General features: G+C 41.1%; 3 protein-coding genes across 10 annotated transcripts in view; 2 read left to right on the top strand and 1 right to left on the bottom strand.

Moving 5' to 3' along the window:
- Positions 1-146,756, top strand: part of LOC139754681 (uncharacterized) — a 422,992-nt gene extending 276,236 nt beyond the window's left edge. For both annotated transcript variants that reach the window (XM_071672238.1, XM_071672237.1), the window contains exons 4-8: positions 6,133-6,252; positions 39,188-39,372; positions 85,551-85,666; positions 89,841-89,959; positions 124,016-146,756. In XM_071672238.1, the coding sequence (XP_071528339.1) occupies positions 6,133-6,252; positions 39,188-39,372; positions 85,551-85,666; positions 89,841-89,959; positions 124,016-124,171 (696 nt within the window). In that variant the 3' untranslated portion in view covers positions 124,172-146,756. The remainder of the gene's footprint in view (positions 1-6,132; positions 6,253-39,187; positions 39,373-85,550; positions 85,667-89,840; positions 89,960-124,015) is intronic.
- A 14,377-nt stretch (positions 146,757-161,133) lies between these two features.
- Positions 161,134-215,516, bottom strand: LOC139754680 (uncharacterized). Of its 6 annotated transcripts, none has more exons than XM_071672232.1 (6): positions 215,375-215,516; positions 209,752-209,919; positions 207,395-207,492; positions 175,790-176,107; positions 168,690-168,839; positions 161,134-161,501 (listed from the first exon to the last, which is right to left on the bottom strand). In XM_071672232.1, the coding sequence occupies exons 2-6, from the start codon at positions 209,906-209,908 to the stop codon at positions 161,313-161,315; spliced, it is 912 nt and encodes a 303-aa protein (XP_071528333.1). In that variant the 5' UTR covers positions 209,909-209,919; positions 215,375-215,516; the 3' UTR covers positions 161,134-161,312. The 6 variants fall into 6 exon arrangements, with proteins under 6 accessions (XP_071528333.1, XP_071528332.1, XP_071528334.1 ...); XM_071672231.1 differs by lacking the exon at positions 215,375-215,516 and adding an exon at positions 214,785-214,920; XM_071672233.1 differs by lacking the exon at positions 215,375-215,516 and adding an exon at positions 214,761-214,779.
- A 26,445-nt stretch (positions 215,517-241,961) lies between these two features.
- LOC139754679 (uncharacterized) lies at positions 241,962-569,425 on the top strand. 2 transcript variants are annotated; one of them, XM_071672229.1, is made up of 14 exons: positions 241,971-242,077; positions 260,195-260,348; positions 280,392-280,601; positions 300,772-301,171; positions 311,532-311,651; positions 329,397-329,543; positions 352,252-352,499; positions 392,623-392,776; positions 408,750-408,894; positions 426,909-427,049; positions 453,094-453,302; positions 473,353-473,439; positions 521,104-527,157; positions 565,975-569,425. In XM_071672229.1, exons 4-13 carry the CDS (start codon positions 300,773-300,775, stop codon positions 527,065-527,067), a joined length of 7,614 nt encoding a protein of 2,537 aa, XP_071528330.1. In that variant the 5' UTR covers positions 241,971-242,077; positions 260,195-260,348; positions 280,392-280,601; position 300,772; the 3' UTR covers positions 527,068-527,157; positions 565,975-569,425. The 2 variants fall into 2 exon arrangements, with proteins under 2 accessions (XP_071528329.1, XP_071528330.1); XM_071672228.1 differs by lacking the exon at positions 280,392-280,601 and having other exon boundaries at positions 241,962-242,077.
- Positions 569,426-576,716: the final 7,291 nt, after the last annotated feature.

Genomic DNA, 576,716 nt, shown 5'->3' with positions numbered 1-576,716 from the left:
CCATGTCCTTTGGTTAGGATAACAGGTCATAAAATTTAATGGTGTTCCTGTGCAGTTAAGTGCAGAGAATGCAGGGCATTTGAGTAGTAAGCAGTCAGTGTCTTTCTTTGTATTAGTTGCATTGTGGGCAAAAAGTGTCTTGGGATATTTTGAAATGGTGATTGTAATGTTGTAATTATGTCCAGCATGTAAGTGGATAAGTGACTCGTGTTTGTCCAGGGATTTGTCTGATGGATGTGTGTCTGGTGGGTTGGAGTTTAGAATGGAGCTAGAATGTTGTTTGTTTAGTGCTTATCAGGTTATTTAAGTGTGAACATGGTTTGGTGGTGAGGAGGTCTTTGAGTATAAGTTGCTGAAGTGTGAGGCAGGGGGTAAACATTTTATCTCTAAGGTCCTTAGGATTTGATGGTTGATTATAGAGTCGTTTGGGTAGGGGGGATCTAGTGAGTGGATAAGACATTGATGTGGTAATAAGAAGAGTGTGGTTAAGAGAGCTGAAGTGGGTTTGCTGAAATGGTTCAGACATACTGAGAGAATGAGTGAGGAAAAGTTGATTAAAATTTGCGATTATGATTTGTTTTTAACTTGGAGAGGGTTTTACATTCATGTTGCCCAGTCTTCTTAACCTGGTCTGTATTCCTATATATGTATACAAACACACCCTAGCTTATGCTAGATACCCATTCTATTGACAAGCCCTTAGAGGAGGATGTACAGGCAGTTGGACAGTGGACTGGCTGCTGCAATCAAGATTCAACCTATGTGGGTTTGATCCCTGGTGGCTCATGTATGCATGATGGTCAGTAACACTAACCGCTAGACCACAAATGACAAGGAGGATATATGTGCCAGAAGTGAAGGGGAGGAGTTCCACCCTGAGTTGATTTTTTTTTTTTTTTTTGTCCCTCTCCAACTCTGGTTTTTATGTGATTTGGGCCATCTGGGAGTCATCTGCTCCTGGACATAGGTATTTTTCTTTTGGCACTTACATGGGCAGTTTTTACTGCAATTTTTTTTTTCTTTTTTTTTTACATTGTGGTCCGTTTCTTAACCCAGTGAATTTTCAGATAAATGTTAGAAGTTACCTACTCAATGACTTATTTGGGCTTAGGTTACCACTGGAAGCCTCTCATCTTGGTTTAAGGAAAAATTGAGTAGCTTGCTTTTTGTTGTATGATCTGTTGTGATTCTTACCATAGCCTTCAGACATCATCCCCCTTACCAGAGGATTGAGGCATCCTTCTGAGTTATGCATCTTTTGTAACCAAGACCAAAGTGTATGGTATATCAGACCATGAAGGTTGCATTGAAGCTGATGACCCCTCTGTAAGATGTGCTTACTGTATTAGCTGTTCTTCAAAATACTTCTTCACCTGTGAGTGGTGCTTGTCGTGTCAGATACCGTTTTTTTAATTTGGCTTTGCTGACATGCCTTTTAAAGAATGAATACTTCCTCATCTTGCATTAAGGAAAAATGAAGAATTTATGAAAGCCCCCCATTCAAATTATGATCATAAGTTAGGTAGTTTTCCTGTTTCTTCTTATATAAATGGCTTTGGGAAGGAGAGAAAGTAGGTTGTAATGAGTTTTATGAATGTGAATCTGGAATGTGATGAAATTGGCAAGATAATACATGGGAAGTGCTTGGAGCAAATGGGAATGGAAGTTATCTAGTAGATGTCTGTGCTGAGGTGTATTCCTTGCAAACACGTTTCAGCGCAAGATGGTACACATATACATGAATGAGAAAAGAAAGGGGAAGTATTAGAGAGTTCAATCTTTTATGTAGCAGTGGATGAAAGGTTGAGAGAGGGTTCTTTGGAGAGTCTGATTATTTTGAAGTTGTTGTGGTGAAGATCAGGAAGAAGCAGAGATATGTCATAAAGAAGAATGGAGAGGTTAAAGTGTTGGCATGCAAGAAGATGAATCAGAAGAAATGCTGGGAGGAGCATGATAGAAGTATGACAGAAAGTTTAGATGAAAATGCAGTAAATGAAGGGATGTTGTCACATGTGAGTGTATTTAGAATCTTTAGAGAAAGACTGTTAAAGGTTGTAGATTTAGTTAGTTTGATACAAGATTGCAAGATAGTTTAATGCAAGATTCCAAGATTCTTTTGCCCTGGCCACACCTTTGAAGGAGTTTCCAAAAGGAACAGGCATCAGACATTTAAGTAGATAGACATATAAGAATAAAAGTGGAAATGCTTGGAGGATGGATGAGAATATTACTGTGGAAGAGAAGAAAATGGCATATAGTAGATTCCTTACAAGGAATGGACTAGTAGAAGTTCATTAAAGGAGTAGGAAAGAATATGAGATGTGTAAATTGAATGGTAAGAAGCTGATAAAGAAAGCAAAGAAATAGTATATGAAGATTTTGGAGGAAAGTTTAAAGACAATTAGGGAAAATAAGATGTACTGGAAAAAGGAGAAAAAGCCAAGAAGTGGATATAAGAGTGGAAATATAAATGTGAGAAGTAAGGAAGGGGAGTTGCTAAATCAAAACAAGGAAGTAAAAGGAAGCTGGAAAGAGTATTTTGGAGAATCGATGAATGTTGGAGGAGGTGTGGCAGGTGTTGTTACATGCACAAGTATGGAGGATGGAAGGAAAAGGATACAAGTGCAGGGGCTAATAGCAAGAAGTGAGGTGAAAATAGCGATAATGAGGTTAAAGGCAGGAAAGGCACCTGGATTGGATGTGATTACAGTTGAAATGTTGAAGTATGGAGGAAAAATTGTGGTAGGGTGGATGCATTTCAAATGTTGCTTATTGTGGAAGCAGAAGGTTGTCCCTGAGGATAGGATGAAAACTATAATTTTTTCTTTATTCAAAGGAAAAGGTGCTGAGGATGCATGTAGCAATTATAGGGGAATAAGTCTGTTAGGATACCAGGAAAATACATGCAGGAATGTTAATGGATAGAGTTATAGAAGTGACAACTCCGAATAAGTAAGCAAGGGAGTTTTAGAAAAGGTAGGGTTTGTGTGGTGGATCACATTTTTGCTGTGAGAATGCCTGTGGAAAAATACCATGTGAAAGGTAAGAAGCTGTATGCACTGCTTATGGATTTAGAGAAGACATATGACAGAGTTAATAGAAAACTTTTTTGGGTATGTTAAAGACACATGGATTAGGGGAACAACTGATGGTTGATGAGAAAGCCTTCTATAGAGATGTAATTAGATAGATAGATTGAGGATAGTCTTTGATATTCCCTTACTCCACTAATGACTAGGTGACCATGGCCTGCCCCAGACACTTTAAAGGTTGACCCTGCCCAGTTACAGGCTGATAATGGTCCTCCTCCTGTTGATGCTCCTTTGCCTAAGGAAGATGGAAAGAGTATTTTGCAGAACTGATGAATGTAGGAGAAGGTGAGGAAGCATGTGTTACATGCATGGGCATAGAGGATGGAAGGAAAAGAATACAAGTACAGTGGCCTATAGTAAGAAGGGAGGTAAACAGGGCAATAATTAGGTTGAAGGCAGGAAAAGCACTTTGAGTGGATGGGATTATGGCTGAAATGTTGAAGTATGTAGGAATAAATGTGATAAAGTGGATGCAGTTGATATGTATTTAGCATGGAGGCAGAAGGTTGTTCCTGGGGATTAGGTGAAAGCTATAATTGTTTTTCTGTTTGGAGGAAAAGGTGCTACAGATGTATGTAGCAATTATATGGGAATGTCTGTTAAGTTATGCAGTTCTAGATAGAAACATTGGTCAGGAGCATTAGGTAGAAGTAGTAGGCTTTAACATTAGGCAGAAATATTAGGTAGTTGGTGATAGGAATTTTTGGTAGGAGCCTCTGAAAACACTGCACTAGAGTTGCCCTCTGCCAGTGGCCTGTTGAGGGTGAGGCACTAAAGGCCAAGAAGCAGCACTGGAGGTCAACAGTTATGGAGATTCTTTTGCTGTAGCCACCTCCTTGAGGAAGATTCCAAAGGAACAGGCATCAGAGATATAGATAGGTATGGATAGTATACCAAGAAAAGTGCATGCAAGAGTGTTGATTTTGAGTTATGGAAATGACAAATGCAAAATAAGTGTGGAGCAAAGGGGTTTTAGGAAAGGCAGCAGTTGTATGGATCAGTGTTTTGCTGTGAGATTGACTGTGGAAAGGATCTCTAGAAGGTGTATGACGAAAGTGAAGTGGAATACTTTTTGGGATGTGTTAAGGATATGTATATGGGGTAGGGGGACAACTGATGGTTGGTGTGAAAGCCTTTATAGAGGAGCAAATGCATGTGTAAGAGTGAATGGAGAGTTGAGTGAAAGTTTTGGTATACATGTCAGTGCAAGTCAGGGCTGTATGATGTCACCATGGCTTTTTAACGTGTATATGGATGGAGTAATAAAAGAGATGAAAGTAATAATAGGGAGATTTGGAGGCTGATGACAATCCTGTTTGTGGATGATACTGTGTTATGTCGCTGAGAGTGAAGAGGAGTTGCAGAAGGTTGTAAGGGTATCTTATGATGTATAGAAGCATTGATTGAAAGTAAGTGCAAATAAAAGTAAAGTAATGGTGTTTGAAAAGAAACAAATTGAAAGTATAGATTCTGCAGATCCTTATAGTTTGTAGACATGGGGGGTAAGGACTGAAAGAGGCAACAATATAGATATTTGAGAGATATCTTGGGTAAGTTTGATGATATGGAAGGAGAGATAAAGGAGGGGTAAGTTCAGGGTAGATGAGTCATTGGGTCCCTTTATAGAATAATGAAGGGTAAAGGTGTAAATATGGAAATGAAAAAAGAGTAAGGGACAGCATAGTCTTCCCAACCCTGACCTATACAGCCAAGATATAGGCATGGAATGAGTAACAGAGGCCAGGAATCTGGGCTGTGCAAATGATCTACTTGGCATAACTAGATGGGATGAAGAAAGAAATGAGGAAGTGTATGAGAGATTTGGTATCTCAGGGAATGCAAAGGAATTGAACTGTAGAATGGGTGAAATTTAGTAATTTGAGGTGGTTTGGGATTTGGAAAGAATGGAAGACAGGGAGTTTACAAGGAGAGTGTATGAGAGTATCATTAAAGGGGTTGGTGAGGGAGGAAGACCACTTGTGAAATGAGGAAAGAGAGTGGAGGATTACTGGAGTGAGAGAAAGATGGAAGAATGGCCTATGTGAGGGAAGCACTTAAGGACAGAGATAAGCGTAGACTCTTTTGCTGTGGCCATCCCCTTGATGGGAGTTCCCAAAGAGAATGGATGTCAGAGATATAGATAGATAGATATAATGAGGATAGTCATAGATCTTCCTTTGCTCTGCTTATGACTTCATGACCATGGCCTCCCTCAGACAGTTAAAGGCTGACCTTGCACCATTACTGGCTAATAATGGCCATTTTTATGTTGATACTCTTTTGTCTAAGGAAAAAAAGAGGCCCTTTCATATGTTTCACCAACATTAAAAACCTTTGATTGGATTCAGTACAACTTGTCTAACAGCTGCAGGGCTCTTCTGACATTCCCTTTCCTCTTCCCTATTGGTATACTCTCATGCTTGTGAAACACACTGCAGAGGAGAGAAATGTAGGTTTTTGAATTTGAGAAACCTTCTTTCTCCGAGGTGGTGACCCTCAAGCATTTTTTCTGGTTTCTTTGCCCTGCCCTGCCCTGCCCTGCCCTGCCCTGCCCTGCCCTGCCTTTGTATCTCCTTTATTATGAAAAGCCTACACTTTGACGATTTTTGGACTGATGCCCACAACTTAAAAATAAGTGAGCTTTCTATGGGCAAGAGCCAATAGCTCAATGGTGTCATCTCTGTAGCAGTCTCTGATTCACCAAGGGCTGGCCCAAAATGAGTGAGCAGCCCCAGTTTAGTTGGAAGGGTAATGATGGGTAGGGGTAACCATTGTTCCCCACTGACAGACAGAGGGTTAGAAGATCCTAAACTTGATATTCCTTGAGAGAATATCTCATTCTCTTAGGACACTGGGACACCATCTTGGAAAGAAATGGTTTTTCAAATCTCAAAACCTGCATTTTTTTTTTTATGAATTCCAAAGTTTTTGGAACCAAAATGATCTTGCCATAATTATTCAAACAGTACCTCACCTCTCAGAATGTAGTTGCTTGATAAATGTTTAGTTATGTGTTACAGTTTTTCTCATTTATCTTCAGGAGGTATCAACCTTGAGGAAGACAGTGAACAGGTTGCAGAGTCATTTAGTAGATAATGAGACACTGGAGGCTTGGGTGGAGAGATACAATGCAACAGCTCAGGGATTGCAGATATCAAAGGTAAGGCTGAGTCAGCCTGTTTTGTCTTATTCACCTATTATCAGTGAATCCAGTCTCAGCTCCATGGAGTGACTTAGGTGCATACATGTAATAAAAGATAATCATGTACTTTATAAAATTGTGATTAGCATTAGCCAATTTTGTGACAAAATACACATTTCAGTATTTTTAGATTTTCAGGAATTTGTGTGGGTTTGATAATGACATAATAGATTCCATCCATGGAACCATGGAAGCGGAAGTGGATCATAGGGTGGGGGAGGGGGCGAAAATTCTGGGAGCCTTGAAGAATGTGTGGAAGTCGAGAACATTATCTCGGAAAGCAAAAATGGGTATGTTTGAAGGAATAGTGGTTCCAACAATGTTGTATGGTTGCGAGGCGTGGGCTATGGATAGAGTTGTGCGCAAGAGGATGGATGTGCTGGAAATGAGATGTTTGAGGACAATGTGTGGTGTGAGGTGGTTTGATCGAGTAAGTAACGTAAGGGTAAGAGAGATTTTTTTTTTTTTTTTTTTTTTTTTCAAACTATTCGCCGTTTCCCGCGTTAGCGAGGTAGCGTTAAGAACAGAGATGTGTGGAAATAAAAAGAGCGTGGTTAAGAGAGCAGAAGAGGGTGTTTTGAAATGGTTTGGGCACATGGAGAGAATGAGTGAGGAAAGATTGACCAAGAGGATATATGTGTCGGAGGTGGAGGGAACGAGGAGAAGTGTGAGACCAAATTGGAGGTGGAAAGATGGAGTGAAAAATATTTTGTGTGATCGGGGCCTGAACATGCAGGAGGGTGAAAGGAGGGCAAGGAATAGAGTGAATTGGAGCAATGTGGTATACTGGGGTTGACGTGCTGTCAGTGGATTGAATCAAGGCATGTGAAGCGTCTGGGGTAAACCATGGAAAGCTGTGTAGGTATGTATATTTGTGTGTGTGGACGTATGTATATACATGTGTATGGGGGTGGGTTGGGCCATTTCTTTCGTCTGTTTCCTTGCGCTACCTCGCAAACGCGGGAGACAGCGGCAAAAAAGAAAAAAAAAAAAAAAAGGTTCCATCCAATTTCTGAAAGAGGGCCAAGAGAAAGGTCGTTGTAATGGGTGATACGAATGCAAAGGTGGTATGTGATGAAATCGGTGAGATAGTTGGTAAATAGGGAGTGCCTGGAGTAAATGAAAATGGAACTCATCTGTCTGTGGTGGGAGGGGTTTATCCCTTGCAAACACCTTTTTTCAGCACAAGACGATTCTCAAGTATATATGGACAAGAAATGATGGAAGAGGAGAACAAAGTGTTTGATTGACTATGTGGCAGTGGATGAAGGATGAGAAAAGCCATGCTAGATGCTAGAGTTGTGAGAGGATCCTTTTGAGACTGACCATTTTGCAATTTTTCTCATGGTGAGGCTCAGGGAGAACTGGAGGTATGGTTTGAAGAAGAATAGAGAGGTAAAAGTGTTTATAAGCAAGAAGATAAATCAGAAAGAATACAAGGAGGAGCATGAAAAGAAGGTAACCAAAAGTTTAGATAGAAGTGTGGTAAATGTAGGGATGCAGTCATGTGTGAATGAGTGTTTAAAATGTTTAGAGAAAGATTATTAAAGGTTGTAGAATTAGTAGTTGGATACAAGATTGAGAGATGTGGGAATAAAAAGGGAAATTCACGGTGGACAGGAGAGATTAGAAATGTAGAAGAGAAGAGAAGGGCAAAGATTGAGAGATGTGGGAATAAAAAGGGAAATTCACGGTGGACAGGAGAGATTAGAAATGTAGAAGAGAAGAGAAGGGCATATGTTTGATTGCTCAATAGAAATGAACCAGTAGAAGTTCAGCAAAGAAGTAAAGAATATAAGATTGGTTAACAGAATGTTAAGAAGCTGACAGAAGAAAGCAGAGAAAGAGTAGGTGAAGTTGTTGGAAGAAAGACGAGTGAAAAGTTTAGGGAGAATAAGAAATAGTCCTGGGTGAAGATGAAGTAGGAAAGAGATGGATGTAAGAATGAAAATGTTAATGAAAGAAATAAGGAAGGGGAGTTGTTGAATCAAAAAGAAGAAGTGAAAGGAAGATGGAAAAGAGTGTTATGAAGAACTGATGAATGTGGGAGAAGGCATGGCAGCAGATGTTATATGCATGGGTATCGAGAACGGAAGGAGGAAGATACCGTGCAAGAACCTATAGCAAGAAGGTAGTTAGAATGGCCAATAATGAGGCTGAAGATAAGAAAGGCTTCTGGAATTGGTCATTATGGCAGAAATGATGAAGTATAGAGGAGACAGTGCGATAGAGTGGATATATCTGATGTGTATTTTAGCTTGGAAACAGGTATGTCTAAGGACTGGGGTGAAGGCTGTTATATTTATTTTATCAAAGGAAAAGGTGTAAAGGATTTTTTTTTCTTTATGTTGAAGGCTCCAGTTATGGACAAAAGTCCACATCAAGGCCTGGCCTTAATTGAAATACATAAAGAGAGACTTATGAAACAAAGAAAAGACAGGGGAAAGTATTTATGAATTATTGAGAAAGTGAAAAACCTATCTTTTGAAATGTTTTAGGTCTTAGTTATTGGGAAAGACATGAAAGGATAGAAAGTTCCAAAGCTACAACACATAGGGAAAGAAGCAGGTATAAAAACAGCCCACCGTGTTGCCGATTGCCACACAATAATCTTGTGATGCAGCAACTTGCATCTTGCTGGTCTAGCTAGTGGTGGGAGATGATTTGCTCAAAATCATTGAGAATGAAAAACATGAGGGCTTCAGTCCCTCCACCATCTGTATGGGAGGAATTCAACCAATCCCTTTGGTGAATGTTGAAATCCCCTAGGTAGAGGATCTCGACTTGTGGGTGACAGGATGTCACAGTCTCATAGCAGGAGTTTAGATAGTCAAAGAAGGATATAAAATTTGTAGAATTACGAGAGCAGTAAGCAAAACAGAGGAAAAGTGTGGAAGTAGAGAGACAAACCTTGATCCACATAACGTCAAAGTGTGGTGACTCAAGGTCCTTGAGACATGCAACGAGTGTGTTGATGTTGGAATAAGCACAAACACCACCTTTGAACCAGAATCATGAGTGGAGGTTATAGTTAGATATGAAAAAGGGACTAGTGAAAACATCACTAGACAACTGTGTCACAGACAGAAGTAAGATATTAATTAGGAAAGGTATTAGGCAGATGGTATTCAACTGAGGATAGTTTACAAGAGAATCCACAAATGTTGGTACAGTGAATAGAAGAAGAGGAAAGTCAAACAGAGAGGAAATTGTCATTGGAGGGGCCAGTACTACTACTACTGCCAGAGCCCTCCCTCCCATTGGCAGTAGAATCAAGCAGAAACCTGGAGATCCTTAGCAACTGGGGATTAGGGACAATAGATATGATGGACTCTGTCATGATATTTATAATTGTTTGAATGTACAGGAATTGGCAAAAGTACTTATGTGAAAAAACTTAATAATGATAAGCAAAGTTTGAGTAGGTGTATGGTGCTTGTAAGATGTTGGAACTAACCCGGATGTCCCATTTTGATGAGATATAAAGTCAATTGGGAGGTGAGTTTGAATGGAGAAAAACTGGAGGAAGTAAAGTGTTTTAGATATCTGGGAGTGGATCTGGCAGCGGATGGAACCATGGAAGCGGAAGTGGATCATAGGGTGGGGGAGGGGGCGAAAATTCTGGGAGCCTTGAAGAATGTGTGGAAGTCGAGAACATTATCTCGGAAAGCAAAAATGGTTATGTTTGAAGGAATAGTGGTTCCAACAATGTTGTATGGTTGCGAGGCGTGGGCTATGGATAGAGTGGTGCGCAGGAGGATGGATGTGCTGGAAATGAGATGTTTGAGGACAATGTGTGGTGTGAGGTGGTTTGATCGAGTAAGTAACGTAAGGGTAAGAGAGATGTGTGGAAATAAAAAGAGCGTGGTTGAGAGAGCAGAAGAGGGTGTTTTGAAATGGTTTGGGCACATGGAGAGAATGAGTGAGGAAAGATTGACCAAGAGGATATATGTGTCGGAGGTGGAGGGAACGAGGAGAAGAGGGAGACCAAATTGGAGGTGGAAAGATGGAGTGAAAAATATTTTGTGTGATCGGGGCCTGAACATGCAGGAGGGTGAAAGGAGGGCAAGGAATAGAGTGAATTGGAGCGATGTGGTATACCGGGGTTGACGTGCTGTCAGTGGATTGAATCAGGGCATGTGAAGCGTCTGGGGTAAACCATGGAAAGCTGTGTAGGTATGTATATTTGCGTGTGTGGACGTATGTATATACATGTGTATGGGGGTGGGTTGGGCCATTTCTTTCATCTGTTTCCTTGCGCTACCTTGCAAACGCGAGAGACAGCGACAAAGCAAAAAAAAAAAAAATAAATAAAAAATAAAGTAAGATCAGCAACTCTGACATGGAGAGTGTATGATGGTTCCAGGCACCATTTTAACACTCCTTAGTCAGGATGGTAGTACCACCCTGGGCTGTTATCAACATCTTACTACCTGATGGGTCGCTCCAAGGGTAGGGGATGGGATCATCCTTGAGTTAGCTGGGATACTGTGAGGGGCCAAAACACTACCACATGAACCCTCCCTTTCACTGGTGTTTGAGTCACACATTAAAGTGTAGTCAGAGTCTGCCTTAAATTCACAGGGGTCATGGGAGGGGCGATTATTCTACTACCTGAGCCCTTCCTCACACTGGCAGCAGGGATAATTTTGTTATAAAGTTATGTCAGATGAGTGAAAAAAGTATTTTAGGAAAGTCATGAAATTGACTCAGGGTTTTTATTTGTCACTAGGAATGTGATGAAAAAGTGTTTCATTGGTCACTAGGAAGATGCTGAAACTAATGCAAGGGTTTCATTAGTTTCTAAGAAGAAAATAGTGAAACTGACACAGGATTTTCATGGGTCACTAGGAAGCTGGTGAAAATGTCACATGTTTTCCATTGGTCATTAGGAAGGCAGTTGAACTTACTCGGATGTTTCATTGGTCACTAGAAGGTGGTGAAAGTGACACAGGTGTTTCAGTAGTCATCAGGAAGGTGGTGAAACTAACAAAAGTGTTTCATTTGTCACTAGGAAGGTGATGAAAATTGCACAGGTGTTTCATTGGTCACTTGAAAGATAGTGAAATAGACACAGGTGTTTAATTAGTCACTAGGAAGGTGGTGAGACTGACTCAGGTATTTCATTGCCACTAGTATAAATCACTCAAATATGAATACATCAATTGTTACAATAAAGGTTAGAATGATTGTAGAAATATATATTTAGTTAATTGAACTGTATACTGTATAGCCTGGATGGGGTGGGGGTGTTTGCCTTTAAACTGTATACTGTATATCCTCGATGGGGTGGGGGCGTTTGCCCCTGCCCACCCGCCTACCCCAGTAGTGTAAACCTTGACCAGAAATTAATGAAAAGCTTCTCTTCTTCGTAAAGATTCATGATCTGCACTGGTACAGAACTGTAGATGGCTCTTTGACTGTAAACATTTGGATGACCTCTTCCCTCTGTAAATAATCATCTGCTGCACTTAAGTCCCTGGTATCAAGGGGAGGTTTAGGTTTAACTCTATGAAATGATTTCTTTGCCAACTTGATGATTTATCAGTGAAAGATCTAGGATGTTCAACTTGGATTCAGTAGCAAAAGGTGAGAGCAAATGATGTAAAGGGAGTGGGGGAGGAATGAGATGTATTTAGGGAAGTAGTGATGTCTTGTGCAAAAGATGCTTGTAGCATGAGAAAGGTGGGAGGTAGGCAGATTACAAAGGGTAGTGAGTGGTGGGATGAAGAAGTAAGATTGTTAGTGAAAGAGAAGTGAGATGTGTTTGGACGATTTTTGCAGGGAAGTAGTGCAAGTGACTGGGAGATGTATAAAAGAAAGTGGCAGGAGGTCAAGAGAAAGGTGCAACAGGTGAAAAAGAGGACAAATGAGAATTGGGGTCAGAGAATAGATGGGAACATTGGTGAAGGGGGCTAATGGGGAGGCAATAACAAGTAGTTGTGAAGTAAAGAGGTGGAGTGAGTATTTTGAAGGTTTGTTGAATGTGTTTGATGATAGAGTGGCAGATATAGGTTGTTTTGGTCGAGGTAGTGTGCGAAGTGAGAGAGTCAAGGAGACTGGTTTGATAAACGGAGAAGAGGTAATGAAAGCTTTGCGGATGATGAAAGCTGGCAAGGCAGTGGGTTTGGATGGTATTGCAGTGGAATTTATTAAAAAAGGGGGTGAATGTTGTTGATTAGTTGGTAAGGATATTCAGTGCGTGAGGATTAGCGGAATGCATGCATAGTGCCATTATACAAAGGCAAAGGGGATAAAGTTGAATGTTCAGATTACAGAGGTATAAGTTTGTTGAGTATTTCTGGGAAATTTTATGGGAGGGTATTGATTGAGAGGGTGAAGGCATGTACAGAGCATCGGACTGGGGAAGAGCAGTGTGGTTTCAGAAGTGATAGAGGATGTGTGGCTCAGGTGTTTGCTTTGAAAAATGTATGAGAAATTCTTAGAGAAACAGATGGATTTGTATGTTGCATTTATGGACCTGTAGAAGGCATATGATAGGGTTGATAGAGATGCTTTGTGGAAGGTAGTAAGAGTATTTGGGAGGTAAGTTGGTTGAAGCAGTGAAAAGTTTTTATCAAGGATGTAAGGCATGTATACAAGTAGGAAGAAAGGAAAGTGATTGGTTCCCATTGAATATCTGTTTGCGTCAGGGGTGTGTGATGTCTCCATGGTTTAATTTGTTAAAGGATGGGGTGTTTAGGGAGGTGAATGCAAGAGTATTGGAGAGAGGGGCAAGTATATGCAGTCTGTTGTGAATGAGAGGGGTTGGGAAGTGAGTCAGTTGTTGTTTGCTGATGATACAGCGCTGGTTGCTAATTCAGGTGAGAAACTACAGAAGCTGGTGACTGAGTTTGGTAAAGTGTGTGAAAGAAGAAAGCTGAGAGTAAATGTGAATAAGAGCAAGGTTATTAGGTTCAGTAAGGTTGTGGGACAAGTTAATTAGGAGGTAGATTTGAATGGAGAAAAACTGAAGGAAGTAAAGTGTTTTAGATATCTGGGAGTGGATTTAGCAGTGGGTGGAACCATGGAAGTGGAAGTGGATCATAGGGTGGGGGAGGGGGTGAAGGTTCTGGGAGCGTTGAAGAATGTGTGGAAGGCGAGAACATTATCTCAGAGAGCAAAAATGGGTAAGTTTGAAGGAATAGTGGTTCCAACAATGTTATATGGTTGTGAGGCATGGGCTATAGATAGAGTTGTGCGGAGGAGGGTGTATGTGTTGGAAATGAGATGTTTGAGGACAATATGTGGTGTGAGGGGGTTTGATTGAGTAAGTAATGAAAGGGTAAGAAAGCTGTGTGGTAATAGAAAGAGTGTGGTTAAGAATGCAGAAGAGGGTGTGTTGAAATGGTTTAGTCACATGGAGAGAATGAGTGAGGAAAGATTGACAAAGAGGATATATGTGTCAGAGGTAGAGGGAACAAGGAGAAGTGGGAGACCAAATTGGAGATGGAAGGATGGAGTGGAAAAGATTTTGAGTGATCGAGGCCTGAACATACAAGAGGGTGAAAGGCGTGCAAGGAATAGAGTGAATTGGAACAATGTGGTATACTGGGGTCAATGTGCTATCAATGGATTGAACCAAGGCATGTGAAGCATCGAGGGTAAACCACGGAAGTTTTGTGGGGCCTGGATGTGGAAAGGGAGCTGTGGTTTCGGTGCATTACACATGACAGCTAGAGACTGAGTGTGAATGGATGTGGCCTTTGTTGTCTTTTCCTAGTGCTACCTCGCGCACATGTGGGGGAAGGGGGTGCTATTTCATGTATGGAGGGGTGACGATGGAAATGGATGAAGGCAGCAAGTACGAATATGTACATGTAAATATATGTATATGTTGGTGCATGTACATGTATATATATATTGAAATGTATGGGTATGTATATGTGTGTGTGTGTGTGGGCATTTATGTTATACATGTGTATGTAGGTGGGTTGGGCCATTCTTTCGTCTGTTTCCTTGCGCTACCTTGCTAACGCAGGAGAAAACGACTAAGCATAATAAAATAAATAAGTCTATCATACTTAATCGCCGTTTCCTGCATTAGCGAGGTAGTGCAAGGAAACAGACAAAAGAATGGCCCAACCCACCCACATACACAAGTATATACATAAACGCCCATACACGTACATATACATACCTATACATTTCAACGTACAAATACATATAAATACACAGACATATATATATATACACATGTACATACCCATACTTGCTGCCTTCATCCATTCCCATCGTCACCCCGCCATACATGTAATAGCATCCTCCCCTCCCCCTGTGTGTGCGTGAGGTAGTGCTAGGAAAAGGCAACAAAGGCCACATTCGTTCACACTCAGTCTCTAGCTGTCATGTGTAATGCACCGAAACCACAGCTCCCTTTCCACATCCAGGTCCCACAAAACTTTCCATGGTTTACCCCAGACACTTCACATGCCCTGGTTCAATCCATTGACACCACGTCCACCCCTGAATACCACATTGTTCTAATTCACTCAATTCCTTGCACGCCTTTCACCCTCCTGTATGTTCAAGCCATGATCACTCAAAATCTTTTTCACTCCATCCTTTCACCTCCAATTTGGTCTCCCACTTCTCTTCGTTTCCTCTACCTCTGACACATTCATCCTCTTTGTCAATCTTTCCTCGCTCATTCTCTTCATGTGACCAACCCATTTCAACACACCCTCTTCTGCTCTCTCAACCACACTCTTTCTATTACTACACATCTCTCTTACCTTTTCAATACTTACTCAATCAAACCACCTCACACCACATATTGTCCTCAAACATCTCATTTCCAACACATCTACCCTCCTCCGCACAACCCTATCTATAGCCCATGCCCCACAACCATATAACATTGTTGAAACCACTATTCCTTCAAACACACCCATTTTTGCTCTCCAAGATAACATTCTCACCTTCCACACATTCTTCAACGCTCCCAGAACTTTAGCCCCCTCCCCCACCCTGTGACTCGCTTCCGCTTCCATGGTTCCATCCGCTGACAAATCCACTCCCAGATATCTAAAACACTTCACTTCCTCCAGTTTTTCTCCATTTAAACTTACATCCTAATTAACTTGTCCCTCAACCCTACTGAGCCTAATAATCTTGCTCTTGTTCACATTTACTCTCAGCTTTCTTCTTTCACAGACTTTACCAAACTCAGTCACCAGCTTCTGTAGTTTCTCACCCGAATTAGCAACCAGCGCTGTATCATCAGCAAACAACAACTGACTCACTTCCCAACCCCTCTCATTCACAACAGACTGCATACTTGCCCCTCTCTCCAATACTCTTGCATTCACCTCCCTAAACACCCCATCCTTAAACAAATTAAACCATGGAGACATCACGCACCCCTGACGCAAACAGATATTCACTGGGAACCAATCACTTTCCTTTCTTCCTACTTGTATACATGCCTTACATCCTTGATAAAAACTTTTCACTGCTTCAACCAACTTACCTCCCAAATACTCTTGCTACCTTCCACAAAGCATCTCTATCAACCCTATCATATGCCTTCTCCAGGTCCATAAATGCAACATACAAATCCATCTGTTTCTCTAAGAATTTCTCATACATTTTTCAAAGCAAACACCTGATCCACACATCCTCTATCACTTCTGAAACCACACTGCTCTTCCCCAGTCCCAGAATTTTCGCCCCCTCCCCCACCCTATGATCCACTTCCACTTCCATGGTTCCACCCACTGCTAAATCCACTCCCAGATATCTAAAACACTTTACTTCCTTCAGTTTTTCTCCATTCAAATCTACCTCCTAATTAACTTGTCCCACAACCTTACTGAACCTAATAACCTTGCTCTTATTCACATTTACTCTCAGCTTTCTTCTTTCACACACTTTACCAAACTCAGTCACCAACTAATGTAGTTTCTCACCCGAATCAGCAACCAGCCCTGTATCATCAGCGGACAACAGCTGACTCACTTCCCAAGGCCTCTCATCCACAACAGACTGCATACTTGCCCCTCTCTCCAATACTCTTGCATTCACCTCCCTAAACACCCCATCCTTAAACAAATTAAACCATGGAGACATCACGCACCCCTGACACAAACAGATATTCACTGGGAACCAATCACTTTCCTTTCTTCCTACTTGTATACATGCCTTACATCCTTGATAAAAACTTTTCACTGCTTCATCCAACTTACCTCCCAAATACTCTTACTACCTTCCACAAAGCATCTCTATCAACCCTATCATATGCCTTCTCCAGGTCCATAAATGCAACATACAAATCCATCTGTTTCTCTAAGAATTTCTCATACATTTTTCAAAGCAAACACCTGATCCACACATCCTCTATCACTTCTGAAACCACACTGCTCTTCCCCAGTCCCAGAATTTTCCCCCCCTCCCCCACCCTATGATCCACTTCCACTTCCATGGTTCCACCCACTGCTAAATCCACTCCCAGATATCTAAAACACTTTACTTCCTTCAGTTTTTCTCCATTCAAATCTACCTCCTAATTAACTTGTCCCACAACCTTACTGAACCTAATAACCTTGCTCTTATTCACATTTACTCTCAGCTTTCTTCTTTCACACACTTTACCAAACTCAGTCACCAACTAATGTAGTTTCTCACCCGAATCAGCAACCAGCCCTGTATCATCAGCGGACAACAGCTGACTCACTTCCCAAGGCCTCTCATCCACAACAGACTGCATACTTGCCCCTCTCTCCAAAAACTCTTGCACTCACCTCCCTATCCACCCCATCTATAAACAAATTAAACAACCATGAAGACACCACACATCCCTGCTGCAAACCAACATTCACTGGGAACCAATCACTTTCCTCTCTGCCAACGCGTAAACATGCTTTACATCCTTGGTGAAAACTTTTCACTGCTTCTATTAACTTACCTCCCAAACCATATACTTTTAATACCTTCCACAAAGCATCTCTATCAACACTGTCATATGCCTTCTCCAGATCCATGAATGCTACATACAAATCCATTTGTTTTTCTAAGTATTTCTCACATACATTTTTCAAAGCAAACACCTGATTTACACATCCTCTACCTCTTCTGAAACCACACTGCTCTTCCCCAATCTGATGCTCTGTACATGCCTGTACCCTCTCTATCAATACCCTCCCACACAATTTCCCAGGAATACTCAACAAACTTATGCCTCTGTAATTTGAGCACTCACCTTTATCCCCTTTGCCTTTGTACAATGGCACTATGCATGCATTCTGCCAATCCTCGGGCACATCACCATGAATCATGCATACACTGAATGTCCTTACCAACCAGTCAACAACATTGTCACCCACCTTTTTAATAAATTCCACTGCAATACCATCTAAACCTGCCGCCTTGCTGGCTTTTATTTCTGCAATGCTTTCACTACCTCTTCTCTGTTTACCAAACCATTCTCCCTGACCCTCTCACTTTGTACACCACCTCGACCAAAACACCCTATATCTGCCACTCTATCATCAAACACATTCGAACTTCACCACTACTTGCTATTACCTCCCCATTAGCTCTCTTCACAAATGGAGGAAAAAGAAGAGTTAAACAAATGCTAAATCAAAACAGGCCTACCTATGGCTGGAACATAAAAATTTCAAACCAGCACCAAGTAGGAGGCCAGTCTGGATTGATGATGAGAACCATTGTTTGTTAGATCATATTGACCACAATGATGCAGAAAAAACTTTAGAGCCCTTTTTATGTAGAAAACTTAGTCTAACATCTCACCACAAGAATGGGGACAACAGAACAAATCATGACAAGAATGGAAATAGAACAGAGAATGAATGATAACGAGATAGTGAAGAAGAAAAAAATTTGAATAATGAAAATGAACTCTTCATGCAAGAAACATGAAAATATAGTAGATGTAATGAATAAGGTCAAGACTAATAAAAGTTATGGATAGAAAGTAGTAATAAGAAACTCTTCTATAATTTTGCTTAGAAATGTACAAGGCTAAATAAATGTTAATTCTGTCATGGAATTATTATAAGATGCTTCAATGTATACACTAGGTAAAACAATATGATCCTGATTGATATGACAGAAGTGTGGGTCAATGAAAAATTGAGATTTCAAGCAGACCTAGAGCATGATACTTTCCCAGTAGATAAAGTGTAAGTTAACAAGGTGAAGTATCATGATGAAGGAAATCAGTTAGTGAGAATAAGTCAAAATAGATATGAAGCAGCCAGAAATGTAATAAACAGTGAGTATCCCAGCCAGAAATGTTATAAACGTAGTGTCATGCAGGCCACCAAAAACTAAGCTGAATTCAATGAAATTTTAGTAGAAGTAGGAAAGATTCTGAAAACTTGAACTTTCATTTTCTGAACAGGAAAAAAAGGGAGCAGACAAAAGAATGAGTAAGGAATATTTTAGTTATGCAAGTAATTGATCCCCATTCAAAGAAACCATACACTGACAAGAGATAATACAGTTGACCTTTTTATATTTTGTGGCCTTGATCTTAGAAATGAATTTCAGAAGACAAGCACATAACTACAACTGACAATAAGGGAATGGATGATAATAGCAATTCAAACATCAACAGAGTGAGTGACATGAACATTCATTTAAACAAAATAGAATGAAATAAGATTATGGCAGTGATCTGAATAACAACACAAATATATTTTGCTATATGTCTGACATCTGTTCCAACTGGAACTCCCTCAAGGGGATATCCACGGCTATAAAGTCTCCATAACGAGACTTCATGGGGAACCAGTCACTCTCCTCTCTTCCTACTCGTACACATGCTTTTCGTCCTTGGTAAAAACTTATCCCTGGGAATAAGGTACAAAGAATACTTCCCACATATTCCCTGCATGTTGTAGAAGGTGACTGAAAGGGACAGGAGCAGGGGGCTGGACATATGGAGAGAATAAGTGAGGAAAGATTGACAAAAAGGATATATGTGTTAGAGGTGGAGGAAACAAGGAGAAGCAGGAGACCAAATTGGAGGTGGAAGGATGGAGTGAAAAAGATTTTGAGTGATCAGGACCTGCACATACAGGAGGGTGAGAGGCATTCAAGGAATGGTGTGATTTGCAATGTGGTATACTGGGGTCAATGTGCTGTCAATAGACTGAACCATAGCATGTGAAGCGTCTGGAGTAAACCATGGAAAGGTCTGTGGGGCCTGGATATAGATGGGGAGGTGTGGTTTTGGTGCAATACACATGACACCTAGAGACTGAGTGTGAAAGAATGTGGCCTTTTTTGTCTGTTTTCTTGGCGCTACCTCACTGAAACGGGGGTAGCAATGCTGTTACCTGTGGATGGGTAGCACTGGCAATGGATGAAGTCAAGCAAGAATATGTATATGTGTATATATGTATTTTGGTCGCCTTTTGCGACACGCAGGGAGTGCGTGGGAAGTGTTCTTTCTCCCCTATCCCCAGGGATAATATATATATGTGTGTGTATATATATATTTTTATTTTTTTTTATTTTCCAAAGGAAGGGACAGAGAAGGGGGCTGGATGAGGATGTTTCCTCAGAGGCTCAGTCCTCTGTTCTTAACGCTACCTCGCTGACGCGGGATATGGCGAATAGTATGAAAGAAAAAAGAAAGAAGAATATATATATATATATATATATATATATTTTTGCAGGGAAAAAATGCAATTGAGTGGGAGATATATAAAAGAAAGAGACAGGAGGTCAAGAGAAAGGTGCAAGAGGTGAAAAAAAGGGCAAATGAGAGTTGGGGTGAGAGAGTATCATTAAATTATAGGGAGAATAAAAAGATGTTCTGGAAGGAGGTAAATAAGGTGCGTAAGACAAGGGAGCAAATGGGAACTTCAGTGAAGGGCGCAAATGGGGAGGTGATAACAAGTAGTGGTGATGTGAGAAGGAGATGGAGTGAGTATTTTGAAGGTTTGTTGAATGTGTTTGATGATAGAGTGGCAGATATAGGGTGTTTTGGTCGAGGTGGTGTGCAAAGTGAGAGGGTTAGGGAAAATGATTTGGTAAACAGAGAAGACGTAGTGAAAGCTTTGCGGAAGATGAAAGCCGGCAAGGCAGCAGGTTTGGATGGTATTGCAGTGGAATTTATTAGAAAAGGGGGTGACTGTATTGTTGACTGGTTGGTAAGGTTATTTAATGTAAGTATGACTCATGGTGAGGTGCCTGAGGATTGGCGGAATGCGTGCATAGTGCCATTGTACAAAGGCAAAGGAGATAAGAGTGAGTACTAAAATTACAGAGGTATAAGTTTGTTGAGTATTCCTGGTAAATTATATGGGAGGGTATTGATTGAGAGGGTGAAGGCATGTACAGAGCATCAGATTGGGGAAGAGCAGTGTGGTTTCAGAAGTGGTAGAGGATGTGTGGATCAGGTGTTTGCTTTGAAGAATGTATGTGAGAAATACTTAGAAAAGCAAATGGATTTGTATGAAGCATTTATGGATCTGGAGAAGGCATATGATAGAGTTGATAGAGATGCTCTGTGGAAGGTATTAAGAATATATGGTGTGGGAGGAAAGTTGTTAGAAGCAGTGAAAAGTTTTTATCGAGGATGTAAGGCATGTGTACGTGTAGGAAGAGAGGAAAGTGATTGGTTCTCAGTGAATGTAGGTTTGCGGCAAGGGTGTGTGATGTCTCCAAGGTTGTTTAATTTGTTTATGGATGGGGTTGTTAGGGAGGTAAATGCAAGAGTTTTGGAAAGAGGGGCAAGCATGAAGTCTGTTAGGGATGAGAGAGCTTGGGAAGTGAGTCAGTTGTTGTTCGCTGATGATACAGCGCTGGTGGCTGATTCATGTGAGAAACTGCAGAAGCTGGTGACTGAGTTTGGTAAAGTGTGTGGAAGAAGAAAGTTAAGAGTAAATGTGAATAAGAGCAAGGTTATTAGGTACAGTAGGGTTGAGGGTCAAGTCAATTGGGAGGTGAGTTTGAATGGAGAAAAACTGGAGGAAGTGAAGTGTTTTAGATATCTGGGAGTGGATCTGGCAGCGGATGGAACCATGGAAGCGGAAGTGGATCATAGGGTGGGGGAGGGGGTGAAAATTCTGGGGGCCTTGAAGAATGTGTGGAAGTCGAGAACATTATCTCGGAAAGCAAAAATGGGTATGTTTGAAGGAATAGTGGTTCCAACAATGTTGTATGGTTGCGAGGCGTGGGCTATGGATAGAGTTGTGCGCAGGAGGATGGATGTGCTGGAAATGAGATGTTTGAGGACAATGTGTGGTGTGAGGTGGTTTGATCGAGTGAGTAACGTAAGGGTAAGAGAGATGTGTGGAAATAAAAAGAGCGTGGTTGAGAGAGCAGAAGAGGGTGTTTTGAAGTGGTTTGGGCACATGGAGAGAATGAGTGAGGAAAGATTGACCAAGAGGATATATGTGTCGGAGGTGGAGGGAACGAGGAGAAGAGGGAGACCAAATTGGAGGTGGAAAGATGGAGTGAAAAAGATTTTGTGTGATCGGGGCCTGAACATGCAGGAAGGTGAAAGGAGGGCAAGGAATAGAGTGAATTGGAGCGATGTGGTATACCGGGGTTGACGTGCTGTCAGTGGATTGAATCAAGGCATGTAAAGCGTCTGGGGTAAACCATGGAAAGCTGTGTAGGTATGTATATTTGCGTGTGTGGACGTATGTATATACATGTGTATGGGGGGGTTGGGCCATTTCTTTCGTCTGTTTCCTTGCGCTACCTCGCAAACGCGGGAGACAGCGACAAAGTATAAAAAAAAAAAAAAATATATATATATATATATATATGTGTGAGAAATGTGATAAACTGCAGAAGCTGGTGACTGAGTTTGGTAAAGTGTGTGGAAGAAGAAAGTTAAGAGTAAATGTGAATAAGAGCAAGGTTATTAGGTACAGTAGGGTTGAGGGAGGTGAGTTTGAATGGAGAAAAACTGGAGGAAGTGAAGTGTTTTAGATATCTGGGAGTGGATCTGGCAGCGGATGGAACCATGGAAGCGGAAGTGGATCATAGGGTGGGGGAGGGGGTGAAAATTCTGGGGGCCTTGAAGAATGTGTGGAAGTCGAGAACATTATCTCGGAAAGCAAAAATGGGTATGTTTGAAGGAATAGTGGTTCCAACAATGTTGTATGGTTGCGAGGCGTGGGCTATGGATAGAGTTGTGCGCAGGAGGATGGATGTGCTGGAAATGAGATGTTTGAGGACAATGTGTGGTGTGAGGTGGTTTGATCGAGTGAGTAACGTAAGGGTAAGAGAGATGTGTGGAAATGAAAAGAGCGTGGTTGAGAGAGCAGAAGAGGGTGTTTTGAAGTGGTTTGGGCACATGGAGAGAATGAGTGAGGAAAGATTGACCAAGAGGATATATGTGTCGGAGGTGGAGGGAACGAGGAGAAGAGGGAGACCAAATTGGAGGTGGAAAGATGGAGTGAAAAATATTTTGTGTGATCGGGGCCTGAACATGCAGGAGGGTGAAAGGAGGGCAAGGAATAGAGTGAATTGGAGCGATGTGGTATACCGGGGTTGACGTGCTGTCAGTGGATTGAATCAAGGCATGTGAAGCGTCTGGGGAAAACCATGGAAAGCTGTGTAGGTATGTATATTTGCGTGTGTGGACGTATGTATATACATGTGTATGGGGGGGGTTGGGCCATTTCTTTCATCTGTTTCCTTGCGCTACCTCGCAAACGCGGGAGACAGCGACAAAGTATAATAACTAAATAATAAAATATATATATATATATATATATATATATATATATATATATATATATATATATATATATATATATATATTCTTTTGCTCAATCCATCACTGATTCCCTAAATACATCCTATTCCTCCCCCACTCCCCTTACTTCCATTGTCCTTACCTTTTTCCATTCTGTACTCAGTCTCTCTTGGTACTTCCTCACACAAATCTCCTTCCCAAGCTCACTTACTCTCACCACCCTCTTCACCCCAACATTCACTCTTCTTTTCTGAAAACCCATACAAATCTTCACCTTAGCCTCCACAAGATAATGATCAGACATCCCTCCAGTAGCACCTCTCAGCACATTAACATCCAAAAGTCTCTCTTTCGCGCGCCTGTCAATTAACACGTAATCCAATAACGCTCTCTGGCCATCTCTTCTACTTACATACGTATACTTATGTATATCTCGCTTTTTAAACCAGGTATTCCCGATCACCAGTCCTTTTTCAGCACATAAATCTACAAGCTCTTCACCATTTCCATTTACAACACTGAACACCCCATGTATACCAATTATTCCCTCAACTGCCACATTACTCACCTTTACATTCAAATCACCCATCACTATAACCCGGTCTCGTGCATCAAAACCACGAACACACTCATACAGCTGCTCCCAAAACACTTGCCTCTCATGATCTTTCTTCTCATGCCTAGGTGCACATGCACCAATAATCACCCATCTCTCTCCATCAACTTTCAGTTTTACCCATATTAATCGAGAATTTACTTTCTTACATTCTATCACATACTCCCACAACTCCTGTTTCAGGAGTACTGCTACTCCTTCCCTTGCTCTTGTCCTCTCACTAACCCCTGACTTTACTCCCAAGACATTCCCAAACCACTCTTCCCCTTTACCCTTGAGCTTCGTTTCACTCAGAGCCAAAACATCCAGGTTCCTTTCCTCAAACATACTACCTATCTCTCCTTTTTTCACATCTTGGTTACATCCACACACATTTAGACACCCCAGTCTGAGCCTTCGAGGAGGATGAGCACTCCCCGCGTGACTCCTTCTTCTGTTTCCCATTTTAGAAAGTTTAAAAAAAAAAAATACAAGGAGGGGAGGATTTCTGGCCATCCGCTCCCGTCCCCTCTAGTCGCCTTCTACGACACGCGAGGAATGCGCGTGGCATGAGAAGAGTGGGAGGTGGGTTGATTAGAAAGGGTAGTGAGTGGTGGGATGAAGGAAGTAAGATTATTAGTGAAAGAGAAGAGAGAGGCATTTGGATGATTTTTGCAGGGAAGAAATGCAATTGAGTGGGAGATGTATAAAAGAAAGAGACAGGAGGTCAAGAGAAAGGTGCAAGAGGTGAAAAAGAGGGCAAATGAGAGTTGGGGTGAGAAAGTATCATTAAATTTTAGGGAGAATAAAAAGATGTTCTGGAAGGAGGTAAATAAAGTGCGTAAGACAAGGGGGCAAATGGGAACTTCAGTGAAGGGCGCAAATGGGGAGGTGATAACAAGTAGTGGTGATGTGAGAAGGAGATGGAGTGAGTATTTTGAAGGTTTGTTGAATGTGTTTGATGATAGAGTGGCAGATATAGGGTGTTTTGGTCGAGGTGGTGTGCAAAGTGAGAGGGTTAGGGAAAATGATTTGGTGAACAGAGAAGAGGTAGTAAAAGCTTTGCGGAAGATGAAAGCCGGCAAGGCTGCAGGTTTGGATGGTATTGCAGTGGAATTTATTAAAAAAGGGGGTGACTGTATTATTGACTGGTTGATAAGGTTATTTAATGTATGTATGACTCATGGTGAGGTGCCTGAGGATTGGCGGAATGCGTACATAGTGCCATTGTACAAAGGCAAAGGGGATAAGAGTGAGTACTCAAATTACAGAGGTATAAGTTTGTTGAGTATTCCTGGTAAATTATATGGGAGGGTATTGATTGAGAGGGTGAAGGCATGTACAGAGCATCAGATTGGGGAAGAGCAGTGTGGTTTCAGAAGTGGTAGAGGATGTGTGGATCAGGTGTTTGCTTTGAAGAATGTATGTGAGAAATACTTAGAAAAGCAAATGGATTTGTATGTAGCATTTATGGATCTGGAGAAGGCATATGATAGAGTTGATAGAGATGCTCTGTGGAAGGTATTAAGAATATATGGTGTGGGAGGAAAGTTGTTAAAAGCAGTGAAAAGTTTTTATCGAGGATGTAAGGCATGTGTACGTGTAGGAAGAGAGGAAAGTGATTGGTTCTCAGTGAATGTAGGTGTGCGGCAAGGGTGTGTGATGTCTCCATGGTTGTTTAATTTGCTTATGGATGGAGTTGTTAGGGAGGTGAATGCAAGAGTTTTGGAAAGAGGGGCAAGTATGAAGTCTGTTGGGGATGAGAGAGCTTGGGAAGTGAGTCAGTTGTTGTTCGCTGATGATACAGCGCTGGTGGCTGATTCATGTGAGAAACTGCAGAAGCTGGTGACTGAGTTTGGTTGGTAAAGTGTGTGAAAGAAGAAAGTTAAGAGTAAATGTGAATAAGAGCAAGGTTATTAGGTACAGTAGGGTTGAGGGTCAAGTCAATTGGGAGGTGAGTTTGAATGGAGAAAAACTGGAGGAAGTGAAGTGTTTTACATATCTGGGAGTGGATCTGGCAGCGGATGGAACCATGGAAGCGGAAGTGGATCATAGGGTGGGGGAGGGGGCGAAAATTCTGGGGGCCTTGAAAAATGTGTGGAAGTCGAGAACATTATCTCGGAAAGCAAAAATGGGTATGTTTGAAGGAATAGTGGTTCCAACAATGTTGTATGGTTGCGAGGCGTGGGCTATGGATAGAGTTGTGCGCAGGAGGATGGATGTGCTGGAAATGAGATGTTTGAGGACAATGTGTGGTGTGAGGTGGTTTGATCGAGTGAGTAACGTAAGGGTAAGAGAGATGTGTGGAAATAAAAAGAGCGTGGTTGAGAGAGCAGAAGAGGGTGTTTTGAAGTGGTTTGGGCACATGGAGAGAATGAGTGAGGAAAGATTGACCAAGAGGATATATGTGTCGGAGGTGGAGGGAACGAGGAGAAGAGGGAGACCAAATTGGAGGTGGAAAGATGGAGTGAAAAAGATTTTGTGTGATCGGGGCCTGAACATGCAGGAGGGTGAAAGGAGGGCAAGGAATAGAGTGAATTGGAGCGATGTGGTATACCGGGGTTGACGTGCTGTCAGTGGATTGAATCAAGGCATGTGAAGCGTCTGGGGTAAACCATGGAAAGCTGTGTAGGTATGTATATTTGCGTGTGTGGACATATGTATATACATGTGTATGGGGGGGTTGGGCCATTTCTTTCGTCTGTTTCCTTGCGCTACCTCGCAAACACGGGAGACAGCGACAAAGTATAAAAAAAAAAAAAAAAAAAAAAAAATTTAACACCTTCAGTTGATAAGGAAAGTTCTTCATATGTATATGGCCTATGGTGCCCTAAGTGATCCATGAGTGTATGTATTATGCCTGAGAGCTAGCCTTCACAGTATCCTACAACCTCTTCATGTTTTCACAGGCAAGACGACTGACATAAGAGCTGATACTGCTTGGCACTTTTACCTGATGCATGTATGATCTGTAATTGTTTATCATGCCATCCCTCAGTCTGTGGTTGTCTTGCAACTTTTTTGTTCCTTTTATATTAAAATAAAGATAGGAGACTTATCTTAGGCTGTCCTGTGCTGAAATGGGTAGTAGATATGAGAACAGAGCTTGTACTTCCCTTAGTCCCAGTTTTACACAATACCATCTACATGTTATTAACAACTCCAGCTTCCTTAGTTGAATAACCCACAGTCATCCACCAGGCTATCACAGGTGACTCAGCCTTATCTGTCACAAACTACTATCTGTAGGAACTACTACCAACAGATCCCATATCAGTATCTTTGAAGCACTAGCACATCAGACCTTTCAAAGAACTGATTATGTAAAATATCTTCCTTATCAACTCATTCCTCATATCTTACTGGGACTAATATGTAAACATGGACTCCTGTGGTGTAGCCTTTAGTGTTCCTGGCCATGATGCATTCACAGGAAGCCCAAGGTTGAGTGCATGGGTTTGAATCTTGGTTGCAGCAGTCAGTCCACAGTCAACCCAGCTGTTTATCCACCCCTAGGGATTGGTCAGTAAAATGGGTTGAAATTGTTTGGACATATGGAGAGAATGAATGAGGAAAGATTGACAAAGAGGATATATGTGTCAGAGGTGGAGGGAACAAGAAAAAGTGGGAGAACAAAATGAAGGTGGAAGGATAGAGTGAAATAGATTTAGAGCGATTGGGGCCTGAACATACAGGAGGGTGAGAGGCATGCAAGAAATAGAGTGAATTGGAATGATGTGGTATACCAGGGTCAACATGCTGTCAATGGACTGAACCAGGGCATGTGAAATGTCTGGGGTAAACCATAGAAAGGTCTATGGGGCCTGGATGTGGGTAGAGAGCTGTGGTTTTGGTGAATTACACATGACAGCTAGAGACTGAGTGTGAACGAATGTGGCCTTTTTTGTCCGTTTTCCTGGCACTATCCTGCTGAAGCAGGGGTTAGTGATGCTGCTTCCTGTGGGACGGGGTTGCGACAGGAATGGATGAAGGCAAGCAAGTATGAATATGTACTCGTGTGCATATGTATGTGTCTTTCTATGTGTATGTGTGTATATTTTGATATGTATATGCATGTGTATGTTTGTGTATGAGTGTTATGTATATATATGTGTGTGGATGGGCTATTCTTCTGTTTCCTAGTGCTACCTTGCTGATGGGGGAAACAGTGATCAGGTACGATGAAAATATGTATGAATGTATATATAAGAAGGAGTCATGCGGGGAGTGCTCATCTTCCTCGAAGGCTCAGTTTGGGGTGTCTAAATGTGTGTGGATGAGAAAAAAAGGAGAGATAGGTAGTATGTTTGAGGAAAGGAACCTGGATGTTTTGGCTCTGAGTGAAACAAAGCTCAAAGGTAAAGGGGAAGAGTGGTTTGGGAATGTCTTGGGAGTAAAGTCAGGGTTAGTGAGAGGACAACAGCAAAGGAAGCACTCCTCTTTAAGCAGTTGTGGGAATATGTGATAGAGTGTAAGAAAGTAATTCTACATTGATATGGGTAAAACTGAAAGTGGATGGAGGGATGTTGGTGATTATTGGAGCCTATGCACCTGGTCATGAGAAGAAAGATCATGAGAGGCAAGTGTTTTGGGAGCAGCTTTGATGCATGAGACTGGGTTATAGTGATGGATGATTTAAATGCAAAGGTGAGTAATATGGCAGTTAAGGGTATAATTAGTGTACATGGGGTGTTCAGTGTTGTAAATGAAAATGGTGAAGAGCTTATGGATTTGTGTGCTGAAAAAGGACTAGTGATTGGGAATACCTGGTTTGAAATGAGAGATATACATAAGTATACGTATGTGAGTCAGAGAGATGCCCAGAGGGCGTTATTGGATTATGTGTTAATTGATAGCTGTGTAAAAGAGATACATCTGGATGTTTAATGTGCTGAAAGATGCAGCTGGAGGGACGTCTGATCACTGTCTTGTGGAGGCGAAGGTTAAGATTTGTAGAGGTTTTCAGAAAAGAAGAGAGAATGTTAGGGAGAAGAGAATGCTGAGAGTAAGTGAGCTTGGAAAGGAGACTTGTGTGAGGAAGTACCAGGAGAGATTGAGAGCAGAATGGCAAAAGGTGAAAGCAAATGTCGTAAGGGGAGTTGGGAAGGAATGGGATGTAGTTAGGGAAGCAGTGATGGCTTGCGCGAAAGATGCATGTGGCATGAGAAAGGTGGAGGCGGGTAGATTAGAAAGGGTAGTGAGTGGTGGGATGAAGAAGTAAGATTGTTAGTGAAAGAGAAGAGAGAGGCATTTGGACAATTTGTGCAGGGAAGTAGTGCAAATGACTGGGAGATGTATAAAAGAAATGGCAGGAGCTCAAGCGAAAGGTGCAAGAGGTGAAAAGAGGGCAAGTAAGAGTTGGGGTGAGAGAGTATCATGAGATTTTAGGGAGAATAAAAAGATGCTTTGGAATGAGGGAACATCGGTGAAGAGGGCAAATGGGAAGGTAATAACAAGTGGTGATGAAGTGAGAAGGAGATGGAGTGCATTTTTGGAGGCTTGTTGAATGTGTTTGATGATAGAGTGGCAGATATAGGGTGTTTTGGTCGGGTTGGTGTGCGAAGTGAGTGGGTTAGGGAGAATAGTTTGGTGAATAGAGAAGAGGTAGTGAAAGCTTTGTGGAAGATGAATGCCGGCTTAGGAAGTGAGTCAGTTGCTGTTCGCTGATGATACAGTGCTGGTGGCTGATTCGGGTGAGAAACTGCAGAAGTTGGTGGCTGAGTTTGGAAAAGTGTGTGAAAGAAGAAAGCTGAGAGTAAATGTGAATAAGAGCGAGGTTATTAGATTCAGTAGGGTGAGGGACAAGTTAATTGGGGGTTAAGTTTGAATGGAGAAAAACTGGAGGAAGTGAAGTGTTTTACATATTTGGGAGTGGATTTAGCAGCAGATGGAACCATGGAAGCAGAAGTCAGTCACAGGGTGGGGGAGGGGGCATTGAAGAATGTGTGGAAGGTGAGAACATTATCTTAGAGAGCAAAAATGGGTATGTTTAAAGGAATAGTGGCTCCAAGAATGTTATATGGTTGCGAGGCATGGGCTATAGATAGGGTTATGTGGAAGAGGGTGGATGTGTTGGAAATGAGATGTTTGAGGACAATATGTGGTGTGAGGTAGTTTGATCGAATAAGTAATGAAATGGTAAGAGATGTGTGGTAATAAAAAGAATGTGGTTGAGAGAGCAGAAGAGGGTGTTTTGAAATGGTTTGGTCACATGGAGAGAATGAGTGAAGAAAGATTGACAAAGAAGATATATGTGTCAGAGATGGAGGGAACAAGGAGAAGCAGGAGACCAAATTGGAGGTGGAAGGATGGAGTGAAAAAGATTTCGAGGGATTGGGGCCTGAACATACAGGAGGGTAATAGACGTACAAGGAATAGAATGAATTGGAACAATGTGGTATACCAGGGCATGTGAAGTGTCTGGGGTAAACCATGGAAAGTTTTGTGGGGCCTGAATGTGGAAAGGGAGCTGTGGTTTCAGTGCATTACACATGACAGCTAGAGACTGAGTGTGAATGAACATGGCCTATTTTTTGTCTTTTCCTATCGCTACCCTGCACGCGCAGGGGGAGGGGGGGTGCTCTTTCATGTGGGTGATGTGGCGACGGCAGTGGATGGAAGCAGCAAGTATGAATATGTATATGTGTATATATGTATATGTTTGTGCATATATGTATGTGTACGTTGAATTTTTTTTTTTCATATATTTTACTTTGTCACTGTCTCCCGCGTTAGCGAGGTAGCGCAAGGAAACAGACGAAAGAATGGCCCAACCCACCTACACACACATGTATATACATACACATCCACACATGCAAATATACATACCTATACATCTCAACATATACATATATATATACTCACATACATATACATATATACACATGTACATAATTCATACTTGCTGTCGTAATTCATTCCCATCGCCACCCTGCCACACATGAAATAACAACTCCCTCCCCCCCGCATGTGCACGAGGTAGCGCTAGGAAAAGACAACAAAGACCACATTTGTTCACATTCAGTCTCTAGCCTGCCATGTATAATGCACTGAAACCACAGCTCCCTTTCCACATCCAGGCCCCATAGAACTTTCCATTGTTTACCCCAGACGTTTCACACGGCCTGGTTCAATCCATTGACAGCACGTCGACCCCGGTATACCACATCATTCCAATTCACTCTATTCCTTGCATGACTTTCACCCTCCTGCATGTTCAGGCCCTGATCACTCAAAATCTTTTTCACTCCATCTTTCCACCTCCAATTTGATCTCCCACTTCTCGTTCCCTCCACCTCTGACACATATATCCTCTTGGTCAATCTTTCCTCACTCATTCTCTCTATGTGACCAAACTATTTCAAAACACCCTCTTCTGCTCTCTCAACCACACTCTTTTTATTACCACACACCTCTCTTACCCTATTAATAGTTACTCAATCAAACCACCTCACACCACACATTGTCCTCAAACATCTCATTTCCAGCACATCCACCCTCCTGCGCACAACTCTATCTATATCCCACGCCTCGCAACCATATAACATTGTTGGAACCACTATTCCTTCAAACATACCCATTTTTGCTTTCCAAGATAATGTTCTCGACTTTCACACATTCTTCAAGGCTCCCAGAACTTTCGCCCCCTCCCCCACCCTATGATTCATTTCTGCTTCCATGGTTCCATCCACTGCCAAATCCACTCCCAGATATCTAAAACACTTCACTTCCTCCAGTTTTTCTCCATTCAAACTTGCCTCCCAATTGACTTGTCCCTCAACCCTACTGTACCTAATAACCTTGCTCTTATTCACATTTACTCTCAGCTTTCTTCTTTCACACACTTTACCAAACTCAGTCACCAGCTTCTGCAGTTTCTCACCTGAATCAGCCACCAGCGCTGTATCATCAGCGAACAATAACTGACTCACTTCCCAAGCTCTCTCATCCACAACAGACTGCATACTTGCCCCTCTTTCCAAAACGCTTGCATTCACCTCCCTAACAACCCCATCCATAAACAAATTAAACAACCATGGAGACATCACACACCCCTGCCACAAACCAACATTCACTGAGAACCAATCACTTTCCTCTCTTCCTACACGTACATGTGCCTTACATCCTCGATAAAAACTTTTCACTGCTTCTAACAACTTGCTTCCCACACCATATATTCTTAATACCTTCCACAGAGCATCTCTATCAACTCTATCATATGCCTTCTCCAGATCCATAAATGCTACATAAAAATCCATTTGTTTTTCTAAGTATTTCTCACATATATTCTTCAAAGCAAAAACCTGATCCACACATCCTCTACCACTTCTGAAACCACACTGCTCTTCCCCAATCTGATGCTCTGTACATGTCTTGACCCTCTCAATCAATATCCTCCCATATAATTTCCCAGGAAGGGAATGATGATAATAATAATGTTGATAATGATAATTTATAGCATTAATGGAATTGCCTTGATTAAGGCCTCAGCTGCCTGTGCCTTCTCAGCTAACATAAAGAAGAAAATAAACTACTTAGGGTGCTTATTTACTAACTTGCCAGGCAATATGCTGCTTACATATGTTGTTGGATCTTTGTGGGCCAGAGGTAAGGCTGGTATGGCATATACGATTTGCAACATATACAATTTCATCAACTCCCAGCAAGAAAAACTTAGTCCTTGGTCCACTCCAACCAGTGTTAGCTGTGTAGTATTGATATGGCAGTAAGATTTTTTTTTCATACTATTTGCCCTCTCCCGCGTTAGCGAGGTTGCGTTAAGAACAGAGGAATGAGCCTTTGAGAGAAATCCTCACTTGGCCCCCTTCTCTGTTCCTTCTTTTGGGAAGTCAAAAATGGGAGGGGAGGATTTCTAGCCCCCCCGCTCCCTTGGCAGTAAGATATACTACCCATTTCTAAGCTTATGCTTTATAACTCTAAAACCAGTTCTTTGAACACACGCTGGAGAAAATGCCCTGTAGGAACTGTTCCTACCGTCATTCATTCCTTGCTTATAGAGACCTATGTTAATGGCCTATGTATCCTATTTGTATGGATACCTTCATATGTTTGGCTAAAGCTCCATGTTTATGATGATCTTACTAAATATGCTTGTCTGCCTCCAGGCCCATACCTGATTCATTATGCTCAAATACGTGCTGGTCTTACCACATTTGCCCATGAGGAAGAAGAACTAGGATTGCTGAAAGACCTGGTAGCTATAGTATTATGTACTCTGATCCTTTCAGATTAGGGAGACATCCATAAGGAAAGCACAGGACCTGTAAAAGACAGATTTAGTGGATACCAGAATACACAAGGGTTTAAGTACATATGGTAAATTACTAGAAAACATGATCCTGAACGTTCCAATTGTCAGCTCTGCTTTGCATTTGATAGACACACTTGAATATTATATGAATATCTTAAATTCATTGTTTTCAGTCCACAGGTGCTCGTTTCAATAACTCACTGACTGCTTTGTGGATAGTAATATCCTCAAAGATATTCCCTAACAAAAGTATAGTGTTCGCAAAGCCATATAGAATGGTAGGAGAAAGTGTACTAAATTGTGGTATAGATATGGAGAGAGAAAGACTGGGAGAAGTGTCAGAATTTAAGCGTTTTGGAGCTATCTTGGGTATGTTTGGTGATATGGAGGGAGAGAGCAGTACAAATGAGAAGAGTCATTGGGTCCCTTAATAGAATAATGAATGAGAAGTGTAAAGTATGAAAGTGAGTATAGTTTTAAGGGACAGCAAAGTCCTCCCAACCATGACCAATGCAGCTGAAACATGAACATGGGGTGTCACAAAGATCAAGAATCCAGGCTGTGGAAATGTGATTTTTGAAGAGCATATGGGATGACTAGGTGGAATAAAAGAAATGAGGGGGTGGATAAGAGATTTTGTATGGCAGGGAATGCAAAAAGAATGAATTGTAGAGTGTTAAAGTTGATGAAACAATACTTGGAGATGGTGTGGGCAAGATGAGGAGTTTACATCTCCTCCTCCTCCTCCTCCTCCTCCTCCTCCTCCTCCTCCTCCTCCTCCTCCTCCTCCCCCCTCCTGCTCCTCCTTCTCCCTCCTCCTTCTCCCTCCCTCCCTGCCTCCCTCCCTTCCTCCTCCTCCTCCTCCTCCTCCTCCTCCTCCTCCATGAAGTACATGGATGGTGAATGCATTGTTGAGTCATCAGTATATGAGTGCATTTGGTTATTTGTAGAAAAGGAGAATTGTGGAGAAAAAGTGTAGGGGACAGGACAGAACCTGGAAAGATACAAATGCTGATCCATTTACAACCACAGAGATAGATGGGCCAGAGAGGAAGCTAGATATGAAGGAGCAAAGTGAGGGAGGGAAGTCTAAAGAGGGGAACTTAAGAGATGAGACCCCCAATGCCACACCCTTTCAAAAGCTGTGGATATGTCAAAGGCAAATGTACAAGACTCCCCAGTCTTTCAGGGATGATGACCTGACATTAGTAAGATAGGAAAGAATATCAGCAGTGGATCTCACCTAATGGAAACCATACTAGTGATAAGAGAGAAGACAGTGAGATTCAAGTTGTTTAAGGATATGGGAGTTGAGAAAAGATTCAGAGACTTTGGAAATGTAGATTTCAAAGCAATAGGACAACAGTTAGTGTGGTTAGAATGGTCACCCTTCTTGGGGATGGGATGTAACAATGCATGCTTCTCAGAAGGAAAAGTTTTGGTTTTAAACAAATGGAATAGACAATAAGCATAGATGCAAGTTCTGTTGTAGCACCGTGAAAGTAGAAAAGTGAAAGAAACTTAGAGGGAGAGAAGTTGTTAGAGGTGACCTTAGCTAAAGAACAGAAAGACCTATCAGTGGACGATGAGGAGAGGTTATCGTACTTCATTTGAATAAAGGAACATTTTCCCTCATGGATGACATACTTGCAATGATTACTGGTGGTGACAATACCTGAATTGGAGTCAGAGGAAGCTGAGTTTCCCTAACCTCAGTATGTCTGATCCCTTGCCTGAGTGGCCTCAGAACTTGAACAGTTGAACCATGGATTGGAAAAAGAGGTTGTCTTGGAGGAAGAGGGGATAAATGCTCCCATTCCTGCAAGAATAACCTTTCTATGCATTTGGCAGAGACAGAAGCATCTCCACCCAAGAGATGGTGATTTACCCAAGGAAAGTCAGAAAAGAAGTTATTTAAGTTATTCCAGTCAGCTTTGTTGAGGTGCATGTATTTATGCCTAGAAGGGCTGTAGGAGGGGTGGTGCCATAAAGATAGATACATTCATGAGACGTGTGATCAGATGAACCAATTATGGCAAAATTTTGTAAGTACAGCGGGATGGACTAGAAGTGAAAAGCAGATCCAGAATATTAGAAGTAGTCACAGAGGTCAGGAATATGGGTAGGGTGGTAGATTATATACTTTGAATCATTGAGAAGGGAGAACATGAGGATTTCAATCCTTCCACCTTCCATATGGGAGGAATTTAACCATTCCATACCATGAACTTTGAAATTCCCTAGATAGAGGATCTCGGCTTGCGGGTGAGAGTATGCCACAGTCTCATGGCAAGAGTTCAGACACTTGAGGAAAGATTTAAAATTTCTAGAATTAGGAGAGCAATAGCTGAAATAGAGGAAAAGTGTGGTAATTGGGAGACAGACCTTGAGTCACCTAACATCAAAGTTTGGGAACTCATTGTCCTTGAGGTGTGCAAAAGGTGTGTTGATGTTGGAATAAGCAAAAACACCACCTTTCATCTAGAATCATGAATGGAAAATATAGTTTGATATGTAATAAGGACTAATGACAATGTCATCAGATAATTGTGTATCAGAGAGAAGTAAGATATTAGGAGAGGTAGTAGACAGATGGTGTTCAGTGGAAGAGAGGTTACTAGAGAGAACATGAATGTTGGTAGAGTAAATGGAAAAAGAGTAATATCTAAAACAGAGAGGGTAAGGTCATGAGGGGGCCAGTACTTGTTCTGTCAGAGCCTTCCCTCTCATCAGAAGTAGACTCAGGAAGACTGATGTGATATCGTAGAGGGAATGGGCATCAGAGATATAGAGACAGATATCCAAAACTTGTAATGCCTTGAGCTTTCCAGGCATTATGCTTTAAATGCTTGCCTCTATCATGCAAATTTTCCATATGAAACCATTACTTATCCCTGGGGATAGGGAAGAAAGAATACTTTTCACATATTCCCTGTGTGTCATAAAAGGGGAGGGAGCGGGAGGCTGGAAATCCTCCCCACTGGTTTGTTTTTACTTTTCCAAAAGAGGGAGCAGAGAAGGAGGCCAAGGAAGGATTTTTCCCTCCTTGGCTCAGTCCTCTGTTCTAAACGTTACCTTGCTGACGCGGGAGATGGCGAATATGTATGAGAAAAAAATTGCTATCGCACTGTATCCTGCAAATTATGGGCCATGAAATCAGTGTACCCTAAACATCCAAGTGTGATGTTTCCTTTCTCCCTAGAGATGTAATTTTTGTACTTGTACCTTAAAGAACCCTGAAACTCTGTATGTGTATGTCATTTGTTGCCTTTCTTATATCTTATTAATGCCATTAATGGCAGTTCTTCCCATCTGTTAGGAAAAGGACCCTCTGAGTCTCAAGGCCTGTTCAGACCTACTTCATGCCCATTCTTTGTTCTGTATCACCTGTATATCTTATACTTGTCTTCACCTATCTGTAGCTATGTACCCTTCACCTATTCTGTCACTGAACTTCTTTTTCTGTGTATAGTTAAAGAAATATAGACCTTAAAATTGGTTGGGAGAGGGGGGATTAAGTGAATTGAGTATCTGTTGCTTGAAGAAGGTATTTTGTGGGAACATTAAAGGTTGAGAGAAGTATTGAAAAATTGATAATGATAGAAATGAAAGGAAATGATAAAAGGTGGAAATAAAAGTTATTAGATATGGTATCAAGGACTTATGCTGTTTGAGATCCAACTTACAAGTAAGTGGCATTGCTGTGTGAATGTGGCCAAAGGAAAGACCTCCAGGCATTAGCCTTGTATACAGAACAGTTCCCTATCATTTCAAACAATAGTGCTTCTGTGAGTGACCACAGTCTGGTTAAATTTCAACCCTTTCCTCAACAGGTTCCAAATGTTGTCCACTCCATGTTTCCATGCAAAACCAGTCTTAAACCTGATTCTTTTAAGGGTCAACAAATTAGGTTGCTGTAGTTACCATAAGTTGCCTTAGACCATGATGCTTTCTCCCATTTAAAAAGATTTATCTTAGCAAAATTGGTGACCGTATCTTCCATTCTGTCACTCAGGCTTAATGGTTTGTTTACGAATGCTTGCCTTGATGATGTGAAATTGTGGTAAGCGGTATATGTATCTATGATGGGGAAAGCAATCTACACTCGCTGGAAATGTTTATGTGTGACAGTGGTCTTGAAACACTGCTTATTGGTCCAGGAATTTACATTTAATATCCACCCACCTATTCTCTCTGCCTCTGCATGTGACAGGATCTTGTTTTTCAATGTTTCATGGTTTTTTAAGATATGTTTTATATTGCTGGTAGTATGCAGTGTGCTCATGTAACATAGGCCTTTAGACATGCTTGTTTGTCCATCAGCAGACAAAATGTAAATACATCCAATAGTCCACCCCTCTGCCATTCACCTGGAGTCAGGTTTGTGCTTGTCACTACATGGTATATGTAGTTTGTCTTTATTTGGTTTGTATGTACATTGTTTCATGGTTGTGCTAGTGTTTTTAAAGATTAATTAGCCAACTTCAGGCTATTAGCTTTTTCATAAACTATTGCCAAAGGTATGTGTATGTGGGGATTACATCAAACTCGTTGCCACACTGAAAGCTTTAAGTGTGTTAGCATACTTGTTCATGGATTGTGTGTGGGTGTCTCTATTTTGAAGGCCATGTGTTTTAATAAACTGAACAATCTGCATGCAGTTCTTTTTTATTTTGCCTTTTGTTTGAACCATAAGTCTTTTAACTATATCTTCATTTCCCTATCTGTCACCATTTCAGCCATAAACAGGAGGCAGATATATAGATTAATGGAGAGAGATACATATTGGGGAATTTTTGATCATAAAACTCATTGCTTCATGTAGTATGAAATTTCATAATAGCATCTTTCACAACTAAGATTCATTCAGGTGCCAATGTATCAGTAAGTAAATATTGATTGATCATCATTTAAGCAATGTAAAGCAATTACTTTTGTTTCAGAAGTAAATGTAGTCTTTGTGAATGTTGCTCTTATACTCATTACAGCATAAGATTTCTTATCCAAAGCATTCTATCCTTAGGAACACAGGAAATCCACATCCTGTGTCAGGTGATAGTTTATCTTCAGACCTGTTGGGAGACAGTGTGCTTGAGAGAAGAGAGAGGAGCACACTTTGTATAGTATTTTCATATAAAACTTAGTGTGAAAATCTGTATTATATAAAGATATTCATAGAAAAATAGTTTTGAGTTAAAGCCATGTTGGAACCAGAGCAGACATACACTGTTAGGATTGCCATGACTCTCCAGCCACCAGAACTTATTGACTCTGATTGCATTGTTATAGGTCAAGTGGAAAAGGTAAGAGAATGATATATGAATCCAGAAGATTGATCAGGATAAGTATAGGAGGTGATGATTCCTAAGTCTTTATATTTGATTGTTTGATTGCTATTGCTTTGATAACTGTTGCACCAAGGACAAATGTATGGGGCTGCTAAACTCTTCCACCTCTCCAGAAACTCATTTTGATTTCCTTTCTGCTTAGAATCATTGCACAACTGATATTGGAGGAGTCAAGTGCTCCTTCCTAAGAAAAGAGTGTACTGAAGTGACTCCTTTTGATAGATTTTTCTGTTCCTTAGTCAAAAACATCTTCATTAACTTCTGCAAAATAACTTTTACTTCTCTTTCCCAACCTCATTAGTCAGTAGGTAACTTTCCGAATGAGTAAGCACCTTTTTTCATCAAACGCTTCTTTGGATGATTATACGTCTACTCCTCCTCCCATTAAACTGATACGCTCTTTTATATCTACTGTAAGGTCTTTTTGAATATTCTCCCAGCTACAGGTGGGCAAAATGTATGGTCCAGATGGTATTCCTGCTTGTGTCATAAGGAAGCATGCATGTAAACCAGCTTCACCCTTTATTCATCTGTTTCTTTTCTATTTGAAAACCCAAACTTTCTGTCTCTTTGAAAGCACATCTTGATGCAGCCCATCCCTTTGAAAAGAAACCTTTCTAAACCTTCCATGTGTCACCTCATCACTCTCACTTCTACTATCTCCAAAGCTTTGACAGTATCAACTCTCACTTTCTTTTAAGAATGACTTATTCCCCTTTTTCATATCATCAATAAAGGTTTTGTAATACAAGTTCCATAGGTGATCTTTTCTTCTTTTTGCTCACCTTTGGTCTTCTTCTCTCATGGATTCTATTAAATATTTTGTGACCTTCAGCATCCCCAAAGTATTTGACAGAGTGTAGGAAAAAGGAAAATGTAATGGATAGTATGATAAATAGCTCTGATGCCTTGAAAATTTTGTTTTCTTAACTCTTCTTTCTCACTGACCATACCCTATGAAATTTCATATGTTTATCTTATTCTTACAGGAGAGTGATGGCAGTTTCCGGGGTTGTATTCGTGTTCATCTAAACCTCAGCCGTCCTATCAATATTGTAGCTGGTACAAGACCTCCTTCAATATATGATATCCTTCAGGAAGATAGAACAATGGAAAAAACTCTTACATCATTTTATATGCCCAGGGATGCAGTGAAGGCCATTCATGTAACCAGGTAAGTGAAGCTGGAATACAAATAGGTGATACCTCCGATAATTGTGAATTTATTCTGTGTGTTTCACAGCTTTCCATGCTGAATGCATAAACAGGTTGAACTTCAGTCGTAATTTGACTATAGTTTTTTAATACTGGAGGAAGTGAAGTGTTTTAGATATCTGGGAGTGGATCTGGCAGCGGATGGAACCATGGAAGCGGAAGTGGATCATAGGGTGGGGGAGGGGGCGAAAATCCTGGGGGCCTTGAAGAATGTGTGGAAGTCGAGAACATTATCTCGGAAAGCAAAAATGGGTATGTTTGAAGGAATAGTGGTTCCAACAATGTTGTATGGTTGCGAGGCGTGGGCTATGGATAGAGTTGTGCGCAGGAGGATGGATGTGCTGGAAATGAGATGTTTGAGGACAATGTGTGGTGTGAGGTGGTTTGATCGAGTGAGTAACGTAAGGGTAAGAGAGATGTGTGGAAATAAAAAGAGCGTGGTTGAGAGAGCAGAAGAGGGTGTTTTGAAGTGGTTTGGGCACATGGAGAGGATGAGTGAGGAAAGATTGACCAAGAGGATATATGTGTCGGAGGTGGAGGGAACAAGGAGAAGAGGGAGACCAAATTGGAGGTGGAAAGATGGAGTGAAAAAGATTTTGTGTGATCGGGGCCTGAGCATGCAGGAGGGTGAAAGGAGGGCAAGGAATAGAGTGAATTGGAGCGATGTGGTATACCGGGGTTGACGTGCTGTCAGTGGATTGAAGCAGGGCATGTGAAGCGTCTGGGGTAAACCATGGAAAGCTGTGTAGGTATGTATATTTGCGTGTGTGGACGTATGTATATACATGTGTATGGGGGGGGGGTTGGGCCATTTCTTTCGTCTGTTTCCTTGCGCTACCTCGCAAACGCGGGAGACAGCGACAAAGTATAATAAAAAAATAATATAAATAATTATTATTCACATATTAGATTATCACACAAGTAATGATATATTTAACATTCAAATATGTGGACTTACCTTGAATAGCAAAACATTTACTTCTCTTTAACATACTGATATATGAGCGACGAAGTTCGAAACTATTATTCAGTCCACCAGTCTGTGTCCCTTCCCTCTCATTTTACCTCACAATGTGTATTTTATGAATTCATTCACCTGTATCCCAAACATTTTAGTTTTATTTCAAAATGAATTTATAAACATTCTTTCCTTTTACTACACCCTCTGGCATGAAATGTTCCAAATAAGAGATATCATACACACTTTGGGATACTTGAATTTACATTCATTGAAGGATTTCCTCAGGTCTCTAAGGTATTGTTTGCATGTGCTCATACTGATGTGTTTGTATTATATTTATTTATTATACTTATCACTTTTTCCCACTTCAGAAAACAGACAAAGAATGGCCCATCCACTCATATACACACACACACGTATATTTATTTTTTTATTTATTTATTTTGCTTTGTCGCTGTCTCCCGCGTTAGTGAGGTAGCGCAAGGAAACAGACGAAAGAATGGCCCAACCCACCCAAATACACATGTATATACATACACGTCCACACACGCAAATATACATACCTATACATCTCAGTGTATACATATATATACACACACAGACATATAATATATACACATGTACATAATTCATACTGTCTGCCTTTATTCATTCCCATCGCCACCTCGCCATACATGGAATAACAACCCCCTCCCCCCTCATGTGTGCGAGGTAGTGCTAGGAAAGGACAACAAAGGCAACGTTCATCCACACTCAGTCTGTAGCTGTCATGTAATAATGCACCGAAACCACAGCTCCCTTTCCACATCCAGGCCCCACAGAACTTTCCATGGTTTACCCCAGATGCTTCACATGCCCTGGTTCAATCCACTGACAACACGTCATCCTCAGTATACCACATCGTTCCAATTCACTCTATTCCTTGCACGCCTTTCACCCTCCTGCATGTTCAGGCCTCGATCACTCAAAATCTTTTTCACTCCATCTTTTCACCTCCAACTTGGTCTCCCACTTCTCCCTGTTCCCTCCACCTCTGACACATATATCCTCTTGGTCAATCTTTCCTCACTCATTCTCTCCATTTGACCAAACCATATCAAAACACCCTCTTCTGCTCTCTCAACCACACTCTTTTTATTACCACACATCTCTCTTACCCTATTATTACTTACTCGATCGAACCACCTCACACCACATATTGTCCTCAAACATCTCATTTCCAGCACATCCACCCTCCTCCGCACAACTCTATCCATAGCCCACGCCTCGCAACCATACAACATTGTTGGAACCACTATTCCTTCAAACATACCCATTTTTGCTTTCCGAGTTAATGTTCTCGATTTCCACACATTCTTCCATGCTCCCAGAATTTTTGCCCCCCTCCCCTACCCTATGATTCACTTCCGTTTCCATGGTTCCATCCACTGCCAAATCCACTCCCAGATATCTAAAACATATGCCTTCTCCAGATCCATAAATGCTACATACAAATCCATTTGCTTTTCTAAGTATTTCTCACATACATTCTTCAAAGCAAACACCTGATCCATACATCCTGTACCACTTCTGAAACCACACTGCTCTTCCCCAATCTGAAGCTCTGTACATGCCTTCACCCTCTCAATCAATACCCTCCCATATAATTTACCAAGAATACTCAACAAACTTATACCTCTGTAATTTGAGCACTCACTCTTATCCCCTTTACCATTGTACAATGGCACTATGCAAGCATTCCGCCAATCCTCAGGCACCTCACCATGAATCATACATACATTAAATAACCTTACCAACCAGTCAACAATACAGTCACCCCCTTTTTTAATAAATTCCACTGCAATACCATCCAAACCTGCTGCCTTGCCGGCTTTCATCTTCTGCAATGCTTTTACTACCTCTTCTCTTTACCAAATCATTTTCAAATGAAGCTCAAGGGTAAAGGGGAAGAGTGGTTTAGGAATGTCTTGGGAGTAAAGTCAGGGGTTAGTGAGAGGACAAGAGCAAGGGAAGGAGTGGCACTACTCCTGAAACAGGAGTGGTGGGAGTATGTGATAGAGTGTAAGAAAGTAAACTCTATATTGATATGGGTAAAACTGAAAGTGGATGGAGAGAGATGGGTGATTATTGGTGCATATGCACCTGGGCACGAGAAGAGAGATCATGAGAGGCAAGTGTTTTGGGAACAGCTGAATGAGTGTGTTAGTGGTTTTGATGCAGGAGACCGGGTTATAGTGATGGGTGATTTGAATGCAAAGGTGAGTAATATGGCAGTTGAGGGAATAATTGGTATACATGGGGTTTTCAGTGTTGTAAATGGAAATGGTGAAGAGCTTTTAGATTTACGTGCTGAAAAAGGACTGGTGATTGGGAATACCTGGTTTAAAAAGAGAGATATACATAAGTATACATATGTAATTGGGAGAGATGGCCAGAGAGCGTTATTGGAGTACATGTTAATGGATAGGCGTGCGAAAGAGAGACTTTTGGATGTTAATGTGCTGAGAGGTGCAACTGGAGGGATGTCTGATCATTATCTTGTGGAGGCGAAGGTGAAGATTTGTAGAGGTTTTCAGAAAAGAAGAGAGAATGTTGGGGTGAAGAGAATGGTGAGAGTAAGTGAGCTTGGGAAGGAGACTTGTGTGAGGAAGTACCAGGAGAGACTGAGTTCAGAATGGAAAAAAGGTGAGAACAAAGGAGGTAAGGGGAGTGAGGAGGAATGGGATGTATTTAGGGAAGCAGTGATGGCTTGCGCAAAAGATGCTTGTGGCATGAGAAGCGTTGGAGGTGGGCAGATTAGGAAGGGTAGTGAGTGGTGGGATGGAGAATTAAGATTAGTAGTGAAAGAGAAGAGAGAGACATTTGGACGATTTTTGCTGGGAAATAATGCAAATGAGTGGGAGATGTATAAAAGAAAGAGGCAGGAGGTCAAGAGAAAGGTGCAAGATGTGAAAAAGAGGACAAATGAGAGATAGGGTGAGAGAGTATCATTAAATTTTAGGGAGAAGAAAAAGATGTTTTGGAAGGAGGTAAATAAAGTGCATAAGACAAGGGAACAAATGGGAACTTCAGTGAAGGGGGCTAATGGGGAGGTGATAACAAGTAGTGGTGATGTGAGAAGGAGAAGGAGTGAGTATTTTGAAGGTTTGTTGAATGTGTTTGATGATAGAGTGGCAGATATAGGGTGTTTTGGTCGAGGTGGTGTGCAAAGTGAGAGGGTTAGGGGAAATGATTTGTTATATATATATATATATATATATATATATATATATATATATATTTTTTTTTTTTTTTTTTTTTTTTTTTTTTTTTTTTTTGTCTGTCTCCCGCGTTTGCGAGGTAGCGCAAGGAAACAGATGAAAGAAATGGCCCAACCCACCCCCATACACATGTATATACATACACGTCCACACATGCAAATATACATACCCATACATCTCAATGTACACATACATACACACACACAGACACATACATATATACTCATGCACACAATTCACACTGTCTGCCTTCATTCATTCCCATCGCCACCTCGCCACACATGGAATAACACACCCCTCCCCCCTCATGTGTGCGAGGTAGCGCTAGGAAAAGACAACAAAGGCCCCATTCGTTCACACTCAGTCTCTAGTTGTCATGCAATAATGCCCGAAACCACAGCTCCCTTTCCACATCCAAGCCCTACAGAACTTTCCATGGTTTACCCCAGACGCTTCACGTGCCCTGGTTCAATCCATTGACAGCATGTCGACCTCGTTATACCACATCGATGTAATTCACTCTATTCCTTGCCCGCCTTTCGCCCTCCTGCATGTTCAGGCCCCGATCACTCAAAATCTTTTTCTCTCCATCTTTCCACCTCCAGTTTAGTCTCCCACTTCTCCTCGTTCACTCCACCTCCGACACATATATCCTCTTGGTCAATCTTTCCTCACTCATTCTCTCCATGTGCCCGAACCATTTCAAAACACCCTCCTCTGCTCTCTCAACCACGCTCTTTTTATTTCCACACACCTCTCTTACCCTTACATTACTTACTCGATCAAACCACCTCACACCACACATTGTCCTCAAACATCTCATTTCCAGCACATCCTTCCTCCTGCGCACAACTCTATCCATAGCCCACGCCTCACAACCATACAACATTGTTGGAACCACTATTCCTTCAAACATACCCAATTTTGCTTTCCGAGATAATGTTCTCGACTTCCACACATTTTTCAAGGCTCCCAGGATTTTCGCACCCTCCCCCACCCTATGATCCACTTCCGCTTCCATGGTTCCATCCGCTGCCAGATCCACTCCCAGATATCTAAAACACTTTACTTCCTCCAGTTTTTCTCCATTCAAACTTACCTCCCAATTGACTTGACCCTCAACCCTACTGTACCTAATAAACTAGCTCTTATTCACATTTACTCTTAACTTTCTTCTTTCACACACTTTACCAAACTCAGTCACCAGCTTCTGCAGTTTCTCACATGAATCAGCCACCAGCGCTGTATCATCAGCGAACAACAACTGACTCACTTCCCAAGCTCTCTCATCCCCAACAGACTTCATACTTGCCCCTCTTTCCATAACTCTTGCATTCACCTCCCTAACAACCCCATCCATAAACAAATTAAACAACCATGGAGACATCACACACCCCTGCCGCAAACCTACATTCTCTGAGAACCAATCACTTTCCTCTCTTCCTACACGTACACATGCCTTACATCCTTGATAAAAACTTTTCACCGCTTCTAACAACTTGCCTCCCACACCATATATTCTTAGTACTTTCCACAGAGCATCTCTATCAACTCTATCATATGCCTTCTCCAGATCCATAAATGCTACATACAAATCCATTTGCTTTTCTAAGTATTTCTCACATACATTCTTTCAAGCAAACACCTTATCCACACATCCTCTACCACTTCTGAAACCACACTGCTCTTCCCCAGTCTGATGCTCTGTACATGCCTTCACCCTCTCAATCAATACCCTCCCATATAATTTACCAGGAATACTCAACAAACTTATACCTCTGTAATTTGAGCACTCACTCTTATCCCCTTTGCCTTTGTACAATGGCACTATGCACGCATTCCGCCAATCCTCAGGCACCTCACCATGAGTCATACATACATTAAATAACCTTACCAACCAGTCAACAATACAGTCACCCCCTTTTTTCATAAATTCCGCTGCAATACCATCCAAACCTGCTGCCTTGCCGGCTTTCATCTTCCGCAAAGCTTTTACTACCTCTTCTCTGTTTACCAAATCATTTTCCCTAACCCTCTCACTTTGCACACCACCTCGACCAAAACACCCTATATCTGCCACTCTATCATCAAAACACATTCAACAAACCTTCAAAATACTCACTCCATCTCCTTCTCACATCACCACTACTTGTTATTACCTCCCCATTTGCGCCCTTCACCGAAGTTCCCATTTGCTCCCTTGTCTTACGCACTTTATTTACCTCCTTCCAGAACATCGTTTTATTCTCCCTAAAATTTAATGATACTCTCTCACCCCAACTCTCATTTGCCCTCTTTTTCACCTCTTGCAGCTTTCTCTTGACCTCCTGTCTCTTTCTTTTATACATCTCCCACTCAATTGCATTTTTTCCCTGAAAAAATCGTCCAAATGCCTCTCTCGTCTCTTTCACTAATAATCTTACTTCTTCATCCCACCACTCACTACCCTTTCTAATCAACCCACCTCCCACTCTTCTCATGCCACAAGCATCTTTTGCGCAATCCATCACTGATTCCCTAAATACATCCCATTCCTTCCCCACTCCCCTTACTTCCATTGTTCTCACCTTTTTCCATTCTGTACTCAGTCTCTCCTGGTACTTCCTCACACAAGTCTCCTTCCCAAGCTCACTTACTCTCACCACCCTCTTCACCCCAACATTCACTCTTCTTTTCTGAAAACCCATGCAAATCTTCACCTGGGGATAGGGGTGAAAGAATACTTCCCACGCATTCCTCGCGTGTCGTAGAAGGCGACTAGAGGAGACGGGAGCGGGGGGCCAGAAATCCTCCCCTCCTTGTATTTTTTAACTTTCTAAAATGGGAAACAGAGGAAGGAGTCTCGCGGGGAGTGCTCATCCTCCTCGAAGGCTCAGACTGGGGTGTCTAAATGTGTGTGGATGTAACGAAGATGTGAAAAAAGGATAGATAGGTAGTATGTTTGAGGAAAGGAACCTGGATGTTTTGGCTCTGACTGAAACGAAGCTCAAGGGTAAAGGAGAAGAGTGGTTTGGGAATGTCTTGGGAGTAAAGTCAGGGGTTAGTGAGAGGACAAGAGCAAGGGAAGGAGTAGCAGTACTCCTGAAACAGGAGTTGTGGAAGTATGTGATAGAATGTAAGAAAGTAAATTCTCGATTAATATGGGTAAAACTGAAAGTTGATGGAGAGAGATGGGTGATTATTGGTGCATATGCACCTGGGCATGAGAAGAAAGATCATGAGAGGCAAGTGTTTTGGGAGCAGCTGAATGAGTGTGTTAGTGGTTTTGATGCAGGAGACCGGGTTATAGTGATGGGTGATTTGAATGCAAAGGTGAGTAATGTGGCAGTTGAGAGAATAATTGGTATACATAGGGTGTTCAGTGTTGTAAATGGAAATGGTGAAGAGCTTGTAGATTTATGTGCTGAAAAAGGACTGGTGATTGGGAATACCTGGTTTAAAAAGCGCGATATACATAAGTATACATATGTAAGTAGGAGAGATGGCCAGAGAGCGTTATTGGATTACATGTAAATTGACAGGCACGCGGAAGAGAGACTTTTGGGTGTTAATGTGCTGAGAGGTGCAACTGGAGGAATGTCTGATCATTATCTTGTCTGATATATATATCAGACTAGATATATATATATATATATATATGTCTGATATATATATATATATATATATATATATATATATATATATATATATATATATATATATATATATATATATATATGGGTAAAACTGAAAGTTGATGGAGAAAGGTGGGTGATTATTGGTGCATATGCACCTGGGCATGAGAAGAACGATCATGAGAGGCAAGTGTTTTGGGATAAGCTGAATGAGTGTGTTAGTGGTTTTGATGCAGGAGACCGGGTTATAGTGATGGGTGATTTGAATGCAAGGGTGAGTAATGTGGCAGTTGAGGGAATAATTGGTATACATGGGGTGTTCAGTGTTGTAAATGGAAATGGTGAAGAGCTTGTAGGTTTATGTGCTGAAAAAGGACTGATGATTGGGAATACCTGGTTTAAAAAGCGAGATATACATAAGTATACTTATGTAAGTAGGAGAGATGGCCAGAGAGCGTTATTGGATTACGTGTTAATTGACAGGCGTGCGAAAGAGAGACTTTTGGATGTTAATGTGCTGAGAGGTGCAACTGGAGGGATGTCTGATCATTATCTTGTGGAGGCTAAGGTGAAGATTTGTATGGGTTTTCAGAAAAGAAGAGTGAATGTTGGGGTGAAGAGGGTGGTGAGAGTAAGTGAGCTTGGGAAGGAGACCTGTGTGAGGAAGTACCAGGAGAGACTGAGTACAGAATGGAAAAAGGTGAGAACAATGGAAGTAAGGGGAGTGGGGGAGAAATGGGATGTATTTAGGGAATCAGTGATGGATTGCGCAAAAGATGCTTGTTGCATGAGAAGAGTGGGAGGTGGGTTGATTAGAAAGGGTAGTGAGTGGTGGGATGAAGAAGTAAGAGTATTAGTGAAAGAGAAGAGAGAGGCATTTGGACGATTTTTGCAGGGAAAAAATGCAATTGAGTGGGAGATGTATAAAAGAAAGAGACAGGAGGTCAAGAGAAAGGTGCAAGAGGTGAAAAAAAGGGCAAATGAGAGTTGGGGTGAGAGAGTATCATTAAATTTTAGGGAGAATAAAAAGATGTTCTGGAAGGAGGTAAATAAAGTGCGTAAGACAAGGGAGCAAATGGGAACTTCAGTGAAGGGCGCAAATGGGGAGGTGATAACAAGTAGTGGTGATGTGAGAAGGAGATGGAGTGAGTATTTTGAAGGTTTGTTGAATGTGTTTGATGATAGAGTGGCAGATATAGGGTGTTTTGGTCGAGGTGGTGTGCAAAGTGAGAGGGTTAGGGAAAATGATTTGGTAAACAGACAAGAGGTAGTGAAAGCTTTGCGGAAGATGAAAGCCGGCAAGGCAGCAGGTTTGGATGGTATTGCAGTGGAATTTATTAAAAAAGGGGGTGACTGTATTGTTGACTGGTTGGTAAGGTTATTTAATGTATGTATGACTCATGGTGAGGTGCCTGAGGATTGGCGGAATGCGTGCATAGTGCCATTGTACAAAGGCAAAGGGGATAAGAGTGAGTGCTCAAATTACATAGGTATAAGTTTGTTGAGTATTCCTGGTAAATTATATGGGAGGATATTGATTGAGAGGGTGAAGGCATGTACAGAGCATCAGATTGGGGAAGAGCAGTGTGGTTTCAGAAGTGGTAGAGGATGTGTGGATCAGGTGTTTGCTTTGAAGAATGTATGTGAGAAATACTTAGAAAAGCAAATGGATTTGTATGTAGCATTTATGGATCTGGAGAAGGCATATGATAGAGTTAATAGAGATGCTCTGTAGAAGGTATTAAGAATATATGGTGTGGGAGGCAAGTTGTTAAAGCAGTGAAAAGTTTTTATCGAGGATGTAAGGCATGTGTACGTGTAGGAAGAGAGGAAAGTGATTGGTTCTCAGTGAATGTAGGTTTGCGGCAGGGGTGTGTGATGTCTCCATGGTTGTTTAATTTGTTTATGGATGGGGTTGTTAGGGAGGTGAATGCAAGAGTTTTGGAAAGAGGGGCAAGTATGAAGTCTGTTGGGGATGAGAGAGCTTGGGAAGTGAGTCAGTTGTTGTTCGCTGATGATACAGCGCTGGTTGCTGATTCATGTGAGAAACTGCAGAAGCTGGTGACTGAGTTTGGTAAAGTGTGTGAAAGAAGAAAGTTAAGAGTAAATGTGAATAAGAGCAAGGTTATTCAGTACAGTAGGGTTGAGGGTCAAGTCAATTGGGAGGTGAGTTTGAATGGAGAAAAACTTGAGGAAGTAAAGTGTTTTAGATATCTGGGAGTGGATCTGGCAGCGGATGGAACCATGGAAGCGGAAGTGGATCATAGGGTGGGGGAGAGGGCGAAAATTCTGGGAGCCTTGAAGAATGTCTGGAGGTCGAGAACATTATCTCGGAAAGCAAAAATGGGTATGTTTGAAGGAATAGTGGTTCCAACAATGTTGTATGGTTGCGAGGCGTGGGCTATGGATAGAGTTGTGCGCAGGAGGATGGATGTGCTGGAAATGAGATGTTTGAGGACAATGTGTGGTGTGAGGTGGTTTGATCGAGTAAGTAACGTAAGGGTAAGAGAGATGTGTGGAAATAAAAAGAGCGTGGTTGAGAGAGCAGAAGAGGGTGTTTTGAAATGGTTTGGGCACATGGAGAGAATGAGTGAGGAAAGATTGACCAAGAGGATATATGTGTCGGAGGTGGAGGGAACGAGGAGAAGAGGGAGACCAAATTGGAGGTGGAAAGATGGAGTGAAAAAGATTTTGTGTGATCGGGCCTGAACATGCAGGAGGGTGAAAGGAGGGCAAGGAATAGAGTGAATTGGAGCGATGTGGTATACCGGGGTTGACGTGCTGTCAGTGGATTGAATCAAGGCATGTGAAGCGACTGGGGTAAACCATGGAAAGCTGTGTAGGTATGTATATTTGCGTGTGTGGACGTATGTATATTCATGTGTATGGGGGTGGGTTGGGCCATTTCTTTCGTCTGTTTCCTTGCGCTACCTCGCAAACGCGGGAGACAGCGACAAAGCAAAAAGAAAAATATATATATATATATATATATATATATATATTCACCTCTTGCACCTTTCTCTTGACCTTCTGTCTCTTTCTTTTATACGTCTCCCACTCAATTTCATTTTTTCCCTGCAAAAATCGTCCAAATGCCTCTCTCTTCTCTTTCACTAATACTCTTACTTCTTCATCTCACCACTCACTACCCTTTCTAATCAACCCACCTCCCACTCTTCTCATGCCACAAGCATCTTTTGCGCAATCCATCACTGATTCCCTAAATACATCCCATTCCTCCCCCACTCCCCTTACTTCCATTGTTCTCACCTTTTTCCATTCTGTACTCAGTCTCTCCTGGTACTTCCTTACACAAGTCTCCTTCCCAAGCTCACTTACTCTCACCACCCTCTTCACCCCAACATTCACTCTTCTTTTCTGAAAACCCATACAAATCTTCACCTTAGCCTCCAGAAGATAATGATCAGACATCCCTCCAGTTGCACCTCTCAGCACATTAACATCCAAAAGTCTCTCTTTCGCGCGCCTGTCAACACGTAATCCAATAACGCTCTCTGGCCATCTCTCCTACTTACATAAGTATACTTATGTATATCTCGCTTTTTAAACCAGGTATTCCCAATCATCAGTCCCTTTTCAGCACATAAATCTACAAGCTCTTCACCATTTCCATTTACAACACTGAACACCCCATGTATACCAATTATTCCCTCAACTGCCACATTACTCACCTTTGCATTCAAATCACCCAACACTATAACCCGGTCTCGTGCATCAAAACCACTAACACACTCATTCAGCTGCTCCCAAAACACTTGCCTCTCATGATCTTTCTTCTCATGCCCAGGTGCATATGCACCAATAATCACCCATCTCTCTCTATCAACTTTCAGTTTTACCCATATTAATCGAGAATTTACTTTCTTACATTCTATCACATACTTCCACAACTCCTGTTTCAGGAGTACTGCTACTCCTTCCCTTGCTCTTGTCCTCTCACTAACCCCTGACTTTACTCCCAAGACATTCCCAAACCACTCTTCCCCTTTACCCTTGAGCTTCGTTTCAGTCAGAGCCAAAACATCCAGGTTCCTTTCCTCAAACATACTACCTATCTCTCCTTTTTTCACATCTTGGTTACATCCACACACATTTAGGCACCCCAATCTGAGCCTTCGAGGAGGATGAGCACTCCCCTCGTGACTCCTTCTTCTGTTTCCCATTTTAGAAAGTTAAAAAAATACAAGGAGGGGAGGATTTCTGGCCCCCAGCTCCCGTCCCCTCTAGTCGCTTTCTACGACACGCAAGGAATGCGTGGGAAGTATTCTTTCACCCCTATCCCCAGGGACAATATACATATATATATACACATACACTCACATACACACACACACGCACATATACACACACATACACATACATATATATACATGTGAAAAATGTAAGAAACAATTTAGAAAACTGAAACTTCTAGAGTTGGGGTGAGAGAGTATCATTAAATTTTAGGGAGAATAAAAAGATGTTCTGGAAGGAGGTAAATAAAGTGCGTAAGACAAGGGAGCAAATGGGAACTTCAGTGAAGGGCGCAAATGGGGAGGTGATAACAAGTAGTGGTGATGTGAGAAGGAGATGGAGTAAGTATTTTGAAGGTTTGTTGAATGTGTTTGATGATATAGTGGCAGATATAGGGTGCTTTGGTCGAGGTGGTGTGCAAAGTGCGAGGGTTAGGGAAAATGAGTTGGTAAACAGAGAAGAGGTAGTAAAAGCTTTGCGGAAGATGAAAGCCGGCAAGGCAGCAGGTTTGGAAGGTATTGCAGTGGAATTTATTAAAAAAGGGGGTGACTGTATTGTTGACTGGTTGGTAAGGTTATTTAATGTATGTATGACTCATGGTGAGGTGCCTGAGGATTGGCGGAATGCGTGCATAGTGCCATTGTACAAAGGCAAAGGGGATAAGAGTGAGTGCTCAAATTACAGAGGTATAAGTTTGTTGAGTATTCCTGGCAAATTATATGGGAGGGTATTGATTGAGAGGGTGAAGGCATGTACAGAGCATCAGATTGGGGAAGAGCAGTGTGGTTTCAGAAGTGGTAGAGGATGTGTGGATCAGGTGTTTGCTTTGAAGAATGTATGTGAGAAATACTTAGAAAAGCAAATGGATTTGTATGTAGCATTTATGGATCTGGAGAAGGCATATGATAGAGTTGATAGAGATGCTCTGTGGAAGGTATTAAGAACATATGGTGTGGGAGGCAAGTTGTTAAAAGCAGTGAAAAGTTTTTATCAAGGATGTAAGGCATGTGTACGTGTAGGAAGAGAGGAAAGTGATTGGTTCTCAGTGAATGTAGGTTTGCGGCAGGGGTGTGTGATGTCTCCATGGTTGTTTAATTTGTTTATGGATTGGGTTGTTAGGGAGGTGAATGCAAGAGTTTTGGAAAGAGGGGCAAGTATGAAGTCTGTTGGGGATGAGAGAGCTTGGGAAGTGAGTCAGTTGTTGTTCGCTGATGATACAGCGCTGGTGGCTGATTCATGTGAGAAACTGCAGAAGCTGGTGACTGAGTTTGGTAAAGTGTGTGAAAGAAGAAAGTTAAGAGTAAATGTGAATAAGAGCAAGGTTATTAGGTACAGTAGGGTTGAGGGTCAATTCAATTGGGAGGTAAGTTTGAATGGAGAAAAACTGGAGGAAGTGAAGTGTTTTAGATATCTGGGAGTGGATCTGGCAGCGGATGGAACCATGGAAGCGGAAGTGGATCATAGGGTGGGGGAGGGGGCGAAAATTCTGGGAGCCTTGAAGAATGTGTGGAAGTCGAGAACATTACATCGGAGCAAAAATGTGAATGTTAGAAAGGAAAAGGGTTCCAACATTTAGTATGGTATCGAGCGGGCGTGGACTAGTGGAATACGAGTTGTGCACAGAGGATGGATTTAGCTGGAAATGAGAATGTTTGAGGAGAATGTGTGGTGTGAGTGGTTTAATCGGTAAGTAACGTAAGGTAAGAGAGATGTGTGGAAATAACACAGAGCGTGGTGAGAGAGCAGAAGGAGGGTGTATTTTGAAATGTTTTGGTCCACATGGAGAGAATGAGTGAGGAAAGATTGACCAAGAGGATATATGTGTCGGAGGTGGAGGTGAACGAGGAGAAATGGAGAACCAATTGGAGGTGGAAAGATGGAGTGAAAAAGAATTGTGTGATTGGGCCTGTAATGCATGAGGTGAAAGGCGGGCAAAGTAAATAGAGTGAATTGGATCCGATGTGGTATACCGGGGTTGGACGTGCTGTCATTGAGTTGAACCAAGGCATGTGTATGGGGTGGGTTGGGCCATTTCTATTCGTCTGTTTCCTTGCCGCTACCATCGCAAAACATGGGAGACAGCGACAAAGCAAAAAGAAAACTTATATCAGTATAAATAGTATATATATATATATAAATATAATTATAGTATATATATATATATATATATATAATAATATTTTCACCTCTTGCACCTTTCACTTGTCCTTACGTCTCTTTCTTTTTATAACGTCACCCACTCAATTTCATTTCCCTTCCCTGCATAAATCGTCCAAGATGCCCTCTCTCTTCTCTTCACTACATACACTTACGTCGTCATCCCACCACTCCACTACCTTTCCTAATCAACCCACCTCCCACTCTTCTCATGCCACAAGCATCTTTTGCGCAAACCATTCACTGATTCCCATAAATACATTCCCATTCCTCCCCAACTCCCCTTACTTCCAGTGTTTCTCAACCTTTTTCCATTCTGTTAACTCCATCCTCTCCTGGTACTTTCCTTACATGAAGTCTCCTTCCAAGCTCACTTACTCTCACCACCCTCTTCACCCCAACATTCAACTCTTCTATTTTCTGAAAACCCATACAAATCTTCACCTTAAGCCTCCCAAGATAATGGATCAGACATCCCCCAGTTGCACCTCTCCCAAGCACATTATACATCCAAGAAGTCTTCTCTTTTCCGCGCTAAGGCCTGTCAATTAACACGTAATCAAATAAAACCTCTCCAGGCCCTCGCTCCTACTGTGCATAAGTATACTTATGTAATATCTCGCTTTTAAACCAGGTAATTCCCAAATCATCAGTCCCTGTTCACAAATAGTAATTCTACAAGTCTTCACCATTATCCATTTACAACACTGAACACCCCATTATTATAAGAACCAATTAGTTCCCTCAACTGCCACATTACTCACCTTGGCAATTCAAATCACCCAACACTTATAACCCGGTCTCGGTGTGCATCAAAACCACTAACACACTCATCAGCTGCTCCCAAAACACTTGCCTATCATGATCTTTCTTTCTCATGCAGGGTGCATATCACCAATAATCAACCCACTCTCTCTATCAATCAACTTTCGAGTTTTACCCATATTTAATCGAGAATTTACTTTCTTACATTCTATCACATACTTCCACAAGCTCCTGTTTCAGAGTACTCGCTAACTCTGAATCTCCTACTACTCCTTCCCTTGCCTCTTGTCCTCCTCACTAACCCCCTGACTTTACTACTCCATACTTACTTTCCCCAGACATACCCAAGAAACCTACTCATCCCCTTTAACCCTTGAGCTTACGTTTTCCCCAGTCCAGGAGCCAAAACATCCAGTGAGTCCTTTGCGCGACAAACCTACTACCTAGCGAGCAGATGCCATTTTTTCACATCGAGATGGAGTCTAGCGTGAGCGCAGCGAACAGGCTTGTAGGCACCCCAGACTATGCGGGGTACTCTCTGGGGGTAGCTCTGAGACCTATCAGAGTGATGAGCAACTCCCCTCGTGACTCCCTTCTTCTGTTTCCCATTTTAGAAAGTTAAAAAAATACAAGAGGAGGATTTCTGGCCCCCAGCTCCCAATCCCCCTCTAGTCCGCTTTCTACGACACCGCAAGAATGCGTGGGAAGTATTCTTTCACCCCTATACCCCAGGACAAATAATACATATATATATCACATACACACACATACACACACACACCACATAACACACACATACACATACATATATATACATGTGAAAAATTAAGAAACAATTTAGAAAACTGAATCTTCTAGAGTTGGGGTGAGAGAGTATCAGTAAATTATTAGGAGAATAACAAGATGTTCTGGAAGGAGTAAATAAAGTGCGTAAGACAAGGAGCAATGGGAAACATCAGTGAAGGGCACCAAATGAGTGGAAGGTGAAAACAAGTAGCGTGTGATGTGAGAAGTGAGAAGGAGAAGAATTTTGAAGGTCTTGTTGAATGTGTTTGATGATAGAGTGCAGATATAGGTGCTTTGGTCGAGTGGTGTGCAAATTGCGAGGGTTTAGGAGAAAATGAGTGTGGTAAACAGAAGAAGAGGTATAAATGCTTTGCGGAAGATGAAAGCCGGCAAGGCAGCAGGTTTGGAAGGTATATAGGCAGTGGAATTTACTAAAAAAGGTGGGTGACTGGGTATTGTTGAACCAGGCCTATGGTAAGGTTATTTAATGGATGTTATGAACGCAAGGTGAGGTGTCATGAGGAATTGGCGGAATGCGTGCCATATGCCTTTGTACAAAGGCAAAGGGGATAAGAGTTGAGTGGCTCAAATTACAGAGGTAAAGTTTGTTGAGTAATTCCTGGCAAATTATATGGAGGGTAATTGATTGATAGTGATGAGGTCATAGTACAGACAGGTCAATGGGGAAGAGCAGTGTTTTCAGAATGGTAAAGATGTTTGGGATCAGGTGTTTGCTTTGAAGGAATGGTATGAGACAGAAAATACTTGTAGACACATAAGCAAATGATTTGTATTAGCATTATATGGATCGGAGAAGGCATATGATAGAGAGTTATAGAGATGCTCCGTGAAGGTAATAAGAATATATGGTGTGGGAGGCAATTGTTAAAAGCAGTGAAAAGTTTTATCAGATGTAAGCATGTGTACGTGTTAGGCAGAGAGGAAGTATTGTTCTCATGAATGTAGGTTTGCGGCAGGGGTGTGTGATGTCTCCATGTTTGTTTAATTTGTTTTATGGATTGGTTGTTAGGGAGTGAAATCAACGAGTTTTGGAAAGAGGGGCAAGTTTGAAGTCTGTGGGATGAGAGAGCTTGGGAAGTGATACAGATTGTTGTTCGCATGATGATACAGCGCTGGTGGCTGATTCAAGTGAGAAACTGCAGCGAATCTTTGGTGACTGAGTTTTGTAAAAGTGTGTAAAGAAGAAAGTTAAGAGAAAAATGATTAAGAGCAAGGTCATAGGTACAGTACAGGTTGAGGTCAATTCCAATTTGGGAGGTGAGTTTGAATGAAAAAACTGGAGGAAGTGAAGTGGTTTTATATATCTGGGAGTGATCGCAGCGATGGAACCATGGAAGCGGAAGTGGATCATAGGGTGGGGGAGGGGGTGGGCAAAATTCTGGGAGCCTTGAAGAATGTGAGGAATTCAGAAGCATTATCTCGGAAGCAAAAATAGTGTATGTTAGAAGGAATAGTGGTTCCAACAATGTATGTAAGGTTGCGAGCAATGGACTATGGATAGAGAGTTTGCACAGGAGGAATGGCTGTCTGAAATGAGAATGTATTGAGGAAATGTGTGGTGTGAGGTGGTTTCTAATCAGGTAGTCATAGTACAGGGTAAAAAAAAAAAAGACCCGGGGGGTTAAAAATTTGGGGGGGGGGGGGGGGGGGGGGGGGGGGGGGGGGTTTAAAAAAAAATAAAAAAAAAAAAAAATTATTTTATTCATAAAACAGAAGATTGGGAAATTAAAAAAAGAGCGTGGGTGAAAACAAAGAGGTGTTTTGAAATGGTTTGGCACATGGGAATAATGAAGTGAGGAAGATTGACCAAGAGGATATAGTGACGAAGGTGGAGTGACCGAGGAGAAGTATGGGAGACCAATTGGAAGTGGAAAGATGGAGTGAAAAAGAGTTTGTGTGATCGGGGCCTGAACCATCAGGAGGGTGAAAGGGGGCAAGGAATAGAGTGAATTGGATCGATTGTGGTATACCGGTTGACGTGCTGTCAGTGGCTTGAACGGGGCATGTGAAGCGTCTGGGGTAAACCATGAAAGCTGTGATGTATGTATATTTTCCGTGTGTGGACGTATGTATATACACGTGTAAGGGGTGGGTTGGGGGCCATTTCTTTCGTCTTTTTCCTTGCGCTATCCAAAGAAACCCTCGCAATGCGATACAGCAACAAAGCAAAAAAAACTAAATATATCTATATAAAGTATAATATAATATATATATATAATATATATTATAGATATATATATATAATATAAAATTATATATATATATATTTTTTATATTATATATATCCTACAAACTTTCCGGGTTTACCCCAACGCTTCACGTGCCCTGGTTCAATCCATTGACAGAAATGTCGACCTCGTTTAACCACATCGATGAATTCACTCTATTCCTTGCCCGCCTTTCGCCCTCCTGCATGTTCAGGCCCCGATCACTCAAAATCTTTTTCTCTCCATCTTTCCACCTCCAGTTTAGTCTCCCACTTCTCCTCGTTCACTCCACCTCCGACACATATATCCTCTTGGTCAATCTTTCCTCACTCATCTCTCCATGTGCCCGAACCATTTCAAAACACCCTCCTCTGCTCTCTCAACCACGCTCTTTTTATTTCCACACACCTCTCTTACCCTTACATTACTTACTCGATCAAACTACCTCACACCACACATTGTCCTCAAACATCTCATTTCCAGCACATCCTTCCTCCTGCGCACAACTCTATCCATAGCCCACGCCTCACACCATACAACATTGTTGGAACCACTATTCCTTCAAACATACCCATTTTTGCTTTCCGAGATAATGTTCTCGACTTCCACACATTCTTCAAGGCTCCCAGGATTTTCGCCCCCTCCCCCACCCTATGATCCACTTCCGCTTCCATGGTTCCATCCTGCTGCCAGATCCACTCCCAGATATCTAAAACACTTTACTTCCTCCAGTTTTTCTCCATTCAAACTTACCTCCCAATTGACTTGACCCTCAACCCTACTGTACCTAATAAACTAGCTCTTATTCACATTTACTCTTAACTTTCTTCTTTCACACACTTTACCAAACTCAGTCACCAGCTTCTGCAGTTTCTCACATGAATCAGCCACCAGCGCTGTATCATCAGCGAACAACAACTGACTCACTTCCCAAGCTCTCTCATCCCCAACAGACTTCATACTTGCCCCTCTTTCCATAACTCTTGCATTCACCTCCCTAACAACCCCATCCATAAACAAATTAAACAACCATGGAGACATCACACACCCCTGCCGCAAACCTACATTCTCTGAGAACCAATCACTTTCCTCTCTTCCTACACGTACACATGCCTTACATCCTTGATAAAAACTTTTCACCGCTTCTAACAACTTGCCTCCCACACCATATATTCTTAGTACTTTCCACAGAGCATCTCTATCAACTCTATCATATGCCTTCTCCAGATCCATAAATGCTACATACAAATCCATTTGCTTTTCTAAGTATTTCTCACATACATTCTTTCAAGCAAACACCTGATCCACACATCCTCTACCACTTCTGAAACCACACTGCTCTTCCCCAGTCTGATGCTCTGTACATGCCTTCACCCTCTCAATCAATACCCTCCCATATAATTTACCAGGAATACTCAACAAACTTATACCTCTGTAATTTGAGCACTCACTCTTATCCCCTTTGCCTTTGTACAATGGCACTATGCACGCATTCCGCCAATCCTCAGGCACCTCACCATGAGTCATACATACATTAAATAACCTTACCAACCAGTCAACAATACAGTCACCCCCTTTTTTCATAAATTCCGCTGCAATACCATCCAAACCTGCTGCCTTGCCGGCTTTCATCTTCCGCAAAGCTTTTACTACCTCTTCTCTGTTTACCAAATCATTTTCCCTAACTCTCTCACTTTGCACACCACCTCGACCAAAACACCCTATATCTGCCACTCTATCATCAAAACACATTCAACAAACCTTCAAAATACTCACTCCATCTCCTTCTCACATCACCACTACTTGTTATCACCTCCCCATTTGCGCCCTTCACTGAAGTTCCCATTTGCTCCCTTGTCTTACGCACTTTATTTACCTCCTTCCAGAACATCGTTTTATTCTCCCTAAAATTTAATGATACTCTCTCACCCCAACTCTCATTTGCCCTCTTTTTCACCTCTTGCACCTTTCTCTTGACCTCCTGTCTCTTTCTTTTATACATCTCCCACTCAATTGCATTTTTTCCCTGAAAAAATCGTCCAAATGCCTCTCTCGTCTCTTTCACTAATAATCTTACTTCTTCATCCCACCACTCACTACCCTTTCTAATCAACCCACCTCCCACTCTTCTCATGCAACAAGCATCTTTTGCGCAATCCATCACTGATTCCCTAAATACATCCCATTCCTTCCCCACTCCCCTTACTTCCATTGTTCTCACCTTTTTCCATTCTGTACTCAGTCTCTCCTGGTACTTCCTCACACAAGTCTCCTTCCCAAGCTCACTTACTCTCACCACCCTCTTCACCCCAACATTCACTCTTCTTTTCTGAAAACCCATACAAATCTTCACCTGGGGATAGGGGTGAAAGAATACTTCCCACGCATTCCTCGCGTGTCGTAGAAGGCGACTAGAGGAGACGGGAGCGGGGGGCCAGAAATCCTCCCCTCCTTGTATTTTTTAACTTTCTAAAATGGGAAACAGAGGAAGGAGTCTCGCGGGGAGTGCTCATCCTCCTCGAAGGCTCAGACTGGGGTGTCTAAATGTGTGTGGATGTAACGAAGATGTGAAAAAAGGATAGATAGGTAGTATGTTTGAGGAAAGGAACCTGGATGTTTTGGCTCTGACTGAAACGAAGCTCAAGGGTAAAGGAGAAGAGTGGTTTGGGAATGTCTTGGGAGTAAAGTCAGGGGTTAGTGAGAGGACAAGAGCAAGGGAAGGAGTAGCAGTACTCCTGAAACAGGAGTTGTGGAAGTATGTGATAGAATGTAAGAAAGTAAATTCTCGATTAATATGGGTAAAACTGAAAGTTGATGGAGAGAGATGGGTGATTATTGGTGCATATGCACTTGGGCATGAGAAGAAAGATCATGGGAGGCAAGTGTTTTGGGAGCAGCTGAATGAGTGTGTTAGTGGTTTTGATGCAGGAGACCGGGTTATAGTGATGGGTGATTTGAATGCAAAGGTGAGTAATGTGGCAGTTGAGAGAATAATTGGTATACATAGGGTGTTCAGTGTTGTAAATGGAAATGGTGAAGAGCTTGTAGATTTATGTGCTGAAAAAGGACTGATGATTGGGAATACCTGGTTTAAAAAGCGAGATATACATAAGTATACTTATGTAAGTAGGAGAGATGGCCAGAGAGCGTTATTGGATTACGTGTTAATTGACAGGCGTGCGAAAGAGAGACTTTTGGATGTTAATGTGCTGAGAGGTGCAACTGGAGGGATGTCTGATCATTATCTTGTGGAGGCTAAGGTGAAGATTTGTATGGGTTTTCAGAAAAGAAGAGTGAATGTTGGGGTGAAGAGGGTGGTGAGAGTAAGTGAGCTTGGGAAGGAGACCTGTGTGAGGAAGTACCAGGAGAGACTGAGTACAGAATGGAAAAAGGTGAGAACAATGGAAGTAAGGGGAGTGGGGGAGAAATGGGATGTATTTAGGGAATCAGTGATGGATTGCGCAAAAGATGCTTGTTGCATGAGAAGAGTGGGAGGTGGGTTGATTAGAAAGGGTAGTGAGTGGTGGGATGAAGAAGTAAGAGTATTAGTGAAAGAGAAGAGAGAGGCATTTGGACGATTTTTGCAGGGAAAAAATGCAATTGAGGGGGAGATGTATAAAAGAAAGAGACAGGAGGTCAAGAGAAAGGTGCAAGAGGTGAAAAAAAGGGCAAATGAGAGTTGGGGTGAGAGAGTATCATTAAATTTTAGGGAGAATAAAAAGATGTTCTGGAAGGAGGTAAATAAAGTGCGTAAGACAAGGGAGCAAATGGGAACTTCAGTGAAGGGCACAAATGGGGAGGTGATAACAAGTAGTGGTGATGTGAGAAGGAGATGGAGTGAGTATTTTGAAGGTTTGTTGAATGTGTTTGATGATAGAGTGGCAGATATAGGGTGTTTTGGTCGAGGTGGTGTGCAAAGTGAGAGGGTTAGGGAAAATGATTTGGTAAACAGAGAAGAGGTAGTAAAAGCTTTGCGGAAGATGAAAGCCGGCAAGGCAGCAGGTTTGGATGGTATTGCAGTGGAATTTATTAAAAAAGGGGGTGACTGTATTGTTGACTGGTTGGTAAGGTTATTTAATGTATGTATGACTCATGGTGAGGTGCCTGAGGATTGGCGGAATGCGTGCATAGTGCCATTGTACAAAGGCAAAGGGGATAAGAGTGAGTGCTCAAATTACATAGGTATAAGTTTGTTGAGTATTCCTGGTAAATTATATGGGAGGGTATTGATTGAGAGGGTGAAGGCATGTACAGAGCATCAGATTGGGGAAGAGCAGTGTGGTTTCAGAAGTGGAAGAGGATGTGTGGATCAGGTGTTTGCTTTGAAGAATGTATGTGAGAAATACTTAGAAAAGCAAATGGATTTGTATGTAGCATTTATGGATCTGGAGAAGGCATATGATAGAGTTGATAGAGATGCTCTGTGGAAGGTATTAAGAATATATGGTGTGGGAGGAAAGTTGTTAGAAGCAGTGAAAAGTTTTTATCGAGGATGTAAGGCATGTGTACGTGTAGGAAGAGAGGAAAGTGATTGGTTCTCAGTGAATGTAGGTTTGCGGCAGGGGTGTGTGATGTCTCCATGGTTGTTTAATTTGTTTATGGATGGGGTTGTTAGGGAGGTAAATGCAAGAGTTTTGGAAAGAGGGGCAAGTATGAAGTCTGTTGGGGATGAGAGAGCTTGGGAAGTGAGTCAGTTGTTGTTCGCTGATGATACAGCGCTGGTGGCTGATTCATGTGAGAAACTGCAGAAGCTGGTGACTGAGTTTGGTAAAGTGTGTGGAAGAAGGAAGTTAAGAGTAAATGTGAATAAGAGCAAGGTTATTAGGTACAGTAGGGTTGAGGGTCAAGTCAATTGGGAGGTGAGTTTGAATGGAGAAAAACTGGAGGAAGTGAAGTGTTTTAGATATCTGGGAGTGGATCTGGCAGCGGATGGAACCATGGAAGCGGAAGTGGATCATAGGGTGGGGGAGGGGGCGAAAATTCTGGGGGCCTTGAAGAATGTGTAGAAGTCGAGAACATTATCTCGGAAAGCAAAAATGGGTATGTTTGAAGGAATAGTGGTTCCAACAATGTTGTATGGTTGCGAGGCGTGGGCTATGGATAGAGTTGTGCGCAGGAGGATGGATGTGCTGGAAATGAGATGTTTGAGGACAATGTGTGGTGTGAGGTGGTTTGATCGAGTGAGTAACGTAAGGGTAAGAGAGATGTGTGGAAATAAAAAGAGCGTGGTTGAGAGAGCAGAAGAGGGTGTTTTAAAGTGGTTTGGGCACATGGAGAGAATGAGTGAGGAAAGATTGACCAAGAGGATATATGTGTCTGAGGTGGAGGGAATGAGGAGAAGAGGGAGACCAAATTGGAGGTGGAAAGATGGAGTGAAAAAGATTTTGTGTGATCGGGGCCTGAACATGCAGGAGGGTGAAAGGAGGGCAAGGAATAGAGTGAATTGGAGTGATGTGGTATACCGGGGTTGACGTGCTGTCAGTGGATTGAATCAAGGCATGTGAAGCGTCTGGGGTAAACAATGGAAAGTTGTGTAGGTATGTATATTTGCGTGTGTGGACGTATGTATATACATGTGTATGGGGGGGGGCCATTTCTTTCGTCTGTTTCCTTGCGCTACCTCGCAAACGCGGGAGACAGCGACAAAGTATAATAAGAAATAAAAATAAAATAATATAATATATATATATATATATATATATATATATATATATATATATATATATATATATATATATATATATATATATATATGTCTCCCATATTAGCAAGGTAGCACAAGGAAACAGACGAAAGAATGGCCCAACCCGCCCACATACACATGTATATACATACATGTCCACCCATGCACAATATACATACCCATACATCTCAGTGTACACATATATATACACACACAGACATATACATATATACACATGTACATAATTCATACTGTCTGCCTTTATTTGTTCCCATCGCCACCTCGCCACACATGGAATAACAACCCCCTCCCCCCTCGTGTGTGCGAGGTAGCGCTAGGAAAACACCAAAGGCCCCATTTGTTCACACTCAGTCTCTAGCTGTCATGTAATAATGCACCGAAACCACAGCTCCCTTTCCACATCCAGGCCCCACACACTTTGCATGGTTTACCCCAGACGCTTCATATGCCCTGGTTCAATCCATTGACAGCACGTCGACCCCAGTATACCACATCGTTCCAATTCGCTCTATTCCTTGCACGCCTTTCACCCTCCTGCATGTTCAGGCCCCGATCACTCAAAAATCTTTTTCACTCCATCTTTCCACCTCCAATTTGGTCTCCCACTTCTCCTCGTTCCCTCCACCTCTGACACATATATCCTCTTGGTCAATCTTTCCCCACTCATTCTCTCCATATGCCCAAACCATTTCAAAACACCCTCTTCTGCTCTCTCAACCACACTCTTTTTATTTCCACACATCTCTCTCACCCTTACATTACTTGCTCGATCAAACCACCTCACACCACATATTGTCCTCAAACATCTCATTTCCAGCACATCCACCCTCCTGTGCACAACTCTATCCATAGCCCATAAATAAATGTAATATTGAGTGGGAGATGTATAAAAGAAAGAGACAGGAGGTCAAGAGAAAGGTGCAAGAGGTGAAAAAAAGGGCAAATGAGAGTTGGTGTGAGAGAGTATCATTAAATTTTAGGGAGAATAAAAAGATGTTCTGGAAGGAGGTAAATAAAGTGCGTAAGACAAGGGAGCAAATGGGAAATTCAGTGAAGGGCGCAAATGGGGAGGTGATAACAAGTAGTGGTGATGTGAGAAGGAGATGGAGTGAGTACTTTGAAGGTTTGTTGAATGTGTTTGATGATAGAGTGGCAGATATAGGGTGTTTTGGTCGAGGTGGTGTGCAAAGTGAGAGGGTTAGGGAAAATGATTTGGTAAACAGAGAAGAGGTAGTAAAAGCTTTGCGGAAGATGAAAGCCGGCAAGGCAGCAGGTTTGGATGGTATTGCAGTGGAATTTATTAAAAAAGGGGGTGACTGCATTGTTGACTGGTTGGTAAGGTTATTTAATGTATGTATGACTCATTGTGAGGTGCCTGAGGCTTGGCAGAATGCGTGCATAGTGCCATTGTACAAAGGCAAAGGGGATAAGAGTGAGTGCTCAAATTACAGAGGTATAAGTTTGTTGAGTATTTCTGGTAAATTATATGGGAGGATATTGATTGAGAGGGTGAAGGCATGTACAGAGCATCAGATTGGGGAAGAGCAGTGTGGTTTCAGAAGTGGTAGAGGATGTGTGGATCAGGTGTTTGCTTTGAAGAATGTATGTGAGAAATACTTAGAAAAGCAAATGGATTTGTATGTAGCATTTATGGATCTGGAGAAGGCATATGATAGAGTTGATAGAGATGCTCTGTAGAAGGTATTAAGAATATATGGTGTGGGAGGCAAGTTGTTAAAAGCAGTGAAAAGTTTTTATCGAGGATGTAAGGCATGTGTACGTGTAGGAAGAGAGGAAAGTGATTGGTTCTCAGTGAATGTAGGTTTGCGGCAGGGGTGTGTGATGTCTCCATGGTTGTTTAATTTGTTTATGGATGGGGTTGTTAGGGAGGTGAATGCAAGAGTTTTGGAAAGAGGGGCAAGTATGAAGTCTGTTGGGGATGAGAGAGCTTGGGAAGTGAGTCAGTTGTTGTTCGCTGATGATACAGCGCTGGTTGCTGATTCATGTGAGAAACTGCAGAAGCTGGTGACTGAGTTTGGTAAAGTGTGTGAAAGAAGAAAGTTAAGAGTAAATGTGAATAAGAGCAAGGTTATTCAGTACAGTAGGGTTGAGGGTCAAGTCAATTGGGAGGTGAGTTTGAATGGAGAAAAACTGGAGGAAGTGAAGTGTTTTAGATATCTGGGAGTGGATCTGGCAGCGGATGGAACCATGGAAGCGGAAGTGGATCATAGGGTGGGGGAGGAGGCGAAAATTCTGGGAGCCTTGAAGAATGTCTGGAGGTCGAGAACATTATCTCGGAAAGCAAAAATGGGTATGTTTGAAGGAATAGTGGTTCCAACAATGTTGTATGGTTGCGAGGCGTGGGCTATGGATAGAGTTGTGCGCAGGAGGATGGATGTGCTGGAAATGAGATGTTTGAGGACAATGTGTGGTGTGAGGTGGTTTGATCGAGTAAGTAACGTAAGGGTAAGAGAGATGTGTGGAAATAAAAAGAGCGTGGTTGAGAGAGCAGAAGAGGGTGTTTTGAAATGGTTCGGGCACATGGAGAGAATGAGTGAGGAAAGATTGACCAAGAGAATATATGTGTCGGAGGTGGAGGGAACGAGGAGAAGAGGGAGACCAAATTGGAGGTGGAAAGATGGAGTGAAAAAGAGTTTGTGTGATCAGGGCCTGAACATGCAGGAGGGTGAAAGGAGGGCAAGGAATAGAGTGAATTGGAGCGATGTGGTATACCGGGGTTGACGTGCTGTCAGTGGATTGAATCAAGGCATGTGAAGCGACTGGGGTAAACCATGGAAAGCTGTGTAGGTATGTATATTTGCGTGTGTGGACGTATGTATATTCATGTGTATGGGGGTGGGTTGGGCCATTTCTTTCGTCTGTTTCCTTGCGCTACCTCGCAAACGCGGGAGACAGCGACAAAGCAAAAAGAAAAATATATATATATATATATATATATATATATATATATATATATATATATATATATATATATATTTTCACCTCTTGCACCTTTCTCTTGACCTTCTGTCTCTTTCTTTTATACGTCTCCCACTCAATTTCATTTTTTCCCTGCAAAAATCGTCCAAATGCCTCTCTCTTCTCTTTCACTAATACTCTTACTTCTTCATCTCACCACTCACTACCCTTTCTAATCAACCCACCTCCCACTCTTCTCATGCCACAAGCATCTTTTGCGCAATCCATCACTGATTCCCTAAATACATCCCATTCCTCCCCCACTCCCCTTACTTCCATTGTTCTCACCTTTTTCCATTCTGTACTCAGTCTCTCCTGGTACTTCCTTACAGAAGTCTCCTTCCCAAGCTCACTTACTCTCACCACCCTCTTCACCCCAACATTCACTCTTCTTTTCTGAAAACCCATACAAATCTTCACCTTAGCCTCCACAAGATAATGATCAGACATCCCTCCAGTTGCACCTCTCAGCACATTAACATCCAAAAGTCTCTCTTTCGCGCGCCTGTCAATTAACACGTAATCCAATAACGCTCTCTGGCCATCTCTCCTACTTGCATAAGTATACTTATGTATATCTCGCTTTTTAAACCAGGTATTCCCAATCATCAGTCCCTTTTCAGCACATAAATCTACAAGCTCTTCACCATTTCCATTTACAACACTGAACACCCCATGTATACCAATTATTCCCTCAACTGCCACATTACTCACCTTTGCATTCAAATCACCCAACACTATAACCCGGTCTCGTGCATCAAAACCACTAACACACTCATTCAGCTGCTCCCAAAACACTTGCCTCTCATGATCTTTCTTCTCATGCCCAGGTGCATATGCACCAATAATCACCCATCTCTCTCTATCAACTTTCAGTTTTACCCATATTAATCGAGAATTTACTTTCTTACATTCTATCACATACTTCCACAACTCCTGTTTCAGGAGTACTGCTACTCCTTCCCTTGCTCTTGTCCTCTCACTAACCCCTGACTTTACTCCCAAGACATTCCCAAACCACTCTTCCCCTTTACCCTTGAGCTTCGTTTCAGTCAGAGCCAAAACATCCAGGTTCCTTTCCTCAAACATACTACCTATCTATCCTTTTTTCACATCTTGGTTACATCCACACACATTTAGGCACCCCAATCTGAGCCTTCGAGGAGGATGAGCACTCCCCTCGTGACTCCTTCTTCTGTTTCCCATTTTAGAAAGTTAAAAAAATACAAGGAGGGGAGGATTTCTGGCCCCCAGCTCCCATCCCCTCTAGTCGCTTTCTACGACACGCAAGGAATGCGTGGGAAGTATTCTTTCACCCCTATCCCCAGGGACAATATACATATATATATACACATACACACACATACACACACACACGCACATATACACACACATACACATACATATATATACATGTGAAAAATGTAAGAAACAATTTAGAAAACTGAATCTTCTAGAGTTGGGGTGAGAGAGTATCATTAAATTTTAGGGAGAATAAAAAGATGTTCTGGAAGGAGGTAAATAAAGTGCGTAAGACAAGGGAGCAAATGGGAACTTCAGTGAAGGGCACAAATGGGGAGGTGATAACAAGTAGTGGTGATGTGAGAAGGAGATGGAGTAAGTATTTTGAAGGTTTGTTGAATGTGTTTGATGATAGAGTGGCAGATATAGGGTGCTTTGGTCGAGGTGGTGTGCAAAGTGCGAGGGTTAGGGAAAATGAGTTGGTAAACAGAGAAGAGGTAGTAAAAGCTTTGCGGAAGATGAAAGCCGGCAAGGCAGCAGGTTTGGAAGGTATTGCAGTGGAATTTATTAAAAAAGGGGGTGACTGTATTGTTGACTGGTTGGTAAGGTTATTTAATGTATGTATGACTCATGGTGAGGTGCCTGAGGATTGGCGGAATGCGTGCATAGTGCCATTGTACAAAGGCAAAGGGGATAAGAGTGAGTGCTCAAATTACAGAGGTATAAGTTTGTTGAGTATTCCTGGCAAATTATATGGGAGGGTATTGATTGAGAGGGTGAAGGCATGTACAGAGCATCAGATTGGGGAAGAGCAGTGTGGTTTCAGAAGTGGTAGAGGATGTGTGGATCAGGTGTTTGCTTTGAAGAATGTATGTGAGAAATACTTAGAAAAGCAAATGGATTTGTATGTAGCATTTATGGATCTGGAGAAGGCATATGATAGAGTTGATAGAGATGCTCTGTGGAAGGTATTAAGAATATATGGTGTGGGAGGCAAGTTGTTAAAAGCAGTGAAAAGTTTTTATCAAGGATGTAAGGCATGTGTACGTGTAGGAAGAGAGGAAAGTGATTGGTTCTCAGTGAATGTAGGTTTGCGGCAGGGGTGTGTGATGTCTCCATGGTTGTTTAATTTGTTTATGGATTGGGTTGTTAGGGAGGTGAATGCAAGAGTTTTGGAAAGAGGGGCAAGTATGAAGTCTGTTGGGGATGAGAGAGCTTGGGAAGTGAGTCAGTTGTTGTTCGCTGATGATACAGCGCTGGTGGCTGATTCATGTGAGAAACTGCAGAAGCTGGTGACTGAGTTTGGTAAAGTGTGTGAAAGAAGAAAGTTAAGAGTAAATATGAATAAGAGCAAGGTTATTAGGTACAGTAGGGTTGAGGGTCAATTCAATTGGGAGGTGAGTTTGAATGGAGAAAAACTGGAGGAAGTGAAGTGTTTTAGATATCTGGGAGTGGATCTGGCAGCGGATGGAACCATGGAAGCGGAAGTGGATCATAGGGTGGGGGAGGGGGCGAAAATTCTGGGAGCCTTGAAGAATGTGTGGAAGTCGAGAACATTATCTCGGAAAGCAAAAATGTGTATGTTTGAAGGAATAGTGGTTCCAACAATGTTGTATGGTTGCGAGGCATGGACTATGGATAGAGTTGTGCACAGGAGGATGGATGTGCTGGAAATGAGATGTTTGAGGACAATGTGTGGTGTGAGGTGGTTTAATCGAGTAAGTAATGTAAGGGTAAGAGAGATGTGTGGAAATAAAAAGAGCGTGGTGAGAGAGCAGAAGAGGGTGTTTTGAAATGGTTTGGTCACATGGAGAGAATGAGTGAGGAAAGATTGACCAAGAGGATATATGTGTCGGAGGTGGAGGGAACGAGGAGAAAAGGGAGACCAAATTGGAGGTGGAAAGATGGAGTGAAAAAGATTTTGTGTGATTGGGGCCTGAACATGCAGGAGGGTGAAAGGAGGGCAAAGAATAGAGTGAATTGGATCGATGTGGTATACCGGGGTTGACGTGCTGTCATTGGATTGAATCAAGGCATGTGTATGGGGGTGGGTTGGGCCATTTCTTTCGTCTGTTTCCTTGCGCTACCTCGCAAACGCGGGAGACAGCGACAAAGCAAAAAAAAAGAAAATATTTATATATATATATATATATATATATATATATATATGCCTTCACCCTCTCAATCAATACCAGGAATACTCAACAAACTTATACATCAGATTGGGGAAGAGCAGTGTGGTTTCAGAAGTGGTAGAGGATGTGTGGATCAGGTGTTTGCTTTGAAGAATGTATGTGAGAAATACTTAGAAAAGCAAATGGATTTGTATGTAGCATTTATGGATCTGGAGAAGGCATATGATAGAGTTGATAGAGATGCTCTGTGGAAGGTATTAAGAATATATGGTGTGGGAGGCAAGTTGTTAGAAGCAGTGAAAAGTTTTTATCGAGGATGTAAGGCATGTGTACGTGTAGGAAGAGAGGAAAGTGATTGATTCTCAGTGAATGTAGGTTTGCGGCAGGGGTGTGTGATGTCTCCATGGTTGTTTAATTTGTTTATGGATGGGGTTGTTAGGGAGGTAAATGCAAGAGTTTTGGAAAGAGGGGCAAGTATGAAGTCTGTTGTGGATGAGAGAGCTTGGGAAGTGAGTCAGCTGTTGTTCGCTGATGATACAGCGCTGGTGGCTGATTCATGTGAGAAACTGCAGAAGCTGGTGACTGAGTTTGGTAAAGTGTGTGAAAGAAGAAAGTTAAGAGTAAATGTGAATAAGAGCAAGGTTATTAGGTACAGTAGGGTTGAGGGTCAAGTCAATTGGGAGGTAAGTTTGAATGGAGCAAAACTGGAGTAAGTAAAGTGTTTTAGATATCTGGGAGTGGATCTGGCAGCGGATGGAACCATGGAAGCGGAAGTGGATCATAGGGTGGGGGAGGGGGCGAAAATCCTGGGAGCCTTGAAGAATGTGTGGAAGTCAAGTACATTATCTCGGAAAGCTAAAATGGGTATGTTTGAGGGAATAGTGGTTCCAACAATGTTGTGTGGTTGCGAGGCGTGGGCTATGGATAGAGTTGTGCGCAGGAGGATGGATGTGCTGGAAGTGAGATGTTTGAGGACAATGTGTGGTGTGAGGTGGTTTGATCGAGTAAGTAACGTAAGGGTAAGAGAGATGTGTGGAAATAAAAAGAGCGTGGTTGAGAGAGCAGAAGAGGGTGTTTTGAAATGGTTTGGGCACATGGAGAGAATGAGTGAGGAAAGATTGACCAAGAGGATATATGTGTCGAAGGTGGAGGGAACGAGGAGAAGTGGGAGACCAAATTGGAAGTGGAAAGATGGAGTGAAAAAGAGTTTGTGTGATCGGGGCCTGAACATTCAGGAGGGTGAAAGGAGGGCAAGGAATAGAGTGAATTGGATCGATGTGGTATACCGGGGTTGACGTGCTGTCAGTGGATTGAATCAGGGCATGTGAAGCGTCTGGGGTAAACCATGGAAAGCTGTGTAGGTATGTATATTTGCGTGTGTGGACGTATGTATATACATGTGTATGGGGGTGGGTTGGGCCATTTCTTTCGTCTGTTTCCTTGCGCTACCTCGCAAATGCGGGAGACAGCAACAAAGCAAAAAAAAATAAATATATATATATATATATATATATATATATATATATATATATATATATATATATATATATATATATATATATATATATTTTTATATATATATATATATATATATATATATATATATATATATATATATATATATATATATATATATATTGTCCCTGGGGATAGGGGATTAAGAATACTTCCCACGTATTCCCTGCGTGTCGTAGAAGGCGACTTAAAGGGGAGGGAGCGGGGGGCTGGAAATCCTCACCTCTCGTTTGTTTTTTTTAAATTTTCCAAAGGAAGGAACAGTGGGGGCCAGTTGAGGATATTCCAAAAAAGGCCCAGTCCTCTGTTCTTGGCGCTACCTCACTAACGCGGGAAATGGCGAATAGTTTAAAAAAAAAAAAAGAATATATATATATATATATTTATTTTTATATTTATTATACTTTGTCGCTGTCTCCCGCGTTTGCGAGGTAGCGCAAGGAAACAGACGAAAGAAATGGCCCACCCCCCCCCATACACATGTATATACATACGTCCACACACGCAAATATACATACCTACACAGCTTTCCATGGTTTACCCCAGACGCTTCACATGCCCTGCTTCAATCCACTGACAGCACGTCAACCCCGGTATACCACATCGCTCCAATTCACTCTATTCCTTGCCCTCCTTTCACCCTCCTGCATGTTCAGGCCCCGATCACACAAAATCTTTTTCACTCCATCTTTCCACCTCCAATTTGGTCTCCCTCTTCTCCTTGTTCCCTCCACCTCCGACACATATATCCTCTTGGTCAATCTTTCCTCACTCATCCTCTCCATGTGCCCAAACCACTTCAAAACACCCTCTTCTGCTCTCTCAACCACGCTCTTTTTATTTCCACACATCTCTCTTACCCTTACGTTACTCACTCGATCAAACCACCTCACACCACACATTGTCCTCAAACATCTCATTTCCAGCACATCCATCCTCCTGCGCACAACTCTATCCATAGCCCACGCCTCGCAACCATACAACATTGTTGGAACCACTATTCCTTCAAACATACCCATTTTTGCTTTCCGAGATAATGTTCTCGACTTCCACACATTCTTCAAGGCCCCCAGGATTTTCGCCCCCTCCCCCACCCTATGATCCACTTCCGCTTCCATGGTTCCATCCGCTGCCAGATCCACTCCTAGATATCTAAAACACTTCACTTCCTCCAGTTTTTCTCCATTCAAACTCACCTCCCAATTGACTTGATCCTCAACCCTACTGTACCTAATAACCTTGCTCTTATTCACATTTACTCTTAACTTTCTTCTTCCACACACTTTTCCAAACTCAGTCACCAGCTTCTGCAGTTTCTCACATGAATCAGCCACCAGCGCTGTATCATCAGCGAACAACAACTGACTCACTTCCCAAGCTCTCTCATCCCCAACAGACTTCATACTTGCCCCTCTTTCCAAAACTCTTGCATTTACCTCCCTAACAACCCCATCCATAAACAAATTAAACAACCATGGAGACATCACACACCCCTGCCGCAAACCTACATTCACTGAGAAACAATCACTTTCCTCTCTTCCTACACGTACACATGCCTTACATCCTCGATAAAAACTTTTCACTGCTTCTAACAACTTTCCTCCCACACCATATATTCTTAATACCTTCCACAGAGCATCTCTATCAACTCTATCATATGCCTTCTCCAGATCCATAAATGCTACATACAAATCCATTTGCTTTTCTAAGTATTTCTCACATACATTCTTCAAAGCAAACACCTGATCCACACATCCTCTACCACTTCTGAAACCACACTGCTCTTCCCCAATCTGATGCTCTGTACATGCCTTCACCCTCTCAATCAGTACCCTCCCATATAATTTACCAGGAATACTCAACAAACTTATACCTCTGTAATTTGAGCACTCACTCTTATCCCCTTTGCCTTTGTACAATGGCACTATGCACGCATTCCGCCAATCCTCAGGCACCTCACCATGAGTCATACATACATTAAATAACCTTACCAACCAGTCAACAATACAGTCACCCCCTTTTTTAATAAATTCCACTGCAATACCATCCAAACCCGCTGCCTTGCCGGCTTTCATCTTCCGCAAAGCTTTCACTACCTCTTCTCTGTTTACCAAATCATTTTCCCTAACCCTCTCACTTTGCACACCACCTCGACCAAAACACCCTATATCTGCCACTCTATCATCAAACACATTCAACAAACCTTCAAAATACTCACTCCATCTCCTTCTCACATCACCACTACTTGTTATCACCTCCCCACTTGCGCCCTTCACCGAAGTTCCCATTTGCTCCCTTGTCTTATGCACTTTATTTACCTCCTTCCAGAACATCTTTTTATTCTCCCTAAAATTTAATGATACTCTCTCACCCCAACTCTCATTTGCCCTTTTTTTCACCCATTTATTTAAAGTATAATAAATAAATAAATAAGATAGTTATTATACTCAACTGCTGTTTCCTGTTTCAGCAAGGTAGCGCAAGGAAACAAACGAGGAATGGCCCAACCCACCCACGTACACATGTATGCACATAAACGCCCACACACATGCACATATACTTGTACAATTCATCATATCCATACACAGACATGTACATATTCATACTTGCTGCCTTCATCCATTCCTGTTGCCACCCTGCCACACATGAAATAGCATCCCCCCACCCCCCTCCAGTGAGGTAGCACCAGGAAAGGGCAAAAAGGCCACATTCATTCACAGTCAGTCTCTAGCTGTCATGTATAATTCACCGAACCACAGTTCCCTTTCCACATCCAGGCCCCACAGACCTTTCTGTAGTTTACCCCAGATGCTTCACATGCCCTGATTCAATCCATTGACAGCACGTTGACCCCAGAATACCACATCATTCCAATTCACTCGATTCCTTGCACACCTTTCACCCTCCTGTATGCTCAGGACCCGATCGCTCAAAATCTTTTCCACCTCCACTTTGGTCTTTGCTTCTCCTTGTTCTCTCCACCTCTGACACATATATCCTCTTTGTCAATCTTTCCTCACTCACTGTCTACATGTGTCCAAACCATTTCAACACACCCTTTTCTGGTCTCTCAACCACATTCTTTCTATAACCACACATCTCTCTTACCCTTTCATTACTTACTCAATCAGACCACCTCACACCACATATTGTCCTCAAGCATTTCATTTCCAACACATCCACCCTCCTCTGCACAACCCTATCTATAGCCCATGCCTCACAACCATATAACATTGTTGGAACCACTATTCCTTCAAACATACCCATTTTTGCTCTCTGAGATAATGTTCTCGCCTTCCATATACGGACATATACCTACATATACATAGCAACATATACATGCATATACATACACCATACACATACACAGACATACGTATATACACATGTACATATTCATACTTGCTCACCTTCATCCATTCCTGCCACTACCCTGCCCCAGAGGAAACACCATTACTACTCCTCGCTTCAGGTAGTTAGCACCAGGAAAACAGACAAAAAGGCCACATTCATTCGCTTTCAGTCTCTAGCCATCTTGTGTAATGCACCGAAACCACAGCTCCTTATCCATATCCAGGCCCCGCAGACTTTTCCATTGTTTACCCCATACGCTTCACATCCCTTGGTTCTGTCCATTGACAGCACACCCACCCCGGTATACCACATCGTTCCAATTTACTATTCCTTGCATGCCCATCACCCTCCTGTATGTTCAGGTCCCAATCACTCAAAATCTTTTTCACTCCATTCTTCCACCTCCACTTTGGTCTCCCGCTTCCCCTTGTTCCCTCTACCTCTGACACATATATCCTCTTTGTCAATCTTTCCTCACTCATTCTCTCCATATGTCCAATTTCAACACACCTTCTGCTGTCTCAACCACACTCTATTTCTGCTCTCTCAACCACACTCTATTTCTTTCCACACATCTCTCTTATTCTTTCATTACTCACTTGATCAAACCACCTCGCAACCATATAACATTGTTGGAACTACTATTCTTTCAAACATACCCATTTTTGCTCACTGAGACAACATTCTCTTCTTCCACACATTCTTCATCATTCCCAGAACCGTCTCCCCCTCCCCCACCCTGTGACTCACTTCCACTTCCATGGTTCCATCTGCTGCTAAATCCACTCTCAGATATCTAAAGCACTTCACTTCCTCCAGTTTTTCTCCATTCAGACTTATATTCCAGTTTAAATTGTCCCTCATCCCTACTGAATCTGATACCCTTGCTCTTATTCACATTTACTCTCAACTTTCTCCTCTCACCTACTTTACCAAACTCAGTCACCAACTTCTGCAGTTGCTCACATGAATCAGCCACTAGAGTTGTATCATTGGCAAACAGCAACTGACACTTCCCAGGCCCTTTCATCCCCAACAGACTGCATACTCGCCCCTCTCTCCAAAACTCTTGCATTTACCTCTCTAACCACCTCATCCATGAACAAATTAAACAACCATGGGGATATCACACACCCACAGACCAACATTCACTGGGAACCAATGACTCTCCTCTCTTCCTACTTAAGTAGTACACATGCCTTACATCCTTGGTAAAAACTTTTCACTGCTTCTAGCAACTTACCTCTCACACCATATAGTCTTAAAAACCTTCCACAAAGCATTTCTATTAACTCTTATCATATGCTTTCTCCAGATCCATGAATGCTTCATACAAATACATCTGTTTTTCTAATCACCAGTCTTTTTTCTGCACATAAATCCACAAGCTCTACATCATTTCCATTTACAACACTGAATACCCCATGTAAACCAATTATATCCTCAACTGCAACATTACTCACCTTTGTATGTAAAGCACCCGTCACTAAAACCCAGTCTCATGCATCAAAGCTACTGACACACTCACTCACCTGCATTCAAAACATGTGCCTCATGATCTTTTTTCTCATGACCAGTTTCATACACATCAATAATCACCCATCTCTCTATCCACTCGCAGTTTTACCCACATCAATGTAGAATTTACTTTCTTGCATGCTATCACATACTCCCACAACTCCTCCTTCAGGAGTAGTGTTGCTCCTTCCTTAGCTCTTGTCCTTTCACCAACCCCTGACCTAACTCCCAAGACTTTCCCACACCACCCTTCCTCTTTACCCTTGAGCTTCATTTCACTCAGAGTCAGAACACTTAGGTTTCTCTTCTCAAACATGCTACCTGTCTCTCCTTTTTTCTCATCTTGGTTACATCCACACACATTCTGAGCCTTTGAGGAGGATGAGCACTTCTTACTTGACTCCTTTTGTTTCCCTTTTTAGAAATTAAAATACAAGGAGGGGAAGGTTTACACTCGGTCTCTAGCTGTCATATGTAATGCACATGTAAGTGTGTGTGTGTGTGTGTGCATGCATATGTGCATGTCACCACCTCACAAATGTGGGGAAATGGCAGTCAAGTATGAAAAAAAGTAAGGGGAGAGAGAGAGAGAGAAAAAAAAAAAAAACTATGTGTACTGGTACACTGGTGTCGATGTTATGTCGGTGGACTGAACTAGGGCATGTGAAGCGTCCAAGATAAACCATGGATGAGTTTATGGGGCCTTGATGTCGATAGGGAGCTGTGGTTTCGGTGCATTACATATAACAGCCAGAGAATGGATGAGTGAATGTGGCCTTTCTTCGTCTGTTCCTGGTACTACCTTGCTAATGCGAGAATCGACAATTGGTATGAAAGAAAGAAAAGTTATATTTTCATACTTGATCACTATCCTGCATTTGCAAGGTAGCACCAGGAGCAGACATGAATGGCCGCATTCGCTCACATCCATTTTCTAGCTGTCATATATAATGCCCAGAAACTACAGCACTACCCACAAGCAGTCCCCGCAGACCTTTCCATGGTTTCTCCTGGCTGCATTACATACCATGGTTCAGTCCATTTACAGCAGGTTGACCCCTGTATACCATTCCACTCTATCCCATTTCCACCTTTCACCCTCTTGCATGTTCAGGCCCTGATCACTCAAAATCTTTTTCACTCCATCCTTCCATCACCAATTTGGTCTCCCCACTCTTGTTCCTGCCACCTCTGACATGTATATCCCCTTTGTCAACCTCTCCTTGCTCATTTTCCCCATATGTCCAAACCATTTCAGCACATCCTTTTCAGTTCTTTCAGTTATATTCTTTTTATTACCCCACCTTTCTCTTTCCCTTTTAGTACTTAGTAGATTGAACCACCTCACACCACATTTTGTCCTCAAACATTTCAGTTCCAACACATCCATGTCCTCCAAACATTCTCATCTATAACCTCACATTCATATAACATTGTTGGAGCTACTATACATACCCTCAGACATATACATCTTCACCCTTTACTTCCACACATGCCTCAGTGCTCCCAGAATGTTTGCCTCCTCACCAACTGTATGGCTAACCTGTTTCCATAGTTCAATTTGCCACCATTTCCACTCTCAGGTGTCACATTCTCCAGTTTCTCTCTGTTCAAACTTACTCAGCCTTCTAACCTGTTTCTTTACTATGCTAAACCAAATAATCTTTTATGTATTCACATTTATTCTCAACTTTTTCCTTTCACACACACTTCCAAAGTCACTCACCAGCTTCTGCAGTTTGTCACTCAAATCTGCAACCAGTGCCTCATCCCCTACAGACTGCATACTTGCCCCTCTCTCCAAGACTGCTGCATTTACCACTCTTATCACCCTATCCATAAACAAATTGAACAGCCATGGTAACATCACATAGCCATGCTATAGACAGTCCTTCACTTGGGCCCATTCACTTTCCTCTCATCCTTCTCATACACATGCCTTACAACCTTGATGAAAACTTATCACTGTTTCTAGCATCTTTCCTCTCACACCATATAATCTCAAAATCCTTCTACAAGGTTATCTATCATTTCTATCATATGCTTTCTCCAGATCCATAAATGCCACATACAATTCCTAATGTTTTCATACATATCCGCCATTTTCCGCATTAGCGAGGTAGTGTTAAGAACGGAGGACTGAGCCTTAAAGGTAATATCCTCACTTGGTTCCCTTCTCTGTTCCTTATTTTTGGAAAAGTCAAAATGGGAGGGGAGGATTTTCAGTCCCCACTCCCTCCCCTTTTAGTCACCTGTGACAAGCAGGGAATATGTAGTAAATATTCTTTCTCCCCTAATGTTTCTGTAAGTGTTTCTTACACACTTTCTTTGAAGCAAATACCTGTTTCATTTACTTCTACCACAGTAAAACCACACTCCTCCCCAATCTGATGCTCTTTACATGTCCTCACTCCCTCAATCACTACTCTCTCATACAACTTACAGTACACTCAACAGACTTATACCTCTGTAGTTTTATCACTCACCTTTATACAGTGGCATTATACATGGATTTTGCTAGTCCTCAGGCCCCTCACCATGGTCTATGCATACATAGAAAATCCTAGATAACCAGTCAGCAGCACAGTCAGTCCCTTTCTTAAATTCAGATGCAATGCCATCCATATCAGCTGCCTTGCCACATTTCATCTTAAGTAAGGCTTTCAACATGTACTTCTTTCTTCACTAGACCACTCTCCTTGACTCTCTCACTTCTCATACCACTCCAATCCAAACACCCTACATCTGCCACTCCATCATCAAACATATTCAACAATCTTTAGAAATAATCCATCTGCTCCACACTTCATCACTACCTACTCTCACTATCCCCATTGCCCTCTTCACAGATATTTCCATTTGTTCACTTGTTCACAGACTGTTAACCTCCTTCCAAACCATCTTCATCTCCCTGAAGCTGACTGATGCTTGCACACCCCAACTCTGATTTACAGTCTTTTTCAATCCATGCACCTTCCTATTTACCTCCTACCTCATTCTCTTATACATCTCTCAGTCATTTGCACTCCCTTGCTGTAAATTTTTGCATATTCCTCTTTTCTCTTTCACTAGCAACTTCTTCATTCCACCACACACTACCCTTTCTAATCTGCTCACCTCCCACCTTATATATGACACACACATCTCTTGCACATACTAGCATTGCTCACCTAAATACTTTAGAGTCCTTATTCATTTACTCCCATCTTTTGCCATTTTGCACACACTACTTCCCACATATTCCATGTGTGACGTAGAGTGTGACTAAAGGAGGCGGGAGCAGGGGCCTAAAAACACTCCCCTTCTTGTATTTAACTTTCTAAAAGGGGAAACAGAAGAAAGAGTCATGTTGGGAGTACTCATCCTCCTCGGGGGCTCAGATTGGGGTGTCTAAATGTGAGTGGATGCATCCAAGATGAGAAAAAAAGAGAGATAGGAAGTATGTATGAGGAAAGGAACCTGGATGTTTTGGCTCTGAGTGAAATGAAGCTCAAGGATAAAGGGGAAGAGTGGTTTAGAATGTCTTGGGAGTAAAGTTAGGGGTTGGTGAGACAACAAGAGTAAAGGAAGGAGTAACACTACTCCTGAAGCAGGAGTTGTGGGAGTATGTGACAGAGTGTGAGAAAGTAAACTCTAGATTGATATGGGTAAAACTGAAAGTGGATGAAGAGAGATTGGTGATTATTGGTGCCTATGCACCTGGCCATGAGAAGAAAGATCATGAGAGGCAAGTGTTTTGGGAGCAGCTGAGTGAGTGGGTTAGCAACTTTGATGCATAAGACTGGGTTACAGTGATGGGTGATTTGAATGCAAAGGTGAGTAATGTGGCAGTTAAGGGTATAATTGGTGTACATGGGGTATTCAGTGTTGTAAATGGAAATGGTGGAGAGCTTGTAGATTTGTGCTGAAAAAGGACTGATGATTGGGAATACCTGGTTTAACAAGAGAGATATATGGAAGTATACGTATGTGTACGTGTAGGAAGACGAAAGTGATTGGTTTTCAGTGAATGTAGGCTTGCGGCAGGGGTGTGCGTTGTCTCCATGGTTGTTTAATTTGTTTATGGATGGGGTTGTTAGGGAGGTGAATGCAAGAGTTTTGGAAAGAGGGGCAAGTATGCAGTCTGTTGTGGATGAGAAAGCTTGGGAAGTGAGTCAGTTGTTGTTCGCTGATGATACAGCGCTGGTGGCTGATTCAGGTGAGAAACTGCTGAAGCTGGTGAATGAGTTTGGTAAAGTGTGTGAAAGAAGAAAGTTAAGAGTAAATGTGAATAAGAGCAAGGTTATTCGGTACAGTAGGGTTGAGGGTCAAGGCAATTGGGAGGTAAGTTTGAATGGAGAAAAACTGGAGGAAGTAAAGTGTTTTAGATATCTGGGAGTGGATCTGGCAGCGGATGGAACCATGGAAGCGGAAGTGGATCATAGGGTGGGGGAGGGGGCAAAAATTCTGGGCGCCTTGAAGAATGTTTGGAAGTCGAGAACATTATCTCGGAAAGCAAAAATGGGTATGTTTGAAGGAATAGTGGTTCCAACAATGTTGTATGGCTGCAAGGCGTGGGCTATGGATAGAGTTGTGCAGAGGAGGGTGGATGTGCTGGAAATGAGATGTTTGAGGACAATATGTGGTGTGAGATGGTTTGATCGAGTAAGTAATGTAAGGGTAAGAGAGATGTGTGGAAATAAAAAGAGCGTGGTTGAGAGAGCAGAAAAGGGTGTTTTGAAATGGTTTGGCCACATGGAGATAATGAGTGAGGAAAGATTGACCAAGAGGATATATGTGTCAGAGGTGGAGGGAACGAGGAGAAGTGGGAGACCAAATTAGAGGTGGAAAGATGGAGTGAAAAAGATTTTGAGTGATCAGGGCCTGAACATGCAGGAGGGTTAAAGGAGTGCAAGGAATAGAGTGAATTGGAACGATGTGGTATACCAGGGTCGATGTGCTGTCAGTGGATTGAACCAGGGCATGTGAAGCATCTGGGGTAAACCATGGAAAGTTGTGTGGGGCCTGTATGTGGAAAGGGAGCTGTGGTTTCGTTGCATTATTACATGACAGCTAGAGACTGAGTGTGAACGAATGGGGCCTTTGATGTCTTTTCCTAGCGCTACCTCGCACACATGAGGGGGGAGGGGGTTGTTATTCCATGTATGGCGAGGTGGCGATGGGAATAAATAAAGGCAGACAGTATGAATTATGGACATGTGTATATATGTATATGTCTGTGTGTGTATATATATATATGTGTACATTGAGATGTATAGGTATCTATATTTGCATGTGTGGATGTGTCTGTATATACAAGTGTATGTGGGTGGGTTGGGCCATTCTTTTGTCTGTTTCCTTGCGCTACCTCGCTGATGCAGGAGACAGCCACAAAGCAAAATAAATAGATAAATAGATATGATATATGTAAGTAGGAGAGAATATTATTGGATTACGTGTTAATTGATAGGTGTGTGAAAGAGAGATTTTTGGATGTTAACGTGCTGAGAGGGGCAGCTGGAGGGATGTCTGATCATTATCTTGTGGAGGCGAAGGTGAAGATTTCTTGAGGTTTTCAGAAAAGAAGAGAGAATGTTGGTGTGAAGAGAGTGGTGAGAGTAATTGAGCTTGGAAAGTAGACTTATGTGAGGAAGTACCAGGAGAGACTGAGTGCAGAATGGCAAAAGGTGAGAGCAAATAATGTAAGGGGAGTGGGGGAGGAATGAGATGTATTTAGGGAAGCAGTGATGGCTTGTGCAAAAGATGCTTGTGGCATGAGAAAGGTGGGAGATGGGCAGATTACAAAGGGTAGTGAGTGGTGGGATGAAGAAGTAAGATTGTTAGTGAAAGAGAAGAGAGAGGCATTTGGACAATATTTGCAGGGAAGTAGTGCAAATGACTGGGAGATATATGAAAGAGAGCACAGGAGGTCAAAAGAAAGGTGCAAGAGGTTAAAAAGAGGGAAAATGAGAGTTGGAGTGAGAGTATCATTAAATTTTAGGGAGAATAAAAATATATTTTGGAAGGTAAATAAAGTGCATAAGACAAGAGAACAAATGGGAACATAGGTGAAGGGGCTAATGGGAAGGTAATAACAGGTAGTGGTGAAGTGGGAAGATGGAGTGAGTATTTTGAATGTGTTAAATGATAGAGTTGCAGATATAGGGTGTTTTGGTTGAGTTGGTATGCAAAGTGAGAGGGTCAGAGAGAATGGTTTAGTAAACAGAGAAGAGGTAGTGAAAGCTTTGCGGAAGATGAAATCCGGCAAGGCGGCGGGTATGGATGGTATTGCAGTGGAATTTATGAAAAAAAGGGGGTGACTATGTGTTGATTGGTTTGTAAGGATATTGAATGTATGTATGGTTCATGGTGAAGTGCCTGAGGATTGGCAGAATGCATGCATAGTGCCATTGTACAAAGGCAAAGGGGATAAAGGTGAATGTTCAAATTACAGAGGTATAAGTTTGTTGAGTTTTCTTGGGAATTATATGGGAGGGTATTGATTGAGAGGGTAAAGGCATGTGCAGAGCATCAGACTGGGGAAGAGCAGTGTGGTTTCAGAAGTGGTAAAGGATGTGTGGATCAGGTGTTTGCTTTGAAGAATGTATATGAGAAAACTTAGAGAAATAGATATATTTTTATGTAGCGTTTATGGATTTGGAGAGGGCATATGATAGGGCTGATAGAGATACTGTGCGGAAGGTATTAAGAGTATATGGTGTGGGAGGTAAGCTGCTAGAAGCAGTAAAAGTTTTTACCAAGGATATAAGGCATGTGTACAAGTAGGAAGAGAGGAAAGTGATTGGTTCCCAGTGAATGTTGGTTTGCAGCAGGGGTGCATGATGTTTCCATGGTTGTTTATTGTGTTTATGAATGGGGGTGGTTAGGGAGGTGAATGCAAGAGTTTTGGAGAAAGGGGCAAGTATGTTGTGTCTGTTGTGTATGAGAGGGCTTGGAAAGTGAGTCAGTTGTTGTTCACTGATGATACAGCACTGGTGGCTGATTTGGGTGAGAAACTGCAGAAGCTGGTGACTGAGTTTGGTAAAGTGTCTGAAAAAAGAAAGCTGAGAGTAAATGTGAATAACAGCAGGGTTATTAGGTTCAATAGGGTTGAGGGACAAGTTAATTGGGAGGTAAGTTTGAATGGAGAAAAACTGGAGAAAGTGAAGTATTTTAGATATCTGGGAGTGGATTTAGCAGTGGATGGAAGTGGAAGTGAGTCACTTGGTGGGGGAGGGTGCGAAGGTTCTGGGAGCATTGAAGAATGTGTGGAAGGTAAGAATGTTATCTCAGAGAGCAAAAATGGGTATGTTTGAAGGAATAGAGGTTCCAACAATGTTATATAGTTGCGAGGCATGGGCTATAGATAGGGTTGTGCAGAGGAGGGTGGATTTGTTGGAAATCAAATGTTTGAGGACAATATGTGGTGTGAAGTGGTTTGATCGAGTAAGTAATGAAAGGGCAAGAGAGATGTATGTTAATGAAAAGAGTGTAGTTGAGAGAGCATAAGAGGTTTTGTTGAAATGGTTTGGTCCTATGGAGACAATGAGTGAGGAAAGATTGACAAAGATGATATATATGTCAGAGGTAGAGGGAACGAGGAGAAGCAGGAGACCAAATTGGAGGTGGAAGGATGGAGTGAAAAAGATTTTGAGTGATCGGGGCCTGAACATACAGGAGGGTGAGAGGCATGCAAGGAATAGAGTGAAATGAGACAATGTGGTATACCAGGGTGGATGTGCGTCAGTGGATTAACCCAGGGCATTTGAAGCATCTGGGGTAAACCATGGAAAGTTTTGTGGGGTCTGTATGTGGGAAGGGAGCTGTGGTTTCGGTGCATTGCACATGACAGCTAGAGGCTAAGTGTGAGTAAATGTGGCCTTTTTTGTCTTTTCATAGCACTACTTTGTGCGGGGGGGGTCATGTGTGGCGGGGTGGTGACAGGAATAGATAAAGGCAGCGTGTATGAATATGTACATGTGTATATATGTATATGCCTGTGTATGTATATGTATTTATACATTGGAATGTATAGGTATGTATATGTGCATGTGTGGGCATTTATGTATGTGCATGTGTATGTGGGTGGTTTGGGCCATTCTTTCATCTGTTTCCTTGTGCTACCTTGCTAATGCAGGAGACGGCACTTAAGTATAATGAATAGATAGAATTATAACAGGTCTCTTTTCCAAGCTCACATAGTGCCATCACTCTCTTCTCACCCATAATGTTTCCCCTTTTCTGAAAACCTCTACAGATCGTCACCCTTGCCTCCATAACATAATGATCAGACATCTCTCCAGCTGCCCCTCTCAGCACATTCACATCTACAAGTCTCTTTTGCATGCCTATCAATGTATATGTAATCCAATATTGCTTGCTTACAATTTTTCAAAATCTCATGCGTATACATGTTTATGTCTCTTCTGAAACCACGTTTTCCTAATCACCAGTACTTTATCCCGCATACAACTCCACAAGTTATTCACTATCTCCATTGATAGTACTAAAAGCTCCATGCCCCTGATTATGCCTTCAACTGCCACATTACTCATTGCATTAATATCACCCATCATTGATACCCAATATCTTACATCAAATTGCAGGTATCCTCTCTCAGATTTGCTCTCTCTCTCTCCACTGTTTTCTTTTTTCCATATATTTTTTGCTGGTATGTATTGTTTCTTATGGAAAATGTAATCATATTGATTTTGTAAATTTCTTAGCACTAATCATTCTTCTCATCTTCTTCATCATTCACTTTATTACTGTATTCATAACAACCAATGAATGTAGCTAATTCTGTCTCTTTACTACATTTAGCAAGGTATTACAATATAGAATTATAAATTAATTGTCAAGGTAGTTGTATATCAGAAGTATCCGTTGCAAAAGGCCACTTTTTTCAAGGGTAAATCCTTTTTAGTTTACATAGCTGAAGGCCAAATAAGTTTTTTCCTCGGTTTTTAGCTGTATTAGCTACAGATTGAGACCATATCTGTTGCACTGAAGCACCAATATGTTCCCATCAAGAGATAAAGATGTAGATATCCCCTTGAGAGTTTGACCTTTTAGAGACGAATAAGAGTCAGGGTCAGAGATGTTAATAGTCCCTTTAAAAGTTTGACTTTTCAGAGACTAAATGTCTGGGCCACAATCAAAATACTCAGTTATGGCCCCATGTGATAGTACAGTATCACATGACGTATAAACTTTTCATTCTTCCTCTCTGTATGTGCTTTCCCTGTTTTGAGAAGTAGGGGAACAAACTCAGAAGCTTCTCAAACATAACAGTTGTCATCCATCTCCATACATACATGTGTCAGTGAATTTTGATTGCATTATATTTTTGTGTTGGGAGCTTAATCATCCCAACATTTAATGTCTTCACTCTTACTCCCTTTTATTCATTTTTGTATCAGACACTCAGCACAAAAGAAGCAGTAGCCGACTAATAACTGGATATTCTTGACAGATGCTTGTAAAAATTCATTTCCATCTTAGATGCAGTAAGTTATATACATTTCTTTGTCTTTTTTTTTAAGACCACTATCATATGTTTTGTGACAAATTTTTAGATGGATTCTCAGTCTTCGAGTGTTCATAATTCAACTTGGAACTTTTCTATTGTGCCATTACCTGTTACTTGAAAAGGCTTTCTGTGTAATTCTCCTTTTATATTTCAGCAAAACAACGACAAGGGAGGTCATTGTTGCACTGCTCAGAAAATTTAAGGTGGTAGATAATCCACAAAAGTTTGCACTTTATGAGAGAACATATGATACAGCACAGTCTGTTAAAGGTAAATGATATTCATTGCTTAATCATAACTTTTAAGTTATTTTTTTTATAGGCATGCATATAGTATGAAACATGTCAGTACTGTGAGAGTCGATATCTAAGTGATTGGTGTTTCCTTACTTCGATTGTATTCCTATATGCAAGTCACAAAAGATGTTGCAAAACAACATTTTATTTAAATGTTAAAGCTGTTTGGGCATAGGAGGAAAGAATTTTACCTCCATATTCCCTGTGTGTTGTAAGTGACTAAATGGGGCAGGCTTAAGAAAAGAGAATATTTCTGATTCTAAAAGATGGAACAGAAGAAGGAGCCAAGTAGGGAGTGCTCATCCTCCTCAAAGGCTCAGGCTGGGTTGTCAAAATGTAAGTGGCTTTAACCAAGATTAGAAGAAAGGAGAGATATGTAGTATCTTTGAGGAAAGAAACCTGGATGTTCTGGCTCTGAGTGAAACAAAACTTAAGGGTAAAGGGGAAGAAGGTTTGGAAATGTCTTTGGAGTAAAGCCAGGCATTGGTGATAGGACAAGAGCTAGGGAAGGGGTAGCACTACTGATGAAGCTGGAGTTGTGGGAGTGTGTGAAAGAGTATAAGAATGTGAGAAATAGACTGATATGGGTAAAAATGAAAATGGATTGTGAGAGATGGATGATTGTCAGTGCTTATGCACGTGGCCATAAGAATAAAGATCCTGAGAGGCAAGTGCTTTTGGAGCAGCTGAGTTAGAGTGTCAGCTGTTTTGTTGAAAGACACCAGATTTAGGATGGGTGATTTAGATAGGAAGGTAAGTAATGTGACAGTTGAGGGTGTAATTTGGGAGCATGGGTTATTCAGTAATGAGAATAGAAATGGTGAACAGCTTGTGGAGTTGTGTGCTGTAAAAGGACTAGTGATTGGAAATATCTGGTTTAAAAAAAGGGTCATACACAAGTATATGTATGTGGGTAGAAAAGACTCTTAGCAGGTATTATTAAATTGCATACTAATTGATAGGCATGTAAAAGAGAGACTTTAGATGTGAATGTGCTGAGAGGGGCATCTGGTGGGATATCTGATCATTACCTCGTAGAGTTGAGGGTGAAAATTTGTAGAGGTTTTCGGAAAAAAGGAACATATGGGTGAGAAGAGATTAGTGAGAGTGATTCAGCTTGGAAAGGGGACTTGTGTAAAGAAATACAAAGAGAGGTTGAGTGCAGAATGGTAAAAGGTAAGAGTAAATGAAGCTAGTGGAGTGAGTAAGGAATAGGAGGTATTTAGAGAAGTTGTGCTGGCATGTGTGAGAGATGAATGTGGCATGCATGAGGTACACAGATTAGAAAAGGTAGTGAGTGGTAATATGATGAAGTAAAGTTGCAGTATAAAGATAAAAGAGAGTGATGTGGGTAGTGTTTACAGGGAAGGAGTGCAGATGATATGGGGAAGTTTAAAAAAGCAGCAGGAGGTTGCAAAAGAGTTCAAATAAGAGTTAGGATGAGCATGTCTTTGTAAACTTGAGGGAGATTAAGATTTTTTGGAAGTTTAGTTGTTTGAAAAAAACAAGAGAGCAAATGGAAACATCAGTAATGGGGGCAAAAGATTAAGTGATTAAGTGAGGAGATGGAGTGAGTATTTTGAAGGACTGTTGAATGTATTCTGATTGGGTGGCAGATGTAGAGTTTTTCAGTCGGGGTGATACATGAATTGAGAGAGTCATGGAGAGTAGTTTGGTGAAGAGTAGAGGTGGTGAAAGCCGTATGTAAGATGATATGTGGTAAAGTAGCTGGAGTGGATCATATATATCAAGTGAATTACTTAAGAAAGGGGTGACTTGCATTTTTTTTTATTTTGCCCTTGAACACGCTTACAGTGACCATAGAATGACCAGTAAGTAGGCTCAGTATTCTCATAATGCAAAACATAAGCTCATTTAACTTCAACTTCCAAGGAAAGATGAATTATTACAGAAATTTAAAAAAGGCAAATCCATGAATAAGCTCAGTGATGATTGTAGTGTTGGAATTAAAGCAGTGTATGATCTCACGAAACTTAAAAAGTAGTATCAATGTGTTTTGTAGACAGTGATATTCCCTTATATATGAATAAGCATGAAATTTTGCATTAAGTGTAAGTGTAGGAGGGGGGGTAGCTATCTCTAAGCCAAGTTCCTTGATGAAATGCAAATACAACACCAGTTTTAATATTCTGAAGAGTGGTTAAGAGGTTTTAAGATATGTCATGGGACACAAATGATACAAGTGTTTGATGAGAATTTTTTTTTTACTATGAAGCTGCTGTTGTACAGTTTGCCAAGTTAGTTTATCATTAGAATTTGATGTCCACAATTTCTTGTTATTCGCTTGTAATGTCTTGGAATGTCTCTAGTACAGGATTGATTTTATTGCATATACATTTATCATATGACATTACATAATTACACCACATTGCATGTACCTTTGATATTACATTCTTCATACATACAGAGGATGTTTGTGTGCTGTCGTTCTTGTGGGAGAATGATTCTGCTGTGGGATATCTGACATTTTTGGGAGTGATCATTGTGATTAAGATGCTTGCTTGTGAGGGCTACATTTCAGTTTGTAATATAACTAAAGTTACATGTAATGTAATTACTTAATGTCACTTCATATAACAAACGTATATACAACAGAAATGTACCTTTATTATTGATACAACCTGAGATACACAGGGATGACAAAACACTGTGGAGTCCCTATGCATTGGTGATATAACAGCATTATGTTGGCATTGCATTCCTTTGAAAATTCCTAGATAAATTTCCATAATTTTTAATACAAACCTTTAATTTCCACCATTTAACAGGCACTCACCCTTACACTGTGATACTGGTATCAATTTCTATCTTCCCAGGCACATTACAGGAATATTCAGAACTGACAGATTTACATTTAGAATTGATAATAGTTGTAAGAATTGTATTAAATACCATTGTGTTGGCCTGGTCCATTGTTTAGTGAAGGGTGTATAGGTATGTGCTTGACATGTCTGATAGATCCCAGTATGAATTGAGGATAGGGTGAATTTGTTTGTTTTTTCTTTTCCAGTTAGTTCTTTGTCTACTCTTATTTCACATGCAGCTGCAGCATATGATGGTTAATGATATTTACACGCTTAGAAATATAACACCATGCTAAATATGAGTGATAAGGAAGATTAGCTAGTATGTGTGGTTAGGATATTGAAGTTTCTTTGAACATAGTTTCACACTTTACACTTATTACATACTGTACACAGGCACATTATCACTGGAAAATAACGTCAATATATTTAGAAATATTATACTCTCGTGTGACTGGTCTGCAAACAGAATCTTTGGGAAGCAGCAGTTGGTAGCATGCCATGAATCCAGGCCTTAGTGGGTGTACCATAAAGAAAGTTCATGGAAGCAGTGGTCAAATGATACACATAGAACAGAGAAAGTAGTAACATCTCAGTCAGGGATGATTGAAGACAGATGACTGTTTTAACTAAGAGAGAGTTGGAAGAAGGAGAATCTCAGATATGTGAACAGTGCTTCATCCTGAGATGACTGAAACCTCTGTTGACACAGTATATAATTGCTACATAACTTTTTCCTTTACACACTTAGTTGTTAAGTGAAACCAATTTCTATATTCATACCTCTCCAAACACGAAATGCTTACATTGCATCCAGTTTCTGGTCAACCTCAAAGATCCTCCTCTCTGGTCATCTGCTAAGACCTTCTTCTGAAATATCCCTTGCCTCATGTCTTTCCCATATTGCAACCAGTTGTTTGAAATACATTTATAGGGTTTGTCATAAACTATCAAAATCTTAGCAAATCTGATGAAGAAATTCAAAGCTAATCATACCTTTCCTTGCAGATGTTTCAGTTTGATATGAATTTTAGAATGCACAGATATATTTATAACTCTAGGAATCCAAATCCATCCCCACTTACAGGGAGTGATGGCAAGGTGCTCTTTGATTTGGCATGAACAGCTTTGGCCACTGTCGTATTAATGTCTCAGATCAAGCAGACCTCATGACCTAGAAAGATGCTCTCTAAAATAAATGACGGGGAACAAAATAATGATATCAGCTTTGGTTATTTCCATATTTTGAAAAATATGTCACATTTTGTTCACGATATAACCCAATATATAATAATGCTTTTTTCACGCTTTCTTTACTAACAGCAAAACTTAGACGACTTGGAGACTTGGAATGCCCCCTTGTTTTGGCACTGAACTGGAGTGCAGGTGGACTCACTAATAAGCGGCTAGTCTTGCAAGAAAATGATACTGCAGATATACAGGTACAGCACCTTATTAGTAGTTATGTTGTATTGTTTTTTGTATGCTTTAGCATGATTTTCATTCACAAAAATTATTTTAAAGTTAATTATTTTTCACAAATACTATGCAGGTAATTCATTATGTTGTATTGCCACAATATGGCAATAATTAATCCTTGAATCGTGTTTACATTTAGACATTTAAGTGTAGATGACTGATTTTTCCCACCATTGATTGTGTTGGTTGCCTTTAGGAAGTGTCTAAAAGGGAGTCACATTAAGCAGATTGCCACTGCTCGAAAAGATATTGTGCAATTTTGTCACCTATATGTCATTATAGGGAGTTACACATGTCATCTTGGCATATACACACATTTATATGCCCAATATTTTGGTCATTTCTCCCCTCATGTTTTGTGACTTACACGCTTGAATTAGCTCTTGCAATTATCCTGTTAGGGTTCCTTCCTGCCCTTATCAACCTGTTGACGGACCTCTCCTCCATTCACCTTTTCATGTGGTATGAATTGCCAAAGTTCTTGTTCAAAAAACAGGGTTCACAGTCTTGGTCATTCAGTGACCATGTGGTCATTCAATGACCACCCTGTACCTGACATCACCTTATCACTGGTTCTCAGAAAGCCAAAACTGTCATAGAATTTCTTAGAATTTCATCACATACACAAATTTATCAGCTCCTGTCAGCTTGGTTATGAGATCAGAATTCCTCTCTTAGTTCCATAAGTATCTTATTATGCTGTTGCTTATATGCTTCCTTGCAAGATATATAATATATTTATTTTTATTTATTTCATTATACTTTGACGCTGTCTCCCGCATTAGCAAGGTAGCACAAGTAAACATATGAAAGAATTGCCCAACCCACCCACATACACATGTATACACATAAACTCCCACACACGCACATATACATACCTATACATTTCAATGTATACATACATACACATACAGAGACATATACCTATATACACATGTACATATTCATACATGCTATCTTCTTCCATTCCTGCCGCCATCCCGCCACACATGAAATGATATCCCCCTCCCCCACGTGCATGCGAGGTAATGACAGGAAAAGACAACAAAGGCCACATTCGTTCATACTCAGTCTCTAGCTGTCATGTGTAATGCACCGAAAAAACATCTCCCTTTTCACATACAGGCCCCACAAAGCTCTCCATAGTTTACCCCAGATGCTTCGCATGCCCTGGTTCAATCCATTGACAGCACATCGACCCCGGTATACCACATCGTTCCAATTCACTCTATTCCTTGCATGCCTTTCACCCTCCTGTATGTTCAAGCCCCAATCGCTTGAAATCTTTTTTTACTCCATCCTTCCACCTCCAATTTGGTCTCCCACTTCTCCTTGTTCCCTCCACCTCTGACACATATATTCTCTTTGTCGATCTTTCCTCACTCATTCTCTCCATGTGACCAAACCATTTCAATATACCCTCTTCTGCTCTCTCAACCACACCCTTTTTACTACTACACATCTCTCTTACCCTTTGATCACTTACTTGATCAAACCACCTCACCACATATTGAACTCATACATCTCATTTCCAACACGTCCACCCTCCTTCACACAACCCTATCTATCACCCATGCCTCACAACCATATAATATTGTTGAAACCACTTTTCCTTCAAACATACCCATTTTTGCTCTCCGACATAACGTTATCGCCTTCCACACATTCTTCAATGCTCCCAGAACCTTTGCCACCTCCCCCATCCCATGACTCACTTCTGCTTCCATGGTTCCATCCGGTGCCAAAACCACTCCCAGATATCTAAAACACTTCACTTCATCCAGTTTTTCTCTATTCAAACTTACCTCCCAATTGACTTGTCCCTCAACCCTACTGTACCTAATAACCTTGCTCTTATTCACATTTACTCTCAGCTTTCTTCTTTCACACACTTTACCAAACTCAGTCACCAGCTTCTGCAGTTTTTCACCCGAATCAGCCACCAGCACTGTATCATCAGCGAACAACAACTGACTTGCTTCTCAAACCCTCTCATCCACAACATACCGCATACTTGCCCCTCTCTCCAAAACTCTTGCATTTGCCTCCCTAACAACCCCATCCATAAACAAATTAAACAACCATGGAGACATCACACACCCCTGCCACAAGCTGACATTCACTGGGAACCACTCACTTCCCTCTCTTCCTACTCGTACACATGCCTTACATCCTCGATAAAAACCTTTCACTGCTTCTAGCAACTTACCTGCCACACCATATACTCTGAATATCTTCCACAGAGCATCTCTATCAACTCTATCATATGCCTTCTCCAGATCCATAAATGCTACATACAAATCCATATGATTTTCTAAGTACTTCTCACATACATTCTCCAAAGCAAACACCTGATCCACACATCCTCTACCACTTCTGAAACCACACTTCTACCCAATCTGATGCTCTCTTCATGCCTTGACCTTCTCAATGAATACCTCCCGTAAAATTTCACAGGAATACTCAACAAAGTTAAACCTCTGTAATTTGAACACTCACCTTCATCCCCTTTGCCTTTGTACAATGGTGCTATGCATGCATTTCACCAATCCTCAGGCACTTCACCATAAACCTTACATACATTGAATATCCTCACCAACCAGTCAACTACACAGTCTCCCCCTTTTTTTAATAAATTCCACTTCAATACCATACAAACCCATTGCCTTGCTGGCTTTCATCTTCTGCAAAACTTTCACTACCTCTTCTCTGTTTACCAACGTATTTATTATACCAAATTATAATAAGTAAATAGATATATATAATTTTTTTCATACTATTCGCCATTTCCCACGTTAGCGAGGTAGCGTTAAGAACAGAGGACTGGGCCTTTGAGGGAATATCCTTATCTGGCCCCCTTCTCTGTTCCTTCCTTTGGAAAATAAAAAAAGAGAGAATATTTATATATTATATTTATATATTTTGCTTTGTTGCTATCTCCCGCATTAGCGAGGTAGCGCAAGGAAACAGACGAAAGAATGGCCCAACCCACCCACATACACATGAATATACATACACGTCCACACACACAAATATACATACCTATACATCTCAATGTATACATATATATACACACACAGACATATACATATATACACATGTACATAATTCATACTGTCTGCCTTGATTCATTCCCATCGCCACCTCGCCACACATGAAATAACAACCCCCTCCCCCCTCATGTGTGCGAGGTAGCGTTAGGAAAAGACAACAAAGGCCACATTCATTCACACTCGGTCTCTAGCTGTCATATAATAATGCACCGAAACCACAGCTCCCTTTCCACATCCAGGCCCCACAGAACTTTCCATGGTTTACCCCAGATGCTTCACATGCCCTGGTTCAGTCCATTGACAGCACGTCGACCCCGGTGTACCACATCATTCCAATTCACTCTATTCCTTGCATGCCTTTCACCCTCCTGCATTTTCAGGCCCCAATCACTCAAAATCTTTTTCACTCCATCTTTCCAACTCCAATTTGGTCTCCCACTTCTCCTCATTCCCTCCACCTCTGACACATGTATCCTCTTGGTCAGTCTTTCCTCACTCATTCTCTCCATGTGACCAAAGCATTTCAAAACACCCTCTTCTGCTCTCTCACCCACACTCTTTTTATTTCCACACATCTCTCTTACCCTTACATTACTTACTCGATCAAACCACCTCACACCACATATTGTCCTCAAACATCTCATTTCCAGCACATCCACCCTCCTCCGCTGAACTCTATCCATAGCCCACGCCTCGCAACCATATAACATTGTTGGAACCACTATTCCTTCATACCCATTTTTGCTTTCCGAGATAATGTTCTCGACTTCCACACAGTCTTCAACGCTCCCAGAATTTTCGCCCCTTCCCCCACCCTATAATTCACTTCCGCTTCCATGGTTCCATCCGCTGCCAAATCCACTCCTAGATATTTAAAACACTTCACATCCTCCAGTTTTGCTCCATTCAAACTTACCTCCCAATTGACTTGACCCTCAACCCTACTGTACCTAATAACCTTGCTCGTATTCACATTTACTCTCAACTTTCTTCTTTCACACACTTTACCAAACTCATTCACCAGCTTCTGCAGTTTCTCACCTGAATCAGCCACTAGCGCTGTATCATCAGTGAACAACAACTGACTCACCTCCCAAGCTCTCTCATCCACAACAGACTGCATACTTGCCCCTCTTTCCAAAACTCTTGCATTCACCTCCCTAACAACCCCATCCATAAACAAATTAAACAACCATGGAGACATCACACACCCCTGCCGCAAACCTACATTCACTGAGAACCAATCACTTTCCTCTCTTCATACACGTACACACGCCTTACATCCTCAATAAAAACTTTTCACTGCTTCTAACAACTTGCCTCCCACACCATATATTCTTAATACCTTCCACAGAACATCTCTATCAACTCTATCATATGCCTTCTCTAGATCCATAAATGCTACATACAAATCCATTTGCTTTTCTAAGTATTTCTCACATACATTCTTCAAAGCAAACACCTGATCCACACATCCTCTACCACTTCTGAAACCACACTGCTCTTCCCCAGTCTGATGGTTTGTACATGCCTTCACCCTCCCAGTCAATGCCCTCCCATATAATTTCCCAGGAATACTCAACAAACTGATACCTCTGTAATTTGAGCACTCAACTTTATCCCCGTTGCATTTTCACAATGGCACAATGGAATCATTCAGCCAATCCTCAGGCACCTCACCATGGGTCATACATACATTAAATATCCTTACCAATACAGTCACCCCCTTTTTTGATAAATTCCACTGCAATACCATCCAAACCCACTGCCTTGCCAGCTTTCATCTTCAACAAAGCTTTTACTACCTCTTCTCTGTTTACTAAATCATTCTCCCTAACCCTTTTTTTTTCACACCACTTCAACCAAAACACCCTATATCTGCCACTCTATCATCAAACACATTCAACAAACCTTCAAAATACTCACTTCATCTCCTTCTCACATCACCCCTACTTCTTATCACCTCCCCATTAGCCCCCTTCACTGATGTTCCCATTAGTTCCCTTGTCTTATGCACTTTATCTACTTCATTCCAAAACATTATTATTATTATTATTATTATTATTATTATTATTATTATTATTATAATTTGTCACTGTCTCCCGCGTTAGCGAGGTAGCGCAAGGAAACAGACGAAAGAATGGCCCAACCCACCCATATGCACATGTATATACATACACGTACACACATGTACATTTACATACCTGTACATCTCAACGTATACATATATATACACACACATACATATATTGGGAGGTCAATTGGGAGGTGAGTTTGAATGGAGAAAAACTGGAGGAAGTGAAGTGTTTTAGATATCTGGGAGTGGATCTGGCAGCGGATGGAACCATGGAAGCGGAAGTGGATCATAGGGTGGGGGAGGAGGCGAAAATTCTGGGAGCCTTGAAGAATGTGTGGAAGTCGAGAACATTATCTCAGAAAGCAAAAATGGGTATGTTTGAAGGAATAGTGGTTCCAACAATGTTGTATGGTTGCGAGGCGTGGGCTGTGGATAGAGTTGTGCGCAGGAGGATGGATGTGCTGGAAATGAGATGTTTGAGGACAATGTGTGGTGTGAGGTGGTTTGATCGAGTAAGTAACGTAAGGGTAAGAGAGATGTGTGGAAATAAAAAGAGCGTGGTTGAGAGAGCAGAAGAGGGTGTTTTGAAATGGTTTGGGCACATGGAGAGAATGAGTGAGGAAAGATTGACCAAGAGGATATATGTGTTGGAGGTGGAGGGAACGAGGAGAAGAGGGAGACCAAATTGGAGGTGGAAAGATGGAGTGAAAAAGATTTTGTGTGATCGGGGCCTGAACATGCAGGAGGGTGAAAGGAGGGCAAGGAATAGAGTGAATTGGAGCGATGTGGTATACCGGGGTTGACGTGCTGTCAGTGGATTGAATCAGGGCATGTGAAGCGTCTGGGGTAAACCATGGAAAGCTGTGTAGGTATGTATATTTGCATGTGTGGATGTATGTATATACATGTGTATGGGGGTGGGTTGGGCCATTTCTTTCGTCTGTTTCCTTGCGCTACCTCGCAAACGCGGGAGACCGGAAAAAAAAAAAAACCATATATACACATCAACATAATTCATGCTGTCTTCCCTTATTCATTCCTGTCGCCCCCCTCCCCCCTCATATGTGTGAAGTAGCACTAGGAAAAGACAACAAAGGCCACATTCATTCACATTCAGTCTCTAGCTGTCGTGTATAATGCACCAAAACCACAGCTCCCTTTCCACATCCAGGCCCCACAGAACTTTCCATGGCTTACCCCAGATGCTTCAAATGCCCTGGTTGAATCCATTGACAGCACATCGAACCCGGTATACCACATTGTTCCAATTCACTCTATTCCTTGCATGCCTTTCACCCTCCTTAATGTTCAGGCCCCAATCACTCAAAATCTTTTTCACTCCATCTTTCCACCTCAAATTTGGTCTCCCTCTTCTCCTCATTCCCTCCACCTCTGTCACATATATCCTCTTTGTCAATCTTTCCTCACTCATTCTCTCCATGTGACCAAACCATTTCAATACACCCTCTTCTGCTCTCTCAACCACACTCTTTTTATTACCACACATCTCTTTTACCCTTTCATTACTTACTTGATCAAACCACCTCACACCACATATTGTCCTCAAACATCTCATTTCCAGCACATCCACCCTCCTCCGCACAGCTCTATCTGTAGCCCACGCCTTGCAACTATATAACATTGTTGGAACAACTATTCCTTCAAACATACCCATTTTTGCTTTCCGAGGTAATGTTCTCGACTTCCACACATTCTTCAACGCTCCCAGAATTTTCACCGCTTCCCCCACCCTATAATTCACTTCCGCTTCCATGGTTCCATCCGCTGCCAAATCCACTTCCAGATATCTAAAACACTTCACTTCCTCCAGTTTTACTCCATTCAAACTTACCTCCCAATTGACTTGTCCCTCAACCCTACTGTACCTAATAACCTTGCTCTTTTTCACATTTACTCTCAGCTTTCTTCTTTCTCACACTTTACCAAACTCAGTCACCAGCTTCTGCAGTTTCTCACCTGAATCAGCCACCAGTGCTGTATCATCAGTGAACAACAACTGACACTTCCCAAGCTCTCTCATCCACAACAGACTGCATACTTGCCCCTCTTTCCAAAACTCTTGCATTCACCTCCCTAACAACCCCATCAGTAAACAAATTAAACAACCATGGTGACATCACGCACCCCTGTCGCAAACCAATATTCACTGAGAACCAATCACTTTCCTCTCTTCCTACACATACACATGCCTTACATCCTCGATAAAAACTTTTCACTGCTTCTAACAACTTGCCTCCTACACCATATATTCTTAATACCTTCCACAGAGCATCTCTATCAACTCTATCATATGCCTTCTCCAGATCCATAAGTGCTACATACAAATCCATTTGCTTTTTTCTAAGTATTTCTCACATCCATTTTTCAAAGCAAACACCTGATCCACACATCCTCCCTCTACCACTTCTGGAACCGCACTGCTCTTCCCCAATCTGATGCTCTCTGTACATGCCTTCACCCTCTCAATCAATACCCTCCCATATAATTTCCCAGGAACACTCAACAAACTTATACCTCTGTAATTTGAGCATTCACTCTCATCCCCTTTGCCTTTGTACAGTGGCACTATGCAAGCATTCCGCCAGTCCTCAGGGACCTCACCATGAGATATACATACATTAATTTACCTTACCAACCAGTCATCAACACACTCACCCCCTTTTTTAACAAATTCCATTGCAGTACCATCCAAACCCACTGTCTTGCCGGCTTTCATCTTCCACAAAGCTTTTACTACCTCTTCTCTGTTTACCAAGTCATTTTCCCTAACCCTCTCACTTTGCACACCACCTCGCCCTAAACACCTTATATCTACTACTCTGTTATCAAACACATTCAACAAACCTTCAAGAGACTCACTCCATCTCCTTCTCACATCACCACTACTTGTTATCACCTTCCCATTTGCCCTCCTCACTGATGTTCCCATTTGTTCCCTTGTCTTATGCACTTTATCTACTTCATTCCAAAACATTATTATTATTATTATTATTATTATTATTATTATTATTATTATTATAATTTGTCACTGTCTCCCGCGTTAGCGAGGTAGCGCAAGGAAACAGACGAAAGAATGGCCCAACCCACCCATATGCACATGTATATACATACACGTACACACATGTACATTTACATACCTGTACATCTCAACGTATACATATATATACACACACATACATATATTGGGAGGTCAATTGGGAGGTGAGTTTGAATGGAGAAAAACTGGAGGAAGTGAAGTGTTTTAGATATCTGGGAGTGGATCTGGCAGCGGATGGAACCATGGAAGCGGAAGTGGATCATAGGGTGGGGGAGGAGGCGAAAATTCTGGGAGCCTTGAAGAATGTGTGGAAGTCGAGAACATTATCTCAGAAAGCAAAAATGGGTATGTTTGAAGGAATAGTGGTTCCAACAATGTTGTATGGTTGCGAGGCGTGGGCTGTGGATAGAGTTGTGCGCAGGAGGATGGATGTGCTGGAAATGAGATGTTTGAGGACAAGTGTGTGGTGTGAGGTGGTTTGATCGAGTAAGTAACGTAAGGGTAAGAGAGATGTGTGGAAATAAAAAGAGCGTGGTTGAGAGAGCAGAAGAGGGTGTTTTGAAATGGTTTGGGCACATGGAGAGAATGAGTGAGGAAAGATTGACCAAGAGGATATATGTGTTGGAGGTGGAGGGAACGAGGAGAAGAGGGAGACCAAATTGGAGGTGGAAAGATGGAGTGAAAAAGATTTTGTGTGATCGGGGCCTGAACATGCAGGAGGGTGAAAGGAGGGCAAGGAATAGAGTGAATTGGAGCGATGTGGTATACCGGGGTTGACGTGCTGTCAGTGGATTGAATCAAGGCATGTGAAGCGTCTGGGGTAAACCATGGAAAGCTGTGTAGGTATGTATATTTGCGTGTGTGGATGTATGTATATACATGTGTATGGGGGTGGGTTGGGCCATTTCTTTCGTCTGTTTCCTTGCGCTACCTCGCAAACGTGGGAGACCGGAAAAAAAAAAAAAAAAAAAAAAAAAAAAAAACCATATATACACATCAACATAATTCATGCTGTCTTCCCTTATTCATTCCTGTCGCCCCCCTCCCCCCTCATATGTGTGAAGTAGCACTAGGAAAAGACAACAAAGGCCACATTCATTCACATTCAGTCTCTAGCTGTCGTGTATAATGCACCAAAACCACAGCTCCCTTTCCACATCCAGGCCCCACAGAACTTTCCATGGCTTACCCCAGATGCTTCAAATGCCCTGGTTGAATCCATTGACAGCACATCGAACCCGGTATACCACATTGTTCCAATTCACTCTATTCCTTGCATGCCTTTCACCCTCCTTAATGTTCAGGCCCCAATCACTCAAAATCTTTTTCACTCCATCTTTCCACCTCAAATTTGGTCTCCCTCTTCTCCTCATTCCCTCCACCTCTGTCACATATATCCTCTTTGTCAATCTTTCCTCACTCATTCTCTCCATGTGACCAAACCATTTCAATACACCCTCTTCTGCTCTCTCAACCACACTCTTTTTATTACCACACATCTCTTTTACCCTTTCATTACTTACTTGATCAAACCACCTCACACCACATATTGTCCTCAAACATCTCATTTCCAGCACATCCACCCTCCTCCGCACAGCTCTATCTGTAGCCCACGCCTTGCAACTATATAACATTGTTGGAACAACTATTCCTTCAAACATACCCATTTTTGCTTTCCGAGGTAATGTTCTCGACTTCCACACATTCTTCAACGCTCCCAGAATTTTCACCGCTTCCCCCACCCTATAATTCACTTCCGCTTCCATGGTTCCATCCGCTGCCAAATTCACTTCCAGATATCTAAAACACTTCACTTCCTCCAGTTTTACTCCATTCAAACTTACCTCCCAATTGACTTGTCCCTCAACCCTACTGTACCTAATAACCTTGCTCTTTTTCACATTTACTCTCAGCTTTCTTCTTTCTCACACTTTACCAAACTCAGTCACCAGCTTCTGCAGTTTCTCACCTGAATCAGCCACCAGTGCTGTATCATCAGTGAACAACAACTGACTCACTTCCCAAGCTCTCTCATCCACAACAGACTGCATACTTGCCCCTCTTTCCAAAACTCTTGCATTCACCTCCCTAACAACCCCATCAGTAAACAAATTAAACAACCATGGTGACATCACGCACCCCTGTCGCAAACCAATATTCACTGAGAACCAATCACTTTCCTCTCTTCCTACACATACACATGCCTTACATCCTCGATAAAAACTTTTCACTGCTTCTAACAACTTGCCTCCTACACCATATATTCTTAATACCTTCCACAGAGCATCTCTATCAACTCTATCATATGCCTTCTCCAGATCCATAAGTGCTACATACAAATCCATTTGCTTTTTTCTAAGTATTTCTCACATCCATTTTTCAAAGCAAACACCTGATCCACACATCCTCCCTCTACCACTTCTGGAACCGCACTGCTCTTCCCCAATCTGATGCTCTGTACATGCCTTCACCCTCTCAATCAATACCCTCCCATATAATTTCCCAGGAACACTCAACAAACTTATACCTCTGTAATTTGAGCATTCACTCTCATCCCCTTTGCCTTTGTACAGTGGCACTATGCAAGCATTCCGCCAGTCCTCAGGGACCTCACCATGAGATATACATACATTAATTTACCTTACCAACCAGTCATCAACACACTCACCCCCTTTTTTAACAAATTCCATTGCAGTACCATCCAAACCCACTGTCTTGCCGGCTTTCATCTTCCACAAAGCTTTTACTACCTCTTCTCTGTTTACCAAGTCATTTTCCCTAACCCTCTCACTTTGCACACCACCTCGCCCTAAACACCTTATATCTACTACTCTGTTATCAAACACATTCAACAAACCTTCAAGAGACTCACTCCATCTCCTTCTCACATCACCACTACTTGTTATCACCTTCCCATTTGCCCTCCTCACTGATGTTCCCATTTGTTCCCTTGTCTTATGCACTTTATTTACCTCCTTCCAGAACATCTTTTTATTCTCCCTAGAATTTAATGATACTCTCTCACCCCAACTCTCATTTGCCCTCTTTTTCACCTCTTGCGCCTTTCTCTTGACCTCCTGCCTCTTTCTTATATAAATCTCCCAGTCATTTGCAGTATTTCCCTGCAAAGATCGTCCAAATACCTCTCTCTTTCCTTTCACTAATATTATTTCTTCATCCCACCACTCACTACCCTTTCTAATCTGCTCACCTCCCACGTTTCTCATGCCACAAGCATCTTTTGCGCAAGCCATCACTGCTTCCCTAAATACATCCCATTCCTCCCCCACTCCCCTCAAGACCTTTTTTCTCACCTTTTTCCATTCTGCACTCAGTCTCTCCTGGTTCTTATTCACACAAGTCTCCTCCACAAGCTCACTTACTCTCACCACTCTCTTCACCCCAACATTCTCTCTTCTTTTCTGAAAACCTCTACTAATCTTCACCTTCGCCTCCACAAGATAATGATCAAACATCCCTCCAGTTGCACCTAGCTAATTAACATCCAAAAGTCTCTCTTTCGCTTGCCTATCAATTAGCACTTAATCCAATAATGCTCTCTGGCCATCTCTCCTTATTACATATGTATACTTATGTATATCTCTCTTTTTAAACCAGGTATTCCCAATCACCAGTCCTTTTTCAGCACATAAATCTAAAAGCTCTTCACCATTTCCATTTACAACACTGAACACTCCATGTACACCAATTATTCCCTCAACTGCCACATTACTCACCTTTGCATTCAAATCACCCATCACTATAACCCAGTCTCGTGCATCAAAACTACTAAAACACTCACTCAGCTGCTCCCAAAACACTTGTCTCTCATGATCTTTCTTCTCATGCCCAGGTGCATATGCACCAGTAATCACCCATCTCTCTCCATCCACTCTCAGTTTTACCCATATCAATCTAGAGTTTACTTTCTTACACTCTATCACATACTCCCACCGCTCCTGTTTCAGGAGTAGTGCTACTCCTTCCCTTGCTCTTGTCCGCTCACTAAGCCCTGACTCTACTCCCAAGACCCCAAACTTCTCTTCCCCTTTAACCTTGAGCTTTGTTTCACTCAGAGCCAGAACATCCATGTTCCTTTCCTCAAATCTACTACCTATCTCTCCTTTTTCCTCATTTTGGTTACATCCACACACATTTAGACACCCCAATCTGAGCCTTCGAGGAGGATGCATATACATACCTAATCATATACATATATACACATGTATATATTCATGATTCGACTGAATTGGGTAAAGTGTGTGAAAGAAGAAAGCTGAGAGTAAATATAAATAAGAGCAAGATTATTAGGTTCAGTAGGGTTGAGGGACAAGTTGATTGGGAGGTGAGTTTGAATGGAGAAAAACTGGAGGAAGTGAAGTGTTGTAGATACCTGGGAGTAGATTTAGCAGCGAATGGAACCATGGAGTCAGAAGTGAGTCACAGGGTGGAGGAGGGGGCGAAGGTTCTGGGAGCGTTGAAGAATGTGTGGAAGGCGAGAACGTTATCTCTGAGAGCAAAAATGGGTATGTTTGAAGGAATAGTGGTTCTGATGATGTTATATGGTTGTGAGGCACAGGCTTTAGATAAGGTTGTGCGTAGGAGGGTGAATTTGTTGAAAATGACATGTTTGAGGACAGTATGTGGTGTGAGCTTGTTTGATCAAATAAGTAATGAAAGGGTAAGAGAGATGTGTGGTAATAGAAAGAGTGTGGTTGAGAGAGCAGAAGAGGTTGTGTTGAAATGATTTGGACACATAGAGAGAATCAGTGAGGAAAGATTAACAAAGAGGATACATGTGTCAGAGCTGGAGGGAAGAAGTAGAAGCAGGAGACCAAATTGGAGGTGGAAGGATGGAGTGAAAAAGATTTTGAGGGATTGGGGTCTGAACATACGGGAGGGTGAAAGGCGTGCAAGGAATAGAATTAATTGAAACGATGTGGTATACCTGGGTCGACCTGTTGTCAATGGATTGAACCAGGGCATGTGAAGCATCTGGGGTAAACTATGAAAAGGTCTGTGGGGCCTGGCTTTGGAAAGGAAGCTGTGGTTTTGTTGCATTACACATGACAGCTAGATACTGAGTGTGAATGAATGGCCTTTTTGTCTTTTCCTGGCGCTACCTTACTTGGGTGGGTGTGTGTCTGTGTGTCCTATATCATGTGTGGTGGTATGGAGACAGGAATGGATGAAGGCAGAGTGTATGAATATGTACATGCATATATATATGTATATATCTGTGTATACATATGTATGCATACGTTGAAATGTATATGCGTTTATATGTACATGTATGTGCATTTAATTTTTCAAGAGAAGGAACAGAGAAGGGGGCCAAATGAGGATATTCCCCATAAGGCTCAGTCCTCTGTTCTTAACACTACCTCACTTATGTGGGAAATGGCTAATATGTACAGAAAAAAAAATGCACATTTATGTATATTTTTATTTATTATTTATTTATTTTGCTTTCTTGCTGATACCTGCATTAGCGAGGTAGCACAAAGAAACACGAAACAATGGCCCAACCCACCCACATACACATATATATACATACACATCCACACACGCAATATATACATACCTATACATCTCAACATATACATATCTATACACACACACAGACATACACACATGCACGTAATTCATACTGTCTGCCTTTATTCATTCCCATCGCCACCCCACCACACATGAAAATAACCACCCCCTCCCCCCAAATCTGCGCGAGGTAGCGCAAGGAAAAGACGACAAAGGCCACTTTCGTTCACATTCAGGCTCTAGCTGTCATGTAATAATGCACCGAAACCACAGCTCCCTTTCCACATCCAGGTCCCACAGAACTTTCCATGGTTTACCCCAGATGCTTCACATGCCCTGGTTCAATCCATTGACAGCACGTCGACCCCGGTATACCACATCGTTCCAATTCACTCTATTCCTTGCACGCCTTTCACCCTCTTGCATGTTCAGGCCCCGATCACTCAAAATCTTTTTCACTCCATCTTTCCACCTCCAGTTTGGTCTCCCACTTCTCCTCGTTCCCTCCACCTCTGACACATATATCCTCTTGGTCAATCTTTCCTCACCCATTCATATATCCTCTTGGTCAATCTTTCCTCACCCATTCTCTTCATGTGACCAAACCATTTCAAAACACCCTCTTCTGCTCTCTCAACCACACTCTTTTTATTACCACACATCTCTCTTACCCTTTCATTACTTACTCGATCAAACCACCTCACACCACATATTGTCCTCAAACATATCATTTCCAGCACATCCACCCTCCTCTGCACAACTCTATCTGTAGCCCACGCGTTGCAACCATCTAACATTGTCGGAACCACTATTCCTTCAAACATACCCATTTTTGCTTCCGAGATAACGTTTTTGCCTTCCACACATTTTTCAACGCTCCCAGAACTTTCGCCCCCTCCCCCACCCTATGATTCACTTCCGCTTCCATGGTTCCATCCACTGCCAAATCCACTCCCAGATATCTAAAACACTTCACTTCCTCAAGTTTTTCTCCATTCAGACTTACCTCCCAGTTGACTTGTCCCTCAACCCTACTGTACCTAATAACCTAGCTCTTATTCACATTTACTCTCAGCTTTCTTCTTTCACACACATTACCAAACTCAGTCACCAGCTTCTGCAGTTTCTCACATGAATCAGCCACCAGCGCTGTATCATCAGCGAACAACAACGGACTCACTTCCCAAGCTCTCTCATCCACAACAGACTGCATACTTACCCCTCTTTCCAAAACACTTGGATTCACCTCCTTAACAACCCCATCCATAAACAAATTAAACAACCATGGAGACATCACGCACCCCTACCGCAAACCAATATTCATTGAGAACCAATCACTTTCCTCTCTTCCTACAGGTACACATGCCTTACATCCTCGATAAAAACTTTTCATTGCTTCCAGTAACTTACCTCCTACACCATATATTCTTAATACCTTCCACAGAGCATCTCTATCAACTCTATCATATGCCTTCTCCAGATCCATAAATGCTACATACAAATCCATTTGCTTTTTTCTAAGTATTTCTCACATCCATTTTTCAAAGCAAACACCTGATCCACACATCCTCCCTCTACTACTTCTGAAACCACACTGCTCTTCCCCGATCTGATGCTCTGTACATGCCTTCACCCTCTCAATCAATACCCTCCCATATAATTTACCAGGAATACTCAACAAACTTATACCTCTGTAATTTGAGCACTCACTCTTATCCCCTTTGTCTTTGTACAGTGGCACTATGCAAGCATTCTGCCAATCCTCAGGCACCTCACCTAGAGTCATACATACATTAGATAACCTTACCAACCAGTCAACAATGCAGGCACCCCCTTTTTTAATAAATTCCACTGCAATACCATTCAAACCCGCTGCCTTGCCGGCTTTCATCTTCCGCAAAGCTTTTACTACCTCATCTCTGTTTATCAAATCATTATCCCTAACCTTCTCATTTTGCACACCACCTCGACCAAAATACCCTGTATCTGCCACTCTATCATCAAACACATTCAACAAACCTTCAAAATACTCACTCCATCTCCTTCTCACATCACCACTACTTGTTATCACCTCCCCATTAGCCCCTTTCACTGATGTTCCCATTTGTTCCCTTATCTTACGCATTTTATTTACCTCCTTCCAGAACATCTTTTTATTCTCCCTAAAATGTAATGATACTCTCTCACCCAACTCTCATTTGCCCTCTTTTTCTCCTCTTGCACCTTTCTCTTGACCTCCTGCCTCTTTCTTTTATACATCTCCCAGTCATTTGCGTTTTTTCCCTGCAAAAATCATCCAAATTCCTCTCTTTTCTCTGTCACAGATAATCTTACTACTTCACCCCACCACTCACTACCCTTTCTAATCTGCCCACCTCCCACACTTCTCACACCTCAAGCATCTTTTGCACAAGCCATCACTGCTTCCCTAAATATATCCCATTCATCCCCTACTCCCCTTACGTCCTTTGTTCTCACCTTTTTCCATTCTGTACTCAGTCTCTCTTGGTACTTCCTCACACAAGTCTCCTTCCCAAGCTCACTTACTCTCACCACCCTCTTCACCCCAACATTCTTTCTTCTTTTCTGAAAACCTCTACAAATCTTCACCTTTGCCTCCACAAGATAATGATCAGACATCCCTCCAGTTGCACCTCTCAGCACATTAACATCCAAAAGTCCCTGTTTCGCGCACCTATCAATTAACACGTAAGCCAATAATGCCCTCTGGCCATCTCTCCTACTTACATACGTATATTATGTATGTCTCTTTTTAAACCAGGTATTCCCAATCACCAGTTCTTTTTCAGCACATAAATCTACAAGCTCTTCACCATCTCCATTTACAACACTGAACACCCCATGTGCACCAATTATTCCCTCAACTGCCACATTACTCACCTTTGCATTCAAATCACCCATCACTATAACCCGGTCTCATGCATCAAAACTACTAACACTCACTCAGCTGCTCCCAAAACACTTGCCTCTCATGATCTTTCTTCTCATGCCCATGCACCAATAATCACCCATCTCTCTCCATCCACTCTCAGTTTTACCCATATCAATCTAGAGTTTACTTTCTTATACTCTATCACATACTCCCACCATTCCTGTTTCAGGAGTAGTGCTACTCCTACCCTTGCTCGTGTCCTCTCACTAACCCCTGACTTTACTCCCAAGACATTCCCAAACCACTCTTCCCATTTACCGTTGAGTTTTGTTTCACTCAGAGCCAAAACATCAAGGTTCCTTTCCTCAAACATACTACCTAACTCTCCTTTCTTCTCATCTTGGTTACATCCACACACATTTAGACACCCCAATCTGAGCCTTCGAGGAGGATGAGCTTTTCCCGCATGACTCTTCTGTTTTCCCATTTAGAAAGTTATAATACAAGGAGGGGAGGGTTTCTAGCCCCCCGCTCCCGTCTCCTTTAGACGCCTTCTACGACATGTGAGGAATGCATGGGAAGTAATCTTTCTCCCGTCTCCCCAGGGATAATGTATATATATGTATATATACATACATATATATATATATTTTCTTTTTTCTTTCTTTTTTTTTTTTTGCTTTGTCGCTGTCTCCCGCGTTTGCGAGGTAGCGCAAGCAAACAGACGAAAGAAATGGCCCAACCCATACACATGTATGTACATACGTCCACACACGCAAATATACATACTTACACAGCTTTCCATGGTTTACCCCAGATGCTTCACATGCCCTGATTCAATCCACTGACAGCATGTCAACCCCGGTATACCACATCGATTCAGTTCACTCTATTCCTTGCCCTCCTTTCACCCTCCTGCATGTTCAGGCCCCGATCACACAAAATCTTTTTCACTCCATCTTTCCACCTCCAATTTGGTCTCCCACTTCTCCTCGTTCCCTCCACCTCCAAAACATATATCCTCTTGGTCAATCTTTCCTCACTCATTCTCTCCATGTGCCCAAACCATTTCAAAACACCCTCTTCTGCTCTCTCAACCATGCTCTTTTTATTTCCACACATCTCTCTTACCCTTACGTTACTTACTCGATCAAACCACCCCACACCACACATTGTCCTCAAACATCTCATTTCCAGCACATCTATCCTCCTGCGCACAACTCTGCCCATGCCTCGCAACCATACAACATTGTTGGAACCACTATTCCTTCAAACATACCCATTTTTGCTTTCCGAGATAATGTTCTCGACCTCCACACATTCTTCAAGGCTCCCAGGATTTTCGCCCCCTCCCCCCACCCTATGATCCACTTCCGCTTCCATGGTTCCATCCACTGCCAGATCCACTCCCAGATATCTAAAACACTTTACTTCCTCCAGTTTTTCTCCATTCAAACTTACCTCCCAATTGACTTGACCCTCAACCCTACTGTACCTAATTACCTTGCCCTTATTCACATTTACTCTTAACTTTGTTCTTTCACATACTTTACCAAACTCAGTCACCAGCTTCTGCAGTTTCTCACATGAATCAGCCACCAGCGCTGTATCATCAGCAAACAACAACTGACTCACTTCCCAAGCTCTCTCATCCCCAACAGACTTCATACTTGCCCCTCTTTCCAAAACTCTTGCATTCACCTCCCTAACAATCCCATCCATAAACAAATTAAACAACCATGGAGACATCACACACCCTTGCCGCAAACCTACATTCACTGAGAACCAATCACTTTCCTCTCTTCCTACACGTACGCATGCCTTACATCCTCGATAAAAACTTTTCACTTTCTAACAACTTGCCTCCCACACAATATATTCTTAATACCTTCCACAGAGCATCTCTATCAACTCTATCATATGCCTTCTCCAGATCCATAAATGCTACATACAAATCCATTTGCTTTTCTAAGTATTTCTCACATACATTCTTCAAAGCAAACACCTGATCCACACATCCTCTACCACTTCTGAAACCACACTGCTCTTCCCCAATCTGATGCTCTGTACATGCCTTCACCCTCTCAATCAATATCCTCCCATATAATTTACCAGGAATACTCAACAAACTTATACCTCTGTAATTTGAGCACTCACTCTTATCCCCTTTTGCCTTTGTACAATGGCACTATGCACGCATTCCGCCAATCCTCAGGCACCTCACCATGAGTCATACATACATTAAATAACCTTACCAACCAGTCAACAATACAGTCACCCCCTTTTTTAATAAATTCCACTGCAATACCATCCAAACCTGCTGCCTTGCCGGCTTTCATCTTCCGCAAAGCTCTTCTCTGTTTACCAAATCATCTTCCCTAACCCTCTCACTTTGCACACCACCTCGACCAAAACACCCTATATCTGCCACTCTATCATCAAACACATTCAACAAACCTTCAAAATACTCACTCCATCTCCTTCTCACATCACCACTACTTGTTATCACCTCCCCATTTGCGCCCTTCACTGAAGTTCCCATTTGCTCCCTTGTCTTACGCACTTTATTTACCTCCTTCCAGAACATCTTTTTATTCTCCCTAAAATTTAATGATACTCTCTCACTCCAACTCTCATTTGCCCTTTTTTTCACCTCTTGCACCTTTCTCTTGACCTCCTGTCTGTTTCTTTTATACATCTCCCACTCAATTTCATTTTTTCCCTGCAAAAATCGTCCAAATGCCTCTCTCTTCTCTTTCACTAATAATCTTACTTCTTCATCCCACCACTCACTACCCTTTCTAATCAACCCTCCTCCCACTCTTCTCATGCGGGGAGTGCTCATCCTCCTCGAAGGCTCAGATTGGGGTGCCTAATTGTGTGTGGATGTAACCAAGATGAGAAAAAAGGAGAGATAGGTAGTATGTTTGAGGAAAGGAACCTGGATGTTTTGGCTCTGAGTGAAACGAAGCTCAAGGGTAAAGGGGAAGAGTGGTTTGGGAATGTCTTGGGAGTAAAGTCAGGGGTTAGTGAGAAGACAAGAGCAAGGGAAGGAGTAGCAATACTCCTGAAACAGGAGTTGTGGGAGTATGTGATAGAATGTAAGAAAGTAAATTCTCGATTAATATGGGTAAAACTGAAAGTTGATGGAGAGAGATGGGTGATTATTGGTGCATATGCACCTGGGCATGAGAAGAAAGATCATGAGAGGCAAGTGTTTTGGGAGCAGCTGAATGAGTGTGTTAGTGGTTTTGATGCACGAGACTGGGTTATAGTGATGGGTGATTTGAATGCAAAGGTGAGTAATGTGGCAGTTGAAGGAATAATTGGTATACATGGGGTGTTCAGTGTTGTAAATGGAAATGGTGAAGAGCTTGTAGATTTATGTGCTGAAAAAGGACTGATGATTGGGAATACCTGGTTTAAAAAGCGAGATATACATAAGTATACTTATGTAAGTAGGAGAGATGGCCAGAGAGCGTTATTGGATTACGTGTTAATTGACAGGCGCGCGAAAGAGAGACTTTTGGATGTTAATGTGCTGAGAGGTGCAACTGGAGGGATGTCTGATCATTATCTTGTGGAGGCTAAGGTGAAGATTTGTATGGGTTTTCAGAAAAGAAGAGTGAATGTTGGGGTGAAGAGGGTGGTGAGAGTAAGTGAGCTTGGGAAGGAGACTTGTGTGAGGAAGTACCAGGAGAGACTGAGTACAGAATGGAAAAAGGTGAGAACAATGGAAGTAAGGGGAGTGGGGGAGGAATGGGATGTATTTATGGAATCAGTGATGGATTGCGCAAAAGATGTGAGTTTGAATGGAGAAAAACTGGAGGAAGTGAAGTGTTTTAGAAATCTGGGAGTGGATCTGGCAGCGGATGGAACCATGGAAGCGGAAGTGGATCATAGGGTGGGGGAGGGGGCGAAAATTCTGGGGGCCTTGAAGAATGTGTGGAAGTCGAGAACATTATCTCGGAAAGCAAAAATGGGTATGTTTGAAGGAATAGTGGTTCCAACAATGTTGTATGGTTGCGAGGCGTGGGCTATGGATTGAGTTGTGCGCAGGAGGATGGATGTGCTGGAAATGAGATGTTTGAGGACAATGTGTGGTGTGAGGTGGTTTGATCGAGTGAGTAACGTAAGGGTAAGAGAGATGTGTGGAAATAAAAAGAGCGTGGTTGAGAGAGCAGAAGAGGGTGTTTTGAAGTGGTTTGGGCACATGGAGAGGATGAGTGAGGAAAGATTGACCAAGAGGATATATGTGTCGAAGGTGGAGGGAGCAAGGAGAAGAGGGAGACCAAATTGGAGGTGGAAAGATGGAGTGAAAAAGATTTTGTGTGATCGGGGCCTGAACATGCAGGAGGGTGAAAGGAGGGCAAGGAATAGAGTGAATTGGAGCGATGTGGTATACTGGGGTTGACGTGCTGTCAGTGGATTGAATCAAGGTATGTGAAGCGTCTGGGGTAAACCATGGAATGCTGTGTAGGTATGTATATTTGCGTGTGTGGACGTATGTATATACATGTGTATGGGGGGGTTGGGCCATTTCTTTCGTCTGTTTCCTTGCGCTACCTCGCAAACACGGGAGACAGCGACAAAGTATAAAAAAAAAATATATATATATATATATATATATATATATATATATATATATATATATATATATTTTCTTTCTTTTCTTTCAAACTATTCGCCATTTCCTGCGTTAGCAAGGTAGCGTTAAGAACAGAGGACTGGGCCTCTGTTCTTAACGCTACCTCGCTAATGCGGGAAATGGCGAATAGTTTGAAAGAAAGAAAGAAAGAAATATATATATATATATATATATATATATATATATATATATATATATATATATATATATATATATATGTTATTATTATATTCCCTGGGGATAGGGGAGAAAGAATACCTCCCACGTATTCCCTGCGTGTCGTAGAAGGCGACTAAAAGGGAAGGGAGCGGGGGGCTGGAAATCCTCCCCTCTCGTTTTTTTTTTTTTTTTAATTTTCCAAAAGAAGGAACAGAGAAGAGGTCCAGGTGAGGATATTCCCTCAAAGGCCCAGTCCTCTGTTCTTAACGCTACCTCGCTATCGCGGGAAATAGCGAATAGTATGAAAAAAAAAAAATATATATATATATATGCTCTGTGGAAGGTATTAAGAATATATGGTGTGGGAGGAAAGTTGTTAGAAGCAGTGAAAAGTTTTTATCGAGGATGTAAGGCATGTGTACGTGTAGGAAGAGAGGTAAGTAATTGGTTCTCAGTGAATGTAGGTTTGCGGCAGGGGTGTGTGATGTCTCCATGGTTGTTTGATTTGTTTATGGATGGGGTTGTTAGGGAGGTAAATGCAAGAGTTTTGGAAAGAGGGGCAAGTATGAAGTCTGTTGGGAATGAGAGAGCTTGGGAAGTGAGTCAGTTGTTGTTCGCTGATGATACAGCGCTGGTGGCTGATTCATGTGAGAAACTGCAGAAGCTGGTGACTGAGTTTGGTAAAGTGTGTGGAAGAAGAAAGTTAAGAGTAAATGTGAATAAGAGCAAGGTTATTAGGTACAGTAGGGTTGAGGGTCAAGTCAATTGGGAGGTGAGTTTGAATGGAGAAAAACTGGAGGAAGTGAAGTGTTTTAGATATCTGGGAGTGGATCTGGCAGCGGATGGAACCATGGAAGCGGAAGTGGATCATAGGGTGGGGGAGGGGGCGAAAATTCTGGGGGCCTTGAAGAATGTGTGGAAGTCGAGAACATTATCTCGGAAAGCAAAAATGGGTATGTTTGAAGGAATAGTGGTTCCAACAATGTTGTCTGGTTGCGAGGCGTGGGCTATGGATAGAGTTGTGCGCAGGAGGATGGATGTGCTGGAAATGAGATGTTTGAGGACAATGTGTGGTGTGAGGTGGTTTGATCGAGTGAGTAACGTAAGGGTAAGAGAGATGTGTGGAAATAAAAAGAGCGTGGTTGAGAGAGCAGAAGAGGGTGTTTTGAAGTGGTTTGGGCACATTGAGAGAATGAGTGAGGAAAGATTGACCAAGAGGATATACGTGTCGGAGGTGGAGGGAACGAGGAGAAGAGGGAGACCAAATTGGAGGTGGAAAGATGGAGTGAAAAAGATTTTGTGTGATCGGGGCCTGAACATGCAGGAGGGTGAAAGGAGGGCAAGGAATAGAGTGAATTGGAGCGATGTGGTATACCGGGGTTGACGTGCTGTCAGTGGATTGAATCAAGGCATGTGAAGCGTCTGGGGTAAACCATGGAATGCTGTGTAGGTATGTATATTTGCGTGTGTGGACGTATGTATATACATGTGTATGGGGGGGGGTTGGGCCATTTCTTTCGACTGTTTCCTTGCGCTACCTCGCAAACGCGGGAGACCGACAAAGTATAAAAAAAAAAATATATATATATATATATATATATATATATATATATATATATATATATATATATATATATATATATATATATATATATATATATATATATATATATATATATATATCCCTGGGGATAGGGGAGAAAGAATACTTCCCACGCATTCCTCACGTGTCGTAGATGGTGACTAAAGGGGACGGGAGCGGGGGGCTAGAAACCCTTCAATCCTTGTATTTTAACTTTCTAAAAGGGGAAACAGAAGAAGGAGTCACGCTTGGAGTGCTCATCCTCCTCAAAGGCTCGGATTAGGGATGTCTAAATGTGTGTGGATGTAACCAAGATGAGAAAAAAGGAGAGATAGGTAGTATGTTTGAGGAAAGGAACCTGGATGTTTTGGCTCTGAGTGAAATGAAGCTCAAGGGTAAAGGGGAAGAGTGGTTTGGGAATGTCTTGTGAGTAAAGTCAGGGGTTAGTGAGAGGACAAGAGCAAGGGAAGGAGTAGCACTACTCCTGAAACAGGAGTGGTGGGAGTATGTGATAGAGTGTAAGAAAGTAAATTCTAGATTGATATGGGTAAAACTGAAAGTGGATCGAGAGAGATGGGTGATTATGGTGCATATGCACCTGGGCATGAGAAGAAAGATCATGAGAGGCAAGTGTTTTGGGAGCAGCTGAGTGAGTGTGTTAGTGGTTTTGATGCATGAGACCGGGTTATAGTGATGGGTGATTTGAATGCAAAGGTGAGTAATGTGGCAGTTGAGGGAATGATTGGTATACATGGGGTGTTCAGTGTTGTAAATGGAAATGGTGAAGAGCTTGTAGATTTATGTGTAGAAAAAGGACTGGTGATTGGGAATACCTGGTTTAAAAAGCAAGATATACATAAGTATACATATGTAAGTAGGAGAGATGGCCAGAGAGCGTTATTGGATTACGTGTTAATTGATAGGCATGTGGAAGAGAGACTTTTGGATGTTAATATGCTGAGGGATGTCTGATCATTATCTTGTGGAGGCGAAGGTGAAGATTTGTAGGGGTTTTCAGAAAAGAAGAGAGAATGTTGAGGTGAAGAGAGTGGTGAGAGTAAGTGAGCTTGGGAAGGAGACTTGTGTGAGGAAGTACCAGGAGAGACTGAGTACAGAATGGAAAAAGGTGAGAACAAAGGACATAAGGGGAGTGGGGGAGGAATGGGATGTATTTAGGGAAGCAGTGATGGAAAAATGCTTGTGGCATGAGAAGCGTGGGAGGTGGGCAGATTAGAAAGGGTAGTGAGTGGTGGGATGAAGAAGTAAGATTATTAGTGAAAGAAAAGAGAGAGGCATTTGGACGATTTTTGCAGGGAAAAAATGCAAATGCTTGGGAGATGTATAAAAGAAAGAGGCAGGAGGTCAAGAGAAAGGTGCAAGAGGTGAAAAAGAGGGCAAATGACAGTTGGGGTGAGAGAGTATCATTAAATTTTAGGGGGAATAAAAAGATGTTTTGGAAGGAGGTAAATAAAGTGCAAAAGACAAGGGAGCAAATGGGAACTTCAGTGAAGGGGGCTAATGGGGAGGTGATAACAAGTAGCAGTGATGTGAGAAGGAGATGGAGTGAGTATTTTGAAGGTTTGTTGAATGTGTTTGATGATAGAGTGGCAGATATAGGGTGTATTGGTCGAGGTGGTGTGCAAAGTGAGAGGGTTAGGGAAAATGATTTGGTAAACAGAGAAGAGGTAGTAAAAGCTTTGTGGAAGATGAAAGCTGGCAAGGTATTGCTGTGGAATTTATTAAAGAAGGGGGTGACTGTATTGTTGACTAGTTGGTAAGGTTATTTAATGTATGTATGATTCATGGTGAGGTGCCTGAGGATTGGTGGAATGCTTGCATAGTGCCATTGTACAAAGGCAAAGGGGATAAGAGTGAGTGCTCAAATTACAGAGGTATAAGTTTGTTGAGTATTCCTGGTAAATTATATGGGAGGGTATTGATTGAGAGAGTGAAGGCATGTACAGAGCATCAGACTGGGGAAGAGCAGTGTGGTTTCAGAAGTGGTAGAGGATGTGTGGATCAGGTGTTTGTTTGCTTTGAAGAATGTATGTGAGAAATACTTAGAAAAGCAAATGGATTTGTATGTAGCATTTATGGATCTGGAGAAGGCATATGATAGAGTTGATATAGATGCTCTGTGGAAGGTATTAAGAATATATGGTGTGGGAGGCAAGTTGTTAGAAGCAATGAAAAGTTTTTATCGAGGATGTAATGCATGTGTACGAGCAGGAAGAGAGGAAAGTGATTGTTTCTCAGTGAATGTAGGTTTGCGGCAGGGGTGTGTGATGTCTCCATGGTTGTTAAATTTGTTTATGGATGGGGTTGTTAGGGAGGTGAATGCAAGAGTTTTGGAAAGTGGGGCAAGTATGCAGTCTGTTGTGGATGAGAGAGCTTGGGAAGTGAGTTAGTTGTTGTTCGCTGATGATACAGCGGTGGTGGCTGATTCATGTGAGAAACTGCAGAAGCTGGTGACTGAGTTTAGGTAAAGTGCGTGAAAGAAGAAAGTTGAGAGTAAATGTAAATAAGAGCAAGGCTATTAGGTACAGTAGGGTTGAGGGTCAAGTCATTTGGGAGGTAAGTTTGAATGGAGAAAAACTGGAGGAAGTAAAGTGTTTTAGATATCTGGGAGTGGATCTGGCAGCGGATGGAACCATGGAAGCGGAAGTGAATCATAGGGTGGGGGAGGGGGCGAAAATCCTGGGAGCCTTGAAGAATGTGTGGAAGTCGAGAACATTATCTTGGAAAGCAAAAATGGGTATGTTTGAAGGAATAGTGGTTCCAACAATGTTGTCTGGTTGCGAGGCGTGGGCTATGGATAGAGTTGTGCGCAGGAAGGTGGATGTGCTGGAAATGAGATGTTTGAGGACAATGTGTGGTGTGAGGTGGTTTGATCGAGTAGGTAATGTAAGGGTAAGAGAGATGTGTGGAAATAAAGAGAGCGTGGTTGAGAGAGCAGAAGAGGGTGTTTTGAAATGGTTTGGGCACATGGAGAGAATGAGTGAGGAAAGATTGACCAAGAGGATATATGTGTTGGAGGTGGAGGGAACGAGGAGAAGTGGGAGACCAAATTGGAGGTGGAAAGATGGAGTGAAAAAGATTTTGAGTGATCAGGGCTTGAACATGCAGGAGGGTGAAAGGCGGGCAAGGAATAGAGTGAATTGGATCGATGTGGTATACAGAGGTTGACGTTCTGTCAGTGGATTGAATCAGGGCATGTGAAGTGTCTGGGGTAAACCATGGAAAGCTGTGTGGGGCCTGGATGTGGAAAGGGAGCTGTGGTTTCGGGCATTATTGCATGACAGCTAGAGACTGAGTGTGAACGAATGAGGCCTTCGTTGTCTTTTCCTAGCGCTACCCCGCACACATGAGGGGGGAGGGGGATGGTATTCCATGTGTGGCGATGGGAATGAATAAAGGCAGACAGTGTGAATTGTGTGCATGGGTATATATGTATGTGTCTGTGTGTGTATATATATGTGTACGTTGAGATGTATAGGTATGTATATTTGCGTGTGTGGACGTGTGTGTATATACCTGTGTATTGAGGTGTGTTGGGCCATTCTTTCGTCTTTTTCCTTGCGCTACCTCGCAAACGCGTGAGACCAAAAAAAAAATATATATATATATATATATATATATATATATATTATATTATATATTATATATTATATATTATATATTATATATTATATATATATATTATCCCTGGGGATAGGGGAGAAAGAATACTTCCCACGTATTCCCTGCGTGTCGTAGAAGGCGACTGAAAGGGAAGGGAGCGGGGGGCTGGAAATCCTCCCCTCTCGTTTTTTTTTTTTTTAATTTTCCAAAAGCAGGAACAGAGAAGGGGGCCAGGTGAGGATATTCCCTGAAAGGCCCAGTTAACTGTTCTTAACGCTACCTCGCTATCGCGGGAAATGGCGAATAGTATGAAAAAAAAAAAATATATATATATATATATATATATATATTTTTGAAGGTTTGTTGAATGTGTTTGATGATAGAGTGGCAGATATAGGGTGTTTTGGTCGAGGTGGTGTGCAAAGTGAGAAGGTTACGGAAAATGATTTGGTAAACAGAGAAGAGGTAGTAAAAGCTTTGTGGAAGATGAAAGCTGGCAAGGCAGTAGGTTTGGATGGTATTGCAGTGGAATTTATTAAAGAAGGGGGTGACTGTATTGTTGACTGGTTGGTAAGGTTATTTAATGTATGTATGATTCATGGTGAGGTGCCTGAGGATTGGCGGAATTCTTGCATAGTGCCATTGTACAAAGGCAAAGGGGATAAGAGTGAGTGCTGAAATTACAGAGGTATAAGTTTGTTGAGTATTCCTGGGAAATTATATGGGAGGGTATTGATTGAGAGGGTGAAGGCATATTCAGAGCATCAGATTGGGGAAGAGCAGTGTGGTTTCAGAAGTGGTAGAGGATGTGTGGATCAGGTGTTTGCTTTGAAGAATGTTTGTGAGAAATACTTAGAAAAGCAAATGGATTTGTATGTAGCATTTATGGATCTGGAGAAGGCATATGATAGAGTTGATATAGATGCTCTGTGGAAGGTATTAAGAATATATAGTGTGGGAGGCAAGTTGTTAGAAGCATTGAAAAGTTCTTATCAAGGATGTAAGGCAAGTGTACATGTAGGAAGAGAGGAAAGTGATTGGTTCTCAGTGAATGTAAGTTTGTGGCAGTGGTGTGTGATGTCTCCATGGTTGTTTAATTTGTTTATGGATGGGGTTGTTAGGGAGGTGTATGCAAGAGTTTTGGAAAGAGGGGCAAGTATGCAGTCTATTGTGGATGAAAGAGCTTGGGAAGTGGGTCAGTTGTTGTTCGCTGATGATACAGCGCTGGTGGCTGATTCATGTGAAAAACTGCAGAAGAAGCTGGTGATTGAGTTTGGTAAAGTGTGTGAAAGAAGAAAGCTGAGAGTAAATGTGAAAAAGAGCAAGGTTATTAGGTACAGAAGGGTTGAGGGACAAGTCAATTGGGAGGTAAGTTTGAATGGAGTAAAACTGGAGGAAGTGAAGTGTTTTAGATATCTTGGAGTGGATCTGGCAGTGGATGGAACCATGGAAGCAAAATTGGGTATGTTTGAAGGAATAGTGGTTCCAACAATGTTGTATGGTTGTGAGGCATGTGCTATGGATAGAGATGTGCAGAGGAGGGTGGATGTGCTGGAAATGAGATATTTGAGGACAATATGTGGTGTGAGGTGGTTTGATCGAGTAAATAATAATAGGATAAGAGAGATGTGTGGTAATAAAAAAGAGTGTGGTTGAGAGAGCAGAAGAGGGTGTTTTGAAATGGTTTGGTCACATGGAGAGAATGAGTGAGGAAAGATTGACCAAGAGGATATATGTGTCAGACGTGAAGGGAACGAGGAGAAGTGGAAGACCAAATTGGAGGTGGAAAGATGGAGTGAAAAAGATTTTGAGTGATCGGGGTCTGAACATGCAGGAGGGTGAAAGGCATGCAAGGAATAGAGTGAATTGGAACGATGTGGTATACCGGGGTTGACGTGCTGTCAGTGGATTGAACCAGTGCATGTGAAGCATCTGGGGTAAACCATGGAAAGTTGTGTGGGGCCTGGATGTGAAAAGGAAGCTGTGGTTTCAGTGCATTATTACATGACAGCTAGAGACTGAGTGTGAAGGAAAGTGGCTTTTGTTGTCTTTTCCTAGCACTACCTCGCATACATTTGGGGGGAGGGGGTTGTTATTTCATGTGTGGTGGGGTGGCGATGAGAATGAAAAAAGGCAGACAGTATGAATTATGTACATTTGTATATATGTATGTATGTGTGTGTATATATATATATGTATACGTTGACATGTATAGGTATGTATATTTGAGTGTGTGGACGGTTATGTATATACATGTGTATGTGGTTGGGTTGGGCCATTCTTTCGTCTGTTTTCTTGTGCTACCTTGCTAACACGGGAGACAGCAACAAAGCAATATAAATAAATAGATAAGATAAATATATATTGTGTGTGCGTGTGTATGTGGGTGGTTCAGCTATTCATGATCTGTTTCCTTGCAATACCTCACTGACATGAGAAATGGCAGTTAGATATAATGAAATGAATACTGAGAATCCCATTCCCTTCATTGTGATCATGATAGGGTTGTCTCAGTGCTAGGACCACTATGTCACACACATCTGCTATTCCTCTCTTAGGGATTTTGATGAAACTTTTCTTCTGGCCTTCAAACATTTTCAAAGCATTTGATGATATGGTAAATGACTTTGCTTTCTAAATGTCCTTCCTTTGGATTTTTTGCTGCTTTCTTTTTCCAGATGCACAGCTTCCTCTCCAGCCATACCATTGTAGTTCTTGTCGATGAAATGACTTTCCCTTCATCCCATTAATAGTGGTGTGCATAAAGGTTCTCTCCTATCACTTTCTCTCTTTCGTCTCCCCTTGAATGATCTTCCCTCCTTTACTTCTAACCCTATTTACTCTTTATGTTGAAGATTCCTCTTTACATACTTCAACTCACTTTCCCTCCCCTATTACTTCAAATACCCATTCTCTTTTTTACACTAATCATATTTCTTCTCTCAGTTTGGACCTGTGCAACATCTCAGAACAGGGAAGGAGTAACTGGGTTAAATTCTTTTGTGCTAAAGCACAACTTTTCCTTATACTTATTTACAATTGTCGCTTTCAGAACACCACATTTCAACCTTTATTTATGTAAACACATTGGACAGAAGCATATCCTCCACTCTACTCTGTGAACCCCACATAATCAACATAAAATCTGCCTTCCCAAAGCTGGGGTTATGGTATAGATGCTGTAATTATTTTTCTTGTGAGTAGCTATATTATGTATACATTTTGCTGTAGCATGGAGTACTGTTACATGTATGAAGTGGTTCATTATTTATGTCTTTGATATTTAAAGCTGAATCAAAAGCCTTTCATCTCATAATTCTCCTGGTGTCACCTCTCTTTAGCCATCCCTTTCCATACGCCAAAATGCTGTTGACATTTTTACCAATTTTATTTTGGTGACTGCTCTTGTGAGCCATCTGCATGTATCCTTGCCACCAAGGCTTGAACCTGAGGCACTCATCTGGCTGTTGTTTCCCCTCTGTCACCATGTGAAAACTTGTTGCACAAAGATTAATCATTATGATACTAACATCTTTTCTTGAACTGCTGAGCTGTGGAATTCTTTTCGTCCTTTCATCTTTCCCTCTTCTAATAACCTTTACACCTTTAAGAGTTGGGCCTACAAACACTTACAGAGCCATGATTAATTTCTGTTTTATTTATCGTGACTTTTCCTTTCACCCAAAATGGCCTGTTGAGTGGGGCATGTTTTGCCCATACCATTTCGATATTGGTAACAAAAAAAAGTTTTTAATTTGGTTATATCTCCTCCGCTTCTGGTCCCTAATCTTCCATTTGACATAAAAACGTGTGTGTACTTATTTACATTTTATCCAAGCTTCAGAGGATTCCAGAAGACAGAAAATACTGAAACCCAGCAACCTCATTGTCACGAATTTGCCAGATTTGGGATTGTATATAGTTTCTTGTCTTATATACCTCAAACTTTTGTTGATATTCGACTTGAAAGTGAGAAGTCATCTTCACAGGATCTAAGTACTATCTCACCTTTACTCATGGGATGATGTGAACTTCAGAATGGAAAAAAAACATGTGACTCCAGTTAATTTGGAGTGGCTTAAAGTGTAAGTGCTGCTGTTTAGTGGTAAGTTTCAGACACAAGAGAAAATATTCATTTACATTATTACAGTTGTGCTGGTACAGGTACACCACCGATTTTCTTGCACTCTTGTTCCAAAGCCTTGTCGGATTAAATATTTTGCTGGACCAACCATGGTCACATAAGAATAATTCATGAACACACCTCTAACCCACTAATTATGCATTTCCCATGTGTCTAAAGTATACCATGGACTGCTAGAAATTTGAATTAAACAAATATTAAATGTTTAAGCACCCAAAGATGGTAAATCTGTCCTTAGATTGTTTGAATCCAGTGGCGTATCTAGGGTATGGCAGGTAGGGCAGCTGCCCTGGGCACCACTTGAAGGGGGGCACCAGTGGCGTGATGGCGTCCTGGATCCAGACATTGATTTGGATCTTAAAGATTTAGATTTCTTGACCATGAAAACATATCTTTGGCATTTGGAAGCACATTGATATTATTATTAGTTCAATAGTTATTCACAAAAAATTGATATCTCCGTAATGGTGTCCTGGATCCAGACAGTGATTTGGATCACTCCCAAAATCTAATCAATTGGTCCTTGTGTCATTTCTGACTTTCCCTGAAAATGTCATCAAAATTTGCTCATAACTTTTGTTGAAAGTTGCTCACAGGCAAACAAACAAACGCTGGTAAAAACATAATCTCTTTGGCAGAGGTAATGAAAATAGAAAATGTTGGTGTCATATGTTTGGACAGTGGCGCAATTTCAGTGCTTGCCATAGGCGCTGTTTTCCCTAGATATGCCCCCGTTTGAATCCTTTAGGGTCTTCTTCATCTTCTGTTGTTAGTGTTTTCCTAGGTGTGCATCGCCAGAATAATACAGTTTTGTATGCATTATACAGCTGCTCATGACGGAGGTGCTCATCAGCTACGAGTTTTGTAAATTCGTCCTCATACTCGGCTGCTCCACCATGGTTTGCAGACCGCTTTTCTCCGAACACTTGATTCATGGAAATTCCATGACGCTTCTTGAATCTTTGAAGCCATCTTTCACTATAGTCACGCTCATGTTGTAATTTAAGTTCTTTATAGAACAACTTGACCTGGGCCATTATCATGCTACCTGACAAGTCCACTCCATCAGTCCAACACTGTCGAAACCATTCCATCATCACTCGATCATGCTCAGTACTCTTACCATCTTTCATAGTTTTTCTAATTGTCATTTGCTTCTTGGAATCACTTTCTGCATAGAATTTCAATATTTTCTCCCTTTGCTTCTTTTTATCATAAACAGTTGATGAACCAGTACTTTAGATGTCACACACCTTACACACCAAAACATCATGGTCCATTTTTTCAACAGTTCTGCGTTTATCTTAGATCAATATGGACTGGTGTTTACATTTGACTCCACAACTGACACTCTCATATGTCTTAGAAGCCATAGCTAGGGTTAAATTTAAGCAAAAAAGCTAGGAATCTCACAGAATTGTGGTATCACCACCAACGAGTACAGTGTAAAGAAAAGTAAATAAGTGCCCCCTACACACAACGCCATCTGTGGCCACCCAGTAAACTAGTCTGGTGCCCGTGGCAATTTCAAGTTCTCACATAATTTTGTCCAGACTGAAGGAGGTGCCGAACCATCAGATGCCGGAAAATCGGTGGTGTACTTGTGTTTGATAAACAGTTACTTGGGTTTATCCATTGGACATGTCACATTTGCAAGCTTGGTTTGCCATTTGACTGCTATTCACTGCATTATCAGGCCTGGACATAGAGGCTGGTGTACCTCCAGCATGCCTGTTAATTTTTATAAATCCCTCATTGTAAAAAAGGCAGCTCTCTACTTTTCTCATGAAAATACTTCTCAAAGTGGCCAAGATCAACCAATCTATGTCCTAAATACTGTATACTCATCTTTTTTTTTATTTATTTTGCTTTGTCGCTGTCTCCCGCGTTAGCGAGGTAGCGCAAGGAAACAGACGAAAGAATGGCCCAACCCACCCACATACACATGTATATACATACACGTCCACACACGCAAGTATACATACCTATACATCTCACTGTACACATATATATACACACACAGACATATACATATATACACATGTAAATAATTCATACTGCCTTTATTTATTCCCATCGCCACCTCGCCACACATGAAATAGCAACCCCCTCCCCCCTCATGTGTGCTAGGTAGCGCTAGGAAAAGACAACAAATGCCCCATTCGTTCACACTCAGTCTCTAGCTGTCATGTAATAATGCACCGAAACCACAGCGCCCTTTCCACATCCAGGCTCCACACAACTTTCCATGGTTTACCCCAGACGCTTCACATGCCCTGGTACAATCCATTGACAGCACATCGACCCCGGTATACCACATCATTCCAATTCACTCTATTCCTTGCACGCCTTTCACCCTCCTGCATGTTCAGGCCCCGATCACTCAAAATCTTTTTCACTCCATCTTTCCACCTCCAATTTGGTCTCCCATTTCTCCTCGTTCCCTCCACCTCTGACACATATATCCTCTTGGTCAATCTTTCCTCACTCATTCTCTCCATGTGCCCAAACCATTTCAAAACACCCTCTTCTGCTCTCTCAACCACACTCTTTTTATTTCCACACACCTCTCTTACCCTTACATTACTTACTCGATCAAACCACCTCACACCACATACTGTCCTCAAACATCTCATTTCCAGCACATCCACCCTCCTACGCACAACTCTATCCATAGCCCACGCCTCGCAGCCATACAACATTGTTGGAACCACTATTCCTTCAAACATACCCATTTTTACTTTCCGAGATAATGTTCTCGATTTCCAAACATTCTTCAAGGCTCCCAGAATTTTTGCCCCCTCCCCCACCCTATGATTCACTTCCACTTCCATGGTTCCATCTGCTGCCAGATCCACTCCCAGATATCTAAAACACTTTACTTCCTCCAGTTTTTCTCCATTTAAACTTACCTCCCAATTGACTTGACCCTCAACCCTACTGTACCTAATAACCTTGCTCTTATTCACATTTACTCTTAACTTTCTTCTTTCACACACTTTACCAAACTCAATCACCAGCTTCTGCAGTTTCTCACATGAATCAGCCACCAGTGCTGTATCATCAGCAAACAACAACTGACTTACTTCCCAAGCTCTCTCATCCACAACAGACTGCATACTTGCCCCTCTTTCCAAAACTCTTGCATTCACCTCCCTAACAACCCCATCCATAAACAAGTTAAACAACCATGGAGACATCACACACACCCTGTATACTCATATACATATTTATTTTATTTTCCAGTGGGAAGCCTTCAGTTTGCCAGAACTAAGTAATTTTCTGCGTATCCTAGACAGAGAAGAGGAGGAATACCGATGTCAAATTCAAGACAAGTATGCTTTGCTTCGCCGACGAATTGGTAATATATTGTTTCCAAACCAGCAAGGATCCAAAGATTGAAATCTGACCTCTATTACACAACAGTATGAAACTTGTTAGCTATCTCAAATAGTTCAAAATATATTTTTGATCTGATTTTCATCCACAGTAATTAACAGCTGTTATTGTTTACTCTTTAGAGTATACCTTTCAAAACTCGGAGAATGTTAAACATTTCCTTATGTAGTTTTATATTAATCACAGTTGAATTTCAAGAGGAAAGAAAGAATTGTTGATGCTGATATTCAAGGTATGGACATATCATTTTAGTTTAAAAAAAGCACGGAACGGGTGGTGTGATTGAGCTTATGTACCCATTTCACTATCCTTTTACATTTTAAGTCAAGTGAGCCTGAACTTTATGTATGGAAGCGAATGACATGGAGCAACATGATCATTTTATCATATTTTATGTATTTGTTTATTTATTTTTACATGCTCCTTATTCTTACCAAGTCAATGGATTTTACTGACAAGCTGCTGTGGTGAGTATGATTTTGATTCTATCTACACACATATAAGATGACAACTAGTTTGCCTTTTGTCCAATTAAAGCAAGTTATGTTAATGTCATTAACACTATCGGTTCATACCATGTATCTGCATAACTTTTGTTTTGCAAATCTTATTGAAGTAATCAAAGGTCACAGATTAACATATTAAGAGGAGTATGGGGTACATGAAATTTTAGGTGTGTAAATAAGTGAAAAAAATATTATTCAGAAACTGTTGCTGCAACAGTACTAAATAACCCAAAATATATTTGCACTTCATATATTTTTAGATATGTGTGCTTTCTTTACAGTTTATATAAAACTGAGGGTATTGAAACTTTGACTGAAATATATATAGCTCTGAAATTGTATAAACAATAAACCTTTACTACCTCTTGTTAATCAACAAGTAAGTAATATTTTTCAAACAATGTAATTTTGTTTATTGCCACTTTTCCCTCTGGGTTGGAGGTAGGCTATATTACTGTTACAAAAATAATGTTTATTAACTTATCAGACAGTTTTGATTTAAAACTGTATTAGAAAATTTTCAGCCTTCATTATTCAAAAGAAAAATTAATCCTTTCATTCCTAACTGCATTAGGAAACTTGTCTACCCTAGCCTGATGAATTTTAGAAGAAATGAAGTATATAAAGAAAATCTTTAGCCATTGAAACCCATTGCATTATAGACATTTGAACCTTGATTCATTTATAAAGCATCTAAATCGTGGCATGGCGCCAACATTTAAAGCCCACACATACCCATGGCCCATTACATTATCCTTTACTTTCATTTTACTCTACTCTGCTTCGAGATTGAGTCTTCCTGTAATATAATCAAAATCACCCATCATGGACATGGTTTTCTTTTGGTAACTGAGCCTTTCAGATATATGTGTGGGCTAGTTAGAGTTGAAGGTACATAACTGGACTTTTCAAGAAATCTTGCACAGCAAAGTTAGGACTGAAAGGGTTAATACAGTATATCTTTTAATCCATATCAAGTTTTTCATTCACTTGTGTATACTAGCATACTTAACCCTATGGACACGTATTTCATTTTCAGGGCCAGTCACCTAAATATGTTATGTACATGAAAAAAAATGTTCATATGAACTTTTTCATTACTTTTTCTATTTGAAAGCTACTAATGTTTCCATTTCTGTCACTGACATTGGTTGAAGCTTATGTTTTGTGGTTGAAAATATAGTTTTATTAAACTTTTTTGAAAATATGCATAAATACATTATGCAGTGAATTGTATAATAATTGTCCCACTGAATCCCAAAAATACCAAAGATCTTCATAAGCATAACCCATGCATTTTTAATGTCATATTTCTTTATGAATACTTGCATATATGTGCATGTATACTTTTTATCTCAGGGTAAGAATGATATAAGTGTTGTAATTCAGCTTCATGTAAGGTGAATCAGTGTGCAAAGTACAGTAATGACATTTTATTACAACAAACATATGAAATGCAGTATATGCAAAATATATCCCTTCATCAAAGTTCCAGCCCCTGGATAGGTTCCTTCTAAGGGGTGGCCATGACAGAAAAGCGAGTATTAATGTACTAATATTGTTCTTAACTGTTTTGCTTAAAAATAAATCATATGTACATGAAAAAGACATATTACTTTGAAGTTTACTTAAAAGGAAAAGTAATAAAAGCAATTTTTGTGTATGTCAGTATGGCAGCACAGGTGGCATGAATGTTTAATGTTACTTTCAAATTTCCTTCCATTCACATAGATGGCAGTATATTCATTGTGGTGTTTGTTTCAAACTCTTGAGTAGTGTCATCGAAGACCACAAGTGGAAATATTTTTTGCCATCATGGAGGAAAGTCAAGCTTTGGAAATCATTCAGCTGCAGTAAATAACGTGTCCAAAGGGTTAAGGTAACAGAATTAAGAATAAAGGAAAAGAAATGATATGTTTAATGAAAATATCAGTTTACAATTTTGTATGCAACAGCCTTGTCTGATGAAACAGTCTAGCCATCATCCCAGCTTCTTTTGAAGTAGTAAGAAAAGTTGTTTCAGAGCATTTGTTTTATAGATGGATATGACCAGTGATGGTATTGAAACCAAAGAAAATTAAATGATGTTTAGACTCGGGAGAGTATTAGCCAGCTTTGTTTCTTTTTTTGTGAAAATGTGTAGTAATTGCTTTGAGTATTACATTTCCAGATTTGAATTATTTGTACAACTAGATAAGTTTTTTATTTTCTACTTTAGCTCTTTTGAAATGCATATTACATGTTCTTTAGTCACCTTTTTATTCAGGAAGTTGGCAACTTACCTAGTAGGAAATGCTTGAAAAGATGTTGCCTTAAATTCATAAGATTACTAACCTGTAATTTAATATACTTATGTTTTATAGTTGCATATTATTTAATTTTCAAATATGATCTACAGCATCAGATGCTGGACATTTTCTAGTCTGTAATTTTTTGTATTGTAGCTAATTAATTTGCAGTTTGAACAATGAAACAGTTATTAGGAAGGTGAGTATTATATAGCGCATCATAGTTTGTATTACTGATGAATAAAGATATCTCTAGCTCTAAAACAATTCATTACATTAGGAAAAACATTTTACTCATAAATCCAGTTATCATATGTAGTGGGCACTCAGAACCGGGTGGTGCATTCAGAATCCTTAGACATTTCAGTTGCAAACTTTATCATGCCAGGAAGTGTTAAAATCTCTTTAGCCACACTCTGAAGATTTCTTGAAGACTAATGCAGAGTACAATACTTTGTGAATTTTAATGTAATCAGAAATTAGCAGAATGAATGTACAAAACGCATATTCAAAGTTTAGCGTCCATTGATTATTTTTTTGTTAAAGAATTTAGATACAGCATTTCTGGGTACTGGGCATCCCCAACATTTTTTTGCTAAGCTAAGACAGCACGAGGAACTGAGGCCCTTATCAAGGCCATCACATTGTTGAAGGTCATGCTGCGGCAGATATGTGAGATGTTCCCATGGTTGTTTAATTTGTTTGTGGATCGAGTGGTTAGGGAGGTAAATGCAAGAGTTTTGGAGAGAAGGGTGAGTATGAAGTCTGTTGGGGATGAGAGGACCTGGGAAGCAAGTCAGTTGTTGTTCGCCAGTGATACAGCACTTGTGGCTCATTCGAGTGAGAAACTGCAGAGGTTGGTGACTTAATTTGGAAAAGTCCATGAAAGAAAGTTAAGTGTAAATGTGAATAAGAGCAAGGTTATTAGGTTTGGCGGGGTTGAGGGACAAGTTAGTTGGGATGTAAGTTTGAATGGAGAAAAATTGGAGGAAGTAAAGTGTTTTGACATCTGGGAGTGGACTTGGCAGCAAATGGAACCATGGAAGTAGAAGTGAGTCACAGGGTTAGGGAGTGGGTGAAGGCAAGAACGCTATCTTAATATTGTGGTGAAAATCATCCAGGAATGTAGGGTGACTAGGTGCATTATCTAAAACAAGCAGTATCTGAAAAGGCAGTTTGTTAATGCACATCGCTTCCCAACTTTTAAGAGAAAATTATGGTAAAACCAGTCCTCAGACTGTACTAGTCACAAATGCTTTGGGGGTTGAACTTCCAGATGACAGAAGTGATGATTTTGAGAGCCCTTGGTCTTGTGAATGGTACAGAAGTAGTTTAAGCTAAAATCACAAGATGTGTTACCACCAAGCAACAAGGTTAGCCTGTTATTTGCATCTTTGAATCCTGGCACAGGCATCTCTTTAACAATGTAGGTATGGTCAAACATTCTTTTCCAATACAAGCATTGTTTCATCGACATTAAAGTATTAATGAGTATTTTAAATCCCTTCCTTGATTATTCAACCTAACCATCAGGAAACATGCTAACTGTAACCTTCAAGTCTGTACAGACTTTTAACCTTCTCTTGAACCAGCATAAAACTAATGGCTATGATGCTGGTACTGGTCCTCATGCCCAAGGTCAAAACTTTCCCCATCTAAGCAATGCCACTGCTTCTCTCACTAGAAATTATGGTGGACTGCATGGATGCAGGTTCCCTTACATGCTCAAGAATTCTAACCTTATTCTTGATGATAGTCCCAGTCATAGAATGGTTCAAGGATTAATAGATGCCCAGTCTACATTAGAGTTTCACCATTCTTATTTCTTTGTTTTCTCTCCTTCACCTCTAGGGTAAGGCTTTGATGCTTCATAAGTGCACCTGCGTCAATTGCATCTCTTGCATGTTTCAGATATAATAAGGGTTATTAAAGGGGGCAACAGTTGTAGAAAAATCATTCAGCAAAGGGAGCGGCCTGTGCAAATTGGTGACAAACAGTGGAGTGTTTGTTTCGGTTTTGACACAGAGTACTCACATATGGGATAGGGAAATTATTAACGATTATATTTTGAGCTCATTCATAAGTACAGGTTTTCTTGTATTGGACGTTCATAACTTAAGGACTCCCAGTATTATACAGATAATGTGCCTATCATATATGTTGACTAAGCACAGTACTTCCTCTAGTATGACTTAGAGCCAAGAGTGATATAATGCAGACTTTTCTTGCATCTAGAATGACATTAATCAAGGAAGAACAATTAATCAAACAGCTTTGAATAAGAACAAAATATGTAGTATAGATATAATTAATTTGATTTGTGGCATTTAGAAAAAATAAAGTAGTAATATTTCAAAATTAAAATCAACATACTTCAGGTGAAAAGTATGAATAGGTAGTTTCTTTTTATTTATTCTAAATGTTAACCAAATATAGTGTTTATTCATTTATGCATAACTTACATATAACAACTGAATCTTGGGATTCTGTATGAGCTAGCCAACTTGCTTTTGTATGAGATTTATATTCAACTTGATTATTTTCTTTATACCTGGAAAAGGAAAACCATGCCTGTTATATGTCACATTAGGAGCAACAATCACTTGTTTTACTATTGGCTGTCCTTAAAAGAAATTTCAGTAGCAGACCTATTCAAAATCCTTAAAATGCCTTACAACTTATAACCATTAAATTATAGACAGCATTAACATACATAACCTTCACATGTTATCTTTATAGTTATGGACAGTAGTAAGACCTGTGAATCAGTGTACCTCATTACTTTTTAGAATTTTACTTTTTTCAAAGTTGCAAATAGTAACCAGAGGCATTGTAAAAGTATTGTTTAGTATTTCAGTTTCCAAGAACATGATGAACAAGTATTGTAACCTTTAGTTAATGAGCTAAGGCCAGTAATAACTGTAACCTCGTATATGATCTAATGCTAATTTTGACACTAGACAAAATATTTTCTTTAAAAGGACACTGGGCACCTATCATTACTTTGCTTCAGAAATAGATGTGTGATAAATACATCAGTACTTACATATACACAGGTACAGAGAGAGAACGAGAACAAAATATAGGATAACACATATACCTTACCTTCCTGTCCCAGAAGTTTCTTCTGTGGAACAGTGTTCAGGAAGCCTTCCATGTATACTATGTGGGACCCACAGGCCAAGAAGTGCAGTAATGTGTGTATGTCTTTGTGGGGTGAGTGCAAGACAACTGTGAAATAAGGCCTTAAAGCACAGACAAATAGTCATTTAAAATGTGATACTGTGGAAAACAGCATAGAAATGTTTTAGCAGTGATTGGACAAAGGATGTGAAATCCATTTATAGTGATACTATGAAAATTCTGCCTTCATCATCATAATAAACTCTACATACTGGTGAAAGGGCCCTTAGTCACCTTACCTTGTTACAGTACCATAAAAATGCTAGTTTTAAAAACCTTTCATAAAAAATATCACTAATCTGCAATAGGTATTATCCCAGTTTGAAGCCAGTTTATGTGTGTTTATGTGTGGGGGGATTATTATATCAAAAAGTAGCATTTTATGATTGGTACTTCTTGTGTGTTATTATTATACAATCCCAGGATCCTTTCTCCAGGCATCTCTGTAGCTTCACAGCTGCACTAACTTGATGGGCAGTGAAAGAATGGATTCTTTTGGAAGTTCCTATATAGTCCTATGTATATGTCAGAGTAGTAGTCTTTTGCCCATTTATTGGTATATTGCCTCCTTTTAAACTGATCAGTTAGTTTTTGTGATTTTCTAGGTGCAAAATAGAATTCCATGTAAAGTGCTGTGAAACAGCAAGCAAATAAACAGCAAAAAAATCTAAAGGTGTTATAAAGATTGTTTGATTTATTAGTAAAACTTGAGAAAAAGAAAGATCACACAAAACTGATAGATTGCAGAGGTATATTTCAAGAAAACAAGGCTTAAAGCAGGTGTTCTGAGCATGCCACATTTTCCTTCACTGGAAGAAACTCATTCATCTACAGTGCTCCGAAACTCATGCTATGGAGCCTCTTCATGCATGGCAACAATGCCTTGAATAAAGATATCAGTGAAAATATAAGGTATAAATCCCATTAAGATCTCAGGTTTTTGGGCAGTGAGTACAGTACATACATGAACTAGTTATAAGGAAATACTTAAAACAAGAGTTTGGATCATTACATTACAAACATTGGGAAATGAGAGATATAGTATAAAGCTACTTATACAATGGAATAAAAACAGTAGTGGAGTATTGGGTCCTTTCAAGGCTGGTTGTGATAGCAGAAGAGTTCAGAAAGATGGAACTTGGTGTTAAGCAAGTCGGCAAATAGATCCCAGTGGAGAAATGCCTGGAAGCTTTATAACTGGAGATGCAAATTTGTGTCAGTCATGGATGTAAGGCAAAGTACTGATCTCTTCTGTTTTAAAGAATACTCTTGTTGTTGCCTTCACCTGCTGTTGTTGCTATATCATTCTTCAGTATATTAAAAATCCCGTTGAAAGAAATAGTACTTTGTCTCATTCTAGTTAAAATGCTTGCGTATGAATTTTTATCCAATACTACAAGTGAAATCAGATTGCTTTGGTGTGAATTACTGAAAGTGCTTAGATCAAAATTGTTAAAGCTTCTGATGATTTTGACTAAATGTGTTAAATCATCCCATTCCCTAAATAGGCTAAATGAGTTATGAGTGTTCAGACAGCTCTCATAGGATTTGTTTCTCAGCATAGGAATTATTGTAGTAGCTTGCCATTGTACTATCTCTGTTTTGTCTTATTTTCAAGAATTTTGACCAAAAACAATTCATGATATTCAAGGTGGGGATGCACCAATGAATTGTAAAAAGTGAGGATTAGTTTTTCAGATAAATTCAAATGCCGTACCTATAAAATCTAAAATTTTGTTTGCCTTTTTAACTGCTGGGAATTTCTTACTTGGCTTCATATTACCAGAGGTTATTACAATTAAGTCTTTTTCCTTATTTGAATTAAGTAGCTCATACCACAGTTTGTCATTTTGTTTTTGCTGTCAAGTAAAACTTTGCAATTATTGATATCAAAAGTCATTACTTGTTATCCCAGTCAACCAATATATCTAAGTCAGCTTGTAGCTGTAAACATTCAGTTTCTGTTGTGCCTTCTCATCTGAGCTTAGTGTCAACTGTAAGCTTTGAAATCTTACAAGACAACTCATTCCCAAAGTCCTTCATATATATGAGAGAGAATTGGTCCCAAGACTAATCCCTACAGCACTCTATTTGTTAAGTCTATCTCTTGTAAGGCCTGACCATTAGTCATTACTTTTTGCTGCCTGCAAGTCCATGAATTTTCTAGCCAGTGAAGTAAGGTGCTATATGTACCATGTGAATTAGAAAATTTTTAATATTCTGTGAGGGACTTTATCAAATTTTATCTGAAAATCCAAATTAATGACAACAAACCCTTACTTTCATCAAATATGTTTATTGTATCATAAATAAGAATTTGTCAGACATTAGCATATTAGGAAATCACGGTGAAACAGTAATTAAATGGTGATTTTCTAATTGGTTACCTATCTTGCCTGAAATGTTGGTTTCCTCAAGTTTGCCAATTGTGGATATAAAGCTAATTGGGTAAAAATATTTGGAGGAATTATTACTTTTCTTGAATATCAGTGTTATATTGGCAAACTTTATCTTGCAGAATTCTTCATGTAAAGAGGGATATACTGAAAAGAGCAGGCAGGGGCCAAAGTATTTTCATTTCAGTTTCTTCCATTGTTGTTGGATAAAATTTATAAGACCTACCATGTTATTTTTTTTACTTCATTTAATGCACTTGTATTACAGCATCATGTATATTAGTATGATGTGGTTTATTTTTTGGACTTGTAATATATAAAAAGGCTTTGGTGATTTAGTACATCTAAAACTGTGAATAATACTGTTAATGATGTCACATTGACCTTTCAGAATGTTCTCTTTCTTTAATTCTTTAACGTGTTAAAATCTAAATATGGATTTAATACACTGTGTCAGATCAGCACAGAATTCTGGGGCCTTTTACTTTCACACACACACACACACGTTAGCAAGGTAATACCAGGAACAGAAAAAGAAAGGCCACATCTGCTCACATCGATTCTCTAGCTGTTATGTGTAATGCACAGCACAGCTCCCTATCCACAGCCAGGGCCCATAGAAGTTTTCATAATTTACCTCGGCCATTTCACATGCTCTGGTATAGTCTATTGACAACATGTTGACCCCAGTATACTATATCATTCCAATTTACTCTATCCTGTGCATGCTTTTCACCCTTTTGCATGTTTAGGCCCCTAATGCTCAAATTTTTTGTCACTCCATCCTTCCTTCTCCAATATGGTCTCCCCATTCTCCTTGTTCCCTTCTTCTGACACATATGTCAACCTTTCTTCACTCATTCTCTCCATATGTTACCAGACTATTTCAGCGTACCCTCTTCTGATCTCTCAACCACACACCTTTTGTTACCACACATCTCTCTTACCCTTTCATTATTTACTCGATCAAATCACCTCACACCACATAATGTCCTCAGACATTTAACTTTCAACACTTCCACCCTCCTCCACATAGCTGTATCTGTAGCCCATGCCTTGCATCTTTATAATGTTGTTGGGACTCCTTTTTCTTTAAACATAACAATTTTTGCCTTTCAAGATAACATTCTTTCCACACATTTTTCAGTGCTCCCAGAACCTTTGTGCCCTGTCCCACCATATGACTCGCTTCTACTTCCTTGGTTCCATTTGCTGCTATGTTCACTCTTAAATATCTAAAACACTTCATTTCCTACAAATTTTCTCCATTCAGACTTACACCTCATCCAACCTGCCCCTCAACCTTGCTAGACCTAATAACCTTGGTTATTTTTATATTCATATTTACTCTCACATTCCTCCTTTCACAGTCTTCCAAACTCAGTAACCAACTTTTGCAGTTTCTCACTCAAATCTGCCACCAGTGCTGTGTCATCCCTTAGAGAATGAATACTCACCCCTCTCTTCAAGACTTGTATTTACCCTTCTCACCACTCATTCTTAAAACAAATTAAATATCCATAATGACATCACACACCCCTGCCAGAGACCAACTTTTACTTGGAACCATTCACTCCTCTCTCCTATAACTCATTCATGTGCCTCACGCCCTTGATGAAAACCTAGCAGCTTTCCCTCATACCATATATTCTTAAAACCTTCCACAAGGCATCTCTATCAACCTTATCAAATGCTTTCTCCAGATCCATAAATCCCACATACAAATCCCTTTATTCTCTAAGTATTTCTCTCACACATTCTTTCAAACAAACACCTGATCCACACATCCTCTACCACTTCTGAAACCATACTGTTTCTCCCCAGTCTGATGCTCTATACATGCCTTCACCCTCTCTGTCACTATTCTCCCATACAACTTATGAGGAACACTTCACAAACTTGTACCTGTGTAGTTAGAACATTTACTTTCATCCCCCATGCCTTTATACAATAGCACTATACATGCATTCCACCAGTCTTCTGACACCTCACCATGATCCATATCCAGACACTGAAAGTCCTAACTAACCAGTCACCAACATAGTCAACCCCTTTCTTAAGAAATTCAACTGCATTACCATCCACTCCTGCTCCCTTACCACATTTCATCTTACATAAGGCTTTTGCCACCTCTTTTTTCTTGACCAAACCTCTTACCTCAACTCTTTATTTTACATACAACCCTAACCCAAACACCATATCATCAAACAGAAAAGGAGTGCAAATAATTGGGAGATATATAAGAGAGTGGCAGGAGGAAAAGAGGAAAGTGCAAAATACTTACGTTATCTCCTCAATTCAACACTACCTGTTACCACCCTTCCCATTTGCCCCCTTCATCGATGTTCTTATTTGTTTTCTTGTTTTTCACTCATTATGAACCTCCTTCCAAAACATCATATTCTCCCTGAAGCTTACTGATACTTGCTCAGCCCAACTTTTAGTTGCCCTGTTTTTCATCCCTCGCACCCTCCTCTCTTTTCTCTTGCCACTTTCTCTTATACATCCAATTATTTGCACTCCTTGCCCATAAGTAGTAAGTATTGCCCATATACCTCTCTTTTCCCTTTAGCTACCAACTTTATTTCATCAGCACACCACTCACTATCCTTTTGATATGCTTACCTCCAGTCTTATGCATCCCACGTGCCAGCTCTGCTTCCCTAAATACCTCTCATTCCTCACACACACACACACACACACACACACACACACACCTAACTTCACTTGCTTCCACCTTTTGCCATTGTACACTCAGTCTCTCCTGACATTTTTTCACACAGGTCTCTTTTCCAAGCTCATTTATTCTCACCATTCCCTTCTCACCCATAATGTTTCCTCTTTTCCAAAAACCTCTACCAGTCTTTATCCTAGGTTCCACAAAGCAGTGATCAGACATCCCACCACCTGCCCCTTTCAGTACATTTACATCCAAAAGTCTCCCTTTTGCATGCCTATTGATTTTTATGCAAGTCAGTAAGACCTGCTGACCGTCTTTTCTACTCACATATGTGTACTTGTGTATGTCATTTTTTAAACCAGGTATGCCCAGTTAACAGTCCTTTTTCCACACTTTTCTCCACAAACTGTTGACTATTTCCATTCGTAATACTGAATATCCCATGCTTCCCAATTATTTCCTATACTGCCATAGAGTTCTTGGTGTAGGAGTTGCCAGGTTGAGCACACCTTGATTGCTCTCCTTAATTTTGCTACACCAGGAACTCAGATGTGTCAGGCAAATGTTTACAAACAATGGATATTCAAATACAGAATTTGACATTGTGAACGATATACTAGAGCAGCATTTCATTGCAGACAGACAACCTCAACATGACAGCATAAAAATTTACTACAGGAACTCATTTACAACATATCAGAAGGATGAGAAGGTTGTGCAAGATATTATGACCAGAAACTGCAAGGTGACTGATGAAGACATAAAGATATCAGTCTGATAATATACAATAGTCCAAAAACATATTCGCTTGTAATGAACAATATGGTGAGATGCTGTGGGAGTTTGAATCACATCTATGTGGTCTATGAGTACTGATGCAATATTGAGGACTGTCAGCCTTACCTCATAAACTACATTGGACACATGACCTGTATCCTGAACGCCACCTCTTGTTCCATTTACAAGAAGATGGAATCAAACATCATAGACAAAAGCATGGAGCAAGACCAATGAGGGCCATTTTAGTGAATAACACCAAAATCATCGTTAGCTGCAGTGATCGGAGGAGACTACAGATATTAGAAGCCATTCATATTAGAGAAAAAGCACTATCATCAACATCCATATAAATGTAACCACTACCCTACAGCTCTTTGATAGGACATAGATCTAATTTCATTGTAGGACAAATGGGACACATCACTGACACATCACAAATTACCGAGTGCACCATAGATATGGTGCACTCAGACAGGAGGAATGCGTCACTGACCCATGCGATCCTTGGTTACGAAGGTCAAAGAAAATCAAACGAACCTGACCTGACCTAAACTCCACACCAGGACAATAATGGTCTCGCTTGGCCCAACTTAGTATACTTAGTGGTGGACTGTCTATATTTGTAACTTGTTTGATTTTGTTCTGTGTTTCCTTAACTGTAAGTTTATCTATATTTCTTTTTCCATATTTTGTATTTAGATTGTAACTCATACTACTCATCATGATATTGTTAATTTGTATTGCTTTTAGTGTTTTCCCATACTTTTATGTGCTGTACATGTACTGTGGTTTTTCTTGAGTGTGTTTCTTCTATACATTTTGTTTGCATTTTATGATTCATATCCAAGTTTGGTGTTGCAGTTTTTTCTCGTTCTTAGAGATTCCTGATGATGCCTCTGTGAAGGTGAAAGCTTGATTGAAATAAAATGGATAATTTTGGACAACTGGTGTTTGAGCACTTGCCGAATGGTAGAATAATGTTGTGAAAATTAGAGAACATGAGAACTAAGATTGATAACTTTAATTATGCTGTCATATTCAGTTCTGTTGTCAGTGAAAGAGAAAAGAGAGGCGTTTGGAAGATACTTACAAGGAAGGAGTGAAAATGACTACGAGATGTATAAAAGAAAGTGGAAGGAGGTCAAGAGGAAGGTGCAAGGGTTGAAAAGTAGGTCAAATGAGAGTTGGGGGTGAGAGAGTATCATTAAACTGTAGGGAGAAGAAAAAGATGTTTTGGAAGGAGGTAAATAACGTGCAAAAGACTAGAGAACAAATAGGAACAAATGAAGGGGGCAAGGGGGGAAATGATAACAGGTAGTGATGAAGTAAGGAGATGGAGTGAGTATTTTGAAGGTTTGTTGAATGTGTTCAATAAAAGAGTGGCAGATGTAGGGTGTTTTGGTTGGGGCGCTGTGGAAAGTGAGAGGGTCAGGGAAAGTGGTTTGGTTAAGAGAGAAGTGGTAGTGAAGGCTTCGCAGAAGATGAAATCCAGCAAGGCAGCAGGTTTGGATGGTATTGCAGTGGAATTTATTAAGAACGAGTGTGACTGTGTTGTTGGTTGGTTGGTAAGGATATTAATTGTATGTGTGGATCATGGTGAAGTGCCTGAGGATTGGCAGAATGCATGCATAGTGCCATTGTACAAAGGCAAAGGGGATAAAGTTGAGTGTTCAAACTACACAGGCATAAGTTGGTTGAGTATTCCTGGGAAATTGTATGGGAGGGTATTGATTGAGAGGGTGAAGGCATGTACAGAGTATCAGATTGGGGAAGAGCAGTGTGGTTTCAGAAATGGTAAAGGATGTGTGGATCAGGTGTTTGCTTTGAAGAATGTATGTGAGAAATACTTATAAAAACATGGATTTGTATGTAGTATTTATGGATCTGGAGAAGGCATTTGATAGGGTGGATAGAGATGCTTTGTGGAAGGTTTTAAGAGTATATGGTGTAGGAGGTAAGTTGCTAGAAGCAGTGAAAAGTTTTTACCAAGGATGTAAGGCATGTGTACAAGTAAGAAGAAAGGAAAGTGATCGGTACCCAGTGAATGTTGGCATGTGGCAGGGGTGTGTGATGCCTCTATGGTTGTTTAATTTGTTTTTGGAGAGGGGCAAGTATGCTGTCTGTTGTGAATGAGAGGGCTTGGGAAGTGAGTTAGTTGTTGTTCGCTGATGATACAGCACTGGTGGCTGATTTGGGTGAGAAACTGCAGAAGTTGGTGACTGAGTTTGGTAAGATGTGTGAAAGAAGAAAGTTGAGAATAAATGTGAATAAGAGTAAGGTTATTAAGCTCAGTAGGGTTGAGGGACAAGTTGATTGGGAGGTAAGTTTGAATGGAAAAAAAAATGTAGGAAGTGAAGTGTTTTAGATATCTGGGAGTGGACTTAGCAGCGAATGGAACCATGGAAGCAGAAGTGAGTCACAGGGTGGGGGAGGGAGCGAAGGTTCTGGGAGAGTTCAAAAATGTGTTGAAGGTGAGAACGTTATCATGGAGAGCAAAAATGGATATGTTTGAAGGAATAGTGGTTCCAACAATGGTATATGGTTGCGAGGCATGGGTTATAGATAGTGCTGTGCTGAGGAGGGTGGATGTGTTGGAAATGAAATGTTTGAGGACAATATGTGGTGTGATGTGGTTTGACCAAGTAAGTAATGAAAGGGTAAGAGAGATATGTGGTAATAAAAAGAGTGTGGTTGTGAGAGCGGAAGAGGGTGTGTTGAAATGGTTTGGACACATGGAGAGCATGAGATAGGAAAGATTTAGAAAGAGGATATATGTGTCAGAGGTGGAGGGAAGAAGTAGAAGCAGAAGACCAAATTGGAGTGAAAAAGATTTTGAGTGATCGGGGCCTGAACATACAGGAGGGTGAAAGGCGTGCAAGGAATAGAGTGAATTGGAACTATGTAGTGTACCGGGGTCGATGTGCTGTCAGTGGATTGAACCAGGGCATGTGAAGTGTCTGGGGTAAATCATGAAAAGGTCTATGGGGCCTGGATGTGGAAAGGGAGCTGTGGTTTCAGTGCATTACACATGACAGCTAGAGACTGAGTGTGAACGAATGTGGACTTTTTTGTCTGTTCCTGGCACTGCCTTGCTGGAGGGGGGGCTGGGATGGTATTCCGTGTGTGGCAGGGTGGTGACGAGAATGGATGAAGGCAGCAAATATGGATATGTACATGTGTATATATGTATATGCCTGTGTATGTATATGTGCATGTGTGGGTGGTTTATGTGTATACATGTGTATGTGGGTGCGTTGGGCCATTCCTCATCTGTTTCTTTGCGCTACCTCGTTAACGCAGGAGACGGCAGTTAAGTATAATAGATAAATAAATATATATGTGTGTGTGTGTGTGCTTTACATGAAGGCTCCTGTCATGCATATTAGTCCACATCAAGGCCGTGCCTTAATTGAAATATAGAGAGGATTATGAACGGGGAAAAGACACAACGGAAAGTATTTATCAATTCTGGAGGAAATGAAAAACCTGTCTTTTGAAATGCATCAGGTTATAGTTATTGGGAAAGATTTATGAGGGTAGAGAGTTCCAAAGTTTCAAGTTGTAGCAAAAGAAACAGTAATCTGAACAGCCCACCCTCGAGTTGCCAACAGCCATACAGTAATCATGTGACACAGCACACAAGCAGCTAGCTCTTGGGAGCAAAAACCAAAGTAATACTTATAAAAGAGGGAAAGTGAACCAACATTGTGTTGTAGGGGAAGCGGGTCAAGTTTTGAAGTTAGCCAATGAGAGTTTATTAGTCAACTACGTTTGATCCAACTCTGTCAAGGTAGAATGCAGAGTTGAAATCGCCCCAGATGTGAGAGGAGTACTCCGTACAAGGATGAATCAATCCTTTTTATAAATGGAGCAGCCATTCAGAAGCAAAAAATTTTGACATCTAAACGGGACTCCCAGTTTCTTATAGGTAGACATAGATATTTCTGTAATATGGGGTTTCAAGAAAGAGTAGCTCTTACAGTAATACCAAGTAATTTGATTGAGTAAAGAAGTGGAATTACAGAACCAACAAAGGAGAGAGGAAATTTATGAGGAACTTTCAATAGAGAGTTGGGGAGAAGTTGGAACTTAGAGGTTTTAAACTTTTGTGATCCCACTGAAATATCCTGTCCAAGTCTTAGTTTACTGTGAAGCATTGTGTCAAGACAAGACTTAGAGTGAGAGAAAAAGGGGAATTGAAGGATATGTAGGAATGCAGTACCAAGCTGTTCGTATATGAGTGCATGTGGTTATTTGTGGAAGAGAGGAAATCATTGATAAAAAGAAGAAAAATTGTAAGGGACACCACTGTTGATGGAGAAAGAGGGTAGGCTGGTACTTCAGCAACCATAGAGATAGATTGGCCTGAGAGGAAGCTAGATATAAGGAAGCACAGTAGGGGAGCTTAGAGGTAAGACTCAGATGCCACAACCTGTAAGAACTTTGGATATGTCAAGGGCAGCCACACAGGATTCCCCAGATCTTACAGGGATGATAACCAGAGATTAGTAAGATAGGAAATAATATCACCAGTGGATCATAGAGAGTCAAGATGTTTAAGAATATAGGAGTTGAGGAGGGTTTCAAAGACTATGGAAATGGTAGATTTCAAAGCAACAGGACGTTAGTTCAAGGGGGTTAAAATATTCATCATTCTTAGGAATGGGAAGTACTGACATGCTTCCAGGAAGGAAAAGTTATGGTTTTTAAACAGAAATGGAGCAGATGAGCAAGCACATATGCAAGTTTAGAGTCAGACACTTTCAGTACATAGGGATGCATGCCATTTGGACCATAAGCTTCACTCGTGTCCAGTGAGAGAAGTTTTTTTTGGACAATCTATAAAGCGATTATGGGATCAGTAAGAGGAACATCATGGGGTGAAGAAATGTTCGAGTTACCCAAGGTAGAGGAGATACAGAAACTAAAGAGAGTTGCTTTGTCTTTGGGAGAGACAGCTATAGCACTGTCTTAACTGAAAAGTGAAGGAAAGGTAGAGCAACAGAAGTTTTTAGTGATGCCATTGGCTTAAGACCAGAAAGACTTATCAGTGGATGACAAGGAGAGGTTATCGCACTTCCTTTGAATAAAAGAATACTTTGCCATGTGGATAATGTACTTGCAGTGATAAATGCTGAATGGGAGTTGTAGGAAGGGAAGTTTTTCCAAGCCTGATATGTGTGATCCCTAGCTTGAATGGCCCTAGAACAAGAACAGTTGAACCAACTATTGAAAGAAGAGATCATCTTGAAGAAAGAGGAGATAAATGCTTCCTTGCCCACAACATTAACCTCTGCTGTGTGTTTGGTGAAGACCGAAGCATTACCACATGAGACTGATTTACCGAAGGAAAGTCAGAAAAGAATTTTTGTAAGTTATTCCAGTCAGCTTTGTTGAGGTAACAATACTTATGCTTACAAGGGCCTGATGTAGGGGGAGGTACATGGATTTGCAGCAAAGGTGCATGATGTCATTATTTTTTTTTTTTCATTTTGCTTTGTCGCTGTCTCCCGCGTTTGCGAGGTAGCGTAAGGAAACAGATGAAAGAAATGGTCCAACCCACCCCCATACACATGCATATACATACACGTCCACACACACAAATATACATACCTATACATCTCAATGCACACATATATATATACACACACAGACACATACCTATATACCCATGCACACAATTCACACTGTCTGCCTTTATTCATTCCCATCGCCACCTCGCCACACATGGAATACCATCCCCCTCCCCCCTCGTGTGCGAGGTAGCGCTAGGAAAAGACAACAAAGGCCCCATTCGTTCACACTCAGTCTCTAGCTGTCATGCAATAATGCCCGAAACCACAGCTCCCTTTCCACATCCAGGCCCCACACAACTTTCCATGGTTTACTCCAGACGCTTCACATGCCTTGATTCAATCCACTGACAGCACGTCAACCCCGGTATACCACATCGATCCAATTCACTCTATTCCTTGCCCACCTTTCACCCTCCTGCATGTTCAGGCCCCGATCACTCAAAATCTTTTTCACTCCATCTTTCCACCTCCAATTTGGTCTCCCACTTCTCTTCTCTTCCTCCGACACATATATCCTCTTGGTCAATCTTTCCTCACTCATTCTCTCCATGTGCCCAAACCATTTCAAAACACCCTTTTCTGCTCTCTCAACCACGCTCCTTTTATTTCCACACGTCTCTCTTACCTTTACATTACTTACTCGATCAAACCACCTCACACCACACATTGTCCTCAAACATCTCATTTCCAGCACATCCACCCTCCTGCGCACAACTCTGTCCATAGCCCACGCCTCGCAACCATTATGGCTGTTTGATTTGTTTATGGATGGTTGGTGGGGGAAGTAAATGCAAGGGGCTTGGAGAGAGGAGCAAGTATGCAATTTGAGGGGGTAAGGGGGACTGGGAAGCAAGTCAGTTGTTGATTTTGCTAATGACACAACACTGATGGGAGATTTGAGTGAGAAACTGCAGAAGTTGGTGTCTTAGTTTGGAGAGAATGTGAAAAGTGGTAGTTTAGAGTAAATGTGATTAAGAGCAAGTTTATTAGGTTCAGGAGAGCAGATGGGCAGGTGAGTTGGATGGCAAGGTTGATTGAAGAAAATTTGGAAGAAATGGAATGTTTTTTATACCTGGGAGTGTATGTGGTAGTGATTGGTCCCTTGGTAGGGAATTGGATCATAGGATGAGTGGGGGTATGAAGGGTCTGAGATCATTGAGTAATGTGTGAAAAGAGAGGTCATTATCAAGGAAGGTGAAAACAGGTATGTTTGGAGGTGTGAATACGAGGCATAGTCTTAAAGATGTCAAAGCATGGAGAAGAGTGAATGTGTTAGAAATGAAATGTGTGAGGAGGGTTGATCAAGTATGTAAGCGAGTGAGGTGTGGTAATAAGAAGAGTTTGGTTGAGAGAGCTGAAGAGGGTGTGCTGGAATGGTCTTACATACAGAAAGAAGAAAGAGGCAAGGTTGACAAAGAGAATACATGTGTCAGAAGTGGAAGGTACAAGGAGAGGGGGAAGACCAAAATGGAGATTAAAGGATGGAGTACACAAGATTTTGAATTCTCGGAGTCAGAAAATGCAGGAAGGTGAAAGGTGTGGATGGGATATATGTACTTTTATATTGGTATGCGAATGGAACAGAATGACAGAGGACATGGTTAATGCAAACAGTATACATATATGTAAGAGTTTGTGTGATAATAGAGAATGTTCAAGAATGGGGCCCCATAAGTTTAAATCTTCCTCCTCATACAGTACAGATAGGTGATTGTAGTACTTTAGTAATTCATCTTATTCCATGCATGTGTGTCACCCACCTGAGGGTTCAGGCTACAGTTGCTCAAAGCTTCCTTCACTCTATCTTTCCATCTCTTCCTCAGTCCCCTTTTCCCCCTTTCCTGGATGCAGACTAACCCTCACCTTGAACCACTAACCCTAATTCTTTCCTACTCATACACATGCTTTACTGTTCTGGTAGAGTTTTCATTAATTTTAAACTTTTTATTTACCCATTGTATTTTTTCCTGCCATTTCTCACATTAGCAAGGCAGCATCAAGAACAGAGGACTGAGCCTTAGAGTGAAAATCCTCTCTTGGCCCCCTTCTCTGTTCCTTTTTCTGGAAAATTAATAACTGGAGGGGAGTATTTTCAAATACTTGACACTACCCTCCATAGAAATGATAAAAATTGGTTAGCCAACTTCACTCATGTTTTTCAAAAAGGTTTAACCTCCAAAATTATCAAGTTCTACAATGACAGTTGTTTCTCCCACCCTCTTCATGACCTCCCATCACCTGCAGACCGTAGTGTGAAAGCCCTCTCTTATGTAGACTTCCTCATGATCATATCACAGCACCCTGACACTTCCTAAGGAACAATATGCAACACTACATCATGCAAAATTGTCTGCACCGCTACAGAAATCCAGAAACCCTCTTAACCCTTGACACACATAAATCCAACCTGCACCCTTGCATCACCTTGAATAGTCAGTTACTCTACTCGACAAAACCCTTACATAGTGGATATCAAATTTGACACTAGCATGACATTTACTCCCAACAACAAACATCAGTACAAAGATCAGACTTTAAAGCCAAATTAACAAGAAAAAATCCTTAAGTATCTTCCCACATATAATTGATCCATTTCACCTTAACACCACACCTTCCTTATCCCCTACCTTCAAAAGTAAATATAATAAAGCTGTAACTACACAAACAAAGCACTTGGAACAATCACTGCTGTCTAGCAACTACAGACATTCAGTACTAGCCCAATGAAACAAAATAACTTCCAGTACCGTCTCTCCTCATTATATGTATTTGGCACTTTATTGCAGCAGCACCAGATCCTTCCCTTTCAAACCATCTCAGACCAGTCATCACCCTCCATTGTAGAAATAAAAGGTTACCCCTGCTTCAGTTTCTTACATCCAATGATTACAGATCTCTTTCTCAGCAAAGACAACTTTGACAAAACATATACATGGTGTTATGACCCAACAAGAATTAAACATCCACTCTCCTAATAATTTCAAACAACACTCCACCAGACATACATCCATTTGAAACCACTCCACAGGCAGATATCATTTACTCTCTCATTTGTATTCTTAACACCACCCATTTTTCCAGCATTACAAACCACAGCTCATCATATCGCAACATTCATTTTGTCTAAGATGCAACTTCCACACAGTTGGTACTCAATTGTCTTATGCTCTTCCCACAAAGGCCTATGTACACCTTCCTGTGCACTCAAGGAGATCTTGTGGTAGGAATTTTAAGGTAAAAGTATATTATCTTTCCTGCCTTGGTAAGGTTGCATCAACAATAGATGAACAGTGGCTTCATTTGCACATATCCAGTCTGTAGCTGTCATTTATAATAAGCAAAGAAGCATGCAAGAAATTATAAAAGGGAGGGATAAGGCATTAGCTCTTGGACAGAATTTCAACAGTCTCTACAACAAAGCTACAAGAGAGGTTTTATGATGTCTTCAATGAGATAGTTGCTAGATGCATAGCAATATAGAAAAGGAAGAATTTTTTGTATAATAATGGAGGAAATGATAAAAGTGAAACGGTCATTTGGTCTTCATAAAAAATAAGACTAAGGAATATATGTACAAGAATTAGAAGAAAACAAAAGAAATTATATGGATAGCATATCGTACAAAGCTAAGGAACACCCAGAATGATAATTGAAAAATTAATGATTATAAACTTTGTAAACCCCTTCAGTGCTGACCAGAGTAAAAAAGGTGTCTCCAGAATATGTAAAGTCTGAAATATTAAAAATGTAATATGCGCCATGTAAACAGCTGTAGCTATTAAAATGTACTGCATCATAGACATTTATACCTTGCCATGGTGCTAGGCATTTGAATTTTGACAAAGAAGCATGCCACTTGAATGCAGCATGTACCCAGCAATCCTGTACACCATCGTCTTTTCTCACTTTGCTATGTTTGGAGATTGTGAAAGTCTCCCTCTAATACCATATTCAAAATCACTTTATTTCATGATTTCCTGATATCAAATTGGATCCTGGTCTCCGTCATCCTTACTGGAGGTTGCATGGGCTTCCATTCCCAGCCAGGACCCCTTTGATAAAAATTCTGTACTGAGTTTTCATACATACATCTACAGCAATTTTACAAGAAAATTCTGTTAATAGTCTGGGATGAACATTATAAATGAGTATTCTTTATTTACCAGTACTGTATATATGTTTGGTTTCTGCATGAGGAGAGGTTGACATCTGGTGAGTGCCTCCTAAAGTTAGTAGTAGTGACTTATAAATTTGGTGTTCAGTCAGATCAGGTCACACTTTTTCTACTCTTTCAAATATTAGGTTCTTCACTCTTGATTGAAAGTCCAACAAACTGTTTAACGGCTCTTTACTTTGTTGCATCATTCTTGATAGTACATATGCTTAACTCATTCATTCATTAGGCTTTCTTAGGAGCTAAAGCTGTTTCACCATTTTTAAGTTGTATTATAATCTCTGACTTTACAATAGAGTTAACACCTTGCCAGGCTTCCTTATTGGACATTCTACACTTATGAAAATACTTGAAGGTGGACACTTTGGATGAGCTTCTGTCAGTTCTAAAGAGAAGTTAACTGTTGTATTGTTTTCTCACATGCTACACAGTGTGGCAGTATAAAAGATGTTTTCCATTACTTCTGTGCATAGGAAAGAAAAAATGCATGGTGCACTTGTAAGCTAGCACATTTAACTTAAGCCTCTTACTCTAGCAGTCATAATATCCATGGTCACCGAGTGTGGGATACAGTATTCTCAGATGTTGGAAATATATATCTTCATAAGTTTTTGATACGAGGACACTGATTTTTTCTTTAACATAATGATATACAACTCAACCTGGTGTGGCATTTTTTACATGTGTTGTATAACACTGATCAACAAATTTTGTGTTCTTTTATGTTTCAGAGATGAAATGTGTTTTCCTTTATGGATTTTGGGATGCTGGGCACAAAAACCAAGAAAACATTTGAATAGTCATGGTCTTTAAGGAAAATTCATTATCACACATTTAACATGCAGGGGATAAGGTACCAAAAGTCATTGTGCGCCGATACCACAAACATTAAAACTACCTTGTTCTTAGTTTTATTGTTACAACAAGGGGTCCATATGACTTTTGACATGCATAGTGACCAAATCTCTCTCTCTCTCTCTCTCTCTCTCTCTCTCTCTCTCTCTCTCTCTCCTCTCTCTCTCTCTCTCTCTCTCTCTCTCTCTCTCTCATATGCATTGTCATTTTAGTTTCTTTGATTGCAAGTAGTTTCGGGTGCTAAAAGGTGTTAATGTGAAAATGGTTTTGTCGTTTGAGGCTCAAGTGTTTTTGGTGGAACAGTTTTTATGTTGTGCAGACCAGTAAATAGATGAAGTGCAACAGAAGTTTGTTGAAAATTATCTTGACACTCTAGTACCATACCCCAATACAGTGTGCTGGTTAATTGCCAAGTTTCGTGAAACTGGATCAGTTGCAGATGCTTCAAGATTAGGCTGGCTGGCAATAGTAACAGAGAACATATCCTATATTTCGGATCACATAATGCAAAGCCCTAAAGAATCCATTCCCAAATTGTTAATGCAAGCATCTTGTACAGTACTTATATTAATGTACTGAGACTTTTTTAATATACTCGTCGTCTGCAGTAGGTGTAGTGATTTTTGTTTTACCCAGAACTACACACTATATTGATGATACAGGGTACAGATACTGGGTTACCTTGATTAAATGCAATGCCTCTTTGCCTGTTGTTTTTGTACAAGTCCTGGAGCATCTCTCATAACTGCCCAATAGTAGTCTTCTAACATTGCTGAACTCCATTAACTGTGGTACTGTGTCTGTATTGTTAAGATGCTTGATGATATTATTCTCTGTACTCATTGTTCACTGTGCTGCAGTAAGCCAGAAAAAAAATTAAAAAGTGGAGAAAATGTATCTTTAAAGACATATTGCAGCCCATTACCTGACAGGATGATAAGAGGTTTTCCACAATTTCCATGTAGTTGTCAGTCTTGATATTCCTTTGAATTTTGGTTGCTACCAGCCAGAAAGTTCTACATAAAGAATGCAATCAAACTGCTCATCTCTGAAGAGATCATGTTTCTGTGAACTGTCGAAAACACCCTCCTTGTTTTTCGCTTCACTGATCCTTGGGAATTTTCCATCAAGATACCTAAATGCTGGTCCATTTTTATCCATAGCCGTAACAAAGTTCATAAGGATTAATTCGATGTGCATAGGTAGTAGTAAAATCTTGCTGGATTCTATCAGTGGTGGGTGCTGCACATTCTTTGCTCCAGGTTCTAGCAACTTTGAGAATCCCAGTACCTCTTGTTGTAATGGAAAGTCTTTGCTCGACAGCCCCATTCACACAGGAAGCAGCAAAACTTCATGTATCCCTGCTGTCGTCCAAACAAGATAGCAGCAACCTTTAAGTCACCACAAAGCTACAAATGGTATTCCTCATAGTTTACTCAGTTCAAAATATGCCTCATGTTATTCCTTCATATTGACTGCCTTATCCACTGGAAATGACTTCAACACATTGCCATTATGCAGCAGACCAGGTTTAGACTTTGATAAGTCTCTGAACAGTCTCCATTCCTTACGGTTATGATTAATATTGATGGCTGAATGAGACCATCTATATAGTTGCAGGTCTGTAGGTTACCTTCCATCTTAAAGAATGGAGTGAAATCTTTGAGGGGGACACAAAACACAGATACTGTCACATTTTCATCAAGGAAATTCCACTGTTGCCGTCTCAGGCCCGACAGGTCTCCTATACTTTTCAGCAGTTCCAGATCTCTGACAAGGTTGCTTAATTCATTCTGAATGATCCTGATTGGTTCAGCAGATGGTACATTAGGTGCAATATCAGGATCTCTTGGTGGTGATGGCTCATGTTTCACAAATTTCATCCTGTTCATCCTCCAATACTGGGGAAAATGAGTCTGGGGGTTCCAGAATGGGAAGGCCTTCACCATAGTGTAAAGGGCACATAGCTGTTGGTATATTCTGACAGCTTAAGGTCCACATTTTCCTGGAAATACCATGCTGGACTGGAGGCACCATGCAGAAGTAACAGTCACTAATGAGATATATAAGCTCCCTGCACACCATGAGCATGGCAAAATGCATCATTTGCCTTTTGCAATTCATCCAGCTGCAAAGGTTTGTTGCACAAGCATTACAGCATATGTGTGGGGCCCAATTCTTGTCCTGGTCCCCAACCTTACAGCCTAAGTAAAGATTGTAGGCTTCCCTGATGATCAGGGTTGTGGCATGCTTCTGTGACATAAGCTTTCATTAAAGGTCTCAGAATGAATTGAGTGCAAAAGAACTAACGTTATTCCTCTTATGAGTGAGAGAAATGTCCTTAATCCCCAAACTGTAGCATACATCTGAAATAATGATCACCCATGGTGAAAAAAAAGAAATGAAAAATTTCCTTGCCTTTAAAGAGCATCTTTTTATATATGGATGTTATGGCTCTGAGTGAAACGAAGCTCAAGGCTAAAGGGGAAGAGTGGTTTGGGAATGTCTTGGGAGTAAAGTCAGGGGTTAGTGAAAGGACAAGAGCAAGGGAAGGAGTAGCACTACTCCTGAAACGAGTGGTGGGAGTATGTGTAAGAAAGTAAACTAGATTGATATGGGTAAAACTGAAAATGGATGGAGAGAGATGGGTGATTATTGGTGCATATGCACCTGAACAAGAGAAGAAAGATCAAGAGAGGCCAGTGTTTTCGGAGCAGCTGAGTGAGTATGTTAGTAGTTTTGATGCACAAGACCAGGTTATAGTGATGGGTGATTTGAATGCAAAGGTAAGTAATGTGGCAGTTGAGGGAATACTTGGTGTACATGGGTGTTCATTGTTGTAAATGGAAATGGTGAAGAGCTTGTAGATTTATGTGCTGAAAAAGGACTGGTGATTGGGAATACCTGGTTTAAAAAGATAGATATACATAAGTATATGTATGTAAGTAGGAGAGATGGTCAGAGAGCGTTATTGGATTACGTGTTAATTGATAGGCGCATGAAAGAGACTTTTGGATGTTAATGTGCTGAGAGGTGCAACTGGAGGGATGTCTGATCATTATCTTGTGGAGGCGAAGGTGAGGATTTGTAGAGGTTTTCAGAAAAGAAGAGAGAATGCTGGGGTGAAGAAGGTGGTGAGAGTAAGTGAGCTTGGGAAGGAGACTTATGTGAGGAAGTACCTGGAGAGACTAAGTACAGAATGGAAAAAGGGGAGAACAAAGGATGTAAGGAGAGTGGGGGAGGAATGGGATGTGTTTAGGGAAACAGTGATGGCTTGCACAAAAGATGCTTGTGGCATGAGAAGTGTGGGAGGTGGGCAGATTAGAAAGGGTAGTGAGTGGTGGGATGAAGAAGTAAGATTGTTAGTGAAAGAGAAGAGAGAGGCATTTGGACAATTTTTGCAGGGAAATAATGCACATGACTGGGAGATGCATACAAGAAAGAGGCAGGAGGTCAAGAGAAAGATGCAAGAGGTGAAAAAGAGGGCAAATGAGAGTTGGGGTGAGAGAGTATCATTAAATTTTAGGGAGAATAAAAAGATGTTTTGGAAGGAGATAAATAAAGTGCATAAGACAAGGGAACAAATGGGAACTTCAGTGAAGGGGGCTAATGGGGAGCTGATAACAAGTAGTGGTGATGTGAGGAGATGGAGTGAGTATTGTGAAGGTTTGTTGAATGTGTTTGATGATAGAGTGGCAGATATAGGGTGTTTTGGTCGTGGTGGTGTGCAAAGTGAGAGGGTTAGGGAAAATGATTTGGTAAACAGAGAAGAGGTAGTAAAAGCTTTGCGGAAGATGAAAGCCAGCAAGGTAGTGGGTTTGGATGGTATTGCAGTGGAATTTATTAAAAATGGGGGTGACTGTATTGTTTAGTGGTTGGTAAGGTTATTTAATGTATATATGACTCATGGTGAGGTGCCTGAGGATTGGTGGAATGCTTGCATAGTGACATTGTACAAAGGCAAAGGGGATAAAAGTGAGTGCTCAAATTACAGAGGTATAAGTTTGTTGAGTATTCCTGGGAAATTATATGGGAGGGTATTGATTGAGAGGGTGAAGGCCTGTACAGAGCATCAGAGTGGGGAAGAGCAGCGTGGTTTCAGAAGTGGTAGAGGATGTGTGGATCAGGTGTTTGCTTTGAAGAATGTATGCGAGAAATACTTAGAAAAGCAAATAGATTTGTATGTAGTATTTATGGATCTGGAGAAGGCATATGCTAGAATTGATAGAGATGCTCTGTGGAAGGTATTAAGAATATATGGTGTGGGAGGCAAGTTGTTAGAAGCAGTGAAAAGTTTTTATCGAGGATGTAAGGCATGTATACGTGTAGGAAGAAAGGAAAGTGATTGGTTCTCAGTGAATGTAGGTGTGCGGCAGGGGTGTGTGATGTCTCCATGGTTGTTTAATTTGTTTATGGATGGGGTTGTTAGGGAGGTGAATGCAAGAGTTTTGGAAAGAGGGGCAAGTATGCAGTCCGTTGTGGATGAGAGAGCTTGGGAAGTGAGTCAGTTGTTGTTTGCTGATGATACAGCGCTGGTGAGAAACTGCAGAAGCTGGTGACTGAGTTTGGTAAAAGTTGTGAAAGAATAAAGTTGAGAGTAAATGTGAATAAGAGCAAGGTTATTAGGTACTGTAGGGTTGAGGGACAAGTCAATTGGGAGGCAAGTTTGAATGGAGAAAAATTGGAGGAAGTGAAGTGTTTTAGATATCTGGGAGTGGATTTGGCAGCAGAAGTGAATCATAGGGTGGGGGAGGGGGCGAAAGTTCTGGGAGCGTTGAAGAATGTGTGGAAGTCGAGAACATTATCTCGGAAAGCAAAAATGGGTATGTTTGAAGGAATAGGGGTCCCAATAATGTTATATGGTTGCGAGGCTTGGGCTATAGATAGAGTTGTGCGGAGGAGGGTGGATGTGCTGGAAATGAGATGTTTGAGGACAATATGTGGTGTGAGGTGGTTTGATCGAGTAAGTAATAATAGGGTAAGAGAGATGTGTGGTAATAAAAAGTGTGTGGTTGAGAGAGCAGAAGAGGGTGTTTTGAAATGGTTTGGTCACATGGAGAGAATGAGTGAGGAAGGATTGACCAATAGGATATATGTGTCAGAGGTGGAGGGAATGAGGAGAAGGGGGAGACCAAATTGGAGGTGGAAAGATGGAGTGAAAAAGATTTTGAGTGATCGGGTCCTGAACATGTAGGAGGGTGAAAGGCATGCAAGGAATAGAGTGAATTGGAACGATGTGGTATACCGGGGTCAACGTGCTATCAATGGATTGAACCAGGGCATGTGAAGCGTTTGGGGTAAACCATGGAAAGTTCTGTGGGGCCTGGATGTGGAAAGGAAGCTGTGGTTTCGGTGCAATATTACATGACAGCTAGAGACTGAGTGTGAACGAATGTGGCCTTTGTTGTTTTTTCCTAACACTACCTCGCACACATGAGGGGGTTGTTATTTCATGTGTGGCGGGGTGGTGATGGGAATGAATAAAGGCAGACAGTATGAATTATGTACATGTGTATATATGTATATGTCTGTGTGTGTATATATATGTATATTTTGAGATGTATAGGTATGTATATTTGCGTGTGTGGACGTGTATGTATATACATGTGTATGTGGGTGGGTTGGGCCATTCTTTTGTCTGTTTCCTTGTGCTACCTCGCTAATGCGGGAGACAGTGACAAAGCAAAATAAAAAAATAATATATATATATATATATATTTTTTTTTTTTTTTTTTTTTTTTTTTTTTTTATACTTTGTCGCTGTCTCCCGCGTCTGCGAGGTAGCGCAAGGAAACAGACGAAAGAAATGGCCCAACCCCCCCCCCCCATACACATGTACATACACATGTCCACACACGTGTATACATTACCTACACAGCTTTCCATGGTCCACCCCAGACGCCTCACATGCCTTGATTCACTCCACTGACAGCACGTCAACCCCTGTATACCACATCGCTCCAATTCACTCTATTCCTTGCCCTCCTTACACCCTCCTGCATGTTCAGGCCCCGATCACACAAAATCTTTTTCACTCCATCTTTCCACCTCCAATTTGGTCTCCCTCTTCTCCTCGTTCCCTCCACCTCCGACACATATATCCTCTTGGTCAATTTTTCCTCACTCATTCTCTCCATGTGCCCAAACCATTTCAAAACACCCTCTTCTGCTCTCTCAACCACGCTCTTTTTATTTCCACACATCTCTCTTACCCTTACGTTACTTACTCGATCAAACCACCTCACACCACACATTGTCCTCAAACATCTCATTTCCAGCACATCCATCCTCCTGCGCACAACTCTATCCATAGCCCACGCCTCGCAACCATACAACATTGTTGGAACCACTATTCCTTCAAACATACCCATTTTTGCTTTCCGAGATAATGTTCTCGACTTCCACACATTTTTCAAGGCTCCCAAAATTTTCGCCCCCTCCCCCACCCTATGATCCACTTCCGCTTCCATGGTTCCATCCGCTGACAGATCCACTCCCAGATATCTAAAACACTTCACTTCCTCCAGTTTTTCTCCATTCAAACTTACCTCCCAATTGACTTGACCCTCAACCCTACTGTACCTAATAACCTTGCTCTTATTCACATTTACTCTTAACTTTCTTCTTCCACACACTTTACCAAACTCAGTCACCAGCTTCTGCAGTTTCTCACATGAATCAGCCACCAGCGCTGTATCATCAGCGAACAACAACTGACTCACTTCCCAGGCTCTCTCATCCCCAACAGACTTCATACTTGCCCCTCTTTCCAGGACTCTTGCATTTACCTCCCTAACAACCCCATCCATAAACAAATTAAACAACCATGGAGACATCACACACCCCTGCCGCAAACCTACATTCACTGAGAACCAATCACTTTCCTCTCTTCCTACACGTACACATGCCTTACATCCTCGATAAAAACTTTTCACTGCTTCTAACAACTTGCCTCCCACACCATATATTCTTAATACCTTCCACAGAGCATCTCTATCAACTCTATCATATGCCTTCTCCAGATCCATAAATGCTACATACAAATTCATTTGCTTTTCTAAGTATTTCTCACATACATTCTTCAAAGCAAACACCTGATCCACACATCCTCTACCACTTCTGAAACCGCACTGCTCTTCCCCAATCTGATGCTCTGTACATGCCTTCACCCTCTCAATCAATACCCTCCCATATAATTTACCAGGAATACTCAACAAACTTATACCTCTGTAATTTGAGCACTCACTCTTATCCCCTTTGCCTTTGTACAATGGCACTATGCACGCATTCCGCCAATCCTCAGGCACCTCACCATGAGTCATACATACATTAAATAACCTTACCAACCAGTCAACAATACAGTCACCCCCTTTTTTAATAAATTCCACTGCAATACCATCCAAACCTGCTGCCTTGCCGGCTTTCATCTTCCGCAAAGCTTTTACTACCTCTTCTCTGTTTACCAAATCATTTTCCCTAACCCTCTCACTTTGCACACCACCTCGACCAAAACACCCTATATCTGCCACTCTGTCATCAGACACATTCAACAAACCTTCAAAATACTCATTCCATCTCCTTCTCACATCACCACTACTTGTTATCACCTCCCCATTTACGCCCTTCACTGAAGTTCCCATTTGCTCCCTTGTCTTACGCACCCTATTTACCTCCTTCCAGAACATCTTTTTATTCTCCCTAAAATTTACTGATAGTCTCTCACCCCAACTCTCATTTGCCCTTTTTTTCACCTCTTGCACCTTTCTCTTGACCTCCTGTCTCTTTCTTTTATACTTCTCCCACTCAATTGCATTTTTTCCCTGCAAAAATCGTCCAAATGCCTCTCTCTTCTCTTTCACTAATACTCTTACTTCTTCATCCCACCACTCACTACCCTTTCTAAACAGCCCACCTCCCACTCTTCTCATGCCACAAGCATCTTTTGCGCAATCCATCACTGATTCCCTAAATACATCCCATTCCTCCCCCACTCCCCTTACTTCCATTGTTCTCACCTTTTTCCATTCTGTACACAGTCTCTCCTGGTACTTCCCCACACAGGTCTCCTTCCCAAGCTCACTTACTCTCACCACCTTCTTCACCCCAACATTCACTCCTCTTTTCTGAAAACCCATACTAATCTTCACCTTAGCCTCCACAAGATAATGATCAGACATCCCTCCAGTTGCACCTCTCAGCACATTAACATCCAAAAGTCTCTCTTTCGCACGCCTGTCAATTAACACATAATCCAATAACGCTCTCTGGCCATCTCTCCTACTTACATAAGTATACTTATGTATATCTCGCTTTTTAAACCAGGTATTCCCAATCATCAGTCCTTTTTCAGCACATAAATCTACAAGCTCTTCACCATTTCCATTTACAACACTGAACACCCCATGCATACCAATTATTCCCTCAACTGCCACATTACTCACCTTTGCATTCAAATCACCCATCACTATAACCCGGTCTCGTGCATCAAAACCGCTAACACACTCATTCAGCTGCTCCCAAAACACTTGCCTCTCATGATATATATATATATATATATATATATATATATATATATATATATATATATATATTTTTTTTTTTTATTTTGCTTTGTCGCATAACCAAAACAATAATGTACTTTCCTATAATAATATACTTTTCCTCGGGAGGGTACCGAGTTGGTGGGGGAGTATTGCATACTTCTTATTCATGTCAGTATGCAATGATTATGGATTTTTTGTAGAGTGATGTCATTGTAGACAACTAAACACAAGACTCACAATTATGTTTTTTCATCTTTGATTTTACACATTCCAGACATCTCATTTACATATTTTTTCACCACTTACATAATTTCATAAACGCATTATTTATGCATTTGTGTATCATTTACACTTGGAACATTATTTACACGAATAGATAGGAAAAAGAAAATTTGTTTCTTTTGTTCTGAAACTGACTTCAACATTTGCCATAAATATGAAAATAAAGGATTTCACCACCTCCCTTTTCACTGAACCATTCACCATGACTCCCTTGCTCTGCATACCATCTTGTCCCAAACACACCACATACACCCTTGCTCTGCGTACCATCTTGTACCAAACACACCACACCTGCCACCCTATCATATAATGCTTTTGGCAGTCCTTTAAAATATTCTATTTCTTTTTCACTATTTTACCCAAATACACTTTCCCCATCTGCTTTCTTCACAGGAATGCAATTTGTTCACTTGCTCTTAAAGTTTACCTCATTCCAAAACATTACCTGATTCTGACAGAAGTTCAATGATACCCAATTTCTTGTTTGCCCTCTTTTTTGACTCCAATACCCACTTCTTGAAACGTATTGCTTTCTCATGTACACTTCCCAGTTACCCCACACTCCTTTTCTGTAAGTACTATCCATACTCTTCTCTTCTCTTAAGATTTTGAATTCCCTTTTCCTACGACCCACTACCCTTTCTTATATGCCTGCATCGTACCAACTGCATACCACACACTTAACTACACAGTAAGCACTGCTTTCCAAAGTACCTTCCACTCATTGCCCGTTCCCTTACCTTCATTAACTTTCACCATATGCCATTCTTCTCTCAATCTGTCCTGGTATCTCTAAACACTGGCCTCTTTTCTAAGCTCACTCACTTTCTCCACTCCTTCCCACCCATGTCATTTCCTCTTTTCATGAAAACTATTCAAACTTTCACACTCACCTCCACCAACAAATTATCAGACATCCCATCTGCTACCCTTCTCAGCATATTCACACCGAACAACCTGTCCTTTGCACAAGTCATTTAGTACAGTATCCCCAAGTAGTGATGTCACAAAACCTAGTGTATTTTGCTTGGCAACATCTGGCATCTTGCCCAACTAGATGTATTTTTCCTTGAATTATATCAAGTTAAGCACAATTAATTGAAATAATACTAAATATATATATATAAATAATTGGTTGAGTGAAGAATATAGCTTTAATCACTAGGCAAAACAGTTCCCATTTTAAAGACTGAAATATTGGGAAACAAAGCATTATGACAATTATTGCTCACAGAGGGGGAGAGAGTGCAGGGCGATGTTGTCAGGTTTGAACATTAGTAATAATTACACATTATGAATGATCCGTCTGTGAATAATATACATCCTGGAAACAGGATTCTGGGTTGTGAAAAATGGAATTTGACATATGGGAAAACTTAAGAGAGGAAAATCTTGTGGCATCATCGCCAAACCGACTCAGTAAAGTCATAGATGTTAGAGGAGGCTACACTAAGTATCAGTTGTGTGGCATTTTTTTTTTTTTCATTATTATTATCCCCTGTTTTTGGCATGTGTAATGATAATAATAATAATAATGAAAAACTAAATAATATTCATTACTCTTTATACTTGATGGCTGTTTCCCGTGTCAGCGAGATGGTGTCTGGAAACAGACATACGACAACCTATCCACTCATTATTATTATTAATAAATAATAAATAAATAATAAGAATGCAAGAGTTTTGGAAAGAGGGGCAAGTATGCAGTCTGTTGTGGATGAGAGAGCTTGGGAAGTGAGTCGGTTGTTGTTCGCTGATGATACAGCGCTGGTGTCTGATTCGTGTGAGAAACTGCAGGAGCTGGTGACTGAGTTTGGTAAAGTGTGTGAAAGAAGAAAGCTGAGAGTAAATGTGAATAAGAGCAAGGTACAGTAGGGTTGAGGAACTAGTCAATTGGGAGGTAAGTTTGAATGGAGAAAAATTGGAGGAAGCGAAGTGTTTTAGATATGTGGGAGTGGATTTGGAAGCAGATGGAACCATGGAAGCGGAAGTGAATCATAGGGTGGGGGAGGGGGCGAAAGTTCTGGGAGCGTTGAAGAATGTGTGGAAGGCAAGAACATTATCTCGGAAAGCAAAAATGGTTATGTTTGAGGGAATAATGGTTCCAACAATGTTATATGGTTGCGCTGGAAATGAGATGTTTGAGGACAATATGTGGTGTGAGGTGGTTTGATCGAGTAAGTAATGATAGGGTAAGAGAGATGTGTGGTAATAAAAAGAGTGTGGTTGAGAGAGCAGAAGAGGGTGTTTTGAAATGGTTTGGTCACATGGAGAGAATGAGTGAGGAAAGATTGACAGAGGATATATGTGTCAGAGGTGGAGGGAACGAGGAGAAGTGGGAGACCAAATTGGTGGAAAGATGGAGTGAAAAAAGATTTTGAGCGATTGGGACCTGAACATGCAGGAGGGTGAAAGGCATGCAAGGAATAGAGTGAATTGGAACGATGTGGTATACCAGGGTCGACGTGCTGTCAATGGATTGAACCAGGGCATGTGAAGCGTTTGGGGTAAACCATGGAAAGTTCTGTGGGGCCTGGATGTGAAAAGGAAGCTGTGGTTTCAGTGCATTATTTATTACATGACAGCTAGAGACTGAGTGTGAACGAATGTGGCCTTTGCTGTCTTTTCCTAGCGCTACCTTGTGCACATGCGGGGGGAGGGGGTTGTTATTTCATGTGTGGCAGGGTGGCGATGGGAATGAATAAAGGCAGACAGAATGAATTATGTACATGTGTATATATGTATATGTCTGTGTGTGTATACATATATGTATACATTGAGATGTATAGGTATGTATATTTGCTTGTGTATACGTGTATGTATATACATGTGTGTGTGGGTGGGTTGGGCCATTCTTTCGTCTGTTTCTTTGTGCTACCTCGCTAACGCGGGAGACAGCGACAAAGCAAAATTGATAAATAAATATATATATAAATAAATAAAAAGAATAACAAATAATAATTATTTTTTTTTATTATACTTTGTCGCTGTCTCCCGCGTTTGCGAGGTAGTGCAAGGAAACAGACGAAAGAAATGGCCCAACCCCCCCCATACACATGTATATACATACGTCCACACACGCAAATATACATACCTACACAGCTTTCCATGGTTTACCCCAGACGCTTCACATGCCTTGATTCAATCCACTGACAGCACGTCAACCCCGGTATACCACATCGCTCCAATTCACTCTATTCCTTGCCCTCCTTTCACCCTCCTGCATGTTCAGGCCCCGATCACACAAAATCTTTTTCACTCCATCTTTCCACCTCCAATTTGGTCTCCCTCTTCTCCTCGTTCCCTCCACCTCCAACACATATATCCTCTTGGTCAATCTTTCCTCACTCATTCTCTCCATGTGCCCAAACCACTTCAAAACACCCTCTTCTGCTCTCTCAACCACGCTCTTTTTATTTCCACACATCTCTCTTACCCTTACGTTACTTACTCGATCAAACCACCTCACACCACACATTGTCCTCAAACATCTCATTTCCAGCACATCCATCCTCCTGCGCACAACTCTATCCATAGCCCACGCCTCGCAACCATACAACATTGTTGGAACCACTATTCCTTCAAACATACCCATTTTTGCTTTCCGAGATAATGTTCTCGACTTCCACACATTCTTCAAGGCCCCCAGAATTTTCGCCCCCTCCCCCACCCTATGATCCACTTCCGCTTCCATGGTTCCATCCGCTGCCAGATCCACTCCCAGATATCTAAAACACTTCACTTCCTCCAGTTTTTCTCCATTCAAACTCACCTCCCAATTGACTTGACCCTCAACCCTACTGTACCTAATAACCTTGCTCTTATTCACATTTACTCTTAATACAATGAATTAATTTCAGGGAGAGGAAGACAGTGTAAGGGTGGGCGACATGCACTCAAGGCAAATGGAACAAAAGGTGGCAGGTATGGGAGGAAGCTGGTTGGAATACAGACAAAATTAATGTTTTACAGATAAACTTCAATACTGGTTGCAGACAGATGGGCATTTAACAATTCTCAAGGTTACATTGGGAGGGAGGTTGGATGGGGAAGAGTGTCCCCAGCAGGTGGGTGTTGCCATTTTGGAAAACTTGGTTATTTATGCACATCATGACCTTGCATAACAGAAACAATAAAACATTATATGAATAGCAAAGACATTGCTTAGTAATTTTGGGTACTATAAACCAATGATTGATTTATTTTGCAATTAAAGCTGGCCAACTGATATTAATCAGGGCACATGTGGCTTCTCTCCCCAGTCCCATCCCTTCACTCCTTCATCCCCACTCAGCAGAAGCTCGGTCACCGCAAATTTGTAAGCTGTATAATTTTTTTCCTTAACAGAATAACATAATATTTTGCTAGTGTTTTTGGAAGCATCTGAAATGATCAGGGCACTCTGCAAGTGTGTGATTATTAAAGTTTTGGTGATGTGGCATCACAGACGTCAGCAAGCACGTCCACCTTCATTCGCCAAAGGAAGTTATTTAAATGCCAAATGCATTCGTGTCTATAAATTGAATAAAACTTAAAATCTGGACTTAGAAATTGCTTTTTATTAAGAGAAGCTCTGCAATGACAAAGAAGACCTGGGGAGGCAAGAGGTGGAGGTAGTTGCCAGATGTCGCGTCTTTTGTCCTGAAACATTTTGCAGAATAAGACATCACTATCTGGGGCAACTGGTAATATCTCAACAAACATGCAGTAATGAAAATAAGGGTAAAACCTTTATATTTGACAGTACTTTACCTCTGTCAAAAAGACTGTATGAGATTTAAAACTCATTTCCAAAACAGAACAAGAGGTGTCAAAAAGGGATCAATGCTGGCTTGACTGTTAACCTTGATTTGAAAATGATTAGGATAAAGTGAAGCATTTTCAGAGTATGATTACTGATGTCAGACTTATGAATAAGAGTTTGGAGTACTGATGACAGGAATGCCTTGCAATGAGACAAAGAGAAAATTGTACAAATGGTCAGAAATGTGACTGATGAAATAGAAACCAACTAAATATTTGTAAAGACAGCTAACAGCAGTGAACAATGTGTTCTGTATTTTCATTACATCTGCTCCCTAACTTTGAAAATATATCAAAACAAGGGATCTCTGCTGTCTGGATCCTTTGACCCAAGTAACAGTTCAACAGAACTATACTCCAGCACTGTCCTGGAACACATTTAATACAAATTGGAGTAAGTTGACTACATATAAACACAGACAAACATGTTCATTTAATGTTTCTTTTTTTACTATCCATGATTAGAGGTAACTTTTGATTTAGGGTCTATAATATTGTGCTGTGTTCCTAAATATGAATATTACAATTTGGAGGCAAACATTTCCTGCTTTGCCCGCATGTTTGCATTTAGACAGATTTTACTTTGTGTGATTATCTTAGTTTCCTGAACTCAAAATGCAGTGTATTCTTAAAAACTGAAAAACTGTTTGCACAGGAAAAAGATTAATAGTCATGCATTTACTGCATGACTATTTATTTTTGCTGTCTTGATAGCATAAATTTAGTGAACTAGTCATAATCCAGAGATGCATTGCCCAATTTTACTATGCTTGAAAACAGAATTTTTACAGTATGTATATTTTGCTCAAGTGTATAGTGATATGATGCTGTATAAATAAAATGTTTTTATCTATAAATAGTTTGCATTACCTACTTTCTGCTGAAAGATACTCATTAGGATAGTTTTATATAGTTTATTTACACAGAAAATATGTGATGCACAATCTAATCATGAAAAAATTTAGTTAAGTCTTCTGATGCAACAGCAACTGATATTTATCCTTCTGTCAATAGCAAACCATATCTGTTGTATTACATTGTTAGGAACAATGCTACAACAGTTCTTTTCAAAACAGTATTACCCATTTCTCTTCCCAAACTGCTGCCGTTCTCTATACTTCTTAACAAACGTCAGTGTAGATTTGTTCCTAATCCCAAATTCAAGGAGTCTAGTATTATCATCAGTCAATTTTTCTCCATTGTAGCAAAGCCAATATGTCTTCCATATGTATCGCCAGCTTATCTTGTTTTTTGCTCCTTTCCGACTCTGACAAAAAAATAAGCATAAACATAAATATAGGAAATTAAGTGATTAAAAGATGCAAATAAACCATGTCTAAAAAATATAAACTGTCAAATGAAAAAGAATTTCTTATCTTTAAAAAATATTGCAAAGATCATATGACTATCCTTAAGAAAAAGTTCTCCCTTTAGCTGGTGTAAAGGCGCATCATGGTGCACAGAAAGTAGTAACACTTTATTTTAAACCTTTGATAACCTGTAATATTGCAGCCACAACCCAAGAGGCTGAGCCAGGCTTCTTTCCGACTCTGACAAAAAAATAAGCATAAACATAAATATAGGAAATTAAGTGATTAAAAGATGCAAATAAACCATGTCTAAAAAATATAAACTGTCAAATGAAAAAGAATTTCTTATCTTTAAAAAATATTGCAAAGATCATATGACTATCCTTACGAAAAAGTTCTCCCTTTAGCTGGTGTAAAGGCGCATCATGGTGCACAGAAAGTAGTAACACTTTATTTTAAACCTTTGATAACCTGTAATATTGCAGCCACAACCCAAGAGGCTGAGCCAGGCTTCTTGGTAAGTTACTATAGCATTGTATGATATGTGTGGATGTGGTGAAAGGCTAGGAGCAATGCTAACTCCCAAGTCCTTTTCACACACATTCCTGGACCTTATTTCCGCTAGATAATGATTGTATTGAGCACATCAATTGCTTTCTTCTATCCTCATTACCATGTTTCAGACCATCTTTGGCATCTATTCAGGTCTTGCTGATAAGCTGATGCAACCCTCTTCACTTTTCACTTCCTTCATGACCTCTGCATCATCATATGTAAACATATTCAGGTAGGATTCCATACCTAAAGGTAAATCATCAATGTAGATCAAGAAGAGTAATGGTTCCAGAACTAAACTCTGTGGCACTCCATTGGTCAACTCAACCCATCTGGGAAAGGCTCCTCTGACATTAGTCCATTGTTTCTTTCCACAGATATAATCTGTCTAACAAATGAAATTCTCCCTTATTCCAGCCTGGTAAGCTAGCTTCTTAATTAGCCTCCCATGCTGTAAAGTGTCAACTACTTTTAAGTAGTCCAAATACAGACAGCCCAACATGCTTTTCCTTTTGTCCAAACCTTAAAACTGAAATTAAACATGACCTCCTTTCCTCAAAACCATGATGCTGTCTCTCGCTTAGGAAACTTCTTTTCCATAGAAAGTCATCCACTTGCTTTCGAATAATCTTTTCCAAAATCGTACACACTATACTGATTAGTGACCCAGTCTGTAGTTCATTTCCTGTTTCTAATCTCCTTTCTTATATACAGGTACTGATTAGTGACCCAGTCTGCAGTTCATTTCCTGTTTCCAGTCACCTTTCTTATATACAGGTACAACGTTTACCCTTTACCTTCCCCTTGGCACTTTGCCTCTCTCTGGTGACATCCTGAACAGTAACTGAAGTGGTTTATCTGATTTATCAGCATGTGTCTTTAACAAATATGGTGAAATTTCATCATAAACATGAACTTTATGAGTCAAAGCCTTTTAGAATTCTATTTATCTCAATGATTTCTAAACCTCTGCCCCATTCCACCTTCTTCCAATATGAAAACACAACTGAACTTGTTATTCCTCACATATCCTTACATCATCCACTACAATTTTTCCCTATAAATCCCTTAGCTAGATTAGCTGCTCCTTAATGACTATATGTAAAAGTTTTGGATTTTCATCTGCCATATTCCCAATTTTCTTTTCAAAGTTTCTTTGTTCCTCTTTTCTTATCCTGCTATACCCGTTCCATGCTCTCATACCTTGTAAAAGCTGGCCAGCTGGAGTGCTATTTACATCTTTGCTACTGTACATCTCTCAGCTCCTTTGCTTTATGACATCATTTATTACAACATTCCTTCTTCTTTCTTTCCGTTCCCTCAGTATTTGAGGCTTGAAGTTCCCATGCCTCTACTCCTTCACGTAAATTTCAAAGAACCTTTCACCACAAAGCTTTGGTTCCTGGCTACTTAACTCCATTTCCCAAGCTACATTGCCACAGAAATGAGTGAGGTTCATGTAACTTCCATGATTATGTCTCCTCTTTGTGTCTTATCTCACCTCTGCTCTTTTCATATCCTCATTTACCACACAGTCAAACTTAAGCATTTCATAATCATTTCTTCCAGCTGATGTATCATATATATTCATGCTATTATGTGTGAGGATCAAATGATGATGTATCAGTCCTCATCCTAGTATTCTCCCCGGCATGTTGGTATAAGAAATTTTCCTGGATACACTAAAAACTTGTCTCCATGACTCCCTATCACCATGATAAGCCAAATTTCCCCAGTCTTTCTCCTATTTGAAAACCTCCACTATCATTATCAGTGCTTTATTTACTATCCTGACTGTTCATTCATTTCTATCATAACACTGCAATGCTTTGAAGGATTATGTATCAACACCATTATGCTCTTCTATACAAATACTCTTCTCAGTAGGTATTGTGTGAATGAGCCATCTGCCACTATTTCATGAAATTTCTTGAAATTTTAGGCACACTTTAATTAACATGCATAATCCACCCCTTCTTTGGCTTCAATTTTCTTTCTTACTATCTTCTATCCCTCTGACATAACAGGTGAAAACTTGTCTCTTTAGCAAGCTTAATTTCCCCAACTACAATATCAGATGCACTTTCCCTTATACAGTCCTTGAACATTTAACATTTGAATACATTACTTTCTGTCTGACATACCATCTCATAACACTCTAGCTCCCTCTAAAGTGTTAGTGGAGCTGTTTCACCCTTTCACCACATGTGGTGATTCCAGTATTTTGTCTTTTGACTAGTCTTTGCTTTTGTTCCACCCTTCCTTTAATTTGTCACATTTGATGAATATCCCACTGAATTCCACCAGGCCTCTAAATTCTTAGCTCTTCTAAGTACTTCTGGGCTTGATGATTCCAAGTCAAACATAACTGTAATTGGTCATCCTCTTATGTCTTAATTAAAAACCATCAATTCTTCTCTTTTCCTTTACCACAGAAAATTGCATCTGGTAACCCCATAACCTTCAGCATCTTTTAATATGCATTTCTTCTTCTTTTTTTGCTGGTTTATGATCTTCCAAGCCAAAAATATTTAGATTTAGATTTTTCAAGCTTCTACTTTACTAATCTTTCTGATTTTATTGCCACCCACCTTTCATCTAGATACCCAACGTAGAAGTGCCAACCTTGAGTGTCTAACTTTATAATCTATTTCGCTAACAAGCAAGGGTTTTGTTTGTTCTGTGATTTTCTAAACCTTCCATCAACTAGCCCATAAATTTCCTTTATAGCTTCATCTCTAAAAGTGCACATTTGAACTTCTACCACTTCTATTAATTTCCTGTGTACCTCTGTGTCATTCCCTCTGGACTATGTTCCTCTACATCACTTTTAAAGCTCTGCTAATCTACTGCTGAAATTGCTTCTTCTACACTTCCCTTCCCTCTACTATCATGTCTCTCTGTGTGTGTTCATCCTTTTCTCTAACTAAACAGCTGTCGATATTAAGACTGTGCTTATGTCGTTTCTTCTAACTGAATGGCTGAAGGTATCCCTCTTGCAATTCTCCATCCAATTTTGTCTTCAATAGATTTTATGTACATTTTAGCCCTTCCCTCTGGCTGAACTGCCAGAGAAGACCTATCAGACTGTTTGCTTTTTGATGGCTTCATCTTCTTTCCTCTGGTTTAGTATACCCTGATTCCCCTCCACTATACCATTATTTCCATTCCTCTCAAAGCTGAAGACTCCCTTTATGATCCTATCCTTGAAATGTTTCCTCCGGTCTTGCACCTTAAGAAGTGCTCATAACATTCCCAAATATTTGTTCTGTGGTAATTTAATTTCCTCTTTCCTTTCATCTTTAGCCTCATCTTTGTGGATCTGGTGTTGACAGATTGGTTTTGGTAAATTCCTGTAACTATGTCCACACAAGCCATACCCAGCTCAGGCAGTGCTAGAGGTCTTAAATTATCCCCCAAAAGTAATACTAGTGACAGTAATGAAGATTATTAGAGTAAATTAACCCCAAAATATAAGGAAAATTAAGATCTTTAACTGACAAAATACTGTTGCCTTTTGGTTATATTAAAAGTCAATTTTACTTCCCAAGAGTAAGCTCTCATCTTTACATTAACTTACTACACCTGTTCACTTGACAATGTTAACCATTCTCTTACAAAAATTGGTTCTCCTTAAATGGAGGGAAAAGAAAGAAAGAAAAGAATTTGATTCACTGAAGCTGGTAACACTCCATTTGACTTGCACCTGACAAGCTCCCACTCTGACACATTATTATTATTATTTCCACTCAGTACTACACCTCAAGTGTACAGTAGTGTTGTGATACAGTGCATATTAAGTTTACTACAGCAAATGTACCTGAGAGCATAAATATAAAAGGTGTAAATATCTGTACAGTTGTATATAATTGACAACAATGGAGGAAGAATGTAGAGTTTTGTAAAAGTAAGAAGGATGAAATTTGGAAATCTTGTGTGCACTGTTATTTGGTTCTGGGCGTGGTCTGGTCCTCCTCACAACTTAGTACTCACTTCAGTCTACATATGGTAAGTCATGCATTACTGTATTACATTTCTTATATGAATTATGTAACTTTGAAAAGTTTGCAATCACAATTTTTTCATGAATTAGTAAATACAAACTACAACAAATTTCTGAATTCTCTAATATGTTTACAGATTTTAGTAATTCCAAAATTTTCATATTTCAATTTGGATGGAGCTCCCAAGAATAGTGAATTAGCGAAGTTATCCGTAAGTTTCAGTGATGGAATTTTCCTTTTAAGAGCATCCAGATTCACTTCTGGTTAAACCTTTTCACATGAGGCTTAAGAATCAGTTGTTTACATGCCAGGAAACAAATGTATAGTTTCACGGTCAAAGGTTGAATCCCAAAGCCAGAAGGTACGTTACGCCACAGGTAAAAGCTTTATTGAAGTTGCATGACTCCAGCAATATCAACCAGCAATATCAACACTGTAGTTAGGGAACTTGTGCTATTCAAATGTACTTGGAAACAACTGTATAAAGTTTCGGAAGAATGTGATTTCAAGTTTTCAACAGTGGCTAAAGATGAGACAATGGATGAGTACAAACAATGGATGGCCACTGCTAACAGACAGTCATCCCTATGAGACACAAAAAGAAGTGATCCTAATCTGAATCAAAATGGAAAACGTGTGGGGTATGACTGTTTGAGTATATAGATAGGATGAGTGAAGAGCAACTGGTAATTAGGATCTATTTGTTAAAAATGAAGAGAAAAAGGGGTAGGGGATATCATGGATAAGGAGGGAGTGGAGTAAAGGGAGATTTGGGTAACACCAAGAGCATTCAGGAAACTGAAAGTCACGAGTTGCATAGAAAGAACTGGAATGATGTATACCTGGGGATAAGGGGGTACTGACATGCTGTTCATGAGTAAACCTAGGCATATGAAGCAGTAAGGATACGCCATCAAATAGTCTATGGGGCTTGCCTGTGAATGGTAGCAATTAGAGGTTAAAAGGGGATACAAAAGACAAAAAGTATTAAGCTGACCCATCAAAACTAAATCTGCACTCACCACCATACTGTGACATCTGACAATGGTGATGGTAGTCTTTAGGTACACTAGTTCCCCAAGATACGAAGTACTTACAACTCCTCATTGAAGCCACGAATAAAGAAAAAGGTCACCAGTTTAATATCTCTCCAGACTAAAAGAAGTGAGTGATGATAATGCAGTAGCTGCCTATATGTCATCACCTTACTTATAAGCTACAGTGTCAAAGACCAGGGAGGACTGCCACATGGCTGCTGATTTCTGTGAACTAGCTTTACATGTTTCATGATGGTCAAAGAGCGATGAATCCACATGAATATACCTTATTTTGGGATAATGAATAGCACGGGTTCTATCAGATGCTTACAAGATTCTGTCAGCAGGTAAGAAAAAGAACATTCATGTCAATTGCAGACAGTTGCATTGTTGAAGCAATGGTCAGGGTACTGGTTCATTTATTCCATGCTGAACACTCAACATAAGCTCTATGGCAAGAACAAGTAGGAAGTAGCCGGTAGGGGGCCACCAACTAGCGAGGTATAATACCGGTACTATCTGCAAGGGTATCAGGAGGATTAATGACAGCATCGTAGTGAGCCAGTTGTTGTCAAGTTGCACTGCACTGACTCGGGTAGCTATCTTTTCTTTCTGCCTCACCTATGCATGGACTACTGGCATTCTGTCCACAAACATACAAGCTCTCATGTCACACATAACACATAACAACACTCAACTCACACAACTCCTGTCTTTGTAACTAGGATTTCCTGTGGTGAACGCTATGCGCTAGCACTACCTTTTAGCAAAATGGTAGGCGCAATCGATAGAGGTTGTAGATAAGAACATTAGGAGGGAGCATTTGGTAAAAGTAGTGGGTTGGAACATAGGTAGTAAATGATAAGAACCTCTGGAAACACTTTGCTTGAGTTGCACTCTACCAGTGGCCTGCTTAGGGTGAAGCAATTAAGGCTAAGAAGCAGCAATGGAGTTCACTAGTTATGGAGACTTTTTGCCATGGCCATTTCCTTGACAAAGCCAGATAGAATGGGTACCAAAGATGTAGATACACAGAACAATAAATACTGCAATTAGAAGCAGGATAATCTTATTTTATTTTTTATTTTGCTTTGTCACTGTCTCCCACGTTTGCGAGGTAGCGCAAGGAAACAGACGAAAGAAATAATCTTAGTCTAAGAAATAAAATTTTCACAAAATATACACAAAACTAAAACATTTCCACTCGGAAAATGACTCTTGTAACTATCGTCTGTGAAGCATGCTGTGATCCCAACAGGCTTAGGGCCAGTCTGAATAGGCATGCTGAGGATTAATCAGTTCCCATTTTCTACTTATGGTAATTACTTCATTATGCACATATGGGTTAACCAAAAATTCTGTATTATTGCAGTCTGTATCTTCAGACTTGCCCTGGATGACATACATATTCAAGCCAACTAATTCCAAGAACTTGAAGAAATGAATTACAACAAACCCACTGATAAGGTAAAGGAAAAAATTCTTATATTCTCTAGTAATTATGATACTATGGTAATGTGAAAATTCAAAAACAAAACATTTTACTAACCAGAACAAGAGCCACATGATGTTTCAAACCTTGCTTAAGGTCATGAACGGTTGCCTCACGAGGAATGACTATACTCCAAAAGCCTCCATCATCCTTTTCAATATACACTTTCATTGCTCTTCCATGCTCTAGTTCAATTAAAGCATTTACCTATAAAAAAATTAAGCTTTCATAAACTAGCATGAGCAGGCTTGGGAAAACTGCTGAGGCTGAATAACATGGAAAACTGTAAGAAGTTTATGAAAATCAAAGACATAATAGGAGATGGTTATTATGGAGATAAGTGGAAAAAATGATGGCAAAAGATGAAATTTTCATTGCATTAATATATAAAGAGCAAAGAAGGTACAGTAGTATTCCATCAAAAGTATTACCCATCAGCCAACACCGTTAGATAATATTCAAATTAATACTGTGAATTAACAGGATTAGTTTTTAGATTGGCCACTCTGTCTATGTGATGTCAATCTCACTCCCAAGTACAAAAGTCAGCTTGCCTCAGCAATTGTTGATAATTCAGTGATACTGCTCTGAACTCACCCATAAGTAAGGCACGAAAAGAATTAGAAAGCAGACATCATAATGGAGAAGAAAATGAAAACATCAATCACTATCCAGGAGAAAGTTCAATTACCGCAAAAGTTGAACAAAAGAGTTTGGGTAAGGTTTCTGTGTCCACTATAAAATGTTAGCTCCTCAATAATGTATAATCTGAAAAGTGAAAAGATACATTAATCAAACTTTTATGCTGCAAGTGAATCATAAGTAAATGAGGGTGAACAGGAAAGATGATTCATTGAGCATTACTAAGTGACATGCATGCAAAATAGAGATTACTGGATTTGAAAGTGCTGAGAAGGGCAGCTGGTGGGATGTCTGAGGGTGAAGACTTGCAGAGGCTTTGGGAAAAGAAGGAATGATATGGGTGAGAAGAGGGTGGTGAGAGTAAGTGAGACTGGAAAAGGGAAATAGGTTGAGCATCTCTAATCTGAAATCCGAAATGCTCCAAAATCTGAAGCTTGCCCATATAGGGCTCTGATGTTCTGTTGGCGCCAGTTCGTTACTAACCATTGTCACCGCCAGACCTACATGCATTACTCACTGTGTTTTTTGCTTATTCTCTGCTCTGTGGTACAAAGATATTGTTAAAAATGTCATATAGGCCTGCAGATAAAGAGGCTCCATTTATTCATTCACTGACCAACAGTGAAATAGCTGAGATGATTCTGAATCAAGGTGATTGTGATAAGAGACACTGAGGATGACTTTGTTAACACTGCAGAAAAAGTGCCTTTGGACATGGTAAAAATGTGTGATGGACTTATTGAAGGACTAGAGCAGCATGTATTGATAACAGAACAAGAAATCATGTCAGTTAATAAAATCAAAGAGAGACTTCCAAAACAAAAACCATTGTTAATGAGGCAGATAACTCCGGGGAAACATTTAAAAAACTGAGTTTGTGGCATCTTAGCTTTCAGACAGTTCAGTGTTACACAAACTTTGTTTCATGCACAAAATTATTAGAAATACTGTATAAATTACCTTCAGGCTGTGTATAAGGTGTATGTGAAACATTTATCGATTTTATGATTAACCTTGGGTCCCATCCCCAAGATATCTCATTATCTATTATCCATCATGTGGAAAACAGGACGGTATGGAAACAAAGAGGTTAGAGCTTAACATACCTCAACATTTCGACCGTTCAGCAGTTTACCTTATGAGATACTGATTCCCACATTCAGAGGGACCATAATTCCCAGCAAGTGAAAGTCACCCAGTCAGATGCCTTGGCGTACCACCATCTGATTGGATCACTTGTCCTGCTACCTCCACTCAGTCACAGCAATCTCCACTGCCTGACGTGACCAGCAGACAGGGTTGTGCGGAGGAGGGTGGATGTGTCGGAAATGAAATGTTTGAGGACAATATGTGGTGTGAGGTGGTTTGATCGAGTAAGTAATGAAAGGGTAAAAGAGATGTGTGGTAATAAAAAGAACGTGGATGAGAGAGAGCAGAAAAGGGTGTATTGAAATGGTTTGGCCACATTGAGAGAATGAGAGAGAAAAGATTGACAAAGAGGTTATATGTGTCAGAGGTGGAGGGAACAAGGAGAAGTGGGAGACCAAATTGGAGGTGGAAGGATGGAGTGAAATAGATTTTGAGCAATTGGGGCCTGAACATACAGGAAGGTGAAAGGCGAGAAAGGAATAGAGTGAATTGGAACGATGTGGTATACCGTAGTGGACGTGCTGTCAATGGATTGAACCAGGGCATGTGAAGTGTGTGGGGTAAACCATGGAAAGTTTTGTGGGGCCTGGATGTGGAAAGGGAGCTGTGGTTTCAGTGCATTACACATGACAGCTAGAGACTGAGTGTGAATGAATGTGGCCTTTGTTGTCTTTTCCTAACTTGTGTTGGTGGTGGTGGTGGTGCTGTTATTCATGTGTGGCGGGCTGGCAACAGAAATGGATGAAGGCAGCAAGTATGAATATGTACATGCATATATATATATGTTTATATCTATGTATGTATACATTGAAATGTATAGGTATGTATATGTACCTGTGTCAGTGTATATACATATGCATGTGTTGGGCCATTCTTTCATCTGTTTCCTTGCGTTACCTTGCTAACACAAAAGACAGCAACCAAGTATTTTTCTTATTATACTTTGTCGCTGTCTCCCGTGTTAGTGAGGCAGCGCAAGGAAACAGGCGAAAGAATGGCCAAACCCACCCACATACACATTTATACAAGTATTTATATTTATATTTATTCATTTTGCTTTGTCGCTGTCTCCTGCATTAGCGAGGTAGCACAAGGAAACAGACGAAATAATGGCCCAACCCACCCACATACACATGTATATACACACACATTCACACACGCAAATATACATACCTACACATATCAACGTATACATATATATACACACACAGACATATACATATATACACATGCACATAATTCATGATGTCTGCCCTTATTCATTCCCATCGCCACCCTGCCACACATGAAATAACAACCCCCTCCCCCCAGCATGTGTGTGAGGGAGAGCTAGGAAAAGACAACAAAGGCCACATTCATTCACACTCAGTCTCTAGCTGTCATGTATAATGCACTGAAACCTCAGCTGCCTTTCCACATCCAGGCCCCACAGAACTTTCCATGCTTTACCCCAGACACTTTACACGCCCTGGTTGAATCCACTGACAGCACGTCGACCCCGGTATACCACATCGTTCCAATTCACTCTATTCCTTGCACGCCTTTCACCCTCCTGCATGTTCAGGCCCTGATCCCTCAAAATCTTTTTCACTCCATCTTTCCACCTCCAATTTGGTCTCCCACTTCTCATTCCCTCCACCTCTGACACATATATCCTCTTGGTCAATCTTTCCTCACTCATTCTCTCCATGTGACCAAACCATTTTAAAACACCCTCTTCTGCTCTTTCAACCACACTCTTTATTACCACACACATCTCTCTTACCCTATTATTACTTACTCGATCAAACCACCACACACCACATATTGTCCTCAAACATCTCATTTCCAGCACATCCACCCTCCTCCGCACAACTCTATCTATAGCCCAGGCCTCGCAACCATATAACATTGTTGGGACCACTATCCCTTCAAACATACCCATTTTTGCTTTCCGAGATCATGTTCTCAACTTCCACACATCCTTCAAGGCTCCCAGAACTTTCTCCCCCTCCCCCACCCTACGATTCACTTCCACTCCCATGGTTCCATCCGCTGCCAGATCCACTCCCAGATATCTAAAACACTTCACTTCCTCCAGTTTTTCTCCCTTCAAACTTACCTCCCAAGTGACTTGTCCCTCAACCCTACTGTACCTAATAACCTTGCTCTTATTCACATTTACTCTCAGCTTTCTTCTTTCACACACTTTACCAAACTCAGTCACCAGCTTCTGCAGTTTCTCACACAAATCAGCAACCAGCGCTGTATCATCCGCGAACAACAACTGACTCACTTCCCAAGCTCTCTCATCCACAACAGACTGCATACTTGCCCCTCTTTCCACAACTCTTGCATTCACCTCCCTAACAACCCCATCCATAAACATATTAAACAACCTTGGAGACACACACCCCTGCCGCAAACCTACATTCACTGAGAACCAATCACTTTCCTCTATTCCTACACGTACACATGCCTTACATCCTCGATAAAAACTTTTCAATGCTTCTAACAACTTGCCATCCACACCATATATTCTTAATACCTTCCACAGAGCATCTCTATCAACTCTATCATATGCCTTCTCCAGATCCATAAATGCTACATACAAATCCATTTGCTTTTCTAAGTATTTCTCACATACATTCTTCAAAGCAAACACCTGATCCACACATCCTCTACCACTTCTGAAAACCACACTGCTCTTCCCCAATCTGATGCTCTGTACTTGCCTTCACCCTCTCAATCAATACCCTCCCATATAATTTACCAGGAATACTCAACAAACTTATACCTCTGTAATTTGAGCACTCACTCTTATCCCCTTTGCCTTTGTACAATGGCACTACGCAAGCATTCCTCCAATCCTCAGGCACCTCACCATGAGTCATACACACATTAAATAACCTTACCAACCAGTCAACAATATGGTCACCCCCTTTTTTAATAAATTCCACTGCAATACCATCCAAACCTGCTGCCTTGCCGGCTTTCATCTTCCGCAAAGCTTTTACTACCTCTTCTCTGTTTACCAAATCATTCTCCCTAACCCTCTCACTTTGGACACCACCTCGACCAAAACACCCTATATCTGCCACTCTATCATCATACACATTCAACAAACCTTCAAAATACTCACTTCATCTCCTTCTCACATCACCACTACTTGTTATCACCTCCCCATTAGCCCCCTTCACTGAAGTTCCCATTTGTTCCCTTGTCTTATGCACTTTACTTACCTCCTTCCAAAACATCTTTTTATTCTCCCTAAAATTTAATGATACTCTCTCACCCCAACTCTCCTTTGCCCTCTTTTGCACCTTTCTCTTGACCTCCTGCCTCTTTCTTTTATACATCTCCCTGTCATTTGTATTTTTTCCCTGCAAAAATCGTCCAAATGCCTCGCTCTTCTCTTTCACTAATAATCTTACTTCTTCATCCCACCACTCACTACCCTTTCTAATCTTAACCATTTTTTTTCGGGGGGGAGGGGGAAGAATCAACTAAAGACGTTCATGAACAATGTGAAAAATTGAACTCCACCTATTTTCTGCTAAATCATACCAAAGTGTGTAGATAACTCTTCATTCCTGAAATAAGTAAAGGGCTACTGAAGAGAATTGCAGAAAAATATAGGAAAACTACAGCTTCCCATAATATTCACCAATTATGTGTTGAATGTTTTGAACCAAAACTTTTGAAGCATCAGTGACTACACTCAGCAAACATAATGACAGGAATTTCAAAAGCTGAGATCTTTTGTTAAACAGAATTCTGGATGTCACAGTTCTACTTGAAACAGCTCTGCAATAATTTCAAACAGAAATGAAGTGAGAATGAGAACAGGAAAAGGGAAGTCTTAAGGTTCAATACATAAGGAAATGTGAATAAAATCAAGTTAGGAGTGAAGAGTGACAAGTTATTTGGGGAGTGAGTTTGAATGGAGAAAACGTGGAATGGAGTGCTTTAGATACCTGAGATATACTTTGTCCCTCATGCAACAAACTTCAGAATGGAAATCAAACTAAGATAGAGGGGAGTATGGTTTAGTTAAAAGATGAAATACATGACTAAAGCCCAGCCAAGATAACCTTCACAATATGGTCAGCAAATCCCGATGGATTCTGGTCAGCAAAACAATATTGGTTCTCAAGTCATTTAAAAGCTGTGAAAGAAGACCATTAAATGCCAAATTAAGGAATTTGAGAAAGGAGATAGAGTGTACAAGCCCAATTTGAAAGAAAAGAAACAAAATTATCATAGGCACCCACAGGCTGATAGTCATTCAAAATAGAGAGAGTTCACAGAATAAAAATAAATTCAGAAAGAATCAAAAGAGCAGTTATGATAATCATGGACATGTTGAGTGTCTAACTGCCTGTTCCAAATAATCAAGGACATAAAAAGTATTGGCCTTGACTAAAGTGGGACCGTCCTATGTAAGGATAAGTCAATATTGCTGAACCATGAAATCCCCTGTACAGAGAACTTCAGCACATGGATGTGTAGACAGCATTACCACACAACAGGTTGTAAAACAGTGAAGAATTATACATAACTGAGGAAAATGGGGAAAAATTCACAAATCACATAAGTTTTACAGAGTAAGGAAACTTTGAGCCAGATGGCACAGATGTTGGAAAACTAAATATCCACAGGGAGAGCAATAGGTGTTCTGGTTCTGCAGTATGCAAAAGCACCACCCATGGAGAGGAAACAGCAGCAAATATTACATGTGAAGATTTGAAAATAAACAGAAGGGGAAGGCAGATGGTGTTCTGCATGTAGGTGGTCAGGTCTGAGACTGCAAATACTGGAAAGTGGATAAACATTTAACCAGGTCTAGAGGCAGTGTCAATAAAGATGAGGTGGGTTACAGGAATTTGTTGATGGTCAAGGGGGCCCAGGAACCCCTCCTCTACCAGTGTTCATTAAGAACATAAGATCATGGGGGAAGAGAGAGAACAGCTGAGCAAAATAAAACTTGACAACACAGGTGTAAACACAATGGCCAAAGATCAGAAGGTAACGAAAATGATACAAGGAAACCAAGGATATCAAACACTGGAAGGGGAAGGTACATTCAGCACATCAAATGCAGATGGACTGTTAGCAAATTTCAAAGAATAAGAGATTACATATCATGCATATGAGATAAACAAATTATTGGAGGTTTTAAGAGAAAACTAGTCTTTAATGGATACATAATACCAAGAAAGGAAAGAGGGGACAGAAACAGGGTTTGGCCCTATCAGTAAGAAACAATCTGAAGTTTCATACTGTGCTAGTTCACAAATGCCAATCAGATGAGCAAAAAAGAGATGTCTTCTGATAAGACTTATTAATGTAGTTACTGCCAAATCAAATGCAGAAAGAAAACCAACCTCCTCCAATGTGACTTGAGGATGAAGGTCAGCTAGTATTGGGTCATCTTGTAGAAGCTGACTTAGAGCCCCTTGAAAATACCTCCTCAGCTCAGCATGGGAGAGTGTATTCAATTCTGAGCTTTCAGTTTCCTCAGTCTCGAGAGCTACCTTATATTCACTGGATGTGATGTTTTGGGAATTTCCCAAAACATTCTCAGTTTCTTCATCTTGTGACTTCATTAACTGTGCCCCACAGATGGGAAGGCTATTCTCTAAAGACCCTCCTATAGCATCAGATGATGCAGAGCTTTCAGTATGAATTTTCTTCTCCATTTTCTGAAATCAAAATACCATCAATTGAGATATAATTTAGCAACAGCTTAAACTAGAACAAGGAAACAATCTATAGATAAACCTATAGACATCAGAGAACAGACGCTTATATACCCCAATCAATGCACCCAGAACCTTAGCTCCCTTACCCAGCAAATGGCTTATTTCTGCTCCTGTGGTTCCAACCACTGCCATGTCCAATCCCGAGTACTCAAAACATTCATCTTCATCCAGGCTCTCTCCATTCCCACTAAGAATCAAACCAACTTGTCTCTCTTTCCTACTAAACAGCACTCAAGTTTCTCTCTTACACTCCTAAACTCAGATTCCACCTTCAGCAGTTTCTCACTTGAGTCTACCACCAGTCATGAAATCAGCATACAACAACTGCCTCACTTTCTATACCCCCCTCACCACCAACAGACTGTGCACCTGCCGTTTTCTCCAAAATCCTCACATTTACCTACCTCATCATCCAGTCCATTAACAGATTACATGGCCAAGATGACATCACACACACTTGCTGCAAACCTACTTATACCCACCTGTCTACCCAGATTATGACCCCAAGCTGATGTTGAGTCTACTATGATGCCCTAAGTCACACTTACACTATCAACAGCAATCACTCTCTTACATCATATACACAAATGGATCCCTATATTAAGCCAGTGAAGTTAATAAACGTCCTGTTGATGAACAGCATACTAACAGTTCCTGTTTATAAATGGGAATCAGGATCAATAAATGGGCAACTATAGTCCATAGTGAACTGTTCACAGTTCTCATTGCCCTGAAATTTATTGGTGACCCAAGAAAGGTAGTGTGACAGTATGTGATTAACTATCTTCATTAAGCATTAAGCTCCCATGAATATAATTACAGGTACACCATCGAATTTCCGGCAAGTAATGGTTTGGCACCTCCTTTAGTCCAGACAAAATTATGTGAGGGAACTTGAAATTACCACAGCTACCAGATTAGCTTACTGGGCGGCCACGGATGGCGTTGTGTGTAAGGAGCACTTATTTACATTCTTTACACTGCAATTGGTGGTGGTGATACCACATTTCTGTGAGATTCTTAGCACAATCGAGTGATGATGGAATGGTTTCGACAGCGTCAAAGTGATGGAGTGGACTTGTCAGGTAGCATGATAATGGACCAGGCCAAGTTGTTCCATAAAGAACTTAAATTACATGAGCGTAACTATAGTGAAGGATGACTTCAAAGATTCAAGAAGCAGCATGGAATTTCCATGAATAAACTGTGCAGAGAAAAGCGATCAGCAAACCATGAAGGAACTGCTGAGTATATGGAAATATTTGCGAAACTCATAGCTGACGAGCACCTCAGTCTTGAGCAGGTGTATATTCATTTATTCATTATACTTTGTCGCTGTCTCCCGCGTTAGCGAGGTAGCGCAAGGAAACAGACGAAAGAATGGCTCAACCTATCCACATACACATGCATATACATAAACGCCCACACATGCACATATACGTACCTATACATTTCAACATATGCATGCATATACATACAATGACATATACATATATACATGTTGGAAAGGATCACAATTTTGCACGTGATCATGTATATTTCTAAGAGTCCATGGGGAAAATGAAACAAGATAAGGAACTTGTCATGTTTCATTTTCCCTGTGGACTCTTAGGAATACATATATACATATGTAGATATTTGTACTTGCTGCCTTCATCCATTCCCATCGCCACCCCGCCACACATGAAATGGCACCCCCCTAGCCCTGCGCACACGTGAGGTAGTGCTAGAAAAAGACTACAAAGGCAGGTGTATAATGCAGATGAATACTTTAGACACATGGTATACTTTAGACACATGGGAGATGTATAATCAGTGGGTTAGAGGTGTGTTGATGAATTATTATTATGTGACCACAGTTGGTCTGGCAAAATGGTTAATCCAGCAAGGCTTTGGAACCAAGAGTACCAGAAAATCAGTGGTGTACCTGTATCATAGGCTTCTGTCTGGAGCACATTTCAGTTATAACAGTACAAAGTTCCTTGCTTGCCAGGGTTTGGTCAACCATGGTTTTGAACGTACATGCTTAGAAGAATGTATTCACCAACTTAACAATCATGGGATCAATTTCTGATTATTTATTTTTATTTATTTTGCTTTGTCGCTGTCTCCCGCGTTTGCAAGGTAGCGCAAGGAAACAGACAAAAGAAATGGCCCAACCCACCCCCATACACATGTATTTACATACACGTCCACACACGCAAATATACATACCTATACATTTCAATGTACACATATATATACACACACAGACATATACATATATACACATGTACATAATTCATACTGTCTGCCTTTATTTATTCCCATCGCCACCTCACCACACATGGAATAACATCCCCCTCATGTGTGCGAAGGTAGCGCTAGGAAAAGACAACAAAGGCCCCATTCGTTCACACTCAGTCTCTAGCTGTCATGTAATAATGCCCGAAACCACAGCTCCCTTTCCACATCCAGGCCCCACACAACTTTCCATGGTTTACCCCAGACGCTTCACATGCCCTGATTCAATCCATTGACAGCACGTCGACCCGGTATACCACATCGTTCCAATTCACTCTATTCCTTGCACGCCTTTCACCCTCTTGCATGTTCAGGCCCCGATCACTCAAAATCTTTCTCACTCCATCTTTCCACCTCCAATTTGGTCTCCCACTTCTCGTTCCCTCCACCTCCAACACATATATCCTCTTGGTCAATCTTTCCTCACTCATTCTCTCCATGTGCCCAAACCATTTCAAAACACCCTCTTCTGCTCTCTCAACCACGCTCTTTTTATTTCCACACATCTCTCTTACCCTTACATTACTTACTCAATCAAACCACCTCACACCACATATTGTCCTCAAACATCTCATTCCCAGCACATCCACCCTCCTGTGCACAACTCTATCCATAGCCCACGCCTCGCATCCATACAACATTGTTGGAACCACTATTCCTTCAAACATACCCATTTTTGCTTTCCGAGATAATGTTCTCGACTTCCACACATTCTTCAAGGCTCCCAGGATTTTCGCCCCCTCTCCCACCCTATGATTCACTTCCGCTTCCATGGTTCCATCTGCTGCCAGATCCACTCCCAGATATCTAAAACACTTTACTTCCTCCAGTTTTTCTCCATTCAAACTTACCTCCCAATTGACTTGACCCTCAACCCTACTGATTATCTATGGTTTCCCATGGCACCACCAAAATTTTTTTCCACAAATTGGGTGAGAGTCACATGGCCATGGGCTGCTTTGCAACCAAGCTTCGAAGACTATCACTGCTGGAATGACATAAACAGGCATTGTTGCTAGAGCAAGCATCAAAATAGTCTTTAAATAGTCTTTCATGCAACCAAGCCAGCTGGTTGCTTTGTGGGAGTACATAACTAAAGATTCATGTAGGTGAAAATGAAAATAGGGTGCAAGAGATGGGTGATTATTAGTACTTATTCACCTGGCCATGAGAAGATGATAAGAAAGTGTTTTGGGAGCAGCTAAGTGACTGTCAGCAGTTTTTATGTGTGAGATCAGGTATTAGTGATGGGTGATTTAAACAACAGACTGAGGAATGTGGCAAATGAGGGTATAAGTGAAGGACATGGGGTATTCAGTGAAGTGAATGAGTGAACATGAATGGTGAACAGCTTGTGGAGGTGTGTATCAAAAAAGGACTAGTAATTGGAAATATGTGGTTTAAAAAGAGGGACATACATAAATATACATAAGTGAGCAGGAAAGATGGTAAGAGGGTATTACTGGATTACATACTAACTGACAGGCATGAAAAAGAAAGACTCCTGTATGTAAATGTGTTGAAAAGGGCAGCTGATGGGATGTCTAATCATTCCCTGGTGGAGGCAAGGATAAAAATTTGTCAGGGTTTTTGGAAGAGGAAACAAAATAAGAGAGAACAGGTAGGCGAAAATAAGTAACCATGGAAAAGAGACAAAGGTGAGATTAAATGAAGAAAGGGGAGACATTTAAGGAGGCAGCTCTGGCACATTCTCTGTTCTCAATGATTTAGAGCAAATTATCTCCCACTCCACCCATATTCCTAACCACTGTAACTGCTCTACTCATATTCTGGATTTGTTTTTCACCTCTAGTCCATCCCGTTGTAAATTTACAATCTTGCTCCCAATTACTTCATCTGATCACCTTCTCATATATGATTCTATTCTAGTGGCACCTTCCCCTCCAGCAGCCCCTTCTAAGCATAAAAAAAATACTGACACCTCAACTTTCCTTGGATAAATTACTGCCTCATATGGTGGTGCTTCTGTCTCTGCCAGATATATAGAAGAGGTTATTCTTGCAAGAATGGAAGCATTTATCCACTCTTCCTCCAAGATGACTTCATGGTTCAACTGTTCCTGTTCTCAGGCCATTCAGGCAAGGGATCAGGCATATTAGGCTTGGAAAAACTCTCCTTCCTCTAGCTCCTATTCAGCTTTTATCTCTGCCTCTGATCAATGCAAACATGTTACTGTGCGGTAAAGCATTCCTTTATTCAAAGGAAGTGCAATAACCTTTCCTCTGCATCCACTAATCTTTCTGGTCTTTAGCTAAGGGCATCTCTAAAACTTCTGCTGCTCTACCTTCCTTCAATTTTCCATTCTGATGGTACTACAGCTGTCTATCCCATACACAAAGCAACTTACTTTGGTTCCCATTTCTCCTATAACTCTACCTTGGATAACTCTAACATTCCTTCGCCCCCAAGATGTTCCTCTTACCAATCCTAAGCCCCTTCCTGTAATCGCTTTTTGGCCTGTCCAAAAAGAGCTTCTCTTTCTGGTCACAAGCAAGACTTATGGTCCTGATGGTATCCATCCCCGTTTACTAAAAGAGTGTGCCTCTTAACTTGCACTTGTGCTTGCTCATCTGTTTCCATTTCTATTTTAAAGCAAAAACTTTTCCTTTTCCTTAGAAGCAAGCATTGTTACATAACATCTCTATGAAGGGTGACTATTCTGACCCCTCTAACTATCATCCTATTGCTTTGACATCTACCATTTCAGAAGTCTTTGAATCCCTCCTCAACTCCCATATCATTAAACACCTTGAAAATCACAGTGTTCTCTCTGATCACCATTACAGCTTCTGTAAGGCAAGATCCACTGGTGATATTCTGTCATATCTTACTAATGTCTGGTCATTATCCTTGAAAGATTTTGGGAAGTCATGTGTAGTTGCCCTTGACATATCCAAAGCTTTAGACAGGGTATGGCATTGGGGTCTCATGTCTAAGCTCTCCTATTTTGGCTTCCCTCTCTCACTTTATTCCTTCATATCAAGTTTCCTCTCCGGCCGATCTATCTCTAGTTGTTGATGGATCAACCTCCCCCTTTTCTACATCAACAGTGGTGCCCCTCAAGGTTCTGTCCTGTTCCCTACACCTATTCTCTTTTTTTTTCAACAATTTTCTCTACTCCACAAATAATCCAATGCACTTATATGCTGACAACTCAACACTGCATTCATCCACATCCTTCAATTCTGCACCCTCTTCTCTCACTCGATCTGCACCTTGCCTTGACAGTTTTTTCAATAAACTCAGACTTGGACAGGATATCTCAGTTGGGTAGACAAAATCTCATTTAGTTTAAAGCCTCCAAGATCCAGTTTCTACCTTTCCCTCTACTGAAAACTTTTAACAACTCTCGTCTCTCCTTTGACGGTTCAGTAATGCCACCTCTTGGCTCAATGAACATACTTGACATTAATGTAACATTCACTCTTTCTTCGAAACTCCACATTACATATATAGCTAAGTCTGCCTCTTAAGAAACTGGGTGTCCTGTTTAGCTGTTGACACCTCTTTTCTTCTGAGCAGATGCTCCATTTATACAAAGGATTGAGTGGTCTTTGTATGGAGTACTACTCTCACATCTGGGGTGAATCTAGCTTTGCATCCTTACTCGACAAAGTCAAAAGTGGACCAACTTATAAACTGTCCCATGCTAACTTCTAAACTTGTCCCTCTAGCCATATGCTGCAATGATGGTTCACTTTCCCCTCTTCTGTAAGGATTGCTTTGGTTTTTTCTCCCAAGAGCTGGCTGCTTATGTGCCCACACAACTAGCTAGATCATGCAATACTTGGCAAGCTGCTGTATCACATGATTACTGTGTGGCCATCAGCAACTAAAGGGTGGGCTGTTTTGACAACTGCTTATTTCCCTACACATCAAAGCTTTGAAATTCTCTACCTTCTCATGTTTTTCCCCAAAACTGTGACCTGGCACGTTTTATAAGAGGTTTTACACTTCCTCCAAAATTTTTAAATACTTTCCCTCGTTTTTCTTTTTCAATTTCATAATTCTCTCTTATTTCAATTAAGGCCCAGCCTTGATATGAACTTTTGTCTGTGATTGGAGCTTTCAGGAAAAAAAAAAAAGAAGAAAAAAAAAGTAGGTGGTGGGCAGGTAACAAGGGGTTGTGAGAGGTGGGATAACGAAGTAAAGCTGCAAGGGAGTAAAAAGGGAGGTATTGGTTGTACTTCAACGCAAGGAGTGCAAGTGACTGGGAGATGTACTACAGAAAGTGGCAAGAGGTCAAGAAAAAGGTACAGGGGTTAAAAAAAGAGGAAAACAAGAATTGGGATGAATGAATATCAGTAAACTTAAGGCAATAAAAGAGTAAAATATGTTTTGGACGGAGAAAAACAAGAGAACAAATAGGAACATTGGTGAAGGGCAAACGAAGAGGTAACAGGTAGTGATGAGGTGGAAAGGAGATGGAGTTTGTATTTTGAAGGATTGTTGAACGCGTCTGATGATAAGGTGCCAGATGTAGAGGGTTTGGGTTGGTGAGGTATGCAAAGTGAGAGTCATGAAAAGTGGTTTGGTGAAGAGAGAAGTGGTGAAAGCCTTATGTAAGATGGAATGTGACTAGGCAGCTGTAGTGGGTGGTATTACAGTTGAATTTCTTGGGAAAGGGTGTAACTATGATGATGATTGGTCAGTTTGGATTTTCAATGTATGTATGGATTATGTTGAGGTGCCTGAGGATTGTTGGAATGCATGTATAGTGTCACCCTATAAAGGCAAGGGGAACAACGGTGAGTGTTTCAATTTAGTTGAGTGTACCTGTTAAATTGTATAGGACAGTAGTGATTGAAAGGGTGAAAGCATGTACAAAGCTTCAGACTGGGGAGAACATTGGGTCTCAGGAGTGGTTGAGGATGCGTGGATCAGGTGTTTGCTTTAAAGAATGTGTGTGAAAAATACCTAGAGAAACAAGTATCTGCGTATGGTATTTCTGAGTCTAGAGAAAGCATATGATAGAGTTGATAGAGATGCCTTATGGAAGCCTTTATAAATATATGACGTGGGAGGAAAACTCCAAGAAGCAGTGAGAAGTTTTTATCACCAGTGCAAGGCGTGTGTACCAGTACAGTGAGAAGTATATCCTGGTGAAGGTTGGTCTGTAGCAGGGGTGTGTGATGTTACCATGGCTGTATAATTTGCTCATGGATCAGGTTTTGAGGTAGGTAAATGCTAAGGTCTTGGAAAAGGGGCAAAGTATGCAGTCTATAGGATATGAGGGGGGCCTGGAGAGTAAGTCAGTCATTATTTGCTGATGACACAACACTGGTGGCAGTTCTGAGTGAGAAACTGAGGTCAGTGACTGAGTTTGGGAGTGTGTGTACAAGAAGGAAGTTAAGAGTAAATATGAATAAAAGCATGGTTATCAAGTTTAGTAGGGCATATGTAAAAGTTGGCTGGGGAGTTAGCTTCAATGGAGAAAATTTGGAAGAAATGAAGTGTTTTATAAACCTGAGAGTGAATATGGCAGCAAAAGTGAATAATAGGATCGATGAGGGGCGAAGGTTCTGGGGGCATTAAGGAATGTGTAGAACGAGAGTTCATTATCTGGTGGAGCAAAAATGGGAATGTTTGAAGGTACAGTAATCCTAAAGATGTTGTATGGAAGCAAGGCATGGGCTATAGATAGGGGTGCATGGAGGAGGATGGCCCCTATCAGAAATTAAAAGTCTGAGGACAATGTGTGGTGTGAGTTGGTCTGACCGAATAAGAAATAAAAGGGGTAAGAAAGAGGTGTTGTAAAAAGTGTGGTTATGTGAGCTGAAGAGGGTGTGCTGAAATGGTTTGGACATATGGAAAGAATGAGAGAGGAGAGATTGACAAAGAGGATATATGTGTTAGAAGTGGAGGGGACAAAGAGGAGATCAAATTGGAGATGGAAGGATGCAGTGAAAAAGATTATGAGTGATCAGAGCCTGAACATATAGGAGGGTGAAAGGAGTGCAAAGTACAGAGTGAATTGGGGGGATGTCATGTATAGGTGTTAATAAGCTGTCAATGGACTGAACCAGCTGGGGGAAATTATGGAAGGATCTGTCGGGCTTGATTGTGGATAAATGGCTATGGTTTGGCGCATTGTACATGACAGCTAGAGATTGGATAAATTGAATGCAGACTTTCTTCATTTGTTCCTAGCCCTACCTTCCTTATATGAAAAAATGGCAGACATATAAAAGAAAGGAAAGAAGTTTTGTACACCATTTCTTTGAACACACATGCATCTGGAGTATAACATGTTTATTTTTAACTCTGAAAAGTTTGTTATAGGACTTTAGGCATGTCTCTTAAGAGGCATTCCCCATAACCCCCAATTTCCTGTAAGTGCAGCACCTTGCCAACCACAGGGTCTTCCAAGAATCCCTTCTCATTTTGGATTAGAACATATGGAGCAATTAGTGAATTAGCAAAAGTCTGTGATGCTGAAGATCAAGTTGACTTTAATCTTGGTCAACCAATATCCAAGGAGAGTTTGAACAAAACTTTGTAAGCTTAAGGGAATGTGAATGTGACACTAGGAAATCCAAACACTAATTACATCATACAAAAACAATATATATATATATATATATATATATATATATATATATATATATATATATATATATTTTTTTTATTATTATACTTTGTCGCTGTCTCCCGCGTTTGCGAGGTAGCGCAAGGAAACAGACGAAGGAAATGGCCCAACCCACCCCCCCCATACACATGTATATACATACGTCCACACACGCAAATATACATACCTACACAGCTTTCCATGGTTTACCCCAGACGCTTCACATGCCTTGATTCAATCCACTGACAGCACGTCAACCCCGGTATACCACATCGCTCCAATTCACTCTATTCCTTGCCCTCCTTTCACCCTCCTGCATGTTCAGGCCCCGATCACACAAAATCTTTTTCACTCCATCTTTCCACCTCCAATTTGGTCTCCCTCTTCTCCTCGTTCCCTCCACCTCCAACACATATATTCTCTTGGTCAATCTTTCCTCACTCATTCTCTCCATGTGCCCAAACCACTTCAAAACACCCTCTTCTGCTCTCTCAACCACGCTCTTTTTATTTCCACACATCTCTCTTACCCTTACGTTACTAACTCGATCAAACCACCTCACACCACACATTGTCCTCAAACATCTCATTTCCAGCACATCCATCCTCCTGCGCACAACTCTATCCATAGCCCACGCCTCGCAACCATACAACATTGTTGGAACCACTATTCCTTCAAACATACCCATTTTTGCTTTCCGAGATAATGTTCTCGACTTCCACACATTCTTCAAGGCTCCCAGAATTTTCGCCCCCTCCCCCACCCTATGATCCACTTCCGCTTCCATGGTTCCATCCGCTGCCAGATCCACTCCCAGATATCTAAAACACTTCACTTCCTCCAGTTTTTCTCCATTCAAACTCACCTCCCAATTGACTTGACCCTCAACCCTACTGTACCTAATAACCTTGCTCTTATTCACATTTACTCTTAACTTTCTTCTTCCACACACTTTACCAAACTCAGTCACCAGCTTCTGCAGTTTCTCACATGAATCAGCCACCAGCGCTGTATCATCAGCGAACAACAACTGACTCACTTTCCAAGCTCTCTCATCCCTAACAGACTTCATACTTGCCCCTCTTTCCAAAACTCTTGCATTTACCTCCCTAACAACCCCATCCATAAACAAATTAAACAACCATGGAGACATCACACACCCCTGCCGCAAACCTACATTCACTGAGAACCAATCACTTTCCTCTCTTCCTACACGTACACATGCCTTACATCCTCGATAAAAACTTTTCACTGCTTCTAACAACTTTCCTCCCACACCATATATTCTTAATACCTTCCACAGAGCATCTCTATCAACCCTATCATATGCCTTCTCCAGATCCATAAATGCTACATACAAATCCATTTGCTTCTCTAAGTATTTCTCACATACATTCTTCAAAGCAAACACCTGATCCACACATCCTCTACCACTTCTGAAACCACACTGCTCTTCCCCAATCTGATGCTCTGTACATGCCTTCACCCTCTCAATCAATACCCTCCCATATAATTTACCAGGAATACTCAACAAACTTATACCTCTGTAATTTGAGCACTCACTCTTATCCCCTTTGCCTTTGTACAATGGCACTATGCACGCATTCCGCCAATCCTCAGGCACCTCACCATGAGTCATACATACATTAAATAACCTTACCAACCAGTCAACAATACAGTCACCCCCTTTTTTAATAAATTCCACTGCAATACCATCCAAACCTGCTGCCTTGCCGGCTTTCATCTTCCGCAAAGCTTTCACTACCTCTTCTCTGTTTACCAAATCATTTTCCCTAACCCTCTCACTTTGCACACCACCTCGACCAAAACACCCTATATCTGCCACTCTATCATCAAACACATTCAACAAACCTTCAAAATACTCACTCCATCTCCTTCTCACATCACCACTACTTGTTATCACCTCCCCATTTGCGCCCTTCACTGAAGTTCCCATTTGCTCCCTTGTCTTACGCACTTTATTTACCTCCTTCCAGAACATCTTTTTATTCTCCCTAAAATTTAATGATACTCTCTCACCCCAACTCTCATTTGCCCTTTTTTTCACCTCTTGCACCTTTCTCTTGACCTCCTGTCTCTTTCTTTTATACATCTCCCACTCAATTGCATTTTTTCCCTGCAAAAATCGTCCAAATGCCTCTCTCTTCTCTTTCACTAATACTCTTACTTCTTCAACCCACCACTCACTACCCTTTCTAATCAACCCACCTCCCACTCTTCTCATGCCACAAGCATCTTTTGCGCAATCCATCACTGATTCCCTAAATACATCCCATTCCTCCCCCACTCCCCTTACTTCCATTGTTCCCACCTTTTTCCATTCTGTACTCAGTCTCTCCTGGTACTTCCTCACACAGGTCTCCTTCCCAAGCTCACTTACTCTCACAACCCTCTTCACCCCAACATTCACTCTTCTTTTCTGAAAACCCACACAAATCTTCACCTTAGCCTCCACAAGATAATGATCAGGCATCCCTCCAGTTGCACCTCTCAGCACATTAACATCTAAAAGTCTCTCTTTCGCATGCCTGTCAATTAACACGTAGTCCAATAACGCTCTCTGGCCATCTCTCCTACTTACATATATTTTTTTTTTCATACTATTCGCCATTTCCCGCGATAGCGAGGTAGCGTTAAGAACAGAGGACTGGGCCTTTTTTGGAATATCCTCACCTGGCCCCCTCTGTTCCTTCTTTTGGAAAAAAAAAAAAAAATATATATATATATATATATATATATATATATATATATATATATATATATATATATATATATATATTATATTATATTTTTTTATTATAGTTTGTCGCTGTCTCCCGCGTTTGCGAGGTAGCGCAAGGAAACAGACGAAAGAAATGGCCCAACCCCCCCCATACACATGTATATACATACGTCCACACACGCAAATATACATACCTACACAGCTTTCCATGGTTTACCCCAGACGCTTCACATGCCTTGATTCAATCCACTGACAGCACGTCAACCCCGGTATACCACATCGCTCCAATTCACTCTATTCCTTGCCCTCCTTTCACCCTCCTGCATGCTCAGGCCCCGATCACACAAAATCTTTTTCACTCCATCTTTCCACCTCCAATTTGGTCTCCCTCTTCTCCTTGTTCCCTCCACCTCCGACACATATATCCTCTTGGTCAATCTTTCCTCACTCATCCTCTCCATGTGCCCAAACCACTTCAAAACACCCTCTTCTGCTCTCTCAACCACGCTCTTTTTATTTCCACACATCTCTCTTACCCTTACGTTACTCACTCGATCAAACCACCTCACACCACACATTGTCCTCAAACATCTCATTTCCAGCACATCCATCCTCCTGCGCACAACTCTATCCATAGCCCACGCCTCGCAACCATACAACATTGTTGGAACCACTATTCCTTCAAACATACCCATTTTTGCTTTCCGAGATAATGTTCTCGACTTCCACACATTCTTCAAGGCCCCCAGGATTTTCGCCCCCTCCCCCACCCTATGATCCACTTCCGCTTCCATGGTTCCATCCGCTGCCAGATCCACTCCCAGATATCTAAAACACCCTGGCCGCCCCGCTAGACTACGAGCTTCACGCTAAGAAAGTGAACTACGCGGGAAACGGCGATCAAATTTAAAGAGGGAAGTCAGCACCACAAGTAAAGCATCCTCCTCGAAGGCTCAGAGTGGGGTGCCTAAATGTGTGTGGATGTAACCAAGATGTGAAGACCCTTACTGGAAAAACAATCACTCTTGAAGTAGAACCTTCAGACACAATTGAAAATGTGAAGGAAAATAGTGAAATTGGAGAAAAATGTAGCTTAGACATTGAAGCTTATTGATACAGTGGTTAAATTGATGAGAACTGCCATTGACGTTTGTGTAAATAAATTATACATTTCCTTTTTTCCATAGCCAGAGGTTGAACCATTATGTGACATTCTTTTTTTCATTCATTTCAAGCTAGAAGTTTCAGTTTTCTAAATTGTTTCTTACATTTCTCATATGTATATATATGTATGTGTGTGTGTGTGTATATGTGCGTATGTATGTGTATGTGTGTGTATGTGTATATGTATATATATATGTATATTATCCCTGGGGATAGGGGTGAAAGAATACTTCCCACGTATTCCTCGCGTGTCGTAGAAAGCGACTAGAGGGGACGGGAGCGGGGGGCCAGAAATCCTCCCCTCCTTGTATTAACTTTCTAAAATGGGATATATATATATATATATATATATATATTTTTTTTTTTCATACTATTCACCATTTCCCGCGTTAGCAAGGTAGTGTTAAGAACACAGGACTGGACCTTTGAGGGAATATCCTCACCTGGCCCCCTTCTCTGTTCCTTCTTTTGGAAAATCAAAAAAACTGAGAGGGGAGGATTTCCAGCCCCCGCTCCCTTCCCTTTTAGTAGCCTTCTACGACACGCAGGGAATACCTGGGAAGTATTCTTTCTCCCCTATCCCCAGGGAAAATATATATATATATATATATATATATATATATATATATATATATATATATATATATATATATATATATATATATATTATATATATATAGTTGATAGAGATGCTCTGTGGAAGGTATTAAGAATATATGGTGTGGGAGGCAAGTTGTTAGAAGCAGTGAAAAGTTTTTATCGAGGATGTAAGGCATGTGTACGTGTAGGAAGACAGGAAAGTGATTGGTTCTCAGTGAATGTAGGTTTGCGGCAGGGGTGTGTGATGTCTCCATGGTTGTTTAATTTGTTTATGGATGGGGTTGTTAGGGAGGTAAATGCAAGAGTTTTGGAAAGAGGGGCAAGGATGAAGTCTGTTGGGGATGAGAGAGCTTGGGAAGTGAGTCAGTTGTTGTTCGCTGATGATACAGCGCTGGTGGCTGATTCATGTGAGAAACTGCAGAAGCTGGTGACTGAGTTTGGTAAAGTGTGTGAAAGAAGAAAGTTAAGAGTAAATGTGAATAAGAGCAAGGTTATTAGGTACAGTAGGGTTGAGGGTCAAGTCAATTGGGAGGTGAGTTTGAATGGAGAAAAACTGGAGGAAGTGAAGTGTTTTAGATATCTGGGAGTGGATCTGGCAGCGGATGGAAACATGGAAGCGGAAGTGGATCATAGGGTGGGGGAGGGGGCGAAAATTCTGGGAGCCTTGAAGAATGTGTGGAAGTCGAGAACATTATCTCGGAAAGCAAAAATGGGTATGTTTGAAGGAATAGTGGTTCCAACAATGTTGTATGGTTGCGAGGCGTGGACTATGGATAGAGTTGTGTGCAGGAGGATGGATGTGCTGGAAATGAGATGTTTGAGGACAATGTGTGGTGTGAGGTGGTTTGATCGAGTAAGTAACGTAAGGGTAAGAGAGATGTGTGGAAATAAAAAGAGCGTGGTTGAGAGAGCAGAAGAGGGTGTTTTGAAATGGTTTGGTCACATGGAGAGAATGAGTGAGGAAAGATTGACCAAGAGGATATATGTGTCGGAGGTGGAGGGAACGAGGAGAAGAGGGAGACCAAATTGGAGGTGGAAAGATGGAGTGAAAAAGATTTTGTGTGATCGGGGCCTGAACATGCAGGAGGGTGAAAGGAGGGCAAGGAATAGAGTGAATTGGAGCGATGTGGTATACCGGGGTTGACGTGCTGTCAGTGGATTGAATCAAGGCATGTGAAGCGTCTGGGGTAAACCATGGAAAGCCGTGTAGGTATGTATATTTGCGTGTATGGACGTATGTATATACATGTGTATGGGGGTGGGTTGGGCCATTTCTTTCGTCTGTTTCCTTGCGCTACCTCGCAAACGCGGGAGACACCGACAAAGCAAAAAAAAAATATATATATATATATATATATATATATATATATATATATATATATATATATATATATATATATATATATATATTATTATTATTATTTTGCTTTGTTGCTGTCTCCCGCGTTTGCGAGGTAGCGCAAGGAAACAGACGAAAGAAATGGCCCAACCCACCCCCATACACATGTATATACACACACATCCACACACGCAAATATACATACCTATACATCTCAATGTACACATATATATACACACACAGACACATATTCGTTCACACTCAAGTCTCTAGCTGTCATGCAAATAATGCCAGAAACCACAGCTCCCTTTCCACATCCAGGCCCCACACAGCTTTCCATGGTTTACCCCAGACGCTTCACATGCCCTGATTCAATCCACTGACAGCACGTCAACCCCGGTAAACCACATCGATCCAATTCACTCTATTCCTTGCCCGCCTTTCACCCTCCGCCTTTCACCCTCCTGCATGTTCAGGCCCCAATCACTCAAAATCTTTTTCACTCCATCTTTCCACCTCCAATTTGGTCTCCCACTTCTCCTCGTTCCCTCCACCTCCAAAACATATATCCTCTTGGTCAATCTTTCCTCACTCATTCTCTCCATGTGCCCAAACCATTTCAAAACACCCTCTTCTGCTCTCTCAACCACACTCTTTTTATTTCCACACATCTCTCTTACCCTTATATTACCTACTCGATCAAATCACCTAACACCACACATTGTCCTCAAACATCTCATTTCCAGCACATCCACCCTCCTGCGCACAACTCTATCCATAGTCCACGCCTCGCAACCATACAACATTGTTGGAACCACTATTCCTTCATACATACTCATTTTTGCTTTCCGAGATAATGTTCTCGACTTCCACACATTCTTCAAGGCTCCCAGGATTTTCGCCCCCTCCCCCACCCTATGATTCACTTCCGCTTCCATGGTTCCATCCACTGCCAGATCCACTCCCAGATATCTAAAACACTTTACTTCCTCCAGTTTTTCTCCATTCAAACTTACCTCCCAATTGACTTGACCCTCAACCCTACTGTACGTAATAACATTGCTCTTATTCACATTTACTCTAACTTTCTTCTTTCACACACTTTACCAAACTCAGTCACCAGCTTCTGCAGTTTCTCACATGAATCAGCCACCAGCGCTGTATCATCAGCGAACAACAACTGACTCACTTCCCAAGCTCTCTCATCCACAACAGACTTCATTTTTGCCCCTCTTTCCAAAACTCTTGCATTCACCTCCCTAACAACCCCATCCATAAACAAATTAAACAACCATGGAGACATCACACACCCCTCCGCAAACCTACATTCACTGAGAACCAATCACTTTCCTCCCTTCCTACACGTACACATGCCTTACATCCTCGATAAAAACTTTTCACTGCTTCTAACAACTTGCCACCCACACCATATATTCTTAATACCTTCCACAGAGCATCTCTATCAACTCTATCATACGCCTTCTCCAGATCCATAAATGCTACATACAAATCCATTTGCTTTTCTAAGTATTTCTCACATACATTCTTCAAAGCAAACACCTGATCCACACATCCTCTACCACTTCTGAAACCACACTGCTCTTCCCCAATCTGATGCTCTGTACATGCCTTCACCCTCTCAATCAATACCCTCCCATATAATTTCCCAGGAATACTCAACAAACTTATACCTCTGTAATTTGAGCACTCACTCTTATCCCCTTTGCCTTTGTACAATGGCACTATGCACGCATTCCGCCAATCCTCAGGCACCTCACCATGAGTCATACATACATTAAATAACCTTACCAACCAGTCAACAATACAGTCACCCCCTTTTTTAATAAATTCCACTGCAATACCATCCAAACCTGCTGCCTTGCCGGCTTTCATCTTCCACAAAGCTTTTACTACCTCTTCTCTGTTTACCAAATCATTTTCCCCAACCCTCTCACTTTGCACACCACCTCGACCAAGACACCCTATATCTGCCACTCTATCATCAAACACATTCAACAAACCTTCAAAATACTCACTCCATCTCCTTCTCACATCACCACTACTTGTTATCACCTCCCCATTAGCGCCCTTCACTGAAGTTCCCATTTGCTCCCTTGTCTTACGCACTTTATTTACCTCCTTCCAGAACATCTTTTTATTCTCCCTAAAATTTAATGATACTCTCTCACCCCAACTCTCATTTGCCCTCTTTTTCACCTCTTGCACCTTTCTCTTGACCTCCTGTCTCTTTCTTTTATACATCTCCCACTCAATTGCATTTTTCCCTGCAAAAATCGTCCAAATGCCTCTCTTCTCTTTCACTAATAATCTTACTTCTTCATCCCACCACTCACTACCCTTTCTAATCAACCCACCTCCCATGCTTCTCATGCCACAAGCATCTTTTGCGCAATCCATCACTGATTCCCTAAATACATCCCATTACTCCCCCACTCCCCTTACTTCCATTGTTCTCACCTTTTTCCATTCTGTACTCAGTCTCTCCTGGTACTTCCTCACACAAGTCTCCTTCCCAAGCTCACTTACTCTCACCACCCTCTTCACCCCAACATTCGCTCTTCTTTTCTGAAAACCATATATATATTTTTTTTTTCTTTTTATTTCATTTAGTATACTTTGTTGCCATCTCCTACCTCAAAATAAAATGAATTATTCAAAACACAAATTGAATTCCACATAATGTGAAGTCCCATCACTTTCCAAAGGAATCGTTCGAAACAACCTAACATAGCCTACTAAAAATAGAATTATCTATGTGCACAGCTTTGCAAAGAAACTCTATTAACATTGTTTTGATATTTAATGATACAGTTTTTTCAGTGGGTGGTCATTGAAGAGCATTATCCCTGTCTAATAAATATACCTGCCCTTCTTTCTTTCTTTCATACTATTCACCATTTCCCACCTCAGCGAGGTAGCATTAAGAACAGAGGACTGGGCCTCTGAGGGAATATCCTCACCCGGCCTCCTTCTCTGTTCCTTCTTTGGGGGGAAAAGGGGAAAAAAAAAAAAATGAGAGGGGAAGATTTCCAGCCCCTCCCCTCCCTTCCCTTTTAGTCGCCTTCTACAACACGCAGGGAATACGTGGGAAGTATTTTTTCTCCCCTCTATATATATATATATATATATATATATATATATATATATTTTTTTTCTCGCTGTCTCCGCGTTTGCGAGGAAGCGCAAGCAAACAGACGAAAGAAATGGCCCAACCCACCCCCATACACATGTATATACATACACATCCACACACGCAAATATACATACCTACAAAGCTTTCCATGGTTTACCCCAGACGCTTCACATGCCCTGATTCAATCCACTGACAGCACGTCAACCCCGGTATACCACATCGATCCAATTCACTCTATTCCTTGCCCTCCTTTCACCCTCCTGCATGTTCAGGCCCCGATCACACAAAATCTTTTTCACTCCATCTTTCCACCTCCAATTTGGTCTCCCACTTCCCCTCGTTCCCTCCACCTCCGACACATATATCCTCTTGGTCAATCTTTCCTCACTCATTCTCTCCATGTGCCCAAACCATTTCAAAACACCCTCTTCTGCTCTCTCAACCACGCTCTTTTTATTTCCACACATCTCTCTTACCCTTACATTACTTACTCGATCAAACCACCTCACACCACACATTGTCCTCAAACATCTCATTTCCAGCACACCCATCCTCCTGCGCACAACTCTATCCATAGCCCATGCCTTGCAACCATACAACATTGTTGGAACCACTATTCCTTCAAACATACCCATTTTTGCTTTCCGAGATAATGTTCTCGACTTCCACACATTCTTCAAGGCTCCCAGAATTTTCGCCCCCTCCCCACCCTATGATTCACTTCCGCTTCCATGGTTCCACCCGCTGGCAGATCCACTCCCAGATATCTAAAACACTTTACTTCCTCCAGTTTTTCTCCATTCAAACTTACCTCCCAATTGACTTGACCCTCAACCCTACTGTACCTAATAACCTTGCTCTTATTCACATTTACTCTTAACTTTCTTCTTTCACACACTTTACCAAACTCAGTCACCAGCTTCTGCAGTTTCTCATATGAATGAGCCACCAGCGCTGCATCATCAGCGAACAACAACTGACTCACTTCCCAAGCTCTCTCATCCACAACAGACTTCATACTTGCCCCTCTTTCCAAAACTCTTGCATTCACCTCCCTAACAACCCCATCCATAAACAAATTAAACAACCATGGAGACATCACACACCCCTGCCGCAAACCTACATTCACTGAGAACCAATCACTTTCCTCTTTTCCTACATGTACACATGCCTTACATCCTCGATAAAAACTTTTCACTGCTTCTAACAACTTGCCTCCCACACCATATATTCTTAATACCTTCCACAGAGCATCTCTATCAACTCTATCATATGCCTTCTCCAGATCCATAAATGCTACATACAAATCCATTTGCTTTTCTGAGTATTTCTCACATACATTCTTCAAAGCAAACACCTGATCCACACATCCTCTACCACTTCTGAAACCACATTGCTCTTCCCCAATCTGATGCTCTGTACATGCCTTCACCCTCTCAATCAATACCCTCCCATATAATTTACCAGGAATACTCAACAAACTTATACCTCTGTAATTTGAGCACTCTATATATATATATTATATGTCGCTGTCTCCCGCGTTTGCGAGGTAGCGCAAGAAAACAGACGAAAGAAATGGCCCAACCCCCCCCATACACATGTACATACACACGTCCACACACACAAATATACATACCTACACAGCTTTCCATGGTTTACACCGGACGCTTCACATGCCTTGATTCAATCCACTGACAGCACGTCAACCCCTGTATACCACATCGCTCCAATTCACTCTATTCCTTGCCCTCCTTTCACCCTCCTGCATGTTCAGGCCCCGATCACACAAAATCTTTTTCACTCCATCTTTCCACCTCCAATTTGGTCTCCCTCTTCTCCTCGTTCCCTCCACCTCCGACACATATATCCTCTTGGTCAATCTTTCCTCACTCATTCTCTCCATGTGCCCAAACCATTTTAAAACACCCTCTTCTGCTCTCTCAACCACGCTCTTTTTATTTCCACACATCTCTCTTACCCTTACGTTACCTACTCGATCAAACCACCTCACACCACACATTGTCCTCAATATATATATATATATATATATATATATATATATATATATATATATATATGCACGGAATGCGTGCATAGTGCCATTGTACAAAGGCAAAGGGGATAAGAGTGAGTGCTCAAATTACAGAGGTATAAGTTTGTTGAGTATTCCTGGGAAATTATATGGGAGGGTATTGATTGAGAGGGTGAAGGCATGTACAGAGCATCAGATTGGGGAAAAGCAGTGTGGTTTCAGAAGTGGTAGAGGATGTGTTGATCAGGTGTTTGCTTTGAAGAATGTATGTGAGAAATACTTAGAAAAGCAAATGGATTTGTATGTAGCACTTTTGGATCTGGAGAAGGCATATGATAGAGTTGATAGAGATGCTCTGTGGAAGGTATTAAGAATATATGGTATGGGAGGCAAGTTGTTAGAAGCAGTGAAAAGTTTCTATCGAGGATGTAAGGCATGTGTACGTGTAGGAAGAGAGGAAAGTGATTGGTTTCAGTGAATGTAGGTTTGTGGCAGGGGTGTGTGATGTCTCCATGGTCGTTTAATTTGTTTATGGATGGGGTTGTTAGGGAGGTGAATGCAAGAGTTTTGGAAAGAGGGGCAAGTATGCAGTCTGTTGTGGATGAGAGAGCTTGGGAAGTGAGTCACTTGTTGTTCGCTGATGATACAGCGCTGGTGGCTGATTCATGTGAGAAACTGCAGAAGCTGGTGACTGAGTTTGGTAAAGTGTGTGAAAGAAGAAAGTTAAGAGTAAATGTGAATAAGAGCAAGGTTATTAGGTACAGTAGGGTTGAGGGACAAGTCAATTGGGAGGTAAGTTTGAATGGAGAAAAACTGGAGGAAGTAAAGTGTTTTAGACATCTGGGAGTGGATCTGGCAGCGGATGGAACCATGGAAACAGAAGTGAATCATAGGGTGGGGGAGGGGGTGAAAATTCAGGGAGTGTTGAAAAATGTTTGGAAGTCGAGAACATTATTTTGGAAAGCAAAAATGGGTATGTTTGAAGGAATAGTGGTTCCAACAATGTTGTATGGTTGCGAGGCGTGGGCTATGGATAGAGTTGTGCGCAGGAGGGTTGTGCTGGAAATGAGATGTTTAAGGACAATATGTGGTGTGAGGTGGTTTGATCGAGTAAGTAATAATAGGGTAAGAGAGATGTGTGGAAATAAAAAGAGTGTGGTTGAGAGAGCAGAAGAGGGTGTTTTGGAATGGTTTGGTCATATGGAGAGAATGAGTGTGGAAAGATTGACCAAGAGGATATATGTGTCAGAGGTGGAGGGAACAAGCAGAAGTGGGAGACCAAATTGGAAGTGGAAAGATGGAGTGAAAAAGATTTTGAGTGATCGGCGCCTGAACATGCAAGAGGGTGAAAGGCGTGCAAGGAATAGAGTAGATTGGAACGATGTGGTATACCGGGGTCGACGTGTTGTCAATGGAGTGAACCAGGGCATGTGAAGCGTCTGGGGTAAACCATGGAAAGTTGTGTGGGGCCTGGATGTGGAAAGGGAGCTGTGGTTTCGGTGCATTATTACATGACAGCTAGAGACTGGGTGTGAACGAATGGGGCCTTTGTTGTCTTTTCCTAGCGCTACCTCGCACACATGAGGGGGGAGAGGGTTGTTATTCCATGTGTGGCGGGGCGGCGATGGGAATAAATAAAGGCAGACAGTATGAATTATGTACATGTGTATATATGTATATGTCTGTATGTGTGTATATATATATGTGTACATTGAGATGTATAGGTACGTATATTTGCGTGTGTGGACGTGTATGTATATACATGTGTATGTCGGTGGGTTGGGCCATTCTTTCGTCTGTTTCCTTGCGCTACCTCGCTAACGCGGGAGACAGTGACAAAGGAAAATAAATAAATAAATAAATATATATATACATATAAGTTTGAATGGAGAAAAACTGGAGGAAGTAAAGTGTTTTAGATATCTGGGAGTGGATCTGGCAGCAGATGGACCCATGGAAGCAGAAGTGAATCATAGGGTAGGGGAGGGGGCGAAAATCCTGGGAGCCTTGAAGAATGTGTGGAAGTCGAGAACATTATCTCGGAAAGCAAAAATGGGTATGTTTGAAGGAATAGTGGTTCCAACAATGTTGTATGGTTGCGAGGCGTGGGCTATGGATAGAGTTGTGCGCAGGAGGGTGGATTTGCTGGAAATGAGATGTTTGAGGACAATATGTGGTGTGAGGTGGTTTGATCGAGTAAGTAATGTAAGGGTAAGAGAGATGTGTGGAAATAAAAAGAGCGTGGTTGAGAGAGCAGAAGAGGGTGTTTTGAAATGGTTTGGGCACATGGAGAGAATGAGTGAGGAAAGATTGACCAAGAGGATATATGTGTCGGAGGTTGAGGGAACGAGGAGAAGTTGGAGACCAAATTGGAGATGGAAAGATGGAGTGAAAAAGATTTTGTGTGATCGGGGCCTGAACATGCAGGAGGGTGAAAGGCGGGCAAGGAATAGAGAGAATTGGATCGATGTGGTATACCGGGGTTGACGTGCTGTCATTGGACTGAATCAGGGCATGTGAAGCGTCTGGGGTAAACCATGGAAAGTTCTGTGAGGCCTGGATGTGGAAAGGGTGCTGTGGTTTTGGGCATTATTACATGACAGCTAGAGACCGAGTGTGAACAAATGGGGCCTTTGTTGTCTTTTCCTAGCGCTACCTCGCACACATGAGGGGGGAGGGGGATGTTATTCCATGTGTGGCGAGGTGGTGATGGGAATGAATAAAGGCAGTGTGAATTGTGTGCATGGGTATATATGTATGTGTCTGTGTGTGTATATATATGTGTACATTGAGATGTATGAGTATGTATATTTGTGTGTGTGGATGTGTATGTATATACATGTGTATGGGGGTGGGTTGGGCCATTTCTTTTGTCTGTTTCCTTGCGCTACCTCGCAAACCCAGGAGACAGCGACAAAGCAAAATAAAATATAATAAAATAATATATACATATATATATATATATATATGGAGATGGAGTGAGTATTTTGAAGGTTTGTTGAATGTGTTTGATGATAGAGTGGCAGATATAGGGTGTTTTGGTCGAGGTGGTGTGCAAAGTGAGAGGGTTAGGGAAAATGATTTGGTAAACAGAGAAGAGGTAGTGAAAGCTTTGCGGAAGATGAAAGCCGGCAAGGCAACAGGTTTGGATGGTATTGCAGTGGAATTTATTAAAAAAGGGGGTGACTGTATTGTTGACTGTTTGGTAAGGTTATTTAATGTATGTATGACTCATGGTGAGGTGCCTGAGGATTGGCGGAATGCGTGCATAGTGCCATTGTACAAAGGCAAAGGGGATAAGAGTGAGTGCTCAAATTACAGAGGTATAAGTTTGTTGAGTATTCCTGGTAAATTATATGGGAGGGTATTGATTGAGAGGGTGAAGGCATGTACAGAGCATCAGAATGGGGAAAAGCAGTGTGGTTTCAGAAGTGGTAGATGATGTGTGGATCAGGTGTTTGCTTTGAAGAATGTATGTGAGAAATACTTAGAAAAGCAAATGGATTTGTATGTAGCATTTATGGATCTGGAGAAGGCATATGATAGAGTTGATAGAGATGCTCTGTGGAAGGTATTAAGAATATATGGTGTGGGAGGAAAGTTGTTAGAAGCAGTGAAAAGTTTTTATCGAGGATGTAAGGCATGTGTACGTGTAGGAAGAGAGGAAAGTGATTGGTTCTCAGTGAATGTAGGTTTGCGGCAGGGGTGTGTGATGTCTCCATAGTTGTTTAATTTGTTTATGGATGGGGTTGTTAGGGAGGTAAATGCAAGAGTTTTGGAAAGAGGGGCAAGTATGAAGTCTGTTGGGGATGAGAGAGCTTGGGAAGTGAGTCAGTTGTTGTTCGCTGATGATACAGCGCTGGTGGCTGATTCATGTGAGAAACTGCAGAAGCTGGTGACTGAGTTTGGTAAAGTGTGTGGAAGAAGAAAGTTAAGAGTAAATGTGAATAAGAGCAAGGTTATTAGGTACAGTAGGGTTGAGGGTCAAGTCAATTGGGAGGTGAGTTTGAATGGAGAAAAACTGGAGGAAGTGAAGTGTTTTAGATATCTGGGAGTGGATCTGGCAGCGGATGGAACCATGGAAGCGGAAGTGGATCATAGGGTGGGGGAGGGGGCGAAAATTCTGGGGGCCTTGAAGAATGTGTGGAAGTCGAGAACATTATCTCGGAAAGCAAAAATGGGTATGTTTGAAGGAATAGTGGTTCCAACAATGTTGTATGGTTGCGAGGCGTGGGCTATGGATAGAGTTGTGCGCAGGAGGATGGATGTGCTGGAAATGAGATGTTTGAGGACAATGTGTGGTGTGAGGTGGTTTGATCGAGTGAGTAACGTAAGGGTAAGAGAGATGTGTGGAAATAAAAAGAGCGTGGTTGAGAGAGCAGAAGAGGGTGTTTTGAAGTGGTTTGGGCACATTGAGAGAATGAGTGAGGAAAGATTGACCAAGAGGATATATGTGTCGGAGGTGGAGGGAACGAGGAGAAGAGGGAGACCAAATTGGAGGTGGAAAGATGGAGTGAAAAAGATTTTGAGTGATTGGGGCCTGAACATGCAGGAGGGTGAAAGGAGGGCAAGGAATAGAGTGAATTGGAGCGATGTGGTATACCGGGGTTGACGTGCTGTCAGTGGATTGAATCAAGGCATGTGAAGCGTCTGGGGTAAACCATGGAAAGCTGTGTAGGTATGTATATTTGCGTGTGTGGACGTATGTATATACATGTGTATGGGGGTGGGTTGGGCCATTTCTTTCGTCTGTTTCCTTGCGCTACCTCGCAAACGCGGGAGACAGCGACAAAGTATAATAAAATAATAATAATAATATATATATATATATATATATATATATATATTTTTTTTTTTTTTGCTTTGTCGCTGTCTCCCGCGTTTGCGAGGTAGCGCAAGGAAACAGACGAAAGAAATGGCCCAACCCACCCCCATACACATGCCTTGATTCAATCCACTGACAGCACGTCAACCCCGGTACACCACATCGCTCCAATTCACTCTATTCTTTGCCCTCCTTTCACCTTCCTGCATGTTCAGGCCCTGATCACACAAACTCTTTTTCACTCCATCTTTCCACCTCCAATTTGGTCTCCCTCTTCTCCTCGTTCTCTCCACCTCTGACACATATATCCTCTTGGTCAATCTTTCCTCACTCATTCTCTCCATGTGACCAAACCATTTCAAAACACCCTCTTCTGCTCTCTCAACCACGCTCTTTTTATTTCCACACATCTCTCTTACCCTTACGTTACTTACTCGATCAAACCACCTCACACCACACATTGTCCTCAAACATCTCATTTCCAGCATATCCATCCTCCTGCGCACAACTCTATCCATAGTCCACGCCTGGCAACCATACAACATTGTTGGAACCACTATTCCTTCAAACATACCCATTTTTGCTTTCCGAGATAATGTTCTCGACTTCCACACATTCTTCAAGGCTCCCAGAATTTTCGCCCCCTCCCCCACCCTATGATCCACTTCCGCTTCCATGGTTCCATCCGCTGCCAGATCCACTCCCAGATATCTAAAACACTTCACTTCCTCCAGTTTTTCTCCATTCAAACTCACCTCCCAATTGAATTGACCCTCAACCCTACTGTACCTAATAACCTTGCTCTTATTCACATTTACTCTTAACTTTCTTCTTTCACACACTTTACCAAACTCAGTCACCAGCTTCTGCAGTTTCTCACATGAATCAGCCACCAGCGCTGTATCATCAGCGAACAACAACTGACTCACTTCCCAAGCTCTCTCATCCCCAACAGACTTCATACTTGCCCCTCTTTCCAAAACTCTTGCATTCACCTCCCTAACAACCCCATCCATAAACAAATTAAACAACCATGGAGACATCACACACCCCTGCCGCAAACCTACATTCACTGAGAACCAATCACTTTCCTCTCTTCCTACACGTACACATGCCTTACATCCTCGATAAAAACTTTTCACTGCTTCTAACAACTTGCCTCCCACACCATATATTCTTAATACCTTCCACAGAGCATCTCTATCAACTCTATCATATGCCTTCTCCAGATCCATAAATGCTACATACAAATCCATTTGCTTTTCTAAGTATTTCTCACATACATTCTTCAAAGCAAACACCTGATCCACACATCCTCTACCACTTCTGAAACCACACTGCTTTTCCCCAATCTGATGCTCTGTACATGCCTTCACCCTCTCAATCAATACCCTCCCATATAATTTGCCAGGAATACTCAACAAACTTATACCTCTGTAATTTGAGCACTCACTCTTATCCCCTTTGCCTTTGTACAATGGCACTATGCACGCATTCCGCCAATCCTCAGGCACCTCACCATGAGTCATACATACATTAAATAACCTTACCAACCAGTCAACAATACAGTCACCCCCTTTTTTAATAGATTCCACTGCAATACCATCCAAACCTGCTGCCTTGCCGGCTTTCATCTTCCACAAAGCCTTTACTACCTCTTCTCTGTTTACCAACTCATTTTCCCTAACCCTCGCACTTTGCACACCACCTCGACCAAAACACCCTATATCTGCCACTCTATCATCAAACACATTCAACAAACCTTCAAAATACTCACTCCATCTCCTTCTCACATCACCATTACTTGTTATCACCTCCCTATTTGCGCCCTTCACTGAAGTTCCCATTTGCTCCCTTGTCTTACGCACTTTATTTACCTCCTTCCAGAACATCTTTTTATTCTCCCTAAAATTTAATGATATATATATATATATCTTTTTCTTTCTTTCATACTATTCGCCATTTCCCGCGTCAGCAAGGTAGCGTTAAGAACAGTGGACTGGGCCTTTGAGGGAATATCCTCACTTGGCCCCCTTCTCTGTTCCTTCTTTTGGAAAAGTAAAAAAAAAGAGAGGGGAGGATTTCCAGCCACCCGCTCTCTCCCCTTTTAGTCGCGTTCTATGACACGCAGGGAATACATGGGAAGTATTCTTTCTCCCCTATCCCCAGGGATAATATATCTATATATATATATATATATATATATATATATATAGTGTGCGAAAGAAGAAAGTTAACAGTAAATGTGAATAAGAGTAAGGTAATTAGGTACAGTAGGGTTGAGGGTCAAGTCAACTGGGAGGTAAGTTTGAATGGAGAAAAACTGGAGGAAGTAAAGTGTTTTAGATATCTGGGAGTGGATCTGCCAGCGGATGGAACCATGGAAGCGGAAGTGAATCATAGGGTGGGGGAGGGGGCGAAAATCCTGGGAGCCTTGAAGAATGTGTGGAAGTCGAGATCATTATCTCGGAAAGCAAAAATGGGTATGTTTGAAGGAATAGTGGTTCCAACAATGTTGTATGGTTGCGAGGCGTGGGCTATGGATAGAGTTGTGCGCAGGAGGATGGATGTGCTGGAAATGAGATGTTTGAGGATAATGTGTGGTGTGAGGTGGTTTGATCGAGTAAGTAACGTAAGGGTAAGAGAGATGTGTGGTAATAAAAAGAGCGTGGTTGAGAGAGCAGAAGAGGGTGTTTTGAAATGGTTTGGGCACATGGAGAGAATGAGTGAGGAAAGATTGACCAAGAGGATATATGTGTCAGAGGTGGAGGGAACGAGGAGAAGTGGGAGACCAAATTGGAGGTGGAAAGATGGAGTGAAAAAGATTTTGTGTGATCGGGGCCTGAGCATGCAGGAGGGTGAAAGGAGGGCAAGGAATAGAGTGAATTGGATCGATGTGGTATACCGGGGTTGACGTGCTGTCAGTGGATTGAATCAGGGCATGTGAAGCGTCTGCGGTAAACCATGGAAAGCTGTGTAGGTATGTATATTTGCGTGTGTGGACGTATGTATATACATGTGTATGCCATTTCTTTCGTCTTTTTCCTTGCACTACCTCGCAAACGCGGGAGACAGCGACAAAGCAAAAAAAAAAAATATATATATATATATATATATATCCCTGGGGAAGGAGGTAAATACAGTGCGTAAGACAAGAGAACAAATGGGAACATCGGTGAAGGGGCAAATGAGGAGGCAATAACAAGTAGTAGTGATGTGAGAAGGAGATGGAGTGAATAATTTGAAGGTCTGTTGAATGTATTTGATGACAGAGTGGCAGATAGAGGGTGTTTTGGTCAAGATGGTGTACAAAGTGAGAGGGTCAGGGAGAATGGTTTAGTGAACAGAGAAGAGGTAGTGAAAGCTTTGCAGATGATGAAAGTTGGCAAGGCAGCAGGTTTGGATGGTATTGCAGTGGAATTTATTAAAAAAGGGGGTGACTGTGTTGTTGACTGGTTGGTGAGGATATTCAATGTATGTATGGTTCATGGTGAAGTGCCTGAGGATTGGCGGAATGCCATTGTACAAAGGCAAAGGGGATAAAGGTGAGTGTTCAAATTACAGAGGTATAAGTTTGTTGAGTATTCCTGGGAAATTATATGGGAGGGTATTGATTGAGAGGGTGAAGGCATGTACAGAGTATCAGACTGGGGAAGAGCAGTGTGGTTTCAGAAGTGGTAGAGGATGTGTGGATCAGGTGTTTGCTTTGAAATGAAATACTTAGAAAAACAAAAGGATTTGTTTGTGGCATTTATGCATCTGGAGAAGGCATTTCAGAAGTGGTAGAGGATGTGTGGATCAGGTGTTTGCTTTGAAGAATGTGTGAGAAATACTTAGAAAAACAAATGGATTTGTATGTGGCATTTATGGATCTGGAAAAGGCATATGATAAAGTTGATAGAGATGCTCTGTGGAAGGTATTAAGAGTATGTGGTGTGAGAGGTAAGTTGCTAGAAGCAGTGAAAAGTTTTTATCAAGGATGTATGGCATGTGTACAAGCAGGAAGAGAGGAAAGTGATAGGTTCCCAGTGAATGTCGGGTTGCAGCAGGGGTGCGTGGTGTCCCCATGGTTGTTTAATTTGTTTATGGATGGGTTGTTAGGGAGTTTAATGCAAGAGTTTTGGAGAAGGGCAAGTATGCAGTCTGCTCTCGATGAGAGGGCTTGGGAAGTGAGTCAGTTGTTTGCTGGTGATATAGTGTTGGAGGCTGATTCAGGTGAGAAACTGCAGAAGCTGGTATCTGAGCTTGGTACAGTGTGTGAAAGAAGAAAGCTGAGAGTAAATGTGAATAAGAGCAAGGTTATTAGGTTCAGTAGGGTTGAGAGACAAGTCAACTGGGAGGTAAGTTTGAATGGAGAAAAACTGGAGGAAGTGAAGGATTATAGATATCTGGGAGTGGATGGAACCATGGAAGCAGAAGTGAGTCACAGGGTTTGGGAGGGGGTGAAGGTTCTGGGAGCATTGAAGAATGTGTGGAAGGCAAGAACGTTACCTCTGAGAGCAAAAATGAGTATGTTTGAAGGAACAGTGGTTCCAATAATGTTATATGTTGGAAATGAAATGTCTGAGGACAATATGTGGTGTGAGGTGGTTTGATCGAGTGAGTAATGAAAGGGTAAGAGAGATGTGTGATAATAAAAAGAGTGTGGCTAGGAGAGCAGAAGAGGGTGTATCAAAATGGTTTGGTCACATGAAGAGAATGAGTGAGGAAAGATTGACAAAGAGGAAAGGTGGAGGGAACAAGGAGAAGTGGGAGACTAAATTATAGGTGGAAGGATGGAGTGAAAAAGATTTTGAGCAATTGGGGCCTGAACATACAGGAGGGTGAAAGGCGTGCAAGGAATAGAGTGAACTGGAACGATGTGGCATACCAGGGTCGACATGCTGTCAATGAATTGAACCAGGGGATGTGAAGTGTTTGGGGTAAACCATGGAAAGTTTTGTGGGGCCTAAATGTGGAAAGGGAGCTGCAGTTTCGGTGCATTACACCTGACAGCTACAGACTGAGTGTGAACGAATGTGGCCTTTTGTCCTTTCCCAGTACTACCTCACGGGGGGGTGCTATTTCATGTGTGGTGGGGTGGCAACAGGAATGAATAAAGGCACCAAGTATGAACATGTACATGTGTATATATGTATATACACAAGGAAAATATCTAGTAAAATTAATCAATTCTGTGACACAAGAAGAAGAAGCATTTCTTTCATATCTATATTTTGTCCAAGATACTTCAAAAGTTTTGTTAATTTGCCGACTGGAAGCATTTTGTATATGAAAGCGTTATGAATGGAAACCTTCATTTCAAATGAAGAATTAACTTAGTGTCTCAAGTGAATAAATTTAGTGAGAAGTGCTTCATAAGTATGGAAGTTCATATTTCATTTTAAGACACCACACATGGGTTGATGATGCAAAGAAAAAATGCAGTGATGATGCAGAGACTGTGTATACTTGATTAATCCCACTGGAATGGGAATAGAGTGATGATGATAGGTAAAGACATAGAGAAATAGTTCACTTTTGATGTAATTTAGTAAATATTCTATCACTGTGACCCTCTTCCTGATCCTTTTGTCCATTCTGTATCCTTTTTTTTTTTTACAATAATCCACAGGATAGTCACAGAGCACAATACATAGGCAGTAATCTGCTGCTATATCAATAAAAATCATTTTTAACAACAGACAATCAATTCTACTGTATTCACAGAAAATTTTTTTACCTGTTTCATTATCAACATGAAGTTTTGGGGAATCTCGAAGAAGCACCCTCCTCCCAGGATCATCCGTAAGCCCTAATTCCAATCTATCCACATTCCATTTGTCACTATATTCAGGACGTGATGCCCATAAATACAAAGTACCAGACTTCTTAGCTCCTGTAACTGGAACCTGGAATTCAATATTATCTTACAACTCAAATAATAGATTATCTTACAACTCAAATAATAGATAACATTATAAGGGTGTTTCATGGAAAACTTGAGTTGTATGATGCAGAACTGCTATTAGGAGTGAAAAAAATTTTTTTTTGAAATATTGTTTGGCAAATATGAAAAATAATCTGTATTATGCTCCATGACCAATTGTGGACTTTTCTTCAAGTTATGTGTCAAGGTCTAGATTAAACCACTCTATAAAGGGCATCACTCTGTCAAAATCAAAACTAGAATCACAGGTCTTATGCCATTTAATCCTTAGATCCATGGAAACAAATGTATTAAGTTTCATGAGAATCCAATTAGACTTTTTAAAGTCTTGACAAAAATTAGGTTGCAAGTTATAAAGAGACTCCCAACAATGGATCAACAAAGGACAATAACAACAAAGTGATACCCAAATTCCATACTATGATACACAAGCAACAAAATCAGAGTATCATTTCACTTCACTAGTGCACAGTTAAATCTTTTAAAACATCATATTATATGAAGGCTTCTAAGTAAGCTGTCTCTTTACACAAAACAAAGCTATAAATGAATAACTCTGGAAGCCTTACCTGAAACTGTGCCTCTTTTCCAGTGCAAAAATTATTTACATTATCACCAAGATCAAGGTTTCCATCCCTTATTGGTTCTCCAAGTAAGTAAGCAATACCTGCAATGTGATTGGGAAAAGGATTTACCCTCAAGATTAACTTGTCTGTAGCTGATAACAGCAATGAACTTTTATACAGTTACAGCTACTACAAAGGGTACAGACTAGAAGGGTGTTCTATGAAACATTTGTACTGCCAGCAACACAGCACAGTTATTAGGAGTGAACTAAGGTTAACCCTTTTTCATATGCAACTTGAAATTTAAACTATAAGGGTCTTCTATGGAACACTTGTGTTGACTATGGTGCAGCAAGCTATCAAAGTAAAATAAGTGGAGACAATGTTTGAAATATACCAAAACCGTCTGTACAAAGTTGCACAGCAAAAAGGGGAATTTTCCTTAGTATAAACCAAGATAATTTCCACGCTAAATCTTTTTATTAGTGACATAAAACTAGTTTTGGGTCTTATACCATTCAATTCTTTAAGTATTGGGGAAAAAAAGTATAAAGTTTCTTTGGGGAGGGTTAAGCAAAATGTTAACCATTCTTAAACCTTCTTAAAATCGATACAACTCAGGCAAATCCAGACTAAAGGTATGTGCATTATGCTACTCATTCAGATGCTGTAAAACAGCTGCATAAAGTTCAACGAGTATGTGACTTACAGTTTTCAAGTTGTGACCTGAAGGCTAAAGTATAACTTATTCTGCCAAATGATAGACAGACAGACAAATTACAGCAATAACAATGATGTACAAAGCAACACTAAGTGTCTGTCAGATGAAAAGAAAAAATGTAGGTGCAAAATATCATTTGATGGAAAGGGTCATTTCCTATTACAATAAATTTCAAGTCACAAGCTCTCTTTACTTTTCAAAGTTTCCTAGCAGTATCCAAAGTAATGAAAAAAAAATACCAACATGTAAAATCACATGTCTATTTCCTAAAAAAAAGTTACCAGATTGCATTATCTGCACCTTCAACACAAATTAGTTCAGATTTCTAAAGGTACTGTCTCTAATATCTGTCTAATTTGGATAGCATACTGAGTATTACAAAAAAAAGTTTCTTCACTAGGAAACACTTTAACTTTCCTATCTCAGAGGAGCAAGATGAATAAAATATAAAGGCATTACAAGGACAGACACTGCTTGTCCTCAGGCACCTCACCTTTAAGCACGGAAAATCCTTACTATCCAATCAAAAATAGTCACCCCTTTCTCGAGAAATACAACAACAAAAAGGAGTACAGTCTCATTAAAGAATTTCTTACTCCAAAGAAGTCCATCACTTCCTTATTGTCAACTGTAGCATAGCCCTGAACCCACAGGAGTCCAAAAAAAGTTAAAGTTATCATACATCAATAAATCTAAGCTTGCATGAAATTAACTACTCTATGCATTTAGCCACTTAGATTATATGTAAGTACTCAAAAGCAAAAACTAGGAATAGAAATAAATAATGAAGAGTAGAGAATGCTGGGACTCTGTGTAAGCTGTAACTCTCATGGCAGGAGTTTTAACATTATCACAGGGTAAAAGAACAAAGTTCATGTCAACAACCAATACAGGAAAAATTTATTTTACTGAATTCAAACCCTTCATTTTAGTTGGTAAACGGTTAAACTGCATATAATAAAAAAATCCAATTAAGTAAGAATAAGATCATTATATATTTTATATAAATAATCAGGTAATGTCACATAAATGAATATAGTTTTAAATTACACAAAGTCAATAAGAACAGAATGAAAGTCTTTAAAAATTGCTGTCAGTTAGAAGAGATATTCAGTATACTGCAGTTTAATGTAATGTAGCATGTATATTGCATTTTAATGGATATGTTAATTTCATGACCCAATTTTTTGAAGAAATTAAAGCAAACACAATGATAGGCATTCTAGAAGAAGAATTTTACACTCTGGGTGACTAAAACTTATACGACAAAGCAGCTTTTATTTGCAGAAATAAAATGTGAAACACATATAACAACTTTGGTATAAAATGGTACCAGTAAGAAAAGAGAAGTTCTACAAAATAAAAAACAAGAAAAGGGATACACCACTGTTACCTTGTCTTGCACTAGAGAGCGCATGACAGGCCATCCAGTGCACCTACCTATACATGTAGAATATTAATATTTAAAGTCAGCAAATGGGAAGAGGATGCCATAAGGTAAAATGCCTCTTGCAATATCATATTGGCTACATTTTTGAAGTGCTACTTTAAGGAAAGACTGCAAACATGAAATCTAATACCTTTGCGCAATACTGTAAGTTCTCAAAAACACATACAAGTCAGTGCATACCATTCTTACCTCTATGTGATCGCAGAATTCTTAAGCTTTCCTTGAAATATTCTGATTGCTTAATACCTTGCTGAATACGTGACTTGAAGTAGAATGAACTACCAATTACCACGAAGCCTCCTATGGCTGCAGTACGAGCAAGCGTTGATAAGCTTGGTAAGAACATCACACAATAACCTTCATAAAAAGACAATATATACACAAAGTTCAGAATCCTGAATTGTAAAACCCATTCCTTTCAAAAAAAAGAAAAAATCTCAATGAACTGTAAATACTGGGATGAAAATACATAAGTAAAAGGCTAAAATATCTCTATCAAGATATGGAAAAAATCTAAAAAAAAAATCATCTGGAACTTATTCTAAGCAACAAATTAACTGACCTTAGTTGCTTTCTGAACTAATAAATGTGGAATATCAATAAACCCATAATCCTAAAATCTAGGTAAAGATATCTCATTATGTGTATGCAAATATTCTAAAATCCAAAATCTGAAATACTTTTAGTCCCAGGCATTTCAGATAAGGGATACTCAACCTGTAATATATAGTTACATATATTGCACATAAAATAATAAGCTTTAACAGAAATTATTACTGGAAACATATCCTCCATGTTCATAGTTAAAGTTCACAGTTAACACTTAGGAAGCCCGCTACAGCCCCTGTTTAGGACCACAGGTCTTAAAGTGTTGTGTTGTGTGTGCGTCTATGTGCTGAGAGTGTAAGGCAACTGAGTAGTAAGTGCATGGTGTCTTCTTTATGGCTGTTGCATCGTAAGCATGAAGGATCTTGGAATATGATGAAACAGAGTTTGTAGTGATGGGTGATATCAAGAGCATAAGCAGGAGAGTGTCACTCGTGTCTGTCTCGGGAATGTAAGTCTGGTGTGTTGGAGTTTACAACTAGAGTTGGGAGGTCAGTTCTTTAGTGCTTGCTGGGTGAAGAAATAGCTTGAATCATAATTCATTCTGCAAAAATTAAAGTTGAATATCAATTGCACTTGGACAAGTGACAAATAAAAGTCGTTATTTTGCCATGATTTTTGTCTTCAGGATGAACTATGAAAATTACAATACAAAACACTGTATTATCTTTTTTTTTTTTTTTTTTTTTTGCCGGTCTTCCGCGTTTGCGAGGTAGCGCAAGGAAACAGACGAAAGAAATGGCCCAACCCACCCCCATACACATGCCTTGATTCAATCCACTGACAGCACGTCAACCCCGGTATACCACATCGCTCCAATTCACTCTATTCTTTGCCCTCCTTTCACCCTCCTGCATGTTCAGGCCCCGATCACACAAAATCTTTTTCACTCCATCTTTCCACCTCCAATTTGGTCTCCCTCTTCTCCTCGTTCCCTCCACCTCCAACACATATATCCTCTTGGTCAATCTTTCCTCACTCATTCTCTCCATGTGACCAAACCATTTCAAAACACCCTCTTCTGCTCTCTCTTTTTATTTCCACACATCTCTCTTACCCTTACGTTACTTACTCGATCAAACCACCTCACACCACACATTGTCCTCAAACATCTCATTTCCAGCACATCCATCCTCCTGCGCACAACTCTATCCATAGTCCACACCTCGCAACCATACAACATTGTTGGAACCACTATTCCTTCAAACATACCCATTTTTGCTTTCCAAGATAATGTTCTCGACTTCCACACATTCTTCAAGGCTCCCAGAATTTTCGCCCCCTCCCCCACCCTATGATCCACTTCCGCTTCCATGGTTCCATCCACTGCCAGATCCACTCCCAGATATCTAAAACACTTCACTTCCTCCAGTTTTTCTCCATTCAAACTCACCTCCCAATTGAATTGACCCTCAACCCTACTGTACCTAATAACCTTGCTCTTATTCACATTTACTCAACTTTCTTCTTTCACACACTTTACCAAACTCAGTCACCAGCTTCTGCAGTTTCTCACATGAATCAGCCACCAGCGCTGTATCATCAGCGAACAACAACTGACTCACTTCCCAAGCTCTCTCATCCCCAACAGACTTCATACTTGCCCCTCTTTCCAAAACTCTTGCATTCACCTCCCTAACAACCCCATCCATAAACAAATTAAACAACCATGGAGACATCACACACCCCTGCCGCAAACCTACATTCACTGAGAACCAATCACTTTCCTCTCTTCCTACACATACACATGCCTTACATCCTCGATAAAAACTTTTCACTGCTTCTAACAACTTGCCTCCCACACCATATATTCTTAATACCTTCCACAGAGCATCTACATTATGAATTATTCACTGGTATATCAAAACTTAATGAAAAAAATGGCTGACATCCTAAATCTACAACATATACCTCTACCTTAATATTAAATGTTTCTTATTTGTCAAGTGCAGTCTAAAATCTAGAAGGTTTTGGCCTTAGGCATTCTTAATCTTATGTCATTTATGTAAAGGAATTAGTGTAGATGAGCTGGATGATGAAAGAGAGTCAAATCTGCATCTCCCAAATGTATATCATAATCAGTATCATGTCCACAAACTCACTTCCACTATCAGACACTGCTAAAATGACTCAAAATTTCTGCATCAGGTGTAGATTTTTCTCTAGATACTCATGATTGGTATGGGAAGAGTGAAACAATTTGAAATTCATAGTCATGAACATATAAAAACTGTTTTCAGCTTGTGCTCTAATCTCTGGGTGATATCGCCATAAAAGAGAAAATAAAGAACAACATATACATTCCCTGTAGTATTGTAGTTAACAAATCATTGACATATAAATCAATAATATCAAGATCAAAACACAGGGATTAAACAAAATGAGAATTGTGTGCCTAATCACTCATTGCCTACTTAGCTGATTGAATATAAACAAACACTACATGCAGCGCTGCTTACAAAAATCAGCCCTCCAACCCTTCTGGGTTATATATCCTTATAAAAGGTTGTAAAACATGCTTATAATATCAGAGGATTATTCAACAACTGCAACTTGCCCACAGATAAAAATCCAACTTCAAACTTAATAAAAACGGACAAAATAAAAAGCGCAAAAATGGATAACTGACATATATAGGCATTTTAGCCTATCATTCCAAATTTCTGGCATACAATGATATATCAGAGGATAATCAGTTTATTACTGAATGTATTTGTAAGGTGTAACATATAACATTTGCTAATGCAGTAAAACAATAAAATCAACCTCATAACATGGATAAGTAAAGAGCAACTTCTGTGAGCTGTATGCTTAGTCATACTTCATCTTGGTACTCCCAGATGCCAACAACTCTCATATCTTTGGCTCTCATTTTGTAGGACCTTGAGAGATACAACTCAGTGAAGAGAAACTTTTGTCTACCTCTGTGGCTATTTGTGGTTTATACAGCTTGAGGGTATTAAATAGCACAACATCTATATATGATTTATGTAGCTAAAAGAAAACATATCTATATATATATCTACATGCATATTCATATATATCTAACATAAACTGGTACTATATATGATTATGCCATGTGATAGTAGAATATACAGTTTCTTATTTTCATCCCTGTACATCTGAATACCTCAATGTTCTGCCACAATGTAAAAACATGTGAAAAATACAAGATGTGCAAACATTAAAAATGCTGTACTTCTGATACAAATGACTGCAGGGAAATAAATGATCATTTGGTCTGTATGTTGCCATCCATCAGCAGTTGTGATATATTCAATTATGGGTATAAATAGCACATTTCTTGCAGAATATTGAACATCAACACTTATCTCGACTGCAAGGGAAATCTGGTGAAGCTTTCACAAATTCTGTTGATTTTTTCATATATTACCTAATCTTACATAAATCAACCCCTTAATTTCCATATATATGTATAACACTTATACTATTATTTGATATTTTTCAGAACTCAAAACCATGCTTTACAACTCTTAGCGTATTCTTTAAACACTGAACTTGCACTGCAGAACAAAACCACTCAGTATCTAAGGATAATGATATTCATTATGTGGGAGTTTCCATGAAAGGCTGGAGGATTTTGTCATTATAAACATGATCAAAGTATTCTGAGGTTCATTTCTAGTATTTCAAAATTTTATAGCGGGACACAGGTGAGATTTACATAATTGAAGATTTAATGTAAATCCCCTTTGGCGGCGCTACATGCCATTCCAGGGGCATAGTGGCATCCAAAGCCCCTTTGGGAATGCCAAAGGCCAGTAGAGTGGTGTGGCAGCATCCAAAAATAGAGAAATTGCACACAGGAAGCTATGTAAAGGAGTGGAGTGAGGTAGGCATGAGAGACACACATCAGGCTACATGCAGGAGTGGGGTTAGGTAGGTATGAGAGACACACAATGAGGAGCAAAATTATAATCTTACCTTATAACCTCAGTGTATACAATATCAACTGTATTGTCTAAAATCTGATATCAATTTTGAGCGAAAATGTTTGCCCCCATGAGTGCCACCTACATTGTTAAAAAAAACACTAAAAACTTTGGTAGAAGTAGCTGGTAGGAACATTAAGTAGAGGTAGTAGGTAGGAAAAGCAGGCAGGAGCATTAGGTAGAAGTAGTCAGTAGCAACATTAGGTGGGAGCCTATGCAAATACTGGCCAGGAGTTACCCTCTGCCAGTGGCCTGTTATGGGTGAGGCACTACAGGATAAGAAGCGGTACTGGAGTTCACGACTTGTGCAGACTTTGGCCGTAGCCAACCATCAGAGAAAGTTTCCATAGGGAACAGGTGTCAGAGATAAATAGATTAATGTTAGAACCTACGGTAAAATGAAACCTCCGGAAGACCACCAACTTTCATCTGAAAACCGAAAGGGCTACCAGCACATATTGGTTCATATTACATGTGATACATGATGCTGGAAGATGCAAGAGGATAATGTTAAGTTTAGAAAATACAATAACTTATGGAGAATGATATGAAGGCATATCTTACTGAAAGATATTAAATAAGGCAAGGAAAATATGGGGTTAACAAATGTTGAATTAACTAATACACTTGTAAAATTACCAAGTGAACCAATTATAACCCCACCTAGCAGCCGAAATGATTGAAGAAATATTCTAACATATTATTCGTCTGCTACTGGGACTAACATGGTGGTTGACTGCGTCGTCTGTTTGTTGACATCCAGCGTCATGACGAAGACCCTACAAGAATTGGTCAAAATTCTCTGTAGCTTGTATTATATTGCCTATAACAAAAATATAGGAACTTTTTTATTATTGCCAATAAAAGTAAAGCGTTCTAACAGTTTTCCTGGCCAACCACCATCGCCTTTTTCCATTATCATTTAGTAAGAATGGTTAGTTTTCCTCAAGTATTCTATAACCATATATAAACTATTAAATACTCAAAACCTAAGCTAAATACGAGTAATATGACAATTTAAATCATGCTCTACAACTGTTTTTGTACCCAACACTACAACCACAGCAGAAGAAAATCACTCAATATCCAAAGTGATAGCCATGGTATACTTGACTTTTTACCAGATCTTTGCTTTCTGATATCCTCAACTTCCCTTCATAAATAGAACTTAACAAACGTTAATCCTTGCTCCAACATCTGCATCTTGAATGAAAATACTTGAAATTATTAATATACAATCAAGCGCGGCTCACCTTTCTTGTATTCTGTTTTGTGCAACTTATACTCTATCAATCCTGTATAATACCATACAAACTTAACAAGTCTTACAGTACTATAACACGTGTTAACGATTGTAATACATGAATACAACGGGTCTGAACGCACGCAGTTGTTGGTGAACTCAATTGTATTAGGATGAGTTATACATAATACATATGAATAAGTTGATGAATAAATCTTGTAAAATTTTAGATCGTGTATAACAGAAATAGTCTTTTTTATAAACTAGTTTAGATGCATTATAGAAATAATCTCATAAACAATTACTTCTGCTTTAGCTCGGTAGAGTTAGGAACAGGTGAGCACCGGCCTCATTTGAACACTGACATTCTCCTTTTCGTTAATGGTGCACCAAACTCAGAACGTCCTATGCACAACCAAGCCCCCGGACTATTCCAAAGTTTACCTCGGCAACTCCACATGCTCTGGTTCTGCTTATTGACACAGTGCGTCATTCCAGGTAACTATAATGTCCACGAACAATGGAATAAGTTTAGAAATCTACTAGAAAAAGGAATATAAGAATTCCGAAGAAAGTTATCAACCAAACAGATAAAATGAAATATTGTAATCATCTAGTGCCTTTGAAAAGAAAGATTATGGACTAGATACTTGAATACAAGGGATGGACAAATATCGTTTAAAAATGATACCCCTTTCCTCCCCACCCACAATTGTTTATTAATATATCATTAGTTTCAGACTTTAAAGAACCTATATATAATTCATTTTGGTTGTCCCTCATTACTCTTAGGGGTGGAAGATGAAGGCAGCACCATCCCCAGCTCGCCTCTAGTATTCCTCGCCGCCTCTGTGCTGTTGATTCGTGAGTACTGGGTCCCGAGATGGGCTATCCTGATTAAAGATATACAAGTAATGTATACAGTACTGTAATCCCTAATGAATCCTGTAAACAATTAATTATCTCCACTTACGGATTTCCATAAACAGAACAAAACTATTAACGAAACCATTCACAAGTTTGGGCAAGGCTAATGGAAAACTTGCTTGTAGGGGTGCGGTTGAAATGGGTTACATTTCGTCAAATTGAGAAGAAAAAAAAAATCAGTGTCCTACATGGTTTCCTCAATAAAAAGAGACTTGTGCGAGAAAAATTTACACAATTTTAAGTGTACTGCAAAAGATGCTCCTCTGTGGTTAACAGAATATCTCGTGCGAGGCCACAGGGATTGATATACTTCAAAATGGACAAAAACAACTAGGCGTCATTAGATCTGATGGCTGAAGGTAACAGTCTGCTTCAAGAGCACCTTTTGCATGCCAAGAATTCTACTTGCACATCAAAAACAGTGCAAAATGAAATCGTACAGATCATTGGAGAGCACAGTAGGCCGTTGCTGACACAGACTGAAAGAATGTACGCTCGCATTACCAAGGGACTGTGGATGAAAACATCCAAATTGGCAAATAAATGGATTAGATGAAGCTATATAAGCTTTGCGCCTAAATGCAGATGATTTGACCGACAAGTACACTAACAAAGATTCTGTCAATGTATTTCAGATTTGTGGATTGGGTCAGATTTAGAATTAAGATATTTGATTTGATTTACCAAGAGGGGCGGAGCGACATGAACTCGCCAAATCAGTGATGAAAAGCTCGAAATGAGTGGTATGCAAGGACATATTGTATCATAGAGAACTTAGCATTTATTGTATTAGATGTTAAATTCAGTTATTCTTAAAAATACAGGTGTTGTATAGGGATGTTTATTATGAGAGCAGCGACCGGTTTTGCATGAAAAATTTATTTTTTATAACAAATTTGCTGATAGCATTTATCAAGGAAGTTTTGCTCGTTGAAACAAACCAGTAAGCTTTTGCAAGCACAAAAAAATTCCTTATTTTAAACGTTATATCAGGTAGTTATACCAAGATTGTTTCATTAGCAACTAGTTTGAATCACTATTACAGGTTAATATGCATAGATACACATTTTTTTGAGATGAAAGGTATTAGATATTTTTATGTTTTAATTATCATTATCGAGTTTATTGTATATTGTACAACTCGAGTAAGTTGCCCCCTCCCTGTGATACGTCCCTCCTGGTGAAGAAGAAGCTAGTGTCATGTCAACAGGGGATGAAGGAGTTAGGCAGAATCACGGTTGTTGTTCCAACCACCACAAACTGAATCTCTGCATCGCATTATCTAGCAAGATAGTCTACCCATAATCATTTATATATATAATTTCTCCATAGAGAGAGAGAAGTGGATACTTTAAAAGAAGAAGGATTCTGAAGGTAGCACAACGAAATTGAAAGGTCTATGCAAGACACGTTGAGTTGAGGGACTCACTTGCCTTGACATTTCTAGGACCTGTATATCTTCATAGATGACACTCATGAATGTACTGTCAATCCGTGTGTTCAGCCCAGTGTGTGGGTACACATGAATGTACTGTCAATCCATGTGTTCTGCCCAGTGTGTGGGTACACATGAATGTACTGTCAATCCATTTGTTCTGCCCAGTGTGTGTGTACACATGAATGTACTGTCAACCCGTGTGTTCTGCCCAGTGTGTGTGTACACATGAATGAGATGCACGATGAACAGAAGTGGTCCTGCGACCGAGAAACCAGAGTCAGAGTTCCTCACAGGAATGAAGTCAACAGACAGTATTGTGGCGTTCAAGACCACACCACACACGCTGCAGGTAATTTGGCCACTGGAAACAAACCGTAAAGCCATGATCAAGATATCTCATATAAACTGACCGATGGTGTGGTCACATGGGTGGAACACACGAGACGCCACATTGACAAAGAGTTCCCACTATGGTACACTACAAGTGAGTCAATGGTGGAGGATGTGCCCAGTCGGATCATCATGCAGAGGGTTACTGGTAGGCAACAACACACACCAGATGTCGAATCAACCACAAGTGAAGAAATGCAGCATATCCTCTCCTGGATCACACACCCTCAAAGAATGAAGAACCAGGTTCAGCATGGATGGCACAAGACCAATATACCTCCCATTGCCATCTAACGCCAAACGAGTTAGACAGTTATGGGGAAAAGGTAACAAGGAAAGCTGGAAGCAAAAGCCGGTTTTTTGTTCACAGCTTGGACAACATCAGAACAATAATGCATCCTGGCAGCTACACGAGCATATAGTTAGAACTGGTGGATAAAAGGAAAGACGTCTGCTGGTGACTGGCACCATTCCTGCCGCCGTTTTCACCCGAGTAAATAATCTTCACGATCTGGCGTTAACACTTTACCTACTGAATGGGCTGCTTCCAATGCTTTCCTCTTCTTCCTCCCTGGTGTAGAATCGTCGCATCCCCTCAACCTGGCAAGGTCCCTTCTTCGTCCACGTATACCAAAAAATCTGTGTTGCGACAGTGTTTAATGTCAGCTCTGTCTTCACTTAACCTTACCTAATCCCTCTCATCCGCTGTATGAAATTTCGTATATTATACTGTTTATCTTGCCCTCTGTCTTTTCTTAATCCTCAGGATGTTTGTCCTATCTTCATCCCTGATGAGGTCGCTTTGTCAGTGGATCTTGTTTGTAAAATCTCGTGAATGTGTTGCGTCAGGTTAGGTATCAGGGAACACCAAGCATCTCTTACAGCCGTTGCTGCGGTGGGAGTTTCCTTTTGCTAACAACTTACCGCTACCATTCTCCCTATAGAAATTAAATTTTCAATGTGATAATTGGCAATAATTGTATTTGTATCCTAAATGACCTTGTCACGGTGTTGTGATAGTGACTTCTGTTGTTGGTGGTAGTGTCGAGATGGTCCCACTCTGGTCTCTTGCAGCATGCGAGTGATCAAGGGTTGAGTCACTTCACAGTTGACACTTTGGAGGAATCCTCTCCTCCTTATTCAGACATATCTCAACATAAATTTGAATCATGGCTTTCATTACAAAAGCCACACTTGGTGGGACAGCCACACTGCGAAGCTCTGTGCCCCTTATGCCATCAGGTCCCACAGAAAGTTGACTTGTAGGTAAAGTGTCCCAACTTGAAGGAGGGACAGCCAGGAATACGAAAGTAATTCTATTTGGTCACTCCCATATTCTTTTCTTTTCCAGTGACCTCATTTTTCGTGGTCCAAGTACGATGAATGTTCTCTTCCAACTTTTCCTTCGTCACATTTTCAGTTACCTATAGTTTAACATCTAGCTTATGCAGGCGTCTTATCGAATTTTCTGCACTTTATACAGAAATCAGTTGTCCAAGCTCCGCTTCCACCTCGCAGGCTGGTTTTCAAGAACTTCAGCTGTACCAATCAGTGTATCTTGGTACCGTCAGCCACATCAGGTGCTGCACCTCTTGGCTGTAGCTGGGGTATATTGCATTTCCTCCTTGACCCTCTTCTTCTTCATGTGACAACTGTGTCGTCTATTCGATTCAAGACTTCCAATTCTGTACCAGGCTCAACCAGTTCGATAGGAGGACCAGGTTCAGGACTGAAATGGCTGGGAGAAACTTTCAAGAGGAGAGTGACTCCAGACACAATACGCTGAGGTGCCTGCACCCGAATATCAACTAAACGTCCACCATACTGTACAGACACCCTTGGGTTGGCAGGCCTGCTGGGCCATGGCATTACAAGGTCAGGTTATGTTTCCTCAGAGCAGGCAGACCGGACGTATCTGCCATATACCAATTACTTGCCATGTATGTCTTCTTGTTATGTGTTAATTATCATCACAATTGAACATTCATATTGTTGCTTAAAAAGTCTAGGTTTTGGTAAAAGGAAACAGCACTGTGTGACACTGTTCTGCATGATGACGTCCTATGGCCTCACTATAGCCAGGAAGCCTATCGTACCGAGAGATAACAGATGAGCTCCATGCTAGAAACGAGGCCACATTTAAGCTATATTTCCTTGGCGTTAAGCTCATTAGTGGCCATTACGAGAAGGCACGTTAGGCTCCAAATAACGCATTGGTAATTCACATAAGAATTGGTTGTACATCAATCCACGCTGTTGACGTGAACAGTAACACTGGCTTTCAACGCAAGTATTATGTATGTAAAGGATCGTCTCCTGAGATCTGACCGTCCCATTTATGATGACTGGGTGTACCTTATAAATTTCACCCTCGTGAAATATGCCTCTATTAATCTGCGAAAAAAAGATGAAATGTAATTTGGTCTGTGGGCCTTCTAGTTTATAGAGCCACCTTATTGTTCTCAAGGTGATCCACACACCACTGTTCCGCTTTAACCTGGAACTGTCCCTGTGTTCAGTGGTGCATGACTGAGATTAGGTTGCTTTATCCTTCCCTTATGGCATTCTGAACACCCAGGTGCTCCCTGTACCACGTGACGGCCCACGTAACAAAATAGATTGCTAATGGGGTGGGTTGGGGTTGACGTCCTGGGATAAGTTACCCCCTAACCTGGATAAGATCCGCCTCCTGAAGTAATGGAATACGGATGATCCCTCTTATTAGGGTACTAGTCATATTCACATCTACTCATGATGTCATACATGTATATTTCGTTGAAATACATTCCTCAAAAAAATTCCTTCAGGTAACGGTTATCGTAGATCTCGTCGCCATCGGCAAGGTGGGAGCACGAATAAGCTCAATACGAAACTATGGTACTTTCCACTCTCTCATTTTCCACTTTTCACTCCGATTCTATCTGTTTGTTCTTATGTGATTAATTCAGTTTTACTCATTCATCGTTTGGCAAATTTCCAGTGCTCAGGAACATATGCAATGGAGGGGCGTGCGCCCTCCACCTCCTTACACTTGATGATGAACAATTTTAGTTTCTCTGAAAGGAAAAAAAGTGTATATATATATATATATATATATATATATATATATATATATATATATATATATATATATATATATATATATATATATATATCTGTTTCTGTCATTTACCCTGTCATATTCACCATCTTTTTAAAACAATGATATAAGCTTTATGGTAAAGAAATTACCTCTATCTGGAAATGCAAATTAATGTTTCATCAAACATGATTCCATTTATTATTGTATCCAGCTGTTGAATGTTACCAGATATAGATTTGCTGTAGGTCCAGTCACAGGCTGAGACATACAACTGTGAAGAAAGGTTTTCAAGGGTGCAACTGGTGAAATCAAAGGTTAGGTCAAGACTTAATGATTAACATTTGCTTAACATTATAATGCTGTGTGTTACAGACAATGGACCTGACATTCTCTTGCAAAATGCAGCTCATAGCATCGTATTACCTACACATATATTAGAAAGCCTGTTCTTCTGTATTTTCCAGTTATTATAGTGTTAGCTAAATATATCAAACTCTGCTTTATTAAATGTTTTCATTTCTAGGTAACAAACACATTTGAAGTGAGTTCTGATAATTTTTTGTTTCATGATATGAATAAGCTAAATAGTCTGAAGTTTGCCCATTATACGTTTGTGTTTATGAGCCGATGATTTTTAACTTTGACCATATTTTTGGTTTCATAATACATAGTATTATTCTTCATTTCAAAACTAATTTCTACATTAGCTGGAGTTATTTCATATTAGATTTCCCAAATTCAACTGTAATATCTCTTTTCATGTTGAAGTTTTTATATTTGTGTTGATTGGGTATCTTCGTGTCATCATATTTGCTTTTATGATATTGAATTTCATTGTTCTATCATCATTATAATGGTATGCAAGTGAGAAAATAAGATGCTTCACATGTTCATGAAGTACATATATTTTCAATTTTGATATTTTTAGCAATATTCATCATCTGTTTCATGACACAATGAGTGATTATAATAAGTGTACTTTTAAATTCATACATTGAAATATATTTCTAATATCTACTCTCGGTAATTTGTCGATTATATTTTATATATTTCCAGGTGTTGCTGTCAGCACACATGTCACCCCTCAGTGAGGCCCACCTATGCCAAAAGATTAGAGAACACTGGTTAAGACTGATGCCTTTATGTCAAGGTACGTTCCACCATTATGCTGACCGTCTGAAATACGATCGTGTAAAATAAGAATGGATTATTATGTAGCATTTTAGTCCTGACGTCCGTAGCTGTAATTGATAATAGTATGGTTATGGACAATTTGACCCTACACGTATTTATACATGTATAAATCAACTCATGGGCTGTGGAAATATTACCATTGATGGTCATTTTGAGATAAGAATGAGTCATATGAGGTATGTGTGTGGTGTTCTGGTAAGATTTAGGACTAAAGATGAAATAGGGAAACTTGTCCAGGCTTAGATAACTCGTCTGGTAATGAAGAAACACATGGCTAGTCGGTAGCATTTGAACTTTATTCCTCATGCATACATATCTCCTGCTCCAGAACTCCATTTAATCTTTATGAGGTTCCTACAGCACCCAGGAAGCTTGCCAATTCCACCGCTGGGGACCACAGATCACAAATTTTTGTAGTGTGCACATCTGTGTACAGAGAGTGAAGGACAATTGAATTATGAGTTCGGTGTCTTTATGGTAGTTACATCGTGGGCACGAAGGGTCTTAAGATATTTTGAAATGATGTTTAGTGTTACTGCGCAGATTTAAGTACTAAACATGTTGGGGCGGTTCTTTATTGGGAGTATCTTTGTTTCACTGTAAAGGTGTTGAATGTTTGTGGTTATGTGTGAGGAGGGTAGAGCGAGGAGGTAAGGATAGGGTAAGAGAGAGGTGCGGTAAGAAGAGTATGGTTGAGAGAACGGAAGAGGGTGTGCTGAAATGGTGCGGACATATGGAGAGTATGAGTGAGGAGAGGTTGAGATTTGTGTGTTACAAGTGAAGGGAATAAGGAGAAGAGGCAGACGGAATTAGAGATGGAAGGTTAGGGTGAATAAGATTTTGTTTCCTCGAAAGAAACTCCCATGATTACATCTGTCAGCTGCTATAAGTAATCAAATATCAAATTTGGTTTTCTTGAAAAATAATCTCCGGTTTCTTAATAAACTAACTTCCATACAATAGTTGTATTCGGTTTTACGAGAATTTGTCTAACGTTAGCGACTGAATTCAGTATCCAAATAATTCAAGGGCTGAGTTCTCGAAAATAGTGTATTTGTACATACAAATCTTGTTTTGAGCTTTTCATCATTATCTTGGTTAGTGATTAAACCCTCTCCCCCTTTCTCTGACGAACCATTCAGTATGTTTGCAAGTAACTAGAAATGCAAAGACGTCATGTCTAGAAGGGACTTTGTTTTATGTGATTCCCGTGTCATAGTGGGAGATGCTTTACTGGAACCGGTCATTCCCTGGCTTCGATGGACACTGACTCGGGTAACATATATGTTTCAGGAAACATGAGCTTGAGAATAATCAATATTGAAATTAAAAGTATAGAATATGAGAAACTTTATGGAACTATTAGAAAAAGTACTGGACGCTGCTCACACGTAATGAACACATTACTGCGACTTTAGGAAAGACTGTTAGTAGATATGAAGCCGTAGTTTTAATAATGGAAACTATGGTTTAGATATACCTGGCGGTATTCCAGTATAGAGGGCCTTTCTTGTACCTTGTGTGAGGAAGAGTTGGTGTATGGTATCCAACACTGTTTCTAAATGTGCTACATCTGAAGGTATGAGAAACAAAAAAAAAAAAAAAAACATTTAACAAATAGAATATGTGAATGATAAGTTGGAACAGTTCAGAATTTTTCAACGAAAGATATAGAAAATTTACTCTTGAGTAGTTGAAAGACAAAACATTCAAAGAAAATTTAGATATTTACTCATAAATGAATATTGTAAACGAGTGTTGTACTGTAACCCGAACTGATGATCTAGAGTAGCCTACTTAGATTAACATGTCACCAAAGCGCTTCTATCCTGTAAAGAGGTAACTTGAGGAAATAAGGATTCTTATATACGTCAACATGATTAGAAATAATTAACCGAGTAGGAGTAATCATTTAGCCTGTTATTGAATAAATATGTTTGTGAATGCTTACAGACAAACATTATGTCCCAGTCCTATGAAAGCGGACTAAACGACTTGAATTTGTTTATCCTAGAAAAAGAAGGTTGAGATGATTTAATACAGGTATCTAAAAAATCATCAATGGTTTGATGATCTTGCTCTACCAAGCTATTTAAAGATAGATTCATCTGATTTCGCTGTAGTCATGGATACAAACGGCCTTTTTTTTCGAATAAGGCGATGTACTTTTTCTTCAAAGGGACTGTTAACTTTTGGAATAATTTGCCAGAGTTTTTGATTTTTTACTATAGTTACGTTTACGTATGATTCAATGTAAAGATCCGTTTCAAATCCACAACTGGCATTATTCACGCCTCATAAGTAATATAAAGATAGTGCGTTTTTCATTTTACAACATCTGTATGTCTTTTCTCTTGCCACACTGATCTGTGAGTTTCTGAACCTTCCTGCTGTCATAAATGCTTCGTTAGGACCCAATGGTCTGGTGCTGTTTGCATTCCTTTGCAGGGCTTACCACACAGTGGATAGAACATTGAAATTTCACTCAGTGTATTGTCTCCTTCCTTCTCTACATGTTAATTTTGGATTTTAAATGCCCATAGGATTTTCGGTGTATTTTAGAGGACCATAATACTACTGCAAAGCTTATCGTTTCATCACTTACAATGTTGATGTCTAGATTAAGTCAATCGTCGGGTCCGTTTTCTCCATTACAAGTTCCAACCAGGCCGCAAGGGCGGGAAACGGGCAGGATCCCCGAAGCCCCGGACGTTTGGGGACCCAGAAAAGGGGAGATGCAAGTAAAAAATACTGATAAAGTAGACCAGCAAACAATAGAATGTGTAAGAGGTAACACTTTCTAGAAATTGTTGTTTTTTTTTTTCAGTTTTCCCTTACGTGGGCCCCCAGCCCTTGGGGGCCCACCCCTGCCCAGCGCCCGTGTAATTCCTGGGCGAGCCTGATTCCAGCTAATCAGTACATATTTCAGTATATATTCAAGCATTTACCTTCTGCAATCCATCCTTCAAGGTACAACTGTATGGGTCTTTCTCGGTTCTGTGAGCGGTTTATTGAGCTAGTGTGCCATGAGGACGGGAGGTGAGGGTTGCCAGCAGTGGCATCATCTAGCTCCTGTAACTGTAAGTGTGATTGGTCGCGTCGTCAGTCCACTATAGCATAGCAACAACATATCCTCTCGCGTTACCTTTCATTACAGGGCACGTCTCCATATAGTGTTATCCAAAATCAAGTTTATTTCAAGTTCCAGTATATTACCTACCACTGTTGAGCGGACTGAGCGTAACAATTACACCCATCCATCCTCTCGCTCCCTCTGGTGTCTACCCATGGAAGGACTGGCTCACCCAGGGTCAGCCCTGTGACCCTAGGTGACGCGAAACACGGGTCAACACAGGGGACCCTCTGTCTCTAGCCCCAACCTCCCTCCTGGTCTGACTCTACACTTATACTTGACGACATGATACTATAATGTGCATTGCAGGTAATTCGCAAATCTACGATTCAACTGGCACTTAATATAAACATGCAAGTACCAGAACAACCATCATAGGTCCCCAACAACTTTTTTTTTCACTTCATTTATATCTTCACTTAAGTTAGTCTCCACACCTTGTTTTTCCTCTCGTCAGTGCTTGTAGATATATCGTACCTATATACTCTACCAAAACATCTAAATCCTCCTGCATATCCAGCCAGTCTCCTCTTCAGTGGGATGTTTCCAAATATCGTGTCGTCGACAAATGTTGAGATTCTGCTGGTGAGTCTTGTGTCAAGGCCATAGATGGATATGATGAAAAGTATGTGTCCCAGGGCTTGAGCCTTGTGGAACCCCAGGTGTCACATTAAGCCAGTCTGATGCTTTACCATTTAGCACCAGTCTCTGCCTCCGCTGGGGGAACCAGTCACCTACCCAGCACACACAATCGACCTCCTTTCAGCTGTGAACTTTGTGTTTAGCAGTCTTTTATGTGGTACCTCGTAGAAGGGGACTTACACAGAACACAAGATTGCTGTGTAAGAATACATAGTATCTCTAGACATTATTTTTTGAGTTGTTGAAATTCATTGAGAGACTGACGACTTTCATTGTGTTAGAAGTTAATTTGATATTTGATAACATAGCTGATAGCAGCAATCAAGGGAGTTTTGATTGATGAAACAAGGTACTATGCTTTTTTGGGTAAAAACATTTTCGTTATGAACTATCGCCATTGTTTTGGGAAAGGTTGTGAAACTGATGTTGCATTACAGCTGAATACACACACACACACACACACACACACACACACACACACACACACACACACACACACACACATATATATATATATATATATATATATATATATATATATATATATATATATATATATATATATATATATATATATTTTTTTTTTTTTTCTTTTTTCTTTTAAACTATTCGCCATTTCCCGCGTTAGCGAGGTAGCATGAAGAACAGAGGACTGGGCCTTTTTTGGAATATCCTCACCTGGCCCCACTCTGTTCCTTCTTTTGGAAAATTAAAAAAAAAAAAAAAAAAAAAACGAGAGGGGAGGATTTCCAGCCCCCCGCTCCCTCCCCTTTTAGTCGCCTTCTACAACACGCAGGGAATACGTGGGAAGTATTCTTAATCCCCTATCCCCAGGGATATATATATATATATATATATATATATATATATATATATATATATATATATATATATATATATATATATATATATTTATTTATTATTTATTTATTTATTATACTTTGTCGCTGTCTCCCGCGTTTGCGAGGTAGCGCAAGGAAACAGACGAAAGAAATGGCCCACCCCCCCCCCATACACATGTATATACATACGTCCACACACGCAAATATACATACCTACACAGCTTTCCATGGTTTACCCCAGACGCTTCACATGCCTTGATTCAATCCACTGACAGCACGTCAACCCCGGTATACCACATCGCTCCAATTCACTCTATTCCTTGCCCTCCTTTCACCCTCCTGCATGTTCAGGCCCCGATCACACAAAATCTTTTTCACTCCATCTTTCCACCTCCAATTTGGTCTCCCTCTTCTCCTCGTTCCCTCCGCCTCCGACACATATATCCTCTTGGTCAATCTTTCCTCACTCATTCTCTCCATGTGCCCAAACCACTTCAAAACACCCTCTTCTGCTCTCTCAACCACGCTCTTTTTATTTCCACACATCTCTCTTACCCTTACGTTACTCACTCGATCAAACCACCTCACACCACACATTGTCCTCAAACATCTCATTTCCAGCACATCCATCCTCCTGCGCACAACTCTATCCATAGCCCACGCCTCGCAACCATACAACATTGTTGGAACCACTATTCCTTCAAACATACCCATTTTTGCTTTCCGAGATAATGTTCTCGACTTCCACACATTCTTTAAGGCTCCCAGAATTTTCGCCCCCTCCCCCACCCTATGATCCACTTCCGCTTCCATGGTTCCATCCGCTGCCAGATCCACTCCCAGATATCTAAAACACTTCACTTCCTCCATTTTTTCTCCATTCAAACTCATATATATATATATATATATATATATATATATATATATATATATATATATATATATATATATATATATATATATATATATATATATATATATATATATATATATATATATATTCCTTATAAGAAGCTAAGAGGGGTTAGAATAATTGTCAAGATATAGGAATGGTTATTATTACTGAGTAAGGTTATTGTAAACAGCACAACGCAGGAGGAGGAGGGGGAAGACTGCCACTGTCTCCTTCATCTTGCAGGATATGATCATTTCACCCACTGCTGATTGAAACGGAAAATAATGTTTATGCCTTCAACCCATTTAAGTTTCTTTCCAATGACATATCAATAGTCTAGAGATATCTAAGAAGTTAAGTATTGTTAGAATAATGTTTTTCAGAATGGTAGCCATTCAACTTCTGTATTTAATAATTTGGCTTCTGTTACTGCTAGAATAACAGATTTGGTACCAAGGTGTAATTTATCATTAGCTTAAGTAGTTAATTGGAATAGTTTTTTTTTTTAGAAGGTTGCTCCACCCATTACGATGTTATCATGGGAACTAGCAATTAGTGATTGAACGTAACGTGTGTACGGCTGATTTAGAACGACTCTGACTTTGAAAAACATCAGAGTTGTTTACAATGAGGTAGAGGTGTGCTTCTTGTCTCATATAGAAACAGGAAAAAGTATATGAACATCAATTAATGCACAACATTTTGAATTGTTACAAATGGCTGTCACGGAACTTCTGAACATCATATCTCGGCTTGTGTTGTCGTTATGGTCATCAAGTTAGTACTGAAGTGTACATCCTTGTGACCAGGAGGTTCCATGGAGTCATTGTTCATAAACATCCCTGCCTGCAGGTGGCCTGGCCCTCACTCACCTGTGACGCCCTGAACTTGAGGAGAGGCTGGTCCTGCAGCTCACCTGCTGGACTCCTGCTGGGGCAGGTTTGCTTGATGCTCCAACACGTTGGTCTAGAACGAGGCAGCTCATGCACAACCCAGGAGAGTTGTGTTGTCCTTATATCTACGACACACGTAAGTGCAGATATCTATGACAGACGTAAGTGTAAGTGATGTGGCAAGTGTTTGCAATGAAGTGTGTGTGTGTGTGTGTGTGTGTGTGTGTGTGTGTGTGTGTGTGTGTGTGTGTGCGTCAGTGCACACACACACACACACACACACACACACACACACACACACAATATGACGTAACTTGCCATCAACACACTTGATGAACCTTTTGAGTGGAAAGCCTTGATGATCGTCAAGAGAAAGTCAGCAGACAGTGACCTGTATGCAGTCTTCCTCAGAGTGAGAGTTTTGTATCATGACATCATCTGCCTTGGTTATACTGCCTACCTCATCACGGGATCAGGACCTGAGGATTTGTTTGACCTGGCCTGTAGGGTGTGTGACGAGGATCGAAGCAATTGTACTGGCTGTCGAAGTACATCTTGTGGATATATATATGTCAAAACCATACTGTACTGTCCTTCATAAACAGAAGGGAGAAGTGAAGTTGACGGTAAGAAAGAGACATTAGCTCAATTCATGATGGACGGATCAAGTATTAACAGGAAATGTTGATGAGTCAGAGAGAGGGTCAAGTAAGGTGAGGCAGCCTGGTAAAGCAGCAGTCGTGAACCCTAAGTTTAAAGATGATCTGCTGGAGGCCACTTGGGTAGAATGACGGCAGACGACGCACTACGTGATGAGACAGATGGTCACAAGTCCCGCAGGATGCACATGAAGACGTCACACACCAGACAGACAGACAGACGATATAGTCATTGTGGACAGCAACAATATGGCTTCGGTAGGTGAGTATGGTCAACAAGACATAGACTGTGGTGTAGCAAAGCTAAAAGAACAGGAACGTGGACACTTTATCTCAGTATATTATCTGAGAGGCTATACGTTGCTGCTTCTGGTTACAGTGTGTATGGTGTGTGCTCAGATGGTGTCCAGATGGGGACACGAGCACCTTACTACATGTGATCACTTTGAGGATATCCTGACGTAGGAGTGATCGACATTGGCCTTGCTCGTCCTCAGATCGGATGATTGAACAGGTTCTTCCAGTGAAGAGGAAGACAACTACATGACCCACACGGGTCCGAGTCACAGTGCACTGCGTGCTTCCTCTCACACATCTCTCCAGTGGCCAGGTTAACAGTGCTGTGGATGAAGTAATCTGTGAGTCTCGCAAGACAAGTGAAGCACGCAAAGTCGCCTCACAGTTAGGCATGGCAAGGATGGCGAAGACATCAGGGAGCCCCTTGGCTGTGTACGAGACAGAAATCTATTAACTCCTGACCATTACTAAAGCAACATATAGTAAGGTAACCGCTAACAGTGCATTCAGTATGGACAGTTTAAAACAAGGTGGTCTCTAGACCTTAGATTCAAGAACTGGGAAGATTGTAATAGACATTTTTTTCAAACAGAGTGAGCGGATTTTCATCTTCATGGCCAAGAATTCCAGGATGGTAAATGGAGAAGTTGTGTGAGCTGAGTGTTAACTTTCGACCATCCCGGTTGCTAAAGACATGGAGGATCGCGGGAAGAATTCTCCTGTAGTATGTCTTCAGTTTCCAACTCTCCTTCTGTAGTGTGTCTTCAGTTTCCAACTCTCCTTCTGTAGTATGTCTTCAGTTTCCAACTCTCCTTCTGTAGTATGTCTTCAGTTTCCAACTCTCCTTCTGTAGTATGTCTTCACTTTCCAACTCTCCTTCTGTAGTGTGTCTTCAGTTTCCAACTCTCCTTCTGTAGTGTGTCTTCAGTTTCCAACTCTCCTTCTGTAATATGTCTTCAGTTTCCAACTCTCCTTCTGTAGTATGTCTTCACTTTCCAACTCTCCTTCTGTAGTGTGTCTTCAGTTTCCAACTCTCCTTCTGTAGTGTGTCTTCAGTTTCCAACTCTCCTTCTGTAGTATGTCTTCAGTTTCCAACTCTCCTTCTGTAGTGTGTCTTCAGTTTCCAACTCTCCTTCTGTAGTGTGTCTTCAGTTTCCAACTCTCCTTCTGTAATATGTCTTCAGTTTCCAACTCTCCTTCTGTAGTATGTCTTCACTTTCCAACTCTCCTTCTGTAGTGTGTCTTCAGTTTCCAACTCTCCTTCTGTAGTGTGTCTTCAGTTTCCAACTCTCCTTCTGTAGTATGTCTTCAGTTTCCAACTCTCCTTCTGTAGTGTGTCTTCAGTTTCCAACTCTCCTTCTGTAATATGTCTTCAGTTTCCAACTCTCCTTCTGTAGTATGTCTTCAGTTTCCAACTCTCCTTCTGTAGTGTGTCTTCAGTTTCCAACTCTCCTTCTGTAGTATGTCTTCAGTTTCCAACTCTCCTTCTGTAGTGTGTCTTCAGTTTCCAACTCTCCTTCTGTAGTGTGTCTTCAGTTTCCAACTCTCCTTCTGTAGTGTGTCTTCAGTTTCCAACTCTCCTTCTGTAGTGTGTCTTCAGTTTCCAACTCTCCTTCTGTAGTATGTCTTCAGTTTCCAACTCTCCTTCTGTAGTGTGTCTTCAGTTTCCAACTCTCCTTCTGTAGTATGTCTTCAGTTTCCAACTCTCCTTCTGTAGTATGTCTTCAGTTTCCAACTCTCCTTCTGTAGTGTGTCTTCAGTTTCCAACTCTCCTTCTGTAGTGTGTCTTCAGTTTCCAACTCTCCTTCTGTAGTGTGTCTTCAGTTTCCAACTCTCCTTCTGTAGTGTGTCTTCAGTTTCCAACTCTCCTTCTGTAGTATGTCTTCAGTTTCCAACTCTCCTTCTGTAATATGTCTTCAGTTTCCAACTCTCCTTCTGTAGTATGTCTTCAGTTTCCAACTCTCCTTCTGTAGTGTGTCTTCAGTTTCCAACTCTCCTTCTGTAGTGTGTCTTCAGTTTCCAACTCTCCTTCTGTAGTGTGTCTTCAGTTTCCAACTCTCCTTCTGTAGTGTGTCTTCAGTTTCCAACTCTCCTTCTGTAGTGTGTCTTCAGTTTCCAACTCGATTTCAGTCGTCAGAAAGACTTACAAAAGCAGGACTGAGTGTGTGGATTATATACAGTGTTGGTACCGCTGAACTCATCAGCCAGTCTTCCTGATGACGGAAGTCCCCAGCAGCGACCATCATGACCCCCTCCACTGACCATGTACACACAAGACGTGGGAGGAAAACATGGAGGTTTGATCCTTGTGTTGGAGGGATGTGAGGAAAGTCCTGCAACTGAAGGTGCCACACACCTGCGCTGCTCCACAGGATATAAAGTCAGCCATCAGCTGTGTCTCATAACACCAACAACAAGCAAAGCTCCATCAGCTTCCAAATTGAAAAGCTGGAGACTTATGGATGCCATACATAGCATGTAGAGGGAGGTTGGATGTCATACATAGCATGTAGAGGGAGGATGGATGTCATACATAGCACGTAGAGGGAGGATGGATGTCATACATAGCATGTAGAAGGAGGATGTATGCCATACATAGCATGTAGAAGAGGATGGATGCCATACATAACATGTAGAGGGAGGTTGGATGTCATACATAGCATGTAGAGGGAGGTTGGATGCCATACATAGCATGTAGAGGGAGGTTGGATGTCATACATAGCATGTAGAGGGAGGTTGGTTGTCATACATACCAGAGAGAGGGAGGATGGATGCCATACATAGCATGTAGAGGGAGGATGTATGTCACATGTGGCATGTAGAGGAAGGATGGATGTCATACATAGCATGTAGAGGAAGGATGGATGTTATCCGTAGCATGTAGAGGGAGGATGGATGTCATACATAACATGTAGAGCGAGGATGGATGTCGTACATAGCATGGAGAGGGAGGATAGATGTCATACATAGTATGTAGAGGGAGGACGGATGCCATACATAGCATGTAGAGGGATGAAGGATGTCATACATAGCATGGAGAGGGAGGATGGATGCCATACATAGCATGTAGAGGGAGGATGGATGTCATACATAGCATGTAGAGGGAGGATGGAAGCCATACATAGCATGTAGAGGGAGGATGGATGTCATACATAGCATGGAGAGGGAGGATGGATGCAATACATAGCATGTAGAGGGAGGATGGATGCCATACATAGCATGTAGATGGAGGATGGATGCCATACATAGCATGTAGAGGGAGGATGGATGTCAAACATAGCATGTAGAGGTAGGTTGGATGTCATACATAACATGTAGAGGGAGGCTGGATGTCATACATAGCATGTAGGGGGAGGATGGATGTCATACATAGCATGGAGAGGGAGGATAGATGTCATACATAGTATGTAGAGGGAGGATGTATGTCATACATAGCATGTAGAGGGAGGATGGATGCCATACATAGCATGTAGAGGGAGGATAGATGTCATACATAGTATGTAGAGGGAGGATGGATGACATACATAGCATGTAGAGGGAGGATGGATGCCATACATAGCATGTAGAGGGAGGATGGATGCCATACATAGCATGTAGAGGTAGGTTGGATGTCATTCGTAACACGTATAGGGAGGATGGATGCCATACATAGCATGTAGAGGGAGGATGGATGCCATACACAGCATGTAGAGGGAGGATGGATGTCATCCGTAGCATGTAGAGGGAGGATGAATGCCATACATGTAGAGGGAGGATTGATGCCATACTTGTAGAGGGAGGATGGATGCCATACATAACATGTAGAGGGAGGATGGATGCCATGCATAGCATGTAGAGGGAGGATGGATGCCATACATAGCATGTAGAGGGAGGATGGATGTAATACATAGCATGAAGAGGGAGGATGGATGTCATACATAGTATGTAGAGGGAGGATGGATGCCATCCGTGGCATGTAGAGGGAGGATGGATGCCATACTTAACATGTAGGGGGAGGATGGATGCCATACATGGCATGAAGAGGGAGGATGGATGCCTTACATAGCATGTAGAGCTAGGATGGATGCCATACATAGCATGTAGAGGGAGGATGGATGCCATACATAGCATGTCGAGGGAGGATGGATGTAATACATAGCATGTAGAGGAAGGATGGATGTCATACATAGCATATAGAAGGACGATGGATGTCATACACAGCATGTAGAGGAAGGATGGATGTCATACGTAGCATGTAGAGGGAGGATGGATGTCATACATAGTATGTAGAGGGAGGATGGATGCCATACATAGCATGTAGAGGAAGGATGGATGTCATACATAGCATATAGAAGGACGATGGATGTCATACACAGCATGTAGAGGAAGGATGGATGTCATACGTAGCATGTAGAGGGAGGATGGATGTCATACATAGCATGTAGAGGTAGGTTGGATGTCATACATAACATGTAGAGGGAGGATGGCTGTCATACATAGCATGTAGAGGGAGGATGTATGTCATACATAGCATGTAGAGGGAGGATGGATATGTAGAGGGAGGATGGATGCCATACATAGCATGTAGAGGGAGGATAGATGTCATACATAGTATGTAGAGGGAGGATGGATGACATACATAGCATGTAGAGGGAGGATGGTTGCCATACATAGCATGTAGAGGGAGGATGGATGCCATACATAGCATGTAGAGGTAGGTTGGATGTCATTCGTAACACGTATAGGGAGGATGGATGCCATACATAGCATGTAGAGGGAGGATGGATGCCATACACAGCATGTAGAGGGAGGATGGATGTCATCCGTAGCATGTAGAGGGAGGATGGATGCCATACATGTAGAGGAAGGATTGATGCCATACTTGTAGAGGGAGGATGGATGCCATACATAACATGTAGAGGGAGGATGGATGCCATGCATAGCATGTAGAGGGAGGATGGATGCCATACATAGCATGTAGAGGGAGGATGGATGTAATACATAGCATGAAGAGGGAGGATGGATGTCATACATAGTATGTAGAGGGAGGATGGATGCCATCCGTGGCATGTAGAGGGAGGATGGATGCCATACTTAACATGTAGGGGGAGGATGGATGCCATACATGGCATGAAGAGGGAGGATGGATGCCATACATAGCATGTAGAGCTAGGATGGATGCCATACATAGCATGTAGAGGGAGGATGGATGCCATACATAGCATGTCGAGGGACGATGGATGTAATACATAGCATGTAGATGGAGGATGGATGTCATACATAACATGTAGAGGGGTGATGGATGCCATACATAACATGTAGAGGGTGGATGGATGTCATACATAGCACGTAGAGGGATGATGGATGCCTTACATAACATGTAGAGGGAGGTTGGATGTCATACATAGCATATAGAAGGACGATGCATGTCATACACAGCATGTAGAGGAAGGATGGATGTCATACATAGCATGTAGAGGGAGGATGGATGTCATACATAGCATGTAGAGGGAGGATGGATGCCATACATAGCATGTAGAGGGAGGATGGATGCCATACATTAACATGTAGGGGGAGCATGGATGTCATACATAGCATGTAGAGGGAGGTTGGATGTCATACATAGCATGGAGAGGGAGGATAGATGCCATACATAGCATGTAGAGGGAGGTTGGATGTCATAGCATGGAGAAGGAGGATAGATGCCATACATAGCATGTAGAGGGAGGAGGGATGTCATACATAGCATGGAGAGGGAGGATAGATGTCATCCGCAGCATGTAGAGGGAGTATGGATGCCATACATGTAGAGGAAGGATTGAAGCCATACTTGTAGAGGGAGACATGTAGAGGGAGGATGAATGCCATGCATAGCATGTAGTGGGAGGATGGATGCTATACATAGCATGTAGAGGGAGGATGGATGTAATACATAGCATTAAGAGGGAGGATGGATGTCATACATAGTATGTAGAGGGAGGATGGATGCCATCCGTGGCATGTAGTGGGGGATGGATGTCATACTTAGCATGTAGAGGGAGGATGGATGCCATACATAGCATGAAGAGGGAGGATGGATGCCATACATAGCATGTAGAGGGAGGATGGATGCCATACATAGCATGTAGAGGGAGGATGGATGCCATACATAGCATGTCGAGGGAGGATGTATGCCATACGTGGCATGTAGATGGAGGATGGATGCCATACGTGGCATGTAGATGGAGGATGGATGCCATACTTAGCATGTAGAGGGAGGATGGATGCCATACATAGCATGTAGAGGGAGGATGGATGTAATACATAGCATGAAGAGGGAGGATGGATGTCATACATAGTATGTAGAGGGAGGATGGATGCCATACGTGGCATGTAGGTGGAGGATGGATGCCATACTTAGCATGTAGAGGGAGGATGGATGCCATATATAGCATGTAGAGGGAGGATGGATGTAATACATAGCATGAAGAGGGAGGATGGATGCCATTTCTAGCATGTAGAGGTAGGATGGATGTAATACATAGCATGAAGAGGGAGGATGGATGCCATGCGTGGCATGTAGAGGGAGGATGGATGCCATACTTAGCATGTAGAGGGAGGATGGATGCCATACATAACATGTAGAGGGAGGATGGATGTAATACATAGCATGAAGAGGGAGGATGGATGCCATTCCTAGCATGTAGAGGGAGGATGGATGTAATACATAGCATGAAGAGGGAGGATGGATGCCATGCGTGGCATGTAGAGGGAGGATGGATGCCATTCTTAGCATGTAGAGGGAGGATGGATACCATTCCTAGCATGTAGAGGAAGGATGGATGCCATACGTGGCATGTAGAGGGAGGATGGATGTAATGCATAGCATGAAGAGGGAGGATGGATGCTTTTGTAACATGTCGTGGGAGGATGGATGCCATACATAACATGTAGAGGGAGGATGGATGCCATTCCTAGCATGTAGAGGGAGGATGGATGCCATACGTAGCATGTAGGAGGATGGATGCCATACATAGCGTGTAGAAGGGGGATGGATGCCATACATAGCATGTAGAGGGAGGATGGATGCCTTACATAACATGTCGAAGTAGGGTGGATGCCATACATAGCATGTAGAGGGAGGATGGATGTTATACATAGCATGTAGAGGGAGGATGAATGCCATACCACATAGAGGGAGGATGGATGCAATACATAGCATGTAGAGGGAGGATGGATGTCATACATAGCATGTAGAGGGAGGATAGATGCCATACATAGCATGTAGAGGGAGGATGGATGCAATACATAGCATGTAGAGGGAGGATGGATGTCATACATAGCAAGTAGAGAGAGGATGGATGTCATACATAGCATTTGGAGGGAGGATGGATGCCATACATAGCATGTAGAGGGAGGATGGATGTCATACATAGCATGTAGAGGGAGGATGGATGCAATACGTAGCATGTAGAGGTAGGATGGATGTCATACATAGCAAGAAGAGGGAGGATGGATGCCATACAGAGCATGTAGAGGGAGGATGGATGTCATACATAGCATCTAGAGGGAGGATGGATGTCATACATAGCATGTAGAGGGAGGATGGATGCAATACATGGCGTGTAGAGGGAGGATGTGTGCCATACATAGCATGTAGAGGGAGGATGGATGCCATACATAGCATGTACAGGGAGGATGGATGTCATACATAGCATGTAGAGGGAGGATGGATGCAATACGTAGCATGTAGAGGTAGGATGGATGTCATACATAGCAAGAAGAGGGAGGATGGATGCCATACAGAGCATGTAGAGGGAGGATGGATGTCATACATAGCATCTAGAGGGAGGATGGATGTCATACATAGCATGTAGAGGGAGGATGGATGCAATACATGGCATGTAGAGGGAGGATGTGTGCCATACATAGCATGTAGAGGGAGGATGGATGCCATACATAGCATGTACAGGGAGGATGGATGCAATACATAGCATGTAGAGGAAGGATGGATGTCATACATAGCTAGTAGAGGGAGGATGGATGCCATACAGAGCATGTAGATGGAGGATGGATGCTGATCTGAAGATAGTCCAGTAAACTATCGAGTCAAGATCCACCACACATCGTGTCTATCAGGACACTAAATGTTTTTCTCGTTCCTAACAAAAGCACAGCACAAAGAAACAAATGAAAACAGAACGTCTAGGCAGCACTGGGGGGAGAGATATGTGACCACATTCTGCAGTTCTTAGTGTGACACAACACCTAACTTGTATGACACTGGAAAACAAACAGAACTGAAAACATTTCCAAGTGATTCACACTAGGCAGGAAGCAACTGTGTTTTTTGATTAATCAGCTTCCAAAGATGTGATAATGCGTGCAGGATGCAGAGTAGATATCACATTGACTTTCTTACATATGAAAGGTCATGTCAAAAAACATATATATACATGGAGATAGCGCTAGTTTTGCACGCCGGCAGAGACCGCTTCTCAAAGCACTTGTATGGTACTGACTGACATTGTGTGCCAGTGTTCCTTCAGGTACAACAGTGGAAAGGTGTGGAGCAGAATCCACTCTACTGTGGATAGGATGTCAAATACGGACGTAATGTCCCGCCTGAGAGAGACCTTCGCCCAGCACCTCCCGCTCTCCTGAGTGTGACCAAGTGCAGGGGTTCAACTGACAGGTCTCCTCCCCCAGTGCAAGTAATATGGCTCTGGGGTTCTGACTTGCCTGGAGAAGCGAGGTGTGAGTTATGCTCTCATGTCTGACACCATCACATGAGGAATGTACTGATGCAGGACGGGTAATGACTGAGTACAGCACTGGATAGAATTCTGTCTTTAGAATCATAAAGGGAGTACTTTTTTTTTTTTTAATCATAGGCTACATTGTGGCTGATGTATGTGTAGGTGAGAGACATATATATATATATATATATATATATATATATATATATATATATATATATATATATATATATGGGGTGAGAGAGTATCATTAAATTTTAGGGAGAATAAAAAGATATTTTGGAAGGAGGTAAATGAAGTGCGTAAGAGGAGAACAAGTGGGAACATCGGTAAAAGGGGCTAATGGTGAGATAATAACTAGTGGTGGTGATGTGAGGAGATGGAATGAGTATTTTGAAGGTTTGCTTTCCGAGATAATGCTCTCGCCTTCCACACATTTTTCAACGCTTCCAGAACTTTCGACCCCCTCCCCCACCCTGTGACTCACTTCCGCTTCCATGGTTCCATCCGCTGCCAAATCCACTCCCAGATATCTCAAACACTTCACTTCCTCCAGTTTTTCTCCATTCAAACTTACCTCCCAATTGACTTATCCCTCAACCCTACTGTACCTAATAACCTTGCTCTTATTCACATTTAGTCTCAGCTTTCTTCTTTCACACACACTTTACCAAACTCAGTCACCAGCTTCTGCAGTTTCTCACCCGAATCAGCCACCAGCGCTGTATCATCAGCGAACAACACCTGACTCACTTCCCAAGCTCTCTCATCCACAACAGACTGCATACTTGCCACTCTCTCTAAAGTTTTTGCATTCACCTCCCTAACAACCCCATCCATAAACAAATTGAACAACCATGGAGACATCACACACCCCTGCCGAAAACCTACATTCACTGAGAATCAATCATTTTCCTCTCTTCCTACACGTACACATGCCTTACATCCTCGATAAAAACTTTTCACTGCTTCTAACAACTTGCCTCCCACACCATATATTCTTAATATCTTCCACAGAGCATCTCTATCAAGTCCATCATATGCCTTCTCCAGATCCACAAATGCTACATACAAATCCATTTGCTTTTCTAAGTATTTCTCACATACATTCTTCAAAGCAAACACCTGATCCACTCATCCTCTACCACTTCTGAAACCACACTGTTCTTCCCCAATCTGACATTCACAAGGATGCCCTACAATGTGGATGATAATCAAACACTGTTGTGGAGGCATGTAAGGAGCCCATTTTCATAGTTAAACAATATGAACTCAGTATAAGGGAAGTCTGTAAGGACAAGTGTATTTCCACCACAATGTTTTGTTGGCAGTTGCTACCCTTAATTCGCAAAGAAGTGATACCTTAATTGAAGCAAGAATGATAAAGGCTGAGAAATAAGTTGGTATAACAGACATTGTAATAAAGTTCAGAGGGAGCATGGATGGAAGCTATCATCTCAGCAGTTGTATACATGGGTCTGGAAAACTTACCAACCTTATGGTTGAATATGACGTGTTTTGACCATGCTCTACCATTTACATTTTTTCTAGACTCTAGACTTTTGGTATGCTATCAAAAAAGCTTTTCTGAGTTAAATGTACCAGAGGTTGTTTCTGTTGCAATTACCGGTGAGTTCGCTCTATTTTTCCGTTAGAATAACTGAATTTTATATCCTCGATCGGATATTAAGAAATATTTGAATGAATATGTGGTATATTACTGAATAAGATGAGATATACGCACTTTTATCGTCCGGGCGATGAGAAATTGATTCCAAGCGATCATATTACTGGGTAGAGCAGCTGGTATAATAACGGTGGGACAAACAGGGCTCACTTAACTGTTACTATAAAAAAAAACTGATATAAAACAGACAACTACATTCTTATGGCAGGTATAGATATTCACAAAGTATATAGCTCATTTGTCCAGCAAAATAGGATATATTTGGCACACAAATTTGTTTCTAGAATATTAAGTAATATACGTGTGTGTATGAACACAAGTGCAACGCTGAAACAGTAGTAGCGGAAAGTTTCAAACAGGCTTCAGTAAAGTTCTCTCTATCTCTCATCATAAATCCATTGCCACTTCCATAAATTGGGTCAGGTACATACAGCTTCTCAAATTACTTTTACAAGTTTTCATTCCACACATTTCTCTCAGGTCAACAATGAACTTTCATGAGAACATCAGTGTTTCTTCACTAGTTGATTCGTCAAATGAGATCAAAGTCTTCATTCAGCCTTCATTCACAAAACTATTTTCTAAATTGTAGTTTACTCATTCAAGTGTTTGTGCGTTGCTGTCTCACGAACCCTTACAATTAGGGACGCTATACTTTGGCGGTAGGAACTTTAGATCCTGGGCAAGATTTTAAGCTACTGCACGATGACTTTGGAAGGACTTCTTCAGGCCACCTTCAGTAACCAACCTATCGTTCAAAACTTGACACGGGAAGATCTGCGTATCACCAGGGGTTACCTATGGAAGACCTGACGACGAACCGAGGAAGATGTGGGGAAGACCTGGGAAGAACCTTGAGAACACCTGAGAAAAATTATAAGAAACCAGGGAAGACCTGGGTTAGACGTGAGAAAGATTTAGGGAAGAACGGGCGAGGACCTAGGGAAGCCCTTGGGAAGACCTGTTTGTGCATTAGTACTATTCAACGATCGAACTGTAAAACTTAGAGGCTCCAGTCTTAGGTTTTAGGCAGCATTGGGGCAGGGGTTTTAAGCTACCGCACCTTAGTTGTAAGGCCGTTTTGAGGCTACTAATGGCCATATTTCCCCCATTCAGCTCTAAAATCTGGAGCTGTCTGGGTGAAATGTAGCCTTTGGTAGCCTCAAAACGATCTCCAAGGGAGCCCATCATTGCCTAACCACCAAAAGTAACTTAGCCTTGGTCTGCAGGAACCTCTTATCTTAGAGAGGGTTCTTAGGCATGCACATATATGCACAAGAATCTACTATGAAATTGTTTGGGTGAATTCTTGACATCAGAAAGGGGAAGTACTTATCTAAATATATCATAACTCGAAAACTGATTTACGAAGAATCATTCATATTCACTCACATTGTGAGCAGATTATAATGTTCAACCAACTAATTCTTAATAGAGTTAAAGTCTTAACTTAGATATTGTCCATATGTTGGTTTATTTTGTAAGGTTCTTTCTTTAGTGATGGCTGGGTTTAGGTTTGTTCCCGTTCTTCGTCATGGCCACCTGGGTTCAAAGGGGTATTGATTTTTATTGTAAACTCTAGTTGCTCCAATTATATCATGAGTTTTTATACTACCTGCAATTTCGTCGATGAACATGGCTCATTTTTACCGTAAGCTTATTCAAAAAGCCAATCCTGGAAGGACAATTAGAATAAATGAGAACATCGTTGTATTAAGTTTTAAACCTCCCGCTCACTAACGTCACCAGAAACACGAATTTTAACTGGTAGACAGGGCTGCCATCTGTCGGCCACTTTGAAAACTAGCTCAATCGTCGCAGAGAGGTTAAGATGGTAGGCGTCTCTGGGAACAAGTGATTATACTCTAATTTACTCTTCAAATAAAAAGAGGAAACTTACAGAATTTACACAGCCAGGTGAGTATTTATATGTGAAGTAGTTCTGTTGCATATTCGAACTCTTCGGACCAAATGACATATAGAAATTAGAGGTCAAACGTGAGTGGTGTGCGACATCCCCTTTCGGAAGGGACGAGCGACAAAGCCAAAGGGCCACCTCTTTGAGTTTCCTCGTAATATTTCTTCAAGCCAGATCGTAGTGAGTGCCCAAGAACCTTATCAGTTTTTACATGTGTCTCGACAGCAGTGTTCCGTGTTATCATTTTAGTGAGAGAGAGTAGGATATTTGTGGAATGAGGTGGAGAAGCAGATGTTGGGTGTCGGGCGCCAACTCGTCCCCCTGGTTGGTCCTCTCACCCACGGCCATCGCGTTGCGACAGCTTACCCTCTGGTCAGTGAAATAAACACTTCTTTATATTTATTTACTCTTTAGCGTACTTATGTTTTGTCTATCGTTCATATACAAGATAAAGGAACTAGTTATATGGAATGCAAAACATAACAGAAAATAGAAGAGATGGTTAAGGGGTAACTAAAGAAGTTTGAGAGCTCCCCATTTACTGTTCAGTTCGTTTTTATCTTGTATAGGATGCTCTTTTTTCGGAAAATATCTTACTGGTCATCGATTTATATTAAAATGCTTGAACTTGAATTTATAAGAATTGCAAGGTTAAATATATTCGAAATGTGAAGTTATATAACCAGTGTTATGGATAAATCACCCATTCTTGCCCCTAGTTAGTGACAAGTTGTAAATTAACGTCATAGTTGAATGAACGAATTCACATCAGTTCTTATACAAGTTTTGGCTCTCTTTTTGTAGTCAGCCAGTGCTTTAGACTGGGTGTCATATATCAATGACAGTCTGTTGTGTTGTATCTTAGAAACTTCACATTCATTAACCTCTCACCTCACCTTTTTATACACAAAATTGATTTGTAATTGGGAAGCAATGTCTCCAGTTCTACCAAACCAATACTCAAAGTCCTTTGTATTTTATCTACAATCCTTTGGCATCTTAATCAAAAATATCCCTAAACCATGTAATTTCTCACCATCTATTTTGTCCATAGGTGGCCTCTCTTCCGTGTCCCCTGTGTTGTACTGCTGTATTTCTTGACCCACATATTCATCTGCCTTGTGCTCTTCATGACCTTGCCCTCCTGAATAGTTTTGTCCATGTTTCTTTCATTACTCCTTCACACCACAGAGCATACTTATATCTGTTCATTTCATCAATCCCTCTAATTTGAACCGTACTATATGAAGTATCCATATCAACTGTTCCCCCTTTTTCTCTCTCCTTTCCCTTTCCTTATGTACATAATCTTAGATTTCACTGCAATGGGACAAGTTTTATTGTTTTTGGCAGCATTATTTTGCTGAGGCAAGTAATATTTTGCCAACTAGTTGTTTATATTGTATGTATATATATTTCTATTTTATGACTGGGTTCTGTAACTTTTCAACAACAAAAGTTTATAGTGTTATTGAGATTCATACAAATAGCTGTTCTGATGAGTAAGAATATCAATTTTGATTGCACTCAGTTTACTTGTATCACAAGACAGCTCATATCCATTGCCGTCTTAACTTTAGGCAAAATGTTGGGTTTAAGTAGTAAAACCAGTCACCTTTATCCATTATAAAAGCAAACTCTGCCCTACCTCAACTTAAGCCAGAGGTGGTACAAGAGGAAATATATGGTGTCAAAAATGAACTAGTTAGCAAAATTATATGTTATTTAAACCATAACATCTACATAAATTTTACAGCAAAAAGATTTCTTGATTGATATGATTCAGTAATGTATGGGCTAGCATATTCAAGATATTGATAAATTTATACGTATGATTCATTTCAGAGAAAAACAAGAATCTTTGTTTTGTTGTCCATGAATGAGTTAATTTTTTTGGATTAACTGAGCTAACTAACTATAACGAGAGCATTTTATGACTGGATTAGATATCATGCTTAACCTACCATGAGACTTTAGAGGACTCAAACACTGTGAGACAGTGAATGCTGGCAGTTTACAGAGGTTTAAAAGGCTACATGGTGGCAAAGAAAATTCATAAGATGGGGCCCTCACACGTTTAGAGTATTTCCCCATACTGTAAAAATACAGCAGGTAATTACATTATGATAGTTTATTTTTCAGATATCTTACCATGTAACCTTAATGATGAAGGTCATTACAGCAGAATCTAAGTGACAACACAGAGCCAGTGGTTAAATGAATTTGTCTTCGGTAGTACTTTTTTGATGTTTTTTATTTCTAATTGTTCTTGCATTTGATTTTAGATTTTACTGTAGATGATCCATGTTTGGTCTGATAGTATATTGTAAGCTTGAAGATTTTTTTTTTTTTTTGTCATTTGTAACTGAATTGCTTTCTGTGGCAAAGTATGTATTATTGAAGTAGCCTTACTTGATGAGTCAGGTTTTTGGGAAAAATAAAAATTTATGTTTATTTAATTAGTAAAGCTTCTATTCATCACACTAAACATTTGTAGACTTAAAGGATGATGAATATGAGTTAATTTGAAAGGGTATGTGAAAATGTTGTAATGGTACACGGAACATTCCTATGAAAAGTAATGAGCAACTGAATCCCACTCCTCCCATAAATAGATATATTGTGACTAGCTGAATGATGTTACCTTTTTGCATAATTAAGGAGTATTACCTTTATATTAATTCTGTTTTTTATACAGAACTACATGATATTACAAGTGTAAAATTATGCAGCTAGCTTACTTTTTACCTATGGTCTTCGTTCATGTATTTCTTCATGTATCTCATGCTCTTCTTACAAGTCTCAGATTACTGTACATTTGCTTTCTGATTTGTAATTATGTATTTGCTGAATTAGGGATCAAAATAGTGAGCAAGGCATGGTATAAATGCCTATAGATGATAATGTCATCAGGGCTGATGTATTCAGTGACCATTAGTAAAGACTTGCTTGACGTCAGTTTGCAGTTGTGTAGTGACTAATTCTCCACTTTCTCATCATTTGGTATGCTAGGTTGAATGTGACTTAATTTTTAAGAGATGTAGGTATATAACATATGTGCCATATGATTAACAATATAGGTGAATATAGAAGTGAAATATTTTTGTACATCACTGAATGCAGTATTTTCAGTAGTTCACAGTTTTATTTCATGTATGATCATGACTTAAATTGAGAGCAAAATTAAGTTATTTAAGACTAGCAGGAAATTAAGAAACTGTAGCTGTATATATAATGCTACCTTGCTAATGTGGGAAATGGTGAATATATATAAGATATTTATTTATTTATTTAATGTACTTTGTTGCTGTCTCCTGCGTTAGCGAGGTAGCGTAAGGAAACAGGTGGAAGAATGGCCCAATCCACCCACATACACATGTATATCCATAAACGCTCACACACGCACATATACATACCTATACATTTCAACATATACATACATATGCATACACAGACATATACACATGTACATATCTGTACTTGCTGCCTTCATCCATTCCCATCGCCATTCTGCCACACATGAAATGGTACCCCCCCTCCTCCCGCATGCACGCGAAGTAGTGCTAGGAAAAGACAACAAAGGCCACATTCGTTTACACTCAGTCTCTAGCTGTAATGTGTAATGCACCAAAACCACAGCTCCCTTTCCCAATCCAGGCCCCATAAAACTTTCCATGGTTTACCCCAGACGCTTCACATGCCCTGGTTCAATCCAGTAACAGCATGTCAACCCTGGTATGCTAAATGGTTCCAATTCACTCTATTCCTTGCACGCCTTTCACCCCCCTTATGCTCAGGCCCTGATCACTCAAAATCTGTTTCACTCCATTTTCCGTTTCCAATTTGGTCATACACTTCTCATTACCTCCACCTGTGACACATATATCCTCTTTGTCAATCTTTCCTGACTCATTCTCTCCATGTGATCAAACCATTTCAATACACCCTATTCTTTTTCAACCACACTCTTTTTATTACCACACATATCTCTTACCCTTTCATTACTTACTCAATCAAACCACCTCACACCACATGTTGTCCTCAAACATCTCATTTCCTACACATCCACCCTCCTCCACACAACCCTATCAATAGACCATGCCTCACAACCATATAACATTGTTGGAACCACTATTTGTTCAAACATACCCATTTTGGCTTTCCGAGATAATGTTCATGCCTTCCACACATTTTTCAATGCTCCCAGAACTTTCACCCCCTTCCCCACCCACTGATTCACGTCCGTGGTTCCATAAGCTGTTAAATCCACTCCCAGATAACTAAAACATTTCTTTTCATCCAGTTTTTCTCTATTCAAACTTACTTTCCAATTAACTTGTCCCTCAACCCTACTGAACCTAATTGCCTTGCTTTTATTCACATTTAGTGAGCTTTCTTCTTTCACACACTTTACCAAGCTCAGTCACCAACTTCTGCAGTGTCTTACTTGAATCAGCCACCAGTGCTGTATCATCAGCGAACAACTGACTCACTTCCCAAGCCCCCTCATCCACAACAGACTGCATATTTGCCCTTCTCTTAAAAACTCTTGCATTCACCTCCCTAACAGCCCCATCCATAAACAAATTAAACAACCATGGAGACTTTATGCATCACTGCCGCAAACCGACTTTCACTGGGAACCATTCACTTTCCTCTCTTCCTACTTGTACACTTGCTTTACATCCTTGATAAAAACTTTTCGTTGCTTCTAGCAATTTACTTCCCACACCATATACTTGTACAGGGTTCCCACGCCACCAGGAAAACGGGAAAAACTCGGGAATTTTATTTGAGGTGCTTCTGGCCAGGAAAAGGCCTGGAAAACGCATAAAATTGAAAATGTCCAGGAAAAACCCTTGAAACGGAAGTTAGGAAAAGGTTACTTCCCTTGGGCCTCATTCGTCCCTTGCTTTCGTACCCTGAATATACTTTATTGTGACATTGTGACTTTTTGTGGGGCGAGTTGTATGGTACGAATTGAACTGAAATCGCAGGTCTCGATAGCGCTTGCTCACATCTGTTATGGAGTAATGAAAGCAATGGTTAATAATGATCGTGATGGCCAATTTTTTAAAAAAAAACATGCTTCGCATTTGCCAAGTTAACTCTTATTGACTCAGATTGGGTTAAAGTCTTTTTTTCCCAATGCAATATCGTTAAATACAAATACGTTCAAAGATTGCGATATTTTTATAAATATCGCATGTTTACTTTCAAAGCATTTAGTTAGCACTGAATTGGAACCAAGAACTTTAACAAGAGAGAAACAGTTTTCAGAGGAAGTTACGGATGGATGTTGCAAGGAAATAGCTAACGCTAAAATTATTGAATCTTTAAAAATTGAAAAGGCTTTTTATTAGAGTCCAAAACAAGTTGTTGACATTATAGAAGGAAATCCTAATCTAAGACTATTCTCCTTTATGCCAAGGTGGATTAACTCTTTGTCTGAATGGATTGGCATTTTTATTCAGTACAGCCATAGGCTGAAATTTGGTGAAGATTTTTTTCACTTCTACAAATATGTATTTTATGGCCACAGTTCCTTTTGCTACAATAGAATGTATGACTCTGCCCCTCAGTGGGCATCTATGGACCTTCTGGATGAAGACTGTTCAACAGCAGTTTTCTACATGTCAGGAAATGAATCAAACAACAGTGATGCAACTGACGTTTTTCCAGACTTAGATGATGATTTATAGACAGAAGATAATTTTGAAAAAACCCTGAAGGTAAGTAGTATACCCTAAAATACCGTGTTGAAAAATCACCCTAAAAACATCATAATTAAGCCAAAAAATATGCTGAAAAAAGTGCACATTGTCTCATTTTATTCATAATACCCTAGTCATTATACCTCCACTCAACGGTTTGTTGGTAAATTTGAGTCATCATGTTGTCCATCCATCTGTTTTTCTAAAAGAAAACTTAATTTAAGGGCCTATTTATTTGGAGTACATACAAAATAACAAACTTTGAGAATTTACATACAATTTGTACATGTAAATGAAGAACTTTTGGCAATGATAAGAGGAGTCTGAGCATTAAGTTTCACAACTGTATAGCTCATTAGAATTATTTGAAATTTGGAATGCAGCTTTACTCTCATGATGAGTTGTATCATGTATGATGTTACAATAACTTTCTGTTTACTATACTTAAACTTTGGCATGGGCAAATGTCTTATGGCTACATTCGTTTTAGGTTTACAATTAGAATTATGTTTTGCATTTCAGATGTCATGCACATTCCAAGATAAATGGTTGATGAATGAAGAATACAGAAATTGGATTGCTATAGTGAAGGACTCACCTAATTCTGCCTAGTGCAAAATGTGTAATAAAATCATAGATTTAAGAACAATGGGACAGTCTGCCCTAACATCTCATTCAAAGGGTCGGAAGCATAATGAAAGGATGTCGTCCTTTAAGAAGCAGACAAGTTTGGACATTTGTTTCACCTCAGGAAGTTCACAGATAAATAAAAACAATGAAAAATCAGGGTCTACTTCATGTAGCAACACTGGAAATATGTCATCATTTCTAACTCGAACGGACACTTTGACAGCTGAGATTTGGTGGTGCCTTTTTACTGTATTCACAAATCACTCATTTCATTCAAATGAAGATGTTGGTTATATATTCAAGCAAATGTTTATGGACTCAGAAATTGTTAAGAAATTTTCTTGTGGGGAAACTAAATCAATGTATCTTTCTGTTTTTGGGATAGCTCCTTATATTAAGGGAATTTTAGAAAATAACTTCGAAGCGAGCCATATGTACTGCTATTTGACGAGTCCTTAAATCAAGAATTACAGAAAAAACAATTAGATATATTAATTAGGTTCTGGGAAGATAACAAAGTTCAGAGTAGATATTTTACTTCAGAGTTTCTAGGCCATGCCTGTGCAGTAGACCTAGTACATGCCTTTGAAAATAGTGTTGAACATCAGCTTGGTCTTTCAAATATTATACAAGTATCAATGGATGGTCCAAATGTCAATTGGAAAGCATTTGACAAGTTACAAGATAAAGTAGAAAAAGAATATAATAACAAGTTCATTGATATTGGCTCTTGTGGGCTTCATATTGTTCATAATGGTTTTAGAGATGGTGTGAATGAAACTGAATGGTCACTTTCTACTCAACTTTCTGCACTACATGCTTTATTTGACAATGTTCCTGCATGGCGGGAGGATTTTGAGTCCATTACCAAATCTTGTATTTATCCCCTACAGTATTGTGCACATAGATGGGTAGAAAATGTCAGTGTGTGAGCGAGCAATGCTAGTTATTCCATTTGTTAAAATGTATGTTAAAGCTGTACATGAGAAAAAAATAAAAGACCCTGGTACTAAGTCATTTGACACTGTGAAAGCTATGTTGAAAGATCCATTAATGAATGCTAAATTAGCATTTATTATTTCGGTTGGGAGAAAAGTTGAAGTGTTTCTTAAAGAGTATCAAACGGATAAACCCATGCTTCCATTTTTAGCAAGAGACTTGTGTGAGGTTGTTAGAGATTGTATGCAAAGGTTCATTATAAAAAGTGTTCTTGATGAAGCATCTACTGTGCAGAAAATAAGTCGCATTGATGTAAATAAGAAAGAGAACCAGAAAATTTAAAAGCTATTGAAGTTGGTTTTGTTGCTCAGACAGAATTGCAAACATTGCTATCAAAAAAGATTGTTGATGAATTGCAAGTTTTATATTTTAAAAAACAGTGTAAACAATTCCTAGTCAACTTGTAAGTAAAATTAATGAGAAATCACCAATTGCATATTCTGTTGTAAGAAACATGTCCTGCTTAGACCCAGCAGAAATTTGTAAAGATGAACAGAGCAACGTTGACAGATTTAAAAGATTGTTGACAGCCATGTGTTCATTTGATAAAGTGAATGTGGAAGATTGTGATGAACTTTTATCAGAATTTAGAAAGTTTGTTGATGTTGCTAAACATGACTCAGAATTCAAAGAATTCAGCAAGTGTAAAGATAGGGTTGATGTGCTGTATTTTGAACACATGAATGCCGTGTCTGACTATGCAAACCTTTGGCCACTTGTATGAACTCTTTTACTCTTTTCTCATGGACAAGCTAGTGTTGAACGTGGCTTCTCTGTTAACAAGGAAGTAATGGTGCAGAATCTGTCTGACTCTCTTAGAGCAAAGCATATGATAAAGGATCATATCAGAGGTAATGGTGGTATAAAGTCTGTATGCATAACAAAATAGCTAATACAATCCTCTTTGGCAGCACGCCAAAGATATCTAACTTACTTCAAACGGAAAAAAAACTGTCAAGAGAGTGAAATAAAGGGTGAGAAGAGAAAAGAGGTTGAGGAAGAGCTAAAAGTTTTGAGAAAGAAGGCCAAGGTTTTAGAATCTACAGTGTCAATGCTTGTGTCAGATGCTGACAAAACAGCAGAGAGAGCAGAACAACTGTAGTCAGTTTCTCTTATAACTAAGTCAAATTGTTTGCACCAGAAAGCAAGAGAAAAAGATGAAGAGCTTCAAGAAGTGCAAAAAGTAATAGATGAAAAATCTCTAATTCTTTCAGATTTGTAGGATATAATGTACAATTTAATGACAGGCCAGCTAATGTTATGTTCGATCTGCTCTTTTTGTGTGAGCTCATTTCAGTACCTCATCTAACAACTTGATTGATTTATGAAGACCTAAGGTGATGTTTCATAAAACTGTTTGCTCTCTTTTTTAAGGGTCGTTGAAATGTGCTGGAGTCTATGGAATGGCTGTAATATTTTTTGAAAATTTCCAGTAATAACCGAGATCTAAGTGGCCAACTACATGTACATGTACTTGCATTGTTTGCTTAAAATTTGAGGCATTTTTTCTCCTTTCATTGCTGTACTTTTTTCAAGAATAGAGGTGTGAAAATACTATTCTCATTTGTGAAGTTGTTCTTGCATAGTTGATTGGTGAGAACTCATTTTTTACCGTCTTTCTTTGCTCATGTATTTGTGAAAAAAAAAACATATATTATTTACCTACACAAGTATTATGATTTTACATTTTGCATTGCTAATAACAGTTTAAGAATATTCTAGATAAGAATTATTTCAAAAACTGTTCATATTTTTGCAGTTGTTTTTGTTTTACAGTTTACGTTTTTGTTGTTGATTTCTTTTATTTTTTGTTATGAGTTAGTTGCACTCAAGATTTATGATTAAAAAATAAAATGTATGATTTTTAAAGTGTTGAATTCTTTAACAATGAAAGACAAAAGTTGAATAACCAAATTTTTGTGTACATCAAAAAAAAGAGAAAAACATTGGCTTCTTAATACATGATGTGCATCTGCAATAAGCATGCTCAAAGTACATGTAGGAAACTTTGTGTCTTTGTGGTTATGAATTATGTTTGCCCACTAAGTGGGTACAAATACAATTGTGTTTGCCCTATCTGTCCATCACAAAAGAACTGAATTCATGAAACTTGGTATGCAGATTGGAATACTATAAATTAAGTTGTGCATATTGCCAAGAATTTTTTTAATCCATAATGCCAATTCAGTCTATTCAGCAATATTGATTCAAAATCCTTCTCTGGATTTTTAACACATTTGGTTTGAGCTGTACACGGTCCAAGTAATAATTTATAAAGAATATAGAATATACATGTACAATAGGAAGACACTAACCATTGAAAACTAGTAGAAGTTCTGAGTCATAAGTTTGTGATTATCCAAGAAGTAGCATCCTGTACTTATTAACATCAAGAATTGAGAGTATGGTTAATGAAAATTAATTTTTACCAAACTTAGAATAATGATCTTTATGGAAATCCTTTGAATGCTATAGATTTCCAATATTTTAGGTAAATGGCCTTAGTTACAGTGCTGAGTCAGAAAATTTCTGTATCATGCAAATTGGTCATCTTGTGGCTTATAAAGCATTGAAAGCCAGCCTCATACAGAAAGCTCTTGATAGTCCTGTCAATACAAGTCCAATCCTAAATCATTAGAACTAACATGGTAACTAAGTTATAAATGTGTTCAGTAGAACAAACACAAACCAATGATCAGTGTTATCCAGATGGTTTGTCCATTGAAGTCCATTTAAGATTAAGTGGGCTGAAAACCCTGTAGAAAATATCCTGGAAAACATTTACAGATCCTGGAAATATCCTGGAAAAAGCCTTGAATTTTATGTCAGTAAAAGAGTGGGAACCCTGCTTGTAATACCTTCCACAGACCATCTCTCTCAACTCTATCAGATGCCTTCTCCAGATCCATAAATGCTACATACAAATCCATGTTTTTCTTAGTATTTCTCACAAACATTCTTCAAAGCAAACACCTGATCCACACATCCGCACATTTATTATACTTAATTGCTGTTTCCCATGTCAGCGAGGTAGCGCCAGGAAACAGACGAAGAATGGCCCAACCACTCATATACATATACATATTCATTCCCGTTGCCACCCTGCCACACATGAAATGACAACCCCTTCCCCCTGCATGCGTGTGAGATAGTGCTAGGAAAAAACAACAAAGGCCACATTGGTTCAGACTTAGTCTCTGGCTGTCATGTATAATGCATCGAAACTACAGCTCCCTTTCCACATCCAGGACCCGCAAAACTTTCCATGGTTTGCCCCAGACGCTTCACATGCCCTGGTTCAATCCATTGACTGCACATCGACCCTAGTATACCACATCGTTCCAATTCACTCTATTCCTTGCATGTCTTTCACCCTCCTGCATGTTCAGGCCCCAATTGCTCAAAATCTTTTTCACTCCATCCTTCCACCTCCAGTTTGGTCTCCCACTTCTCCTCGTTCCCTCCACCTCTGACACATATATCCTCTTTGTCAATCTTTCCTCACTCATTCTCTCCATGTGGCCAAACCACTTCAATACACCCTCTTATGCTCTCTCAACCAATCTTTTTATTATCACACATCTCTCTTACCCTTTCATTACTTACTTGATCAAACCACCTCACACCACACATTGTCCTCAAACATTTCATTTCCAACACATCCACCCTCCTGCACACAACCCTATCTATAGCCCATGCCTGGCAACCATATAGCATAGGGATAGGGGAGAAAGAATACTTCCCACGCATTACCCGCGTGTTGTAGAAGGCGACTAATGGGGATGGGAGTGGGGGGCTAGAAACCTTCCCCTTCTTGTATTCTAACTTTCTAAAAGGGAAACAGATATATATATATATATATATATATATATATATATATATATATATATATATATATATATATATATATCTTTCTTTCTTTCTTTCAAACTATTCGCCATTTCCCGCATTAGCGAGGTAGCATTAAGAACAGAGGACTGGGCCTTTGAGGGAATACCCTCACCTGGCCCAATTCTCTGTTCCTTCTTTTGGAAAATTAAAAAAAACCGAGAGGGGAGGATTTCCAGCCCCACGCTCCCTCCCCTTTTAGTCGCCTTCTACGACACGCAGGGAATACGTGGGAAGTATTCTTAATCCCCTATCCCCAGGGATAATATATATATATATATATATATATATATATATATATATATATATATATATATATATATATATATATATATATAGGACTGGGCCTTTGAGGGAATATCTTCACCTGGCCCCCTTCTCTGTTCCTTCTTTTGGAAAAAAAAAAAGAAAATGAGAGGGGAGGATTTCCAGCCTCCCGCTCCCTCCCCTTTTAGTCGCCTTCTACTACACACAGGGAATACGTGGGAAGTATTCTTTCTCCCCTGTCCCTCCTCATCCTCCTCGAAGGCTCAGATTGGGGTGTCTAAATGTGTGTGGATGTAACCAAGATGAGAAAAAAGGAGAGATAGGTAGTATGTTTGAGGAAAGGAACCTGGATGTTTTGGCTCTGAGTGAAACAAAGCTCAAGGGTAAAGGGGAAGAGTAGTTTGGGAATGTCTTGGGAGTAAAGTCAGGGGTTAGTGAGAGGACAAGAGCAAGGGAAGGAGTAGCACTACTGAAACAGGAGTGGTGGGAGTACGTGATAGAGTGAAAGGAAGGAAACTCTTGATTGATATTGGTAAAACTGAAAGTTGATGGAGAGAGATGGGTGATTATTGGTGCATATGCACCTGGGCATTGGAAGAAAGATCATGAGAGGCAAGTGTTTTGGGAGCAGCTGAATGAGTGTGTTAGTGGTTTTGATGCACGGGACCGGGTTATAGTGATGGGTGATTTGAATGCAAAGGTAAGTAATATGGCAGTTGAGGGAATAATTGGTATACATGGGGTGTTCAGTGTTGTAAATGGAAATGGTGAAGAGCTTGTAGATTTATGTGCTGAAAAAGGACTGGTGATTGGGAATACCTGGTTTAGAAAGAGAGATATACATAAGTATACGTATGTAAGTAGGAGAGATGGCCAGAGAGCGTTATTGGATTACGTGTTAATTGATAGGCGCACGGAAGAGAGACTTTTGGATGTTAATGTGGTGAGAGGTGCAACTGGAGGGATGTCTGATCATTAACTTGTGGAGACGAAGGTGAAGATTGTAGAGGTTTTCAGAAAAGAAGAGAGAATGTTGGGGTGAAGAGAGTGGTGAGAGTAAGTGAGCTTGTGAAGGAGACTTGTGTGAGAAAGTACCAGGAGAGACTGAGTACAGAATGGAAAAAGGTGGGAACAAAGGGGGAAAGGGGAGTGGGGGAGGAATGGGATGTATTTAGGGAAGCAGTGATGGCTTGCGCAAAAGATGCTTGTGGCATGAGAAGCGTGGGAGGTGGGCAGATTAGAAAGGGTAGTGAGTGGTGGGATGAAGTAAGGGGAGGTCAAGAGAAAGATGCAAGAGGTTAAAAAGAGGGCAAATGAGAGTTGGGGTGAGAGAGTATCATTAAATTTTAGGGAGAATAAAAAGATGTTTTGGAAGGAGGTAAATAAAGTGTGTAAGACAAGGGAACAAATGGGAATTTCAGTGAAGGGTGCAAATGGGGAGGTGATAGCAAGTAGTGGTGATGTGAGGAGGAGATGGAGTGAGTATTTTGAAGGTTTGTTGAATGTGTTTGATGATAGAGTGGCAGATATAGGGTGTTTTGGTCGAGGTTGTGTGCAAAGTGAGAGGGTTAGGGAAAATGATTTGGTAAATAGAGAGGTAGTAAAAGCTTTGCGGAAGATGAAAGCCGGCAAGGCAGCAGGTTTGGATGGTATTGCAGTGGAATTTATTAAAAAAGGGGGTGACTATATTGTTGACTGGTTGGTAAGGTTATTTAATGTATGTATGATTCATGGTGAGGTGCCCGAGGATTGGAGGAATGCTTGCATAGTGCCATTGTATAGAGGCAAAGGGGACAAAGGTGAGTGCTCAAATTACAGAGGTATAAGTTTGTTGAGTATTCCTGGTAAATTGTATGGGAGGGTATTGATTGAGAGGGTGAAGGCATGTACAGAGCATCAGATTGGGGAAGAGCAGTGTAGTTTCAGAAGTGGTAGAGGATGTGTGGATCAGGTGTTTGCTTTGGAGGAGAATGTATGTGAGAAATACATAGAAAAGCAAATGGATTTGTATGTAGCATTATTGGATCTTGAGAAGGCATATGATAGAGTTGATAGAGATGCTCTGTGGAAGGTATTAAGAATATACGGTGTGGGAGGCAAGTTGTTAGAAGCAGTGAAAAGTTTTTATCAAGGATGTAAGGCATGTGTACGTGTAGGAAGAGAGGAAAGTGATTGGTTCTCAGTGAATGTAGGTTTGTGGCAGGGGTGTGTGATGTCTCCATGGTTGTTTAATTTGTTTATGGATGGGGTTGTTAGGGAGGTGAATGCAAGAGTTTTGAAAAGAGGGGCAAGTATGCAGTCTGTTGTGGATGAGAGAGCTTGGGAAGTGAGTCAGTTGTTGTTCGCTGATGATGCAGCACTGGTGCCTGATGTGGATGAGAAACTGCAGAAGCTGGTGACTGAGTTTGGTAAAGTGTGTGAAAGAAGAAAGTTGAGAGTAAATGTGAATATGAGCAAGGTTATTAGGTACAGTAGGGTTGAGGGTCAAGTCAATTGGGAGGCAAGTTTGAAAGGAGAAAAACTTGGGGAAAGTGAAGTGTTTCAGATATCTGGGGGTGGATATGGCAGCGAATGGAACCATGGAAGCAGAAGTGAATCATAGGGTGGGGAGGGGGTGAAAATTCTGGTAGCATTGAAGAATGTGTGGAAGTCGAGAACATTATCTCGGAAAGCAAAACTGGGTATGTTTGAAGGAATAGTGATTCCAACAATGTTGTATGATTGCTAGGTGTGGGGTATGGATAGAGTTGTGCAGAGGAGGGTGGATGTGCTGGAAATGAGATGTTTGAGGACAATATGTGGTGTGAATGGTTTGATCGAGTAAGTAATGATAGGGTAAAAGAGACGTGTGGTAATAAAAAGAGTATGGTTGAGAGAGCAGAAGAGGGTGTTTTGAAATCGTTTGGTCACATGGAGAGAATGAGTGAGGAAAGATTGACCAAGAGGATATATGTGTTAGAGGTGGAGGGAACGAGGAGAAGTGGGAGACCAAATTGGAGGTGGAAAGATGGAGTGAAAAAGATTTTGAGTGATCGATGCCTGAACATGCAGGAGGGTGAAAGGCGTGCAAGGAATAGAGTGAATTGGAATGATGTGGTATACCGGGGTCGACGTGCTGTCTATGGATTGAACCAGGGCATGTGAAGCGTCTGGGGTAAACCATGGAAAGTTGTGTGGGGCCTGGATGTGGAAAGGGAGCTGTGGTTTCGGTGCATTATTACATGACAGCTAGAGACTGAGTGTGAATGAATGGGGCCTTTGTTGTCTTTTCCTAGCGCTACCTTGCACACATGCGGTGGGAGAGGGTTGTTATTTCATGTGTGGCGAGATGGCAATGGGAATGAATAAAGGCAGACAGTATGAATTATGTACATGTGTATATATGTATATGTCTCTGTGTGTATATATATGTATACGTTGAAATTTATAGGTATGTATATTTGAGTGTGTGGATGCGTATGTATATACATGTGTATGTGGGTGGGTTGGGCCATTCTTTTGTCTGTTTCCTTGCGCTACCTCGCAAACGCAGGAGACCGACGAAGCAAAATAAATAAAAAAAAGTAAATATATATATGTATATATAGATAAAACTTTGAAGAATGTATGTGAGAAATACTTAGAAAAGCAAATGGATTTGTATGTAGCATTTATGGATCTGGAGAAGGCATATGATAGAGTTGATAGAGATGCTCTGTGGAAGGTATTAAGAATATATGGTGTGGGAGGCAAGTTGTTAGAAGCAGTGAAAAGTTTTTATCGAGGATGTAAGGCATATGTACGTGTAGGAAGAGAGGAAAGTGATTGGTTCTCAGTGAATGTAGGTTTGCGGCAGGGGTGTGTGATGTCTCCATGGTTGTTTAATTTGTTTATGGATGGGGTTGTTAGGGAGGTAAATGCAAGAGTTTTGGAAAGAGGGGCAAGTATGAAGTCTGTTGTGGATGAGAGAGCTTGGGAAGTGAGTCAGTTGTTGTTCGCTGATGATACAGCGCTGGTGGCTGATTCATGTGAGAAACTGCAGAAGCTGGTGACTGAGTTTGGTAAAGTGTGTGAAAGAAGAAAGTTAAGAGTAAATGTGAATAAGAGCAAGGTACAGTAGGGTTGAGGGTCAAGTCAATTGGGAGGTAAGTGTGAATGGAGAAAAACTGGAGGAAGTAAAGTGTTTTAGATATCTGGGAGTGGATCTGGCAGCGGATGGAACCATGGAAGCGGAAGTGGATCATAGGGTGGGGGAGGGGGCGAAAATCCTGGGTGCCTTGAAGAATGTGTGGAAGTCGAGAACATTATCTCGGAAAGCAAAAATGGGTATGTTTGAAATAATAGTGGTTCCAACAATGTTGTATGGTTGCGAGGCGTGAGCTATGGATAGAGTTGTGCGCAGGAGGATGGATGTGCTGGAAATGAGATGTTTGAGGACAATATGTGGTGTGAGGTGGTTTGATCGAGTAAGTAACGTAAGGGTAAGAGAGATGTGTGGAAATAAAAAGAGCGTGGTTGAGAGAGCAGAAGAGGGTGTTTTGAAATGGTTTGGGCACATGGAGAGAATGAGTGAGGAAAAATTGACCAAGAGGATATATGTGTCGGAGGTGGAGGGAACGAGGAGAAGTGGGAGACCAAATTGGAGGTGGAAAGATGGAGTGAAAAAAGATTTTGTGTGATCAGGGCCTGAACATGCAGGAGGGTGAAAGTAGGGCAAGGAATAGAGTGAATTGGATCGATGTGGTATACCGGGGTTGACGTGCTGTCAGTGGATTGAATCAGAGCATGTGAAGCGTCTGGGGTAAACCATGGAAAGCTGTGTAGGTATGTATATTTGCGTGTGTGGACGTATGTATATACATGTGTATGGGGGTGGGTTGGGCCATTTCTTTCGTCTGTTACCTTGCGCTACCTCGCAAGCGCGGGAGACAGCGACAAAGCAAAAAAAAAAAAATAAATAAATAAAACGCAGCAGGTTTGGATGGTATTGCAGTGGAAGTTATTAAAAAAGGGGGTGACTGTATTGTTGACTGGTTGGTAAGGTTATTTAATGTATGTATGACTCATGGTGAGGTGCCTGAGTATTGGCGGAATGCGTGCATAGTGCCATTGTACAAAGGCAAAGGGGATAAGAGTGAGTGCTCAAATTACAGAGGTATAAGTTTGTTGAGTATTCCTGGTAAATTATATGGGAGGATATTGATTGAGAGGGTGAAGGCATGTACAGAGCATCAGATTGGGGAAGAGCAGTGTGGTTTCAGAAGTGGTAGAGGATGTGTGGATCAGGTGTTTGCGACAAAGTTAAATAAAAAAAAAAATAAAAAAAAACGCCCTTACACACACATATACATACAGAGACATATACCTATACACTTGTACATATTCATAATTCTTTGCCTTCATCCATATATGTATTTTTTTCGTACTTTCTCACCATTTCCTGCATTAGCATGGTAGTGTTAAGAACAGATGACTGAGCCTAAGAGGGGAAATTCCCTACTTGGCTTGCATCTCTGTTCCTGCTTTTGGAAAAGTAAAACAGGAGGAGAGGATTTCTAGCCTCCCACTTCCACCCTTTTTAGTTGGCTTCTAGAACATGCAGGGAATATGTGGGAAGTGTTCTTTCTCCCCTATCCCCTGATATATGTTAGACCAGTCATGTTCAAAAGTCCACATCAAAGCTTGGGTGTAACTGAAATGTTAAAGAGGGGAAAATTAAAGAAAAATAAGAATTGAAGAATTTTGTAGAAAATGGGTGATTTGCCTTTTGTATAGGCACACATTGTAGTTGTTAGAAAGAGTGTTTTTTTTAAGGGAGTAAAGAGCCCCCAAACTTTGTGTTTATCATGTGATACAAATAGATTGCCAAGTATTAACTTGTTCTTGCTAATGGTGGGGGCACACAGTTAGCCAGCCAGTGGAAGAAGAAACCAAAGTAATATCTGTATAATATCCATAGAAGTGGGAAATTTAAGCAGTACTGTAGTGTATAGTAAGTGATTCAAGGAGACTTGGAGAGTAGATGAGGTGGATTACTTTGAACCCACATCTGTCCATTCAGTGTGCAGAGCTATAACCATACAGTCTTTCCCAAAGTACCACCTTTCTCTCTGATGATTTACTTTCTTAGAATTCAAATTCATTAGGGCTTGTTTGATCACAGACAATGCCATGTAGCTTATGGTAATGTTTACAGTTTATTTTGCTTTAGTTCCCATGCCTTTTTGCTTCTTTTAATAGATTTAGGCTGTTTTGCTTGCTAGCTTAATGTTTTTCTTTTTTTACTTCCATAGCTTTTCTGTTGTCTCAGGCACAGTGAAACTGCACTGTAGGATTGCCAGCTAAAGCATCTGAAATGTGCTAGCCAGTATAAACAAGTTTTTCTTTTTTCTTTCTTTTTTGAGCACTGAGATGGTTATTATGTTGTTCCCAAAATATTAATGAAATATTCTACTTTTGTTACCCTACCTAGCTTGCAGGAGATAATTTTTCATGTATAGATGAAAGAATATTTATGTTGTACTGAAGAACACTTCCAGTTGATGATATGTGTTTGGAAATACTTTACTTAATAAAAGATGAAAATGTCTGAAAACAGTTTTGAATAGCAGGTATTGATTATGTATGATTATTTTACAGATACTATGGCTACGTCTTCCAAGAAGATTACGTATACAAGTGATTTTAAGTTAAAAGTCCTAGACTATTACTTTAAAAATGGAGGTGATGAAAAGTTCGGGCTCAAGAAAAAAACTGCGGGTCATTTTAACATTGACAAGAAGACTATTAACCGGTAAGTGATTTATGAGTTAGTTAGTACTATTGACAATTGTAAAAGTTTGTTTTGTACAACCCCTTGTTAATCCAGATTCTGCCATTCCTGAGGAAATCATGGTTAATTGTGGACTTGGTGGTGGTTGATCTGATAATTGTTATTACCAAGTGGCAGCAGTTTTCTTTTAAGATATTTTGTCTCAGTAATTCAGTAATGTACACACAGTTGTATATATGATTAGGTTTTTAATAGTTCTAGCTTTTTTTATTTTTTATATTTATTTTTTATTATACTTTGTCGCTGTCTCCCGCGTTTGGGAGGTAGCGCAAGGAAACAGACGAAAGAAATGGCCCAACCCCCCCCCCCCATACACATGTATATACATACGTCCACACACGCAAATATACATACCTACACAGCTTTCCATGGTTTACCCCAGACGCTTCACATGCCTTGATTCAATCCACTGACAGCACGTCAACCCCGGTATACCACATCGCTCCAATTCACTCTATTCCTTGCCCTCCTTTCACCCTCCTGCATGTTCAGGCCCCGATCACACAAAATCTTTTTCACTCCATCTTTCCACCTCCAATTTGGTCTCCCTCTTCTCCTCGTTCCCTCCACCTCCGACACATATATCCTCTTGGTCAATCTTTCCTCACTCATTCTCTCCATGTGCCCAAACCACTTCAAAACACCCTCTTCTGCTCTCTCAACCACGCTCTTTTTATTTCCACACATCTCTCTTACCCTTACGTTACTCACTCGATCAAACCACCTCACACCACACATTGTCCTCAAACATCTCATTTCCAGCACATCCATCCTCCTGCGCACAACTCTATCCATAGCCCACGCCTCGCAACCATACAACATTGTTGGAACCACTATTCCTTCAAACATACCCATTTTTGCTTTCCGAGATAATGTTCTCGACTTCCACACATTCTTCAAGGCTCCCAGAATTTTCGCCCCCTCCCCCACCCTATGATCCACTTCCGCTTCCATGTTTCCATCCGCTGCCAGATCCACTCCCAGATATCTAAAACACTTCACTTCCTCCAGTTTTTCTCCATTCAAACTCACCTCCCAATTGACTTGACCCTCAACCCTACTGTACCTAATAACCTTGCTCTTATTCACATTTACTCTTAACTTTCTTCTTCCACACACTTTACCAAACTCAGTCACCAGCTTCTGCAGTTTCTCACATGAATCAGCCACCAGCGCTGTATCATCAGCGAACAACAACTGACTCACTTCCCAAGCTCTCTCATCCCCAACAGACTTCATACTTGCCCCTCTTTCCAAAACTCTTGCATTTACCTCCCTAACAACCCCATCCATAAACAAATTAAACAACCATGGAGACATCACACACACCTGCCGCAAACCTACATTCACTGAGAACCAATCACTTTCCTCTCTTTCTACACGTACACATGCCTTACATCCTCGATAAAAACTTTTCACTGCTTCTAACAACTTTCCTCCTACACCATATATTCTTAATACCTTCCACAGAGCATCTCTATCAACTCTATCATATGCCTTCTCCAGATCCATATTTATTTATTACTTTATTTATTTTATTTAAGATGCACCAGCTCATAGTTATTGTGAAAGACACGAGGAGGTAGAGAGTTCCAAACATTCAAGATGTAGACAAAGAAACAATCGTCAAAGCGGCCTACACATGAGTTGCCAACAGCCACATGATATCATGCGACACATTAGCTTACCAAGTATTGTGTGGTCTAGGTAGTGTTGAGGGTACACAAGTAGCCTGCTCTCAGGGGAAAAATCCAAAGTAACACCTAGTGATGCCTATAGAAGGGGGAAAAGTAAACCAATATTGTGGCTTAGGTCAAGCAGGTCAAATGTTGAAGTTAGCTGGGGAGGGTTTATAAGTTGGACTGCTTTCAGCTCAACTCTGTTAATTAAGGATGTAAAGCTAGAACCACCACAGATGTGACTGCAGTACTTTATTTCAGGATGGATCAATCTTTTGTATAAGTGGAGCAACTGTTCAGAAGGAAAGAAATTTTGACATCTAAACAGGACTCCCAGTTTCTTAAAGATAGACGTACTTATTTCTGTAATGTGGGGTTTCTGAGATAGAGTGGATGTTACAGTAATGTCAGATATGTTCATTGGGTCAAGAGATGGAATTACAGAACCATCAGAGGAGAGAGAAAAGTTGTGAGGAGCTTATGATGGAGATGGGTCGAATCTGGCTCTTGGAGGCATTAAACTTAACTAGATTTCACCTCCCTGACTGAGATATCCTGAGCTTATAGAGGAAGTTGTGTTGAGACAAGATGCAGATTGAGTGAGAAAACAAGGATCAGAATTGAAGATGTGGAGGAATGCAGTGTTGAGTTGTCAGCATATGAGTGCATTTGGTTATTTGTGAAGGAAAGGATATTGTTGATAAAAAGGAAAAAAAGTGTATGAGATAGGACAGAACCTTGAGATGGATCAGGCAGAGAGAAAGCTAGATATGAGGGAGCAAAGTGAGAGAGGGAAGCTTAGAGATGAGACCCTGATGCTTCAACCTGTCAAAGGCTTTGGATATGTCAAGCGCAGCTTCATAGGATTCCCCCAAATCTTTCAGGAATGATGACTAGGCATTAGCAAGATATTAAAGGATTTCACTAATGGATCTTACTTGATGGAAGCCATACTGATGATCAGAGAGCAGGCTGTGAGGTTCAAGATTTGAGGAGGGATTGAAAGACTTTGGAAATGATAGATGTCTAAGAAACAAGATAATAGTTTTTTACAGTATGTTTCTTTATTTTCAGTATTTTATGCAAAGGGTTTGAGTTTTTTTTTTTCATCAAGATGCTCAAGTTAAACTGATACAACGATACAACTTTTGCTGCAGATATATACATCCATCTTGCACAATTGAATGCTGTGAAGAATAACAAGTTAACTGTTAGTATTGTAGAATCTGACAGTAGTTATGAAACACCAGTGTTGTCTTATAGTACAGCATTATTCATTTACTTTATAAAGATATAACATTGGTCCAGATATCTGAGAAAGGCAGAAAGAAGAATTTTTTGAAACTGAAGTACTGATAAGAACTGAACCCTTTCACACCTACGGGAACCCTTTGAGTGCCTTGAAAGAGGGCTACCATTGCAGGGGGGTCACACTGTGTACAGTAACCCCCGTCAGAATGGAAAATTCATGAGAATTCCCCAACACTGAACCAGTGATGCCAGAGAGATGCTAATCTATGGAGATTTCATAGCAGTGGCTCTGGCCTTGGATGGCATTACAACAGCTAGGGCTTAGATTACAGCTGCTGGTGCTCGCTCAGTTTTTCCAAGCTCCCTTCCTGCATGCTGTTTTGCCTTACACTGCAAGGTTGTTTAGTCTGACTTCCTTAGATTTTTTCTTTTCTGACAGTTGAAAAGATGTCCTTTTTTGTTCTGTAATTATGCCCGGTAGACTAATCATTGCCATGAGTCATTGTTGATGCTGACCATTTTCTTTTTCTTTTCCCCCTCTTCTCCCATTAGGGTCATACATACAGTGCAAGTGTGTGTGATTTGAGAATTATCATAGACACCTGGAAGAGATCTAGGTTTTCAAGAGACACCTAGAAGAGATTTTGGTTTTCAAGCTTATTCACCTCTTGTTTATACCCCTGGTAGTTGATTGGCGCAAAGGCCTACAAAGCTTCAGAATCATCCTCCATTACCTTTTGTGCTTATTTTCTTTGTTCTTTCTTTTTTTATCCTTTTTGTTAGTGGAGGTTCTGTACATATGATCCCAATGAGGGAACTTTCACAGAGGCAGGGTACATGAGGCAGTGTTGTTACCCAGTGAAAAAGCAAGCACAGCCCTTTAGGAAGTTTAGGTCTCAGAGGGACAGAACACCATGGATTCTTTGTGCTTTTTCCTTTCCTATTTTCACTGGTTCACAGATGTTGTCAGATATGGCTCTTAACCTTATATTGTGGAGGAGAGGCAGAATCAAAACTCCATGCTGTGGGAAGTGTAACAGGAGACACTGGGGGATGTAGTTGATAGGCTTCTTCCCAGAAGTGATACATTCAAAGCCATATAGGGCTGTTCATTATGGATCATTGTGCATATCTGAGGCTTTGTTAGTCTTGTCTCTCTAAACATTTCTTGATTTTGCAGTTGAGATTTTGTAACCCTGTGTCATTGGAAGGTAATGTGAAGACATTCCAAAGCTGAAATTTCCAAGGTCCTGGCTAGTATACCAATGATGCACTTGGAATTTCTTGGGGATTGTGTTTTCATAGGAAGTTTTGTGTTCATTCCTTTCATGGGACCTCTTAACATGTCCGACAGCTATTAGCACATGAAAGTTTTGATATTACTGGTATGCTGATGGGATCTTACATAAGCCAAGATTGTCTGTATATTTGGGTTATCAGTGAGGATATAAGCACAGGACCCCAAAGATTCTCAAGTACAATGATCTGACTAGTGTATGAATGATACGCTAGAGTTACTAATTTGAAAGCTGTTTGTCTAGTGGAACTTATCATTCCTCATGGGCAGGCTCCTTCCCAGAATCTTTTGACATGTACTGATGTCTTATTTTCACTGATGTACTGATTGTATCTAGTTTCAGATTAGTTTTCTTGTAAGAGATATTAAGGTAGTTCTTGTGCCCTAGGCCCTTTGCTTTGCCTAGCATTTCAGTGAATTGATGCTCGGGATACTTAGAGCCTTTACGTAGGTAAGCTTTACAGTACATTATGGGTGTCTTCCTTTTTGTGAACTTCAGTCCAGAATTTTACTTCAGCTGAATTCTGTAGTTCTCTCAGACTTTAGTTACTAAATTTAAGAGTCACCTGTGTTAAGATTATATCCCTACTGGTGCATACATTAGCACAGTAGCATTTTTGCAGGAAATCTGCATATGGGGATTTTGTGTATGTGTAACAGGTTTCAATGAAAGATGAACCACTAGGTATAAATCCAGTGAACTGTTTTCTTGTTTGTTTTTAAGTCAGTACTCTTTCATCCATGTGTGAAAAAACCGGTGTTACCTTGTAATCCTGCTCTCCACCTTGCAATTACTCAACCAAATCTATCATATTTTATATACTTCAAGTGTTTCTGATGTTTATATTAAATTTTCGGCAGAGTAATTTTTTAAGCTATCCTGTTATACAGCCAGACCATTGTAGAGTGTATTATGCTCATGGTATCCACCTTGACTAGCCTCATATGTGTAGTGTGTTTGGCTGTATGTATTCCTTTAAGGTAGACAGGCCACATTAGAATTGTATTTCCTGTGACTGGACCTCTTATTTGTCTCTCCATCCCCAAGAGCATGAGTTAGCAGCTCTTAACTTTGCCAATTTTTTCTTCGAACATCTGCTCCCACAATTCGTTATGCTTGGTTGAAGAAGAAAGCAGGTTTTTCTGAACTGTTTTCACCAAACATGAATTTAAGATGGACAGAGTTTCTTCCTTTTAACAAACTTTAAGAAACTGATGCAAGAATTCAGTTTCAAGTCTGAAAGGTTGATTTATGTGGAGGACACACCTTTGCTTTTGAGTTCTCATTTGGTATTGTAGTTGGTCAGACCTTCTTAGGATTATCTGTGAGCTTCTTGATGTTTACATACTTCACTGTGTCTTATGCTTCAGTCAAGGATAAGGAGATCCTTGTGAGTTTGATAAGAGGAGGACTCTTTCAGTGGATCATCTTTAACTCGGAGAATGTTTTACATCCTCGTGGAGATATGTTCATGTGGCAGGAGGGCCTTTTTGATGGTTTTTTCCAACTAGACCTCCTGTCTCCTGGAGTTTGACAGAGGGTCTTACTCTTTAGAATAAGAACCTCTAGATTTTAAGAATTTTTTTAAAGATTCTGGCCCCATTGCTTCAGTTAGACCCCATGAGGAGTTGGGTCTGGCAGACCATGATGTAAAATCTTGTTCTCTATTCCTTACACATTGGATTTATTCCTTGGACTAATCCTTGAATTGCAAAAAAAATTTCATTTGTGAATCATTAGATTGTAATTTTTCTTTATTTGTTAACCTTGTGTAGTGCTGAGTGAATGTGTGGAGGATGTGTAGCCAGGCACATCTGGAGTGATCCTTTTTCAGCTTGAGATAAAAAGAGAGGACATAGAGGCCCTTTTTGTTTGTTTTTCATGAGCTTAGTATAACACTACTGTTCTTCTTAACCATTCATAGCATTGATGTATTACTGTAAGCATACTAAGTAATTCACTGCCATGATTGATATTTTACTGTTTTCCCATTATTTATGATAGATGTATACATTGTCAGTGCTTTGTTATTGACCTTAGTACTTCCTTAGATTTTGAGATTCTCTGAAGCAACCTCCAGGGTACATACTAACACTGCAGTCATTACATACTAGTATGTTGTAGTTGATTTCCTCTATTGCTCTCTTCTTTTGTTACATATGTGATACTTTGTCCTGTTGATGGCAAAGATTCTGAAAAGTGATGTGTGCTCCTCTACTTAGTTTAAATCTGTCATTGGTATGGCTGTGACTACCAGGGTGTTAGCCAGAATTGGGAGTTTGTCAATGTACTATTTTTTTAATGTGGAACTATCAATTCATCACAAAAATTATGATAGTTATTGTCTCATTAACAATATAACCTATGTGCTTGGAATTCTGTCATTATTTGCTGTCGTTTGTTACAAGTCGTACACCAACCCAAATTGAATTTATGAAAGTTAAGTGCATTTGGTATGAAATCTGTCCCACGTATCCATGCAAATTCTTAGTGAATGTTTGGAGGGGATTCAGTTGCACACCACCCATCTCCTTACTCCTGCTGAGATGACTTTGCAAAACATTTATTTTTTACCTCTCACCTGGTATTCTTCACTTTTCTCCCCAACTGATATATATATGATAAGAAGTGTTCCACATCATCACATAGTTCAACCAACAGTCTTTGTATTTTCAGTAGGGTTAGTGTATGCTTTTCTCCACGAGAGGTTAAGGCAATATGTGTATGCTATGGTGATTGTAGGGTTACTGAGAGTATGAAAAATATTCTGCTGCCTGCCTACCTAATGACAGAAGTGACCTATGTAGGTCACTAGTGTTACCATGGATTAGATGTTAATTCAAATGAAAGTGAGGAAAAGTGAAACTTACATGATTTTGGCTTCCATCCTATTAGAAAACATCAGATAATGTTAGCTGCCATTTATAAGGGTTCATGAAGGAAATTGTTTCCATGTTCATTTTTGCATGAAAATTATTCTTGTTGTCTCCTTTGTCTTTGAAATACATCCTAGATATGTATTATTTGAGTGTTAGTCCTCATGGACAAATTTGGACTACTTTCTTTCTCTCATGCCTCTGTGGTGAGGGCAATTTCTTCATACTAGACACACATTCTAAAAAGTATGACAGTTGATTTTGTTATTCTTAGATAACATCTCAGAACTTACATAGGATACCTTTATTTTATTTTATGAAAGGTTTTCACCTAAATGGAAGAGCAGCTGCCTGTCTGCTGATGTTTTAAGGCCTTTTAAGTCAAGATGGTCCTTTTGAATTGAGCACATTACATCTTGAATAATAGTGAATAATTGAGAGTTTGTTTTATTCATATTTTGAATGTCTGCAAAATCCTATATTGTGGAAGACAAAGCAATTAGAGCTCCTTCAGTGTCTTCATTTCTGCAAATCCCTTTATTTCTTCTGATGCAACCCAAAAGTGTGTAAGTTTGTAATATTTTATCCACAACCCAGAAGTGTTTGAGTTTATAGTATATTATCCACAGTAAGCCAAGTAGAACTAACACTTCTGGAACAGAAAAGATTTTACCATGCTAGGGGTGAAAGTACAGGTTTCAGGTTTGATGCAGTCCTTTCAGTGCAGTCATAGAGGAGCCCCAAGCAGACACTCTTTCAAAAAATTCAACAACAGTTCGAAATGGACTTGAGAAACTTAAACTCTAGGAGTTTGAATTTGCACTGGTACGTTGCACTCCTGCAGGGGTTCAGATAATTGTCTTCCATTTCTAGATAAATCTTGAGGTGAACCGTGACTTAAAATGCTCTTTTAGGAGATCAAAGATAATAACGTGTTAAAAACTGCTGGAGGGCTGATATTATTTTTAAAGCTTTTTAAGTCAACGAAGGTATTCATTAGAATTTCAAGATTTTCAATATAGATAGCATTCACAATTTTCCTTAAGGTGAAATGCTTTGTTTTTAAGCATAGAACTGAAGATGGATTTTTGGCTTTTTCTGTTTCGTACCAGAAATAGAAAGTTCATTGCTTTCTAAGAAAGCATTTACCCATGGCAGTTTAGGGCATTGCCTTTTGGGCTTAGCTGAGTGGTACAGTTTTTCACAAGATTAATCCCAATCCTTGTAACGGAGCTTATGTCCATAAAAGCACAGCTGCTCACTTATCCTTATATTTTCTTGGCATTAGTGAGTTCTGTAAAGGAATGTGTCTATCATAATCCTCTAGTTATACTTTTCATACAGACAATAGGCTTTTTTCACAATCACGGCCTTGTTATCAGTCATTTCACTTGGTTTGGGTTTTGATGGTTGTTCCCAATTCTGTTCTTTATGCTTTAACTAATTAGATAATGGTAAAGCTTATATTGGATCTCTGACAGCTCTGCTTCTCAGAAAAATATCTTCCCACTACCATTTAGTCTAATTCCTAGGGACATTCAGTTTTTATGGAAATGTGCAGTGACCTGGTTACGCTACAAGCCAGAAAGATTCACTTTTCTGTTTAAGCAAACTCCTTCCAGTCAGGACAGAGATCTTTTAAGGGATATGCCTCAGAAGCTTTGGAAAGCACTGGAGTTGTGGTCTGACAAGAAAATTTGCTTAATCCTATGGCATGGAAGGCCTTGGTAGATCCTTTGTTTTTAGGACATTGCCATTTTAAAGGTCTCATACGAGCATACCTTAAGATGAATCCTGAATTCTGTACCATATCATCAGGACAGAACTGTTGGTTTGTTGATTGTTTCTCTCTTGAGCCAGGTTGCAGCAGTGCCTGTGTATGTGGTTTATATTGGAAAACATCATAGCGTTCAATACTAATGAGTTAAAGTTGGTTACTTTCACATCCCATTTCATGAATTGACACATCAAATGCTTTTAAGGGTGAGCTTATTCAGACTTTTTCATTAAGGAAGATGCAACCTTTGGTAAGTTGAACTGTCATAGTCAAGGACCATGTCTTCAGTATTAAGGATAAGATATGATGTTTTTGTGTGGATTTTAGCCTTAGGAGTATATCCCCATATATACCCTTGCCATACCTTACCTTATTATAGCTTGCTCTAAGTAAGGTAAAGGAACATCCTTTGGGCTCTGAAACTTATGCATTTCAACCAAACTTGCTTTTTCTGATCTTTATCTCATAGACAGTAGGGCCCATTGCCATGACCCATTACTGGAATGCTTGGGCACAATTTTGCCTTTTTTCCTATTGAAATTTATGGAAATAGAGTTTGTCAGACTTCAGTACCAGTATTAGTATCCTATTAGCATCTTATGATAGCCCCAGAGTAGGAAAAGCAGTCCTGTCACATAATCCCCACAGTTTTTAAGACAGCTTCACTAACCACAAGGGACTCTGCTTCAGAGTTCTAGGTCTTACATTAGTCTCATATGGATTTCCTCAGGCAAATGTATAGATGAAAGTATGGGAACACCTACAAGATGAACTCTTACATGATATTTTCCATCATCTGAGAGTTCATTCCTATCAGTTTTGAAGCCCTTTCTCACCTTGATGGGAGAACCTTGTACCTAAAGTCTGATTTTTTCATTTTGTTTTAACCATTTTCATTTAAGAATAAAACCACTATTGCTACTTTTCTTTTTCCTGTCCCTCAAAGTGTCTTGCTCCTCTGTCTGTGGGTTTTGAGGTTATTTTGTTTGAGTCTCCTCACCTCTATCCAAGTGGCTCTTATCCAAGGTCTTCAATCTTTTACAGTGAGAAAGCTCTGTGGGTAGTATGGTCTTTGTGTTTTCTTATAAATCTCCTTTCTTTACAACTATGGACTGTAGAAAATAAGTTAGTCATATTCATGCTTTGTCTGTGCACAATTTTTTTTCTAATTGCCATTTCCTGCACTTGCAGGGTACCACCAGGAATAGACAAAGAAAGGCCACATCTGCTTACATCCATTTTCTAGTCATGTGTAATGCACCGAAACCACAGCTCCATATCCACATCCAGGCCCCACTGATCTTTCCATGGTTTACCCTGCACACTTCACATGCTTTGGTTCAGTCCATTGACTGCATGTCAACCTCAGTATACCATGTCATTCCAATTCGCTCTATCCCATGCACTCCTTTCACCCTCCTTTATGTTCAGGCCCTGATTGCTCAAAATAATTTTCACTTCATTATTCCATCTCCAACTTGGTCTCCACTTTCTCCTCGTTCCCTCCACGTATGACACATATACCCTTTTTATCAACCTTACCTCAAACATTCTTTCCATGTGTCCAAATCATTTCAGAACACCCTCCTCTGCTCTCTCAACTACACTCTCTGTTAACACACCCATCTCTTGCCTTTACATTACTTGATCAAACCACCTCACACCACATATTGTCCTCAAACCTTTCATTTCTAACACATTCACCCTCCTCTGCACAGCCTTATCTATAGCCCATTCCTTGCATCCAAATTATATTGTTGGGACTATCATTCCTTCATACCCATTTTTGCCCTCTCAGTTAATGTTTTCACTTTCCACACATTTTTCACTGCTTCCAGGACCTTCGCTCCTTCCCCTATCCTATGACTCACTTCCGCTTCCATGGTTCCATTCTCTGCCATGTCCATTTCTAAATATTTAAGACATTTCTCTTCCTCCAAATTATCTGCATTCAAACTCACACCCCAACTAGTCCCTCGACCCTGCTGAACCTAATAACTTTGCTTTTCTTCAAATTCACTCTCAGCTTCTTCCTTTCACGCTCTCTTCCAAGCTCTGTCACCGCCTTCTGCAGATTTTCACTTTAATCTGCCATCTGAGCTGTGTTATTGGCAAACAACAGCTGACTCACATCCTAGGCCCTCACATCCCCAAGAGACTGCCTACTTCTCCTGCTCTTCTAAACCCTTGCACACAAACACACACACACAAAAAAAACAAAAAAACAACCATGGTGACATCACACTCTTGCAGCATACCAACCATCACTTAGAGCCATTCACTCTCCTCTCTTCCTACTCATACACAAGACTTATACCCTTGATATAATCTTCTCACAGCTAGAAGCTCTTCTCCCACATCATATATTCTTAAGACCTTCCACAAAGCATCTCTTATCAACTGTATCACATGCCTTCTCCAGATCCATAAATGCCTCATACAAACCCATGTGTTTTTCTAGCTATTTCTTACACACATTCTTTAAGGAAAATATTTTATCTATACATCTTCTACTACCTCTGAAACCACACTTCTCCCCATTTTATTGCTCTGTACATGCCATCACCCTCTCAGTCAATGCCCTACCATACAACTTATCAGGTATACTCAACAGAATTATACCTCTAGTTTGAACACTTGCCTTTATCCCCCTTGCCTTTATACATTGGCACTGTACAAGTATCCCTCTAATCCTCAGGCATCTCAACATGATACCATGATCCATACATACACTGAATACCCTTACCAACCAATCAACGACTCAGTCACCTCTTTTTTGATAAATTGAACTACAATACCATCCACTACAGATGCCTAGCTGCATTTCATCTTATGCAAGGCTTTCACCTTCTCTTATCTCTTCACTAAGCCACTCTTCATGACTCACTTACTTTGCATACCACCTCAACCTAAACACCTTTATTATCAAACACATTTCTCACTCCTTTAAAATACTCACTCAGTCTCCTCACTCCATCATTACCTTTTATCACTTTCCCTTTTGCCCATTTCCCCAATGTTCCATTTGTCCTCTTATCTTTTGCACATTATGTGCCTCCCTCCAAATCATCTTATTCTTCCTAAGTTAACTTATACTCACCTCAACTCTCATTTGCCCTCTTTTTCATCCCCTGCATTTTCCTCTTGACCTCTTGCCAATTTTTCTTATACATCCCCAAACATATGCACTCCTTCCTTGTAAGTACCACCCAAATGTCTCTCTTTTCTTTTTCACTAGCAACTTTTTTTTTTAAACTATTACCAGTTATTAGTAAAGGTGTTGAAATCTAGTTGTTGGGAGTGCATCTATCAATAAGGTAAGGAACTATTTACAAGTGTCGATTGTGAAGGAAGAGGTTGTTAGTCGGAGCTGTGTATGTCAAGAAGAGGAAGACAATAAGTCAGACTACAGATAGCAAAGGCAGAAGTAAGATGAGACATAATCAGTACGAAAGTGGTTGGGCCTTACCCTACCCAATAGGACATACCACAGTCCACCTCCCAGCACCACTCACCATCCAGTGTGGCCTGATGGACAGGAGTAGCAGGCTATCCTGCCAAGATGCTTACTTCCCCACTATGCCAAATTGCCATAGGGAATTAGTACCTGCCATGAAAGCTTCAGGGGGGAACAGCCAACCATCACCCATGAGTGCACAAAGGGGAGACCCACCCCAGCCAGCCCAAGGGCCAATTGCTAACCTGTGTTCTTGAACCACATCCTGTAAAGGGAGTGGGTCCAGGTTAGGGCTTTCATGAAGCTTACCTCTAGGTCATGGAAGGAAAGCCTTAACCCTCTGATAGCACTCACACTCTCTTGACACCATGTGCCTCACCAATTAAGTGTGGCGGATGTCATGTGCACGGTGTCTTTGCCGGTAAGTTCCCATACCCCCTGTTGGACTTCCAGGCTGCTGTAATAGTTGCACTTATGCTGGTGTGCAACTGAGAGCATGAAGCAAATTCTGGAGAATTGCTTATCTATGATGCAAGTCTCAGACCCTGTGGAAGCCACGATGTCCAGCTTCCACAAGGACACAGCAACAGGAAGGATCCTGCAACAGGAATACGAAGCTCACAGACCACCTTGTAACACTTTTGCCTCGATTGTCTGGCTAAAAAGGCATTGATGTTATTATCCCTTTTCACCCAGCGCCCATAGGCATGTGGGCATATCTGCATGATATACCTAGTTGTACTGGGCTTGTGACAGAGGTAGAAGATATTGGGTCAGCCTCTTTGAACCCTGGTGGGGAAGGGGAGTATTTCCCAATCTCACTTGGATAGCCTTAATGTAGTCACTGCCCATGAGGACTCGGGTTCCTCTGGTGACCCATCTGCTGTCTTGTGGTACAGCAGCAGACAGAGTGGACCTGAACCATCATAAGTACCGACTAGGTTAGCCCACCATGCATGTGATCATTCAATGTAATTGCTCACTTGTCAACCAGTAGTGCATGTGGAGCCTGACCAACTCTGTAACATCCTTAATATTATAGGTTCCTGGACCTCCTCCTGAATCACTGGGTTGGATGAGGTGGGCAATTTCTTGAATTTGGCTTGTCTATTTAGGTGGACATTGGAGACAAAATAAGGTATTCCCAAACCACCATCCCCTGCTGCTGAGTGGAAGGAAGTGCAGGGAGTGTTATGGGGCAGGCGAAGCCAACGGCGAACCACCACTCTCACCTGCCTATCCATACGCACTAATTGTGTCTTATATACCTCCCCCAGCACCAGGCGATGCATTAGTTTGGGTATGAGGTGCTCCACGATGATGGTAATCCTCTGCTGAGGTTTTAGAGGGGCCATGGTGATGTTGGTAAGCCCCTCTTTTAGCAGGTAACTGTAGGATTTCCACCTACCCTCTGCCCCAATGAGAATATCAAGGCACTTGTAATTGTCCTCAGCATCCATGGAGCTGATAGTACTGCCCAAGACTTGGAATGTCCAATTTTTATTGGCATACTAGGTCTTACGTGTGCTATCAATCTCCATGCTGAGGGACTGACACTTTCCTGGGTTCACTTGAAGGCTGTCCCTGTGTGAGAGTCTCTGCCATGATTGCCTTCTGCAGACCACCCACCATCTGTACCACCAGAACCAGGTCATCGGCAAAGGCAAGCACTGGCTCTTCATGGTCGCCAAATCTTATCCCCACACCTGATTCCTTAACCCTTGTGATCCCTTCATCAATCACAAGGTTAAAAAGGATGGGTGATACAGGATCATCCTATTTAACCCTATAAGTCATTTTTATTTCTTCTGACATCTCGCTGCTGCCTTCGATATGGGTGAAGGCTTGATTGTACATTGACATGATGTATGCCATGATGGGGGCAGGAATGCCCTTCTGCGACATGGCCCACTTGATAGTGCTATTATTAACACTATCGAATGCTTTGGCCGTGTTGAGGAATGCCAGGTCCAGAGGGATGAATGTCTTTTGAGCTCCATCGATCTGGACGAGACTCGAGGTGTGGCTGCTAAGGATTTTATGTAGCAGATGGACTACAGCACACAAGATGGTGATCAGTCTGTTGTCCTTGGGCTGTGTAGGATTTGGTACCTTAGGTATCAGTACCGTCCTATTCACCTTGAGTTGTTTAGGTAGTGCAGAGGTGGCAATCCACAGATTGAACATCTTGCAGAGCACCTGCAGAGGAATAGACTTCAAGAGCCTTGTCTGCATTTCATCGGGACTGGGGGGCCGATGCTTTAGTGGCTTTGAGGTGGTGTGCTACCTTTCCCATGGCTAGAACCTCTGCTAGTGGTTCGCATGATTGGTGATGGCATGTCTGTCTGGTTCGGATGGCCATGAGAAGATGGCTCCCCAAAAGGGGTAGAGGATTTTCAACCCACTTGTCATTGGTGCTACCTCCCACCCACCTTTAAGGACCTGTCCAGTGGCCAGTGACTTATTTTTGTGGAAAAGCCGCTGTACTTTTTTGTACTGTTCCCTGCGCAGTTCTTTTCCATGCACAGGAGCCCCGTCTGTCCGACTGTCATTGCCTGCCCTCTATGATCCTGAAGGCCTGAGGGTGAGCCACAGGAACTTACCAATTTTCTGGCATGTTCTGTGGCTACCCTGATGGCAGAGGCATTGAGCACTTCCTCACTCCATACAGGATTTGTGGGGCCAGGCCCTAGCGTGTCTAGGTAAGACAGTCTCCACGACAAAAGAGACAATGGATTGGGGTTGGGGTCCTGCGGAGTGTCGGGGACAGATAAAACCATGTGGTACTCTCCACCACCACCAGAAGTGACAGACTTTCCTCCATCAAGGACAGCCCCCTCTCCTGCACTAGTGGAGCCTCCCCCATCTGAGTTGGCATCCCATCACTCACTACTGTTTCTAATCTGCCCACCTTTCACATAGTTCATGCTGTCACAGCTTCCCTAAATAACTCCCATTCTTCACCCACTCCCTTCAGTTCATTAACTGTCACCTTTTACCATTCTACATTCATTCTCTCCTGGCATTTTTTCACACAATACTCTTTACCAAGCTCACTTACTCTCACCACTCTTTTCTCCCCAATATTGTTTCCTCTTTTTGGAAAACATCTATAAATCTTCACCCTTGCTTCCACAAGATAGTGATCGGACATCCCCTCTCAGCATATGTACATCCAAAAGCCTCTTTCATACTCCAGTCAATATGTATTCCAATAATGCCTGCTGACCACCTCTCCTACTAGTGTATGTGAACTTGTGTATATCCCTCTTTTGAACAGGGTATTACCAATCACTAGCCCTTTTTCAGCACACAACTCCACAAGCTCTTCACCATTTCCATTCATAACACTGAGTTCCCTATGTGTCCCAATTGTACCCTCAACTGCCACATTACTTACCTTCACATTTATACCATTCCCCTAATACCTGGTCTCTCACATCAAAACTGATGACATGCTCACTCAGCTGGTCCCAAAATACTTTAGATTTGTTTAACATCTCTGTTAGATGCCTCCTTTCTAACAGGGATTGTATTGTAGAATCTCAAATCTTTAATAAAGGTACTCTTTTCTTAAATTTCTTTCTTCCTCTGTAATCCATTTAGGTTATTTTGGTCTTTTGATAAGTCTGTGTCAGTTATGTAGGAATGTTCTTGCTCCTCTTAGGTTTTCCAGTATGTATTATATTTTGTATAGCCCCAGGATCATTTTTATGAGGCTTATGCCGCTTTAAGGCTGCATAAGCCTTAAAGCTTATGTTCTCCTGGAGCAAGAAGTTTTCAGAGGCTGTTCTCTCTTTCATCAATTGACGATTATAAGTCCACCTGTGCCAGCATGTCTTGTCTCAGCTGGTGAATGTTTTTGTCAGCTCTTTTACTGTTTTCATACAGTACACTTATATATTTTTATAACCTTACTCTACCTTCCTGGCTTAGGAGTCCTTTCTGTGAAACTCCAGCAGCACTTAGAAAGCCATTTTCATCCACTGGGGAGGACCTCATATCATAAAGTGTGTTGAAACGTATATGTCTTTGTGTGGTGGGTACAGGGCAATTGAGGAGTCACTATTTGGTATTTTCATTTTGGAAGTTGTGTCTTTTGCATGAAGAGTCTTGTGATATGTTGAAAAACTTTTTTTTTATGTAGGAGCAATGGATGGTGTCCAGAATGCAATGGGAAAGGGGTAACTCATGCATGTATGGGGAGTGATTTTTCAGATGGTTGATATGGTGAAGTTGAATTTAAGATTGGGCAGAGGGAGGCTGTTTAGTATTTATCACTTCTTTTTTTATGTGTCTGGGTAGGGGAAGTCTTTTCTCAGTCAGTGTGCTGGACCATGGGTCACAGTTGCTTTTAGTACTGTTTGTGCAATAAGTACATTGTGTATGAATTTATCTCATATGAAACATTATAAACAAATGAAGAAAATGGGTCTGTGAGTGGGTGGGTCAAGAACAGGAATGTATCCCGGTCTCTTCCATGTTCTAGTGCTGGATAACATATATGTTTTATGGAGGTACAATAATTTGTTCTTTATCTCTTGTGTAGATACTTGATTAATAATGAACTTGTACTTTATTGTGTTTCTTGACATTTTTGTGTGAAAATTAAACAGAAAAATCATCCACAGGAACTTAACCCACTTATCATGTTAATTCCTGTGGTATGCTATGCTTCATAACCTACTTATCTTATTAATTCCTATGGTATGATATGCTTCACTATCTAATGTATCTGCTAAGTTGTGTTTTCAAGGAATGCATCATTAGCATTAAAAGGGTAGCCAGATGTAGTTATTTGTTCTGAGATGATCTTTTTTGTCTGTATTCGACAACAAAGAAATGAATGAATGAATGAGAGGACGAAGGAACGTATAGAGCATCAGATTGGGGAGGAACAGTGTGGTTTCAGAAGTAGTAGAGGATGTGTGGATCAGGTGTTTGCTTTAAAGCATGTGTGAGAAATATTTAGAAAATAAGATGAATTTGTATGTGACAGTTATAGATCTGGAGAAGACTTATGATAGGGTTGATAGAAATTCTGTGTGGAAGGTCTTAAGGATATGTGATGTGGGAAGTAAGCTGTTATAAGCAGTGAGAAGTTTTTATCAAGGTTGTAAGGCTTGCTGACAAGTAAGAAGAAAGGAAAGTGAATGGTTCCAAGTGAAGGCCTGTGGCAGGAATGTGTGATGTCACCATGGTTGTTTCATTTGTTTATGTACAGGGTGGTATGGGAGTTAAATGCAAGAGTCTTGGATGAGAGGGCCTGCAAAGTGAGTCTGTTGTTGTTTGCCAATGTTACAGCACTGGTTGCTGATTTGAGTGAGAAACTGCAGATGTTGGAGACAGTTTTACAGTGTGTGTTTGAAAGGAGAAAGTTGAGAGGGAATGTGAAGAAAAGCATGGTTATTAGTTTTAGCAGAGTTGAGGGACAAGTAAGTTGGGATGTAGGTTTGAATGGAGAAAAATTTGAGGAAGTGAAGTGTTTTAGATATCTGGAGGTGGACATAGCAGCAAATAGAACCTGAGCAGCAGATATGTGTGTGAGTGTGCAGAAATGGGTACATTAAAGGAATAGGAGTCCCAGTATTATATGGTTTCTAGGCATGGGCTGTAGATATGGTTGTACAGAAGTGGATGGATGTGTTGGAAATTAGATGCTTGAGGATTATATGTGGTGTGAGGAGGTTTGATCGAGGAAGTAATAAGAGGGTAAGAGAGATGTGTGGTAATATAGAGTATGCTATAGAGAGCAGAAGAGATTGTGTTGAAATGTTTGGATATATGGAGATAAAGAGTGGTGAAAGGTTGACAGAGAAGATATATGTGTTAGAAGTGAAGGGAACAAGGAGAATGGGGAGATCAAATTGGAGATGAAAGGATATAATGAAAAAGATTTTGAGGTACATGTGTACCTATGCATGTGTATGTAAATGTGTAAGTATGTATGTATATACATGCATTTGTACGTGCATGTGTAGATGTATGTATATGTGTATGTGAACAAACGGGTCTTTCTTTGTCTGTTTCCTGGCGCTACCTCACTAACACGGGAAATGGCAGTCAGATGTGAAAAAGAATAGTTGTCCTGTGATGTTTTGAAGGATAAACAGCAAAAAGATACTTCCACGAAGAAGTGAAGCTATGTTATTCCTGACCACAAGACTGAAATTGTTACTTGTAAGAGAAATTCTCATGTTGAGTATGCAGTCTTAGCTGATTTGCAGCACTGAATGTTAGAAAATAACTTGGATATGAAGGAAATTATTTCACAATGTTTGTAAAGGAACAGCAAAAGGAAGCTAAAGCCAGACCTGTTATGTAAAGAGAAACTGAAATACATCTGGGTTTTGAAAAAAGAGAAATGGAAGAGGGGAAGAACAGTGAGAAAGGGAATGAGAAACAGGAGTAAGAAAGAGAGTTGTAGGAAAAATAATGAGAAATGTAAAGAAAGAGAAATCTTAAGAAGTAAAGATAAAGGGGGAAAGAAAGCATGAACAGGCAGAGAGGAAAGGAAAAAAGCATGCACTTGGAAAACACACTTTTACAAAGCATGATTGCGGGTCATGCACCTTTTGACCTAACCCCAGCATTAAAACCCAGGTTACCTGCATTAGAAAAGTGGACGATGTTAATGCTTACCTTGAGTGATTTTAGAGGTACAGTTCTACTAACTGTTAAGGATTAAGAAGTTAACATTAGTCTTTGCAGTGAAGAAGGCTATGCTGCTCTGGTATATGATGACAGGAGAGGGATGTTATATAAGGTCTAGATAGACCAACCCTGACAAGAGAGAGAATGTAGTGCAGTTGTCCTGACCTGTAGTTTGCTGTGACCAATGGGTAGATTTGTCAGAAATAAGTTAAGTCTTAAGAGAGTCTTTTTGACTTAATTTTAGAGAAGAGTGTATGAGAAAGTGCCACCATGAACTGAGAATTTTATTTTGAAAGATAGCGCCCCAAAGACATTATCAGAAATGGTTGTCTTTTTAGATAGGGTATCTGGCTGAAAATGGAAGACCACTCTTCATATCCCCGAAGCAGACCATGGAGAAACATATGGAAAAACAGCTCATCCCCTCTGGCAACACATCAGTTGCATACAGGGAAGGAAGATGTATCCTGTGCAGCAAGGTAGGACACTTTGCACATAACTGCTTTTTAACCCAAGAAACTCCAGAATCTTACTGTACCATGACATGCTTGAATCTCTGGTAACAACTTGAATCTCTGGTAACAACAAGGAGAAAGCCACTCTTTGTGTTAAGCAACTAGAACAAGTGATCAGTCATCCCTCAAATGGCGAGGCTATGGTTTTGATAATCGGATTTGATTCAGTCAGCTACATGTTCATTGATGATCTGAGATACTTTGAGACACTGGGTGTAGTGTTGAAAGCAGAATACACATGGAGGGTGTTAGGAAATGTATTCTTATTGACAAAAATGCCTGTATTTGCTCATTCGCCTGCATATGTGTCTCAGTGCTGTACTACGCTGGTGACCGAATAATTGGCAACTTCCCTGAAGCAGTAACTTCTCCGATACCTGTGGAGCCATTACTAGTAAAAGCAAGCCATCAGGAGGGTGTGCTTAGTAGGGGGATGAAGTACTCCGATGATGCAACTACAGTGGTGTTTTATCTCAACCCAGTTACAATGTCCCCAGATGCAAGTGAGGAGACTGTCGAGCTAGAGGAAGAAACTGCTACATCTGTGGAAACGAGAAGACAGGAGCAACAAAGGGACAGACTCTTGCCGCCTTTGAGGGTGGCTTGGAGCAACAGTGCAACAACTGAGGATTTCCCTATTACCCCAGAAGAGCAAGAAGCTGATAAGTTACTCAGCACTTTTATCCAGAGAACTGTTAACAGGAATGGTTAGTTTGAGATCATCCTGACAGAGAATCATCGTCATTGGTACAGAGTGTCTACAGGAAAGAGTGAGTCTGAAAGACAACTCTTCCTGCATAAGGAATGAAGGGCAAAGTTTTGTTGATGAGAGGCCAATTGGGTGTATAAAAAATTGCCTATACGTTACTGAGTAGTTTTTACAACCCAGGAGTCATGGGGAAGGGGTGGTGGTGCTATAGTTGAAATACTGTTCGACATACAGTCATAATGTGGGAGAATGTCTGAGGTTCTGTTAGGTAAAACTTCTTTAAAGGAAACACCTTTTCATAGAATAATGATTTATTTTGATAGAACCAACTTCAGTGTAAGGCAATAGATACATTCTGACTTTATTTGGTTATGCTGCCAGATGACTTGAGGCTAAATCTCTGCCAGCAACAGATACATAAGGGGTAGCAAAAGCTGTCTTAAAATTTTATAGGCTTACATTCTCTAGAGAAACTTTAAGTAACAGAGGTTCACAGTTCATGCCACGATTATATTGTCATGATTTATAAAAATTTTATTTGATTTTGATAAATTAGATTTTTATCTAATTACCCTCTCTATTTTAAGTATCACAAGTAAAACTCAAATTTGTGAGGTCAGCGGTGGGCACTTTCAAATCAGGCAGCTGCAACTGTGCATTTCTTGTACCATGAGGGGGATCTGTTGTTGCCTCCTACAGGCTTTCCATCTACCATCCATTTTCTCATATTTTTGTATCAGAACAACATAAAGTTCATGTATTTGGTGAGAATGATCTGAAGAGAATTGTGTTGATGAAATACATGAGAATTATGATTAACCACAGCAGTTACTGAATATTATTTGAATTTTTTGAACCAAAGGTAATTGCTAGTTTTAGTTTGCTAGATAGCATTTGTATCTCTACCATCCATTTTTTCTTGTTATTTTTCAGAACCTGTAGATCATACTTTGTGTATGCATGATATTAGGACCTACTAGAAAGAACTAAGAAAAAATTTATGAAAGATATATGTTGCATTGTTCAATTATAATCTGGCACTAGGACCGTGCACATTTCTCACTCGCCACCACAGAGATCCATTGGCTCTTCCTACAAGCTTGTTTTCCTGGGGAAGGGCTAATTAATTCTGCCATTCATCACGCATTTTCTTAGTTATTTGTATAAGGTTTTGAATAATTATTCATTCATTCTGTGGGTAAGAATGCATATTTATTTATTATTTTGCTTTGTCACTGTCTCCCGCGTTAGTGAGGTAGCGCAAGGAAACAGACGAAAGAATGGCCCAACCCACCCACATACACATGTATATACATACACGTCCACACACGCAAAGATACATACCTATACATCTCAATGTATACATATATATACACACACAGACATATACATATATATACATGTACATAATTCATACTGTCTGCCCCTATTTATTCCCATCGCCACCTCACCACACATGGAATAACAACCCCCTCCCCCCCCCCATGTGTGCGAGGTAGTGCTAGGAAAAGACAACAAAGGCCCCATTCGTTCACACTCAGTCTCTAGCACTGAAACCACAGCTCCCTTTCCACATCCAGGCCCCACAGAACTTTCCATGGTTTACCCCAGACGCTTCACATGCCCTAGTTCAATCCATTGACAGCACGTTGACCCCGGTATACCACATCATTCCAATTCACTCCAATTCCAATGTACTGAAGCGAATTAGTAAGAAAATATATGAAAAGTGCAGTTGACAGTGTAATTTACTGAGTTTAAGTTGATTGTTTAGAACCAGAAGTTATAGTCAGAGTTCATGTGATAGCAAGCCTTCCATCCTTGTCATCCATTTACTCCTGTTTTTCTGTATATATAAGTAATTGTTAATTCATGCATTAGTTTAGAGAATATTTCAGAAAGGTATGTAATAAAAAATACAATTTACTGTATCATTTATTGAGTGTAGTATGAATGTTTTGAAATGAAAAGATTCCTAGCATTTAGTGCTAGGTAGCATTTTCATCTTTTTTATCATTTTCTTTTATATTCTTTGAACATGTAGATGATTTTTAAACCATGCATTAGTGAAGAACCAACTGAAATGAATAGTGGAGAAAAAATATACGAAAAATGCAGTTTACCATATCATTCTGTGATTAAAAGTTAAATGTTATGAACCAAGGGCTGTTACATGTGTTCGTGTCATAGACAGCAGTTCCATTTCTGCCACCTATTTTTCTCTATTCTTTTTAGACAATTTAGATAATTATTAGTCTTTCCTGACTGTATTTAGACATTATGTTTAAGATTATTTTTTGAGACTCAGGTTGTACCTCAAATCTAGTGCTTTGTGGTCCAGCAACTCCTATGGTCCAGCTTATTTTGAATCTGTCGCCATTAGTTTGCAGATCTGTTAGCAGTGCTAAGGTGTCAAAATCTGTACACTGCAGCCGAGCTAATTTACTTACATTCAGCTGTGTTTTAGCCCTTCAGGATGTCATTGAAGAGACCAAGAGGTGCAGAAGATATTGCTAATGCCATAAGCTTAAGTATGAATCATTATCTGTGCTTGAAAAGGTCGAGTTACAGAAAAAATTTGATAAGGGAACTTTTGTAAAGACTTTGTGTGAGCACTGTGAGATCAGATCATCTACTGTGTTGAGCATATGTTTACATAAGTGGTTCCCTCAGGGGTTGATTTTTGTTTTCCAGCATTTTCTGTGGTATGGCAGTGTCCAGGTCCCAAGGTTGCTGGTTTAAAGAAGTACAACCTGTTCTTTAAGAACAACATTGAAAATCATAGAACTGAACTTTGTGAAACTGAGAATCACGAGATATCTCATTCCATCTCGCAAATTTTTATGACACCTGTGAAATGCATAAAGTTTGTAGCTTTGTCAGTGTAAAATAGTCATTCACCACCCCCTTATCTTTTTAATATCAGATGGTCTTAACATGAAATTTAATGGAACTTTTAAACCTGTGTTTAAAAGGTTGTGCCATGAATGACCCCAGGATTGGTACAGGAATTAATAGGCAATGCCATGCAGCCAGAGCAGCTGGGTTGTTTTTCCAAAGTTTGGGTGTCGGCCACCTGTGAGTCAGAGGGGAAATAGCATGTTTCAACTCTCAACAGTGCAAGATGAATAAAACACTGAGGACCAAATATTTTTCTTTTGGTGTCGACAATAGTTTAATTGCACTTTTAAAGCTGTGTTTAAAAGTTTGTGTTAGTACAGGAATTAAAGGCAATGCGATGCAGCTAGAGCTGCTGGGGGTGTTTTTACAAAGTTTACAGAGTTTAGGTGTTGGCCACCTGTGCATCAGAGGGGAAATAGCATGTTTCAATATCCATCAATGCAAGGTGAATAAAGCACTGAGGACCAAAATTTTTTCTCCTGATGTGGACTACAGTTGAATTAGACTCCTGGTTGGATAACAGTGTTTCAACAGAAGCTGAATAAGGCATCCAGAGGGTTGATATGATACTAGTGTTAGGAATAGGCTTGAGGAAACCTAGAAGTTGGAACACTTGAATGGTCATGGGACTTTTACCTCACAGCACAGGCTAAGTCCAAGCTGCTGAATTGAGTCATTGGTCAACCAGACTCTTGGAAGTCATGGTCCACAGGCCCACACAACTACTTTAGCATGGCTGGTCTTGTACAGTTTGTAAATTCATATCCAGGGTCTTCCTGACCTTATTGCTACTTGTAAAATTCCTGGGTAGGATGATACACTGGTGATAAAGTCCCATATTCTTGTTTGTGAAACTTTTCCCTGCTTAAATAAGTTATCTGATGTAACAATTTTGTTCAGGGTCATCCATAATAAGAGTTTAATATAAGCCCTTTTTTCTTTGGTATGTGTAAAAGATCACTATTTTTCAAAGTACATTTTTACTAAAAAAGCTTTTAATTTTTGCATGCAAAAGTATTTTAAAAATAAGATAAACTAATTCTAAGATGCATACTATAGTATATTCATCTACACAAAAAATATGTCAAGTTATGAAAAAGAAATAACTGCATACTTTCCAAGTGCCACCACATTGTGAATCCATGCATAACCTTAATTTGTCATTTCTGACCGTCCACACACCACTATTTTCTTTCAGTATAATGTTTTATTTACACAGCAGTGTGTTTTGTTGTTTTGCACACATCATCTAGAGAATGAATGTAAGGAAATGCAGCTTTTTTCATCTGTTCATGGTGTCACCTTGCTAAAGCAGGAAATGACAATAGAATATGAAAGGAAAGAAAGCTCTTCATGTATCACTTTTCATATGTGACAATACATATATCAACTAATGCACTTTTTCAGAGCATTTTATCATCATGCACCATGTGTTGCCTTTTACTTGCAAACGCACACTAAACGCTGAGGTATAGCTATGCCTTTTTTACTTTAGCCAATAATTGGTCAACTAATTTTGACTTATTTTATGTTTTGCAAGTGAAAAGTGTTTCCCTTTATGGATTTTGAGTCATTGAACATGTAAATCCTCAATTAGCTATGGTTTCCAAGAAAGATGGATGTATTACACACTTTATTGGTGACACAGTACAGTCACTAGCTTACCTTGATAAAATGAAACACCCCTTTGCCTGTTGCTTGTTCACAAGTCCTGGAGAATCTCTTGTTACCATCCAGCAATGGTCCATCAACATTGCTGGACTCCATTTGCCCTGATACAATTTCTATACCACTGAGATGTCTCGATGGAAATGGCCGTGCCCACTGCTTACTGCACTGTAGTTAGCTGGAAATGAATCCAAGTTAGGGTGGAGAGAATTTATCTGTGTAGACATATTGCAACCCATTTTCTGAAAGGATGACAACAGGTTTTCCACAAGTTGCTTGGAGTTGTCAGCCTTGGTATTTCCTAGCAAGTTTGTTGCTACCATCTGAAATGCATTTCATGCTGCCTTCTCGTCACCACTGAGGATGTGGATAAACAACTTGTCTCTGAACTGCTGGTGGATCTGTAGTCTGACAAAAAAACCTCTTTGATTTTTCCCACTTTATTTTTCCCACGTTGAGCCATGGGAATTCTCCACTGAGGTATCTAGATGCTGGCCCATTTTTATCCACAGCCTTCACGAAGTTTTTCATGAAATCCAGTTTGATGTTCGGAGGTGGTAGCAAAGTTTAGCTGGATTCTACCTGTGGTAGGTGCTGTGTGTTCTTTGTTCCTGGCTCTAGTGATTGTTGGAAAACAAGTATTGTATTGTATTACATTTGTAAAAAGAAATTGGCTTGCACTCTGATGACAGTATTTGTGCCTCCAGCTTGAATACAGACTTAGGACAACTGCATGGCACGAATAGCTGTGTCAGTGTACAGGATATGATAAGCACCAATTAGGGTGATGCAATACTTGGTTGCTGATTGTATCACCCACATCCAATGCTCAGAGTTGCCAGATCTTGCTTCAAAACCCCACCCACTACTAAAACTAGTGCAAATTGTACATGTTGAGACCCATCCCATATCTTCAAAACTAGAACTGGTCAACAATTTTAGTCATATTCATGCTTTGCACCCCAAAATTAGTAAAGATTTGCTACATATATTTCAGAAACATTTTGGTTATTGATCATTATAATTGTTCGTTATCCACCCAAAATGGCTGTATAGTCTCTATATCAGTAGCCAGTCACTGCTCTAGATCTCCAGAATTAAGATAAGGACTTTTATGAATGAGAGAAAAGAAAAGCAGCAACGTTAGGCATGTGTGCATGGTATTTTCTTTTGTTTGCACCATTTGATATTAGAGGTAATGTTTTACAGTCTTCCAGGCTTTCCAAAGGAATTATTTTTGAGTGTAGTTTGGGACCATGCTTTCTAAGATTTTCCAAACATGAATAATGATATACTGTACAATAGGGTTGAGGAACAGGTCAATTGGGAGGTAAGTTTGAATGGAGAAAAACTGGAGGAAGTGTAGTGTTTTAGATATCTGTGAGTGGATTTAACAGCGGATGGAACCATGGAAGTGGAAGTGTCACAGGGTGGGGGAGGGGGCGAAGGTCCTGGGAGTGTTGAAGAATGTGTGGAAGGCAAGAACATTATCTCGGGATAGGGGAGAAATAAATAAATGAATAAAATGAAATAGATAATGATATATTTCTCCTATCTGCACCCCAGAGAGTGATTTAAGTCATTTGTATTAGTATCAGCACAGGCTAGTGAAAGATCTTTGCTTACTTTCTTAGTCTACAATTCTGTCTGCCTTGAAAGGTCTTGTTAGGATACCCCAGAATTCTGTTTGTGAGCGTATTAGTGCCTTAAAAGTGTCTTGAGTGTCACCTTTGGTTTTTTCTTTCTTGTCCTAAAGATCCACAGTATCCAACCTACCATATCTTTGGTAGAGGTGACTGTTGCCTCATTTTGTTCACTGAAGGTCAGATTTTCATATTATTATGAGGTCTTTCACTTTGTTCATTCATGATGTGACATTGTGTCTATCCATCCATTTTTCTATACCATACTGCCTTTCATTCTTGTTTCTCCCTATAGTAAAGAAGTTGGATGCAGATTGTATAGAACTGTTCCCAGAATTACACACATCACTATGATAAAAATGTAAGAAAAATGTCACTTGAAGTTGTGATAAGAGTACTGTTACTTCTGCCTGCTGTTTCAGATAAGTTGTTGCTCAGCTGGAAAAGGGTCATTTGAGATCCTTCAGAAAGTTGGAGAATTTTATTGTAAGTTAAAGAACAGGGAAGAAAACAGTGCTGTGTTTCATGCCACTTCATTAAGAATATTTGAGACTAGATGAGTTAAGGTTGCAATTATGACAGGAAATAGGAATCAGTCAGACTGGGTGAAACCATTGGGATGCATGTTTTGGAATATAGTGGTCCTAAAGACTTAGGTTCATCAGTGAAATCTGTGAGGTCAGACGAACTGAGGAGTTTAAGTAGTGTAAATGTAAACCTTGACTTGTTGTCAGAACTGAAATTAGACAATTTAGAGCAGTTCAGACAATTCTAACATTTTCACTTACAAACTTGGTCATGCCAAGCTAGTGAAAAATGGAATTAAAGTAACAGTCTCTGCACTAGTAAGGGAAAGTCCATGTCCTTTCTTTTTTTTACCAAGAAATCAATTGAAAGTGAAATTTAGTATATTCTATAAGAGGATATATCTGAAAAGTTAAACTCTAAGGTCAAAGGATCTTAGGATTATGTATTAATGTAAATATAAACCCTGATGTTGCCAGAACACTTCCATAAACAAACCAAGTCATACCAATCTAGTGGGACATGCAATTCAAGTAACTTTCTGTACACTAGTAAGGGAAAGACCATATCTTCTAACTTTTTTCACCAGAAAACCTGTTGAAAGTGAAATTCATTACATTTTATGAGGGTATAATAGAAAATGTGAGCAGTGTGGTTTCAGAAGTGGTAGAGGATGTGTGGATCAGGTGTTTGCTTTGAAGAATGTATGTGAGAAATACTTAGAAAAGCAAATGGATTTGTATGTAGCATTTATGGATCTGGAGAAGGCATATGATAGAGTTGATAGAGATGCTCTGTGGAAGGTATTAAGAATATATGGTGTGGGAGGCAAGTTGTTAGAAGCAGTGAAAAGTTTTTATCGAGGATGTAAGGCATGTGTACGTGTAGGAAGAGAGGAAAGTGATTGGTTCTCAGTGAATGTAGGTTTGCGGCAGGGGTGTGTGATGTCTCCATGGTTGTTTGATTTGTTTATGGATGGGGTTGTTAGGGAGGTGAATGCAAGAGTTTTGGAAAGAGGGGCAAGTATGAAGTCTGTTGGGGATGAGAGATCTTGGGAAGTGAGTCAGTTGTTGTTCGCTGATGATACAGCGCTGGTGGCTGATTCATGTGAGAAACTGCAGAAGCTGGTGACTGAGTTTGGTAAAGTGTGTGAAAGAAGAAAGTTAAGAGTAAATGTGAATAAGAGCAAGGTTATTAGGTACAGTAGGGTTGAGGGTCAAGTCAATTGGGAGGTGAGTTTGAATGGAGAAAAACTGGAGGAAGTAAAGTGTTTTAGATATCTGGGAGTGGATCTGGCACCGAATGGAACCATGGAAGCGGAAGTGGATCATAGGATAGGGGAGGGGGCGAAAATTCTGGGAGCCTTGAAGAATGTGTGGAAGTCGAGAACATTATCTCGGAAAGCAAAAATGGGTATGTTTGAAGGAATAGTGGTTCCAACAATGTTGTATGGTTGCGAGGCATGGGCTATGGATAGAGTTGTGCGCAGGAGGATGGATGTGCTGGAAATGAGATGTTTGAGGACAATGTGTGGTGTGAGGTGGTTTGATCGAGTAAGTAACATAAGGGTAAGAGAGATGTGTGGAAATAAAAAGAGCGTGGTTGAGAGAGCAGAAGAGGGTGTTTTGAAATGGTTTGGGCACATGGAGAGAATGAGTGAGGAAAGATTGACCAAGAGGATATATGTGTCGGAGGTGCAGGGAACGAGGAGAAGAGGGAGACCAAATTGGAGGTGGAAAGATGGAGTGAAAAAGATTTTGTGTGATCGGGGCCTGAACATGCAGGAGGGTGAAAGGAGGGCAAGGAATAGAGTGAATTGGAGCGATGTGGTATACCGGGGTTGACGTGCTGTCAGTGGATTGAATCAGGGCATGTGAAGCGTCTGGGGTAAACCATGGAAAGCTGTGTAGGTATGTATATTTGCGTGTGTGGATGTATGTATATACATGTGTATGGGGGTGGGTTGGGCCATTTCTTTCGTCTGTTTCCTTGCGCTACCTCGCAAACGCGGGAGACAGCGACAAAGCAAAAAAAAAAAAAAAATAATAGAAAATTGAGGCTGATTATTGTGCTGCTTTTAATTATGTGTATGAAGTTGAAGAAAATGGCAAAGTTTGTGTGTGAACCAATGAACAGACCTAAAGATATTCATGTAGGGTTAAGTCAGAAAATGTTCTTTTGTAAGATGGATCTCATTAGGGGAATTAGACGGATAGAAATGGAGGAAGCATAAGCTTTTAACATCCTTTACAACTTCTAGTAAATTTGCCAATTTAGCTTAACATAGTCATTAGGAAACTTTCTTTTTCCATACTTGTTCACCATTTTCTGTGTTAGCAAGGTAGCACCAGGAACAAAAACAAAAAAAGGCCTCATTTCCTTATAACCAGGCCCCTCACAGTCCTTTCCATGGTTTCCCATTGCTGTTTCTTATGTCTTGATTCAGTCCATTGATGCACATCACCCCCCTGTATGTCACATCACTCCAACTTTCTGTATCCCATGCACACCTTTCACCTTCCTACAGGTTTAAAGCCCAAGCACTCACAATTTTTTTCACCCTATCCTTCCATCTCCACTTTGGTCTAGGTCTTCTCCTTTTCCCTTCCCCTCTCGTCACTCTATCTCTCCTTTTGTCCATATTATTTTAGCACACCTTCAGCTCCCTCAACCATATTCTTGTTATCCTTTCATTACATGCTTGATCAAACCACGTTACACCACATATTGTCTTCAGGCATGAGGAAACTTATATATAATGTGTAGAAAACATAGGCTAGGTATGTCTGACTCATTGCTATGGTAGGCCAGAATTGATATGATGGAACACCGTGTGGGCCATGTAATAAATGAGTAATTCATGATTGCCCCTTTGGGGAGTAGTATAACGAAATGATAAGGGAAGTAGATACAGGAATAGGACGAGAGGTGCTGGCAGCTGAGAGATGGGATCAAGAATATTCTAGATAAGGAAGGACAAGCCCCCTTCACAAGAGCATACACGAAGCTTTCATAAAAGACTATTTATGCTGTGTATGTGCTGTTATTTGTTTTGGGGCTTTTACTGATTAGGATAGGTCATTAATCCCTAAACCAAAGTTTATCTTAGCCATACCTAGGTCAAGGTGTTTGTATGTTTTGTAACTCTATGGGAATCTTATTGCAAATATATTTATTTATTTTGATTTTTATTCGCATGTATGTTAAGAGGCCTGTTAATCTGTTTCACTACACAGCAAAGCAAAGTTTTTTTTTTTTTTTTTTTCATACTATTCGCTATTTCCCGCGATAGCGAGGTAGCCTTAAGAACAGAGGACTGGGCCTTTGAGGGAATATCCTCACCTGGGCCTCTTCTCTGTTCCTTCTTTTGGAAAATTAAAAAAGAAAAAAAAAAAAAAAACGAGAGGGGAGGATTTGCAGCCCCCCGCTCCCTTCCCTTTTAGTCGCCTTCTATGACACGCAGGGAATACGTGGGAAGTATTCTTTCTCCCCTATCCCCAGGGAATATATTAAGCATATATATATATATATATATATATATATATATATATATATATATATATATATATATATAACAAAGATGAGCAGAGAAAGACTGACTAAGAGGATCTTAATATTAAAAGTAGATGAAACAAATGGGAATAGGGAGACCTAGAAGGAGATGAAAGGAATGACTGAAGGAGGCTTTGGGGTACTGGGGCCTAAACATTCAGGAAAATGAAGGGCATGCATAGGATAGAATGAACTGGATTCATGTGAAATATAGGATCAACAAGATGGTAATGGACTGATCCAGAGCATATGAAGCAATCTAAAAGACCTGGTTGTGGATGGTAAGTGCTGGTTTCAGTAAGTCATACTTGACAGCTGGAGAGTGGAGATGTGTAAGTGAGGCCAGTATTATCACATTCCTGATGTTTCCTATACAAAGTTGGAAAAAGCAATTACATATGAAAAAAAAAATCTAAAATGTTATTATCTACTAAAAAACTCTTTACATTTGTATGTTGTTATTAAGGTACTGAATGGTAGAAGAAGCTGAATCCCCACAACGACTTGCTTTCTGAGCACTGTGTCCAAGAGCATTAACAAAGATTGATGTTGATCCACGGCGTTTTCGGTCTTCCTCACTAGCAGGTCCAAGATGAGAGGATGAACTTTTACTACTTTCCATTTTCTGATCTTGGTAGTGTGGCACTATCATGTTCATTGCAATATGTTTACTTTCATTTGTGCAGTCTTGTTCACTGTGTGCATCTTGAATGACAGGTCCAGGTGCTAGAAGTAGCAAAGCAAAGTGAAGAAAGGAAAAGTGAGAGTAGAAGAAAAAGACATCTACTTTGTCTTATGTCTTTCTTTTGGGTTTGACACCCTGCTGCTGCTCCCTGACACTTTGCACCTCTTAGTATGGACCAGTGTATCAAAGTTTGGAGCAAATGATGTAGCTGCAGCAACCTTGAGTGTTGAATTCAGGAATGCATCAGTAAGTTGAGAACAAAACCGAAACTTGTTCATTTTCATTACAGCAAAGAACTGTTCAAAGACAAATGGACATAATCTTTGAAGCAAAATGCTTAATCCTGGGACAGTTTGGTCCAACATTGATAAAATGTACCAACATCAACACTAGAAAACTTGTTCTTGAAAATGTAATTACAATGTAGCTCATTATTTCTTACTGAAGATGTTCTGTTACCTGATTAACACTAACAGAGAATAGGTTCTGAAATGGAAAACTCTCTCTCAAGGTGTTTGAGTCTGTAAATTGTTCTTGGAACTCATTCCTTAACTTGGAAATATTACTGCAGTATCAACATAGAACTCAGGAGTGCCTTGTAGGGACTTTAAGGATGGAAAGTGTGAAAGATTACACTCTGCAAGTTATCTCTCAGAGATGTGCAGTTTCATCTCAAAAGCATGAATGCAGTCATTAAATCAGCTACCAATTAAATGTGTCCTTGAATCTTTGTGTTCATGCAATTTAAGTGCTGTGTAATATCCTTTTTGATAGCTAGATCTTGAGATCTTGAACCCATTCATTATGTTTCAGTTCATGGACATCCTTCCCTTTCTGTTCCATAAACACCTGTATTTCACCATACAATTCTTTAAATTGCTTAAGTACAGTTCCTGACTTAACCAGGGACATTTCCCTTCAAAAAGCAGATGATCTCTTTGTGGTTAAGACCTCATGACTTTATAAGTTCACTGTCCTTTTAACATCATCCATGGCATTATCAATCTTTAGTATTATTATATCGGGAGCAGGGGGCTGGAAACCCTCCCCTCCTTGTATTTTAACTTTCTAAAAGGGGAAACAGAAGAAGGAGTCACGCGGGGAGTGCTCATCCTCCTCGAAGGCTCAGATTGGGGTGTTTAAATGTGTGTGGATGTAAACAAGATGAGAAAAAAGGAGAGATAGGTAGTATGTTTGAGGAAAGGAACCTGGTTGTTTTGGCTCTGAGTGAAACGAAGCTCAAGGGTAAAGGGGAAGAGTGGTTTGGGAATGTCATGGGAGTAAAGTCAGGGGTTAGTGAGAAGACAAGAGCAAGGGAAGGAGTAGCACAACTCCTGAAACGAGAGTGATGGGAGTATGTAATAGAGTGTAAGAAAGTAAACTCTAGATTGATATGGGTAAAACTGAAAGTGGATGGAGAGAGATGGGTGATTATTGGTGCATATGCACCTGGGCATGAGAAGAAAGATCATGAGAGGCAAGTGTTTTGGGAGCAGCTGAATGAGTGTGTTAGTAGTTTTAATGCATGATACCGGGTTATAGTGATGGGTGATTTGAATGCAAAGGTGAGTAATGCGGCAGTTGAGAGAATAATTGGTGTACATGGGGTGATCAGTGTTGTAAATGGAAATGGTGAAGAGCTTGTAGATTTACGTGCTGAAAAAGGACTGGTGATTGGGAATACCTGGTTTAAAAAGCGAGATATACATAAGTATATGTATGTAAGTAAGAGAGATGGCCAGAGAGCGTTATTGGATTACATGTTAATTGATAGGCACCAGAGAGACTTTTGGATATTAAAGTGCTGAGAGGTGCAACTGGAGGGATGTCTGATCATTATCTTGCAGAGGCGAAGGTGAAGATATGTAGAGGTTTTCAGAAAAGAAGAGAGAATGTTGGGGGTGAAGAGAGTGGTGAGAGTAAGTGAGCTTGGGAAGGAGACTTGTGTGAGGAAGTACGAGGAGGGAATGAGTACAGAATGGAAAAAGGTGAGAACAAAGGAGGTAAGGGGAGTGGGGGAGGAATGGGATGTATTTAGGGAATCAGTGATGGCTTGTGCAAAAGATGCTTGTGGCATGAGAAGCGTGGGAGGTGGGCAGATTAGAAAGGGTAATGAGTGGTGGGATGAAGAGGTAAGATTATTAGTGAAAAAGAAGAGAGAGGCATTTGGACAATTTTTGCAGGGAAATAATGCAAGTGAGTGGGAGATGTATGAAAGAAAGAGGCAGGAGATCAAGAGAAAGGTGCAAGAGGTGAAAAAGAGGGCAAATGAGAGTTGGGGTGAGAGAGTATCATTGAATTTTAGGGAGAATAAAAAGATGTTTTGGAAGGAGGTAAATAATGTGTGTAAGACAAGGGAACAAATGGGAACTTCAGTGAAGGGGGCTGATGGGGAGGTGATAACTAGTAGTGGTGATGTGAGAAGGAGATGGAGGGAGTATTTTGAAGGTTTGTTGAATGTTTTGGTCGAGGTGGTGTGCAAAGTGAGAGGGTTAGGGAAAATGATTTGGTAAACAGAGAAGAAGTAGTAAAAGCTTTGCAGAAGATGAAAGCTGGCAAGGCAGCAGGTTTGGATGATATTGCAGTGGAAGTTATTAAAAAAGGGGTTGACTGTATTGTTGACTGGCTGATAAGGTTATTTAATGTATGCATGACTCATGGTGAGGTACCTGAGGATTGGAGGAATGCTTGCATATTGCCATTGTACAAAGGCAAAGGGGGTAAAAGTGAGTGCTCAAATTACAGAGGTATAAGTTTGTTGAGTGTTCCTGGGAAATTATATGGGAGGATATTGATTGAGAAGGTGAAGGCATGTACAGAGCATCAGATTGGGGAAGAGCAGTGTGGTTTCAGAAGTGGTAGAGAATGTGTGGATCAGGTGTTTGCTTTGAAGAATGTATGAGAGAAATACTTAGAAAAGGAAATGGATTTGTATGTAGCATTTATGGATCTGGAGAAGGCATATGATAGAGTTGATAGAGATGCTCTGTGGAAGGTATTAAGAATATATGGTGTGGGAGGCAAGTTGTTAGAAGCAGTGAAAAGTTTCTGTCGAGGATGTAAGGCATGTGTACGTGTAGGAAGAGAGGAAAGTGATTGGTTCTCAGTGAATGTAGGTTTGCGGCAGGGGTGTGTGATGTCTCCATTGTTGTTTAATTTGTTTATGGATGGGGTTGTTAGGGAGGTGAATGCAAAAGTTTTGGAAAGAGGGGCAAGTATGAAGTCTGTTGTGGATGAGAGAGCTTGGGAAGTGAGTCAGTTGTTGTTCGCTGATGATACAGCACTGGTGGCTGATTCGGGTGAGAAACTGCAGAAGCTGATGACTGAGTTTGGTAAAGTGTGTGAAAGAAGAAAGCTCAGAGTAAATGTGAATAAGAGGAAGGTTATTAGGTACAGTAGGGCTGAGGGACAAGTCAATTGGGAGGTAAGTTTGAATGGAGAAAAACTGGAGGAAGTGAAGTGTTTTAGATATCTGGGAGTGGATCTGGCAGCGGATGGAACCATGGAAGCGGAAGTGAATCATAGGGTAAGGGAGGGGGCGAAAGTTCTGGGAGCGTTGAAGAATGTGTGGAAGTCAAGAACGTTATCTTAGAAAGCAAAAATGGTTATGTTTGAAGGAATAGTGGTTCCAACAATGTTATATGGTTGCAAGGTGTGGGCTGTAGAAAGAGGAGGGTGGATGTGCTGGAAATGAGATGTTTCAGGACAATATGTGGTGTGAGATGCTTTGATCGAGCAAGTAATGTAAGGGTAAGAGAGATGTGTGGTAATAAAATGAGTGTGGTTGAGAGAGCTGAAGATAGTGTTTTGAAATGGTTTGGTCACATGGAGAGAATGAGTGAGGAAAGATTGACCAAGAGGATATATATGTGTCGGAGGTGGAGGGAACGAGGAGAAGTGGGAGACCAATTTGGAGGTGGAAAGATGGAGTGAAAAAGATTTGGAGCGATCATGGCCTGAACATGCAGGAGGGTGAAAGGCGTGCAAGGAATAGAGTGAATTGGAATGATGTGGTATACCGGGGTCGACATGCTGTCAGTGGATTGAACCAGGTTGTGTGAAGCATCTGGGGTAAACCATGGAAAGTTGTGTGGGGCCTGGATGTGGAAAGGGAGCTGTGGTTTCAGTGCATTATACATGACAGCTAGAGACCGAGTGTGAACAAATGTGGCCTTTGTTGTCTTTCTAGCGCTACCTCTCGCACATGCGGAGGTAGGGGGTTGTTATTTCATGTGTGGCGGGGTGGCAATGGGAATGAATAAAGGCAGACAGTATGAATTATGTACATGTGTACATATGGACATGTCTGTGTGTGTATGTATATGTATTCGTTGAGATGTATAGGTATGTATATTTGCGTGTGTGGACGTGTATGTATATACATGTGTATTTGGGTGGATTGGGACCATTCTTTTGTCTGTTTCCTTGTGCTACCTCGCTAATGCGGGACAGCGACAAAGCAAAATAAATAAATATTTCTCTATTTGTAATGCAGTGCAAATTCTAAAGTTGATTGTTTGGTTTCACAACAAGTTGCTTTTTCTTTAATTTTGTTGCCATGCCAGCTTTTCTACCCACTGTTTGTGGTGCTCCATCTTTAACCAGACTCAGTTTGTGTTCAGTCAATGTCTTATTCATCCAATGCCTCTACCAATGGCTTGAAGATGTCATCTAATGTTATTGTTCCTTTCTTTGGTACCAGTTCCACAAACTCTTCTGTTAACTCCATATTTTATCCACACCATGTAAACTGCAAGTTGTGCTACATCAGTGACATGTGTACTTTTATCAGTTGCAGCTGAAAATGCAGTAAAGGCATTTACTTTGTCTTTAAGTTGACATTTAATATTCTCTGAAAATTCATTAATTCTCTCTGCAACTGTAATTCTGAGAGGCATCTTTTTACAAAAGCTTGATGTTTTTCTTGTGAAACCATCAACATGCATTTCTTTATGAAGTTCCTTTCTGTAAAAGGCTTCAATAACAGCTGTTAGATGAGCAGTCCTGTAACTTGCCTTAATTGCAGCATCACTGACTTGATGAATACTTTTGAAATTGAAATATAAAGAGAACTATGAAAAAGGAAAAAGAACAGACAAGGGAGAGTATTTACGAATGAAGAAAACCTGTCCTTTAAATTGTTCCAGGTCATAATTATTGGAAAAGACATGAGAAGGTAGAGAGTTCCAAAGCTTCGAGGTGTAGGGATAGAAACAGTTATCAAAATGGCCCACTCTCGAGTTGGGAATGGCCACATAATAATCATGTGATGCAACTGCTTGCTGAGAATTGCAGTCTAGCTAATGGTGGGGACACACAAGCAGACTCTTGGGAGCAAAAACCAAAATGATACCTATAGAAGAGGGAAAGTGAACTAACATTGCAGCGTAGAGCAAGCTGGTCAGGTTTGAGAGTCAGTCTGGGAGAGTTTATAAGTTGGACCCATTTCAACTCATCTCTGTCAAGTAAGGATCCACAGGTAGAACCAACCCATACAAGGACAAATCAATCCTATGTATGAATGGAGCAACTGTTCAGAAGAATAGACATTTCAAAATCTAAACAGGTCTCCCAGTTTTTTAAAGGCATTCTTAGCTAATTCTGTAATGTGGGAGTTTCCAAAAAAGTGTAGATGTTACAGTATTACCAACTATGTTCGTTGAGTTAAAAGATGGAATTTCAGAACAGTCAGAGGAGAGACGAGAGTTGTAAGTTTTCGATAGAGAGATGGGTAGAAACTGGGTCTTCGAGGCATTAAACTTAACAGGATGTCATCTGCCCCTTTGAGATATCCTTTCCAATTCTATATTTATTCAGGAAGTTATTTTGAGATGAGATAAGGATTGAGTGGGAGAAGAAAGAGCAGAATTGAAGGATATGGGTGAATGCAGTGTTGAGTCTCCAGCATTTGAGTGCACTTCATTATTTGTGGGAGGAAAAATCGTTGACTGTAAGTAGAAAAAGTGTAGGGGACCAGGCAGTACCTTAAGGGACACTGCTGTTGATAAAAAGGGGAAGGTGATCCATCAACACCCAGAGAGATAGATTAGGCAAAGAAGAAGCTAGATATGAGGAAGCAAAGTGAGGGGGGGAAGCCAAAAGAGGGGAGCTTAGAGATGAGACCCCAGTGCCACACTTTGTCAAAAGCTCTGAATTTGTCAAGGGCAACATCATAAGACTCCCCATAATCTTTTAGGGATGATGACCAGACGTTACTAAGATTAGAAAGAATAACACCAGTGGATCTTGCCTTACAGAAAACACACCAGTGATCAGAGAGAAGACTGTGGGATTCAAGGTGTCAAAGGATATGGGAGTTGAGGAAGGATTCAAAGACTGGAAATGGTAGATGTTAAAGCATTAACATGATAGTGGGTCAAAACGGTCACCCTTTTTAAGGATGATATGTATCAATGCATGCTGTCAATGAGAAGGAAAAGTTTTGGTTTTAACAGAAAAGGAACAGACATGCAAGCACAGGTGCAGTTTCAGAAGCATGCTCTTTCAGTACTTCAGGATGGATGATATCAAATCCATAAGCGTTGCTGTTGTCCAGAAGAAGTGCTTTTCTAACTTTCCAAAAAGAGAGTACGGGGAACGTCACTATACTTTTACTTCAGAGTGTAGTTAGTATCGTAAGTCCTTCAAACATTGTAATTTGTGGCAAACCAAACATGTCACTTATCCATTCATTTTAACAAAAAAGTACAAGATTTTCCACTTTTCCTGTACCACCTGATGCTTTTCATTAACTGTTCTTTTCATTTATAGCATGTGTATGGGCTCAAAAGTAAAAACAATGGACATGGCATCTGATATTTGTAATGCCCCAACTGCCTTGAGCAATTGAGCAAGACTGATACCCAAATGACTGCCCAAGCGAGAGTCTGTCATGTCTGATATACGTGCAGTATGGTTGCTGGCCCATCTCACAACTCATACAGTGCCATGCTTAGAACCATAACTAACCATTAAAACTCTGTAATTGCCCCTTCAATGTCACTGCACACCTAGTATTTTATTTTATTTTAGCCACGAGAAGAAGATTTTATTCAGCTGAGTGAAACCCCTACCAATTAAAGGGATAACTGTGTTTGGCAGGCCCTCACCTTGGCAGCAGTTATTCACTGGACTTAAGATTCACAAAACACCATACTAGCTTTTTTCTTTGAACTGAATCAATAGATGGACTAAGAAGTTTATTACAGATAATTTTAACTTCAAGTGCTTATTAGCTTCTCAGGTTGCAGCTGGGGCAGCCATTGGTTCATTAACCAGATACGAGAGGATAACAGGATGTGTTTGACACCCCTGACTTAGACAGTGGTGTTACCAGACTTCAATATCTGGAGACTATACCATGAATTATAAGCCACCTTTATTGAGGCTGTATCACTAGGACTACAATCTTATCAAAGTACTTCTTATTCCAAAGGGATCTACATTTCTCTGCTTTTGGAAGTAGAGCAGTCTTGAGTTGCAGGAACCTTTGTAAAGGTCCTGGGTAACTTCAGGGCTCTTTCATAGAAATTGGTCTGGGTTACTGATATATAGATAAGTAACCTTGGCAGTTATATAGATAATGTACTTATTCAGACAGTAACATGGGAGCCGTAGTTTTGGTGCATTACACATGACAGCTAGAGACTGAGTGTGAATGAATGTGGCCTTTGTTGTCTTTTCCTAGCAGACTGAGTTTGAATGAATGTGGCCTTTGTTGTCTTTTCCTAGCGCTACCTCGTGCGCATGCACGAGGAGGGGGGTGCCATATCATGTGTGGTGGGGTGACGATGGGAATGGATAAGGGCAGCAATTATGAATATGTATATGGCTGTGTATGTATATGTATGTATACATTGGAATATATAAGTATGTATATGTGCGTATGTGGGCGTGTATGTATATACATACGTATGTGGATGTGTTGGGCCATTCTTTCATCTGTTTCCTTGCGCTACCTCGCTAACGTGGGAGACAGTGATAAAGTTTAATAAATATATAAGTAAATAAACATGGGAGAAACATGTTTTAATGTTTAAGATGTTTTATAAATCAGGGTCATTCCAACAATCAAAATGCTTCCTGGTGTATGAAACTTTTGTCTTGTTAGGTGACACTGTGGGTCATAGGAATGTTAATCCCCAAGGTGACACAGTTGTTTGGATCCTACAGTCATCTGCACCAGTGACTAAGAAAAAAATTGTCTTTGGATGTGAAACGATGTTATCAAAGATTTATACTGCATCATTTGCATTTAACATAACCACAACTCAGAGCACTAGATTTTACTCCACCACTTAGGATACAGAAAGACTCATCAAAATCCACCATAGGAGCTGCTGTTCCCCAGGAGTTTGAGGAGGGTTGTCTCCCTGTGGGCTATGCTAGTTGCAAATTACTGCTTAGGATAAATAGGTACTCTTTCATTGAGTAAGTGTGTATGACAGTAGCTTTTACATAGAAATTTGACCTGTATCTGAATGGTAGAAAATTTACGTACAGATCACCCTGTATTGCTTTACAAATGAAGGAATGGAGGAAAGAGCCAAATGAGGATTTTTTTTTCTCTCAAAGGCTCAGTCATCTGTTCTGGGAGCTACCTCACTCATGTGTGAGAAGCTAATGTATGAAGGAAAAGAGCATTCTACTTCTGAACATGTAAAGAAAAGTAACCTGAAAATTCAAACCTTCTATGATAGTCCTTTTTTACAATCATTCATTTGTTATTAGAACCATAAAAGGTAAAGACAATATGCTTACAGACTTGCAAAGTCAAATGTAATTTTCCTTCAAATATATAGTGAAACCTAGGGAAGGGATATGTCACATTTACCCATATAATCTTATTCTTATCATACCTTTAGGCATATATGTGTTGTTAGACTCATGTTTTGCTGTATCACTGTTCATTGGGATGAGGCAAGTCTTGAATCATGATCTGCAATATGATCTGCAATATTAGGGAATTTCAAATGAAACCTGGTGTTGTGAATAGATTGAAGTGTAATGTTAGTTTTAAAATCTTAATAGTTTAACGTTTGTTTTTGTTACTGCAATAGAAATTGAATATTAGATGTATTAGAGGAGGGTGTGAAGGGAGAATAGTGTCTTCTTGTGATGTAGTAACATATTTTGAATGTACTTAAACTGTAAATACTCTAAATACACCAGTTGACTGGTTATATCTCTTCCAGAATGCTGAATAACCCGGATATGGTAAAGAGGGCACGAAAACTTTTGTCAAAAAGGGTTACTGGGAGTGCCAAAGGTGCAGCTGGTGCTCGTCCAGGAGGTGCCAAGGCCACAGCTAAAAGCACAAAAGTCAGTGGCTTGAGTTCTAAAGCAAGTGGCAGCAAAGCTGGCACAGCTGGGAATAAACTTGGCACATCCAGCACTTCAAGCAAGTTAACAAGCTCCAGTCACATTAGTGCCTCAGATACCAGCAGTAGTAGTTACAAAATACCTACCTCATCAGCTATGAGTACAAAGCATGTGGGTAGTAATCTCAACAGCCAAGGCAGCAGTACCAGTACACAAACCTCAACTAAGTCTAACTCTTCAAAGATAAAATACATGGGGCAGGATGTTAATAGTGTGAGTATAGTAATTTGTTAGTTTCATTTTGTATGAAACATAAGTCTTATTGGTTAATAAGCTACTAAAATTGAAAACCAACAGTTCAGGTTGGCACAATTGATTCCAGTATATAATGTTCATATGATTAACCTTCTTGTTTTGTATGTAATTTTTAGCTCCTATGCCCCTTTATGCTTTTCAGTTCATAAAACTGTTTTCTGATAATTTCTATTTTCATTTACATAGGGATGGACCAAGTGCATACAGCCTACCAGTTCAACTCCATTCCATTTGACTCCATACCATTTCATCTCCATTATGTGTGCACAACCTCTTCATGTTACTTCTACAGTAACATAAGCGCTTCCTACATTTTCTGTATTCACATCAAATTGTTTTGCCACATGAGACTGAAGTTAACACATGAGACTGAAGTCTGCAATCACACCAACCTCACACGCAAAAAGTGGTTCTATTACACCAAATGATAAATTATTCTTATAGGGTTTCTATCTTTAAAATACCTAGCCTTAATCACCTCTCTCGTAGCACCTGTCTTCTTATGTTATCTAACTCTTCATAAGAAAAGAATGAAAAGAACTCACCCACACATGTCTTTTCACATCTTATTGGTATTCGCTCCCCTCCTATTCTTTCATGCAATTTTTTTTTTTCTCTCAACAGTGTATGCTTTCATATATTCACCTCTCTCACCAGTTGCCCAGACCCTTTGAGCATTTTCAAGATTTAGTTTACTTTCCTCTTCATTATGTGCCATTGCTTCATGCAGCATCCCTTTTTGTTTATTCCATCTGGTCTCAAGATTTCATACTGTCCTTTTAGGCAATTTCTTTTGATAGCTATATCTCTTCTATTTTTTTTTTATTATACTTTGTCGCTGTCTCCCGCATTAGCGAGGTAGCACAAGGAAGCAGACAAAAGAAATGGCTCAACCCACCCACATACACATGTATATACATACACGTCCACATGCATATATACATACCTATACATTTCGACGTATAAGAATATTTACATACACAGACATATACATATATACACATGTACAGAATTCATACTTGCTGCCTTTATTCATCATATGCCTTCTCCAGATCCATAAATGCTACATACAAATCCATTTGGTTTTCTGAGTATTTCTCATACATTCATCAAAGCAAACACCTGATCCACACATCCTCTACCACTTCTGCAACCACATTGCTCTTCCCCAATCTGATGCTCTGTACATGCCTTCACTCTCTCAATCAATTTCCTCCCATACAATTTCCCAGGAATACTCAACAAACTTATACATCTGTAGTTTGAGCACTCACCTTTATTCCCTTTGCCTTTGTACAATGGCACTGTGCATGCATTCTGCCAATCCTCAGGCACCTCACCATGAGACATACATAGATTGAATAGCCTTACCAACCAGTCAACAATACAGTTACCCGTTTTTTGATAAATTCCTTTGCAATATCATCCAAACCAGCTACCTTGCTGGCTTTCATCTTCCGCAAAGCTTTTACTGCCTCTTCTCTGTTTGCCAAATCATTCTCCCTAACCCTCTCACTTTGCACTCCACCTCGACCACGACCCCCTATATCTGCCACTCTATCATCAGACTTATTCAACAAACCTTCAAAATACTTGCCCCATCTCCTTCTCACATCACCACTACTTGTTATCACCTCCCCATTATCCCCTTTCACTGATGTTCCCATTTGTTCCCTTGTCTTACCCACTTTATTTACCTCCTTCCAAAACATTGTTTTATTCTCCCTAAAATTTAATGATACTCTCTCACCCCAACTCTCATTTGCCCTCTTTTTCACCTCTTGGACCTTTCTCTTGACCTCCTGCCTCTTTCTTTTATACATTTCCCAGTCATTTGCACTATTTCCCTGCAAAAATTGTCCAAATACCTCTCTCTTCTCTTTCACTAATAATCTTACTTCTTCATCCCACCACTCACTAGTGACCCTTTCTAATCTGCCCATGCTTCTCATGCCTCAAGCATCTGTTTCCCCTTTTAGAAATTTATATTATACTTTATCACCATCTCCCCTCGTTAAGAATAATATGCATTTTTTTTTTTTTTTTTTTTTTTTTCTTGCCGCTGTCTCCCGCATTTGCGAGGTAGCGCAAGGAAACAGACGAAAGAAATGGCCCAACCCCCCCCCATACACATGTATATACATACGTCCACACACGCAAATATACATACCTACACAGCTTTCCATGGTTTACCCCAGACGCTTCACATGCCTTGATTCAATCCACTGACAGCACGTCAACCCCGGTATACCACATCGCTCCAATTCACTCTATTCCTTGCCCTCCTTTCACCCTCCTGCATGTTCAGGCCCCAATCACACAAAATCTTTTTCACTCCATCTTTCCACCTCCAATTTGGTCTCCCTCTTCTCCTCGTTCCCTCCACCTCCGACACATATATCCTCTTGGTCAATCTTTCCTCACTCATTCTCTCCATGTGCCCAAACCACTTCAAAACACCCTCTTCTGCTCTCTCAACCACGCTCTTTTTATTTCCACACATCTCTCTTACCCTTACGTTACTCACTCGATTAAACCACCTCACACCACACATTGTCCTCAAACGTCTCATTTCCAGCACATCCATCCTCCTGCGCACAACTCTATCCATAGCCCACGCCTCGCAACCATACAACATTGTTGGAACCACTATTCCTTCAAACATACCCATTTTTGCTTTCCAAGATAATGTTCTCGACTTCCACACATTCTTCAAGGCCCCCAGAATTTTCGCCCCCTCCCCCACCCTATGATCCACTTCCGCTTCCATGGTTCCATCCGCTGCCAGATCCACTCCCAGATATCTAAAACACTTCACTTCCTCCAGTTTTTCTCCATTCAAACTCACCTCCCAATTGACTTGACCCTCAACCCTACTGTACCTAATAACCTTGCTCTTATTCACATTTACTCTTAACTTTCTTCCTCCACACACTTTACCAAACTCAGTCACCAGCTTTTGCAGTTTCTCACATGAATCAGCCACCAGCGCTGTATCATCAGCGAACAACAACTGACTCACTTCCCAAGCTCTCTCATCCCCAACAGACTTCATACTTGCCCCTCTTTCCAAAACTCTTGCATTTACCTCCCTAACAACCCCATCCATAAACAAATTAAACAACCATGGAGACATCACACACCCCTGCCGCAAACCTACATTCACTGAGAACCAATCACTTTCCTCTCTTCCTACACGTACACATGCCTTACATCCTCGATAAAAACTTTTCACTGCTTCTAACAACTTTCCTCCCACACCATATATTCTTAATACCTTCCACAGAGCATCTCTATCAACTCTATCATATGCCTTCTCCAGATCCATAAATGCTACATACAAATCCATTTGCTTTTCTAAGTATTTCTCACATACATTCTTCAAAGCAAACACCTGATCCACGCATCCTCTACCACTTCTGAAACCACACTGCTCTTCCCCAATCTGATGCTCTGTACATGCCTTCACCCTCTCAATCAATACCCTCCCATATAATTTACCAGGAATACTCAACAAACTTATACCTCTGTAATTTGAGCACTCACTCTTATCCCCTTTGCCTTTGTACAATGGCACTATGCACGCATTCCGCCAATCCTCAGGCACCTCACCATGAGTCATACATACATGAAATAACCTTACCAACCAGTCAACAATACAGTCACCCCCTTTTTTAATAAATTCCACTGCAATACCATCCAAACCTGCTGCCTCGCCGGCTTTCATCTTCCGCAAAGCTTTCACTACCTCTTCTCTGTTTACCAAATCATTTTCCCTAACCCTCTCACTTTGCACACCACCTCGACCAAAACACCCTATATCTGCCACTCTATCATCAAACACATTCAACACACCTTCAAAATACTCACTCCATCTCCTTCTCACATCACCACTACTTGTTATCACCTCCCCATTTGCGCCCTTCACTGAAGTTCCCATTTGCTCCCTTGTCTTACGCACTTTATTTACCTCCTTCCAGAACATCTTTTTATTCTCCCTAAAATTTAATGATACTCTCTCACCCCAACTCTCATTTGCCCTTTTTTTCACCTCTTGCACCTTTCTCTTGACCTCCTGTCTCTTTCTTTTATACATCTCCCACTCAATTGCATTTTTTCCCTGCAAAAATCGTCCAAATGCCTCTCTCTTCTCTTTCACTAATACTCTTACTTCTTCAACCCACCACTCACTACCCTTTCTAATCAACCCACCTCCCACTCTTCTCATGCCACAAGCATCTTTTGCGCAATCCATCACTGATTCCCTAAATACATCCCATTCCTCCCCCACTCCCCTTACTTCCATTGTTCTCACCTTTTTCCATTCTGTACTCATTCTCTCCTGGTACTTCCTCACACAGGTCTCCTTCCCAAGCTCACTTACTCTCACCACCCTCTTCACCCCAACATTCATTCTTCTTTTCTGAAAACCCATACAAATCTTCACCTTAGCCTTCACAAGATAATGATCAGACATCCCTCCAGTTGCACCTCTCAGCACATTAACATCCAAAAGTCTCTCTTTCGCACGCCTATCAATTAACACGTAATCCAATAACGCTCTCTGGCCATCTCTCCTACTTACATAAGTATACTTATGTATATCTCGCTTTTTAAACCTGGTATTCCCAATCATCAGTCCTTTTTCAGCACATAAATCTACAAGCTCTTCACCATTTCCATTTACAACACTGAACACCCCATGTATACCAATTATTCCCTCAACTGCCACATTATGTATTATTATTACTCATAATTACAGTCTTAGCATTGGGTTTGGATGGTATTGCAGTGAAATATATTAAAAAAGGAGGTGACTGTATTGTTGACTGGTTGGTAAGGTTATTTAATGTATGTATGATTCATGGTGAGGTGCCTGAGGATTGGCGGAATGCCTACATAGTGCCATTGTACAAAGGCGAAGGGGACAAAGGTGAGTGCTTAAATTACAGAGGTATAAGTTTGTTGAGTATTTCTGGGAAATTATATGGGAGGGTATTGATTGAGAGGGTGAAGGCATGTACAGAGCATCAGATTGGGGAAGAGCAGTAGGGTTGAGGTAAGTTTGAATGGAGAAAAACTGGATGAATTGAAGTGTTTTAGATATCTGGGAGTGGATTTGGCAGTGGATGGAACCATGGAAGCGGAAGTGAATCAAAGGGTGGGGGAGGGGGCGAAAGTTCTGGGAGCCTTGAAGAATGTGTGGACATCGAGAACATTATCTCGGAAAGCAAAGGTGGGTATGTTTGAAGGAATAGTGGTTCCAACAATGTTGTATGGTTGTGAGGCATGGGCTATGGATAGAGTTGTGCGGAGGAGGGTGGATGTGCTGGAAATGAGATGTTTGAGGACAATATGTGGTGTGAGGTGGTTTGATCGAATAAGTAATAAAAGGGTAAGAGAGATGTGTGGTAATAAAAAGAGTGTGGTTGAGAGAGCAGAAGAGGGTGTTTTGAAATGGTTTGGTCACATAGAGAGAATGAGTGAGGAAAGATTGACCAAGAGGATATATGTGTCAGAGGTGGAGGGAACGAGGAGAAGTGGGAGACCAAATTGGAGGTGGAAAGATGGAGTGAAAAAGATTTTAAGTGATCGGGGCCTGAACATGCAGGAGGGTGAAAGGCGTGCAAGGAATAGAGTGAATTGGAACGACGTGGTATACCGGGGTCGTCGTGCTGCCAATTGATTGAACCAGGGCATGTGAAGCGTCTGGGGTAAACCATGGAAAGTTCTGTGGGGCGTGGATGTGGAAAGGGAGCTGTGGTTTTTGTGCATTATTACATGGCAGCTAGAGACTGAGTGTGAACGAATGTGGCCTTTGTTGTCTTTTCCTAGCACTACCTTGCACACATGATGGGGGAGGGGGTTGTTATTTCATGTGTGGCGAGGTGGCGATGGGAATGAATAAAGGCAGACAGTATGAATTATGTACATGTGTATATATGTATAAGTCTGTGTGTGTATATATATGTATACATTGAGATGTATAGGTATGTATATTTACATGTGTGGACGTGTATGTATATACATGTGTATGTGGGTGGGTTGGGCCATTGTTTCGTCTGTTTCCTTGCTCTACCTCGCTAACGCAGGAGACAGCGACAAAGCAAAATAAATATATAGATAAATACATCATTACTCAACCTTTGCATCATAATTAATGTACACACATCATTACTCAACCTTTGCACTTCCCATATATAGTTTTACACTCAGTGAAGTATAGAATACTTTTTGATTTTACATTGATTTTTGTACATTTCCCCTCAGACACATCTTACTTAACCTTAAACAATTAATGTGGTTAACACAAAGAATATACCTGCATAATCATTGCTCATAATTACTTATTTATGTTGTTCTCCATACACATTTACCATTCATTATTTTATACTTGTCAAAATATGTAGTACAAGTAATTTATTTTTCATTGATTTTAATACAGTTCCCTTCTGAAAAGTCTTATTTAACCCATAAACCAGTAATTTAAGCAGTAATCACAATGTGCATGTTTGATTATAACTCATAATTACATGCTTATATATGTTGTTCTACCTTTAACCTTACTGTTCATTGTTTGATACCTATCAAAATATAGAGCACTTATTTTTTCAGTGATTTTTATATAGTTTCTTTCTGAAGTGTCTTCCCAATTCATCATGTAATAATGTGGCTAATTATTACAATGTACATGTATAATTATTACTCATAGTTACAAGCTTTAAATGTTGTTTGATGTGTGCACTTACCATTCATTATCTTCAGAATTTATTGAACCTTTTTATTTTGCACTGATTTTTGTACAGTTCTCTTTCGAAACATCTTGCATCGCTCATGTGTTGCAAGTATTGTTTTTTTTTGTTTTTTTTTTTATACTTTGTCGCTGTCTCCCGCGTTTGCGAGGTAGCGCAAGGAAACAGACGAAAGAAATGGCCCAACCCCCCCCCATACACATGTATATACATACGTCCACACACGCAAATATACATACCTACACAGCTTTCCATGGTTTACCCCAGACACTTCACATGCCCCGATTCAATCCACTGACAGCAGGTCAACCCCGGTATACCACATCGCTCCAATTCACTCTATTCCTTGCCCTCCTTTCACCCTCCTGCATGTTCAGGCCCCGATCACACAAAATCTTTTTCACTCCATCTTTCCACCTCCAATTTGGTCTCCCTCTTCTCCTCGTTCCCTCCACCTCCGACACATATATCCTCTTGGTCAATCTTTCCTCACTCATTCTCTCCATGTGCCCAAACCACTTCAAAACACCCTCTTCTGCTCTCTCAACCACGTTCTTTTTATTTCCACACATCTCTCTTACCCTTACGTTACTCACTCGATCAAACCACCTCACACCACACATTGTCCTCAAACATCTCATTTCCAGCACATCCATCCTCCTGCGCACAACTCTATCCATAGCCCACGCCTCGCAACCATACAACATTGTTGGAACCACTATTCCTTCAAACATACCCATTTTTGCTTTCCGAGATAATGTTCTCGACTTCCACACATTCTTCAAGGCCCCCAGAATTTTCGCCCCCTCCCCCACCCTATGATCCACTTCCGCTCTTATTCACATTTACTCTTAACTTTCTTCTTCCACACACTTTACCAAACTCAGTCACCAGCTTCTGCAGTTTCTCACATGAATCAGCCACCAGCGCTGTATCATCAGCGAACAACAACTGACTCATTTCCCAAGCTCTCTCATCCCCAACAGACTTCATACTTGCCCCTCTTTCCAAAACTCTTGCATTTACCTCCCTAACAACCCCATCCATAAACAAATTAAACAAACATGGAGACATCACACACCCCTGCCGCAAACCTACATTCACTGAGAACCAATCACTTTCCTCTCTTCCTACACGTACACATGCCTTACATCCTCGATAAAAACTTTTCACTGCTTCTAACAACTTTCCTCCCACACCATATATTCTTAATACCTTCCACAGAGCATCTCTATCAACTCTATCATATGCCTTCTCCAGATCCATAAATGCTACATACAAATCCATTTGCTTTTCTAAGTATTTCTCACATACATTCTTCAAAGCAAACACCTGATCCACACATCCTCTACCACTTCTGAAACCACACTGCTCTTCCCCAATCTGATGCTCTGTACATGCCTTCACCCTCTCAATCAATACCCTCCCATTATAATTTACCAGGAATACTCAACAAACTTATACCTCTGTAATTTGAGCATTCACTCTTATCCCCTTTGCCTTTGTACAATGGCACTATGCACGCATTCCGCCAATCCTCAGGCACCTCACCATGAGTCATACATACATTAAATAACCTTACCAACCAGTCAACAATACAGTCACCCCCTTTTTTAATAAATTCCACTGCAATACCATCCAAACCTGCTGCCTTGCCGGCTTTCATCTTCCGCAAAGCTTTCACTACCTCTTCTCTGTTTACCAAATCATTTTCCCTAACCCTCTCACTTTGCACACCACCTCGACCAAAACACCCTATATCTGCCACTCTATCATCAAACACATTCAACAAACCTTCAAAATACTCACTCCATCTCCTTCTCACATCACCACTACTTGTTATCACCTCCCCATTTGCGCCCTTCACTGAAGTTCCCATTTGCTCCCTTGTCTTACGCACTTTATTTACCTCCTTCCAGAACACCTTTTTATTCTCCCTAAAATTTAATGATACTCTCTCACCCCAACTCTCATTTGCCCTTTTTTTCACCTCTTGCACCTTTCTCTTGACCTCCTGTCTCTTTCTTTTATACATCTCCCACTCAATTGCATTTTTTCCCTGCAAAAATCGTCCAAATGCCTCTCTCTTCTCTTTCACTAATACTCTTACTTCTTCATCCCACCACTCACTACCCTTTCTAATCAACCCACCTCCCACTCTTCTCATGCCACAAGCATCTTTTGCGCAATCCATCACTGATTCCCTAAATACATCCCACTCCTCCCCCACTCCCCCCGCTTCCATTGTTCTCACCTTTTTCCATTCTGTACTCAGTCTCTCCTGGTACTTCCTCACACAGGTCTCCTTCTCAAGCTCACTTACTCTCACCACCCTCTTCACCCCAACATTCACTCTTCTTTTCTGAAAACCCATACAGATCTTCACCTTAGCCTCCACAAGTATTGTTATACTAACAATATTATTGGAGATACTGGAGAGAGATTGAGAAGAACTGTTTGGCTGACCTGCTCATTCATGATAAAGTTTGTTATACAATGAAATGTGGAATGAAGTGTATTCTGGATAAGATAAAGTTCTATTTTGGATTTCTGAAGAAATTTGAATATGATAAGCAGCCAGAAAGACCAAAAACTGTTCTCCATTTATGCTAAATTCATGGACTTTAGTGATGAACATTTTCCCCAAAAAATGTCCTCAATTTTGGTGAATCTGGTTTTGTGGGCTCTGCTTTACACACAAAAGGCATGATTAAAATCTCTCAAGTAACTGTTATTGTTGTATAGGTAGGCCTATCGATGGATGAAACTGTGTAGTTTGCTGAGAGTGAAGAGGAGTTGCAGAAGGTTGGAAGTATGTTTTATGATGTGTGTAAGCATTGGCAATTGATGGAAAATCTGAGTAAAAGTAAAGGAGTGGTTTGAAAAGAGAGTGAAAGTATTGATTTTGCAAAGCCTTGCAGAGGGAGAGAATAATGTGTATTAACATGAATTATGGATAAGGGGACAACAAATTTGTATTTTGGAATCATCTTGGATAAGTTTGATGATGTGGAAGGAGAGGTATGGAAGAGTCATTGGGTCACTGAATAGAGTTATAAAGGGTAGAGGTGTAAGTATCAAAGTTGAGAAAGAATTAGAGGATAACTTAGTCTTCCCAACCCTCACCTATGCAATCGAAACATGTACATGGGATGAGTCACAGAGGTCCAGAATCCAGCAGGCTATGGAAGTGAGTTGTTTGAAAGGAGCATGTGGTATGACTAGATGAAGTGAAGAAAGTATTGAGATGTATGAGATATTTGGTGTGGCAAAGAATGCATTGTAGAGTGGTATAGGTAAAATGTAATGCTTTCCGATGGTTTGGGCATGTAGAAAGGATGCATGATGGAGTTTACCGTGATAATATGATTTAAAAGGGTTGATGAGAGAAGCAGATCTCCGACATGGGGAAGTAGAGTGGAAGATTAATGGAGGGAGAGAAATTGGGAAAGAATGCATGGAATGGTGTATGTGTGGGAGGCACCCTTGATGGGAGTTCCAGGAGAGGTAGATTGATGAAGCAGAGTGTGTGTATTTTAATAACATTGCTTTTTGATATGTTTTAGGGAGTGCAGGTTTTTGATCTTCCAGAAGACCCAGACTACTCTCTGCTCAAACGCTCAATCAGTGCCTCAGCCAATGGTGTAGCGAACATTGCTAGACTGCTGGTTACAGGAACAGAAGAGGTGAGTCAAGGAGAAACACATATTACAAGTTATTTTAGATTTATAATAGCATGCAGCTCTTACTGTAATACTTCATTTGGCACCAAAATATACCGTGATTATTATGAGTTAATGAATTTGATGAACTCAGGCTGAAGGCCCTAAAGTATTCCATATCCATTCCTGGACCTATGCGGGTGATTGATTTTATTGGTTAGTTGAGGACTTGCTTCCAGCAAAAATCCACATTTGACATTTGTTGACAAAGTGTGTGTAGTGTAGGTATATATTTTTCTCTGCTGAGCAAGATCTTAATCCATTGATTCTTGAGGTTGGTTGCTTTTACCTTTTCTCAAAATTTAGGATTTCACTTCTGATGTTTTAAAGGTATTCATTTTACAATTAAGAAGAACCATGGAAGAGTACATTAGGTCACTTGCATCCTCCTGAGAAGTTAAAATTTGGGTGCTTCATCAGCAGTGAACGTTGATGATAGGCTGCTGACTGCTGCTTGATGTGAGAGATGTGGGCTGCCACCCTGTCTGTTTTATCATTTGTGTGTGTTTCTGTACACATGTACTTTGAGTTATTGACTAATTTGTTGTTTTTATTGTAGAATGAACTATTTTAATTTATAAACCATATAATTCAAGCTAGTATGTCAATCAAACAGCATATGGAAATTTTCGTAGATAGTCTGGTGATGTATGGTTGGCATCTTTTGTGTACATTTCCCTATCTTGCCATATGGGTAGTAGTTGTTGGTATCAATTGACTGGTATCAGGAGGGTCAGTGATGGCTATGTAGTGAGCCAGCACCTCAGTGGTTGTGAAGTTGTGCTCCTCTGACCCAGGTAGCTGTCTTTTCTTCCTACCTCACCCACACATAGACTACTGGCATTCAGTCCACAAACATAAAATCTCTCCTTGTCATACATAAGACTAGACAATTCTTAACTCAGCTCATTTTTGTAACTATATTTTCCCGTGGTTAGTAGTATGCATTATCCCTGCCTTTGGCAAAATGGTAAGAGCAGCAGATAGAAGTAGAAGGTAAGAACATTTAGGCAGGAGCATTAAGTAGAAACATTAGGTAGAAGTAGTAAGTAGGAGCATTAGGAAGAAGAAATCAGTCGGAATATTAGGTAGGAGGAACCTCTGCAAACACTTTGCCAGAGTTGCCCTCTCTTTGTGGGTTTTTAAGGATGAAGCACTAAAGGCTAAGAAGAGGCACTAGAGTTTACTAGGTATGGAGACTCTCTTGCCACGGCCACCCACGTGAGGGGGTTTCAGTTGGAACAGGCCTCAGAGATGTAGATAGATGGCCATATGGGTTCTTAAACTATATGTACTCTTTCTTTTGTAGTATATGCTTATATTTTCTCTCTCTCTCTCTCTCTCTCTCTGTCTCTGTCTCTGTCTGTCTGTCTGTCTCTGTCTGTCTGTCTGTCTCTGTCTGTCTGTCTCTGTCTGTCTGTCTCTGTCTGTCTGTCTGTCTCTGTCTGTCTGTCTCTGTCTGTCTGTCTCTGTCTGTCTCTCTGTCACTGTCTGTCTGTCTCTGTCTGTCTCTGTCTCTGTCTGTCTCTGTCTCTGTCTCTGTCTGTCTGTCTGTCTGTGTCTGTCTGTCTGTCTGTCTGTCTGTCTGTCTGTGTCTGTCTGTCTGTCTGACTGTCTGTCTTCTCTGACTGTCTGTCTGTCTCTGTCTGTCTGTCTGTCTGTCTGTGGTAGAGGATTTGTGGATCAGGTGTTTACTTTGAAGAATGTGTTTGAGAAATACTTAGAAAAACAGATGGATTTGTATGTAGCATTATATGGATCTGAAGAAGGCATATGATAGGGTGGATAAAGCTGCTTTGTGGAAGGTTTTAAGAGTATATGGTGTGGGAGGTAAGTTGCTGGAAGCAGTGGAAGGTTTTTATAAAGGATGTAAGGCATGTGAACAAGTAGGAAGAGAGGAGGGTGAATAGTTCTCAGTGAAGGTTGGTCTGTGGCAGGGGTGTATGATGTCTCCATGTTTGTTTAATTTGTTTATGCATGGGGTGGTTATGGAGGTAAATGCAAGAGTTTTGGAGAGAGGGGCGAGTATGCAGTCTGTTGGGGATGAGAGGGCCTGGGATGCAAGTCAGTTGTTGTTTGCTGATGATACAGCACTGGTGGCTGATTTGTGTGAGAAACCACAGAAGTTGGTGACTGAGTTTGGAAAAGTGTGTGAAAGGAGAAAGTTGAGAGTAAATGTGAATAAGAGCAAGGTTATTAGATTCAGTAGTGTTGAGGATCAAGTTAAATGGGATGTGAATTTGAATGGAGAAAAATTGGAGAAAGAGAAGTGTTTAAGATATCTGGGAGTGGACTTTGCAGCAAATGGAACCATGGAAGTGAGTCATAGGGTCGGGTAGGGGGCAAAGGTTCTGGGAGCGATAAAGAATGTGTGGAAAGAGAGAATGTTATCTTGAATAGCAAAAATGTATATGTTTGAAGGAATAATAGTTCCAATAATATTATATGGTTGCAAGGTATGGGTTGTAGATAGGGTTGTATGGCAGATGGTGGATATTTTGGAAATTAAATGTTTGAGGGCAATATGTGGTGTGAGGTGGTTTGATCAAGTAAGTAATAAAAGGATAGGAGAGATGTGTGGTAATAAAAATAGTATGGTTGAGAGAGAAGAGAGTGTGTTGAAGTGGTTTGTATATATGGAGGGAATGAGTGAGGAAATGTTGACAAAGAAGATGTATGTGTCAGAGGTGGAGGGAAGAAGAAGACAGGAGACCAAATTGAAGGTAGAAGGACGGAGTGAAGAAGATTTTGAGGAATCTGGGCCTGAACATGCAGAGGGGTGAGAGGCATGCAAAAAATAGAGTGAATTGGAAAGATTTGGTATACCTGGGTCGACATGCTGTCATTGGGCTGAACCAGGCTTATGAAACGACTGGAGTAAACCATGGAAAGGTCTCTGGGGCCTGGATGTGGAAAGGGAGCTGTGGTTTTGGTGCATTACACATGACAGCTAGAGACTGAGTGTGAATGAATGTGGCCTTTTTTTCCTTTTTTGTTTTTTCCTGGCACTACCTCAGTGTGTGGTGTGTGTGTGTGTGTGTGTGTGGGGGGGGGGGGGTGATGATGATGATGATGATGATGCTATTTCATGTGTGGCAGGGTGGTGACAGGAGTACATGAAGGCAGTAAGTATGAATATGAACATGTGTATATATGTGTATGTCTCTGTATGTATGTGTATGTATATGTTGAAATGTATATCTGCATGGATGGGCATTTATGTATATACATATGTATGTGGGTAGGATGGGCCATTCCTCGTCTGTTTCCTTATGCTATCTCACTCATGTGGGAGACAGTGATTAAGTGTAATGAAATATGAATGACATATATATATTTTTTTTTTTTTTTTTTTTTTATACTTTGTCGCTGTCTCCCGCGTTTGCGAGGTAGCGCAAGGAAACAGACGAAAGAAATGGCCCAACCCCCCCCCCCCATACACATGTACATACACACGTCCACACACGCAAATATACATACCTACACAGCTTTCCATGGTTTACCCCAGACGCTTCACATGCCTTGATTCAATCCACTGACAGCACGTCAACCCCTGTATACCACATCGCTCCAATTCACTCTATTCCTTGCCCTCCTTTCACCCTCCTGCATGTTCAGGCCCCGATCACACAAAATCTTTTTCACTCCATCTTTCCACCTCCAATTTGGTCTCCCTCTTCTCCTCGTTCCCTCCACCTCCGACACATATATCCTCTTGGTCAATCTTTCCTCACTCATTCTCTCCATGTGCCCAAACCATTTCAAAACACCCTCTTCTGCTCTCTCAACCACGCTCTTTTTATTTCCACACATCTCTCTTACCCTTACGTTACTTACTCGATCAAACCACCTCACACCACACATTGTCCTCAAACATCTCATTTCCAGCACATCCATCCTCCTGCGCACAACTCTATCCATAGCCCACGCCTCGCAACCATACAACATTGTTGGAACCACTATTCCTTCAAACATACCCATTTTTGCTTTCCGAGATAATGTTCTCGACTTCCACACATTTTTCAAGGCTCCCAAAATTTTCGCCCCCTCCCCCACCCTATGATCCACTTCCGCTTCCATGGTTCCATCCGCTGACAGATCCACTCCCAGATATCTAAAACACTTCACTTCCTCCAGTTTATATATATATATATATATATATATATATATGGAAGTCGAGAACATTATCTCGGAAAGCAAAAATGGGTATGTTTGAGGGAATAGTGGTTCCAACAATGCTGTATGGTTGCGAGGCGTGGGCTATGGATAGAGATGTGCGCAGGAGGATGGATGTGCTGGAAATGAGATGTTTGAGGACAATGTGTGGTGTGAGGTGGTTTGATCGAGTAAGTAACGTAAGGGTAAGAGAGATGTGTGGAAATAAAAAGAGCGTGGTTGAGAGAGCAGAAGAGGGTGTTTTGAAATGGTTTGGGCACATGGAGAGAATGAGTGAGGAGAGATTGACCAAGAGGATATATGTGTCGGAGGTGGAGGGAACGAGGAGAAGAGGGAGACCAAATTGGAGGTGGAAAGATGGAGTGAAAAAGATTTTGTGTGATCGGGGCCTGAACATGCAGGAGGGTGAAAGGAGGGCAAGAAATAGAGTGAATTGGAGTCATGTGGTATACAGGGGTTGACGTGCTGTCAGTGGATTGAAGCAAGGCATGTGAAGCGTCTGGGGTAAACCATGGAAAGCTGTGTAGGTATGTATATTTGCGTGTGTGGACGTGGGTATGTACATGTGTATGGGGGGGGGGGTTGGGCCATTTCTTTCGTCTGTTTCCTTGCGCTACCTCGCAAACGCGGGAGACAGCGACAAAGTATAAAAAAAAAAAAAAAAAAAAAAAAATATATATATATGGATGTGGAAAGGGAGCTGTGGTTTCGGTGCATTACACATGAGCAGCAAGAGACTGAGTGTGAACAAATGTGGCCTTTGTTGTCTTTTCCTAGCACTACCTCGTGAGCGTGCGGGGAGAGGGGATGCCATTTTCATGTGTTGTGGGGTGACGATGGGAATGGCTGTAGGCAGCAGGTATGAATATGTACATGTATATATATGTATGTCTGTGTATGTATGTATATGTATACATTGAAATGTATAGGTATGTATAGGTGCGTGTGTGGGTGTGGAAAGATGGAGTGAAAAAGATTTTCAGTGATCGGGGCCTGAACATGCAGGAGGATAAAACGTGTGCAAGGAATAGAGTGAATTGGAACGATGTGGTATACTGGGGTCGACGTGCTGTCAATGTATTGAACCAGGGCATTTGAAGCATCTGGGGTAAACCATGGAAAGTTCTGTGGGGCCTGGATGTGGAAAGGGAGCTGTGGTTTCGGTGCATTATACATAACAGCTAGAGACTGAGTGTGAATGAAATGTGGCCCTTGTTGTCTTTTCCTTGAGTGTGAATGAAATGTGGCCCTTGTTGTCTTTTCCTTACGCTACCTTGCGCACATGAGGGGGGAGAGGGGTTGTTATTTCATGTGTGGCAGGGTAGTGATGGGAATGAATAAAGGCAGACAGTATGAATTATGTACATGCGTATATATGTATATGTCTGTGTGTGTATATATATGTATACGTTGAGATGTATAGGTATGTATATTTGCATGTGTGGACGTATATGTATATATATATATGTGTATGTGGGTGGGTTTGGCCATTCTTTTGCCTGTTTCCTTGCGCTGCCTCGCTGACACGAGAGACAATGACAAAGTGAAATTAGAATAGAAATATTTATTTTATTTATTTATTTTGCTTTGTCGCTGACTCCCGCATTAGCGAGGTAGTGCAAGGAAACAGACAAAACAATGGCCCAACCCACCCACATACACATGTATATACATACACGTCCACACAAGCAAATATACATACCTATACATCTCAACATATACATATATATATATATATACACACACACACATATACATATATACACATGTACATAATTCATACTGTCTGCCTTTATTTATTCCCATCGCCACCTCGCCACACATGAAATAACAACCCCCTCCCCCCTCATGTGTGCGAGGTAGCGCTAGGAAAAGACAACAAAGGCCACATTCGTTCACGCTCAGTCTCTAGCTGTCATGTAATAATGCACCAAAACCGCAGCTCCCTTTCCACATCCAGGTCCCACACAACTTTCCATGGTTTACCCCAGACGCTTCACATGACCTGGTTCAATCCATTGACAGCACGTCGACCCCGGTATACCACTTAGTTCCAATTCCCTCTATTCCTTGCATGCCTTTCACCCTCCTGCATGTTCAGGCCCCGATCACTCAAAATCTTTCTCACTCCATCTTTCCACCTCCAATTTGGTCTCCCACTTCTCCTCGTTCCCTCCACCTCCGACACATATATCCTGTTTGTCAGTCTTTCCTCACTCATTCTCTCCATGTGACCAAACCATTTCAAAACACCCTCTTCTGCTCTCTCAACCACACTCTTTTTATTTCCACACATCTCTGTTACCCTTACATTACTTACTCGATCAAACCACCTCACACCACATATTGTCCTCAAACATCTCATTTCCAGCACATCCACCCTCCTCCGCACAACTCTATCCATAGCCCACGCCTTGCAACCATGCAACATTGTTGGAACCACTATTCCTTCAAACATACCCATTTTTGCTTTCCGAGATAGTGTTCTCGACTTCCAAACATTCTTCAAGGCCCCCAGAATTTTCACCCCCTCCTCCACCCTATGATTCACTTCTGCTTCCATAGTTCCATCCGCTGCCTGATCCACTCCCAGATATCTAAAACACTTTACTTCCTCCAGTTTTTCCCCATTCAAACTCACCTCCCAATTGACTTGACCCTCATCCCTACTGTACATAATACCCTTGCTCTTATTCACATTTACTCTCAACTTTCTTCTTTCACACACTTTACCAAACTCAGTCAGCAGCTTCTGCAGTTTCTCGCATGAATCAGTCACCAGCACTGTGTCATCAGCGAACAACAACCGACTCACTTCCCAAGCTCTCTCATCCACAACAGACTGCATACTTACCCCTCTTTACAAAACTCTTTTGCATTCACCTCCCTAACAACCCCATCCATAAACAAATTAAACAACCATGGAGACATCACACACCCCTGCCGCAAACCTACATTCACTGAGAACCAATCACTTTCCTCTCTTCCTACATGTACACATGCCTTACATCCTCAATAAAAACTTTTCACTGCTTCTAACAACTTGCCTCCCACACTATATATTCTTAATACCTTCCACAGAGCATCTCCATCAACTCTATCATATGCCTTCTCCAGATCTATAAATGCTACATACAAATCCATTTGCTTTTCTAAGTATTTCTCACATACATTCTTCAAAGCAAACACCTGATCCACACATCCCCTACCACTTCTGAAACCATACTGCTCTTCCCCAATCTGATGCTCTGTACATGCCTTCACCCTCTCAATCAATACCCTCCCATATAATTTACCAGGAATACTCAACAAACTTATACCTCTGTAATATGAGCACTCACTCTTATCCCCTTTGCCTTTGTACAATGGAACTATGCAAGCATTCCTCCAATCCTCAGGCACCTCACCATGAATTATACATACATTAAATAACCTTACCAACCAGTCAACAATACAGTCACCCCCTTTTTTAATAAATTCCACTGCAATACCATCCAAACCCACTGCCTTGCCGGCTTTCATCTTCTGCAAAGCTTTTACTACCTCTCCTCTGTTTACTAAATCATTTTCCCTAACCCTCTCACTTTGCACACCACCTCGACCAAAACACCCTATATCTGCCACTCTGTCATCAAACACATTCAACAAACCCTCAAAGTACTCACTCCATCTCCTTCTCACATCACCACTACTTGTTATCACCTCCCTATTACCCCCCTTCACTGAAGTTCCCATTTGCTTCCTTGTCTTACGCACTTTATTTACCTCCTTCCAAAACATCTTTTTATTCTCCCTAAAATTTAATGATTCTCACCCCAATTCTCATTTGCCCACTTTTTCACCACTTGCATCATTTTCTTGACCTCCTGCCTCTTTCTTTTATACATCTCCCAGTCATCTGCATTTTTTTCCCTGCAAAAATCATCCAAATGCCTCCCTCTTCTCTTTCACTAATAATCTTACTTCTTCATCCCACCACTCACTACCCTTTCTAATCAACCCACCTCCCACTCTTCTCATGCCACAAGCATCTTTTGCACAAGCCATCACTGCTTCCCTAAATACATCCCATTCCTCCCCCACTCCCCTTACCTCCCTTGTTCTCACCTTTTTCCATTCTGCAGTCATTCCCTCCTGGTACTTCCTCGCACAAGTCTCCTTCCCAAGCTCACTTACTCTCACCACTCTCTTCACCCCAACATTCTCTCTTCTTTTTTGAAAACCCCTACAAATCTTCACCTTCGCCTCCACAAGATGATGATCAGACATCCCTCCAGTTGCACCTCTCAGCACATTAACATCCAAAAGTCTCTCTTTCGCGCGCCTGTCAATTAACACGTAATCCAATAACGCTCTCTGGCCATCTCTCCTACTTACATACGTATACTTATGTGTATCTCTCTTTTTAAACCAGGTATTCCCAATCACCAGTCCTTTTTCAGCACATAAATCTACAAGCTCTTCATCATTTCCATTTACAACACTGAACATCCCATGTATACCAATTATTCCCTCAACTGCCACATTACTCACCTTTGCATTCAAATCACCTATCACTATAACCCGGTCTCGTGCATCAAAACCACTAACACACTCATTCAGCTGCTCCCAAAACACTTGCCTCTCATGATCTTTCTTCTCATGCCCAGGTGCATATGCACCAATAATCACCCATCTCTCTCCATCAACTTTCAGTTTTACCCATATCAATCTAGAGTTTACTTTCTTACACTCTATCACGTACTCTCACCACTCCTGTTTCATGAGTAGTGCTAGTACTTCCCTTGCTCTTGTCCTCTCTAACCCCTGACCTTACTCCCAAGACATTCCCATACCACTCTTCCCCTTTACCCTTGAGCTTTGTTTTACTAAGAGCCAAAACATCCAGGTTCCTTTCCTTAAACATACTACATATCTCTCCTTTTTTCTCATCTTGGTTACATCCACACACATTTAGACACCCCAATCTGAGCCTTCGAGGAGGATGAGCACTCTCCACGTGACTCCTTCTTCTGTTTCCCCTTTTAGAAAGTTAAAATACAAAGAGGGGAGGGTTTCTAGCCCCCTGCTCCCATCCCCTTTAGTCGCCTTCTATGACACGTGAGGAATATATATATATTCCTCAACCCTACTGTACCTAATAGCCTTGCTCTTATTCACATTTACTCTTAACTTTCTTCTTTCACACACTTTACCAAACTCAGTCACCAGCTTCTGCAGTTTCTCACATGAATCAGCCACTAGCGCTGTATCATTAGCGAACAACAACTGACTCACTTCCCAAGCTCTGTTATCCACAACAGACTACATACTTGCCCCTCTTTCCAAAACTCTTGCATTCACCTCCCTAAAAACCCCATCCATAAACAAATTGAACAACCATGGAGACATCACACACCCCTGCCGCAAACCTACATTTAATGAGAACCAATCACTTTCCTCTCTTCCTACACGTACACATGCCTTACGTCCTCGATAAAAACTTTTCATGGCATCTAACAACTTGCCTCTCACACCATATATTCTTAATACCTTCCACTGAGCATCTCTATCAACTCTATCATATGCCTTCTCCAGATCCATAAATGCTACATACAAATCCATTTGCTTTTCTAAGTATTTCTCACATAAATTCTTCAAAGCAAACACCTGATCTACACATCCTCTACCACTTCTGAAACCACACTGCTCTTCCCCAATCTGATGCTCTGTTTCTTCACCCTCTCAAGGTTATGAGGTACAGTATGGTTGAGGGTCAAGTCAATTGGGAGGTAAGTTTGAATGGAGAAAAACTGGAGGAAGTAAAGTGTTTTAGATATCTGGGAGTGGATCTGGCAGCGAATGGAACCTTGGAAGCGGAAGTGAATCATAGGGTGGGGGAGGGGTGAAAATTCTGTGAGCCTTGAAGAATGTTTGGAAGTCGAGAACACTATCTAGGAAAGCAAAAATGGGTACGTTTGAAGGAATAGTGGTTCCAACAATGTTGTATGGTTGCGAGGCGTGGGCTATGGATAGAGTTGTGCGCAGGAGGGTGGATGTGCTGGAAATGAGATGTTTGAGGACAATAAGTGGTGTGAGGTGGTTTGATCGAGTAAGTAATAATTGGGTAAGGGAGATGTGTGGTAATAAAAAGAGTGTGGTTGAGAGAGCAGAAGAGGGTGTTTTGAAATGGTTTGGTAACATGGAGAGAATGAGTGAGGAAAGATTGACAAACAGGATATATGTGTCAGAGGTGGACGGAATGAGAAGTGAGAGACCAAATTGGAGGTGGAAAGATGGAGCGAAAAAGATTTTGAGTGATCGGGGCCTGAACATGCAGGAGGGTGAAAGGCGTGCAAGGAATAGAGTAAATTGGAACGATGTGGTATACCGGGGTCGACATGCTGTCAATGGATTGAACCAGGGCATGTGAAGCATCTGGGGTAAACCAAGGAAAGTTCTGTGGGGCCTGGATGTGGAAAGGGAGCTTTGGTTTCGGTGCATTATTACATGACAGCTAGAGAGTGAGTGTGAATGAATGTGGCCTTTGTTGTCTTTTCCTAGCACTACCTCGCAAACATGAGGGGGAAGGGGTTGTTTTTTCACATGTGGCGAGATGGCGATGGGAATGAATAAAGGCAGACAGTATGAATTATGTACATGTGTATATATGTATATGTGTGTGTGTGTATATATATATATGTATATGTTGAGATGTATAGGTATGTATATTTGCTTGTGTGGACGTGTATGTATATACATGTATATGTGGGTGGGTTGGGCCATCCTCTCGTCTGTTTCCTTGCGCTACCTTGCTAATGCGGGAGACAGCGACAAAGCAAAATAAATAATAAATGAATAAATAAAAACATGTTTTGGAAGGAGGTAAATAAAGTGTGTATGACAAGGGAGCAAATGGGAACTTCAGTTAAGGGGGCTAATGGGGAGGTGATAACAAGAAGTGGTGATGTGAGAAGGAGATGGAGTGAGTATTTTGGTTTGTTGAATGTGTTTGATGATAGAGTGGCAGATATAGGGTGTTTTAGTCGAGGTGGTGTGCAAAGTGAGAGGGTTAGGGAAAATGATTTGGTAAACAGAGAAGAGGTAGTAAAAGATTTGCGGAAGATGAAAGCCGGCAAGGCAGCGGGTTTGGATGGTATTGCAATGGAATTTATTAAAAAAGGGGGTGACTGTATTGTTGACTGGTTGGTAAGGTTATTTAATGTATGTATGACTCATGGTAAGGTGCCTGAGGATTGGAGGAATGCTTGCATAGTGCAATTGTAGAAAGGGAAAGGGGATAAAAGTGAGTGCTCAAATTACGAGAGGTATAAGTTTGTTGAGTATTCCTGGTAAATTATGTGGGAGGGTATTGATTGAGAGGGTGAAGGCATGTACAGAGCATCAGATTGGGGAAGAGCAGTGTGGTTTCAGAAGTGGTAGAGGATGTGTGGATCAGGTGTTTGCTTTGAAGAATATTATTTTTTTTTATTATACTTTGTCGCTGTCTCCCGCGTTTGCGAGGTAGCGCAAGGAAACAGACGAAAGAAATGGCCCAACCCCCCCCCATACACATGTATATACATACGTCCACACACGCAAATATACATACCTACACAGCTTTCCATGGTTTACCCCAGACGCTTCACATGCCTTGATTCAATCCACTGACAGCACGTCAACCCCGGTATACCACATCGCTCCAATTCACTCTATTCCTTGCCCTCCTTTCACCCTCCTGCATGTTCAGGCCCTGATCACACAAAATCTTTTTCACTCCATCTTTCCACCTCCAATTTGGTCTCCCTCTTCTCCTCGTTCCCTCCACCTCCGACACATATATCCTCTTGGTCAATCTTTCCTCACTCATCCTCTCCATGTGCCCAAACCACTTCAAAACACCCTCTTCTGCTCTCTCAACCACGCTCTTTTTATTTCCACACATCTCTCTTACCCTTACGTTACTCACTCGATCAAACCACCTCACACCACACATTGTCCTCAAACATCTCATTTCCAGCACATCCATCCTCCTGCGCACAACTCTATCCATAGCCCACGCCTCGCAACCATACAACATTGTTGGAACCACTATTCCTTCAAACATACCCATTTTTGCTTTCCGAGATAATGTTCTCGACTTCCACACATTCTTCAAGGCCCCCAGAATTTTCGCCCCCTCCCCCACCCTATGATCCACTTCCGCTTCCATGGTTCCATCCGCTGCCAGATCCACTCCCAGATATCTAAAACACTTCACTTCCTCCAGTTTTTCTCCATTCAAACTCACCTCCCAATTGACTTGACCCTCAACCCTACTGTACCTAATAACCTTGCTCTTATTCACATTTACTCTTAACTTTCTTCTTCCACACACTTTACCAAACTCAGTCACCAGCTTCTGCAGTTTCTCACATGAATCAGCCACCAGCGCTGTATCATCAGCGAACAACAACTGACTCACTTCCCAAGCTCTCTCATCCCCAACAGACTTCTTACTTGCCCCTCTTTCCAAAACTCTTGCATTTACCTCCCTAACAACCCCATCCATAAACAAATTAAACAACCATGGAGACATCACACACCCCTGCCGCAAACCTACATTCACTGAGAACTAATCACTTTCCTCTCTTCCTACACGTACACATGCCTTACATCCTCGATAAAAACTTTTCACTGCTTCTAACAACTTTCCTCCCACACCATATATTCTTAATACCTTCCACAGAGCATCTCTATTAACTCTATCATATGCCTTTTCCAGATCCATAAATGCTACATACAAATCCATTTGCTTTTCTAAGTATTTCTCACATACATTCTTCAAAGCAAACACCTGATCCACACATCCTCTACCACTTCTGAAACCACACTGCTCTTCCCCAATCTGATGCTCTGTACATGCCTTCACCCTCTCAATCAATACCCTCCCATATAATTTACCAGGAATACTCAACAAACTTATACCTCTGTAATTTGAGCACTCACTCTTATCCCCTTTGCCTTTGTACAGTGGCACTATGCACGCATTCCGCCAATCCTCAGGCACCTCACCATGAGTCATACATACATTAAATAACCTTACCAACCAGTCAACAATACAGTCACCCCCTTTTTTAATAGATTCCACTGCAATACCATCCAAACCTGCTGCCTTGCCGGCTTTCATCTTCCGCAAAGCTTTCACTACCTCTTCTCTGTTTACCAAATCATTTTCCCTAACCCTCTCACTTTGCACACCACCTCGACCAAGACACCCTATATCTGCCACTCTATCATCAAACACATTCAACAAACCTTCAAAATACTCACTCCATCTCCTTCTCACATCACCACTACTTGTTATCACCTCCCCATTTGCGCCCTTCACTGAAGTTCCCATTTGCTCCCTTGTCTTACGCACTTTATTTACCTCCTTCCAGAACATCTTTTTATTCTCCCTAAAATTTAATGATACTCTCTCACCCCAACTCTCATTTGCCCTTTTTTTCACCTCTTGCACCTTTCTCTTGACCTCCTGTCTCTTTCTTTTCCCACTCAATTCCATTTTTTCCCCTGCAAAAATTGTCCAAATGCCTCTCTCTTCTCTTTCACTAATACTCTTACTTCTTCATCCCACCACTCACTACCCTTTCTAATCAACCCACCTCCCACTCTTCTCATGCCAGAAGCATCTTTTGTGCAATCCATCACTGATTCCCTAAATACATCCCATTCCTCCCCCACTCCCCTTACTTCCATTGTTCTCACCTTTTTCCATTCTGTACTCAGTCTCTCCTGGTACTTCCTCACACAGGTCTCCTTCCCAAGCTCACTTACTCTCACCACCCTCTTCACCCCAACATTCACTCTTTTTTTCTGAAAACCCATACAAATCTTCACCTTAGCCTCCACAAGATAATGATCAGACATCCCTCCAGTTGCACCTCTCAGCACATTAACATCCAAAAGTCTCTCTTTCGCACGCCTGTCAATTAACACGTAATCCAATAACGCTCTCTGGCCATCTCTCCTACTTACATAAGTATACTTATGTATATCTCGCTTTTTAAACCAGGTATTCCCAATCATCAGTCCTTTTTCAGCACACAAAACTACAAGCTCTTCACCATTTCCATTTACAACACTGAACACCCCATGTATATCAATTATTCCCTCAACTGCCACATTACTCACCTTTGCATTCAAATCACCCATCACTATAACCCGGTCTCATGCATCAAAACCACTAACACACTCATTCAGGTGCTCCCAAAACACTTGCCTCTCTTGATCTTTCTTCTCATGCCCAGGTGCATATGCACCAATAATCACCCACCTCTCTCCATCAACTTTCAGTTTTACCCATATTAATCGAGAATTTACTTTCTTACACTCTATCACATACTCCCACAACTCCTGTTTCAGGAGTATTGCTACTCCTTCCCTTGCTCTTGTCCTCTCACTAACCCTTGACTTTACTCCCCAGACATTCCCAAACCACTCTTCCCCTTTACCCTTGAGCTTCGTTTCACTCAGAGCCAAAACATCCAGGTTCCTTTCCTCAAACATACTACCTATCTCTCCTTTGAAGAATGTATGTGAGAAATACTTAGAAAAGCAAATGGATTTGTATGTAAGAAAAGCAAATGGATTTGTATGTAGGAATTATGGATTTGGAGAAGGCATATGATAGAGTTGAGAAAAGCAAATGGATTTGTATGTAGCATTTATGGATCTGGAGAAGGCATATGATAGAGTTGATAGAGATGCTCTGTGGAAGGTATTAAGAATATATGGTGTGTGGGAGGCAAGTTGTTAGAAGCAGTGAAAGGTTTTTATTGAGGATGTAAGGCATGTGTATGTGTAGGAAGAAAGGAAAGTGATTGATTCTCAGTGAATGTAGGTTTGCGGCAGGGGTGTGGGATGTCTCCATGGTTGTTTAATTTTTTTATGGATGGGGTTGTTAGGGAGGTGAATGCAAGAGTTTTGGAAAGAGGGGCAAGTTTGCAGTCTGTTGTGGATGAACGAGCTTGGGAAGTGAGTCAGTTGTTGTTCGCTGATGATACAGCGCTGGTGGCTGATTCATGTGAGAAACTGCAGAAGCTGGTGACTGAGTTCGGTAAAGTGTGTGAAAGAAGAAAGCTGAGAGTAAATGTGAATAAGAGCAAGGTTATTAGGTACAGTAGGGTTGAGGGACAAGTCAACTGGGAGGTATGTTTGAATGGAGAAAGACTGGAGGAAATGAAGTGTTTTAGATATCTGGGAGTGGATTTGGCAGTGGATGGAATCATGGAAACGTAAGTGAATCATAGGGTGGGGGAGGGGGCGAAAGTTCTGGGAACGCTGTAGAATGTGTGGAAGTCAAGAACACTATCTCGGAAAGCAAAAATGGGTATGTTTGAAGGAATAGTGGTTCCAACAATGTTATATGGTTGCTAAGCATGCGCTATGGATAGATTTGTGTGGAGGAGGGTGGATGTGCTGGAAATGAGATGTTTGAGGACAATATATGGTGTGAGGTGGTTTGATCGAGTAAGTAATAATAGGGTAAGAGAGATGTGTGGTAATGAAAAGAGTGTGGTTGAGAGCAGAAGAGGGTTTTCTTTGGAATGGTTTGGTCACATGGAGAGAATGAGTGAGGAAAGATTGACCAAGAGAATATATGTGTCAGAGGTGGAGGGAACGAGAGAAGTGGGAAACCAAGTTGGAGGTGGAAGGATGTAGTGAAAAAGATTTTGAGTGATTGGGGCCTGAACATGCAGGAGGGTGAAAGGCTTGCAAGGAATAGAGTGAATTGGAACGATGTGGTATACTGGGGTGGACAAGCTGTCAATGGATTGAACCAGGGCATGTGAAGCGTCTGGGGTAAGCCATGAAAAGTTCTGTGGGGCCTGGATGTGGAAAGGGAGCTGTGGTTTCGGTGCATTATTACATGACAGCTAGAGCCTGAGTGTGAGTGAATGTGGCCTTTTTTGTCTTTTCCTAGTGCTACCTTGCACACATGATCACGGAGGGGATTGTATTTCATGTGTGGCAGGGTGGTGATGGGAATGAATAAAGGCAGACAGTATGAATTATGTACATGTGTATATATGTATATGTCTTTGTATATATATATATATATATGTTGAGATGTTTAGGTATGTATATGTGCATGTGTGGATGTGTATGTATACACATGTGTATGTGGGTGGGTTGGGCCATTCTTTCATCTGTTTCCTTGCGCTACCTCGCTAATGTGGGAGACAGCGACAAAGCAAAATAATAGAAAAATAAAAAAAAGATCAATCCATATATCTGTATATCTATATCTCTGATGCCTGTTGCAATTTGCACTACCTCAAAGGGGTGGTCACAACAACAGAGTCTTCATAACTGAAGAACTTCAGTGCCACTTCTTAGCCTTTAGCGCTTCAACCTTAACAGGACACTGGCAGAGGGTAAGTCTAGCACAGTATTTGATGAGGCTGCTATCTAATGTTCCGACTGACTACTTCTATTTAATGCTCCTACCTACTGCTTTTACCTAATATATCTATCTAATAATCATGCCTTAAATATTCTTACCTACTACTTCTGTCTACTGCTCCTACTATTTTCCCAAAAGTCAGGGCTAGCACATAGAGGTCACTGCAGGAAAATCTAGTTACGAAGAATGAGCTGCTTGAGTTAAGTGTAGTCAGATGTTACATATGACAAGGAGAGATTGTATGTTTGTGGACAGAATACTAGTAGTCCACATGTTAGTGAGGCAGACAAAAAAGACAGCTATCTGGATCAGAGGAGAACAACTTGACAACCACTAAAGTGCTGGCTCATTAGATCTTATCAAAACAAATTTGTTTTCTAATGGGTATCCTTAACAGTGAATGATATCTACATACTGTAGTGTACCCCAGTCAGTTTGACATGATAGGGAGGAAGGGGCCATCTCATTTCTCAAGAAGTTGACTTAAGGGAACCTCTGGGAAAAATTCTTTCAACCATTTAAAACACTGAGGGAGGTCCCATGTATGTATGTGTCTATCTCTCAGTCCGTGAGAGACTGAGATGCCATTCAGCGTGAAGGACTGAGATGCCATCCCTCCTGAAATACCATACATATCAGCATCACATTTCCTCTACATACAAGTATATACAGAAATAATGATTCTAAGTGGTCAGCACTAAAGACATTGATGTTTGACTAATTACTTACAACGTTGGAAAAATGTACTTAAGTGCCAACAAGAATTAGGTCGTGAGATCAGACACTCTTAGAAAGGTGTTGGTGATAATTTAATGTCACCGTGACCCATGAGAGAAGATTTATTTAGGACACCCATAAGTTGGATCACATGGTGATTATGTTTTTGGGTGCTTAAGTCCTTGGTCTTTCTAACATGTGCCTTGCAAATTTGGCTCTTTCAGACAGTTATGGTCTTATGCCAATTTCCAAAGTAGCCAAGATTGTTTTAACAATGGTGCGCTATACTTTTGTTTTTCAATGATTTGTTTTGTACATTATAGGAATTTTTGATACAGTAATTTGAAGCTGTGTTTATTTATACTTTGACTTTCTTTCTCCTCCAGGTGCGCAACATCATCCTTAATGAATGTGACATGATCTTAGAGTGCAAAGTTTGTCACAATCTTTTTCGATCAGTGGTAAACTTTTTAGCGCACAAGAGAATATACTGTCAAGAAGAGTTTGCTGATGTTAGAACACTATTTCACAAAGTAAGTAGTTAGTTGTTCATTTTATATTTTTTTCTCTGTAAAATTACACCATGTAATGGAGTTGTTGAAAGGTATTTTCCAATAAAAACCAGATTTTGTGCATTTAGATATGAGAAACTAAATATGTAGATATGCAATGACCCTAGTGAATTGATGCCTGGTCATGAAGAAGACAAGTGAAAAGGAGTGGTAGTAGGTAATGCAAGTATAGTACATGACGAGAGTGCATGAGCCACTTTATTTTGAGTAATCAAATCCACACAGAGGAAACATTTTATTATCCAACATCTGCTAGACCTAGCCAGAACTGTTCAGCACATGATGATTGTTATAGCGTTTCCCTCAGAAATTTCACTTGATAATTTGGTACAACGTATTAATGTTAAAAGATAACTGCATTTCTCTCCTCGGCATTCTGTCTTGTCAGCATCAGGTGATTCTCTCAAACATCAATACAAAATTGAGCTAGGACCTACCAGCTTTCAGTATTTCCAGTGAGAAAGTGCTGGCCCTCACCATTTGCATACTACTCAACCAAGGCAGCAGCTGTGAATTCGTTTTGGGTCCACTATCTACAAATCAGAGACTGCCACAAAAATGACATCATCAGTCCAGTCACTCCCATCCAAACAGCAGTTCACAAAATTCTCTAGTATCATACACTAATGGGACACTCGGAACCAGACCAGCTTTTTACATTCAGTGGAACTTTTTTTAGGAGAATAGTTAATTGTACGTGTACAGACAGCTGGGAAAGTATCGTTACACTTAATGACACAACTGACGAAAGAAACTGAACAAAGGTCATGACTCTTGTGTCACGTTGGCATCCCTGTGTTTGTCTTATATGGGTAAATGTGGATTTGGCAGTTATACACACATCCTTGTATGCTTATTTGTATGATAAGCAATTAATGTGGTGTCATTATGATTGTAACTGAGAGTAACATATAAATAGCATGGTATTCATGTCATCTTGTAATGCGAAATTATGCATGTGGCACTGACCAACGCCTCTCCACATGCTGATAGTTTGTGATTTTTGCCAGGTAGTATAGACCATATGGGAAACGGACACATTATATGATTATTTGTTTTCAGCTTGCCTCAATAATAGATGTTAGAGGACACCTGGAACTTTAATAAGTGATTAGAGATGTGTGAGTGAGGCTTCCAAAAACCATAAAAAAAGGAAATGTTTGGATAAACTGGCAATACTGATGCCTGTGGGTTGACAGCAGATGCATTATATAAGACAGATCTCTATACTGAAACCATATAATGCCTGTTTTAAATTATTAACAAGCTGTATGGATAATGATCCACTTGAGTAATGACTTTTGTCAGGGGCCGAAAACCAAAGATGATAAGAAACGGTTTAGTCATTAATATTGATGTGTTGAGCACACAATTGAGTCATTGTGGCATAGAAGCCATCAACGAAGATGTCAGGTCACTTCCGTGTGGGTCACATAGGTTTTCCCACATCCGCAGAGCAGCAGTGACTACCTCGTCACACCAATGACCAATGCAGGTGTTCCACATTGCCCTCGTCAGCTCTGCCCAGAAATGTTGTATGGGATTAAGGTTAGGGGATTTTAGAGGATGTGATAGTGGGGTTATACTTAGGTGTTGCTGAAACCATCCCTGAACGACACGACTAGTGTGTATTGGACTGATGTCCTGAAGTAAGTAGAAAGGTTATGGCTTAAGGAACATTAGAACAGTTACAGTAGGTAGCAGCACCTCCTCCAAAATTTCTACATATTTTTCCCTGGTGAAACAGCCTGGCCTTACAGCTGTCAGCTCCCTGACGCCACTGTGAGGCACCTTGGAAATAGGTTTACCACCCCTTCAAATATGACCAGACCCATAGTGCTCACTCTGATATCCATTGTACCCAGCTGTAATGGTACTTTCCTGCCTGACAATGTTCAGTGTTTTAGAATGCAAATGCTCCCCGACTTACAATGGGGTCATGTTTTGATAAACCCATCGTAAGTTGAAAATATCAAGTCGAAAATACATTTGATACTGCACATCTAACCTACCGAACATCATAACTTCGCTTAGCTTAGCCTATCTTAAGCATTCTGACAACATTTACATTTCTCATCCACAATTATCCTATGTAGCTCTTCCTTAAAAGTTTTGGCACCTTCAGTATCGGCATTTTCTGCCTTGCTGCTAACCATCACATTATGAAAATTATGATGCATTTTGCAGTGTTGGAACCACTTAAAACTTGCAGTAAACATTTGCTTATACATAGGATCATCGGCATGCCATTTTAGCATATTAAAAAGACTTCTTGCCTTATCCTGGATCGTCAGTAGGCTAGGCAGTATTTCCTTTTGTATCTGGTCTTCCATCCATGTGACAAGTAATTTTCCATATCATCGTTTGGCCAAGCTCTTTTCTTCATGATGACATGGATTTAACTGATGCTGAAGATTTCACTACATCACTGATTCACTTCTTATCTTTTTAAGATGGTTGAGATCGTCGATTGTGAAAGTCCTAATTCATGTGTGATGGTCATTACTAGCTTGCCGCCTTCATGCTGAGCAATTATCTTGAAATTCATCTCAAGAGTGCTTTCCTCTTATTCTCACCAGAGGCAGGAGACTCAGACAGGCATTTTGTAAACATGATGGGATGCAGTAACACAAAACACAAAATCTAAAAAATGCTGGCAACACAGTACACTGAAGAGTAACAGTTGTTTACACATGATCACGTGGATGACTGGAAGCTGTCTCTCTCTGCTGCTGTGCAGCATCTAAAGAGAATATCATTCTATCATTCTGCACATCGCTATCCTGGGAATAGGTCAAAATTCAAAATTCGAAGTACTGTTTCTAGTGAATGTGTATCGCTATTGTACCATTGTAAAGTAAAAAAATCTTAAGTCAGTGAGCATCAGGATATATGCTTTGTGGAAGGTCTTTAGAATACTTGGTGTGGTAGGTAAGCTACTAGAAGCAGTGAGAATTTTTTAGCAAAGATGTAAGGCGTGTGTAAGAGTAGGAAGATAAGTACAAGGTGAATGAAACACGATAAGTTCCCAAGTGCACTTTCAAGTAATGATCACATCATCAGGGGAACTACAATAATAAGATAGAAGACATAGAACAGTCAGTTGATATACAAGAAAGAGACATACCTAACACACCATTGGTCAATAAGCGTAACCAATGGCATCTCAGTTATGTCTCATCCTTATATTTCAACTGACTGTTCTATGTCATCTATCTCATTCTTTATCTCCCCTGATGATGTGATCATTACATGAAACTACACTTGGGAACTTGTTATGTTTTCATTTTCCTCATGGTCATCAGCATATAATAGATCATACACACAAATATGACCTCGTGATTTTTTTTTTTTTTTTTTTTTTTTTTTTTTTTATACTTTGTCGCTGTCTCCTGCGTTTGCGAGGTAGCGCAAGGAAACAGACGAAAGAAATGGCCCAACCCCATACACATGTACATACACACGTCCACACACGCAAATATACATACCTACACAGCTTTCCATGGTTTACCCCAGACGCTTCACATGCCTTGCTTCAATCCACTGACAGCACGTCAACCCCTGTATACCACATGACTCCAATTCACTCTATTTCTTGCCCTCCTTTCACCCTCCTGCATGTTCAGGCCCCGATCACACAAAATCTTTTTCACTCCATCTTTCCACCTCCAATTTGGTCTCCCTCTTCTCCTCGTTCCCTCCACCTCCGACACATATATCCTCTTGGTCAATCTCTCCTCACTCATTCTCTCCATGTGCCCAAACCATTTCAAAACACCCTCTTCTGCTCTCTCAACCACGCTCTTTTTATTTCCACACATCTCTCTTACCCTTACGTTACTTACTCGATCAAACCACCTCACACCACACATTGTCCTCAAACATCTCATTTCCAGCACATCCATCCTCCTGCGCACATCTCTATCCATAGCCCACGCCTCGCAACCATACAACATTGTTGGAACCACTATTCCTTCAAACATACCCATTTTTGCTTTCCGGGATAATGTTCTCGACTTCCACACATTTTTCAAGGCTCCCAAAATTTTCGCCCCCTCCCCCACCCTATGATCCACTTCCGCTTCCATGGTTCCATCCGCTGACAGATCCACTCCCAGATATCTAAAACACTTCACTTCCTCCAGTTTTTCTCCATTCAAACTCACCTCCCAATTGACTTGACCCTCACCCCTACTGTACCTAATAACCTTGCTCTTATTCACATTTACTCTCAACTTTCTTCTTCCACACACTTTACCAAACTCAGTCACCAGCTTCTGCAGTTTCTCACATGAATCAGCCACCAGCGCTGTATCATCAGCGAACAACAACTGACTCACTTCCCAAGCTCTCTCATCCCCAACAGACTTCATACTTGCCCCTCTTTCCAGGACTCTTGCATTTACCTCCCTTACAACCCCATCCATAAACAAATTAAACAACCATGGAGACATCACACACCCCTGGCGCAAACCTACATTCACTGAGAACCAATCACTTTCCTCTCTTCCTACACGTACACATGCCTTACATCCTCGATAAAAACTTTTCACTGCTTCTAACAACTTGCCTCCCACACCATATATTCTTAATACCTTCCACAGAGCATCTCTATCAACTCTATCATATGCCTTCTCCAGATCCATAAATGCTACATACAAATCCATTTGCTTTTCTAAGTATTTCTCACATACATTCTTCAAAGCAAACACCTGATCCACACATCCTCTACCACTTCTGAAACCGCACTGCTCTTCCCCAATCTGATGCTCTGTACATGCCTTCACCCTCTCAATCAATACCCTCCCATATAATTTACCAGGAATACTCAACAAACTTATACCTCTGTAATTTGAGCACTCACTCTTATCCCCTTTGCCTTTGTACAATGGCACTATGCACGCATTCCGCCAATCCTCAGGCACCTCACCATGAGTCATACATACATTAAATAACCTTACCAACCAGTCAACAATACAGTCACCCCCCTTTCTTAATAAATTCCACTGCGATACCATCCAAACCTGCTGCCTTGCCGGCTTTCATCTTCCGCAAAGCTTTTACTACCTCTTCTCTGTTTACCAAATCATTTTCCCTAACCCTCTCACTTTGCACACCACCTCGACCAAAACACCCTATATCTGCCACTCTGTCATCAGACACATTCAACAAACCTTCAAAATACTCATTCCATCTCCTTCTCACATCACCGCTACTTGTTATCACCTCCCCATTTACGCCCTTCACTGAAGTTCCCATTTGCTCCCTTGTCTTACGCACCCTATTTACCTCCTTCCAGAACATCTTTTTATTCTCCCTAAAATTTACTGATAGTCTCTCACCCCAACTCTCATTTGCCCTTTTTTTCACCTCTTGCACCTTTCTCTTGACCTCCTGTCTCTTTCTTTTATACTTCTCCCACTCAATTGCATTTTTTCCCTGCAAAAATCGTCCAAATGCCTCTCTCTTCTCTTTCACTAATACTCTTACTTCTTCATCCCACCACTCACTACCCTTTCTAAACAGCCCACCTCCCACTCTTCTCATGCCACAAGCATCTTTTGCGCAATCCATCACTGATTCCCTAAATACATCCCATTCCTCCCCCACTCCCCTTACTTCCATTGTTCTCACCTTTTTCCATTCTGTACACAGTCTCTCCTGGTACTTCCCCACACAGGTCTCCTTCCCAAGCTCACTTACTCTCACCACCTTCTTCACCCCAACATTCACTCCTCTTTTCTGAAAACCCATACTAATCTTCACCTTAGCCTCCACAAGATAATGATCAGACATCCCTCCAGTTGCACCTCTCAGCACATTAACATCCAAAAGTCTCTCTTTCGCACGCCTGTCAATTAACACGTAATCCAATAACGCTCTCTGGCCATCTCTCCTACTTACATAAGTATACTTATGTATATCTCGCTTTTTAAACCAGGTATTCCCAATCATCAGTCCTTTTTCAGCACATAAATCTACAAGCTCTTCACCATTTCCATTTACAACACTGAACACCCCATGCATACCAATTATTCCCTCAACTGCCACATTACTCACCTTTGCATTCAAATCACCCATCACTATAACCCGGTCTCGTGCATCAAAACCGCTAACACACTCATTTAGCTGCTCCCAAAACACTTGCCTCTCATGATCTTTCTTCTCATGCCCAGGTGCATATGCACCAATAATCACCCACCTCTCTCCATCAACTTTCAATTTTACCCATATTAATCGAGAATTTACTTTCTTACATTCTATCACATACTCCCACAACTCCTGTTTCAGGAGTATTGCTACTCCTTCCCTTGCTCTTGTCCTCTCACTAACCCCTGACTTCACTCCCCAGACATTTCCAAACCACTCTTCCCCTTTACCCTTGAGCTTCGTTTCACTCAGAGCCAAAACATCCAGGTTCCTTTCCTCAAACATACTACCTATCTCTCCTTTTTTCACATCTTGGTTACATCCACACACATTTAGGCACCCCACTCTGAGCCTTCGAGTGATATTTCATTTATTTATTATACTTTGTCACTGTCTCCAGCATTAGTGAGGTTGCAAAAGGAAACAGACGAAAGAATGGACCAACCCACCACATACACATGTATGTACATAGACATTCACACACACACATATACATACCTATACATTTCAGCTTATACATATATATATAGATACACAGACTTATACATATATACACATGTATATAATTCACACTTGCTGCCTTTATTCATTCCCGTCGCCACCCTGCCACACATGAAATGACAACCCCCTCCCCCCACACGAGGACGAGGTAACACTAGGAAAAGACAACAAATGCCACATTCGTTTACACTCAGTCTATAGCTATCATGTATATAATGCACCGAAACCACATCTTCCTTTCCACATCCAGGCCCCACAAAACTTTCCATGGTTTACCCCAGACGCTTCACATGCCCTGGTTCAGTCCATTGACAGCACGTCGACCCTGGTATACCACATCGTTCCAATTCACTCTATTCCTTGCACGCCTTTCACCCTCCTGCATGTTCAGGCCCCAGTTGCTCAAAATCTTTTTCAGTCCATCCTTCCACCTCCAGTTTGGTCTTCCACTTCTCCTTGTTCCCTCCACCTATGACACATATATCCTGTTTGTCAATCTTTCCTCACTCATTCTCTCCATGTGACCAAACCATTTCAAAACACCCTCTTCTGCTCTCTCAACCACACTCTTTTTATTACCACTCATCTCTCTTACCGTATTATTACTTACTCGATCAAACCACCTCACACCACATATTGTCCTCAAACATCTCATTTCCAGCACATCCACCCTCCTCCACACAACTCTGTCTATAGCCCACACCTCGCAACCATAAAACATTGTTGGAACCACTATTCCTTCAAACATACCCATTTTTTCTTTCCAAGATAACATTCTCGACTTCCACACATTTTTCAACGCACCCAGAACTTTCGCCCCCTCCCACACCATATGATTCACTTCCACTTCCATGGTTCCATCCGCTGCCAAATCCACACCCAGATATCTAAAACGCTTCACTTCCTCCAGTTTTTCTCCATTCAAACTTACCTCCCAATTGACTTGCCCCTCAACCCTACTGTACCCAATAACCTTGCTCTTATTCACATTTACTCTCAGCTTTCTTCTTTCACACACTTTACCAAACTCAGTCACCAGCTTCTGCAGTTTCTCACCTGAATCAGCTACCAGCGCTGTATCATCAGTGAACAACAGCTTACTCACTTCCCAAACCTTCTCATCCACAACAGACTGCATACTTGCCCCTCTCGCCAAAACTCTTGCATTCACTTCCCTAACAACCCCATCCATAAACAAATTAAACAACCATGGAAACATCACGCACCCCTGCTACAAGCCAACATTCACTGAGAACCAGTCACTTTCCTCTCTTTCTACTCGTACACATGCCTTACATCCTCGATAAAAACTTTTCACTGCTTCTACCAACTTGTCTCCCACACCATATACTCTTAATACCTTCCACAGAACATCTCTATCAACTCTATCACATGCGTTCTCCAGATCCATAGATACCACATACAAATCTATTTGTTTTTCTAGATATTTCTCACATACATTCTTCAAAGCAAACACCTGATCCACACATCCTCTACCACTACTGAAACCACACTGCTCTTCCTTCGTATGATGCTTTGTACATGCTTTCACCATCTCAATCAATACACTCCCATATAATTTCCCTGGAATACTCAACAGACTTATACCTCTGTAATTTAAGCACTCACCTTTATCCCCTTTGCCTTTGTACAATGGCACTATGCATGCATTCCGCCAATCCTTAGGCACTTCACCATGAGCCATACATACATTAGATATCCTTACCAACCAGTCAACAACACAGTCACCCCCTTTTTTAATAAATTCCACTGCAGTACCATCCATACCTGCTGCCTTACCGGCTTTCATCTTTCGCAAAGCTTTTACTACCTCTTCTCTGTTTACCAAATCATTCTCCCTAACCCTCTCACTATGCACACCACCTCGACACACTACCCTATATCTGCCACACTATCATTTAACACATTCACCAACCTTCAAAATACTCACTCACTCCATCTCCTTCTTAAATCACCAGTACTTGTTATTACCTCCCCATTATCCCCCTTCACCAATGTTCCCATTTGTTCTCATCTTACGATCTTTATTTACCTCCTTCCAAAACATCTTTTTATTCTCCCTAAATTTTAATGATACTCTTATGCCAACTCTCATTTGCCCTCTTTTTCACCTCTTGCACCTTTCTCTTGACCTCCTGCTTCTTTCTTTTATACATCTCCCAGTCATTTGCACTATTTCCCTGCAAAACTCGTCCAAATGCCTCTCTTCTCTTTCACTAATAATCTTACTTTTTCATCCCACCACTCACTACCCTTTCTAATCTGCCCACCTCCCACTCTTCTCATGCCACAAGCATCTTGATATATATTTATATTTATTATACTTTGTCGCTGTCTCCTGCGTTATTGAGGTAGCACAAGGAAACAGATGAAAGAATGGGCCAGCCCACGAACATGCACGTGTATATACATAAACGCCCACACATGCACATATACATACCTATACATTTCAACATATACATACATATACATACACAGACATATACATATATGCACATGTACATATTCATACAGGCTGCCTTAATCCATTCCTGCCCCCACATATGAAAATGGTCCCCCCCTGTGAGCGTGTGAGTTAGTGCTAGGAAAAGAGAACAAAAGCCTCATTTGTTTGCACTCAGTCTCTAGCTGTCATGGGTAATGCACCAAAACCACAGCTTCTTTTCCACATCCAGGCCCCACAGAACTTTCCTTACTTTACCCCAGATGCTTCACATGCCCTGGTTCAATCCATTGACATCACGTCGACCCCGGTATACCTCATCGTTCCAATTCACTCTATTCCTTGCACGCCTTTCACCCTCCCGTATGTTCAGGCCCCAATTGCTCGAAATCTTTTTCACTCCATCTTTCCACTTCCAGTTTGGTCTCCCACTTCTCCTCGTTCCCCCAACCTCTGACACATATATCCTCTTTGTCAATCTTTCCTCACTCATTCTCTTCATGTGACCAATACACTTTCAATACAATTTCAATACACCCTCTTCTGCTCTCTCAACCACACTCTTTTTATTACCACACATCTCTCTTATCCTTTCATTACTTACTTGATCAAACCACCTCACACCACATATTGTCCTCAGACACCTCATTTCCAACACATCCACCCTCCTCTGCCAAACCCTATCTGTAGCCCATGCCTCACAACCATATTACATTGTTGGAACCACTATTCCTTCAAACATACCCATTTTTGCTTCAAGATACCGTTTGCGCCTTCCACACATTCTTCAATGCTCCCAGAACCTTCGAGCCTCCCTCACCCTGTGACTCACTTCTGCTTCCATGATTTGATCCACTGCTAAATCCACTCCCAGATATCTAAAACACATCACTTTCTCCAGTATTCCTCCATTCAAACTTACCTCCCAATTTAATTGTCCCTTAACCCTACCGAACCTAATAAACTTTCTCTTATTCACATATACTCACAGCTTTCGTCTTTCACACACTTTACCAAACTCAATCACCCGAATCAGCCACCAGCTCTGTATCATCAGCGAATAACAAGTGACTCACTTCCCATGCCCTCTCATCCACAACAGACTCCATACTTGCCCCTCTCTCCAAAAGTCTTGCATTCACTTCCCTAACAACCCCATCCATAAACAAATTAAACAACCATGGAGACATCACGCACCCCTGCCGCAAACCAACATTCACTGAGAACCAGTCACTTTCCCCTCTTTCTACTCGTACCCATGCCTTACATCCTCGATAAAAACTTTTCACTGCTTCTACCAACTTGCCTCCCACACCATATACTCTTAATACCTTCCACAGAACATCTCTATCAACTCTATCACATGCCTTCTCCAGATCCATAAATACCACATACAAATCCATTTGTTTTTCTAAGTATTTCTCACATACATTCTTCAAAGCAAACACCTGATCCACACATCCTCTACCACTTCTGAAACCACACTGCTCTTCCCCAATCTGATGCTTTGTCCATGCCTTCACCCTCTCAATCAGTACCCTTCCATATAATTTCCCAGGAATACTAAACAAGCTTATACCTCTGTAATTGGAACACTCACCTTTATCCCCTTTGCCTTTGTACAATGGCACTATGCATGCATTCCGCCAATCCTTAGGCACTTCACCATGAGCCATACATACATTAGATATCCTTACCAACCAGTCAACAACACAGTCACCCCCTTTTTTAATAAATTCCACTGCAATACCATCCACACCCACCGCCTTGCCAGCATTCATCTTCTGCAAAGCTTTTGCTACCTCTTCTCTGTTTACCAAATCGTTTTCCCTAACCCTCTCATTTCGCACACCACCTCGACCAAGACACCCTATATCTGCCACTCTATCATCAAACACAAACCTTCAAAATACTCACTCCATCTCCCTCTCACTTCACCACTACTTGTTATTACCTCCCCATTTGCCCCCTTCACCGATGTTCCCATTTGTTTTCTTATATATATGTATATGTGTATTTATTTTTTTTATTAGACTTTGTTGCTGTCTCCTGCGTTAGCGAGATAGCGCAAGGAAACAGACGAAAGAATGGCCCAACCTACCCACATACACATGTATATACATACACGCCCACACCCGCACATATACATACAGTTTGCATCAGGGGTGAGTGATTTCTCCATGGTTGTTTAATTTGTTTATGGATGGGGTTGTTAGGGAGGTGAATGCAAGAGTTTTTGAGAGAGTGGCAAGTATGCAGTCTGTTGTGAATGAAAGGGCTTAGGAGTGTCAGTTGTTGTTCGCTGATGATATATTGCTGGTGGCTGGTTCGGGTGAGAAACTGCAGAAGCTGGTGACTGAGTTTGGTAAAGTGTGTAAAAGAAGAAAGCTGAGAGTAAGTATGAATAAGAGCAAGGTTATTAGGTACAGTAGGGTTAAGGGACAATTAAATTGGGAGGTAAGTTTGAATGGAGATAAACTGGAGGAAGTGAAGTGTTTTAGATATCTGGGAGTGGATTTGGCAGTGGATGGAACCATGGAAGTGGAGGTGAATCACAGGGTGGGGGAGTGGCCAAAGGTTCAGGGAGCGTTGAAGAATTTGTGGAAGGTGAGAACATTATCTTGGAAAGCAAAAATGGGTATGTTTGAAGGAATAGTGGTTCTAACAATGTTATATGGTTGGAAGGCATGGGCTGTGGATAGGGTTGTGTGGAGAAGGGTGGATATGTTAGAAATGAGATGTTTGAGGACAATATGTGCTGTGAGGTGGTTTGATCGAGTAAGTGATGAAAGGGTAAGAGAGATGTGTAGTAATAAAAGAGTGTGGTTGAGATAGTAGAAGAGGGTGTATTGAAATGGTTTGGTCACATGGAGAGAATGAGTGAGGAAAGATTTACAAAGAGGATATGCATGTCAGAGGCAGAGGTGGAGGGATGAATGAGAAGTGGGAGACTAAATTGGAGGTGGAAGGATGGAGTATAAAAGATTTTAATCGATCGGGGCCTAAACATACAGGAGGGTGAAAGGTGTGCAAGGAACAAAGAGTAAATTGGAACGATGTGGTATACCGGGGTCAATGTGCTGTCAGTGAATTGAACCAGGGCATGTGAAGCATCTGGGGTAAAACATAGAAAGGTCTGTGGGGCCTGGATTTGAAAAGGGAGCTGTGATTTCAGTTCATTACACGTGAGAGCTAGAGACTGAATGGCCTTTTTTTTTTTTTTTTGTCTTTTCCTGGCACTACCTTGATGTGGCGGTGGTGGTGGTGCTGGTGTGAGTGGGTGTGTGTGCTTGTGTGGGTGGGGAGGGATGCTATTTCATGTGTGGCCAGGTGGCAACAGGAATGGATGAAGGCAACAAGTATGAATATGTACATGTGTGTGTCTGTGTATGTATATGTATGTATATGTTGAAATATATATGTATGTATATGTGCGTGTGTGGGCGTTTATATATATACATGTGTATGTGGGTGGGTTGGGCTGTTTCATTTATTTATTTATTTTTATTTAATATATGTGCTGCCAGGGCATGTGAAACGTGGGTTACACCATGCAAAGGTCTGTGGGGCCTGGATAAAGATAGGGAGCTGTGGTTTCAGTGCTTGACATATTACAGCTAGAGACTGAGTAAGAATGAATATGGCCTTTTTTTTTGTTTGTTTTCCAGGTGCTACTTCGCTGAAACGGGTGTAGGAATTTTGTGTCCTGTGGGGTGGGGTATTGCCGGGAATGGATTGAAGGCAAGCATGTATGAATTTGTACACGTGTACATATAAGTATATGTCTGTGTATATGTATGTATATGTGTATATGTTGATATATGAATTTACATTTATTTTATTGTACATAATCGCTGTTTCCCACGTCAGCGAGTTAGCACCAGGAAACAGACAAAGAATGATCCATGCACTCACATACACATATATAACATAAACACCCACATATGCACATATACATACACATATGCAGACATTACATACATACACATGTATGTACTCTTACTTGCTTTCCTTCATCCATTCCTGTCACTTCCCCACCCCACAGGAAAACAGCATCGCTATCCCCTGCTTCAGCGAGGTAGCATCAAGAATACAGACAAAAAGGCAACATTCGTTCACACTCAGTCTCTAGCTGTCATGTGTAATGCACCAAAACTACAGCTCCCTATCCACATCCAGGTGCCACAGACCTTTCCATGGTTTACCCCAGATGCTTCATATGCCCTGGTTCAGTCCATTGACAGCACGTCGACCCTGGTATACCACTTTGTTCCAAAACTATTTTTTGCATGCCTCTTACCCTCCTGTATGTTCAGGCCCCGGTCGCTCAAAATCTTTTTCACTCCATCCTTCGACCTCCAGTTTGGTCTCCTGCTTCTCATTCTTCCCTCCACCTCTGACAAATATACCTTCTTTGTCAATCTTTCCTTACTCATTCTCTCCATATGTCCAAACCATTTCAAAACACCCTCTTCTGCTCTCTCAACCATACTCTTTTTATTACCACACATCTCTCTTACCCTTACATTACTTACTCAATCAAACCACCTTACACCACATATTGTCCTCAAACGTTTCATTTCCAACACATCCACCCTCCTCCATACAACCCTATCTATAGCCCATGCCTTGTAACCATATAACATTGTTGGAACTGCTACTCCTTCAAACATACCCATTTTTGCACTCCAAGATAAAGTTCTCTCCTTCCACACTTTCTTTGTTGTCCCCCCCCCCCTCTCTCTCTCTCTCTCTCTCTCTTTCTCTCTCTCTCTCCCCCTCCCTCTCCCTCCCTCTCCCACCCTCCCTCCCTCTCTCTCTCTCTCTCTCTCTCTCTCTCTCTCTCTCTCTCTCTCTCTCTCTCTCTCTCTCTCTCTCTCTCTCCTCTCCCTCCCTCCCTCCCTCCCTCCTCCCTCCCTCCCTCCCTCCCATGGTTCCATCTGCTGCTAAGTCGACTCTCAAATATGTAAAACACTTCACTTCCTCTAATTTTTCTCCATCCATATTTACTTCCCCATTAACTTGACCCTCAACCCTTCTGAACCTGATAACCTTGCTGTTATTCACATTTACTCTCTACTTTCTCCTTTCACACACTTTTCCAAACTCAGTCACCAACCTCTGCAGTTTCTCACTCAAATCAGCCACTAGAGCTGTATCATTGGTGAACATCAACTGACTCACTTCCCGGGCCTTCTCATCGACAACAGACTGCATACTTGCCCCTCTCTCCAAAACTCTTGCATTTACGTCCCTAACCACCCCATCAATAAGCAGATTTAACAACCATGGGGACATCACACACCCCTTCTGCAGACCAACTTTCACTGGGAACCAATCACTCCTCTCTTCCTACTCATACACATGCCTTACATCCTTGGTAAAAACTTTTCAATGCTTCTAGCATCTCTCCTCCCACACCATATACTCTTAAAACCTTCCACAAAGCATATCTATTAACACTGTCATATGCTATCTCCAGATCCATAAATGCTACATACAAATCCATCTGTTTTTCTAAGTATTTCTCACATATATTCTTCAAAGCAAACACCTGATCCACACATCCTCTACCACTGATGAAACCACACTACTCTTCCCCAGTCTGATGCTCTGTACATGCCTTCATCCTCTCAATCAGTACTCTCCCATATAATTTCCCAGGAATGCTCAGCAACCTTATGCTTCTGTAGTTTGAACACTCACCTTTATCCCTTTTGCCTTTGTATGATGGCACTATGCATACATTCTGCCAATCCTCAGGCCCCTCACCATTGTCTATACATACATTGAATATCCTTACCAACCAATCAACAACACAATCACCCCTTTTTTTTTAACAAATTCCACTGTAATACCATCCAGAGCCGCCGCCTTGCTGGATTTGATCTTCCGCAAAGCTTTCACTATCTCTTTTCTCTTGACCAAACTATAACTTGTAAACTCTAATGCAGGATTTTAGCCTTTATTGGCTCACCCTTAGCAGGCCACTGGTAGAGGGCAACTTTAGTGCAGTGTTTCTATAGGCTCCTACCTAATGTTTCTACTGACTACTTCCTCATGGTCCTGCCTAATGTTCCTGCCTACTACTTCTAACTATTAATGTTTTTACTGACTACTTCCTCAGGAAAATGTAGAATTACAAAGAATGAGCTGTGTGAGTCAGATGTTGTCATGTTTTAAAAATGACGAGGAGGGAATGTATGTTTATGGACAGAATGCCAGTAGTTCATTTGTGGGTGAGCCGTGAGCAGAAAAAGACAGCTACCTCAGTCAGAGGAAAGCGACATGACATCGACTAAAGTGCTGGCTCTCTACATAGCTGTCACTAACCCTCCTGATACACAAGTATGTAGTACTGGTAATGTGCCTCCCCTTTCGATAAACCTCTCTACATTTCAATCATGGACTCACCTTGATGTAGATTTTTGTCCATGACTGGAACCTACATTGTATAAAAATAAAGTTTGAATGAAAAAAGGTGAAAAAAAATAAAAAATGATATGTACATCAGAAGTGAAGGGAACAAGGAAAATGGGGAAGTGACATTGGAGATGGAAGGATGAAGTGAAAAAGATTTGGAGTGATTGGGGCTTGAACATAAAGGAGGGTGAAGGGCATGCTCTTGATATAGTGAATTTGGACGTTGTGGTACACGGGTTGACGTGCTGTCAGTGGACTGAACCAAGGCATGTGAATTGTCCAGGGTAAACCATGTTGTGTGTGGCCTGGTTGTGGATAGGGGGCTATGGTTTTTGTTGCATTACACTTCACAGCAAGAGAATGGATGTAAGCTGTTGTAGGCTTATTTCATCCCTTCTTGGCTCCAACTCTTTAACATGGGAGATGGTGATCACTTGTTTGAAAAAAAATAGTTGAGTGATGATACAGTGATTGATATCTTCTGTTTTCCTTTTACTTCACTAGCACATGAAATGGGACTGGTTGCTTTTCCACCACAGCTCAAGCAGAAACTTTCAAAAGTTTCTGACCTATAACAATCTAATAGTGTATCTGGTGGTTTATTTCCTCATTGTCTCATAAGAAGCCTTTTTCATGATGAGTATTGTAATTTCCTTTTATGAGAGTGCCCTTCAAGAATCTCAGTGTCAGGGTTTTGGTATTAAACCTGATGGGCCCTATTTGGAGTAAACTTTCTTTGGCTTTCTTCAGGAGGAGAGTGGTTTTTTCCACCATAGCTGAAGCAAGAGAGTTATTGAATTATACTATGTCCAAACACAAGAATCTTTTCTTTGATAACAATATTTTATTGGCTGAAATAAAATTTATTATAAAATAGCCCTGTTAACCTTTCTTGAAAGATTTCGTTAGGAGAATATCATGCCTTATACCAAGTTAAATATTTTGGAACCTTTTGACCTTCATCAAAGATTATTTAGGGGACCATTTATTTGTGCACCCTGGATCTTTGAAACCCCTTTCAGAAAAGAATATCTCAACATGGATTAAGAAAAGTATTTTATTGGCTCATCTTAGGAAAGCTAGAGCACACGATGCAGGGAAGGTTACCTCTGCCTGACTTCCTTTGAAACCCTTTTTTAGAGGTGATCATAGAAAGGGGTCTTTGTTACTCATCTACCATCTTCTTTGGAGATTTCTCCTTTAGAGAAACAAGATTCTTCATTGCCTCCAAAATCACCATTGAAGGTATTTGTTTTTGTTGGAGATTAGTCTTCTTATCTAAGGTTTATCTGTAAACCCACCTTCTCCTCCTCCTTCATGTGGATATGCTCTCAAGCTCTTGGGGCAGACTGCAGAGGAGAGAAATGAAGGTTTTGAACTCTCAAAAAGCTCTTCTCTGTAAGGCAATTTCCTCTGAATGTTTTTTCTTGGTTTCCTTACCCTGCCCAGTCTCTCTCTCTCTCTCTCTCTCTCTCTCTCTCTCTCTCTCTCTCTCTCTCTCTCTCTCTCTCTCTCTCCTCTCTCTCTCTCTCTCTCTCTCTCTCTCTCTCTCTCTCTCTCTCTCTCTCTCTCTCTCTCTCTTTGTCACTGCTCTTAGTTTTTACTTTGATGCCCATAAACTGTATTATGAGTGTCTGAACAGCCAGGAGGGAGAGGGTACATGATGTCACATCTGTGGCTGTCTCTGATTGGTAAAGGGTGGACCTGAAATTAGTGAGATGCTGCTATCATAGTTGAGTGGTTGTTAAAGGATAGGAAAGGCTAGCACTTTCTCACCAGAAATACTGAAGTTTGGGATGCTGTAACCTTGATATTCCTAGATATCTTAAAGAATCACTTATGCTTTCAGGACACAGCTTTAGAGAGAAAAGTTTTTTTGATTTTCAGAACCTGTCTTTTTCACATTTTATTCATCTTTTTGTGTGAAAATTATGGTGAGAATTCTTCCATGGTAACATATCCCTTTTAATCTCATTTATTGTATTGTAAATTGCATTCAATCTACAGTTTTTTGCTTTTGTTACATTTTCCAAGATCACATCTCCAAAATGCAGGGTAGTTTTGCATGGAAAAGTAATGATAATGAAAAAGAGGGCAAATGAGAGTTGGGGTGAGAGGGTATCATTAGATTTTAGGGAGAATAAAAAGATTTTTGGAAAGAGGCTAATAAAGTGCGTAAGACAAGAGAACAAATGGGAACATCTGTAAAGGGGGCTAATGGGGGGGTAATAACAAGTAGTGGTGATGTGAGAAGGAGATGGAGTGAGTATTTTGAAGGTTTGTTGAATGTGTTAGATGATAGAGTGGCAGATATAGGGTGTTTTGGTCGAGGTAGTGTGCAAAGTGTGAGGGTCAGGGAGAATGGTTTCATAAACAGAGAATAGGTAGTGAAAGCTTTGCGTAAGATGAAAGCTGTCAAGGTGGCGGGTTTGGATGGTATTGCAGTGGAATTTATTAAAAAAGAGGGTGACTGTGTTGTTGGCTGGTTGGTAAGGATATTTAGTGTATGTATGGCTCATGGTGAAGTGCCTGAGGATTGGCAGAATGCATGCATAGTGTCATTGTACAAAGCAAAGGGGATAAAGGTGAGTGCTCAAATTACAGAGGTACAAGTTTGTTGAGTATTCCTGGGAAATTGTATGGGAGGTTATTGACTGAGAGGATCAAGACATGTACAGAGCATCAGATTGGGGAAGAGCAGTGTGGTTTCATCAGTGGTAGAGGATGTGTGGATCAGGTGTTTGCTTTGAAGAATGTATGTGAGAAATGCTTAGAACAACAAATGGATTTGTATGTAGTATGGAAGGTATTAAGAGTATATGGTGTGGGAGGCAAGTTGGTAGAAGCAGTGAAAAGTTTTTATCGAGGATGTAAGGCATGTGTACGAGTAGGAAGAGAGGAAAGTGATTGGTTCCCTGTGAATGTCGGTTTGTGGCAGGCGTGCATGATGTCTCCATGGTTTTTAATTTGTTTATGGATGGGGTTGTTAGGGAGGTGAATGCAAGAGTTTTGGAGAGAGGGGCAAGTATGCAGTCTGTTGTGGATGAGAAGGCTTGGGAAGTGAGTCAGTTGTTTGTTGATGATACAGCTGTTGTGGCTGATTTGGGTGAGAAACTGCAGAAGCTGGTGACTGAGTTTGGTAAAGTGTGTGAAAGAAGAAAGCTGAGAGTAAATGTGAATAAGAGCAACCTTATTAGGTACAGTAGGGTTAAGGGACAAGTCAATTGGGAAGTAAGTTTGAATGGAGGTGGAAAGATGGAGTGAAAAAGATTTTGTGTGATCGGGGCCTGAACATGCAGGAGGGTGAAAGGAGGGCAAGGAATAGAGTGAATTGGAGCGATGTGGTATACCGGGGTTGACGTGCTGTCAGTGGATTGAATCAAGGCATGTGAAGCGTCTGGGGAAACCATGGAAAGCTGTGTAGGTATGTATATTTGCGTGTGTGGACGTATGTATATACATGTGTATGGGGGGGGCCATTTCTTTTGTCTGTTTCCTTGCGCTACCTCGCAAACGCGGGAGACAGCGACAAAGTATAATAAAAAAAAAAAAAATTGAATGGAGAAAAACTGGAGGAAGTGAGGTGTTTTAGATATATGGGAGTGGATTTGGAAGCGGATGGAACCATAGAAGCTGAAGTTAGTCAGGTTGGGGGAGGGGGTGAAGGTTCTTGGAGCATTAAAGAATGTGTGGAATGCGAGAACATTATCTCTATATATATATGTAACTTATCCCTAGGGATAGGGGAGAAAGAATACTTCCCACGTATTCCCTGCGTGTCGTAGAAGGCGACTAAAAGGGGAGGGAGCAGGGGGCTGGAAATCCTCCCTTCTCATTATTTTTTTTAATTTTCCAAAAGAAGGAACAGAGAAGGGGGCCAGGTAAGGATATTACCTCAAAGGCCCAGTCCTCTGTTCTTAACGCTACCTCACTAACGCGGGAAATAGCGAATAGTTTAAAAAAAAAAAAAAAAAAGTGTATTTTTTTTTTTTTTTTTTTTTCTCCCACGTTTGCGAGGTAGCGCAAGGAAACAGACGAAAGAAATGGCCCAACCCACCCCCATACACATGTATATACATACGTCCACACACGCAAATATACATACCTACACAGCTTTCCATGGTTTACCCCAGACGCTTCACATGCCTTGATTCAATCCATATATATATATATATATATATATATATATATATATATTTTTTTTTTTTTTATACTTTGTCGCTGTCTCCCGCGTTTGCGAGGTAGCGCAAGGAAACAGACGAAAGAAATGGCCCAACCCCCCCCCATACACATGTATATACATACGTCCACACACACAAATATACATACCTACACAGCTTTCCATGGTTTACCCAGACGCTTCACATGCCTTGATTCAATCCACTGACAGCACATCAACCCCGGTATACCACATCGCTCCAATTCACTCTATTCCTTGCCCTCCTTTCACCCTCCTGCATGTTCAGGCCCCGATCACACAAAATCTTTTTCACTCCATCTTTCCACCTCCAATTTGGTCTCCCTCTTCTCCTTGCTCCCTCCACCTCCGACACATATATCCTCTTGGTCAATCTTTCCTCACTCATCCTCTCCATGTGCCCAAACCACTTCAAAACACCCTCTTCTGCTCTCTCAACCACGCTCTTTTTATTTCCACACATCTCTCTTACCCTTACGTTACTCACTCGATCAAACCACCTCACACCACACATTGTCCTCAAACATCTCATTTCCAGCACATCCATCCTCCTGCGCACAACTCTATCCATAGCCCACGCCTCGCAACCATACAACATTGTTGGAACCACTATTCCTTCAAACATACCCATTTTTGCTTTCCGAGATAATGTTCTCGACTTCCACACATTCTTCAAGGCCCCCAGAATTTTCGCCCCCTCCCCCACCCTATGATCCACTTCCGCTGCCAGATCCACTCCCAGATATCTAAAACACTTCACTTCCTCCAGTTTTTCTCCATTCAAACTCACCTCCCAATTGACTTGACCCTCAACCCTACTGTACCTAATAACCTTGCTCTTATTCACATTTACTCTTAACTTTCTTCTTCCACACACTTTACCAAACTCAGTCACCAGCTTCTGCAGTTTCTCACATGAATCAGCCACCAGCGCTGTATCATCAGCGAACAACAACTGACTCACTTCCCAAGCTCTCTCATCCCCAACAGACTTCATACTTGCCCCTCTTTCCAAAACTCTTGCATTTACCTCCCTAACAACCCCATCCATAAACAAATTAAACAACCATGGAGACATCACACACCCCTGCCGCAAACCTACATTCACTGAGAACCAATCACTTTCCTCTCTTCCTACACGTACACATGCCTTACATCCTCGATAAAAACTTTTCACTGCTTCTAACAACTTTCCTCCCACACCATATATTCTTAATACCTTCCACAGAGCATCTCTATCAACTCTATCATATGCCTTCTCCAGATCCATAAATGCTACATACAAATCCATTTGCTTTTCTAAGTATTTCTCACATACATTCTTATTCATTATTATTACATTCATTATCTTGTGGAGGCTAAGGTGAAGATTTGTATGGGTTTTCAGAAAAGAAGAGTGAATGTTGGGGTGAAGAGGGTGGTGAGAGTAAGTGAGCTTGAGAAGGAGACCTGTGTGAGGAAGTACCAGGAGAGACTGAGTACAGAATGGAAAAAGGTGAGAACAATGGAAGCAAGGGGAGTCTGGGAGGAATGGGATGTATTTAGGGAATCAGTGATGGATTGCGCAAAAGATGCTTGTGGCATGAGAAGAGTGGGAGGTGGGTTGATTAGAAAGGGTAGTGAGTGGTGGGATGAAGAAGTAAGAGTATTAGTGAAAGAGAAGAGAGAGGCATTTGGACGATTTTTGCAGGGAAAAAATGCAATTGAGTGGGAGATGTATAAAAGAAAGAGACAGGAGGTCAAGAGAAAGGTGCAAGAGGTGAAAAAAAAGGGCAAATGAGAGTTGGGGTGAGAGAGTATCATTAAATTTTAGGGAGAATAAAAAGATGTTCTGGAAGGAGGTAAATAAAGTGCGTAAGACAAGGGAGCAAATGGGAACTTCAGTGAAGGGCGCAAATGGGGAGGTGATAACAAGTAGTGGTGATGTGAGAAGGAGATGGAGTGAGTATTTTGAAGGTTTGTTGAATGTGTTTGATGATAGAGTGGCAGATATAGGGTGTTTTGGTCGAGGTGGTGTGCAAAGTGAGAGGGTTAGGGAAAATGATTTGGTAAACAGAGAAGAGGTAGTGAAAGCTTTGCGGAAGATGAAAGCCGGCAAGGCAGTAGGTTTGGATGGTATTGCAGTGGAATTTATTAAAAAAGGGGTGACTGTATTGTTGACTGGTTGGTAAGGTTATTTAATGTATGTATGACTCATGGTGAGGTGCCTGAGGATTGGCGGAATGCGTGCATAGTGCCATTGTACAAAGGCAAAGGGGATAAGAGTGAATGCTCAAATTACAGAGGTATAAGTTTGTTGAGTATTCCTGGTAAAATATATGGGAGGGTATTGATTGAGAGGGTGAAGGCATGTACAGAGCATCAGATTGGGGAAGAGCAGTGTGGTTTCAGAAGTGGTAGAGGATGTGTGGATCAGGTGTTTGCTTTGAAGATATTCCCTCAAAGGCCCAGTCCTCTGTTCTTAACGCTACCTCGCTATCGCGGGAAATAGCGAATAGTATGAAAAAAAATATATATATATATATGTTATATATATATATATATATATATATATATATATATATATATATATATATATATATATATATATATATATATCGGGAGCGGGGGGCTGGAAATCCTCCCCTCTCATTTTTTTTTTTTTTTAATTTTCCAAAAGAAGGAACGGAGAAGGGGGCCAGGTGAGGATATTCCCTCAGAGGCCCAGTCCTCTGTTCTTAACGCTACCTCACTATCGCGGGAAATGGTGAAAAGTATGAAAAAAAAAAAAAAAAAAAAATATATATATATATATATATATATATATATATATATATATATATATATATATATATATATATATATATATATATATATAACTACATTTCACTGCATCATAAAGCAGATGATCCTAGGTAATTTAAAGTTTGTACCTAACACTTATTAATCAACAGGATGATGTACAAGGCATCACAAGCCACTCAAGCACAGTGATAGTGGAGCCAGAGCCTCCCCCTGATATAGATCCTCACCCCTCTACCTCTTCTGCACCTGAAATATTGACAAAGACTGCCAGAACTGCTATGCAAGGGAATTCAAGCAGTTCAGGAATTGATTCTATAGCTGCAAAATTGGCCAGCAGAAAGAAACACTCTATTACATCACATGCATCTCATACAGGATCATCAAAATATTTTGAGCGGTAAGAAAACTTCTTTCTCCTCCAAAGAAAAATACCTTTGTTTAGTAACTGAATTTTAAACATTAGTCCATTTAGAATCTTAACATATTCTGTTATGGTTACTACACCTTACATAATCATTTATCATGCATCTCTTTCACTTGCTAACATTCTTATTTTGTTTTTATCTCAGTTAGTTTCTCTTCAAGGTAGGTTTGTCCTGTGAGTTTTAAGAGAATCTCTAAAATCTGTAAGGATAAGAAACCTTTAATCTCCTACACTTGGTGAAATAAATGGCTTTAAGAGAATCTCTAAAATCTGTAAGGATAAGAAACCTTTAATCTCCTACATTTGGTGAAATAATTGGCTCCCTTCCCCTGCTAACCTCTTACAGTAAAACTTCTGTTATATGCAATTTGAGACTGTGAAATGTTCAAACCAGCATATGTTTTTCAGTTTTAGTTATCAACTCTCAAGTATTGTAAAAGGAGATTTACAAAATTAAGAATTGAAAATATTTCAAATCATGTGCAGCACGCCTCAGTGGTTAGTGTACTGAACCCCTTGTGTTTTGAGGTGCTGGTGATTGTTTACCATCTCCCATGTGCTTTCTAGTGTGGTGTTGTGTGCTGGTCTTGGAAATTTTTGTATTTTTTGCTCCCTTAATTACTATTGTACAGTGTGGCCCCTTTCAGGTGCCATTAGCAATTGCTTGATAGATTCTCAAAGCTGTCTGTGTCTTGCATATAGTACAAGAGGAACATTTTTAGCCTTAAAAAAGATGATGACGCGGTAGAGGTTGACTAAGGGCGATTCCAAGGCAGCACTTAATAAGGATTGCACTTTCGGCATGACAACTATTGATGGCATTACAAAGCAGCAGAAGAAGATCCAAGGCATTTACTAGTGCTAATTTGCTTATATAAGTATTTCTTCTGTGTAAAATATATACAAATAAGTAAGATGTTTTAAAATGTGTGTGCAGTAGAAAGTGAACCAAAACTTCTGTGAGTTTTTTGCAGGTGGAATAAGTATGGGTCTTAGGTGGAGCATGGCACTTTCCCTCCTGCAGCTCAGTCTTGCAGTACCACCATTGTGTGTTGCTTTGCTACCTGTGTGATTTGGGTATACCTGTTAATACGGTTTTTCTGCAACCCAATGTGTTTGTGTTTGTGAACATACCATCCAAACATCCAGCAACATCTCTTACCCCAGAACCAACAGTTAGATGGAAGAGAACCTCTCTAGCCTTAGAAACGAAGCTAGAAATCATTTAATGCACTGATGCTTATGAGGGAGCATCAGTGGGGTAGAAAGTGCACCAAAATTTTACTAGGTTTGGCGGGTGGAGTAAGCATGGGTCCTGGGTGGTGCACCATGCTCCTGCCAACTGGTCAGTCTCGCAGTTATCAACATTGTGTGTGGATCATTGCTACTTGTGTGATTTAGTTATTCTGCAAATGTGATTTTCCTGCAAACACTGTATTTGTGTTTCTTGATATGGCATCCAAACTTCCAGCAACATCTTCTGCCCTAGAGTCAGCTCTTAGATGAAAGAGAACCTCTCTGACCTTAGAAATGAAGCTAGAAATCCTATGTTGCAATGATGCTGGTGTGGGAGCATCAGCACTTGAGCATAATTACAACCACGTACCTTGGGTGAATATAGAAGAATGCGGAGAAAATTCAAAGTGCTCTGGTTAACTCTACTCTAGTGTCTGTTTTGGTAACCACAAGGGTTAGAAATCCACTTATGGAGAAAATGTTTTCATTATACTGAGGGTATGAGACAAAGAAAAGCAACACTAAGAACCTTCAGCTCAGGTGTAAAGCTCTGGAGAATTATGAGCTTTTATGTAAAGAGGACAATGTAGCTGAGCCAGAGCCACTTCAAACAAGTAAATTATGACTAGATAAGTTATTCGATGTCAGAAGTTACATAATGTGAAGGTAATGGAAGAATCTGTCAATGCTGACCACAAAGCTGCTGCACACAACCTATTTTTCTCTGTGGTTATTGGTTTGCCATGTGTAATTTCTCTTTATGTGGGGTTTTTGCAGAACATAACCCCTGTATAAAGCAAGGGATGGGCAATTTCTGAATTATTTGATATATATTTAAAGAACTTAGATAGCCTGAATGTTGTTATCCAAAACAGCAGATTCCCCAAACATATCAAATAGCAGTCATGTTATTACATTTAATGGTTTTGGCTTTCAGCTCAATCTAGATCCATCTCTCTGTCAATTATATACCTCCTTTGAGAGTGTTTGTGATATTGAGAGACATGAAAATCATAGATCTGTTTGGTAAGAGTAGAAATACTCACATACTGAAAATAGAATTATAAACATTTCATATAGCTAAAGAAGTGCAATTGATGTCTGTTTTGGATTTGAAGGAAAATATCTATCAAATGTATTCTTAAACATATCAGTTTTCCTTCTTCTGTTTCCCCTTTTAGAAAGTTATAATATAAGGAGGGGAGGGTTTCCAGCCCCCTGCTCCCGTCCCCTTTAGTCGCCTTCTACGACACGTGAGGAATGCATTTGAATGGAGAAAAATTGAAGTTAAGTGTTTTAGATATCTGGGAGTGGATTTGGCAGCGGATGGAACCATGGAAGCGGAAGTGAATCATAGGGTCAGGGGAGGGGGCGAAAGTTTTGGGAGCATTGAAGAATGTGTGGAAGTCGAGAACATTATCTCGGAAAGCAAAAATGGGTATGTTTGAAGGAATAGTGGTTCCAACAATGTTATATGGTTGTGAGACGTGGGCTATAGATAGAGTTGTGCGGAGGAGGGTGGATGTGCTGGAAATGAGATGTTTGAGGACAATATGTGGTGTGAGGTGGTTTGATTAAGTAATGATAGGGTAAGAGAGGTGCACGAGGTGAAAAAAAGGGCAAATGAGAGTTGGGGTGAGAGAGTATCATTAAATTTTAGGGAGAATAAAAAGATGTTCTGGAAGGAGGTAAATAAAGTGCGTAAGACAAGGGAGCAAATGGGAACTTCAGTGAAGGGCGCAAATGGGGAGGTGATAACAAGTAGTGGTGATGTGAGAAGGAGATGGAGTGAGTATTTTGAAGGTTTGTTGAATGTGTTTGATGATAGAGTGGCAGATATAGGGTGTTTTGGTCGAGGTGGTGTGCAAAGTGAGAGGGTTAGGGAAAATGATTTGGTAAACAGAGAAGAGGTAGTGAAAGCTTTGCGGAAGATGAAAGCCGGCAAGGCAGTAGGTTTGGATGGTATTGCAGTGGAATTTATTAAAAAAGGGGGTGACTGTATTGTGGACTGGTTGGTAAGGTTATTTAATGTATGTATGACTCATGGTGAGGTGCCTGAGGATTGGCGGAATGCATGCATAGTGCCATTGTACAAAGGCAAAGGGGATAAGAGTGAGTGCTCAAATTACAGAGGTATAAGTTTGTTGAGTATTCCTGGTAAATTATATGGGAGGGTATTGATTGAGAGGGTGAAGGCATGTACAGAGCATCAGATTGGGGAAGAGCAGTGTGGTTTCAGAAGTGGTAGAGGATGTGTGGATCAGGTGTTTGCTTTGAAGAATGTATGTGAGAAATACTTAGAAAAGCAAATGGATTTGTATGTAGCATTTATGGATCTGGAGAAGGCATATGATAGAGTTGATAGAGATGCTCTGTGGAAGGTATTAAGAATATATGGTGTGGGAGGCAAGTTGTTAGAAGCAGTGAAAAGTTTTTATCGAGGATGTAAGGCATGTGTACGTGTAGGAAGAGAGGAAAGTGATTGGTTCTCAGTGAATGTAGGTTTGCAGCAGGGGTGTGTGATGTCTCCATGGTTGTTTAATTTGTTTATGGATGGGGTTGTTAGGGAGGTAAATGCAAGAGTTTTGGAAAGAGGGGCAAGTATGAAGTCTGTTGGGGATGAGAGAGCTTGGGAAGTGAGTCAGTTGTTGTTCGCTGATGATACAGCGCTGGTGGCTGATTCATGTGAGAAAATGCAGAAGCTGGTGACTGAGTTTGGTAAAGTGTGTGGAAGAAGAAAGTTAAGAGTAAATGTGAATAAGAGCAAGGTTATTAGGTACAGTAGGGTTGAGGGTCAAGTCAATTGGGAGGTGAGTTTGAATGGAGAAAAACTGGAGGAAGTGAAGTGTTTTAGATATCTGGGAGTGGATCTGGCAGCGGATGGAACCATGGAAGCGGAAGTGGATCATAGGGTGGGGGAGGGGGCGAAAATTCTGGGTGCCTTGAAGAATGTGTGGACGTTGAGAACATTATCTCGGAAAGCAAAAATGGGTATGTTTGAAGGAATAGTGGTTCCACCAATGTTGTATGGTTGCGAGGCGTGGGCTATGGATAGAGTTGTGCGCAGGAGGATGGATGTGCTGGAAATGAGATGTTTGAGGACAATGTGTGGTGTGAAGTGGTTTGATCGAGTGAGTAACGTAAGGGTAAGAGAGATGTGTGGAAATAAAAAGAGCGTGGCTGAGAGAGCAGAAGAGGGTGTTTTGAAGTGGTTTGGGCACATGGAGAGAATGAGTGAGGAAAGATTGACCAAGAGGATATATGTGTCGGAGGTGGAGGGAACGAGGAGAAGAGGGAGACCAAATTGGAGGTGGAAAGATGGAGTGAAAAAGATTTTGTGTGATCGGGGCCTGAACATGCAGGAGGGTGAAAGGAGGGCAAGAAATAGAGTGAATTGGAGCGATGTGGTATACCGGGGTTGACATGCTGTCAGTGGATTGAATCAAGACATGTGAAGCGTCTGGGGTAAACCATGGAAAGCTGTGTAGGTATGTGTATTTGCGTGTGTGGACGTATGTATATACATGTGTATGGGGGGGGGTTGGGCCATTTCTTTCGTCTGTTTCCTGGCGCTACCTTGCAAACGCGGGAGACAGCGACAAAGTATAATAAATAAATAAATAATAAAATATAGGGTAAGAGAGATGTGTGGGAATGAAAAGAGTGTGGTTGAGAGAGCAGAATAGGGTGTTTTGAAATGGTTTGGTCACATGAAGAGAATGAGTGAGGAAAGATTGACCAAGAGGATGTATGTGTCAGAGGTGGAGGGAACGAGGAGAAGTGGAAGACCAAATTGGAGGTGGAAAGATGGAGTGAAAAAGATTTTGAGTGATCAGGGCCTGAACATGCAGGAGGGTGAAAGGTGTGCAAGGAATAGAGTGAATTGGAATGATGTGGTATACCAGGGTGTACGTGCTATCAGTGGATTGAACCAGGGCATGTGAAGCGTCTGGGGTAAACCATGGAAAGTTCTGTGGGGCCTGGATGTGGAAAGGGAGCTGTGGTTTCGGTGTATTATTACATGACAGCTAGAGACTGAGTGTGAACGAATGTGGCCTTTGTTGTATTTTCCTTGCGCTACCTCGCGCACTTGAGGGGGGAGGTGGTTGTTATTTCATGTGTGGCGGGGTGGCAATGGGAATGAATAAGGGCAGACAGTATGAATTATGTACAGTTTTATATATGTCTATGTCTGTGTGTATATATTTACATACGTTGAGATGTATAGGTATGTATATTTGCATGTGTGGACGTGTATGTATATACATGTGTATGTGGGTGGGTTGGGCCATTGTTTCGTCTGTTTCCTTGCACTACCTCGCTAACGCGGGAGACAGTGACAAAGCAAATTAAATAATAGATATCTGTTTTCCTGGTGCTACCTTGCTGAAGTTGGGGGTAGCGATGCTGTTCCCTGTGGGGCGGGGTGTCGCCAGGAATGGATGAGGGCAAGCAAGTATGATAATGTACATGTGTATATATGTAAATGTCTGTGTATGTATATGTTGATATGTATATGTATGTAATAGGCGTTTATGTATATATATATATATATATATATATATATATATATATATCCCTGGGGATAGGGGAGAAAGAATACTTCCCACGTATTCCCTGCGTGTCGTAGAAGGCGACTAAAAGGGAAGGGAGCGGGGGGCTGGAAATCCTCCCCTCTCGTTTTTTTTTTTTTTTTTTTTTTTTTTTTTTTTTTTTTTTTTCTCCAAAAGAAGGAACAGAGAAGGGGGCCAGGTGAGGATATTCCCTCAAAGGCCCAGTCCTCTGTTCTTAGCGCTACCTCGCTAATGCGGGAAATGGCGAATAGTATGAAAAAAAAAAAAAATATATATATATATATATATATATATATATATATATATATATATATATATATATATATATATATATATATATATATATTTTTTTTTTTCTGTCTCCTGCGTTTGCGAGGTAGCGCAAGGAAACAGACGAAAGAAATGGCCCAACCCACCCCCATACACATGCCTTGATTCAATCCACTGACAGCACGTCAACCCCGGTATACCACATCGCTCCAATTCACTCTATTCTTTGCCCTCCTTTCACCCTCCTGCATGTTCAGGCCCCGATCACACAAAATCTTTTTCACTCCATCTTTCCACCTCCAATTTGGTCTCCCTCTTCTCCTCGTTCCCTCCACCTCCGACACATATATCCTCTTGGTCAATCTTTCCTCACTCATTCTCTCCATGTGACCAAACCATTTCAAAACACCCTCTTCTACTCTCTCAACCACGCTCTTTTTATTTCCACACATCTCTCTTACCCTTACGTTACTTACTCGATCAAACCACCTCACACCACACATTGTCCTCAAACATCTCATTTCCAGCACATCCATCCTCCTGCGCACAACTCTATCCATAGTCCACGCCTCGCAACCATACAACATTGTTGGAACCACTATTCCTTCAAACATACCCATTTTTGCTTTCCGAGATAATGTTCTCGACTTCCACACATTCTTCAAGGATCCCAGAATTTTCGCCCCCTCCCCCACCCTATGATCCACTTCCGCTTCCATGGTTCCATCCGCTGCCAGATCCACTCCCAGATATCTAAAACACTTCACTTCCTCCAGTTTTTCTCCATTCAAACTCATCTCCCAGTTGAATTGACCATCAACCCTACTGTACCTAATAACCTTGCTCTTATTCACATTTACTCTTAACTTTCCTCTTTCACACACTTTACCAAACTCAGTCACCAGCTTCTGCAGTTTCTCACATGAATCAGCCACCAGCGCTGTATCATCAGCGAACAACAACTGACTCACTTCCCAAGCTCTCTCATCCCCAACAGACTTCATACTTGCCCCTCTTTCCAAAACTCTTGCATTCACCTCCCTAACAACCCCATCCATAAACAAATTAAACAACCATGGAGACATCACACACACCTGCCGCAAACCTACATTCACTGAGAACCAATCACTTTCCTCTCTTCCTACACGTACACATGCCTTACATCCTCGATAAAAACTGTTCACTGCTTCTACCAACTTGCCTCCCACACCATATATTCTTAATACCTTCCACAGAGCATCTCTATCAACTCTATCATATGCCTTCTCCAGATCCATAAATGCTACATACAAATCCATTTGCTTTTCTAAGTATTTCTCACATACATTCTTCAAAGCAAACACCTGATCCACACATCCTCTACCACTTCTGAAACCACACTGCTCTTCCCCAATCTGATGCTCTGTACATGCCTTCACCCTCTCAATCAATACCCTCCCATATAATTTGCCAGGAATACTCAACAAACTTATACCTCTGTAATTTGAGCACTCACTCTTATCCCCTTTGCCTTTGTACAATGGCACTATGCACGCATTCCGCCAATCCTCAGGCACCTCACCATGAGTCATACATACATTAAATAACCTTACCAACCAGTCAACAATACAGTCACCCCCTTTTTTAATAAATTCCACTGCAATACCATCCAAACCTGCTGCCTTGCCGGCTTTCATCTTCCGCAAAGCTTTTACTACCTCTTCTCTGTTTACCAACTCATTTTCCGTAACCCTCGCACTTTGCACACCACCTCGACCAAAACACCCTATATCTGCCACTCTATCATCAAACACATTCAACAAACCTTCAAAATACTCACTCCATCTCCTTCTCACATCACCACTACTTGTTATCACCTCCCCATTTGCGCCCTTCACTGAAGTTCCCATTTGCTCCCTTGTCTTACGCACTTTATTTACCTCCTTCCAGAACATCTTTTTATTCTCCCTAAAATTTAATGATACTCTCTCACCCCAACTCTCATTTGCCCTTTTTTTCACCTCTTGCACCTTTCTCTTGACCTCCTGTCTCTTTCTTTTATACGTCTCCCACTCAATTTCATTTTTTCCCTGCAAAAATCGTCCAAATGCCTCTCTCTTCTCTTTCACTAATACTCTTACTTCTTCATCCCACCACTCACTACCCTTTCTAATCAACCCACCTCCCACTCTTCTCATGCCACAAGCATCTTTTGCGCAATCCATCACTGATTCCCTAAATACATCCCATTCCTCCCCCACTCCCCTTACTTCCATTGTTCTCACCTTTTTCCATTCTGTACTCAGTCTCTCCTGGTACTTCCTGACACAAGTCTCCTTCCCAAGCTCACTTACTTTCACCACCCTCTTCACCCCAACATTCACTCTTCTTTTCTGAAAACCCATACAAATCTTCACCTTAGCCTCCACAAGATAATGATCAGACATCCCTCCAGTTGCACCTCTCAGCACATTAACATCCAAAAGTCTCTCTTTCGCGCGCCTGTCAATTAACACGTAATCCAATAATGCTCTCTGGCCATCTCTCCTACTTACATAAGTATACTTATGTATATCTCGCTTTTTAAACCAGGTATTCCCAATCATCAGTCCTTTTTCAGCACATAAATCTACAAGCTCCTCACCATTTCCATTTACAACACTGAGCACCCCATGTATACCAATTATTCCCTCAACTGCCACATTACTCACCTTTGCATTCAAATCACCCAACACTATGACCCGGTCTCGTGCATCAAAACCACTAACACACTCATTCAGCTGCTCCCAAAACACTTGCCTCTCATGATCTTTCTTCTCATGCCCAGGTGCATATGCACCAATAATCACCCATCTCTCTCCATCAACTTTCAATTTTACCCATATTAATCGAGAATTTACTTTCTTACATTCTATCACATACTTCCACAACTCCTGTTTCAGGAGTACTGCTACTCCTTCCCTTGCTCTTGTCCTCTCACTAACCCCTGACTTTACTCCCAAGACATTCCCAAACCACTCTACCCCTTTACCCTTGAGCTTCGTTTCACTCAGAGCCAACACATCCAGGTTCCTTTCCTCAAACATGCTACCTATCTCTCCTTTTTTCACATCTTGGTTACATCCACACACATTTAGGCACCCCAATCTGAGCCTTCGAGGAGGATGAGCACTCCCCGCGTGACTCCTTCTTCTGTTTCCCATTTTAGAAAGTTAGAAAAAAAATACACACATATATATATATATATATATATATGTGTATATGAGTGGATGGGCTGTTCGTCGTCTGTTTCCTGGTGCTACCTCACTGATGCGGGAAATGGCAATCAAGTATAATCAGAATCTTTGGTGCTACTTTCAACCACTCTGATTGGAAAATCATTCCATATGTTAACAATCATGTATAAGAAAAATTATTTTGCCTCATTCAAGGTAAAAAGTCTGTCCACTAATTTGTAACTATTACTACAAGTGAAAGCAGACGAATCTATCCCTATGTTAGTTGTGAGACCAAGATTATTGAAGCCTTTGATAATTTTGAATACCTGTTAGATAATCCCTTAACCTCCCATTTCTAAATTAAATAGATTTCATTTGTTTTGTTGGCCTTCATTGGATTTGTTTCTCAGACTGGGAGTCATCTTGATAGCTAGTTCCTAAACTCTTTATTCTGTGTCCCTACTCAAATAGGGTGACTAAAAGTGAATGCAGTATTTGAAATGGGGATGCACGAGTGACTAGTAAAGAATAAAGATAATTTCTCTGGACTTAAATGCAGTGGTCCTACCTATGGATCCAAGAATTTTCTTCACCTTTTTAACTCCTTCTGTCCATTGTTTATTTGGCTTAAGATCACTTGAGATTATTACACCCAAGTCTTTTCCTCTTTTACCTTTTGCAGTTTAGCATTTCTTTTTGTATGTAGCTTGCCTTTTCATTTTAACTACTGATATGTAAATCTTTGTACTTCGTGATATTTGAATTCATTTGTCACCTATGAGTCCAGTCCATCAGTTTGTCAATGTCCATATGGTACACCACTTTTTATGTTTAACCATCCTTAGGCTTGACCATTACTCACAACTCTCTGTTTACTGCCAATTAACCAATTTCCTAACCACTGTACACAACCCCATCTATACCTCGTGACTTTACTTTAGATAGATGACATCAGTTGATTTACCTTCATCTTTTTTTTTTTTTTTTTTTTTTATACTTTGTCGCTGTCTCCCGCGTTTGCGAGGTAGCGCAAGGAAACAGACGAAAGAAATGGCCCAACCCCCCCCCCCATACACATGTACATACACACGTCCACACACGCAAATATACATACCTACACAGCTTTCCATGGTTTACCCCAGACGCTTCACATGCCTTGCTTCACTCCACTGACAGCACGTCAACCCCTGTATACCACATGACACCAATTCACTCTATTTCTTGCCCTCCTTTCACCCTCCTGCATGTTCAGGCCCCGATCACACAAAATCTTTTTCACTCCATCTTTCCACCTCCAATTTGGTCTCCCTCTTCTCCTCGTTCCCTCCACCTCCGACACATATATCCTCTTGGTCAATCTCTCCTCACTCATTCTCTCCATGTGCCCAAACCATTTCAAAACACCCTCTTCTGCTCTCTCAACCACGCTCTTTTTATTTCCACACATCTCTCTTACCCTTACGTTACTTACTCGATCAAACCACCTCACACCACACATTGTCCTCAAACATCTCATTTCCAGCACATCCATCCTCCTGCGCACATCTCTATCCATAGCCCACGCCTCGCAACCATACAACATTGTTGGAACCACTATTCCCTCAAACATACCCATTTTTGCTTTCCGAGATAATGTTCTCGACTTCCACACATTTTTCAAGGCTCCCAAAATTTTCGCCCCCTCCCCCACCCTATGATCCACTTCCGCTTCCATGGTTCCATCCGCTGACAGATCCTCTCCCAGATATCTAAAACACTTCACTTCCTCCAGTTTTTCTCCATTCAAACTCACCTCCCAATTGACTTGACCCTCACCCCTACTGTACCTAATAACCTTGCTCTTATTCACATTTACTCTCAACTTTCTTCTTCCACACACTTTACCAAACTCAGTCACCAGCTTCTGCAGTTTCTCACATGAATCAGCCACCAGCGCTGTATCATCAGCGAACAACAACTGACTCACTTCCCAAGCTCTCTCATCCCCAACAGACTTCATACTTGCCCCTCTTTCCAGGACTCTTGCATTTACCTCCCTTACAACCCCATCCATAAACAAATTAAACAACCATGGAGACATCACACACCCCTGCCGCAAACCTACATTCACTGAGAACCAATCACTTTCCTCTCTTCCTACACGTACACATGCCTTACATCCTCGATAAAAACTTTTCACTGCTTCTAACAACTTGCCTCCCACACCATATATTCTTAATACCTTCCACAGAGCATCTCTATCAACTCTATCATATGCCTTCTCCAGATCCATAAATGCTACATACAAATCCATTTGCTTTTCTAAGTATTTCTCACATACATTCTTCAAAGCAAACACCTGATCCACACATCCTCTACCACTTCTGAAACCACACTGCTCTTCCCCAATCTGATGCTCTGTACATGCCTTCACCCTCTCAATCAATACCCTCCCATATAATTTACCAGGAATACTCAACAAACTTATACCTCTGTAATTTGAGCACTCACTCTTATCCCCTTTGCCTTTGTACAATGGCACTATGCACGCATTCCGCCAATCCTCAGGCACCTCACCATGAGTCATACATACATTAAATAACCTTACCAACCAGTCAACAATACAGTCACCCCCTTTCTTAATAAATTCCACTGCAATACCATCCAAACCTGCTGCCTTGCCGGCTTTCATCTTCCGCAAAGCTTTTACTACCTCTTCTCTGTTTACCAAATCATTTTCCCTAACCCTCTCACTTTGCACACCACCTCGACCAAAACACCCTATATCTGCCACTCTGTCATCAGACACATTCAACAAACCTTCAAAATACTCATTCCATCTCCTTCTCACATCACCGCTACTTGTTTTCACCTCCCCATTTACGCCCTTCACTGAAGTTCCCATTTGCTCCCTTGTCTTACGCACCCTATTTACCTCCTTCCAGAACATCTTTTTATTCTCCCTAAAATTTACTGATAGTCTCTCACCCCAACTCTCATTTGCCCTTTTTTTCACCTCTTGCACCTTTCTCTTGACCTCCTGTCTCTTTCTTTTATACTTCTCCCACTCAATTGCATTTTTTCCCTGCAAACATCGTCCAAATGCCTCTCTCTTCTCTTTCACTAATACTCTTACTTCTTCATCCCACCACTCACTACCCTTTCTAAACAACCCACCTCCCACTCTTCTCATGCCACAAGCATCTTTTGCGCAATCCATCACTGATTCCCTAAATACATCCCATTCCTCCCCCACTCCCCTTACTTCCATTGTTCTCACCTTTTTCCATTCTGTACACAGTCTCTCCTGGTACTTCCCCACACAGGTCTCCTTCCCAAGCTCACTTACTCTCACCACCTTCTTCACCCCAACATTCACTCCTCTTTTCTGAAAACCCATACTAATCTTCACCTTAGCCTCCACAAGATAATGATCAGACATCCCTCCAGTTGCACCTCTCAGCACATTAACATCCAAAAGTCTCTCTTTCGCACGCCTGTCAATTAACACGTAATCCAATAACGCTCTCTGGCCATCTCTCCTACTTACATAAGTATACTTATGTATATCTCGCTTTTTAAACCAGGTATTCCCAATCATCAGTCCTTTTTCAGCACATAAATCTACAAGCTCTTCACCATTTCCATTTACAACACTGAACACCCCATGCATACCAATTATTCCCTCAACTGCCACATTACTCACCTTTGCATTCAAATCACCCATCACTATAACCCGGTCTCGTGCATCAAAACCGCTAACACACTCATTTAGCTGCTCCCAAAACACTTGCCTCTCATGATCTTTCTTCTCATGCCCAGGTGCATATGCACCAATAATCACCCACCTCTCTCCATCAACTTTCAATTTTACCCATATTAATCGAGAATTTACTTTCTTACATTCTATCACATACTCCCACAACTCCTGTTTCAGGAGTATTGCTACTCCTTCCCTTGCTCTTGTCCTCTCACTAACCCCTGACTTCACTCCCCAGACATTTCCAAACCACTCTTCCCCTTTACCCTTGAGCTTCGTTTCACTCAGAGCCAAAACATCCAGGTTCCTTTCCTCAAACATACTACCTATCTCTCCTTTTTTCACATCTTGGTTACATCCACACACATTTAGGCACCCCACTCTGAGCCTTCGAGGAGGATGATCACTCCCCGCGTGACTCCTTCTTCTGTTTCCCATTTTAGAAAGTTAATACAAGGAGGGGAGGATTTCCGGCCCCCCGCTCCCGTCCCCTCTAGTCGCTTTCTACGACACGCGAGGAATACGTGGGAAGTATTCTTTCACCCCTATCCCCAGGGATAATATACATATATATATACATATACACACACACAGACACACACACATATGCACATACACACACACACACACACATACATATATATACATATGTATATATATATATATATATATCGTACATGTTGATTATACCATTAGAGAAATCAAGCAGATATGTCAGACATAAATGATTTTGTCTAAAACTATGCTTAATCTTTTTTAAGAGTAGGTCCTCTAAGTGCTGTACAATCTCATCCCAAATGATGGTTTCCGTAAGTATAACAACTATTGACATTAAGCTGGTTGAACAATAATTTCTGGGCAGTGTATGATTACCTTTATTGAAAATGTGTATTATATTAGCAAGATTCCATTCCTCAGGAACTTTCCCCATGGCAAGAAATTTACTTAAGAGAGGGGTCATGGGTTTGACTATCTCATTTTTTGCTTCTTTTATTGTCATCAGATAAAATTACCTAGACCTGCTGTTTTATATATTCCCATTTCATTTAGTGCAGATACTATATCTTCAGCTCTTATGTTCTTGAGTCACAAAATGTTTCCCTCTCTAAGCATTGAAACTGGATTTGGGACATGAGTTGTATCTTCAATTTTAAATACAGATGTGAAAGATTATTTAAAGTCTCTCACATATCTTTGTTCTTGTGAACCAGATCACCATTTTCAGTTATTATTGAACCAGTTGAGTGGTGAATGACTCTCTTGCTTTTGATATACCCATAAAGCATCTTTGGGGTTCTTTTGCTGTTTTCAGCAATATATTTTTTTTTCTTATTATTATACTTTCTTGCTGTCTCCTGTGTTAGTATAGTGGAAGGAAACATGAAAGAATGGCCCAACCCACCCGCATACACATGTATATACATACACGCCCACATACGCGCATATACATACCTTTATTTTATTTTTTTTTTTTTTTGCTTTGTCGCTGTCTCCCGCGTTTGCGAGGTAGCGCAAGGAAACAGACGAAAGAAATGGCCCAACCCACCCCCATACACATGTATATACATATGTCCACACACGCAAATATACATACCTACACATCTTTCCATGGTTTACCCCAGACGCTTCACATGCCTTGATTCAATCCACTGACAGCACGTCAACCCCGGTATACCACATCGCTCCAATTCACTCTATTCCTTGCCCTCCTTTCACCCTCCTGCATGTTCAGGCCCCGATCACACAAAATCTTTTTCACTCCATCTTTCCACCTCCAATTTGGTCTCCCTCTTCTCCTCGTTCCCTCCACCTCCGACACATATATCCTCTTGGTCAATCTTTCCTCACTCATTCTCTCCATGTGCCCAAACCATTTCAAAACACCCTCTTCTGCTCTCTCAACCACGCTCTTTTTATTTCCACACATCTCTCTTACCCTTACGTTACTTACTCGATCAAACCACCTCACACCACACATTGTCCTCAAACATCTCATTTCCAGCACATCCATCCTCCTGCGCACAACTCTATCCATAGCCCATGCCTCGCAACCATACAACATTGTTGGAACCACTATTCCTTCAAACATACCCATTTTTGCTTTCCGAGATAATGTTCTCGACTTCCACACATTCTTCAAGGCTCCCAGAATTTTCGCCCCCTCCCCCACCCTATGATCCACTTCCGCTTCCATGGTTCCATCCGCTGCCAGATCCACTCCCAGATATCTAAAACACTTCACTTCCTCCAGTTTTTCTCCATTCAAACTCACCTCCCAATTGACTTGACCCTCAACCCTACTGTACCTAATAACCTTGCTCTTATTCACATTTACTCTTAACTTTCTTCTTTCACACACTTTACCAAACTCGGTCACCAGCTTCTGCAGATTCTCACATGAATCAGCCACCAGCGCTGTATCATCAGCGAACAACAACTGACTCACTTCCCAAGCTCTCTCATCCCCAACAGACTTCATACTTGCCCCTCTTTCCAAAACTCTTGCATTCACCTCCCTAACAACCCCATCCATAAACAAATTAAACAACCATGGAGACATCACACACACCTGCCGCAAACCTACATTCACTGAGAACCAATCACTTTCCTCTCTTCCTACACGTACACATGCCATACATCCTCGATCAGAACTTTTCACTGCTTCTAACAACTTGCCTCCCACACCATATATTCTTAATACCTTCCACAGAGCATCTCTATCAACTCTATCATATGCCTTCTCCAGATCCATAAATGCTACATACAAATCCATTTGCTTTTCTAAGTATTTCTCACATACATTCTTCAAAGCAAACACCTGATCCACACATCCTCTACCACTTCTGAAACCACACTGCTCTTCCCCAATCTGATGCTCTGTACATGCCTTCACCCTCTCAATCAATACCCTCCCATATAATTTACCAGGAATACTCAACAAACTTATACCTCTGTAATTTGAGCACTCACTCTTATCCCCTTTGCCTTTGTACAATGGCACTATGCACGCATTCCGCCAATCCTCAGGCACCTCACCATGAGTCATACATACATTAAATAACCTTACCAACCAGTCAACAATACAGTCACCCCCTTTTTTAATAAATTCCACTGCAATACCATCCAAACCTGCTGCCTTGCCGGCTTTCATCTTCCTCAAAGCTTTTACTACCTCTTCTCTGTTTACCAAATCATTTTCCCTAACCCTCTCACTTTGCACACCACCTCGACCAAAACACCCTATATCTGCCACTCTATCATCAAACACATTCAACAAACCTTCAAAATACTCACTCCATCTCCTTCTCACATCACCACTACTTGTTATCACTACATTTCAAAATATACATATAAACACATGTACATATTCATACTTGCTGCCTTCATCCATTTCTGTTGCCACCTTGCCAGACAAGAAATGGCACCCCCTCTCCCCCCGCTCATGCGCGAGGTAGCATTAGGAAAGGACAACAAAGGCCACATTTGTTCACACTCAGTCTCTAGCTGTCATTTGTGGAGAGAGGGGCAAGTATGCTGTCTTTTGTTGATGAGAGGGCTTTGGAAGTGAGTCACTTGTTGTTCGCTGATGATACAGTGCTGGTGGCTGATTCGGGTTAGAAACTGCAGAAGTTGGTGACTGAGTTTAGTAAAGTGTGTGAAAGAAGAAAGCTGAGTGTAAATGTGAATAAGAGCAAGGTTATTAGGTTCAGTAGGGTTGAGGGACAAGTCAATTGGGAGGTAAGTTTGAATGATGAAAAACTGGAGGCAGTGAAGTGTTTTAGATATGTGGGAGTGGATTTAGCAGTGGATGGAACCACGGAAGTGGAAGTGAGTCACAGGTTGGGGAGGGGGCGAAGGTGCTGGGAGCGTTGAAGAATGTGTGGAAGGCGAGAATGTTATCTCAGAGAGCAATAATGGGTATGTTTGAGGGAATAGTGATTCCAACAATGTTTTCAGCAATATACACGTTTATTGTGATGTAGAAGTCTCTTCCACTAAGCATCTCAGTCAGCCTCATCATATGCCTTCTCCAGATCCATGAATGCTACTTACAAATCCATCTGTTTTTCAAAGAATTTCTCACACACATGCTTTGAAGAATTTGTTTGATAAATACTTAGAAAAACAGACATATTTGTATGTAGCATTTATGGATCTGGAGAAGGCATATGATAGAGTTGATTGAGATGGTTTGTGGAAAGTCTTAAGAATATACGTTGTGAGAGTTGAGTTGCTAGAAGTAGTGAAAATTTTTACCAAGGATGTAAGGCATGAGTACAAGTGCCATTGTAGGAAGGCAAAGGAGATAAAGGTGAGTGTTCAAATTACAGAGGCTTAAGTTTGCTGAGTATTTCTGGGAAATCTTATTGGTGGGTATTGATTGAGAGGGTAAAGGCACGTACAGAGCATCAGATTTGGAAAGAGGAGTGTGGTTTCAGAAGTGGTAGAGGATGTGTGGATCACATTTTGCTTTGAGGAATATATTTGAGAAATTCTTAGAAAAACAGATGGATTTGTATGCAGCATTTATGGATCTGGAGAAGGCATAAGATAGAGTTCATAAAGATGCTTTGTGGAAGGTTTTAAGAGTATATGATGTGGGAGGTAAGTTGCTAGAAGTGAAAATTTTTTTTGAGGTTGTAAGGCATGTGTACATGTAGGAATAGAGGAAAGTGATTGGTTCCCAGTGAATGTCTGTTTGTGGCAGGGGTGCGTGATGTCTCCATGGTTGTTTAATTTGTTTATGGATGGGGTGTTTAGGGAGGTAAATGCAAAAGATTTGGAGAAAGGGGGGTAGTATGGAGTCTGTTGTGGATGAGAGGGCATGGGAAGTGAGTCAGATGTTGATTGCTGATGATACAGCGCTGGTGGTTGATTCGGGCAAGAAACTGCAGAGGTTGGTGACTGAGTTTGGCAAAGTGTGATAGGAGAAAGTTCAGAGTAAATGTGAATAAGATTAAGGTTATTAGGTTCAGTAGGATTGAGGGACAAGTCAATTGGGAGGTAAGTTTGATTGGAGAAAAACTGGAGGAAGTGTAGTGTTTTAGTTATCTGGGAGTGGATTTAGCAGTGGATGGAACCATGGAAGCAGAAGTGAGTCACAGGGTGGGAGAGGGGGTAAAGGCTCTTGGAGCGTTGAAGAATGTGTGGAAGACGAGGACATTGTCTCGGAGAGCAAAAATGGGTATGTTTGAAGGAATAGTGGTTCCAACAATGTTATATGGTTGTGAGGCATGGCCTATAGATAGGGTTGTGTGGAGGAGGGTGGATGTGTTGGAAATGAGATGTTTGAGGACAATATGTGGTGTGCGGTGGTTTGATCAAGTAAGTAATGAAAGGGTAAGAGAGATGTGTGGTAATATAAAGTATATGGTTGAGAGAGCAGAAGGGGGTGTATTGAAATGGCTAGGTCACATGGAGAGAAAGAGTGAGGAAAGATTGACAAAGAGGATATATGTTTCAGAGGTGGAGGGAGTGAGGAGAAGTGGGAGACCAAATTGGAGGTGGAAGGATGGAGTGAAAAAGATCTTGAGCAATCGGAACCTGAACATACTGGAGGGTGGAAGGCATGCAAGGAATAGAGTGAATTGGAACGATGTGGTATACTGGGGTCGACGTGCTATCAATGGACTGAAAGGGCGTGTGAAGCGCCTGGGGTAGACCATGGAAAGGTCTGTGGGCCATGGATGTGGAAATCGAGCTGTGGTTTTGGTGCATTACACATGACAGCTAGAGATTGAGTGTGAATGAATGTGGCCTTTCTGTCTTTTTCTGGCACTACCTTGCTGAAGGGTGGAGGTGAGATGCTATTTCCTGTGTGGCAGGGTGGCAATGGGAATGGATGAAGGCAGCAAATATGAATATGTACATGTGTGTATATGTGTATGTCTGTGTATGTATATGTATGTACACATTGCAATGTATATGTATGTATATGTGCATGCGTGTCTTTACTCTCAACTTTCTTCTTTCACATACTTTAGCAAACTCAGTCACCAACTTCTTCAGTTTCTCATCCGAATCATTCACTGGCGCTGTATCATCATCGAACAACAACTGACTCGCTTCCAGAACAGACTGCATACTTGCTTCTCTCTCCAACACTCTTGCATTCACCTCCCTAAACGCACCATCCATAACCAAATTAAACAATCATGCACCCCATGCACCCCTGTTGCACACCGACATTTACTGAGAACCAGTCACTTTCCTCTCTTCCTACTTGCACACATGCCTTACATCATAGGTAAATAAGAGCAAGTTCACTTGGCGCAGTAAGGTTGAGGGACAAGTTAATTGGGATAGGGGATAGGGGAGAAAGAATACTTCCCACGCATTCCTCACGTTTCGTAGAAGGCGACGAAAGGGGACATGAGTGGGGGGCTGGAAACCCTCCCCTCCTTGTATTTTAACTTTCTAAAAGGGGAAACTGAAGAAGGAGTCACGCAGGGAGTGCTCATCCTCATTGAAGGCTCAGATTGGGGTGTCTAAATGTGTGAGGATGTAACCAAGATGAGAAAAAAGGAGAGATAGATAGTATGTTTGAGGAAAGGAACCTGGATATTTTGGCGCTTAGTAAAACGAAGCTCAAGGGTAAAGGGGAAGAGTGGTTTGGGAATGTCTTGCGAGTAAAGTCAGGGGTTAGTGAGAGGACAAGAGCAAGGGAAGGAGTAGCACTACTCCTGAAACAGAAGTGGTAGGAGTACGTGATAGAGTGTAAGAAAGAAAACTCTAGATTGATATGGGTAAAACTGAAAGTTGATGGAGAGAGATGGGTGATTATTGGTGCATATGCACCTGGGCATGAGAAGAAAGATCATGAGAGGCAAGTGTTTTGGGAGCAGCTGAGTGAATGTGTTAGTAGTTTTGATGCACGAGACTGGGTTATAGTGATGGGTGATTTGAATGCAAAGGTGAATAATGTGGCAGTTGAGGGAATAATTGGTGCACATGGCGTGTTCAGTGTTTTAAACAGAAGTGATGAAGAGCTTGTAGATTTATGTGCTGAAAAAGGACTGGTGATTGTAAATGCCTGGTTTAAAAAGAGAGATATACATAAGTATACGTATGTAAGTAGGAGAGATGGCCAGAGAGCGTTATTGGATTACGTTTTAATTGATAGGGCTGCAAAAGAGAGACTTTTGGATGTTAATGTGCTGAGATGTGCAACTGGAGGGATGTCTGATTATTATCTTGTGGAGGCGAAGGTAAAGATTTGTAGAGGTTTTCAGGAAAGTAGAGAGAATGTTAAGGTGAATAGAGTGGTGAGAGTAAGTGAGCTTGGGAAGGAGACTTGTATGAGGAAGTACCAGGAGAGACTGAGTACAGAATGGAAAAAGGTGAGAACAAAGGACGTAAGGGGAGTGGTGGAGGAATGGGATGTATTTAGGGAAGCGGTGATGGCTTGTGCAAAAGATGCTTGTGGCACGAGAAGTGTGGGAGGTGGGCAGATTAGAAAGGGTAGTGAGTGGTTGGATGAAGATGTAAGATTATTAATTAGTGAAAGAGAAGAGAGAGGCATTTGGACAATTTTTGCAGGGAAATGATGCAAATGAGTGGGAGATGTATAAAAGAAAGAGACAGGAGGTCAAGAGAAAGGTGCAAGAGGCGAAAAAGAGGGCAAATGAGAGTTGGGGTGAGAGAGTATCATTAAATTTTAGGGAGAATAAAAAGATATTTTGGAAGGAGGTAAAGTGCGTAAGATAAGGGAACAAATGGGAACTTCAGTGAAGGGGGCTAATGGGGAGGTGATAACAAGTAGTGGTGATGTGAGAAGGTGGAGTGAGTATTTTGAAGGTTTGTTGAATATGTAGCAGATATAGGGTGTTTTGGTTGAGGTGGTGTGCAAAGTGAGAGGGTTAGGGAGAATGATTTGGTAAACAGAGAAGAGGTAGTAAAAGCTTTGCGGAAGATGAAAGCCGGCAAGGCAGTGGGTTTGGATGGTATTGCAGTGGAATTTATTAAAAAAGAGGGTGACTGTATTGTTGGTAAGGTTATTTAATGTATGTATGACTCATGGTGAGGTGCCTGAGGATGGGTGGAATGCTTGCATATTGCCATTGTACAAAGGCAAAGGGGATAAAAGTGAGTGCTCAAATTACAGAGGTATAAGTTTGTTGAATATTCCTGGGAAATTGTATAGGAGGGTATTGATTGAGAGGGTGAAGGCATGTACAGAGCACCAGATAGGGGAAGAGCAGTGTGGTTTCAGAAATGGTAGAGGATGTGTGGATCAGGTGTTTGCTTTGAAGAATGTATGTGAGAAATACTTAGAAAAACAAATGGATTTGTATGTAGCATTTATGGATCTGGAGAAGGCATATGATAGAGATGCTCTGCGGAAGGTATTAAGAATATATGGTGTGGGAGGCAAGTTGTTAGAAGCAGTGAAAAGTTTTTATCGAGGATGTAAGGCATGTGTACGTGTAGGAAGAGAGGAAAGTGATTGGTTCTCAGTGAATGTAGGTTTGCGGCAGGGGTGTTTGATGTCTCCATGGTTGTTTAATTTGTTTATGGATGGGGTTGTTAGGGAGGTGAATATAAGAGTTTTGGAAAGAGGGGCAAGTATGCAGTGTGTTGTGGATGAGAGAGCTTGGGAAGTGAGTCAGTTGTTGTTTGCTGATGATACAGCACTGGTGGCTGATTCGTGTGAGAAACTGCAGAAGCTGGTGACTGAGTTTGGTAAAGTGTGTGAAAGAAGAAAGCTGAAAGTAAATGTGAATGAGAGCAAGGTTATTAGGTACAGTAGGGTTGAGGGACAAGTCAATTGGGAGGTGAGTTTGAATGGAGAAAAACTGGAGGAAGTGAAGTGTTTTAGATATCTGGGAGTGGATTTGGCAGTGGATGGAACCATGGAAGTGGAAGTGAATCATAGGATGGGGGAGGAGGCGAAAGTTCTGGGGAAGTCGAGAACATTATCTCGGAAAGCAAAAATGGGTATGTTTGGAGGACTAGTGGTTCCAACAATGGTATATGGTTGCAAGGCATGAGCTATAGATAGAGTTGTGCAGAGGAGGGTGGATGTGCTGGAAATGAGATGTTTCAGGACAATATGTGGTGTGAGGTGGTTTGATCGAGTAAGTAATAATAGGATAAGAGAGATGTGTGGTAATAAAAAGAATGTGGTTAAGAGAGCAGAAGAGGGTGTTTTGAAATGGTTTGGTCTTATGGAGAGAATGAGTGCGGAAAGATTGACCAAGAGGATATATGTGTCAGAGGTGGAGGGAACGAGGAGAAGTGGGAGACCAAATTGGAGGTGGAAAGATGAAGTGAAAAAGATTTTGAGTAATTGGGGCCTGAACATGCAGGAGGGTGAAAGGCATGCAAGGAATAGAGTGAATTGAAACAATGTGGTATACCGGGGTCGACGTGCTGTCAATGGATTGAACCAGGGCATGTGAAGCGTCTGGGGTAAACCATGGAAAGTTGTGTGGGGCCTGGATGTGGAAAGGGAGCTGTGGTTTTGGTGCATTATTACATGACAGCTAGAGAATGAGTGTGAATGAATATGGCCTTTGTTGTCTTTTCCTAGCGCTACGTCACACACATGCTGGGAGATGGGGTTGTTATTTCATGTGTGGCGGGGTGGCGATAGAAGTGAATAAATGTAGACAGTATGAATTATGTACATGTGTATATATGTATATGTCTGTGTGTGTATATATATGTATACGTTGAGATATATAGGTATGTATATGCGCGTGTGTGGATGTGTATGTATATACATGTGTATGTGGGTGGGTTGGGCCATTCTTTCGTCTGTTTCCTTGTGCTTCCTCACTAATGCGGGAGACAGCGAGAAAGTAAAATGGGTAAATGAAATAAATAGATAAGTTTGAATGGAGAAAACTGGAGGAAGTGAAGTGTTTTAGATATCTTGGAGTGGACTTAGCAGCGGATGGAACCATGGAAGTGGAAGTGAGTCTCAGGGTGGGGGAGAGGATGAAGGTTTTGGAAGCGTTGAAGAACGTGCGGAAGGGAAGAACGTTATCTTGGTGAGCAGGGTATGTTTGAAGGAATAGTGGTTCCAACATTGTTATATGGTTGCGAGGCATGGACTATTGATAGGCTTGTGCGGAGGAGGGTGGAAGTGTTGGAAATGAAATGTTTGAGGACAACATATGGTGTGAGGTAGTTTGAGTAAGTAATGAAAGGGTAAGAGAGATGTGTGGTAATACAAAGAGTGTGGTTGAGAGAGCGGAAGAGGGTGTGTTAAAATGGTTTGGTCGCATGGAGAGAATGAGTGAGGAAAGACTGACAAAGATGGTGTATGTGTCAGAGGTAGAGGGAAGAAGGAGACCAAATTGGAGATGGAAAGATGGAGTGAAAAAGATTTTGAGTGATTGGTGCCTAAACATACAGGAGGGTGATAGGCGTGCAAGGAATATAGTGAATTTGAACGACGTGGTATACCGGGGTTGAAGTGCTGTCAGTGTATTGAACCAGAGCATGTGAAGCATCTTGGGTAAACCATGGCAAGCTCTGTGGAGCCTGGATGTGGAAAGGGGGCTGTGGTTTCGGTGAATTACACATGACAACTAGAGACTGAATGTGAATGGATGTGGCTTTTTTTGTCATTTCCTAGTGCTACCTCACTGAAAATAGGAGGAGGGTTGCCATTTCAATATGTGGCAGGTTGGTGATGAGATTGGATGAAGACAGCAAGTATGAATATGTACATGTATGTGTATGTATGTATATGGACGGGTGTGGGTGTTTGTGTATATACATGTATATGTTTATGATTATTAGTGTATGTATAATTATTAGTGAAAGAGAAGAGAGAGGCATTTGGATGATTTTTGCAGGGAAATAGTGCAAATGACTGGGAGATGTATAAAGGAAGGAGGCAGAAGGTCAAGAGAAAGGTGCAAGAGGTGAAAAAGGGCAAATGAGAGTTGGGGTGAGAGAGTATCATTAAATTTTAGGGAGAATAAAAAGATGTCTTGGAAGTAGGTAAAGTGCATAAGACAAGAGAACAAATGGGAACATCGGTGAAGGGGGCTAATGGGGAGGTAATAACAAGTAGTGGTGATGTGAGAAGACTGAGTGAGTATTTTGAAGGTTTGTTGAATGTGTTAGATGATAGAGTGGCAGATATAGGATGTCTTGGTAGAGGTGGTGTGCAAAGTGAGAGGGTTAGGGAGAATGATTTGGGAAACAGAGAAGAGGTAGTGAAAGCTTTGCGGAAGATGAAAGCCGGCAAGGCGGCGGGTTTGGATGGTACTGCAGTGGAATTTGTTAAAAAAGGGGGTGACTGTATTGTTGACTGGTAGGTAAGGATATTTAATGTATGTATGGCTCATGATGAAGTGCCTGAGGATTGGTGGAATGCTTGCATAGTGCCATTGTACAAAGGCAAAGGGAATAAAGGTGAATGTTCAAATTACAAAGGTATAAGTTTGTTGAGTATTTCTGGGAAATTATATGGGAGGGTATTGATTGAGAAGGTGAAGGCATGTACAGAGCATCAGATGGGGAAGAGCAGTGTGGTTTCAGGTGGTAGGGGATGTGTGGATCAGGTGTTTGCTTTGAAATAGAGGGAACGAGAAGTGGGAGACCAAATTGGAGGTGGAAGGATGGAATGAAAAAGATTTTGAGCGATTGGGGCTTGAACATGCAGGAGGGTGAAAGGCATGCAAGGAATAGAGTGAATTGGAACGATGTGGTATACCGGGTTGACATGCTGTCAATGGATTGAACCAGGGCATGTGAAGCGTCTGGGGTAAACCATGGAAAGTTTTGTGGGGCCTGGATGTGGAAAGGGAGTTGTGGCTTCAGTGCATTATACATGACAGCTAGAGACTGAGTATGAACAAATGTGGCCTTTGTTGTCTTTTCCTAGCGCTACCTCACGCATGTGCAGGGGGAGGGGGTTGTCATTTCATATATGTTTTATGTCTACGTATGTATATATACGTATACGTATATATACTTACCTATGCGTGTGGGGACGTGTATGTATATACATGTGTATGTGGGTGGGTTGGGCCATCCTTCATCTGTTTCCTTGTGCTACCTCACACATACATTCCTTAAAGCAAACATGTGATCCACACATCCTCTACCACTTCTGAAACCACACTGCTCTTTCCAAATCTGCTCTGTACATGCCTTAACCCTCCCAATCTATTCCCACCCGTATAATTTCCCAGGAATACTCAGCAAACTTGTGCCCCTGTAATTTGAACACTCATCTTTATCCCCTTTGCCTCTGTACAATGGCACTATGCATGCATTCCACCAATCCTCAGGCACTTCATCATGATCCGTACATACATTGAATATCTTTACCAACCAATCAACAACACAGTCACCCTCTTTTTACATAAATTCCAGTGCAATACCATCCAAACGTGTCTCCTTGTTGGCTTTCATCTTCTGCAGAGCTTTCGCTACCTCCTCTCTGTTTACCAAACCATTCTCCCTGACCTTTTCACTTTGCACACCACCATGACCAAAACACCCTATATCTGCCACTCTGTCATCAAACACATTCAACAAACCTTCAAAATACTCACTCGGTCTCCTCATTTCATTACTGCTTGTGATTACCTTTCCATTTGCTCCCTTCACAGATGTTCCCATTTGTTCTCTTGTCTTATGCACTTTGTTTACCTCCCTCCAAAACATCTTTTTATTATCCCTAAAATCTAATGATATTCTCTCACCCCAACTCTCATTTGCCCTCTTTTTCCCCTCTTGCACCTTTCTCGTGACCTCCTGCCACTTTCTTTTGTACATCTCTCAATCATCACTACTTACCTGCAAGAATCGTCCAAATGCCTCTCTCATCTCTTTCACTAACAATCTTATTTCTTCATCACACCATTCACTACCCTTTCTAATCTGCCCACCTCCCACTTTTCTCATGCCACATGCATATTTTGCACAAGCCATCACTGCTTCCCTAAATACATCCCATTCCTCCCCCACTCCCCTTACATCATTTTCTCTCATCTTTTGCAATTCTGCACTCAATCTCTCCTGTTACTTCCTCACACACGTCTCCTTTCCAAGCTCACTTACTTTCATCACTCTCTTCTCCCCAGTATTCTCACTTCTTTTCTGAAAAGCTCTACAAATCTTCACCTTTGCCTCCTCAAGATAGTGATCAAACATCCCTCCAGCTGCCCGTCTCAGCACATTAACATCCAAAAATCTCTTTTTCACGCACCTATCAGTTAACATGTAATCCAATAACCCTCTCTGGCCATCTCTCCCACTGACATACGTTATTTATTTATTATTTATTTGTTGTTAGAAGCAGTGAAAAGTTTTTATCGAGGATGTAAGGCATGTGTACGTGTAGGAAGAGAGGAAAGTGATTGGTTCTCAGTGAATGTAGGTTTGCGGCAGGGGTGTGTGATGTCTCCATGGTTGTTTAATTTGTTTATGGATGGGGTTGTTAGGGAGGTAAATGCAAGAGTTTTGGAAAGAGGGGCAAGTATGAAGTCTGTTGTGGATGAGAGAGCTTGGGAAGTGAGTCAGTTGTTGTTCGCTGATGATACAGCGCTGGTGGCTGATTCATGTGAGAAACTGCAGAAGCTGGTGACTGAGTTTGGTAAAGTGTGTGGAAGAAGAAAGTTAAGAGTAAATGTGAATAAGAGCAAGGTTATTAGGTACAGTAGGGTTGAGGGTCAAGTCAATTGGGAGGTGAGTTTGAATGGAGAAAAACTGGAGGAAGTGAAGTGTTTTAGATATCTGGGAGTGGATCTGGCAGCGGATGGAACCATGGAAGCGGAAGTGGATCATAGGGTGGGGGAGGGGGCGAAAATTCTGGGGGCCTTGAAGAATGTGTGGAAGTCGAGAACATTATCTCGGAAAGCAAAAATGGGTATGTTTGAAGGAAGAGTGGTTCCAACAATGTTGTATGGTTGCGAGGCGTGGGCTATGGATAGAGTTGTGCGCAGGAGGATGGATGTGCTGGAAATGAGATGTTTGAGGACAATATGTGGTGTGAGGTGGTTTGCTCGAGTAAGTAATGTAAGGGTAAGAGAGATGAGTGGAAATAAAAAGAGTGTGATTGAGAGAGCAGAAGAGGGTGTTTTGAAATGGTTTGGTCACATGGAGAGAATGAGTGAGGAAAGATTGACCAAGAGGATATATGTGTCGGAGGTGGAGGGAACGAGGAGAAGAGGGAGACCAAATTGGAGGTGGAAAGATGGAGTGAAAAAGATTTTGTGTGATCGGGGCCTGAACATGCAGGAGGGTGAAAGGAGGGCAAGGAATAGAGTGAATTGGAGCGATGTGGGATACCGGGGTTGACGTGCTGTCAGTGGATTGAATCAAGGCATGTGAAGCGTCTGGGGTAAACCATGGAAAGCTGTGTAGGTATGTATATTTGCGTGTGTGGACATATGTATATACATGTGTATGGGGGGGTTGGGCCATTTCTTTCGTCTGTTTCCTTGCGCTACCTCGCAAACGCGGGAGACAGCGACAAAGTATAATAAAAAATATATAATTTTGCTTTGTCACTGTCTCCCGCATTAGCGAGGTAGCGCAAGGAAACTGACGAAAGAATGGCCCAACCCGCCTACTTACACATGTATATACATACACGTCCACACATGCAAATATACATACCTATACATCTCAATGTACACATATATACACACACAGACATATACATATATACACATGTACATAATTCATACTGTCTGCCTTTATTTGTTCCCATTGCCACCTCGCCACACATGGAATAACAACCCCCTCCCCCCCTCATGTGTGCGAGGTAGCGCTAGGAATAGACACCAAAGGCCCCATTCGTTCACACTCAGTCTCTAGCTGTCATGTAATAATGCACTGAAACCACAGCTCCCTTTCCACATCCAGGCCCCACACAACTTTCCATGGTTTAACCCAGACGCTTCATGTGCCCTGGTTCAATCCATTGACAGCATGTCGACCCCGGTAAACCACATCGTTCCAATTCACTCTATTCCTTGCACGCCTTTCACCCTCCTGCATGTTCAGGCCCCGATCACTCAAAATCTTTTTCACTCCATCTTTCCACCTCCAATTTGGTCTCCCACTTCTCCTCGTTCCCTCCACCTCTGACACATATATCCTCTTGGTCAATCTTTCCTCACTCATTCTATCCATGTGACCAAACCATTTCAAAACACCCTCTTCTGCTCTCTCAATCACACTCTTTTTATTTCCACTCATCTCTCTTACCCTTACATTACTTACTCGAGCAAACCACCTCACACCACATATTGTCCTCAAACATCTCATTTCCAGCACATCCACCCTCCTGCGCACAACTCTATCCATAGCCCACGCCTTGCAACCATACAACATTGTTGGAACCACTATTCCTTCAAACATACCCATTTTTGCTTTCCGAGATAATGTTCTCGACTTCCAAACATTCTTCAAGGCTCCCAGAATTTTCACCCCCTCTCCCACCCTATGATTCACTTCCGCTTCCATGGTTCCATCCGCTGCCACATCCACTCCCAGATATCTAAAACACTTTACTTCTTCCAGTTTTTCCCCATTCAAACTTACCTCCCAATTGACTTGACCGTCAACCCTACTGTACCTATTAACCTTGCTCTTATTCACATTTACTCTTAACTTTCTTCTTCCACACACTTTACCAAACTCAGTCACCAGCTTCTTCTGTTTCTTACATGAATTAGCCACCAACGCTGTATCATCAGCGAACAACAACTGACTCACTTCCCAAGCTCTCTCATCCACAACACACTGCATACTTGCCCCTCTTTCCAAAACTCTTGCATTCACCTCCCTAACAACCCCATCCATAAACAAATTAAACAACCATGGAGACATCACACACCCCTGCCGCAAACCTACATTCACTGAGAACCAATCACTTTCCTCTCTTCCTACACGTACACATGCCTTACATCCTCGATAAAAACTTTTCACTGCTTCTAACAACTTGCCTCCCACACCATATATTCTTAAAACCTTCCACAGAGCATCTCTATCAACTCTATCATATGCCTTCTCCAGATCCATAAATGCTACATACAAATCCATTTGTTTTTCTAAGTATTTCTCACATACATTCTTCAAAGCAAACACCTGATCCACACATCTTCTACCACTTCTGAAACCACACTGCTCTTCCCCAATCTGATGCTCTGTACATGCCTTCACCATCTCAATCAATACCCTCCCATACAATTTACCAGGAATACTCAACAAACTTATACCTCTGTAATTTGAGCACTCACTCTTATCCCCTTTGCCTTTGTACAATGGCACTATGCAAGCATTCCACCAATCCTCAGGCACCTCACCATGAATCATACATACATTAAATAACCTTACCAACCAGTCAACAATACAGTCACCCCCTTTTTTAATAAATTCCACTGCAATACCATCTAAACCTGCTGCCTTGCTTGTTATCACCTCCCCTTTTACCTCCGTCACCGATATTCCCATTTGTTCTCGTGTCTTTTGCACATTATTTGCATCCTTCCAAAACATCCTTTTTAATATTTCCTCAAATTTAATGATACTCTCTCAGTCAAACTCTCATTGGCCTCTTTCATTCCCTGCACCTTCCTCTTGACCTCCTGCCACTTTCTTATACAACATAACATCTCCCAATCATTTGCATGCCTTTCCAGTAATTATCACCCAAACACCTCTCATTTTTCTTTTACTAGCAACTTTATTTCTTCATCCCACCTTTCACAACCATTTCTAATCTGCCCACCTTCCACCTTTCGCTTGCCACAGCCATCTTTTGCGTATGCCATCCTTGCTTCCCTAAACACTTCCTGTTCCACCCCCACTCCCCTCACTTCATTTACTCTCACCTTTTGCCATTCTGATCTCAGTCTCTCTTGGAATTTTTTCACATGTCTCCTTACTAACCTCACATACCCTCACCACTCTTCTCTCCCCACCATTGTTTCCTCTTTTTTAAAAACCTCCACAGATCTTCAACCTTGCTTCCACAATATAGTGACTAGGCATCTCACCAGCTGCCCTTCTCAGCATGTTTACGTCCAAAAGTCTCTCTTTTATATGCCTACCAATTACTATGTAATCTAGTAATACCCATTGACCATCTTTCCCTCTTTCATATGTATACTTGTGTATTTCCGTCTTTTTAAGCTAGATATTCCCAATCACTAGTCTTTTTTCAGTACACAACTCCATGAGCTCTTCACCACTTCCATGAATGACACTGAATACCCCATGCATACCAATTTTATCCTCAACTGCCACATTATTTACCTTTGCATTAAAATCACCCATCACTAATACCCAGTCTCTCGCATGAAACCTGCTGACACACTCACTCATTTGCTCCCAAAAAATACTTGCTTTTCAATCTTTCTTCTCATGGCCAGGTGCATGAGCACCAATAATCACCCATCTCTTGCCATCCAATTTCAGTTTTACCCACATCAATCTGAAATTTACTTCCTTGCACTTTATCACACACTCTAATAGCTCCTCCTTCAGGAATAGTGCTACTCCTTCCATAGATCTTGTTCTCTCACTTCCTCTTACTTTACTCTTAAGACATTTCCAAACCATTCTTCCTCTTTACCCTTGAGCTTCATTTCATTCAGAGCCATGACATACAGGTTTCTTTCCTCAAACATACCACCTATCTCTCCTCTATTCTCAATGTGGTTTCATTCACACACATTCAGACACCCCAAGTCTGAGCCTTCGAGGAGGATGAACACTCCCTGCCTGGTTCCTTTTTCTGTTTCCTCTGTTAGAAATTGAAACACCCCAACCCCATCAAGTTGCCTTCTGCAATATGTGGGGAACTTTTTTTCCATACTTGTTCACCTTTTCCTGTGTCAGTGTGGTAGCTCCAGGAACAGACAGAAAAAGGCCATGTTTGCTTATGTATTCTGTACCAAAACCTCTCTCCACAACCAGGCCCCACAAACCTTTCCCTGGTATCCACCAACCAGTTCTCATGCCCTGGTTTAGTCCAGTTCACTCTATCCTGTGCATGCCTTTCACCCTCTTGCGTGTTCAGGCCCCAGTCTTTCAAAATCTTTTTCACTCCATCCTTTCATCTTTAGTTTGGTCGTCCTGTTCTTCTTGTCCCTTCCACTTTTGACACATTTATTCTCTTTGTCAGCCTCTCCTCATTAATTCTTTCCATATGTCTAAACCTTCACAGCTCTCTTAACCACACTCTTTTTATAACCATCCTCCATTTTATCCTTTTATTACTTACTCCAACCAGATTACACCACATGTCCTCAAACATTTCATTTCCAATAGGTCCACCCTCCACTGCACATCCACATCTATATAGCCCTTGCCTTGCATCCATACTTTCAAACACTCGTTTTCGCCCATCCACTTAATGACCTCTCCTTTCTTACATTATTAAGTACTCCCAGAACATTCACCCTGTCACTCTTCCTATGACACTTGTGCCTTTATAGTTCCATTTGGTGTCATGCTCAGTATTAAGTATCTAATGCACTACACTTCCTCCAAATTTTCCCCATTCAGACGCACACATCAATTAACCTGTTCCCCCACCTTGCTAAACCTAGTAATTTTGCTTTTATTCTTATTTATTCTCAACTTCCTCCTTTCACACATTTCCAAACTCAGTCATCAGTGCTGTGTCATCAGTAAACAACAACTGACACTTCCCAGCCCCCTCACCCTCTGAAGAATGCATACTGATACTTGCCCCTTTTCAAGCCTCTTACATTTACATCCCATGCCACCACATCTATAAACAAATGGCCATGGTGAAATCAATCACTAACATTCACCTGAAAACTCTCTCTCCTCTCTTCCTACTGGTACATATGCCTTACACCATTCATAAAAGCTTTTTACTGCTTCTCACAGCTTTTCTCCCAAACCGTATATTCATAACATCCTCCCCAAAGCATCTCTGTCAACTTTATACAGATTCATATATGCCACATTCAGATCCTTTTGTTTCTCTTAAGTATTTCTCACTCACATTCTTTAAAGCAAACACCTTACTCACACAACTTGCCAGGTGCACTCAAACTTTTACAGTTGTTGTTTGAACATTCATCTTTGTCTCCCTTGCCTTTATATAGTGGCACACTACATGCATTCTGCCAATCCTCAGGCACCTCACCATGATCCATATATTTTATTTTATTTATTTTGCTTTGTCGCTGTCTCCCACTTTAGCGAGGTAGCATAAGGAAACAGACAAAAGAATGGCCCAACCACCCACTTACACATGTATATACATACACTTCCACACACACAAATATACATACCTATACATCTCAACATATACATATATATACACGCACAGACATATACGTACATATATACATGTACATAATTCACACTGTCTGCCTTTATTCATTCCCATCGCCACCTCACCACGCATAGACTAACAACCCCCTCCCCCTTGTGTGCAAGGTAGCGCTTGGAAAAGACAACAAAGGCCACATTCGTTCACACTCCATCTCTAGCTGTCATGTAATAATGCACCGAAACCACAGCTCCCTTTCCACATCCTAGCCCCACAGAACTTTCTATGGTTTACCCCAGATGCTTCACATGCCCTGGTTCAATCCATTGACAGCACGTCGACCCCGGTATACCACATCGTTCCAATTCACTCTATTCCTTGCACGCCTTTCACCCTCCTGCATGTTCAGGCCCCGATCACTCAAAATCTTTTTCACTCCATCCTTCCACCTCCAGTTTGGTCTCCCACTTCTCCTCATTCCCTCCACCTCTGACACATATATCCTCTTGGTCAATTTTTCCTCACTCATTCTCTCCATGTAACCAAACCATTTCAAAACACCCATTTCTGCTCTCTCAACCACGCCCTTTTTATTTCCACACATCTCTCTTACCCTATTATTACTTACTCGATCAAACCACCTCACACCACATATTGTCCTCAAACACCTCATTTCCAGCACATCCACCCTCCTGCGCATAACTCTATCCATAGCCCACGCCTCGCAACCATACAATATAGTTGGAACCACTATTCCTTCAAACATACCCATTTTTGCTTTCCGAGATAATGTTCTCGACTTCCACACATTCTTCAAGGCTCCCAGGATTTTCGCCCCCTCCCCCACCCTATGATTCACTTCCGCTTCCATGGTTCCATCCGCTGCCAGATCCACTCCCAGATATCTAAAACACTTTACTTCCTCCAGTTTTTCTCCATTCAAACTTACCTCCCAATTGACTTGACCCTCAACCCTACTGTACCTAATAACCTTGCTGTTATTCACATTTACTCTCAACTCTCTTCTTTCACACACTTAACCAAACTCAGTCACCATCTTCTTCTGTTTCTCACATGAATCAGCCACCAGCGCTGTATCATCAGCGAACATCAACTGACTCACTTCCCAAGCTCTCTCATCTCATTGCCCCTCTTTCCAAAACTCTTGCATTCACCTCCCTAACAACCCCATCCATAAACAGATTAAACAACCATGGAGACATCACACACCCCTGCCGCAAACCTACATTCACTGAGAACCAATCACTTTCCTTTCTTCCTACACGTACACATGCCTTACATCCTCGATAAAAACTTTTCACTGCTTCTAACAACTTGCCTCCCATACCATATATTCTTAATACCTTCCACAGAGCATCTCTGCCATATGCCTTCTCCAGATCCATAAATGCTACATACAAATCCACTTGCTTTTCCAAGTATTTCTCATATATTCTTCAAAGCAAACACCTGATCCACACATCCTCTACCACTTCTGGAACCACACTGCTCTTCCCCAATCTGCTGCTCTGTACATGCCTTCACCCTCTCAATCATTACCCTCCCATATGTTTTCCCAGGAATACTCAACAAACTTATGCCTCTGTAATTTGAGCACTCACCTTTGTCCCCTTTGCCTTTGTACAATGGCACTATGCAAGCATTCCACCAATCCTCAGGCACCTCACCATGAATCATACATACATTAAATAATCTTACCAACCAGTCAACAATACAGTCACCCCCCCTTTCTTAATAAATTCCACTGCAATACCATCCAAACCCACTGCCTTGCCGGCTTTCATCTTCCGCAAAGCTTTTACTACCTTTTCTCTGTTTACCAAATCATCCTCCCTAACCCTCTCACTTTGCACACCACCTCGACCAAAACACCCTATATCTGCCACTCTATCCTCAAACATATTCAACAAACCTTCAAAACACTCACTCCATCTCCTTCTCACACCACCACTACTTGTTATCACCTCCCCATTAGCCCCCTTCACTGATGTTCCCATTTGTTCCCTAGTCTTACACACTTTATTTACCTCCTTCCAAAACATCTTTTTATTGTCCCTAAAATTTAATGATACTCTCTCACTGCAACTCTCATTTGTCCTCTTTTTCACCTCTTGCACCTTTCTCTTGATCTCCTGCCTCTTTCTTTTATACATTTCTCACTCATTTGTGTTATTTCCCTGCAAAAATCATCCAAATGCCTCTCTCTTCTCTTTCACTAATACTCTTACTTCTTCATACCACTACTCACTACCCTTTCTAATCTTCCCACCTCCCACCCTTCTCATGCCACAAGCATCTTTTGCGCAATCCATCACTGCTTCCCTAAATACATCCCATTCCTCCCCCACTTCCCTTACGTCCTTTGTTCTCACCTTTTTCCATTCTGTACTCAGTCTCTCCTGGTACTTCCTCACACAAGTCTCCTTCCCAACCTCACTTACTCTCTCCACTCTCTTCACCCCAACATTCTTCTTTTCTGAAAACCTCTACAAATCTTCACCTTTGCCTCCACAAGATAATGATCAGACATCCCTCCAGTTGCAACTCTCAGCACATTAACATCCAAAAGTCTCTCTTTTGCATGCCTATCAATCAACACGTAATCCAGTAAAGCTCTGTGGCCATCTCTCCTACTTACATACGTATACTTATGTATATCTCGCTTTTTAAACCAGGTATTCCCAATCACCAGTCCTTTTAAAGCACATAGATCTACAAGCTCTTCACCGTTTCCATTTACAACACTGAACACCCCATGTATACCAATTATTCCCTCAACTGCCACATTACTCACCTTTGCATTCAAATCACCCATCACTATAACCGGATCTCGTGCATCAAAACCACTAACACACTCATTCAGCTGCTCCCAAAACACTTGCCTCTCATGATCTTTCTTCTCATGCCCAGATGCATATGCACCAATAATCACCCATCTCTCTCCATCAACTTTCAGTTTTACCCATATCAATCTAGAGTTTACTTTCTTACACTCTATCACATACTCCATATATAAATTGAAAATCCTAACTAACCAGTCAACGTCTCAATTACCTCCTTTCCTAAGAAATCCAATTGTAGTACCAGCCACTCCATCGGCCTTGCCATGTCATCTTATATAAGGCTTTCGCCACCATTTCTCTTTACACCAAACCACTTTCCATGACACATTTTGCATACATCCAAACTCAAAAACCCTTCATCTTCCACCCTGTTGTTAAACACATTCAGCTGTCCTTCAGATAATGGTGACAGAAATTTTGATAATAACAATCATTTTTTTAATGTGTATTTGCCATTTCCTGCTTTAGCAAAGTAGCGTAAGGAACAGGTGACTGAGCCTCTGAGGAAAAATCTGCACTTGGCCCTCTTCTCTGTTCCTTCTTTTGGAAAAGTAAAACTGGAGGGAAGGATTTCCAGACCCCTCCTCCCACCCTTTATGATTGCCTTCTTCGACACAAAAGGAATGATAATGAATTTTTTCATACTTGATTGCTGTTTCCCCACATAAGTAAGGTAGTGCTAGGAATAGACGAAGAAAGGCCACATTCGCTCACATCATTCTGTAGCTATCATGTGTAATGCACTGCTCCCATTTTCAACCCAACCCCACATGTCCATAGATAGCACATTGACCCCTGTGTACCACATCGTTCAAATTCACCCTATCCTGTGCCTGCATTTTATCCTCCCTGCATGTTCAGGCCCCAAACACTGTTTTTTTCACTCCATCCTTCCAAATCACATTTGGTTTCCTTGTTCCCTCAACTTGTGACACAAATATATCTTTGTCAATCTTTCTTTTATCATTCTCTCTATTTATTTCTTATTTATTTTGCTTTGTCGCTGTCTCCCACGTTTGCGAGGTAGCGCAAGGAAACAGATGAAAGAAATGGCCCAACCCACCCCCATACACAATGTATATACATACACGTCCACACACGCAAATATACATACCTATACATCTCAATGTACACATATATATATACAGACACATACATATATACCCATGCACACAATTCACACTGTCTGCCTTTATTCATTCCCATCGCCACCACGCCACACATGGAATACCATCCCCCTCCCCCCTCATGTGTGCAAGGTAGCAATAGGAAAAGACAACAAAGGCCCCATTCGTTCACACTCAGTCTCTAGCTGTCATGCAATAACGCCCGAAACCACAGCTCCCTTTCCATACCCAGGCCCCACACAACTTTCCATGGTTTACCCCAGACGCTTCACATGCCCTGATTCAATCCACTGACAGCACGTCAACCCCGGTATACCACATCGATCCAATTCACTCTATTCCTTGCCCTCCTTTCACCCTCCTGCATGTTCAGGCCCCGATCACACAAAATCCTTTTCACTCCATCTTTCCACCTCCAATTTGCTCTCCCACTTCTCCTCGTTCCCTTCACCTCCGACACATATATCCTCTTGGTCAATCTTTTCTCACTCATTCTCTCCATGTGCCCAAACCATTTCAAAACACCCTCTTCTGCTCTCTCAACCATGCTCTTTTTATTTCCACACATCTCTCTTACCCTTACATTACTTACTCGATCAAACCACCTGACACCACACATTGTCCTCAAACATATCATTTCCAGCACATCCACCCTCCTGCGCACAACTCTATCCATAGCCCACGCCTCGCAACCATACAACATTGTTGGGACCACTATTCCTTCAAACATACCCATTTTTGCTTTCCGAGATAATGTTCTCGACTTCCACACATTCTTCAAGGCTCCCAGAATTTTTGCCCCCTCCCCCACCCTATGATTCACTTCCGCTTCCATGGTTCCATCCGCTGCCAGATCCACTCCCAGATATCTAAAACACTTTACTTCCTCCAGTTTTTCTCCATTCAAACTTACCTCCCAATTGACTTGACCCTCAACCCTACTGTACCTAATAACCTTGCTCTTATTCACATTTACTCCTAACTTTCTTCTTTCACACACTTTACCAAACTCAGTCACCAGCTTCTGCAGCTTCTCACATGAATCAGCCACCAGCGCTGTATCATCAGCGAACAACAACTGACTCACTTCCCAAGCTCTCTCATCCACAACAGACTTCATACTTGCCCCTCTTTCCAAAACTCTTGCATTCACCTCCCTAACAACCCCATCCATAAACAAAATAAACAACCATGGAGACATCACACACCCCTGCCGCAAACCTACATTCACTGAGAACCAATCACTTTCCTCTCTTCCTACACGTACACATGCCTTACATCCTCGATAAAAATTTTTCACTGCTTCTAACAACTTGCCTCCCACACCATATATTCTTAATACCTTCCACGGAGCATCTCTATCAACTCTATCATATGTCTTCTCCAGATCCATAAATGCTACATACAAATCCATTTGCTTTTCTAAGTATTTCTCACATACATTCTTCAAAGCAAACACCTGATCCACACATCCTCTACCACTTCTGAAACCACACTGCTCTTCCCCAATCTGATGCTCTGTACATGCCTTCACCCTCTCAATCAATACCCTCCCATATAATTTACCAGGAATACTCAACAAACTTATACCTCTGTAATTTGAGCACTCACTCTTATCGCCTTTGCCTTTGTACAATGGCACTATGCACGCATTCCGCCAATCCTCAGGCACCTCACCATGAGTCATACATACATTTAATAACCTCTATATGTCCAGAATATTTCAGCTGTCCCTCTTCAGCTCTGTCAACCACATTCTTTTCATTACCACACGTCTCTCATACCCTTTCATTAATTTCTAAATCAAACTACCTTGCACCACTCATTGTCCTCGAACTTTACCACATATTTTCCTCAAACATAGCATTTTCAACACATCCAGCCTCCTCCGTACATGCCTAACATCCATTTGATATTGTTGGGACTACTCTTCCTACAAGCATCTCTCCCTCTGCACATTCTCCAGCACTCCCATGATCTTTAACCCCCTTCACCCAATCTATGATTCACATGTGCTTCCATGGTTCCATTCCTTGCCATGCCCACTCACAGGTATCTAAAACACTTCACTTCCTCCATTTGGTCTCCTTGTTCCCTCCACTTTTGACAAATATCTCTTTATCAACCTTTCATATCTCAATCTTTCTGTATGTCCAGATTATTTCAGTACTTCCTCCTCAGCTCTGTCAACCATATTTTTTTCATTATCACACATCTCTCTTACCCTTTCATTACTTTCTCAATCAAACCACCTCACACCACTTATTGTCCTTACATATTACCTCATATTATCCTCAAACATTGCATTTCCAACACATCGATCCTCCTCCACACATGCCCCACATCCATATGATATTGTTGGAACTACTGCTCCTTTAAGCACCTCTTTTTGCATGTTCTTCAGTGCTACCATCCAATTTCATGGTTCCATTCTTTGTCATGCCCACTCCCAGTTATCTGAAATGCTTCTATTCCTCCAATTTTTCTTCAGTCAGACTTACACCCCAGCTAATTTGTCCCTCAACCCTGCTATGGTTACATTGCTTTTATTAACATTTACTCTCAACTTCATCCTTTCACACACTGTTCCTAACTCAGTTATCAACTTCTGCAGTTTCTCACTTAAATCCTCTCTCAATGCTCTGTCATCAGCAAACTGTCTCTTTTTCCAGGCCCTCTCATCCCCACAGACTGCATACTCTCCCCTCTCTCCAAGGCTTTTACATTTACTTCCCTCACCGCCCCATCCATGAACAAATCAAACAGCCACGGTGACATCACACACCCCTTCGCTTGGAACCACTCCCTCTCCTCTCATAGACAATGATACTGTTAATAATATTGATAATGGCAATGATGAATAATGATAGACATGTATTTGTCATACTGAATTAACATTCAAATGGGTTAATGACAAATTTACAAACACTGGTTACTGTATATGTGTATGCTTACTTTTATAGATCATATACTTTGGTCTTTGATTTGGCAGTTTAAGCAATGTACATGTCTTGATGAATGATATTAGATATTGGCTAAACATGCTGCGGGTCTGCTTTACATCTATCAGCTGACCATATGCTTATGGTACTGAATTTGCACTGTAGCACTATTGACAATAACAGTAAAGTTAACAACATGGATGTCCCTTCTACTTGTTTACGGAACTCCCTTTTTTTGGGGGGGGGGGAATAGAGAATAAGTTGTAGGTCAAGTTGGTTAGAAGGATTACAAGTTGCATTGTAAATGGATGGAAATTTACAGGAACAATATTTCTGTTTTCATGAAAGTTTGCCCCTGCTATTGGTTTTTAGAGGTCCTTCGAGACCTTTCAAGGACAAAATCACATTTTGACTTTGGGTGTTTTGGATGAAGTGTTAGGAGTTTTTAACCCCATGGGGTCTTGGGGATTCTCTTAAGGCTTGCAGTACAATTCCCCTGTGAAAACAGATTTTCCCTCTTGAGACCCTCCACTTATAGTCTAAAATTATTTTGGACCAGAAATGAAAAGGTACTCTACTTTGCTTCATTCCATATATGTTCCATATAGACTCTTAATACTAGAGAAGTTTCCCTTCTGCCTCATACCCACAGGTTTGCCTCACGCATTGTAATATGCTCTTTCCAAATCATTGGAAAGTTCATATACTTTTCATTTTTTCCAGTATCTTCCTTGCTAGTGTTTAGACAAAATCAATAATAACATATTCCAAGAGCATCACATAGATTTGCCTGTGGTGTATAGTTCCAAAATTCTTTGATTTTACTGAGTTAATAGAAATTGTGACTGCAGACTTCATTTTGAATGTTGACATTACAGATTTTTGAAAGAGATCATGAAGATAAGTATTTTTTCAGCTTGGATTGTGTGAGCAGCTTACGAGATAAGCTAAGTCGTGATTGCTCCGTTGTATTAGAAGATATAGCAGGTGTTACAAATGCAAGGTACCAGACTTTTGTATCACCAACTATCAATGCTCCTACTGTTTCTATGAATGCCATTGTTGATGAGGTGAGTACTTGAATTTGCTCAGGCTTAACAATGAAATAGTGAATTGACATATCTGGTATGTTGTATCTCACATTGCAACTGAGTTTTTCTTACATAATCTCCTCCAAACATCATATCCTTTGCATATCTATACTAAAAATTTGTGTCTCAGAATCTATCTGCCTCATGTGTTTCAATCATCTCACCTAATTCTTTTGTATTATTTTGAAAATTGTCACATCCTTTACCATTTCTGAAAGCACATTGTTCCTCCTCAATCTAATGCTTTGCACATCCCATTACAATCACCACTTTCCCATACAATGTAGCAGGTAAATTCAACACTTTTTTTTTTTTTCGCTGTCTCCTGCGTTTGCGAGGTAGCGCAAGGAAACAGACGAAAGAAATGGCCCAACCCACCCTCATACACATGTATATACATACGTCCACACACGCAAATATACATACCTACACAGCTTTCCATGGTTTACCCCAGACGCTTCACATGCCTTGATTCAATCCACTGACAGCACGTCAACCCCGGTATACCACATCGCTCCAATTCACTCTATTCCTTGCCCTCCTTTCACCCTCCTGCATGTTCAGGCCCCGATCACACAAAATCTTTTTCACTCCATCTTTCCACCTCCAATTTGATCTCCCTCTTCTCCTCGTTCCCTCCACCTCCGACACATATATCCTCTTGGTCAATCTTTCCTCACTCATTCTCTCCATGTGCCCAAACCATTTCAAAACACCCTCTTCTGCTCTCTCAACCACGCTCTTTTTATTTCCACACATCTCTCTTACCCTTACATTACTTACTCGATCAAACCACCTCACACCACACATTGTCCTCAAACATCTCATTTCCAGCACATCCATCCTCCTGCGCACAACTCTATCCATAGCCCACGCCTCGCAACCATACAACATTGTTGGAACCACTATTCCTTCAAACATACCCATTTTTGCTTTCCGAGATAATGTTCTCGACTTCCACACATTCTTCAAGGCTCCCAGAATTTTCGCCCCCTCCCCCACCCTATGATCCACTTCCGCTTCCATGGTTCCATCCGCTGCCAGATCCACTCCCAGATATCTAAAACACTTCACTTCCTCCAGTTTTTCTCCATTCAAACTCACCTCCCAATTGACTTGACCCTCAACCCTACTGTACCTAATAACCTTGCTCTTATTCACATTTACTCTTAACTTTCTTCTTTCACACACTTTACCAAACTCAGTCACCAGCTTCTGCAGTTTCTCACATGAATCAGCCTTATATGAATCAGACTTGTATTTCCATAATTTGAACACTCATCTTTGCCCTTCTTGGCTTAATACATTGGCACTGTGCTTCCAGCAGCCTGGGCCAATCTTTGGGTGTGAGGGTGAAGGTTTGCATTCTGCCAATCCTCAGGCACCTCATGATAATCCATACAAATATTGAAAATGCTAACTAACCAATAAGCGACAGTCACTGCTTTCTTAAGAATTTCAGCTGTAATACCATCCACGCCAGCTACCTTACCACATATCATCTTACGTAAGGCTTTCATCACCTCTTACACCAAACCACTCCATGACTGTATCCCTTCACATACCACCCCATCTCAAACAGTCTACATCTGCCACCTCATTATCAGACACATTCATCAGTCCTTCAAGATACTCGCTTTATCACCTCCTCACTTCTCAACCACGTTACCACTTTCCCATTTCCCTACACTGATGTTCCCATTTGTTCTCTTGCTTTTTACACAGTGTTAGAATCCTTCTTAAACATCTTGTTCTCACTGAAGATAACTGATGCTAACTTATCCCAACTCTAATTTGCCCTCTTTCTCAAACCTTATACCTTCTTCCTGCCCTCTTTCTCAAACCTTATACCTTCCTCCTGACCTCTTGCTGCTCTCTCTCTTATGCATCTCCCAGTTATTGCACTCTGTTGCTGTAATACTGCCATTTTACTTCTCTTTTCTTTTTCATTAACAAATTCACTTCATCATCCCTTCACTCACTACCCTGTCTAACCTACTGACCTCCCACCTTACGAATGTCATTACACATTTGTCATACATGCCAGCACTGCTTCTCTAAATTTCTCCCATTCTTCACCTACTCTCTTAGATTCATATGCTCTCACCTTTTGCCATTGTACACACAAGTCTCTTTTCCAAGCTCCCTTTCGTTCACCACTTTATTCTCACCCAAAGCATTTTCTCTATGCCAAAATCTTCTACAGATCTTCACCCTCACTCCTCTCAGCACGTTCACATCCAAAAATCTCTCTTTTGCATGTCTATCGATTAGTATGTTTTCCAGTGATGCCCAGTGACCATCTTTCGTACTCACATATGTATGCTTGTGTATGTCCCTTTTTTAAACCAGGTATTCCCATCACAAGCCCTTTTTCATCACACAACTCCACAAGCTGTTCACCATTTCCATTCACTTGCTTCTCATATCAAGGTGTATGAGCACTAATAATCACCCATCTCTTGCAATGAACTCTTCATTTTTACTCACATTAGTCAGGAGCTCACTTCCTTCCACTCTTTCACACACTCCCATGCCTTTTGCTTCAGGAGAAGTGCTACCCCTTCCTTGGCCTGCCCTCACACCAACCTAGACTCTACTCCTAAGATATTTTAAACCATTCCTCTCCTTTACCCTTAAGCTTTGTTTCATTCAAAGCCAGAACATCTAAGTTCCTTTCCTCAAACATACTCATTTTGATTACATCCACACGCATTCAGGCACCTCAGCCTAACCCTTTCAGAATGATGAGCATTCCCAGCTTGGTTTCTTCTAGAAAATGAAGTACAAGAAGGGAAGGGTTGGCAGCATCGGGAGTTTAGGTTCCCCTCCCCATTTACTCACTTATGACACGGAATAAGGTGGAATTCTTTCTCCCTAACCCCAGTACATTAAAGTAACACTTTTGTTAAGAGATTTGTTTTTAATTTCAATATACAAGTTGTATATATTATCTATTATAGTTTGTTGCTGTCTCCTGCATTAGCAAGGTAGAGCAAGGAAACAGGCAAAAGAATGGCCCAACCCACCCACATACACATGTATATACATAAACACCCACACACATGCATATACATACCTATACATTTTAATGTATACATACGTATACATACACAGACATATACATATATAAACATGTACATGTACATACTGCCTTCATCCATTCCCACCACCACCCTGCCACACATGAAATGGCACCCCCCTCCCCCTCATGCACGCAAGGTAGTGCTAGGTAAAGACAACAAAGGCCACATTTGTTCACACTCAGTCTCTAGCTGTCATGTGTAATGCACCAAAACCACAACTCCCTTTCCACAACCAGGCCCCACAAAACTTTCCATGGCTTACCCCAGGCGCTTCACATGCCCTGGTTCAATCCATTGACAGTACATCGACCCCAGTATACCACATCATTCCAATTCCCTCTACTCCTTGCATGCCTTTCGCCCTTCTGTATATTCAGGCCCAAATCACTCAAAAGCTTTTCCACTCCATCCTTCCACCTCCAATTTGGTCTCCCACTTCTCCACCTTTGACACATATATCCTCTTTGTCAATCTTTCCTCACTCATTCTCTCCATGTGACCAAACCATTTCAATACACTCTCTTCTGCTTTCTCAACCACACTCTTTGTATTACCACAACTCTCTCTTAGCCTTTCACTACTTACTTGATCAAACCACCTCACAGCACATATTGTCCTCAAACTTCTCATTTCCAACACATCCAAGCTCCTCTGAACAACCCTATCTATAGCCCATGCCTCGCAACCATATAACATTGTTTGCACCACTGTTCCATCAAACATACCCATTTTTGCTCTACGAGATAACATTCTTGCCTTCTACACATTCTTCCCAGAACCTTCGCCCCCTCCCCCACCATGTGACTCACTTCCGCTTCCATGGTACCATCCACTGCCAAATCCACTCCCAGATATCTAAAACACTTCACTTCCTCCTGTTTTTCTCCATTCAAACTTACCTCCCAATTGACTTGTCCCTCAACCCTATTGAACCTAAAATATAACCTTGTACTTCTTCACATTTACTGTCAGCTTTCTTCTTTCATACACTTTACCAAACTGAGTCACCAGCTTCTGCAGTTTCTCACCTGAATCAGCCACCAGCGCTGTATCATCAGCGAACAACAACTGACTCACTTCCCAAGCCCTCTCATCCACAACGGACTGCATACATGCCCTTCTCTCCAGAACTCTTGCATTCACCTCCCTAACAACTCCATCCATAAACAAATTAAACAAGGATGGAGACATCACGCACCCCTGCCACAAACCGACATTCACTGGGAACCAATCACTTTCCTCTCTTCCTACTCGTACTCATGCCTTACATCTTTGATAAAAACTTTTCACCTCTTCTAACAACTTACCTCCCACACCATATACTCTTAATAACATCTTCGATAAAAACTTTTCACTGCTTTTAACAACTTACTTCCCATACCATATACTCTTAATACCTTCCACAGAGCATCTCTATCAACTCTATCATTTGCCTTCTCCAGATCCATAAATGCTACATACAAATCCATCTGTTTTTCTAAGTATTTCTCACATACATTCTTCAAAGCAAACATGTGATCCACACGTCATCTACCACTTGTGAAACCACACTGCTCTTCCCCAATCTGAAACTCTGTACATGCCTTGACCCTTTCAATCAGTACCCTTCCATATAATTTTCCAGTAATACTCAACAAACTTTTTTTTTTTTTTCTTTTTTTTGTCGCTGTCTCCCGCGTTTGCGAGGTAGCGCAAGGAAACAGACGAAAGAAATGGCCCAACCCACCCCCATACACATGTATATACATACGTCCACACACGCAAATACACATACCTACACAGCTTTCCATGGTTTACCCCAGACGCTTCACATGCCTTGATTCCATCCACTGACAGCACGTCAACCCCGGTATACCACATCGCTCCAATTCACTCTATTCCTTGCCCTCCTTTCACCCTCCTGCATGTTCAGGCTCCGATCACACAAAATCTTTTTCACTCCATCTTTCCACCACCAATTTGGTCTCCCTCTTCTCCTCGTTCCCTCCACCTCCGACACATATATCCTCTTGGTCAATCTTTCCTCACTCATTCTCTCCATGTGCCCAAACCATTTCAAAACACCCTCTTCTGCTCTCTCAACCACGCTCTTTTTATTTCCACACATCTCTCTTACCCTTACGTTACTTACTCGATCAAACCACCTCACACCACACATTGTCCTCAAACATCTCATTTCCAGCACATCCATCCTCCTGCGCACAACTCTATCCATAGCCCACGCCTCGCAACCATACAACATTGTTGGAACCACTATTCCTTCAAACATACCCATTTTTGCTTTCCGAGATAATGTTCTCGACTTCCACACATTCTTCAAGGCTCCCAGAATTTTCGCCCCCTCCCCCACCCTATGATCCACTTCCGCTTCCATGGTTCCATCCGCTGCCAGATCCACTCCCAGATATCTAAAACACTTCACTTCCTCCAGTTTTTCTCCATTCAAACTCACCTCCCAATTGACTTGACCCTCAACCCTACTGTACCTACCTTGCTCTTATTCACATCTTATATCTTATATCTCTGTAATTTGAACATTCACCTTTATCCCTTTGCCTTTGTACAGTGGCACTATGCATGCATCCCGCTAATCCTCAGGCACTTCACCATGAACCGTACATACATTGAATATCTTCACCAACTAGTCAGTAACACAGTCACCCCCTTTTTTGATAAATTCCACTGCAAAACCATCGAAACCTGCTGACTTGCCGGCTTTCATCATCAGCAAAGCTTTCACTACCTCTCTGTTTACCAAATCATTCTCCCTGACCCTCACACTTTGCACACCACCTTGACCAAAACACCCTATATCTCCCACTCTCTCATCAAACACATTCAACAGACCTTCAAAATACTCACTCCATCTCCCTCTCACTTCACCACTTCTTGTTATTACATCCATATTTGCCCTCATCACCGATGTTCCCATTTGTTCTCTTGTCTTATGCACTTTATTTACCTCCTTCCAAAACATCTTTTTATTCTCTCTAAAATTTAATGACACTCTCACCCCAACTCTCAATTGCTCTCTTTTTCGCCTCTTGCACCTTTCTCTTGACCTCTTGCCTCTCTCTTTTATACTTCTCCCACTGATTTGCATTATTTCCCTGCAAAAATCATCCAAATGCCTCTCTTTTCTCTTTCACTAACAACCTTTCTTCTTCATCCCACCACTCACTACCCTTTCTAATCTGCCCACCACGCACCTTTCTCATACCATAGGCATCTTTTGCACAAGCCATCACTGCTTCCCTCAATACATCCCATTCCTCCCCCACTCCCCTTACGTAATTTGCTCTCACCTTTTTCCATTCTGCACTCAGTCTCTCCTGGTACTTCCTCACACAAGTCTTTTGTTCAAGCTCACTTACTCTCACCACTCTCTTCACCCCAACATTCTCTCTTCTTTTCTGAAAGCCTCTACATATCTTCTCCTTTGCCTCCACAAGATAATAATCAGACATCCATCCAGTTGCCACTCTCAGCACATTAACATCCAAAAGTCTCTCTTTCATGCAACTATCAATTAATATGTAATCCAATAACACTTTCTTGCCATCTCTCCTACTTACATATGTATACTTATGTATATCTCTTTTAAAACCATGTATTCCTAATCACCAGTCCTTTTTCAGCACACAAATCTACTAGCTCTTCACCATTTCCATTTACAACACTGAACACCCCATGTACACCAATTATACTCTCAACTGCCATATTACTCACCTTTGCATTCAAATCACCCATCACTATAACCCGGTCTCGTGCATCAAAGCTGCTAACACACTCACTCAGCTGCTCCCAAAACCCTTGCCTCTCATGATCTTTCTTCTCATGCCCAGGTGCATATGCACCAATAATCACCCATCTCTCTCCCTCCACTTTCAGTTTTACCCATATCAATCTAGAGTTTTCTTTCTTACACTCTATCACATACTCCCACAAATCTGCTCCAGGAGTAGTGTTACTCCTTCCTTTGCTCCTCTCACCAACCCCTGACTTATCCCCAAGACATTCCCAAACCACTCTTCCCCTTACCCTTAAGCTTCATTTCACTCAGAGCCAAAACATCCAGGTTCCTTTCCTCAAACATACTACCTATCTCTTACTACTATAGTTGATTTATAGAAACATATCCCACAGTCATTGTCATCGTCATCGTCGTCGTCGTCACACACATACACACCCGCCTGCCCAGTGCTAAACGCTGCGCTCGTACTATAGTGAATGTCATGATCCCGGCATTGTGTACATCACAGCATCTCTCTCAATTACCATTGATTAAGCGCATGTTATTCAAGTGAATCTAATGAATTTTTGTATTAAACCCCAAAGAAGATGACAAACAAGAGGAAAAACCCATCATATGTTAATGGATATGGCAAGAAGTTGAGGAAGATGCTCGATTTGCAATTGAAAGTGAAGGTAATCACCTAATATGAAGGAGGAAAAACTAAATGTGATTGCATGTGATCTACAGTTGTCCCATTTGACAGTCTCTGCAGTTTTAAAGGACAAAGGAAAAATATGTGAAGCAGTGAAAGGTTCGGCAAGTATGAAGTCTACTATAATGACAAAGCAACAACAAGGGCCCATCCATGAAGTGGAAAAGCTGTGAAGAATGGATGATCAGATTCAAAAAGATGTACCACCAAGCTTACTCACAATTCAGGCAAAGGCTAGAAGTCTTTTTAAGACTCTGAAGGAGTGAGCAGGAGAGGATTGCATTGAGAACTTCACAGCAAGTCATGGTTGGTTCATAAGATTTAAAAGAAGATATAGCTTGCACAACATTCGAGTCATATGAAGCAGGAAGTGCCAACGAAGGAGCTGATAAAAAGTTCTTTGACAGTTTAGATGAATCAATCCGTGAACTAAAGAATCACAAATATAAGGTAAGAAGAAATAGAATCATATGATAAAGCTGGTTAATAAAAAATGAGATAATCATGATAATTTTAGTAGGACAAAAGAATGCTGTACAGGTATACGAATTCTACACGCCATGCTGACATACGTCTGGCTTATGGCCATTTTGAGATATGACAAGTTGGTCAGAACGGAAATTGGACATATGTTTGGGAGCATCTGTACATTTTCACACTTGCTCACTTTCATCCATTCTCGACACCTCCCCTTCCCACAGGAAACAGCACAGATGCATGAAGGAAAAGAAAAGAGATAGCATATACATACATTCCTTCATTTCTTCCAAATCCAGTTGCCACCCCATGTCAGCAAGGTAGCATAAGGAAAGAGACGAAGATGTTCAATCTGCTCACATCCATACATGAGCTGTCATGTGTAATGCATCAAAACCACAGCTCCCTATGTACAACCTGGCCCCTCAGACCTTTCCATTGTTTATCCTAAATGTTTCACATGCTCTGGTTGGCCCCAGTATGCCACATCATTCCACTTCACTCTCTTCTGTGCACGCCTTTCACGTTCATGCATGTTCAGGCCCTAGTTGCTCTAAATCTTTTTCACTCTATCCTTCGATCTCCAGTTTGGTCTCCTAGTTCTCCTTGTTCCCTCCACTTTTGACACATATGTCCCCTTTGTCAACCTTTCCTCACTCATTCTCTCGATATGTCCAAACCATTTCAACACTCCTCTGCTCTCTCAACCATGCTCTTTGCATTTCCACACATCTCTCTTACCCTTTCATTACATACTCAGTCAAACCACCTCACACCATTTGTTGTCCTAAAGCATTTCATTTTCAACATATCCACCCTCCTCTGAACAACCCAGTCTATAGCCCATGCTTCACAGCCATGGGATGTTCTTTACCCCAATTATATTGCACATCTGCACTTTATTCTGTACCTAAAATCAGCGTACTTTCAACTTATATCTCACATTCAGTCTTCTGAAAAATAAAGTTAGATGATGCATTTGTGTATTAGATGTGAGAGATGTTTATGAATTTATAGCCGATAAAGACTGGATCTGTTGCAGAAATAGTAAAGTACAACTGCTCCCCGACTTATGATGGTTTGACCTACGATTTTGTACTTTACGATGGTGCAATAGTGATATGCATTCAGTAGAAACAGTATTTTTAATTTTAATCACTTCCTAGGCTAGCAATAAGCGGTATGGTACTCTCATGATGCTGCATGGTGGCAGTGAGTTGCAGCTTCCAGGCAGCCACGCAGTCATGAGTGTCAACAACCATTACTCCTCAGTGTACTGTGTTGCCAGCATTTTTTTGTGTGTGTGTTTCATATGCCATCCTGTTTACAAAATGCCCATCTGTCTCCTGCCTCTGGTGAGAAGAGGAAGGCAATTACTCTTGAGATGAAATTAAAGATAATTAACTAGCATGAAAGCAGCAAGCCAGTACAGTAATGGCCATCAAAGATAATTAACTAGCATGAAAGCAGCAAGCCAGTACAGTAATGGCCATCAAAGATAATTAACTAGCATGAAAGCAGCAAGCCAGTACAGTAATGGCCATCACACGTAAGTTAGGACTTTCATGATCGACGATCTTGACCATCTTAAAGGATAAAAAGTGAGTCAGTGATGCAATGAAATATGCAGCATTGGTTAAATCCACTGTCCAAAGAAAAGAGCAAGGCCAATTGATAATAAGGATATTTATTTATTTATTATACTTTATTGCTGTCTCCTGCGTTAGCAGGGTAGCGCAAGGAAGCAGACGAAAGAATGGCCTAACCCACTCATATCTTTCTTTCTTTCATCTTTCATACTATTCGCCATTTCCCGCGTTAGCAAGGTAGCGTTAAGAACAGAGGACTGGGCCTCTGAGGGAATACCCTCACCCGGCCTCGTTCTCTGTTCCTTCTTTTGGAAAATAAAAAAAAAAAAAATATATATATATACATGTATATACATACACATCCACACACGCACATATACATACCTATAGATCTCAATGTATACGTACATATACATATATATACTTTTTTTTCGCTCTCTCCTGTGTTTGCGAGGTAGCGCAAGGAAACAGACGAAAGAAATGGCCCAACCCACCCCCATACACGTCCACACACGCAAATATACATACCTACACAGCTTTCCATGGTTTACCCCAGACGCTTCACATGCCCTGATTCAATCCACTGACAGCACGTCAACCCCGGTATACCACATCGATCCAATTCACTTTATTCCTTGCCCTCCTTTCACCCTCCTGCATGTTCAGGCCCCGATCACACAAAATCTTTTTCACTCCATCTTTCCACCTCCAATTTGGTCTCCCACTTCTCCTCGTTCCCTCCACCTCCAACACATATATCCTCTTGGACAATCTTTCCTCACTCATTCTCTCCATGTGCCCAAACCATTCAAAACACCCTCTTCTGCTCTCTCAACCACGCTCTTTTTATTTCCACACCTCTCTCTTACCCTCACATTACTTACTCGATCAAACCACCTCACACCACACATTGTCCTCAAACATCTCATTTCCAGCACATCCACCCTCCTGCGCATAACTCTGTCCATAGCCCACGCCTCGCAACCATACAATATAGTTGGAACCACTATTCCTTCAAACATACCCATTTTTGCTTTCCGAGATAATGTTCTCGACTTCCACACATTCTTCAAGGCTCCCAGGATTTTCGCCCCCTCCCCCACCCTATGATTCACTTCCGCTTCCATGGTTCCATCCGCTGCCAGATCCACTCCCAGATATCTAAAACACTTTACTTCCTCCAGTTTTTCTCCATTCAAACTTACCTCCCAATTGACTTGACCCTCAACCCTACTGTACCTAATAACCTTGCTCTTATTCACATTTACTCTTAACTTTCTTCTTTCACACACTTTACCAAACTCAGTCACCAGCTTCTGCAGTTTCTCACATGAATCGGCCACCAGCGCTGTATCATCATCGAACAACAACTGACACACTTCCCAAGCTCTCTCATTCACAACAGACTTCATACTTGCCCCTCTTTCCAAAACTCTTGCATTCACCTCCCTAACAACCCCATCCATAAACAAATTAAACAACCATGGAGACATCACACACCCCTGCCGCACACCTACATTCACTGAGAACCATCCATTTTCCTCACTTCCTACACGTACACATGCCTTACATCCTCGATAAAAACTTTTCACTGCTTCTAACAACTTGCCTCCCACACCATATATTCTTAATACCTTCCACAGAGCATCTCTATCAACTCTATCATATGCCTTCTCCAGATCCATAAATGCTACATACAAATCCATTTGCTTTTCTAAGTATTTCTCACATACATTCTTCAAAGCAAACACCTGATCCACACATCCTCTACCACTTCTGAAACCACACTGCTCTTCCCCAATCTGATGCTCTGTACATGCCTTCACCCTCTCAATCAATACCCTCCCATATAATTTACCAGGAATACTCAACAAACTTATACCTCTGAAATTTGAGCACTCACTCTTATCCCCTTTGCCTTTGTACAATGGCACTATGCACGCATTCGCCAATCCTCAGGCACCTCACCATGAGTCATACATACATTAAATAACCTCACCAACCAGTCAACAATACAGTCACCCCCTTTTTTTAATAAATTCCACTGCAATACCATCCAAACCTGCTGCCTTGCCGGCTTTCATCTTCCGCAAAGCTTTTACTACCTCTTCTCTGTTTACCAAATCATTTTCCCTAACCCTCTCACTTTGCACACCACCTCGACCAAAACACCCTATATCTGCCACTCTATCATCAAACACATTCATCAAACCTTCAAAATACTCACTCCATCTCTTTCTCACATCACCACTACTTGTTATCACCTCCCCATTTGCGCCCTTCACTGAAGTTTCCATTTGCTCCCTTGTCTTACGCACTTTATTTACCTCCTTTCAGAACATCTTTTTATTGTCCCTAAAATTTAATGATACTCTCTCACCCCAACTCTCATTTGCCCTCTTTTTCACCTCTTGTACCTTTCTCTTGACCTCCTGTCTCTTTCTTTTATACATCTCCCACTCAATTGCATTTTTTCCCTGCAAAAATCGTCCAAATGCCTCTCTCTTCTCTTTCACTAATAATCTTACTTCTTCATCCCACCACTCACTACCCTTTCTAATCAACCCACCTCCCACTCTTCTCATGCCACAAGCATCTTTTGCGCAATCCATCACTAATTCCCTAAATACATCCCATTCCTCCCCCACTCCCCTTACTTCCATTGTTCTCACCTTTTTCCATTCTGTACTCAGTCTCTCCTGGTACTTCCTCACACAAGTCTCCTTCCCAAGCTCACTTACTCTCACCACCCTCTTCACCCCAACGTTCACTCTTCTTTTCTGAAAACCCATACAAATCTTCACCTTAGCCTCCACAAGATAATGATCAGACATCCCTCCAGTTGCACCTCTCAGCACATTAACATCCAAAAGTCTCTCTTTCGCGCGCCTGTCAATTAACACGTAATCCAATAATGCTCTCTGGCCATCTCTCCTACTTACATATGTATACTTATGTATATCTCGCTTTTTAATCCAGGTATTCCCAATCACCAGTCCTTTTTCAGCACATAAATCTACAAGCTCTTCACCATTTCCATTTACAACACTGAACACCCCATGTATACCAATTATTCCCTCAACTGCAACATTACTCACCTTTGCATTCAAATCACCCATCACTATAACCCGGTCTCGTGCATCAATACCACTAACACACTCATTCAGCTGCTCCCAAAACACTTGCCTCTCATGATCTTTCTTCTCATGCCCAGGTGCATATGCACCAATGATCACCCATCTCTCTCCATGAACTTTCAGTTTTATCCATATTAATTGAGAATTTACTTTCTTACATTCTATCACATACTCCCACAACTCCTGTTTCAGGAGTACTGCTACTCCTTCCCTTGCTCTTGTCCTCTCACTAACCCCTGACTTTACTCCCAAGACATTCCCATACCACTCTTCCCCTTTACCCTTGAGCTTCGTTTCACTCAGAGCCAAAACATCCAGGTTCCTTTCCTCAAACATACTGCCTATCTCTCCTTTTTTCATATCTTGGTTACATCCACACACATTTAGACACCCCAGTCTGAGCCTTCGAGGAGGATGAGCACTCCCCGCGTGACTCTCTGTTTCCCATTTTAGAAAGTTAAAAAATACAAGGAGGGGAGGATTTCTGGCCCCCCCCCGCTCCCGTCCCCTCTAGTCGCCTTCTACGACACGCGAGGAATGCGAGGGAAGTATTCTTTCACCCCTATCCCCAGGGATAATATACATATATATGCATATATATATACACATACATACGCACATATACACACATATACATATATATACATATGTAAAATGTAAGAAATAATTTAGAAAACTGAAACTTCTAGCTTGAAATGAAATGAAAAAAATGAATGTCACATAATGGTTCAACCTCAGGCTATGGAAAAGGGAAATGTATAATTTATTTACACAAACGTCAGTAGTAGTTTTCATCAATTTAACTTCTGTATCATACTGCCTGGTTCAATCCATTGACAGCACGTTGACCCCGATATACCACATCATTCCAATTCGCTCTATTCCTTGCACGCCTTTCACCCTCCTGCATGTTCAGGCCCCGATCACTCGAAATCTTTTTTACTCCATCTTTCCACCTCCAATTTGGTCTCCCACTTCTCCTCGTTCCCTCCACCTCTGACACGTATATCCTCTTGGTCAATCTTTCCTGACTCATTCTCTCGATGTGACCAAACCATTTCAAAACACCCTCTTCTGCTCTATCAACCACACTCTTTTTATTACCACACATCTCTCTTACCCTTTCATTACTTACTCGATCAAACCACCTCACACCACATGTTGTCCTCAAACACCTCATTTCCAGCACATCCACCCTCCTCTGCACAACTCTATCGATAGCCCATGCCTCGCAACCATATAACATTGTTGGAGCCACTATTCCTTCAAACATACCCATTTTTGCTTTCCATGATTGAGTTCTCGACTTCCACTTATTTTTTAATGCTCCCAGAACTTTCGCCCCCTCCCCACCCTATGATTCACTTTCGCTTCCATGGTTCCATCCGCTGCCAAATCCACTCCCAGGTATCTAAAAGACTTCACTTCCTCCAGTTTTTCTCCATTCAAACTTACCTCCCAATTGACTTGTCCCTCAACCCTACTGTACCTAATAACTGTGCTCTTTTTCACATTTACTCTCAGCTTTCTTCTTTCACGCACTTTACCAAACTCAGTCACCAGGTTCTGCTGTTTTTCACACGAATCAGCCGCCAGCGCTGTATCATCATCGAACAACAACTGACTCACTTCCCAAGCTCTCTCATCCACAACAGACTGCATACTTGCCCCTCTTTCCAAAACTCTTGCATTCACCTCCCTAACAACCCCATCCATAAACAAATTAAACAACCATGGAGACATCACGCACCCCTGCCACATACCAACATTCACTGAGAACCACATTCCTCTCTTTCTACACGTACACATGCCTTACATCCTCGATAAAAACTTTTCGCTGCTTCTAACAACTTGCCTCCCACACCATATATTCTTAATACCTTCCACAGAGCATCTCTATCAACTCTATCATATGCCTTCTCCAGATCCATAAATGCTACATACAAATCCATTTGCTTTTCTAAGTATTTCTCACATACATTCTTCAAAGCAAACACCTGATCCACACATCCTCTACCACTTGTGAAATTACACTGCTCTTCCTCAATCTGATGCTCTGTGCATGCCTTCACCCTCTCAATCAATACCCTCATATATAATTTCCCAGGAATACTCAACAAACTTATACCTCTGTAATTTGAGCACTCACTCTTATCCCCTTTGCCTTTTTACAGTGGCACTATGCAAGCATTCCGCCAGTCCTCAGGCACCTCACCATGAGTCATACATACATTAGATAACCTTACCAACCAGTCAACAATACAGTCACCCCCTTTTTTAATGAATTCCACTGTAATACCATCCAAATCCTCTGCCTTGCCGGCTCTCATCTTCCGCAAAGCTTTTACTACCTCTTCTTTGTTTACCAAATCCTTCTCCCTAACCCTCTCACTTTGCACACCACCTCGACCAAAGCACCCTATATCTGCCACTCTATCATCAAACACATTCAACAAACCTTCAAAATACTCTCTTCATCTCACATCACCACTACTTGTTATCACCTCCCCATTGGCCCCCTTCACTGATGTTCCCATTTGTTCCCTTGTCTTACGCACTTTATTTACCTCCTTCCAAAGCATCTTTTTTATTTTCCCTAAAATTTAATGATACTCTCTCACACCAACTCTCATTTGCCCTCTTTTTTGCCTCTTGTACCTTTCTCTTGACCTCCTGCCTCTTTCTCTTATACATCTCCCAGTCATTTGCATTATCTCCCTGCAAAAATTATCCAAATGCCTCTCTCGTCTCCTTTCACTAATAATCTTAGTTCTTCATCCCTAGAAGCAAGATAATAAGGAAAGGCATCATAGTTTTCATAATGTAAAGGTTAGCGGTGAGGCAGCAAGTGCCGATACTGAAGGTGCTGAATCTTCTAAGGAAGAGCTGCATATGCTAATTGTGGATGAGGAATGCAAGTGTTCTGAGAAGGTTTAAGGTAGACTACGATATTTTCATTTTATGATGAGTTTATCGGAACATAACCACATCCTAAATTGGGGAGCACCTGTAATAGTAAATTCTACACTTATTGTATGTGTGTTTTGTTGATTATTTTTTGATTAAACTGAGTTGGAAGGAACTTAAGAATATATGTTTTTCTGTGAATCTTAGGAAACATTCACCTTCATCACATGAGGTCTTTGTAAGAATTATAAGATTAGGGCCTTTCCTGACAGTTTTTTTTTTTTTTCATTTTTATTTTTTCCCTTTAGGTGTCAAAACGTTCAGCTGGACTTACAGTTGCAATCAATGAACATGGAGAAATTATGAAAACAGCCCCTGGAAATGTAAGAACAATGGATGTAGAACAATCGATGGTTGGCTCAGGAATGTCAAAGGAACTTATTTGCCGCACATGTAAGTATTGCCAAGTAATGGCCTTCTGTGTTATAGGTGGAGTATATGTTCCCAGAAAATGCCATTTAAACCTTTGTAGGCTGTGACTTAAATTTATGTGCTTGGGAGTGTTAGACTATGATTTATATTTACAGTGTGTACTTCATTCCCAAGTTTTAAATGAACACATGTGATACAGGGCATGGAAAGTTGCAAGTGGTCATTATTATCTCAGTTAGATAGCCCTAGGCAGAGTTGGTCAGTATCACTGAGTGTCAGTTACCTTATAGAAATTTTATTACCAACAAGTAGCTAGTGTAGGCAAGAAATTTCCCACGATTCAAAAGGTCTCAATCATCTGACAGGCAGGGATGAAATGGAATATATTTGATAAAAAAATAAAAAGGACAGTGATGAAGAGGCCTTTCAAGCTGATATAATGAAAATGATAATGTCTCTTAATCTTAAGAAGTAAATGATGAGTCTAGTGACAGTATCAAGGTTGAGGAGATAGCACCTTGCTCTATATGTGTTGTGAATAAAGCGAAGTACAGAAGAATATGTACCTGATTTATAGGATTTTGATGCAATGATGATAGTACATGTTAGGTTACAGAGAATTATAGTGCCAGTATACATATTCATATCAATTGCTCCCAAACTAATGGATATACTTTTGACTGAAAAATGTACGGGGATCCCCACAAAATCATACCTTACAAAGTGGTTTTACTGTATTTTCATTCAAGAATTAGGATAGAAATGTGTAGAATGACATTTAAGTTTTTGAAATAGTGACGGAAAATAGTGGCAGATTTTGTTTTATTTTATTCTATCCCTGGGGATAGGGGAGAAAGAATACTTCCCACGCATTCCTCACGTGTTGTAGAAGGTGATTAAAGGGGACAGGAGTGGGGAGCTGGAAACCCTCCCCTCCTTGTATTTTAACTTTCTAAAAGGGGAAACAGAAGAAGGAGTCACATAGGGAGTGCTCATCCTCCTCGAAGGCTCAGATTGGGGTGTCTAAATGTGTGTGGATATAACCAAGATGAGAAAAAAGGAGAGCTAGGTAGTATGTTTGAGGAAAGGAACCTGGATGTTTTGGCTCTGAGTGAAACGAAGCTCAAGGGTAAAGGGGAAGAGTGGTTTGGGAATGTCTTGGGAATAAAGTCTGGGGTTAGTGAGAGGACAAGAGGAAGGGAAGGTGTAGCACTACTCCTGAAACAGGAGTGGTGGGAGTATGTGATAGAGTGTAAGAAAGTAAACTCTAGATTGATATGGGTAAAACTGAAAGTTGATGGAGAGAGAGGGGGATTATTGGTGCATATGCACCTGGGCATGAGAAGAAAGGTCATGAGAGGCAAGTGATTTGGGAGCAGCTGAGTGAATGTGTTAGTAGTTTTGATGCACGAGACTGGGTTATGGTGATGGGTGATTTGAATGCAAAGGTGAGTAATGTGGCAGTTAAGGGAATAATTGCTGTACATGGGGTGTTCAGTGTTGTAAATGGAAATGGTGAAGAGCTTGTAGATTTATGTGCTGAAAAAGGACTGATGATTGGGAATACCTGGTTTAAGAAGAGAGATATACTTAAGTACACGGATGTAAGTAGGAGAGATGGCCTGAAAGCATTGTTGGATTACTCGTTGATTGATAGGCATGCGAAAGAGAGACTTTTGGATGTTAATGTGCAGAGATGTGCAACTGGAGGGATGTCTGATCATTACCTTGTGGAGGGGAAGGTGAAGATTTGTAGAAGTTTTCAGAAAAGAGAGAATGTTCGGGTGAAAGGAGTGGTGAGAGTAAGTGAGCTTGGGAAGGAGACTTGTGTGAGGAAGTACCAGGAGAGACTGAGGACAATGAAAAAAGTGAGAACAAAGGACGTAAGGGGAGTGGGGGTTGGAATGGGATGTATTTAGGGAAGCAATGATGGCTTGCACAAAAGATGCTTGTGGCATGAGAAGTGTGGGACATGGGCAGATTAGAAAGGGTAGTGAGTGGTGGTATGAAGAAGTAAGAGTATTAGTGAAAGAGAAGAGAGGCATTTGGACGATTTTTGCAGAGAAATAATGCAAATGAGTGGGAGATGTATAAAAGAAAGAGGCAGGAGGTCAAGAGAAAGGTGTAAGAGGTGAAAAAGAGGGCAAATGAGAGTTGGTGTGAGAGAGTATCATTGAATTTTAGGGAGAATCAAAAGAAGTTTTGGAAGGAGGTAAATAAAGTGCATAAGACAAGGAAACAAATGGGAACTTCAGTGAAGGGGGCTAATGGGGAGGTGATAACAAGTAGTGGTTATGTGAGAATGAGATGGAGTGAGTATTTTGAAGGTTTGTTGAATGTGTTTGATGATAAGAGTGGCAGATATAGGGTGCTTTGGTCGAGGTAGTGTGCAAAGTGAGAGGGTTAGGGAAAATGAATTAGTAAACAGAGAAGAGGTAGTGAAAGCTTAGCAAAAAATGAAAGCCGGCGAGGCAGCGGGTTTGGATGGTATTCCATTGGAATTTATTAAAAAAGGGGGGTGACTGTTTTGTTTTCTGGTTGGTAAGGTTATTTAATGTATGTATGACCCATGGTGAGGTGCCTGAGGATTGCCAAAATGCTTGCATAGTGCCATTGTACGAAGGCAAAGGGCCTGGGAAATTATATGGGAGGGTATTGATTGAGAGGTTGAAGGCATGTGCAGAGCATCAGATTGGGGAAGAGCAGTGTGGTTTCAGAAGTGGTAGAGGATATTTGGATCAGGTGTTTGCTTTGAAGAATTCATGTGAGAAATACTTAGAAAAGCAAATGGATTTGTATGTATTATTTATCGATCTGGAGAAGGCATATGATAGAGTTGATAGAGATGCAGTGTGGAAGTTTTTTTTTTTTTTTTTTTTTTTTTTGCCGCTGTCTCCCGCGTTTGTGAGGTAGCGCAAGGAAACAGATGAAAGAAATGGCCCAACCCACCCCCATACACATGTATATACATACGTCCACACACGCAAATATACATACCTACACAGCTTTCCATGGTTTACCCCAGACGCTTCACATGCCCTGATTCAATCCACTGACAGCACGTCAACTCCGGTATACCACATCGATCCAATTCACTCTATTCCTTGCCCTCCTTTCACCCTCCTGCATGTTCAGGCCCCAATCACACAAAATCTTTTTCACTCCATCTTTCCACCTCCAATTTGCTCTCCCACTTCTCCTCGTTCCCTCCACCTCCGACACATATATCCTCTTGGTCAATCTTTCCTCACTCATTCTCTCCATGTGCCCAAACCATTTCAAAACACCCTCTTCTGCTCTCTCAACCACGCTCTTTTTATTTCCACACATCTCTCTTACCCTTACATTACTTACTCGATCAAACCACCTCACACCACATATTGTCCTCAAACTTCTCATTTCCAGCACATCCATCCTTCTGCGCACAAGTCTATCCATAGCCCACGCCTTGCAACCATACAACATTGTTGGAACCACTATTCCTTCAAACATACCCATTTTTGCTTTCTGAGATAATGATCTCGACTTCCACACATTCTTCAAGGCTCCCAGGATTTTCGCCCCCTCCCCCACCCTATGATTCACTTCCACTTCCATGGTTCCATCCGCTGCCAGATCCACTCCCAGATATCTAAAACACTTTACTTCCTCCAGTTTTTCTCCATTCAAACTTACCTCCCAATTGACTTGACCCTCAACCCTACTGTACCTAATAACCTTGCTCTTATTCACATTTACTCCTAACTTTCTTCTTTCACACACTTTACCAAACTCAGTCACCAGCTTCTGCAGTTTCTCACATGAATCAGCCACCAGCATTGTATCATCAGCGAACAACAACTGACTCACTTCCCAAGCTCTCTCATTCACAACAGACTTCATACTTGCCCCTCTTTCCAAACTCTTGCATTTACCTCCCTAACAACCCCATCCATAAACAAATTAAACAACCATGGAGACATCACACACCCCTGCCGCAAACCTACATTCACTGAGAACCAATCACTTTCCTCTCTTCCTACACGTACACATGCCTTACATCCTCGATAAAAACTTTTCACTGCTTCTAACAACTTGCCTCCCATACCATATATTCGTAATACCTTCCACAGAGCATCTCTATCAACTCTATCATATGCCTTCTCCAGATCGCATGGAAGGTATTAAGAATATATGGTGTGGGAGGCAAGTTGTTAGAAGCAGTGAAAAGTTTTTATTGAGGATGTAAGGCATTTGTACGTGTAGGAATAGAGGAAAGTTATTGGTTCTCAGTGAATGTAGGTTTGCGGCAGGGGTGTGTGATGTCTCCATGGTTGTTTAATTCGTTTATGGATGGGGTTGTAAGGGAGGTGAATGCAAGAGTTTTGGAAAGATGGGCAAGTATGTAGTCTGTTGTGGATGAAAGAGCTTGGGAAGTGAGTCAGTTGTTGTTCGCTGATGATACAGCGCTGGTGGCTGATTCGTGTGAAAAACAGCAGAAGCTGGTGAGTGAGTTTGGTGAAGTGTGTGAAAGAAGAAAGCTAAGAGTAAATGTGAATAAGAGCAAGGTTATTAGGTACAGTGGGGTTGAGGGACAAGTTAACTGGGAGGTAAGTTTGAATGGAGAAAAACTGGAGGAAGTGATGTGCTTTAGATATCTGGGAGTGGATTTGGCAGCGGATGGAATCATGGAATCGGAAGTGAATCATAGGGTGGGGGAGGGGGCGTTGTTTTGGGAGTGTCGAAGAATGTGTGGAAGTCGAGAACATTATCTCGGAAAGCAAAAATGGGTATGTTTGAAGGAATAGTGGTTCCAACAATGTTATATGGTTGCGAGGCGTGGGCTATGGATAGAGTTGTGCGGAGGAGGGTGGATGTGCTGGAAATGAGATGTTTGAGGACAATATGTGGTGTGAGGTGGTTTGATCGAGTAAGTAATGTAAGGGTAAGAGAAATGTGTGGTAATAAAAAGAGTGTGGTTGAGAGAGCAGAATGGGGTGTTTTGAAATGGTTTGGTCACATGGAGAGAATGAGTGAGGAAAGATTGACCAAGAGGATATATGTGTCAGAGGTGGAGGGAGCGAGAAGTGGGAGAGCAAATTGGAGGTGGAAAGATGGAGTGAAAAAGATTTTGGGTGATCGGGGCCTGAACATGCAGGAGGGTGAAAGGCGTGCAAGGAATAGAGTGAATTGGAACGATGTGGTATACCAGGGTCGATGTGCTGTCAATGGATTGACCCAGGGCATGTGAGGCGTCTGGGGTAAACCATGGAAAGTTGTGTGGGGCCTGGATGTGGAAAGGGAGCTGTGGTTTCGGTGCATTATTACATGACAGCTAGAGACTGAGTGTGAACGAATGTAGCCTTCGTTGTCTTTTCCTAGCGCTACCTCGCGCACATGAGAGGGTTGTTGTTTTAATGTGTGGCGGGGTGGCGACAGGAATGAATGAAGGCAGACAGAATTATTTACGTGTGTATATATGTATATGTCTGTGTGCATATATATTTATACGTTGAGATGTATAGGTATGTATATGTGCGCGTGTGGGCGTGTATGTATATACATGTGTATGTTGGTGGGTTGGGCCATTCTTTTGTCTGTTTCTTTGCGCTACCTCACTAGCATGGGAGACAGCAACAAAGCAAAATAATATTTATTTTTATTTATTTATTCTTCTTTGTTGCTGTCTCCCGCGTTAGCGAGGTAGCGCAGGGAAACAGACGAAAAAATGGCCCAACCCACCCACATACACATGTATATACATACAAGTCCACACACGCAAATATACATACCTATACATCTCAATGTACACATATATATACACACACAGACATATACATATATACACATGTACATAATCCATACTGTCTGCCTTTATTTATTCCCATCGCAACTTCGCCACACATGGAATAACAACCCCCTCCCCCCTCATGTGTGCAAGGTAGCGCTAGGAAAAGACAACAAAGGCCCCATTCATTCACACTCAGTCTCTAGCTGTCATGTAATAATGCACCAAAACCACACCTCCCTTTCCACATCCAGGCCCCACACAACTTTCCATGGTTTACCCCAGACGCCTCACATGCCCTGGGTCAATCCATTGACAGCACATCGACCCTGGTATACCACATCGTTCCAATTCACTCTATTCCTTGCACGCCTTTCACCCTCCTGCATGTTCAGGCCCCGATCACCCAAAATCTTTTTCACTCCATCTTTCCACCTCCAATTTGCTCTCCCACTTCTCGCTCCCTCCACCTCTGACACATATATCCTCTTGGTCAATCTTTCCTCACTCATTCTCTCCATGTGACCAAACCATTTCAAAACACCCCATTCTGCTCTCTCAACCACACTCTTTTTATTTCCACACATCTCTCTTACCCTTACATTACTTACTCGATCAAACCACCTCACACCACATATTTTCCTCAAACATCTCATTTCCAGCACATCCACCCCTCTGTGCACAACTCTATCCATAGCTCACACCTCGCAACCATACAACATTGTTGGAACCACTATTCCTTCAAACATACCCATTTTTGCTTTCCGAGATAATGTTCTCGACTTCCAAACACTCTTCAAGGCTCCCAGAATTTTCACCCTCTCCCCCACCCTATGATTCACTTCCGCTTCCATGGTTCCATCCGCTGCCAGATCCACTCCCAGATATCTAAAACACTTTACTTCCTCCAGTTTTTCTCCATTCAAACTTACCTCCCAATTGACTTGACCCTCAACCCTACTGTACCTAATAACCTTGCTCTTATTCACATTTACTCTTAACTTTCTTCTTTCACACACTTTACCAAACTTAGTCACCAACTTCTGCAGTTTTTCACATGAATCAGCCACCAGCACTGTATCATCAGCGAACAACAACTGACTCACTTCCCAAGCTCTCTCATCCACAACAAACTGCATACTTGCCCCTCTTTCCAAAACTCTTGCATTCACCTCCCCAACAACCCCACCCATAAACAAATTAAACAACCATGGAGATATCATACACCCCTGCCACAAACCTGCATTCACTGAGAACCAGTCACTTTCCTCTCTTCCTACACGTACACATGCTTTACATCCTCGATAAAAACTTTTCACTGCTTGTAACAACTTGCCTCTCACACCATATATTCTTAATACTTTCCACAGAGCATCTCTATCAACTCTATCATATGCCTTCTCCAGATCCATAAATGCTACATACAAATCCATTTGCTTTTCTAAGTATTTCTCACATACATTCTTCAAAGCAAACACCTGATCCACACATCCTCTACCACTTCTGAAACCACACTGCTCTTCCCCAATATTTTCAAGTGATAATAAGATATTCAAGTAAATTTTAAGATTTTTGGTCATCGTATCTTTATTTTAGATTATAAGGAGAATAAGTAGATGTTTTGAAAGGAGGTAAATAATATGCATAAGACAAGAGAACAAATGGAACATTGGTGAAAGAGAAAGTGGTAACAGACAGTAATGAAGTGAGGAGATGGCGTGAGCATTTTGAAGGTTTCTTGGATGACTTTTGTGAATAAGTGGCAGATATAGGGTGTTTTGGTGGGAGTTGTGTGTGAAATGAGATGGTCAGGGAGAATGATTTGATTAAGAGAGATGAGGTAATGAAAGCTTTTAAGAAGATGAAATCTGGCAAGGCAGCAGGTTTGGGTGGTATTGAAGTTAAATTTATTAAGAAAGGGGGTGACTGTATTGTTGATTGGTTGGTAAGGATATTCATTGCATGTATGGATCATGGTGAAATGCCTGAGGATTAGCAGAATGCATGCAAGTGCCATTGTACAAAGGCAAAGAAGATAAAGGCGAGTGTTCAAACTACACAGACATAGGTTTGTTGAGTATTCATGGAAAATTGTATGGGAGAGTATTGATTGAGAGGTTAAAGGCATATACAGAGCATCAGACTGGGGAGGAGCAGTGTGGTTTCAGAAGTGGTAGAGAATGTGTGGATCAAGTATTTGCATTGAAGAATTTTTTTTTTTTTTTTTTTTTCGCTGTCTCCCGCGTTTGCGAGGTAGCGCAAGGAAACAGACGAAAGAAATGGCCCAACCCACCCCCATACACATGTATATACATACATCCACACACGCAAATATACATACCTACACAGCTTTCCATGGTTTACCCCAGACGCTTCACATGCCTTGATTCAATCCACTGACAGCACGTCAACCCCGGTATACCACATCGCTCCAATTCACTCTATTCCTTGCCCTCCTTTCACCCTCCTGCATGTTCAGGCCCCGATCACACAAAATCTTTTTCACTCCATCTTTCCACCTCCAATTTGGTCTCCCTCTTCTCCTTGTTCCCTCCACCTCCGACACATATATCCTCTTGGTCAATCTTTCCTCACTCATTCTCTCCATGTGACCAAACCATTTCAAAACACCCTCTTCTGCTCTCTCAACCACGCTCTTTTTATTTCCACACATCTCTCTTACCCTTACGTTACTTACTCGATCAAACCACCTCACACCACACATTGTCCTCAAACATCTCATTTCCAGCACATCCATCCTCCTGCACACAACTCTATCCATAGCCCACGCCTCGCAACCATACAACATTGTTGGAACCACTATTCCTTCAAACATACCCATTTTTGCTTTCCGAGATAATGTTCTCGACTTCCACACATTCTTCAAGGCTCCCAGAATTTTCGCCCCCTCCCCCACCCTATGATCCACTTCCGCTTCCATGTTTCCATCCGCTGCCAGATCCACTCCCAGATATCTAAAACACTTCACTTCCTCCAGTTTTTCTCCATTCAAACTCACCTCCCAATTGACTTGACCCTCAACCCTACTGTACCTAATAACCTTGCTCTTATTCACATTTACTCTTAACTTTCTTCTTTCACACACTTTACCAAACTCAGTCACCAGCTTCTGCAGTTTCTCACATGAATCAGCCACCAGCGCTGTATCATCAGCGAACAGCAACTGACTCACTTCCCAAGCTCTCTCATCCCCAACAGACTTCATCCTTGCCCCTCTTTCCAAAACTCTTGCATTCACCTCCCTAACAACCCCATCCATAAACAAATTAAACAACCATGGAGACATCACACACCCCTGCCGCAAACCAATCACTTTCCTCTCTTCCTACATGTACACATGCCTTACATCCTCGATAAAAACTTTTCACTGCTTCTAACAACTTGCCTCCCACACCATATATTCTTAATACCTTCCACAGAGCATCTCTATCAACTCTATCATTGAAGAATGTGTGTGAGAAATATTTAGAACAGATAGATTTGTTTGTGGCATTTATGGATCTGGAGAAGGCATATGATAGGGTTGACAGAATGCTTTGTGGAAGCTTTTAAGAGTATATGGTGTGGGAGGTAAGCTGCTAGAAACAGTGAAAAGTTTTTATCAAGGATGTAAGGCATGTGTATGAGTAGGAAGAGAAGAGAGTGATTGGTTCCCAGTGAAGGTCAGTCTTCGGCAGGGGTGTGTGATGTCTCCATGGTTGTTTGATTTGTTTATGGATGGGATAGATAGGTAGGTAAATGCAAGAGTTTTGGAGAGAGTGGCAAGTATGCAGTCTGTTGTTGACGAGAGGGACTGGAAAGTGAGTCAGTTGTTGTTTGCAGATGATACAGCACTGGTGGCTGATTCGAGTGAGAAGCTACCAAAGTTGGTGACTGAGTTTGGTAAAGTGTGTGAAAGGAGAAAGTTGAGAGTAAATGTGAATAAGAGCAAGGTTATTAGGTTCAGCAGGGTTGAGGGACAAATTAGTTGGGTTGTAAGTTTGGATGAAAAATTGGAGGAAGTGAAGTTTTTTAGATATCTGGGATTGAACTTAGCTGCAAATGGAACAGTGGAAGCGGAAGTGAGCCACAGGGTAGGGGAAGGAGGGAGGGGGGAAGGATGAAGGTTCTGGGAGTGATGAAGGATGTGTGGAAGGAGAAATGTTATCTTGTAGAGCAAAAATGGGTATGCTTAAAGGAATAGTAGTTTCAACAATTTTATATGGTTGTGAGGCATGGGCTGTAATAGGGTTGTATGGAGGAGGGTGGATGTGTTGAAAATGAAATATTTGAGGACAATATGTGGTGTGAGGTGGTTTGATCGAGCAAGTAATGAAAAGGTAAGAGAGATGTGTGGAAATAAGAAATGTGGTTGAGAGAGCAGAAGAGGGTGTGTTGGAATAGTTTGGACATATGGAGAGAATGAGTGAGGAAAGGTTGACAAAGAGGGTGTATTTGTCAAAAGAGGAGGAAGCAAGGAGAAGTGGGAGACCAAATTGGATGTGGAAGGATGGAGTAAAAGAGATTTTGAATGAATGGAGCCTGAAAATACAGGAGGATGAGAGGTGAGGTGGTGCCATGAAACAGACAAAGAATGGCCCAACCACTCGTATACACACATATATACGTAAACGCCCATACACACACATATACATACGTTTACATATCATCGTTTATTTATTCATTTTGCTTTATCGCTGTCTCCTGCGTTAGCGAGGTAGTGCAAGGAAACAGACGAAAGAATGGCCCAACCCACCCACATTCACTTGTATATACATACACATCCACACACGCAAATATACGTACCTATACATTTCAACGTATACATATATACAAACACACAGACATATACATATATACACATGTACATAATTCATACTGTCTGCCTTTATTCATTCCCATCGCTACCCCGCCACACATGAAATAATAACCCCCTCCCCCCTCATGTGCTCGAGGTAGCACTAGGAAAAAACAACAAAGGCCACTTTCGTTCACACTCAGTCTCTAGCTGTCATGTAATAATGCACCAAAACCACAGCTCCCTTTCCACATCCAGGCCCCACACAACTTTACATGGTTTGCCCCAGACACTTCACATGCTCTGGCTCAATCCATTGACAGCACATCGACCCCGGTATACCACATCGTTCCAATTCACTCTCTTCCTTGCACGCTTTTCACCCTCCTGCATGTTCAGGCCCTGATCACTCAAAATCTTTTTCACTCCATCTTTCCACCTCCAATTTGGTCTCCCACTTCCCCTCGTTCCCTCCACCTCTGACACATGTATCCTCTTGGTCAATCTTTCCTCACTCATTCTCTCCATGTGCTCAAACCATTTCAAAACACCCTCTTCTGCTCTCTCAACCACACTCTTTTTCTTATCACACATCTCTCTTACCCTATTATTACTCACTCGATCAAACCACCTCACACCACTATTGTCCTCAAACATCTCATTTCTTGCACATCCACCCTCCTCCGCACAACTCTATCCATAACCCATGCCTCGCAACCGTATAACATTGTTGGAACCACTATTCCTTCAAACATACCCATTTTTGCTTTCCGAGATAATGTTCTTGACTTCCACACATTCTTCAACGCTCCCAAAACTTTTGCTCCCTCCCCCACCCTATGATTCACTTCCGCTTCCATGTTTCCATCCGCTGCCAAATCCAGTCCCAGATATCTAAAACACTGCACTTCCTCCAGTTTTTCTTCATTCAAACTTACCTCCAAATTGACTTGTCCCTCAACCCTGCTATACCTAATAACCTTGCTCCTATTCACATTTACTCTCAGCTTTCTTCTTTCACATACTTTACCAAACTCAGTCACCAGCTTCTGCAGTTTCTCACACGAATCAGTCACCAGCGCTGTATCATCTGTGAACAACAACTGACTCACTTCCCAAGCTCTTTCATCCACAACAGACTGCATACTTGCCCCTCTTTCCAAAACTTTTGCATTCACCTCCCTAACAACCCCATCCATAAACAAATTAAACAACCATGGAGACATTACACACCCCTGCCGCAGACCAATATTTACTGAGAACCAATCACTTTCCTCTCTTCCTGCACATACAAATGCCTTACATCCTCGATAAAAACTTTTCACTGCTTCTAACAACTTGCCTCCCACACCATATATTCTTGATACTTTCCACAGAGCATCTCTGTCAACTCTATTTTATTCCTTCTCCAGATCTGTAAATGCTACAAACAAATCCATATGTTTTCTAAGTATTTCTCACATACATTCTTCAAAGCAGACACCTGATCCACACATCCTCTACCACTTGTGAAATTACACTGCTCTTCCCCAATCTGATGCTCTGTACATGCCTTCACCCTCTTAATCAATACCCTCCCATATAATTTACCAGGAACACTCAACAAACTTATACCTCTGTAATTTGAGCACTCACTCTTATCCCCTTTGCCTTTGTACAATGGCACTATGCAAGCATTCCACCAATCCTCAGGCACCTCACCATGAGTCATACATACATTGAATAACCTTACCAACCAGTCAACAATACAGTCACCCCCTTTTTTTAATGAATTTCACTGCACTACCATCCAAACCCGCTGCCTTGCCGGCTTTCATCTTCCGTAAAGATTTTACTACCTCTTCTGTGTTTACCAAATCATTTTCCCTAACCCTCTCACTTTGCACACCACCTCGACCAAAACATCCTATATCTGCCACTCTATCATCAAACACATTCAACAAACCCTCAAAATAGTCACTTTATCTCCATCTCACATTACCACTACTTGTTATCATCCCCCCCCAAAAAAAAATAGCCCCTTCACTGAAGTTCCCATTTGTTCTCATGTCGTACGCACTTTATTTACCTCCTTCCAAAGCATCATTTTATTCTCCCTAAAATTTAATGACTCTCACCCCAACTCTCATTTGCCCTCTTTTTCACCTCTTGCACCTTCCTCTTGACCTCCTGCCTCTTTCTTTTATACATCTCCCACTCATTTGCATTATTTCCCTGCAAAAATCATCCAAATGCCTGTCTCTTCTCTTTCACTAATAATCTTACTTCTTCATCTCACCACTCACTACCCTTTCTAATTTGCCCTCCTCCCACGCTTCTCATGCCACAAGCATCTTGTGCCCAAGCCATCACTGCTTCCCTAAATACATCCCATTCCTCCCCCACTCCCCTTATGTCCTTTGTTCTCACCTTTTTCCATTCTCTACTCAGTCTCTCCTGGTACTTCCTCACACAAGTCTCCTTCCCAAGCTCACTTACTCTCACCACTCTTTTCACCCCAACATTCTCTCTTCTTTTCTGAAAACCTCTAGAAATCTTCACCTTCACCTCCACAAGGTAATGATCAGACATCCCTCCAGTTGCACCTCTCAGCACATTAACATCCATAAGTCTCTCTTCACGCGCCTATCAATTAACACATAATCCAGTAACGCTCTCTGGCCATCTCTCTTACTTACATACGTATACTTATGCATATCTCTCTTTTTAAACCAGGTATTCCCAATCACCAACCCTTTTTCAGCACATTAATCTACAAGCTCTTCACCATTTCCATTTACAACACTGAACACCCCATGTACACCAATTATTCCCTCAACTGCCACATTACTCACCTTTGCATTCAAATCAACCATCACTATAACCCGGTTTTGTGCATCAAAACCACAAACACACTCACTCAGCTGCTCCCAAAACACTTGCCTCTCATGATCTTTCTTCTCATGCCCAGGTGCATATGCACCAACAATCACCCATCTCTCTCCATCCACTTTCAGTTTTACCCATATCAGTCTAGAGTTTACTTTCTTACACTCTATCACACTCCCACCACTCCTGTTTCAGGAGTAGTGCTACTCCTTCCCTTGCTCTTGTCCTCTCACTAACCCCTGACTTTTCTTCTAAGACATTCCCAAACCACTCTTCATCTTTACCCTTGAGCTTCGTTTCACTCAGAGCTAAAACATCCAGGTTCCTCTCCTCAAACATACTACCTATCCCTCCTTTTTTCTCATCTTGGATCTTGGTTACATCCACACACATTTAGACACCCCAATCTGAGCCTTCGAGGGGGATGAGCACTCCCTACGTGACTCCTTCTTCTGTTTCCCCTTTTAGAAAGTTGAAATACAAGGAGGGGAGGATTTCCAGCCCCCTGCACCCATCCCCTTTAGTCGCCTTGTACAACACGTGAGGAATGCGTGTGAAGTATTCTTTCTCCCCTATCCTCAGGGATAGGGATCAGTCCATGCCATCATATGCATATATATTCACGGGGACATATACATGTATACACATGTACATATTCATGCTTGCCATCATCCATTCCTTTCGCTTCCCCGCCATGCAGGAAGTAGTGTCCCCCCTCCCTTTAGTGAGGTAGCGCGAGGAAAGGACAAAAAAGTCTACATTCATTCACACTTGGTCTCTAGCTGTCGTATGTAATGCAACAAAACCACAGCACCCTATCCACATCCAGGCCCCACATGCCTTTACATGGTTTTCCTTACTCATTCCATACCCTGGATCAGTCCATTGACAGCACATCAACCCCGGTATACCACATCATTCCAATTCACTCTATTCTTTGCATGCCTTTCACCCTCCTGTATGTTCAGGCCTCAATAGTTCAGTCTTTTTCACTCCATCCTTCCACCTCCGATTTGGTCTCCCACTTTTCCTTGTTCCCTTCACCTCTAACACATATATCCTCTTTGTCAGTCTTCACTTATTCTCTCCGTATGTCCAAACCATTTCAACACACCCTCCTCTGCTCTCTCAACCAACCTCTTTTTATTACCACACATCTCTCTTACCGTTTCATTACTTACTCGATCGAAGCACCTCACACCACATATTGTCCTCAAACATTTCATTTCAAACACATCCACCCTCCTCCGTACAACCCTATATATATAGCCCATGCCTTGCAACCATATATATCATAGTTAGAATCACTATTCCTTCAAACAAACCCATTTTTGCTCTCCACAATAACGTTCTCTCCTTCCACACATTCTTCATCATTCCCAGAACCTTTGCCCCCTCCTCCACCCTGTGACTCACTTCTGTTTCTATGGTTCCATCCTCTGCTAAGCCCACTCCCAGATATCTAATGCACTTCACTTCCTTCAATTTTTCTCCATTCAAACTTACCTCCCAGTTTACTTGACCCTCAACCCTACTGAACTTAATAACCTTGCTCTTATTCACATTTGCTCTTAACTTTCTCCTTTCACATACTTTGCCAAACTCAGTCACCAACCTCTGCTGTTTCTCACCTGAATCAGCCACCAGAGCTGTATCATCAGCGAACGACAACTGACTCACTTCCCAGGCCCTCTCATCCCCAACAGACTGCATACTTGCCCCTCTCTCCAAAACTCTTACATTTACCTCCCTAACCACCACATCCATAAACAAATTAAACAAACATGGGGACATCACACACCCCTGCCGCAAATTGACATTCACTGGGAACCAATCACTCTCCTCTCCTCCTCGTGTGCATGCCTTACATCCTTGGTAAAAACTTTTCACTGATTCTAGCAACTTACCTCCCACACCATATACTCAAAAAATCTTCCACAAAGCATCTTTATCAGCTGTATCAGATGCCTTCTCCAGATCCATAAATGCTACATACAAATCCATCTGTTTTTCTAAATATCACATACATTCTTCAAAACAAACACCTGATCCACACATCCTCTACCACTTATGAAACCACACTGCTCTTCCCCAGTCTGATGCTCTGTAAATGCCTTTACCCTCTCAATCAATACCCTCCCATATAACCTCCTAGGAATACTCAACAAACTTATGACTCTATAGTTTGAACACTCACATTTATCCCCTTTGCCTTTGTGCAGTGGCACTATGCATGCATTCTGCTAATCCTCAGGCACCTTACCATGATTCATGCAGACATTGAATATCCTTATCAACCCATCAACAACACAATGCAGTACCATCCAAACCCGCCACCTTGCCGGCTTTCATCTTTCGCAAAGCTTTCGCTGCCTCTTCTCTGTTTACCAAACCATTCTTCCTGACCCTCTCACTTCACACACCACCCTGATTAAAACACCCTATATCTGCCACTCTGTCATCTAACACATTCAACAAACCTTCGAAATACTCACTCCATCTCCTCACCTTGTTACTACTTGTTATTACCTCCCCATTTGCCCCTTTTACTTATGTTCCCATTTGTTATCTTGTCTTACACACGTTATTTACCTCCTTCCAAATCATCTTTTTATTCTCCCTAAAATTTAATGATACTCTTTCACTCCAACTCTCATTTGCCAACTTTTTCACCTCTTGCACTTTTCTCTTGACCTCCTGTCACTTTCTTTTATACATCTTCCAGTCATTTGCACTACTTCCCTGCAAGTATCGTCTAAACGCCACTCTCTTCTCTGTCACTAACAACCTTATTTCTTCATCCCTCCAATCACTACTCTTTCTAATCTGCCCACCTCCCACCTTTCTCATGCCACCTATACCTTTTGTGCAAGCCATTACTGCTTCCCTTAATACATCCAATTCCTCACCCATTTTTTGTACATATTCATCATTGCCTGCATTATCATTTAGCATCAAGAACAGAGGAGGGAGCCTTAGAGGGGAAAATTCTCATTTAGCCCCCATTTCTGTTCCTTATTTTGGTTAAGTTAAAACTGGAGGGGAGAATTTCCAGCTCCCTGCTTCCATTCCTTTTAGCTGTCTTCTACAATATGCAAGGAATACGTGGGAAGTATTCATTCTCCCCTATCCCCAGGGATAATATTTATTGATATGTATTTATGTTGTATATTTTTACACATTTCTGTTCAGGTCCCATCAGGCTCTTACCTAATACGTGAATTAAGCAGTTAACTTCTTATACATGAATTAAGCAGTTAACTTCTTATTCAGATAAATATTGGAGAGAATAGCTTTGAATTTGTTCTTAAACTGTGATTGGTTCAAAACATATATAATCATAAGATCAGTAAATAGTATGGTAGATTATTCTTTCAAATATTCCTTCACAGTTTTCTTTGGTATTTTCTTAATGTTTAATACTTCATGTATTTGTATATACATTCATATAGCAAATTGCAGCATTACTTATTTTCTTGTAGCTAATTTGTTCATGTTTTTTCATGAATCTGCAGCTGTGCACTAGTTTCACTGAATATTTAAATTCCAAGTATAATTTTTCCATAGTTTTATCCATGTGTGTAACAACTGTGCATGCATGGAATAAGCTAAGGAAAATAATACCATAGCACAGTGCTTCTTTCTTTTGATTTTGATGTTCCACCAACATAGCCAGCAATCCCCCCAACCCACTCACTTTTTGGTATGATCTTGGCTGAGGTTGAGCTTTATTTTGTCTATTATTTCTTGATTCACTGTGAGTAGAGAAGGGTCTCATACAACAAGCACCAAATGCAAATGGGCATGTGATAGGCTTTGTTTCTCATGATTCATTGTGATGCCTACAATATGAAATGCACATTACCCATAATGTTTTTGCTTAACCGTTCTAGTGCAGACTATACTCATGCATAATACGTTTTTGTTATTAGGAAATTAATCTTCTGTTCTTTGTGTTTAGGCATATGGTTGAATTGACAAGAAAATATTGTGATATGAATTAAGATTATATGGTTGTAGAGGATAAGTACCTGTGTCATTAATTATGAGTATTTGGTTTCAGATGATGGGTATCTTGAGTCATTCATTGGCTTCTTTATTGATATTAAAGGAGGCGTTACGTATAGACATTTTGTGAGTGAATGGTAAAGATTTGAAGAGCAAAACAAGGAAGTGTTACAGTGCTGTAATCTTCATTGCTTGAAACTTTATTTTTTTCTGTCTATAGGATTCCTGCAGTACTACTGAAAAAAAATCATATTGGGGCATTGAACAAAAAATATATATTTTACATAACTTGCGTATTCTCTGCTTACTGATGATAGTAGCCTTAAGTGAAAATAAGTCTTCTGCACATTAGCGTTTAGATATGCAAAGTAATGTAATTCTTAGGGACAATATGTTTATATCATCCTGATTTGAATTTGACTGATGATGTATATTGCACATACAGACTGGGAAATATTTTTGTTTTTGTAGTTTCCTTATATTGTTGACATATTAGAAATATACGTAGTTTGCTTACATTAACCAAAGAATACAGTATTAAGTGTTAGTACTGTAATTTTCTCTATGTATTTATCAATAGATTTTCTTTAACAGGCAATACAAGATTTGCAACCCAGAAAACCCTGAGTGTTCATCAGCGATCACATCATGGGTTTGAACGATGCATTTATTGCTGTCCAATCTGCAAGAGCACCTTTCTAAGCATGTGGGCTGTTGTCAAGCACCTTCAGCGATGTATGTATCTTATATTCTGATGTACAGTATTTGTAAGTGAAGCTAGTATATTGTATCAGTGTAAATTGTGTGCATGTGTTTATATGTATATGTCTGTGTGTGTATATATGTGTATATATATGTGTACATTGAGATGTATGGGTATGTATATTTGCATGTGGGGATGTGTATGTATATACATGTGTATGGGGGTGGGTTGGGCCATTTCTTTCGTCTGTTTCCTTGTGCTACCTCGCAAACACGGGAGACAGCGACAAAGCAAAATAAAAAAAAAATATATACACATGTACGTGTTTATATATATATGTATATGTCTGTGTATGTATATGTATGTATACGTTGAAATGTATAGGTATGTATATATGTGTGTGGGCAGCAAGTATGGACATGTATATGTGTATATATGTATATGTCTGTGTATGTATATGTATGTATACGTTGAAATGTATATGTATGTATATGTGAATGTGTGGGCATCTATGTATATACATGTGTATGTGGGAGGGTTGGGCCATTCTTTTGTCAGTTTCCTTGCATTACATCACTAACACGGGAGACAGAGATTAAGCATAAAAAAAATATATGTATTATATGGGAGGGTATTAATTGAGAGGGTGAAGGCATGTACGGAGCATCAGATTGGGGAAGTGCAGTGTGGTTTCAGGAGTGGTAGAGGATGTGTGGATCAGGTGTTTGCTTTGAAGAATGTATGTGAGAAATACTTAGAAAAGCAAATGGATTTGTATGTAGCATTTATGGATCTGGAGAAGGCATATGATAGAGTTGATAGAGATGCTCTGTGGAAGGTACTAAGAATATATGGTGTGGGAGGCAAGTTGTTAGAAGCAATGAAAAGTTTTCATCGAGGATGTAAGGCATGTGTACGTGTAGGAAGAGAGGAAAGTGATTGGTTCTCAGTGAATGTAGGTTTGCGGCAGGGGTGTGTGATGTCTCCATGGTTGTTTAATTTGTTTATGGATGGGGTTGTTAGGGAGGTGAATGCAAGAGTTTTGGAAAGAGGGGCAAGTATGAAGTCTGCTGTGGATGAGAGAGCTTGGGAAGTGAGTCAGTTGTTGTTTGCTGATGATACAGCGCTGGTGGCTGATTCATGTGAGAAACTGCAGAAGTTGGTGACTGAGTTTGGTAAAGTGTGTGAAAGAAGAAAATTAAGAGTAAATGTGAATAAGAGCAAGGTTATTAGGTACAGTAGGGTTGAGGGTCAAGTCAATTGGGAGGTAAGTTTGAATGGAGAAAAACTGGAGGAAGTAAAGTGTTTTAGATATCTGGGAGTGGATCTGGCAGCGGATGGAACCATGGAAGCGGAAGTGAATCATAGGGTGGGGGAGGGGGCGAAAATCCTGGGAGCCTTGAAGAATGTGTGGAAGTCGAGAACATAATCTCGGAAAGCAAAAATGGGTGTGTTTGAAGGAATAGTGGCTCCAACAATGTTGTATGGTTGCGAGGCATGGGCTATGGATAGATTTGTGCGCAGGAGGGTGGATGTGCTGGAAATGAGATGTTGAGGACAATATGTGGTGTGAGGTGGTTTGATCGAGTAAGTAATGTAAGGGTAAGAGAGATGTGTGGAAATAAAAAGAGCATGGTTGAGAGAGCAGAAGAGGATGTTTTGAAATGGTTTGGGCACATGGAGAGAATGAGTGAGGAAAGATTGACCAAGAGGATATATGTGTCAGAGGTGGAGGGAATGAGGAGAAGTGGGAGACCAAATTGGAGGTGGAAAGATGGAGTGAAAAAGATTTTGTGTGATCGGGGCCTGAACATGCAGGAGGGTGAAAGGCGGGCAAGGAATAGAGTGAATTGGATCGATGTGGTATATCGGGGTTGACGTGCTGTCAGTGGATTGAATCAGGGCATGTGAAGCGTCTGGGGTAAACCTTGGAAAGTTGTGTGGGGCCTGGATGTGGAAAGGGAGCTGTGGTTTCGGGCATTATTGCATAACAGCTAGAGACTGAGTGTGAACAAATGGGGCCTTTGTTGTCTTTTCCTAGTGCTACCTCGCACACATGAGGGGGGAAGGGGGATGGTATTCCATGTGTGGCGAGGTGGCGATGGGAATGAATAAGGGCAGACAGTGTGAATTGTGTGCATGGGTATATATGTATGTGTCTGTGTGTGTATATATATGTGTACATTGAGATGTATAGGTATGTATATTTGCATGTGTGGACGTGTATGTATATACATTGTGTATGGGGGAGGGTTGGGCCATTTCTTTCGTCTGTTTCTTTGCGCTACCTCGCAAACGCGGGAGACAGCGACAAAACAAAATAATAAATAAATAGCATATACATTTCAACGTATACATACATATACATACACAGACATAATACATATATACACATATACATGTCCATACTTGCTGCCTCCATCCATTCCCGTCGCCACCCTGCAACATGCGAAATAGCATCCCCATATCCAGTGAAGCAACACCAGGAACAGATGAAAAAGGCCACAGTCATTCACACTCAGTCTCTAGCTGTCATGTGTAATGCACAGAAACCAGAGCTTTCTTTCCATATCCAGGCCCCACTGACCTTTCCATGGTTTACCCTAGACACTTCACATGCCCTGGTTCAATCCATTGACAGCACATCGATCCCGGTATACCACGTCATTCCAATTCACTCTTACTTGCACGCCTTTCACCCTCATGTATGTTCAGGCCCTGATCACTCATAATCTTTTTCACTTCATCCTTCCACCTCCAATTTGGTCTCCAGCTTCTCCTTTTTCCACCTGTGGCACATATATCCTCTTTCTCAATCTCTCCTCTCTCATTCTCTCCATGTGTGCAAACCATTTCAACACACCCTCTTCTCTCTCAACCACACTCTTTTTATTACCACATATCTCTCTTAACTTTTCATTACTTACTCGATCAAACCACCTCACACCACATATTGTCCTCACTTATCTCATTTCCAACACATCCACCCTCCTCCACACAACCCTATCTATAACCCATGCCTCGCAACCATACATTGTTGGAACCAGTATTCCTTTAAACATACCTTTTTTTTTTTTTCTCTGAGACAATGTTCTTGCCTTCCACACATTCTTCAACGCTCCCAGAACCTTCGCCCCTTCCCCCACCCAGTGACTTATTTTTGCTTCCATGGTTCCACCGCTGCTAAGTCCACTCCCAGATATCTTAAATACTTCACTTCCTCCATTTTTTCTCCATTCAAACTTACCTCCCAATTAACTTGTCCTTCAACCCTACTGAACCTAATAACCTTGCTCTCATTTACATTTACTCTCCACTTTCTTCTATCACTTACTTTACCAAACTCAGTCACTAACTTATGCAGTTTCTCACCCGAATCAGCCACCAACACTGTATCAGTGAACAACTGACTCATTTCCCAAGCCCTCTCATCCAGAACAGACTACATACTTGCCCCTCTCTCCAAAACTCTTGCATTCACCTCCCTAACCACCCTATCCATGAACAAATTAAACAACCATGGAGACATCATGCACCCCTGCCTCAAACTGACATTCACTGGGAACCAATCACTTTCCTCTCTTCCTACTAGTACACATGCCTTACTTCCTTTGTAAAAACATTTCACTGCTTGTAGCAACTTACCTCCCATGTCATATACTCTAAAACCTTCCACAAAGTATCTCTATCCACCCTATCATATGCCTTCTCCAGATCCATAAATGCTACATACAGATCCATCTGTTTTTCTAGGTATTTCTCATGTACATTCCTCAAAGTGTACACCTGATCCACACATCCTCTACCACTTCTGAAACCACACTGCTCTTCCCTAATCTGATGCTCTGTAAATGCCTTTACCCTCTCAGTCAATACCCTTCCATATACCTTCCCAGGAATACTCAACAAACTTATGCCTGTGTAATTTGAACACTCACTTGAATCCCCTTTGTCTTTGTGCAGTGGCACTATGCATGCATTCCACCAATCCTCAGGCACTTCACCATGATCCATACATACATTGAATATCCCTACCAACCAATCAACACAGTCACCCCCCTTTTTAATGGATTCTGCTGCAACCCCTTCCAAACCCGCAACCTTGCCGGCTTTCATCTTATGCAGAGCTTTCACTACCTCTTCTCTCTTCACCAAACCATTTCCCTGACCCTCTCACTTCGCACACCACCCCAACCAAAACACCCTATATCTGCCATTCTGTCATCAAACACACTCAACAAATCTTCAAAATATTCACTCCATTTCCTCACATCATCACTACTTGTTATTACCTCCCCATTTGCCCCCTTCACCGATGTTCCCATTTGTTCTCTTGTCTCATGCACTTTATTTACCTCCTTCCAAAACATCTTTTTATTCTCCATAAGATTTAATGATACTCTCTCTCACCCCAATTCTCATTTGCCCTCTTTTTCACCTCTTGCACCTTTCTCTTGACCTCCTGCCACTTTCTTTTATACATCTCCCAGTCATTTGCTGTGCTTCCCTGCCAAAATTGTCCAAAAGCCTCTCTCTTCTTTCACTAACGATCTTACTTCATCATCTTACCCTTTCCAATCTGCCCATCTCCCACCTTTCTCCTGCTACATGCATCTGTTGCGCAAGCCATCACTGCTTCCCTAAATACATCCCATTCCTCCTCCACTCTCCTTATTTCATTTGCTTTCACCTTTTGCCATTCTGAACTCAATCTCTCCTGGTACTTTCTCACACATGTCTCCTTTCCAAGCTCACTTACTCTTACCACTCTCTTCTCCCCAACATTCTCTCTTCTTCTTTGAAAACCTCTACATATCTTCACCTTCGCCTCCACAAGATAGTGATCAGACATTCCTCCAGCTGCCCTTCTCAGCACATCAACATTCAAAAGTCTCTCGTTCATACACCTATCAATTAACATGTAATACAGTAATGCCCTCTGGCCATCCCTCCTACTCACATACGTATACTTATGTATATCTTTTTTTGAACCAGGTATTCCCAATCACCAGTCCTTTTTCAGCACACAAATCCACAAGCTCTTCACCATTTCCATTTACAACACTGAACACCCCATTTACACCAATTATACCCTCAACTGCCACATTACTCACCTGTGCATTCACTATAACCTGGTCTTGTGCATCAAAGCTGCTGACACTCAGTCAGCTGCCCCCAAAACACTTGCCTCTCATGATCTTTCTTCTTATGACCAGGTACATAGGCACCAATAATCACCCATCTCTCTCCTTCCACCTTCAGTTTTAATCATATCAATCTAGAGTTTACTTTCTTACACTCTATCTCATATTCCCAGAACTCCTGCTTCAGGAGTGCTACTCCTTCCTTTGCATCCACATACATTTAGACACTGCAGTCTGAGCCTTCAAGGAGGATGAGCACTCCCCACACGACTCCTTCTGTTTCCCCTTTTAGAAATATAAATACAAGGAGGGGGGGTTCCAGCCCCCCCGCTTCCACCCCCTTTAGTCACCTTCTATGACTCGTGGGGAATATGTGGAAAGTATTCTTTCTCCCCAATCCCCAGGGACAGGGGAGAAATGCCCATACATGCACATATACATACATATACATATATTTATATTCATTTATTTTACTTTGTCGCTGTCTCCCATGTTAGCGAGGTAGCACAAGGAAACAGATGAAAGAATGGCCCAACCCACCCACATACACATGTATATATATACACGTCCACACATGCAAATATACATACCTATACATCTCAATGTATACATGTATATATACAAACACAAACATATACATATGTACACATGTACATAATTCATACTGTCTGCCTTTATTCATTCCCATTGCCATTCTGCCACACATGAAATAACAACCCCCTCCCCCCGCATGTGTGCGAGAGCAGTAGGAAAAGGCAACACAGGCCACATTCGTTCACACTTAGTCTCTAGCTGTCATGTATAATGCACCAAAACCACAGCTTGCTTTCCACATCCAAGCCCCACAGAACTTTCCATGGTTTACCCCAGACGCTTCGCATGCCCTGGTTCAATCCATTGACAGCATGTCGATCCCGGTATACCACATCATTCCAATTTACTCTATTCCTTGCACGCCTTTCACACTCCTGCATGTTCAGGCCCCGATTACTCAAAATCTTTTTCACTCCATCTTCCCACCTCCAATTTGGTCTCCCACTTCTCCTCGCTCCCTCCACCTCTGACATATATCCTCTTGGTCAATCTTTCCTCACTCATTCTCTCCATGTGACCAAACCATTTCAAAACACCCTCTTCTGCTCTCTCAACCACACTCTTTTTATTACCACACATCTCTCTTACCCTTCTCTTACCCTTTCATTACTTACTCGATCAAACCACCTCACCACATATTGTCGTCAAATATTACTTACTCGATCAAACCACCTCACATCACATATTGTCCTCAAACATCTCACTTCCAGCACATCCACCCTCCTCCGCACAACTCTATCCATAGCCCATGCCTCGCAACCATATAACATTGTTGGAACCACTATTCCTTCAGACATACCCATTTTTCCTTTCCGAGATAATGTTCTCGACTTCCACACATTCTTCAACGCTCCCAGAACTTTAGCCCCCTCCCCCACCCTATGATTCACTTCCGCTTCCATGGCTCCATCCGCTGCCAAATCCACTCCCAGATATCTAAAACACTTCACTTCCTCCAGTTTTTCTCCATTCAAACTTACCTCCCAGTTGACTTGGCCCTCAACCCTACTGTACCTAATAACCTTGCCCTTATTCACATTTACTCTCAGCTTTCTTTCACACACTTTACCAAACTCAGTCACCAGCTTCTGCAGTTTCTCACATGAATCAGCCACCAGTGCTGTATCATCTGCAAACAACAACTGACTCACTTCCCAAGCTCTCTCATCCACAACTGTCTGCATACTTGCCCCTCTTTCCAAAACTCTTGCATTCACCTCCCTAACAACCCCATCCATAAACAAATTAAACAACCATTGAGACGTCACACACCCGTGCCGCAAACCAACATTCACTGAGAACCAGTCACTTTCCTCTCTTCCTACACGTACACATGCCTTACATCCTCGATAAAAACTTTTCACTGCTTCTAACAACTTGCCTCCCACACCATATATTCTTAATACCTTCCATATAGCATATCTATCAACTCTATCATATGCCTTCTCCAGATCCTTAAATGCTACATACAAATCCATTTGCTTTTCTAAGTATTTCTCACATACATTCTTCAAAGGAAATGCCTGATCCACACATCCTCTACCACTTCTGAAACCACACTGCTCTTCCCCAATCTGATGCTCTGTACCTGCCTTCACCCTCTCAATTAATACGCTCCCATATAATTTCCCAGGAATACTCAACAAACGTATACCTCTGTAATTTGAGCACTCACTTTTATCCCCTTTGCCTTTGTACAATGACACTATGCAAGCATTCCACCAATCCTCAGGCACCTCACCATGAGTCATACATACATTAAATAACCTTACCAACTAGTCAACAATAGAGTCACCCCTTTTTTAATAACTTCCACTGTAATGCCATCCAAACCCGCTGCCTTGCCGGCTTTCATCTTCCGCAAAGTTTTTACTACCTCTTCTCTGTTTACCATATCATTTTCCCTAACCCTCTCACTTTGCTCACCACCTCGACCAAAACACCCTATATCTGCCACTCTATCATCAAACACATTCAACAAACCTTCAAAATACTCACTCCGTCTCCTCACATCACCACTACTTGTTATCACCTCCCCATTAGCCCCCATCACTGATGTTCCCATTTGTTCCCTTGTCTTACACACTTTATTTACTTCCTTCCTTTACATCTTTTTATTCTCCCTAAAATTCAATGATACTATCTCACCCCAACTCTCATTTGCCCTCTTTTTCACTTCTTGCACCTTTCCCTTGACATCCTGCCTCTTTCTTTTATACATCTCCCAGTCATTTGCATTATTTCCCTGCAAAAATTGTCCAAATGCCTCTCTCTTCTCTTTCACTAATAATCTAACTTCTTCATCCCACCACTCACTACCCTTTCTAATCTGCCCACCTCCCATGCTTCTCATGCCACAAGCATCTTTTGCGCAAGCCATCACTGATTCCCTAAATATATCCCATTCCTCGCCCACTCCCCTTACGTCCTTTGTCCTAACCTTTTTCCATTTTGTCTTCAGTCTCTCCTGGTACTTCCTCACACAAGTCTTCTTCCCAGGGTCTCTTACTCTCACCACTCTCTTCACCTCAACATTGTCTCATCTTTTCTGAAAACCTTTACAAATCTTCACCTTCGCCTCCACAAGGTAATGATCAGACATCCCTCCAGTTGCACCTCTCAGCACATTAACATCCAAAAGTCTCTTTCGCGTGCCTATCAATTAACACGTAATTCAGTGACGCTCTCTGTCCATCTCTCCTACTTACATACGTATACTTATGTATATCTCTCTTTTTAAACCAGGTATTCCCAATCACCAGTCCTTTTTCAGCACATAAATCTACAAGCTCTTCACCATTTCCATTTACAACACTGAACACCCCATGTACACCAATTATTCCCTCAACTGCCACATTACTCACCTTTGCATTCAAATCACTCATCACTATAACCTGGTCTCGTGCATCAAAACTACCAACACACTCACTCAGATGCTCATAAAACACTTGCCTCTCATGATCCTTCTTCTCATGCCCAGATGCATATGCACCAATAATCACCCATCTCTCTCCATCCACTTTAGTTTTACCCATATCGACACATAAATAAACATATTTTATTTTTATTTATTTTGCTTTGTCGCTGTCTCCCGCGTTTGTGAGGTAGCGCAAGGAAACAGACGAAAGAAATGACCCAACCCACCCCCATACACAATGTATACACACACATATGTCCACACACACAAATATACATACCTATACATCTCAATGTACACATATATATACATACACAGACACATACATATATACCCATGCACACAATTCACACTGTCTGCCCCCATTCACTCCCATCGCCACCTCGCCACACATGGAATACCATCCCCCTCCCCCCCTCGTGTGCGAGGTAGCACTAGGAAAAGACAACAAAGGCCCCATTCGTTCACACTCAGTCTCTAGCTGCCACGCAATAATGCCCGAAACCACAGCTCCCTTTCCACATCCAGGCCCCACACAACTTTCCATGGTTTACCCCAGATGCTTCACATGCCCTGATTCAATCCACTGACAGCATGTAAACCCCGGTATACCACATCGATCCAATTCACTCTATTCCTTGCCCTCCTTTCACCCTCCTGCATGTTCAGGCCCCGATCACACAAAATCTTTTTCACTCCATCTTTCCACCTCCAATTTGGTCTCCCACTTCTCCTCGTTCCCTCCACCTCCGACACATATATCCTCTTGGTCAATCTTTCCTCACTCATTCTCTCCATGTGCCCAAACCATTTCAAAACACCCTCTTCTGCTCTCTCAACCACGCTCTTTTTATTTCCACACATCTCTCTTACGCTTACATTACTTACTCGTCTCAAACCACCTCATACCACACATTGTCCTCAAACATCTCATTTCCAGCACATCCACCCTCCTGCGCACAACTCTATCCATAGCCCACGCCTCGCAACCATACAACATTGTTGGAACCACTATTCCTTCAAACATACCCATTTTTGCTTTCCGAGATAATGTTCTCGACTTCCACACATTCCTCAAGGCTCCCGGGATTTTCGCCCCCTCCCCCACCCTATGATTCACTTCCGCTTCCATGGTTCCATCCGCTGCCAGATCCACTCCCAGATATCTAAAACACTTTACTTCCTCCAGTTTTTCTCCATTCAAACTAACCTCCCAATTGACTTGACCCTCAACCCTACTGTCCCTAATAACCTTGCTCTTATTCACATTTACTCTTAATTTTCTTCTTTCACACACTTTACCAAACTCAGTCACCAGCTTCTGCAGTTTCTCACATGAATCAGCCACCAGCGCTGTATCATCAGCGAACAACAACTGACTCACTTCCCAAGCTCTCTCATCCACAACAGACTTCATACTTGCCCCTCTTTCCAAAACTCTTGCATTCACCTCCCTAACAACCCCATCCATAAACAAATTAAACAACCATGGAGACATCACACACCCCTGCCGCAAACCTACATTCACTGAGAACCAATCACTTTCCTCTCTTCCTACACGTACACATGCCTTACATCCTCGATAAAAACTTTTCACTGCTTCTAACAACTTGCCTCCCACACCATATATTCTTAATACCTTCCACAGAGCATCTCTATCAACTCTATCATATGCCTTCTCCAGATCCATAAATGCTACATACAAATCCATTTGCTTTTCTAGGTATTTCTCACATACATTCTTCAAAGCAAAAACCTATCCACACATCCTCTACCACTTCTGAAACCACACTGCTCTTCCCTAATCTGATGCTCCATACATGCCTTCACCCTCTCAATCAATACCCTCCCATATAATTTACCAGGAATACTCAACAAACTTATACCTCTGTAATTTGAGCACTCACTCTTATCCCCTTTGCCTTTGTACAATGGCACTATGCACGCATTCCGCCAATCCTCATGCACCTCACCATGAGTCATACATACATTAAATAACCTTACCAACCAGTCAACAATACAGTCACCCCCTTTTTTAATAAATTCCACTGCAATACCATCCAAACCTGCTGCCTTGCCGGCTTTCATCATCCGCAAAGCTTTTACTACCTCTTCTCTGTTTACCAAATCATTTTCCCTAACCCTCTCACTTTGCACACCACCTCGACCAAAACACCCTATATCTGCCACTCTATCATCAAACACATTCAACATACCTTCAAAATACTCACTCCATCTCCTTCTCACATCACCACTACTTGTTATCACCTCCCCATTTGTGCCCTTCACTGAAGTTCCCATTTACTCCCTTGGAGGCATGTCTGATCATTATCTTGTGGAGGCTAAGGTGAAGATTTGTATGGGTTTTCAGAAAAGAAGAGTGAATGTTGGGGTGAAGAGGGTGGTGAGAGTAAGTGAGGTTGGGAAGGAGACTTGTGTGAGGAAGTACCAGGAGAGACTGAGTACAGAATGGGAAAAGGTGAGAACAATGGAAGTAAGGGGAGTGGGGGAGGAATGGGATGTATTTAGGGAATCAGTGATGGATTGCGCAAAAGATGCTTGTGGCATGAGAAGAGTGGGAGGTGGGTTGATTAGAAAGGGTAGTGAGTGGTGGGATGAAGAAGTAAGATTATTAGTGAGAGAGAAGAGAGAGGCATTTGGACAATTTTTGCAGGGAGAAAATGCAATTGAGTGGGAGATGTATAAAAGAAAGAGACAGGAGGTCAAGAGAAAGGTGCAAGAGGTGAAAAAGAGGGCAAATGAGAGTTGGTGTGAAAGAGTATCATTAAATTTTAGGGAGAATAAAAAGATGTTCTGGAAGGAGGTAAATAAATAAACATACATAGACATATATATACAACTGTACATACTTGCTTCCTTTCATACATTCCTGTCACTACCCCACCAAATAGGAAATAGCATCGCTACCCCCTGCTTAAGTTAGGTTGTGCCAGGAAAACAAAAGAGGCCACATTCGTTCACACTCAGTCTCTAGTTGTCATGTGTAATGCACCAAAACCACAGCTCCCTATCCACATCCAGATCCCACAGATCTTTCCATGTTTTACCCCAGACGCTTCACATACCCTGGTTCAGTCCATTGACAGCACATCGACGCCGGTACACCACATCGTTCCAATTCACTCTACTCCTTGCATGCCTCTCACCCTACTGTATATTCAGGCCCCGATCGCTCAAAATCTTTTTCACTCCTTCCTTCCACCTCCAATTTGGCCTCATACCTCTCCTTGTTCCCTTCACCTCTGACACATGTATCTTCTTTGTCAATCTTTCCTCACTCATTCTCTCAATATATCCAAACCATTTCAACACACCCTCTTCTACTCTCTCAACCATATTCTTTTTATATCCACACATCTCTCTTACCCTTTCATTACTTACTTGTTCAAACCACCTCACACCACATACTGTCCTCAAACATTTCATCTCCCAACCCAAACACTTTGTATCTACCACGCTGTCGTCACTCACATATTCAGCAGTCCTTTGAAGTACTTACTCCATCTTCACCTCACTCCATCATTACCTGTTACCACTTCATCTTTTGCCCCTTTCACCTTTGTTCCTATCATGTTCTCGTATTTTTTTTTGTACATTATTAATCTCTTTCCATAAGATATTTTTTTAAACAAAAGAAGTAAGGGATATATTAAAAAAAAATCTTTTTCTTGGTGAATGATACAGCAAATTGTATCTTTTATATGTTTTTTCTACACAGTTCTCTTTTGTATGTTGTTACCTAATGATTGAACTAGTTGTTAGCTAAATGTTTAGAAAATAAGTAGCAAAAAATCTTACCTGGCTCTTGGAGTCTCAATTAGTTGTGATCAAAACTTTCATTTCTCACTCAGTGAATGATATGGTAAATTGTATTTTGTTCTACACTATTCTTTTTAATAGGTTTGTGACTTATTCAGGCACATATAAACACATATTAAGAAAAATAATGGGTGTATGAGTGATGCACTGGAATTTTTGCAGTCCAGGTATATGAGAAGAGTGAGTGATCATATTTCAGTATTTTTTTTTTCTATTATCATTTTTTCTTCACAGTTCTTTTCTTTAGGATCTTACCTAATGCATGGACTGATAATTATCTACATATTCAGATATGGTAAAGGGAAAAACTTTATCAGGACAATACCAAAGGCCTGTAGGAATGTTGGTATGACAGATGTGCAGATACCTGCCCATTATTTTGTGTATGTATTGTATGATTTTCATCGCTTATCCAAGGTGATACTGGACTCCACCTGCTTGAGGTTACAAAACCAAGTGAAAAGTCACATTTGGTGAGGCTTTCTCAGTAGGAGTAGTCTTTTCAAAGGACTTGTTACTCCAAAGGAATCTATATTTTCCTGCCACTGGAAGTAGTGCAGTATTGAGCTGCTGAATCTTTTAGAAAGGTCCTAGTTAACATCAGAACTCTTTCATAGAAACTGGTCTTGGGTCTTGGGTTAATTACAAATAGTTAAATGAAATAATTGCCTTTAACCCCTTATTTCTGTGGAAACAAATGTCATGATATAGATCGATTTTGATACAGCATATATTAAAAAGAAAAGGCGGGGGGGTTGACTGAGTTGTTGACTTGTTGGTGAGGATATTCAGTGTATGTATGACTCATGGTGAAGTGCCCGAGGATTGGCGGAATGCATGCATTGTGCCATTGTACAAAGGCAAAGGGTATAAAGGTGAGTGTTCAAATTACAGAGGTATAAGTTTGTTGAGTATTCCTGGGAAATTATATGGGAGGGTATTGATTGAGAGGGTCAAGGCATGTACAAAGCATCAGACTGAGGAAGAGCAGTGTGGTTTCATGAGTCATAGAGGATGTGTGGATCAGGTGTTTGCTTTGATGAATGTATGTGAGAAATACTTAGAAAAACAAATGGATTTGTATGTAGCATTTACGGATCTGGAGAAGGCATATGATAGAGTTGATAGAGATGCTCTGTGGAAGGTATTAAGAATATATGGTGTGGGAGGCAAGTTGTTAGAAGCAGTGAAAAGTTTTTATCAAGGATGTAAGGCATGTGTATGAGTAGGAACAGAAGAAAGTGATTAGTTCCCAGTGAAAGTCGGTTTGCGGCAGGGGTGCGTGATGCTCCATGGTTGTTAATTTGTTTATGGATGGGGTTGTTATGGAGGTAAATGCAAGAGTTTTGGAGAGAAGGGCAAGTATGCCGTCTGTTGTGGATGAGAGGGCTTGGGAAGTAAGTCAGTTGTTGTTTGCTGATGAAAAAGCGCTGGTGGCTGATTCGGGTGAGAAACTATAGAAGCTGGTGACTGAGTTTGGTAAAGTGTGTGAAAGAAGAAAGCTGAGAGTAAATGTGAATAAGAGGAAGGTTATTAGATGCATTAGGGTTGAGGGACAAGTCAGTTGGGAGGTAAGTGTGAATGGAGAAAAACTGGAGGAAGTGAAGTGTTTTAGATACCTGGGAGTGGATTTGGCAGCAGATGGAACCATGGAAGCAGAAGGGAGTCACAGGGTGGGGAGGGGGCAAAGGTTCTGGGAGTGTTGAGGAATGTGTGGAAGGTGAGAACGTTATCTTGTAGAGCAAAAATAGGTATGTTTGAAGAAATGGTGGTTCCAACAGTGTTATATGGTTGCAAGGCATGGGCTATAGATAGTGTTGTGGGGAGGAGGGTGGATGTGCTGGAAATGAGATGTTTGAGGACGATATGTGGTGTGAGGTGATTTGATCGAGTAAGTAATGAAAGGGTAAGAGAGATGTGTGGTAATAAAAAGAGTGTTTTTAAGAGAGCAGAAGAGGGTGTATTGAAATGGTTTGGTCACATGGAGAGAATGAGTGAGGAAAGATTGACAAAGAGGATATATTTGTCAGAGGTGGAGGGAATAAGAAGTGGGAGACCAAAGTGGAGGTGGAAGGATGGAGTGAAAATGATTTTGAGTGATTGGGGCCTGAACATGCAGGAGAGTTAAAGGCGTGCAAGGAATAGAATGAATTGGAACGATGTGGTATACTGGGGTGGACATGCTGTCAATGGATTGAACCAGGGCATTTGAAGCTTCTGGGGTAAACCATGGAAAGTTTTGTGGGGCCAGGATGTGGAAAGGGAGCCATGGTTTCGGTGCATTACACATGACAGCTAGAGACTGAGTGTGAACAAATGTGGCCTTTGTGTGCACGCACGGGGATGCCATGTCATGTGTGGTGGGGTGGCGATGGGAATGGATGAGGGCAGCAAGTATGAATATGTTATTTTATTTATTTACTTTGCTTTGTCGCTGTCTCCCGCATTTGCGAGGTAGCGCAAGGAAACATCCGAAAGAAAAGGCGCAACCCACCCCCATACACAATGTACACACACACACGCCCATACACGCAAATATACATACCTATACATCTCAATGTACACATATATATACACACACAGACACATACATATATACCCATGCACACAATTCACACTGTCTGCCCCTATTCATTCCCATCGCCACCTCGCCACACATGGAATACCATCCTCCTCCCCCCTCATGTGTGCGAGGTAGCACTAGGAAAAGACAACAAAGGCCCCATTTGTTCACACTCAGTCTCCAGCTGTCACGCAATAATGCCCGAAAACCACAGCTCCCTTTCCACATCCAGGCCCCACATAACTTTCCATGGTTTACCCCAGATGCTTCACATGCCCTGATTCAATCCACTGACAGCACGTCAACCGCGGTATACCACATCGATCCAATTCACTCTATTCCTTGCCCGCCTTTCACCCTCCTGCATGTTCAGGCCCCGATCACTCAAAATCTTTTTCACTCCATCTTTCCACCTCCAATTTGGTCTCCCACTTCTCCTCGTTCCCTCCACCTCCGACACATATATCCTCTTGTTCAATCTTTCCTCACACATTCTCTCCATGTGCCCGAACCATTTCAAAACACCCTCTTCTGCTCTCTCAACCACGCTCTTTTTATTTCCACACATCTCTCTTACCCTTATATTACTTACTCGATCAAACCACCTCACACCACACATTGTCCTCAAACATCTCATTTCCAGCACATCCACCCTCCTGCGCACAAATCTATCCATAGCCCACGCCTCGCAACCATACAACATTGTTGGAACCACTATTCCTTCAAACATAGCCATTTTCGCTTTCCGAGATAATGTTCTCGACTTCCACACATTCTTCAAGGCTCCCAGGATTTTCGCCCCCTCCCCTACCCTATGATTCACTTCCACTTCCATGGTTCCATCTGCTGCCAGATCCACTCCCAGATATCTAAAACACTTTACTTCCTCCAGTTTTTCTCCATTTAAACTTACCTACCATTTGACTTGACCCTCAACCCTACTGTCCCTAATAACCTTGCTCTTATTCACATTTACTCTTAACTTTCTTCTTTCACACACTTTACCAAACTCAAGTCACCAGCTTCTGCAGTTTCTCACATGAATCAGCCACCAGCGCTGTATCATCAGCGAACAACAACTGACTCACTTCCCAAGCTCTCTCATCCACAACAGACTTCATATTTGCCCCTCTTTCCAAAACTCTTGCATTCACCTCCCTAACAACCCCATCCATAAACAAATTAAACAACCATGGAGACATCACACACCCCTGCCGCAAACCTACATTCACTGAGAACCAATCACTTTCCTCTCTTCCTACACGTACACATGCATTACATCCTCGATAAAAACTTTTCACTGCTTCTAACAACTTGCCTCCCACACCATATATTCTTAATACCTTCCACAGAGCATCTCTATCAACTCTATCATATGCCTCTATCATTCCTCGCCTGTCGTAGAAGGCGACTAGAGGGGACGGGAGCTTTTTAACTTTCTAAAATGGGAAACAGAAGAAGGAGTCTCGCGGGGAGTGCTCATCCTCCTCGAAGGCTCAGACTGGGGTGTCTAAATGTGTGTGGATGTAACCAAGATGTGAAAAAAGGAGATAGGTAGTATGTTTGAGGAAAGGAACCTGGATGTTTTGGCTCTGAGTGAAACGAAGCTCAAGGGTAAAGGGGAAGAGTGGTTTGGGAATGTCTTGGGAGTAAAGTCAGGGGTTAGTGAGAGGACAAGAGCAAGGGAAGGAGTAGCACTACTCCTGAAACAGGAGTTGTGGGAGTATGTGATAGAATGTAAGAAAGTAAATTCTCGATTAATATGGGTAAAACTGAAAGTTGATGGAGAGAGATGGGTGATTATAGGTGCATATGCACCTGGGCATGAGAAGAAAGATCATGAGAGGCAAGTGTTTTGGGAGCAGCTGAATGAGTGTGTTAGTGGTTTTGATGCACGAGACCGGGTTATAGTGATGGGTGATTTGAATGCAAAGGTGAGTAATGTGGCAGTTGAGGGAATAATTGGTATACATGGGGTGTTCAGTGTTGTAAATGGAAATGGTGAAGAGCTTGTAGATTTATGTTCTGAAAAAGGACTGGTGATTGGGAATACCTGGTTTAAAAAGTGAGATATACATAAGTATACATATGTAAGTAGGAGAGATGGCCAGAGAGCGTTATTGGATTACGTGTTAATTGACAGGCGCGCGAAAGAGAGACTTTCGGATGTTAATGTGCTGAGAGTTGCAACTGGAGGGATGTCTGATCATTATCTTGTGGAGGCTAAGGTGAAGATTTGTATGGGTTTTCAGAAAAGAAGAGTGAATGTTGGGTGAAGAGGGTGGTGAGAGTAAGTGAGCTTGGGAAGGAGATTTGTGTGAGGAAGTACCAGGAGAGACTGAGTACAGAATGGAAAAAGGTGAGAAAAATGGAAGTAAAGGGAGTGGGGAAGGAATGGGATGTATTTAGGTAATCAGTGATGGATTGCGCAAAAGATGCTTGTGGCATGAGAAGAGTGGGAGGTGGGTTGATTAGAAAGGGTAGTGAGAGTGGTGGGATGAAGAAGTAAGATTATTAGTGAAAGAGAAGAGAGAGGCATTTGGACAATTTTTGCAGGGAAAAAATGCAATTGAGTGGGAGATGTATAATAGAAAGAGACAGGAGGTCAAGAGAAAGGTGCAAGAGGTGAAAAAGAGGGCAAATGAGAGTTGGGGTGAGAGAGTATCATTAAATTTTAGGGAGAATAAAAAGATGTTCTGGAAGGAGGTAAATAAAGTGCATAAGACAAGGGAGCAAATGGGAACTTCAGTGAAGGGCGCAGATGGGGAGGTGATAACAAGTAGTGGTGATGTGAGAAGGAGATGGAATGAGTATTTTGAAGGTTTGTTGAATGTGTTTGATGATAGAGTGGCAGATATAGGGTGTTTTGGTTGAGGTGGTGTGCAAAGTGAGAGGGTTAGGGAAAATGATTTGGTAAACAGAGAAGAGGTAGTAAAAGCTTTGTGGAAGATGAAAGCCAGCAAGGCAGCAGGTTTGGATGGTATTGCAGTGGAATTTATTAAAAAAGGGGGTGACTGTATTGTTGACTGGTTGGTAAGGTTATTTAATGTATGTATGACTCATGGTGAGGTGCCTGAGGATTGGCGGAATGCGTGCATAGTGCCATTGTACAAAGGCAAAGGGGATAAGAGTGAGTGCTCAAATTACAGAGGTATAAGTTTGTTGAGTATTCCTGGTAAATTATATGGGAGGGTATTGATTGAGAGGGTGAAGGCAAGTACAGAGCATCAGATTGGGGAAGAGCAGTGTGGTTTCAGAAGTGGTAGAGGATGTGTGGATCAGGTGTTTGCTTTGAAGAATGTATGTGAGAAATACTTAGAAAAGCAAATGGATTTATATGTAGCATTTATGGATCTGGAGAAGGCATATGAATATGTACATATGTATATATGTATGTCTGTGTATGTATATGTATGTGTACGTTGAAATGTATAGGTATGTATATGTGCGTATGTGGACATGTATGTATATACATATGTATGTGGGTGGGTTGGGCCATTCTTTCATCTGTTTCCTTGTGCTACTTCGCTAATGTGGGAGACAGCGACAAAGTATAATGAAAATATAAAGAATAATATATTTTCATGTTACTTTTCTCATGCTATATCCTGACTCATCTGTACTTGAAAGCTATTCTGGTATTTGCCACTAGAGACTTTTTTTCCTTAACTGTTATCTTAATGTTGGACTGTGGCAACAGGTTAAGGATGATGTTGACTCACATCCTTTTCACAAACAGAATTCTGAAACTTATTTCATGCTAGATAATAATTGTGCAAAGCTTTCTTTTTGCTCTCTCCAGTGCTAATTATTTTGTATTTGGACTGAATTTCATCAACCACATATCATACCAACTTTGGAGTCTCTTTAGGTCTCCTTGTATGTTGATTCGATCTTACTTGCTTTTCACATCCCTCATGACCTTTGCATCATCTGCAAACATATTCAGGTAGGAGTCCATCCCTTGTGGCAAGTCATTTACATAGATCAAGAAAATTGATGGTCTTAGAACAGAACCCTGTGGCACTCTGTTGTTAACCACAACCCATTTGGTAAAGGCATTCTTTATTCCCTTCTACTGAAATGATCTTTTATCCACTGAGGGTGTTTCCTGCCCTTATTCCTGCCAGGTGATCCAGGCTCTTAATCAGCCTTCCTTGCAGTGCAGTACCTGATGCTTTCTGGCTGTCCAGATACAAATAGTCACCAAGCCTTTCCTGTTGTATAAGACATAGTTTACTCTCTCATAGAAATTGAAGTTTCATTTGACATGACTTCCTTTCACTAAAATAGTGCTGTCTCTCACTTAGGTAATTTATCCATAGAAGAAAGTCATCCAATCACTTTCTAATCTTCTTTTCCACAACTTTATAAACCACCTCATCAGTGAGACCAATCTTTAGTTTAGTGCCTCCTCCCAGTCTCCTTTTTTTCAAGATAGGTGTCAGCATTGATGGCTGCTCTCCTGAAGAAATTGCTTGCCAGAACATCATTAAGGAGCAGTTATCTACATCTCTAGGGCTCAGCCCACACACTATGGGCCAGAAGAGTGAGTCAGGCTGCGTACACTCTTTGAGCTCACAGCATCAACCAAACCAAGATGGCAATTGTACATATCAGCATCAAGCATTGCCAACCTTACCCTACCCACGTCTTTCTGGCTAGGCTCCATCCCCCTCTGAATTGTTCGCACCACAAAGCTTATCAGTAACACCTTGGACCTTAAACAAACCTAGAAGGAATATGTCAGTACCGTCATCAAGTCTTCCAATTTTCATCTTTAAATTCCTTGTAGACTCAAGACATTTGAACTCTATGTGTGCCTTCACAGATTCAATTCTCCTTAGACTTAATTATGCCTCCCCCCCTCTTGCTCTTTCTCCTTTTCTAATATAAAGCAGGGACAAATAGAAAATGTGTAGAAAAGGGTTTGCAGGATCAGCCTCAGCCTGTCCGCCAGCTTTCAAGAGCCATGCAAAGCACTGGTCCTCTTAGCTCTCCAACCATTACCTGGACCTCATCTAATAGTTCAAAAGAAGCTACTGCTAGCCACCTTGTCTTGTTACTGAAGATCCTTACCTGAGTTGCAGTTCAGCACCATAACCACATCAACCTCATCCAAGCCTTTACAGACCACTGCTAGGAGTCACAGCTTGCAAGCATCTAACCTCTGAACACCAATACATATCACTGAATTCCAAAAAACAGTATTTGATCCTAGTCCAACATACACTTGATTACTCACACTAATAAATTGTGGAACTACCTAAATATCTTTTTATCGGTAAATGTTGCTTAGCCCATTAAAGGCAGACAACATTACCTAATGTTTGTACGATAGAAGCTGGGCAATGTTACATAACGTGGGACCATTTGCGTCATAATTGTTTTTTGAGTTTTGGCAATGTGACATCACTGTTATCTGCTATTGTGACCTCTGTTTACTCATTCCTGTAAACAGCTACCCTTGCTCACCCATCCACGGTCAGTGCCAGTATTAGCTATCTAAGATTTGTACTGTAGTAGGTGGGCAACATTCCATAACATTGGGCCCTTTTGCATCATAATTGTATGGTGAAACTGGGTGATGTGGTATCTCTGACATGTAGTATTATGCTCCCTGTTTGGATACACCTGTAAACAGCCACCCACGCTTGCCCAGCCTAGCCTAGCACTCCTCCCCTCCTCCCATAGTTTGCTATGACGCAGTATCTCATAAGTAACACCTTTTACCTTCGTTTTTCATCCAATTTTATCTATTTATGTGTATTGGCTTATTCCTTAATACTTCATAATTCCCAAAATATGCTGCTGCACATGGATGTATTACAAAAAAAAGTCACCCACCTTTAAAGGGTTAATGTTGTGTTTTACTAATTATATTTATTTCAGAACACAGTTTTATACATTATTACAATAGGGCATGGTATTGATTTTTAAGCAAGTTTTAATTTCCATGTGTTACCCAACATATGAGCAATTCATCTTATGAACAGAATCCAGGAATGTAACCCCATCCTCATCATTGTGAACATCATCCATGATCAGTAAACTGCCATTCAAGTTTTTATGTAAAGACTGTGTTTCACAATCATCTTCCAGTTTTTTATAGTTCCACTGTTTATGTTGCATACTGTATATTTTCTCTATTTTCAGTCTTTGGTTGCAGTTGATTCAGTAAAGGCTTAACAGTTATTATTATTGCTTTTATTGATATTATCATAACAGTAATGTATGTAACTGATGGAATATTCTCCTAAGAGTAATTGGACTAACCTTTTCACCACATGATAGGATTTCACCCTCAGTTCCTTAAGAGTGTCATTGAGTTATCAAAGAATGAAAATTTTTATATAAACTTTTTGTTACTTTTTCAGTATGAAAAGACCATAAGTATCAATATTTGACTCAACATTCCTTTATTAGGTAATGAAAATATGAATAGGAGTTGCAGAATGCTGAACGGGTCTTTCATGTTGTGTGTAAGCCTAGGCAATGGAAGGTAATTGCAAGTAAAAGTAAAGTAATGGTGTTTGAAAGGAAACCGAAAGTATAGATTTTTCAAAACTATTTAGAATGGAAGAAGAGATTGTTCTAAACCATATTATAGATGTGAGGGAGAAAGACTGGAAGAGGTTAGAGATTTAAGCATTTTGGAGCTATCTTGGGTAGATTTGATGATATGGAAGGAGAGATAAGGGAGAGAGCAGGGCAGGGTAGGAGAGTCATCGGGTCCCTTGATAGAATGATAAAGGTAGGTATAAGTATGGAAGTGAAGAATGGAATAAGAGACAGCATAATCCTCCCAACCCAGACTGATACAGATGAACATGGGCATGGAATGAGTAAACAGGTCAAGAATCCAGGCTGTCTAAATGAGCAGTCTGAGGAGCATGTGTTATGACTAGATGGAATGAAGAAAGGAATGAGGGGATGTGGGAGAGAAGTGGTATGGCAGGGAATGCAAAGGAAAAGAATTGTTTAGTGGTAGAGTGGAAGAAACATAATACTGAGGTGGTTTGGGCATTTGGAAAGAATGCAAGGTGGTAAGTTTACAGGGAAAGTTTGTGATAGTACAATTAAAATGTTTTGCTTTGAGAGGAAGAAGAAGGCCACCTGTGACTTAGGGAAAAAGAGCAGAAGAATACTGGAGGGAGAGAAATGGTTAAGAATGCATGGATTGGTGTTTGCAAGGTAGGCATGTAAGGACAGGGATAAGTGGACACTCTTTGGCTGTGGTCTTCCCTTGTGATGAGAGTTCCTAGAGGGAATGGGCTTTAAAGATATGATAGATAGAAATATAAATCAGATTTTTCATAGATATATCGATATGCATGTAAACTGACTTGGTTAGGTCAAATAAGGCCAAACTACTTCAGAATCATAATTCATGTCTTATGTCTTATAAACCATAGCTCTTAAATTAGGTGAAAAATTAGTAAAAGATGCTTCGATTTACCTAGAGATTTATGTATAATGGCATATTTTTTGTTGTATGAACTGAAGCAAATATTTGCTTTGAAGAATGTATGTGAGAAATACTTAGAAAAGCAAATGGATTTGTATGTAGCATTTATGGATCTGGAGAAGGCATATGATAGAGTTGATAGAGATGCTCTGTGGAAGGTATTAAGAATATATGGTGTGGGAGGAAAGTTGTTAGAAGCAGTGAAAAGTTTTTATCGAGGATGTAAGGCATGTGTACGTGTAGGAAGAGAGGAAAGTGATTGGTTCTCAGTGAATGTAGGTTTGCGGCAGGGGTGTGTGATGTCTCCATGGTTGTTTAATTTGTTTATGGATGGGGTTGTTAGGGAGGTAAATGCAAGAGTTTTGGAAAGAGGGGCAAGTATGAAGTCAGTTGGGGATGAGAGAGCTTGGGAAGTGAGTCAGTTGTTGTTCGCTGATGATACAGCGCTGGTGGCTGATTCATGTGAGAAACTGCAGAAGCTGGTGACTGAGTTTGGTAAAGTGTGTGGAAGAAGAAAGTTAAGAGTAAATGTGAATAAGAGCAAGGTTATTAGGTACAGTAGGGTTGAGGGTCAAGTCAATTGGGAGGTGAGTTTGAATGGAGAAAAACTGGAGGAAGTGAAGTGTTTTAGATATCTGGGAGTGGATCTGGCAGCGGATGGAACCATGGAAGCGGAAGTGGATCATAGGGTGGGGGAGGGGGCGAAAATTCTGGGGGCCTTGAAGAATGTGTGGAAGTCGAGAACATTATCTTGGAAAGCAAAAATGGGTATGTTTGAAGGAATAGTGGTTCCAACAATGTTGTATGGTTGCGAGGCGTGGGCTATGGATAGAGTTGTGCGCAGGAGGATGGATGTGCTGGAAATGAGATGTTTGAGGACAATGTGTGGTGTGAGGTGGTTTGATCGAGTGAGTAACGTAAGGGTAAGAGAGATGTGTGGAAATAAAAAGAGCGTGGTTGAGAGAGCAGAAGAGGGTGTTTTGAAGTGGTTTGGGCACATGGAGAGGATGAGTGAGGAAAGATTGACCAAGAGGATATATGTGTCGGAGGTGGAGGGAGCAAGGAGAAGAGGGAGACCAAATTGGAGGTGGAAAGATGGAGTGGAAAAGATTTTGTGTGATCGGGGCCTGAACATGCAGGAGGGTGAAAGGAGGGCAAGGAATAGAGTGAATTGGAGCGATGTGGTATACCGGGGTTGACGTGCTGTCAGTGGATTGAATCAAGGCATGTGAAGCGTCTGGGGTAAACCATGGAAAGCTGTGTAGGTATGTATATTTGCGTGTGTGGACGTATGTATATACGTGTGTATGGGGGGGGTTGGGCCATTTCTTTCGTCTGTTTCCTTGCGCTACCTCGCAAACGCGGGAGACAGCGACAAAGTATAAAAAAAAAAAAAAAAAAATGAACTGAAGCAAGGGATTATACACATAGCATTGTATGAACAGTCAAGGCAAACTATTTTGTTTGCTTCCATCTGCACTAACCTTTTCCTTTTTTCAAGCTCTGGGGTGGTAAGGCTTGGTATTTTTGTCCTTGAACTGTTCTTCACATTGCCTTATTGACAACCTCATCTCTAATGATATAGAACTCCCACACCCCCAGGTGTTAGTACAGGCAATTTCTGTCCATCACTTCATGGACTGAGAGAACTGACAGTTACCAAGGAAGAGGGAAAAGTTGTTTGATGGCTGTGGAGCAAAGTTGCTTTAAGTAGAAAAAAATGAATGTTTCAATGACCATAGTGTCTTCATGTAGGAAAGGGTGAAAAGCTAGTGCTGGAACTTAGCACATAAGAAGAGTTATGTATAATGTACATCATTTCATCTTCTCCAGTATGCTTCCAATACATCTGCATCACATATCCAAATCTCCAATACAGTGATTGTCTGTGGTGATACTTATAATAATGAAGAAATTAAGTCAATCTCTAACAGTATTCCAACAGTCATCCAGTGTTTCGATTCTAAATTGCCAGAAGTCCAATAGTCCATTGCATCCTCAGCAGTATATTTGTGTTGTTCTAGCAACTCAGCATCTCTTCAGCTTAGCTCCCCATTTGCAAGTTTATCTTGACCCTGCATGTTGTTATGAATCCTACTGGGAAAGACCGTCAATTATATTTATTATGCACACTGGATAACGCTATCTTAACGTCATGGAATGAAAGCAAACACCAGGGTTAAATCTACATATAATACAGGAAATAAGAATACAAGATAACAAAGCACATTAATCGGGTACAAACACTTTTGTTGACACTTAACATTCAATATTCCTCATTCTACATTCCAGGTAAGATTTCAGACCAGATCTCTTTCCTTTATGACAAGTTAACTATGAAAGCATGATACAAGACACTTATTCGTTGGGTAATTCTGTGACATGTTATGATACATTGTTGCACTCAGACCTGACATGAATCAGTATATGTTACAATCTAGGGCAGTGGTGGCTGTGGGGTTCGAGACAAAGAAAGCCTTTGTTACCTCTCTGGACACGGGTCTGCTGAAGGAATCGGCTCCTAGACTGTCGTCTAAGCCTTTCATCTGAAGGAACAGCCATGTGGGAACAGCTAGCCATACCTTGACCCACCACCTATGTCTACAATAGGCTGGAATGACCACAAATGCCCTTGATTGGTCAAAAGACTAACTGTCACACCCTCATCCTGACGTGATTGGCTGAAGGAGGCCTAAGGTCCGGCCCTCATACTCTCCAGTGGCCCAGCCCTGCATCTCTGATAACACAACCAGGATGGGTGGGTGAACTTTCCCAGGCATGACCTCATGGCTGACCCTAGGTCACTTGACCATGGGCCCTGAGAAGTAATTAGCAGGTTGGTTGCAGATACACTGCTAATCTTGGCCACCTGACTTGAGGGGTGTGAGATCACAGGTACATGTGGGACAGGTCAAGGAATCTCTTGGGGCCTCCCAGGTCACCACATGGCTTACCTAAGCATACAAATCTCTATCATAAACACAACGAACATGCAGGTTCGTGATAATGAATGCACAGGTTCATAACAATGTACATTTCATGATTGGCTGCTGTCCCATTTTATTATTCTATTTATTAGAAAAAGATATAAGTACAGATGAAATAACCTTATCCAGAAATCCTTAACAGGTAAGGGATTAACAATCCCTTACCTGGTAAAGGCTAAAGAATCTTTATCACTAAACTGAACAGTACCACATCATTCTTATATTCCAGTTGATTGGTCTGAGTGATATTATTTAACATATCACTTTTCACTTTTTTCTTCTTTTTTTTTTCCAGATCACCATGCACATATATTGCATCATTGGCTGCTGTCCCAATTTATTTTTCATGTTATTAGAAAAAGATATAGATACAAATGAAATAACCTTATTCACAATTCAGTAAAAGGTCTGAGGGATTGTTAAGGGCCAAAGAATGTTTATCAATAACCTTAACTATTGTTAAACTTACCATTTATCATGATCCTTTTTATATTCCAGTTGACTGGGCTGAGTGAAATTATTTGGCATATTACTTTTCACCAATCATTTTTTTTTTCCCCCAGATCACAAGAAAACCAAAAGCCAAACAGAAAGATTACGCAAAGTAATAAAGAAAAATGTTTACAAGAAAATGGTGTACCACAGTGAAGATCGCCATGGAGAATACCGTGAGATGGATATATATAGAAAAGAGGGAGACTCTCTTCTAAAGGAGAATCAGATTGTAGAGGAAGAAGGGACAGCTTTGGAAGAAAATAGTACAAATAATCAGGTTAGTAATAATTGGAATGATTTAGGTTGTGCAATTCCATTTTCCTGTTGTCTTTCCTTCCCTTGTTCCATTTTTCCAGTGTCTTTCATTCCTTAGTTTTCCATTTTCCCGTTGTCTTTCCTTAATTTTTTTATCTGTCCCCAAGTGGGTCAGCTGGAAAGTCACCATGACTTTTTAGATTTGCTTATGAATGGGATGGTGAGGGAGGTAAATGCAAGGTTCATGCAGAGAGGGGCAGGTATGCAGGCTGTAGGGGGGTAAGGGGAGCCTGGGATGTTAGTCATTTGTTGTTTGCTGATGACACAGCACTGGTGGCAGAGTCTACTGAGAAACTGCAGATGGTGTCAGAGTTTAGGAGAGTGTGTGAAAGGAGGAAGGTCAGAGAAGTTTTAAAAATGAGTAAAGTTATTAGGTTTAACAGTGCAGAGAGACAGGTTAGTTGGGCGTGTGAGTTAGAATGGAGAAAACTTGGAGGAAGTGGGATGGGTAGATACCTTGGAGAGGACATGACAGCAAATGGAAAACCATGTAAGCAGAAGTGAGTTGTAGGGTGGGTGAGGTGTGAAGGTTCTGAGAGAATTGAGGAATGCCTAGAGGAGGTTGCAGTCTTAGAGGGTGAAAATGGATATGTTTGAAGGCATAGTAGTTCCAAAGATGTTGTATTAATGTGAGAATGTATGGAGGAGGATGCAAGTGTTGGAAAATAAACGTTTGAAGTCAATATGTGTGTGAGGAGGGTTGATTGAAAAAGTAATGATAAGGTAAGAGAGAGGTATGGTAAAAGAAGAGTATGGTTGAAAGAGTTGAAAAGGGTATGCTGAAATAGTCTTAGGCATATGGAGACAATGAGTAAGGAGATGCTAACAAAGGGGATGTGTGTGTCAGAAGCAAAATTGAAGATGGAAAGATGTAAAAGAGTTTTTGAGTGCTTGGGGCCTGGAGGGTGAAAGGTGTGCACAAGTGAAAGTGAAATGGTGTGATGTGGCATATATGTCCTGTTAGTGGATTCAACCAGGTCACATGGAGTAGCTGAGGGAAACCACAGAAAGGTCTTTTGGGCCAGGTTGCGGATAGGTAGCTGTGGTTCCAGTGCATTGTACATGACGGCTAAAGATTGGATCTGAGCAAACGAGGCCTTTCTTTGTTTGTTCATGGCACTGCCTTGCAAACATGGGAAACAGCAAATAAGTATGAAAAAGAAGAGAAGGTCTATGATATATACAGATGGCTGATATTATAGAAAGGAATAACTTTATTGGGATTCAGCAAAAGTTGCTTGTGTACTGGCTGGTCTGGACCAGGGCACCACAGTAACTTTGTTAACTATTTGTAATTACATATTTGTACCATATGGAGAGGGAGTTTTATACTCTAAGGGCCCCATCTTTTTGGCATTCTCTGCTATCATACAGCATCTTAGATTTATGTATGCTGTTTGCATTAACCATGTCCTCAGTCATTTTGTTCCATTCTTCTACCATTTTTATACTATAAAAGTATATGTTCATATCTTTTTTAATAAGTTTCTTGCTTAATTTCAGTTATGTCTTCTAATTGCTCTATCTTAACATCTCTCAAAGAACTGTCCAGTCAGTGCATTATTGTATTTGTATATTTACACACAGTTACAGATTCTGCATTGTTTGTTCTTATTTTCTGAATAATTTTTTCCTATTGGTGTTTGTATTCCAGTCGTTTTTCTTCTTTTGACTTTAGAATAGAGTGTGAAATTTCAGTTGGTACATGAATTTTATACACTTCTCTATTATCAGACATTATGATTATCACTGTGTTGATGAATGGGGCTGGTAGGCATCTTATTCATCATTACCCTTGTAGTGGTATCACAGGTATTTCTGTCATCTTCAGAGATGTAGGCTCTCAGCATTTCCTTTAATTCCTTATTTTTGAAGGCACATTCCATCACTGTACAATTTTCATCGATAAGCTGACATACTGCAGTAAATGCAACTATGGTGTTGTGCAATTTATCCCTTCTGATGACGGCACTTCCTGGAAGGACATTAAGAAGCAGCCTAGAAATTTGAATATTTGAAAAGAAAAAAAAAGCAGAAATCCTGTGTAGCACAGAAGTGACAATAACAGTAGTTGTGACTGATTTGCTTATATGCAATGAAAACAGCAAATGGGTTTATTAAGTTAGTCATTCATACACAATATATGGATTATGGGATTAATTTTTATATCATACCTTGATAATATCACACCATGATAAGTGCTCTTGACCCCTTGAAAGGCCCATTACCTGATATATCCATTCACTGCAGGTGGGATGTATATGTTATTGATTCTTGAATTAGCCACCTCTGTACCAAGGTGAAACTTGTTAATTTATTTATTATACTTAATCGCTGTTTCCCGTGTCAGTAAGGTAGCACAAGTAAACAGAAGAAAAATGGCCCAACCACTCATTTATTTATATTTATTTATTATACTTTGTTACTGTGTCCCACATTAGCGAGGTAGCGCAAGGAAACAGACGAAAGAATGGCCCAACCCACCCACTACACTTGTATATACATACACGTCCATACACACACATATAAATACCTATACATGTCAACGTATACATTATTTATTCTTTTATTTATCTTGCTTTGTCACTGTCTCCCATGTTAGCGAGGTAACGCAAGGAAACAGACAAAAGGACGGCCCAACCCACCCACATACACATGCATATACACACATGTCCACACACGCCAATGTACATACCTATACATCTCAATGTATGCATATATATACACACACAGACATATACATATATACACATGTACACAATTCATACTTTCTGCCTTTATTTATTCCCATCGCCACCCCGCCACACATGAAATAAAAAAACCCTCCCCCGTCCTGTGTGCGAGGTAGCGCTAGGAAAAGACAACAAAGGCCACATTTGTTCACACTCAGTCTCTAGCAGTCATGTAATAATGCACCGAAACCACAGCTCCCTTTCCACATCCAGATGCTTCACATGCCCTGGTTCAATCCATTGACAGCACGTCTACCCCTGTATACCACATTGTTCCAATTCACTCTATTCCTTGCACGCCTGTCACCCTCCTGCATGTTCAGGCCCCAATCACTCAAAATCTTTTTCACTCCATCTTTCCACCTCCAGTTTGGTCTCCCACTTCTCCTCGTTCCCTCCACCTCTGACATATCCTCTTGGTCAATCTTTCCTCATTCATTCTCTCCATGTGACCAAACCATTTCAAAACACCCTCTTCTGCTCTCTCAACCACACTCTTTTTATTACCACACATCTCTCTTACCCTATTATTACTTACTCGATTAAACCATCTCACACCACATATTGTCCTCAAACATCTCATTTCCAGCACATCCAGCAACTCTATCTATGGCCCACGCCTCGCAACCATATAACATTGTTAGAACCACTATTCCTTCAAACATACCCATTTTTGTTTTCCGAGATAATGTTCTTGACTTCCACACATTCTTCAACGCTCCCAGAACTTTCGCCCCCTCCCCCACCCTATGATTCACTTCCGCTCCCATGGTTCCATCCGCTGCCAGATCCACTCCCAGATATCTAAAACACTTCACTTCCTCCAGTTTTTCTCCGTTCAAACTTACCTCCCAATTGACTTGACCCTCAACCCTACTGTACCTAATATCCTTGCTCTTATTCACATTCACTCTCAGCTTTCTTCTTTCTCACACTTTACCAAACTCAGTCACCAGCTTCTGCAGTTTCTTACATGAATCAGCCACCAGCGCTGTATCATCAGTGAACAACAACTGACTCACTTCCCAAGCTCTCTCATCCACAACAGACTGCATACTTGCCCCTCTTTCCAAAACTCTTGCATTCACCTCCCTAACAACCCCATCCATAAACAAATTAAACAACCATGGAGACATCACACACCCCTGCCGCAAACCTACATTCACTGAGAACCAATCACTTTCCTCTCTTCCTACACGTACACATGCCTTACATCCTCTATAAAAACTTTTCACTGCTTCTAACAACTTGCCTCCCACACCATATATTCTTAATACCTTCCACAGAGCATCTCTATCAACTTTATCATATGCCTTCTCCAGATCCATAAATGCTACATACAAATCCATTTGCTTTTCTAAGTATTTCTCACATACATTCTTCAAAGCAAACACCTGATCCACACATCCTCTACCACTTCTGAAACCACACTGCTCTTCCCCAATCTGATGCTCTGTACATGCCTTCACCATCTCAATCAATACCCTCCCTTATAATTTCCCAGGAATACTCAACAAACTTATACCTCTGTAATTTGAGCACTCACTCTTATCCCCTTTGCCTTTGTCCAATGGCATTATGCAAGCATTCCGCCAATCCTCAGGCATCTCACCATGAATCATACATACATTGGATAACCTTACCAACCAGTCAACAATACAGTCACCCCGTTTTTTAATAGATTCCACTGCAATACCATCCAAAGCCGCTGCCTTGCCGGCTTTCATCTTCCGCAAAGCTTTTACTACCTCTTCTCTGTTTACCAAATCATTTTCCCTAACCCTCTCACTTTGCACACCACCTCAACCAAAATACCCTATATCTGCCACTCTATCATCAAACACATTCAACAAACCTTCAAAATACTCACTCCATCTCCTTCTCACATCACCACTACTTGTTTCCACCTCCCCATTAGCCCCCTTCACTGAAGTTCCCATTTGTTCCCTTGTCTTACGCACTCTATTTACCTCCCTCCAAAACATCTTTTAATTCTCCCTAAAATTTAATGATACTCTCTCACCCCAACTCTCATTTGCCCTCTTTTTCACCTCTTGCACCTTTCTCTTGACCTCCTGCCTCTTTCCTTTATACATCTCCCAGTCATTTGCATTATTTCCCTGCAAAAATCATCTAAATGCCTCTCTCTTCTCTTTCACTAATAATCTTACTTCTTCATCCCACCACTCACTACCCTTTTTAATCTGCCCACCTCCCAAGCTTCTCATGCCACAAGCATCTTTTGCGAAAGCCATCACTGCTTCCCTTAATACATCCCATTCCTCTCCCACTCCCCTTACGTCCTTTGTTCTCACCTTTTTCCATTCTGTATTCAGTCTCTCCTGGTACTTCCTCACACAAGTCTCTTCCCAAGCTCACTTACTCTCACCACCCTCTTCACCCCAACATTCTCTATTTTTTTCTGAAAACCTCTACAAATCTTTTTCCATGGGGAAAATGAAACACGAAAAGTTCCCAAGTGCACTTTCGTGTAATAATCACATCATCAGGGGAGACACAAGAGAGAAATATAACAGTCAGTTGATATACATCGAAGAGACAAAGCTAGGACACCATTTGGTAAACATGTGATTGTCCAAAACATACAACGAGTGTTCATAAACTTATCATTTTACAAATCTTATCAACACTAAAGTTATCTAATTTGTATAGACCATCACTAATATTAAGATTATAATTCTTTGTGTATTTGATAATAGAAGATGCAATGATATTTCTCTTGGTAATAGAGTTAATAACTGAGATGGCATTACTCCAGTCAATACAATGATCATAGTTTTTAACATGATTAAACAAGGCATTTTATTCTTGTCCCGTTCTTATACTATATTTATGTTGCTTAAGTCTAACAGAAAGATCCTTACCAGTCTGACCAACATATAATTTATCACAGTTTCCACAAGGCACTTTATAGATACAACCAAGAGAATTTTCTGGTGAATTCCTGATTAAGATATTCTTTATAGTATTATTGTTGCTAAAGGCAACATTTACATTAAAGGATTTAAGCAACATGGGAAGCAAAGTGAAATTATTATTAAAAGGGAGAACTAAAAGATTCTTGGTGTCAATGGGAGGTTTGGGTTCTACGCTATAAAATGATTTCTTTGCTAACTTAAGGGATTTATCAATGAAAGATCTAGGGTACTTTAACTTAGATCCAATATAATATATCATCTCAAACTCATCATCAATAAACTCTGGACTGCAAATACGTAATGCCCTAAGGAACATAGATTGAAATGATGATATTTTAACTCTGTCATGTTGAGATGAATAATAATGGATACATGAGCATACATTGGTGGGTTTTCTGTATATGCTAAACTTAAACTTGTTTTCTTGTCTATGGATCATGCAATCTAAAAACGGTAACATACCATTATTTTCATTTTCTACAGTAAATTTGATGGAAGGTACAAAATTGTTAAGTAAGGGGAGAAATATTTGTAAATTTTCATTTAACACAAAGAACATCATCTACATACCTAAACCAAATTGCATTAGAAGGTAAGATATCCTTTAGTAATTTTGTTTCAAAAAATTCCATAGCAAAATTACTTAGTACAGGTGAAAGAGGGTTACCCATTGATATACCAAATTTTTGAGCATAATAATCTCCATTGAATTGAAATACACTGTCTTGTATACACAATTTTATCAGTTCAATGAAGTTAGACTTTGAAACAGGTAAATGAATATCATCCAAGACATCAAATGAATATTCTAAAAGGTCATCAACTGGAACTTTACTGAAAAGTGAGGAAACATCAAAGCTAACTAGTTTGAAATCAAAATTGATATTGATATTGTTTAGCTTGTTGACTAAATCTACATTGTTCATGATATTAGAATTTGATACCTTACCTACTTAAGGGCTTAATAAAGAAACTAACCATTTTGACAATTTGTATGTGATAGAGCCTACTGAACTCACTATAGGTCTTGCTGGAAAATTCTGTTTATGTGTTTTGATAAGTCCATACATATATTGCAGTGAAGGGGACAAAGATGACAAACTTTTGATAAGAGAATCATTACCTTTCAACAACAACTTCATTTCTTTATTGAAGTGAGAATTAACTGCTTCTAAGGGATTTTTACTAAGTTTAGAATATGTTGTGTTATCATTTAGAAGGTCATTCATTTTTGATAAATAGTTACTTTTTTCTAAAATCACAACAGTGTTAGCCTTATCTGCTTTAGTAATATGTATATCCTTGTCTTTTTTTAAGGTGTTAATAGCTCTTATGAATCTTTTAGGGCAATTAGCTTCCACTGGTTTTGACAGACTGGCATACACTAAACCCTTACAGATATTAATATCATCATTACTTAAATTACTGTATTTTTCTAAATTACAGAAAGACTTTGTGACATCAACACAGCTGGCTTCCCTGTTAGAACACACAAAACTTAAACCATAGCCTAAGGCACACAAGGAAATTTTATCTAGTTGTTTATTAGACAGGTTTACCACAAAAGATGGGTTTGTGTTCTTGGTCCAGTCGCTGTTTTCAATAAGATGGTCCAACTTACGATTTAGTGACACATCCACACATCCTCTACCACTTCTGAAACTACACTGCTCTTCCCCAATCTGATGCTTTGTACATGCCTTATCCCTCTCAGTCAATATATTTATTTTTATTTATTTATTTATTTTACTTTGTCGCTGTCTCCTGCGTTAGCGAGGTAGCGCAAGGAAACAGACGAAAGAATGGCCCAACCCGCCCATATACACATGTATATACATACATGTCCACACACGCACAAAATACATACCTATAAATCTCAATGTACACATATATATAGACACACAGACATATACATATATACACATGTACATAATTCATACTGTCTGCCTTTAATTGTTCCCATCGCCACCCCGCCACACATGGAATAACAACCCCCTCCCCCCTCATGTGTGCGAGGTAGCGCTAGGAAAAACACCAAAGGCCCCATTCGTTCACACTCAGTCTCTAGCTGTCATGTAATAATGCACCGAAACCACAGCTCCCTTTCCACATCCAGGCCCCACACACTTTCCATAGTTTACCCCAGACGCTTCACATGCCCTGGTTCAATCCATTGACAGCACACGACCCCGGTATACCACATCGTTCCAATTCACTCTATTCCTTGCACGCCTTTCACCCTCCTGCATGTTCAGGCCCCAATCACTCAAAATCTTTTTCACTCCATCTTTCCACCTCCAATTTGGTCTCCCACTTCTCCTCGTTCCCTCCACCTCTGACACATATATCCTCTTGGTCAGTCTTTCCCCACTCATTCTCTCCATGTGACCAAACCATTTCAAAACACCCTCTTCTGCTCTCTCAACCACACTCTTTTTATTTCTCACATCTCTCTCACCCTTACATTACTTACTCGATCAAACCACCTCACACCACATATTGTCCTCAAACATCTCATCTCCAGCACATCCACCCTCCTGCGCACAACTCTATCCATAGCCCACGCCTCGCAACCATACAACATTGTTGGAACCACTATTCCTTCAAACATACCCATTTTTGCTTTCCGAGATAATGTTCTCGACTTCCAAACATTCTTCAAGGCTCCCAGAATTTTCGCCCCCTCCCCCACCCTATGATTCACTTCTGCTTCCATGGTTCCATCCGCTGCCAGATCCACTCCCAGATATCTAAAACACTTCACTTCCTCCAGCTTTTCTCCATTCAAACTTACCTCCCAATTGACTTGACCCTCAACCCTACTGTACCTAATAACCTTGCTCTTATTCACATTTACTCTTAACTTTCTTCTTTCACACACTTTACCAAACTCAGTCACCAGCTTCTGCAGTTTCTTACATGAATCAGCCACCAGCGCTGTATCATCAGTGAACAACAACTGACTCACTTCCCAAGCTCTCTCATCCACAACAGACTGCATACTTGCCCCTCTTTCCAAAACTCTTGCATTCACCTCCCTAACAACCCCATCCATAAACAAATTAAACAACCATGGAGACATCACACACCCCTGCCGCAAACCTACATTCACTGAGAACCAATCACTTTCCTCTCTTCCTACACGTACACATGCCTTACATCCTCTATAAAAACTTTTCACTGCTTCTAACAACTTGCCTCCCACACCATATATTCTTAATACTTTCCACAGAGCATCTCTATCAACTCTATCATATGCCTTCTCCAGATCCATAAATGCTACATACAAATCCATTTGTTTTTCTAAGTATTTCTTGCATACATTCTTCAAAGCAAAGACCTGATCCACACATCCATATACCACTTCTGAAACCACACTGCTCTTCCCCAATCTGATGCTCTGTATATGCCTTCACCCTCTCAATCAATACCCTCCCATATAATTTACCAGGAATACTCAACAAACTTATACCTCTGTAATTTGAACACTCACTCTTATCCCCTTTGCCTTTGTACAATGACACTATGCAAGCATTCCGCCAATCCTCAGGCACCTCACCATGAATCATACATACATTAAATAACCTTACCAACCAGTCAACAATACAGTCACCCCCTTTTTTAATAAATTCCACTGCAATGCCATCCAGACCTACCGCTTTGCCGGCTTTCATCTTCCGTAAAGCTTTTACTACCTCTTCTCTATTTACCAAATCATTTTCCCTAACCCTCTCACTTTGCACACCATCTCGACCAAGACACCCCACATCTGCCACTCTATCATCAAACACATTCAACAAACCTTCAAAATACTCACTCCATCTCCCTCTCACATTACCACTACTTGTTTTCACATCCCCATTTGCCCCCTTGACTGAAGTTACCATTTGCTCCCATGTCTTACACACTTTATTTACCTCCTTCCAAAACATCTTTTTATTCTCCCTGAAATTTAATGATACTTTCTCACCCCAACTCTCATTTGCCTTCTTTTTCACCTCTTGCACCTTTCTCTTGACCTCCTGCCTCTTTCTTTTATACCTCTCACACTCATTTGCATTTTTTCCCTGCAAAAATCATTCAAATGCTTCTCTCTTCTCTTTCACTAATAATCTTACTTCTTCATCCCACCACTCACTACCTTTTCTAATCAACCCACCTCCCACGCTTCTCATGCCACAAGCATCTTTTGCGCAAGCCATCACTGCTTCCCTAAATACATCCCATTCCTCCCCCTGTCCCCTTACCTCCTTTGTTCTCACCTTTTTCCATTCTGTACTCAGTCTCTCCTGGTACTTCCTCATACAAGTCTCCTTCCCAAGCTCACTTACTCTCACCACTCTCTTCACCCCAACATTCTCTCTTCTTTTCTGAAAATCCCCACAAATCTTTACCTTTGCTTCCACAAGATAATGATCAGACATCCCTCCAGTTGCACCTCTCAGCACATTAACATCCAAAAGTCTCTCTTTCGCGCGCCTGTCAATTAACACGTAATCCAATAACGCTCTCTGGCCATCTCTCCTACTTACATACGTATACTTATGTATATCTCGCTTTTTAAACCAGGTATTCCCAATCACCAGTCCTTTTTCAGCACATAAATCTACAAACTCTTCACCATTTCCATTTACAACACTGAACACTCCATGTATACCAAGTATTCCCTCAACTGCCACATTACTCACCTTTGCATTCAAATCACCCATCACTGTAACCCGATCTTGTGCATCAAAACCACTATCACACTCATTCAGCTTCTCCCAAAACACTTGCCTCTCATGATCTTTCTTCTCATGCCCAGGTGCATATGCACCAATAATCACCCATCTCTCTCCATCAACTTTCAGTTTTACCCATATCAATCTAGAATTTACTTTCTTACACTCTATCACATACTCCCACAACTCCTGATTCAGGAGTAGTGCTACTCCTTCCCTTGTTCTTGTCCTCTCACTAACCCCTGACTTTACTTACAAGACATTCCCAAACCACTCTTCCCCTTTACCCTTTAGCTTCGTTTCACTGAGAGCCAAAACATCCAGGTTCCTTTCCTCAAACATACTACCTATCTCTCCTTTTTTCTCATCTTGGTTACATCCACACACATTTAGACACCCCAATCTGAGCCTTCGAGGAGGATGAGCACTCCTCGCGTGACTCCTTCTTCTGTTTCCCCTTTTAGAAAGTTAAAATACAAGGATGGGAGGGTTTCTGGCCCCCGCTCCCGTCCCCTTTAGTCGCCTTCTACGACACGTGAGGAATACGTGTGAAGTATTCTTAATCCCCTATCCCCAGGGATATATTTATTATTTATTTATTTTGCTTTGTCGCTGTCTCCCGCATTAGCGAGGTAGCGCAAGGAAACAGACAAAAGAATGACCCAACCCACCCACTTTTTTTTTTTTTTTTTTTTTTTTTTTTTTTTTTTTTTTTTCGGTCTCCTGCATTTGCGAGGTAGCGCAAGGAAACAGACGAAAGAAATGGCCCAACCCACCCCCATACACATGTATATACATACATGTCCACACACGCAAATATACATACCTACACAGCTTTCCATGGTTTACCCCAGAAGCTTCACATGCCCTGATTCAATCCACTGACAGCACGTCAACCCCGGTATACCACATCGATCCAATTCACTCTATTCCTTGCCCGCCTTTCACCCTCCTGCATGTTCAGGCCCCGATCACTCAAAATCTTTTTCACTCCATCTTTCCACTTCCAATTTGGCCTCCCACTTCTCCTCGTTCCCTCCACCTCCGACACATATATCCTCTTGGTCAATATATCATCTTTGTCAATCTTTCCTCACTCATTCTCTCCATGTGCCCAAACCATTTCAAAACACCCTCTTCTGCTCTCTCAACCACGCTCTTTTCATTTCCACACATCTCTCTTACCCTTACATTACTTACTCGATCAAACCACCTCACACCACACACTGTCCTCAAACATCTCATTTCCAGCACATCCACCCTCCTGCGCACAACTCTATCCATAGCCCATGCCTCGCAACCATACAACATTTTTGGAACCACTATTCCTTCAAACATACCCATTTTTGCTTTCCAGGATAATGTTCTCGACTTCCACACATTCTTCAACGCACCCAGAACTTTTGCCCCCTCCCCCACCCTATGATTCACTTCCGCTTCCATGGTTCCATCCGCTGCCAAATCCACTCCCAGATATCTAAAACACTTCACTTCCTCCAGTTTTTCTCCATTCAAACTTACCTCCCAATTGACTTGTCCCTCAACCCTACTGTACCTAATAACCTTGCTCTAATTCACATTTACTCTCAGTTCTCTTCTTTCACACACTTTACCAAGGTCAGTCACCAGCTTCTGCAGTTTCTCACACGAATCAGCCACCAGCGCTGTATCATCAGCGAACAACAACTGACTCACTTCCCAAGCTCTCTCATCCACAACAGACTGCATACTTGACCCTCTTTTCAAAACTCTTGCATTCACCTCCCTAACAACCCCATCCATAAACAAATTAAACAGCCATGGAGACATCACACACCCCTGCCGCAAACCTACATTCACTGAGAACCAATCACTTTCCTCTCTTCCTACACGTACACATGCCTTACATCCTCTATAAAAACTTTTCACTGCCTCTAACAACTTGCTTCCCACACCATATGTTCTTAATACCTTCCACAGAGCATCTCTGTCAACTCTTATCATATGCCTTTTCCAGATCCATAAATGCTACATACAAATCCATTTGCTTTTCTAAGTATTTCTCACATACATTCTTCAAAGCAAACACCTGATCCACACATCCTCTACCACTTCTGGAACCACACTGCTCTTCTCCAGTCTGATGCTCTGTACATGCCTTCACCCTCTCAATCAATACCCTCCCATATAATTTCCCAGGAATACTCGAAACAGACGAAAGAAATGGCCCAACCCACCCCATACACATGTACATACACACGTCCACACACGCAAATATACATACCTACACAGCTTTCCATGGCCCACCCCGGACGCTTCACATGCCTTGATTCAATCCACTGACAGCACGTCAACCCCTGTATACCACATCGCTCCAATTCACTCTATTCCTTGCCCTCCTTTCACCCTCCTGCATGTTCAGGCCCCGATCACACAAAATCCTTTTCACTCCATCTTTCCACCTCCAATTTGGTCTCCCTCTTCTCCTCGTTCCCTCCACCTCCGACACATATATCCTCTTGGTCAATATATCATCTTGGTCAATCTTTCCTCACTCATTCTCTCCATGTGCCCAAACCATTTCAAAACACCCTCTTCTGCTCTCTCAACCACGCTCTTTTCATTTCCACACATCTCTCTTACCCTTACATTACTTACTCGATCAAACCACCTCACACCACACACTGTCCTCAAACATCTCATTTCCAGCACATCCACCCTCCTGCGCACAACTCTATCCATAGCCCATGCCTCGCAACCATACAACATTTTTGGAACCACTATTCCTTCAAACATACCCATTTTTGCTTTCCGGGATAATGTTCTCGACTTCCACACATTCTTCAACGCACCCAGAACTTTTGCCCCCTCCCCCACCCTATGATTCACTTCCGCTTCCATGGTTCCATCCGCTGCCAAATCCACTCCCAGATATCTAAAACACTTCACTTCCTCCAGTTTTTCTCCATTCAAACTTACCTCCCAATTGACTTGTCCCTCAACCCTACTGTACCTAATAACCTTGCTCTAATTCACATTTACTCTCAGTTCTCTTCTTTCACACACTTTACCAAGGTCAGTCACCAGCTTCTGCAGTTTCTCACACGAATCAGCCACCAGCGCTGTATCATCAGCGAACAACAACTGACTCACTTCCCAAGCTCTCTCATCCACAACAGACTGCATACTTGACCCTCTTTTCAAAACTCTTGCATTCACCTCCCTAACAACCCCATCCATAAACAAATTAAACAGCCATGGAGACATCACACACCCCTGCCGCAAACCTACATTCACTGAGAACCAATCACTTTCCTCTCTTCCTACACGTACACATGCCTTACATCCTCTATAAAAACTTTTCACTGCCTCTAACAACTTGCTTCCCACACCATATGTTCTTAATACCTTCCACAGAGCATCTCTGTCAACTCTTATCATATGCCTTTTCCAGATCCATAAATGCTACATACAAATCCATTTGCTTTTCTAAGTATTTCTCACATACATTCTTCAAAGCAAACACCTGATCCACACATCCTCTACCACTTCTGGAACCACACTGCTCTTCTCCAGTCTGATGCTCTGTACATGCCTTCACCCTCTCAATCAATACCCTCCCATATAATTTCCCAGGAATACTCAACAAACTTTTTTTTTTTTTTTTTTTTTTTTTTTATATACCTCGTCGCTGTCTCCCGCGGTTGCGAGGTAGCGCAAGGAAACAGACGAAAGAAATGGCCCAACCCACCCCATACACATGTACATACACACGTCCACACACGCAAATATACATACCTACACAGCTTTCCATGGCCCACCCCGGACGCTTCACATGCCTTGATTCAATCCACTGACAGCACGTCAACCCCTGTATACCACATCGCTCCAATTCACTCTATTCCTTGCCCTCCTTTCACCCTCCTGCATGTTCAGGCCCCGATCACACAAAATCCTTTTCACTCCATCTTTCCACCTCCAATTTGGTCTCCCTCTTCTCCTCGTTCCCTCCACCTCCGACACATATATCCTCTTGGTCAATCTTTCCTCACTCATTCTCTCCATGTGCCCAAACCATTTCAAAACACCCTCTTCTGCTCTCTCAACCACGCTCTTTTTATTTCCACACATCTCTCTTACCCTTACGATACTTACTCGATCAAACCACCTCACACCACACATTGTCCTCAAACATCTCATTTCCAGCACCTCCATCCTCCTGCGCACAACTCTATCCATAGCCCACGCCTCGCAACCATACAACATTGTTGGAACCACTATTCCTTCAAACATACCCATTTTTGCTTTCCGAGATAATGTTCTCAACTTCCACACATTTTTCAAGGCTCCCAAAATTTTCGCCCCCTCCCCCACCCTATGATCCACTTCCGCTTCCATGGTTCCATCCGCTGACAGATCCACTCCCAGATATCTAAAACACTTCACTTCCTCCAGTTTTTCTCCATTCAAATTCACCTCCCAATTGACTTGACCCTCAACCCTACTGTACCTAATAATTAACCTTGCTCTTATTCACATTTACTCTTAACTTTCTTCTTCCACACACTTTACCAAACTCCGTCACCAGCTTCTGCAGTTTCTCACATGAATCCGCCACCAGCGCTGTATCATCAGCGAACAACAACTGACTCACTTCCCAAGCTCTCTCATCCCCAACAGACTTCATACTTGCCCCTCTTTCCAAGACTCTTGCATTTACCTCCCTAACAACCCCATCCATAAACAAACTTATACCTCTGTAATTTGAGCACTCACTCTTATCCCCTTTGCCTGTACAATGGCACTATGCAAGCACTCCACCAATCCCTAGGCGCCTCACCATGAGTCATACATACATTAAATAACCTTACCAACCAGACAATAATACAGTCACCCCCTTTTTAATAAATTCCACTGCAATACCATCCAAACCCGCTGACTCGCCGGCTTTCAACTTCCGCAAAGCTTTTACTACCCCTTCTCTGTTTACCAAATCATTCTCCCTAACCCTCTCACTTTGCACACCACCTTGACCAAAACGCCCTATATCCGCCACTTTATCATCAAACACATTCAACAAACCTTCAAAATACTCACTCCATCTCCTCACATCACCATTACTTGTTATCACCTCCCCATTAGCCCCCTTCACTGAAGTTCCCATTGATTCCCATGTCTTACACACTTCCAAAACATCTTTTTATTCTCCCTAAAATTTAATGATACTCTCTCACCCCAACTCTCATTTGCCCTCTTTTTCACGTCTCACACCTTTCTCTTGACCTCCTGCCTCTTTCTTTTATACATCTCCCATTCATTTGCATTATTTCCGTGCAAAAATTGTCCAAATGCCTCTCTCTTGTCTTTCACTAACAATCTTACTTCTTCATCCCACCACTCACTACCCTTCCTAATCTGCCCACCTCCCATGCTTCTCATGCCACAAGCATCTTTTGTGCAAGGCATCACTGTTTTCTAAATACATCCCATTCCTCCCCCATTCCCCTTATGTCCTTTGTTCTCACCTTTTTCCATTCTTTACTCAGTCTCTCCTGGTACTTCTTCACACAAGTCTCCTTCCCAAGCTCACTTACTCTCACCACTCTCTTCACCCCAACATTATCTCTTCTTTTCTGAAAACTTCTACAAATCTTCACTTCCGCCTCCACAAGGTAATGATCAGACATCCCTCCAGTTGCACCTCTCAGCACATTAACATCCAAAAGTCTCTCTTTCGCGCGTCTATCAATTAACACGTAATCCAATAACGCTCTCTGGCCATTCTCCTACTTACATATGTATGCTTATGTATATTTCTCGTTTTAAACCAGGTATTTCCAATCACCAGTCCTTTTTCAGCACATAAATCTACAAGCTCTTCACCATTTCCATTTACAACACTGAACACCCCACGTGCACCAATTATTCCCTCAACTGCCACATTACTCACCTTTGCATTCAAATCACCCATCACTATGACCCAGTCTCGTGCATCAAAACTACTAACACACTCACTCATCTGCTCCCAAAACACTTGCCTCACATGATCTTTCTTCTCATGCCCAGGTGCATATGCACCAATAATCACCTATCTCTCTCTATCCACTTTCAGTTTTACCCATATCAATCTAGAATTTACTTTCTTACACTCTATCACATACACCCACCACTCCTGTTTCAGGAGTAGTGCTACTCCTTCCCTTGCTCTTGTTCTCTCACTAACCCCTGACTTTACTCCCAAGAAATTCCCAAACCACTATTCCCCTTTACCCTTTAGCATCATTTCACTTAGAGCCAAAACATCCAGGTTCCTTTCCTCAAACATACTACCTATCTCTCCTTTTTTCTTATCTTGATTACATCCACACACATTTAGACACCCCAATCTGAGCCTTCGAGGAGGATGAGCACTCCTCGCGTGACTCCTTCTGTTTCCCCTTTTATAAAGTTAAAATACAGTACCCTCTCAGTCAATACCCTCCCAAATATTTTCCCAGAAATACTCAACAAACTTATGCTTCTGTAATTTGAACACTCATCTTTATCCCCTTTGTACACTGGCACTGTGCATGCATTCCACCAATCCTCAGGCACTTCACCATGATCCATACATACATTGGATATCCTTACCAACCAATCGGCAACACAGTCATTTCCTTTTTTGATAAATTCCACTGCAATACCATTCAAACCTGCCACCTTGCCGGCTTTCATCTTCCGCAAAGCTTTCACTGCCTCTTCTCTGTTTACCAAACCGTTCTCCCTGACCCCTCTCACTTCGCACACCATCCTGACCAAAACACCTACCCTATATCTCCCACTTTATCATGAAACACATTCAACAAACCTCTAAAGTATTTAGTCTATCTCCTCACTTCATCACTACTTGTTATTACCTCACCATGTGCTCCCTTTACCAGTGTTTTCAATTGTTCTCGTCTTACGCTCGTTATTTACCTCCTTTCAAAACGTCTTCTTATTTTCCAAAAATTTTATGATACTCTCTCCCTCAAACTCTCATTTGCCCTCTTTTTTACCTCTTGCACCTTTCTCTTGATCTCCTGCCTCTTTCTTTTATACATCTCCCTGTCATTCGCACTACTTCCCTGCAAGAATTTTCCAAATGCCTCTCTTCTCTTTCACTAACAACCTTACTTCTTCATCCCACCCCTCAGTACCCTTTCAAATCTGCCCATCTCCCACCTTTTTCATACCACATGCATGTTTGTACAAGCTATCACTGCTTCCCTAAATACATCCCATTCCTCCCCTCATGTCATTTGCTCACACCTTTTGCCATTCTACACTCAATCTCTCCGGGTACTTTCTCACATGAGTCTCCTTTCCAAGCTCTCTTACTCTCACCACTCTCTTCTCCCCATCAGTCTTTCTTCTTTTCTGAAAACCTCTACAAATCTTCACTTTCGCCTTCACAAGATAGTGATCAGACATCCCTCCAGCTGCCCCTCTCAAAATATTTACATTCAAAAGTCTCTCTTTCACATGCCTATCAATTAATATGTAATCCAACAACGCCCTTTAACCATCTCTCCTACTCACATACATATAGTTATGTATATCTCTCTTTTTAAACCAGGTATTCCCAATCACCAGTCCTTTTTCAGCACACAAATCCACAAGCTCTTTACTATTTCCATTTCCAACACTGAACACCCCATGTACACCAGTTATACCCTCAACTGCCACATTACTCACTTTCGCATTCAAATCCTCCATCACTATAACCCGGTCTCATGCATCAATGCTGCTAACACAGTCATTCAGCTGCTTCCAAAACACTTGCCTCTCATGATCTTTCTTTTCATGACCAGATGCATAGGCACCAATAATCACCCATCTCTCTTCATCCACTTTCAGTTTTACCCACATCAATCTAGAATCTACTTTCTTACACTCTATCACATACTCCCACAACTCCTGCTTCAGAAGAAGTGCTATTCCTTCCTTTGCTCTTGTCCTCTCACCAACCCCTACCTTTACTCCCAAGACATTCCCACACCACTCTTCCCCTTTACCCTTGAGCTTCATTTCACTCAGAGCCAAAACATCCAGGCTCCTTTCCTCAAACATACTACCTATCTCTAATATCTTGTCATCTTGGTTACATCCACACACTTTTAGACACCCTAGTCTGAGCCTTCGAGGAGGATGAGCACTCCCTGCTTGACTCCCTCTGCTTCCCCTTTTAGAATGATAAAAACAAGGAGGGGAGGTTTTCCAGCCCCCTGCTCCCGTTCCCTTTAGTCACCTTCTACAACACATGGGGAATATATGGGAAGTATTCTTTCACCCCTATCCCCAGGGATAGGGATGAAACGTACTGCCATTAATGCTAGAAGAGGCATCTCATTCTTTGTTACCAGATGCTGCAGTCTAAAATTTTTCCATACTGTGGTCAGTTTACGTGTAGATGTCGAGGAAACCTGTACAAGATTCTCACCTTTATAATATTTTAAAAAAAATTGAAGGTGTGTTACTCTTACAAGATCATATAGTTTGTTGATGCACTTAGTAATCATATTTGTTTAAGACAAAATACTTCATAAAATACCACTCTGAAATACTCATGGAGTACCACCTGTGCCTGGCAGCAGAGCAGCATAAGTTACAGGCAGCATAGCACATTTAAACACTGTCTCATTGGGTTCTGATGTATATCATTGTATTATCACTGAGATAAGGGAGAAAGAATACTTCCCATGTATTCCCTGCATGTTGTAGAAGGCAACTAAAAGGAGGGGCTGGAAATTCTCCTCTGCAATTTTTACTTTTCTATAAGAAGGAACAGAAGGGAACCCAGTGAGGATTTTTTCCTCTAAGGTTCAGTCATTTGTTCTTGGCACTACCTCGCTAACACAGAAATAGAGATATTATTTTAAGATATTTGAGAATATTCTGTACATATTGTACTTTCGATTTTAGGACTGCTGGAGGAAGGGGTTAAGTCCAGAAATGTTTCCTGATATTTCCAGGTTGTTTAGTTGTGCAAATATATTTGTGTATCCAGAATTAATGAAGACAAAATTTTATGGGAAATAATAATGGCTGTCATTCCTATTCTTATGTAATACTTCCATGTTTTACTTCATACTTAGTCATCCTGAAATACTATCAGAAATTCATTTAGTGTATAATGTACTTTTTTATCAGGCTGCCTCTGTATATATTTTTTCAGTGGTAAACTGTGAGTGATTTCATTACTTTCTTTTCCTCTTGGTGTGATTCTTCTTTTGGTTCTTTTCCTAATTGTTTGAAATTCTGAGGGTGACCATGGCAATATAGTCTCCCTGACTGGTGAACTACAGTGCTGCTTCTTATCCTTTAGTTCCTCACAGACCATTAGCAGAGGGCAACTCTGGTAGAAAGCCTTCAGTGCCACACAGACCACAAGTAGAGGGCAACTCTGACAGAGTGTTTGCAGAGGTCCCTACCTAATGGTCTTACTGACTACTACTACCTAATGCTCCTGCTTAATGCTTCTCCCTAATACATCTACCTAATGTTTCTTCCTAATGCCCCTTTCATATTTATAGTACTGATAGTTTATAAATAGCTGTGTAATGAAAATATGATAGCAGAAAGAAATTACTGGAGAAATTTAGAAGTAATCTCTTTTTCAGTCAACTAAAAGAGAAATCCAGGGACTACATAGGAGTACTGTCCTTACAAGCCCAAGAAAATGCTCACCTACAAAATCTCCGTTAAAGGTAAGATTTTCATTTGTTTACAGCATTTCATTAATCTTTTACATTTAGTGATGTCAAGCCTCAGAATGTTGGCCCTTGTGGTTGTTTGGTAATGTATGCATTTGAATACAGATATAAAGGTATAAAACAGGCACCTGTAACAACAGTGACATTGATTTTGTTAATAGATTAAATTTGTTGTAGTTTTACTCTTTTTTCACTGCTATGTAACAAGATTACTTGGAGACTAGTCACTGTATCACACCCTTCTCCCAACTTGCTCATGTTTATGCCATATCCATCCAACCCATTTACAGTTTTTCATTCCTCTTCTGCCACTCATGGCTCTAGAACATTTAGATTTTATTTACCACAGCTGTTATTTCAGTATCCCATGCCACCTTGCCACTCTGCCTTGTTGTTAGAAGCAGTGAAAAGTTTTTATCGAGGATGTAAGGCATGTGTACGTGTAGGAAGAGAGGAAAGTGATTGGCTCTCAGTGAATGTAGGTTTGCGGCAGGGGTGTGTGATGTCTCCATGGTTGTTTAATTTGTGTATGGATGGGGTTGTTAGGGAGGTGAATGCAAGAGTTTTGGAAAGAGGGGCAAGTATGCAGTCTGTTGTGGATGAGAGAGCTTGGGAAGTGAGTCAGTTGTTGTTCGCTGATGATACAGCGCTGGTGGCTGATTCATGTAAGAAACTGCAGAAGCTGGTGACGGGGTTTGGTAAAGTGTGTGAAAAAAGAAAGTTAAGAGTAAATGTAAATAAGAGCAAGGTTATTAGGTACAGTAGGGTTGAGGGTCAAGTCAATTGGGAGGTAAGTTTGAATGGAGAAAAGCTGGAGGAAGTGAAGTGTTTTAGATATCTGGGAGTGGATCTGGCAGCAGATGGAACCATGGAAGTGGAAGTGAATCATAGGGTGGGGGAGGGGGCGAAAATTCTGGGAGCCTTGAAGAATGTTTGGAAGTCAAGAACATTATCTCGGAAAGCAAAAATGGGTATGTTTGAAGGAATAGTGGTTCCAAAAATGTTGTATGGTTGCGAGGCGTGGGCTATGGATAGAGTTGTGCGCAGGAGGGTGGATGTGCTGCAAATGAGATGTTTGAGGACAATATGTGATGTGAGGTGGTTTGATCGAATAAGTAATGTAAGGGTGAGAGAGATGTGTGGAAATAAAAAGAGAAGTGGGAGACCAAATTGGAGGTGGAAAGATGGAGTGAAAAAGATTTTGTGTGATCGGGGCCTGAACATGCAGGAGGGTGAAAGGCGTGCAAGGAATAGAGTGAATTGGAATGGTGTGGTATACCGGGGTCAACGTGCTGTCAATGGATTGAACCAGGGCATGTGAAAGGTCTGGGGTAAACCATGTAAAGTGTGTGGGGCCTGGATGTGGAAAGGGAGCTGTGGTTTCGGTGCATTATTACATGACAGCTAGAGACTGAGTGTGAATGAATGGGGCCTTTGGTGTTTTTCCTAGCGCTACCTCGCACACATGAGGGGGGAGGGGGTTGTTATTCTGTGTGTGGCAAGGTGGCGATGGGAACAAATAAAGGCAGACAGTATGAGTTATGTACATGTGTATATATGTATATGTCTGTGTGTGTATATATGTGTACATCGAGATGTATAGGTATGTATATTGTGCATGGGTGGACATGTATGTATATACATGTGTATGTGGGCAGGTTGGGCCATTCTTTCATCTGTTTCCTTGCGCTACCTCGCTAACTTGGGAGACAGTGACAAAGCAAAAATAAATAAATATATATATATATATATATATATATATATATATATATATATATATATATATATATATATATATATATATATATATATATATATATACATATATATATATATTTTTTGCTTTGTCGCTGTCTCCCGCGTTTGCGAGGTAGTGCAAGGAAACAGACGAAAGAAATGGCCCAACCCACCCCCATACACATGTATATACATACGTCCACACATGCAAATATACATACCTACACAGCTTTCCATGGTTTACCCCAGACGCTTCACATGCCTTGATTCAATCCACTGACAGCACGTCAACCCCGGTATACCACATCGCTCCAACTCACCCTATTCCTTGCCCTCCTCTCACCCTCCTGCATGTTCAGGCCCCGATCACACAAAATCTTTTTCACTCCATCTTTCCACCTCCAATTTGGTCTCCCTCTTCTCCTCATTCCCTCCACCTCCGACACATATATCCTCTTGGTCAATCTTTCCTCACTCATTCTCTCCATGTGCCCAAACCATTTCAAAACACCCTCTTCTGCTCTCTCAACCACGCTCTTTTTATTTCCACACATCTCTCTTACCCTTAGGTTACTTACTCGATCAAACCACCTCACACCACACATTGTCCTCAAACATCTCATTTCCAGCACATCCATCCTCCTGCACACAACTCTATTCATAGCCCATGCCTCGCAACCATACAACATTGTTGGAACCACTATTCCTTCAAACATACCCATTTTTGCTTTCCGAGATAATGTTCTCGACTTCCACACATTCTTCAAGGCTCCCAGAATTTTCGCCCCCTCCCCCACCCTATGATCCACTTCCGCTTCCATGGTTCCATCCGCTGCCAGATCCACTCCCAGATATCTAAAACACTTCACTTCCTCCAGTTTTTCTCCATTCAAACTCACCTCCCAATTGACTTGACCCTCAACCCTACTGTACCTAATAACCTTGCTCTTATTCACATTTACTCTTAACTTTCTTCTTCCACACACTTTACCAAACTCAGTCACCAGCTTCTGCAGTTTCTCACATGAATCAGCCACCAGCGCTGTATCATCAGCAAACAACAACTGACTCACTTCCCAAGCTCTCTCATCCTCAACAGACTTCATACTTACCCCTCTTTCCAAAACTCTTGCATTTACCTCCCTAACAACCCCATCCATAAACAAATTAAACAACCATGGAGACATCACACACCCCTGCCGCAAACCTACATTCACTGAGAACCAATCACTTTCCTCTCTTCCTACATGCACATATATATATATATATATATATATATATATATATATATATATATATATATATATATATATATATATATATATCGCTACCTCGCTAACGTGGGAAATGGCGAATAGTTTAAAAGAAAAGAAAAAAAGATATATATATATATATATATATATATATATATATATATATATATATGTATACAATGGATTTGTATGTAGCATTTATGGATCTGGAGAAGGCATATGATAGAATTGATAGGGATGCTCTGTGGAAGGTATTAAGAATATATGGTGTGGTAGGCAAGTTGTTAGAAGCAGTGAAAAGTTTTTATCGAGGATGTAAGGCATGTGTACGTGTAGGAAGAGAGGAAAGTGATTGGTTCTCAGTGAATGTAGGTTTGCGGCAGGGGTGTGTGATGTCTCCATGGTTGTTTAATCTGTTTATGGATGGGGTTGTTAGGGAGGTGAATGCAAGAGTTTTGGAAAGAGGGGCAAGTATGAAGTCTGTTGTGGATGAGAGAGCTTGGGAAGTGAGTCAGTTGTTGTTCGCTGATGATACAGTGCTGGTGGCTGATTCATGTGAGAAACTGCAGAAGCTGGTGACTGGGTTTGGTAAAGTGTGTGAAAGAAGAAAGTTAAGAGTAGATGTGAATAAGAGCAAGGTTATTAGGTACAGTAGGGTTGAGGGTCAAGTCAATTGGGAGGTAAGTTTGAATGAAGAAAAACTCAAGGAAGTAAAGTGTTTTAGATATCTGGGAGTGGATCTGGCAGCGGATGGAACCATGGAAGCGGAAGTGAATCATAGGGTGGGGGAGGGGGCGAAAATCCTGGGAGCGTTGAAGAATGTGTGGAAGTCGAGAACATTATCTCGGAAAGCAAAAATGGGTATGTTTGAAGGAATAGTCGTTCCAACAATGTTGTATGGTTGCGAGGCGTGGGCTATGGATAGAGTTGTGCGCAGGAGGGTGGATGTGCTGGAAATGAGGTGTTTGAGGACAATGTGTGGTGTGAGGTGGTTTGATCGAGTAAGTAATGTAAGGGTAAGAGAGATGTGTGGAAATAAAAAGAGCATGGTTGAGAGAGCAGAAGAGTGTGTTTTGAAATGGTTTGGGCACATGGAGAGAATGAGTGAGGAAAGATTGACCAAGAGGATATATGTGTCGGAGGTGGAGGGAACGAGGAGAAGTGGGAGACCAAATTGGAGGTGGAAAGATGGAGTGAAAAAGATTTTGAGTGATCGGGGCCTGAACATGCAGGAGGGTGAAAGGCGGGCAAGGAATAGAGTGAATTGGATCGATGTGGTATACCGGGGTTGACGTGCTGTCAGTGGATTGAATCAGGGCATGTGAAGTGTCTGGGGTAAACCATGGAAAGTTGTGTGGGGCCTGGATGTGGAAAGGGAGCTGTGGTTTCGGGCATTATTGCATGACAGCTAGAGACTGAGTGCGAACGAATGAGGCCTTTGTTGTCTTTTCCTAGCGCTACCTCGCACACATGAGGGGGGAGGGGGATGGTATTCCATGTGTGGCGAGGTGGCGACAGAAATGAATAAAGGCAGACAGTGTGCATGGGTATATATGTATGTGTCTGTGTGTGTATATATATATGTACATTGAGATTTTTTTTTTTTTTTTTTTTTTTTTTTTTTTTTTTTTTAGACTTTGTCGCTGTCTCCCGCGTTTGCGAGGTAGCGCAAGGAAACAGACGAAAGAAATGGCCCAACCCCCCCCATACACATGTACATACACACGTCCACACACGGAAATATACGTACCTACACAGCTTTCCATGGTTTACCCCGGACGCTTCACATGCCTTGATTCAATCCACTGACAGCACGTCAACCCCTGTATACCACATCGCTCCAATTCACTCTATTCCTTGCCCTCCTTTCACCCTCCTGCATGTTCAGGCCCCGATCACACAAAATCTTTTTCACTCCATCTTTCCACCTCCAATTTGGTCTCCCTCTTCTCCTCGTTCCCTCCACTTCCGACACATATATCCTCTTGGTCAATCTTTCCTCACTCATTCTCTCCATGTGCCCAAACCATTTCAAAACACCCTCTTCTGCTCTCTCAACCACGCTCTTTTTATTTCCACACATCTCTCTTACCCTTACGTTACTTACTCGATCAAACCACCTCACACCACACATTGTCCTCAAACATCTCATTTCCAGCACATCCATCCTCCTGCGCACAACTCTATCCATAGCCCACGCCTCGCAACCATACAACATTGTTGGAACTACTATTCCTTCAAACATACCCATTTTTGCTTTCCGGGATAATGTTCTCGACTTCCACACATTTTTCAAGGCTCCCAAAATTTTCGCCCCCTCCCCCACCCTATGATCCACTTCCGCTTCCATGGTTCCATCCGCTGACAGATCCACTCCCAGATATCTAAAACACTTCACTTCCTCCAGTTTTTCACCATTCAAACTCACCTCCCAATTGACTTGACCCTCAACCCTACTGTACCTAATAACCATGCTCTTATTCACATTTACTCTTAACTTTCTTCTTCCACACACTTTACCAAACTCCGTCACCAGCTTCTGCAGTTTCTCACATGAATCCGCCACCAGCGCTGTATCATCAGCGAACAACAACTGACTCACTTCCCAAGCTCTCTCATCCCCAACAGACTTCATACTTGCCCCTCTTTCCAAGACTCTTGCATTTACCTCCCTAACAACCCCATCCATAAACAAATTAAACAACCATGGAGACATCACACACCCCTGCCGCAAACCTACATTCACTGAGAACCAATCACTTTCCTCTCTTCCTACACGTACACATGCCTTACATCCTCGATAAAAACTTTTCACTGCTTCTAACAACTTGCCTCCCACACCATATATTCTTAATACCTTCCACAGAGCATCTCTATCAACTCTATCATATGCCTTCTCCAGATCCATAAATGCTACATACAAATCCATTTGCTTTTCTAAGTATTTCTCACATACATTCTTCAAAGCAAACACCTGATCCACACATCCTCTACCACTTCTGAAACCACACTGCTCTTCCCCAATCTGAAGCTCTGTACATGCCTTCACCCTCTCAATCAATACCCTCCCATATAATTGAGATGTATAGGTATGTATATTTGCATGTGTGGACGTGTATGTATATACATGTGTATGGGGGTGGGTTGGGCCATTTCTTTCGTCTGTTTCCTTGCGCTACCTCGCAAACGCGGGAGACAGCGACAAAGCAAAATAAATATAAATAATATATATGTATACGTTGAGATGTATAGATATGTATATGTGCTGTGTGTGGACGTGTATGTATATACATGTGTATGTGGGTAGGTTGGGCCATTCTTCCGCCTGTTTCCTTGCACTACCTCGCTAACGCGGGAGACAGTGGCAAAGTATAATATAATAATAAATAATATATGACTCATGGTGAGGTGCCTGAGGATTGGCGGAATGCATGCATAGTGCCATTGTACAAAGGCAAAGGGGATGAAGGTGGGTGCTTAAATTACAGAGGTATAAGTTTGTTGAGTATTCCTGGGAAATTATATGGGAGAGCATTGACTGAGAGAGTGAAGGCATGAACAGAGCATCAGATTGGGGAAGAGCAGTGTGGTTTTAGAAGTGGTAGAGGATGTATGGATCAGGTGTTTGCTTTGAAGAATGTATGTGAGAAATACTTAGAAAAGCAAATGGATATGTATGTAGCATTTATGGATCTGGAAAAGGCATATGATAGAGTTGATAGAGATGCTCTGTGGAAGGTATTAAGAGTATATGGTGTGGGAGGCAAGTTGGTAGAAGCAGTGAAAAGTTTTTATCGAGGATGTAAGGCATGTGTACGAGTAGGAAGAGAGGAGAGTGATTGGGTCTCAGTGAATGAAGGTTTGCGGCAGGGGTGCGTGATGTCTCCATGGTTGTTTGATTTGTTTATGGATGGGGTTGTTACGGAGGTGAATGCATGAGTTTTGGAGAGAGGGGCAAGTATGCAGTCTGTTGTCGATGAGAGAGCTTGGGAAGTGAGTCAGTTGTTATTTGCTGATGATACAGCACTGGTGGCTGATTCGTGTGAGTAACTGCAGAAGCTGTTGACTAAGATTGGTAAAGTGAAGAAAGCTGAGAGTAAATGCGAATAAGAGCAAGGTTATTAGGTATAGTAGGGTTGAGGGACAGGTCAATTGGGAGGTAAGTTTGAATGGAGGAAAACTGGAGGAGGTGAAGTGTTTTAGATTTCTGGGAGTGGATGGAACCATGGAATCGGAAGTGAGTCACAGGGTGTGGAAGGCGAGAACATTACTTTGGAAAGCAAAAATGGGTATGTTTGAAGGAATAGTGGTTACAAAAAATGTTATATGGTTGCGAGGTGTGGGCTATAGATAGAGTTGTGTGGAGGAGGGTGGATGTGTTGGAAATGAGATGTTTGAGGACAATATGAGGTGTGAGGTGGTTTGATCAATTAAGTAATGAAAGGGTAAGAGAGATGTGAGGCAATGAAATGAGTGTGGTTGAGAGAGCAGAAGATGGTGTTTGGAAATGCTTTGTTTACATGGAAAGAATGAGTGAGGAAAGATTGACCAAGAGGATATATGTGTGAGAGGTGGAGGGAACGAGAAGCGGGAGACCTAATTGGAGGTGGAAAGATGGAGTGAAAAAGATTTTGAGCGATCGGGGCCTGAACATGCAGGAGGGCGAAAGGCGTGCAAGGAATGTAGTGAATTGGAATGTGGTATGCCGTGGTCGACGTGCTGTCAATGGATTGAACCAGGGGATGTGAAGCGTCTGGGGTAAACCATGGAAAGTTTTGTGGGGCCTGGATGAAGAAAGGGAGGTGTGGTTTTGATGCATTATACATGACAGCTAGAGACTGAGTGTGAATGAATGTGGCCTTTGTTGTCTTTTCTTAGCGCTAGGCTGATGCATTAACATTCTCAGAGATAGATTGGCCAGATAGGAGGCTAGATATGAAGGACCAAAGTGAGGGATGGAAGCCAAAAGAAGGGAGCTTAGAGATGCCACACACCCTGTCAAAAGCTTTAGATATGTAAAGGTCATCTGCATGACTCCCCAAAATCTTTAATAGATGATAACTAGACTTTAGTAAGATAGGAAGAATGTCACCAGCGGCTATTGCCTTATGGAAGCCAAACTGGTGATCAGAGAGAAGACTGAGTTTCATGGTGTCTAAGGATAGAGAGGTGAGGAGGGATTCAAAGACTTGGAAATGTCAAAGCAGTAGGAAGATAATTAGAGGTCAGAACAGGCACCCTTCTCAGGGATGGGATGTATCAACACATGCCACACCCTGTCAAAAGCTTTGGATATGTAAAGGTCATCTGCATGACTCCCCAGAATCTTTAATAGATGATAACTAGACTTTAAGAAGATAGGAAGAATGTTACCAGCCTCTCTCGCCTTATGGAAGCCAAACTGGTGATCAGAGAGAAGACTGAGTTTCATGGTGTCTAAGGATAGAGAGTTGAGGAGGGATTCAAAGACTTGGAAATGTCAAAGCAGTAGGAAGATAGTTAGAGGTCAGAACGGGCACCCTTCTTAGGGATGGGATGTATCAACACATGCTTTTAAGGAGAAGGGAAAGTTTTGGTTTTTAGATGGAAACGGAACAGACTAGCAAGTGCATGTGCAAGTTCAGAGGTGCTCTCTTTCAGTACACTGGAATGGATGCCATCAAGACTATAAGTCTTGCTTGTGTCCATAGAGAGAAGCACTTTTCAGACCATCCAAAAAGAGATTATGGGGAGCAGCATAGGATTAATAAGAGGAGCATTAGGAGGTGAAGGAATGTTAGAGTCATCCAAAGTGGAATTAGGTAAGAAACAGGAACCAAAGAGAGTTGCCCTGTGTGCGGGGAAGACAGATATAGTACCATCAAAACAAAAATGAAGGAAAGACAGATTAACAGTTGTTAGAGATGCTGTTAGTTAAAGACCAGAAAGACCTATCACTGGATGATGATGAGAAGTTATCACACTTCTAATGAATAAGGAATGCTTTGTTTGATGGATAACGTACTTGTGCTAATTATGGGCTGTGTTAAAAGCTGAATGGGGGTCAGAGGAAAGAGAATTTTTTCAGTCTTGATATACCTGATCTCTTGCCTGAATGGCCTCAGAACAGCAATGGTTGAACCATAGATTGGAAGAAGAGGCCATCATGGGGAAGAGGGGATAAATGCTTATATTCTCGCAAGAATAACCTTCGCTGTGCTTTTGGTGGAGACAGAAGTATCACAGCACAAGAGACAGTAATTTGCCCATGGAAAGCTAGAAAAGAATTTACGTAAGTTATTCTTATCAACTTTGTTAAAATGCCAGTATTCATGCTTAGAAGGGGCTGGTGGAGGGAAGGTGCTGTTAAGATAGATACATTTATGGAAGTGTGATCAGATGAACCAGTTGGGGTGAAATTCTGTAGTTTTAGAGGGATAGAATGTAGTTGAAAAACATCCAGAATATTTGGAGAGTGGTCACAGCAGTCAGGAATAAGGTTAGGGTGGGAGATAATTTGCTCTAAATCATTGAGCATGGAGAACATGAGGGCTTCAATCTCTCCACCATCACCATATTGGAGAAATTCAACCATTGCCTATGGTGAACATTGAAATCATGTAAGTAGAGGATTTTAGCTTATGGGTGAGAGGATGCCACAGTCTCATGGCAGGAGGTTAGATAGTTGAAGAAAGAGGAAAAGTGTGGTAGTTAGGAGACAAACCTTGAACCACATAACATCAAAGTCTAGGTACTCAAGATCCTTGAGGCACGCAACGAGCATCTTTAAAGCAGAATTGTGTGTGAAAATTATAGTTAGGGATAGGGGAGAAAGAATACTTCTCATGTATTCCTTGCGTGTTGTTAAAGACGACTAAAAGGGGAGGGAGTGGGGGGCTGGAAATCCTCCCCTCTTGTTTTTGATTTTCTAAAAGAAGGAACAGAGAAGGGGGGCTAAGTGAGAATATTCCCTCAAAGCCTCAGTCTTCTGTTCTTAATGCTACCTTGCTAACATGGGAAATGGCGAATAGTATAAAAAAAATAAAAAAGGAACTTGCAAGAATGTCATTAGACAACTGTATCTCAGAGGGAAGTAAGATGTTAGGAGTGGTAATAAAGAGATGACGTTCAATAGAGGAGAAGTTACTAGAGAGACCACGAATGTTGGTATATTGACCTAAAAAGAGGAAAGTTTATCAGAGAGGGAATGGATGTGGGAGGGCTGGTACTACTACTATCAGAGCCCTGCCTCTCATTGGCAATAGAGTCAGGCAGAAACCTGGAGATTCTTAGTACCTCATGATGCTGGGAACTAGGGGCCATAGATTTGTTGGATTCTATCATGATTATGCTTAAAAATGGTTGAGTGGAGAGGAGTTGGAAAGAGTACTTTTACGAAAAAAAAAAATGAGGAAGGTTTGAATAGGTGTATGGTGCTTGGAAGAAGACAGAAGGACTAGCCCAGTAGTCCTGTTTTGATGTGATAGTAAGACCAGCAGTCCTAACATGGAGAGTGTAAGATGGTTCCAGGCACCACTTTAACATTTCTCAGTCAGGATGGTAGTGCCGCCCTGGGTGGCTGCTGTCAACAGCCTACTACTTAATGGATTGCTCCAAGAGTAGGGGATGGGATATTTCTTGAGATGGCTGGGGTACTGGATGGGGCCAAGACACTGCCACCTGAGTCTTCCCTCTTGCTGGTAGTGAGTCACACAGGAAAGTGTAGTCCGAGGAGTATACCTTAAATTTACAGGGGCCGTGGGAGGGACATTACTACTGGAGCCTTCCCTCTTGCTGTCAACAGAGTCACACATGTACTTGATCTGTAAAATCAACAAAATACCCACTCCAAGATACTGCACTGGTTGAACATAAATTAGGATGTATGGTAATTAAAACAAAAAAGCAGGTACTATGAATTCTCATGAACTACAAAATGTAAACGAGGAAATATTTTGAGTATAACAATCTCAGGAGACGTAAAGCCAAGTAAACAGTGCACAGAAGCAGTAAAAAGGGAAAAAAAATCTAAGTTCATAGGTCAGGCTGTTGAATCTAAGCCCTTGGAAATTATCCTCTCCCTTTACAAGTGATTGGTGCATTCCCTGCATGAATATTGTATTTAGATTTGGTCATCCTAATTGAAAAAAGGTTTAGATAGAAAAGAGAGATTACAGAGGCAGGCTACGATGAATTCATCCAAAAGATTTAACTTTTTATATTATGTACTTTTTCATTAACTCTGCTGGTCCCACACCATCTGGTTTATTACTGAACGATACCCGGACCTAAGCCCTTGGAAATTATCCTCTCCCTTTACAAGTGATTGGTGCATTCCCTGCATGAATATTGTATTTAGATTTGGTCATCCTAATTGAAAAAAGGTTTAGATAGAAAAGAGAGATTACAGAGGCAGGCTACGACGAATTCATCCAAAAGATTTAACTTTTTATATTATTTACTTTTTCATTGACTCTGCTGGTCCCACACCATCTGGTTTATTACTGAACGATACCCGGACCATGTGAATGATAAAATCTAACATACAAATCACTCCCTGATAAGACCCCCAGAAATTGAATCACATCTCAGTCCATACCAACCCAAAAAGCATACTTTCTTTCTTCTTACTCTTGTCTTCTTTCCGTTTTTCCTTCATATATTTGTAGCTGTCCCTCTGCTAAAAATGTTGTCAGCAACACTCATACCCAATGGAAAGGATTACACATATCTTTTCATTAATTACCCTTCTTTCCCATGGAACACATTCCATTGTGCTGTTACTTCCCTGTTCACTCCAGTTTCCAATCTATCCATTCATATTACCCATTACAAAGAATGTCTTCCTTGGAAACATTGTCTCAGTCATTTCTAAAAGCTCTTACCAGACTGCATCCTTAACTTCATTTTCTAAGGTGCTGTATGACACACAAGCACCTTTTAAGATACATGATAATCTCTCAAATATTAGCTCTCAACCATCATTTTAATCACTAACCTTTCATTGCATCTTAGGCTTTCAGAGTACAGTGAAAGGGGTCTTGTGGTTATATGGATAAAAAAAATATATGGGTGCATTGTTTCAAGCACACACAACACTGTTTACAAGCATGGAAGAATGCATGAACACTCAACCACACCTATATATGTTTTACCAATCTTCTACCACCTGTATATATATTAACAATCTTCAAGCATCCCTCTATGATCCATCCATACATACACTAAAGGACAAGTATATCACCATCATGTATTGTATGCATGTAATTGTCATGCATCCTGATTATATCATCACAAAACAGTATTACATTTGTGCCCCACAAACTGACAAAATACAATTTATGTCTGCCACTACCCCGTTATTTAATGCATCCACAGCAAGTGCAGGCATTTTAGTACATCTTTGTGTCCTAATAGGTCCCTCATACCTAAGGTGCAACTACAATACTCAACATATGGAGCACAAACTCAACAATATAATATGATTAGTAAGTTTGAGAACCCTTGTGATGCATAAAAGAAATGGCAAAAAGAAAGACTAAAAATGTAACGAGTATTGTAATATGAGCAGGCAAATGATGCCTTAAGAAGTTGCAATGTCATTATATGCCAAATTGAATGAATGAAGGTGATAATACATCTTATTGATTTAGTCATGGCTGATTCAGAAGGTACTGTTGATAGGTATAAGCCACAGAAAATAGTGTTACATAGTAGCAGCATCCACCCATTTGCCACCAATTGAGCACTTACAGCAAATTGTTGCATGAATGAATAGATATAAAAGTTTGCCTGATTTGGGAATTCAGAGGTTCCTACCTGAATGAATTTTTTAATGGTATTTTAATGGTCTGTTGAATGGTGGAAATTTGGGGTTTGCATTAAAATGTAGACATTTGTCTTGAGCAAGGCAGTCAAGTAATGAATGTCACTAATTCTATAGCTGGAGGGTTTTGGTTAGGAAAAGTGTTAGAAGTGAGGAAAATGGTACAGGCATTTGTTGGGAGGAAGAAGTGCTGGGATTTAATGCATGAGGTTATTAGGGGAAGAAAAGAATGGTGGAGAGAAAGAAATGTGTTAGGGAGAGGAGGGAGAAGGGTTGGGAGAATATTGATATAGGGGAAGGAACAGGATGTTAGGGAAAAATAATACCCTCAATAGGGGAAGGAACAGGATGTTAGGGAAGAATAATACCCATAAGAACCTTCAACGAGACTGCCTGAAAAGCAGGGCTAGTGTGTAGCAGTCATTGCAAAAAGGAGAGGACTGAAGAGGGAAGAAAGATTTTGTTGCAAAGGAATGATATTGTTGGAGAGGAGAGAAGGGTGTTTGAGAGAGAGGTGACTGTTGGGAAGGGAGAAAGATGTAATGTAGGAAGGAGAGTTTTAGGGAGGGAGGAAAGTGTTTGCCAGAAGTAAAGTCTTTTTGATACAATACCTTAGTGAATTGACTGTCTTTTTTGTATTGGAACCTGTTCTCCCTTTCCCCAACATGTAAGCTCATTACTCTGAATTGTATGATTCTCATTTATGTGCCTGTGCAAGGAACATAGGAACATACAATACTGATACTCACATGATTGAGGGAGACCTCTCTGTATGTTATTGGTAAGCCAGTTTGTTTCAGGTATAGTCCATACATAAGACTTAGGTAGGGAAATTGTGGTACTCCCTAATTTGATTTTGGTCATTCTTCCCACATCAATTAGTGTTACTATCCTCACTGTGGCACCACACCATCTCTATATATATCACCAATTTTTCTCAGAGGTATCTCCATTTGAGAGTCACAAATTCTCTCGTCATTCACTTTGCAGCAAAATAATGTCAGCCATTCAAGCATAGGGAGCTGTGGTTTCGGTGCATTACGTATGACAGCTAGAGAATGGATGTGAGCGAATGCGGCCTTTCTTCGTCTGTTCCTGGTGCTACCTCGCTAGCGCGGGAAACGGCGATCAAGTATGAAAAAAAAATCAAGCATCTATATTGCATGCAGAAGTACAGTAAGGTCATAGCAAGAAAAAGAGAGGTTTTCATGTCTGCTGTTGTGTAGGCAGTGAACTGAAATCACTTGTGGCTTAGCTTGATAAAGCAGTAAGCACATCCCCACATGTTCATGCAAACTTATACCACTTTCACATAGATTGTCAGTGTGACCTTGCATTTTTCCTTCAACCTCCATGGCATCTACACTGTTTCACTAACTTCATTTATAAATGCTCCTTTAAGAGTTCTTTTTATATACATTTTGTGCACATACCAATGCTGGAAATCACTTCATCAAGGTTAGTTACCACTGCTCACACAATTTTTTCTCTTCCTCTATCACACCTATAGATCTTTTAACTATTCTTTTCTCAAATTAAATATTTTAGTGGCATACTCTTTTTTTTGCCATCATGATGTTTCATTCATATCATTCCTACAGCTACAGACATTTTTACATCACTGCCTGAGGAGGAGTTTTCCTTTCATAACCATCAAAAGAGCATTTTTTTACCATCTCTTGTTAAGAAATGCGTTATATTGTACATTTCTATATGTTTTTGCAATAATCATTTTACTCCACATATTTAACAGAATGATTGCTCCATCTCTTGATCTTATTTTACTATCCTATGATTTTTTTTTTTTTTATTTTCTGTATAGTATTTACCTAGTTGTACTGTATGGGAGGGAATTTTCCACACATGGGGCCTGATCTCTTGAACATTCTCTACTGTCATATGACTTCTTAAATTTATGTATGATCTGCATTAACCATATCTGTACCATTCATCACTTACCTTACTCTTTTAAACCACAACTCTGATACTGTAGATGCACTTTCCTACATTTTTCTAAAAGTCTTTTGATTGATTTCATATGAGCTTGGGTTTATCTTTCTTTACAACTGCCAATGAACTGTTCACCAGTGACATCATCAATTTGATTTGGAAACATGAAGTTTGTAATCAAATATGTATATCCTCTGACATCTCACCGTGACTCAAGTGTCAGTATTGTTGCCCTTCTTTAAATCTTATTATGTTTTCCCTGCTTTATTATATTTTCTCTGCTTCTTTAAGTATGGTTACCAAGTCTGAGATGCATTTCTAAGGAAGGTTTGATATAATGTATTGAATACTTCTTTATCTCTGAATTTAAATGCCCATTTGCTATTAACCAGTATAAGTTTCACATTCTTAACAGTTCTCCTGATGTGGTGTTCTGGCAATAGATCGTGTACCCCTAATCCCTTTTTAACGAAAGGGTTCATGTAACATGTTTGCTTCCAGATTGTAATCATATTAGGCCTTCTTTTAATTTGTCCCACCTTCATTACCTTTGCTTGGGTTGAACTTCATCATCCATTTATCTTACCATCTCTGGAGCTTGTTTAAAACTTATTGTAATCCTATTGCGATCATTATCACTTATTACTTGTTTCATTATTTTACCATCATCAGCAGACATATTCAAGTATGATTGTAGTCTTTCTGGCTAGTCTTAAACTTTTTAAGGACTGAGCTAGGCAAAGGAGTTCCTGGGACAGAGGATTATCTAAAAATTCAAAAAAATATATCAGTCATCACCTACTATGTTCTTGGACCTCTGAAGAATTTGGAGAAAGAGAAATCATTAGCTGGGAAGGTGAAAATGGGTATGTTTGAAGGTACAGTAGTCCCATCAATATTGTATATATGCAAAGCATATGCTGTAGATGAGGATGTGTGCACGAGGAAGGATGTGTTTGGAAATGAAATGTTGGAGGACAGTATGTACTATGAGGTAGTTCGATCAAGCAAAAGAGAGGCGTGGTAGTAAGAGGAGTGTAGTTGAAAGAGCTGAAGAGATTTGCTGAAATGGTTTGGAGTGAGGAGAGAGTGAGTGAAGAGGTTGACAAAGAGGACTTAGTGTCAGAAGTGGAGGGAAAAAGGAAAAGGGGGAGACCAAACTGGAGAAGGAAGGATGGAGTGATAAAGCTATTGAATGTTCAGGTCCTGAACATGCAGGAGGGTGAAAGGCAGCATGGGATGGGATAGACTGAATTGGTACATTGTGATATACAGGAGGCTGTTAATGGACTGAACCAGGGCACATGAAGCTGCCAGGGGAAACCAAGAAAGGTAACTGAGGCCTGGTTGTGAATAGGGGCTATAGTTTCAGTGCATTACATAAACATGAAAACAAGAATGGATGTGATCTGATGTGGCCTTTTTTTTTCTGTTCCTGGCATTACCTCACTAACATGGAGCAAGGCAAACAAGTATGAAAAAATTTATCTTTTATTGTACATATACTTAACTTACCTTATTAGCTAGGTTGAGTGCTTGCATGACTGATCAGTGGTTTACTGACACTTCCATCTTCATGTCTTCTCCACCACCTGTGAGTTGAGTCAGGTCATGTACTCTTATGTTTGTTTTTATTGTATTATCTTACACATATTACATCTTTCTTTATTACATGATACACCATGAATGATAAGGAAAAGCATTGAATATCAGGATATTTTACTATATTCATTTTTTTTTTTTTTTTTTTCATACTATTCACCATTTCCCGCATCAGCGAGGTAGCGTTAAGAACAGAGGACTGAGTCCTTGAGGGAATATCCTCACTTGGCCCCTCCTCTGTTCCTTCATTAGGAAAACTAAAAATGAGAGGGGAGGATTTCCAGCCCCCCCGCTCCCTTCCCTTTTAGTCGCCTTCTACGACACGCAGGGAATACGTGGGAAGTATTCTTTCTCCCCTATCCCCAGGGATATTCATATACATATAATATTCATTATTAACGAATAATATTATGATTGTTTACTTGGCAATTATATAATTTCCTCGCATTTTTCATACACATTCGCCATTTCCCACATCATTGAGGTAGCATCAAGAACAGATGACTGAGCCTTAATGGGAAAATTCCTCACTTGGACCCCTTCTCTGTTCATTCTTTCAGAAAGTAAAAACAGGAGGGTAGGATTTCCAGCTTCCCTCTCCCACCCCTTTTAGTCACTTTCCATGACAAGCAGGGACTGTGTGAGCAGTATTCTTTCTCCCCTATCCCTAGGGATGATAATTTCTAGATATTTAGACAAATCATCATTAATATTTATGCTAATATTTTCGTTTCCTTTTATATCATTATCAAAATCACATTCTTGTTGTATTGATAACGGTTTGATATCTGTCAGATCAACGTCACTATTGTCTGTGTCCCAGAGACATAAATGTGCTTGGGTGTAGTGAGTGAACAAGCATAGGAGTACTTGCGTTGTATCTTTTCCCCTCATGTTATGTAGGAGTCTGATATTGGGATTTTTTTCCTATGCCAGTATTAGTTGTTTGTGACATGAGACATCTCTGCATAACCATAAAATGGACTTTCCAATCTAAATGAGGGCAAGATTGTACATCTTTGGTACCATCGGATGTACAGCACTGTTTGTAGTACCAAAAGGGTTAATATAAATCAAGATTAATAGCAGGTCAGATATTGAGCTCAGTGGCATGTCACTGGTTACCTCAACTCAGTTAGAGAAGGCTCTTTTGTATGTTTTGCCTGTGTTTCTTTTTACTAAGATGACATTCATTCCACCAAAGGATTCTTCCTCTTATGCTTACAGAAAGTCCATTTTCTTTTCCACCATTTTGTGTCTAACTGTTAAATGCCCACTGGCATTTCAACAACACCCAGTCCACCCACTAATTTTTTTAATGCATAATAGAGCTCGTTTAGTCATAGTTCTCTGAACCAATGTTACCTTTCACTCATATTGTTTCTCCATTGCAAATGATCAATTCTTTGCATATTGGTTTATCTTTTAAAGCACTGTACAGAACTTACTTGTCAAAGATACAAATTTTCCCTGGAAACAGGCAAGATATTTGCCATCTTCCACTCCTAAGTCATTACACCTAAACTTCGTTCTGCTTAAGCACAAATGGAAAGACTTCATCAGGTCCATGTGTCTTGTAGGGACCAAGATCCTCAAGTAGGCTACTTATCTCACATCTGATAATTTCACTGCTTTCCAAGTCCTCCTCTCTATCCCAGTTTATGAGTGGGGGTTACAGAGTCCTTCACTGTGAAAGCACACTGAAACCTGTCATTCAGTCCATATATTTTCTCATTGTCTTTAACACCCCTTTCCTCTGAATCCCACAACCTGATGAAGTGCTCTTTAACTCACAGTTTATTCCTGATGAATTCACAAAACCATTTTAGATGGTTACCTGCCTTTTTCATGCAAGGTTTCTTTGTTCATGGTTCTTTATTATAATATAATCATTTCTTGCTCACTTATAACTTTCAAATACTGGCTGGATGCCATGGATCCTATATCTTCATAGTACATGAAGTGCTACATTCCTGAAAAGTGCAGCTTTAATTGAAATGACAGATTGAACTCAGCTTTAACGTAGACTTAATGATATGAATTAGAGTTATGTTTTATAGGATATTTTTGGCTTCAGTTTTCTCACAAAAATATGAGCACCAAAAGTTATGTTAGATCTAGTTAAGATAGATATTTGAACATGGAAAAAGATAACACCCACCTTAGATGATTGAGGAACTTGCTTATAGAGTTCAGTTAGGGTGGGGAATTGGGTTATGGGTCATGGCTGTCTGCCTCTTCATCTGAAGATAAGCCAAGTGAAGTTGACTCTTTCTTTTGGGTTCTTTTCTGGATAGCTATTCTTTTCTTCTGTTAGTACAGTTCCTTGTAATGTTTAATACCTATGGTTATAACTTTGATCTCTTGAGCTGCATTCACTGTTTCTCACTGAATGTGGTAATGCAGCTTCAAGATTATCAAATGTTCTCTTGAGCTGCATTCACTGTTTCTAACTGAATGTGGTAATGCAGCTTCAAGATTATCAAATGTTCTCTTGAGCTCCATTCACTGTTTCTCACTGAATATGGTAATGCAGCTTCAAGATTATCAAAAGCTTTGATAATCATTTTGAAGTTAATATCCATGGGGATGGTGTTTCATTTGTTGGGTACTCCTCTCAGCTTGTCTTTTGAAATACACCATATCCACATTGGATTAACCCTCTCCATGAGACTCATGTAAGTCACCCACATCCAACCCCCCTTACATTTTCAGGTCTAAAATGTTAGGCTATCCCCGTTTGAATCACTAAGACTATTTCTTCAAGCCTTCAAAAGCAGACCAATTTACACTAGATTTTTCTCCATGCACTATTCATATGATGATGTAACTTTGTAATCGGTTCCTTTAATGATAGTATAGCCACTCCAAAAGTAAGTTATTTTTCACCTGTTTTGATCATGTTTACATTATGAGAAGGGAGGAGATGCAGTGTTAATTATACAATTCAAACATTTTTGTGCCACATCCATGGGTTGCAATAAGTGGCAAAAAAGTATTTGATTCTTTTTCTGACATGGCATGAGCAAAATTTGCCTCAGTGAAAGCCATCAGGTGAAAGAAAAAGTAAAAGAAGAAAGTAGAAATATATCAGGGCTCCACACGTGTTTGCAGACTTGACTCTTAAAGGAAGAAAGGTTACATGAAGAGAGAAAGACAAAAGAGGGAAGAAAATTCCTCAGCTTAGCTGTTTGACGTAAGAATGAGATATCATAACAGCCAGTCTTTGAGTGGCCAGTCTTCCCACAGGAGCTTTGGGAACTGAAACTATAGGAAGCAGTAGCCAGATGCTTGCATTGGTCCAAACCTTGGGGGTGGAAACACATGCATACAGCTCATGAAAACAGTGGCCAAGATAATTTGTATATGATAGATTGAGACATCATCATCACAGCATATGCAAGGGAAGGTTGAAGAGAGGTGATGCCAGGAAAATTAATGAGATGCAAAGATTTAAATTCCACACTTAATTCAGTAGAGAATGGAGAATGAGCTATCACAGATGTATGAATAATATTCCATATCTGGGTGAATAAAACCCCTGAAGATATGAAATAGCAGCTCACAAGAAGAATTATTATGGCACCGATATAGCACTCCTAGATAGAGTGGAGGATATGGTCATGCCCAACATATTTATTTTATTACAGGATTGAAATGTGTTTTGAAATTGAACAAAGGGAAACAAATGATTCTTATGTAGAGATATTAGGAGAAATTGTATTTGAACATTATTTGACTTAAGAAGGTTATTGCTTCCCCACTCTTTGTTGCTGCAAAGTTTTGAATTGATAGAGGAAATATGATGAGTATGAGAAAGTGAATGAATTCTAGAAGAAGGGGAGGGAAAGTAAGGTGAAGTATGTACAGTGTAATTATCGGAATAAGAGTGAATAGGTTTAGATATAGATGAGAGATCACTTATTAATAAAAGAGAGTAAATGACAGGATGGAACTCTGAGGAACACCTCCATTGATAGGACAACTGGGAGTACAAAACAGTTCCTCCTACAGGAAATAATCTGCCAAAGTTTTATGCAAGCTGAAGTTTCATAGCAAGTGAGTTTGACAGTGAAACAGAGGTACAATCTTTAAATTCACTGTTGGAAGTGACAGTTCTAAAAGCAGCACATGAAGAAGCAGACAAGAATGGTCCTGCATGCAGTGCACAGCTCCTGTAGGACACTAATTATAATAGTCATGGACACTGATGTTTTTTTGATGTTAGTCTACCACTATGACAAGATGTGATGCAAAAACCTGTGGATTATGGCCAGAACATCAAAGAGCAGAGACTCATACCTATTTATGATATCCATCACTCACTGTCATCAGAAATTTTAGCATTACTGCTGGCATTCTTGCAATTTCTGGCTGTGACACGAAATCTTGCATTCGAGGGCACAAAAAGTGAGCTTTGTGGAATGTATTCGATAGAAGCCCAGAAATACTAGAGGGTTTGGAAGAAGGTCTCCCTACTAAAAATATTCTCAAGGTAGCAGAAAAGTCTTTGTACAACATGTACAGTGTTAATGCTGATTCTGTTGATGATGTTTTCCATTGGCTCGTCATGAAGACCAGACAACCTCAGTATCTTCCACCAACAAGTGATGCATTGCAGCAGCTCATCAAAAGAGACAACTATCAAGCAACAGTGTGGGAACAAACATGTGATGGCACACCAGCTCCTCCTACTGCAACAGTATATGGCCGAAAGAAGAGCAGCACCACATCTAAGCTGATACCACACTCCTAATGACTTTAGATTCCACCCCAAAAGAATGTTTGGAAATTATGTCAAACAGCTACAAAAAGAAATGTGCAAATCTCGCTTGTGCAAGTATCTGAAAGCAAATATAAATAGTTTTAGTTTGTGCAGGTGCTTTGATCATGGAATATGCATGAATAGAATGAGATGAGAGGAGAGATGCACACTTTTTATGTATAAGGAAAGGAACCTGGATGTTTTGGCTATGAGTGAAACAAAGTTCAACATTAATGGGGAAGAATGGTTTGGAAATATCTTAGGAGTGAAGTCAGGTTGATGGGAGGACAAGAGCCAAGGAAGGAGTAGCTTTGCTCTTGAAGCAGTTGTGGGAGTGTGTGAAAGAGTGTAAGGAAGTGAATTCTAGACTGATATAAGTAGAAATGAAAGTGGATGGTGAAAGATGGGTAATTATTAGTTATTATTCACCTGGCCTTGAGAACAAAGATCAGATGAGGCATATGCTTTGGGAGCAGCTGATTGAGTGTGTCAGTAGTTTTGATGCAAGAGACCTGTTATTAGTGATGATTGATTTGAATGCGAAGGTAAGTTGAGCGTATGATTGGAAGGCATGGCACATTCAGTATTATGAATGGAAATGGTGAGCTTGTGTGCTAAAGGAGGACTGGTGATTGGGAATACGTGGTTTAAAAAAAGGGACATAAATAGGTATACCATTGTAAGTAGGAAAGGAGGTCAGTGGGTATTATTGGATTACATATTGATTGATGGGTGTGTAAAAGAGAAACCTTTGGATATATATGTGCTGAGAGTGCAGTTGTTGGGATGTCTGATCACTATCTCTTTAAGGTGAGGATGAATATTTGTAAATGTTTTCGGAAAATAGGAAACAGTATTGGTGAAAAGAATGATGAGATCAAATGAGTTTCGATAAGAGACTTGTACGAAGAAATACCTGGAGAGGTTGAGTGTACAGTGGCAAAGGTGATCATAAATGTAGCAAGGGGAGTGGGTAAGGAATGGGAGGTATTTAGGGAAGCAGTGCTGGCATGTACAGATGCATGTGGCATACAAAAGGTGGGAAGTGGACATATTAGAAAGGGAAGTGAGTGGTTAGATGAAGAGGAAAAGTTGCAAGTGAAAACAAAAAGAGAGGCATTTGGGTTGTACTTACAGGGAAGGAGTGCAGATGATTGGAGGATGTATAAGAGAAAGCAGGAGGAGGTCAAGAGGAAAAAGGAAGGGTTGAAAAAGTGGGCAAATGAGAGCTGGAGTATTAATAAACTTTAAGAAGAAAAAGATGACATTTTGGAAGGAGGTTAATAGTGTGCAGAAAAAAACAAGAGAACAAATAAGTACAGTGGTGAAGGGGGCAAAAGGGGAAGTGGTGACAGGTAATGATGAAGTGATTATTTTTGAAGGACTGTTGTGTTTGATGATAGGGTAGGAGATGTAGGGCATTTGGGTTGGGATGGTATGTGAAGTGAGAGTCATGGAGAATGGTTTAATGAAGAGAAAAGAGATGATAAAAGCCTTACAAAACATGAAATATGGCTAGGCGAGTGAATGGGATGGTATTGCAGTTAAAATTATTTAGAAAGAAGAATATGTGAATGGGATGGTATTCCAGTTGAAATTATTTAGAAAGAAGGTGACTGTTGTTGATGGGTTTGTTAGAATTTTCAATTTATAAGTGAATCATGGTGAGGTGCTTGAGGATTGGAAGAGTGCATGTATAGTTCTTTTGTATAAGGGCAAGGGAATAAAGATGAATGTTCAAGCTACAGAGGTATAATTTTGTTGAGTGTATCTGGTAAGTTGTATGGGAGGGTAGTGATGGAGAGGGTGAAGGAGCAGTGTGGTTTTAGAATGGTAGAGGATGTGTGCCTCAGGTGTTTGCTTAGAAAAACAGATGGATTTGTATGTGGCTTTTATGGATCTGGAGAAAGCATATGATATGATTGACAAAGATGCCTTGTTGAAGGTCTAAAGAATATATGGTGTGGCAGAAAAGCTACTAGAAGTTTTTACTAAGGGTGTAAGGCATGTGTATGAGTAGGAAAAGAGGAGAGGGAATGGTTTCAAGTATAGGTTGGTTTGCAGTAGGAGTTTGTCATTTCCCCATTGTTGTTTGATTTGTTTATAGTTGGGGTGATGAGGAAGGTAAATGTGTGTCTCAGAGAGAGGGGCGAGTATGCAGTTTGTAGGGAATGATAGGCTGGGAAGTGAGTCAATTGATTTTCGCTGTTGATACAGCACTGATGGTAGATTCAAGTTAGAAACTGCAGAAGTTACTAACTGAGTTTGGAAGAGTGTGTAAAAAGAGGATTTGAGAGTAAATGTGAATAAAAGCAAGATTATTAGGTTTAACAGGTTTAAGGGATAAGTTAGTTGGGTTGGATTTGAATAGAGAAAAATTGGAGGAAGTGAAGTGTTTTAGATACCTGAGAGTGGACATGGCAGCAAATGGAACCATTGAAGCAGAAGTGAATCATAGGGTGGGTAAGGGGATGAAGATTCTAGGACCACTGAAGAATTTGTAGAAAGATTATCTGGGGCAAAAATGGGTATGTTCGAAGGTATTATAGTCCCAACAATTTTACATGGAATGCAAGGCATGGGCTATAGATAAGGTTGTGCAGGGGAGGTTGGATGTGTTGGAAATGAAATGTGTGAAGACATTATGTGATGTAAGGTGGTCTGATTTAGTAAGTAATGAAAGGGTAACAGAATGGAGTGGGAATGGAAAGAACTTGGCAGAGAGAGCTGAAGGGGATGTGCTAAAATTGTTTGGACATAGAGAGAGAGAATGAATGAGAAAAAGTTTGACAAAGAGGATACATTTGTCAGAAGTAGAGGGAACAATGAAAACATGGAGACCAAATTGGAGATGAAAGGATGAAATGAAAAAGATTTTGAGCAGCTGGGGTCTGAACATTTAGGAGGATGAAAGGTGTCAATGGGATAGTGTGAATTGGAACTGTGGTATACAGGGGTTAATGTGCTGTCCATGGACAGAACTAGGGCACATGAAATGTCCAGGGTAAACCATGGAAAGATCTGTAGGGCCTAGTTGTGGATGGGGAGCTGTGGTTTCGGCACATTCGCTCACATTCTCTCTCTAGCTGTCATGTGCAAAGCACCTTAACCATAGCCTTCTATCCACAACCAGGCCCTACAGACCTTTCCATGGTTTCCCCTGGCCGCTTCACATGCCCTAGTTCAGTCCATTGACAGCATGTTGCCCTCTGTATACCACATCATTCCTATTCACTGTGTCCCATGCATGCCTTTCACCCCCATACATGTACAGGCCCAAACCATTCAAAATATTTTTCACTCCATCCTTCCATCCCCACTTCTCCTTTTACCCTTCACTTCTGACACTTATATCCTCTTTTTCAACCCCTCTTCTGCACATGCATTCTCTCTGTATGTCCAAACCATTTAAGCCTGCCCTATTCGGTTCTCTCTACTTCACTTCTTGTTACCTCAACTCTTTCTCACCCTTTTAAACTCAATCAAACCACCTCACATCCTGTACTTTACTCAAATATTTCATTTTTAACCCCTTCATCCTCCTCTGCTCCTCCTCATTTACATCTTAGACTTTGCATCCAAACAGTATTGTTGGTACTACTAAACCTTCAGATATACCCAATTTTGCTCTCCCAGATAATGACCTGTCTTTCTACACATTTCTCATTGCTCCAAGACCCTTTTGCCCCTTCACCTACCCTATGGCTCACTTTTGCTTGCATTTTTCCATTCGCTGCCATGTCCACTCCCAGGTATATTGAATACTTCACTTCCAAATTTTCTCCATTCAAACTCACACCCCAATTACCTTGTACCTCTGTTCTGCTGAGCCCAGCAATCTATTTATGTTAACTTTCCCCTTCCTTCTTACACACACACTGCTATACTCAGTCACTAACTTCTGCAGTTTCTCATTCAAATCTGCCACCAGTCCTTTGTCATCAGCAATTAGCTACTCAATCACTTTCCATGCCCCCTCACCCTCTACAGACTGCTTACTTCCCCTCTTCCCTAGTCCCTTGCATTTACCTCCCTTACCACCCTGTCTGTAAGCAAGTTAAGCAATCATGGTGATGTTAACATACCCCTTCTGCAGATCAACCTTCACCTTGAACAACTTACATTTCTCACTCTCTTGTCTTTCAACTTGCACACATGCCTTACACTCTTGATAAAAACTTCTCACTACCTCAGGTATCTTTTCTCCCACATCATAGCTCTCACTGCTTCAGGTATCTTTCCTCATGCACTATACCACCCTCACCAATAACTGCTTTCAAAATTTGACCGTAATTTTTGGCCACTTCATTGATATCATGAGCAGCTTCACCAGCCTAATATCATAAGAATGTTACATTTCATGAAAATGTTCAAACCAACTTCAAGTAACAACAAACGTTTCCATTTCTGAACTTTCACCATATTCTTTCTTAAAGTCCAAACAAAATTCTTTATTTTTCTTAGATAACCATCAAACTAATCAGCATGTTGTATTAATTTTTATCCTTTGTCCAAGCAGTTAAAGATCTTTTATGTTTTTCACACCTCCACATCTGCTCTGAATTATTTTAGTAGAAATCAAATCTCTTCACACTTTAAATTAAACACAATCTTTAATTTTGACAACATTAACATAGTTCTCACCAAAGTAAATGCTAGGCCAATTGCTCTGGCAATATCTACCTTCTGTTCTTCAGCATCAGTTCACTTTAGAACATCTAATTTTATTTCAGAATTTATTTTTTTCCTAACAGAGACATGATTTCATCCGCTGCCAAATGGTTTCATCCACTGCCAAATCCAATCCCAGATATCTAAACCATTTCACCTCCTCCAGCTTCTCTCCATTCAAACTTACCTCCCAATTTACTTGTCCCTCAACCCTACTGTACCTAATAACCTTGCTCTTATTCACATTTACTCTCAGCTTTCTTCTTTCACACACTTTACCAAATTCAGTCAACAGCTTCTGCAGTTTCTCACATGAATCAGCCACCAGCGCTGTATCATCAGCGAACAACAACTGACTCACTTCCCAAGCTCTCTCATCCAGAAAAGACAGCATACTTGCCTCTCTTTCCAAAACTCTTGCAATTACCTCCCTAACAACCCCATCCATAAACAAATTAAACAACCATGGAGACATCACACACCCCTGCCACAAACCTACATTCACTGAGATCCAATCACTTTCCTCTCTTCCTACATGTACACATGCCTTACATCCTCGATAAAAACTTTTCACTGCTTCTAACAACTTGCCTCCCACACCATATATTCTTAATACCTTCCACAGAGCATCTCTATCAACTCTATCATATGCCTTCTCCAGATCCATAAATGCCACATACAAATCCATTTGCTTTTCTAAGTATTTCTCACATACATTCTTCAAAGCAAACACCTGATCCACACATCCTCTTCCACTTCTGAAACCACACTGCTCTTCCCCAATCTGATGCTCTGTACATACCTTCACCCTCTCAATCAATACCCTCCCATATAATTTCCCAGGAATACTCAACGAACTTATACCTCTGTAATTTGAGCACTCATTCTCATCCCCTTTGCCTTTGTACAATGGCACTATGCAAGCATTCTGCCAATCCTCAGGCACCTCACCATGAGACATACAGACATTAAATAACCTTACCAACCAGTCAACAATACAGTCACCCCCTTTTTTAATAAATTCTTCTGCAATATCATCCAAACCTGCTGCCTTGCCTGCTTTCATCTACCGCAAAGCTTTTACTACCTTTTCTCTGTTTACCAAATCATTTTCCCTAACCCTCTCACTTTAAAGTGGCACACCATCTTGACCAAAACACCCTATATCTGCCAGTCTGTCAACAAACCTTCAAAATACTCACTCCATATCCTCACATCAGCATTACTTGTTATCACCTCCCCATTAGCCCCCTTCACTGAAGTTTCCAATTGCTCCCTTGCCTTACGCACTTTGTTTACCTCCTTCCAAAACATCTTTTTATTCTCCCTAAAATTTAATGATACTCTCTCACCCCAACTCTCATTTCCACCTTTCTCTTGGCCTCCTGCCTCTTTCTTTTAGACATCTCCCAGTCATTTGCATTATTTCCCTGCAAAAATCATCCAAATGCCTCTCTCTTCTCTTTCACTAATGATCTTACTTCTTCATCCCACCACTCAATACCCTTTCTAATCTGCCCACCTCCCATGCTTCTCATGCCACAAGCATCTTTTGCGCAAGCCATCACTGCTACCATAAATACATCCCATTCCTCCCCCACACCCCTTACGTCCTTAGTTCTCACCTTTTTCCATTCTGTACTCATCCATACTGTACTCAGTCTCTCCTGGCACTTCCTCACACAAGTCTCCTTCCCAAGGTGACTTACTCTCACCACTCTTTTAACCCCAACATTCTCTCTTCTCTCTTGAAAACCTCTACAAATCTTCACCTTTGCCTCCACAAGATAATGATCAGACATCCCTCCAGTTGCACCTCTCAGCACATTAACATCCAAAAGTCTCTCTTTCGTGCGCCTATCAATTAACATTTAATCCAGTAATGCTCTCTGGCCATCTCTCCTACTTACATACGTATACTTATGTATATCTCTCTTTTAAAACTAGGTATTCCCAATCAACAGTCCTTTTTCAGCACATAAATCTACAAGCTCTTCACCATTTCCATTTACAACACTGAACACCCCATGTACACCAATTATTCCCTCAACTGCCACATTTCTCACCTTTGCATTCAAATCACCCATTACTATAACCCGGTCTCGTGCATCAAAACTGCTAACACACTCACTCAGCTGCTCCCAAAACTCTTGCCTCATGATCTTTCTTCTTATGCCCAGGTGCATATGCACCACAAATCACCCATCTCTCTCCATCAACTTTCAGTTTTACCCATATCAATCTAGAGTTTACTTTCTTATACTCTATCACATACTCCCACCACTCCTGTTTCAGGAGTAGTGCTACTCCTTCCCTTGCTCTTGTCCTCTCACTAACCCCTGACTTTACTCCCGAGACATTCCCAAACCACTCTTCTCCTTTACCCTTGAGCTTCGTTTCACTCAAAGCCAAAACATCCAGGTTCCTTTCCTCAAACATACTACCTATCTCTCCTTTTTTCTCATCTTGGTTACATCCACACACGTTTAGACACCTCAATCTGAGCCTCCGAGGAGGATGAACACTCCCTGCGTGACTCCTTCTTCTGTTTCCCCTTTTAGAAAGTTAAAATACAAGGAGGGGAGGGTTTCCAGCCCCTTGCTCCCATCCCCTTTAGTCGCCTTCTACGACACATGAGGGATACGTGGAAAGTATTCTTTCTCCCTTATCCCCAGGGATTTTTTTTTTTTTTTTTTTTTTTTTGTCGCTGCCTCCCGCATTAGCGAGGTAGCGCAAGGAAACAGACGAAACAATGGCCCAGCCCACCCACATACACATGTTTATACATACACGTCCACACACGCAAATATCCATACCTATACATCTCAATGTATAAATACATATACACACACAGACATATACATATACACACATGTACATAATTCATACTGTCTGCCTTTATTTATTCCCATCGCCACCCCGCCACACATGGAATAACAACCCCCTCCCCCCTCATGTGTGCGAGGTAGCGCCAGGAAAAGCCAACAAAGGCCACATACTGTTCACACTCAGTCTCTAGCTGTCATGTAATAATGCACCGAAACCACAGCTCCCTTTCCACATCCAGGCCCCACAGAACTTTCCATGGTTTACCCCAGACGCTTCACATGTCGTGGTTCAATCCATTGACAGCACGTCGACCCCTGGTATACCACATCGTTCCAATTCACTCTATTCCTTGCACGCCTTTCACCTTCCTGCATGTTCAGGCCCCGATCACTCAAAATCTTTTTCACTCCATCTTTCCACCTCCAATTTGGTCTCTCACTTCTCCTCGTTCCCTCCACCTCTGACACATATATCCTCTCGGTCAATCTTTCCTCACTCATTCTCTCCATATGACCAAACCATTTCAAAACACCCTCTTATGCTCTCTCAGCCACACTTTTTTTATTTCCACACATCTCTCTTACCCTTACATTACTTACTCGATCAAACCACCTCACACCACACATTGTCCTCATACATCTCATTTCCAGCACATCCATGCTCCTGCGCACAACTCTATCCATAGCCCACGCCTCGCAACCGTACAACATTGTTGGAACCACTATTCCTTCAAACATACCCATTTTTGCTTTCCGAGATAATGTTCTCGACTTCCACACATTCTTCAAGGCTCCCAGGATTTTCGCCCCCTCCCCCACCCTATGATTCACTTCCGCTTCCATGGTTCCATCCGCTGCCAGATCCACTCCCAGATATCTAAAACACTTTACTTCCTCCAGTTTTTCTCCATTCAAACTTACCTCCAAATTGACTTGACCCTCAACCCTACTGTACCTAATTACCTTGCTCTCATTCACATTTACTCTTAACTTTCTTTTTTCACACACTTTACCAAACTCAGTCACCAGCTTCTGCAGTTTCTCACATGAATCAGCCATCAGTGCTGTATCATCAGCGAACAACAACTGACTCACTTCCCAAGCTCTCTCATCCACAACAGACTTCATACTTGCCCCTCTTTCAAAAACTCTTGCATTCACCTCCCTAACAACCCCATCCATAAACAAATTAAACAACCATGGAGACATCACACACCCCTGCTGCAAACCTACATTCACTGAGAACCAATCACTTTCCTCTCTTCCTACACGGACACATGCCTTACATCCTCGATAAAAACTTTTCACTGCTTCTAACAACTTGCCTCCCACACCATATATTCTTAATACCTTCCACAGAGCATCTCTATCAACTCTATCATATGCCTTCTCCAGATCCATAAATGCTACATACAAATCCATTTGCTTTTCTAAGTATTTCTCACATACATTCTTCAAAGCAAACACCTGATCCACACATCCTCTACCACTTCTGAAATATATATATGATATAATATATATTATCCCTGGGGATAGGGGATTAAGAATACTTCCCACGTATTCCCTGCGTGTCGTAGAAGGCGACTAAAAGGGGAGGGAGCAGGGGGCTGGAAATCCTCCCCTCTCGTTTTTTTTTTTTAATTTTCCAAAACAAGGAACAGAGTGGGGCCAGGTGAGGATATTCCAAAAAAGGCCCAGTCCTCTGTTCTTAACGCTACCTCGCTAACGCGGGAAATAGCGAATAGTTTAAAAGAAAAGAAAGATATATATATATATATATATATATATTTTTTTTTTTTTTTTATACTTTGTCGCTGTCTCCCGCGTTTGCGAGGTAGCGCAAGGAAACAGACGAAAGAAATGGCCCAACCCCCCCCCCCCATACACATGTACATACACACACCCACACACGCAAATATACATACCTACACAGCTTTCCATGGTTTACCCCAGACGCTTCACATGCCTTGATTCAGTCCACTGACAGCACGTCAACCCCTGTATACCACATCGCTCCAATTCACTCTATTCCTTGCCCTCCTTTCACCCTCCTGCATGTTCAGGCCCCGATCACACAAAATCTTTTTCACTCCATCTTTCCACCTCCAATTTGGTCTCCCTCTTCTCCTCGTTCCCTCCACCTCCGACACATATATCCTCTTGGTCAATCTTTCCTCACTCATTCTCTCCATGTGCCCAAACCATTTCAAAACACCCTCTTCTGCTCTCTCAACCACGCTCTTTTTATTTCCACACATCTCTCTTACCCTTACGTTACTTACTCGATCAAACCACCTCACACCACACATTGTCCTCAAACATCTCATTTCCAGCACATCCATCCTCCTGCGCACAACTCTATCCATAGCCCACGCCTCGCAACCATACAGCATTGTTGGAACCACTATTCCTTCAAACATACCCATTTTTGCTTTCCGAGATAATGTTCTCGACTTCCACACATTTTTCAAGGCTCCCAAAATTTTCGCCCCCTCCCCCACCCTATGATCCACTTCCGCTTCCATGGTTCCATCCGCTGCCAGATCCACTCCCAGATATCTAAAACACTTCACTTCCTCCAGTTTTTCTCCATTCAAACTCACCTCCCAATTGACTTGACCCTCAACCCTACTGTACCTAATAACCTTGCTCTTATTCACATTTACTCTTAACTTTCTTCTTCCACACACTTTACCAAACTCAGTCACCAGCTTCTGCAGTTTTTCACATGAATCAGCCACCAGCGCTGTATCATCAGCGAACAACAACTGACTCACTTCCCAAGCTCTCTCATCCCCAACAGACTTCATACTTGCCCCTCTTTCCAGGACTCTTGCATTTACCTCCCTAACAACCCCATCCATAAACAAATTAAACAACCATGGAGACATCACACACCCCTGCCGCAAACCTACATTCACTGAGAACCAATCACTTTCCTCTCTTCCTACACGTACACATGCCTTACATGGATGGGGTTATATATATATATATATATATATATATATATATATATATATATATATATATATTTTTTCATTATACTTTGTTGCTGTCTCCCGCATTAGCGAGGTAGCGCAAGGAAATAGACAAAAGAATGGCCCAACCCACTCACATATACATTTATACACGTACATAATTCGTACTTCCTGCCTTTATTCATTCCCGTCGCCACCCCGCCACACATGAAAACGAGAACCCCCTTCTCCTGTATGCACGCGAGGTAGCGCTAGGAAAAGACAACAAAGGCCACATTTGTTCACACTCAGTCTCTAGCTGTTATGTAGTAATGCACCAAAACCACAGCTCCCTTTCCACATTCAGGCCCCACAAAACTTTCCATGGTTTACCCCAGACGCTTCACATGCCCTGGTTTAATCCATTGACGGCACATCGACCCCGGTATACCACGTTGTTCCAATTCACTCTCCCTTGCACACCTTTCACCCTCCTGCGTGTTCAGGCCCCAATCGCTCAAAATAATTTTCAGTCCATCTTTCTACCTCCAATTTGGTCTCCTACTTCTCCTCATTCCCTCCAACTCTGACGCATATATCCTCTTGGTCAATCTTTCCTGACTCATTCTCTCCATGTGACCAAACCATTTCAAAACACCCTCTTCTGCTATCTCAAACACACACTTTTTATTACCACACATCTCTCTTACCCTTTCATTACTTACTCGATCAAACCACCTCACACCACATATTGTCCTGAAACATCTCATTTCCAACACATCCACAGTCCTCCGCACGGGGAGTGCTCATCCTCCTCGAAGGCTCAGATTGTGGTGTCTAAATGTGTGTGGATGTAACCAAGATGAGAAAAAAAGGAGAGATAGGTAGTATGTGAGAAATACTTAGAAAAGCAAATGGATTTGTATGTAGCATTTATGGATCTGGAGAAGGCATATGATAGAGTTGATAGAGATGCTCTGTGGAAGGTATTGAGAATATATGGTGTGGGAGGAAAGTTGTTAGAAGCAGTGAAAAGTTTTTATCGAGGATGTAAGGCATGTGTACGTGTAGGAAGAGAGGAAAGTGATTGGTTCTCAGTGAATGTAGGTTTGCGGCAGGGGTGTGTGATGTCTCCATGGTTGTTTAATTTGTTTATGGATGGGGTTGTTAGGGAGGTAAATGCAAGAGTTTTGGAAAGAGGGGTAAGTATGAAGTCTGTTGAGGATGAGAGAGCTTGGGAAGTGAGTCAGTTGTTGTTTGCTGATGATACAGCGCTGGTGGCTGATTCATGTGAGAAACTGCAGAAGCTGGTGACTGAGTTTGGTAAAGTGTGTGGAAGAAGAAAGTTAAGAGTAAATGTGAATAAGAGCAAGGTTATTAGGTACAGTAGGGTTGAGGGTCAAGTCAATTGGGAGGTGAGTTTGAATGGAGAAAAACTGGAGGAAGTGAAGTGTTTTAGATATCTGGGAGTGGATCTGGCAGCGGATGGAACCATGGAAGCGGAAGTGGATCATAGGGTGGGGGAGGGGGCGAAAATTCTAGGGGCCTTGAAGAATGTGTGGAAGTCGAGAACATTATCTCGGAAAGCAAAAATGGGTATGTTTGAAGGAATAGTGGTTCCAACAATGTTGTATGGTTGCGAGGCGTGGGCTATGGATAGAGTTGTGCGCAGGAGGATGGATGTGCTGGAAATGAGATGTTTGAGGACAATGTGTGGTGTGAGGTGGTTTGATCGAGTGAGTAACGTAAGGGTAAGAGAGATGTGTGGAAATAAAAAGAGCGTGGTTGAGAGAGCAGAAGAGGGTGTTTTGAAGTGGTTTGGGCACATGGAGAGGATGAGTGAGGAAAGATTGACCAAGAGGATATATGTGTCGGAGGTGGAGGGAGCAAGAAGAAGAGGGAGACCAAATTGGAGGTGGAAAGATGGAGTGAAAAAGATTTTGTGTGATCGGGGCCTGAACATGCAGGAGGGTGAAAGGAGGGCAAGGAATAGAGTGAATTGGAGCGATGTGGTATACCGGGGTTGACGTGCTGTCAGTGGATTGAATCAAGGCATGTGAAGCGTCTGGGGTAAACCATGGAAAGCTGTGTAGGTATGTATATTTGCGTGTGTGGACGTGTGTATATACATGTGTATGGGGGGGGGTTGGGCCATTTCTTTCGTCTGTTTCCTTGCGCTACCTCGCAAACGCGGGAGACAGCGACAAAGTATAAAAAAAAAAAAAAAGGTAGTATGTTTGAGGAAAGGAACCTGGATGTTTTGGCTCTGAGTGAAATTAATCTCAAGGGTAAAGGGGAAGAGTGGTTTGGGAATGTCTTGGGAGTAAAGTCAGGGGTTAGTGAGAGGAGAAGAGCAAGGGAAGGGTTAGCACTACTCCTGAAACAGGAGTTGTGGGAGTATGTGATAGAGTATAACAAAGTAAACTCTAGATTGATATGGGTAAAACTGAAAGTGGATGGAGAGAGATGGGTGATTATTGGTGCATATGCACCTGAGCATGAGAAGAAAGATCATGAGAGGCAAGTGTTTTGGGAGCAGCTGAGTGAGTGTGTTAGTAGTTTTGATGCACGATACCGGGTTATAATGATGGGTGATTTGAATGCAAACGTGAGTAATGTGGCAGGTTGAGGGAATAATTGGTGTACATGGGGTGTTCAGTGTTGTAAATGGAAATGGTGAAGAGCTTGTAGATTTATGTGCCAAAAAAGGAGTGGTGATTGGGAATACCTGGTTTAAAAAGAGAGATATACATAAGTATACGTGTGTAAGTAGGAGAGATGGCCAGAGAGCATTATTGGATTACGTGTTAATTGATAGGCAAGCAAAAGAGAGACTTTTGGACGTTAATGTGCTGCGAGGTGCAACTGGAGGGATGTCTGATCATTATCTTGTGGAGGCCAAGGTGAAGATTTGTAGAGGTTTTCAGAAAAGAAGAGAGAATGTTGGGGTGAAGAGAGTGGTGAGAGTAAGTGAGCTTGGAAAGGAGACTTGTGTGAGGAAGTACCAGGAAAGACTGAGTACAGAATGGAAAAAGGTGAGAACAAAGGATGTAAGGGGAGTGGGGGAGGAATGGGATGTATTTAGGGAAGCAGTGATGACTTGTGCAAAAGATGCTTGTGGCATGACATACGTGGGAGGTGGGCATATTATAAAGGATAGTGAGTGGTGGGATGAAGTAAGAGTATTAGTGAAAGAGAAGAGAAAGGCATTTGGACGATTTTTGCAGGGAAATAATTCAAATGAGTGGGAGGTGTATAAAAGCATGAGGCAGGAGGTCAAGAGAAAGGTGCAAGAGGTGAAAAAGAGGGCAAATGAGAGTTGGGGTAAGAGTGTATCATTAAGTTTTTGGGAGAATAAAAAGATGTTTTGGAAGGTAAATAAAGTGTGTAAGACGAGGAACAAATGGGAACATCAGTGAAGGGGCTAATGGGGAGGTGATAACAAGTAGTGGTGATGTGAGAAGGAGATGGAGTGAGTATTTTGTAGGTTTGTTGAATGTGTTTGATGATAGAATGGCAGATATAGGGTGTTGTGGTCGAGGTGGTGTGCAAAGTGAGAGGGTTAGGGAGAATGATTTGGTAAACAGAGAAGAGGAAGTAAAAGCTTTGCAGAATATGAAAGCTGGCAAGGCAGCGGGTTTGGATGGTATTGCAGTGGAATTTATTATATTTATTTACTATATTTACTTATAAACAAATTAAACAACCACGGAGACATCACAAACCCCTGCCGCAAACTGACATTCACTGAGAACCAATCACTTTCCTCTCTTCCTACTTGTACACATGCCGTACATTCTTGATGAAAACTTTTCACTGCATCTAGCAACTTGCCTCCCACACCATATATTCTTAATCCCTTCCACAGAGCATCTATATCAACTCTATCATATGCCTTCTCCAGATCCATAAATGCTCCATACAAATCCATTTGCTTTTCTAAGTATTTTTCACATGCATTCTTCAAAGCAAACACATGATCCACACACTTCTGAAACCACATTGCTCTTCCCCAATCTGATGCTCTGTACATGCTTTCACCCTCTCAATCAATACCCTCCCCTATAATTTCCCAGGAATACTCAACGAACTTATACAGAGATACCTCTGTAATTTGAAAACTCACCTTTATCCCCCTTTACTTTGCACAGTGGCACTATGCATGCATTCTGCCAATCGACAAGCACTTCACCATGACCCGTACATGCAGTGAATATCCTCACCAACCAGTTTCACAACACAATCACCCCCTTTTTTAATAAATTCCACTGCAATACCATCCAAACCCGCTGACTTGCCGGCTTTCATCTTTTGCAAGGCTTTTCTTACCTCTTCTCTGTTTACCAAATCATTCTCCCTGACCCTCTCACTTCGCACACCACCTCGACCAAAACGCCCTATATATGCCACTCTATCATCTAACACCTTCAACAAACCTTCAAAATACTCACTCCATCTCCTTCTCACATCACCAGTACTTGTTATTACCTCCCAATTAGCCCCCTTCACCGATGTTCCCATTTGTTCTCTCTCCTTACACACTTTATTTACCTCCTTCCAAAACATCTTTTTTATTCTCCCTAAAGTTCAATGATACTCTCTCACCCCAACTCTCATTTGCCCTCTTTTTCACCTCTTGCACCTTTCTCTTGACCCCTGCCTCTTTGTTTTATACATCTCCCAGTCATTTGCACTATTTCCCTGCAAAAATCGTCCAGATGCCTCTCTCTTCTCTTTCACTAATAATCTTACTTCTTCATCCTACCACTCACTACCCTTTCTAATCTGCTCACCTCCCATGCTTCTCATGCCACAAGCATCTTTCTTGCAAGCCATCACTGCTTCCCTAAATACATCCCATTCCTCCCCCACTCCCCTTACATCCTTTGCTCTCACCTTTTTCCATTCTGTACTCAGTCTCTCCTGGTACTTCCTCACAGAAGTCTCCCTCCCAAGCTCACTTACTCTCACCACTTTCTTCACCTCAACATTCTCTCTTCTTTTCTGAAAATCTCTACAAATCCTCACCTTCGCCTCCACAAGATAATGATCAGACATCCCTCCAGTTGCACCTCTCAGGACATTAACATCCAAAAGTCTCTCTTTCATGCACCTATCAATTAACAAATAATCCAATAACGCTCTCTGGCCATCTCTCCTACTTACATGCATATTCTTATGTATATCTCTCTTTTTAAACCAGGTATTCCCAATCACCAGTCTTTTTTCAGCACACAAATCTACAAGCTCTTCACCATTTCCATTTACAACACTGAACACCCCATTACACCAACTATTCCCTCAACTGCCACATTACTCACCTTTGCATTCAAATCACCCATTGCTATAACCTGGTCTCGTGCATCAAAACCACAAACACACTCACTCATCTGCTCCCAAAACACTTGCCTCTCATGATCTTTCTTCTCATGCACAGGTACATAGGCACCAATAACCAATAATCACCCACCTCTCTCCATCCACTTTCAGTTTTACCCATATCAATCTAGAGTTTACTTTCTTACACTCTATCACATACTCCCACCACTCCTTTTTTAGTAGTGTTACTCCTTCCCTTGCTCTTGTCCTCTCACTAACCCATGACTATTCCCAAAACATTCCCAAACCACTCTTCCCCCTTTACCCTTGAGCTTTGTTTCACTCAGAGCCAAAACATCCAGGTTCCTTTCCTCAAACATACTAACTATCTCTCCTTTTTTCTCAACTTGGTTACATGCACACACATTTAGACACACTAATCTGTGCCTTCGAGGAGGATGAGTACTCCCCACATGACTCCTTCTGTTTCCCCTTGTATTTTAACTTTCTAAAAGGGGAAACAGAAGGAGTCTACATATACATACATAGACTTATACATATGTATACATTCACACTTCCTGCTCTCATCCATTCCTCTCGCCATCCCGCCACACATGAAAAGAGCACACGCCAGCAAGGTATTGCCAGGAAAAGACATAAAAGGCCACATTCGTTCACACTCAGTCTCTAGCTGTCATTTGTAGTGCACCCAAACCACATCTCCCTTTCCACAACCAGGCCCCACAGATCTTTCCATTGTTTACCCGAGATGCTTCACATGCCCTGGTTCAATCCATTGATACCATGCCAACTCCAGTATACCACATCATTCCAATTCACTCTATTCCTTGCACACCTTTCACTCTCCTGTATGTTCAGGCTCCGATTGCTCAAAGTCTTTTTCACTCCATCCTTCCACCTCCAATTGGGTCTCCTGCTTCTCCTTCTTCCCTCCACTTCTGACACATATATCCTCTGTCAGTCTTTCCTCACTCATTCTCTCCATGTGTCCAAACCATTTCAACATACCCTCTTCTGCTCTCTCAACCATGCTCTTTTTATTACCACACATCTCTCTTACCCTTTCATTACTTACTCGATCAAACTACCTCACACCACATATTGGCCTCAAACATTTGTCCCAACATATCTACCCTCCTCCTTATAACCCTATCTATAGCTTATGCCTTGTAAACATATAATGTTTGAACTACTACTCCTTCAGACACATCCATATATACTACAGATGCAAACATTGAATTACGGACAGAATGACATGAAGAATGTGCTTAAAGTAGATGACACTTAGTCCCAACATCATTTAGGTAGAACATGGGGAATGTTTTAGAGAGCATTGAGATATGGAAAAACAAAATTAACAGAGTACTAAAGAGTCTTGCCCCTTACAAAGCTAATAGTAACAATGAAATTTTACCACATATGCTGAAGATGTGTGTGGATGTACATGATGAATCACTTGAAATACCATTTAGAATATCATTAGAGAAAGACAGAGTGCTTAGGGAGTAAAAAAGAACAAATGTCATACTTGTCTTAAAGAAAGGCTTTTAGGTTGAGGAGTTGAACTAGTGACTGGTTTCCCTGACCAGTATGGTCTTCGAGACAACTGGTAAAGATAATTGAAAACTAGATGGATGCCTTCTTGCAAAGGAGAACTTTCTCGAGGAAGATACAACAGAGATTCAGGGAAACAAGGTCATGTGTAATAAGTGTCTTTGAGGTTTTTTTTTTTTTTTTTTTTTTTTTTTTTTTTTTTATACTTTGTCGCTGTCTCCCGCGTTTGCGAGGTAGCGCAAGGAAACAGACGAAAGAAATGGCCCAACCCTCCCCATACACATGTACATACCCACGTCCACACACGCAAATATACATACCTACACAGCTTTCCATGGTTTACCCCGGACGCTTCACATGCCCTGATTCAATCCACTGACAGCACGTCAACCCCTGTATACCACATCGCTCCAATTCACTCTATTCCTTGCCCTCCTTTCACCCTCCTGCATGTTCAGGCCCCGATCACACAAAATCCTTTTCACTCCATCTTTCCACCCCCAATTTGGTCTCCCTCTTCTCCTCGTTCCCTCCACCTCCGACACATATATCCTCTTGGTCAATCTTTCCTCACTCATTCTCTCCATGTGCCCAAACCATTTCAAAACACCCTCTTCTGCTCTCTCAACCACGCTCTTTTTATTTCCACACATCTCTCTTACCCTTACGTTACTTACTCGATCAAACCACCTCACACCACACATTGTCCTCAAACATCTCATTTCCAGCACATCCATCCTCCTGCGCACAACTCTATCCATAGCCCACGCCTCGCAACCATACAACATTGTTGGAACCACTATTCCTTCAAACATACCCATTTTTGCTTTCCGGGATAATGTTCTCGACTTCCACAAATTTTTCAAGGCTCCCAAAATTTTCGCCCCCTCCCCCACCCTATGATCCACTTCCGCTTCCATGGTTCCATCCGCTGACAGATCCACTCCCAGATATCTAAAACACTTCACTTCCTCCAGTTTTTCTCCATTCAAACTCACCTCCCAATTGACTTGACCCTCAACCCTACTGTACCTAATAACCTTGCTCTTATTCACATTTACTCTTAACTTTCTTCTTCCACACACTTTACCAAACTCCGTCACCAGCTTCTGCAGTTTCTCACATGAATCCGCCACCAGCGCTGTATCATCAGCGAACAACAACTGACTCACTTCCCAAGCTCTCTCATCCCCAACAGACCTCATACTTGCCCCTCTTTCCAAGACTCTTGCATTTACCTCCCTAACAACCCCATCCATAAACAAATTAAACAACCATGGAGACATCACACACCCCTGCCGCAAACCTACATTCACTGAGAACCAATCACTTTCCTCTCTTCCTACACGTACACATGCCTTACATCCTCGATAAAAACTTTTCACTGCTTCTAACAACTTGCCTCCCACACCATATATTCTTAATACCTTCCACAGAGCATCTCTATCAACTCTATCATATGCCTTCTCCAGATCCATAAATGCTACATACAAATCCATTTGCTTTTCTAAGTATTTCTCACATACATTCTTCAAAGCAAACACCTGATCCACACATCCTCTCCCACTTCTGAAACCACACTGCTCTTCCCCAATCTGATGCTCCGTACATGCCTTCACCCTCTCAATCAATACCCTCCCATATAATTTACCAGGAATACTCAACAAACTTATACCTCTGTAATTTGAGCACTCACTCTTATCCCCTTTGCCTTTGTACAATGGCACTATGCACGCATTCCGCCAATCCTCAGGCACCTCACCATGAGTCATACATACATTAAATAACCTTACCAACCTGTCAACAATACAGTCACCCCCTTTTTTAATAAATTCCACTGCAATACCATCCAAACCTGCTGCCTTGCCGGCTTTCATCTTCCGCAAAGCTTTTACTACCTCTTCTCTGTTTACCAAATCATTTTCCCTAACCCTCTCACTTTGCACACCACCTCGACCCAAACACCCTATATCTGCCACGCTGTCATCAGACACATTCAACAAACCTTCAAAATACTCATTCCATAAAACTTGTCACCACACCTAAAGAGGTGCAAAAAGCAAGAAGGTTCAAAGGATAACAACAAAAATGGTACCAGAATTAAAAGACACGAGGTTCAGGGAACTGTTCCGCAGATGTAGTAATAGGACAACATGAGGACATGGTATGAACTTAAGCAAGAATCTTGTTAAAAGATGTAAAGAAGTACTTTAAGAGTGTAAGAGTGGAGGATAATCAGAATAAGATGACTAAGAACTTGATTAATGCAGACAGCATGCATAAATCAGAGTTTTTTGGTAACAGAGAATGTTTAAGAGATAGAGCCCAGTGAGTGTAAAACTCTCCCCTCATAATGTACAAATAAGTAATTACGCACACATACACATGGTATAGGGTTAGTGTTACTGATCACAAGTCATCACAAGTGTGCCTAGTTTTATGAGACAAAATAAAACATAGGGTGAATTATTGATATCTGGACAGCCAGAAAGCATTTGACACTGCCCTGCATAGGAGGCTGATTAAGAAGCTGAACCCCTTGGTAGCAATAAGAGGAAGACTTTCAATGGATAGATAATCTTTGTGGAAGTAAACAAAGAACTTGTCAGGAAACCCTTCTGGAAAGGGTTAAAGTTGCCATTGAAGTGCATCAGGATTCTGTTCTTGAACTGTTACTCTTCTTGATCTATGTGAATGACTTGCCAGAAGGTATGGACTACTACCTGAATATGTTTGCAGATGATATAGAGTTCATGAGGAGGAGGAGGATTGTCTCAAAGGGGAACATCAACAGGTTCCAAAGTTAGTCTGATTAATGGTTGATGAAATTCAACCTATGTAATTGTAAAGTAATGAGGATGGGACGCAGTGAAAGAAAGCCTCTATGTGAATATTATCTGTTGGGAAATAAGCAGCAGGAATGTGTGTGTTAGAGAAAATGTGAGTAGATATTGTCTCTTAACCTGTTTCTAGAGTCACACATGAGAAAAGTTGAGACAAACTGTCTGCTGGCAAATGAAATAACTTTCAAGTATATTGATAAGGAAATATCCTGCCTAAGGTCAAAACTAGAATATATTTCTCAAATTTAGTCACTTGTCACCACACCTAAAGAGGTGCAAAAAGCAAGAAGGTTCAAAGGATAACAACAAAAATGGTACCAGAATTAAAAGACACGAGGTTCAGGGAACTGTTCCGCAGATGTAGTAATAGGACAACATGAGGACATGGTATGAACTTAAGCAAGAATCTTGTTAAAAGATGTAAAGAAGTACTTTAAGAGTATAAGAGTGGAGGATAATCAGAATAAGATGACTAAGAACTTGATTAATGCAGACAGCATGCATAAATCAGAGTTTTTTGGTAACAGAGAATGTTTAAGAGATAGAGCCCAGTGAGTGTAAAACTCTCCCCTCATAATGTACAAATAAGTAATTACGCACACATACACATGGTATAGGGTTAGTGTTACTGATCACAAGTCATCACAAGTGTGCCTAGGGTTGGGCCTGCATGGGTTTGAATCTTTGGGGATGGTAGTTGGCGTACTCCCAACCCAGCTGTTCATCCTCACCATAGGGATGATCAGTGAATGGGTACCTGGTTGAGCATTGGGTGTTTGTGTGTATGTTTACACAGATGAGTTAAAACAAGGTACTTATGAACAAGGTTAAGAGACTGTGCAGCACAATTGTAAAACTCTCACCCCATAACTCACAAATAGTAATCACAAGTAGTGGTCACACACATCTCTCTCTCAGCAGTGATCCCTGTTTCTTTCAAGAGTTTGAAGGGTATCTAGCTGATGAAGCCCATTATGTACAAGTAATTGTGGGGGAGAATGTGAATGGTCCACTGAGTGATACAGAATATGCATTATATATTCAGTTTGAGTGTGCCAGGTTTTGGGAGTTTAATAGGATTTGGGAATGGAAGCTGTCCAGGTATTACAGTGACTACCCATCTGGTTATTGGGAGGGTTATTGATGGCCGTGTAGTGACTCAGCACTTCAGTGGGTGTGAAGTTGCACTCCTTTGACCCAGGTAACTTTTTTTTCTGACACACACACACACACACACACACACACACACACACACACACACACACATGGACTGCTGACATTCTATCCACAAACGTACAATCTCTCCTTGTCACACAAAATTGGAAATACTTAACTCACACAACTCATTCTTGATAACTCTAGATTTTCCTGCAATGACCACTTATATATTATTGTTGCCTTTTGGCAGAATTGTAGGAGCAGTATATGAAAGTGGTAAGTGGGAACATTAGGTAGAAGTAGTAGGCAGGAGCAGTTAGAAGAATTATTAGGTTGGAACATTAAGCAGGAACATTAGGTAGAAATTGTTGGTATGAACTTTAGATAGGAGACTCTGAAAACCTCATGCTAGAGTTCCTCCCTGTCATTGGCCTGTTAAGGGTGAGGCACTAAAGGCTAAGAAGCAGCACTGAAGTTCAACAGTTATGGAGGTTCTATTGCTATGGCCACCCCCTAGAGGTAGCTCCAAAAGGGAATTGGCATTAGATATATAGATAGACAGCTAACTTGCCAGGTTTTAAGTTGAGTGCAGGAGTGTTACCAACTTCAATTAATCTTTTTTTTTATGGGGAGCCAATTTGTAAGAGAGTGAGTGAATAACATTGCTAGAGTAAACACTAAGCTAAGTTACTGTATAAAGGTGCAACTCTGACTTGACAGAGGGGAATAAAGTTTTTACATAATCAAAAAGGCAACATTGTGTGTGTCTGTTAAAGACCTAAATTCTCCTATTTTTGAGGCTTCTTTGTGCTAATAAGCTTCATTATTGTTACTAGTATCTAGTATTACTCTGGAGAATAATCAAAGACTCTAACACTGCCTGAGCGAAGAGAGTCTACCACGGACGCAATTACAAGAAGTTACCAAGACCAGTCAGTCATAACCAGATCTTCAAAAGTGAGACTAGAGGATATGAAAATACCAGAGAACATATATTTGGGAATATGTTAAAGAGTAAGACCAGAGCATAATACAACTAGAGCTTGAGTTCATAAAAGTAAACATATCAAGGATCATGAAGGGAATCCTGAAATGAGAGAGGAACGTAAGAGATCTGAGAAATATATTTTGATTGAACAAAAAGTCAGTTTGATGGAGGGAATACAGGAGATACAGAATTGGAAGAAAGAAGATGAAGCCTTCAAAAAACATATAAAGACAAAGACTGACAGAACTTTTCTTTGTGTAGCAGAGGTTGTTCAGTTAGAGGAAAGGACTTCATTACACACAGACTCTACAGGCATCGGCAATAGTAGGCAGGGAGATGCAGAAGGAGCAATATTGTCATCTGTTCATCTAGAGGAAAGCAAATACAGAATCTTTTGACAACAGAGGGCAGGGAAGTGCAGAAAGAGCAGTATTGGTAGCTTTTCAGTGAGAAAAAAAATTACTAAAGCACACATAGAATTATTAACAGTAGTTGGCATGGAGGTTTAGAAGGAGCAGACTTTGGCAGCAGATTGACTGATACATAGCATGGAGAGTGATGTATAGGAACTTTACCCTAAGTCATACGAACAGAGATTTACAGGAAATTAAGCGAAGTGGTTCAAATAGTTACATGCACTGTTGTAGACAAAACAGTCAATGAGTTTCTGGGATAGTTGATGAAAGTTTTAGAAAATCACAGAGCATACAGGACCAGTGCTTGCTGTCAAAAAAAAAGAGATTATAGATTAAGTTGGAGACACAGAGGTTGTCACTTTTACAATAAAGGATCTAGTTGAAAAGTGGATGGCACCAAAATTACAGAGATTTGTAAAGCAAGAGGTTGATAGAGGTAAATTACTGATTATTTTGGCTTAGAAGATCATACACCAGATAAGGAAGAAAGGAGGATGGTTGATGGTAGAAAATTCAAGCTTAGCATTTGATAAGTTAATCTTAATCTTTAGAATTTGCCTACATATTCAAAACTGAGAGATTCCTTTTAGTGAAGTGTATTTTTATTGTAGTAGTTGCTCCTCATTTATTGAGATGTTAACGAACAGGAATAATTATTGCTTGCATGATCAGTTGTATCCTCATCCGTTTGAAATCATCTAAAATGAATTTATCTTTTCTCAATTATATTTCATTGTGCTTTTAGTTGGAGTAACTCTTTAATAGTAATTATTACTAGAATGAAACAATCCAACCACGTTGAGTAGAAGTTTTCACATATGATATTACATTTAGTCTATACATGTATGTTCTGCACCATATTTCTTCTGTATATTCATGCAGTCATGAGATCATTTTCATCCTTGATGCACCATCATTCTCACAAGCATTCACAAGTATTTCTTTTGAACATTTATATACCTTTTGCCCTTCCATTTGTGTCCAACGTTTATTCCATTATTACCCTTAAAGTTTTGCTAAGCATAGGCCTACACTTCCAGTTGGATAGTACTTATTCAGTGTAGTGTTTCATATTACTCTAAAATTTATGGTACTGGCACATCCAAAAATGTTAAGTGTTAATGTTTGCTTCTTTAACTAGACCTCATGTAAACCTTCCTTGCCTAGGTAAAGAGAAACTTGCATAGATCTAAATTCCATGCTTTTGGACAAACCTTCAAATTTCAGCTGGTCTATGGCAGTGCCATGAGATGTCTAAGGCCTCCTTACATATCATATCAATTACTCATGAGTTTTTGGAGTTGCCCTTTAGCCATGGCATGGCAAAGATTTTTACAATAGTCCGTTAATTGTAGATGCAACCAAGGGGTATTTGCTCCTTAGTGATGAGCATAGCAGTTCAGATGATCTGTTTGATGATAAAATGAAACAAGTGCATCTATATAACACTACGCACACAACGTGGTGACACTTGAGATATGTTGACACAGGGCTGGGTAGCACTTGGAGCTATTGCAGCAATAAGCTCCTAATGTGAATTTAATTTCTCCAGGACCTATTTCTTTTGTTTCTCTATTTTTTCCAATTCTTACATAATGTTTATGAGCATCAGAAATACTGTTTTTCTCTTCACTTAAAAAACACCCATTTTTCTGAAGCATTGGGAAATTTATGTACCAGCTTGAGGTTGAAAAAGCAAAAAGTGATTTGAATATATGCATGATTTTAGATTATAACTCATATGCTAAAAATACATATCCTGATTTGTTGGAAAGTATTATTCTGGAACGTAATGAAGTTAACTGTGTAATGAAAGTAATGGGTAAGTGATTTCTTGTTTTATGTTTCTAGTATCAGTATACAATATATTGTATGGGAGATATTCCTGCTTCAATTTTATCTAATATGATAATACAGGTACACCACCGATTTTCCAGCACTCCTGGTTCCAAAGCCTTGCCGGATTAACCATTTTGCTGGACCAACCATGGTCACGTAATAATAAATCATCAACACACCTCTAACCCACGAATTATACATCTCTCATGTGTCTAAAATATACCATGGACTGCCAGAAATTTAAATTAAGCATATATTAAATGTAAATTAAATAAATGAATGAAATACAGGTACTTATACACCTGCTCAGGACTGAGGTGCTAGTCAGCTACGAGTTTCGCAAATTTGTCCGCATACTCGGCAGCCCCTTCGTAGTTTGCAGACTGCTTTTCTCCGCACACTTTATTCATGGAAATTTTATGACGCATCTTGAATCTTTGAAGCCATCGTTCACTACAGTCACGCTTATGTTGTAATTTAAGTTCTTTATGGAACAACTTAGCCTGGTCCATTATCATGCTACCTGACAAGTCCACTCCATCACTCCGATACTTTCAAAGATATTCCATCATCACTCGTTGTTCTCAGTACTCTTACCATCTTTCATAGTTTTTCTAATCGTCATTTGCTTCTTTGAATCACTGTCTGCATAGAATTTAAATATTTACTCCCTTCGCTTCTTTATATCATAAACAGCTGATGAACCAGTACTGTAGATGTCACACAGCTTACACACCGAAACACCTCGGTCCATTTTTTTCGACAGTTCTACTTTATCTTTGATCAATATGGACTGGTGTTTATGTTTGACACCATGACTGACACTCTCATATGTATTAGAAGCCATAGCTAGAGTTAGATTTAAGCAAAATAAAATAAGAATCTCACAGAATTGCAGTATCACCACCAACAAGTGCAGTGTAAAGAATGTAAATAAGTGCGCCTTACACACAACGCCATTTGTGGCCGTGGTAATTTCAAGTCCCTTAATGTAATTTTGTCGACTAAAGGAAGTGCCAAGCCATCAGTTGCCAGAAATTCGTTGGTGTACGTGTACAAGTGTTTTGCTTATACATTTTGTTATAGTATAACTGAGTTTACTTAGCTTTGAAGGTGAAAATTAGTTATTTCGCTGATTTTCAGCAAAAAGTAAACAACGTATGCATTATTTAAATTAGAACATATTATATCTGCTGAATGCTGAAAATACACACCTTCAATTGTTGCAAAGTAACATGCTGATGTGCAGTTTGATATGGATTAGTATATTCAAGGAGGTGAATTGTGTTTTTCATAAAACCTTTAGATTTGTGTATCTCTAGTGATCAAGTAGCTTCATACATTTTGCATGAGAAAGGATAAGCTTTATATTTATTCCCCTATTTATCAAGTACAGTTAATGAATATCATGCTTTCTCACTAAGATAGACTGTAGTACAAAAGTAACAAATAAGTTAAAGGTACTGATATGGTGAAGAATTGTAGAGATGAATTTTTTTTTATTTTTATTTTTTTTTTTTATTAGCTGGTTTCTGAATCTACTGCGGTGGGTCTACGGAGTTACCTTCAGATGGGCCTTTTCCTGCCCACAGAATTTAAACCTATTGGAAAAGAAGAGAAAAGGGTGCTCATTCCTCACTACTATCAGTTTAAAAAAAAATAGAATAAAGAATTGTGCTGTTTTGGGTCTTAATCATATCATCATAATTAATTGAAACCTGGGTCAGCTTTTTTTTTTTTCCTAATTCTGTGTTCCTTCTGCTGGTAACTCTTAAGCCATCAGCAGTTTGCTGTATATTTCATATGCCCTGTTAAGGATGATAGGCCATTGTTTATTGTATATGTTTTTATACCAGAGATACAGAAATTATTTGTGACTAAGTATTTAAAGAAATTATGCCCATTTTTGGCAAACAGCAGACTAGAAGCACCTTTTTCTCTTTTTTCCATAGGGGTGGAGGTCGAAAGAGGGGGTGCGTTGGATGTGTAATGTGTGTCTCAAGATGTTCATAACCCGAGCAGCAAGTTTAGCTCACGTTGCCACCCACATCATCTGCAACTTCGAACCTAGGGCTATACTAGTCAACGTAGAAACTGGAAAACATGTAAGAAAGAATCGAAGAAGTACTATGGGAGCCTTCAAAAGCAGCCTTGACACTAGTGACTCTGAGTCAGAAATGGAAGAGGAAAATGAAGAACAGTATGACATCTTCAAAGAGGAGCAGCCACAAGAAGTGGAGGAATTAAAGGAAATAGTAATTGAAGAACCACCATTGAAAAGTGGAAGGAAAAATAAGGAAAGTGTTCGTCAAATTGTAGTCGATTCTGTATCAGATTTTACTGGAAGATATACTGAAAATAGTGATTATGAAAATTACAGTAACTCTGTGTTAAGGGAACAAAGTGAAAACCTTAGTGAAAATAATGCAAAGGAAATGAAAATTAGTTTTTCCCCATTATCATCAGTGGAGAGAGAGAGGTTTGAACCACTGTCCAGTATTGATAGTGATAGTTCAAAAATAACTACTGAATCAGATTTTAGAAACAGAAATAAAACATCAAGCTCTTGGGATAATTTGGTTTCTGCTAGTGGCACTTCAGATAAGCATGAAAATAAAAGTGATTCTGAAAATTCAAAGGAAGGATCTCCCATGAAAAAGTTAACACAGAATCAGCTAGCAACTCCAACTCGAGTGCCAATAGGAAGTATCCTCAGCCCAGAGGATATCGATGTAGATTTAGAATCAGTGCTAGTGTCATCACTGAACTTTGCATCCATTCCATACCCAGAAAGTAGATATTCTGGTGCATCTCCTGTAAAATCTTGTTGGGAATCTCAGTCACAGGAAGATGTGCACAAAGCAGCAACAGAGCTTCACCTGTTTGAAGAAAATTGGAGTGGGAGTGGCTCATCCTCGGAGTCCGAGGATGAAAAAGAACATGAATTACGGACTATATCTGTAGCTTCAGAACAAATGGATATAGATAGTGAGCCAGAAGCAGAAGGCTCTGTTGAACTTGAGGGGGAATCCATATTCAGTGAAGATTGCTTAACTAAAGTAACTCCAGAAGTGGGACAGCTTGAGTGTTCAGTTTCACATGAAAAACCTGGTATGCAAAAACACATCAGTTCTTTAGAAGTGACTAAAGGTGAAGATCTGAAAATTGTAAAAAGTGATGCTTCACAGCAGTCACTTTCTACCAGGGACCCAAAGAAAGATAAATCAGTTGTCAGAGAGACTTCCTCAAAGGAAGCTGTCATTATTGTTGGTGAAGACCGTTTAGAAACTGGTAGCAAAGTGTTAGTTGATGAAATGAAATTGAAAGAAGAAATCATCAACTCAGAGACAATTGTAAAAGAAGAAATAAAGGAAGAGATAAGTATGACAGAAGTTGTAAGCAATAATAGTATGGAACAGTGTATAAAACAAGAAATATTAATAAAGGAGGAAAAAGAGATAACTGAACTGGCAAATGGTTCAAAAGAGAAAATTAAACAAAGCCACCATGAAGAACACAGTGAGACTCAGTTATCTGAAGAATGGATTGATCACATTGCTCTGATTGACAGTACACTTGCAGATCATCCTGAAAATGAAAAAGGTGTTAATGAACCTAGGAAAGACTCATCCTTTATCATATCATCAGGCAAAGCTGAAAAATATGAAATTGTCATATACTCTCCAGTAAAAGAAATAAAAGATGAAAATGTAACCGTTAGTCAAACTAGGGAAAAGATGGAATCTCAGTCTGTACACTTTGATGAAGATACTTCAACACAAAGTTTTATTCATTGCAAAGACTTTACCCAAGCAGAAGGGACAGTAGGCTCATTGAATTTGCCCAAATGTCCACCTTCAGTAAACCTCAGTAAAAGTTCTAAACTTATTGCTGAGGCTAGCAGCTTCAAAGACAGTTGTACTAAATTGTCAATTTCATGTACTGAATCAAAACTACCTACAGAAAATTCTATCCAAACTGAAGTTTATGCAAGTTCTCTTAATAAGTTGGGAAAAACTTTGGATTCTGAACTTTCATCTGTTGCAGAACCAGAGTCTTCAGTAGCCTCATTATCCAAACCTAATACTTGCACAATATCCACAAATATGTCAGGAAGTACCGGATCATCTGATGTTCAGTTAAAAACAGTGTTAGCTTCAGTAAGCCAGCAAAAAGCTTCCTGTATAACTCATCCAAGAACTTCATCCTTTGAAAACAAACCATCCACTGCTCTTATTATAAAATCAAAAGTTTCTATGTCATCAACATCTTTACCAAAACTTTCAGCTGGTGTAACCCAATCGGATATTTTAGTAGCATCTGTAACCCAGCCAGGTTCATCAGCATCTGCAACGGAGGCTAAAGCTTCAGTGTCACCTGTTTCTCAGCTGAAACTGCCACAGATTTGTACTGCTTCAGTAATACAGCCTCTAACTTTTACACCCAAGGAAATTAGTCTAAAAACAAAAGCATTATCAGAAACTATACCTGGAAACATGGCAGAAGATACAATAGTCAGTGCAACTTCAGTAAGTGAACAAGATTCTTCATTAGCTATGAAAACATCAAACAATATTACACCTGTTGTTACTCAGCCAAAGATGTCTGCATCTGTAACTTACACTGAAGCTGATACTGACATTGAAATGCCAGTACTTTCAGATTGTTCATCCTCTGCATTCATTTCTCAGAATACTGTAATTTCATCATCAGCAATGGAAATCAAGCCTTCTGCAGCATTAGACTCTCTAGTCCATACTTATGATTCTGGTATTACTGTAACTGAACCCAAAACCACTGTAGCATCCATTTTTCAGTCAAACGCTGCTACGAGTACTTTGACAGAAACCAAACCTGGGTTATCTTTGTCCCATCAAAAAAGTACTACTTCCTCAGTTACACAGCCCAAACCTGCAGTTGCTTGTGACACCCAATCTAGAACTGCCACTGTCTGTGTAACCCAACCCAGAACTGCCATTACTTCTGTGCCCCAGGCCAGAATTTCCACTGCTGTAACCCAACCTAAAATTACTACAGCTTCATTGACTCTGCTGAGAACAACTACTGCTTCCGAAACACAGCATAGAATTACCACAACTTCTGTGACCCAGCCCAGGACTACCACAGTTTCTGTTACCCAGCCAAGAACTACCATTGCTGTTGTGCCCCAGTTAAGAATTGCCACTGCTTCTGTAACCCAGCCCACACAGCCCAGAACTACCTCTGCTTCAGGGACCCAGCCTAAGACCACCATTGTCTCTCTAACCCAGCCTAGAACTACTGTGGCTTCTGTGACCCGGCTCAGAACTTCCACTGACTTTGTAACTAAACCTAGATTTACAACTACTGTGACCCAACCCATAACAACTGCTGTCTCAGTGATCAAGCCCAGGATTACTGTTACATCTGTGGCCCAGTCCAGAACTACTATTGCATCTTTGATTCAGCCTAAATACACCTCTCCATCTGTGACCCAGAATAGAACTATTATTGCATCTGTGAGCCAGCCTGGATCTAGCACTTCAATTGGGACACAGCCTGAAATTATTAATGCATCTGTGAATAAGCCTAGAATTAACACTGCATCTGAGCCCCATCCCAGAACTACCACAACATCTGCAACTCAGCCCAAAAATTCCAGTGTATCCATGACCCAAACACAAACCACAACTGTATCTTTAACTCCAAACAAAACAGTTACATCTGTTATTCAGCCCAAAACCAGTGAGCCTAAGATCACAGTAAATGCCAAAGTGGAAAATGTAACTCAGTCGTGCATGTCAGATGTCACAGTGACACAAACTAAAAACAGCTCAGATTCACTTCCAAAAAATTCTTGTATGCCAGGACATAAATCCAAGGGACCTACCGGCTACTTAACTATTTGCAACGTTACAACTAGTCAAGTAGGTTATGCTGAGGACCTTGCATGTTGTGTAGCTGAAACAGAAACTGCTGAAGCAAGGCTGAAAAATTTGTTTGGTGAAGTATCAGATGAAAATGATGCAAGATCTGTAGTACAAAATAATTCACCCTCCTGCTCTAGCATATATTCTAAAGTTTCTTTTGATCATGCAGAAACTGTTGATAATGCCGTAGATCAGTCTAAATGTACTACTGACTGCTATGACCAAAATACTGCTAGCACCTCTACAGTCCTTTCTAGGAATACTCAAAATCCTGTCACTTACTCAAAAGATCATACATCTAACCTAGAAGTTTCACAATATATGGATGATAAAAAGGAAAGAGGAGAAATGAGAGAAAAATCCAAACAAGTTGAGGAAGAAAGAATTGCTGATTATTTAGGAATGGAACTAAATAAAAGAGTAAATACTGGTTATGATATAGACAAAATGATAATGTCAGAAATAGATGAAGCAAACAAGAAAGAACTTAAAAACTCAGAATGTAAGGGTTTTAATGAATCCCATGATGAAAATGAAGGTGAAATTGATTTTAGAAAAACACAGAACACAGCTTCAATAGTTGAGGAGTTAAAAGAGCCCTGTGACGACCAAAAGCCATTATGTATAGATGATACACACAATATCCAGGATAGTTTTAAACAATCTGAGTTAGAGTCACCACAGTCTACATTAAGTCTTCCAGATCTCTGCAGAATTAATACATCCAGCTCAAAAGTTTTTGTTACGAAACTAGAAAATAAAAACTGTGGCAGTGATATCGGACTGTCATGCCCTAAAGAAGCAGTAGGTCTTGATGATGACATTCATGGTGATTTAGTTATGCAACAGCCTAATCATTCAAGCAAGCACTTGTACATGAATTCCAAGAAAAAAAATATTATAAGTGGAGTAACTAAGAAATCATCACCTAATCTGAATCCATTTCACATTATGAACATAGACAGGAGCTACAGTACTGAATGGAAAGAGAGAGAGGCAAACCTGAAAAAAAGCTATGACAGCACAACTGCAGTAGAGCAGTCAAATTTAAAAAAGAGAGACAGAGAAAGTTGTGAGGATGGCCATAGTAACTTGGTAACAGAAATTTTAGGAATAGATACAAACATAGTAAAGAAATCAAGGAGTTCAGAAACACCTATAACTCAGAAAGTAGTAGGTACTGATGAAGTTTGCAGTAAAGATGGTGAAATTATGTGTGGAAGAGATGGATATGCATTAGAAAAACAGAGCTCATCATGCAGTGAAACCAAAGGACCAGAAGTAGAGGAAGATATACTTCAGAAAGTTAAAGATGATTGGGCACAGCTTTCTGCAGCTCCACAGTGGAAGTGGCGTAAAAGAGAAAAAAACAAGGAACTTTGGAAATTAGTAATGGCTGCCAAGGCAACGGTCAATTCCAAGAAACTGTCTCAGAAAAAAGATTGTAGCAAGTCACTACCAGATACATACAAGTGTGGCACAAGTTCAGACATGGATGAAAATTTGAAGGAGTCAGAGTCCAGTGAAGCAATGGAAAATGTTGATCAAGAAATGTCAGAGCCGAAATTTGCCAGACTCACTGCTGTACAGTATCTCAAAGGAAAAAAGTGGAATGAAGAATGTATTCTCCAGAAAAGAACCAAAATTACAAATGAATTGAGTGGATATACATTAACAGATGACAAGGAGGAAACTGTAGTTCAATCAAATGATGTGGATCTTAGTAAAGGAGCTCTTGATGAAATTGTAGCTATGTCCCCAAGAAAAGACTCCAGACAAGAGGAAGAAGACAAAACTATTTCCACTTCTTGCCCAGAGTCACAACGTAGATTCTCACCCTCTTTACAAAACAAAGTTTTAGATAATGTGGTTATTCTGGAGGACTCTTCAACTCTTGATCCTCATATTACAGCAGTACTTGATGATGGGACCACACTAGATGAGACTGCAGTAATGCGTGATCCTACAACATTTGGCGATCTAAGCTATTATTATGATCTACACTGATTACAATAATACATTGCTCATATGAACATGTACATATTTGTATGTGTTTTCATGTAAACTAGGAACACTCTGACTCAATTTAAGTTAACGGTAAGTGTAATGTACATATATTGTTTTTTGTTTCTTTGTGGATATAGTGTAAAAACTGTATCTTACCATCCTGTCCCAGTAGTACCTTCTATCCTTATGAGGCCCCTACAGCACTCAGGAATCTGGCTATGTTCATTGGTCAGGACCACAGCTTATAAAGTGTTGTGATGCTATGTATGCATTTATGTGCAGAAAATGCTGAGCATTTGATTAGTAAGCATTTGGACCCTTGTTTATGGTAGGTGCATTTTGTGTATGAAGGGTCTTGAGATATGTTGAAAAAGTTTTTTTTTTTTTTTTTTTTTTTTTTTTTTTTTTTGTTTTAGTGATGTCCAAAGCATAAGCTGGAGATTGTGACTCGTGTTTCTCTGGGGTGTGGTGCTGTTAGATTATGCCTGGTAGGTTTAATTCTAGTTTAAGACCTGGGAGATCAGTTGTTTAGTGCTCTCATGGTTATTTCAGTGTGTATGTCTTTTGTCATTATTTTATTTGTTAGGGGTGGGGGGATCTTTGAGTAGAGGTTACTGAATTGTGAGGCAGGGGTAGCTTTATAAATTTTGTTGGGAGTTGATGGTTAATTGTAGGTTGGTTTTGATGGGAAAGGTTTAGTTCTGTTACCTAGGATTGAATTCCAAGCATTTTGAGGTAGAACTGCATTGGGAGGATCTTTGTGTCATTGTGAAGGTTTTGAGTGTTTGAGGTTGCTTGGCCACCAGTGATTGTTATGAGTGCATCATTTTGTATTGTTTGCTGCTTTGTTATATTTGATTTTGAGATGGTGGAAGACTAGGCTCATGAGACATAATTTAAAGTGGGGGTAAATTGTTTGTAAAGGATGATAAGGGATTCTTTTTCATTTCCAAATATGGTGCCTGTTAGTAATCTCTAGGATAATGAGGAATTCTTTTTCTCATCCAAATCTGGTGCCAGTTAGGATTCTCATGCCATTTAGTGTGTTGCTTTTGTGTTGATATCATTGGCATGGGGAGTGATTTGGTCATGTGGAGATACTGTCCATTTGATGAGGTGATTGGAGGGTGTGAACTGGATTTGTGTCTGTCTTGGGTTAAAAGAGTGAATGAAGACTTCTCTGGAAGTATTAAAAGAGTGAATGAAGACTTCTCTGGAAATACAGCCTCTCAGGAAAGAGCATTGCCACATCCTGCATCAGAGAGGCAGTGCCAAGAAACAGACAAAGAAAGGCCACATCTGCTCACACTCATTCTCTAGCTGTCATGTGTAATGCACTGATACCACAGCTCCCTATCTAAATCCAGGCCCCACAAACCTTTCCATGGTTTATCCCAGATGTGTCACATACCCTGGTTTAGTCCATTGACAGCATATCAACCCCAGTATTCCACATTGTTCCAGTTCACTCTGTTCTGTGCACACTTTTCACTCTCCTGCATGTTCAGGCCCAGATTGCTAAAAATTTCTTTCACTCCACTCTTCCACCTTCGGTTTGGTCTCCTGCTTCTCCATGTTCCCTCCACCTCTGACACATATATCCTCACTCATTTCCTCCACATAAGAACCATATCGATACACCCTTTCATTACTTACTCGACAACCCACTTCACACCACATATTGTCCTCAAATATTTCATTTCTAACATGTCCACCCTCCTCTGTACAACCATAATGAAACCCCATGCCTTGCAACCATATGATATTGTTGAAACTACTATTCCTTCAATCATACCCATTTTTGCCGTCCGAGGTAATGTTCTCTCTTTCCACACACTCTTCATAGCTTCCAGAACCTTTGCCCCCACCCTATGACTCACTGCCAATTTTTCTCCATTCAGAATTACATCCCAACCAACATGTCCCTCAACTTTACTGAACCTAATAATCTTGCTTTTAATCAGTTTCACTCTCAACTTTCTCCTTTCACACACTCTTCCAAACTAAGTCACCAACTTCTGCAGTTCCTCACTTGAATCAGCCACCAGTTCTGTATCATCAGCAAATAACAGTTGACTCACTTCCCTGGTCCTTTCATCCTCAACAGACTGCATACTCTCCCCTCTCTCTCCAAGACTCTTGCATTTACCTCCCTCATCACCCCATCCATGAACAAATTAAACAACCATGGGGATATCACACGCCCCTGCTGCAGACAGGCGTTCACTACGAACTATTCCCTCTCCTTTCTTCCTACTTGTACACATGCCTTACATCCTTGATAAAAAAAATTACCTGCTTCTTGCAGCTTACCTTTATCTCCATATATTCTTCATACCTTCCACAAAGCATCTCTATCAACCCTACTGTATGCCTTCACATACAAATCCATCTGTTTTCTAAGTATTATTCCTAACACACATTCTTCAAAGCAAACATCTGATTCACACATCCTCTACCACTTCTGAAACCAGACTGCTCCTCCTCGATCTGATTCTGTGTACATGCCTTCACCTTCTCAATCAGTACTCTCCTGTACAACAGTCATCACCTTTCTTGATAAATTCGACTGCAGTACCATTGATTCCCGCATTTCATCTTCCACAAGGCTTTCCCCACCTCTTATTTCCTAACCAAGCCACTCTCCATGACTCACTTTGCATACCACCCTGACCAAAACACCCTACATCTGCCATTCTATCATGAAACACATTTAACAGTCCTTCAAATTGCTCACTGCAGCTCCTCCTAATTTCATCACTACCTGGTATTACTTCCCCTATTTCCCCCTTCACTAAAGTTCCCATTTGTTGTCTTGTCTTTCACATATTATTTACCTCCTTCCAAAACATCTTTTTATTTTCCCAAAAGTTTAATAATACTCTTTCTTACCCCAGTTCTCATTTGCCCTCTTTTTCAACTCTTGCACTTGCACTTACTTTTGACCTGTTGCTTTCTCTTATACGTCTCCCAATCATTTGCACTCCTTCCCTGTAAGTATCACCCAAACAACTCTCTTTACTCTTTCACTAGCAGCTTTACTTCTTCATCTCATCACTCGCTACCCTTTATAATATGCCCACCTCTCACCTTTCATATGTCATATATATCTCTTCCACATGCCATCATTGCTTCCCTGAATACCTTCCATTCCTCATATGCTCCCCTCATTTAATTTTCTTTCAACTTTTGCTATTCTGCACTCAGTTTCTCATGGTATTTCTTAACATAAGTCTCTTTTCCAATCACACTTCCTCTAACCACTTTCTTCACCCCAACATTGTTTCATCAGCGAGGTAGCAACAGGAAACAGACAAAGAATGGCTCATCCACTCATATACACATAAATGCCCATATACACACACATATACATACATATACATATCAACATATACATATACATATATATACACATGTACATATTCATACTTGCTTGCCTTCATCCATTCCTGTTGCTACACCACCCCACAAGAAACAGCATTGCTACCCCCTACTTCAGTGGGGCTGGGCCTGGAAAACAGACAAAAAAAAGGCCACATTCATTCACACTCAGTCTCTAGCTGTTATGTGTAATGCACCAAAACCACAGCTCCCTATCCACATCCAGGCCCCACACATCTTTCCAAACTCAGTCACCAGCTTCTGCACTTTCTCACTCGAATCAGCCACTAGAGCTTAATCATCGGCGAACAACATCTGACTCAATTCCCAGGCCCTCTCATCCCCAACAGACTTCATACTCACCCCTCTCTCCAAAATTCTTACACTTACCTCCCTAACCACCCCATCCATAAACAAATTAAACAGCCATGGAGCCATGGGGACATCACACACCCCTGCTGCAAACCAACATTCACTGAGAACCAATCACTCTCCTCTCTTCCAAATCATACACATGCCTTACATCCTTGGTAAGAAATTTTCACTGCTTCTAGCAACTTACCTCCCATACCATATACTCTTAAGACCTTCCACAAATCATCTCTATCAACCCTATCATATGCCTTCTCCAGATCCATAAATGCTACATACAAATCCATCTGTTTTCTAAGTATTTCTCACACACATTCTTCAAAGCAAACACCTGATCCACGCATCCACCTACCACTTCTGAAATGACACTGCTCTTACACAGTCTGATGCTCTGTACATTCCTTCACCCTCTCAATCAATACCCTCCCATATAATTTTCCAAGAATACTCAAATAATGTATGCCTCTGTAGTTTGAACACACCTCTATCCCCTTTCCCTTTGTATAGTGGCACTATGCATGCATTCCACCAATACACAGACACTTCACCATAATTCATACATACATTGAATATCCTTACCAACCAATCAACAACAGTCATCCCCTTTTTTAATAAATTTTACTGCAATACCATCCAAACCCACTGCCTCGCCAGATTTCATCTTCTGCAAAGCTTTTACTGTCTCTTCTATCTTGACCAAACCATTTTCCCTGACCCTCTCACTTTGTACACCACCCCAACCAAAACACTTTATATCTACCACTCTATCATCAAACACATTCAACGAACTGTGAAAATACTCACTCCATCTCCTCTTTACTTCATCACTACCTGTAATTACTTCTCAATTTGCCCCCTTCACTGATGTTCCCATTTGTTCTCTTGTCTTACACACATTATTTACCTCCTTCCAAAACATCTTGTTATTCTCCCTCAAGTTTAATGATTCTCACCCCAACTCACATTTGCCCTCTTTTTCAACCCTTGCACCTTTTGACCTCCTGCCGCTTCCTTTTATACGTCTCCCTGTCATTTGCACTTCTTCCTTGCAAGTATTGTCCAAATGTCTCACTTTTCTCTTTCACCAACAACTTTATTTCTTCATCTCATCACTCACTATCCTTCTATCTGCCCTCCTCCCACCTTTCTCTTGCTGCATGCATCTTTGCACAAGCCATTGCTGCTTCCTTAAATACATCCCACTCCCCTCACACTCCCCTACACTCAATCTCTCCTGGTACTTCCTCACATGAGTCTCCTTTCCAGGCTCAAATTACTCTCTTCACTCTCTTCTCCCCAAACATTCTCTCTTCTTTTTTGAAAACCTCTACAATCTTCACCTATACCTCCACAAGATAGTGATCAGACTCCCATCCAGCTGCCTATCTCAGCACATTAACATCCAAGAGTCTCTCTTTTACATGCCTATCAGTTAACACGTAATCCAATAATGCCCCTTGACCATCTCTCCTTCTCACATACGTATACTTATATATCTTTCTTTTTAAACCAGGTTTTCCCAGTCACCATTCTTTTTTCAGCACACAAATCCACAAGCTCTTCACCATTTCCATTGACAACGCTGAACACCCCAAATGCACCAATTATACCCTTAGCTGCCACATTACATTACTCACCTTCGCATTTAAATCACCCATTGCTAAAACCCAGTCTCATGCATCAAAGCTGCTGACATACTCACTCAGTTGCTCCCAAAACACTTGCCTCTGATGATCTTTCTTCTCATGACCAGCTGCTTAGTGCCAATAATCACCCATCTCTCTCCATGCATTTTCAGTTGTACCCACATCATTCTAGAATTTACTTCTTCACTCTATCATATACTCCCACAACAACTGCTTCAGGAGTAGTGCTACTCCTTCCGTAGCTTTTGTCCTCACCAACCCTTAACTTTACTCCCAAGACTTTCCCAAAGCACTCTTCCCCTATACCCTTGAGCTTTGTTTCACTCCAAGCCAGAACATCCAGGTTTCTTTCCTCAAACATACTATCTATCTCTCCTTTCTTCTCATCTTAGTTACATCCACATACACTCAGACACCCCAGTCTGAGCCTTTGAGGGGCATGAGCACTCCTTGCTTGACTCCTTTTACTGTTTCCCCTTTTAAAAATTGAAATACAAGGATGGGAGGGTTTCCAGCCCCATGCTCCAACCCCATTTTCTTGCCTTCTACGACACCTGTGGGAAGTATTTTCTTGCCGCCATCACCTTTCCTATGGATTGAACCAGGGCATTTGAAGCACCTGGGGTAAACCATGGAAAGTTTTGTGGGGCGTGGATGTGAAAAGGGAGCTGTGGTATTGGTGCATTACACATGACAGCTAGAGACTGAGCATAAACGAAAATGGCCTTTGTTGTCTTTTCCTAGTGCTACTTCATGCACACACGTGGGGAGGGGGTGCCTTTTCATGTGTGGCGGGATGGTGACGGAAATGGATGAAGGCAGAATGTATGAATATGTACACGTATATATATGTATATGTATGCATACGTGAAATGTATAGGTATGTATATATGCGTGTAGGCGGCGTTTTTGTGTATGTGGGTGGGTTGGGCCATTCTTTCATTTGCTTTCTTGCACTTTCTAAACGGGGGAAACAGAAGGAGTCACCAGGGAAGTGCTCACCCTCCTCGAAGGCTCAGATTGGGGTATCTAAATGTGTGTGGATTTAACCAAAATGAGAAGAAAGGAGAGATAGGTAATATGTTTGAGGAAAGGAACCAGGATGTTTTCGCTCTGAGTGAAACAAAGCTCAAGGGTAAAGGGGAAGAGTGGTTTGGGAATGTCCTGGGAGTAAAGTCAGCGGTTAGTGAGAGGGCAAGAGCAAGGGAAGGAGTAGCACTACTCCTAAAACAGGAGTGGTGGGAATATGTAATAGAGTGTAAGAAAGTAAACTCTAGATTGATATGGGTAAAACTGAAGGTGGATGGAGACAGATGGGTGATTATTGGTGTATATGCACCTGGGCATGAGAAGAAAGATCATGAGAAGCAAGTGTTTTGGGAGCAGCTGAGTGAGTGTGTTAGTAGTTTTGATGCACGAGACCGGGTTATAGTGATGGGTGATCTGAATGCAAAGGTTAATAATGTGGCAGTTGAGGTAATGAGTGGTGTACATGGGGTGTTCAGTGTTGTAAATGGAAATGAGCTTGTAGAGTTATGTGCTGAAAAAGGACTGGTGATCGGGAATACCTGGTTTAAAAAGAGAGATATACATAAGTACACGTGTGTAAGTAGGAGAGATGGCCAGAGAGCATTATTGGATTACGTGTTAATTGATAGGCAAGCGAAAGAGAGACTTTTGGATGTTAATGTGCTGAGAGGTGCAACTGGAGGGATGGGGATGTCTGATCATTATCTTGTGGAAGGGAAAGTGAAGATTTGTAGAGGTTTTCAGAAAAGAAGAGAGAATGTTGGGGTGAAGAGAGTGATGAGAGTAAGTGAGCTTGGGAAGGAGACTTGTGTGAGGAAGTACCAGGAGAGACTGAGCACAGAATGGAAAAAGGTGAGAACAAAGGACGTGAGGGGAGTGGGGGAGGAATGAGATGTATTTAGGGAAGCAGTGATGGCTTGTGCAAAAGATGCTTGTGGTATGCGAAGCGTGGGAGGTGGGCAGATTAAAAAGGGTAGTGAGTGTTGGGATGAAGAAGTAAGATTATTAGTGAAATAGAAGAGAAAGGCATTTGGACGATATTTGCAGGGAAATAATGCAAATGACTGGGAGATGTGTAAAAGAAAGAGGCAGGAGTTAAAGAGAAGGGAGCAAGAGGTAAAAAAGAGGGCAAATGAGAGTTGGGGTGAGAGGGTATCATTAAATTTTAGAGAGAATAAAAAGATGTTTTGGAAGGAGGTAAATAAAGTGCGTAAGACAAGGGAAGAAATGGGAACATCAATGAAGGGGGCAAATGGGGAGGTGATAACAAGTACTGGTATTGTGAGGAGATGGAGTGGGTATTTTGAAGGTTTGTTGGATGTGTTTGATGATAGAGTGGCAGACGTAGGGTGTTTTGGTCAAGGTGGTGTGCAAAGTGAGAGGGTTAGGGAGAAGGATTTGGTAAACAGAGAATAGGTACTAAAACCTTTGTGGATGATGAAAGCCAGCAAAGCAGCAGGTTTGGATGGTATTGCAGTGGAATTTATTAAAAGAGGGAGTGACTGTATTGGTGACTGGTTGGTAAGATTATTTAATGTATGTATGACAGTGGTTAAATTGATGAGAACTGCTATTGACGTTTGTGTAAATAAATTATACATTTCCTTTTTTCCATAGCCAGAGGTTGAACCATTATGTGACATTCTTTTTTTTTCATTCATTTCAAGCTAGAAGTTTCAGTTTTCTAAATTGTTTCTTACATTTCTCATATGTATATATATGTATGTGTGTGTGTGTGTGTATATGTGCGTATGTATGTGTATGTGTGTGTATGTGTATATGTATATTTTTTTTTTTTTTTTTTTTATACTATTCGCCATTTCCCGCATTAGCAAGGTAGCGCCAAGAACAGAGGACTGGACCTTTGAGGGAATATCCTCACCTGGCCCCCCTCTCTGTTCCTTCTTTTGGGAAAAAAAAAAAAAAAAAAAAAAAAAAACTGAGAAGGGAGGATTTCCAGCCCCCCGCTCCCATCCCTTTTAGTCGCCTTCTACGACACGCAGGGAATACGTGGGAAGTATTCTTTCTCCCCTATCCCAGGGATAGTATATGTATATATATATGTATATTATCCCTGGGGATAGGGGTGAAAGAATACTTCCCACATATTCCTCGCGTGTCGTAGAAAGCGACTAGAGGGGACGGGAGCGGGGGGCCAGAAATCCTCCCCTCCTTGTATTAACTTTCTAAAATGGGAAACAGAAGAAGGAGTCACGCGGGGAGTGCTCATCCTCCTTGAAGGCTCAGAGTGGGGTGCCTAAATGTGTGTGGATGTAACCAAGATGTGAAAAAAGGAGAGATAGGTAGTATGTTTGAGAAAAGGAACCTGGATGTTTTGGCTCTGAGTGAAACGAAGCTCAAGGGTAAAGGGGAAGAGTGGTTTGGGAATGTCTGGGGAGTAAAGTCAGGGGTTAGTGAGAGGACAAGAGCAAGGGAAGGAGTAGCAATACTCCTGAAACAGGAGTTGTGGGAGTATGTGATAGAGTGTAAGAAAGTAAATTCTCGATTAATATGGGTAAAACTGAAAGTTGATGGAGAGAGGTGGGTGATTATTGGTGCATATGCACCTGGGCATGAGAAGAAAGATCAAGAGAGGCAAGTGTTTTGGGAGCAGCTGAGTGAGTGTGTTAGTGGTTTTGATGCACGAGACCGGGTCATAGTGATGGGTGATTTGAATGCAAAGGTGAGTAATGTGGCAGTTGAGGGAATAATTGGTATACATGGGGTGTTCAGTGTTGTAAATGGAAATGGTGAAGAGCTTGTAGATTTATGTGCTGAAAAAGGACTGATGATTGGGAATACCTGGTTTAAAAAGCGAGATATACATAAGTATACTTATATAAGTAGGAGAGATGGCCAGAGAGCGTTATTGGATTACGTGTTAATTGACAGGCGTGCGAAAGAGAGACTTTTGGATGTTAATGTGCTGAGAGGTGCAACTGGAGGGATGTCTGATCATTATCTTGTGGAGGCTAAGGTGAAGATTTGTATGGGTTTTCAGAAAAGAGTGAATGTTGGGGTGAAGAGGGTGGTGAGAGTAAGTGAGCTTGAGAAGGAGACCTGTGTGAGGAAGTACCAGGAGAGACTGAGTACAGAATGGAAAAAGGTGAGAACAATGGAAGTAAGGGGAGAGGGGGAGGAATGGGATGTATTTAGGGAATCAGTGATGGATTGCGCAAAAGATGCTTGTGGCATGAGAAGAGTGGGAGATGGGTTGATTAGAAAGGGTAGTGAGTGGTGGGATGAAGAAGTAAGAGTATTAGTGAAAGAGAAGAGAGAGGCATTTGGACGATTTTTGCAGGGAAAAAATGAAATTGAGTGGGAGATGTATAAAAGAAAGAGACAGGAGGTCAAGAGAAAGGTGCAAGAGGTGAAAAAAAGGGCAAATGAGAGTTGGGGTGAGAGAGTATCATTAAATTTTAGGGAGAATAAAAAGATGTTCTGGAAGGAGGTAAATAAAGTGCGTAAGACAAGGGAGCAAATGGGAACTTCAGTGAAGGGCGCAAATGGGGAGGTGATAACAAGTAGTGGTGATGTGAGAAGGAGATGGAGTGAGTATTTTGAAGGTTTGTTGAATGTGTTTGATGATAGAGTGGCAGATATAGGGTGTTTTGGTCGAGGTGGTGTGCAAAGTGAGAGGGTTAGGGAAAATGATTTGGTAAACAGAGAAGAGGTAGTGAAAGCTTTGCGGAAGATGAAAGCCGGCAAGGCAGCAGGTTTGGATGGTATTGCAGTGGAATTTATTAAAAAAGGGGGTGACTGTATTGTTGACTGGTTGGTAAGGTTATTTAATGTATGTATGACTCATGGTGAGGTGCCTGAGGATTGGCGGAATGCGTGCATAGTGCCATTGTACAAAGGCAAAGGGGATAAGAGTGAGTGCTCAAATTACAGAGGTATAAGTTTGTTGAGTATTCCTGGTAAATTATATGGGAGGGTATTGATTGAGAGGGTGAAGGCATGTACAGAGCATCAGACTGGGGAAGAGCAGTGTGGTTTCAGAAGTGGTAGAGGATGTGTGGATCAGGTGTTTGCTTTGAAGAATGTATGTGAGAAATACTTAGAAAAGCAAATGGATTTGTATGTAGCATTTATGGATCTGGAGAAGGCATATGATAGAGTTGATAGAGATGCTCTGTGGAAGGTATTAAGAATATATGGTGTGGGAGGAAAGTTGTTAGAAGCAGTGAAAAGTTTTTATCGAGGATGTAAGGCATGTGTGCGTGTAGGAAGAGAGGAAAGTGATTGGTTCTCAGTGAATGTAGGTTTGCGGCAGGGGTGTGTGATGTCTCCATGGTTGTTTAATTTGTTTATGGATGGGGTTGTTAGGGAGGTAAATGCAAGAGTTTTGGAAAGAGGGGCAAGTATGAAGTCTGTTGGGGATGAGAGAGCTTGGGAAGTGAGTCAGTTGTTGTTCGCTGATGATACAGCGCTGGTGGCTGATTCATGTGAGAAACTGCAGAAGCTGGTGACTGAGTTTGGAAAAGTGTGTGGAAGAAGAAAGTTAAGAGTAAATGTGAATAAGAGCAAGGTTATTAGGTACAGTAGGGTTGAGGGTCAAGTCAGTTGGGAGGTGAGTTTGAATGGAGAAAAACTGGAGGAAGTGAAGTGTTTTAGATATCTGGGAGTGGATCTGGCAGCGGATGGAACCATGGAAGCGGAAGTGGATCATAGGGTGGGGGAGGGGGCGAAAATCCTGGGGGTCTTGAAGAATTTGTGGAAGTCGAGAACATTATCTCGGAAAGCAAAAATGGGTATGTTTGAAGGAATAGTGGTTCCAACAATGTTGTATGGTTGCGAGGCGTGGGCTATGGATAGAGTTGTGCGCAGGAGGATGGATGTGCTGGAAATGAGATGTTTGAGGACAATGTGTGGTGTGAGGTGGTTTGATCGAGTGAGTAACGTAAGGGTAAGAGAGATGTGTGGAAATAAAAAGAGCGTGGTTGAGAGAGCAGAAGAGGGTGTTTTGAAGTGGTTTGGGCACATGGAGAGGATGAGTGAGGAAAGATTGACCAAGAGGATATATGTGTCGGAGGTGGAGGGAACAAGGAGAAGAGGGAGACCAAATTGGAGGTGGAAAGATGGAGTGAAAAAGATTTTGTGTGATCGGGGCCTGAACATGCAGGAGGGTGAAAGGAGGGCAAGGAATAGAGTGAATTGGAGCGATGTGGTATACCGGGGTTGACGTGCTGTCAGTGGATTGAAGCAAGGCATGTGAAGCGTCTGGGGTAAACCATGGAAAGCTGTGTAGGTATGTATATTTGCGTGTGTGGACGTATGTATATACATGTGTATGGGGGGGGGGTGGGCCATTTCTTTCGTCTGTTTCCTTGCGCTACCTCGCAAACGCGGGAGACAGCGACAAAGTAAAATAAAAAATAATGACTCTGGGTGAGGTGCCTGAGGATTGGAGGAATGCTTGCATAGTGCCATTGTCTAAAGGCAAAGGGGATAAAAGTTAGTGCTCAAATTACAGAGGTATAAGTTTGTTGAGTATTCCTGGTAAATTATATGGGAGGGTATTGATTGAGAGGGTGAAGGCATGTACAGAGCATCAGATTGGGGAAGAGCAGTGTGGTTTCAGAAGTGGTAGAGGATGTGTGGATCAGGTGTTTGCTTTGAAGAATGTGAAAAATACTTAGAAAAGCAAATGGATTTGTATGTAGCATTTATGGATCTGGAGAAGGCATATAGAGTTGATAGAGATGCTCTGTGGAAGGTATTAAGAATATATGGTGTGGGGGCAAGTTGTTAGAAGCAGTGAAAATTTTTTATTGAGGATGTAAGGCATGGGTACGTGTAGGAAGAGAGGACAGTGATTGGTTCTCAGTGACTGTTGGTTGGCGGCAAGGGTGTGTGATGTCTCCATGGTTGTTTAATTTGTTTATGGATGGGGTTGTTAGGGAGGTGAATGCAAGAGTTTTGGAAAGAGGCACAAGTATGCAGTCTATTGTTGATGAGAGAGCTTGGGAAGTGAGTCAGTTGTTATTCGCTGATGATACAGTGCAGGTGGCTGATTTGTGTGAAGAATGTGTGGAAATCGAGAACATTATCTCGGAAAGCAAAAATGGGTATGTTTGAAAGAATAGTGGTTCCAATAATGTTGTATGGTTGCGAGGCGTCGGCTATAGATAGAGTTGTGCAGAGGAGGGTTGATATGCTGGAAATGAAATGTTTGAGGGCAATGCGTGGTGTGAGGTGGTTTGATTGAGTAAGTAATAATAGGGTAAGAGAGATGTGTGGTAATGAAAAGAGTGTGGTTAAGAGAGCAGAAAAGGGTGTTTTGAAATGGTTTGGTCACATGGAGAGAATGAGTGAGGAAAGGTTGACCAAGAGGATATATGTGTCAGAGGTGGAGGGAACGAGAAGTGGGAGACCAAATTGGGGGTGGAAAGATGGAGTGAAAAAGATTTTGAGTGATCGGGGCCTGAACGTGCAGGAGGGTGAAAGGTGTGCAAGGAATCGAGTGAATTGGAACGATGTGGTATACCGGGGTTGATGTGCTGTCAATGGATTGAACCAGGGTGTGTGAAGCATCTGGGGTAAACCATGGAAAGTTCTGTGGGGCCTGAATGTGGAAAGGGAACTGTGGTTTCAGTGCATTATACATGACAGCTAGAGACTGAGTGTGAACGAATGTGGCCTTTATTGTCTTTTCCTAGCGCTACCTCGCGCACATGTTGGGGGAGGGGTTGTTTTGTCATAATTCATACTTGCTACCTTTATTCATTCCAATTGCCACCCTGCCACAAATGAAATGACACCCCCTTCCCCCACACACGCATGAGGTAGCGTTAGGAGAAGACAACAAAGGCCACATTCATTCACGCTCAGTCTAGCTGTCATGTTTAATGCACTGAAACTACAGCTCCCTTTCCACATCCAGGCCCCACAGAACTTTTCATGGTTTACCCCAGACGCTTCACATGCCCTGGTTCAATCCATTGACAGCACGTCAACCCCAGTATACCACAACGTTCCATTTCACTCTGTTCCTTGCACGTCTTTCACCCTCCTGCATGTTCAGGCCCCGATCACACAAAATCTTTTTCACTCCATCCTTTCACATCTAATTTGGTCTCCCACTTCTCCTCATTCCCTCCACCTCTGACACGTGTATCCTCTTTGTAAATCTTTCCTCACCCATTCTTTCCATGTGACCAAACCATTTCAATACACCCTTTTCTGCTTTCTCAACCACACTCTTTTTATTACCACACATCTCTCTTACCCTATTATTACTTACTCGATCAAACCACCTCACACCACATATTGTCCTCAAACATCTCATTTCCAGCGCATCCACCCTCCTGTGCACAACTCTATCCATAGCCCACGCCTCGCAACCATACAACATTGTTGGAACCACTATTCCTTCAAACATACCAATTTTTGCTTTCCGAGATAATGTTCTCGACTTCCACACATTCTTCAAGGCTCCCAGAATTTTCGCCCCCTCCCCCACTTTATGATTCACTTCCGCTTCCATGGTTCCATCTGCTGCCAAATACTCTCCCAGATATCTAAAACACTTCACTTCCTCCAGTTTTTCTCCATTCAAACTTACCTCCCAATTTACTTGTCCCTCAACCCTACTGTACCTAATAACCTTGCTCTTATTCACATTTACTCTCAGCTTTCTTCTTTCACACACTTTACCGAACTCAGTCACCAACTTCTGCAGTTTCTAACCTGAATCAGCCACCAGCACTGTATCATCAGTGAACAACAACTGACTCACTTCCCAAACCCTCTCATCCCCAACAGACTGCATACTTGCCCCTCTCTCCAAAACTCTAGCATTCACCTCCCTAACCCCATCCATAATCAAGTTAAACAACCAGGGAGACATCATGCACCCCTGCCACAAACCGACATTCACTGGGAACCAATCACTTTCCTCTCTTTCTCCTCGTACACATGCCTTACATCCTCGATAAAAACTTTTCACTGCTTCTAGCAACTTGCCTCCCACTCCATATATTCTTAATACCTTCCATAGAGCATCTCTATTAACTCTTATCATATGCCTTCTTCAGATCCATAAATGCTACATACAAATCCATTTGTTTTTGTAAGTATTTCTCACATAAAGTCTTCAAAGCAAACACCTGATCCACACATCCTCCAGTACTTCTGAAACCACAGTATGCTCTTCCCCAATCTGATGCTCTGTATATGCCTTCACCTTGTCAATCAATACCCTCCCTTATAATTTCCTAGGAATACTCAACAGACTTTTATACCTCTGTAATTTAAACACTCACCTTTATCCCCTTTGCCTTTGTACAATGGCACTATGCATGAATTCCCCCAATCCTCAGGCACTTCACCATGAGTCATACATACATTAAATAACCTTAACAACCAGTCAGCAATACAGTCACCCCCTTTCTTAATAAATTCCACTACAGTACCATCCAAACCTGCTGTCTTGCCAGCTTTCATCTTCCGCAAAGTTTTTACTACCTCTTCTCTTTTTACCAAATCATTTTCCCGAACTCTCTCACTTTGCACACTATCTCAACCTAAACACCCTATATCTGCCACTTTATCATCAAACACATTCAATAAACCTTCAAAATACTCACTCCATCTCCTTCTCACATCACCACTACTTGTTATCACCTCCCATTAGCCCCCTTCACTGATGTTCCCATTTGTTCCCTTGTCTTATGCGCTTTATTTACCTCCTTCCAAAACATCTTATTATTCTCCCTAAAATTTAATGATACTTTCTTACCCCAACTCTCATTTGTCCTCTTTTTCACCTCTTGCACCTTTCTCTTGACCTCTTGCCTCTTTCTTTTATACCTTACCCAGTCAGTTGCATTATTTCCCTGCAAAAATCATTCAAATGCCTCTCTCTTCTCTTTCACTAATAATCTTACTTCTTCATCCCACCACTTATTACCCTTTCTAATCTGCCCATCTCCCACGCTTTTCATGCCACAAGCATCTTTGGCACAAGCCATCACTGCTTCCCTAAATACATCCCATTCCTCCCCCACTCCCCATACATCTTTTGTTCTCACCTTTTTCCATTCTGTACTCAGCCTCTCCTGGTACTTCCTCACACAAGTCTCCTTCCCAAGCTCACTTACTCTCACCACTCTCTTCACCCCAACATTCTCTCTTCTTTTCTGAAAACCTCTACAAATCTTCTTATCCCTACACAAGATAATGATCAGACATCCCTCCAGTCGCACCTCTCAGCACATTAACATCCAAAAGTCTCTCTCTTGTGCACCTATCAATTAACATGTAATCCAATAACACTCTCTGGCCATCTCTCCTACTTACATACATATACTTATGTATATCTCTCTTTTTAAACCAGGTATTCCCAATCACCACTCCTTTTTCAGCACATAAATCTACAAGCTCTTTACCATTTCCATTTACAACACTGAACACCCCATGTACACCAATTATTCCCTCAACTGCCACATTACTCACCTTTGCATTCAAATCACCCATCACTATAACCTGGTCTCGTGCATCAAAACTACTAACACACTCACTCAGCTGATTCCAAACACTTGCCTCTCATGTCTGTCTTCTCATGCCCAGGTGCACATGCACCAATACTTTCACCCATCTCTCTCCATCCACTTTCAGTTTTACCCATATCAATCTAGAGTTTACTTTCTTACACTCTATCACATACTCCCACCACTCCTGTTTCAGGAGTATTGCTACTCCTTTCCTTGCTCTTGTCCTCTCACTAACCCCTGACTTTACTCCCAAGACATTCCCAAACTACTCTTCCCCTTTGCCCTTGAGCTTCGTTTCACTCAGAGCCAAAACATCTAGGTTCCTTTCCCCAAACATACTACCTGTCTCCTTTTTTCTCATCTCGTTTACATCCACACACATTTAGACACCCCAATCTGAGCCTTCGGGGAGGATGAGCACTCCCCGCTTGACTCCTTCTTCTGTTTCCCCGTTTAGAAAGTTAAGATACAAGGAGGGGAGGATTTCTAGCCCACCGCTCCCGTCCCCTTTACTCGCCTTCTACGACACGTGAGGGAAGTATTCTTTCTCCCCTGTCCCCATGATATATATATATATATATATATATATATTTTTTTTTTTTCATACTATTTCCCATTTCCTGCATTAGCGAGGTAGCACTAGGCACAGAGGACTGAGCCTTTGAGGGAGTATTCTCACTTGACCCCCTTCTCTTTTGGGAAAAAAAAAGAAAGGAAAGGATTTCCAGCCCCCGCTCCCTTCCCTTTTAGTCGCCTTCTATGACACGCAGGGAAAGCATGGGAAGTATTCTTTCTCCCCTATCCCCAGGGATACATATATATTATACTATTATTATTATACTTTGTCGCTGTCTCCTACGTTTGTGAGGTAGCTGCAAGGAAACAGACGAAAGAATGGCCCAACCCCCCCACATACACATGTATATACATACACATCCACACACGCACATATACATACCTATACATCTCAACGTATACGTATATATACACACACAGGCATATACATATATACATATGTACATAATTCATACTGTCTGCCTTTATTCATTCCCGTCGCCACCCTACTCTTCATGAAATAACAACCCCCATACACTTACATATACATATCAACATACACATACAAATACATATAAATATTCATGCTTGCCTTCATCCATTCCTGTCACTACCCCACCATACAGGAAATAGTGCCGCTACCCCCAGTTTCAGCAGAGTAGCGCCAAAAAAAAAATAGAAAAAAAAAAGGTCACATTCGTTCACACTCAGTTTCTAGCTCTCATGTGTAATGTGAAACCACAGCTCCCTATCCACATCTAGGTCCCACAGGCCTTTACATGGTTTACTCCAGACGCTCCATATGCCCTGGTTCTTTCCAATGACAGCATGTCAACCTCAGTATACCACATCATTTCAATTCACTCTATTCCTTGCATGCCTCCCACCCTCCTGTATGTTCAAGCCCTGATTGCTCAAAATCTTTTTCACTCCATTCTTCCACCCTCAATTTGGTCTCCCACTTCTCATTCTGTTCATCTTTGACACATATATCCTATGTCAATCTTTCCTCACTCATTCTCTCCATATGTCCAAACCATTTCAACACACCCTCTTCTGCTCTCTCAACCACACTCTTTTTATTTCCACATATCTCTCTTACCCTTTCATTACTTACTTGATCAAACCACCTCACACCACATATTGTCCTCAAACATTTCATTTCCAACACATCCACCCTCCTCCATACAACCCTATCTATAGCCCATGCCTCGCAACCATATAACACTGTTGGAACCACTATTCCTTCAAACATACCTATTTTTTTGCTCTCTGAGATACTGTTGTCTCTACACATTTTTCATCGCTCCCAAAACCTTCACCCCCTCCCCCACCCTGTGACTCATTTCTGCTTCCTTGGTTCCATCTGTTGCTAAGTCCACTCCTAGATATCTAAAACACTTCACTTCCTCCAATATTTCTTCATTCAAACTTTTTTTTTTTTTTTTTTTTTTTATATATACCTCGTCGCTGTCTCCCACGTTTGCGAGGTAGCGCAAGGAAACAGACGAAAGAAATGGCCCACCCCCCCCCATACACATGTACATACACACGTCCACACACGCAAATATACATACCTACACAGCTTTCCATGGTTTACCCCGGACGCTTCACATGCCTTGATTCAATCCACTGACAGCACGTCAACCCCTGTATACCACATCGCTCCAATTCACTCTATTCCTTGCCCTCCTTTCACCCTCCTGCATGTTCAGGCCCCGATCACACAAAATCCTTTTCACTCCATCTTTCCACCTCCAATTTGGTCTCCCTCTTCTCCTCGTTCCCTCCACCTCCGACACATATATCCTCTTGGTCAATCTTTCCTCACTCATTCTCTCCATGTGCCCAAACCATTTCAAAACACCCTCTTCTGCTCTCTCAACCACGCTCTTTTTATTTCCACACATCTCTCTTACCCTTACGTTACTTACTCGATCAAACCACCTCACACCACACTCTATCCATAGCCCACGCCTCGCAACCATACAACATTGTTGGAACCACTATTCCTTCAAACATACCCATTTTTGCTTTCCGGGATAATGTTCTCGACTTCCACACATTTTTCAAGGCTCCCAAAATTTTCGCCCCCTCCCCCACCCTATGATCCACTTCCGCTTCCATGGTTCCATCCGCTGACAGATCCACTCCCAGATATCTAAAACACTTCACTTCCTCCAGTTTTTCTCTATTCAAACTCACCTCCCAATTGACTTGACCCTCAACCCTACTGTACCTAATAACCTTGCTCTTATTCACATTTACTCTTAACTTTCTTCTTCCACACACTTTACCAAACTCCGTCACCAGCTTCTGCAGTTTCTCACATGAATCCGCCACCAGCGCTGTATCATCAGCGAACAACAACTGACTCACTTCCCAAGCTCTCTCATCCCCAACAGACTTCATACTTGCCCCTCTTTCCAAGACTCTTGCATTTACCTCCCTAACAACCCCATCCATAAACAAATTAAACAACCATGGAGACATCACACACCCCTGCCGCAAACCTACATTCACTGAGAACCAATCACTTTCCTCTCTTCCTACACGCACACATGCCTTACATCCTCGATAAAAACCTTTCACTGCTTCTAACAACTTGCCTCCCACACCATATATTCTTAATACCTTCCACAGAGCATCTCTATCAACTCTATCATATGCCTTCTCCAGATCCATAAATGCTACATACAAATCCATTTGCTTTTCTAAGTATTTCTCACATACATTCTTCAAAGCAAACACCTGATCCACACATCCTCTACCACTTCTGAAACCACACTGCTCTTCCCCAATCTGATGCTCTGTACATGCCTTCACCCTCTCAGTCAATACCCTCCCATATAATTTACCAGGAATACTCAACAAACTTATACCTCTGTAATTTGAGCACTCACTCTTATCCCCTTTGCCTTTGTACAATGGCACTATGCACGCATTCCGCCAATCCTCAGGCACCTCACCATGAGTCATACATACATTAAATAACCTTATCAACCAGTCAACAATAGAGTCACCCCTTTTTTAATAAATTCCACTGCAATACCATCCAAACCTGCTGCCTTGCCGGCTTTCATCTTCTGCAAAGCTTTTAGTACCTCTTCTCTGTTTACCAAATCATTTTCCCTAACCCTCTCACTTTGCACACCACCTCGACCAAAACACCCTATATCTGCCACTCTATCATCAAACACATTCAACAAACCTTCAAAATACTCACTCCATCTCCTTCTCACATCACCACTACTTGTTATCACCTCCCCATTTGCGCCCTTCACTGAAGTTCCCATTTGCTCCCTTGTCTTACGCACTTTATTTACCTCCTTCCAGAACATCTTTTTATTCTCCCTAAAATTTAATGATACTCTCTCACCCCAACTCTCATTTGCCCTTTTTTTTTCACCTCTTGCACCTTTCTCTTGACCTCCTGTCTCTTTCTTTTATACGTCTCCCACTCAATTGCATTTTTTCCCTGCAAAAATCGTCCAAATGCCTCTCTCTTCTCTTTCACTAATACTCTTACTTCTTCATCCCACCAATCACTACCCTTTCTAATCAACCCACCTCCCACTCTTCTCATGCCACAAGCATCTTTTGCCCAATCCATCACTAATTCCCTAAATACATCCCATTCCTCCCCCACTCCCCTTACTTCCATTGTATATATATGTGTGTGTGTGTGTGTATGAGTGGATGGGCCATTCTTCATCTGTTTCCTGGTGCTACCTTGCTGACTTGGGAAACAGCAATTAAGTATAATAAATAAATGAGTAAAGAATGCGAGTAAGAGCAAGGTTATTAGGTTCAGTAGGGTTGAGGGACAAGTTAATTGGGAGGTAAGGGGGTGACTGTGTTGTTGACTGGTTGGTAAGGTTATTTAATGTGTGTATGACTCATGGTGAGGTGCCTGAGGATTGGCGGAATGCGTGCATAGTGCCATTGTACAAAGGCAAAGGGGATAAGAGTGAGTGCTCAAATTACAGAGGTATAAGTTTGTTGAGTATTCCTGGTAAATTATATGGGAGGGTATTGATTGAGAGGGTGAAGGCATGTACAGAGCATCAGATTGGGGAAGAGCAGTGTGGTTTCAGAAGTGGTAGAGGATGTGTGGATCAGGTGTTTGCTTTGAAGAATGTATGTGAGAAATACTTAGAAAAGCAAATGGATTTGTATGTAGCATTTATGGATCTGGAGAAGGCATATGATAGACAGAGATGCTCTGTGGAAGGTATTAAGAATATATGGTGTAGGAGGCAAGTTGTTAGAAGCAGTGAAAAGTTTTTATCGAGGATGTATGGCATGTGTACGTGTAGGAAGAGAGGAAAGTGATTGGTTCTCAGTGAATGTAGGTTTGCGGCAGGGGTGTGTGATGTCTCCATGGTTGTTTAATTTGTTTATGGATGGGGTTGTTAGGGAGGTGAATGCAAGAGTTTTAGAAAGAGGGGCAAGTATGAAGTCTGTTGGGGATGAGAGAGCTTGGGAAGTGAGTCAGTTGCTGTTCGCTGATGATACAGCGCTGGTGGCTTATTCAGGTGAGAAACTGCAGAAGCTGGTGACTGAGTTTGGTAAAGTGTGTGAAAGAAGAAAGTTAAGAGTAAATGTGTATAAGAGCAAGGTTATTAGGTACAGTAGGGGTGAGGGTCAAGTCAATTGGGAGGTGAGTTTGAATGGAGAAAAACTGGAGGAAGTGAAGTGTTTTAGATATCTGGGAGTGGATCTGGCAGCGGATGGAACCATGGAAGCGGAAGTGGATCATAGGGTGGGGGAGGGGGCGAAAATTCTGGGAGCCTTGAAGAATTTGTGGAAGTCGAGAACATTATCTCGGAAATCAAAAATGGGTATGTTTGAAGGAATAGTGGTTCCAACAATGTTGTATGGTTGCGAGGCGTGGGCTATGGATAGAGTTGTGTGCAGGAGGATGGATGTGCTGGAAATGAGATGTTTGAGGACAGTGTGTGGTGTGAGGTGGTTTGATCGAGTAAGTAACGTAAGGGTAAGAGAGATGTGTGGAAATAAAAAGAGCGTGGTTGAGAGAGCAGAAGAGGGTGTTTTGAAATGGTTTGGGCACATGGAGAGAATGAGTGAGGAAAGATTGACCAAGAGGATATATGTGTCGGAGGTGGAGGGAACAAGGAGAAGAGGGAGACCAAATTGGAGGTGGAAAGATGGAGTGAAAAAGATTTTGTGTGATCGGGGCCTGAACATGCAGGAGGGTGAAAGGAGGGCAAGGAATAGAGTGAATTGGAGCGATGTGGTATACCGGGGTTGACGTGCTGTCAGTGGATTGAATCAAGGCATATGAAGCGTCTGGGGCAAACCATGGAAAGCTGTGTAGGTATGTATATTTGCGTGTGTGGACGTATGTATATACATGTGTCTGGGGGTGGGTTGGGCCATTTCTTTCGTCTGTTTCCTTGCGCTACCTCGCAAATGCGGGAGACTGCGACAAAGCAAAAAAAAAAAAATATATATATATATATATATATATATATATATATATATATATATATATATATATATATATATATATATATATATATATTTTTTATTTTTTTTATTATACTTTGTCGCTGTCTCCCGCGTTTGCGAGGTAGCACAAGGAAACAGACGAAAGAAATGGCCCAACCCCCCCCCATACACATGTATATACATACGTCCACACACGCAAATATACATACCTACACAGCTTTCCATGGTTTACCCCAGCCGCTTCACATGCCTTGCTTCAATCCACTGACAGCACGTCAACCCCGGTATACCACATCGCTCCAATTCACTCTATTCCTTGCCCTCCTTTCACCCTCCTGCATGTTCAGGCCCCGATCACACAAAATCTTTTTCACTCCATCTTTCCACCTCCAATTTGGTCTCCCTCTTCTCCTTGTTCCCTCCACCTCCGACACATATATCCTCTTGGTCAATCTTTCCTCACTCATCCTCTCCATGTGCCCAAACCACTTCAAAACACCCTCTTCTGCTCTCTCAACCACGCTCTTTTTATTTCCACACATCTCTCTTACCCTTACGTTACTCACTCGATCAAACCACCTCACACCACACATTGTCCTCAAACATCTCATTTCCAGCACATCCATCCTCCTGCGCACGACTCTATCCATAGCCCACGCCTCGCAACCATACAACATTGTTGGAACCACTATTCCTTCAAACATACCCATTTTTGCTTTCCGAGATAATGTTCTCGACTTCCACACATTCTTCAAGGCCCCCAGGATTTTCGCCCCCTCCCTCACCCTATGATCCACTTCCGCTTCCATGGTTCCATCCGCTGCCAGATCCACTCCCAGATATCTAAAACACTTCACTTCCTCCAGTTTTTCTCCATTCAAACTCACCTCCCAATTGACATGACCCTCAACCCTACTGTACCTAATAACCTTGCTCTTATTCACATTTACTCTTAACTTTCTTCTTCCACACACTTTTCCAAACTCAGTCACCAGCTTCTGCAGTTTCTCACATGAATCAGCCACCAGCGCTGTATCATCAGCGAACAACAACTGACTCACTTCCCAAGCTCTCTCATCCCCAACAGACTTCATACTTGCCCCTCTTTCCAAAACTCTTGCATTTACCTCCCTAACAACCCCATCCATAAACAAATTAAACAACCATGGAGACATCACACACCCCTGCCGCAAACCTACATTCACTGAGAACCAATCACTTTCCTCTCTTCCTACACGTACACATGCCTTACATCCTCGATAAAAACTTTTCACTGCTTCTAACAACTTTCCTCCCACACCATATATTCTTAATACCTTCCACAGAGCATCTCTATCAACTCTATCATATGCCTTCTCCAGATCCATAAATGCTACATACAAATCCATTTGCTTTTCTAAGTATTTCTCACATACATTCTTCAAAGCAAACACCTGATCCACACATCCTCTACCACTTCTGAAACCACACTGCTCTTCCCCAATCTGATGCTCTGTACATGCCTTCACCCTCTCAATCAATACCCTCCCATATAATTTACCAGGAATACTCAACAAACTTATACCTCTGTAATTTGAGCACTCACTCATCCCCTTTGCCTTTGTACAATGGCACTATGCACGCATTCCGCCAATCCTCAGGCACCTCACCATGAGTCATACATACATTAAATAACCTTACCAACCAGTCAACAATACAGTCACCCCCTTTTTTAATAAATTCCACTGCAATACCATCCAAACCTGCTGCCTTGCCGGCTTTCATCTTCCGCAAAGCTTTCACTACCTCTTCTCTGTTTACCAAATCATTTTCCCTAACCCTCTCACTTTGCACACCACCTCGACCAAAACACCCTATATCTGCCACTCTATCATCAAACACATTCAACAAACCTTCAAAATACTCACTCCATCTCCTTCTCACATCACCACTACTTGTTATCACCTCCCCATTTGCGCCCTTCACTGAAGTTCCCATTTGCTCCCTTGTCTTATATATATATATATATATATATATATATATATATATATATATATATATATATATATATATATATATATATATATATTTTTTTTTTTTGTCGCTGTCTCCCGCGTTTGCGAGGTAGCGCAAGGAAACAGACGAAAGAAATGGCCCAACCCACCCCCATACACATGTATATACATACGTCCACACACGCAAATATACATACCTACACAGCTTTCCATGGTTTGCCCCAGACGCTTCACATGCCCTGATTCAATCCACTGACAGCACGTCAACCCCGGTATACCACATCGATCCAATTCACTCTATTCCTTGCCCTCCTTTGACCCTCCTGCATGTTCAGGCCCCAGCTACACAAAATCTTTTTCACTCCATCTTTCCACCTCCAGTTTGGTCTCCCACTTCTCCTCGTTCCCTCCACCTCCGACACATATATCCTCTTTGTCAATCTTTCCTCACTCATTCTCTCCATGTGCCCAAACCATTTCAAAACACCCTCTTCTGCTCTCTCAACCACGCTCTTTTTATTTCCACACATCTCTCTTACCCTTACGTTACTTACTCGATCAAACCACCCCACACCACACATTGTTCTCAAACATCTCATTTCCAGCACATCCATCCTCCTGCGCACAACTCTCTCCATAGCCCACGCCTCGCAACCATACAACCATACAACATATACATACAACATTTTTTTTTTTTTTTTTTTTTTTATACTTTGTCGCTGTCTCCCGCGTTTGCGAGGTAGCGCGAGGAAACAGACGAAAGAAATGGCCCAAACCCCATACACACGTACATACACACGTCCACACACGCAAATATACATACCTACACAGCTTTCCATGGTTTACCCCAGACGCTTCACAACATATATATATATATATATATATATATATTTTATTATTATTATTATTTTGCTTTGTCGCTGTCTCCTGCGTTAGCGAGGTAGCGCAAGGAAACAGACGAAAGAATGGCCCAACCCGCCCACATACACATGTATATACGTACACGTCCACACACACAAATATACATACCTATACATCTCAATGTACACATATATATACACACACAGACATATACATATATACACATGTACATAATTCATACTGTCTGCCTTTATTTGTTCCCATCGCCACCCTGCCACACATGGAATAACAACCCCCTCCCCCCTCATGTGTGCGAGGTAGCGCTAGGAAAAGACACCAAAGGCCCCATTCGTTCACACTCAGTCTCTAGCTGTCATGTAATAATGCACCGAAACCACAGCTCCCTTTCCACATCCAGGCCCCACACAACTTTCCATGGTTTACCCCAGACACTTCACATGCCCTGGTTCAATCCATTGACAGCATGTCGACCCCAGTATACCACATCGTTCCAATTCACTCTATTCCTTGCACACCTTTCACCCTCCTGCATGTTCAGGCCCCGATCACTCAAAATCTTTTTCACTCCATCTTTCCTCTTAAAATTTGGTCTCCCACTTCTCCTTGTTCCCTCCACCTCTGACACATATATCCTCTTTGTCAATCTTTCCTCACTCATTCTCTCCATGTGACCAAACCATTTCAAAACACCCTCTTCTGCTCTCTCAACCACACTCTTTTTATTTCCACACATCTCTGTTACCCTTACATTACTTACTTGATCAAACCACCTCACACCACATATTGTCCTCAAACATCTCATTTCCAGCACATCCACCCTCCTGCGCACAACTCTATCCATAGCCCACGCCTTGCAGCCATACAACATTGTTGGAACCACTATTCCTCCAAACATACCCATTTTTGCTTTCCGAGATAATGTTCTCGACTTCCACACATTCTTCAAGGCTCCCAGAATTTTCGCCCCCTCACCTACCCTGTGATTCACTTCCGCTTCCATGGTTCCATCCGCTGACAAATCCACTCCCAGATATCTAAAACACTTCACTTCCTCCAGTTTTTCTCCATTCAAACTTACCTCCCAATTGACTTGACCCTCAACCCTACTGTACCCAATAACCTTGCTCTTATTCACATTTACTCTCAACTTTCTTCTTTCACACACTTTACCAAACTCAGTCACTAGCTTCTGCAGTTTCCCACATGAATCAGCCACCAGCGCTGTATCATCAGCGAACAACAACTGACTCACTTCCCAAGCTCTCTCATCCACAACAGACTGCATTCTTGCCCCTCTTTCCAAAACTCTTGCATTCATCTCCCTAACAACCCCATGAATGAACAAATTTACAACCATGGAGACATCACACACCCCTGCTGCAAACCTACATTCACTGAGAACCAATCACTTTCCTCTCTTCCTACACGTACACATGCCTTACATCCTCGATAAAAACTTTTCACTACTTCTGACAACTTGCCTCCCACACCATATATTCTTAGTACCTTCCACAGAGCATCTCTATCAACTCTATCATATTCCTTCTCCAGATCCATAAATGCTACATACAAATCCATTTGCTTTTCTAAGTATTTCTCACATACATTCCTCAAAGCAAACACCTGATCCACACATCCTCTACCACTTCTGAAACCACACTGCTCTTCCCCAATCTGATGCTCTGTACATGCCTTTACCTCTCAATCAATACCCTCCCATATAATTTACCAGGAATACACAACAAACTTATACCTCTGTAATTTGAGCACTCACTCTTATCCCCTTTGCCTTTGTACAATGGCACTATGCACGCATTCCGCCAATCCTCAGGCACCTCACCATGAGTCATACATACATTAAATAACCTTACCAACCAGTCAACAATACAGTCACCCCCTTTTTTAATAAATTCCACTGCAATACCATCCAAACCTGCTGCCTTGCTGGCTTTCATCTTCTGCAAAGCTTTTACTACCTCTTCTCTGTTTACCAAATCATTTTCTCTAACCCTCTCACTTTACACACCACCTCGACCAAAACACCCCCTATCTGCCACTCTGTCATCAAACACATTCAACAGACCTACAAAATACTCACTCCACCTCCTTCTCACATCACCACTACTTGTTATCACCTCCCCATTAGCCCCATTCACTGAAGTTCTCATTTGTTCCCTTGTCTTACGCACTTTATTTACCTCCTTCCAAAACATCTTTTTATTCTCCCTAAAATTTAATGATACTCTCTCACCCCAACTCTCATTTGCCCTCTTTTTCAACTCTTGGACCTTTCTCTTGACCTCCTGCCTCTTTCTTTTATACATCTCCCACCATTTGCATTATTTCCCTGCAAAAGTCGTCCAAATGCCTCTCTCTTCTCTTTCACTAATAATCTTACTTCTTCATCCCACCACTCACTACTCTTTCTAATCTGCCCACCTCCCACGCTTCTCATGCCACAAGCATCTTTTACGCAAGCCATCACTGCTTCCCTAAATGCATCCCATTAATCCCCACTCCCCTTTCCTCCTTTGTTCTCACCTTTTTCCATTCTGTACTCAGTCTCTCCTCGAACTTCCTCACACAAGTCTCCTTCCCAAGCTCACTTACTCTCACTACTCTCTTCACCCCAACATTCTCTCTTCTTTTCTGAAAACCTCTACAAATCTTCACCTTCGCCTCCACAAGATAATGATCAGACATCCCTCCAGTTGCACCTCTCAGCACATTAACATTCAAAAGTCTCTCTTTTGTGCGCCTATCAATTAACACGTAATCCAATAATGCTCTGTGGCCATCTCTCCTACTTACATATGTATACTTATGTATATCTCTCTTGTTAAACCAGGTATTCCCAATCACCACTCCTTTTTCAGCACATAAATTTACAAGCTCTTTATTTCCATTTACAACACTGAACACCCCATGTATACCAATTATTCCCTCAACTGCCACATTACTCACCTTTGCATTCAAATCACCCATCACTATAACCCGGTCTCGTGCATCAAAACCAGTAACACACTCATTCAGCTGCTCCCAAAACACTTGCCTCTCATGATCTTTCTTCTTATGCTCAGGTGCATATGCACCAATAATCACCCATCTCTCTTCATCAACTTTCAGTTTTACCCATATGTATATATATATATATATATATATATATATATATATATATATATATATTATCCCTGGGGATAGGGGAGAAAGAATACTTCCCACGTATTCCCTGCGTGTCGTAGAAGGCGACTAAAAGGGGAGGGAGCGGGTGGCTGGAAATCCTCCCCTCTCGTTTTTTTTTTAATTTTCCAAAAGAAGGAACAGAGAAGGGGGCCAGGTGAGGATATTCCCTCTAAGGCCCAGTCCTCTGTTCTTAACGCTACCTTGCTGATGCGGGAAATGGCGAATAGTATGAAAGAAAAGAAAAGAAAATATATATATATATTATCCCTAGGGATAGGGGATTAAGAAAACTTCCCACGTATTCCCTGCGTGTCGCAGAAGGTGACTAAAAGGGGAGGGAGCGGGGGGCTGGAAATCCTCTCCTCTCTTTTTTTTTTTTTTTAATTTTCCAAAAGAAGGAACAGAGGGGGCCAGGTGAGGATATTCCAAAAAAGGCCCAGTCCTCTGTTCTTAACGCTACCTTGCTAACGCGGGAAATGGCGAATAGTTTAAAAGTAGAAAGAAGAATATATATATATATATATATATATATATATATATATATATATATATATATATATATATATATATATATATATGATACAGCGCTGGTGGCTGATTCATGTGAGAAACTGCAGAAGCTGGTGACTGAGTTTGGTAAAGTGTGTGAAAGAAGAAAGTTAAGAGTAAATGTGAATAAGAGCAAGGTTATTAGGTACAGTAGGGTTGAGGGTCAAGTCAATTGGGAGGTGAGTTTGAATGGAGAAAAACTGGAGGAAGTAAAGTGTTTTAGATATCTGGGAGTGGATCTGGCAGCGGATGGAACCATGGAAGTGGAAGTGGATCATAGGATGGGGGAGGCGCGAAAATTCTGGGAGCCTTGAATAATGTTTGGAAGTCGAGAACATTATCTCGGAAAGCAAAAATGGGTATGTTTGAAGGAATAGTGGTTCCAACAATGTTGTATGGTTGCGAGGCGTGGGCTCTGGATAGAGTGGTGCGCAGGAGGATGGATGTGCTGGAAATGAGATGTTTGAGGACAATGTGTGGTGTGAGGTGGTTTGATCGAGTAAGTAACGTAAGGGTAAGAGAGATGTGTGGAAATAAAAAGAGCGTGGTTGAGAGAGCAGAAGAGGGTGTTTTGAAATGGTTTGGGCACATGGAGAGAATGAGTGAGGAAAGATTGACCAAGAGGATATATGTCTCGGAGGTGGAGGGAACGAGGAGAAGAGGGAGACCAAATTGGAGGTGGAAAGATGGAGTGAAAAAGATTTTGTGTGATCGGGGCCTGAACATGCAGGAGGGTGAAAGGAGGGCAAGGAATAGAGTGAATTGGAGCGATGTGGTATACCGGGGTTGACGTGCTGTCAGTGGATTGAATCAGGGCATGTGAAGTGTCTGGGGTAAACCATGGAAAGCTGTGTAGGTATGTATATTTGCGTGTGTGGACGTATGTATATACATGTGTATGGGGGTGGGTTGGGCCATTTCTTTCGTCTGTTTCCTTGCGCTACCTCGCAAACGCGGGAGACAGCGGCAAAAATATATATATATATATATATATATGGTTTGATCGAGTAAGTAATGTAAGGGTAAGAGAGATGTGTGGAAATAAAAAGAGTGTGGTTGAGAGAGCAGAAGAGGGTGTTTTGAAATGGTTTGGTCACATGGAGAGAATGAGTGAGGAAAGATTGATAAAGAGGATATATGTGTCAGAGGTGGAGGGAACGAGGAGAAGTGGGAGACCAAATTTTAGGTGGAAAGATGGAGTGAAAAAGATTTTGAGTGATCGGGGCCTGAACATGCAGGAGGGTGAAAGGCGTGCAAGGAATAGAGTGAATTGGAACGATGTGGTATACCGGGGTCGACGTGCTGTCAATGGATTGAACCAGGGCATGTGAAGCGTCTGGGGTAAACCATGGAAAGTTGTGTGGGGCCTGGATGTGGAAAGGGAGCTGTGGTTTCGGTGTATTATTACATGACAGCTAGAGACTGAGTGTGAACGAATGGGGCCTTTGGTGTCTTTTCCTAGCGCTACCTCGCACACATGAGGGGGGAGGGGGTTGTTATTCCATGTGTGGCGGGGTGGCGATGGGAACAAATAAAGGCAGACAGTATGAATTATGTACATGTGTATATATGTATATATCTGTGTGCGTATATATATGTGTACATTGAGATGTATAGGTATGTATATTTGTGTGTGTGGACGTGTATGTATATACATGTGTATGTGGGCGGGTTGGGCCGTTCTTTCGTCTGTTTCCTTGCGCTACCTCGCTAACACAGGAGACAGCGACAAAGCAAAATAAATAAATAAAATATATATATATATATATATATATATATATATATATATATATTTCTTTTTCTTTCATACTATTCGCCATTTCCCGCATTAGCGAGATAGCGTTTGAGAACAGAGGACTGGGCCCTTGAGGGTATATCCTCACCTGGGCCCCTTCTCTGTTCCCCTTCTCTTTTGGAAAATTAAAAAAAAAAGAGAGGGGAGGATTTCCAGCCCCCCGCTCCCTCCCCTTTTAGTCGCCTTCTACGACACGCAAGGAATACGTGGGAAGTATTCTTTCTCCCCTATCCCCAGGGATATATATATATATATATATATATATATATATATATATATATATATATATATATATATATATATATATATATATAATGGATTTGTATGTAGCATTTATGGATCTGGAGAAGGCATATGATAGAGTTGATAGAGATGCTCTGTGGAAGGTATTAAGAATATATGGTGTGGGAGGCAAGTTGTTAGAAGCAGTGAAAAGTTTTTATCGAGGATGTAAGGCATGTGTACGTGTAGGAAGAGAGGAAAGTGATTGGTTCTCAGTGAATGTAGGTTTGCGGCAGGGGTGTGTGATGTCTCCATGGTTGTTTAATTTGTTTATGGATGGGGTTCTTAGGGAGGTGAATGCAAGAGTTTTGGAAAGAGGGGCAAGTATGAAGTCTGTTGGGGATGAGAGAGCTTGGGAAGTGAGTCAGTTCTTGTTCGCTGATGATACAGCGCTGGTGGCTGATTCATGTGAGAAACTGCAGAAGCTGGTGACTGAGTTTGGTAAAGTGTGTGAAAGAAGAAAGTTAAAAGTAAATGTGAATAAGAGCAAGGTTATTAGGTACAGTAGGGTTGACGGTCAAGTCATTTGGGAGGTGAGTTTGAATGGAGAAAAACTGGAGGAAGGAAAAAAAAATATATATATATATATATATATATATATATATATATATATATTTATATATTTTTTTTCTTTTTGCTTTGTCGCTGTCTCCCGCGTTTGCGAGGTAGCACAAGGAAACAGACGAAAGAAATGGCCCAACCTACCCCCATACACATGTATATACATACGTCCACACACGCCAAATATACATACCTACACAGCTTTCCATGGTTTACCCCAGACGCTTCACATGCCCCGATTCAATCCACTGACAGCACGTCAACCCCGGTATACCACATCGCTCCAATTCACTCTATTCCTTGCCCTCCTTTCACCCTCCTGCATGTTCAGGCCCCGATCACACAAAATCTTTTTCACTCCATCTTTCCACCTCCAATTTGGTCTCCCTCTTCTCCTTGCTCCCTCCACCTCCGACACATATATCCTCTTGGTCAATCTTTCCTCACTCATCCTCTCCATGTGCCCAAACCACTTCAAAACATCTCTCTTACCCTTACGTTACTCACTCGATCAAACCACCTCACACCACACATTGTTCTCAAACATCTCATTTCCAGCACATCCATCCTCCTGCGCACAACTCTATCCATAGCCCACGCCTCGCAACCATACAACATTGTTGGAACCACTATTCCTTCAAACATACCCATTTTTCTTTCCGAGATAATGTTCTCGACTTCCACACATTCTTCAAGGCCCCCAGAATTTTCGCCCCCTCCCCCACCCTATGATCCACTTCCACTTCCATGGTTCCATCCGCTGCCAGATCCACTCCCAGATATCTAAAACACTTCACTTCCTCCAGTTTTTCTCCATTCAAACTCACCTCCCAATTGACTTGACCCTCAACCCTACTGTACCTAATAACCTTGCTCTTATTCACATTTACTCTTAACTTTCTTCTTTCACACACTTTACCAAACTCAGTCACCAGCTTCTGCAGTTTCTCACATGAATCAGCCACCAGCGCTGTATCATCAGCGAACAACAACTGACTCACTTCCCAAGCTCTCTCATCCCCAACAGACTTCATACTTGCCCCTCTTTCCAAAACTCTTGCATTCACCTCCCTAAGAACCCCATCCATAAACAAATTAAACAACCATGGAGACATCACACACCCCTGCCGCAAACCTACATTCACTGAGAACCAATCACTTTCTTCTCTTCCTACACGTACACATGCCTTACATCCTCGATAAAAACTTTTCACTGCTTCTAACAACTTTCCTCCCACACCATATATTCTTAATACCTTCCACAGAGCATCTCTATCAACTCTATCATATGCCTTCTCCAGATCCATAAATGCTACATACAAATCCATTTGCTTTTCTAAGTATTTCTCACATACATTCTTCAAAGCAAACACCTGATCCACACATCCTCTACCACTTCTGAAACCACACTGCTCTTCCCCAATCTGATGCTCTGCACATGCCTTCACCCTCTCAATCAATACCCTCCCATATAATTTACCAGGAATACTCAACAAACTTATACCTCCGTAATTTGAGCACTCACTCTTATCCCCTTTGCCTTTGTACAATGGCACTATGCACGCATTCCGCCAATCCTCAGGCACCTCACCATGAGTCATACATACATTAAATAACCTTACCAACCAGTCAACAATACAGTCACCCCCTTTTTTAATAAATTCCACTGCAGTACCATCCAAACCTGCTGCCCTGCCGGCTTTCATCTTCCGCAAAGCTTTCACTACCTCTTCTCTGTTTACCAAATCATTTTCCCTAACCCTCTCACTTTGCACACCACCTCGACCAAAACACCCTATATCTGCCACTCTATCATCAAACACATTCAGCAAACCTGCAAAATACTCACTCCATCTCCTTCTCACATCACCACTACTTGTTATCACCTCCCCATTTGCGCCCTTCACTGAAGTTCCCATTTGCTCCCTTGTCTTACGCACTTTATTTACCTCCTTCCAGAACATCTTTTTATTCTCCCTAAAATTTAATGATACTCTCTCACCCCAACTCTCATTTGCCCTTTTTTTCACCTCTTGCACCTTTCTCTTGACCTCCTGTCTCTTTCTTTTATACATCTCCCACTCAATTGCATTTTTTCCCTGCAAAAATCGTCCAAATGCCTCTCTCTTCTCTTCCACTAATACTCTTACTTCTTCATCCCACCACTCACTACCCTTTCTAATCAACCCACCTCCCACTCTTCTCATGCCACAAGCATCTTTTGCGCAATCCATCACTGATTCCCTAAATACATCCCATTCCTCCCCCACTCCCCTTGCTTCCATTGTTCTCACCTTTTTCCATTCTGTACTCAGTCTCTCCTGGTACTTCCTCACACAGGTCTCCTTCTCAAGCTCACTTACTCTCACCACCCTCTTCACCCCAACATTCACTCTTCTTTTCTGAAAACCCATACAAATCTTCACCTTAGCCTCCACAAGATAATGATCAGACATCCCTCCAGTTGCACCTCTCAGCACATTAACATCCAAAAGTCTCTCTTTCGCACGCCTGTCAATTAACACGTAATCCAATAACGCTCTCTGGCCATCTCTCCTACTTACATAAGTATACTTATGTATATCTCGCTTTTTAAACCAGGTATTCCCAATCATCAGTCCTTTTTCAGCACATAAATCTACAAGCTCTTCACCATTTCCATTTACAACACTGAACACCCCATGTATACCAATTATTCCCTCAACTGCCACATTACTCACCTTTGCATTCAAATCACCCATCACTATAACCCGGTCTCGTGCATCAAAACCACTAACACACTCATTCAGCTGCTCCCAAAACACTTGCCTCTCTTGATCTTTCTTCTCATGCCCAGGTGCATATGCACCAATAATCACCCACCTCTCTCCATCAACTTTCAGTTTTACCCATATTAATCGAGAATTTACTTTCTTACACTCTTATCACATACTCCCACAACTCCTGTTTCAGGAGTATTGCTACTCCTTCCCTTGCTCTTGTCCTCTCACTAACCCCTGACTTTACTCCCCAGACATTCCCAAACCACTCTTCCCCTTTACCCTTGAGCTTCGTTTCACTCAGAGCCAAAACATCCAGGTTCCTTTCCTCAAACATACTACCTATCTCTCCTTTTTTCACATCTTGGTTACATCCACACACATTTAGGCACCCCACTCTGAGCCTTCGAGGAGGATGAGCACTCCCCGCGTGACTCCTTCTTCTGTTTCCCATTTTAGAAAGTTAATACAAGGAGGGGAGGATTTCTGGCCCCCCGCTCCCGTCCCCTCTAGTCGCTTTCTACGACACGCGAGGAATACGTGGGAAGTATTCTTTCACCCCTATCCCCAGGGATAATATACACATATATATACATATACACATACACACACATACACATACATACGCACATATACACACACACACACACATACATATATATACATATGAAAAATGTAAGAAACAATTTAGAAAACTGAAACTTCTAGCTTGAAATGAATAAAAAAAATTAATGTCACATAATGGTTCAACCTCTGGCTATGGAAAAAAGGAAATGTATAATTTATTTACACAAACGTCAATAGCAGTTCTCATCAATTTAACCACTGTATCAATAATAATAATAATAATATATATTTTTTTTTTTCATACTATTCGCCATTTCCCGCGATAGCGAGGTAGCGTTAAGAACAGAGGACTGGGCCTTTGAGGGAATATCCTCACCTGGCCCCCTTCTCTGTTCCTTCTTTTGGAAAATTAAAAAAAAACGAGAGGGGAGGATTTCCAGCCCCCCGCTCCCTTCCCTTTTAGTCGCCTTCTACGACACGCAGGGAATACGTGGGAAGTATTCTTTCTCCCCTATCCCCAGGGATAAAAATATATATATATATATATTATTATTAATAATAATGGCCCAACCCCCCCCCCCATACACATGTATATACATACGTCCACACACGCAAATATACATACCTACACAGCTTTCCATGGTTTACCCCAGTCGCTTCACATGCCTTGATTCACTCCACTGACAGCACGTCAACCCCGGTATACCACATCGCTCCAATTCACTCTATTCCTTGCCCTCCTTTCACCCTCCTGCATGTTCAGGCCCCGATCACACAAAATCTTTTTCACTCCATCTTTCCACCTCCAATTTGGTCTCCCTCTTCTCCTCGTTCCCTCCACCTCCGACACATATATTCTCTTGGTCAATCTTTCCTCACTCATTCTCTCCATGTGCCCGAACCATTTCAAAACACCCTCTTCTGCTCTCTCAACCACGCTCTTTTTATTTCCACACATCTCTCTTACCCTTACGTTACTTACTCGATCAAACCACATCACACCACACATTGTCCTCAAACATCTCATTTCCAGCACATCCATCCTCCTGCGCACAACTCTATCCATAGCCCACGCCTCGCAACCATACAACATTGTTGGAACCACTATTCCTTCAAACATACCCATTTTTGCTTTCCGAGATAATGTTCTCGACTTCCACACATTCTTCAAGGCTCCCAGAATTTTCGCCCCCTCCCCCACCCTATGATCCACTTCCGCTTCCATGGTTCCATCCGCTGCCAGATCCACTCCCAGATATCTAAAACACTTCACTTCCTCCAGTTTTTCTCCATTCAAACTCACCTCCTAATTGACTTGACCCTCAACCCTACTGTACCTAATAACCTTGCTCTTATTCACATTTACTCTTAACTTTCTTCTTTCACACACTTTACCAAACTCAGTCACCAGCTTCTGCAGTTTCTCACATGAATCAGCCACCAGCGCTGTATCATCAGCGAACAAGAACTGACTCACTTCCCAAGCTCTCTCATCCCCAACAGACTTCATACTTGCCCCTCTTTCCAAAACTCTTGCATTCACCTCCCTAAGAACCCCATCCATAAACAAATTAAACAACCATGGAGACATCACACACCCCTGCCGCAAACCTACATTCACTGAGAACCAATCACTTTCCTCTCTTCCTACACGTACACATGCCTTACATCCTCGATAAAAACTCTTCACTGCTTCTAACACACCATATATTCTTAATACCTTCCACAGAGCATCTCTATCAACTCTATCATATGCCTTCTCCAGATCCATAAATGCTACATACAAATCCATTTGCTTTTCTAAGTATTTCTCACATACATTCTTCAAAGCAAACACCTGATCCACACATCCTCTACCACTTCTGAATCCACACTGCTCTTCCCGAATCTGATGCTCTGTACATGCCTTCACCCTCTCAATCAATATCCTCCCATATAATTTACCAGGAATACTCAACAAACTTATACCTCTAATTTGAGCACTCACTCTTATCCCCTTTGCCTTTGTACAATGGCACTATGCACGCACTCCGCCAACCCTCAGGCACCTCACCATGAGTCATACATACATTAAATAACCTTACCAACCAGTCAACAATACAGTCACCCCCTTTTTTAATAAATTCCACTGCAATACCATCCAAACCTGCTGCCTTGCCAGCTTTCATCTTCCGCAAAGCTTTTACTACCTCTTCTCTGTTTACCAAATCATTTTCCCTAACCCTCTCACTTTGCACACCACCTCGACCAAAACACCCTATATCTGCCACTCTATCATCAAACACATTCAACAAACCTTCAAAATACTCACTCCATCTCCTTCTCACATCACCACTACTTGTTATCACCTCCCCATTTGCACCCTTCACTGAAGTTCCCATTTGCTCCCTTGTCTTACGCACTTTATTTACCTCCTTCCAGAACATCTTTTTATTCTCCCTAAAATTTAATGATACTCTCTCACCCCAACTCTCATTTGCCCTTTTTTTCACCCCCTTGCACCTTTCTCTTGACCTCCTGTCTCTTTCTTTTATACATCTCCCACTCAATTTCATTTTTTCCCTGCAAAAATCGTCCAAATGCCTCTCTCTTCTCTTTCACTAATACTCTTACTTCTTCATCCCACCACTCACTACCCTTTCTAATCAACCCACCTCCCACTCTTCTCATGCCACAAGCATCTTTTGCACAATCCATCACTGATTCCCTAAATACATCCCATTCCTCCCCCACTCCCCTTACTTCCATTGTTCTTCCATGTGGAAGATTCATGATCATAGAACTGCGTTAAGATTAGATATATATATATATATATATATATATATATATATATATATATATTATTATATTTATTATTTTACTTTGTCACTGTCTTCCGCGTTAGCAAGGTAGCGCAAGGAAACAGACAAAAGAATGGCCCAACCCACCCACATACACATGTATATACCTACACGTCCACATATGTAAATATACATACCTATACATCTCAATGTATACATATATATACACACACACACATATATATAAATGCACATGTACATAATTCATACTGTCTGCCTTTATTCATTCCCATCGCCACCCCGCCACATATGAAATAACAACCCCCTCTCCCCGCATGTGCGCGAGGTAGCACTAGGAAAAGACAACAAAGGCCACATTTGTTCACACTCAGTCTCTAGCTGTCATGTAATAATGCGCCGAAACCACAGCCCCCTTACCACATCCAGGCCCCACAAAACTTTCCATGGTTTACCCCAGACGCTTCACATGCCCTGGTTCAATCCATTGACAGCACATTGACCCCGGTATACCACATCGTTCCAATTCACTCTATTCCTTGCATGCCTTTCACCCTCTTGCATGTTTAGGCCCCGATCACCCAAAATCTTTTTCACTCCATCTTTCCACCTCCATTTTGGTCTCCCACTTCTCCTCGTTCCCTCCACCTCTGACATATATATATCCTCTTTGTCAATCTTTCCTCACTCATTCTCTCCATGTGACCAAACCATTTCGAAACACCCTCTTCTGTGTGAGCCAATATGGCATTCTTTGTTTCCCAAGTTAGTGAGATAGCACCAAGAAACAGACAAAGAATGGCCCATCCACTCATATACACATATACATACATAAATGCCCACATACACACAGATACATAAATATACATATCATCATATACATATACATACATGTACATATATACACATGTACATATTCATACTTGTTTGCCTTCATTCCCATCACTACCCTGCCCCACAAGAAACAGTATCACTACACACCACTTCAGCGAGGTTGCACCAGGAAAACAGACAGAAAGTCCACATTCGTTCACGCTCAGTCTCTAGCCGTCGTGGGTAATTAAACTTTTATATGATGGCCCTAAGGCAAAGTAAGATAATATTGTAATTAGTAAAAATGTTTCTGCCTAACAGTATACATCTATTTTTATTTTATGCATAACATTGAAACAGCCTGTGTTTTATGCATTTTTCCCAGTAACATAATGAAACTGTACTTATTGAACTTTGTATTATATGAGTGTATTTAAATCACTTGTTGTTTGAACTGTTGATAATGAGAATATTATTATTATCATTATAAGTATTAATATTATTATTATTATTATTATTATTATTATTATTATTATGCTTGCTTTTTTTCTTATCAGGTTTTACATTTCAGTTCAAGGATCTTTGATTTTGATTAGTTGCCCGTTACAGTCATAAAATTTTGTTATGACCTTTAAAAGCTCTCCTTTGTTTTTTCTGAGCTCTTGCCTCACAAGTGTTATAATTGTGTTAAAAAAGTATGATTGTAGTGTAATTACAGTGATATAAAATGTAAAAACAAAATATTACAGGATAGTTTAATGTATTTCAGAAAGATGATATCAGCAGTGGATGTTCTCCAGAGCATCGTTGTGTTAAGTGTGACCGCAGGTTCATGACTGCAGCAGCATTAATATCACATGACAAATTCTGCTCTCTTCTGCAAATGAGACCCGACATCCTTCCAGAGAATCCTCTAAATCCTCGACTACGTTCAGAGACTCCAGAGAAAAAGATAGCAATACAAATCAGAAAGGACTATAAGAAAACGATGATTCCTCATAATCCAAATATACTCAACCACTATGAGGAAAATAAACAAAATCAGATTTCATTCAAGGTACCTGACATCCCAAAAGAACAAGAAAAAGAGAATCATCGTAAAATTGAAATGATGATGAGTGAATTCTGTAATATGACGCGCTTAACATGTATTCCGTGTGAGAAGCGATATCAGACAATCACAACACTAAAACGTCATGCCTCCCAGCATTTCAACTGGACACGCTATGCTTGCAGATTGTGTAAGTTTAGGAGCTACCATAGGTATGAAACTATTCGTCACTGCATCAGTGATCATAAAGCTAATGAGAATTCTGTTGGAAGCATGATATTGGATGATGAAAGTTTTGGCCCTCTGAGATATATTTTAACTAGTGAAGATGACACTTCCATCTCATCAGATGCTGATGATCCAGAAAATCATGGGTCACTTTTAAAAAACACCTCAGAATCACATGGTAAAGTCTCTACTGGCCACTTTACTGATACTCAGAATTCCAGAGAAGAAGCTGAGGGAGTAGAAAAAAACATCAAACCACCCCCAGGGCTTGAGGAATTTGTTAGTAAATCACATGCCAAAGAGAATATTTCCAGTGAAGTAACAGTACTAACAGCCAAAGAAAAAAATGTAGAAACAACTGATTTGGTAAAAGTCGGAAATGTCTCAGGTGATACTAAAATTCAGAACACAGAAGATAATGAGAAAGTTCCTGAAACTAGAGATATTTTGAAAAGTTTGCCTTCGGGTGAATATACGGGTGCTAAACCAAATCCTTCCACTGAAATTATTAGATCAGTATCAGAAAATTTCATTAATTATTCAGACTATAATACAGCCACAGCTTTGACCTCTGGTTTGCAAAATGTAAGTAACTTTAATTCAGAGCACTCATGTGAAGGTACTCTAGAACTAGACAAAAGAGAGTGTATACAAACTTCAGGTGCTAGTTCTGAAACTAATTTAAGTGTATCTGATAGAATCAGTGAAAATAGTAATACTGTTAGTGATTCTAAAAGTGTGAAAGGCAATCAAGGTATCTTCAAGCAGTATCCTCTCAGGGGCCAAATGGATTCTATAGGTCATGGATTTCAGATTTCTGATGATCCAGATGAGGCGAAATCTGAGAGACCTCAAAGATTACGACGCAGTGTAGAACAAAAAGACTTCATTTATGACATCAAACGTTCAGGATTTCAGAAGCCTGAGACTGATAGCAGTAAACGTAATAGCATACCCAAAAAAGGAGAACACAAATCAGATGACAAACCTATGACTCGGAGAAGGAATACATTCCCAAGATCTGATATGCCAGCAAAGAAGATAAAGATAACCAGTGTTTGCTCTCCTCTTAGAGGATGTAATGGAACAACATCAGAACTACAAAACAAGAAAGCTCTTTCTCAGTCAGGTTCTCCCAACAAGGGGAAAGGAAGAAACAGTCAGCTAGCAGTCACAAGAATCAAAGACATCAGTTCTTCACACCATCTTACCCAAACTCAAGAGCAGTATATAAAGCCAGTAATGCAGAGTAAGACTGGTAATGATGCTATTGTTTCTGAAAAACTGAAAGATGGTGACCTTTTGTTTATGTGCAAAACAGACAGTAGTCATAATATTGAAAATGTGTCACAAATCAAAGGTGCTACTACAGAAAAGTTAGATTTGGAAGGATTAGAATACAAACCAAGCTTTGTTTCTGAGAAAATGGAGAACAGCAGTTTAGAGCTTGGCTGTCAGAAAAAGTTGGAAGATACTCTCATATTAAAGACCAAAGAAGACAGCCAAATCACTCCATATGTATTTGAGAATGGTAAAGTTCAAACAGATGGTGACAGTGATAAAGATGAGGTAGATCAGAAGAGTAGGACAGTCCTTGAGATTGGTAATGGAAATGATCCAGTGTGGGAGAAAGGAAAAGGAGAAAAAACTATCGAAGATACTAATCCAAAAGAGCAGAAGGCAGTTCTATAGACCATTTTCATCTCATTTAATTATGACAGTTTTTAAGTTATGAAGGGTCCCTCAGTCCTTACATACAAGCTTTTCAAAACATGCTTTATCATTATATCATAAAAAAATATTTATTTTGATGTTCATAAAGGTTCATAGTGTCGTATTTCACCTTTGATATCATTGATGTCAAAGATTGATATCTTTAATTATTTTCACCGAATTTACATTTTTGCATGCTTTAAATTTTTGTACTCGCACTTTTTTCCTTCTGTAATTTGTTCAATAAGTTTGCATGACTTGTAAATATGAACAGCGTAATGCTGTTACTGTATGCTTTAACTATGTAAAAATTTCAGCAGAACAAATTTATTTTCTGACTACTGTGATGTAAACTATGTGCATGAGTCCTTGGTGGAGACCTTTTTGTGGCACATTTTAAACAGCCAAAGATGTTCATTAGGTAAATTTTCCATAGTCGAAAAGTAATCTTTTATTACAGGCACAATGTCAAATACCCAGAATGTTTAGGACATGAACTTTGTTAAATTTTTATATCATCAATTTTATGAGTGTATTAAAGAAATTGAGTAAGATTTGTCAAGGCCATCACACCAATACAATAGTATGCATTTCCTATGCTGTTTTATATAACCATTAATGTAGAATATTTGCATTTTCATGCACTGTCTTCTCAGATTATCATTAAACTTTTTTCCCATAATAAGGGAGTAAAAGATGTGAAACAATTAAACAAACTCCTAGGTTCTTAGTGTTCTGAGTGTTGACAAGTCTGAGGCAGGAAAAGTGGTGGGCAGTGCATACATAAGATACTTGACAAGATTTTTGCAGAACTAAATTTTCTGGATTTTTGATATTGCTCTTGTTATTCTGTAAACAATGTACAATATTTGTAAGGTGTCTCCACTTAGTCAAATTAATCCATGCCATATTTTTTGCATGAAGCAAAAACCTGTGATTAGGATAGCATGTAGTTATGCATATCCACATACTAAAAATGTTTGGGTGAACATGTACATAATTTTGTGTTTTTGCAAAGATTTACTATTTTGATAGGGCTTTCTCATATTTTTTTAGAATTATGTATTCTTGTGGATATAAAGGTAATTTTTTTTATTGAACAGTGGGTATTTGTTATTATTGGAATTTTAATCCATGCCTACAAGTACAATTTGTGTGAATTTTTGTATATATAATGACTCTGTATATGGAACCGAAGACTACAATAATTAAAATTACTTCAACAGATTATTGTACCGTACATTATCTAAATTACCTGGTACTGATATTTGAAGAGGTTTTGTATCATGAGCCCATAATATCAAAATAGCTGTGAGAATTTAAGAAGCAAAGATAGATATCTTGAAACTGATATATGATATGGAGAGTGGAGTGAGAGACAATAAGAAACTGAAGGAAAATACAGCTGTGTGTAGGATGAGGCTCACAAAGTCAGAAGAATGAATATTAAGGAAGTATGAAGATATGGAATGGATTGAATAGAAAAAAAAGTGAAAATATTTTGGGTAGATAATTAGAGGCAGAAGGTAAGGTTGAGGGACAGTATAGCAGAATGTCAGAGGAATGTATAGAAGGCTGTATGGTAATAGGCTAAGGTTATGACTGCAAAATTTTCATCAAACTCATCACTTGGTAATGGGGAAAGGTCTACAAGACACTGAGATCTGCATCCATTGTAGGGACATATCTAATATGTTTGAACAGCAGAAAGAATCAAGCGAGGTTTTGTCCTCAAAGGCTTCAGCTGGTTTAACGAATGTGCTTTGATGTAACCAGAAGAAATGATTGACAGTTGTAATGTTTAATTAGAGAAACCTTGATGTTCTGGCTTTGAGTGACACTTAGCTGTAGAAGTTGAGTGTTATGGGGTAAACTATAGGGTTAGTGTTAGAGTGAGAGTGAAGGAGGGAATGGATTGTCTGATAAAGGAGCTGCATGAATGTGTTAGAGCGTAAGGAAGTTTATTCAAGACTGATGTGGGTTAGAATGAAAGCAGATTATAAGAGGTGGGTGATTGTCTGTGCTGGTAGTGAGAAGAGTGAAAAAAAGATCTTTGGGAAGAGCAGTTTAGATGTGAGGGATCACATCTTTGTGCAAGAGGATTGATTGCAACAGTGGGTGATGTGGCAGTTGAAAATATGACTGGAGGACATGAGGTCCCTGGTGTCAATGAAAATATGGGCAAAATTTGTTGAGTTGTTTGACGAAAGAGGAAAAAGGGAGTGCACAGATAAATGAGTAGGTTGGGTTGTGGTCAATGGACATGACTGCTTTATGCACTAATTTGCAGGCATGCAAAGAGAAGTTTTTGGATGTGAATTTGCTGAAAGGAAAATGTGGTAAACCGTCTTATCCTGGTGGAGGTTTGTGGAAATTTATAGTTTTAGGAAAACATGAAACTACATGGGAAAAAATGGTGAAAGTGAGTGAGGTTGAAAAATAGTCATGGCAGCAGAGATAATGAGTGAAGAATAGCATAGGATGAGGGTATATGAAACAAGAAGAATGGAATAAACTTGGAGAAGCATTGCTTCTATGTATGGGTGAAGAGTATGAGAAGTTAACATAAGAAAATGGGTAGTGAATAACAGGATGAGGAAGTTAAATTGCTACAGAAAAAGAAAAGGGACGTGTGTGGAAGTTATCTTTAGGGAAGGTATGCTAGTGATCGGAAAAGAGGATAGAGTTCAAGAGAATGGCAGGAGTGTTGATAAAGATGTCAACTGAGAGGTGGGGTGAGAGCTTTAATGAAATTTGGAGAGGACAGTTTATGGAAGGGTTTTAGAGCAAGAGATAGGTCTATGGTGTGCTCAGGATTTACATAACTACCCTCAAGTACCTAAGATTTTCCCAAAAAGGCAGTGATTACATGTAGCACTCACCACATGTCTTGCTTGTTGAATTATGTTGTTTCTCTTTGCTGCCATAAGTGTCGGTGTGAAGCTCATCAGGGAATTGTCTAAACCACATATGTACTTTCCTTATGAAAGTCTGCAACTGATCCATGCACGTTTCTTATCCATCTTGGCATGGCATTGAATAGTCTTTCCAACTAATTTATTGTGCTCTCATATTTTTGTCAGATATATTTTGGACGTTTATGTACATACATGTGGATTGGGCCATTCTTTCGTCTGTTTCCTTGCTCTACCTCGCTAACGCGGGAGACATCAACAAAGTATAGTAATATATTTTGGATATATCCCCATACATTATTCAAGACTATAGAAAAACTGGAGGAAGTAAAGTGTTGTAAATATCTGGGAGTGGATCTGGCAGCGGATGGAACCATGGAAGCGGAAGTGAATCATAGGGTGGGGGAGGGGGCGAAAATCCTGGGAGCCTTGAAGAATGTGTGGAAGTCGAGAACATTATCTTGGAAAGCAAAAATGGGTATGTTTGAAGGAATAGTGGTTCCAACAATGTTGTATGGTTGCGAGGCGTGGGCTATGGATAGAGTTGTGCGCAGGAGCGTGGATGTGCTGGAAATGAGATGTCTGAGGACAATGTGTGGTGTGAGGTGGTTTGATCGAGTAAGTAATGTAAGGGTAAGAGAGATGTGTGGAAATAAAAATAGCGTGGTTGAGAGAGCAGAAGAGGGTGTTTTGAAATGGTTTGGGCACATGGAGAGAATGAGTGAGGAAAGATTGACCAAGAGGATATATGTGTCGGAGGTGGAGGGAACGAGGAGAAGTGGGAGACCAAAATGGAGGAGGAAAGATGGAGTGAAAAAGATTTTGAGTGATCGGGGCCTGAACATGCAGGAGGGAGAAAGGCGGGCAAGGAATAGAGTGAACTGGATCGATGTGGTACACACTTTACTTCCTCCAGTTTTTCTCCATTCAAACTTACCTCCCAATTGACTTGACCCTCAACCCTACTGTACCTAATAACCTTGCTCTTATTCACATTTACTCTTAACTTTCTTCTTTCACACACTTTACCAAACTCAGTCACCAGCTTCTGCAGTTTCTCACATGAATCAGCCACCAGCGCTGTATCATCAGCGAACAACAACTGACTCACTTCCCAAGCTCTCTCATCCACAACAGACTTCATACTTGCCCCTCTTTCCAAAACTCTTGCATTCACCTCCCTAACAACCCCATCCATAAACAAATTAAACAACCATGGAGACATCACGCACCCCTGCCGCAAACCTACATTCACTGAGAACCAATCACTTTCCTCTCTTCCTACACGTACACATGCCTTACATACTCGATAAAAACTTTTCACTGCTTCTAACAACTTGCCTCCCACATCATATATTCTTAATACCTTTTTTTTTTATCTTTTTTTGCTTTGTCGCTGTCTCCCGCGTTTGCGAGGTAGCGCAAGGAAACAGACGAAAGAAATGGCCCAACCCACCCCCATACACATGTATATACATACTTCCACACACGCAAATATACATACCTACACAGCTTTCCATGGTTTACCCCAGACGCTTCACATGCCCCGATTCAATCCACTGACAGCACGTCAACCCCGGTATACCACATCGCTCCAATTCACTCTATTCCTTGCCCTCCTTTCACCCTCCTGCATGTTCAGGCCCCGATCACACAAAATCTTTTTCACTCCATCTTTCCACCTCCAATTTGGTCTCCCTCTTCTCCTCGTCCCCTCCACCTCCGACACATATATCCTCTTGGTCAATCTTTCCTCACTCATTCTCTCCATGTGCCCAAACCATTTTAAAACACCCTCTTCTGCTCTCTCAACCACGCTCTTTTTATTTCCACACATCTCTCTTACCCTTACATTACTCACTCGATCAAACCACCTCACACCACACATTGTCCTCAAACATCTCATTTCCAGCACATCCATCCTCCTGCGCACAACTCTATCCATAGCCCACGCCTCGCAACCATACAACATTGTTGGAACCACTATTCCTTCAAACATACCCATTTTTGCTTTCCGAGATAATGTTCTCGACTTCCACACATTCTTCAAGGCTCCCAGAATTTTCGCCCCCTCCCCCACCCTATGATCCACTTCCGCTTCCATGGTTCCATCCGCTGCCAGATCCACTCCCAGATATCTAAAACACTTCACTTCCTCCGGTTTTTCTCCATTCAAACTCACCTCCCAATTGACTTGACCCTCAACCCTACTGTACCTAATAACCTTGCTCTTATTCACATTTACTCTTAACTTTCTTCTTTCACACACTTTACCAGACTCAGTCACCAGCTTCTGCAGTTTCTCACATGAATCAGCCACCAGCGCTGTATCATCACCGAACAACAACTGACTCACTTCCCAAGCTCTCTCATCCCCAACAGACTTCATACTTGCCCCTCTTTCCAAAACTCTTGCATTCACCTCCCTAACAACCCCATCCATAAACAAATTAAACAACCATGGAGACATCACACACCCCTGCCGCAAACCTACATTCACTGAGAACCAATCACTTTCCTCTCTTCCTACACGTACACATGCCTTACATCCTCGATAAAAACTTTTCACTGCTAACAACTTGCCTCCCACACCATATATTCTTAATACCTTCCACAGAGCATCTCTATCAACTCTATCATATGCCTTCTCCAGATCCATAAATGCTACATACAAATCCATTTGCTTTTCTAAGTATTTCTCACATACATTCTTCAAAGCAAACACCTGATCCACACATCCTCTACCACTTCTGAAACCACACTGCTCTTCCCCAATCTGATGCTCTGTACATGCCTTCACTCTCTCAATCAATACCCTCCCATATAATTTACCAGGAATACTCAACAAACTTATACCTCTGTAATATGAGCACTCACTCTTATCCCCTTTGCCTTTGTACAATGGCACTATGCACGCATTCCGCCAATCCTCAGGCACCTCACCATGAGTCATACATACGTTATATAACCTTACCAACCAGTCAACAATACAGTCACCCCCTTTTTTAATAGATTCCACTGCAATACCATCCAAACCTGCTGCCTTGCCGGCTTTCATCTTCCGCAAAGCTTTTACTACCTCTTCTCTGTTTACCAAATCATTTTCCTTAACCCTCTCACTTTGCATACCACCTCGACCAAAACACCCTATATCTGCCACTCTATCATCAAACACATTCAACAAACCTTCAAAATACTCAAGCCATCTCCTTCTCACATCACTACGACTTGTTATCACTTCCCCATTAGCACCCTTCACTGAAGTTCCCATTTGCTCCCTTGTCTTACACACTTTATTTACCTCCTTCCAGAACATCTTTTTATTCTCCCTGACATTTAATGATACTCTCTCACCCCAACTCTCATTTGCCCTCTTTTTCACCTCTTGCACCTTTCTCTTGACCTCCTGTCTCTTTCTTTTATACATCTCCCACGCAATTGCATTTTTTCCTTGCAAAAATCGTCCAAATGCCTCTCTCTTCTCTTTCACTAATAATCTTACTACTTCATCCCACCACTCACTACCCTTTCTAATCAACCCACCTGCCACGCTTCTCATGCCACAAGCATCTTTTGCGCAATCCATCACTGATTCCCTAAATACATCCCATTCCTCCCCCACTCCCCTTACTTCCATTGTTCTCACCTTTTTCCCTTCTGTACTCAGTCTCTCCTGGTACCTCCTCACACAAGTCTCCTTCCCAAGCTCACTTACTCTCACCACCCTCTTCACCCCAACATTCACTCTTCTTTTCTGAAAACCCATACAAATCTTCACCTTAGCCTCCACAAGATAATGATCAGACATCCCTCCAGTTGCACCTCTCAGCACATTAACATCCAAAAGTCTCTCTTTCGCGCGTCTGTCAATTAACACGTAATTCAATAACGCTCTCTGGCCATCTCTCCTACTTACATACGTATACTTATATATATATATATATATATATATATATATATATATATATATATATATATATATATATATATATATATATATGTGTGTGTGTGTGTGTGTGTGTATAAATATCCCCAAATCCCCCAACGATGACTTGGGGTTAAAGGACATCTTGCTTCACTAAGATCGTCATGGTACGCTAGGAGCTCCAGGTATGTGTAACGAGGATCTGTCTTACCGGGAAGTGGGTGGAAGACAAGAGCCACCTGCAGAAGGGCCAGGAAACTGTGAAGAACCATAACAAAAGTTACGAATGTGGGACAACGTTAGATAGGCATGTGTACAAATTATGGTCGGTTCCTAACATAAGTCCAAAGCAACCATATGGGTCTGGTGTAAACCTTGGAGGTAGAACCAGGGAGTTATTGGACTTCCAAAACAGTTATAAATCTGCAGGCGAATATACACGAACGAACACGCTGGCCGCTCCAGGGAAGGGAACGTTGAAAAAAACAGTGGTACTTGCCAATGGTTTTTTTTTTTTTTTTTTTTTTTTTTAGCAACTAGTCCCTACACGCAACTTCTGTTCGTTCTGAACAAGGACTTAGGACAACCTGTATCATATATTGAGAACAAGGTACCTGGCCCGTACGTGTTATTCTCAGTGAACTTATGTTTAAAGAATTTACAGGTTTAGCCCCAGCTCGAAGCTGCCCTCTCCCGCAGAAAATCACGTTACAGTGTTGAGGTATGGAATTAGTGGAATACACGCATCACACCGTGACAAGGTTAGGTGAATTTTATCTGTAAGTAGCTCCCAAGGTTTCTAGTTCTGTGACAAAATTAAGTTTTTATAAGACGAACCCCTCCACCTCCATAGTCTAAATATTGGAAAATCTTTGGGTATCGTGTGTCAGCCAAGGTATATATAGAGAAAACCCAAAAGTACGGGGCTTTTGACGAGTTAACGTCCGTCCTGAGATTCCACAACCCATGATAGAAGCTGTGCTGCCACTCCGCTAACTCACATTGTTCTGGCTGAGAAACAAGAGCTAACATATGAACAGTGAAGCGGGGAGGGAGGAAAACGTTGAGGTGAATACGCGTGTTCGAAACCACTTTCCGGTAGTTAAAAACATCACAGTCTATTAAACAATAGACTGAAAGAATCATCTCCACTACATGAATTTTACAAGTTGAAAATAAACAAACGTAAACAGTTATAGTGACAATGATTTTCGACTTACCGGAACTTCTGCGGTTAAGGTGGGGTTCTGCCATGGAACAAGGAGGAAGTGTACGGCGGGACCTGACGTCATCTATAGCTTCCCAGCTATGTCTTGTAGCGCTGCATGTTTAGTGTAACTACTGTGGTGCAGGAGTGCTGATGTCAAGTGATTATGACGTTGACTGCACGTGAAAGGACCTTCATGAAGAGGATTGCGGCCCTAAGGTAATTGGAGGACATGTAGGAAGATATAGAAGACAGCTGGAGAGCGAGAGAGAACTGCTCCATGGGAAAACAGTTTTAAGTGGTCTCTCTGACTTTGACATGACGATCGGCTGTGAAATTGGACATCCACCTTTTGTCATTGTTGTGGTGGATGGTGCCAAGTACTCTTTGTGTGAAGGATGTGTTGTGGGAGAATTGAATATTTTGATGTCTAATGTCACAACTACTGTGAGTGGGGGAGTGGGTTAAATTA

The sequence above is a fragment of the Panulirus ornatus genome, chromosome 17, assembly GCF_036320965.1.
Source record: "Panulirus ornatus isolate Po-2019 chromosome 17, ASM3632096v1, whole genome shotgun sequence".
NCBI classification, from domain to species: Eukaryota; Metazoa; Arthropoda; class Malacostraca; order Decapoda; family Palinuridae; genus Panulirus; species Panulirus ornatus.
Note: the sequence above shows the minus strand (reverse complement) of the source record. Positions and strands in the feature narration are given on the sequence as shown.

Excerpts from the sequence above, each read along its gene's own strand:
- LOC139754679 (XM_071672228.1), top strand. The coding sequence starts at position 260,200 with ATGGCTACGTCTTCCAAGAAGATTACGTATACAAGTGATTTTAAGTTA. Across the intron at positions 301,172-311,531 it reads TGGGGCAGGATGTTAATAGT|GGAGTGCAGGTTTTTGATCT; the intron begins GTGAGTATAGTA and ends GATATGTTTTAG. Across the intron at positions 329,544-352,251 it reads TTAGAACACTATTTCACAAA|GATGATGTACAAGGCATCAC; the intron begins GTAAGTAGTTAG and ends ATTAATCAACAG.
- LOC139754680 (XM_071672230.1), bottom strand. The coding sequence starts at position 214,550 with ATGAAAGTTGGTGGTCTTCCGGAGGTTTCATTTTACC. Across the intron at positions 168,840-175,789 it reads CTCAAGTCACATTGGAGGAG|GTAAATGCTTTAATTGAACT; the intron begins GTTGGTTTTCTT and ends ATTTTTTTATAG. Across the intron at positions 161,502-168,689 it reads ATCATGTGGCTCTTGTTCTG|AGTCGGAAAGGAGCAAAAAA; the intron begins GTTAGTAAAATG and ends TTTTTTTGTCAG.